This window comes from Microcaecilia unicolor, chromosome 2, assembly GCF_901765095.1.
Source record: "Microcaecilia unicolor chromosome 2, aMicUni1.1, whole genome shotgun sequence".
Lineage (NCBI taxonomy): Eukaryota > Metazoa > Chordata > Amphibia > Gymnophiona > Siphonopidae > Microcaecilia > Microcaecilia unicolor.
The window spans coordinates 380158065-380645651 of NC_044032.1; the positions used below are offsets into that span (position 1 = coordinate 380158065).

Genomic DNA, 487587 nt, shown 5'->3' on the forward strand with positions numbered 1-487587 from the left:
GGGGACATGTATTTTTACCTGTAAGTCGCAGGTCTGTACTGTAAAGTATGGCATACCTGTACCAATATTCGTATCAATGGGAAACGTATGAAAGACAAAACTCATGTTACCTGAATTTCCCCTGTAATTATGATTTCTAAGGGACAATTTTAAATCAACCATCATGTGTCCCTTCAAGTAAAGCGAAGATACATACCTGTAGCAGGTATTCTCCGAGGACAGCAGGCTGATTGTTCTCACTGATGGGATGATGTCCACGGCGGCCCAGGAATGGAATTTTTCACAGCAAAAATAGACAAAAGTTTTGCCAGAGCTTTCCAGCGCGCACACCGCGCATGCGGGTCCATCTTCCCGCCCGTCGCGCAAGAGTCCCGCTCAGTTATATCAAAAAGCAATAGCAAGAAGAACTCCTCCAAAGGGGAGGTGGACGGGTTTGTGAGAACAAACAGGCTGCTGTCCTCGGAGAATACCTGCTACAGGTATGTATCTTCACTTTCTCCAGGCTGCTTGTTCTCACTGATGGGGTATCCCTAGCACCCAGGCTCACTCAAAACAACAAAGATCAATTGGGCCTCGCAACGGCAAGGAAGTAACTGAGATTGACCTAAAACAGAAACATCTAACTGAGAGTGTGGCCTGGAACAGAATAAAAATGGGCCTGGGGGGTGGAGTTAGATTCTATACCCCGAACAGATTCTGCAGCACCGACTGCCCAAACCGACTGTCGCGCCGGGTATCCTGCTGAAGGCAGTAGTGAGATGCGAATGTGTGGATTGATGACCACATCGCAGCTTTGCAAATCTCTTCTATAGTGGCTTACTTCAAGTGAGCCACCGACGCCGCCATTGCTCTAACATTATGAGCCGTGACATGACCCTCAAGAGTCAGCCCAGCTTGGGCATAAGTGCAATCTGCTAGCCAATTGGAAATGGCGCGTTTCCCGACTGCAACTCCCCTTCTGTTTCGATCAAAAGAAACAAACATTTGGGCGGACTGTCTGAAGGGGCTTGTCTGCTCCACGTAAAAGGCCAATGCTCTCTTGAAGTCCAAGATGTGCAACTGACGCTCAGCAGGGCAGATATGAGGACAGGGAAAAAATGTTGGCAAGACAAATGACTGGTTCAGATGGAACTCCGACACCACCTTCGGCAAGAACTTATGGTGCGTGCGTAGGACTACTCTGTTGTGATGAAACTTGAGATAAGGAGCATGCGTCCGTGGTCAACACTTTTTGTGGCTGAGGAATTTGAAAGGGACATCCCAAGGTCAAATTGGATCGAATTGTCCACCACTGAAGGGAATTGTGAAAATCGGTGGACAGCTGGTTTGCATCCTCTAAATCCCCTGCAGCTTGATACCATTGGGAAGCTAGGGTCCATTGAGCTGATCTCATGTGAAGATGGAACATGGGTGTCACATGGACTGTGGAGGCCATATGGCCCAGAAGTCTCAACATCTGCCAAGCTGTGATCTGCTGAGACGCTCTGGCCATAGAAACTAGAGGCAGAAGATTGTCTGCTCTTGCCCCGGGGAGATAGGCACGAGCCGTCTGTGAGCCCAGCAGAGCTCCTATAAATTCGAGTTTCTGAACAGAGAAAAGATGGGACTTGGGATAATTGATTACAAACCTGAGTAGCTCCAGGAGTTGAATAGTCATCTGCATGGACTGTAGAGGTGTTCTTTACCAGCCAATCGTTGAGATAAGGAAACACATGCACTCCCAGTCTGTGTAGCGACGCTGCAACTACTGCCAGGCATTTTGTAAAGACCCTGGGCGCAGACGCCAGACCAAAGGGCAGTACACAGTACTGGAAGTGCTGTGTCCCCAGACGGAATCAAAGATACTTCCTGTGAGCTGGAAGTATTGAGATGTGTGTATAAGCATCCTTTAAATCCAGAGAGCATAGCCAATCATCTTCCTGAATCATGGGAAGAAGGGTGCCCAGGGAAACCATCCTGAACTTTTCTCGGACTAGGAATTTGTTCAGGACCCTTAGGTCTAGGATGGGACGCATCCCCCCTGTTTTCTTTTGCACAAGAAGTGCCTGGAATAGAATCACAGCCCTTCTTGACCTGGTGGGACGGGCTCAACCACATTGGCACTGAGAAGGGCGGAGAGTTCCTCTGCAGGTAACTGCCTGTGCTGGAAGCTGAAGGACTGAGCTCCCGGTGGGCAATTTGGAGGTCTGTAGATCAAATTGAGGGAGTATCCTAACCCACCAATCAGAGGTTATGAGAGGCCACCTCTGGTGAAAAAATTTTAACCTCCCTCCAACTGGTAAGTCATCCGGCACAGACACCTTTATAGCGGCTATGTTCAGCTGGAGCCAGTCAAAAGCCCGTCCCTTGCTTTTGCTGGGGAGCCAGAGGGGCCTGCCTTGGCGCACGCTGTTGACGAGAACGAGCGCGTTGGGGATGAGCCTGAGAAGGCTGTCGAGGAGGAGGATTGTACCTACGCTTGTTATAAGGATAGGGAGCATTCTTCCTTCCCCAGAAAAATCATCTACCTGATGAGGTAGTAGCAGAAGGTGCCTGGCGGGAGAGATTGTCCATAGCGGTTTCCCGCTGCATGATCTGATCAACCACTTGCTCGACTTTCTTACCAAAAATATTATCCTCCAGCAAGGGACATCCGCAATCCGCTGCTGGACTCGATTGTCCAGGTCAGAGGCACACAGCCATCAGAGTCTGTGCATCACTATACCTTGGGCAGCGATTCTGGATGCGAACGTCAAAAGTATCGTAAGCACCCCCCGAACAGGAATACAACACGCCTTCTGCTGCCTGACCACCTCCTAAAAAGGCCTGGCCTGCTCCGGAGGGAGCTTATCAACCAGGTCCACCAGTTGCTTCACCATGTTCCTCAAGTGGATGCTCGTGTAGAGCTGGTAAGATTGAATTTTGGCCGCGAGCATAGAGGCCTGATACGCCTTCCTCCCAAAAGAGTCCAGGGTTCTAGATTCGCTTCCCAGGGGTGCCGAGGCAAAGTCTCTAGAACTCCTGGCTCTCTTGAGAGCGGAATCCACAACCATAGAGTCCTGAGGTAACTGCGACTTCATCAGCTCAGGTTCTCCGTGAATCTGATATTGGGACTCAGCTTTCTCGGGAATGGTGGGATTACTTAGTGGTTTCATCCAGTTCCGCATAAGTGTCTCATTGAGCACATTATGCAAAGGAACCGTGGATGACTCCTTAGGTGGCTTTTTAAGACTAAGACACAACTTACATGCGTCTGGGCAATGGTCGGGCCCAAGGCACTGAAGACACCACGCGTGGGGATTGGTACCCGAGTTCGACCAGTTGCACTGAGTACAATTCTTGAAGCCGCTGGGAGTCCTCGATGACATGGATGGAAAAATAGCGGCGGCGAAGTCAAAACTCGCGATTGTGCCAAAATAAAAGGGCACAAAAATGAGAAGCCGCAACGGAAACGAAAAGAAACAAACAGGCTAGACTAAGAAATAAAGGTTTGATTTTTTTTTTACTTTTGAAGGAAACAGTAAAAGAAATACAAGAGGACAAAAAAGGGAGAGAATAACTCTCAAAACGAGGCTCTTTTTCACTGGGCCTGAGGAGAGATACGGACAACAGCAGCCACTCTCCACCGCAGAAAAAACTGGGCAGGAAGATGTGCGCTGGAAAGCTCTGGCAAAACGTTTGTCTATTTTTCCTGTGAAAAATTCCATTCCTGGGCCGCCGTGGACGTCAATCCATCAGTGAGAACAAGCAGCCTGCTTGTCCTTGGAGAAAGGTAAATTGCCTTCAACTGCCAATGTGAAATGAACATCTTCATGAACTGCTGCTGTTCTCACCAAAACATATGTTTTCATTCTCTCACCTGTTCACTACCACACATTAATTTACTTGTGTTAGGAGTTGAACTATGCAGTGGCGCAGAACCCAGATCAATATCACACAGAGTACCTATTAATAAAGAAAACAATTAATGGGCATATCCTTCCCTTCAATTAAAAAAAAATCCATAACATAAAATATTAAAATATATAATACAAAGTGTTTACTGAATTATCTATTTTTGTATCTTTTCCCCAGTACTGTTTAATACCTTGACCTAGGCCTAGGTTGTCTTAAGCAGAACTTAAGCATTACCATACTGGGACAGTCTGAAGGTCCATCAAGCTCAGTATCCTGTTTCCACCAGTGGCCAATCCAGGTCACAAGTACATGGCAAGATCCCACACCAGTAAAACAGATTTTATGCTGCTTATCCAAGAAATAAGCAGTGAATTTTCCTAAGTCCATCTTAACAGCTTATGGACTTTTCTTTTAGGAAATTATCCAAACCTTTTTTAAACCCTGGTAAGTTTAATTACATCTTGTGAAGAAATATTTTTTACAGTTTGTTTTAAATTTACTATTTAGTAGCCTTATTGCATGTCTTCCAGTTCTAATACAGTGTTTCCCAAGTCCAGTTCTGGAGTACCCCTTGCCAGTTAGGTTTTCAGGATATCCACAATGAATATGCATGAAAGAGATAACGGAGGCAGTTTATGCAGACCAAGTTCCTAGTGGATATCCTGAAAACCAGGACTGGACATCGGAAACACTGTACTAGTATATTCAGAAAAACAAGCAATTCATGTCTATCCATTCCCCTCCACACAGTATTTTATAGACCTCTATCATATATCTCCCCTAAATTGCACACAGTATTTGAGGTGAGGTCACACCATGGAGTGATACAAAAGCATTCTCATTTTTGTTTTCCATTCCTTTCCTAATAATTCCTAAAATTCTATTTCCTTTTAGTCGCCGCTGCTGAGCAGAGGGTTTCAACGTATCAGAAATCACACCTAGAGCCTTTTCCTGGGCAATGACTCCTAATGTGGAGCCTTGTATCACATAGCTATAGTTTGGGTTCCTCTTTCCCATATGCATCACTTTGCACTTGCTTACATTAATCATCTGCCATTTGGATGCCCAGTCTCCCAGTCTCATAAGGTCCTCTTGAGATTTAAGAACTTTGAATAACTTTGTGTCATAAGCAAATTCAATTACCTAGTTACTGAAAAACAATAGTCTTTATTGATGAATTAAAAGCTCCCAGAAGTTCAACATAAAATGCCCAACATGGCCATGTTTCATCAGAATGACATCAGCTCGTCACTTACTGCCCCTGACGTAGCTTGTCATTCTAGCGAAACATGGCTTTGTCAGGCATTTTATGTTGAACCTCTGGGAGCTTTTAATTCATCATTAAAGACTGGATTGTTTTACAAGGTCTGCTTTTTGTTTTATCTTCCACATTGGATTCGGCAGACCATTTGCCTTGTTGTTTTCCGACTCCTGAACTGCTAGGCATCATGTCCTTCTCTCCTTGGACAGAAGTTTTAAGCTATCAAGATGGAGACATTGTTGACTTGGTCCCAGAACAGCCCTTCTTCAAAGATGAGGTACTAGAGGACTACATTAGCCACTAGGAGGAAGCAGTGAAATTAAGTAAGAACTCCATTAGGATGTACCTCCACTCCTCCATGCTTTTGGATTGTCGTCACTACAAAAGGATACCTAGTGGACTGCAAGTACCAAAAAATTTTGATAATGATGAGATCTTTTTGAAAAAGTGAGAATCTATTTTGAATAAGTGTTCATTAGATCTGATTATGTTACTGATTAAACTGCCAGACAGAAATGCAATGATGTGAAGGAAGAATTAGATAGCATTCCTTAAGACAAGCAATACCTGTTTTGAATTGCTATATGAAGATTACAAAGAGTGTGAATGTGTTCACTAAAGAAATGAAAGCTATGGAATTTGATAAGTTTAAAACAGATAAGCAGGATTACAAGGTTGATACAGTATATCCATAGCAGAAGAAAGGAAGAAGTGTACGTAGACTAGAACCACGTAACAACACTAAAGAGATCGCCAGGCATGCTCGTCCTAGACCTGGGTTAATGAGAGAGAAAAAAATGAATGCACAGTGCATCAGATGAGATGTCTGATCCCTATGCTTCACTTTACACAACTCCCCTAAGGACTAATACTCAGAAGCAGGTTTTTCAGATGAGCCAACTTTGGAAACAGAACAAAATACAAGAATACAGTTAGGAGACGCAGAGGGACCAACACTACTTTCAGCAGAGAGGACAAGGGAGAGGAACATCAGCAAGGACCTACTACAACAGGCCAGACATTCACAAAAGATCAATAACAGACAGATATTAAACCCACTGTACAACATATCAGATAGAATATTAAATAATGTCAAGCCAGATGTACTAACACCTGCCTACAATGCATTTAATTTAAGATTGGACTTGTATAAAGTCACTAGAAGATTGAAAAGTGTGGACTTTTTTGCCGCAAACACTGAAAGTGGTATAGACAGATTGATTGTCAGGAATTCCAGCAAATTGAACTCACCAGGGACTACTAATCCACTAATATAAACCTATGAGAAGTTGGTTTTGAAGGATAAGAAAATTAAAAAAAAAAAAAATTACCACCACCAAATCACAGAATGGCTTGTATGAGACCATTCCAATGTTATTAAGCCAGCTGATAAAAGTGGAGCTGTGGTGGTCATAAATACAACAGACTACAAACAAGAGATTTTCAAACAACTTGAAGATAATGCTTTTTATTACAAACTCAGAGGTGACCCACTAAAGAGATCAAGACTGAGATCAGCTCTCATACCAAAATAGCTGAAGAAAGCGGATTTCTGACAACTCAAGAGCTTGAATTTCTACAAGTAAAAAATCCTGTCACACCATTATTTACATACTTCCAAAAATACATAAACCTTTAATGAATCCTCCAGGTAGACCAACTGTAGCAGCGATTGGATCAATTTTGAAACCCTTGTCCATGTTTGACAGATTTCTGAGCTGCCATGTGGTCCTCTCCACACACATTTGCAATAGCATTGACCAATCCACCTCTGAGGGCATGGCATTCGGTCAGTCTGTACTAAGGAACCTCTTTGCCTGATAATGGTCCAATGCACATTCCATCCACCCAAGACATCACCTTAAGTAACTGACTCACCAGAAAGTGTGCCTGCATCTCCCCTGCTTGTTTCTTGAGAAAGCAAAATTGCTTACCTGTAACAGAGGATCTTCACAGACAGAAAGGGAATGCAACCACACTATCCTGCCTGCCAACTCCCATTCTCTCTCATCTTGCCGGAAGTTTGAAAAAAACTGAGCAGGCAAGGGGAGCTACACTGTGTGAGGGAAGTCCCATGCATAACCAGTAAGCTAAAAGGCTTACTTTGCTAGAGGAGAGCACCAGCACACTGGATCCATCAAGAAACATCACCAGAAAATATGGCTGCATTCTCCTACTGTCAACAGAGAACACCCTATCACAGGTAAGCAACTTCACTTTCCAGTAAAGAATAGAGTAGAAGGAAATCACCACACCAAAAGAAAAAAATTAGGATGGGGAACAAGGAAGGAGAAAAGAGAAGGGAGGAAGCAAGAGGGAGCCAGCAGAGCGACCCATTAGCTGCTAAATCGAAAAAAGTTTAATGTTCACCATCCACAAACAAAAGAAACTCTATAATGTGCTGCTGGCATTCAAAGTTTTAAAAGCAACACATCGCCAGCCATATTACTGAATACAGGATACACAGGCCATTTCAAAGTGTCATAGATTACCTGAGTCTTTAAAATAGTCATCTATAAAATCCAGAGTTTTTTGACCTGGCTTTAGCTTTAGTTCCACCTGTGGTAATCTAACAAGGGTTAGAAAAGAGAGTGAAGTCATCTTGACATTCATGAGATTTAAACTTGAAGCAACATCTAGTACAATAGAAGTGGGTTAATATGCAGATTGGTCAGAATCGTTTTTAATTTAGGCTTTAAGAGTCGCATGCATATAAAACACTTTTCTAATTTTTTTTTTAATAATAAAAAGAGAAATTCCTAAGGTATCAACAACTATTGTTTTGGGAAAGAATAAACTCTCTTCATCAAGCACACTTTCTATTTTGTCTATTTTGTGTCTTATTATAGGGTTCTGGCACATCCCAACATACCCATTAAAAATATTCCCAACACATCTAACACATAGGAAGAAGCCAAAAAATGGTTTTCCAAATAGGAGTGGGGGAAGAGAATTTTTCACAATTATTTTTGTATTAACATTGCCAAACATGGACAGGGAAGAAATCATTGAGTGTCACAACCAAATTTTACTCATCACTCAAATCTGATCAAAACTAAAGGCACAATAAAGTGGCACATCTTATCCATTGGAAACTCTGTAAACACTACAACATTGTTGTACGAGTAGAACATTGGAATCACAACCCTACGAATTATGAAGAAGAAAAAGGTAATTAGTCAGGACATTCCAATTCCCACTAATAAAAAGCTTAGTGCAAGAAAACCAAACACTGTAAAGGACTGAGAGGCAGATGCAGAAAGACATGCGGTAGAGACACATGCAGCCTCTACCACAAATTAGCTCCAAAATATACTGCAACAGTGTGGTAGGCAATGAGTATACAAATTACTGTTGCATTAAAAACACATAGAGGCATATTTTCAAAGCACTTAGCCTTCCAAAGTTCCATAGAAACCTGCTCAACTTTGGAAGGTTAAGTGCTTTGAAAATATGCCTCATAGTAATCCACAGTTCATTGCCAAAGTGTCCCCCTTCCAGTAAAGTTACTTGGTCTGCATCGACCCCTGATCCAGCCTCCCTCCACCCCCCACCATGGTAGCTTTTTGTATTAACCCCTTCCCTGGTAGACTCTCCTGACTCAATACCCTGCCTCACCAGTTAAAAAAAAATTCCCTGGCGTCTAAGTAACACCCCTCCTTTGATTTAAAAAAATGTCCCTGGTGCCCCTTTTCTAGCAGGCTGACCCAATTCAGTGCATCCCGGGATGCACCCCATGAGGTCAGGCATAACCGTTTTCAGATGATAGCTTAGAGGCATGAGCAAGTGGACATTTACTCCTGCCTCTTGAAAGTACACACTTGGGGGTGGAGGAGTTTGATCTGCTACCAGAGATAATTTTTTTTAAGTTGGGGGTGGGCCTGTTAGACTACCAGGGATGCTGGGGGCCAATGCAGAAAGTGGAGGGCAGGGGCTCTTCTTACCTTTCTACATCACCTTAGAACTGAATTGTGCTCACCCATACACAGCACACAACTCAGAAACTTAACTGCACTGCTGCAAATTAACATACATTTTAATATGTTGTACACTGATGTCTACCACACCACATATCATGGCTTACGAATAAGATTCATTGCCGAATGCTAAGCACAAAACTAATCCACTAGAGACACTGCCCTCCAAGGAGCTACATTAAAAAAGTATGGAATTAAAAATAACTGCATTAAAACCTAACACTGATTTTGAAAGCAGTCTTATTACAACAGTACCAAGGAACAAGTACACCAGAACTTTCAGTTGTTGTAGGAAAATTATTTACCTTTCATCAAGAAAACAGTAGCGTGGGCGATAATCAGTTTTGAACTGACCCTGCAAAAGAGGATAGGGAAGAGGAGAAATCACAAGGAATATTAGTCACACTTTTTATTTTGATTAGTATCATAATCTGTGAGCGATAACTTTAGAAAGATGAGAACAAAGCAAGCCCCAACTAGGGCAGATGCAGAACGCTTCCTACATGGTTACCACAGGATAGAAGTGCAGAAACCCTTAAAGCAATTGCATTTCAAGGAATGCAAATATGCTGCATTTCATATCCTGCAGCATGCAAAATAAAAATTAAGAGAAAAAAAAAAAGAAAAATTACCTTGCCCATGCAACTACTGCAAGAAAATAATGCCAGGATCTGGGGCAGCATAGAAAGGTTGTTTGAGAGAAGTGGGTGTTTACTGGCATCCTCTCTCTCCCCCCAATCCAGCCACCCTGTCCCAGATACCTGGTTCTAGCCCTCCCCACCAACCAACCTCCCCAAAGTTCAAAAAAATTCCCCTGGTAGTCTACTGGACCAACCTCTCCCTCCCCTGACCAAATTCTTTACGTTAAATAAAAAAATAAAATTAAATCTCTAGTGTCTACTGACAACCTCCTCCCCAATCACACAGTAACTTAAGAGGAGAAGCAGGAGCGATGCCCACTTGCACCTGCCTCTAGCGCCACCATCTTGGAAAATGGCAGCGCCCTGCATGGTGCATCGCTCCTGCCTCTCCTCTAAGATGGTGTGGGGTGCAACTAGACACCAGGTATTTATTTTTAAGGAAAGGGATTTGGGTTCAGGTGTGTTGTCTATTAGACTACCAGGGAAATATTTTAATTATGGCCGGGGGAGAAGGCAACTAGATTACCAGGGAAATCTTTAAATTGTGGGTGGGGGGCAGCCACTAGACTAGCAGGGATTGCTCAGGGGATGCTGACAGGGACTGATGCAGACTGCCACAACAATTTTTTTATGTCAACTCTGTGTCAGTGCATCAGCCAATCACAATAACAGAATTCAAAAATAAATGGAATAAACACAAAGGATTCCTATAGTTTCCGAGTTTATTTTTACTTTATATACCACCTTAGGGAGGTCAGTCAAGGCAGTTTACAAACACAATCAATAATGGAGAGCAAAAAAGTACTACAATATGGATAGAAAGCCAAGAGGAGGAACAGGAAAGGCTACTGTCCAGAGAAGGAACAGGAAGACACTATCATTGCCCCTACCCCCAAAATGAATAAAGCAAAAAAAAAAAAAAAAAAACAGCAGTGATCAGATGGTAAATCCAGTAACTGGGAATTAAGGCCACTGTCAGGCAGACTTTAAAGGCTGTGCCCAGATTATGCCTAGACATCTGGATGGGCTGGAGTGGGGTTTGATGGTAACTCCAGTAGTTGGGGAATTATGTCCAACTAGGAAACCTCTACAGTGTGTGCTCTGATAACAGCAAGGCCAAATAAGATCAACAATATAGGTTATATTGCAACACATGCTATTAGTTTATCTTACTGGATAGACTAGATGGCCTGTACAGGTCTTTACCATTATCTAATACGTTAGTTAGGATGACATTTAGCAATGAGCACCGGACTATTGACACGGTTTTTGACACAGCAGTAACTTGCATGCTCATTGATAGGGCATCCCACAGCAATTTTATTGTTGTTGCTTTCTTCATTGCCTGCCCGCTCCCCCAGGCAGAGTAAGACACCAATGGAGGAGGAGGAGAGAGATGGGGTAAATAAATAGAACCCGCACCAGTGCCCGCCCACCAAACTGCGCCACCAAACAACATCCTGCATTCCTGCTAAAGACTCTCACCTTCCCAATCTTCAGTGGCATCTTGCGTCTATCACCACTCTGCTGCTGCAACCTAGATGCAAAGATACCAAGTCACACGGATTAGGCTGTACTCACGCCAAGCACCCCTCCTCACACTCATTCGGGGATCGGCCTCCCCTCAACACGATCTGTCATCTCTCCCTCTATCTTCCACTCTCTTCGAAGTCCGCGATACAGCACTTCTCCCTCAAACACCGTCCCTCCCCGGTTAAATTCACACCTCAGTTCGCCCACTAACAATCCCACAGCTTTCCTTCTGCGACGCCACGTCCCCTATAATAAACACTACTACAAACAAGGAGGTTGGATAAAAACCTCCTTGAACATACACAACATACAACTTCTCCCCATCTAAATCCTCCCGCCTTCCTCCCAAAACAGGAAGTTACGTCAAAAGAGAGCCCGGCATATTCGAAAGTGGAGTCGGTTGACGCAAGGTTAGATTAAAAAAACAGGAACCGAAATGGCGTCAGAACGTCGAAGTCAATTAGGTTTATCTCCGTTTCCCCATCACCGCACAGCCGTCATCGACTTACACTCAAAACAATGCACGCAAACCTATAATCTGCTGCATCCACGCTGTCGATCTTTATTGTTGGTAACATTTGTATTTAATCTCACTTATATTTTCAAACACACCGGCTTGTGCAGTATACGGATGTACATAGAGGAAGTATAATAACGGAATCATTTGTCATAGGTAGAGTAGTAATTTGTTATAAATCGTCGTAATCAGTGTGTCATTTGGAGGAGCTGGTTACCCTAGCATGTGTTATATTCGAGCAGAATGGGTTTTTTTTTCTCCTGGTAAGGGGCCACTAAAGCAGACACCATGTTATGAGAATCAGATGCTCAACATTCAGTTCCTATCTATTTATTTATTTATTTATTTATTTATTTATTTATTTATTTATTTATTTATTTATAACATATCCCACATGAAACATGAATTAGGTTGAAATATGGGAGCCTTTAAAATCTTTTTATTTTTCCTGTGCCTAGATCAAAAGAAAAAGATGGCATGTGGGAATTTGCTCCTTTTATTTTGTGGATTGCATAGGGTTACCATATGTGCCCTAAGAAAAAAAGAGGACATAAAATATCACCCCGCTCCACCCCCCCTCACACCCCTGCCCCGCCCCCTGTTACATCCCTGCCATGCCCCCTGTCACACCCCCACCCCACCCCTGTCACTTTGACCCCCCCACAAGAAAGACAGATTCCCCCTCCCCCCAAGTATATCCCCTCCCCAATTTTCCAGCCTCCCTCCATCCACATAATTTCATTCACTACCCCTCCCCTTCCCTCCTATACCTTATTGTAACCCCACTTCCAAGAGTGAAGGATTTACCTTAAGTACATAAGTAATGCCACACTGGGAAAAGACCAAGGGTCCATCGAGCCCAGCATCCTGTCCACGACAGCGGCCAATCCAGGCCAAGGACACCTGGCAAGCTTCCCAAACATACAAACATTCTATACATGTTATTCCCGGAATTGTGGATTTTTCCCAAGTCCATTTAGTAGCGGTTTATGGACCTGTCCTTTAGGAAACCATCTAACCCCTTTTTAAACTCTGCTAACCTAACCGCCTTCACCATGTTCTCCAGCAATGAATTCCAGAGTTTAATTACGCGTTGGTGAAGAAAACTTTTCTCCAATTTGTTTTAAATTTACTACACTGTAGTTTCATCGCATGCCCCCTAGTCCTAGTACTTTTGGAAAGCGTGAACAGACGTTTCACATCCACCTGTTCCACTCCACTCATTATTTTATATACCTCTATCATGTCTCCCCTCATCCGTCTCTTCTCCAAGCTGAACAGCCCTAGCCTCCTTAGTCTTTCTTCATAGGGAAGTTGTCCCATCCCCGCTATCATTTTATTCGCCCTTCGCTGCACCTTTTCCAATTCCACTATATCTTTCTTGAGATGCGGTGACCAGAATTGAACACAATACTCAAGGCACCATGGAGCGATATAATGGCATTATAACATCCTCACACCTGTTTTCCATACCTTTCCTAATAATACCCAACATTCTATTCGCTTTCCGAGCCGCAGCAGCACACTGAGCAGAAGGTTTCAGTGTATTATCGATGATGACACCCAGATCCCTTTCTTGGTCCGTAACTCCTAACGTGGAACCTTGCACGACGTAGCTATAATTCGGGTTCTTTTTTCCCACATGCATCACCTTGCACTTGCTCACATTAAACGTCAACTGCCATTTAGCCGCCCAGTCTCCCAGTCTCATAAGGTCCTTCTGTAATTTTTCACAATCCTGTCGCGAGTTAACGACTTTTAATAACTTTATGTCATCAGCAAATTTAATTACCTCGCTAGTTACTCCCATCTATACCCTGTTTAATACCTCAGGTAATTTTCACCAAAACAGAGGTAAAGGTACGAACATTAAAAGTAACCACTCCTACCTATTTCTATAAATAGGAGAGGACATTTCTAAATAAATATAACTCATAGGCAAGTATTGTATAATTAAATTAAATCATATTTAATTCTCTCTTTACGTATTTAGCTTTGTTTATTCCTTAATAGTATTGTTTATTTGTATTACAGGTTACAATAAATTCTTCACAAGAGATCTTAAATTTATTTACACAAAAATTCTATCAGATAAGTATATCAGATATAACATTCATTTTTTTAGTAACAAGAATTTACAATATTTATTAATTCAATGATGAGTTTATTCCTAGAATTTGATTTTTTGGGCCCTGTTTACTAAGCCGATCTAGAGGCGCGTTAGTGCTTTTAGCACGAGCTGTGTAGGTGCCCACAATATTCTTATGGGCGCCTACACAATTAGTGCAAGCTAATTTTGTGCATGCGCTAAAAATGCTAGTGCACCTTAGTAAACAGAGCTCTTTGTGTTAAATTTTAATTTTTCAGATTTATCAACTCTACAAAACTGGTAAGTATCAATTTTTTTTCTTCCCTATCTCTTCTTAATTACAGTCTTTTTGGAAACTTTTTAAAAAGTATTTAAAACTTAGCTGGGCTTCACCCTTTCTTATAAATCTTCTTTTCTTGGTCTTTCTTTAAGTTGGGTACCTTATTTTCTTATAGATGATGTGCAGAGACCAGGTTGAAGAATACCTACTACACTGACTATAAAAACTGAAAGGAGTAAAACCTATTCCCTGACTAATTATTTAATGATTCAGAATTAGGTGTATAAATGCTCCAAATTAATTTATTTAAAATTATTATCTAACAATTTTCCTACCTGGCTACCCTAAAAGAAATTATAATATAAGAACCCTGAGCTAACCCAACCCCCCACCAAATCTCAAAAGGGAATTAAAATCACATTCATCATTTTCACAGCTTTTGCTCTTGTATTATAAATTAATTACAATACAGCTGTTAAATTTTCAGGAAACTTTTAAAAACTTAAATGAATAAGAAACAGCACTCCCTTCAGAATCCTAGTTTCAAAACTAAAGAGTTCGTGTCAGAAGCTTAAGACAACAGAACAGACCCGAGATAACTTTCACAATTATCTTTCTCAAGCACCAATAATAGCTCACAAAAGCCTTTAAATAAAATTAAAAAGAAACAGTAAGACAAGTTTCCAACACCTTAGAGAAACAGTTACATTAAAGTACTTTTAAGACCTTAGTTTTATAGAATTTGGCAAGTATGGTACTTTAAATATTCCTTTTTGAACTGGTTTAAAGCCACTCAAAGCAAAAATTAATTTTCACTGACTCACTGACTGTTACAGCCTGAACTCAGACCAGTTTTACACTTTAAAGCTGATTTTTTTTTTTTTATTTAATATAAAAACACTTTAATTCCCTTGCCAAAATACTTTACATGCTAAGGTTGTTATAGTTTTTTAAACCTCACAGCATTTCTAATTATCACAATCACACAAACCTTCGAGCCATAAAATATCCACAGCCTCATAGCTTTAACTAAGACACTTTCAAAACCCATTCTCACACTTTACCACAGCTGACCAAGAAAAGAAACTATCAATTTTATCACATTTGGTTCAGACAGCTCTCAGCACCCATCTGAACAACACCTCAGTAGCCCACCCAACTGGCAACCGACCAGTATAGAATTTTTATCATCCTCCCATTCTCGAGCTCCAGAACCCCGAGACCCGTGCATGTCAGAATTGTGAGTTCTTGTACCAAGTAGAGTGCTGCTGAGCCCGGTACTCGGACCAGGTTCTGCTTGGAGGCCGGACAACCCCGGGTTTCACCTGCGCTTACAGCCGTACCCCAGAGGTTGAGCCCCTAGGTGCGGGTGGCCTGCAGGACTTACGAGACGGAGCTGGAAGCTGGGTGGTGAACATATTGGCCAGGCAGGCAGCAGGCAAGAGAGTGATCCAGGTACAGGCAAAGTCAATAGGCAGGCAGCAGGCAGGGGAGTAATCCAGGAACAGGCAATGTCAACAGGCAGGCAGCAGGCAGGGGAGTAATCCAGGTACAGGCAATGTCAATAGGCAAACAACAGGCAAGAGAGTAATCCAGGCATAGGTAAAGACAATAGGCAGGCAGCAGGTCAAGAGACAAATCCAGGTATGGGCAAAATCAGTAGGCAGGCAGCCGGCAAAAGAGTAATCCAGGTACAGGTAAAGTCAGTAGGCAGGCAGCAGGTCAAGAGAGTAATCCAGGTACAGGCAAAGTCAGCAACGAGGGACAAAGTAGAGAAGAAGCACACTACTGAGCAAGTAACACCTACCAAAGTAGAAGCTGAAGCAAGGAGTCCAGGAGGAGCTCAGCTGATAAAGTGCTGGCATCTGACATCAGCAGGGACCAGCAGGGAGAAGGAGCACAGCCATAGGACAAGAGAAGGGGAAGGAGGAACCGGAAGACTAATAGGAGAGAAGCAAGGGAAGCCAGGCAGAAAGAGAGCAGACTCAGGTGCGTGGAAGCAAAGCAATCAAGGAGCTTGCAGCCAGAGAAGAATTACACACACATGGCTCAGGTCTGTGCCAGTCAAGTGTGCATGTCGACGGGACCCCGCGCAGCCCGAGGACACCGCTTGCATTGAGGTAGGTGTCACAACTTTCCTGTTTTTAGTTTCAGCACGCACCTGTTACATGGCTCTGCCACAAGCCGGCATCTGGCTCGAGGTTAACAGTCCATCACCTACGGTGTACACATGCACACAAACATCTCCAAAATTGAGACACCATCCCCTCATGCTTGCACTTATGAGCCTTGTTCATGTCTGCCCCAGCTCTCAAGTGTAAACAGGCGATCCAAGAGCATCAAGCCCGATCTGCAGCGTCTCTGCACATGCACAGCTCACTGACATCTGCCCGTGACGTCAGTGACTGGCACTGTGCACCCAGAGCTTCCCCAAAGCTGTAACCTGCCGCCTCTGCCCCACTCTGGCCCAAACCTAAGCACACTTCAGTGCATACTTCGGTCAAATGACGCCAGCATGGCTGCAACACTTCTTTTCAGCATCATCTGAACATGGAAGCTTTCATTAACCCCCCCCCCCCCCCCAGTGTTCCTGAAAGAAAGAAAAACATGCTCCAATGCTCCACCGCACCGCCGCCGCTCAGCCCAGACACAACACCCAACACCGCCCAGGTAACTTTTTTTTTTCTTTTAAATTTTAACACCTCAGAGTTACATTATTATCATGTCCTTGTGGTCTAGTGGCTTCTTTAGGGCAGGAAAGAGCCCCCTCTTTCCTACCTGGCATGGCTGCTGACCTGTCTTGCTCCAGGCCTAGCTTCAAAATGGCTGCCCAGAGTTCAAGCAGTGACCTTGCAAGACTTCTGCAGAAGTCTCGTGAGGCTGTCACTTGAAATCTTGGCAGCCATTTTGAAGCGGCGCAGGGAGCAAGACATGTCAGCAGCCATGCCAGGCAGGAAAGAGAAGCAGAGGAGGAAGAAGGGAACACACTAGGAAGCTGAGACGTGTTGGGAGCAGTGCAGAGCTGAATAGAGAGCTACGTGGCAAGGTCCCTGAATCCCAGGGAAGTCTAGCCAGCGCATCCCTCCGTATGTGTGTTTGCCTGCCCAGAGAGAAGAGAGAGCCAGCCGTGCGACTCTCTTCTCTTTACGTGTCCCGTAAAGAAGAGACCTATCCGGAAAGGGAAGAATCCCCACAAAGAGAGAGAGAGACAGAGAGACACCCCCCCTGCACTGAGTGCCCAGGCTCCAAAGGAACTTTTTTAGAGTGTCTGCCAGCGTGAGTGTCTGCCTCAGGAGAATCCAGACAGAAGCCTGCTGGTTTGAGTGCCTGCACCGAAGAGAGCCTGCCCTGGGGGAAGAGCTGCCCAGCCTAAGCCTCGAGCCCTGTGAGTGCCTGCAATTAAGAACCTGCTGCCTTTAGGAGATTTAGCTTAGCAGTCCATCAGTGTGAGTAGAGGGTGGGTGTATAACAAAGTACAAGAAAAAGGGGTCATGCTTTGGGAGGGCTAGATAGGAATTTCCCTTGCTTATCTTTTTATTTGACTCTAGTTAGGCCACAAGGTTCTTTGCCAAAGAAAATACTGATTGAGGTTAGTACATACACCGAGCACAGGGAGTCTGGATTTTCATTTTTTGAGTTTTTTGAGTCAGAGCAGTAGGTATCCTGGAGTTCCTGAGCCGGTGAGCTGACCTCGCCAACCGAGGAGACGTGGATGTGGAGAAGACCAAGGTACCCAATGCAAGACAGCGGCGATGCTAGCAAAGATTTGGTATACCGGTAACATTGTTGTGTGCACACAAACTGAAAAAAATATATATGAGATCTGAGTGCACTAATTGGAGCTGAGTACATGTTTGGGATTTTTTGTGTTATTGCAGAAGTGGGGTACTGTCTTGGTAACTGTGATTGTAGTTTTGAACATGTTATTGTCTTTATTTCCTTTGTAACTTATCACAAAGTATTTAACACCTTGCACTAGTTTATTTAATACCATCAAAGTTTAAACAATTGGTACCAACATTAAGGAACATAACCAACAAGTGTTTCTATTTATTTTATCATTTAATAAACCATTTATATTTCAACGTTTTTATTGATGACACTTCAAACAGAAATCACATTCCACATTCTGAATATACATAGATACAGTCCAGGCCAAATAAACAAATGAATCAGTATGTTACTAACAGTCATCAAATTTTTTATCATTGTATCCCCCCCCCCCCCCCCCTTCCCTCCCTCTATATATTCTTCAACTGTTAAGTAAGTAAGTTTTATAGAACTGACACTAAAGTAATGCAACCATTAACTCACATCAATTGTTCAACCCCCCCCCCCTCCTTTTTTTACATTATCACTCTCACTTCCACTTTTTGCGAAGCATAGTCGAACAATCATCAATCATTACTGAATACAATCAACAACCAACACCAAAACAGTAATGTCGGTAGGACACCAACTCTTCTATGACTTAAACAAAGAAATCAAGTCTCCAGGTCATCCCTAGAGACTAGTATGTGTCCCAGCCTTTAGACATTATTTATATATCTATCCCTTAATGTCATTAATATTGGCAGAAATTACAGTCCCATACTAAATTCTTTGCCCCCATGATATCCATCTCCTCAATGGCTCCTTTAGTCTACGTTATATCTCTTCCCTATCCACCCCCCGACCCCTCCCCCCTGCTTCTCCGCTCATGTCTGATTCCAAGCTAATCAATTTACATCCCCTACAGTGTATTAAGGACCAAGCTTCTCCCCCTGTGAGTCAAAGAGCCTATATATTTACCCCAAAGTTTTAAAAAAACAATTTTCCGTTTAGGCCCACTTTTTGCTTCTTTTGCTTCCCACATCATCAACTGATGAACCAAATTTCTCCAATGCCAAAACTCCGGCCCAATATCAGATGTCCAATGCTGCAAGATACATTTCTTTGCCAGTAAGGTAAGTTTACAAAATAGGAGTGTCCCGTGAAGTGCTCCTGCCCCAACCGATCCCGGCAAATTCAACAACAACTGCTGGGGTGATCCCACTATCCTATATCCTAATAATGTGGACAAGTAATTAGATATTTTCCCCCAGAATGCTTTAATTTTCCTACAGCCCCAAAAGCCATGATAAAAGGTGTTTTCCGCATTCCCACAACGCCTGCACATCGATGTCTGTGTTCCTCCAATCTTTGCTAGTTGTACTTGAGACATATAGGCGCGATGTATAAACCGAAAGGCACATTCCCTATATTGTGCACCACCAACTACTTTTGGTATTCCTTTCAACTGCTTATTAATATCCCATGTCGCTAGATTAATTCCCAAATCTTTTTCCCAGCGCTCCTTCAATTGTGTCAGATTCCTGGGCCCTGCACACTCCCACAGCGCCCTATGTAACCCAGAAATGGAAGGGTCTGTTGCGGAAATTTTTTCAAAAAAATATTTCACCTTAGCTCCCAGGTTCTGCGCAAGTCTTTCCTTATTCAACGATTGAATAAAATGTTTCAATTGACAATATGCAAATATATCCCTCCACTGTGTATTATCAGTGCCTAACAATTGTTCCCGGGTTTTGATCTCTCCATTTTCATTCAAAACATCTCCTAAGGAGACCAATCCCCGGTCTTCCCAACATCGAAATACCTGGTTTGTTATACCTGCTTCAAACAACGGGTTCCCTCTAATATTTAAAAGCTCAGTTATGCCATTTCCTAGTCTCAATTTATTCTCCATAAACCTCCACGCCCTCCTCAAGGGATACAACAATAAGTTTTGCTTGTATCTATCAGGTATCTGAGATTTCTCCAATTGCAGCAAGGTTTGCGGCTGATAAGGTTCAAAGAGTGCTTCTTCTATTTCAAGTGGTGTTTGATAACTGGATCCAAAAATCCAGTCTCTAATATGCCGTAGCAAGCAAGCCATATTATACAATTGCAAATCCGGCAATCCTAGCCCTCCCTGTTCCCAGCTTCCTAGCATCCATTGATATTTCACCTTTGCCTTTTTATTTGCCCAGCAAAATTTCACCACCAACTTGTAAAAGGCATTAAGATCCTTGCGCAATAAGCATATTGGGATAGTTTGCAACACGTAGAGCCACCTGGGTAGTATAACCATGCGAATTAGACAGATGCGTCCTATTAGCGGCAGCTGCAGAATGCTCCAACTTTCTAGTTGTTGTCTAGTCTGGGCTATTAATAACTTAATATTAGCAGAATAAAGATCCGCAGTCTTGGGGGTTAACTGTATTCCTAAATATCGAAATGTACCCGTCGCCCATCTAAGAGGAAATCTACCCTGCCAGGCTTCTCTGATGTTAAGATTACTAGCCAATGCCTCTGACTTTTCTAAATTTAATTTAAACCCTGAATAAGTTCCAAATTCTTCAAATATTTCCAACAGGGCATTTAAAGACTCTACTGGGTTCGTAATCATGACTAGTAAGTCATCTGCAAACGCGGCTAACTTGAACTCTTGCTTATTGATTTTTACCCCTCGCACTGCGGGCATAGAGCAGATATCTCTAATCAGGGGATCCAAATAGAGAGCAAATAACAAAGGTGAAAGTGGGCAACCCTGCCTGGTACCTCGCTCTATGGCAAACTCCCCCGAGCAATTATCATTGACCATAATGCGTGCTATCGGCTGGGCATATAAAGTTGTGATCGCCTTTACAAACCACCCTGTGAACCCATATGCTTTCAGTGTCTCAAACAGGTAACCCCACTGCACTCGGTCAAAAGCCTTCTCTGCATCGAAGCTGACCATTATTGCAGGTTCTGCCTCCATCCCTATTTTCTCCATGGCTGCCAAGATCTTTCGTAAGTTTTTTGAAACTGATCTCTCTTTAACAAATCCTACTTGCACATCCTGCACAATATTCGGCAAAATTTTTCCCAATCGTTTAGCTAGTATCTTAGCAAATAATTTCATTTCACAATTCAACAAGGATATTGGTCGGTAGGACTCTGGCAAGGTAACATCTCTTTTAGGTTTAGGAATTAAAATAATTTGTGCCGTATTTAATTGCCCAGGTAAGTTACCCCCTTCCACCCATTCCGTAAAGACTTCCACCAGAATTGGTTCTATCTCTGCGCCCATCAACTTGTAAAACTCAACTCGCATTCCATCCGGTCCCGGTGCTTTCCCCATTTGGCTATTAGCTATTGCCCAATGAACCTCCTCCACTGTAATAGGGGCATTTAACTCATTTCGTTCTTTATCCGAGAGTATTGAGTGTTTCACACCATCCAGGTATAGACTACTCGGTAGTCCCGTATCTTCTTCCGCCCGATATAGTTTCTGATAAAATGTTTTAAATATGTCTCGAATCTCCTTATCTGTGTGACAAATTTTACCGTTTTCATCTTTTAGTGATGTGACTGTTCTCGAAGCTTGCTTACGAGCAATCAGTCAGGCCAGCATCTTCCCTCCCTTACTACCATGTCTGTACAACTGAAATCTGTAGTAATCCTGAGATTTCTTCTCCCTCTCATGAATGAGAGAGTTCAGGGTTACTTGAGCTGACACAAGCTCTGTTTTCAGTTGTACCGTAGGCCTCTCCCCATATATTTTCCTCAATTCCCTGATTTGCTTCTCTAGTCTTAATATTTCTTTATCTCTTGTCTTTTTAAACTGGCTTACAAAACTAATGATCTCTCCCCTTATCACTGCCTTTGCCGCTTCCCAGAACATCATGGAGTTCGATGCAGTATGCTCATTGAAACGCTTGTATTTCTCCCAACTTTTCATCAAGTGTTCTCGGAATCCACTATGATTGGTCAAATAGCTGGGAAATGTCCACTGCCTGTTCTTAGTTCCCACTCCCCCTGGGTTCCATGTCGCCCAGACCTCCGCATGGTCTGAAATGGCATATGGTCCTATCTGAGTATCTTGTATTTCTCCCATTAGGGAGTGAGACATCAGCAAATAGTCTATCCTAGACTGCGTGTTATGAGCCCTGGACATGTGTGTATAATCTCTCTCCTGTGGGTGAAGGACCCTCCAAACATCTAATAGATCCAAAAGAGAACAAAGGTTTGGAAGGCCCTTTGACATCCAACGAGACGGTGTGGGAGTAACAAGCGATTTATCTACCTGTGGGTTCCAAACCATATTGAAATCCCCCCCTAGGATCAGCGGGACAGAGCCTTCTTTTGACAGGTGGCCTAGCAATTGCTGGTAGAAGTTATTATCCAGTTGATTCGGAGCATAGATACTTCCTAATAAAATTTGTCTTCTAGTCAACTCTACCTTACAAAAAATGTATCTTCCCTCAGAATCTTTAACAATATTACTAATACTCCCAGCCACTCCTTTCCGGAACAGAATAACCACTCCACCCTTCCTCCCCTTTGCAGGTGACTCAATGCAATCCCCCACCCACCATTTTACAAGCTTAGCATGTTCTGTGGAGTTCAAATGTGTCTCCTGTAAAAAAGCCACATCTGCCCGGATCCTCTGCAAATATCTTAAAATCTTGGATCTCTTCACAGGTGAGCCTATTCCTCCCACGTTCCATGTTACTATTTTAATCACAGCTGTCGAAATTTTGATTCCCAATCCACTGTACTATTGTTTTATCCCCAGGGAAATGCCACCCCAGCCCATGGCCTCCCCCTCTTACTTTATGACATTGTGTGAATTTCCCAGCATCAGCATGAGCGAATAAATCCCTCCCCCCTTCCCTCCCCTCCCTCTGCATCCCTATCCCCCCCATTTTACCCGTTCCTATGAACCGAGTCACTTTAACGCTCCCTCCAACATTCCCCTATATTCAATACTTATGTATTCATTACCCCCCAAGGATATCTTATAGTCTACCCAGTCTGTCTCCCTTTGGGGCTACTTCACAACAGTTTACATTCCCACATTCAACTGTCAAATATAATAATCACATATCTATACATTCAACTTTATAACAGTCTTAATATGCAAAGCTCAAGACTCTCCTACAACATGCATTATAAACAGTTAACATGTTATATTTTATCTGTGAGTCAGGAATTTCTTATCCCTGCGGATTGAGGTACACATCACCAACAGAGCTCACCTGTGAACCATCATATCATTCTCAACACACCAATCTTTATTCACTTATGTTCCTTGTCCCAATTTACTACAATGGGGGTTCAGCTTATTTACTTTAACCGTTAACCCAATTGTCAAAACCCAGATCTCTCTATGTCTTCTTATGGTAAACTACAAGGAGAACTTTCTTTCTGTCAATTATGCCTGATCACGTGGAGCACTCTACCCATTTTAAAATGTCTCTGGTAACTCCTTTTATATTCTTTCTCCCAATATGTAAAGATCACAAAGTCAGACCTATTTCAATGCAAAGCTGTCCCATTGATTTAAGATTGATCAGGCATTCCCAAAGATTTAACTCTCCCCACCCAGTTCACTGAGAGATGAGTAAGTCGCTTTGCTCCAGTAGCCTTTCAATCTCCATCTATCAGCATGTCTCCCTTACCTATTAACATTGTCCTTATAGTCTTACACATTACGTTCTGCCACAAGGACAGATCCTCATTGTAGTTGGCTCTGATAAGCATCCGCCGCAGTATTGCAATGTGGTGTGGGGTTAAAGCACCTTTCCTTCAGGTGTTATCCTCTTATTGCATTGTCAAGGCTCCCCACTCCTAACTCATTGCCATACCTCTTGGGTCACAACGGTCCACTTGTAAATTCTTATAAGAACTGAACAACAATTGTAATCCAAAAACCAACTGAAAACTTACTCTCCGTATCTGCTATAAGTGGATCTAATAGTCAATCATTCATTCATCTCCACTGCTTAGTATTTGTTTAACAAATTGTTGGGCATCCTGAACCGAATTGCATATCTTAATATTGGATTGGTGAAAAATCTTCAGCCGTGCCGGATATAATAAAGCAAATTTTATTTTGTGCTGTATGAGTTGGGAGCACACCGGGGCAAAGTTCTTCCTCTGTGCGGCCACCGCCATCGAGTAATCCTGGAAACATAGGATTTTATGATTATTGTAGTTTAGCCCCGTTCCTCCTCGTATGGCTTGCATTATTGTGGTTTTCTGCACGAAGTTGAGCATCCGGCAAATGACGACTCGAGGCCTAGTGGAATTTTGACGCATTGGCCCCACTCGGTGTGCCCTCTCAATTATTAGCGGCCCCATCTCTGTTGGTAATTTGAGCTCCTTTACAAGCCAAGATTCCAAAAATGACCGAAGTTCTTTGTCTCCTAATTCCTCCGGGAGTCCAACGAAGCGCAAGTTGTTGCGCCGTGACCGATTTTCAAGGTCTTCAATTTTTTCTGCCTGCGTCTCCACCATTTTTATTAATTTGGAGTACTGCTGTTCCATGTTAGATACCTGGTCTTCCAGGGTTCCTGTGCGCTGTTGAAACAATATCATGTCCTGGCTTATCTGTGACATATCATTTTTAAGCCCTTCCAGCTTTACATCCAGGCCCTGCAATTTTTTATCCAGTATTGCTTCTAGGGCTGTAGTCACTTCGCCAACAATTTCAGCAGCCCACGCCGAGCTAACCGAAGTTCCGGGCGGGCTCGGCGGTGCCGCCATCTTGTCGTCTCCTGCCTTATTTTTCTCTTTGTCTCGACGCAAGGTTTTAGTCGCCATCGCCGTTCCTCAGCCCCCAGCTCCTTTTGTATCAGAGTCTAGCTAAGTTTATAAGCTAAATCGAATCCTGAGTCGTTGTCTTGAAGGGATTTACCAGCGGGAAATGTGGAGGAAGCACGGAGCAGCGCGATCAACAGCCGCTCGTGTGCATCGCGTCACGTGACTCCTTCACTGGAAACTATTATAAAGAATAAAATTATGGAACACATAGACAAACATGGTTTAATAAGACAGAGTCAGCATGAATTCAGCTGAAGCAAGTCTTGCCTCATCAATTTGCTTCATTTCTTTGAAGGTGTGAATAACCATGTGGATAAAGGTGAGCCGATTGATGTAGTCTTAATAAACCATTTAATATTTTTTTTCTTGTCAAATCCCTTGGCTGCGTGGAGTTTATTTGGGAACCCTATTTGAAACTGTGACATTCCTATATATTTATTTATTACTTTAATTATTGTAATTTACCTGCTCCACGACTAGGGGGTTTACAAGTGGCATCACGGACATAGGATTTCCTTACCTAGTCCACCATTTTTAGTAAGGATCCTACTTGTGTTAGAATTCTGTTTTAGTATTTGGTGAGAGTTGTGTTCTGTATAAGATCCTTGTCTGGCATATCCTGACAAGAATCTTACTGAAAGTGTTCTGTGCAAGCTTTGCTTTAGCAGGTCTAGTTAGTTCCCTGCTGTGTGGCGGTCTGTGAGGCCTCTGGTTCTATGCAGCACACACAAGAAGGAGCAGAGATGAGCGCCAACTGGAAAAAGGAGATTGAAGCCCTGAAGGAGCTGTACCTGGAACAAACGGCAGCCTTGAAACAAGAAAAAGAGGCTCAGCAGGAATCCTGTCGCTTGGCTAGGACGATTATAGAAACGTTTAGCCAGCTGCCACCAGTGCCTCCCCCAGCTCAAGTCCCCGCTCTCTACATACCAAGAGACAAACAGATACCTGATTTCAGTGGCCATCTGCAGAAGGCTGGCGACCTCTCAGTGGAAGAATGGACCGAGAAGACCAGATCTGCCCTGAAGGTCTTGAGAGTTCCCCCTGAAGATCAGTGGGATGTAGTTCTTGATCATCTAAAGGGATCCGCCTATGACGTGATGAAGCTGTACCGTCCCCAAGACAGAGGAGACATAGCAGCCCTATTCAAGAGACTTGGTGAAGAGTTTGGAGACAAAATCCCTCTCACTGTAAGGCTGTACTATGCACGAAGACAGTTGCCTGGAGATACTATACGCACGTTTGGGTGTTGTCTGCGGGAGCAAGCTGCCAAAATTCTGAACAGGAGAGCCACTGCCATAGAGGACGTAGAGAGGTCACTCAAAGAGCTTCTCATTGTAGGGTTGAATGATGCGGCCCTAAGGAGAGAAGTCAAGAGGCGGGAAGTCCAGTTTAAAGAGTTATCCTACGAAGACCTACTCTCATTGTTAATTAAGTGGTCAGAGGAAGAAGAGAGCATTCCAGTAGAAGGAGATCGTAACCCTAGGCTCCTGTCAAGGAGGAGTGAGGCCAGCGTGAAAGCTGCAGTCGGAGAACCAGATGTGTTGACTGAAGCCATACAGCAGCTGTGTGCTGTTGCTGAGAGATTGGGTAAAGGCCTGGAGAAGAGACAACAGGATCTTATGCAAGACATGGGCCAATGGACAGAAAGTCAAAACAGGCCCTATCAGGGTGGCAGAGCTCCGCCAAAAAGGAACCCACCCAGGTGGAACGAGAGGGGACAACTCATCTGTTATCGTTGTCAAGAACCTGGTCACATAAGTAGATATTGTCGAAGCGAAAGAGTCCCAGAAAGTAGCGGAAGGGGAGCTCGAGAATGCGAACAGGGAGCTCGCGATGAGAGACCCCCAGAGGCCCCCAGGACTAGTGGCAGAAGAGAAGCGCCACAGGAAGTACAAAGGAGAGATTCCTCCCTACCTTCTACGTCACGCGAGCAGGGGCAGGTTACCAACATTGGCAGTAAAATGTGCATCCCCATGGCCCAGAAGAGAGAAAGCGCCATTGGACCGAGACCCATTTTTGAAGTGCTTATGGGTGCAATGCCAGTAAACTGTTTAATAGACACCGGCTCTGAAGTGTCTACGATTACGGCTAGCCACTTCTATACCAAGCTAACGAAAAAACCAAAATTGCTAGATGCCAAATGGATCAAATTGAAAGCGGCAAATGGATTGGAGATCCCAGTAATCGGCTGTTTAGTGACTGACGTGACCTGCTTTGGCCAGACCGTCCCTGATAGGTGCATATTTGTCACCCGAGATGAGGCCTGGAATGACGAAGTTCCTGGCTTGATTGGCACAAACGTATTGAAAGACATTAGAGACCTTTTGCCTGGTGCTTCCCTTTTTTTAAACAGTACCACTGCCACTCCCAAACGTGTTTGCAAGATTGTCGCCCAGATTCGGCAAGGCTACCAGCAACTGGATCAAGAGGGACCGATTGGTTTTGTTAAGCTGCTGGGGAGCAAAAGAGTGATCATCCCTCCATTGACAGAAAGAATCGCCCAGGGTATCTGTCACCGGATCCGGTCCCTACCTGCATGTCCAGTCCTCATTGAACCCACGCCAACTATCACTTCTCCAGAGGGGTTGATGGTGGCCAAAATACTTGCTAACGCCGAAGAGGGAAAAGTGCCTATCCGAGTGTTGAATTTGAGCAACAAAACCATCCAGATTCGCCCACGAGCGCGCATAGCAGAGCTAGCTGCTCTGCAGAGCATAGAGACAGTACCACAGAAAAAGGTGAGGTTTGACGAAGCTGAATCTGAGATTGTGGTGACTCCCATAGAAGAGGAGTATTTGGAGAACAGCCTAGCCCCTACACCGCAGGTCAAGTGGGAAAATCTAACCATCCTGCAGGCTGAGGAGGTGGAAGAATTGTTACAGAGGCACCGAGATGTGTTTTCTAAAGACGAGGGTGACATTAGGTCTACCACCCTCATAAGACACTACATCAACACAGAGAATGTAGTTCCCATAAAACAGCCATACCAGAGAGTGTCACCTCACATATATGAGGAATCCAAACACTGGTGGACCAGAAGATCCTGCAAAGGAGTTGCAGTCCATGGGCATCCCCGGCAGTGATCGTACAGAAGAAGGATGGAGGGATACGGTTTTGTGTGGACTATAGGAGGCTAAACCAAGTAACAGTGAAAGATGCGTACCCCCTCCCACAAATTGAAGAGTCACTGGATGCTTTGGGGAAAAGCCAAATACTTTTCGTCACTTGACTTAACGTCTGGCTACTTCCAAGTGGCACTGGGTAAATCTCTCTTATCTGCACCCTTCTCCTCCACTTCTAACTCCAGACTCCGTTCCTTTTATCTTGCTGCACCATATGCCTGGAATAGACTTCCTGAGCTCCATCTCTGGCCGTCTTCAAATCTAAGCTAAAAGCCCACCTTTTTGATACTGCTTTTAACTCCTATCCCTTATTCACTTGTTCAGAACCCTTATTTTATCATCCTCACTTTAATATTCCCTTATCTCGTTTGTCCTGTTTGTCTGTCCTAATTAGATTGTAAGTTCTGTCAAGCAGGGATTGTCTCTTCATGATCAAGTGCACAGTGCTGCGTACGTCTAGTAGCGCTTTAGAAATGATAAGTAGTAGTAGTAGTGATAACCAGGCCCCTCCAATTCCCCCAACTTAGCTATGGTCGGTACAAATTACCATGGCTGGTGGGAATCCCAAAGCCCCACCAGCAGAAGAGATCAAGCAGCTGTGGTTTTCTCCAATGTTCAGCCAGCACAGCACACACATTAAAACCTCATAGGTGGCACATCTCGTTCATAAGATCATGAATGGGACATGCCGCCATAAGGTTTCAACGTGTATGCATACACGGAGCCAGCTGCACATCGGTAAAGGAAGGTAGAGCAGTGAGGAGTAGCATGACAGGGTCTCACATTGCTGCTATCAGAATGCCATTGGTGAATGACATGCTGATGGGAGGGAGGGGGACCTGTGTTCCTGTTGCCCCCTCCCCCTCATTGTGTTCTGGCTAAACTTCTGGTGGTAACTGTCTCCTCACGTTCAAGTGTACAGCGCTGCATACGTCTAGTAGCGCTTTAGAAATTATAAATAGTAGTAGTAACTGCAAGAGACATGGTGAACATGCCCCCAACAGTTACCACACAGCCTTTGAACTTACTGCCTGTTAATTGTGGCTATTAAAGTGTGGTAAGTGCAACAATTTACTGTACCTGAGTAAACAGGCCCCCCTAAGAGCCTTTTTCTATAAGCATAATTTGTGCTCATTAATTAGCAGCATAAATTTTAGGAGCATAAATTTGGGAGCACAACCTTTATGGAATAAGGCCAAAATGTGTGTCTTTGATTTATTATGTTTACTGGAACTGTATCTGTTATACTTCTTGAAGTGCAAAATCATAAACAGCTCAGCAGAGCCCAAAGCTGCTTTTTTTGATCATTTATTTATAATTTTTCATTTTACAAGGGTCACTTGCAAACAGTAATACAGAGATGACTGTACATTAATACAATATTAGAGGAAAACAATCTCAACTAGATAAATGGATTAAATACAATCTTTCTCTTTCTTAGACCACAAAATAAATAGGGAGAGTGAAACAAGAGCCCAAAGCTGCTTTTAAAATGCTGTTTCATCTGGGCTTACATTTCAGTTCTCACTTGGAAATGACAGGGACCAAGGAAGATAGAGGAAGGAGCGTTTAAAAAAATAAATTCTGCTGGGAACGTCCCTCTTTTAAGTGTTGGATTCCTTTCACGTCACAAACCAGGAGGAAGGACGGTCACCTTTCATTAAAGCAGTGCTGAAGGGACCAGTCTCGGCACTGAAGAAAGGGAAAGGCTGAAGGAGAAAAGGGACACTAAATAAATTCCAGTCCTGGTGGAGAAGAAAGTTAATGAAAAATAATCAAATTAAATGAAATTTAAGTTTGCACAATGTCTGTTGTGGAGTCCCACAAGCCATTGCTGAGGAGGATCTTTTATGAAAGACAGAGGAACACTTCTTTGCCTCTGTATTATGAGAACTTTCTATGGATCACAAATTCATTGCACCAGGTAAGAAGAGGTATTCCCTACCCAAAGGCTTTGCCATATTCCAGAAAGAAAATATCAACCAATGGAAAGGTATCTACCTAGAAAGATAGAGCCCTGATGTAAGGTAAATGTAGATACTGTCCTGCAGGGTAATATGCAGTGTAGAATGTTAATAAGAAAAAGCAAACTTGGCCTCTGGGTGTTTGTTAGAAATATTTTTACCTATGTTCACTGTGGCTTAAGGAAGACAAATGAATGACTGTGTTTTCAAAAGGTTTTCTCCAAGTCTGTGTTTGTTGTAAAACTTGTTTGGAAGTAGAGCCCAGGAGCTCTGCAAAGAACCTATTTACTGGTAAGCAGTTACCTTTATTCAGTAACCAAGTAAGCTGATTGTTTCCAGGTAGCTACACGTATGATGCTTTTTTTGTCCCAAGGTGAAGTATTTAATGACTCTTAGGCATTTATGTGTAAGAACATAGAGTTTTTTTGTGGTCTCTTGTTTCTGAACACGGGAACACACTGAAAAATAAATGTATTCTTGTGAAAAATCATATTTAAAGGCAGCTGTTTAATTCCGAGTAAGTTTATTCTTATTTGTTCATTTCCTTGTATATGCACTGTGTGATTAATTGTTGATATGCACCCAGAGTATGAAATGCTGTAGTGAAATACTGTTTTGAGGTGTGAGGTAGTGCGGTCAGTTTTGCTTAAAATGGTTATTTTTTTTTTCATTATATGTGGTTATGATCTTTATTTCTTATTTTAACTTAAACTTTATTAGTTTTACAATAAACAATACAGCCAATCAGTGGGTGCAGTTTTTTTTCTAGGCATCCACCCACATAACATAACCATAAACAACAACAAAATCAACCCCTTCCTTATTATTCTGCTGTAATGTGTTAAGTACCAAGAAGCCCTTCTACTAAGCTGCGTTAAATGCTAACACGTACCTAACTCAGTTTAAAATGGCATATCATGGAATGTGCTCAGGCATCCTGTGGTAAATGCCGAATGTATGCACACTAACCATGCATGTTTGAGGGGGCGTGTCTGGGGGGGGCAGAGAGAGAGGGCATACCTGTGCTAATCAATTAGTGCATCTACACTAGCACAAGCTAACTGGTTAGCGCAGGATTACATGAGCCCTTACCGCCTACAAAATAGGCGTTGATAAGTGCCTACGCAGTAATTGTTTTTAATGGCTATGCACTAATGGCAACATTAAGACATGGCTATTAATACAAAAAGTGGAAAATTGGTCATTTTACTGCTATGGTAAATATGGCTATAATGTGCAGAAAAACCCACACAAGGTTGCACTAAGGCAAATTTTTGCCGCAGCTTACCAGGTTACCACGGGAGCACTTACCGCCACCTCAATGGGTAGCAGTAAGTGCTCCCTGCCACATGGCCATGCAGTAAGGATTATCTTACCACGTGGTCATTTTTTTGGGGGGGGCTTTTTACCCGCTGCGGTAAAAGGGCCCTGGCGCACAGAAGAAATGCCCCCCTCTACTGCATGGCCCGTTTTCCCGCAGCTTAGTAAAAGGACCTCTAAGTGCTTTTTGTGTTAAGGGACATGGCGTGGGTGGAGAATGGGCGTGAAAGCATCAGCCAGGTAGCGCACTGCACTTACCATGTGCTAATATGCAGTTAAAGTGGGATCACTTACTGGCTCCTAAATAGGAGGCACTAAGTGATCCTTATACTAAGGTGCGCTAATGGATTTAGCATGCGCTAATCATTAGCGTGCGCTAAATCCAGTGGTGTGCTGGAGCCGGCTCGCACCAGCTCGCAAGAGCCAGTTGTTCTTCAGGGCGAGCCGGCTCTCCTCCCTCCCTCCCCCGAGCTACAGGGTCCCAGGCTCCGAGTCCAGTGTACATACCTGAAGAAGGCAACCACCCTGGTTGTCTAGTGGATTTTTTGGGGCAGGCAGAAAATATCCCCAGTCTTGCCTGCCCACTGCTGGCGCTGACCCTCCCCCACTGCCGGATCGCTCTTTAAAAATGGCCACCAAGACTTCCAGTGGCGGCCTCGCGAGACTTCTGCTGAAGTCTTGGAGGCTGCCCTTGTCTCGGCGGCCATTTTGAAGAGCGATGCAGTAGCGCCACAGGAGAGTCAGCGCCGGCAGCGGGCAGGAAAGACTAGGGATCTTTCCTGCCTGCCCCGAAGAATCCACTGGACAACCAGGTTGCCTTTTTCAGGTATGTACTGGACTCAGAAACTGGGACCCTGTAGCTCATGCGGGGCAGGGGAGGAGGAGAAGAGCAAAGCCGGCTTGCCTTGCACCAAAGGGGCGGGGAGGGGAGGGGAGAGGAGGAGGAGAAGAGCAAAGCCGGCTTGCCCTGCACCACAGAATCTCGGTCTTCCTGGAGAGAGTAATGCATTGCCCCTCTCCCAGGCTCTCTCCCCGGCTATAGCTAGCTCTGCAATTTGGGGGGGTGCAGAGGTGGACTGGGGAGAGAGCCCGTTGTGGGGGGGGGGGGGCGTGCGCGCAGAAGTTGACCGGGGAGAGAGCCCATTGTGGGGGGTGCGCAGAGGTGGACTGGGGAGAAAGCCTGTTGTGGGGGGGGGGGGGTGCGCAGAGGTGGACCGGGGAGAGAGCCTGTTGTTAAAAATTTACCAGCACACCACTGGCTAAATCTGTTAGTGCACCTTAGTAAAAGGACTCCCAAGTGCTCCCGCATTAACTGCAGCCAGCTAAAGTGTGCCAGCATATGAAAATACTGGTTCCCCCTACCCCACCCCCACCCCACTGGTTGCCACACAAAAGGATCCTTTTACACAGCAGTGGTAAGCACTAACACATACTTCCCATGCACCAAAATGCACTACTGTGGGGTGCATTCAGGCGCCCTGTGATAGTTCAGGCATCTGCACATGCTGGGGGTGAGTTTGGAGGCAGAGAGTAGGCATACCCAGTGCTAATCGATGCAGCTACATTGCCGCACATCAACCAATTAGTGCATGGTTAGCGCGTGAACCCTTTCCGCCTACTAAATAGGTGTTGGTAAGAGCTCATGCGCTAATGGGCATACACTAATTTGGAAACTAGCGCCTGGTCATTAATAGGGAAAATGTAAATGTAGCCATTTTACAGCTGCAGTAAAAATGGCCTCAGCGCATGGGAAAACCCAGGCGCTAATCATAGCGCAGGCCACCTTTTAGCACAGCTCAGTAAAAGGGCCACAACATTTGCAGCTGCTGAATGGTAAAGTCTCACGTTAAGCCATGGTAACTGCAAATTTTACTGAGTTTTAGTAAAAGGGCCCCTTTGTCAGTAATGAAGAACTCAGGTTACTTTGGAAAGCAATTTTTACAACACTTACATGAATGAGTGAAATTTGATAATGGCGCACCTATAAAACTTTCCAATAGAAGTCTATTTTTTATAAAGCCAAACTTAGTTACATATGTGTCTTTACAAACTAGGCTCAAAGAACTATCCCCAGTAGCAAGGAAATGCTCTCAACCAAATTTACACCTGTTCTGAGGCAGGCACAGGGGGTAATTTTATGATGTTCTTTCCCCTTGTAGAACCTCTTTTACACATTGGAAAGGGTTCTTCTAAAACTGTGTGGCCACATAACGCACATAAGAAGTAGATGCATGGAAGAGTGTGCCTACTTTTCCACGATCTGCACGTAGAGGATTCCAGGGACTTGCTTTGGGCAGAGCAGAGGCAGGGTTGTGATGAGCTCTCATAGTTTACAAAATAGAATGCATGCACAAATATAAACCTTATCTGAGCAGAAGTAAATTTGTTCATAAGAATATTTGTGCAATGGAGGCTGGTTCTGGGTATGTATTTTATAAAGGTTCAAAGGCATGCGTGGTGTCGTTATAACATAAGCACCTTTTTGGACTTCTCAAATAGGCATCCTGTTATAAAATTAACCCTATGTGTATACTTTGTAGGGCAAGCAATTTGCTAAAAACACATTTCCATAGTTAAAGCAGTGTTTTGCGTGTAGAAATGAGCTTGATATTTACCATCAAATGAAATCAAGATCTTACAAAGTGAAAATGAAAGGAACTTTATTCTCTCCTTGGTCACTGGACTGTGGCGTCCCTCAAGGCTCTCCATGATCACCCATTCTGTTTAATGTAATGATGTCACCATTAGCTAACAGACTAGAAACAGCAGGATTCACAACATTCATATATGCTGACGATGTTACCATATACATAACCTTCAAAAAGAACATTCAAGACATCTTACAAAAGGCAAAACTGGGCTTAAATTTGATGGAAACCTGGGCCTCAGAATCCAAACTAAAGCTAAATAAAGAAAAAAAAAACTAAATTCATGGTCAATGCCAGCCTATTTGACCAAAACAACTACAACAGTTTCACAATTGACAATAATCTGAAAATTCTAGGTGTAGTTATAGACAAACTAGTAAAAAAGGCCTGGGGTCTCCCCCTCCCTCCCTCCCACCCAATTGCAGGGTCGGTCTCCCTTAGGGTTACCATACGTCCGGATTTCCCCGGACATGTCCTCTTTTTGAGGGCATGTCCGGGGCGTCCGGCGGATTTTGCCCGCGCCCACGTTTGTCCGGATTTCTGGACAAACGTGGGCGCGGGTGCGGGCAGGCGCGTGCGTGCGGTGGGCGCGCGATCGGCGCCGTGGGTCGTGACCTGGTCTCCCATCCCCTCCCCTTCCTTACCATGTTCCCTGGTGGTCTAGTGACGTCTTTGGGGCAGGAAAGAGCCCCCTCTTTCCTGCCTGGAGCGCTGCCTCCCCTGTCTATCATCCTTCTCGGTCTGGCTGGGGATTCAAAATGGCCGCCGAGATTTGAACTCTCGCGAGGCCGCTTCAACTCTCGGTGGCCATTTTGAATCCCCAGCCATACCGAGGAGGATGCAGCAGGCAAGGGCAGGCAGGGGCTCTTTCCTGCCCTGAAGAGAAGACGCTACTAGACCACCAGGGCTAGATAGTAAGTGAGGGGGGGAGGGGACTATGTGATGGGGGGGCGTGGCATGAGGCGTGGCGGGGGCGGGGTAGGGGGCGTGACATGTGTCCTCTTTTTCAGAGGACACAAAATGGTAACCCTAGTCTCCCTCCCTCCCTCCCAGTTGTAGGGTCTGTCTGTCTCCCCCCTCCTTTTGTCCTCCACGTTTTAAGGTACTGTGTATCCAGTTGAAACAGCTTTAGACTTGTTTCAGATGGAACAACAATTTAAAAACGACACCGTGAAGAAGCAGCTCCTAGGTGTACTTGTTTTTGAGTGTATACCAATGATGGCTGCGTAGGGGAGTGGAAACAGAGATTAACCAATGGGCTTCCTTGCTTACCATAGACTTGCTTTGCACACTTCCACTCAGTGCATTTTTTCTAGCAAAAAAGGTGCTGGTACTCAAATGCTAGGCCATCCTTCAGGTGTGGGGTGATCACTGAGGGACTCACCCCACAATAGTCAAGCCCCCTGCAACCAGTCAAAGAATCAAAGACTGAATTGGTGTGTAGAGCATGCACTCTTTCACTAAAATTTGGGGTCCATGGGTCAATTTTAGCAGACAATGGAAAAGGTGCCGGTACTCAGTACCCCCAAGTACCCCCTCAAAAAAAGCCCTGCTTCCACTCCTGTCTATTAAACGTCCTGCAGCATCTCATTGGTTTGCTTGCTTTGTGACTTCACCCGAGGCGCAGCCAATCAGTGGGATTCTTGACGTCAGTTTGATCTACAGCACCTAGCAGACCACGGTTCCAGGCAGGGACAGAACGTTGGAGGTGAGAATTATTATATAGGACATTTAACATTTGATAAGTTTCCTCAGTAATCACAAAATCTTTCAGGTCTCTTTGGAAACTAAAAAGAATCAGACCCTATTTTTCATCAGAAACATTCAGACTATTGGTACAATCATTAACATTATCCCAATTTGATTATTGTAATGCCATATATGCTGGCTTTAAGGAGTACCTGTTGAAAAAACTCCAAACAGCTCAACACACTGCAGCCAGGTTCATGTACAAAATCTCTTGTTTTGAAAGTGCAAATTACACTGGCCTCCCATCAAAGCGAGAATCACTTTCAAATTATGTATTTTCATCTTTCAAAAACTAAATGGCACAGCTCCAGACTATATGGCACCACTTAATAAAGTTATCTCAAAGAAACACTAAATCTCAGACTACACCTCCTAAATTGCAAAAACGTGATCTACAAAATTGTCCAGTCTGCAGGCTTCACTTACCTAGGAACCAAATGGTGGAACTCCTTACCACCCGAAATAAGAAATAAATAGGAATATACTAGATTCTGCAAAATCCTCAAATCATTCCTATTCAAACAAACCCTCACAAAGAACAACTATATCTTAAACAATTAATTATTACCTGAATTGGTTATTACTCTGTTTACCATTAACTTTCTCTTTGTTTCATGTACAATTTCTCATTCATAATAGATTTTCTAAACGTTAAATATCCATAGCTACCCCAGTATGTTTATGATACTGTATAGTAAACTTGGATTCTTACAACAAATTACTTTTCTTATGCAATATTTTTTGTTATGTATCCTATACTGTTTATTGTAAGCCACATTGAACTCAAACTTGTTTGGGATAATGTGGGATATAAATGTTATGAATAAAATAAATAAATAAATTGTGTGTAGGGGTCAATATTTAGTCCTTTGCAGCAGATTCAGTACCAATGGCTCTGCAAAGTTATTTTCAAAGGGAAACTTCCTGGAGAATTTCCCTTTGGAAATTTTCTGGTGTGCACAACGCAGATAAAAAAGTATTAATGGATTTTATACTTACTTTGCAGCACGTACAAGGTACACACTTAGAAAGCATCTGCACTCATTTTAAAATGAAGTCACTGCATATGTATTAAGTACAGAAGATGAGGCTTTTGTGGATATTCCTACTGATAGGCTATGGTCTACTTTTGAACATGTTTCCCTAGCTTCTCTTCGCCCTTTAGTAAATAAATTGTCTAAATCTGACTGCCCGCTGGATCTTATTTCATCTAATCTATGGAGAGATCCTCTAGTTGAGCTACTGGCATGGCTTTTTTTTTTTAATTTGTTAATACTGTATTAAAATTGGGCTTGTTTTCTCATGATATAGGGAAGATTGATCTTACACCCATTGTTAAACAGCTCAATGGAGACTTAAACTTAGAGCAAATATTCCATTTTTTTTTTTTTTTTGCAAAGCTGATTGAGGGCCCTCTTTACTAAGCTCTGTGTTAACCATGTGTATGTGTTAATAGTGTACATGTCTACAATATCCTTATAGGCGCCTACACAATTAACGCATGCACTAATTGTAGGCACGTTAAAAATGCTAACGCGCCTTAGTAAACAGGGCCCTGAGTTTGATGTGAGTTCTCAATTAGCAAATTATATTGAAGAACACAGGGCCCTGTTTATTAAACTGTGTTAGAGATGCGTTTGCATTTTTAGCACGTGCTAGCTGTGTAGGTGCCCTCAATATTCCTATGGGCACCAAGGGAAAGGGAAATGGGACTTGATATACCGCCTTTCTGAGGGTTTTGCAACTACATTCAAAGCGTAGGAGCCAACTTTTCAAAATGATTGGGGGTGCCAAATGTTTGGGGTTTTTTACAGGTGGTGCATTCCCCCTCCATCTCCCCCTCTACCCCCTCCCCCTCGACCCCCTCCTCTGTCCCCCCTCCCTCTCGTCCACCTCCCCTGTCTCCCTCCCTCTCCCCCTCCCCTGTCCCCCCTCCATCTCCCTCCGAGTTCCAGGCCCCCCTCCCTCCCAGGCTATCAATTAAGACAAGGATTGAGTTATACTATATTAGTACTCAAATATTATTGATGAATTACTCAACATTAATACATATTGTTAAAATAGCTAGCCAACAGTTCAGTTAGGTAATGTGGAAGGGCATTTTCGATATGATGTCTAAGTCGGACTTTGGACGTTTTGAGCTAAACGTCCAAAATCCGAAAAGGAAATATACCTATTTTCGAAAAAAGAAAAACATCTATCTATATTTTCAAAAATACCATTTCAAACAAGGTTTGTGCATTTATCTTTTTAGGCCATTTAAAAAAAAACCATACAAGTTAAAAATACACAAAATCAAGCCATTGGGATGTAGGATGGGCCAGCATTTTTAGCAGACTGGTTCCCCAGACATCTCAGGAGAGCAATGGGGCACCCTAGGGGCACTGCTGTGGACTTCATATAAATGCTCCCAGGTACACATTTCACCGTTGCTCCCTTATCTTGTCTGCTGAGCCCTCCAAAACCCACCACCCCCAACTGCACACCACTACTTTAGTTTACTGTATTTCTTATTAGTCGCAAGCTTTCCCAGACTGAGTTCAGCGTGACTTACATTAAGAGATCAAGTACATTATTACATTTTAGACTCAACACATTTCAAGAAGAAAAACATAGCCCTTATAGGTGAAAGGGTCACCTATATATGGGTAAAGTGGGTTTCTGCTGAGTTTTGGAGGGCTCACAGTTTCCACCACAAGTGTAACAGGCTGGAGGAGGTATGGGCCTGGGTCCACCTGTCTACAGTGGACCACTCCAGGGACCTGCATGCTGCTCTATGGACCTGGCTATAACATCTGAGGCTGTCATAGAGGCTGGTAAGTACTATTTTTATTCACATTTTTTGGAGTGAGAAGGGATCAGTGACCAATGGGGGTGTAAAGTGAGGTCATCCCTGATTCCCTCCAGTGGTCATCTGGTCATTTAGGGCACCTTTTGTGCCTTATTCATTATAAAAACAGGTCTAGCTCAAAAAGCCAACAAAGCAGAGGTAGATTAACTTTCTATTGCTGACCTTTAAATTGTCAAGGAAGCTAACTTGGAAACCACCAGGAAAACACATGAGTGGAAGGAGGAGGGAAACCAAGCACATGAGAAGTTGTTTCTATGGTGAAATGAATATAATTCAAGATACAGTTGACCCGATATTCACAGTGATTTAACCCGGCAGCAGACTGTCTTGCCAATCCACTACTATTTAGTGGCACTTAACTGGACAGTGTCACTGAATATCCACTGTATTTATTTAACAAATTTATATCTTGCTCCATCCATAGAAAAAAACATATACAATACTTTACAAATATATCACATACAATATTGTCATACAAAAACAAAGACAGAATTCATAATAACAAGGTAATTATGGCAGCTGTAACAATAGATGAGTCTAATCACCACAAGCCTCTCAAACCAACATTTTTAGTTCCTTCTTCAACTGAACAAAAGAAGTGATACTGCAAAAAGGTACAGTGAGTTCGTTCCAGAGTTTAAGACCTATAACTCTGACTATAGACTTCCTGTTAGCTTAAAGTCTAATAGATTTAAAGAAGGAACCTCCAGTAAATCCTGGGAACCAGAACGAAGAGACCTGGCCAGTTGATAGAGTCATAAGCAAGAATAATCATCACAGCACTGTCTGGTTGGTGCCGGGGCAGTCTATGGGCAGAGCTAGATTTAACCAGTTAGCAGCAGAGGCGTAGCCAGACTTCGGTGGGAGGGGGGTCCAGAGCCCGAGGTGAAGGGGCACATTTTAGCCCCCCCGTGGTGCCACCAACCCTCTCGACCCCCTCTGGCACCGCCAACCTGCAGTCGCCTACCTTTGCTGGCGGGGGACCATAACCCCCGCCAGCCGAGGTCCTCTTCTTCTCGCAAAAGGCTTCCTTCTGTTTCTGACGTCCTGAAACGGAAGGAAGCCTTTTGCAAGAAGAAGAGGACCTCGGCTGGTGGGGGTTGGGGTCCCCCGCCAGCAAAGGCAGGCAACGGCGGGTTGGCAGCAGGGGGGGGTCGGGTGGATCGTTGGCAGGGAGGTCCAGGGCCAAATCTACGGGGGCCCAGGCCCCCCCAGGCCCCACGTAGCTACGCCACTGGTTAGCAGTGATGTTCACACCACTAACTGGTTAAGAAAGTGGCCAAAATTAGGACAGCAAAAAGGCCATCCTAACTTTAGTTGCTGAGCTAACCAGGCACTGGTCTGAATATTGGCTGGTGCCCAGTTAACTTCTGGGTAAAGGCATCTGGGTTTCTGGAGTCTCTCTCTTAAGCCAATGACAGAAAGCTCCAGAGCTGGGTCCTCCACCACCATAGGTCACCTTGTATATCCCTAGTGGTCTAGGGAGGTCCTAAAAATAAGAGGTCGTGTGGTGCGGATATGCAGCCTCACACCCTTTTTTTGAAGTTGCTGTGCAGCAGTTCTGGACTGCATCATAGTAGTCACCAGGACCTTCTTCACCTTCCTCCTATCTCAAGCCCTGCAGCTGCTTCATTACAGACCTGCAGTGGCAAAACACAAGTGAGTCACGGGACTGCAATTTCCCCCTCCGACATTACTTCTTGTTCCAGGGCACAGCCAGCAGCTACATGTACAGAGACTGTAGCCCTGAGACTGACTTGTGCTGTTTACCGCTGCTGCTGGTCTGGAGAAGCTGGATGAAAGGGTGAGGTAAAAGAAAGAGGGCAGATGCTGGGTGGAAGAAAGGGGAAGAGGGTAGAGTTAGTGAAAGACTGGATAATAAGTGGATGTAGAATAGGAGAGCTGGGATGAGGGAAATAGATGGAAAGCTGTAAGTAGATACAGTAATAGAGGGAAATTGAAGACTGGCTAGTAAGAATGAATTAAATCTAGACAAAGAGGCAAAAAAATAAATTGATGAAAGCTGAAAGAAAAAGGAGAAGAGAGAAAACATGACAAATGGACAGGAAATGCTGGCAAGAGACTTAGGAGAAAATGCAGGAAAGTAGAAACCAGAGATTGGGACCCACACAATTAGAAAAAGTAAATGGCCAGATAACAAAGGTAGGAAAAAGAACTGTGGCTGACGGTAATCTGCATTTTGCTGACTGCTACCAGTGTTAAACCCAGAAATTCAATGCCAGGCCATGTCTAGGCACAGGCATTAACTTTCCAGGTTTCCAGAGCCGGCTAACACATAGCCAGTTAAGTGCAATATGGGTTACCGCATAAAGATTGGACTGACTTTTATGTGGTCCTATTTAAGCATTTAACCTGGTCAGTTATGTTCCGAATATCAGCACTTAACTGGCAAAGTGCTGACTCTGCCTCTAGAATGCCCCCCAAATAGTTGTTTTTGAGCCTGGCGCTAACCAGTTTGCCACTGAAAATGACTGATTAGTCCCATGCAGGCAATTTAATGGGCTAGGAACCATTTCTGGCCAGTTAACTTGCATTACATATTGACCTCTTTATTTTTCATTTTGGATAAAGGAATGGTAATAAAGATTAATAAATAGAAACAGAAAATGGAAATAAGGTGGTATCTTTATTGCACTAATTTTAATTCATTTTTATTAACTTTTGGAGAACAAAACCTGGTACCATAACAGCCATATTGTCCTGACCCAAGGAAGGAGGGTTTTGACCTCTGAAAGCTAATTTAAAAATGTTTTAAGTTAGTCCAATAAAATGGCATCATCTTATTTTCCATGTTTTGTTTTATTTGTATTTGTTAATTTATAATATAATTATTGGAATATGTGGGTTTTTGAAATTTATGCCTTCTGTCTTTATATTTTGCACAGTACAGAGGAACATGCATCACTTTTTCTTTCTCTGGTGTTGCACTGTATGCAGGGTCTGGCTTCTTAGGGGTTCCGTTTAATTTTTGTCTAATATACCTATTTTTAGTGTGTGGTTACTTATTCTTTACTGGGTGAGAGTCTGTGTTCTGCATGTATGAAAGAGACATGGGACCTGATATCCAGCCAGTGGCTGGCAGAATTTTTTAATCTGCCACTGGTGCTAAAACCAGAAACGCAGTGCCTGAGCCTATGTGGACTTTGGCATTGAATTCCTGTTTTTTTTTCTTGTTTTTTTTTTTTCAAGCTAGCTAACACATGACCAGTTAAGTCAATATTCAGACTTAACCAGCCATGAGTTATCTGTTATAATTATATATTATAATGATAGAATTGCTATATACACGGTCCTATTTTTTTTTTTTTTTACATTTGTACCCCGCGCTTTCCCACTCATGGCAGGCTCAATGCGGCTTACATTTATCTGCTAAACCTGGCTGGTTAAGTTCTGAATATTAGAACTTAACCAGTCATGCCCCCAGAGCATCCCTAATGTAGCCGACTTAAAGATCACCACTTACTGGTCATTTTCAGTAGCAATAACTGATTCAGTACCGCTGAAAATGACCAGTTAGCCACCGACAAGGGAGCTAACTGGCCGGATGGTTTTCTGCTAATATTGTCTATGCAGGATCAATCTGTTCTAATTTGGCTTGTTTAGTTTTTTCAATAGGTTTATTGATGATCGAATGCCTACCACAATGTTTATGGTGTTGTCTTCTCCTAGGTAGGCCCTTGTATGACTTGTGGAAATTACAGCTATTATGGTATGGCAGAATTGCTCTGTAGGTCTCTCTCAGGGGCAGCTGTCCTGAGTGACATTTGTTGCATTTTGTATTACTTCATGGTATGCCCAGTACTGGATTTTGGATGTGGATTTACATTACACCTTTCTCAGTAGTAGCTCAAGGCAAGTTATGAAGTATTTTCCTGTATTTGGAGGGCTTATCTAAATGTTTTACCAAAGACAGAGGGGGGTTAAGTGACTTGTCCAAAATCTCAAGGAGCAGAAATGGGATTTGAACCCTAGCTTCCCTGATTCTCACCCTGTTGCTCTAACCATTAGGTACAGATATATATTATCTGTATTAGCTGTACCTAATGTTTGGTAACTGAAGGCTAGCAAAGCTGTGACCTAGTGACTATTTGGCAACCTACCAAAAGCACTGATAGGTAAATCATTTTATGGTTTCCAGTAACCTCAAGATTTCTGTTACAGTGCTGCTGAACATTACTGCTCGCATGGTCAACAGTAAGATGCAGGACTGGGGAGCTAGGGCTGGCTGGGATCCAAGTGTTAAATAATATTCTGTTTACTATGTTGTTTATTTTGGCATTAATTATTTTGATTGTTTATTACATAGTTCCCTGGAGTTATGGAGTGTATAAAGTATGCACAATATCCTCAGTAACAGAGGTGCTGGGGAAGGCAGATAGTAGACACTGAAGTGCTCCTACTGTCCCCCCCCCCTTTTTTTTTAATAGTACTGCTCGTACAAGGGGAGCAATGCACCCTCTAAGCTGCACCTAACATCCAATAGCTGAATAAAATTCAGAGTACCTACAAACATAGAGTGAAACTACAGAGGAACAAGTAGGCAAAGCATGGCTCATGCAATTATATCCAACCTCCGTTTATATATGTGTGTGTGGATGCGCATGCACTCATGCCCATATGTGGACATCTGTGTTTGTAAGAAGTGTTCACAGGGTAATCTGATGACAAATTTTTGCTCACATTAACTCAGAGGGAACATTGGTGTGCAGGCCATTTTGAGAAAGGAGCCGTGACGGGTAGGAGCAAGTGGGCATCGCTCCTGCTGGTAAGAGAGATGCAAGGTAGGCCTGGAGGGGCTTATGATGGTGGTGGGGGAGGGGCTGATCTGAAGCTTTCTGTCATTGGAGGTGGGAGGGACAGTGATCCAGATCGCGGAGGAGAGAGGGGGAATCGGGGTGAGGGCATCTGCTTCAATTTATGAGGGCCCTGGCTGATATTCAGCCGCATAAATGTCTTATGTGAGTCCTGGCTGATTATCAGTAGGATTCAAATAAGCTCCAGCACTCAGCACATGCTGGCATGGCCCCAGATAGTCAATACTGGTGTCCAGAAATGGCCCAGAATATCTGAGGCTAATTGTGCCCAAGGCAGCCAGTAATTAAAAAAATGCTGACTGCCTCTGGCTGAATATTAACCAGAGTATATTCATTTCATAGGTATTACAAATTTGTATATTACTGTTATCCTAGTTGCAGCACTGTTTGTATATCTGACAGCATGCTAGAATTGTTTCAGCTCTTCAAATCAGCTGTTTTTGTTGATGTTCAAAGACATGTCAGAAATCATATTGAAAAAGCAACAGGCACTCAGATGGCACCATTCAGATCTTTTGTATCCACATATTGGTTGGCTAAGCAGCCTGAATTTATCTCCTCTGTTTACTGATATAATATATTTGTCCTTTATAATAGTAATAACACAGGAGGATTATAATTTGTACAATATAATCATCCTGTTTTATTGCTATTATGTTTCTTAAACTGAAACAAAACAAAACACCTGGGTGATAGTGCAGTAGAAATTACTTTCTAGGACAGGTAGAAATTCAGTGAGTGTGTAATATTTCCTTCAGAGATTCAGATCTCACAGAGATAAGTACTAATAAAAGAAACAATCTTTTGAAAACAAAGGTATCACATTTATTAATGCAGGTCAAGATCTTAACTTCCGTAAAATTATATGACAAATTAAAAGTAAACATTGATGCAGTGCCCAACATTTCCCAGATATTTAAAGGGAAATGACCAACAAGATGGTACCTAACCGGCTATCCAGTAACATTCAGTACCGGATAGCTGGCTATCTGGCACTGAATATCGCTGGTTAGCAGCTTAAAGTTAGCCAGTTATATCACAAGATATAACCGTCTATCCCATGATTTTCATCACAGAGCCAGCTATGTTTGGCGGCCATATTTGGCTGCCACAATAAGTAGAATAAGTTTGGTCGGCTCCAACTTAAGCAGCCAGTGCTGAAAATCCGCTTGGCCAGTTAAGGTGAAACAGGCTAAAGTTAATCTGGATATTCAATGTCGGTCACCAGAAACGGCCTGGCATTGAATATTCGGGTTTAGCGTGAACCGTGGGAGACACTAAGAATAAATACACTTTTAAATCTTCCAACTTAGATAAACTATGTAGTTGCAATAACCCTTAAAAAAAATGGGTTTGGGTTTTGTGCACATTTGTATTAAACATTATCAGTTTCCTTGTACAGAAAGATAACAATGTACTTTTCCATTACGTAGCTTCCCACTATTCCAGAAGCTGTGGGATAGTTGTGTCCATCAACAAGCAGGTGGAGATAAAGAACAAAAAAACAAAAAAGGGGAGCAACTGATGTTCCCTGAGTTAGAACATCAGTGGTCGCTCCCCTTTTTTGGTTTTTTGCATAAAGGGTCCCTTCTGCTTTTCTTTTTGTTAGTTTGATTGTTTTGTTGTTGTTGTTGATAAAGAATTGAAAACTGAGGTAAGACATATCTGTCTTGGCATCCAGTCCAGCTCCTCAGTATTTTCTGTCTCCAGCAGGTAGAAGGACACACTTTTCAGCCTCTGGTTCTGAGTGGTTTGCTCCTGGTCCATTTAGTCAACTGGTCCCCAGTTGAGTTTGCGGTGCCTTGAGTCTGCAGAGTCATATCTGGAGGTCTTCAGATCTCTGTCTGTGGTGCCCTGTGAATTTACTTCTTCTCTCCCTTCACCTAGCCCCTGTTTCCTGTGAAGCTCTTCTTTTCAGCACAACAATCTAAAAAAAAAAAAAGGAAAGAAAAGAGGTTTTTGTTTATTTTCTTTTTAAACTTTACATTTTTATTAAAATCTCCACAATCCAATCCAGAAATACAAAGGAAGAAATCACAACCAATATCCCAATTAGATGCTCCCTCTCGAACCTCCCTCACAGTGCAATTCAGAATGGCACTAACAAAGGCAATATTCCATTATGACATGATATAGTCCAACCTCCCAACCCACCCCACTCAAGGAGACTTTTCTTCAATTTTTTTAACATATAAGCAACTAAAGAACAAAATCAAGAAGAAAGAAATTCAAACCCCAACAGCCTTCTCTTTCTATCAACCCGCCCTTACCCTCCCCCAATCCTTCCTGCCCCCTTTCTAGGAATCCCCTCCTTGCTCAACCCCGCAGAATTAAACCTAAAATGGACTACAATAGTCTCATCAACTGCAATCCATACCAAAGCTACTTGAACTTATTACCCATGAACTATGACCCACTAACCACCTAATACATACATACAGGAGGTAGTCGCGTAAGCTCCCTTCTCATGCAGTCCATGTCATTTTCACCTAATTAGCGTCATATATTACTTTTGTCCCTTTAAAATCAGCGGTTAATTTCTCATATACCTGAAGTTCCTCTACTGCTTTCTTCCAATGTGACTGCGATGGGCCTTCCTCCAACTTCCAATATCTAGCAATAGCCATCTTAGCAGCTAGAACTACCTTATGAGTGATGGATTAGTGGGTGGACCTATAATCCCATCTAGGAAGCAGACCTAATAATAAATAGCTTGGGTTTACCCTGTCCATTGGCGGATATATACCCACATTCCCGCCCAGATGTTCTTTATGATCGAGCTGTACCTACCACATATATTCCAGGGATCCCATCTCTCCACACCATCTCCAGTGCTATCCTCCCTTCTTATTTCTAGCACCAGCTCCACTTTGGGGTGTCCAGTAAGTCCAATGCACCAAATTAAATTGCATTTGGCTAGAATTTGTTATAAATGAACACCTGTGCATGTAAGAATAAATTTGATCTCAATCTTCTTGGTCTAATTGCAAATGAAGCCTCTAGTCCTATGCTTTCTGATACGGAGTGGGTTGAGGACCACTCAGATCAGTCGGGGCCTTATATAATGAGGACAGATACCCTCTTGACTCACGCTCCTTAAACAACATTGTCTCCAGTTCTGTGGAAGCCCTAAAGAGATTCTACTTAGCATCTGAGCTCAACAATAGATCTCTCAGTTGAAAAAATTGATAAAATGGTATCTTGGTATCTGCCAAGTCTTGCAACTGGATCAGTGACATCATCTGGCTGTCATAAAACAAGTCAGAGCATTGCTGGAATTGTAAATTATACAATTTAGTCCTCAGTGTCTGAATGTAAGAGCACGTACAGGGCAAATAATCTTTTGAATGACTGTAGGGAAAAAGAATCCCCATACGCCCCTGAAGGCAGGGCCGGCGCAACCCGATAAGCGCGATAAGCACTGCAGGGGGGCGCCGGCCTTCAAGGGCACCAAAAGAAAACAAACCATAACAGACTCAGAGCGCAGCTTCTTTGCTGCCGACTGCCATCAGCCAACTCTGCTGATGCTGCCGCCCACTGCCACCACCAAAGGTCCTTCTCCTTCTCTTGTCTCGCCCTCATCTCACCTCCAAAACTGGGTGCTTCTCTCTGCCTTGTGCCAACTACCTACCGCTGCTGCACATGACATCCTTCCAGCTTCTCCTTTCCTGCCTCTGCCCACCTCGTCCTGACATGTACTTCCTGTGGACCAAAGTCAGTTAGTTTCCACTGCAGCCAGGAGGGGGCATGCAAACTGGCAGGAAGGATCTGTGGCAGCATACAGCAATCCAAGAGAGTCTCAGACTCAGGCAAGTTAACACGTTAACGTGCCTGCCGCCTGGTATGTAAGTACTGCTACCTTATATTTTTAAGAATGGGCATAGTTTGTAGGGGGGGGGGGGGTTGAAGCGGGGAGCAAGCCAGGCTGTGGGTTTGAAGTGGGGGCGGACCACATATATATCTAAAATGTAAACTTATACAAAATGAAGTGAAGATGTGATTCCATGTGCCCCAATGAAAGGAGAGTTTAATTTTCCCAAGGCAGCAGATACAGTTAAAATGAACCCAGCAGAAAACAAGATATCCTCACTGAAATGTGGCCATCTGTATTGTATAGAACAGTGTAGAAAAATAAGCACAAAATACAGAGTTTATAACTGCTGTTTCTTCCAGCTACAATAATTTTTTAACTGTTTTAGTGATATTCAATTTTTATTTTTTGATATTTATATCTACATATGGGAAGCTTTCAAATAATTGAAAAATCTGTCAAATAAGTAAAAAAAAATCTTTTGTCCTCCACCCTTTAATGCACTGCCTATCCAACTGGAACAGCTTTGGACTCTGGGTAAAACCAGAAGTATTGTTTGAGTCCACTGTCCTAGACTCTGTCTCTCTGACCCTTCCCTTGCCTCAAGATTGTATTTTAGCATTTTTTTTTGTAACTTTTTCTCATGTGTTCCGATCCTAGTACCTTCTGAAAAGCATTTTCCCCAAGCATATATTAAATGAGCATATTTTACAGGATACATACATTTACATCATCTGTCTCTTTGGTGTTTTCTTGTGATGGTTGTTGAAATATCTTGGGTATTGCAGGTACAAGGGCTGCATGTTGTTCTCCAGTGTTGCAGATACAACGGTTGCCTGAGGTTGATTTACAACACTTGCATTGTGAATGGAATTTGGAAATGGGGGATTTGGGGAATAAGGTTTTGAGTGATGCTGTAGATTGGTGGCGTAAGTCGTTGGACATATCGTTGGATAAGTTGGCACCAGTACAATTGTGTGAGTTTGTGGAAGTTGGACCAGAATTGTGGTCAGAATTCGCTGTAGTGGATGTGCAACGGGTTTAGAAGTGAGTTTGGATTTGGGGGGGGGGGGGATTTTAGGGTTGTTTGTGAGTTTTAGTTGTATTTTGCATTATTGTTTTATTTGTATGTGTGATTATGATATGTTTGCTTTATTGTAACCATGGGCGTAGCTATGTGGGGCCACGGGGGCTTGGGTCCCCACAGATTAAGCCCTGGCCCCCTCTACATTTGACCCCCCCCCAGCCACCGACCCCACCCCCCCCCCCCCCCCGCCACCACCACTACCCCACCGCCACATCAGGTACCTTGTTTGCTGGCAGGGGTCCCCAACCCCAGCCATCCAAAGAGTCTTCTTCAGCGCCGGTCGACTCCAGTGCCTTCGTTGTATGATAATCTGTTTCTGATGCCTTATGTCCTGCACGGGGCTACATACAGGACGTGCATGGTGCAGGAAGTCAGGAGTTCGAAACAGACCATCACACAGCAAACAAGGTACCTGGCGGCGATGGGGGAGGGTTTTTGCTGGGGGGGGGTTGTGGTTGCGGTGGCGGCAGGGGGGGGTCGGCAGCTAAACAGTGCCCCCCCACCTCAGGCACTGGTCCCCCTCCCGCCGAGGTCTGGCTACGCCCCTGATTGTAACCCGCTCAGATATTTGGATGTGTGGGCTATAAATTTGGTTAAGTAGATAAAAATAAATAAATACTGCACAAATGTATTCAAATAAGAGTTCCCATATTTATCCCTTCCCTTGTCTGATTTTGGTTATCTGTCCATTGTGCTCCACCACTTTTTGCTTAGCTATCCCTAATTCTATGGGTCATACTCCTTTAGAAGGAAACTGAAGCCACTGCCTCTTTGCCTGAGCACAAGGGGGGTACAGAGAGAAACAGCTTGCTTCAGTTATTTTCCCATGCAGCAGCCATTAACGGCTGAGTTTGAGGACATCTCAGGAGTCAGGACTCTGATTTTGTGCAGTCATGAAAGTTGTAGGATAAAGCCAGGCTGTGGTCCACATTTCTTGGCAAAACTTATCCCAGAATATTAGTGTGTCCAATCAGTCCTAGAATGCTACCAGAAGTCCACATTTGAGCATATACGAGAGAGAAAGTTTCATTTTGGTTTTTTTTTGTTTGTTTTTTTAGTTTAAAAGTCCAGAGCTTTTCTCTGAGGGTTCACACAAACTGGTGGTTGTAATGGCAACCAAAGAGAAACTATCAGGTTGGCGAAACAGGAAAAAAAAAGCAGCAAAAGAAAAGGCCATCCAGAGGCCTCTAATCATTTATCAAACGATTAAAAGTGACTGGTAAGCACTCTTAGGAGGAGGAGGAAGAAGACCAACCAGGTACAAGTACCTCTGGAGCAAGCCCATTGAAGAAGCTCATTGCCAACTAACAATCAGCAGCTTCCCGTTCATTTGCTCTCACTGATGATTTCTCAAAAGGAACAGCAATGAGCGTGGAAGAGCAAAGTGGTCCATCATGCACTTTAGATACCTTTGAAGAGAACAGCTTAGGCCACAGTCATCATTAGCTTCATCAACTTCAGATTCATTGGCACTTGAGCTATTTGATCCAGCAAAATGGCCAAAACTCACTGACAAAATAAGAATTCTCACAGAATCAGGACCTGTTCAAAAGAAAAGCATTTTGTATCCCGCAGACTCCAGGGGATGCAAGTTCAACGATATATACTACAACTGAAAAATGGAAAATAGTGAACTATTGCCAAGACCATGGTTGCTGTACTCAGTTTACACAGACCTCATATTCTGCTTCTGCTGCAAACTGTTTTCACCAACAGATAAGTACATAAGTACAAAGGTACATAAGTATTGCCATACTGGGAAAGACCAAAGGTCCATTGAGCCCAGCATCCTGTTTCCAACAGTGGCCAATTGTTGCATTCTCGAGGACCTTGGCATTCTGTCAGGTCCTCAAGGCAGGACTGGAGTTCGTGAGCCCTTGGGCCACTGCTGAGGAGCGGCAGCGGCAGGCAAGACCACCTCGGGACTGGAAACACAGAAGAGCAGTACTGGAAGTCTGGACTGGAGTAGTACAAGGCAGGCAACTAGAACAGATGAGACAGGAACAGCTTCACCTGCACCTAGCCACCGTTCCTCCGGAGTTGAGCTCCGAAGTGCAGGCGGCCGGCAGGACTTGCAGGATAAGGCAGGAACTGAAGATCCAGAGGACCCACCCTGGGTCTGGGATACACGAGGGCGACAGGGCACAGAACTAGACTCAGACAGTGTGCTGCTGCACAGCCACTAGCAAGACCCAGAAGACAGACCAAGGAACACAAGGCATACAGAAGCTAGCAGGAGCAAGGACTAGGGCAGCAACAAACTAGGCAGAATGGGGATCCAGGAATACCCACAGGGTAAACCCTCTAGCTAGGTGGAGACAGGATACAGGAATAATCACCCAGGAAATACACACTAGCCAGACAGATACAGGAATCAGGATATACCCTCAGGATATACAAGCAGGGTAGGCACATAGGCTAGGCAAGGCAGGGTTCAGGGTAAAGAGAGCAAACCAGGAAGAATAGGCCAGGGGTCTTGGGCTGGCAGCAGAGCAAACAGAGTAACCAGGAATAACAGGCCAAGGGTCTTTGGGGCAGATAGGAGAACAGACAGAGTAAACCAGGACAAAGGCTTCACCCCAACCCAGGGTAAGCCAGGGACAGAGGCTTCACCCCAACACAGGGTAAGCCAGGAACAGAGGCTTCACTCCAAACACAGGGTAAGCCAGGAAGGACCCGCAGTCCACAGACAGACAGTGGCAGGGAAGACCCCCCACAGAAGGACAACAGAGACACAGACACAGAAAGAAACTGGGCTGGAACCCAGAGAGAGGCTAAGCAGTAGTGCAGCAGACACTTACTAACCTGACCTGGCCTAAGAGCATAACACTTCATGCAAAGGCCCAGAATGCCAGCACAGCACTTCCTTATGAAGGCTCTCACTGATGAGGTCACCAGCAGCAAGACAGAAGCAGGAAGTACCTTGACCCCAAAGAGAGGCTTGACACACATAGGAAGTGAGCCCACAGGAAAGACAAACAGGAGCCATCTTGGAAGCTGGCATAGAGCCGGATTCCAGATATGAGTCATTGCTTCAAATGGCTTGGCAAATTTGTCATGAAGTTGATGGGGAACCAAAGTTCAAAGCCACTGCTCAAATCTGTCAGAGGAAAAAGACTACACAGTTCCAGCATGAACAATAAGATGAATCACCTCAATCACCTGAGAATAAATTTCATGTAGATTTTTTCTTTACAGTTTTGGATGTTGCAATGACTTCCCTCAATGAAAGATTTGATCAGTTAGAACAACACTACAATCAATTCAAATTGCTGTACAACATAAATAAATTTGCTGAAACTGATCATGAACAGCTCCAACAGCATTACAATGACTTGCAACTTTATTTATCAGATGGTGATAATAAGGACATCAATGAAATTGAACTATATGATGAACTACATGCCTTTAAAGATCTGTTTAATACTGAATTGTGCCATTTTCATAATCCTTTTGAAACTCTCAAACAACCTCCCATTCCCACCTCCCATTCCCAAATTTGAGCATCATTCTAAGGGAGTTGTTTTCTAAAGCTTAGCTCGAGCTATCTGCAGCAGGGCCTATTTTATTCCTATGGACCCTGCCTCAGATAGCTTGAGCTAAGCTTTAGTAAACAACCCCCTAAGAATATTGCTGACAATTCCTGTTTGCGTGACAAATGGTGAGCAATCATTTTCATGGCTAAAAATAATAAAATGTTATTTGCGATCAAATATTTCTCAAGAAAGGCTTGTAAGCCTTGCCATGATTGCTATTGAGAATATCTGTGCCCAGTTATATATCAATGATTTAATTGCTAATTTAGTGAACATGAAAGCACGAAAAGATAAGTGGTTGCAACATTTTGTAAACCCTCTATTTGTTCATTGATGCTACCATTTAATTAAAAAACAAAGTTAATAAAGGTACTTTGAAAAGGGGGGTGTGACCTACAATTTATATTAATGAGGGCTCCAATTTATAGGTTCACAGGAGGGCATCAGAACCCCTTGCACGGGCCCTGCCTGAAGGTATTTAACCCTCTTCCAATGGCAAATGAGTAGACCCAGAAAAGACCCCCTACCCCTGCCCCACACCTATCTCCCATCTCCTTACCTCCCACCTCAAATAGTAAGTACGGAAAAAGTTCCACCTTTTCCATACGAACCCAGTAAGAAGTCAGATCTTCCCAATAATGAGCTGATACCATTCATAACACTGCTGTCTAGAAATACTGATAAAAATTCAGTAATCCCATACCCCCTCCTCCTTCCTCTACATTAGTCTAATCCATCTTATTTTCATCCTCCTTCCTCCCCACAGAAAAGAACAAAATAACTGGTCCCTCTGTCTAAACTGTTTTTTATGGATATGGAATAGAAGATTAGCAAATAAAAACAAAAATTTGGGTAGAATCATCATTTGAAGTGTGGCCACTCAACCCTACCAGAATAAGTCCATGGATTTCCATCTCTGCAAGTCCAACTTAATTTAGGTTGTAAGCATATCATAATTCAAGAAAAACAGCTCAGAAAGATCTGATGAGATATACATTACCAGGTATCTAAAAACCTTCAGTGCCAACTTAAAAAGAAAGTCTTTCAGGTCCTCCATTGCTAAGTTAAAGCTAATCACTTCCATTTTGTCAATACTGGCTCTGAAACCATCTCAAACTGCATAGTTACTGCAACAAAGCAAGTACACAATGTTGAGGATCAGATATGAAAAGCAAAGTATCATCAGCAAACAATAGTATCTTCCGATGCTTCCCCTCCACTTTAAGATTGTAAGCCACCCAGATAGTTTCACTGCTGTACGGGATAGAAACGTTTTAATAAACATGAAACTTAACTGGCTTTATCAATTTGGAATTTCAGATCTTGGCTGACAGAGGCTCCATGGGCAATGCAAAAAGTAGCGGGGACATGGGACACCCCTACCTTGTGCACCGGCCAAGCCTGGTCATCAGCAGTATGGCCATAAGTCCTGCTTTCAGCATGCCAATCTTCCTTTCTTGCGGACAGGAAGTCCTCCTCTGTCAGCTGAAGCGCCCAATGCTTCCAGAGCTTTGCAATGATGTAAGGTTGGTCCACTTCTCTTCCTCTGGTGGAAGACATATTCAGGAGTTTCAGGAGGAGTGGGCCAAAATCACATCAAACTAGTGGGTTCTGGATATTCGTACAGAAGATCCCAAGTTGGAGTTCTCCTGCCTGGTCTGTCTTCTCTTCTTGCAATCTCCTTGTCAAAAGGGAACCAAGGCAGTCAAGGTTCAGGACAACATAGATTCCATGCTGGTGCTCTGAGCCATTGTTCCATTTCCCCAGGCTGAACAGGGACAAGGTAGATACTCCATCTACTTCATAGTCCCAAAGATGGATGGTACCTTTCATCTGGTCTTAGATCTCAAATGTCTAAACCACTGCCTCTGAGTTTCCTGCTTTTTCATGGAGACACTAAGAGCAGTCATAGCCTCGGTTCAAGCAGAAGAATTTTTCACCACCCTCGATCTCAAGGAGTCATACTTGCTTATATCCATATGACTGCCGCATCAGAAGTTTCTACATTTTGCGGTGCTGGGCCATCACTTCCAGTTCAGGTCTTTTCCATTTTGTCTCACCATAGTACCAAGAACATTTACCAAGGTTACAGTGGTGGTGGTGGCATTCCTTTGGCACCAACGAATCAGAGGTCACCCATATCTCGATGACTGGCTCATTTGTGCATCATCCTGTATGGACAGCATGGTGGCAATGGACAAAGTTGTCTATCTTCTGCAGTCAATGGGTTGGGTGATCAATTTCAAGATGAGCAGACCAACTCCATCACAGGTGCTGGAGTATCTGGGCATTCTATTTGACACAGCATGGGAGAGGATCTTCCTCACGGAACACAGGAGGTCAAAGCTGGTTCAACAGATTCATCTTTTCCTCAGTGAAGGCAGGCCCAGGGTCTGGGACTGTGTCCAGGTTCTTTGGTCAGTGACAGCAGCGATGGAAGTGGTGCCATGGGAAAGAGCTCATATGTGGCCATTACAGGAATCTCTTCTCAGTCACTAGTCTCTAGTGTCACAGAAGTAGAACCTTCATCTTCCTTGGACACTGGTTGCCAGATGATGGTTGTTTGACCGTTGGAGCTCCCTTTCTGATAAAACAATGAGAGGTGGTGACAACAGACGCAAGTCAGGTTGGGGAGCTCATTATAGTTCCATCTAGCACAGGGCACCTGGACAGAACAGTGGTGAATAAATCACTTGGAGCTCAAGGCACTGCAGAATGCCTTATGCGACTTCACTCCTTTTGTGGTGGAGGCCCTGGTCTGAGTTTTCTCCTATAGTACGATGGTGATGGCATATATCAATAAGCAAGGCAGGACCTGCAGCTGTACAATGGTGATGGAGGCAGCCTCCCTCATGAATTGGGCAGAGAAAAATCTTCTCTGCTTGTCAGCAGCTCATATCGCTGGATCCTTGAATATGAAAGTAGACTTTCTCAGCAGGCACTCCTTGGATCTAGGAGAATGGGAACTATCCAGCCAGGGTTTTCACTGATAGTGGACCGATGGGCTATCTGCTTCTAGGGTTGATGGCGATGAAAAGGAATGCCAAAGTGCCCAAGTTCTTCAGCCGTTGGAAAGAACCAGGCTTGATGGGGATCGATGCCCTACTGTAGGCCTAGCCAGACACATATCTACTGTATGTCTTCCCTCCATGATCCATTGTAGGCAGCATATTGAAAAGGATTGCATTGCAGCCAATTCTCATAGTCATGGATTGGCTGCGGAGGCCATGGTAGGCGGACCTGATTCGACTACTAGATGGGGGCCTTCTCCATCTTTCACAGGTACATGGACTACTGAAGCAAGGTCCAGTGCCCCTTTGGTCTTATGGCTTGGCCATTGAAAGGGCTTGGTTGAGATGAAAAGGTTATTCTGATTAGGTCATTGCTTTCTTGCTTCAAGCTCGTAAATGATCTACATCCATGGCATATGCGAGGGTGTAGAGGACATTCGAGGGCTAATGTTCTGAGTGTGGACTTTCCCCCTTCTCTACTCAGATTACAAACACCCTAGCGTTTCTCTAGGCTGGTCTTCAGAAAAGATTGGTGTTCGGTTCTCAAAAAAGTTCAGGTTGTGGCTTTGATCTGTTTACGGCATCATTCAATTCTTGCAGGGAGTGGGCCACTTGTGATCTCTCTTTCGTATGCCATGTCCAGAATGGAACCTTAATTTAGTCCTTCGGGCTCTTCAGAAGCCTCTTTTTGAGCCTCTCCGAAAGGCCTCCTTGAAAGTTCTTACGCTAAAGACAGCGTTCTTTTTTTTTTTTTATTATATTTTTATTAAAAGTATGAAAGGCATATAACAAAATCCAGGCAAAATTTTCGTAAGTTGCAACATACATAACATGTCTGTAAAGTCTCTCTAGTAACACCAGAGCAACAGCAGCTCGTATATCTTGGATGATAAGCAGCTCAAACGTCATACAAATTCTCAACTTGTAAATACTTAACTTGTGAATAAATACATGAGAGCTGCAGTTCCCCTTACACATGAGCAAGTATCATTTCAGCCATTAGTTCGTACAACCTTCCACCTCATTTTTATTTTTCTTCCCCCCCTCCCGTCCCTCCCCCCCTTTCTTCCTCCCTCCCTCCCCTGCTCCTGGAGAAACCTGAGACTCAAGATACGACTTCTCAAAGAGCTGCCAGACATGTCCATATCCCCGTCTGCTCTGTCCCAAGGACCTATGGCGCTCCTGCTCCCAGCGGGCCATCTGCTTCATTCTGGCTAGCCATAGATTGACAACCGGGGGCTCTTCAAGTGTCCAGTGTGCCAGGATTGTTTTACGTGCCACCAAGAGGGCTACACCCACAAACCGAACTTGAGGATATTGCAGGCCCTGCTCACTTAATTGAGACTCATCCCCCAACAACAGGATCTTATAAGACCACTCTATAGGACTCCCTAGCGTGCACTCCAGCATTTCCAATACTTTCCTCCAAAACTGAGCTAACTTTGTGCATTCCAAGAAAGTGTGAATCAGTGTGCCCTCTCTATGTTTACACCTCATGCATGTACTATCCTCCCATAGCCCCATGCGCTTACCCTTTTCCCGTGTTATGAAAGCCCCATGCAGTAGCTTGAATTGCATCTCTTGCAAGTTCGCACTAGGGGTTGATTTAAAGGCCAATGTGAAGTAATTAGACAGCATATCCACTGTGACCTCTTCTCCCACCTGCTCCCCCCACCAACTTGCCAAGCCAGCAAAAAAAGTAGCTTCCTTCTGCTCCTTCCCCAGGGCGTACCACACCGCCAGCTTGTTTGCTGATTCCGGCATCTGACAGAACAGCATATCCAATCGGGTGAAGGCGGGCCCCCGGGACTTCGCAGGAGTCAGTGTGGCGCAATAGTGCCTCCACTGTAGAAATGGAAAAAAGTCTGCTTTCTCTAGGTTCCACTGGGCCTGCGTCTGTTCAAATGAGGGGAAGGACCCCTCTTCAGATGTAATAAAATGTCCCACATAACGACACCCATTTTTTGCCCATATCTTAAACCGTGATACCCCTTGTCCCGCTGGAAAGTCAGGGTTGTCCACTGCAGCCAGGAATGGAGATGCTCCTATAGCCTTCCCCAGACTTACTCTCCACCACTCCCAGGCCCTCTGTAACGGCTGTAACAAAAACTGCAATTCTCCCTTCCTACCCACCCTCCTCTGTATTAGGTTAAATGCAGAGTGAGGGAGAAGTTCGTCTTGCCAGATGTTTTTCGGTGCGTATCTATCGGTACTCCCATGTAGTTCGTAGATCCATCTAAGTAAGGCTGCCACGTTATACAGGCGGAGGTCTGGAAAGTTTAGCCCGCCCTTAGCTCTGGGTAAGGTTAGCTTAGCAAAGCTGATTCTAGCCCTGCGCCCGGCCCAGATAAAAGTGCCTATGAATCCTTTGTAATACAGCTAATCCTTGCGTGTAATCCACAGTGGCAGCATTTGCAATGAATACAGAATTTTTGGTAGCATTACCATTTTAACGAGGGCTACTCTGCCCAGTAGGGAGAGCGGCAACTCCTTCCAGCGCTGGCACAACGCCTTAAGGCTGTCCAACTTATCCAGTACATTCCGCCTGTAAATCTCTCGCATGTCACTATGTAAATACACTCCCAAATATTTTAGCGTACCCTCCGACCATGCCAAGGGAAAATTAGGCAGCTGCCTGCATGTGCACGGGGATGACACCGGCAAGGCCTCCGACTTATCGAAGTTAATCCGTAAGCCTGAAAACGATCCGAACTGCACGAGTAAATCTACCAGGTTATGGACACTTGCTGAGGCATTATCTAAATAGATGAGCATGTCATCAGCGAACAAATTGATTTTGACTTCCTGGGACCCCAGTCTAATACCTTCTACTGCACTGGTCTGGCGAATTTTAATAGCAAAGGGCTCTAAAGACAGTACAAATAGCATGGGCGAGAGTGGGCAACCCTGCCGCGTACCCCTTTCCAATGAGAAAGTCTGAGACAATGCCCCATTGATTAGTATCTGGGCTGTAGGATGGCTATATAGAGCTCGGATTCCACCCAAGAATTTTCCCATAATGCCAAATTGAGGTAAGACCCAGAACAAGTAATCCCATAAAATCTTATCAAAAGCTTTCTCAGCATCTAAACTTGTAATTATTGCGTCTCCGGAAACCTTTCCTTTTCTTTGTATAACTGTCAACGCTCTCAAGATGTTAGAGGAGGCATACCTCCCTGGTACAAATCCTGCTTGGTCCGTGTGTATTAACTCAGGCAAAACCCTTCCCAACCTATTTGCCATAATGTTCGCAAACAGTTTAATATCTTGATTTAAGAGCGAGATTGGTCTATAAGAGCCCAACTTCTCTTCATCCCTGCCAGGTTTAGGAAGCACTACTATATGGGCATGTGTGAGCCCTCCTCCCGCTCTTCCGGAAATACACAAGTGATGACATAATTCTTGAAAAGGGGAACAGATTTTGATTCCCAGAATCTTGTAGAATTCCGGCTCTAACCCATCAGGACCCGGCGCTTTGGCCAACTTTAAACGTTTAATCGCCAGATTAACCTCTTCTCCCACTATCGGTTCATTCAGTTGGTCTCTCTGCTCATTGGATATCTGTGGTAGAGAAATATCCTTGAAGAATGCCTCCCTTTGCTCCCTGTCTACCTCTCCTTTATTATATAACTCTTTATAAAACCTCACAAACTCCTCTTGTATGCCTTCATTCGTGGACACTACCTCCCCTACAGGCGACTTTATCTTTGTGATGATCTTCCTTGCCCCTCTACATTTCACCAGAGATGACATCAACTTCCCTGCTTTATTCCCCCATCGAAATAGATTATATTTATACATGTTTATATCTTGGGCTGCTCTCTCATTCAAAACGTCATTAATGCATTTCCGTATTGCCCAATACTCTTTTTTCGCCTCCTCATCTTTCTGACGGGCACATCTCCCTCTTAACTGTTGTAGTTGGTTTGACAGGGTAACTAAGCGCTCATTTCTCTCCCTGTTCTTTTTCGCTGTATACGCCAATATGTGTCCCCTAAGTACGGCCTTCCCCGCTTCCCAGTACACAATAGGGTTCACTGTCTCTGGATCGTTGTCCTTTATATAGTTGTCCCATGCTAACATTAGAAAAGTGCGAAATTCCAAATCTAAGTACAAGGTAGGGTTCATACGCCACATCCTCGTCTCACTGCCCTGCCTCCATTGTATATCCACCCATACCAAACAGTGATCTGACACTGCCCCGTCTACTATTTCTGCCGCATGCGCCTTCGATAGAAGAGAGGAATCTATCAATAAATAGTCCAGTCTCGCATATACCCCATGCACTTGTGAGAAAAACGTATAATCGTAGGACTCTGGATTCAGCATGCGCCAGATATCAATTAACCCCAATTCCTTCATCAGAAAGTTTACCCCTTTATCTTTCCACGCCGAGGGACGTGGTTTTGCTGGCTTGCAGTCTATCAGGGGGTCTGCAGTAATATTAAAATCTCCCCCAACTACCAACTTGTACCCGCTAATCGCCACCAACTGCGCTAGCACCCCCGAGAAGTAAGAGTGGGAGTATACATTGGGAGCATATATAGAACAAAGAGCTACTCTCTGACCCACTATTTCCCCCAACCAAATAACATACCGACCTTCCGGATCCTGCACTATTTTATGTGTAGTAACATGGTGCTTTTTATGGAACAGAATGACAACCCCTCGCTGCCTGTTGTTGAAGGACGAGGAAACTAGTTCTCCCACCCATCCTCGTTGTAGTTTTCTATGCTCTTGTTGCGTGAGATGTGTCTCCTGCATAAAAAGTACATCAACTTTCATCCTGGCACAATAAGACAAAACCTTAGAGCGTTTGATAGGGGAATGGATACCATCCACATTCAAGGATCCAAATCTCAAACTACCCATATGACTTCGTGCATCTGGTGGGCTTGCTGATTACCTGAAATCCAGAGGCAGTGTCCCAGCTCACCACCTCCCTCTCAAAGAATGGCTTTCTCCTTTTTCCACTCCTGTCTTCACGCCAGGCTGTCGTCTCCCCTACTCCAGGAGCCCCCTTCCCTCCTCCCCCTATCCCGCCCCCCAAGTCCCCGCCCTCTCTCCCACCTTCACATCCCGTCCACCATTCGCACCCCACATCCGCTCTCCACCCGCTCTCCCCACTCACACACACACCTACCTTCCCTTTTACTGCCTCCCCCTTCCCTGCCCTTCCCTCCAGAACACCCAGTGTTGCAACCCCTGCCCAAGAAAGCTGCTCCCCCCTCCTTCCTCTTCTCCCCGATCCCCCCCTCTACTGCTGCCATTATGCTATTCGTGGCCACAGCTTCTTACTACTCCCCCCCCTCTTAAGCAAGAATACCTTTAGTAACACCTTTAGTAATCTTAACCCAGGATATTTCCTCATAAAATACATCCTGTGTTACTGCCTCCTCTTTAGTTTACTACAGCATTACAGCATTACCTGCGAGGCTAAATGAATACAAATAGTAAATTATCCGCATAACTATACTCAAAAGAAAGAAAAAGGAAGAAACATAAAAGGATGCAGACATGCTCTGTGCGGGTGAGCTATGGGTATCCTCCGCATGCCTGCAGCGTTCTTCACTTGCATCCCCGCAGTCTCCAAAGCAGCAGGCTCAGAGACGCCGTCACATCTCCGCAGTTAATATATGATTTACTTTTGTCTACATTTCCACCAGGCCTCAGATGCCTCCTCCTTAATACTCACAGACTCATAACCCCTCTGTAACAATATCTCCCAGGGGAAGTTGTCCACCCTATGTGAGGAGTGGTCTGGTCACAAAATCATAAAGCAAAAAAAAAAAAAAAAAAAAAAAAATGCAATCCCCGCATTGTGGAGCCACGTGCTCATCTCCTGATTTACTGTCCTTAAAACATATCCGATGTTCTGATTCACAGTTTTATCCAATGCCGGCTTAAGTCCCCTGGCATGATCCCAGCTCACTTCAGTCGGTCTACAAACGATTGAAGCTCCTCTGGTTTCTCCATAAACAGAACTTGCCCCTCATGCAGCACTCTCACCTTTGCTGGGTATTGTAGTGAAAACTTGATCCCCTTGTGAAAAAGCTGGGAGCAAAATGGAGACAGGCGCTTCCGGAGCTCCGATACTTTCGGCGAGAAGTCTGGGAATAACAGCACTGCGGTTCCCTGGTACTCCAGCTTCCTTTTCTGACGATATTTTTCCATTAATCTCGCCTTGTCAGCGTAGTTGAAAATTCGGGCAATCACAGGGCGCGGCCTGCTGTTCTGATCTTTCAGGGCACCCACTCGATGCACCCGTTCCGCCTTCAGTCGCTGCCCCTCCACCTCTAGGCCCAGCTCTTTTGGTAGCCACGTTTCCACCAGTTCCCAGATCTCCTTCTCTTTCACAGTCTCTGGCATTCCTACCAACCGAATGTTGTTGCGCCTGCTCCTATTTTCCTGATCCTCTACCCTGTCTTCTAGCACTTTGCATCTTTTTTCCATGACCGCCAGCTTAGCTTCGATTCCACTCACCGCATCTTCTTGGTGGGAGATCCGCTCCTCTGCATGCTGTAGTCGGGTACTCTGTGCCGCCATATTTTCTTTTAAGTCGTCCATAAAGACATGTAGCGTGGACAACTTATCATCCAGCACTGCAGCCATGTGCTTCATTATTTCTTGGATTGCCGCCGCTTGCAGAGCGACCACCGGAGGATCTGAGCTCGCTGTTTCTTCCCCCTTCTCCTTTCCGGTCGCCATTTTGACCGTGTTTTGCGATCCGCGCCTTTTCTGTGTTCGCGGGGTCTTTGCCGGCATTACCTGCTTGCCGCACCACGCCGCTGAATCGTCGGCACTAGCTCTTCCTGGTGCTGTTCGCTGACTTTTTCTTATTAACTTGGGGGTTGAATCGGGGCAAAAAGTGCGATAAATGCCGTTTTATGTAGCGTGGCAGAGGAGAGCAGCCGCGGGACGTCCGTCTAGGTTCCTGCCATCACGTGACCCCCCAAAAGACAGCGTTCTTGGTGGCTGTTGCATCATCACGTACAGTTGTCAGGATCCCTTTCTTCACTGTTTGGAGGTTGGAGTCTCCCTGTGCACGGTTCTTTCCTTAATTCCAAAGTGGTATCAACATTTCATCTCAATCAATCTATGGAGCTTCTGTCCTTTTGCAGAGAAAACAAAGAGGTTCAGTATTCTTCCTTGAACCTTCTTGATGTGCATAGACTCTTCATTCGATATCTGGAAGTCATGAATGAGTTTCGCAAATCAGACAGACTGTTTGTGCTTTTTGGTTGAAGAAGACTATCATGTCAGCTTATTTGCTTATGGGGAAGCAGGCTACTCAGGCCTTGGGGGCTCATTTTATGAGGCATTCAGTGACATCCTGAGCGGAGACTACCTTACTGTCTCCAGTGCATATTTGCAAGGCGGTGAGATGGTTGACGCTACATACCTTTGCTAAGCACTAAAGGTTTAAAAAAGGTTTGGACAAATTCCTGGAGGAAAAGTCCATAGTCTTCTATTGAGGCAGACATGGGAAGCAACTGCTTGCCCTGGGATTTGTAGTATGGAGTGTTGCCACAATTTGGATTTCTGCCAGGTACGTGTGACCTGGCTTGGTCACTGTTTGGAAAACAGGATACTGGGCTAGATGGACCATTGGTCTGACCCAGTATGGCTACTCTTATGTTCTTATGGACATTGAAGCATGCTCTGATACCCATTTTGGGGTTTCAGTCCTCAGGACAGCGGCGCCAGGATCCTAGCCACTGTAGGGATAGCTTTTGAATATCCAACAGGTTATAGACTAGTGGGAAGCCATGTAATGGAAGGAGAAATTAGGTCTTACCTGATAATTTTCTTTCCATTAGTCTTTCCGACTATTCCATATGGGTGTCTCTAGCATTAGCACATGCTAAAAACTCTAGCAAGCCTGCAGCATGGCTAAGAGGCTTATTTTCAAAGCACTTAGCCTCCCAAAGTTCCATAGAAACCTATGGAACTTAGCCTCCCAAAGTGCTTTGAAAATATGCCTTTTAGTGTGTTCAATGATGCTATACATATAACAAGTGTATTCATTAATTAACATAAGTCCTTCATAAATCCTTCATATATATATATATGTATATTTTTTAACAAAAAAATCACACTATAATAACGCAATTCCCTGCACTGAACTTATCTTAAAGCTGTTGATTTATGTCCCAAAGATCAAGATGATAGTCATGTGATGACACTGGCATTAACCAAGCTGGTACATAAAAATATTATTCAGTGCAGATCCGCCACCCGAAATATTACAATTCTAAGAAAACATAATGTACGTTCCCTCTACTAATCTTTAAAATGCTATAATAGAAGAGTCAGGAGATCCCGGGAGGCTATTATGGCAAAAGGATAAGTCTGGTGGTCTCAGGTGGGTCTCAAATGATGAAGACTGGGAGTGTGGTGTGGTGCGGGTATATTGTTGAGACTGTCATAAAAAAAATTTACCTGCATCTGGTTATTGATCAAATGTGTATTTATTTCATTTATTTGTTGCATTTGTATCCCACATTTTCCCACCTATTTGCAGGCTCAATGTGGCTTACATAGTACCGTAATGGCGTTTGCCAATTCCGGTATAAACAGTTACACAGTGATGTTATGGTAGAATAAGGTTCATGTGGAGCAAACATATGAGGGAATAGTAAAGGGGAAGAGTTACGTTATATCCATTACGTTCTTTGGTTTTGTAGTGTTGCAGGGTTCAGGTATTTAAGTAGGGTTGGTGGGGTATGCCTTTTTGAACAAGTAGGTTTTTAGTGGTTTCCGGAAGTTTAGGTGGTTATAGGTTGTTTTCACGGCTTTTGGTAGTGCGTTCCATAGTTGTGTGCTTATGTAGGAATGATAAGTTTGTCTCCTACCGGGAGGTTGCTTGGCACAGACAACTGGATGGTGGCAATGATCTCTAGGAAGGAGTCAGAAACTGGGTTATTGCTTAGATTGAGAAGGGGTCAGTCCCTGCTGCTACCTCAGAAGCGAGTGCTAGGGCATAGTCCTTTGAGGTGGTGGTGGAGGAGGAGTATAAAGACACTAGATGTTTTCATGGATAGGATTTTACAGATTTGAAAAATTGTTTTTAATTTGTACTTGTGTAAAAATGTTTTAGATAACCATAGTGTGGGAAATGGTGCACTCGGGGCTAGAACTACCGCTGGCACCTGCATTGGGCCAGCAGTAGCTCCAGATTTGCATGCAGCAAGCCATGCATGTCGTTTTGAGCACTCTTCACCATTATTGAAACTTCATCACTGGCTCCCTGTGGAACAAAGGGTCTTATTTAAACTTCTTACACTTATGTTTAAGGCTTTCAGATTAGGTCAATCTTGTTATCTCTCAAGTTTTACAATTCCTTATTCTCCTGCCTGCACTCAGTGCTCGCTCAATGGTCACCGTCTTGTTCTCCTTGGGCTAAAAAAGGTTAGTTTAGAGTCCACTCGTCACTGTGCCTTCTTTACTGCACCCTTTCACCGGAACTCTCTCCCCCAAAAAATCAGAAGTGAACTATCATTTGATAAGTTAAAAGTTGCATTAAAAACTTGGCTTTTCACTCTAGCATTAGATTCTTCCTGACAACCTCTCCCCAATACAGGATTGCATTACCTTCTCTCCCTTTTTCCTCCCCTGCCGAACCTCCTCTTCCCCCTTGTTACTGCCCTCCTTCTTTCCTTTGCCCTTAGTTTGTATTCCTGTCTGTCTTTAATTTTAATGTGTGTAAACTGCTTTCACCCAACAAGTCGGCAAAGGCAATATATCAAGTGCAAATAAACTAAACTTAACTAAACCAGTAAAAGGGCTCCATAGGGACAGATTCTACATATGGCGCCTAAAAAAATCGGCACTGACTAAGCATATTCTATAATCACTGATTTTAGAATATGCTTAGTTGATATTTCAGCGCCTAAATCTATGCGCATCCATTTACACCAATGAAAACGTGGCGTAAATCCCGGTGCTTAGATTTTGTCGAACTGGGCCATAATATATAATTAGGCATGTAAATTTCGGAACGCCCATGAAACGTCCATTTCTCTGCCCATAACCACACCCCTTTTTGATGCTCATCGTTACAGAATACACTTAGCGAGTTGTGCGCCTAAATTCTAATCAGTGCCAATTAGTGCTCATTATTGCTTGTTAAGTGCTCTTATCAGCGCTCATTAGCTTATTAAGCCAATTCACTTGTGTGCATTGTTAGAGAAATTGGCGCAGATCTCTAGGCGCGCTATATAGAATTCAGAGGATAGTGTGTAACTTAAAGAGGGTGTGGTGATCAGCATGTTAGGAGCATTCTGAAAAGTTGTGCACATAGTTACAGAATACTGCCTCAGCGCACCTAACTTCGGTGCCAGCACTGATACCAGGTTTCAGCGGGCGTAAATCTAGTGCCTAAATTTAGGCGTGGGAATCGGCACTCTGCACCGTTCATAGATCAGCGCTTAGCACCTATTTTGGCACCCATTTTTGAGCACCATTTACTGAATCTGGCCCAGACTGTATTGGAGTGTGTGGGTGTGTTTTAAGAAGTGTCTATGTACATGGACCACCGCCAACTCCAGGCTCCGCCCTTTCTGCCTCGCCTCACCCCATGCGTGGAACAGGCTCCCTGAGCCCATACGCCAGGCCCCCTCCCTACCCATCTTCAAATCATTGCTCAAAGCCCACCTCTTCAATGTTGCCTTCGGCACCTAACCACCTCTATTCAGGAAAGCTAGACTACCCCAACTTGACATTTCATCCTTTAGATTGTAAGCTCCTTTGAGCAGGGACCATCCTTCCTTGTTAATTTGTACAGCGCTGCGTAACCCTAGTAGTGCTCTAGAAATGTTAAGTAGTAGTAGTATATTATTAGGATTTATTTACCACCTTTTTTAAGGAATTCACTCAAGGCAGTGTATAGCAAGAATAAGTGAAGCATAAGCCATAGACAATTACAGTGGTAAAAATATTCAAACAACAATACAATGTATGGCATACAGGCTCATTTTCAAAGCACTTAGAGGCTCATTTTCAAAGCACTTAGCCTCCCAAAGTTCCATAGAAACCTATGGAACTTAGCCTCCCAAAGTGCTTTGAAAATATGCCTCTAAGCCTCCCAAAGTTCCATAGAAACCTATGGAACTTAGCCTCCCAAAGTGCTTTGAAAATATGCCTCATAGTATGCTACTTTACACTCGGGCTCATTTTCAAAAGAGAAAAACATCCAAAAAGTGGCATAAGTCTGCATTTGGATGTTTTTTCTCACAAAAACGTCCAAATCAGTATTTAAAAAAAACTATTTTTAGATGTTTTTCTCTGAAGTTCGCCAGAAGTGCATCCAAATCTCAAGGGGGAGTGCCAGGGGCGTGTTCAGGGTGGAACTTGGGCATTCCTAAGACTTAGACAATTTTCAGCCATAATGGAACAAAACAAAAACATCCAGGTCTAAGACGTTTTGAGCTAAACCTGTTTTTATTACAAATAAGGCACAAAAGGGTGCCCTAAATAGCCAGATGACCACTGGAGGGAATCAGGAATGACCTCCCCTTATTCCCTCAGTGGTCACTAACCCCCTCCCACCCCCCAAAAATGTGATGAAAAACATTACTTACCAACCTCTATGCCAGTCTCAGATGTTATACTCAGGTCCATTAGAACAACATGCAGGTCCCTGGAGTAGTCTAGTGTTGGGTGAAGTGCACTGCAGATAGGTGGACCCAGGTTTCTACCGCCCCCTACCTGTTACACTTGTGGAGAAAACTGTGAGCCCTCCAAAACTCACCAGAAACCCACTGTACCCACATATATTTATTTATTTATATTTTGCTCACACCTTTTTCAGTAGTAGCTCAAGGTGAGTTACATTCAGGTACTCTGGATATTTCTCTGTCCCTGGAGGGCTCACAATCTAAGTTTGTACCTGAGGCAATGGAGGGTTAAGTGACTTGCCCAAGATCACCAGGAACAGCAGTGGGATTTGAACCTGCCACCTCTGGATTGCAAGACCAGTGCTCTAACCACTAGGCCACTCCCCTTCACTTGAAAGGGCTATGTTAGTGGTGTACATTTGGGGGTAGTGGGTTTTGGGGGGCTCAGCACACAAGGTAAGGGAGCAATGATGAGATGCGTTCCTGGGAGCAGTTTATGAAGTGCACTGCAGTGCCCCCTAGGGTGCCCTATTGCTTTCCTGGGATGTCAGGGGGACCAGTCTACTAAAAATGCTGGCTCCTCCTACATCCCAATGGCTTGATTTTGTGCCTTTTGCACTTGGACTTTTTTTTTTTTTTTTTTTTTTAATGGACCAAAAAAAAAAAAAAAAAAACCTGTGGAAATCACAAAACATCCAAAAAACAAAATGTCCACAGTATTTTTGAAAAAAAAAAAAAGATAGACATTTTTCTTTTTCAGAAATGACCTCCTTCACTATTTAGATTTTGGACGTTTTTTTTGCAAAACATCCAAAGTTGGACTTAGACGTCATATCAAAAATGCCCCTCAGTGTCACAGAAGAGCTATCCTTTGCACAAAATAAACAAAGAGACAAAACAGCAAAAGTGACAAAAAAAGTGTCTCAAAACAAACGGTGCGGGGCAGAAATTTATTGGTGGGTATCAAAGGCTGGATACGAGCCATGTTTCGGCCATAAGGCCTGCCTCAGAAGTCAATACTTGCAATTTCCCATTGATAAAATAATCCTGAAATTGAACCTGAAAAACTACCCCAATATCGCGCTCTGAACAGTATAGTGCCGGGATACAGCTCTATTCTCAAACACAATAAAACATCTTAATAGCCAGCATAAGGTGTAAGCATAGAAGGAACATATAGGGGCCCTTTTACTAAGCCACGCTAAAAAGTGGCCTGTGCTATATTTAGCGTGTGGATTTCCCACACTCTGAGACCACGTAGCACAGCAGTAAAATGACCGCAATTATGTTTTTTTCTATTAATGGCCATGCACTAATTTCCCAATTAGCACGGTTATTAGTGCGGGAGCTGTTAGCGCCACCTATTTACTAAACTTGCACTAATAGGTAGTGTGCAATGATTTGCCTATTAGTGCAGGGCACACCTACTCTCCACCCTCAAACACATCTCCCGTGCTAAAATATATTTTATATTTTTTAGCGCGGGTTTGGCACGCACCTATCCCAGAACTACTACGGGATGCCTGAGCATGTCCCACAGTAGTGCCTTTTAGCATGCAGTAGTCGAACGTTAGTGCGTACCGCCACTTAGTAAAAAGGCCCCATAGATAATATAGAAGTGGTTTCCTACTTTATTTAGACTGTGGTTCAAAGCCTCTGTGTCACAAAAGTTCTTAAAACTATTCTTCTGTCAATAAGCGTTTGATAGACATTATCCTGGTGTTTTTCTTTGAGTTCCCTGGTGTATCTATGTCGCCTCTTAGTCATTGTTATGATACAGGTAGTATTATTGTCTTTCTGCCTAGACTTTAATATCAAATAATATCTGTCTGCTTTCCCAGCTCTCTACTTGGCCCTGTTTACTGTAACATCCGTCTAGGACATCCTTGTTGACAGATGGTAAATACATATATGGAACATATTTTTTTAAAAGAGCAAGTAATACAACTAATGGAAATCAATTATATGTGTGCATACATTGCATTTACTAAACCGTGAGAAAAAGAGCCCTGTGGTAGCTTTTCCGGATATTGTCATCTGTCTTCCTCTTTTTGTGATCTCTTGTCGTTTATGAAGGTGTTCTCTAGGCAGATGGGGGGGGGGGGAGTGAAATTGGGCTAGTGACACCCCTTACACTTGCCGACAGACACTCAGCCTTGTGGGAGATAAACTTCTCCCCTTATGGAGAATAACTTAGTGGTGGATTACCAACTTACACCAGACAACATTGTCATTAGCTCAGTTCATTTATTGTTCTCATCAAAAACAGAAGTACAGAAAGTGTAACCTCTAATACAAAAATTACAGGTTAAGGGGAGAACTTTGCCTAGCTAACTTCTTACCCAGGGTAGGTAGACTTCCCCGTAGTTCCGTTCATTACTTTTATACAGGTGGATAATCAACTGCCCATGTGACACAGGTCATTACACAGAAAACTGTCAAAACACAAAAACATCTCCATACTTAGCATTGAATCCTTTAAAAAAAAACACCAGTTTACAGTTATTTCTGATACCATGGCTGGGTGTGTTCTCCTTTTCACTTCCCCTTTCCTCATACTGGTCAAAACTGGTTTTACTGTCTGGCCTCTTATTCAGCCATGTCAGCTGATGCATGTTGCTTCAAATTTCTCACCTTGTCCTTATATGATATGGCATAAGCCTTGTCTGTACTCTTATATCAGAGCCTGGTTCTTCTTCAATTTCAAGGCCTACTTATGTCAAGGCCTACCTTATTGTTTCCATGCTACCTCTGACAGTACAAAGGCAAACCTCCTTTTTCTTTCTTTTTCAGTTATTTGTTTTGAGAACCAAAGTGACTTTCTTTTCCTTTTTATTTACTTTCCTTACAAAAAGGTTTGTTACCCTTAAAATAGCTCCCTACAGTTTTGCCCACTGCTTTCCTCTTCTTCCAGATGTTCCCATCCAGACATTTCCTTGAGGTAATCCCCTATCTGAACAAAGTTGTTTTTTTTTGAAGGCTAGGACTTTAGCTTTTGAATGAACCTTCTCTATACCTATGTTTATATTAAACCCCACCATCCGGTGATCACTGGATGCCATAGGATCCTCCACTATAACATCAGTAACACTCTCCCCATTCATAAGCACTAAGTCCAGTATGGCCTTATCCCATGTAGGTTCCACTATCAACTGCTGGCATAGTTCCCCCTGTGGAGAATATAGGGTCTCCATACTTCTAGAAGACCATGTAATAGGGGATACCTCAGAGCCTGTGTTTCATCATCAACTTTGGAAAGTCAATACTTAAACAAGAAGTTTCATTCATAGGAGCTCTTCTGGACACTGTTCATGCAAAAGCTTTTCTCCTTCAGGAATGGTTGCAAAGACTCCTAGTATTCAAAGGCAATTAACTGCATCCACTATCCAAGTAAGTGCCCTAGGTGGCCCTATCTGAGAATTTTCAGTGGCACTATCATCCTAATTCTATAAACTAGCATGCCCAAATTTATGTTAGCATGCAAATTTGCATGCACAGCTTATAGAATAAGGTCAGTTGTGCATACAACATAATGTAATAATTGGCTGTTAATTGGACAGCCAATTATTGGTTTAAATTGGTGTTGGTGCTAATTGGCACTTATTAGCAATTGCATGCCCAACTGCCACTAGTTGCTATTCTAGAAATTGCATGCCTAACTGCTAACAGTTAGGCTCAAGCATTTAAACCAACCTTTGATTGCTCATGCCTAAAGACAGGTACGAAACTGCAAACTTATGCTAGTATTCTATAATGGCAGTTTTACATGGAACTGCCATTACAGAATTCATGCTTAGCATGCATCATCCTGGTGCCTAAAGTTTGGCACCCTTTCTTGAACCTACCCCTACATGAGCAGCGCCACTGAAAATCTTTATAGACTGAGCACTATCAGTGCAAGAGAGAGTGACAGTATTTTGCCCAACTATATGGAAAGCAGTCTGCTATTTGTGTAATTATTCTGATAAATTTAGGCCAGAAAAAAGGCTATCCTAAATTTAACCAGATAATGGATTGAATAGCACTGAAACGGTTCTTCTTACCTTAATAACCAAATTCAAACAAGAAATAGCAATTGGAAACCGTATCCTTCTCCTACAATTTGACTTATCCAGCGCTTTTGACATGGTTGATCATACTATCCTAACTAAACTTCTGGACAAACTTGGGATCGGTGGCAATATCATCAACTGGATAAAAACCTTTATTACCACAAGATCTTACCAAGTCAAAGGAACTACAAACATATCTTCCCATGGTCATCTGGATGCGGGGTACCGCAGGGATCTCCGCTTTCCCTGATACTCTTCAACTCATGATGATTCCCCTAGCCAAGTTACTAGCCAAACATGGCCTTAATCCCTTCATCTATACTGACAACGTCACTATATTTATCCCCTTTAAATCTAATCTACCTGAAATCTCCGCTAAAATAAATATAGGCATGACTACCCTAACCTCTTGGGCTAACGCTTTCAAGATGAAATTAAACAAAGAGAAAACACAGTGTCTAGTCGTTTCATCTCAATACTCTCCACTTCTCCCGACTACTCTTAGCACCCCAGACGTTAAACTCTCCATATCTGACAACCTAAAAATACTTGGAGTAACGATTGATAACCATTTATCATTCGAAAACCATGCTACATTCATCACAAAAAATGCTTAATATGATGTGGATTTTGAAACGAGTGAAATCATACCTTCCCCTGGACACCTTTCAGAACCTAGTACAATCCACAGTACTCATGCACGCAGATTACTGCAACAGTGTTTTCTTAGGATGTAAGACCCTAATCCTGAAGAAACTTCAGACTACCCAAAACACGGCAGCCAGACTTATCCTTGGCAAGTCAAGATTCGATAGCGCAACACCTCTTCGAGAGAAGCTTCATTGGCTCCCCATCAGAGAAAGAATAAATTTTAGTCCACACTCTGATTCATAAGATCATATATGGAGAATCCCCTAACTACATGAATAACCTCATCGACCTCCCAACCAGAAATAGATCATCGTCTTCTCGTACTTACTTCAATTTACACCTTCCCAACTGCAAAGGTATTAAATAGAAGACCTCCTATGCATCCAGTTTCTCCTTTTTGAGCAGCCAGCTTTGGAACGCTCTGCCAAGATCCATTCGAACAATCAACGACCATCTACCATTCAGAAAAATGTTGAAGACCCATCTCTTCAAGAAAGCTTACCCTAATGACCCAACTTAACTTTTTAAGCTCACCCACATGATTCCTGCCCCGATGATTATTATACCTTTGACCATGTCTCACAATCTCTTTATGCTCATTCCTCAATCTCTTCCTCTCCATCCTTCCTACTCCTTACCCCTCCTAATCTCTTCTCCTTTTGCTCATCCTATCTTTGTTTACCTCTCCATGCTCAATTTATATATCCTCAAAACCCCACTACTACTATGTTTACTACAACTTGTAACATTCTCCTTCAAGACTTTGTAATTCTATTTACTATGTAATCTGCATTGAACCTGCTATGTGTGGGAAAGCGCGGGGTACAAATGTAATTAATAATATTTTTTAAAAAGAGCAAGTAACACAAGTAATGGAAATCAATTATATGTGTGCATACATTGCATTTACTAAACCATGAGAAAAAGAGCCCTGTGGTACTGGTGGGGGCTATTTTTCCCGTACGCCAGGGCACTTTTTACCGCAGCTGGTAAAATGGCCAAAAAAACATGGCCATGTGGTAAGATAACTCTTACCGCATGGCCATGTGGCGGTAAGGGCTCCCATGGTAACCCTGCGGTAACCGGGCAGCGCACAGTGATGCCCAATTACTGCCTGGTTAGTGCCGTGCTAGGGAAAAAAATTCCCGGAGCACCAGAAATGGCACGCGCTCCAGCCGGAACTACTTCCGGTGGTCATGTTGGGCCAGTGGTAGTTCTGTTTTAGCATCCGATAAGACGCCATTTTGTAAAAGGGCCCCCTTACTGAGTTACAGTGGAAATTTATTACCCCCCCCCCCCCCCCAGGAAGAATGAACATGGTTGGCAGAGTGGTAAGATGCTGTGGACTCTATTATCTCCTGGAGTTTATTTTTTCTTTACAAGGGCCCAGGGGTAATAACTCATTGTAATCTTACCACAACCAGTCTGTTTATGTTTTACTTAGCTTTAGAACAGAACAAAGGAACATCTATATAAATAATTCTCACCTCCAACGTTCAGTGAAGCACTGAATCTACTGTTCCTAGGGTAGGCTGTCAGGACCACTCACCCTCACTCAGTAGACACGCCCTCAGCCACGCCCCTTCCGGACATAATTCACAACCCCAACGTTCTAATGAAGCAACATTTTCCAACTCCAACTTCTGTCATGGTGTAGATCGCAGTGGAACCATGACAGTCTGCCCCGCCCTCGCGTACAACATCATGATGTCGAGAGCAGAGCCACGGAGGACCAATCAAAGAGCACCCATAATGCTTCGCTACCGAACGACACACACCAATACCTTACACACGCACGAAGCACCGGGGCAGAGGGAGCTGCAGCGAACGAACGAAGTTTAGTGAACTCGGAGGAGCAGGCGCGCGCCGCAGCACCCCCCCAGCGCGTGCACCCAGGGGGGGTGTCATTTCGCCAGCGCTGCACCCGGGGGGGGGGGGCACATCGGCGCTCCGCCCAGGGTGCCATCCAGGCCAGGAACGCCAATGGTCCAACTAAACAAGTGCTTTCCAGATTTATCCTGGTAAATTCACACTCATTCAGCTCATGCAATGATTGTGCTTGAAATAAAATGTGCATACATTGGAGATTTGAAACGGGACACAATTGGGAAGCTGTGATCTAAGCTAATAATGTTCTGCACAAGGGTGTGTTCGAGTGCTTTGATATACATCAGCCCCCGGCCCAGCCTGGTGGCTCAGTGGCAGTGTTGCATTTTTCTATACATGAGATCTGGGTTTGTTTTCTGACACTTTTACTGTAGGGACAGTTCTATCATCGTTAAAACATGCGATCGTTAAACCTATTCTTAAAAAGTCTACACTGGATCCCTCTCAACCAACCAACTATCGTCCTGTATCTAATGTTTCTTTTCTATCAAAAATAGTGGACACAGTTGTTTTTGAACCACTGCATTACTTATTTTATTTTTTGTTACATTTGTACCCTGCACTTTCCCACTCATGGCAGGCTCAATGTGGCTTACATGGGGCAATGGAGGGTTAAGTGACTTGCCCAGAATCACAAGGAGCTGCCTGTGCCAGGAATTGAACTCAGTTCCTCAGGACCAAAGTCCACCACCCTAACCACTAGGCCACTCCTCCACTCCAATTCCTAGATCTATTGGTGGCTTTTGATCTTATTGATCATTCTCTTCTATCACATTTAACATCTTCGGGTATTTCAGGGATGGTACTACAGTGGTTCACTTTTTTTCTGGAGAGTCGGTCTTTCACCGTAGTTCAACAAACATCGTCCTCATTATTTTACTCAGGGGCCCTTTTACAAAGGCGCGTTAGGCGCTACGAGCGTGCACTGCGTGCCTAAATGAGACTACCGCACCCCCTGGTGGTAACTGTAAATTTGGCACCCACCAATAACGCCTAGATGATTTATTTATTTATTTCCTCCCACGCGCGTCATTTCCGGCAGTAATCAGCAGTTGGCATGCGCTGACCGGTCACCACATGTGTAACGCATGAGCCCTTACCGCTAGATCGATGGGTGGTGTTAAAGGCTCAGGCCGGTTTTGGACGTGGATGCACGCCAGTTTCAGTTTTACCACATGCCCTTTTCCCGTTCCATTAAAAAAAAGCCCTTTTTTGCAAATGTGTTAAAAACTGGCATGGCATGCGCCCGATACATGCACCTACACTACCGCAGGCCACTTTTATTGCAGTTAGTAAAAGGACCCCTCACTGTCTTGTGATATTCCTCGGGATTCAGTCCTTTCTCCTTCTCTAATCTTTTTTGTAAGTCCTCTTGCACTTCTTATCCAAATTTGTGGTATTAGTACATATTCTTTTGCTGATGATTTCCTTCTGGTATATTATCTGCCTTATTTTCGAAAAAGAAAGACACCCATATTTCGACCCAAATCAGGAGATGGGCGTCTTTCTCCCATGGGCGCCCAAATCGGTATAATTGAAAGCCGATTTTGGGCGTCTTCAACTGCAATCTGTTGCGGAAACGGCTGAAGTTGATGGGGGCGTGTCGGAGGCGTGGTGAAGGCAGGACTGGGGCGTGTTTATCGGCCAAGGAGAGATGGGCGCCCACGGCTGATAATCGAAAAAAGAAAGGTGTTTTTAGCGCGAATTTGGGTCACTTTTTTTGGACCCTTTTTTTCATGAACAAGTCCCAAAAAAGTACCCTAAATGACCAGATGACCACCGGAGGGATTTGGCGATGACCACCCCTGGCTCCCCCAGTGGTCACTAACCCCCTCCCACCAAAAAAAAACAACTTTAACAACTTTTTTTCCAGCCTGTATGCCAGCCTCAAATGTCATACCCAGCTCCATGACAACAGTATGCAGGTCCCTGGAGCAGTTGTTAATGGGTGCAGTGGACTTCAGCCAGGTGGACCCAGGCCCATCCCCCCCTTGTTACACGTGGTGGTAAATGGGAGCCCTCCAAACCACCCCCAAAACCCACTATACCCACATCTAGGTGCCCCCTTCAGCCATAAGTGCTATGGTAATGGTGTAGAGTTGTGGGGAGTGGGTTTTGGGGGGGGATTTGGGGGGCTCAGCACCCAAGTGGACTTCAGAGGTAGTTAACTTTAGTTTTTTAATTGTTACAAGTGCCCCCTAGGGTGCCCGGTTGGTGTCCTGGAATGTGAGGGGGACCAGTGCACTACGAATCCTGACCCCTCCCACGACCCAATGCCTTGGATTTGTTCGTTTTTGAGCTGGGCGCCTTCAGTTTCCATTATCGCTGAAAAACGATACCGCCCAGCTCAAATCCGCACAAATCCGATGCATTTGGCTGGCACAAACCGTAGTATCGGAAAAAAGATGGACGACCATTTTTTTCCAAAATACGGTTTGCCCCGCCCCTTCACATACCCGTTCTCGGAGATAGACGCCCATGGAGATGGGCGTTCGCATTCGATTATGCCCCTCCACACTTCCCAGTCATGCGCTTATATTGATCCTCTCCTGGATTGCTTAGGAAAAGTTGCTACTTCGCTTAAGGAACATCATCTTATTCTCAACCTGTTGGATCACAGGGTCTTCCTCTTTCACCCCATCTTTGGAACTGGTGTTATTTAACAGGTGAATCACCCCTATTTTGTCATTTAGATACCTGGGAATAATTCTGGATAAAGCCTTGACCTTTACTCCTCAAATATCATAAGTTGTAAAATCAGGCTTTTTCTTGTTATGTCATTTACGAGCAGTTCGTAACATCTTGGATCAGTTTTCTCTGTGTTCACTGTATTATGCTTACATCAACTCCCAGTATGACTATTGTAACTCTATCTATACAGGTTTTACTAAAACTAATCTCAAACATTTACAAACATTACAAAATACTGCAGCACGCATTGTATGCAATGCCAAATGATATAATCATGTTTCTCCTCTATTACGGCGCCTACACTGGTTTCCCATGAATCCCGGATTAAATTCAAAATCCTTCTGATGACCTTCAAAATTATGCACACAGCCATCCATCCTACCTTGCTAGCCATATCATTCTCTATATGCTGTTTCGTACATCACTCCTTGACAGATAACAGATTAGTTCTTCCATCCCCATTAAGAGCCCATTGGGAATCAACATGTTTTTCTTCTTGGCCCTGGCCCTCTGGAACTCGCTCTCTATGCATTTACGACTCACAGAGTCATATGAATTTTTTAGAGACTTGCTGAAAACTTATTTTTTAATTTGGCTTTTGGACTTTAATTTTTCTAACCATTTGGCTAGTTATACTTCTGCAATGGGAACAAAACTGTATTTAATTAGTTTTGATAAGCCTCACAAAAATGAAATCTAGATTTTAATTAGCTATCTGTCAATGGTTTGAATATGGGGTTTGCCTGCGTTATGATGATAGCTCTTGAGTGCATGAACTTTCCTATCAATTATGGATTGCCAATGTTTATAAAGTTTTATGTATTGTTTGTATTTTGTTTATTGATATATTGTGAACTGTTTTAGTTTGACTACAAGGAAAACGGTATATCAAGTGACATAATGATAAACGATCCTAGTTTCTGTACTTCAGGCTTGTTGGGGAGTAGGATGCTGTGGGGGGTGCTTAATAATCTGACCGCTGTGCAAATATACCATGTTCTGAAGGGGGTTGTAACTTGTGGCCCCAGTCAACGATTGCTCCTGTGATGCTTGGACTGTGTGAGAGGAGGGTGAAAATTAGTGAAAACCCATGTATTACTACTGTACTACTGCTGCTAATTCTTTTTTTTTTTTCTTTCGTAAATCTGTTAGAGGATTTACTCCAAATGAAAGCTCATAGTTCTGAAGTCCCACTAGTGCAATACTTCTCAATCCAGTTTTAAGGTTTTCAGGATATCCACAATGAACCTGCATGAGATAAATTTCCATTCAAGGAGGCAGTGCATGCAAATTTATCTCATGCATATTCATTGTGGGTATTCTGAAAACCTGACTGGTTGGGTGTGCCGCCAGGACTGGATTGAAAAACATTGCACTAGAGGATGGTTCCGAAACATCTAGAAGCCCACATAGAGCAAACAAAAGGTACCAGACAACAACAACCATCCCTCCTCTCTTTCTCTCCATGAAAATGAAACAGGAATTTCAATAGCAAATCGTACAACTGTGATCTATAAATGGTGAAATACAAAACTTACCTAGACATCACATTGAAATAACATAGTTACTGTATATATTCTAATATAAACAGATTTTTTGACAAAATCAAAAATTGCATCTTGGTTCATATTCAAGCCTTCTCTCCCTCCCCTGCGATGTCCTTACTCTGCTGCCAGTGCTGCCCCACTCCCCTGAACTGGATGAACTTCCATTTCCTTCTTCTTTTCCTTCCTCCTCCTCCTGAACAGATGAAGTCATCCTCCTGGAGCCACTCACAGGTGCTCCTCCGCAAGCCTACCGTAGTGCCCTGGTGGTCTAGTGGCAAGTTGGGGCAGGAGAGATCCCCTCTTGCTTCTGCACATGCAGTCTCTATAGTGAAAATGGCTGCTCCAACTCACCATTAGATGACAAGAGCGGTATAGTAGGCCCAGAGGGGTCTAGGTGTGGATCTGGTAGGGGGCAGGGAGAAAGTGGGAGCTTTTCCAGTTCTGGGAGGGTGCCGCAGCAGTGGAGGAGGAGCAGGGACACCATGGGGGAGAGAGAGGGAAGGAGGGAAATGTCAGACACCACGGGGGAGGGAGGGAAGGAAGGGAAAGGTGGAATATATAGCTTCAGTTTATATTTAAGTTAACATTTCCCTCCCCCCTTTTTTTAAGGGAAAAATATTATATTCGGAATGAATATATATAGTAATCAATTCACTCATGGTATAATGTTATTTGGTTTGTCATTTCCCTTATGCCCACTCTTATCAAAACTGGAAATATATTCTGTTTTGTTTTTCAAACAGGAATATGAAAGGTATTGGGTGGAACTCCGGGGTACAACACTGTTCCTGTATACTAATGACAGAGAGGAAATGGTAAGCAGTTGATATTTGTCATGTTACTATAGTGCGTTACTATTACTTGTCCTCATCCACTGAAATTATATATAGCTGTTTAAGGAACAATTCTACTTTTTTGTCCTCTTTCCTGGAAGCTTTCCAATAATACAGGTCAATCACTTTTAGAAACCATTATTTCATTGGACATTCATTCACATACAAAAAGTTTCACAGACACCTTCAAACAAAAAACCCCAACTGCCAGATTAGCATTACATTGAATTTGCTTACTGTCATAGTAACATATAGTAACATAGTAGATGACGGCAGAAAAAGACCTGCACGGTCCATCCAGTCTGCCCAACAAGATAACTCATATGTGCTAATTTTTGTGTATACCCTACTTTGATTTCTACCTGTGTTCTTCAGGGCACAGACCGTATAAGTCTGCCCAGCACTATCCCTGCCTCTCACCACCGGCTCTGGCACAGACTGTATATGTCTGCCCAGCACTATCCCCGCCTCCCAACCACCGGCTCTGGCACAGACCGTATAAGTCTGCCCAGCACTATCCCTGCCTCTCACCACCGGCTCTGGCACAGACTGTATAAGTCTGCCCAGCACTATCCCCGCCTCCCAACCACCAGTCCCGCCTCCCACCACCGGCTCTGGCACAAACCGTACAAGTCTGCCCAGCACTATCCCCGTCCCCCAACCACCAGCCCCGCCTCCCAATCTTGACTAAGCTCCTGAGGATCCATTCCTTCTGCACAGGATTCCTTTATGCTTATCCCACGCATGTTTGAATTCCGTTACCGTTTTCATTTCCACCACCTCCCGCGGGAGAGCATTCCAAGCATCCACTACCCATCATCCTGCAGTGTGCTAACCTGGACTTTCAATTCATCAGAGATTAGGGACTCTTGTTACAAATGAAGATTCATTGTCCTGCAAGTGATATAAGATATAGCAGAATTAGGAAAGGTACAGAGAAGGGCGACCAGAATGATAAAGGGGATGAGACAACTTCCTATGAGGAAAGGCTAAAGAGGTTAGGGCTCTTCAGCTTGGAGAAGAGACAACTGAGGTGAGATATGATAGAGGTCTTTAAAATACTAAAGGGGATGGAACAAGCAAATATAAATCACTTGTTTACTCTTTTTTCCAAAAATACAATGACTAGGGGGCATGCAATGAAGCTACTAAGTAGTAAATTTAAAACAAATCAGAGAAAATATTTCTTCATTCAATGTGTAATAAAGTTCTGGAATTCATTGCCAGAGAATGTGGTAAAAGCAGTTAGCTTAGCAGGTTTAAAAAAGGTTTGGACAAGTTCCTAAAAGAAAAGTTCATAAACCATTATTAAGATGGACTTAGGAAAGTCCAATGTCTATTTCTGGGATAAGCAGCATAACATCTGTTTTACTCTTTTGGGATCTTGCTAGTTACTTTTGACGTGGATTGGCTACTGTTGGAAACAGGATACTGGGCTTGATGGACCTTCAGTCTGTCCTGGTATGGCAATTCTTATGTACTTAAATACTTATTTACAAGTCTGCTGTGCTCTATCTTCAAAAGCAGCTTTTGCTTGTAAGAGTTCACCTGTTTTCCTGGAATTTTAAACGTAATTCTATCAGGGACCAATGATCAAATTGTCTGCACTGATCCGAACAACGCTGTAAAATTAGCGCCAGTACAGTACGGGACAATAAATTCCCAATGATCAGAGCTAATAGAATGCAAATTTAGGCACACTATTAGCTCTGATCATTGGGGTACTTCTGTAGGAGGATTGTGCCTGGGCATGCTGAAAAAAAAAAGCCTGGACCTCTCAAACAGGAGGTCCCCCCCCCCCCCCCGCACGCAAGAGGCTGGAGGTCTGGTGGACCTCTAGCCCCCCCTAAGCCCCACCACCAAAAGAAAAGTCCCTGGTGGCTCCTGGCTGGTTAAATGGCACTTAACTGGCTATCCAGCAATATTTAGTGGGAGATCGATGGTTATCTCCCACTGAATATTGCCAGATAGCACTTAGCAGATAACCAGTTATATTGTGTGATATAACATCTGCGAGTATTCAGCGCATCACTGGCAAAGTTTGGCAACCAAATGAGACCACTGAAATAGCAGGTATATCTTTGGCCAGTTTAAACTTAACCAGCCAGTGCTAAATATTGGCTTGGCCAGTTATGTTTAAACTGGCCAAAAATAAAATGGATATTCAACATGGTTACCAGAAACAGCCCAGCATTAAATATCCAGGCTCAGCACCGACCATGGGAGTCAGCCTGGCTAACTCCCGCGGACTGAATTTCGGCCACTAGGAGAATAAAACAAGTTTCCTCAGCGACCCTCCAGACCGGTCAAGACGCTTGGGTTATGCACTCCTACCAGCAGAGGGAGACTGAGAACACTGAACTTTGCACACTGTGTATGTCACCTGGGGCCCCGTTTTTACCCTGTGGGGTGTCACACCCAGGTGGCCGGATCCCGCCCCCTGCCCTGCTCTCCCTTGTGGGAAGCCTTGTGCCTCGACTTCTGTCTATGGACAGGAGCCTTGAGTGCCTTTCAGCCTGCAGCAGCTGGGTCCAAATAAAGTTTTAAAAAAAGAAAAGGAAGGACTGAACGGGTCTGCTGAAAAACTCTGGTTGAGGCAATTTCTGTGGCTGTGCTGTCCGGGAGAGCTGGGGCTGTTTAGATGGGAACTTTGGCGGTAAGTGGCTCTCAGCTGGCATGTCCTCGGGAAAATTGTTGCGCTGCCGTTTTTGTTTGCGGCGTGGTTTGGAATCGTCGGGGGCTCAATGTAGATTGTGTGGGGAGTCTAAACTGCCATCTTTCGCGCCTCCGCAGTTGCCTACGGAGGTTCCCGTGATTGGGGCCAATTCGGGGGAGATGACCGCATTGGCAGGAGTGTCAGCGGTGGTTCGGTTTTTGGCGGGAACCGTCGCCATTTTGGATCCTTCCTGCCCTGGGGGATTATCTCAGTTTGCCAGTCAGGCTGCCTCTGAAGCGCAGGAAATTTGTTTTTCAGACCCTTCGCTGCCAAATGAAGGCTCTGATCCCATTGGCTTTCCTCCAGATTTTATCTGGTCTCTGTATCAGGCCTGGAAATTGGGGCCTCAGCAGCTGGATGCCCCGGTTACTTTGTCCAGTCCAGTTCTTCCAAAGAGACCTCGCCTTTAATGGTCAGAGGATGCTGAAGTTTTTTCTCATCCGGTGTCTGAGGGGGACATTAGTGAGCTTGGATACGAGGATCCTGTATTGTCCGGTCCGGAGCAGGAGAGTGCCTTGCCGGGACAGGATCCCTCAGTGGTAAGAATTTTTCAGAGAGATGACTTGGCTGAATTAATTAATCAGGTATCCTCTACTTTAAAGTTTGATTCCCTTGAAGCTCCTGTTGGGGAGGTGAAGCAGGTAGATCCCTTGGGCATCCGGCGTTCTTCCTGGTCTTTCCCGATGAATAAAGATCTGAGGGAGATGGTGCTTCAGGAGTGGTTGGCCCCAGATTCCCCTTGTAAGGTTGCTCGGGCCATGGCTAAACTTTATCTGCTCCCTCAGGAGGACAGGGAATCCTTGAAGCCACCCACAGTAGATGCTGTAGTGACAGCGGTCACTAAGGCCACGGCCATTCCGGTAGATGGTGGAGCTGCCCTTCAGGATCCTCAGGATAGGAAGCTGGAATCTTTTCTTACGCGTAGTTTTGATCTCTCAGCTCTGGCTTTGCAGGCTTCAGTCTGTGGAGGCCTTGTGGCTCACGCTTGCTTCTATTGGGCTGAAAAGTTCTTGGATGATCCGGGGTTTGACAGAGCCTCCTGGGTTCAAGTCTTGGCTAAGTTAGAGATGGGCTCCTCCTTCTTGTCTGATGCTCTCTACAATTTGCTGCAGGCATCAGCCAACAATATGGCTCTGGTGGTTGGGGCCCACCAGACTCTTTGGTTAAGTGGTTGGGTCGCAGATGCGGCCTCTAAGTCCAAATTATGTTCTCTTCCTTTTAAGGGTTCCTTGCTTTTTGGGGATGAGCTGGAGAAGCTGGTACGCGCTCTTGGGGATGCTAAGGTTCTGCAACTCCCTGAACTCCTTCCTAGAGCTGGTGGATGTGGGATGCCGACACATGACCATTTTCGAGAAGCTAGACTGTACAGACCGGGTAGGTCAAGCAGAGCACCTAGAGGTCATTTTTTGTAGAGGACTCAGTCCTTTCGTGGTGGACGCCATGGAGGCCATGACTCAGTGTAGGGGGGGAGTCGGTCCTACCCGTGCCTGTCAATGAGGGGGCAGGGGGTCCAACCTCTGGCATGTGTGGGGGCTCGGCTGAGTCACTTTTATCAGAGGTGGGCCCAGATCACATCGAACCAGTGGGTCTTAGAGGTGGTGCACGACGGCTATGCGCTAGAGTTCGAACACCCCCTTCCCAATTCCTTTCTAGAGTCTCCTTGTCGTTCTCGACACAAGGCGAGCGCAGTTTGAGACACTTTGCTTCATTTGATTGCTCTAGGGGCTGTCTTACCCATCCCTCAGCGGGAAAGGGGGGCGGGATGTTATTTGATTTATTTTGTGGTGCCCAAAAAAGAAGGTACTTTTCGGCCCATTTTAGACCTAAAAAGGGTCAATGCATCTCTGAAGGTGCCCTCGTTTTGGATGGAAATGTTGCGCTTGGTTATTGTAGCAGTTCGGCGAGGAGAGTTTCTCACTTCCCTGGATTTGACAGATGCCTATTTGCACATTCCCATCCGGGAGGCTCATCTGTGTTTCCTTCGGTTTGCTGTCTTGAGGAGGCATTTTCAATTCTGTGCGCTGACTTTCGGACTCGCGATGGCACCCCGCACTTTTTCCAAAATCATGATGGTGGTTGTGGTGGCTCTGAGAAAGCAAGGAATCCTAGTTCATCCATATCTAGATGATTGGTTGATTCGAGCCAAACCAAGGTCGAAGAGCAAGGAGGCAACCAAGCGGGTGGTAAGTTTTCTGCAGTCTCTAGGTTGGGAAGTAATCCGGTCAAGTCATTTGCTTCCTCTCAGTCTCTGGAGTATCTGGGGGTATGTTTCAACACAGCAAGGTCGTGTGTTCCTGACTCCCTCTCAGGTTGCCAAGCTGCAGGATTATATCCGTCATTTGTGTGCAGAGAAGGCTCCGATGGCTCATTCTTACCTTCAGGTGCTGGGGCTGATGGCAGCAGCAACAGAGGTAGTACCTTGGGCCAGAGCGCATATGCAGTAGTTGCAGTTTGTTCTTCTGGACCGGTGGTCACCACAGTCTCAGGAGTTGGAGGTCAGGCTGCCCTTGAGAAAAGTTGCCCATCTCAGCCTGCGTTGGTGGCTCCACACGCCGAACCTAGTGAAGGGCATGCCGTTGGACCCTCCAGAGTGGATAGTGGTTACCACGGATGCGAGTCTGGAGGGCTGGGGGGCACACTGCCTCGGTCAGATAGCTCAGGGACGTTGGTTGCTGGAGGAAGCACTGTGGTCTATCAACCGGTTGGAGACGTAGACTATCCGTTTAGTGCTTCAGAGTTTCCTGCCTATTCTAGCCGGCAAGACCGTCAGAGTTCTGTCTGACAAAGCGACGGCAGTAGCCTATGTCAATCACCTGTCATGTTTTCAAAAGCTGGAAACTGGGTTTGTGAGCCCTTGGGCCTCTGCCGAGGAGCAGCAGTGGCAGGCAAAACCACCCCAAACCGGAGACTAGGCAGAACAGGACTGGAACCCCGGACAGGGGTTGCAGCAAAGGCAAACAAGCTGGAATAGGCAGAGCAGGAACTCTAGTCTTCACCTGCGCTTAGTTGAGCCCCTGGGTGTAGGCGGCCGACAGGGCAGGGGCATGATACCAACAGGCCACACACAAAAGAGAAGGACTAAAAGCTGCCAGCGCAGCCACTAAACAAGACACACAAAGAACCAAGAACTAGACACAGAAATACAAACAAGAATCAAGACTAGGACAGAACAAGCTAAACTACACAAAGGCTAAACTAGAATCAGGCAGGGAACTTGAACCAGAAACTAAACTAGGCAGACGTGCCACAAGCACCAACATACCAGGGCCTTAGGCAATGCAAAGGCAAAGGCAGAGAGTCTCCAAATTGCTAAAAAGCCCAGCAGCAACTGAGGCTCAGATGCAGCAATCACCAGGCACCTATGGGAGCTGTGCAGGTTCAAACAAGACAGAGAAATCCGGCAGCCTGGATGATCTGGACTGGACTGAACTGGGCTAAAGTCTGTAACGGGGGATAGTCCATAGCAGCCATCGATTCTGGCCACCAGAGGGCGAGGTGAGCACAGACGTAACATCACCAGGGCGGCACAAAGAGCCGGACGGTGGCCGAGGAGGCGGCAGAGTTAATGCGCTGGGTGGAATGACACCTTCAGGATCTTTCAGCGAGACACGCAGCTGGGGTAGACAATGTAAGTGTGGATTTTCTAAGCAGACACATGCTAGACCCCGAAGAGTGGTTGCTTCATCATTCGGTCTTCGACTGCATTGTTGTGGCATGGACTCTGCCGGCGATAGATCTCATGGCGACGGCCGCCAATGCTCAGGTCCCTCGTTTTTTCAGTCGATGGAGGGATCCGTCTTCCGAAGGGATTGACGCGTTTGGTTCTTACGTGGCCGTCTCAGGAACTGCTGTATGTGTTCCCGCCATGGACTCTAGTGGGTCGAGTACTTCAGCGGATCGAGCATCACTCGGGTCCGGTGATCCTGGTGGCTCCGAATTGGCCACGTCGTCCGTGGTACGGAGATCTGGTACGACTGGCGGTAGGAGAGTCACTTCCATTAGGGGACTCGGTCAGGTTAGTTCAGGGTCCAATCGAGATGCCCGACCCCTCTCCGTTCTCGCTTATGGTTTGGCTCTTGAGAGGAACAGGTTGAGAAAGAAGGGTTTTTCTTTCAGGGTGATTGATACGATGTTGCGATCGAGGAAGTGGTCTACTTTGTTGGCCTATGTGCGTGTATGGCAGATTTTTGAGAGCTGGTGCCAAGATCGGTCTTACCTCCCCTTTCGTGCTTCGGTTGGAGTTCTTGCAGGATGGTTTGGAGAGGGGACTTTCCTTATCCTCCTTGAAAGTTCAAGTAGCGGCATTGACCTGTTTTCACGGGAAGGTCCAGGGTTCTTCTTTGGAGTCTTCCCCGGACGTGGTCCGTTTTTTGCGGGGAGTTAAGCTAATACGTCCGCCTATTCGCCCATTGGTCCTGTCATGGGATTTGAATTTGGTGCTAGAAGTACTGGTGGGTGCTCCCTTTGAACCCTTGGAGTCGTGCACGTTGAAGGATCTTACTCTGAAGACGGTGTTTTTGGTAGCAATTACTTCAGCTCAGAGGATTTCAGAACTCCAGGCTTTGTCCTGTAGAGAGACTTTCTTGTCTTTTTACAAGGAAAAGGTTTCGCTGAAGACAGTGCCCTCCTTTGTGCCTAAAGTGGTTTCCGCTTTTCATGTGAATCAAGTGATTTCCTTGCCGGTCTTAGGGGATAGATAGGGGGATTCCTCCCAGCGTCGCTTGGCGAAATTGGATGTTCGTCGGGTTCTGCGTGTTTACCTGAGAAGGACACAGGAGTTTCGGTCTTCGGATAGACTGTATTGCATGGGGGGCCTATGAAAGGTGCGGCCGCTTCTAAGTCATCAATTGCTAGGTGGTTGAAAGAGGCTATTGCCTCAGCCTATTTATTGAAGGGCCATGTGGTGCCGCCTGTGCTTAAGGCGCATTCCACTCGGGGGGTAGCTTCTCCTTGGGCGGAGTGCAGTCTCATTCCTCCACAGGACATTTGTAGAGCAGCTGTCTGGTCTTCTTTGCATTCCTTTGTGAAGCATTACAGAATCGATGTTCAGGCAAGAGAGGAAGCCAGATTTGGTGCTGTTTTGTTGTCTTCTGCTTCTCGGGGATCCCGCCCTTAGTATTTTACTGCTTTGGTACTTCCCAAGTGTCTTGCCCAGTCTGGAGGATCGCTGAGGAAGGTGAAATTAGGCCTTACCTGCTATTTTTCTTTCCTCTAGACCCTCCAGACCGGTCAAGAATCCCTCCCCTGTGTTCATCAATGCTGTCTGTTTTCTACTTGTTCTGGTTTTGGACCTGTGTTCTGCTGTGGCTGTTTTGTAGTATTGGTTTTCTACTATTGTTAGTTTCGATGCCAGGGATGTTCTTTCTTCTGGTCTCAGAATGGGACAATTCGGGACTCTGGTTGCGCCCAATCTGTCAAGCACTCTTAGTTTTGAGTTGGCGGGGTTTTTTTCAGTTACAGGGTTTTGGACAGTTTTGTCTTTAGTCTGCTTTGTTAGCTTTATACTGGATGGCTAGAGTTCTGCACAGGTTACATATACAGTGTGCAAAGTTCAGTGTTCTCAGTCTCCCTCTACTGGTAGGAGTGCATAACCCAAGCATCTTGACCGGTCTGGAGGGTCTAGAGGAAAGAAAATTAGAAGGTCATGCCTAATTTCACCTTCTCAACCCAATTGTGGCAGCAGCTACTGAGATATAGATGAAAAAATGTCCTAAGGGTCAGCTATACTGCCTTTCTGTGGTTTTTACAATTCCATTCAAAGTGGTTTGCATAGTATATACATGTACTTATTTGTACCTAGGGCAATGGAGGGTTAAGTCACAAGGAGCTACAGTGGGAATCAAACCTAGTTCCCTTGGATCAAAGTCTGCTGCACTAACCACTAGGCTACTCCTCCAGTCCTAATCTTCCTGGTATTGCCTGAGGTGACAACATATCAACAGTATGGTCACAAGTGGAAGGAAAGATGGCCTCAGCCTGTAGTTCTTAGTTTCTTCTGAGAATCATCAGTGCTGTGGACAAATCCTTGAGCACTGGAAACAACTTCTCTAATTGGAACCTACCAGTGATTGCAGAGCCAATCAGACACTTTCTATCACAGGGTGGGCAAACACGGTCCTTGAGGGTTCAGTCAGATTGATTTGCATATACTGCTTCCATTGTATGCAAATAGATCTCATGAATATTCATTGTGGAAATGTTGAAACCCCGATTGGGTTGTGGCTATCAAGGACTGTGGTTGTCACTCCCTTGTTCTATCACATAGCAGATAGATGGAAGGCAGACAAGGAATGCAGCTCAAGGTCTTCTGAGCGAAACTTTTAAGCTGAAAAGTTCCTAGCATAATGTTTGCAGAGAGAACAATGAAAAAAAGTCTGCATTAATTCTTTACACTGTGGCAGCAGGTCTTAAGCTATGGCTAGATATCCAGAATGCTTTGCTACAGAGAATCCATGATGGTTTGGTACAGGCCTCAAATGCACACAAAAAGATTGAACAGGCCATAGCTCTCGAGGACTGGTTAACACTAACAAAGGGGAGGGCTCAAACCTTGTGGAACTACTGCCAGTTTGTTATTTAAGAAAACGTATCCTGATTCTCAAGAAAGCAATTATAGCATATGCCTGGAGGCTCTCCCATCAATGAAAATATTTCCTTCTTAATTTCCAAGCTCACAGTGAATTACATACAAATAAAGTAGGCATTTCCATGTACAAGAAAGCTTACAGTCTGAGGGCTAGATTTACTGACCTGCATTTATGAATTAATGAGTGTTAACTTGAAATCAACATGAATTATTAATAAATAGGCCCAATTAACAATAATGGGGGTTGCTTTAAATAATGCACATTAAACTGCATTAATATAGACCAGTAAAACCAGCCCTAAGTTTGTATTTGGTTCCTGCACCTCTTTAAGGGGGTCTTTTACTAAGGCGCGCTCATGTTTTTAGTGCGTGCTAAAAATAGACGGGCACTAAACGTTTTAGACCCCAATGTATTCCTATGGGCATCTCTAACAATTAGCGTGCACCTATTTATAGCACGCACTAAAAACGTGAGCGTGCATTAATAAAAGACTCCCTAACTGATCAATGAAACCCTCGCACCCCATTCCTAAATCACTTGTCAACTAGTTTTTTTTATTATTATTTTTACATTTTTTATTTATAACCATTTAAATTTTTACAAGCGATAAATCAACTTGCCGAAAATACAGAGAAAGTAATATATAAGAATTATTTCAGTCAGGTAATTCTATTGTCTTCCTTAGACCACTAAATAGGGAGAGTGAAACAAGACAAGGAGATCAATTAAACAGTAAACAGAAAAAAAAAGTGGTATTAACCTGATTATCCCCAGATATTACTCGTCTAATTCATCAATCCACATTGATCATCTGGTTGGCTTCTTCAAGGCCAATATGGTGTATAGTCAAATCATTTCATTGAAAACATACTTATTGTCCAATATTAGTTAGAAATAATACATCTGATTACATTATTTCTCTTTTAAAAACCAGAAGTTATTTAACAATACATATACTTAAATCTCTAATTTAAATCCCACTGATTAAAGTAATCCCAGTTTTCACAGGCTTCACTCCTTTTTAAGTAATAATTGAGGAAATATTTCTGAGGAAAACTTTAGGAGTCATACCCAGAACTCTGGGAAAAACAATAATCTCGATATTAATCATCTATAATATTATTCATTTTATTATTCAAAGTTTCTGGTCTATTATCATTTTCAAAATCACGTCAACTAGTGACTACTGACAGCTATAGTTTAGGAGTGATTCTAGAATCTCACCTATCCTTTTCTGCACAGATTAGACAAATTGTGAAGTTGTACTTATTTTCTTTGCATATGGTAGCAAAATTGAAACCAAAAATTCCTATTTATGATTTTCAGTTAGTAGTGCAATCCTCGGTCTTAAGTAAACTTGATCATTGTACTATGCTGTATCTGGGTATTGCGAAATCATGACTTAAAACACTTCAGATTATTCAGAACTTGGCAGCAGGGATTTTGACTGGTGGTAGTAGATATGATCATTTATTTGGATTCGTTATTTATTTAGATTTTGCTCACACCTTTTTCAGTTGTAACTCAAGGTGAGTTACATTCAGGTACACTGGGTATTTCCCTGTCCCTAGAAAGCTCACAATCTAAGGGGCCCTTTTACAAAGCAGCAGTCTATCGTATGTCTTAAAATCTGAGAGTATCTAGGAGGAGGAATTTGGGGCTGCTCAGAGAGTGAAAAGGCACTTACAAAGGAGCAGAGAGGGTTCAAAACCTGCCACCAGTGAAGCAGTATAGGAGGTACAAGAGAACAGAGGAGATCAAGGACTGTAAATACTTTGAGCATATTTGATACTTTTGACATCACTTTATTTTTATGGGGCATGGGGACAATTCTATAATTGAGTGCTTTTGGTCACCTGGAAGTAGCACAGGAAGTGTGTATTCTATTACAGCATGATTCTGTTCTAGAATTCTAGCATAAGTTTGCAGAAGGATGCCTGCTTTTTTTTTTTTTTGTTACATTTGTACCCCGCGCTTTCCCACTCATGGCAGGCTCAATGCGGCTTACATACACAGGTACTTATTTGTACCTGGGGCAATGGAGGGTTATGTGACTTGCCCAGAGTTACAAGGAGCTGCCTGTGCCTGAAGTGGGAATCGAACTCAGTTCCTCAGGAACAAAGTCCACCACCCTAACCACTAGGCCACTCACGCCAGGTCTAATACAGGCATAAATGGACGCACCTATGTGTGGCACTGATGCACATAGCTTACAGTATTTGGTAAATTGTGCACATAAGTGGGAGATATGCCCATGTCCCACCCATGTTATAGAATACCACTATGCACACAGCTCGCATTTCCATCTGTATACGTTCAGTATCAAGGTAATTCTATATAGTGCATCAAAAGTTAGGCTTCAATCATTCAGTGCTCAAACGGCGGCAATTAATGGAAATTTAATACCAAAACAGGGGTGAAACGGTAGTTAGGTGCCATGAATGCACTGAGGCACTATTTTAGAACTTGGCACCTAACTGTTCTAGCATGAAATTGCAAAGGGGGTGCTCACATGAGTGGGTCGTAAGCATTCTGATTTTTTTTAGCACGTGCTTTATTGAATACTATCAGGTGTCCAACTGCTATATTTGGGCACTCATATTTACACCACTGTAGAGCAGGCGTAAGTGGTGGCGTCGAAATTCTGACTTCTCTAGTATTCTCTAACGCATTAAGAACACAAATTTGCTGTGTTAGAATACTAGCTTAGCGTCTAGATTTTGGGTGCCTAGCCTTTACGCCCTTTTGACACCTAACTTTAGGTGCCTGTTATAAAATGAGGGGGGGGGCTCTATGCTTTGTTGTTTTCATAGCTCTGCTTCTTTATAATTTTCTGCACTTGGGGAGAATCCAATAAATGGGTTCCATTCCATTCCTAACATATTCCACTATATCTCCATAGGATTCATTGCGGATTGCAAATCAAAACACATCTCAACACATTAACAGATAGAATCTAACAGGCACTGCAGGATCTAGTTTAGTCAGCTCAGACAAGCCAGGGAATGCTACGTTTAAATATCTGTTCGGCTCTCTCTCTTGGCTCAGTGGTGGACTGAATGCTTAGCTTGCTGAAGCAGATAACACAAAACTATTCAAGGTTGTTAAAACGCATGTGGACTGTGAAAAATTGAGGGAAGACTTTAGGAAATTGGAAGACTGGGCATCCAAATGGCAGATGAAATTTAATGTGGACAAATGTAAAGTGGTGAACATTGGAAAGAATAATCTATATCATAGTTACCTGATGCTAGGGTCCACCTTGGGGGTCAGCACTCAAGAAAAAGATCTAGATGGCATTGTAGATAATAAGCTGAAATCTTCCGCTCAGTGTGCGGTGGTGGCCAAAAAAGCAAACAGGATGCTAGGAATTATTAGGAAAGGAATAGAAAATAAGACCAAGAATACTATAATGCCTCTGTATCACTCCATTGTGCGACCTTACCTTGAGTATTGCATTCAGTTCTGGTCACCATATCTCAAAAGAGATTGGGTGGCAGAGCCGGTGGCGGGAGGCGAGGATAGTGCTGGGCAGACTTATACGGTCTGTGCCAGAGCCGGTGGTGGGAGGCGGGGCTGGTGTTTGGGAGGCGGGGATAGTGCTGGGCAGACTTACACGGTCTGTGCCCTGAAAAGGACAGGTACAAATCAGGGTAAGGTATACACATAAAGTAGCACATATGAGTTTATCTTGTAGGGCAGACTGGATGGACCGTGCAGGTCTTTTTCTGCCGTCATGTACTATGTATGTTACTATGTATACTATATGGCAGAATTAGAAAATGTTCAAAGAAGAGTGACCAAAATAATAAAGGGGATGGAACTCCTCTCATATGAGGAAAGGCTAAAGAGGTTAGGCTTTTCAGCTTCAAAAAGAGATAACTGAGGGGGGATACGAATGAGGTCTACAAAATTCTGAATGGTGTAGAACAAGTAGAAGTGAATCAATGTTTTATTCTTTCAAAAAGCACAAAGACTAGGGGAACTCAATGACATTACATGGAAATACTTTTAAAACAAATGGAAGGAAATATTTTTTCACTCAATGAATAGTTAATCTTTGGAACATGTTACTGGAGGATATAGTAACTGTGGTTAGCATATCTGGGTTTTAAAAAAGGTTTGGATAAGTTCCTGGAGGAAACGTCCATAATCTGCTATTGAAACAGACATGGGGAAGCCATTGTTTGCCCTGGGATTGTTAACATGGAATGTTGCTACTATTTGGGTTTCTGCCAGGTACTTGTGACCTGGATTGGCAACTGTTGGAAACAGGATACTGGGCTAGATGGACCATTGGTCTGACCCAGTATGGCTATTCTTATGTTCTAGCAAATAATAATACACCTAACCTGGTACTGCTACAGAGTGCAGAGCAGACACAATGAAGACTCTGAGACATTAGTAGCAGTGACTAATGCTACTGTCACGAGCAGCAGGCTGCTACTCTGGCTGCATATGGAAGTCTCTGGAAAATTCACTTAGCTGCATATGGAGGTCCCCACATGCACACACCAGTGACTTCTGATGCTATTGACCCATGTGTGTGTCAGACAGTGTGAGCCTATATTAGCCCTGGCAGAGAGGGCTCAGTTCCAGAGAAGCTTTCCCTTCAGACTAATTGCAGACTTGCAGAGCTGTGTCAGCCCATCTATGCCAAGGAGCTGCACCAGGTCCTGCAGCCCTGGCAGCTGGAGATAAGTGAGCAGCACTAATGGAGGTGGGGGGGGGGAGGGGAACTAAGGTGTTCAAGTGATGTCAGACACTAGCTTGAATCTAATTGGGCTCAGATTTCTGGTCCCAGCTCAGCTGTTTCTGGGACCGGAAGTTTGGGCCTAATCAGCTGGCAGCCGGGTCTGACATCGCCTGTACAGGAGGAGAAGCAGAGGTTTGCTTTGTAGCGCTATAGAAATGATAAGTAGTAGTAGTAGGAACGGATAATACTTAAAAAAAAAACCCTTTCTAAATTGTACTTTGTTACTAAGTACAGAAGTACAGCTTAACTGTAACTTGTTACAAAGTACTTTGTTACTACCCATCTCTGCTGTTCTCTTTTTACCAGGCTTAGCTGGCCATGATAAGACGAAGCTCTCTGCTACTTCTAAGCAGTCTGGAGCTTGGGGAATCCCCCAGCTTTACTCCATACTTGGCCTCTGTTCTCATATAAAGCCAAAAATAGCTGCAGCTGCATTACTATATGACTCTTAATAGTTCCCCCTCCAAAATCATAACATGGGAATAGCCTTTAGCTATGACAGATACCCAGACCCATCCTCCTTTACATCACCCTAAACACACACAAATTTGGCCTCAAACAAATAAATAGATTGACAAATTGGTGCCCAGCTTATATTATTTTTTTGTTATAGTGAGGGTTCAATTTAATAAAGGCACCAATAGTTAACTGCATTTTTTTTTACCTGCTCTTTGTGTAATAGTCTGTATATGCAGGTTTGTTTCAGAGGTAGGTAGAAGGGAAAACAAACCACTGTTAGCAATGCAATGGGACTCTTTAAAACACTCACTCCCTAGTAACTAACAATTAAATGGCACATTTTAATAACATGAATCTCCTAGTAACAGTCTGCCTTTTGCCACTGCAACATTTTTTATTCAAGTAGGTCATCCTTTGTGTGCAGACAAATCCCAGCCCTTACCCTTTAGAAAATCATGTTCTCGCTAGCTGTTTCTGTCTGCAGCAACTCTTCTGGTCATTAAGCCACTCCCTTTTATTAAGCCTGGAATACAATAGTCATAGAGGGGAAACAGAACTCTAGTGAGATTCCTAGAAAATTACCTTTGGGAAGAACATGAGTGCAGTGGCGTAGCCACAGGTGGGCCTGGGTGGACCTCGGCCCACCCAGTTAGGGCTCAGGCCCACTCAACAGTAGCACACATTTAGCTTGGCCAGACTTTCCCTTGATGGTAACAAAAACATTTCTCTCCACAATAGTTTTCAGCACATGCTTGCTGCAGACTGCCAAGGTGCAGAGAAACATTTTTCCACCAGCTGAGATATTTTTTTGATGTTGGGGGGAGAACACTTGGTGCCCACCCTCTTCTTGCCTAGGCCCACCCAAAATCTGCTGTCTGGCTACGCCCCTGGTGTAGGAATTCTCTTCCCTGAAATATAGAAATGTCATTTTTGCATTAAAGGGGTGACAGAGTGTGACCAACCTGCATCATACTTTGGTACAACCACTGAGAAGATGTGTTTTGGCTGCAGTGCTTGGCAAGAGAAGAACATTCTCCAAGTATTGGGTGTTCTAGAGCTCTGGTTTTCAAACGTGTTCTGAGGCGTGCCAACCAGTCAGGTTTCACCATGAGAGAGATTTGCACGCTTCCTACCTTCATTATATGCAGATCTCTCTCATGCATATTGTATATCAAAGAGGCCATGAAAAGGTGCAAAGCATACATATTTCTAATTTTTATTTTAATATAAGCTATTTTGCTTTTCTTTAGCTGGGAGCAGACTTAAGAGTATCAAGATTTGCAGTTGGGAGCAGACTTAAGAGTATCCACAATTAATATGCATGACATTGATTTGCATATACTGCCTCCATTACATGCAAATCTTGATACTCTTAAGTCTGCTCCCAGCTGCAGATCTTGATACTCTTTAAGTTGCAAGAGTTGCAAGAGAATTATAAATGTGCTTTTTCTGAAAAATACCTTTCAAAGGCAGATTCATTGTGGATAGCCTGAAAACCTGAATGGCAAGAGGGTGCTCCAGGACCACCAAGGGAAACACTTCTCTTGGTCCCACTGTAATATTTATAGCACCGTCTTTTCATACGTAGGTTAAGGCTGTTATGGTGTGGTAAGTTTTCAGTGTAGGGTTTGGGTATCTTTTTGCAGGGGTTTGTGTTATTTCACAAAGTGTCTTGCCCTATTTGAATGTAGGCTGTGGGGCAAGGGCCACCTTTGGTGGCCTTTGTCACCCAAAATAAAAATGCTAAAGACTAGTGTTCTTCACATCCTGTAGAGTCACCTCACAAACAAAAACCCATTTGATTTAAACAAGGTGTCTAGCAGTGGAAGGAATATGTGTGCTATTCCTGAAGTGATGGTCATGATCTGAATATTTTTACTTTGTAGTTAAGAAGACAGGTTGCCTGCTCTGGCCAGTCCAGGGACCTGTTCTGCATCCTGCCTCCTGATGTAACTTACTGTTTCCTTGTAGGCAGGACGCAATGGAGACAGCCTGTATTAATCCGTGCCTGCTACAGCCCCTGAGCAGTAACACAGACACTGTTGTCTAGCTGATACCAACCGGCGCCTATTTTATAAAAGTCTGCTCCCCCTGAGATCAAAACCTGGCTGCGCCTGTGACTAGGAGGTCCTTGGGGGGGGGGGGGGGAGGAGGCCCAGCCCAAGGGGATTAGTTTTGAAATAAAATGCAGAAAGATCGTGCCCTGAGACAGAAGAGTGACAGGGGGAGGAAATTAGGAGATAAAGCTAGAGTTATGCCCTTTTGTAACACTAGGGGGCACTGTGCTTATGACAACACAAAAGCCACCAGACACAATATGCGGTATATCGCTTTTATTGGTGATACATATGTGAAAACATACACCAAGATACTTACAGCACCCGCAATTCAGTCAGCATCTGGGAAGACCACCAGGGAAGCACTAGCTCTTCCTCAGAGATTGCAGGGACATCACTGAACAAGGCGTCCCTACGTTCAGGCAAGCTTCTAAAGAAGGTCCCGTGCTCCCCCCTCTTTTATAGTGTGAAACAAAGGTGCCTTTCCCAGACTTGCACAAGCTGGCATCCCTTAAACAACCAGCCTGTTTCCCATAACAGAGAATATCAACACATAATTACAGCCAAAACATTCCACTCATTCCATCCCCAGCTGACCTTCAATCCCATGTATTACACCTTTAGGAGAGGTCTTTGGTTGCCTGTGGGTCTCCTACCACTGCTTTGGGGAATCCCAAATAGATGTGTCACCACTGGCTGTAAAGGTGAGTTGTAGCTCAGCAAGGCAGCAACTGTGGAGGAGGAGAGCTCTGGATAAGCAGAGGAGAGACCCAGTCCGGGAACGTGGGATCAGAGCCAGACAGTGCCCATTGCAAGACCAGGGTGAGTCAATGCAAAGGTCACCCTGGAGGGAGATCATGCCACAGGAGGGTCTAGACCTGTGAAACTGAGAGGAGCACAGCCTTTGGGACGCTACTCTCTGGGATAGGCATGGGCAGGAGCCTGTAAAAAGTGTACATAGTGCTGCTGAGAGGCATCACTAAATAGATTCAAAAAGAAGTGGTACAGGAGTTCCCCTGAGAACAGTGACTTAGCAAGGGCGGGGCAGTGGGGGCAGTCCCCCCCCCCCCCCGGGTGCACGCTGCTGGAGGGTGCAGAGAGCAGCCTCCAGGTTACTTCCTGTTCCGGGGCAGAGGGAGCAGGGAGTCAGTGGAGCCGACAAGCGCACGGCTGCTCTCTGCACCCTCCAGCAGCCAAGAGTGCACCCGGGGGGGGGGGGGTTGATGCGCCGGGAAGGGGGTGTCATTTTGCCAGGGGGGGGGCTTGATGCGCCGGGGAGGGGGGTGTCTTTGCGCCAGAGGGGTGTCATGCTGCACCCTGGGGGGACAGAAGCTGCTGCACTGGGGGGGGGGATGCGCAGTGGCGATCCGCCCCAGGTGGCAGCCGACCTAGGAACACCACTGCCTGAGAAACAACAGAAAGACTGTGGGTTTTTGAAAGAAGTACACTGAATGTTTGGAGTTCATACAGTCGATGTTCCTGATTTTGCAGAGTTTGAAGAATAAACAGTTTGAGTTTGCATGAGCCGCAGACTCCAGCGTGTTCCTTGACTCTGAAGTCCCAAACCTGCCTAATCTAACAGCCAGCCTTGTTTCCCACAAGTTTGTGTGTATTTCTTTTTGTTATTTGTTTGTTTGTTTCCTGGGGGGAGAAGAGAGGCTCCGAGCACCGAACAAGTAAGGGACCGACGGAGACTGCCCTCAGGAGGCTCCAACCAGGTCGGACCCAGGATCCAGGAGAGCCCTGTACAGGGGTGTCGCACACAAAACTCCTTCCTTCCTCCACCCTCTCATAAATAAATTGAATATAAAAAATAACAACCCCATCTCTGGAGAACAGTTTGCCTGAGCTGGCCTGGCCTGAGCAGCCTAAGGGAGAAATGAGGAGTTCAGACCTAGCGGAGTTCCATGGGCAAGGAGGTTCCTGCTGTGAACAGAGAAAGAGACTGCAGCAGAAGCCAGGGAAGTCTCAGCCACAGTCTTAAAAGGATTCAAGCTGCAAAAAAAAAAAAAAAAAATTGATACTTGAAAGGTTGATGGGACTCAGAGGGTGCAACTCAGGTCACATCATAAGCAATCCAGACTGCAGTGTGAGGGACCAGACCATGGTGGGTCCCAACTCAACCAATAAAAATGTATATAATCATCTAAGCAGACAGCTTATTCTACTGACAAGAAAAGATGTCTATGATAGTTTATGAAAGAGGAATTTTGTGAAGGGTGACAGCCCAGGTATTTATATAAGTTTAGAAAGATAAGGCAGGAGAAGTCTGGACAAGCCCTAAGCCTGTGAAGATGGGTAGATCTCAAATGAAACAGCAAAGATTAAATAAATACTTATGATAGTACATGAACATAAAAGACAATCCCAAAACATATGATATCTGAAAACTACTGAGCCTCATAAAACTGACTAAATGACGGATCATAAATAATACTGTTCTGGCACCAAAAAAACAAAACAAACATTACTGTACACTGGCAACCAAAATATAACAAACCGCATTGGCATCGCATTGCTTGTGCTGAACTTAGAGTACAATTGAGTTTTGTCGAGGGCATTTCTGACATATAGTTTTACCTTCAGTTTTATGTTTGTTTCTACTTTTATATTTTCTCTTTTTGTAAGTGTGGATTTTCATGGTGATGAGTCACTGCATTGTGAGCAACTATTCAAGCAGTTAGTATTGCCTGGTTGGTAAGCTACTAGTTTTGTTTTCATCTTTGTTTCCACGTTCACTGAAGGGTGTTTGTTTGTTTGTTTTTTTGCATTGATATCATGTTTTCACTTTCACCACAATATACTTTTAGAATTTATTTATTTTATTTATTTATTTGTTACATTTGTATCCCACCTTTTCCCACTTGTTAGTAGGCTCAAAGTGGCTTACATAGTTCCAGAGAGGTGATTACAGACTCCGGTGTGAACAAATACAGTATAGGGGTACTATTACAGTGACAAGTACAGTAAAGAAGTATCGGTAAATAGGTTGGGGTGATTCATATCTCGCATATCAATTTATTCACATTAATTTTTATTTATCACATCACTTTTGTTAGTATTTTGTACACATGAGTATTTGAACATTTTAGTGTAATGTAATGTATTCGAATGTTTTTCACACATGGAAATCACATTTCACTGGAGTTCAATATTAGTTGTTTTTGGTCACAATTTTTTTTACTCATTCGATTTTAATGTTTTTTTCTTTTATTCATTCAATTTCAATATTTAGTTTTCAATTTTGTAATGTAATGTTTTATTGTTGTTCACACTGTAGAACTGACCCCTGAGGCAGGCGTTGAGTTACACTGAAACACGGCCCATGTCGGGTCATTAATAAGGTGCACTTGTCCCTTTCTTGAGAGCCCTTTGTGCTTCTTTTTTTCTGGACTACATTGTATTGACATTGTAAATAGTATACTGTGCCATACTTTGTATTGAACAGGTTGAGAGAACTGCAGTCTGTGCTCTGCTAATCAGTACCTAGACTGTAGATTGTGGACTTTTTAAAAATACATTGTGGGCCGGCCAAGTGGCTGTGCACTGCTATGACTAAGATCCACTGACTCAGTCCCCAAATTGGGTCTTCTGGTGCCCATATTGGTTGGAGCTTGGGATAATGCAGAGGCAACATTCTGTTGAAGAATAAAGAGTTTTTAGAAGCTATGGACTTCTTTTTCTTAGATTGATATCCTGGAACACTTTTCCTCCACCCGTTTCTGTTTCATCTAAATTTAGGCACCAGCTTATAGAATTGCCTTTCACAGCTGTTTGTAAAAAATATTGCATATCCATCTTTACTATGACATGTGTCTTTACTGCAGTGCTTTTTAAAAATATTTTTTGATATAAGGAAAACAATTACATTTTAACAAAAGAAAAAAAGAAATGATGGTTCCTATCACAAAAACATTTTATCTTCTCAGGGGGGCCCTGGCGCAGCAGACATTCTCATAAGCTGCCTGCGGCTGCCGCAATCCACCCCCTGATGCTTCCTGTTTCCACCTCTGTGGATTGCGGAAAAGGGAAAGGTTTGCGACAGGTACAGGCAGCTTGTGAGAATGCCTGCCGCGCCGGGGCCCCCCTGAGAAGATAAAATGATTTTTAAAGAAGACTGGGAAGGTGAGGGGAAGAGAGGAAGATGGACCGTGATGAAGAGAAAGGTAAGAGATGCCTGGACCGCAGGGCCCGTTGGAGCTATGGGTCCCAGGGTAGCTGTGTACTCCCCCCCCCCCCCCAATGCCAGCCCTGACTACTACTAGGCTACTCCTCCATTCCCCTCCCCATTATCTCTTGCATATTTATTGTACATATCCTGAAAACCTGGCTGGTGGTTGGTTCTCCACAGCAGATTTGGAAAGCCCCACTGTTTTGGAAAAAGTCCTGAGGCATGCCCAAGACTCCCCTCTTCCTGTGACCAAGGGTTTGACACTGACGAGCACTGTATCCCCTTGCCAGTCAATAACTATGTTTTAACAGAATATTTGTAATTTGAAGTTACAGCACAGTAAGGGACTAGGAGGCTGGGGAAAGAGTGAATGGGGCATGGGAGAGCATTAGAAAGGGAGATGGAAAGTTGGTATGTAGCTAAAAAGTAAAAAGAAGGAGAAAGGTGAGAAAGAGGGTGAAATTTGAGTGGACCGAGGGAGGGAAGAGCTAAAAGGAAAGATCAGTATATTAGAGATAGGTGTAGTGAGGAAATGAAACAAGACAGGGGAGAGGAGAAAAAAACAAATAGACAGCAACCACTGGAGAAGGAATTATCAGAAGACACAGGAAAGCAGAAAAGACAAAATGGAATCAATATGATGGAAAAATAAAATGTCCAGACAACAAAGGTAGAAAAAAAGTGTTGTTGTTTTTTTTTACATTTATTAACTAGAAAATGTTAGCTTTGGGATATGTGCATCATAAATCTTTGTATTGTGTTCTGTCACTTTTAGTCAGACAGCTGATGGAGGGGGGTAGTGGCTCTGAGCCCAAAATGAGTGGCCCTGAGCCCAAAGTGGGTGGGCACTAAATTTTATCTCCTCTCTCCCCCATGCCCCCTGCCCAAATGCAAAATATAAATACCTAAGCTGGGGGGGATTCCTTTACCCTGCTAGCTAAAGACCTCTTCCTCCAGTCTGGTGGCCAGAACTCTCCAACTGGCGGCAGCAGGGACACTTCGGCTAGCCAAAGAGCTTGGAGATTTCTGGCTGCCAGACTACAGGAAGAGGTCTTCAGCTGGCAGGGCTTCAGAATCTCCACCAGCCACAGCAAGAGAGGTGGCTAATTTCAGGGGAGGGGGGCTGGTACTGGACCTCAGAATGTTCAATATAAACAGAAGCGCATGTCTGTTTTTATTTCACTAGTGTTGTGGTACTTGCTGAGTTTAATTTCTTGGGGTTCCCAGTTCAATTTCTCTTTGTATTTGTGATCTCTTGTTCTGTATTTGGTGAAGATCTCTGTGTTTTGTGTGCAAAGAAGTCATTTAAAGTTGCTTTATCTGTGGTAGTGATGGCAGGTGGGGGATCGGGGGGAGGGGGCAGGAAGGAAAACGGATCAGGGGCCCCCTCCCTTAATTTCTGCCCTGGGCCCCAGCATGTCTAAAACCGGCCCTGCTAGTAGTTAGTGTACTGTACTCGCTGCTCCTTGTGATCTTGGGCAAGTCACTTAATCCTCCATTGCCTCAGCTACAAAACTAGATTGTGAGCCCTTCAGGAACAGGGAAATACCCCCTGTACCTGAATATAACTCACCTTGAGCTACTACTGAAAAGGGTGTGAGCAAAAACCAAATAAATATATTAAATATAATGGACACCTAGTAAATGCAAATTTATCTCATGCATATTCATTGTGGGCATCTTGAAACTCTGATTAGCTATGGTATCGTTACAATGGGTTTGGGAACTCACGGACTTTGAGCTCCAGTAATTAAGCTACTCCACTCTGACACCTTTTTAATTGGCTATTCCTGGGTGGTAAAGAGCTTTGCTGGAGGTTAACATCAAGCCTGAGTGGGAAATCTGGAATTTTAATCAGGTTCTGATTTTCATTCCCATGCACTAATTCCCATGCCTGGATGTTTATATATTTTTGTTGTTTTTCCTCTTTCATTTAGTATATGAAGAAGATTGATCTGGTGAGCTTGGTAGCATTAGATGTCCAGCACACCACCGAAAGACCGTGCCAACAATTCATCCTCACCCTGCCAAATGAGACGCTGTATCTTATGGTGAGTATGAACCATCAAACTTGGGAGTTAATGTATAACTGCTGAGGGTCATAGGGTACTTTGTTTACGATAACTATGAGAAGGCTGTATTCCCCAGATATATTACTGTGTTATCAAAATAAATCTGAGCGTACATGACTATTACAGAACTAACAACAGTAGCTGCAGTAATAACAAAAAAATAAAAAAGGGCTATTGTACCACTGTGCATTAATAGCATGCCAGGGGGCTCGCTTGTATTTCATGTTCTTTTGATGTGGAAAGCAAACATTTAAGTTGTACCTACATAAAAATAAACTAAGGAAGCACTGATAAGAATAAACTGTAATGATTTAATATAAAAATATAGAACATATTATGAGGCAGGGTAAAAATATCCAAATCCACTAGAATTTCACCCGATTTTGCCATTTCTTGTACCCAGAAGACAATAATGATTCTGTTCACTTGCACTTGAAGCCTTCTAACAAGGGAGGAGGACAGTTGATTGGCTGAAACCTTGATCCCAATCTGTAATAATAAAAAAATTAGTTCATACAACAATTATGAAAAGATTACACAGAATAGCAAATCATATCTTCCATTCCATCTTAATACATATGGGCCCTTTTACTAAGCTGTGTTAAGCAGCTAATATACCCCCTTGTTTACTAAGCCACGCTAGTGGCTGGTGGTGCGCTAATGCCGACACGGCCCATTCAATTTGACTGGGCTTTGTTGGCATTGCCGTATGGCAGCCATTAGCGCAGCTTAGTAAATGGAAAAATAGGATTTACTGTTTGGTAGACAGTAGCACAGACCCATACTACTGTCTCCTGCATTAAAAAGATCTGGGTGTGACATGGGTGGGCAGAGGTGTGGCCAGCTGTGACAGCACATGGGTCAGTACCACGCACTAGCTGCCATGACAGCCAAAATATCACAGCCAAACTAAGTGAAGCTGTGCTACTGGCAGTCCAGTAGTGTAGTGTCATATATCAAGTGCACACTCCCGATCTCCCCCAACCCAGATGTTGGTTCCCACCAACTCCAAACCACAACTCCCCCGACAAAAACCCAACTGTCCCGATCAGCAATTCCAAACCTTCCAACAGAGACCCAACCCCCATGATCAACACCCCGACAATCCTTGAATCTCTTCACCGTGGCATCCCCAACATCTTCTTTTAGAGACTAGGTCCTGGCACAACCAGCCTGCCTCCTTTTTAAACCCCCTCTTCTGAGCTAAAACCTTGCCCTCCATCTCATCCACTGAGTCAGCTCCTAGTTCCATAAAAGTGCCAATCCCCCCCTAGCAGTAGTCATGTGGTATACCACTAGGGATCATTCTTCCATATAAGGGAAATTTTGCCTTATGTGGAAGGATGAACCCCCTAGCAGTAGTACCAAAAGACTACCACTAGGGGTACTATCTTATATGGAAGGATAAATCCTAGTGGTAATACCATGAGACTACCACTAGGGGTTATCAGGCCCATTTTGGATTTAGGTACTGACCCTTACTGCAGTAGAGGAGGATTGGTATTGCCTGGGTCCCCTGGGCCACAAATGTAGCCCCTGGGTAAGTCCAGGGGGGATTGGGGGAGGAGTTCTCAGCTCAGAATTATGGAGTTTAGGGAAGGGGGTGCAAAACTTATGAACTTTAATAAAATACCCCCAAACATTAAAAAAAATAAGACAAATGTTTTATGTTTTAGTTTATTTGATACTCTGCACTTTCATATGGTTACAGCAAGGTGATTTACAATTTTAAAATAGGAGAAAGGGAAAAAAACTCTATTATGTAATAGGATAGAGAGAGAGAGAATAAGACGGTTAGAACCACAAAAAGAGAGAGAGCCAGCCAGGTTAAATCAGGGAGCGTGCATCAGGAAAAGCTGCTTCCAGGGTCCCTGGAGCCTCATTGGCCAGCCTCAAAAGCGAGGGTAGGATAACTCAAGACATAAACAGGAAGGCAGTGTATTCCATTGTGATGGCGTGGTAAAATAAAAAACAGAGCATCTTGTGGAATCTAATCTGGCCATATAAACAGAGGATATCTGTAGTCAATGGTCATTCAAGGACCGTAATAGTCTTGGAAGGACATATGGAGTAATAAAGGATTGCACGTAAGAGAGGGTCCCTTTATGCAATACATTGTGTGTCAAATTAAGGGCATCGTTTACTAAGGCACACTCACGGAATGCATTGGCGTCTCTAACATTTAGTGCACCCACAATTTTAGCACGTGCCAAAAACGTGAGCGCAACTTAGTAAAAGACCCTCTAAGTATCTTATACTGGATTCAGTAGCTCACAGGGAGCCAGTGATACTTAAAATAAAGAGGAGTTACTGTATGTGGTCTGTCCTATGAGCGTGTGGTAGGATTCTCAGTGCTGTGTTTTGCACTGATTGGATTCGACGCACTAGGACTTGTGGTAAACCAGAATAAATGATGTTACAATAATCCAACCTTGAGAGGATGTCTAGAGCAGCGTCATCTGTGAAGAAGGATCAAGAAAAGAATGATTAGCACGAAATTATCTAAGAGCAATGAAACAAGATTTAATCAGTGCTGATACTTGAGGCTCAAAGCCTCAAGTATACGTGTACCACATTGCAAAATCAGAAATCCAGCTCTCCTAAAACAAACCCACGACATGCCTCTGTGAAAAGTTCTGCAGATCTCCATGTGTAAACAGAGGCTTTTTAAAATAGTTGTTTAAGCCTTCTATGATGACCTTTGAAGCTCAGATAGAGAAAATTTTTGGTTTGCCAGATTTACGCACTTACCATCCTCATTTGTAACTTGGTGCCTAATGTTAAGCACCTACCCCTGGATTCTATAAATGGCGCCCAAATTTGTCCACCCAAAGTTGCATACGATCCTGAGATCTGCGCACTAATAAATTAGTTAATAAGTCATTAACATTCAATAATTGGCTGCTAACAATCAATTATTGATGTTAATTGGATTTAATTTGGATTTGCACATAAATCTGGCTGCACACGATTCTGTAAAGATCCACACCCAAATCCCCTCGCAAGGGACCCCAAAGGAGGCTTGGCTATGGGAGGGTCAGAGACGTTCCAAAGAATTATGCGCAGTGTTATAGGATTTGAGGGCTGTGGACCAGGATTTACACCAAGTTTCAGTTGGTGTCAATCCTCGTGCCCAAAGTTGGACACCAGAATACGAACTAAGCGCTATCCTATAAAGAATGCTCAGCCCGGAGCACCCTTTATAGAACAGCGCTGAGTGCAAATTTATCCCTGCACCTAACTTTTGATGCCATTTATTGAATCTGGCCCAAGGTGCACATATATGTTGTAGAATAATAGCACTTAGGCATGTTGGAGGCACCGATAATAGGTAGTTAAGTGCTTATGTGCTAGGTGCTATAATGTTCACGCCAATGTCACTTAACCCATAACTGCAAGAGGGTGTACATGGGGGCAGAACATGAGTGGGCCAAGGGTATGTGACCAAATGGCATGCACAACTTATAGAATACTACAGGTTGCATTCATTGCATAGCTCACTTAGATGCACCAACTTACACCAGTCAGGGAATAAGAACATAAGAATGGTCAGACCAATGGTGCATCTAGTCCAGTATCCTGTTTCCAACAGTGGCCAATCCAGGTCACAAGTACCTGGCAGGAACCCAATTTTTATAAGTAGGTGCACTCAGTGGCATAGCGACGGGGGGCCTTGGGGGCCTGGGCCCCCCAAATTGGATTTGGGGCCCCCAAGGTTTGCTGGGTTGGCTGGTGGAGGTCCAAACCCCCCACCAGCAGAAGCGTTCCTCTATCAAGGTTCTCCACAATATTGCCTGCCCTACCCTACCCTACCTCCTCACACACAACCCCCCCCCCCCCCCCCCCCCGTGCTCATGCTTGGTTTTAGTGAAATCGTTGACTATTCTCAACTTTAACGATTTGCCATTAACCAGTTTAAGTGGAGGAAAAGTCGCAGGCAAGAGAGTGAAACTGTTTTTAATGTTTTAGGGGTCCTTTTACTAAGGTCCACTGAAAAATGGCCTGCGTGTAGGCGCGTGTTTTGGCCGAATGCAGAATCATTTTTCAGCGCACCTGTAAAAAATGCCTTTTTTTTGGGGGGGGGGGGGGGGGTGTCCCGAAAATGGACATGCAGCAAAATGAAAATTGGCGCCCGTCCATTTTGGGTCTGAGACCTTACCATCTGCCATTGACTTAGCGGTAAAGTCTCACGTGTTAACCAGACGGTAATGGTCAATGCACGTCCAAAATGAAATTACCGCCCGGGCCATGCGGTAGCCGGGTTGTAACTCAGAATTGGTGCACGTTGGGTGCTCGTAGGCGCATATGTGGCTTAGTAAAAGGACCCCTAAGTAAACTATTCAGTCTTAGAGTTTGATTCCCCATGAGCACTTGCTGTGTGCTTTATTTTATTCTAGTTTTTTACTTTTTTCTCAGACAAACAGCTCTGAAGAAGCGGAGGAGTGGAAAGGTTTTATCCTCACTGTCACTGAGGTAAAGTATTTCCTTAATGGGCTTGGATCCCAGCCTTCCTGTCTTGTGACACCACATCCCTTTTGACAAATTAAAATGATGCAGTACAGATCTTATTATAAAGATGGATTGGCCCAAGGCACAAGCCTAAAATACATGAATGTTAACGGCCGCTCATTTGTGCTACTTGCCATCTATTTATTCATTTTCTGGCATCTTTTCACTAAAACAAAGCCTGAATTCCTTGTCCTTGATCCAAACTATGGGACCAATAATCAGTAGTTTGGGCGCTGCATAAAGATAGCTAGATAAATCTATTTGAATATATTTATGTAGATTTTCAGCCAACACCTATAAGTTAAACCACTGAATATATTAACCGTTTTAAGTCAGGACAACTTTAGTATAAATGGACTACATAAGTAGTAATTGGATAGTGGCTCAGTATTGCAACTATCTACATAACTTTTGGCTTCTCCTCTGCAATGCCCCTGACCCCTCTTCAATTTATGGGGAAAACATTGGGCTGTATATCAACTTGCACAAACAAAATTTAACTGTTTGCTGGTGACAAATTATAGAAGCAAATGGGTCAGTACTGAAACCCAGTGGGCACCCTATTTTTTAAAACGCTGTTGCAGCGTTTTAAAAATAAATACCTATATATTTAGCACCACCACATATATTTTCAAAGCACTTAGACGAACAAAGTAGGTTACTACCACGCCGCTTCAAAATGGCTGCTGAGACTTCAAGCGGTGACTTTGCAAGGCTTCTGCGCAGGGCCGTGTCGATGCGGTAAGCGGGATAAGCACCGCAGGAGGGCGCCCACCTCTGGAGGGCGCCGCCGCGGTGCTTACCCTCGCCCCGCACTGCCGAGGCCTTTAAATCTTTTACTTGCAGTCGCAGCAGCGTCTGTGAAAGCGGAGCGCTGCCGACGTCTCCCTTCCCTTCGCGCTGTTGGTTCCCTCAGTGTCCCGCCTTCTTCTGACGTCAGAAGAAGGCGGGACACTGAGGGAACCAACAGCGCGAAGGGAAGGGAGACGTCGGCAGCGCTCCGCTTTCACAGACGCTGCTGCGACTGCAAGTAAAAGATTTAAAGGCCCCCAGGGCGCGCCGCGATCATCTTCGCGGGGGGGGGGCGCGCGCCAACTGTTCATCTGCGGGGGGGGGGGGCGCCAACTGTTCGTTGGCGGGGGGGGGGGGCGGCACAGACCCTTGGCACGGGCCTGCTTCTGCGGAAGTCTCACAAGGCTGCCGCTTGAAGTCTTGGTACCATTTCGAAGCGACACTGGCAGTGAGTGGTCAGCAGCAGTGCCAAGCAGGAAAAAGTGGGGTTCTTTCTTGCCCCAAAGAGACCACAAGGGCACGTTAAGGTACATAAAGGGAGGGCACCCTGAGGCCCACTCACCCACAAGCCAGCCTGCCTGGACAAAAGGGCAGGCTAGAAAAACCCACCCGGACGCCCCGCGATGTCCTCAAAAATAGGACATGCCTGGGTAAACCCAGACATATGGTAACCCTAGTTTGTACCGGAGGCAATGGAGGGTGAAAATGACTTGTGCAACTTCTTTGGTTCTTGGCTCACTGCTGCAGATTATCCAGGAGGGAGACGTTTTGGCCAACCTGGTGGTTGAACTTACATGCCAATTCAGTGTGTTATTTGTAGTCCCTGATACTACCAAGTTAAATCAGTGCTTCATGTCCCATAATATACCAGGGTAGGTTTGCCGAAATCCAGAACTAATTCAGAATTTCCTTCCTGGAACTGGGTAACTTGGCAGCTCTCCAGCTCTAACCATTAAGCCTCTCCATTTTGAGGCATGTGCTTGCAGGATCCTCCTGCTCACTCACAAAGTATTATTCCCTCCATGCCCAGGGCTGGTCTTAAGCAGGGGTGGCAGGGGCGGTAGCACAGGCCTTGCACTCCCAGGGGCCCCACGGTGGCCTTAGCATCTCCCTCCTGCTTCAGCCATCATGCCATCTCCTGTTCTCAATCTAACCACCTTGGTTAGCTAGCTCTCTCCTACTCTCTTTCGGCTCCCTACAGTGCTGCCTTCTTCAATCCGGGCCACCGGCAGCATCAGTGAGGTAAGCACACTGCCTTCGGTGGTTCGGGATGCTGCAACAGAGGGAGAGCTTCCGGGGCTGCCGAAGGCAGTGTGCCTACCTCACTGACGCTGCCGGCGGACCGGAAAATTGAAGAAGGCAGCGGTGCTGCTAGCCAGGAGTGATAGGAGAGAGCTGAAGGCGGTTAGATTGTGACGGCCACTGAAGCCCATAAGGTTGGTCTCCCTTTCCCTGTCCTCCATGCACCCCTCATCTCCTTACCCAAACAAAGTAAACAAATCTATGAGCTGTCATTCTTTATTGTTGGTAGCATTTTTATTGGACCGCACTTATATTTTCAAAGATGCCAGCTTGTGTAGCATACGGATGTACACAGAAGGTTTCCTCTAATTAGTTCTAAATCGTAATCATTGTGTCATTTGGAGGGGCTGGTTATAGGGACTCACTCTATTCTGATGTTTTCACTTAGTAAAGGTCCACCAAAACAGACATTATGAGTATCAGGTGCTTAACAATCAGACTTACTATTTATAAGTACAGTTTAAAAAAATAATTTATTAGGTTGAGACCTGGGAGCATTTAACATCTTTTTTCATGTGCCTACATGAAAAGAAAAAGATGGCATGTGGGAACTTGCTCCTTTTGCTTTGTGGAATGCAGTGATATATTATAAAAATGCACTTGCCTTTTTTTACTACTATTTCACAGAAAAGGTATTGAATAATGAGGGAAGGGTTTCCTTCATGCAGAACTGTCCAGAGTCAGTCTAAATGTGCCAACATTGTCCAGTTCAGCACACTATTACCCGCCAAATTCATACAACGTTATGTTCAGTGGAAAATAAATCTGTTGGCTCAGGCTGCTTGCTATGTGAATATTTAATCACTGTTTCATTATTGCTACCAAGTATTACATATTAAGGGCATTTGTTTTAATTCATTTAAACAGTCCTTACATGCACATGGTTTTGCTTTTTAAACCCAAAGGTTTCCTATGATAGCATTGTGCTTATTTGAATTAGTTTTTTTGTACAAGTTTTGCTTGATTTGTCGTTATTTGAAAATTAAAAATTTTAAACACATCTTGTCAACAAGGGGTGGGGCTAGGTGGGGGCAGGGGGCTCCACCAAATTGGTCTGCACAGGGTTCCGCAATTGCTAAGACCAGCCCTGACTATTCCCACAGATAGGTTCTGTGCTTTCCATGCTACTTCTGAAGAAGTGAAGTGTTGAGGAGGGAGAAGGCGAAGGTGAGAAAAAAAGTAAATCCAGGGGAAGGGGAAATCCTAGTAGGGGGCCCCACAAATATTTTATTTTATTTTCATATTTATATCCCACATTCACCCAAAGCGAGTAAAATCAAAACATTCACTAGTGTCGAATATAGTGTTAATCCAGGCCTGGGTTTACCGCAGGATGCACTAAAGTGCCTTACAGTACTTTTTCCTTTTGCACATGCTAACTGCACAGTATTTATATTTTTTACATTTATTTTTGGAGAGGGCATGTCAGGGGTGAAGAATGGGCATGGATGCATTATTCAGGCTGTGTGCTCAAATTAGTGTGCACTAACCCCCAAATTGTTTTATATGGTGCCTTAAGTTGTGGGTACTAATTTAGCCACACACAATTTAATTGATTAACAAGCCAATCAGCACCAATAATTGGTATGTAGCCAATTAGCAGCACTAATTGGCTTTAATTAGAATTAACATGCACAACTTTCTAGGCATATTCTATATTGCGGTGCGCGTAAATTGTAATGCATACAGTCGAAAAGGGGGCGTGGAATGGGCGGGTTGTGCACTGTTATAGAATACATCCGATCTGTACCTATCAGGCACAAGTATTTTGACCCGGTTTTAGGTGGCCTAAATGGGTATGCCTAAATTTTAGTCGCAAGGATGGTGCTTGAACGTGTTCTATAAACTACCTTCTTCACCAACCTGTTTCATAAAGTCTGGAACGTAATGGGTCCTGGAGATAAAGGATGACTTCATACCCAATATATTCACACAGCACCCATTCTAACTGCTGCTGCTGCACATTTGATAGTGCTGACTGCAATGTGCACTCCATGCCCAATCATACCCTGAAGTGCTACCTGTTCCACACGCAGGGCCCAAGAGACAGGCAGAGCACTGGAGTCTCAATGCATGGATGAGACGATGGTGCAGGGAGGAGATTTTAGATTTGTTAGGAACTGGGCAACCTTCTGGAGAAGGGGGAGACTATTCCGAAAGGATGGGCTCCACCTTAACCAGGGTGGGACCAGGCTACTGGCATCGGCATTTAAAAAGGAGATAGAGCAGCATTTAAACTAGAAACTGGGGGAAGGCCGACAGTCGCTCAAAAGCGCATGGTTCGGGATAAGGTATCTTTCAAAGATATCACCAAAACAGGGAAGATAGGGTATCCTGATAGTGAGGTTGCAAAAGAGACTGTAGTAGATCAGGTGTCCTTAAATAAAAATAAAAATCAGACAAAAGATTGCAAATTAATACTGTCAAGTACTGAGCATGATGTAAATAGGAACAACAAATATAGTTTGAAATGTCTATATGCGAATGCCAGGAGCCTAAGAAATAAGATGGGAGAGTTAGAATATATTGCACTAAATGAAAAATTGGATATAATAGGCAAATGGTGGAAATGAAAACGGTAGCAGAATTCAAACACGCGTGGGATAAACATAAAGGAATCCTGTTCAGAAGGAATGGATCCTAAGGAGCTTAGCCGAGATTGGGTGGCAGAGCCAGCCAGTGGCGGGAGGCGAGGATAGTGCTGGGCAGACTTATACGGTCTGTGCCCTGAAGAGGACAGGTACAAATCAAAGTAGGGTATACACAAAAAGTAGCACATATGAGTTTGTCTTGTTGGGCAGACTGGATGGACCGTGCAGGTCTTTTTCTGCCGTCATTTACTATGTTACTATATCTCTGAGACTTGGTAGAAGGTGATTATAACCAGTGGGACACTGTCATACCGGGGTACAAATTATATCGTAGTGATAGGGTGGATCGAATTGGTGGAGGGGTAGCATGGTATGTTAAGGAGAGCCTTGAATCAAATAGATCGAAAATTCTGCAGGAAACAAAACACATCTTGGAATCCCTATGGATTGAAATTCCATGTGTAAAGGGGAAAAGGATAGTGATAGGAGTGTACTACCGTCCACCTGACCAGGATGAACAGATGGATGTAGAAATGTTAAAGGAAATTAGGGAAGCAAACAAACTGGGCAACACAATAATAATGGGTGATTTCAATTACCCCGATATTGACTGGGTAAATGTAACATCGGGGCACGCTAGGGAAGTAAAATTCCTTGATGAAATCAAGGACTATTTTATGGAGCAGCTGGTACAGGAGCTGACAAGAGAAGGAAAAATTCTAGACCTAGTCCTTAGTGGAGCACATGATCTGGTGCGGGAGGTAATGGTGCTATTAGCTTTGAAGTAAGTATACACAAGAAATCCAATACATTAGCATTTAACTTTAAAAAAGGAGACTATGATAAAATGAGAAGAACGGTGAAAAAATAACTTAGAGGAGCGGCTTAGAGGGTCAAAATTTACATCAGGCGTGGATGCTGTTCAAAAACACCATCCTGAAAGTCCAGGCCAAATATATTCCATGTATTAAAAAAGGAGGACAGAAGGCCAAACGACAGCCGGCATGGTTAAAAAGTGAGGTGAAGGAAGCTATTACAGCTGAAAATAATAAGAAACAGCATAAGGAATGTCAAGTCAAATGCTAAGTGCTGATAAGGAACGCAAAGAGGGACTTTGAAAAAAAGATTGCATTGGAGGCAAAAACAAATAGTAATTTTTTTAAAGTATATAAAAGCAGGAAGCCGGCAAAAGAATCGGTTGGACCGCTAGATGACCGAGGGGTAAAAGGGGCATTCAGGGAAGACAAAGCCATAGTGGAGAGATTAAATGAATTCTTTGCTTCGGTCTTCACTGACGAGGATTTGGGAGAGAAACTGGTGCCAGAAATGGTATTCAAAGCTGACGAGTCAGAGAAACTGAATGAAATCTCTATAAACCTGGAGGATGTAATGGGGCAATTTGACAAATTGAAGAGTAGCAAATCTCCTGGACTGGATAATATTCATCCCAGAGTACTGATAGAACTGAAAAATGAACTTGTGGAACTATTGTTAGTAATATGCAATTTATCCTTAAAATCGAGCGTGGTACCAGAAGATTGGAGGGTGGCCAATGTAACGTCGATTTTTTAAAAAGGATCCAGAGGAGATCCGGGAAATTATAGACCGGTGAGTCTGACGTCGGTGCTGGGCAAAATGGTAGAGACTATTATAAAGAACAAAATTACACAGCATATTCAAAAGCATGGATTAATGAGACAAAGCCAATGTGGATTTAGTGAAGGGAAATCTTGCCTCACCAATCTATTACATTTCTTTGAAGGGGTGAACAAACATGTGGCTAAAGGTGAGCCGGTTGATATTGTGTATCTGGATTTTCAAATAACATTTGACAAAGTACCTCATGAAAGACTCCAGAGGAAATTGTAGAGTCATGGGATAGGAGGTAGTGTCCTATTGTGGATTAAAAACTGGTTAAAAGATAGAAAACAGAGAGTAGGGTTAAATGTTCAGTGTTCTCCATGGAGAAGGGTAGTTAGTGGGGTTCCCCAGGGGTGTGTGCTGGGACCACTGCTTTTTAACATATTTATAAATGACCTAGAGATGGGAGTAACTAGTGAGGTAATTAAATTTGCTGACGACACAAAGTTATTCAAAGTCATTAAATCGCGGGAGGATTGTGAAAAATTACAAAAGGACCTTACGAGACTGGGAGATTGGGCATCTAAATGGCAGTTGACATTTAATGTGAGCAAGTGCAAAGTGATGCATGTGGCAAAGAGGAACCCGAATTATAGCTACATCATGCAAGGTTCCACGTTAGGAGTCACCGACCAAGAAAGGGATCTAGGTGTCGTCGTTGATGATACATTGAAACCTTCTGCTCAGTGTGCTGCTGCGGCTAAGAAAGCAAATAGAATGTTAGGTATTATTAGGAAAGGAATGGAAAACAAAATGAGGACATTATAATGCCTTTGTATCGCTCCATGGTGCGACCACACCTCGAATATTATGTTCAATTCTGGTCGCCGCATCTCAAAAAAGATATAGTGGAATTAGAAAAGGAACAGAGCAGGGCGACGAAAATGATAAAGGGAATGGAATAACTTACCTATGAGGAAAACCTAAAGCAGCTGAGGCTCTTCACCTTGGAGAAAAGACGGCTGAGGGGAGATATGATAGATGTCAATAAAATAATGAGTAGAGAGGAACGGGTAGGCGTGAAGCGTCTGTTTACACTTTCCATAAATACTAGGACTAGGGGACATGTGACGAAGCTACAAAGTAGTAAATTTAAAACGAATCGGAGAACGTTTTTCTTCACTCAACGTGTATTTCAACTCTGGAATTTGTTGCCAGAAAATATGGTAAAGGCAGTTAGCTTAGCAGAGTTTTTAAAAAGTTTGGACGGCTTCCTAAAGAAAAAGTCCATAGCATTATTAAATTGGACTTGGGGAAAATATTTCTTGGATAAGCAGCATAAAATATTTTGTACTTTTTTGGGGGATCTTACCAGGTATTTGTGACCTGGATTGGCCACTGTTGGAAACAGGATGCTGGGCTTGATGGACCTTTGGTCTGTCCCAGTATGGCAATACTTATGTTCTTATGTACTACATGGTAACATAGTAGATGACGGCAGAAAAAGACCTGCACGGTCCATCCAGTCTGCCCAACAAGATAAACTCATATGTGCTACTTTTTGTTTATACCTTACCTTGATTGGTACCTGTCCTTTTCAGGGCACAGACCGTATAAGTCTGCCCAGCACTATCCCCGCCTCCCAACCACCAGCCCCGCCTCCCACCACCGGCTCTGGCACAGACCGTATAAGTCTGCCCAGCACCATCCCCATCTCCCAACCACCAGTCCCGCCTCCCACCACCGGCTCTGGCACAGACCGTATAAGTCTGCCCAGCACCATCCCCACCTCCCACCACCGGCTCTGCCACCCAATCTCGGCTAAGCTCCTTAGGATCCATTCCTTCTGAACAGGATTCCTTTATGTTTATCCCACTAAGTAGTTATCATAAGATATGTTTAAATCTTTTTATTGATAATCCAATACATATATTGCAGATACATATCTCAACATAGAAATAACACGTGTGCTTCAAGATGTCACATATTTAGGGATTATGACAAATTTCGCATTCCCCATTTCTCCCTCCCCCGTAGTTATCATAAGATATTTACCACAGTGGCTGTTTTAGCTTGCATGTTCAAGTGTACAGCGCTGCGTACATCTAGTAGCGCTTTAGAAATGATAAGTAGTAGTAATAGTAGCATTAACTATTAGTGCTAACTGCTTAACATATTTTAGTAAATATGTCCCTAAGTGAGGGAATAAAAAATTGCAGCTGTAATGGACAGCTGTTTAATTGGGTAAATGGAAGGGAGGTTGTTAGATATCAAAGCTCTAATTCCCAAGAACACAAACCAAGTTTGAACATAAGAACATAAGTGTTGCCATACTGGAACAGACTGAAGGTCCATCAAGCTCAGCATCTGATCTCCAACAGTGGCCAATCCAGGTTACAAGTACCTGGCAAGATCCCAAAACAGTACAATACATTTTATACTGTTTATCCTAAAAATAAGCAGTGGATTTTCCCCAAGTCTATCTTAATAATGGATAATGGAATTTTCTTTTAGGAAGTTATGCAAACCTTTTTTTAAACCCTGCTAAGCTAACTGCTTTTACCACATTCTCTGGCAATGAGTGTGGGATATAAATGCCAAAATAAATAAATAAATTACAGGTTGAATGAAGAAATATTTTCTCCAATTTGTTTTAAATTTACTACTTTGTAGCTTCATTGCGTGCCTCCTAGTCCTAATATTTTTGGAATGAGTAAACAAGCAAGTCACATCTCCCCATTCCACTCCACTCATTATTTTATAGACCTTTATCATATCTCCCCTTAGCCGTCTTTTCTCCAAGCTGAAGATCCATAGCCATTTCAGCCTTTCCTCATAGGGAAGTCGTCCCATCCCTTTTATCTTTTTCATCGCCCTTCTCTGTACCTTTTATAATTCCACTATATCTTTCCTGAGATGCAGTGACCAGAATTGCACACAGTATTCGAGGTGTGGTTGCACCATGGAGTGATATAAAGGCATTATAACATCCTCATTTTTGTTTTCTATTCCTTTCCTAATAATGCCTAACATTCTATTTGCTTGGGCAGCAGGGTGGATTCCGTCCATAGTTTAACACTGGTAACAGTACTTGCAAGCTAAACATTAACAAAATAAAATAAACATTGAGACTGAGTTCTTCCAGTCCCAGTGATGTGCTGTTTTAAATTGAGATCTTGACCCAGGCATGCATAGCGCTACACAACTTCAGCCTTGGGCATTTCTGACCTCAGGAGCACCTTATTAAATTATTTTATGCAAGCAAAATGTGTCATGCTAAATGGAGCAGAGATGGCAAGAAACACTAGATAAGAAATTGTGCAGCACAGCACTGGTTTCAGGCCAGTGTGCTCAAGTGAGACTCTTCAGTGATAGGAGGAGCAATATGAGCTAATAGACCAAGGCTGCGTTCTCCTTTTAAGCACCCCTAAGTGAAGAAATGGAGAGAAGTTCCCCTACCATGAATGCTGAAGGTGGAGGGGGGAGGAAGGAAAGGTTGTCTCCAAGAAAGCAGGAGTGGTAGGGAGACGGCATCTTACTTCTAACCTGCCAGAATGAAAGGGGCACCACCTACTTTGTCCTAGTGGCACATAACATAGGCAACCGAAACCCCTCGGGCCTAAAGGTTATCTGATATTTACAATAATAACACAATAAATATCACGACACATGGTATTTTCCTAACATGGCATAACTCGGCCGCAGCTTTATTTAGATACCAAACATCTTAACCCTAGGTATACCCAAGCCGATCCAGCCTCAGGCTCATTATCCAACCCAGTCCGCCGTCATAGCAAGACTGACCAATCGTAACCCGAGCTCTCCGCCGTACAGCAAGGGAGCTCAATCGTAAGCGCAGCTATCCCAGCTGCCTAGCTTATACCATCAGGCTTGGGTACCCCGCCACCAGCCCGGGGTGCATGCTGGTGCCCGGACGCCTGAAGAGGTCGTCCGGGCTCCGCCCAGGGGCTTTTAAACCCCTCTTAGCTCTTCCCTTTACCAGCGGGGTGCCCTTGGGCGGCGGGAACCTGCCCGCCACGCCTCGCTCGCACCCCGCTGTCGCCGGTGCGCATGCCCTTCGGGGCACGGCACCATGTTAATGGCGGCTCCGTGCACCCATAGGGGCACTGCGCCTTGCTTTTCTCAAAAGCACTGCTTAAGGGGAAAATTAACAGTACCTTTGGAGGTGCAGAGGTACTGTTATTCATCTTTTGTGTAATAAGGAGCTTCTTTGAATGCATATGCACGTGACGCAATCAGTTTTATTTAACACTAGCCGTTAAGCCCGTAAAAACGGGCGAGATTTCCAGCTACCCTCCTCGCCGCCGCTCCCTCCCCCCTCCATGCCAGGCCCCCTGCACTGACCTGACAGCGCCTCTCACCTCCGTGTGAAAGCGCTGCAGTCAGCAGCAGATCGCTCTGCTGCTGCCTGCAGAGCTTCCACACGGAGGTGAGAGGCACTGTCAGGTCAGTACAGGGGGCCTGATACGGAGGAGGGCGGGAGCGGTTGTGGGGATGGGGGGGGGAGAGGGTGGAGGTTGGTGCGCGCGATGTTCGTTTCCAGGTGGCAGCGTCCGACAGTGACTCCGACTGCGTTTCCCTCTCTGTTCCGCCCTCTGATGTCATCACGTCTTGACGCGAGGGCGGGACAGAGAGGGAAGTCTGTACTGCGCATTTGCAGGTGAGTCGGTCACTTGCCGTTTATATGTTTGATGTGTTGCGCTGTCAATTTTTTGCATTAGGTGCACACTATTGCTGAGAATACAACTTAGTAAATAAAGCCCTTAAATAGTGAAGGAGGCACTGGCAGTTCTACTTGACACTGCTCTGAATCCTGCCAGCCCATGAGCCTCTAACTTTGAAGAGATGCGTCTGATGAGGCATTTTCACTCATGCCGAGTGGTGCTTATGAAAAAGTGTTATCGGTCAATTTGCAAACTGCAGCGCAAGAGGTAAGTGAAACAATCGGGGTAAAACTCCAGTGATTATGAAGGGCTGCGGGTCCCAGCCGCTGCACAGTACTGAGGATTGTGCGGAGACGCCGCGAGGCCTGGCTACTCTTTCTGCCAGGCCTCTCGGCGTCTCCGCACAATCCTCAGTACTGTGCAGCGGCTGGGACCCGCAGCCCTTCATAATCACTGGAGTTTTACCCCGATTGTTTCACTTACCTCTTGCGCTGCAGTTTGCAAATTGACCGATAGGAGTTTATTGACCCCTGATGCAGGCGGCTGTACGCCGAAACACGGCCCGTGTCGGGTATCTGTGATATTAAAGGACTCCATTTTTTCTCAATCCTGAAGGCCCAGTGTTTGCTTCTTTTTTTGTTTGCCTTGTTGTACTTGTATACTGTTTTCCCTCTCTTTTGTGCCTATGAAAAAGTGTTGCCAGGGTGTTCTCTTCAGCCTGGTACCCCTAAGGAGCTACTTATTTTGCCTATCAAAAAGTCCAGGCTCAACCAGGCTTATATACCTATAGTTCTAAGAAATCAGGGAGTGATGCACTAACAGTTCTCACCCATTATGGGGGTAATTCTATAACCGAGCGCCTCCATTTAGGTGTTTCAAGGTTGCACAGTAGGAGCGTATTCTGTAACAGAACCAAGGTGCCTACTTTCCATTACAGAATACAAACATAACCTAGTATCAACCTGCCTAACATTTAGGTGCCCACACATCAGTAGTGCACCAAGGGCAGGGTAGTGAGGGCAATTCACCCTGGGTGCAGGCAGCAAGGGGTTCATGAAGCAGTTGCACGGCTGTCGGCTCCGCTGGTCTCCTGCCCCCTCTGGCGATACTTCTTGTTCCAGGGCAGGGGACCGGCAGATCTGACAGCTGTGTGACTGCTCCATGCACTCCCATGCTAGGAAGGGTGGTGGAGGTGATGCGCTTCAGAGGGGTGGGGGTGTGATGCATCTCAGGGGGGGCACAGCGGCAACCCACCCCATTTGGCAAGCAGGCTAGGTATGCCACTACCGCACTTATACCAGCCATAAAGCTGATGTAAGTGTGAGCCCCTAAGTGTGGCGGGGACATGTGTAACTTACAGTATTCTGTAGGTTATGTGTATAAATGAGAGTCCGGCCCATGCTGCACGCCTATGTAAGCCCCCCTTGCAAATACACGCAGCCTCCAGGAGCAAATGCATCCAAAAATAGTACCTTAAACTGCTGGTAAGTCTCCTCAGCCCACAACTCCAAAGGGAGTCAGTTCCGTAAAACAGGAGCCTGCCAGAAAAATGCAGATTCCCTTGTGACAGGCGATCCTGGGAATTATCAGGGAGGGAGGTCAAATAAGAGGAACTCTTCTGAGATTGGGTGGGGACGCCGGTAATTGGGAAGCAAAACCGGTTCTGGGCAGACTTTTACGGTCTATGCCCTGATCATGACTGTGTAGATATGGATGGGCTGGAGTGTAAATTTTAAGGGGCTTTGATGTTAGCTTCAAAACTTAGTACAAGAACAGTACTAGGCAGACTTCTACGGTCTGTGCCCTGAGAATGGCAAGGACAAATCAAACTCGGGTATAAAGTATCTGATAGAGGTATATAAAATAATGAGTGGAGTGGAACAGGTGGATGTGAAGCGTCTGTTCACGCTTTCCAAAAATACTAGGACTAGGGGGCATGCGATGAAACTACAGTGTAGTAAATTTAAAACAAATCAGAGAAAATGTTTCTTCACCCAACGCGTAATTAAACTCTGGAATTCGTTGCCGGAGAACGTGGTGAAGGCGGTTAGCTTGGTAGAGTTTAAAAGAGGGTTAGACGGTTTCCTAAAGGACAAATCCATAAACCGCTACTAAATGGACTTGGGAAAAATCCACAATTCCGGGAATAACATGTATAGAATGTTTGTACATTTGGGAAGCTTGCCAGATGCCCTTGGCCTGGATTGGCCGCTGTCGTGGACAGGATGCTGGGCTCGATGGACCCTTGGTCTTTTCCCAGTGTGGCATTACTTATCACATACCATGTAAAATGGGTTTATCTTGTTGGGCAGACTGGATGGACCGTACAGGTCTTTATCTGCCGTCATTTACTATGTTTACTATGATACAATGCCTTATGCACTATAGGCAAAATCTTATAAGATGCCCTATGATAGAGTTAATACAGCGGGGTAACATGCTCTCTCCATCCAACATCCCCCAACAATCTTATTCCCGCATTGTATGAAGTCCTCAACGTCTTCCACAAATAACGTGTCATCCCAATACAGACCACATTTTCATAGTCTAGTTTAGAAATGACTAAAGAATGAAAAAAGACATCTAATATAGCTTTATTAAAATACGTTTTTACTGCACGCATCATCCTCAATACCCCAAACCCTGGATCTAACCACCTGGGAAACCTGCTGCTCAAAATGTAACTTAGCATCCAATACCACCTCCAAATAGCAAAATGATTCGCATAAAACAACTTGACCTTCCAAAAACTGAGGCATTACTGTTGGACTAGGCAAATGACCTTTAAGCCAACAGACCCTAATTTTCTCTATATTAAGAATCAATTTGTTCTTTCTAAGCCATCCATGAATCATAAGCAAACACTGATTCATAGAAGTAAGATCTGGAGAATGGTAGGAAGAATATCCTACCACCAAGAAGTCATCAGTGTACACATATACATTAACTGAATAGAGTTGTATCTTCTGAATTAAAGGTGTCATGAACAAATTAAATAACATAGGGTGCAGAGATGATCCCTATGGAACTCCACAAGAGACTTCATACAAAGAGGAACCTTCACTTCCATCTTGAACAAAATAAGTACACTCAGCCAAAAATGAGGCAAAAAAAATGCAAAACTTGGCCCCCTATAAGCAGCTAATCTTCCCAACAATAAATGATGATCCAGCACATCAAATGCTGATGCCATGTTCAAAGATATTGCGTGCAATCTGACCCTTATTCAGATGCACCCTTACATCCGACAACAAAAGAGCTAACAAAGTTTCTGTCCTATTACCTAACATAAATCCAGATTGATATGATCTGGGCTCAACACCTCAAATTCAGTCAGATACTCAATTAATTGGGTAAGTACTAATTTTTCAACCACTTCGGCAAATGTGCATAAATTCGAGATGGGCCTATAATTTTCCACTTCCCTCAAATCTCTCTTATTATCCTTGAGTAGAGGGTGAACTACAGCCTTTTTTCCAGTCAATGGGAGCTATTGACATTGACATCTGTCCTCCTCAAAGCTCCAGGACACTGGCATCTCCAGTACCCAAGAAATGTCAGCACCAAGATGGTTGCTCCCCCTCTGTGGAAGTGGTGCCAATGCACCAGTCTCCTCGAAGCAGAGACCCTGCCTCCTATTTGGCTCTATCATCTTCGCAGGCTGTACCCTTACTGGTACCAACCTTGTCTTTACCGATGCCTGCGCCCAAGAAGCAGTTCCAAGTCATTATACAAGAGTAGCTGGAGCATATCCTGGCTTGACACAATGCTAAGGCATTGAGGGCATTGGTGTCAGCCATGGTGCTACCCCAGCACATCTTGGAGACCTACACACTGCCTGTCAGGATATTGCCAATACCGAAGCCCCTTCAGGGGTGAGAAATTGCACCGACTGATCCGGTGCTCCTCTTCAGCCCATCAGGGGAGGGAAGTGACCCTGGAGAGCAGGAGAGGACCCATACCTCAGTGTTCTTGCCCAGGTTCTGGCTGTGTGCTCAGTGGTCCGAGGCAGGCCTGCCCTCTGACCCCTCTCTTCCCTAGGAAAGGAGAAAATCTGCCTCAGAAGAGCTCTCCTTTGTGAGCTCTTTGAGAGAGATGACAGAGGCCATCCCATTTAATTTGGAAATTGAGGATGAGCCCAGGGTCAAGATGTTGGACATCCTTTATTATGACTCCCCTCTTAAGGAAGCTAAGACAGTGGCAATGCCTGTGCACAGCTTCATTAAGACTGCAAAGATGAGGAATTGTGAGACCTCGCTCACTGTACAGCCTGTACCAAAGAAGGTGGACTCTATGTATAGAGTCCAGAAGGCTCCTAGATTCAAGAAGCAGCAGCCTCCGCACTATTCCATGGTCATCGAATCTGCCCTCAAGAGCCAGAAATTTGAGGACCCATGCCTTGGCACCCCTAGGCAGGGATGCTCGCACTCTAGAGTATTTTGGGAGGAAAGTATTTCATGACTCAATACTTACCTTGCACATCCAGTCGTATCAGCTCTTCATGAGACTCTACTTAAAGAATTTGGTGCCCAGGCCAGAGAAGGCCCCTGAACTCCGTCAGCCAAGCAGAAAGAGTGTTGAAAGCACTTAGCCCAAGCAACCTATGATGCTATTGATGTGGCCTTCAGAGTTTCTGCATTAGGTACTGACATGCCTAGACTCTCATGGCTGTGTGAATCAGACCTAGAAACCAGCAGTTCAGAAAAAGTTGGTGGACGTCTCTTACCAAGGAGACAACCTTTGTGGGGATAAGGTGAAACAGGTTGCTGACCTCATTAAGAAGAGAACTGATACCATCAAGTCCACGCCTTGGTCCCCAACTTCTCAGAGTTTTTCGGGCACTAGTCAGAAGGGTTATTACTCTCAAAGTTGTAGGTTGTAGGCTCACTTCCTTGACTCACCCTCCCCATGCTCCTGAGTGGAGGAGTAGCCTAGTGGTTAGTGGAGTGGACTTTGATCCTGGGGAACTAAGTTCAATTCCCACTGTAGCTCCTTGTGACTCTGGGCAAGTCACTTAACCCTCCATTGCCCCTGGACTTGCATAAAAGTTAGGTGCACATCACACTCTTAAATTTATGAGCATACATATTAAAAGATTTCAATTAGCGCCAAAAATTGCTTGTTATTGGTGCTAATTGGCTTATTATTCAATAAAATTATGCACGCAATTTGTGTACACACCCAAATTTGCACGCACAATTTTTAGCGCTTTTTATAGAATTAGGGAAAAAGCATTTTAATGGCATTAGCTCATGTCTGCCTGGTAGTAGATGTGAGTAATTCTAACAGGAAGGTTTGTTTTATCTGCTAATATATGTTTATATTTTCAGGAGAGGGACTTGCCAGTCTGAGTGTTCAGTGGTGTGGCAATGTTAGGACAAAGGAGGTGGGGAGCTGTGGTTTTCAGAATGGATGAGCTGTCATTTGCAACGATGTGAGAAATGCCAGTATCATATCCCATGTCGTTACATGTCATTAACAAATGAAAATAAACAAAAAATAACACATTTGTATTTTTTGTCTATAATTGTGCACCCTCTTTCCAAAAGAGGGTGCACGTTAGACATTGCTCTTGTAATGATGAAACTGGCAACGAAACCCCAAATAAAACCAAAAATTCCTGGAAATGACATGGGCTGTCCACCCCTAGTGGTCAGCATAGAGGCGCATTTTTGCACAGTATTTTCACAGCAGTGTTCCTGCTGCCTCCAAATTGTTTTAGTCAATGTTTCATATTTATTTTCAGCTGTCAGTTCCATGCAGGCTGTTACTACTTCCTGGGCAAACTATTAAGATGAAAGAAACGCTGGAAAACGAGAGAGTACGAAGGGCTTCTTGTCCAGACGTACAACCACTGGGTAAAGCTGAGGAGACAGAAGATCCAACAAATGAGGACTACATTGATGTAATCAGTGCTGTGCCATCGTAAGTTCAGCATGAATCAGTATGTTTTAGACCAAGGGTTCTCAGCCCATGATGGCCGTACTACCAAGGGGTGTGGGAAGAGGTCAAAAGGGGTGAGGAGAAATATGAGGCAATTTATTGAAACATTCTAGACAGAGAGAAGGCAGTTATTAGGAAAGTTATTGGTGGAATGTGTACCACTGTAATTTTAGAGGCCCTTTTACCAGTGGTGCGGCAAGGGCGGGGCGGTGGGGGCGGTCCGCCCCGGGTGCACGCCGCTGGAGGGGTGCAGAGAGCAGCAGCGCGCCTGTCGGCTCCGCTGGTTCCCTGCTCCCTCTGCCCCGGAACAGGTTACTTCCTGTACTGGGGCAGAGGGAGCAGGGAGCCAGTGGAGCCGACAGGTGCGCAGCTGCTATCTGCACCCTCCAGCAGCCAAGAATGCACCCGGGAGGGGGGGGGGGCTTGATGCGCCGGGCGGGGGGGGGGGGGGGTCATTGCGCCGGGGGTGTATGTGTCGTGTTGCACCCTGGGGGAATGGACGCCACTGCACCGGGGGGGGGGGGGGGTGCGCAGCGGCGATCTGCCCAGGGTGGCAGCTGACCTAGGATCGCCACTGCCTTTTACTAAGCTGCGGTAAAAAGGGCCTCAGCGCGGGGCAAAAACAGCCCCCGCCACTAGCGCAGGGCCCCTTTTACAAAACAGGTGTCGCTAAGTGCTCACACACTAATGGGAAAATTAGCTTGTGGTCATTATTGCTGCAAAGGAAAAATCTGACATTTACCGGTAGCACTAAAAGTGACCATAGCGTGGGGAAAAGACCCACGCTAAGGATAGCCAGGCCACTTTTTAGCACTGCTTCATAAAAGGACCCCTTAGTGACGTGTTAGTACTGTTAATGGCTAACAGCGACATATGTAACTGTCAGTAGTCACTAGTACACACAGTTTAGGAAGGGGGGTGTGAGAGTTTCACTGATCAGTTAAAGGGGTGTGGTAACCATAAAGGGGAAGGGAAGGGAAATGGGACTTGATATACCACCTTTCTGAGGTTTTTGCAACTACATTCAAAGCGGTTTACATATATTCAGGTACTTATTTTGTACCAGGGGCAATGGAGGGTTAAGTGACTTGCCCAGAGTGACAAGGAGCTGCAGTGGGAATCGAACTCAGTTCCCCAGGATCAAAGTCCACTGCACTAACCAGAAGGTTAAGAACCTCTGTTTTACACCAAAAGTAGAAAACACATTTTTCTTGTCCTTTAATTCGGGGGGGGGGGGGGGGGGGGGTGGGGAGCAGCAATTCTCAGAGCCACTACTATGGGTAAAACAGGCTGCACAAAAATTGTATATTTTTGCCCATCCTATACGGGGGTAAAAGCGCATCCATAGTGCCATTTCACAGTACTTTTACCTGCTGTAGAAGAGGCAAGCCTGAAGTGCAGTTTGAAACTACGCAGGTACTTTAGAATTTTTTTAAAGTGCATACCTATATTTTGGTCGGAAAATGGATCTGCACAGATTAGCTGGTTTCTTTGAATAATGTTCAAAGTGGAGGTAAACACAGAGTTTTACTTTGAAAATCATGCTGTATTTTCACTAGTGTGAGCAATTATAGAATCCCTACATGCACTACTCATGCCTACATGTATTGTGTGTGTGTGTGTGTGTGTGTGTGTGTGTGTTATTTCCCATGTGAAAAGTGTGTTTTATATACACAGAAAAGGACATTTCTAAAATAGAAAGGTGGAATACATAAGTTTATGTTTCTGTACCAACAAGATGGATTATATTTATACATGGTCTCAATACATCCATGAGATGATGCTACAGGAAAGAGAGATTTGTTAAGAACTGGGCAACATTATGGGGAAAAGGGAGCCTGTTCCAAAATGATGAGCCCCACCTTAACCAGGATCGAATCAGGCTACTGGAGCTAACATTTATAAAGGAGATAGAGAAGCTTTTAAACTAGAATCTGGGGGAAAGCCGACAGTCGCTCAGGAGCACATGGTTCGGAGTAAGGTATCTTTGAAAGATGCAATCAAAATAAGTACCTGGCAAGATCCCAAAACAGTACATTTTATGCTGTTTATCCTAGAAATAAGCAGTGGATTTTCCCCAAGTCCATCTTAATAATGGCTTATGGCCTTTTCTTTTAGGAAGCTATCCCAACCTTTTTTAAACCCCGCTAAGCTAACTGCTTTTACTACATTGTCTGGCAACGAATTCCAGAGTTTAATTACACGATTGAAAAAATATTTTCTCTGACTTGTTTTAAATTTACAACTTTGTAGATTCATTGTATTTTTGAAAAGAGTAAACAAGTAATTCACGTCTATCCATTCCATTCCACTCCACTCATTATTTTATAGACTTCTATCATAGAAGTGGCCACTTCAGCAGTCTTTTCTCCAAGCTGAAGAGCCCTGGCCACTTTAGCCTTTCCTCATAGGGAAGATGTCCCATCCCTTTTATCATTTTTGTCACCCTTCTCTGTACCTTTTCTAATTCCGAAGTGACCAGCAAATTTGAGGTACGGTCGCACCATAGAGCTATACAAAGGCATTATAACATCCTCATTTTAGTTTTCCATTCCTTTCCTAATAATACCCCACTTTCTATTTGCTTTATTAGCTGCCACCACACACTGAGCAAAGGGTTTCATGACACCTAAATCACTTCCCCGATCAGTGACTCCTAATGTGGAACATTGTATCACGTAGCTATAGGGATAGTGATTTGATATACCACCTTTCTGTGGTTACAATCAAAGTGGTCTACATATTACATACAGGTACTTATTTTGTAACTTGGGCAATGGAGGGTTAAGTGACTTGTCCAGAGTCACAATGAGCTGCAGCGGGAATCAAGCCCAGTTTATGAGGTTCTCAGGCCGCTGAACTATCCACTAGGCTAATCCTCCACTCTATAGTTTGGGTTCCTCTTTCCCTTTGCACTTGGTCACATTAAACGTCATCTGCCATTTAGATGCCCAGTCTCCCAGCCCCTTAAGGTCCTCTTGTAATTTTTCACAATCCTCTTGCGATTTAACAACTTTGAATAACTTTGTGTCATCAGCAAATGTAATTACCTTACTAGTTACTCCCATCTCTAGATCATTTATAAATATGTTAAAAACCAGCAGTCTCAGCACAGACCCCTGGGGAACCTCACTATCTACCCTTTTCCATTGAGAATACTGACCATTTAACCCTACTCTCTCGATACCAAAAACCATAAGAAGCATTACAAATGTCCTCTAATTCAGAAAAGAAATGAAAATCTACCTCTTCAAAAAATTCTACAGCTAATCACAAAGATATCATTGCCTTCCTTTCAAATCTACCTCTTCAAACACTATATGAATAAACATCACCAAAACTCTACAACTGAACACAAAAGCTACCACTACCTTTTCCTCTTCAAATCTATCTCTTCAAAAACTCTATGAATAACCACATGAACGATAGATGCCCTCTCCACATTGCACAACACTATTGTAACTTCACCAAAATGTAAATTGTAAGTCAATTTGAACCAGGGGTGTAGCCAGACTTCGGTGGGAGGGGGGTCCAGAGCCCAAGGTGAGGGGGCACATTTTAGCCCCCCCCCCTGTCATTGCTGACCCCCCCCCCACGAACCCTCCCCCGCTGTCGCCCGTTGTATGTGCAGGACGTCAACATGCAACAGAACAAAGACTTTTTTGACTTCAGGACGAAGAGGACGTTGGCTGGCGGGAATTGGGGTCCCCCGCCAGCAAAACCGAAGGTAGGCGACGTCGGGGGGGGGTCAAGAGGGCCGTCGGGAGGGGGGTCCAGGAGGAAATGTACGGGGGCCCAGGCTCCCTCAGGCCCCACGTAGCTACGCCACTGCTTTGAACCGATATTTGTTTTTGGATAATAGTGGGATACAAGAATGCATAAATAAAATAAATAAAATGTAGTACAATAATGCTTTTAAATTTTGAGGGAACATCCTCCTGAGATATGGGTCAGAAACTGAGAGAATATGGAATCTCACAGGGGGAAAAAAAACTCATGAGTCATGAGCAACCTGATACAAAATTGAGTACAACCTGTCTCTCCATGGCAGCAATGTACATGAACAGCACATTTACTAAAGGATATCCAGTGTTGGTCAAAGTACTAGGTCAAAGTACTTAAGTTAAAGTAGAAATAAATACATATTTTAATACTAAAGTAAAAGTGCAGTGAAGACTACATTAAAAATGTACTTAAGAGAAAGTAACAAATGTATTGTCTAATATAATATTACTTCGGCAAAAAGTAAAAGTACCGCAACTACAATGAATGCAACTATCGCTAATATTTTTATCCAACTTTATTGCTCTACAATTCAATCCACTTTGCTTGTAGTAAAACAAAACTTTGAAAATAGCTGTCACTCATGTGAGTGTGAGTCATTAATCGAGCACAGCTAAACAGGTGTTCAACAACTTCATGGCAAGAAGTGGATTGATCAATCTGATATAAAGTTCCTTCAAATCAGGCTAGGCTGCAGTGTTGCTGATGTCTTCTTATTTGGTCTGCAGGTATCGATCAGGGGAATTTCTGTCTGAAACACTTTATTTCCTTATAGCAAAGAATGCTTTTTTTTATTATCATTGTGGTTATTATCTGAATTATAAGTAGTGCTGTCAAAAAGTTCAGTTGCACTTTCATCTTCATTATCATTGTCACGCTGTCCAGTTTTAGCGAAGGCTTTCACAAAGGTAGAACCATTGTCTGTTGTCGTTCGAACAAATTTTCATCTGATGGTAAACTCTGTTTTAATATCTTCGAGAACTGATGCAAGAACAGCTTTGGGTCCAAAAGGGCTGAAGGAGAGCCAACAAATATATTCTTATTTGGGGTCATGACCCCAACAGCGCTTCTTGACATCCATTCCAATCAGAACACCTGGCTTTGGTGACACATGCAGAACACGGATAGCTCTCTTCAAATATAGGACCACAAACTAAACGTAGTAATGTAGACAAACATGCCTCTGCATGTAGTGCAGCACTATTTCTTCCTGAACATGAAAAATATACAGATAGCAGATGTAAATGATCAAAACTAACATATTTCAATCACTAAATTGAAAATAAAATCATTTTTCCTGCCTTTGTTGTCTGGTGATTTTATTTTTCTTATCTTCTTGTTACCAGTCTCTGGTTGAACTTCTCTTTGTCTGTGTTCTTAACTCTGTTTCCAGGCCTCTTTGTCCATTTGCTGTTTCTTTTCTCTCCTTCTTCATTTTCAGCCTACATCCATCTTTGGATTTAATTTTTCACATTCAGCTTTCTTCTATTCTTCTGTTTCCTTCTCAAATCTATCTACTCTTCCCTCCCCTTCTATCCATGTGCACCATCTCCTCCCTCACTCCCCCCTTTCTCTCCCCTCCATCCATATGCATCAACCCCTCCCTCTCACTTCCAATCCCCTCCCCTCCATTCACGTGCACAATCTCCTTCCTCTCTCTTCTCTCCCCTTCCTATTTATCCATGAACAGCATTTTTTCCACTCTGTTCTGTCCCCTTCCCCTCTATCTGTGTGCACCATCTCCTTCTCTCTTCCCTTCCCCTCCCCTGCATTCATGTGCACCATCTCCTCCCTCTCTTCCCTTCCTCACTCTTCCACCCATCTGCACATCTTCTCCCTCTCTCTTCTCTCCCCTTCCCCTACACATCCATGTACAGTATACCATCTCCTCATTCTCCCTTTCTCTCTAGTGTAGCCATGTGCACCAACTCCTCCCTCTCTTTGCTTCCCTTGCATCTAATATCACTCCTCAGTATCTCTATCTGTCCCCTGTGTCCAGCAATGCCCCTCTGTATCCCTATCTGTATGTTTTCTCACATCATAAGTATTTCCATACTGGGACAGACCAAAGGTCCATCAAGCCCAGCATCCTGTTTCCAACAGTGGCCAATCCAGGTCACAAATACCTTGCAAGATCCCAAAAAAAGTACAAAACATTTTATGCTGCTTATCCCAGAAATAAGCAGTGGGTTTTCCCCAAGTCCATTTTAATAATGGTCTATGGACTTTTCCTTTAGGAAGCCATCCAAACCCTTTCCCTCCTCATGTCCAGGTTCTCCCCTCTCTCTTTTCTTCCACATCCCATGTTAAGCAGCTCATTCACTCTGGCCCATCCGCTGTCCCCTTCTCCCCACTTCTGCTTGGTCTGGTCTGATCTGATCTTTCTCATTCCCTGTCTTCCATTTCCTTCCAGCATCCCTCCCTGCTTGCTTGTCTGCCTACCACTCACCTGATAATTTTACAAACTTGATCTTCTTCCCGGCAGTGATTCAGCCAGGCTCTTTCTGGCCAACCCCAGGGACCTTCCCTTTGCATGTTGCTGCAGAGGGAAGGCCCTGGGGCTGGCCAGAGTGTGCCTGACTAAATCACTGCTGGAAAGAGGATCATGTTTGCAAGACTGTCGGTGGGTGGAAGGTAAGGAGGCTGGCAGGCAGGGGGGAAAGATGCTGGACCTGGGGGAGGAAAGGCCAGAATGAGCAATGCCAGATCACTGAAGGAGTGAGAGAGAGAGAGATGTCTAACATTTGGTGGCAAAATAAAAATTAGAATGAATGTGCGGGCTGCCAAGAGGGCTCTAAGGTTCTCCAGTAGCTCACATACATTAAAGAATACTGAGGCAGTGAATTCACATTAGTGCATGCTAACTGGATAACCGAGGTAACATGGGAGCACTTAGTGCCTCCTACGTAGGAGGCAGTAAGTACTCCCACATTAACTTTTTCCAGGTAAGGTGCACTAATGTGAACATTAATACACAACCTAAAAAAAATTAAAAATTTACTTAAATGCTGCTGCATTAGAAATGGACTTACTGCGCAAAGTCCTGTGCTAAAACATGCGAAGCCTATGTCCTATCATGGTTTTAAAAGGGCCCCATGCTATTTAATTTCATTTAGTCAAATTTGATTTCCCGCCTTTCACTGTGGGCATCAAAGCATTTACATTAACAAATAGATCTACACATAAGACCCATGCACACACACACACACACACACAAGGAGTGACACTGGCTGCACATACTGCAGCAGGACATGGTTATCCACACCTATCCTAGCTAACATTTAATCATCTCTCTGACCTCATGTTCAACTTTCTTTAAATTAGTCCCCATATTTTCTAACTCTCTTACCAATCAATATGTTCCATCTTTGCTTATACTCTAGGCTGTCTATTAAAATGTTTTATTACGTATTGTGTTGACATTGTAAGTAGTATACTATTAGCCATACTTTCTGATGTTGTTTGAATATTTTTGCTGCTGTAATTGTCTGTTGCTGATGTTTGATTTGCTCTTGCTTACACCAGCTTGGGTGAATTCCTTCAAAAAGGCAGTAAGTAAATCCTAATTAATAAATAAAGATTAAAAATTGCAAACAATGTGGAATTAAACCAAAAGCATTATAAAAGCATGAACTCTGGATGAATATCCTACAGATTATCAAAGCTCTCCATACTTTTCATGTCCCCAGCCATCTGTTAATGGAGGGAGAATTTGAAAATGCCCTCTCCCACTTCACTGTGGGTAAAAGTAGTACCAGCAGCAAAGGAATGGGGTTAGAACCAGAGGCGTAGCTAGGTGGATCACCAGGGGAGCGGCCACTCCCCCAAACAGACTTCCAACAGCGCCAGCACCTGTTTTTGACATGATCTGTCACGTTTAAAATACACATTGGCACTGTTGTCAGTCCACTCTCCGCTCCCCCCGCACCCTCAACCTGGCTACGCTTCCGGTTAGGTCAGGGGAGGAAAAGACCCATGCATACATTCCAGTGGGTTCTTTTCAACCTGCTTCAAGGCAGGTGCAAAAATACATGGTGACATCTAGAGTGTCCTAAATTCTGAAAAAGAAACTCCATTGCACAGATTTCATTTAAACAATCTGGGGGTACAGGCTAATTTTCAATTGATGTCCTCTTAATTATAAATATTTTTATAACAATATTTCTGAGTTTGCCAATCTGCATTCCATAGGTTGTCCCCCCAACTGGATAAAAATATTTAGATGACATCTTAAAAGATAGAGCCACCCTTTGAAGTAGGTGAGATGCATGGTCCATCCAGTCTGCCCAACAACAGATAACATATGCATACTTAATCTTGAGCTGTCCTTGCCATTTTCAGGGCACAGGCCATAGACTTTTTCCTGGAATTGGTTTAATTTTCAACTGAGTTGTTGTCAAAGCCTGCTTCAGCCCATCCAGATCTATCTAGCCATAATTAGGACACAGATCATGGAAGTCTGGCCAGCACTAGCCTTACTTCCCATCTACTGGATGTAATGTTTTCCTTTTGATTCCTTTCTCTTCCCATAAATGAATTCTTTATGCTTATCCCATGCCTACCATTTTTGTCTCCACCACCTCCTGTGGGAGGGCATTCCAGGCATCCACCACCCACTCTGTGAAAAAGTACTTCCTGACATTACTCCTAAGTTTACCCCTCTATAATTTCAATTCATGCCCTCAAGTTGTACCACTTACCCTTTTCTATAAAAGGTTTGTTTGCATATTAATAGTTTTCAAATAAGGAGCTGCCTGGCAATTGAGCCAAGTTCCCCTGGTTCACAGGCCGCTACACTCCACAGAAGATATTCGGGAGGAGAGGGGAGACACACCACACACATACAATATAGTGGTGGAGAGACAGAGAAGGTGCTGAATGGCAGGGGGAAGAGAGAAGAGTTAGCGAAAGACTTGGGAAGAAGAGGATGAAGAATGGGAGGGCTAGGGTGAGGGAAGGAGTTGGAAAGCTGTAGGTAGACACTGTAAAGAGGGAGACTGAAGAATGCTAATAAGAAAGAATGATATTTGAATGGATAGGCAGAAAAAAAATGGAAGAAAAGTGAAAAGTGTTGGAGCCGGATGTAGTAGAGGAAGTGAAGAAGACAAGAGAGAAAAAAATGACAGAGAGGAGACCCTTGGAAAGAAAGTTGGAAGGCAAGCAGTACCCAGAGACTGGGACCAACACAGAAAAAATAAATGGCCACAGAGCAAAGGAAGTAAGAAGAATTTTATTTTTACTTTAGGATGAAATAATATGGTTGCTGTGTTAGTCCATTTTAAAGGTCAATAAATAAAAAGAAAATTAAAAGAAAATGTGGTGATACCTTTTTACTGGAGTAAATACATTTTTTGACTAGTTATTTTTTAGCTTGTAGAGGGCAAAACCACCTTCATGTTGGGACAGTATACTGTTGTTATAGTACACTGTCCTGACCTAAGGAAAAAGATTTTGGCCTTCAAGAGCTAGTCAAAATATGCATTAAGTTAGTCCAATAAAAAGAACCACCTTATTTTCCATTTTTGGTTTACTTAATTTCTAATGTGGTTGGAATATGTCAGTTTTTGAAATTTATATCTGCATCATTATATTTTGCACAGTACAGGGGGGGAAGGGGAATGCATTATTGTTTCTGTTTCACTGGTCTTATAATGTGCGCATCATCTGGCTTTTTATGGGGTTGTTTAATTTTTACCTACATATTTCTATTTATAGTTTTTGGTTACTTATTCAATACTTAATGAGGGCCTGTCTGTATTCTGTGTTTGTGAAAGAGACCAGGTGTTCCATTGGCAGCGAATGTCACTGTAGTATCAGTTTGTACCAGTGTGTTTTTTCTAGCGAAAAAGGTGCCGGTATTCAAATGACAGGCCACCCTTCAGGGGTGGGGTTGATCACCGAGGGACCCACCCACCCCACAATAGCCAGGCCCCCTGCAACTAGTCACAGAATCTATGACAAGGCAGAATTGGTGTGTAGAGCCTAAGCTCGTTCATTAAAACTTGGGGACCATGGGTCAATTTTAGTAGACAATGGGAAAGATGCCAGTACTCAGTACCCCCAAGTAGCCCCTCAAAAAAAGCCCTGGACTCTCTTCTAATCTGGCTTGTTTGGTTTTCCAGTAGGTGTATTGATGATCTAATGGTCATGGCAGTGTTTATGGTGTCTCCTTTTCCTTCACAGGACCTTGTTGTGCAACTCCTGGAAGTTGATGATGTTATGTTAGAATTTCATTATATGTTCTGAGTGACTTTTGTAGGGCTTTGTATTACTTCACAATATTCCTGGTGTTTGATTCTGGATTTGGATTTAGCTCACGCCTTTTTCAATTGCAGCTCAATGCGAGTTACATTCAGGTACAGTCTCCGGAGGGCTCACAGGTTGTTTGTACCTGGGGTAATGGAGGGTTAAATGACTTGTTCAAGATATCAAGGAATGGCAGTGGGATTTGAACCCTGTCTTCCCTGGTTCTCAGCTGCACTGTGCTTTAGGTACAGCTAATATAGAAAAATGAAATAAAGGACAGTAGATCTGAAGCCTTATAATTATTTGTCAGCTTGTCATAAAGGCTGATAAGCAAGTCATTTAATGGTTGCCATTAACAACAAAATTCCTGTTTGTGTTGCTGAACACCGCTATTCACATGGCTAACAGGAAGATGCTGGACCGAGGTGTTAGGGCTATCTAGGAGCCAAGTGTTAAAAAAAGCTCTGACGGTTGGGGCTGCGGAGGACGACCGTTTGGTCCGCCATCTCGATTCCTGCGCCACAGACTCCATCGCTGAGGATGCCTACCTCCGGCTTCGTCCTGCCTCTGCATGCTGCTGCTGTTTCTTCAGAGCTTCATTCGCCTTGCTGGTCCTGTTCGTGTCAGACTGGATTTCCATCCTCCCCCTTGGCCTTCTTGGACTTCTGCTGCCCATCTTTGTCTCCCTTAACTTTCCCTTTCCCTTCTTATCCTGTTCTCCCGCTCTAATTATTTGAATGTAACTGTATTTATTTTCTTAGTTCATTGTAAGCCGCTTTGGGGCTGCAAAACTGCGGCAAAAGGCGGGGGGTATAAATGACCTGAAATAAATAAATAAATAAATACTAGCATATGTTTTTTTCAAAATTCTGCAAATAGTGTTCTGTTTAATATTTTGAATTATTTTGGTGTATTATTTTCATTTTTCTCTTTTTTGGCATATAATTCCTGAAGTATATTCAGTAACAGAAGTTGGTTTTGTTTTTTTTTTTTTTTTGGGGCCCCCCCCGGGCAATACTGCTGATACAGCTACATAAAAGCCACACAGTGAAGGGCTCCTTCTTTACTGTGTTCAAATGTGCCCCGTTTTCTCTATACTGCTGATATAGGTGTTGCCTCCTACCCCCCAAATTTTAACTTGTTCCATTATGACCTGTTCCACACCCTGATCTGATCACTGTCCCACTTTAGCCTCCCCAAACAACTGAGTCACCAACTACCAGTGCTAGGCACCAACTACTTCAACAGTATAGATACTTTACTAAAAAAAAAAAAAAAAGTAGCTTAACTACCTGGTCAACTATTTTTCTTGTAGTAGTTTAACTACATGAGACAACTACCACAAAAGTAGTTAACCAGTAGTTAACTACTTCAATGACATTTTAATTTGCCTTAAAATCAACTACACAACAATAGCACTTAGGAAGAAATGTGTTTAATGTTTAAAATCGGAATTGATAAATTCTCAGAAAATCACTAATTAACTAATGCTAAATATTTTTTGATTACTCTGCTTAATGTTTAAAGGCTCAGAATTCTCAATATGTCACTTCGGCTTATACCGCAGAAAAAAACAATTTCTCAAAGTTATCATCAATAAGATAGCCGTTGTGGCACTAAAATTTGTTCTGAGCAATTAAATCGCTCAACCTCTTCCTTTGTTCCAGATTCAGCTGCTGGAAGGTTGTTCTTTGCAGTGAACAGAAAATCAAAGAAGTCTTCACCTCCAGTAGCAGTCTTTTTCTTGGAGGCAGACTGTAACTCCTGTGCTTCTCACTCTGACTTCAATCTCTGTTGCAGCCACAGCATGAATGAGCAGCTGTGTCTTCTCATACCGTTTTTTGTTCTGCTAGATACCTCAACTTGAACTTCGGAAAAAGCATTGTTGCAATATGGTAGTCATCATCTTCACATACTGGATCAAACCTTGACAAATTGACATAATCGGCTAATCCCTATAATTTTGACTGAATTCCCATTATTGTTGGCATTATGTGTCCAATATAGCAGTTAATTTCAGCTTGCAGAATATCACTTGTGCCAAGCGGTCCAGTTTCAGCAGGTGGTGTTATGGAAGAGATTTTTAGATGATGTATTTTTTTGTATGGGCTGCATCAGAACAGGATCTTCAGGCATTTAAAGTGTGGATTAACACTTTGGATCCCAGCTTACAATTTACCTTGAAGTACGATCAACAGAAAATTAAATTTCTTGATATGTGGGTGATGAAAGAAAGAGGGTGTTTTATCACAACTTTGTATCACAAGCCTGTGGAACGAAATACATTTTTACAATTTGGAAGCCATCACCCTTACCTCAAGTACAATTTATCTGTTAGTCAATATCTCCATTTGCGGAGGATTTGCACAGATTTGGATAATATTAAAGAACAAGCTAAACTGCTAACAGTGAGGTTTCAAGCATGAGGATATCTGAGAGAGCTCTGAGAAGAGCCTATCTCCAAGCACGTTTTGCCCAGCAACAGTTGCTCCTCCAAGATAAACGTTCAGAGCAGGAAGAGACATTGACTTCTGTTCTACCTTATTTTCAATTGTCTGCAAAATTTGTTCAAGTTATGCGCTCACATTGGCACACTGCACAATTGTACCCAATATTTGATTCATTTCCCGTGATGGTGTACAAACAGGGTAAGACTATTGGAGAATTGTTAGCCAAACAACGCTATGGCAATGAGGCAGTGACGTAGCCAAGGGTGGGCCTGGGTGGGCCCAGGCCCACCCACTTTGGGCTCAGGCACACCCAAGTAGCAACACACCGATGATGTGGCTGGCAGGGATTCCCAAGCCCCACCAGCTGAAAACTCCCAACAACTGTCCCTCCTGCATACCTTGTAAATAGCAGATCTTCGCCTGCAGCAAGCAGTGACTGATACATACTACTCACACCGGCCCCACAGCCTTTCCTCTGACATATTCCTGCCTATGCGGAAACAGGAATTTGCATCAGTGGGAAGGCTGTGGGGCCAATATTAACGGTGTATATTAGTTGCTGCTTGCTACTGGTGAAAATCTGCTATTTAAAAGGTATGCGGGAGAGGGAGGATGTTTGAGAGATCATATGGCATGCAGATGAGAGAAGAAGAGACCAAATCACACGTGGAATGGAGTGGGGTTCTGCCCACCCATCTTGGACCCAGGCCCACCCAAAATTGGGTGTCTGGCTACGCCCCTGCAATGAGGCACAAATAGAGAGATCAGGTACACATGGATCATGTGACAAGTGTCAATGGTGCCCGCTTACTGTATCGGGTCCTGTTTGGCTGATGCACAAATGCAACATAGATTGACAGCCAGAACAATCATGACCTACCTCTGTTAGCCCAACGTCGTATATATATATGATCAAGTGCCCTTGTAAATTAGTATATGTAGGCTGTATCACTTGAGCAGTGAAATTGAGGTTGACTGAGCATAAATCTAGGATAGTAACCACAACGAATAGGCCCCTTTGGTACATTAATGGCTGGAAAAGGACATTCTGTCAATGATCTACGATGGAGAATTATTGATCAGATTACTGAAGGGTGGGAGGGTGGTAATTATGAGAAGTTACTTAATTTCAAAAAACAAGAATAGATATTTTTTACTTACCGAGACCTGCTGGTTTCAATGCAGAAACTGAGTGGATGACAGTTTAATTCTGGGGTCCTCTGATATATAAATTAGCATGTAGAAATCGCGGCCGCCATCTTGACTGCATTAGCTTTTGAGTTGGCAAGATGAGTAGGGTCTGTTAAAAGGTAAATTGTTACAAGTTTGTTTTTGTTATCAGACTAGATATATAGCAATAGAAATTTTATTAATATGGATTTTCTGTTTCAGGAGACTTCCTTGAAAAAGCTTTTTAGTGAAACATGTGCCATGTTGGATGACAAGTTCCCCTGTGCTGACATTTAACTGGAGGAACAGTACTCCAGATGAGTATCAGTTTTTATGTTGAGAGAAAATCAAGTATAGCAACAATATATATAATCAGAATAATTAAATAATGAGTGAGATTGGAGGTATGGACCAATGCTATCATCAGCATATACATCACTATAGTTGAAATAATGCAAGCTACGTCGTGGTGCCACTGAGGTCCTTAAATCAATAAGAGCGTTAAAGTGCACACAATCGTTTGGAAGTTTACTTTAGATTTTCAGATCTCCAGGTATTGATTGCGTTGGTAAGACCATCCACCTCTTCAACAACATCTGCATGTTTGGTACTCTGAATGACTGCATTGCTAAGAACCACCTGTGCTTTCCTCATGGCCCTGTCAAACATTCACTTGTAGCACAAATCTTTTCATGCTTCACAGCTGTCAATATCTGCTACAAGATTAAGTGTGTGATTGGCACGTCTCTTGTGCTAGTGAAATCAGTTGGAGTCAATGTCATCAGCACATGATTCATCTTTGACTGCAAACAGAGATCCAACATCAGCTGCTTCGACCTCCTCTGACCCGAAAAGTGACTGGCTATTGGACTCTGTTGAGCATGAACTGCTGTTCTCTTTATTGCCACCAGTGCAAGTATCATTCAGAAGGTGCAAGGCTTTTGTAATAATTGCTGAATTGTCAGTAGCAAAGCAGATAATCTTAGTTGTTACATGGAATTCTGCAAACAGTTCATTTGAGAAATCTTCTCCCCAGTGTGGGAATGCTTAATGGTGTAGTAGTGCCTCCTTGTTTATGTAATGAATGGTCATTCCAAGAAAACTACGCTTGTGGGTGCTCCAAAGATCTGCTGTTACAGAAATATATTTCACTTGTTGTAATTCTGTAATAAGGAAGTTCTTGTGAACGTCATACAGTTCGTTTAAGCTTCATGTGCATGGAAACAGTTCTGGTTGCGCTACTATCAGGCTTATTTTCGAAAGAGAAGGGCACCCATCTTTTGACACAAATCGGAAGATGGGCGTCCTTCTCACAGGGTCGCCCAAATCGGCATAATCGAAAGCCGATTTTGTGTGTCCTCAACTGCTTTCCGTCGTGGGGACGACCAAAGTTCCTGGGGGCGTGTCGGAAGCATAGCGAAGGCGGGACTGGGGCATGCTTAACACATGGGCGTCCTCGGCTGATAATGGAAAAAAGAAGGGTGTCCCTGACGAGCACTTAGCCGACTTTACTTGGTCCATTTTTTCTTGCGACCAAGCCTCAAAAAGGTGCCCGAACTGACCAGATGACCACCGGAGGGAATTGGGGATGACCTTCCCTTACTCCCCCAGTGGTCACTAACCCCCTCCCACCCTAAAAAATATTTTTTGCCAGCCTCAAATGTCATACCCAACTCCCTGACAGCAGTATGCAGGTCCCTGGAGCAGTTTTAGTGGGTACTGCAGTGCACTTCAGGCAGGCGGCCCCAGGCCCACCCCCTCCTACCTGTTACACTTGTGGTGGTAAATGTGAGCCCTCCAAAACCCACCACAAACCCACTGTACTCACATGTAGGTGTCCCCCTTCACCCCTTAGGGCTATGGTAGTGTTGTAGAGTTGTGGGTAGTGGGTTTTGGGAGGGAGGTTGGGGGGCTCAGCACCCAAGGCAAGGGAGCTATGCACCTGGGAGCAATTTGTGAAGTCCACTACAGTGCCCCCTAGGGTGCCCAGTTGGTGTCCTGGCATGTCAGGGGGGCTCCTCCCACGACCAAAGGGCTTGCATTTGGTCGTTTCTGAGATGGATGTCTTCGGTTCCCATTATCGCCGAAAACCGGGGACGACCATCTATAAGGACGACCATCTCTAAGGTCGACCTAAATGTTGAGATTTGGGCGTCCCCGACAGTATTATCGAAATGAAAGATGGATGCCCATCTTGTTTCGATAATACGGGTTTCCCCTCCCCTTCGCGGGGACGTCCTGCGAGGATGCCCTCAGGAAATCTTGGGCACCCCATTCGATTATGCCCCTCCACGTGAACTTCACTCTCTCTTTGACTGACACAAAATCATTCTAGCTGTCTCCCATGATCTCTCGGCTGCTTTTGACTTGGTCAATCACTTTTTACTTCTTGCTTGTCTGTCAACCTTTGGAATATCTAATGATGTTCTTTCTTGGTTTTCCTCCTTCCTATCCAATCATTATTTTCAGATTATTACCTCCACCTCTGTTTCTCAGAAGAGGGCATTTCACCGTGGTATCCCTCAAGGGTCGATCCTCTCCTCACTTCTATTTAATTTGTTTTTGAGTCCCCTGACAGCTTTATTTCAATCTTTTGGCATTTCAATTTATTTCTATGCAGATGACATTCTCCTTGTGATGAAATGTCTAGCCACCTGCCTGGGGTTACCCCGCGATCACTTAGAGGGTCTATCCCCAGCACAGCTCAGAGTCTTTCGAAAGGCCTGTGATGAAATGCCTAGCCACCCACCTGAGGTTACCTCGCAGCCACTTAGAGGGTCTATCCCCAGCACAGTTCAGGTCTGCCTGTACCTGCCGCTTGTGCTTTACACTAGCACCCTCCTCCCACCTACTGGAACACAACCGCCTCTGGGCGAGTCTCCCGCTTTCCAGTTATCCCCAGTGATTTCTAGGTAACTGAAGCCACACTCCCAGTGATCCCAGAGTTTCCAGAAACCACTCACGGACCCAACACACAAACCACCAGGATTCTTTATCAGTTCAAACAGGCAATATGAACAATGTGTTTATTCTCAGAACTTGGAACAGTGGACAAAAAATGTGCAAATAGCAAACAGTAACAAGTAACTGAAATATGGATCAATTATAACACTAACTAAACATCTATTTACTGTCTAAACAGTACCTGGGAAGATCAGGACATATAATTCACTGAGACTCAGCAAAGAGATCTGTCTCTCTTTCTTTCTGCTAAGGCTGAAGCAACAGCCAGCATCTGCTGGGTAATTTTCAAAACTCCAGGCCAATCAGAGCCCAGAATAGTCAAGTTTCAAATAAAAACTGGTTACATCAATACAGGCACTTCCTATTATCTGTGTGCCAAATAAAGAATGTCAGTCCTCTGTAACAGCTTTAAGCATAAACATGCACCATCTGCTGGTCAAACAGGAGAAATACACTTCAGAACATAATGCAGGAAAATATCCAATACATTTTACATGCTTGAAAAACAACACTGTTTCTTCACACTCCTTCTCTAGCCTACTAATCCATTCTCTCCTTTTATTACTCCTTTAGTGTCCTTTATTTAATGGTGTGCCTGCAAGTCCGATTTCATTATGTTAACCACCACCATTAGGTAAAGGACACTAAGAAAGCGAAGCTGGAGGTTTGTTTCCTGAAGAAGCACATAGTGAAACAGAGGCACTCTGTTGAGCAAACTGAGAATAAAAGAGAAGAATTTCCTCTGAAGCAGATAAGTGTCCTTCAAGTCTTAAGGGCCCAATCAGGGAATAATGATTAAAATAAAAAGCAAAGCAAAGAAAACAAGTAAACGAAAAGAAAAGGATTAACCAATATATATAAAGAATTTCTGAAAAAAGTGAGGTCGTTTTTTGACCAGTGAGGACGTTCACATGGCAGTTTTGTCGATGTGATTGTGACAGCAAGCCGAGCATTTGAGGTCTTTTCCTCCCTCTAAAAAATTGAAGTAAAATCAGCAAAATTGGTTACACTTGCTATTATATGTATGTAGAGATGTTTATCTATGCAATTCATCTGCAGTGCATCCAGATCACAAGGGGGCATGTCGGGGGTGGGATTAGGACAAGCTTAGGGCGTTCCTAACACTTAGGAACGCCCAACACTTAGACATTTTATAGCTATAATGGAAGAAAACAAAAACGTCTAGGGCTAAAACTTCAACATTTTGACTTAGACTTGTTTTTAGAATGAATAAAGCACAAAAAGGTTCCCTAAATGACCACTGGAGGGAATCAGGGATGACCCCCCCCCCCCCTTTACTCCCCCAGTGGTCACTGAGCCCCTATTACAGCCTCTATGACAGCACTTGGACAGGTTTTTTTTTTCAAAAATGGATCAAAAACATAAATGCACAGAACACAAAACCACCTAGCATGTGGCCATTTTCGAAAAGAAAAGATAGACGTTTAGCTATTTCAAAAATGGCTATATTTCCTATTCGGATTTGGAACGTTTAGCACAAAACATCTAAAGTCCAACTTAAATGTCATATCGAAAATGCTCCTCCACATCTCCTGAGCACTCATTAGGGATTTCTTGAAAGTCTGACTGATTTATAGCCCTCCAGGACTACTGTGACACCCTTAATCTAAGTTGTACCTGAAGTAATGGAGATGATCACATACCCCTGGATTCTATACATGGAGCCCAAAATTGTTTGCTGAAATTTGGCATGCATCGGGTGTATTCCATAATTGCGCATGCAACTTAATTGACAAATGAGCAGTTAATTGGCTATAATTGGGTGCTAATAATTATTGGTGCTAATTGGCAACAATTAAAATATACACATGCATCTTCCTAGTCGGAATTTTATAAAGATGCACGTGTACATTTTCTGCATGGATCTAAAAAAAGGGGGCGTGGGCATGGGCAGATGAAGGCTGTTCCTAGAAACTGCACGTAGTTATAGAATATGGCAGATCTGCACCTAATTCAGGTGCGAAGATTTACACCAGGTTTCAGTTGGTATAAATCCTCACTCCTAAATTAGGTGCAGATCATTTTTTTGGCACCCAAATTTCGGCGCCATTTACAGAATCCAGTTCAAAGTTTGTCAGTGGGAGAAATAGGATTTGAACTTTGTCTTCCCTGGTTCTCAGCCCACTATGTTACATCTTCACTCCAAAATAAATATTGCTCCATCTAGCTTTCTTTTTCTCAAAGCACAAAAAAACTTTTTTCAAAGTTTTAAAATGAGCCCTTTGAGAGCAATGGAAGCTGCATATCAACAGCTGTGCTCTGTCCTGGGATTATGCCAGTCAGCTTCCAATAGGTACAAAAATATTGTTTGTGTGTATGGATGAACAAGCACTTAAAGGCAGGTCTATGAGTAGTGTAGAGAGAGTTAAATGTTTCCCAAAAGGAAATACTTTGGGACAAAAAGTAGTGGCTTCCTTTATGAAGAAAAATTTGTCCTGTTAATGCAATCTAATTTCATGAGTACATTAAGTCTTGACTTCTGAGCGTAGAACAACACCTTCATTTATTATTGCATTTTATTTATATACTAGTAAAAAAGGCCCATTTCCGAAACCAATGAAATGGGCGCTAGCATGTGGCTTTTTTGTGTGTGTGTGTGTATGTGTCACAGAGTTATTTTGTGTGTGTGTGTGTGTTTGAGGGTGCGGTGTGTGTGCAGGTTGTTGATGTGTGTCTTTTTTTGTTTTGGTTTTTGCTTGGGGGTTGGGGGATGTGCTGTGCTGTCCTTGGTTGCTGTTTGCTGCTGGCTGGGTCGCGGGTAATCCTTCCAGCTGGGCCGCAGCTTGTCCTGTTCGCCCACGTCCCAGATGGTGACCGGCACGTTGTTTTCCGGCTCCTCTGACTCCATGTCAAGCGATCCCAAATGTAGTCTGTGCTATAGGCCCCTCTGGCACTCTTCAGTACTGGCATTAGGCATTTAAAAATTTCTCCCCCCCCCCCCCCCCCCGGTCTATTTTTGCACATACCCACAGCAGGAATATTCTTCTCTCGTTCCAGCGGTGGTTCTGTGCTCTCCGTGCTGCACAGATAATGAGCCATTCTGCTGGGGAATGCTCCTCCCTTATTGTCCCGTAGTTTCCTCTGATTGGTCCGTCTTACGTTGCCTAGTGTTGCCTGGGAACGGTGTTGTGATGGTCCTTTGTGTTTCAGAATGTTGAGGGTGTTTTTTCTGATTGGTCCGTCATGCGAGGGCGGGGCAGAGAGACATGGTCAGTTTGTGGCTTCACCACCATGAATCCATTAAACCTTCAGGGAGTGACTGAGTGACTTCAGAACGTTGTCTTCAGAACGTTGAGGGTGAGTTTTATTATAGTAGATGTTACTATCAATGTACTATTGTATTTTATTAATGTACTAGCCGTTAAGCCCGTAACAACGGGCTAGTTTTTTGTTTTCCTATGGCCTCCCCCCGTCCACCAACCCTGCTCTCTCCCCTGCCCTCCCCCCATGTCCAGCAACCCTCCTCTCCCCCCTCCCATCCGCTCCATCCACCCGTGTCCATCAACTGTTCTCTCCCCTACCCTCCATCATCCTCGGGCTCCTATCCACCGCGATTGTGACCTCCTGTGCCCTGCCGTCCCCGCCGCCGCCACCACCTTTGACACCCCCCCGGCATTGCCCCCCCTCTTTTCGCCGTCATCGTGTCGTCAGTTCTCCATCGCTGCGTCTGTTTCCCCTCAGTTCCGCCCCTCCTTCCCTCCCTGCTCACTCCTCCTCCGATTTCCACACCCATGTCCAAGCCCTCCTCCCTATTGGGCTGTACTGCTGGTGGAGGCGGGGCTTGGACTTCTACACTCTCAGCGTTCCGACTCTACTGCGCATTTGCAGGTGAGTCAGTCACTTGCCTTTTATATGTTTGATTATTATCGCTATGATGATGTACTTGACCACTATATTATATTCTTTCTTGTAAGTCACTTTGGGTTGAACGTTTGCTTGAGGAAAGTGGTGTATAAGTGTAACATAACATAATCTTGCATTCAGACATGGGTAGTTTTCTACCAGTGCTGTGCTTCTTTAGTAATTACATCACAACATGCCATTTATTCCTCTTGTTTTCTTCTTTCTCCTCCAACAGGTGCTTTTATCATGTAACACGGAAAGAGGCTGCAGACATGCTGGAAAACAGCCCTTCTAATGGCAATCTAATCCTGAGGCCTTGTGGTGACAGTAAGAACTATTCTGTCACTATCCAGGAACCCCTGGAGTATGTTACGTTTCTAATATTTACCTAATTCAGAACTAACCTATATTTATGACAAAATTTCATGCAAAGTTTGCCAGAAATGATATATAAAATCTGTACTACTCTAGCAAAATTACTAAAGTATCTTCCTATCTGGAATTTTATTGCCCAGACAATTCTGTGGAAGAGGGATTGAATAGGAGACCTACAGTCAGTGGTGTAGCTACAGGTGGGCCTGGATGGGCAAAGGCCCACCTTTTCTTACCTCAGGCCCACCCAGACCAGTGCCCCCAAAGCACCTCATTGGCAGTGCCTCTCTCTCTCTCTCTCTCTCTCTCTCAGCAGCTGTCCATCTCTCTCTGTACTCTACCCCCCCCCCCCCCCGCCCCACCCCGTCTACCTTTGAGCCAGTGCTTGCAGCAATTCCTGTAAGCAACCTGCGCCAGCCCTGCATGCATCCTTTTACCGCATCCCAGTAGAGGGAAGCCTGCAGGGCTGGCGCAGGTTGCTTACTGGAATCGTTGCTGGTGAGAGCTTGGAGGTAGATCTGGGAAGGAGAGAGGAGCAGATGCCAGGTGGGAGAGGGGAGAGAGAGGAGCAGATGCTGGGTGGGTTAGGGAGGGAGGGAGGGAGAGGAGCAGATGCTGGGCGGAGGGGGAGAAAGATGACTGTAGCAGGGACAGAGAGAAAGTTTTTTTTTTAACTGTATGTATGTATGGGGGTGAGAAGGGCCTATCCTGGTTAACTCGGGGCCACCTGAAATGGCAGGTCTGGCTAAGCTCCTACCTACAGTATATAGTGCTGTCTGGTTCCTGATAAAACATTGTCTGAAACTAGCAGTTACTGAGCATTGTTCTGGAAATGAAACATCTATTGGTTTACATATTAGAAAATCATCAATAAAGTCATCTTGGTAAAATATAGATGAGGTATTTATTGATATATGCAGGCCTTTTCGAAATATATCCACATGTAAACAGTAGCACTTACATAAGTATATTGCGTACATATGTAAGTACTGATTTCAGAAAGCTGCTATTATTTACACAGAGATTTCAAGGGGGACATGGCTGGGATGGAACTAATATCTGTGCATGCATTCCCCATTTTACAAAGGGAATACCTATGTATGAGAACAAATCTTCATGACTGGTTGTATGCCAGCCCAAAGGCATACGTATGTTTTTTTAAACGATTTTTTTTTTTCAGCCAGGGCTTTGCATGAGGGATTAAGGGAGTCATTCTCCTTGATTCTAAAATGAAACCAAGTTAAAATAGTAGCCTCACTATTTAATTGGCAGTTCTTACACATATAGGTGTGTAAAATGGGATGGCTACACTGGAAATGCCACAGCACTACTTTCACACGTAATTGCCAACAACTCCAGGTGAAAGCTGTTTGATTCATGCTGTTCTTTTTTTTTTTTTTAAACGTGTGTTTTGTAAAATGGCAGCTTCCACTGCATGTGCTGGCAAATACACATACAGTCCTGCAGAGCCTTTTCTAAAATACCACCAGAAAACTGAACAGATGTTCAGGGCCACTGCAATGGGGCAGTTTAAAGAACCGCAAACTCAAGGGCATAAAAGTAAAATACTTACTGACTGCGGTGATTTCTTTCGATACTGCACACAGAGTTAAGCTTTCTTTAAACCCCAGTTGTTGTGCTGGTTTGATCTCTACACTAGTATATGGTTGGTTCCAGGAGCAGTTTTTACTAAAAGATGAATTAGTGATTACAGGTCAGTTATAATGGCAAAAAGATATTCACTCTGTTTACCTTTCCTTTACACCACAGTAAATGAAGCCAAAGTGAATTAAAGAATTTAACATTTTTATTTCAGTAGCCCATCCATAAAGCACTACAAGGTGTTGCGTAAAGGAGGAGATTATTACACGATAGAACTAGAAAAACCAGTAAGTATAGCCTTGTTTACAGGCATTACATAGTCTAAAGTATTAGCAAGGACAGTTGTGTCTTTGAATATCTGAAAACCTGGAAGTGATTTACATTATTGAAGGGGTGGGGCAGCAAAGTTCTTCGCACCTCTGATAAAATTAATTAGCTTTCTTTAAGGAAGACTCTTTTGTGAACTGTAGTACCATTTAGCGACAAGGTAGCTGCGTTTCTAGTAATATGTCACTTGAGCAAGAGTCCTAACTGTACCCATGCATGGCAGCAAGTCTGGTTTGTTCTGGAATGCAGCAGTTGAACACAGCCAAAGACCAGGTTTATTAAGCTACATTTTTAATCACATGATTTTGGAAGCATACCTATTAGGTGAAGTAAATGTCAAAAGGCATACATCAAGACCCAGAGCCACCACCTCTCCCAAGTTTCAAATATGTGAGAGAGAGAGAGAGAGGAATCAAGAAAAAAGGAGAAGGACGGTCAATGATACCTGTTTTATTATGTCTTTTACGTGGACTGCAGGAGTATACAACAAAGTGTAAGACATATGAAACTGATTAAGGGGTCCCTTTACTAAGGCACGCTATAATTAGCGTGTGCTAAATAACATACAACCAATAGGAATATAATGGGCTGCATGACATTTAATGTGCGCTAAATCTGTTAGTGTGCCTTAGTAAAAAGTCCCCTAAATGAGGCTTTCATATAATTCCACATGTTTCCAAGATCATCAATGATATGATGCAGTCATTACTTAGTGCATGTTTGCCAGCTGTTCTCTCTATATAAATCAGATGTGTGAAAACAGAACTTTTATGTGTATAACACAGCCCTTTTAAGGTGTGAAATATTTCAATTTCTGCTCAGTTCTGTAGAAAACACAAAAAAGAAATTTAGCCTTGTGACATAGTTTCTTGTTCCCTAGGTCACACTCAAGGGCTTGGATAAGGTTGTGGAATACTTTATAAGTGAAACCCGAGGACGGCTGAAACCCTTCATCTCACATGAGTATCAAACACACCTGGGTATGGAGACTATTTTGCTTAAAAGCTTAAGTACCGCTGCTGTTATTCTATAAGCTTACTTAATTCAACACCAACACGACTAAAGTCTACTTACTAGTAAGTAGACAATCAGTTCACTTATGATTCAGTATAAGGGGGAGAAAAAGTCTCCTATTGTCACCAGGACTTGTCTGTCTTAATCAGCACTCCAAATGCGAGTGAAACCCCTATGTGACTCATAAAATCATCGACGTAAAAACCTCCCTCCTACCGAATATTTGACTTCTGTGATTTTTCCAATGCGTTTTTTCTAGCAAAAAAGGTGCCAGTACTCAAATGCCAGGACACCCTTCAGGGGCGAGGTGATCCCTGAGGGACCCACCCCACAATAGCCAGGTCCCCTACAACCAGTCACAAAATCTATGAGAAGGCAGAATTGGTGTGTAGAGTCTGAACTCTTTCATTCAAACTTGGGGTCCATGGGTCAAATTTAGCAGACAATGGAAAAGGTGCCGGTACTCAGTACCCCCAAGTACCCCCTCAAAAGAAACCCTGGATTTATCAGCTGTATACTTTACGTTTTTAATTTTATTTTTCAAACTTACTGAAGATCTATTGTGTCTAACTATAGAAATGAGGGGCAATAAATCATTTGCAGTGGAAACAATAAAGCCACTTATTTGTCTGTTCTGTACGCTCACCGGACCCCGACAGGCTCCCGTTTTGCTGAATGCTTTGTCAAGGGATCTGAGCGAATGCAGACCTGCCGGACAAAAGAAAACAGTCATTAATATATAGACAGCAAGTGAACTCAATTCGATAAAACCTGGCTGTTACTTACAGAATGTGAACCCACTACATAGTGCTGCCACCATACAAAAAAATAATGTCGGCGGCATCTTTTAAACACTAGTGCACCGGACAGACAAACTAATTGAGCACATGTTGACTATATTGGCAATTAGAATTCTCTTACACAAACCCCAGTGGGTCATACAGACTATTGACAGTTTACAAGACACCTCTGTGTGTATAACTTTCTTTAAATTAAGCCCCTTGTTTTCTTACTGATTTTACTCTATCTTATCTATCTATATGTTTCATCTTTGCTTATACTCTAGGCTGTCTATGAAAATGTTTTATTATGTATTGTGTTGACATTGTAATGTAGTATTCTATGCCATACTTTTTATTGCTGTTTGAATGTTTTTACTGCTGTAATTGTCTATTACTTATGTTTGGCTTATTCTTGCTGTACATCGCCTTGAGTGAATTCCTTCAAAAAGGCAGGAAAATAAATCCTAATAAATAAATAAATAATAATTATGATTTTTCTTGGGCGGAGGCTTGAAAGGTAAAAATGTCTCTTTTTTAGATCCTAATGTAATCCAAGGCTTCTCTGAGGCAGAGGGGTGTCTACTCTTAGATCTAGATCTTTTAAATCTTTTGGCATGATCCTCTGCAAGAAATGCTCTCATTACTTCTGGACTGTTGGAGGCTATTTTATGAAGTCTCAGATTAGCCTCTGCCAGCATTGCTTGTGTTCTCTTTAGCAAGTCAATGGCCTCTCCTGCAGTAGGCAACTATTTCAAATCATCAACATAAAAGTCTCTTACAATGAAGCGTTTGGCATCTGTGCCATAATCTCTTTCACCCTCTTGGGCTGTCCTTCTAATCCCATAGGTTGCTAATGGACTGTTTCCAAAGACATGAACTCTCATTCTGTATTCTACAATTTCCTGGTTGAAGTCATTGTCAAGGTACCACAGGAATCTCAAGTTGTCTGGGTGTACGACAAAGCAATAGAACGTCTGCTGGATATCTGCTGTTATGGCGATAGGGTTCTTTCTGAAGCAAATCAAGACTCCTATTAGGCTGTTAATCATGCTGTGTTAAGCAGCACATTGTTCAGTGAGATTCCTTGAACTTGAGCACTGGAATTGAACACAATCCTGATCTGCCCTGGTTTTTCCTTGTCTTTCAATGGTGAAGCTGACATGGCCATTATCCAGCATGTTCTGCATGAATGTTCTAAAGTACTGTTTTCATTCTGGTTTCCTTCTTAGAGTCTTTTGCAATGAAGTATTCTTTTCATCTGTGCTTGTTGAATAGCTTCTGGGCTGCCATAGCACTGATCAAGTCTCTCCCACATTTCTTTCAATCCTCTGGAAGGGTCGTGCAGATATGCATCTGGTATTCCTTGCACACGGTTGTCTCTGTTCCCAGCCATTTCATTATCATGTTAATTTCTTGGTTCGGGGCAGACTTCATAATTGCCATGAGCTCTTTAAAGTTAGATTTCCATCTTCTATACTTTTCATGGCAGTCATTGAACTGAGTGAGCCCCATGTTTACCATCTTTTTGCGAGCCATGTATGTTGCTAGATCCTCTCTCTCTGAAGTATCTAGTGCACTGGCAGTAGGTGCCTGTGGCTGACTGTGTGCTGGGGTTGTTCTGAGGTCAGGCATGAAGCGCGGCTGTTCAAGTGGTTCTTGTTTAACCACAGGGAGTTTTACTGGGCTTACCTGCTCAACTTTTATCTGAGCCCAGTTCCTGGGGTAACGCTAGAGTCTGTGGTTGAAATGAAGAATTTCCTTTGGGGTGCAGAAACCCAAAAGAGAGATACTGAATAGGAGGGGAGAGATTAGTAAGCTCGACTAAAGAGAGAGACCTTGTGGTGTTGGTGTCAGAGGATATGAAGGTGAAGAAACAATGTGACAGCTGTGGCCAGAAGGATGCTAGGCTGCATAGAGGTATAACCAGAAGAAGAAAGTAGGTGTTGATGCCCCTCTATGAGTCATTGATGAGGCCCCACTTGGAATACTGTGTTTAGTTTTGGAGGCCGTATCTTGCTAAAGATGTAAAAATACTGGAAGCGGTGTAAAGAAAAACTACAAAAATGGTATGGGATTTGCGTTGCCCACCGTACGAGGAGAGCCTTGCTGACCTGAATATGTATACCTTGGAGGAAAGGAGAAACAGAGGTTCAAATATTTGAAAGGTATTAATCCGCAAACAAACCTTTTCCAGAGACAGGAAGGTGGTAGAACTAGAGGACATGAATTGAGGTTGAAGGGCGGCAGACTCAGGAGTAATCTCAAGAAGTATTTTTTCACAGAAAGGGTAGTAGATACGTGAAATGCCCTCCCGCGGGAGGTGGTGGAGATAAAAACAGTAATGAAATTCAAAAATGTGTGTGATAAACACAAAGGAATCCTGTTTAGAAGGAGAGGATCTATAGAATCTTAGCAGATACTGGGTGACAACCCCGGTAATTGGGAAGCAAAACCAGTGCTGGGCAGACTTATACAGTCTATGCCCTGATCGTAACTGAATAGATATGGATGGGCCGGAGTCTAAATTTTAAGGGGGTTCGATGTTAGGTTCAGAACGTTTAGTACAAGAACAGTGCTGGGCAGACTTCTACGGTCTGTGCCTTGAGAATGGCAAGGACAAATCAAACTCATATAAAGTATCACATACCATGTAAAATGAGTTTATCTTATTGGGCAGACTGGATGGACCGTTCAGGTCTTTATCTGCCGTCATTTACTATGTATACTTTCCTGAAGCGACAGCCAATGCTAGTGCATCTGTTTGCATGCAAGCATGTGGATCACGCTGGTGGCGGTTCGTCTCTGTGGCGTGCTTTACCTTAGGCTTGCTTCTTTCAAGTCAGCAGTGGTGGCAGCAGCAGCATTGGCTTTGGTTGTGGCAGAAGCAGCAGCTACTGCTTTCTGCTGTTCTTCTAATTTGTTTTTTCAAGTTCGATAGTGGCTTCCTGCTTGCTATAAAGAACCTTTGATTTGGCAGCAACTGAATCCATAGGCAATTTCAGAGCAAGAGAGCTTGTAGTGGACTGGCTAGAATGGCATGTCCTGTGTGATTTTAAGGACCTGGAACTTAAGGTGCTTCTAGTGCTGTCAGAGTGTTTAGGCAAATACTGCTCTGCAGGGGCTGTGTGTGTTTCTGTACCTTTAATTACTTCAGACACCAATGGCATATGAGGTCTGTGGCCTGCTGTCTCTCCTTCTGGGCCAAACTGTCTGACATTTTTTGCCTGCTCAGAAATTCACAATATTCCTATGATTTCTGTTGATATGGCTGAGCGGTAGCTTGCAGCAGGTGTCAGTATTTAGGTCCTCAGCCTGACATCCCCTTGTAATTTCATGCATTCCTTGCTGTACTTCAGCTCTATACACTTCTCTGGCTGGCTCTGTTGGTTTATATAGTCTTGTGGACTTTGAACCCCTATCATTGTTATTGCTGGGTTGTGCTATGTCCTCTATATCAGCCTACTCAGTAACTGTTTTGTGTGACTGAATGACTTCAGAGTCTGCCATGGCTTCAGCAGCAAAAAAAAATGTTTTTTTTTAATTTTTTTACTGTGATGCAAACCTTGGCTCTGTGCCAAAAAATGTTATCTTTTGCTGAGGCTAGGAAGTCCATATTTGGCAATCTTTTTTTCTTTTGCAAACAATGAGTGTGCTTTGGAGAGGGGGGGGGGGGGTCCCAAATGGATACTTTTTGCTTGAGACTGAAGAACTAGAATTTCTTGGCAGCCTATGCCCAAATCACAACTTTGTTTTCTATCACTATAGCAACAGTGAGGGTTTCTGCTAGCTGGCTCAGATTCAGACAATTAATTATGCAGGTTTGCACTAACTGTATGCTGTCTGCTTCTGTCTGCATAGATGACCAGCACCAATCCCACTAATTTCTGCTTTCTAATATGCTTATAATGATGTCTGTAATATTCTACACCTTGCACTTTTCCCAAGTCTATTGTGCCTTTGTAGTTTCCACAAATTTTCACTGTACAGTCCTTGCAGAAGTGCTGTCTCATACACTTAGCAGACTGTCAGCTAAACCATAGTATAGAACATCACTGCAAAGACTCAGAACTCTTGAAACAAATCTTCATTAATGCAATCAAACAAAGGAAATATGACTTACAGTTTGATGTGCTGAACAAAAGTCTCTGCCTTGCAGACTGGGAGTCTGTTCCCACCAGCTCACCCTGTAACCTGGGAAGCCAGGAAATCTCAGCACTGCCTGATGAGTACATGCTGCCAATACTTTAAAAGGTGAAAATATGATGATGTTACAAGGCTTTTGAAAGGCTTAAAGCAGCTAGGCATAGTGTTAGATATAGAAACCCATGCTGCAGACAGATTCCTATTATCAATGGAGAGAGAATGTGCAGGCTACATCCCATCATACACAGGGACAAGAAACCAGCCTATAGGAAAATTCCCACAAGGCATAGGGAACTGAGACATGTGTTCAAGAAAAGCCTATTACAGAGCACTACAGGAAGACTAATATTTGTAGTCCAAAGGCACTTCCTGCCTTTCTTAAAGGAAAATGCAACCTGATATAACAATGTCCAACATATACATATGAAGTGAATCTCTTCATAAAGGTGGTTAATACATCCCAATAAATAAATACATAAATAAACATATAAAAATAAACAACCTGCTTCCATGAATATGGGGTTAAACACTCCCCACCTGGTATCAGTAGATACCACTATTTAAATTCTCTACTAATAAATACCACAAAGTCCATGTAACATCCATAAATAAAGCTGGATCTTGAAGCTTGGCAACTTCTTGCTTGTCTCTGGTTCACTGTTGCTCTGGCAATGCAATCTGATATAACAATGTCCAACACATACATATAAAAAATAAACAACCTGCCTCCATGAATATGGGGGCAGAATAGTTTGTGGTAATTTCCCCATTTCTGCACGCTAACTGCATGTTATTTCCATATCATCAAGCTGATCAATCCATAGACTGGTGGGTTGTGTCCATCTACCAGCAGGTGGAGATAGAGAGCAAACTTTTGCCTCCCTATATGTGGTCATGTGCTGCCGGAAACTCCCCAGTATGTTCTCTATCTCAGCAGGTGGTGGTCACACACAGCAGCAGCTCTGGCTAGGCCTCCAAGCCTAATCCTTAGGTTTTGTTGAGGCCTGGGGTTGAGGGCTCTTTTGAGCAAGTGCAAACCTGGTGGTGCCAGGTCCCTCCTTTTCTCCCCCCTCCCGCTGGCTCCGTTTAAAAAAAAAAAAAAAAATTTTAAACGTCTTTAAAGGCGTTTAATTCGACGTTTCTTTAAACATTCATTGCAGCTACTCACTGGGACACCAGTTCGTTACAGCTCGGAGCGGCAAGCAGGTAATTTTACCTTTTTATAGCGGGCAGGGGGTTCCCCGATTCTTCTCCTCGTGGCATATGGCGTCGGAGGGCGAGGGCGCAAAGGGTCGCTCCCCGGATCGCTGGAGCGCTTCTAGAGGGGATGCGGGGGTTTTACAACCTGATTCGCCCTTGATGGGTGACAGTTTAGTGACCGATGAATGTCCCGGTCGTTCCTCCGGCGTGGCGGTTTTTTCCCGCCATAAACGCCCATCCCCCGCTCCTCGCCTCCGCCATCTTGGCCGGCCACGCGGTTCGGATGGCTTCTTCGTGGGCCGCCCTTGAGGTTGGAGACATTAATGCCATGAACGCCCTTAATTTGGGCGACGGCACAAGCGGCTAAAGTTAAGCGCCGTTCTTCCCGCGCGGCTCCTTCGCGGAGTTTCGCGCCGGACGCCATTTTGGATGCGCAGCATGTCTCTCCCCCGCTATTGCGAGCGCCGGTTGAGAGTGCGTCTAGGGCTGTTGCCCAGGCTGCGGAAGTGCACAGTCTGGGGGGTTTCTCCCCCGAGTTTGTTTTGCTGCTGCATCAGGCTTTCCTCATGCAAAACGCTGCCCCTGCTCCCTCTTCTGATAAAGAGGTTGAGGTTCCCAGAGGTAAACGCCCTCGGGTTGATTTCCAGGCCTTGGAGGACTTTGTCTCCTCCGATGTAGATGAGGGCAGCGTGTCTGAGGTCTCCCAACGGTCCTTTGCGGATTCCTTGGAGGAGATAGATCCCCGCTCGGATGGAGCGGATGACCCCTCTGCAGCGCGGCTTTTTAGCCCAGAGGATTTGCCCAACCTGTTTTTACAGGCCATGGACACTTTGAAGATTTCCTCTCCGGAGGACGTCTCTCCCTCAGCCCCTGTTGGCTCTGCCATTATGCTGGGGACGAAGCGCCCGCCTAGATCCTTCCACGTGCATGATGCCATGCACACCTTAATTGCGGCTCAATGGGATGTCCCGGAAACGAGCCTTAAAGTGGCTAGGGCTATGTCCCGCCTCTATCCTTTGGCTGTGAGTGAACGTGAGGCCTATCTGTGGCCTACCGTGGATTCTTTAATCACTGCGGTGACTAAGAAAACGGCGTTGCCGGTGGAAGGTGGCACGGCCCTAAAGGACGCCCAAGACAGAAGATTGGAGGCGGCCTTAAGGTCGTCCTTTGAGGCAGCTGCTTTAAGTTTGCAGGCCTCAGTTTGCGGCTCCTATGTGGCCAGGGCGTGCCTGACTATGGTGCAGCGGGCTTCCCCCTCGGATCTTTCCTTGAGGGCTGATTGGCCGGCCCTGGAATCGGGCTTAGCCTATTTGGCAGACTTGCTGTATGATGTCTTGAGAGCTTCAGCTAAAGGCATGGCTCAGACAGTCTCTGCGCGGCGGTGGCTTTGGCTGAAACATTGGTCTGCTGACCACGCCTCTAAATCCCGCCTGGCTAGTTTGCCTTTTAAAGGCAAGCTGCTCTTTGGGGTCGAGCTGGACAAAATCGTGTCCGATCTCGGCACGTCTAAGGGCAAGAAATTACCAGAGGTCAGGGCTCGGGCTAGTACTCGTCCCGGTACCTCCAGAGGACGGTTGCTGGAAGCCCGTCGGTACCGCCCGGGCAAGTCGGGTTCCTCTGCCCCCTCTTCCTTCAAGAGGAATTTCTCCCCCAAGCAGCATTCCTTTCGCAGAGACCGCCGTCCCGGAGGTGCTCCCTCCGGTCCTCCCCCAGGGTCTCGTACCCAATGACGGGGCCTTGGTCCACGCCCCAGTGCAGATTGGAGGACGGCTGTCCTCGTTTCTGGGCGAGTGGACCACTATAACTTCAGACGCGTGGGTGCTGGAAGTCATCAGAGACGGCTACAAGCTAGAGTTCTGCCAACCCTTAAGAGACGGGTTTGTACTCTCTCCCTGCAAGTCTCCGGTCAAGCTGTGGCAGTGCAGCAGACCTTGGACAACCTGATCCGCCTGGGTGCGGTCGTTCCGGTGCCAAAAAATCAGATTGGCAAGGGACGTTACTCCATTTACTTTGTGGTTCCAAAGAAAGGAGGTTCTGTCCGGCCTATCCTCGACCTCAAAGGGGTCAATCGGGCCTGGAAAGTGAGGCACTTTCGCATGGAGACTCTCCGCTCTGTTATAGCGGCAGTGAAGGCAGGAGAGTTCTTGGCTTCCTTGGACATCAAGGAAGCGTACCTGCATATTCCCATCTGGCCTCCTCTCCAACGCTTTCTGCGTTTTTCAGTCCTGAGACGACACTTCCAGTTCAGAGCCCTCCCTTTCGGGTTGGCTACTGCTCCGCGGACCTTTTCCAAAGTAATGGGGGTCATAGCGGCCTTCCTGCTAAAGGAAGGAGTACAAGTCCATCCTTATCTGGACGACTGGTTGATCCGAGCCCCCTCTTATGCAGAGTGCGGCAAAGCTATGGACCGGGTAGTTGCTCTTGTGAGCTCCCTGGGATGGATCATCAACTGGAAGAAGAGCCAGCTGCGCCCGACTCAGTCCCTGGAGTATCTGGGAGTTCGATTCGACATCCAAGTGGGCAGAGTGTTCCTGCCAGACAATCGGATTGTCAAGCTTCAGGCTCAGGTGGACTAGTTCCTAGTAGCCTCTCCTATTCGGGCTTGGGACTACGTGCAGCTGTTGGGCTCTATGACGGCCACGATGGAAGTAGTGCCCTGGGCCAGGGCTCATATGAGACCACTACAGCTATCTCTGCTGCTGCGCTGGACTCCAATGTCGGAGGATTATGCTGTGCGCCTTCCCGTGGACCCAGCAGTGCGCAAGGCGCTGAGCTGGTGGACGCAGACAGACAAGTTGTCTGCAGGATTGCCTCTGGTGACCCCGGAGTGGATTGTCGTCACGACAGACGCCTCTTTGATGGGCTGGGGAGCCCACTGCTTGGGAAGGACAGTGCAGGGGCTCTAGTCTCCTGCAGAGGCAAGTGGTCTATCAACCTCCTGGAACTCAGAGCCATTCGGTTGGTGTTATTGGAGTTCATCCCGGTACTGGTGTTGTAGCCTGTACGGGTCCTGTCGGACAATGCCACGGCTGTGGCCTATATCAACCGCCAGGGAGGTACCAAGAGCGCCCCTCTAGCCAAGGAGGCTATGAGTCTTTGCCAGTGGGCGGAAGCGAACCTGGAGCAGCTTTCAGCGGCCCACATTGCCGGAGTCATGAATGTCAAGGCGGACTTTCTCAGTCGCCATACCTTGGAGCCCGGAGAGTGGCAACTATCTGCTCAGGCGTTCTTGGACATCACGAAGCGCTGGGGCCAGCCGAGCCTAGATCTGATGGCGTCATCGGCCAATTGCCAAGTGCCGCGCTTTTTCAGCAGAGGACGGGACCCTCGATCCCTGGGAGTAGATGCTCTTCTCCAACAGTGGCCGACACAGGAGCTTCTCTATGTGTTCCCGCCCTGGCCCATGTTGGGCAGGGTGCTAGACCGGGTGGCAAAGCATCCCGGCAGGGTAATCCTGGTGGGTCCGGATTGGCCCAGACGTCCCTGGTATGCGGACTTGATCAGGCTCTCAGTCGACGATCCTCTGCGGCTGTCAGTGGAGCAGGGCCGGTTACATCAGGGTCCCGTGGTGATGGAGGATCCCTCTCCCTTTGGTCTTACGGCCTGGCTATTGAGCGGCAGCGTCTGAGGAAGAAGGGCTTCTCAGACAAGGTCATCGCCACTATGCTGAGAGCGAGGAAACGCTCTACTTCTACTGCTTACGCCAGGGTTTGGCGTATCTTTGCAGCATGGTGTGAAGCAGGCTCACTTTCTCCCTTCACTGCTCCAATTTCTTCAGTGTTGGCGTTCCTGCAAGAAGGTCTGGAGAAAGGCCTGTCGCTCAGTTCCCTTAAAGTCCAGGTAGCGGCTCTGGCTTGCTTCAGGGGCCGCCTGAAGGGTGCTTCCCTGGCTTCGCAGCCAGATGTGGTGCGCTTTCTCAAGGGAGTTAATCACCTGCGCCCTCCTCTGCACTCAGTGGTGCCTGCGTGGAATCTCAACCTGGTGCTAAGAGCATTGCAGAAGCCGCCTTTTGAACCCTTGTTGAGGGCATCTCTGAAAGACCTGACGTTGAAAGCAGTCTTTTTGGTGGCTATCACTTCAGCCAGAAGAGTTTCCAAGCTCCAGGCGCTCTATGTCGAGAGCCTTTTCTGCAGTTCACTGAGGCAGGAGTGACTATTCGCACAGTGCCTTCCTTCCTGCCCAAGATTGTTTCTCGCTTCCATGTGAATCAGCAGCTCTGTCTCCCTTCCTTTCGTAGGGAGGACTACCCAGAGGAGTACTCTGCTCTTAAATATCTGGATGTGAGACGAGTCATCTTCAGATACTTGGAAGTGACCAATGATTTCCGGAAATCGGATCATCTGTTTGTCCTGTTTGCAGGTCCTCGTAAGGGTCTGCAGGCTGCTAAGCCTACAGTGGCAAGATGGGTCAAGGAAGCCATTGCAGCGGCTTATGTGGCCGCGGGGAAGGTGCCGCCTATCCAGCTGAAGGCTCACTCCACGAGAGCTCAGGCGGCCTCGATGGCAGAGGCCGGATCCGTCTCCTTGGAAGAGATATGCAAGGCGGCAACTTGGGCTTCGGCTCATACATTCTCCAAGTATTACCGTTTGACTGTGGCTGCACGGGCGGAGGCCCGGTTTGGAGCTTCAGTGTTGAGGTCAGGGATTTCAATGTCCCGCCCTGGGTGAGTACTGCTTCGGTACATCCCACCAGTCTATGGATTGATCAGCTTGATGATATGGAAGGTAAAATTATGTATAATCATACCTGATAATTTTCTTTCCATTAATCATAGCTGATCAATCCATAGCCCCTCCCAGACATCTGTACTGTTTTTATTCTGGTTGCATTTCAGGTTCAAGTTTAGTCTTCAGTTACTTCAGAAAGACTTCGTGTTCAAGTTTTTTCACTTGGATTCTTCAAGAGTTGAGACGAGTTTGTGTTACAGTGAGCTGCTGCATTCCTCTCCCCTCCGTTTTACGGGGCTGGATTGAGATTTAAATTCTGCCGGCACTCCCTCCCGCTTCGTGCGGCTGTAGGGCAGCTTTGTACCCCTCCCGCTTCGGCGGTGTTAGGGTCAGTCAGCTCCTCCCGCGGTTGCGGTTGCAGGATAAGCCAGATCCCCCCGCATCGGCGGGTGTGGTGTCCCTCCCCCGCTCCGCGGGGATGAGCTGGATGGATTCCCCTCCCCCACTTGTGTGGGGATGAGCTGGGTTAATTCCCCTCCCCCGTTTCGGCGGTGGTGAGCTGGGCAGAGTGTCCCTTTGTGGGTGTAATTCTCTAAGTGCTGAGTCCTGCGGATGGAGCTTTGATATCGACATACTGAGGAGTTTCCGGCAGCACATGACCACATATAGGGAGGCAAAAGTTTGCTCTCTATCTCCACCTGCTGGTAGATGGACACAACCCACCAGTCTATGGATTGATCAGCTATGATTAATGGAAAGAAAATTATCAGGTATGATTATACATAATTTTACCTTTTTATTACATATTTTTTGGCTGGGGAGTAGGCATAGAAATGTTGTTCAGACAGTACATTCTGATTAGCGCGCACTAACTGGATAACCCAGACTTAACGTAGGAGCACTTTGTAAGGCAGTAAGTTCTCCTACCTTAACATTTTTCAGGTATGGTGCACTGAATCTTGGCATAGCCTGTGGGGAAAATCCCATTTTAAGACACACTAAGCCCAGATCTAATGCCCATTAAGTAAAAGGGACCCTACATTTGGCAAAAGTGTTCAGAGGTTATTCTTAAAGTTATCCTAGCATTCCCTTACGGCATATATTCTCCAGGCTTGTCCATTTCTATTGCTTTAAGATAAAATGCCATATAGATCATAAAGACTGGTTTTCATTTTATGCTTACCGATCATCTTTCTCTCTTGCTTCCACTTGTACTCTTCTGCACCCCCATAGCTAGTTCATTCCCTTAGGGGTACTTATTGCTGGATAAAAGTGTAGTACTAATCTGTTAATGTTGTTCTCCAAAGCATGTCAATTACATCACACAGCTCACTCATCTCCCTATTAGTTGTTCATTTTCTTAAACATTTTTTTGCCCTTGTATCTCCAAAAGACCCAATGATATCGCAATGACTCTGTCATCTAGTTGCATCTGAACTTTTGAGAAAAGTTTAAAGCTTGAGAAGTGTTCCTCCAGCTTGCAATTTGACAGGTCACACGAAACATCAACATAACTCAAATGGCATGCTATTTTCAAAGGACAATACTTTTTCACACAATGTTTTTTTTCAAAAAAGAAATCATAATGTTTAATTTCTTTTAGATACATCCTTGCTAGAACAGGAAAAAAGAAAGGCACACATTAAAACCTTACCTCAGATGAAAGTGGCTCCCGTGGTAAGATCTGTTCTGGAAGGAACAGCAAGACCCTTCAGAAAGAATCCTGCGAACATCTATGTGAATAGTAAGAAAAAATTCTATTTTCTGTCGTCAGATCCTTCCTTTTACATTCTCTGCTTGGAATGACTTACAGTGCTGGCTGTTTAAGGTCTGGGAAGGAATCCATTAGATTACAAATAGGCCAATTCATAAAAATTTAGTTCAGAAATACAAACACAAATGTTGCATAAGTTCATGTGCAGTTTACAACAAGTTTTCCATAGAAAGGACCATAAAAACTATCTGCCTGATATTCTGCACTATTTAACTGGTCAGGAACAGGTCGTGGCCGGTTAAATAGCGCTTAACCAGCTATCTGCAAATATTCAGAGGGAGATAGCAGGTTATCTCCTGCTGAATATTCACGGTCAGTGTTTAGCGGATAACCAGCTATATCGTGCAATAAAGTCTGCTATCCGCTAATATTCAGTGCATCACCAGCTAAGTTTGGCGGCCAAATTGAGCCGCCAAAATAGCAGGCCTATCTTTGACCGGTTTCAACTTAACCAGCCAGCACTGAATATTGACTTGACCAGTTAAGTTGAAACCGGCCAAAACTAAACCAGATATTTAATGCTGGTCACCAGAAATGGCCTGTCATTAACTATCCGGTCTTAGCGCTGACCGTGGGAGTCAGCCCGGCTACCTCCCGCAGTCTGAATATCGGCCCTTATGCACTTCCCATAGACTCTTCTATCATTCCTGAAAGACTGTGAAAGTTCTGCATGAGCAACCTCCAGTTGGTGTTTCAGTGTGGATTTACCAGCCGATATTCAAAACAATTTAACTGGCTGGAAATGGCCACCGACCAGTTAAATCACTCATTCATGACTATCCAGTCATTTTCAGCATCACTTAACCAGTTATCGCCACCGAAAATGATCGGTTAGTGCAGAATCCAAAAGCAGCTAGCTCATGGGTGTTCCAGGGGCGGAGTCAAGTTAAATGCCAATATTCAGCCCCTTGCCACATAAGTAAACCACTTAAATTGGGCCACATAAATAGCAGTCCTATCTAAGTGGTTTGGCTTATGCGGTGAGGGGCTGAATATTGATGTAACTGGCTATGTGTTAGCAAGCTCAAAAAAACCTGGATATTCAATGCCAAAGCCTGGACAGGACACAGTGTTAAATAACCAGGAATAAAGGTGGCAGTCAGCAAAACACTCACTGTTGCCAGTTGAATATCGGCCAGTTAATATTTATTTAACTCCTTCCTAGGAGATCTGAAAATATGAAAATCTGCAAGTTTTAAACTACAAATTGAACATATTCTCAAATTTTAGAAGGACATTTTAAATTTTTCCCCTGACTTTTAAAAATAAATTTTACAAGCAACATAAGATAGGGTAATTGTACAGTACAATCAAAAGTCAAATACGAGAAGAAGATTAAAAATAGAAAGACAATCATAATAGCTTTGAGACTGCTTTAGTGGTATTAAGCGGGGTATAAATGTTCTGAATAAATAATAGGGAGAATAAAATTAAAAAACACCAATAAACTATGATGCAAGACAATCTAATCAAATAAACCCTTTTATCCTGAATTTGATATGGATTCATTGCCATGAATATTTTACACAGCTTATTATCTAAGGGGTCCTTTCACAAAGGCGCTCTAGCATTTTTAGCGCATGCTAAAAATAAGTACACGCTAAACGCTAGACACCCATAGGAATATATGGGCATCTCTAACATTTAGCGCATGCTAAAAACACTAGCGCACCTTTGTAAAAGACCCCTAAGAAATTTAGGGGCCCTTTTACTAAGCCGTGCTAAGCATTAATGCATGCTTACCGCAGGTTAAAAACCACAACCATGGGGTGCACTCAGGTGACCCACGGTAGTTTTGGGATCACTCAAGATTGGTGCTAAAAAATAGATTTTATTTTTTAGCACTAGGGGCATGTCTGGGGGGAGAATAGGTGTGTACTGCGCTAATCGGTTAGTACAGCTACATCGCCGCATTCTTTTTTTTTTTTAGAATATCTTTATTGAGTCAAAGGCATAGCAATTGCAGTAACAACATTGTTCAAACAACTGAATACAACACTATTCGTACATCAATATAATTTAGTTACACGTTTCTTCAAGTGCAACAAAAACCGCTAACCAACAGCAACAGTGCAACACTTAGTAGAACCACCCCTGACCCTCCCTTTTTTTTTTCTTCTCCCCCCCCCCCCCCCAAAAAAAAAACATTAACATAGAAAGTAAGCCTCCTCTTGCTATATTCTCCCCACCCCCGTCCACTGAGTCTGGAGCCTAGATACCTGCTCCTTGGATAAGTTAACCAAGAATGCCCATTCCCCATTTAGTACCATCAGGAGCTAGGGAAGTCATTACTACTTGCTGCACAGCCCTCCCCATGTTACAAATCCAATAAGGGTACATTTCCAACCTGCTCCCACAAGGCTCTATATTGTCCATGTCCCAGTGAAGTAGAAAACTTGAGGGAGGCTATCACCCAGCTCGCCATTTCTTTCATAACTCCCATCCACACCCCCAGTTGCGGAGGGGCTTTGTCCACCCAAGCCATCAAGATACATTTTTTCACTAACATCGTAGCTACTAAAATGAATTTACATTGTGCCTCATTCAAACCCTGTTCTCTTAATCCTGCAGAGCTGCCCAAATACACTACTGAATAGGACCACTCGAATGTTCCTCGTACAATGCGCTCTATCTCTTTCAGCGCACCTGTCCAAAGCGCTGCTAGCTTGGGGCACTCCAGAAAGGAGTGGAGCAATGTTCCTACTTTAGATTGACATTTAAGACACATAGAGGGGCATAATGGAACAGAAACGCCTATCTCCATGGGCGTTAATCTCCGAGAACGGGTCCGTGAAGGGGCGGACCGAACCGTATTATCGATAAAAAATAGACGCCCATGTTTTATTCGCCAATGTGTGAGCTGGGCGTTTTTGCTTTTCAGCGATAATGGAAAAGGAAAGTGCCCAGCTCAAAAACGAATAAATCCAAGGCATTTGTTCGTGGGAGGGGCCAGGATTCGTAGTGCACTGGTCCCCCTCACATGCCAGGACACCAACCGGGCACCCTAGGGGGCACTTTTACAAAAACAAAAAAACAGGTAAAAGAGCTCCCAGGTGCATAGCACCCTTCCATTGTGTGTTGAGCCCCCCAAATCCCCCTCAAAACCCACTGCCCACAAGTCTACACCATTACTATAGCCCTAAGGGGTGAAGAGGGGCACCTACATGTGGGTACAGTGGGTTTGGGGGGGTTGGACGACTAATAAGCATTAAGCAGCACAATTGTAACAGGTAGGGGGGATGGGCCTGGGTCCACCTGCCTGACGTCCACTGCACCCCCTAACAACTGCTCCAGGGACCTGCATACTGCTGCCTGGGAGGAGGGTATGACATTTGAGGGTGAAAATAAAAAGTTGTGAAACATCATTTTTTTGTGGTGGGAGGGGGTTAGTGACCACTGGGGGAGTCAGGGGAGGTCATCCCCGATTCCCTCTGGGGGTAATCTGGTCATTTAGGGCACTTTTTGGGGCCTTATTCGTGAAAAAACAGGGTCCAGGAAAAGTGCCCTAAATTCTAGCTACAAACGCATCCATTATCGGCGAAGGGCGCCCATCTCTGTTCGGGTGATAACCACGCCCCAGTTCCGCCTTCGACACGCCTTCGACACGCCCCCGTCCACTTTGTCCGCATCCGCGACGGAGTGCAGTTGAAAGCGTCCCAAATTCGGCTTTTGATTATACCGCGTTATTCGTTTTTGTGAGATAAACGCCCATCTCCCGATTTAGGTCGGAACTTGGGCGTTTTTCTCGTTCGATTATAAGCTGGATAGCATCTGGCCAAAGCCCCATCTTGTGACCTTTGTCTCTGGAGATGTGTACCCTGTGGAGGATGCGGAACTGAATATCTTGCAGCGCTGCATTGGGTGTTAACTTAGGAATATCCCCAAATACTTCTCCCAAGGATTCTATGGTCACACTATCCCCAATGTCCTGGCTCCAAGCTTCCGCTAGTTTCTGAAAATAAGCGGGTTTCTTGTGTTTCCTAATTACCTGTTGCCACTGTGAGAGTTTATTCAGCAGAGCAGGTATCTGCTGGAATAAGGTATCTAACTTCTGGAACACCACCGTCCCCCCCTGCTTCCTTTCTATTGTTAAAACATAATCCCTCACCTGCAGATATGCAAAGAATTGAGAATTCGGAACAGTCCATGCGCGCCTGACCTGCTCAAAAGAAAGATATTGAGCTTCACCCAGTTGCCTGAAATCTCCTATATAGCGACATCCGCTCGCCTTCCACGTTTTAAATACGGACGCCTCCATGCCCGCCACAAAGCCCGGATTACCTATCAATGGCAGAAAAAGACCCACCCCTCTCTGAGCTCCTCCCAATTATTTCCACCATCTCCAAGCTCTCCGTATTGCCATGAAGTATGGGTTCATCACAACCTCTTTCATACCTCGAATCGACCCAGACTCTAAGACCGCAAATGGCTCATAGGGTGTACTCCAGCTTGTCCAGAAATCTGCTTGTGCAAAAAAATCCGTCCCCGAATGCAATTCGTGAATCCACCTCATAAGTGCAGCCACATTGTAGGCCCTGATATCTGGCAGCCTAAGTCCGCCATTCCCCCTATCCAAAGACAATTTGGCAAAAGAAATGCAGGGTCTCTGCGCTCGCCATATAAAAGTCGTTACTATACTTCTATACTGTGCTTCCTCTTTATTCCTCAACCACAATGGCACCATCTGCAGGACATACAAAATCTTGGGTAATAGGACCATCTTCACGAGCACCACTCTACCTGAAAAACCCACAGGGAGATCTTTCCATTTCCCACATAACTTTTTAATTTCTTCCAACCTATCCACCACGTTTTTCTTGTATACCCACGCTGCATCTGCACTCAGGTATACCCCTAAATATTTTATTCCCAACTTCGCCCAGATTAAAGGGAAGTTGGGCACGTTCATACTGGAGCATGGGTTACTGATCGGTAATGCCTCGGACTTGCCAAAATTAATTGTAAGCCCCGAGAAAGCTCCAAACTCTTTTATAAGTTCCATTACTGAAAATATTCCTGTCGACGCATTATCCAAAAGCAGCAACATATCGTCTGCGAATAAGTTAATGCGATGTTCCGCTTCACCTACACACACTCCCTTCAAAGTTGGTTCCTGTCTGATTCTCGCTGCCAAAGGTTCTAAACTCAGAACGAATAACAGAGGCGATAATGGACACCCCTGTCTTGTGCCGCCCCACAGAGGCAACACAGGGGATAGCGAGTCATTGATCACAATTTGAGCCGTGGGATTGGTATATAACACCTTTATCCAGTCCAGGAATGCACCCTCTACCCCGTACTGCTTCAGCACCCAAAATAAATAGTCCCATTGCACTTTGTCAAAGGCCTTCTCCGCATCTAAGCTGGCCATGATCTTGTCACCCCCTTTCTTACAGCCTTCAAACAATATATGACTCACTTTCAAGATGTTAGCTGAAGCATATCTCCCCTTTATGAATCCCACTTGGTCCTTATGTACCAGACAGGGCACCAACTCACTTAGCCGCGCTGCCAACACAGCAGCCAAGATTTTTACATCCTGGTTTAAGAGTGATATGGGTCTATAGGATCCCACCAATTCAGGATCCTTTCCAGGTTTCGGCAATACTGTAATAAACACATGATTCAAATAAGAGCCCATATCCCGTGTTGCTCGCACCTCCTCGCACATACCAACAAAAGGCTGTACTATTTGGTCTTGCAAGATCTTGTAAAACTCGGTCCCTAATCCATCTGGGCCAGGTGCCTTAGCCAACTGCAGTGTATGGTTAGTGATGAGCCCTTACTGCCTAGAAAATAGGTGTCGGTAATGGCTCACATGCTAATGGGAAAAGGAATTATGGGAAATCAGCCATTTTACTGCCACGCTTAAAGTGGCCTTGGTGAGTGGGAAAGACCCATGCTGGGGACAGCGCTGGCCACTTTGTAGCACAGCTTAGTAAAAGCACTCCTTAAGTACTTAGGATCATGGAAAATACACCTCACATTATCTGTCAAAATATTTGGTTACATTTGTTAACAAGAAAAACTCCACCTCCTCATTTTTAACAAATTCATGTCACAGTTGCAAAAATGGCTTATGCCTATTTTGCACCTACATAGACTAATCAGGAAAGCACTCTATTTGCTGACCCAGAAAGACATTATTCTTATGGTGAGAAAAACAAGTTTCATATGAGAAAATCCGCCGCAAGGCGGAGAACTCAAGACTCCCCACAGAAAACAACAATATAAAATAAAAGTGGGAGGGCGACCAAGGATACCAAAGACTGAGAAGATGTATAATAAAAGAGAAGTTTATTGAAGTATGAAGACTCGACACAACGTTGTGTTTCGGCCGTTAGGCCTGCATCAGGAGTCTATACCCAAATTTAAATATATAAATTATAAAAAGCAATGCACAGATGAATAACGTATAACATTAAAATAGATAAAAAAAATTGTGTATGTCAGGTATAACGAAATAAAAATCAATTATATTTTAATTCACACAAAAACAAATATAGAAAATGACAAATCAATATTAATACATGAAAAATTAAAAAGTAGTATTTAAGTTCAAACAGAATGTATTAAAACAACATCGCATGCATTTTGAAAAAGAATACAACAGGAAATATATGTTTAAAGCAACATTGCAAATTGTTGGTGTGCATGTACAAAGATAGTTTTGAACTAAAAAAAGGAAAAAAGGCGCCAAGCAAGGAAAAAACGCTGCAAGAAAAAAAGTGCGAAAAAACTGCACACATTCACATTAATGGATTTTTCTGCCTCATGCGTAATCATACCACTAAGTTTGCCATTTATTATTCTCTTTCAATAAGTTTTTAGTCATTTTATTCTTTTAATTTATAGTTAAACCGCTATTTTAAAGACTACTTTTAAAAGCGCACATATATGTTTTGTATTTTTAAATGTATTTGTTTTTGTATAAAACCAAGATACTAAAAAAGATTTTATTTAGTTCAAAACTATCTTTGGTATCCTTGGTCGCCCTCCTACTTTTATTTTATAAAAAAAAAGTTTCATAACAGAATTAATGTCCTATTCAAACACAAATGAAGGAGGGTAGAATGGTTAGTCTGTTCAATATCCAGAGCCTCAACATCTAAACTATGGGGCCCTTTTAATAAGCTTCATCAGTTGTTACCACATGGTTTAAAGCACTGTAACAGCTAACGCATGACACGCTAACCTGCCTTTGCATTAAAAACTCCATTAGCATGCAGTAAGTTGCATATCAATGGAGCTTTTGATTAGGAAGCATTACTAGTTGAAGCATGGATGGAAAATGCCTTAGAGTATTTGTGCATTAACTGACTAACCTGCTGTTAATGCAGAGGTAGTTACTGCCTCCTAAATAGGTATTAACAGCGAGTCAGTTCCCAACATTAATGCTAATATCACCACATGGTCTGAATAGGAAAGTATAGCGAATGCACCTTCTAGGTGCTGTATTAGATCTGGGCTTTATGTGCTGTAAAATCCCATGTTACAGCACATTAAGACCAAACCTTAGAACATTTTAGGATCCCTACCTGCAGAAGCCTGAGAAAGATCTGCAGAACGTCTAGCCTCTCCCTCCTTCTCTACTTGCCTTTTATTGAGAGGGTGTACAGACAATTTTTTTAATTAAATTACTATCCACAGATTATTCATGAGTATTTTTATTTGGGATGATTGCAATCTGCAGTGGGCAATCCCTCAGCAACTCTATTGATTTGAATAGTAGTCACTGGTTTCTCTGGGTTGGCGAAACAAAAGAGAGGCAAAGTCTAACTTTGGCACAGAATGGTAGAAAAAAAAAGGCAGCAGAGAAGCCAGTTGGCTCAACCAAAGTTTATTAGTGTCATGGGTATAAAAAGGTGGTTTGCAACTGTGCATGCATCTAGACTTCTTTAAAAAAAATCTATTGACTGTGGAACTGAATATTGACCCAACTGTAAAATGGGTGTGTGACTTTCAGGCACTGCCATTTGGCGCAAGTGACTTTTGGCTGCCACCATTTGGAAGCATGCTTTACCTGCACTCCCATAATATGGCAAGAATACCCAAATCCTGAAATTTGGTTGTCCTTAGAGATGGTCGTCCCTGGACTTGGTCGTTTCTGATTTTCGGCGATAATGGAAACCAAGGACGTCCATCTCAGAAACGACCACATCCAAGCTCTTTGGTCATGGGAGAAGCCAGCATTCGTAGTGCACTGGTCCCCCTGACATGCCAGGACACTAACCGGGCACCCAAGGGGGCACTGCAGTGGACTTCAGAAATTGCTCCTAGGTACATAGCTCCCTTACCTTGTGTGCTGAGCCCCCCCACCCCCCCTAAAACCCACTACCCACAACTGTGCACCACTACAATAGCTCTTACAGGTGAAGGGGAGCACCTAGATGTGGGTACAGTGGGTTTGTGGTGGGTTTTGGAGGGCTCGCTGTTTCCTCCACAAACGTAACAGATAGGGGGGAATGGGCCTGGGTCCGCCTGCCTGAAGTGCACTGCACCCACTAAAACTGCTCCAGGGACCTGCATACTGCTGTCATGGACCTGAGTATGACATCTGAGGCTGGCATAGAGGTTGGCAGGACATATTTTTAAAGATGTTCTTTGAGGGTGGGAGGGGGTTAGTGGCCACTCGGGGAGTAAGGGGAGGTCATCCCCGATTCCCTCCGGTGGTCATTTGGTCATTTCGGGTACCTTTTTGTGACTTAGTTGTAAGAAAAACACGACCAGATAAAGTCGTTCAAGTGTTCGTCAGGAACGTACTTGTTTTTTTCGATTATGGGTCAAGGACATCCAAGTTTTAGGCACACCCAAGTCCCGCCTTCGCTACGCCTCCAACACACCCACGGGAACTTTGGCCGTCCCTGCAACGGAAAGCAGTTGGGTACGTCCAAAATCGGCTTTCGATTATTCCGATTTGGATGACCCTGTGAGAAGGTCAACCATCTTCTGATTTATGTCGAAAGATGGGCGTCCTTCTCTTTTGAAAATGAGCCCATAAATGTTTTTTAAAAATTGGCACATAACCACTCTAAATACCATTCTATAAGGGTATGCGTATGGACAGGGCGTGATTTTTGTGCCCCCATCTCTCTTACACTCTGTGCAGCTGCACCATCCACACAGCCCTCAGGATGCCCCTGGAAAGGATCATGTAGAATCTTTTTGACAAGCAGCCAAATAAGACTATTCCTGTTGTACTTTTTCCAAAGCCATTAGCTGAGATCAGCACTTCAGAAGGAAACTGAAAAGACCAGCAATCTGTTGCCATTTTCTCTCCTGTATTCAGAGAGGTGGTGGCTTCAGAAAGGGTGCCCAGGGAAACCATCTTGAACTTTTCTTTGACCAGGAATTTGTTCAGGGCCCTTAGGTCTAGGATGGGAGGACAGGACGCATCCCCCTCTGTCTTCTTTTGCACAAGGAAGTATCTGGATTAGAATCCTTGCCCTTCTTCCCTTGTGCAATGGGCTTGACTGCATGGGCCTTTAGAAGAGCAGAGGTCCTCTGCAGGTACCTGCTCATGCTGAAAGCTGTAATAATGAGCTCTCAGTGGGCAATTTGCAGGTTTCTGGAGCCAATTTAGGGTGTATCCAAAACAATTTGGAGAACCCATCGGTTGGAGGTTATAAGGGGCCACCTTTCCTGGAAAAACTTCAGAATCCCACAGGACAGACACTTTGACAGCAGCTATACTCTGCTGGAGCCAGTCAAAAGCTCATCCTTTGCTTTGACTAGGAAGAAGCAGGGGCCTTAGGCGCACGTTGTTGACGAGAACGAGCGCGCTGGGATTGAGCCTGAGAGGGCTGGTGAGAGGAGATGGCATACCTATATCTCTGGGAGTAGTATGCACCCCTCCTCAACTTGTTAAAAGACCTCCTAGATGAGGAGGCTGAAGCGAAAGGCATCCGGCGGGAGACAGAAGAGATGGCATCAGTGTGTTTCTTGATTTGGTCAGCGACCTCCTCAACCTTCTCTCCAAAAAGGTTATCCTCCCAGCATGGGGGATCTGCCAACCTCTGCTGAACCAATGGTTCCAAGTCAGAAACACCTAGTCATGAGAGTTTGCACATGGCTATACTCTGGGCAGAGATCCTGGATGCCTCATCAAAAGCGTCGTAGGCTACCCTGGCCAAGAACTTATGACACACCTTCTGCTGCTTGGCCAACTGGTGCACCAACTCAGCCTGCTCTGGTGGGAGACAGTCAGCTAAATCTAGCAACTTGCACATCAAGTCCCGCAAGTACACGCTTGTAAAGAGCTGGTAAGATTGTATACGGGACACGAGCATTGAGGCCTGAAACATCATCCTCCCAAGAGAGTCCAAGGTCCTAGCGTCTCTGCATGGGGGCACCAAGGCATAGTGTCTAGATCTTCTGGCTCTTTTGAGGGCAGATTCCACCACCATGGAATGATGAGGCAACTGGGGCTTATCAAATCCAGATGTGTTGTGGATCCTGTACATCATGTTGATCTTCTTGGGTAGGATAGGGACCAAAAGAGGAGACTCCCACGTCTGAACAAGGACTTCCTGGAGTACCTCATGGAGCTCTATTTCTTCAGCTGAAGACAGAGGACACAGTTAGCAGGGCTATGGTCAGACCCTAAACACTGAAGCCCCTGGGAACATGAGTGAACATGGACGGAAAAACCTCCGCCGCCAAATCAAACGAAGCGATGGTGCCTGAATAAAAAGCGCAAGGCACCAGAAAAAAACAAGGGAAAAACCCAGACAAAGTCAAGGCTTCAGACACAGAAAATGAAGGAAACAAAGCTTGAAACAAATTTGAAACTAAGAAAATACAGGGAGGAAAAAAAAGAAGACCTGAGCACGGGCACACCGAAAAAAGGCAAAAAACAAGCCAAGGGGTACCAAAAACGCTCTTTTTCAGACTGGATGTGAAGACACACCACAAAAGCAGCTTCTCCTCACTGTGGTAGAAAAATAAGTACGGTAACTGTGCTCTCACAGCAGGCGGGGCGGCTCTCATGCTCCACAAAGATATGGGGTTTTTAGCTTGTTACAACGCGGGGTTGCATTACTCAATTGTGAGAATTATGGCCTGCTTCTCCTCTGAGAAAATACTTCTCCACTACTGATTCTCTCCTTTATGCTTTAATACCTCCACACTCTCTTATTTTGATTTCCTTAATAATTGCAGCATCTTCAAAGACTTCCCAAGAGATTTGGTATATTTAGTTTGTATTATAATGAATTAATTTAAAAAAGGTGAGATATGAGGCTTGCCTTCATTTGTGGATTTCTGTTGGTTTCCTGACAGGTATCAACAATACTCTTTTGGATTGCTTTTTATATTTCAACGATTTTTATTGATGACTTGACTAAGCAAAGAAACATACAGCCATCTGGTGATACAAAATATATAACTTAGTAACAACCCGTCGAGTGTTCCTGTATAATACAAAACGCCATCAAGTTTCCCCCCCCCCCCCCCTTATTTGAACTTCCCCCTTCCATACCCCTTCCCCTCCCCCCCCATTAATATTCAACAGTTTTTTAGTGACAACAAATTACAAAACCACTAACACCAAAATAACATATTCACAGTATATTCTGCTGGTATATCACCCTGACAACATAAATCATTTTCATTGTATTTGGACCCATATATTCTCCTCCCTTCCTCTACACCCTCCCTATATTCCCATATAATGTTTTCCCCACCGTGCACCAGCATTAAGTATAATATCAATCATAATCTATTAAGAATTAGACTTCTTCCCCGTTGTGTTATCTTGGCCAAGTAGGGGTTCCAAATCCCAAGAAATCGGAGCTTACGTTTATAAGAACCTCTAGCTTCTTGTGCTTCCCAAGTAATTACCTGATGTACTTGATTTCGCCAGTGCCAGTATTCTGGCTTGTCTTGTGAAGCCCATTTTTGCAAGATGCACTTTCTTGCTATCAAGCAAAGCTTGCGACACAGCAAGGCTTCACCCGCTCTAAGCCCTCTAAATGTGTCCGGACAATCAAGCACCACCTGGGCAGGCGTTCCCTGTACACATTTCGGCACCATAAGAGAAAGAAATGCCACCACCCTCTTCCAAAAACATCTTATAAGCGGGCATCCCCAAAACCCATGATATAAAGAATTATCAGCTAAGTTGCACTTCAAGCAAGTGGGTGTCTTTATTCCACCTGCTCGGAATAGCTGAACTTGTGAGAAGTATGCTCTGTGTATAACTCTGTATGCACACTCTCTATATCCTGCACCATTAATTAATTGTGTAATGTTCTTAAGATGCGCTGTAATATCCCAAGATGCTAGATCTTGACCTACATCTACCTCCCAACGTCTCTTAAGCTGAACCAGCTCCTTTTCAGGCACTAATGCCCAAAGTTTCTTCTGTAGATTAGAAATGGAGGGGGCCTCACTAGAGACTTCGGCAAATAGGGTTATGGATTGCTTTTTATGTTTAGATGTTAAGGGCCTGCTGTAACCAAAGATTACCTTCCCTCCCTTCCCCCCAAGTCCTCAGTTACAATGGGATAGTATTTAGATTTGGATTTTAGTTATATTAGTTGCTTTTTCTAAATCTGAGCTCGTACCCTATACATTCAATACATGCGTTAGATTATGAGCCCATTTGGACAGGGAAATAAGCTGTGCCTGAAGCAATGGAGGGTGAAGTGATTTGTCCAAGCTCACAGAGTATCGGTAGGTAATGTGGGATTTAAGCCCTGGCTTCCCTTGTTCACAAGCTACTCCTCCTTTGATTAAGCATTTAAGTTTTATATCAGTTGATGGTCTATTATAAACCAACATGCAAAAAAGATATAATAAAAACTATTCTGCATTTCTACTCTCTTTCAGCTAATCTTGATCAAGAGCTGAAGAACCAACTACTCAAAACACAGGAGAAAATGAACTAACAAGTATAACCTGGGTGTTTTCTAAACTTACCAGCAATAACCCTGGAGAATAGTATGGCCACAGTCTAATTGTGGGGTTTACCAAACTTGAAACAAAGACTGACACTATTATACTATGCTATGCTCTGTACTATGGTGGAGTCTGTTAGGAGGGACACTGACATTTTGCCTGGACTGCTCTTTCATGGTCTCTGTGCTAGGGATTTATAGCATAATTACATTGTACCTCTGAGAGTAACTTCATGAATGAAAGTAAAGTCTTTGCTTATACCCTACACTGGCTATTAAAATGTTTTATTACATATTGTGTTGACATTGTAAGTAGAATACTATGCCATACTTTATATTGCTATTTGAATATTTTTACTGCTGTAATTGTCTATTGCTTATGTTTGATGTATTCTTACTGCACACCACCTTGAGTGAGTTTCTTAAAAAATGGGGTTAAATAAATCCTAATAAATAAAGTGTACTGCAACTAAGAAGAAAAAAATAATTTAGTTAAGCTAAAAGGGGATCAGCTAAGTCTTGAATTAGTATGTTTTCTGATTAGAGGCCAACTGAATTTTAGTTTTGGTTTCTGCCGAAAGGCTACGGCCATGGTTTTGGTTGAAACTGACTGTGTTTTTGGGGGAAGCTGAAAATTTCTGACTTGTCCTGTCTCCCTCTCCTCTGAACAAGTCTAGGGGTGTAGTGAGGGCAGGAGTTAAACCCAGTAGCACCTGCCCATGTTGGATTTGCTCTCAAAATGGCTGCCATGACCTCTAGTAGCAATCTCATGAGACTGTCGCTAAAGGTCATGGCAGCCATTTTGAGAGTAGAGGTGACGTGGGCAAGAGCGACCGCGAATCACTCCTACCCTGACTTCACCCTAGACCATCAGGGATTGTAAGGTAGCCAGGGGAGGGGGGGGGGGGGCTACTCTTTACATTCTTTTTTTGAGTGCGTAATGTGATTGCTAGTAATGCAGTTATGATCTTGCATAGTAGTTTATATGGTAAATAATGCTTCTGCAGAAATCTGAAGAGATTATATCATAAGAATTCTTCTACAGAGAATAAGATAAGTTAAAAGTTACATAATAAAGAATATAGCGAAGCAGGCTGATTGTTCTCACATGTGGGTCGACGTCCCCGTTGGCCCAGAAATCGGATGGCATTTTGCAAGCAAAATATAAAAAAAGTTTTGCCAGTCTTCTGGTGCGTGTGCAGCTTGCAATGCGCATACGTGGACTGATTTCACGCCCATTGTGCGAGCGTGCCTCTCAGTTAAATCAAAAAGCATAACATACTAGTAACAACTCCAAAGGGGAGGTGGGCGGGTTTGTGAGAACAATCAGCCTGCTGTCCTCGGAGAATACTTGCTACAGGTATGTATCTTCGCTTTCTCCGAGGACAAGCAGGCTGCTTGTTCTCACATGTGGGAAAAAATAGTAATCATGGACAGAGGAAAAGGAGGAGATGGAATATTTAGATTAATAAAAAAAAATGTAAACAACTATAGGGCTCATTTTCAAAGCACTTAGACTTACAAAGTTCCTTAGGTTGCTATGGGGCTCACTTTCAAAGCACATAGACTTAGACACTTCCATAGGTTACTATCAGGGGCATTTTCGAAAGAGAAGGGCGCCCATCTTCTGACACAAATCGGGAGATGGGCGTCCTTCTCTCAGGGTCGCCCAAATCGGCATAATCGAAAGCCGATTTTGGGCATCAACTACAGTCCATCATGGGGACGACCAAAGTTCATGGGGGCGTAGCGAAGGCGGGACTGGGGCGTGCTTAAGAGATGGGCATCCTCGGCCAATAATGGAAAAAAGAGGGGTGTCCCTGACGAGCATTTGATCGACTTTACTTGGTTCAATTTTTTTTCACGACCAAGCCTCAAAAAGGTGGCTGAACTGACCAGATGACGACCAGAGGGAATTGGGGATGACCTCCCCTTACTCCCCCAGTGATCACCAACCCCCTCCCACCCAAAAAAAAAAAAATATATATTTTTTTGCCAGCCTCAAATGTCATACCCAACTCCATGACAGCAGTATGCAGGTCCCTAGAGCAGTTTTAGTGGGTGCAGTGCACTTCAGGCAGGCGGACCCAGGCCCCCCCCACTACTACTACTATTTAGCATTTCTATAGCGCTACAAGGCGCACGCAGCACTGCACAAACAGAAGACAGTCCCTGCTCAAAGAGCTTACAATCTAATTACACTGTTACGCTTGTGCTGGTAAATGTGAGCCCTTCAAAACCCACCCAAACCCCACATGTAGGTGCCCCCCTTCAGGGCTATGGTAGTGGTGCACAGTTGTGGGGGGGAGGGGTTGGGGGGCTCAGCACACAAGGTAAGGGAGCTATGCACCTGGGAGCAATTTGTGAAGTCCACTAGGGTGCCCGGTTGGTGTTCTGGCATGTGAGGGGGACCAGTGCACTACGAATGCTGGCTCCTCCCACGACCAAATGCCTTGGATTTGATCGTTTTTGAGATGGGCGTCCTCAATTTCCATTATCGCCGAAAACCGTGGACAACCATCTCTAAGGTCGACCTAAATGTTGAGATTTGGGCATCCCCAACCGTATTATCGAAACGAAAGATGGACGCCCATCTTGTTTCGATAATAGTGGTTTCCCCACCCCTTCGCCGGGACGTCCTTAGAGATGGTCATCCCTGTTCGATTATTCCCCTCCACGTAACTTTGTAAGTCTAAGTGCTTTGAAAAGATGCCTCTGTCACTTTGTAAGTGCTTTGAAGATACACTTCCACGTGTACATGCTAAATATATTTCAACTCTTATATTTGGATCATGCACTTAAACATGCAATGAAAATTTTTTAATCGATGGACAGCTCTAGTTTTTATCTGTTTAAGCCTTGAGGCTTTTCCTTCCACATTTCATAAATAACTTAGTTTGAGTTTATTTATTGAAAAGGTACAGCACAGTGATATGTGTTCATATAGAGTGGAATGTTGTTTGGTTTTGCTTAATTGAGCCCTGTTCCCCAGGCTCTCAACCCAATGCTCTATCTCCAATCCTTGAACCTAAAAGAGATGCAGTAAGCAGGATCTGAAATAAGCAGTTCATGCCCGAAAACCTATGAATGGTTTGAATTAAAGCAGTTCTGCAAAGAAGAGTGGGCTGTGACTAGAGAGCTGCACGGCTTCCGTCCCGCGGGATTCCCGCAGGGACGGAGGCAGTTCCTGCGGGGTTCCCGCGGGGATGGAAGCAGTTCTGCGGGGTTCCCTCGGGGACAGAGGCAGTTCCTGCGGGGTTCCCTCGGGGATGGAACCAGTTCTGTGGGCTTCCTGTGGAAGTGTAAGCTGCACCTGCACCAGCCTCTCATCTACCGAATACCAATTTATTTGAGTGCTGTCTCCTCCTCCTCTTCTTCCTTGCTTTAACACCATAAATGTGGAAAGTCTTCCATTAAGGAGGTGGTAGAGTCACAAATGATGACGGAATTCAAAAAGGCGTGCTAACCTTAAATGGCTGCATGTGTGTGGATATGTCAAGTGACACTTAGTTGGCGACTCTGGCTGTGATGAACTAGAGCTGATACCTGGCAGACTTCTATGATCTGTGTCTCATACATGGCAATCTGGTGTAGGATGGGCTGGAAAGGGCTTAGGCAGCAACTTCAGTGGCTGGAACATGAGGACAGTACTGGACAGACTTTTATGGTCTGTGTCCCACAAATGAGAACATGAATAGGCTGGAGTGGGCTTCGATGGCAACTCCAGCAGTTGGAACATAAGGATGGGGCCAGATAGACTTCTGTGGTCTTTGTTCCAGAAACACGAAAGACCATAATCAAGTATATAATATCACACTCATTGATTTAATGATGAATTGATCATGAGTGTGACTATTGGGCAGAGTGGATGGACCGTTCAAGTCTATTTGCTGTCACTTACTATGTTACTATTAATCCTCTTTGCTCCCAGGCTGGTGCACAGACCTCAGCTCTGACACAGGCACGAGAATCAGATGTCACCTGACCTACTGGCACATGCATGTGGCGACCTCTCAGCACACACTGCCAGTGAATCAGAGACAAATCTTACATGAGCACACCAGAGTGTTCCAAGTTCCAACTTCCGTTCCTTCCTTGCCTACAGTGCTGTGGCTCAAATCCAGAGAGAGACTGAGGGAGCTGACTGGAACTTTCTTTTATGTACTATTAAATTCTTACGGGGATGGGTTGGGATGGTTTACATTTTTGCGGGGATGGGTGGGGACGGGTAAGATTCCAGCAGGGACAGGCGGGGATGGGTAAGATTTCTGTCCCCGTGCAACTCTCTAGCTGTGACTCAACAGCAATGTAAAACACATATCAAAATTATAAGAAGCGTTTGGTTGCAATTATTGATGCTGAAGGTGGTACAACCAGTTATTAAGTTTAGGGGGCAGTAAAGCTAAGGTACTTACCTGTAGCAGGTGTTCTCCAAGGACAGCAGGCTTTATATGCTCACAAGTGGGTGACACTGACCCACGTCACCCGATCTGGGATTTACAAAAGTAAAGTCAAAGCTTTGTGGAGTGCAAGACACGTGCCACCACTCATGCGCAAGTGTCTTCCCACCCACTGTACGAAGGCGGTCTCCTCAGTCTTATACTACAGCAAAAAGTAAGTAAAAATAACAAGGGAAAAAACGCCAATGGGGGAGGTGGGAGGGATTGTGAGAATATAAATCCTGCTACAATTTAAGTACCTTAGCTTCTCCAAGCTGGCATCCAGGCTCACAAAAAACAACAAACACCACTGAAGAGGGCATACAAGCTCTGGGAACACTTGGATAACATCTTCCAGGCTCCCCTTTGCTTGATACCACTGCAAAGCCTGGGTCCATTAAGCTGATCATGTGAAGATGTGTCATGGGTGTAACATACACTGTGGAAGCCATGTGGCCCAACAATCTTTAACATCTGCAGAACTATGACCTGTTGAGAGGCTGGAATCTTGGAAGTGAGTGTGAGAAGTGTCCACTATCGTCCGGAATGTAGGCTCGAACCATCTATGTATCGAACAGTGCTCCTATGAATTCCAAATTTCTGGACATGGCTAAGATGGGACTTGGGAGCTGATATGAGGCCAAAAGACAAAAAAACATGATACTGAAAGCGATATGCTCCAGTCAAAATGGAAGATACTTCCGTTGGGCTGAAGTATCGGGCTGCAAGTATATGCATCCTTTAAGTCCAGAGAGCTTAGCCAATCGTCCTTCTGAATCATTGGGAGAAGCCCAGGGAAACCATCCTGAACTTTCTAGGACTAGGAATTTGTTCAGGGCCCTTAGGTCTAACATGGGACACATCTCCCCTGTTTTCTTCTGCACAAGTACCTGGAACAGAATCTCCGCCCTTCTTCCCTTGGTGGAACGGGTTCGACTGCATGGGCATTCAGAAGAGCAGAGAGCTCCTTTGCAAGTACCTGCCTATGCTGAGAGCTGAATGAGTGAGCTCTCAGACTCAGAGGGCAATTCGGAGGTCTTTGATACCAACTGAGTGCATACACGAGATGGACTATTTGAAGAACCCACCGGTCTGAGGTTATAAGGGGCCACCTTTTGTTGAAAAACTTCAGCCTCCCCCTGAACGGCAAGTCGTCCGGAACTGACACTTTTACTGTGACTATCCTCTGCTGGAGACCGTCAAAAGCTCGTCCCTTGCTTTAACTGGGGAGAAGCAGAGGCCTTAGGCACATGCTATTGATGTGAATGAGCACGCTGGGGCAGAGACTGAACAGGCTGGCAAGCTGAGGGGTTGTACCGACGCCTCTGATAGTAATAGGTACTCCTCCTTGGTTTGCCAAAAGTCCTCCTAGTTGAGAAGGGAGATGCAGAAGGCACCCGGTGGGAGAAAGAAGAGATGGTATCAATACGTTTTTTGATCTGGTCAGTGACCTCTTCAACCTTCTCTCCAAAAAGGTTATCCCCCTGGCATGGGGCAGGTGCCAACCTCTGCTAAACAGAATGTTCCAAGTCAGAAACACACAGCCATGAGAGTCCGTGCATGGCTATATGACAGAGATCCTGGATGCTACATTGTGTTGTAAGTGCCCCTGGCCAAGAACGTTCGACACGCCTTCTGCTGCTTGACCAACTAGCTAAGTGACTCGGCCTGCTCAGGGAGGGGGGTGGGGGGGGGGAAGGAGGTAAGTCTCAGCCAGGACAGACAACTTGGGCACTGAGTTTCACAAGTGGATGCTCATGAAGAGCTGGTACGATTGTATACAGGACATGAGCATTGAACTGGTACATCTTCCTCCTAAAAGAATCCAGCATTCTAGCTTCTCTACCTGGGGGTGCTGAGGCATAGTCCCAGGAACTCCTGGCCGTTTTGAGAGCGGATTCCACCACCATGGAATTGTGAGGCAACTGAAGCTTATCAAACCCAGGTGTGCTGCAGATCCAATACTGGGTGTCGATCTTGGGCATGACCAGGACCGACAGAGGGGAGTCACAATTCCTAACATGGACTTCCTGGAGTACCTCGTGGAGAGGGACAGTCACAGCCTCCCTAGGAGGTGACGTATAGTCTAGGACTTCGAACATTGTGGCCCCGGGCTCATCCTCCACTTCCAAAGGAAAGGGAATAGCATCAGCCATTTCCTTAACAAAAGAAGGGAATGAAAGGAGCTCTGAAGACTTTCTCTTTTCAGGTGGAGGGGAGGGTTCAAACGGAATTCCATAGGACTCATCAGAGGAAAAAGTACCTTAGATCCTCCTCTGAATCCCATGAGTGCTCCTCTTCAGTGTCAGACAATATCGCCTGATGGGAGTGTCAAGAGCGAACCTGCCTTGACGTGTAGTAGGCCTGTCCTCAAAAATGGCGTTGAGCAGTCTGTTCCCGCCTCGACTCCGGCGAAGTCGAGGGAGTGCCAGCTTGGGTGGCAGTAGACACCAGAGCTGCATGCGGTATTGATGTCGGAGGCTGTACTGCAGGCTGAGGGCCAAGTGGGGCCGCAATGGGAGGCAAGCACCCCCGATGTCAATGCAACCCATTGCATGAGGCCATCCAGCAGCTCAGGGAGCAAGGCCCAGATGCGCTCAGAGGGCCAGCACCAGGAAAGGCTGGGGTGCCGGCTCAGGTGCAGATTGCAGAAATGCTGGTGTTGATGCAGGAGCTGGGTCTTGGCTGCTGGTAGACCGGCGCATTGGCATCTCCTGTATGAAGGGGGAGCGGTCCTCCCAGCGCTGACACTTCTCGGGTGCTGAATTCTTTGACACCCCGGAGCTTCCAGCACCATGCGTCGAGGGCGACCGCTGACGATGCTTCTTGGTCTTTGCCCAAAGCCGACGAGGACGATGTCTAATCCACACATCGCCTCGAGGTCGGGTCTAATGATGGACGGTCCTGGGAGCCCCACACAGCAAGAGGTCTCGAGGCAGGTGGAGACCCAATCAATGCTTCACTGCTCCCAGGACCCAAGGGTCTTGCAGCAGCTATGCTTACCAACGCTCCTGATGCACCACAAAATCGATGCTGGCGTTGAGGAACCGGACTTGGCTCCAAAAATCTTTTCATATTGAGCATCTCTGGAAATCTGGGTCCTCTTCTTCTTGTGAAGACAGAGAACACAGTTAGTAGGGCTATGATCGGGCCCAAGACACTGTAGACACCAAGAATGGGTGTCTTTCCCAGAGACTGTCCGACTGCACTAGGTACAGCGCTTAAAGCCACTGAGAACATCCATGGACATGGAAGAAAAAACTTCCTCAGCTACATTAATCAATGGTGCCTGAAAAAGGGGCAAGGCACGACAAAAAGAAAGGGAACGTTCCCAGATGAAATCGAGGCATAAAAGCGGCCTATGAAAAATAAAGGAAACTTAATCCTTGGGAAAAAGAACTAAAACTTAAGGGAAAACAAAGAAAGAAGGTTCCACCGCAGGAACACAATAATGGTAAAATTATGTATCATACCTGATAATTTTCTTTCCATTAATCATAGCTGATCAATCCATAGACTGGTGGGTTGTGTCCATCTACCAGCAGGTGGAGATAGAGAGCAATCCTTTTGCCTCCCTATATGTGGTCATGTGCTGCCGGAAACTCCTCAGTATGTCGATATCAAAGCTCCTTCCGCAGGACTCAGCACTTAGAGAATTACACCCACAAAGGGGCACTCTGCCCAGCTCACCACCGCCGAAACGGGGGAGGGGAATTAACCCAGCTCATCCCCACACAAGTGGGGGAGGGGAATCCGTCCAGCTCATCCCCGCGGAGCGGGGGAGGGACACCACACCCGCCGATGCGGGGGGATCTGGCTTATCCTGCAACCGCAACCGCGGGAGGAGCTGACTGACCCTAACACCGCCGAAGCGGGAGGGGTACAAAGCTGCCCTACAGCCGCACGAATCGGGAGGGAGTGCCGGCAGAATTTATGTCTCAATCCAGCCCCGTAAAACAGAGGGGAGAGGAATGCAGCAGCTCACTGTTACACAAACTCGTCTCAACTCTTGTAGGATCCAAGTGAAAAAACTTGAACACGAAGTCCTCCTGAAGTAACTGAAGACTAAACTTGAACCTAAAATTCAACCAGAATATAAACAGTACAGATATCTGGGAGGGGCTATGGATTGATCAGCTATGATTAATGGAAAGAAAATTATCAGGTATGATACATAATTTTACCTTCCATATCATCAAGCTGATCAATCCATAGACTGGTGGGATGTACCGAAGCAGTACTCACCCAGGGCGGGACATTGAAATCCCTGACCGCAACACTGCGGCTCCAAACCGGGCCTCCGCCCGAGCAGCCACAGTCAAGCGGTAATGCTTGGAGAATGTATGGGCCGATGCCCAAGTTGCCGCCTTGCATATCTCTGCCAAGGAGACGGACCCGGCCTCTGCCATCGAGGCCGCCTGAGCTCTTGTGGAGTGAGCCTTCAGCTGGATAGGCGGCATCTTCCCCGCGGCCACATAAGCCGCTGCAATGGCTTCCTTGACCCATCTTGCCACTGTAGGCTTAGCAGCCTGCAGACCCTTACGAGGACCTGCAAACAGGACAAACAGATGATCCGATTTCCGGAAATCATTGGTCACTTCCAAGTATCTGATGATGACTCGTCTCACATCCAGATATTTGAGAGCAGAGTATTCCTCTGGGTAGTCCTCCCTACGAAAGGAAGGGAGACAGAGCTGCTGATTCACATGGAAGCGAGAAACAATCTTGGGCAGGAAGGAAGGCACTGTGCGAATAGTCACTCCTGCCTCAGTGAACTGCAGAAAGGGCTCTCGACATGAGAGTGCCTGGAGCTCGGAAACTCTTCTGGCTGAAGTGATAGCCACCAAAAAGACTGCTTTCAACGTCAGGTCTTTCAGAGATGCCCTCGACAAGGGTTCAAAAGGCGGCTTCTGCAATGCTCTTAGCACCAGGTTGAGATTCCACGCAGGCACCACTGAGTGCAGAGGAGGGCGCAGGTGATTAACTCCTTTGAGAAAGCGCACCACATCTGGCTGAGAAGCCAGGGAAACACCCTTCAGGCGGCCCCTGAAGCAAGTCAGAGCCGCTACCTGGACTTTAAGGGAACTGAGCGACAGGCCTTTCTCCAGACCTTCTTGCAGGAACGCCAACACTGAAGAAATTGGAGCAGTGAAGGGAGAAAGTGAGCCTGCTTCACACCACGCTGCAAAGGTACGCCAAACCCTGGCGTAAGCAGTAGAAGTAGAGCGCTTCCTCGCTCTCAGCATAGTGGCGATGACCTTGTCTGAGAAGCCCTTCTTTCTCAAACGCTGCCGCTCAATAGCCAGGCCGTAAGACCAAAGGGGGAAGGATCCTCCATCACCACGGGACCCTGATGTAACCGGCCCTGCTCCACTGACAGCCGCAGAGGATCGTCGACTGAAAGCCTGATCAAGTCCGCATACCAGGGACGTCTGGGCCAATCCGGACCCACCAGGATTATCCGGCCCGGATGCTTTGCCACCCGGTCTAGCACCCTGCCCAGCATGGGCCAGGGCGGGAACACATAGAGAAGCTCTTGTGTCGGCCACTGTTGGAGAAGAGCATCTACTCCCAGGGATCGAGGGTCCCGTCCTCTGCTGAAAAAGCGCGGCACTTGGCAATTGGCCGATGACGCCATCAGATCTAGGCTCGGCTGGCCCCAGCGCTTCGTGATGTCCAAGAACGCCTGAGCCGATAGTTGCCACTCTCCGGGCTCCAAGGTATGGCGACTGAGAAAGTCCGCCTTGACATTCATGACTCCGGCAATGTGGGCCGCTGACAGCTGTTCCAGGTTCGCTTCCGCCCACTGGCATAGATTCATGGCCTCCTTGGCTAGAGGGGCGCTCTTGGTACCTCCCTGGCAGTTGACATAGGCCACAGCCGTGGCATTGTCCGACAGGACCCGTACTGGCTTCAAGGCCAGTACCGGGATGAACTCCAAAAGCGCCAACCGAATGGCTCTGAGTTCCAGGAGGTTGATAGACCACTTTGCCTCTGCAGGAGACCAGAGCCTCTGCACTGTCCTTCCCAAACAGTGGGCTCCCCAGCCCGACAAAGAGGCGTCCGTCGTGACGACAATCCACTCTGGGGTCACCAGAGGCATTCCCGCAGACAACTTGTCTGTCTGCATCCACCAGCTCAGCACCTTGCGCACTGCTGGGTCCAAGGGAAGGCACACAGCACAATCCTCCGACATCGGAGTCCAGCGCTGCAGCAGAGAGTGTTGTAGTGGTCTCATATGAGCCCTGGCCCAGGGCACTACTTCCATCGTGGCCGTCATAGAGCCCAACAGCTGCACATAGTCCCAAGCCCGAAGAGGAGAGGCTACTAGGAACTGGTCCACCTGAGCCTGAAGTTTGACAATCCGATTGTCTGGCAGGAACACTCTGCCCACCTGTGTGTCGAATCGAACTCCCAGATACTCCAGGGACTGAGTCGGGCGCAGCTGGCTCTTCTTCCAGTTGATGATCCATCCCAGGGAGCTCAAAAGAGCAACTACCCGGTCCACAGCTTTGCCGCACTCTGCATAAGAGGGGGCTCGGATCAACCAGTCGTCCAGACAAGGATGGACTTGTACTCCTTCCTTTCGCAGGAAGGCCGCTATGACCACCATTACTTTGGAAAAGGTCCGCGGAGCAGTAGCCAACCCGAAAGGGAGGGCTCTGAACTGGAAGTGTCGTCCCAGGACTGCAAAACGCAGAAAGCGTTGGTGAGGAGGCCAGATGGGAATATGCAGGTACGCTTCCTTGATGTCCAAGGAAGCCAAGAACTCTCCTGCCTTCACTGCCGCTATAACAGAGCGGAGAGTCTCCATGCGAAAGTGCCGCACTTCCAAGGCCCGATTGACCCCATTGAGGTCGAGGATAGGCCGGACAGAACCTCCTTTCTTTGGTACCACAAAGTAAATGGAGTAACGTCCCTTGCCAATCTGATTTTCTGGCACCGGAACGACCGCCCCCAGGCGGATCAGGTTGTCCAAGGTCTGCTGCACTGCCACAGCTTTGACCGGAGACTTGCAGGGAGAGAGTACAAACCCGTCTCTTAAGGGTCGGCAGAACTCTAGCTTGTAGCCGTCTCTGATGACTTCCAGCACCCAAGCGTCTGAAGTTATTGTGGTCCACTCGCCCAGAAACGAAGACAGCCGTCCTCCAATCTACACTGGGGCGTGGACCAAGGCCCCGTCATTGGGTACGAGACCCTGGGGGAGGACCGGAGGGAGCACCTCCGGGACGGCGGTCTCTGCGAAAGGAATGCTGCTTGGGGGAGAAATTCCTCTTGAAGGAAGAGGGGGCAGAGGAGCCCGACCTGCCCGGGCGGTACCGACGGGCTTCCTGAAAACCGTCCTCTGGAGGTACCGGGGCGAGTACTAGCCCGAGCCCTGACCTCTGGTAACTTCTTGCCCTTAGACGTGCCGAGATCGGTCACGATTTTGTCCAGCTCGACCCCAAAGAGCAGCTTGCCTTTAAAAGGCAATCTAGCCAGGCGGGATTTAGAGGCGTGGTCAGCAGACCAATGTTTCAGCCAAAGCCACCGCCGCGCAGAGACTGTCTGAGCCATGCCTTTAGCTGAGGCTCTCAAGACATCATACAGCAAGTCTGCCAAATAGGCTAAGCCCGATTCCAGGGCCGGCCAATCAGCCCTCAAGGAATGATCCGAGGGGGAAGCCCGCTGCACCATAGTCAGGCACGCCCTGGCCACATAGGAACCGCAAACCGAGGCCTGCAAACTTAAAGCAGTCGCCTCAAAGGACGACCTTAAGGCCGCCTCCAATCTTCTGTCTTGGGCGTCCTTTAGGGCCGTGCCACCTTCCACTGGCAAAGCCGTTTTCTTAGTCACCGCAGTGATTAACGAATCCACTGTAGGCCACAGATAGGCCTCACGTTCACTTTCAGGCAAAGGATAGAGGCGGGACATAGCCCTAGCCACTTTGAGGCTCGCTTCCGGGACATCCCATTGAGCCGAAATTAAGGTGTGCATAGCATCATGCACGTGGAAGGTTCTAGGCGGGCGTTTCGTCCCCAGCATAATGGCAGAGCCAACAGGGGCTGAGGGAGAGACGTCCTCCGGAGAGGAAATCTTCAAAATGCCCATGGCCTGCACTAACAGGTTGGGCAAATCCTCTGAGCTAAAAAGCCGCGCTGCAGAGGGGTCATCCGCTCCAACCGAGCGGGGATCCGTCTCCTCCAAGGAATCCGCAAAGGACCGTTGGGAGAACTCAGATACGCTGCCCTCATCTACATCGGAGGAGACAAGGTCCTCCAAGGCCTGGGAATCAACCCGAGGGCGTTTACCTCCGGGGACCTCAACCTCTTTACCAAACGAGGGAGCAGGGGCAGCGTTTTGCATAAGGAAGGCCTGATGCAGCAGCAAGACAAACTCGGGGGAGAAACCCCCCAGACTGTGCACTTCCGCAGCCTGGGCTACAGCCCTAGACGCACCCTCAACCGGCGCTCACAAGAGTGGGGGAGAGCCATGCTGCGCATCCAAAATGGCGTCCGGCGCGACACTCCGCGAAGGAGCCGCGCGGGAAAAACGGCGCTTAACTTTAGCCGCTTTGGTGCCGTCGCCCAAATTAAGGGCGACCATGGCATTAATGTCTCCCTCAAGGGCGGCCCACGAAGAAGCCGTCCGAGCCGCGTGGCCGGCCAAGATGGCGGAGGCGAGCAGCGGGGGATGGGCGTTTATGGCGGGGAAAAACCGCCACGCCGGAGGAAGGACCGGGACACTCATCGGTCACGAAACTGTCACCCAACAGGGGCGAATCAGATTTTAATACCCCCGCATCCCCTCTAGAAGCGCCGAAGCGATCCGGGGAGCGACCCTTTGCGCCCTCGCCCTCCGACGCCATATGCCACGTGGAGATCAATCGGGGAACCCCCTGCCCGCTATAAAAAGGTAAAAATTACCTGCTTTCCGCTCCGAGCTGTAACGACCTGGTGTCCCAGTGAGTATGCTGCAATAAACGTTTAAATAAACGTCGAAATAAACGCCTTTAAGGACGTTCAAAATTTTTTTTTTTTTTTTAACGGAGCCAGCGGGAGGGGGGAGAAAAGGAGGGACCTGGCGCCACCAGGTTTGCACTTGCTCAAGAAGAGCCCTCAACCCCAGGCACTCAACAAAACCTAAAAATTAGGCTTGGAGGCCTAGCCAGAGCTGCTGCTGTGTGTGACCACCACCTGCTGAGATAGAGAACATACTGGGGAGTTTCCGGCAGCACATGACCACATATAGGGAGGCAAAAGGATTGCTCTCTATCTCCACCTGCTGGTAGATGGACACAACCCACCAGTCTGTGGATTGATCAGCTTGATGATATGGAAAGGAGAAATATATATATGAAAAAAATAGCCGATGTGTTGTCCAGGCTGGCCCTAGTGATCTCTGCAAATTTAGGAGCAGCATTAGCTGTAAGAATCCATAAACAAAAAGGTTTTGAGGTCTCTATTGTTGCAACGAAGATTGTAACTGAAGATGTTGTGGTCCTGTGCAGAATTATGCACAAACTCTGAGTTTCACAGAATTCCACCAGGAGTAATTAATGGACACAGGTCCAGCATTTTAACAGTACTTGAATCAGACACTGATACTCCTCTACTCTCTTTGGAGATGCTCTTATTACCAGCAACTAAATCTCTAAAGGGTGCTTGTGAGACATACTCAAAGCTGGCATACCTGCTAGATGCTTTTCATCACCATACCATTTAATCTCCTGCCTAGTGGAGCTCTCTTTCTTGAGATACGTGCATTAAACAAATGAAAGATGACTTTTTATGGTAGCCATTTCCAAAACTGATGTGGATGCCTTCATGTGAAACAATAAAAAACTGTTACAACCAAACCATCCAGTACAACAATATGACTTGAAAAGATTACATTATAGCTTTTAGTTCTGTTCATTTTTCTTCTGTGAGAGGAATCCATTTATCTTTAACAGAACGCACCCATAGAAATCACTAAAATTATTGTCCAATAACACTAGAAAACAATTTGCTACTAAGCTGATAATCACTTACTCAACCTTTCTCCACCCTGATATAGCCTTAAGAAAGACATTAGCATTCATACATGTTCATATCTTTCGCTAATACAGTTCTAGTAGCTGTAATGGTTTTTACCTAAAGAATATGTGTCTCTGCAGACTGTGATATCTTTTGTTATACCACTGTAAATATCCAAACATGATGCTGTAAATACACACACATTCCTCCTTCACATGAGCAACAGCTTACACATGTCTTTGGATAACTGACATCCCTTCCTAAATCTTTACAGAGAATAATGCAGAAATGTTCTTCTGGCACTGAGACAGATTAACTCAGACTCCATGGAAGAGTTTCTTTTTGAAAAATAAAGTCTTTGTACTCATAGTCTGAAACAAGATCATCTAGTCCTGCTTTGGAAAGTTAATGAGCTAGTCACCAGTCTGTGCCTTCAGTATTCAAGTCCCAGAATGCAAGCTTTACCCCTGCTGGACTCCAAGGTCTCCATATCATAATGCAAAACAAAGGTGGTCACACAACCAAACTTCTCCATGCAGCACATAAGGCTTTTCCCTTCCAAAGACTGACAGTATCTCTAGGACACAGCAGTGCGCTTAGCAACCCTGCCCTCTTTGTCAATGGAGAAGTTGTAGTTCTTAGGATTGTCCAGTGCAGCCTCAATTCGTTGGTCCAGATTTTCTTTGGTAATGAAATGTTTTGCTTCTTCCTGCGTAATATGAGAAAGGACAGCAATATTATCAGCAATGAAGCTAATGCTAGGAAATTCATTCTCTTAACACCTACAGAATAGTACGAGCATGGTCTGGTGTTAGTACAAAAGTTCAGCGTTGATATGTTGCAATTCACTGGAGTTCACATAGTAGGGATCATTTTATAAGGCATTTTCTGTGTATAAAGCAGGTTTTACACACAGAACATGGCTATTTTATTTATTTATTTGGATTTAATTTACCACTTTTTGAATAAATTCACCAAAGGCAGAGTAGAGCAAGAATAAGAAAAACACAGGCAATAGACAATTACAGCAATAAAAACATAATCAAAACAGCAGTACATAGTATGGTATGCAACTTACAATGTCAATACAAAAGCCATTAAAACATCTTAATAGAAAAAATAGGGTTAAGTGAAGGTGGAGCACAGACACATAACAGAGTAACAGAAGTTACAAAATAAGGGGAGTAACTTAAAGAAATCAGGAAAATACATGAATATCATCTCAGCTCTTAACACTGCACAGGTATATAAGCATGCACAAGTACATGGACTGCCAATGGTGCTTGTTACTGGAGACTGTTTGGTTGTAGCAGAGGTGAAGTTGTGAGATATAGGCATACTTTATAAAATATGGGTGCACTTTCACATAGTGGGGGTAATTCTATAAAGGGCCGTCTAGATTCAGGCAGCAAGAAGGCATGCATTCATCCAAGTGTGGGCATTCACATCACAGCTGATGAAAATGGTTGTGCTAGAAGTCTATCAAGAAAAGGGTCAGCTTTTCTGTACTGAATAAGCTTAACATAGGTGCCATAATCAGTCCTTATGACGGGAACCCTGTTATAGAACTACCCTCAGTATGTGCAGAAAGTTGTGCCTGCCTCAGAGCAGGTGTCATTTTGTGCTAGAGAATCAGTGTATTACTGCTGGAGCCTCTCTTACAAAAAAAGCACATACACATGTATAGCCTTAATAAAATATGAATAAAAGAGTCATGTTTTTAAATTTTATAGATACACCCTTTTATAAAATTTCCCTTAGTAAGTCCTTTACATTCAATGGAAGGAATAAATTTTCAAGTCAAATTATAGACTCTGCTTTATATAGACGTCCTTTGACGTTTGTAGGCTTCCAATACAGCTTGTCTCAGCTCTCTCACTGGGTTTATAAGAAGAGTGTCAACTTCGGAGGGTGGGCAAACTTTCTGATGATAGTTTCAAAGATAACGGGTCAGATTCTGCTGGTTTTTCTTCTTGTGAAATTCCATGTTAATCTAATAATCCTGAACTATGAAAAGTTCATGACAGTATGCTGCACTATTTGTTCTCTAGCAAAAACATGAGTGGGTTCCAGCAGAAATCACTACTTTAGCTCCTGTGAAAGTGCAGTACTTATGCAATGGCAACTAAACCTTCCCACAGGGCATAAGTGCTAAGGGGTAAAGTTAATTTTATCTATTTTTTTTTAATCTTTAGATTTTCCTTGGTTCTGACTAGCTGCAAACTTCTAGAACATCCTTGCTTGTTTATGTATGCTACTGCTGTCACATCTAACAGCAACTGCACTGTCTTTCCCCACAATTGCTGTTGAAAATGTCTCAAGGCCAGCCTGATAGCTCTGGTCTCCAGCCAGTTTATAGACCCTACAGCTTCTGCTTGGGATCAGCACCTCACACCAACTGGCTCAGACAATACATTCCTCCACTTACTCAACTTTTAAGGACAGATTGGTGGCTAGCCCCACTTAGGACAGAGGTTCCAAATCCATTCATTGTGCTAGGTTTCTCTTTTTGCACTACAACAGCAGATTCTTCCCAGAGTGGGAGCCTGACACTGCAGTTCTCCTCTACCAGTGGACAGCAGTGCTTTTGGCATTGAATGCATGTGTTCCCTTGTCCAGGGTACTATTTCCAGCTTTGTTGCTATTGAACCTAGCACTTGCACATAGGGGAAGCTTTTTGTGGAGAAATTGTGGCCTCTTTTCTGTATGACTAACAAATCCCACATCTAGCAAGATAACTCGATTTGTTTGCAGTGCGTGAATACCTATTGTGTTGGTTTTAGTCAGTGGTTCCCAAACTTTCTCGATTCACAGCACCCTTAGGCGCCAAGTAATATTTTCACTGCGCCCCTAGGCCTCACATTTCCTTCTCCCCCTCAACCCATCCCGTGGCGGTGTCGGTGCTGAGTCCTACCTTTGCAGGTGGGGTTGCCCAAGACCCACCAGCTGAAGCGGTCTGCTACCCAAGCCCAGAGCTCCTCCACAGTGGAGGAGTGGCCTAGTGGTTAGGGTGGTGGACTTTGGTCCTGGGGAACTGAGTTTGATTCCCGGCACAGGCAGCTCCTTGTAACTCTGGGCAAGTCACTTAACCCTCCATTGCCTGCCGCATTGAGCCTGCCATGAGTGGGAAAGTGCGGGGTACAAATGTAACAAAAATAAAAATAAATAAATGCTGCCTGAGCAGCAAGTCAGCGACACGCTTCAGCCGCCAAACTGGCACTCAGTTAATGTGCCCTCTTTTCCCTCTTCCATCCATTTTATCCCTTCTATCCAGCATCTGCGCCCCCTCTCCTCGCACTATTCAGTGTCTGCCCCCTTTCCTCCCTGATGCTTTTGCTACTTCCCCAAACCAGCAGCAGCAAAACAGAATCTAAAAATGTCTTACCTGATAATTTTCTTTCCTTTAGTCGCAGCAGATAGGTTGTGACCATCTATCAGCAGTTGGAGAGAGAGAGAGCACTGAACTGAACCATCATATAGGATGGAATGCTCCTTGATCAGTATTTCTCATAACAAAGCAGAAGGAAACAGAATTACAGCATTTCTCCTTCCCCACAGGACAAAGTAATGAACCAAGAATTGCAAATATGTAAACCGATAACAGTCTATCTAAAATGTAAAAATGCAGCAACACGATCCAACAAAGAGAACAGATAACCCCCAGAAAAACCAGGGTGGGCCTTTGGATTTATCTGCTGCGACTAAGAAAATGATCAGGTAAGGCAATTTTTTTGTTCCTTAGCGGCAGCAGCAGATGAATCCAGAGACTTGTGGGATGTAGCAAAGCAGTCCTCAAGTATGGTGAGAAACTGAAGCTCCCATGGATAGCACCAATACTCCAAAAGATGCATCCGACCCGACCACAGACATCCAAACGGTAGTGTCTGGAGAAGGTATGCAAGAAAGATCATGTCGCCACCCTACATTATTTCCTTCAGTAAGAACAGACAGGCCACCCAGGAAAGGAGAAAGGGAATGGGACTTGATTTACCGCCTTTCTGTGGTCTTTGCAACTACATTCAAAGCGGTTTACATAGTATATACAGGTAGCAATGGAGGATTAAGTGACTTGCCCAGAGTCGCAAGGAGCTGCAGTAGGAATCAAACCCAATTCCCCAGGATCAAAGTCCATTGAACTAACCACTAGGCAACTCCTCCACTTCCAAGTCGCGACAGCTTGGGTAGAATGCATCCAGAATCTGGCCGGAAGTGGTTTACCCACTAGTAAATACGCGGATGCGATAGCCTCCTTGACCCAGCAAACAAGCATGGCTTTGGAAGCCACATTACCTTTTTGAGGTCCCAAGCAAAGCACGAACAATTGATCTGACCAACAGAACTCGTTGGTCACATTCAAATAGTGCAGGAGTACACGGCGAACGTCAAACAAGCAGGAAGAAACAAAGGCTGATTTGAGATGAAAAGCAGAAACCACCTTAGGAAGATGGGACTGTGCGCACCATCCCCCCTTCAGGAGGAATCTGGAGGATCTCGACAGGACAAAGCCTGAAACCCTGCTTGGGCTGATACCTGGATCTCTGATTAAAACTAGGCTGCCCCAGACGATAGCACCTGATATCCTTAAAACGAGGACAAGACTGACCCAACTGGATAGAACGTTTAGATTTGTCCTCAGGAAGACGCCGAGTTGTTAAGTCACCCAGATGTTTCACCAACTTCACTAAGTCCTCACCAAACAATAGCAATTTAAGGCTGGATCTGCCACCCAGTGGCGCAACCACAGCAAATGATGGGCTGTGACCGACAAAGACATCTGCTAGGCTGATGCCTGAATCAAGTCATACAAGGAATCTGCCAAATATGCCAGCCCTGTCTCCACATCTGGTAATTCAGTAGGAGGATGACAGTCTGACTCCTGGAAGGAATCCAAAATCTGTTGCACCCAGCTAAGGCACACCCAAGCAGCATACAAGCTGCAGATAGCTGCCTACAGAGAGAGTGCACTTCTGAACTGTCAGAGGAAGGCTGTGCTGAATCCACTAGTTGAGGGTAAATTTGGCTTCAGGGTCCAAGAGAGATGGAGATGAACAACTGAGAAGGGATCACTGAAGTGGCCCGATATGAAATCTGGCCCATGGAAGAATGTCCAAGATAGATGCCCTTGTGCCCAGAACTTGAACATATTCCCAGACCTGGGACATGGAAGGAAAAGCAGATCCTGACTTGGATGTGAATCTTTTGCTGATAAGCAACAGGAAGAAATATCGAATATCACTCCCAGATACTCCAAGACTTGTGTTGGAAACAATTGACTCTTGGTGAAATTGAATGCCAATCCCAAGGACTGAAGAAGAGTAGGTATCTTGGATGAAACTTGCAGACTCTCTTGATAGGAAAAGTCACAAATCAGCCAACCGTCGAGGTATGGATGAACCTGCAATCCATCCTTGCAAAGGAAGGCTGCTACTACTTCCATGACCTTGAAAAAAATGTCCTTGGTGATGTGGAAAGGCTGAATGGTATGGTCATAAATTGATAATGTTCTCCAAGGATTGCAAAGCACACAAATCTTCTGTGAAGAGGTCAAATGAGAATATGAACATATGCATCCTTGAGATACAGGGAGGTTAGAAACTATCTGCTGGACTGAAACGTTTACAGACTGAAATGTTCCCACTGTGAAATGCTGAACCTTTAACACTCTTCTCTTCTAAAGTCCAGACCCAGGTGGAAGGAATCCCCATTCTTTGGAACTACAAAGTAAATGGAATGTTTCCCAATCTCAACTGGGGACAGTTTCTACTGTTCCTAAATGAAGAAGTGTTTGCAAGGTGGCTTGAACTGCTTGACATTTGGGCTGGAGCTTGCATGGAGATTCCAAAAAAAAAAAAAAAAAAAAAAAAAATCTGCAATGGAAGAACTCCAGTTTGTAACCCTACTTTAGTATTTCCAAGACACTATGGTCAGAGATAATTTTAATCCACTCCTCATGGAACCTGGGTAGATGTCCTCCTATTATGAATCCAAAGGAGTGAACTGAGACTCTTGTACTTTATCCCACCTTCCATGAAAAAAGGATGACTGGCTAGTCCTGTGCAACAGCAACAGGCTGGAAGACATGCATGGTACAATATAAAGTTGTAAACAAGCTGGAGAGCTCCACGTGGGCTCTGTCAGATGTCACCCACATGTAAGGCTGTTAAATCCCACTTGTCCTCAGAGAAATCCTAGATGTACAGAGACCCTCGATACCAGCGTCCTGTCGGATGGCAACAGCCAAAGGTTCAAGAAGAATATTAAATAATAAAAGGAGATAAGGGACAACACTGCCTTATAACCTCTCTGCAAGAAAACATACCCAACAAATACGATTAACCTCTATACAAGTTTATAGGCCAGAATACAGTATCATATTAATGGATGCAGGCCCAAAACCAAACCATTCCAGTATTTGAAATAAATAGGCCCATTCCACCCTGTGAATGCTTTTCCTAATGACAAGGCAAATATGGGGTTTTTAAATGTACTGACTAGAACAGGATATTACAGAGTAAACATGTGTTGTCTGTAGTGGACTTGCCAAACAAAAAAAAAAAAAGTTTTGATTTCTCTGTTTAAGTAAAGAAAGGATTTTACTCAACCTAGTCACTAAAATCTTCGTATATATCTTGCCATCCACATTGATTAAAGATATGGATCTATAATACTGACTAAATTGATGTAAAATGTCTGCACTCTACTTCTGTTAATTTTAAATAAATGCCTGGCTTTGTTACTGTCTTCATAGTACTAGGCTTGCTGATGAAAAGCCAAGTGTTATAGCCAAAGTGTTACTTAAGGCTTTGCAACTTTAGGAGAATCTCATAGTCATATTTACATACTGGGGATTGTACAAGAGTTTTCATCTCCAATTCTAGCTCAATCATGATAGCTTTGCAGTCCCTATGAAGCTTATCAGAATAGGCTATGATTTCACTTTTAATGAACTGAGACTTAATCTTCAATACTGAGAGCAAAGGAAAACAGAAAAAGAAATTCTGACTGCTACAGTCTTCCAGGGTGAGAACCAAGTAGTCTGCTAGACCAGAGGCTCTCAACCCAGTCCCAGACACACCCAGCCAGTCAGATTTTCAGAACAGATGTGCATACAATGGAGAAAATGTATGCACTCTGCCATGCAAATACATTGAGTATCCTGAAAACCTGACTAGTTGTGTCACGAGGACCAAGTTGAGAACCACTGTATTAGACCTGTTCAGACTGACAGGATGTACCCAAGCTTCATCCCTTTGGCCAGGAGGAAGTCAATGCTCTCTCCAACCTAGTCTTACCATAGGCTATATCCTCTCTGGTTCAAAACATCAATCCTTTAGCTCAAAAATGCAACGAAGGACCAAGTTGCCACCCTACAGATGTCCTCCAGAAATATAGCCTGTGTCTCTGCCAGGAAACTGCTAGAGCCCTTGTAGAGTGTGCCTGCAGGTCTCCAGAACCACTTTCTAATTCAAAAAACATATGCCAAATCAACCACCTCCTTAAAGGAATGAGGAAATCAGCTCTTTGCCTTGTTCAGCGGGCTGTGATACAGGTGGATTACCGCCAGATAAGCCTCATCAAGCTGAAGCTCACAGAACAGGTCTTGGGGCCCAAGGAGGAAAAAAAACAAACAAACAAAAAAAACCTCTTCCTGCTCACCGATCCCCGACACTAGCCAACGGTGGCCAAAAGGGGAAGATCCTGCTGCATCAGTCCAACCTGCACCATATGCTGGAGGTAGAGAAATACAGGCAAGGTTCAGATTGCATCATTCCTAATCCGGTGATGTCACTGGAAAGCTCAAGTCTCTGCCTCCTTCTGCTGGATGACATAACCAGTCAGTCTGGACTGGTTAGCAGGATGAAAAGGGAATGTGGCCTTCTGCAAATTGGAGGACTCTACTGAAAATGTTTTATACTGAGAGTGCTACGTGAAACCAAACTGCCTCTCCAGTAAGGTGAACAGGACTCACCCTCTCTCACAAATAATTCTGACAGGCAGGCATCAGAACAAGAATTTGCTCACTAACTTTCCGTGTAGAAAAGGTGACATCACCTCACCTGAAGTTGTAGGACCTCTTGTGTCTTCTCCTGCAGGAACTGTTCATCCAACGTCTCACGGTGGATGGCTGCTTGCAGTTTGCGCTGCTGCTCTTTCTTCTGTTCCTGTTGGGTTCGCTCCTCACTAGGCAAAAGAAATACAGTTAATATAAGAGTCTAGATTGTAAGCTCCTTTGAGCAGGGACTGTCCTTCTTTGTTAAACTGTACAGCGCTGCGTAACCCTAGTAGCGCTTTAGAAGTGTTAAGTAGTAGTAGTAGTAGTCTAGGAGCTTCTTTTCTATCACATGACCTATTCCTACCTACAACAGAAATAGGGTGGAGAGGGCCCAATGTCAAGAGATCAGTCACCACACACAAGGTCCTGATTAAAGTTTTTTGGAGCTTCTTACCCTTGTGTGTGGTGACTGATCTCTTGACATTGGGCCCTCTCCACCCTATTTCTGTTGTGTTCGATTGCTGTGGAGAGTGTGAACCCCGCTTTGTCTTTCTATTCCTACCTACATCAGCAGAACAGTAAGACTAAAACCTGACCTTATGATTTTTTTTTGTAAAAAAGTGAATTGACTCCATTGCTTGCTTTAGAAAGGTAAAATTCTGTGCTGTAATACCTCAGCTGCCACCCCTTTAGAAAAGCTTTACCTACTGGATCTTCAGATAGATAGGGTTCCTTCCACAATAATCTAAAACTTACCATATGAAAGAGGAACCATACCACTGTAGATATTTGCAATAGGAAATGAAAGGAATGTAGCTGATTACAGGCTACAAGGAGCAAACCACTGCAGCTTCTGCCCAGTCACATGGTCTGTGAACCCATGTATTTCCATAAAAAGAATCTGCTGGTATGACTTCCAACACAGCTAGTGAATAGAGGAGCAAGTAAAAGGGTACAGTAGTTAAGTAATGAAGGCTACATGAATGGGTATCGGAAGAGAATGTACTTTGTGACCGTATCTAATTTTCAATATTTTATGTATTTAAAAATTTATATTCTGCCTACAACTAGGCAGATCACAAATCAACATACATAATAAAAATCAAAAAGACAACTCACTCTACGCTGGCTGCAAAGAGCAAACACTCAAAAAACTTCAGACAGCCCAGAACACAGCAGCCAGACTCATATTTGGAAAACCAAAATACTAAAGTGCAAAGCCCCTATGAGAGAAACTACACTGGTTACCACTCAAAGAACGCATCACGTTCAAAGTATGTACCCTAGTACATAAGATCATCCACGGCGAGGCCCCAGCTTACATGTCTGCCTAAAGATCATCTTGCACATTCCTTAATCTTCATTTCCCCAACTGCAAAGGCCTAAAATATAAACTAATGCACACATCAACCTTTTCCTATATGAGCACGCAATTCTGGAACGCATTGCCACGTAACCTAAAAGCGACCTATGAACTGACCAAGTTCCGCAAACTGCAGAAGACTCATCTTTTCGACATAACATACCACAAAGATCAAAACATGTGAAATCCCCACATATATCTAGCAAGCAATATTAAGAACACCATACATTATATAATTATCATGTTTTCTATTACCATGCAACCCAAAACACTTCTGTAACACTAAATGTCAACTCTCCTTTCATTTCCACTATCCACGATATATTGTAAGCCACATTGAGCCTGCAAAGAGGTGAGATAATGTGGGATACAAATGTAATAAATAAATAAAATAAATGCTTCTAACCTCTCTCTTTTGAGCCTCAAGTTTCTGCACTCTGTAAATCACAGTTCTTTCTACTATGACAGCCAAGATTTGTTCGATCTTTCTTTGATCATGATTACTTTCATTCTTTAATTCTCTCTTTTCATGACTCATTTGGATTACTGTAGCATTATTTATTTGGGTATTTCTGATTCACTACTTAAACGATTGCAAACATTACAGAATACGGCCATATGCCTTCTTTGTCACCTACAGAAATTCGATCATGTTTCACCTGCTTTACAAGACCATCACTGGCTACCGTGTTCATTACAAAACATTGCTAATGGCTTTTAAAGCATTCCGCCAGGGTACCCCTATATATCTTTCCTCACTAACTATCTTATACTATCCTGCACTCAATGACCACTGTATGGTCCTTCCAGAGCCCCGAGTGGTTCAAATGGAAAGCATACTTCAACAGCGCCGCCGCCTTTACAGCTCCACATTTGTGGAATTCTATGTCCTTGTCATTACGTAGCAAACTCAATATTAAGAAATTCAAGGTGCTTTTGAAGGCATCGTTATTCAGGCAGGCATACTCTAGTGAATGAGACAATTAGATTTAGACACTGGCGCCTCAAGAAAAAGTATGCAGGCTTAGCCGTCAGTTATATTTACTGTGCTCTTGGGAACCAGAAAGTTTATGGAGTAACATCCTAGACGTTGCTCTGACAAAGGAACTGGACAAATAGCCTGAAGGTCGAGAAGTCTGCGTACAATGTCTCTGACAGCCCTGGTTTTGAGCAGAGAATGGCAGGGAGACTCCACGACAGCCCGACACAGGCCGTGTTTTGCCCTACTGGGCTGCTTCAGGGGCTACAAAACAAAATAATATATAATAAATAATCAAATATAAAGTTAAAATTGAAATTAGAATTACAAAATTCAATCTAAATCCCACAGAATTTACATGTATATAAAGAACAGATAAATCAAAACATACATATATATATAGTAAAATATCACATAAATCAAAATATACATATATATACAGTAAAATCACATTAAAAAATCAATATCACATTAAAAAATCAATGTTCTAAATAGTATTATCATGATTATGTTATGCTTGTAAATACAAACAAAAACTGAATGAAATGCATAAGACACCCATGAAGAGGTGGGTGTCTTATGCATTTCATTCAGTTTTTGTTTGTATTTACAAGCATAACATAATCATGATAATACTATTTAGAACATTGATTTTTTAATGTGATATTGATTTTTTAATGTGATATTTTACTGTATATATATGTATATTTTGATTTATGTGACATATATATATATATATATGTATGTTTTGATCTATGTTTTTTTTATATATATGATATTTACGATATATATATGTATATTTTGATTTATGTGATATTTTACTATATATATATATGTATGTTTTGATTTATCTGTTCTTTTATATACATGTAAATTCTGTGGGATTTAGATTGAATTTTGTAATTCTAATTTCAATTTTAACTTTATATTTGATTATTTATTATATATTATTTTGTTTTGTAGCCCCTGAAGCAGCCCAGTAGGGTGAAACACGGCCTGTGTCGGGCTATCGTATGCATATTCTAATTTATTATTAAAATCATTTTTATCCATCAACGATCTGCTTTGTATATTTTCCATCTTGGAGCTTGCAGATCGTCTGCCCCTTTGTTTCCTTGGACTCCACGACAGCGTCTGACAAAGGATGAGCAAACTCTAAGGCGAACCCCATCACAAATAACCTCTAGAACCCACTGGTCTGAAGTAATTTGGGCCCATAAAACTGTGCCAACCGAGCTCCTACCTGAACCAGAGGCTGAGTCCGCAAACCTTCATTGCTGAGGACAGGAGGAAGACGAGAAAGAATGTCCTGTTTCTCGACCGCTTCTACAACCACCCAAAAGGAGAGTGTCCTCTGAAAAAAAATTGGATCAATGAAACGGAACCACTCTGCCTGGTCTATACCAAATAGCACGGTTCCTACCACGGCCAGAAAAAACCACCATGTACAGGCCCCCTGGGACGATCCTCAGGAAGCCTCAGAATTTTAGCCTCACCTAGGCTACACAGCAGCTTATCCAACTCATCGCCAAAGAGAAAAGAACCATTAAAAGGAAATTTACTAAGCTTGGACTTAAGAGCCCGCATCCGCAGACCAGCCACGAAGCCAAAGAGAGCGACGGGCCGCCATGCAAAGAGCCAATGACTTAGAAGAGGCCCAAAGCAAGTCGTAAAGAGCATCTGCCAAAAAGGCCAAACCCATTTCCAACTTCACCACTTCGGCACCTATCACTGAAAAAATCATCAGAAGAACGGTCCAAGACCTTTTCAGACCAACGAAAACAGGCTCTCGCTACTAAAGAACCATAGATAGCAGCCTGCACTGCCAAAGCAGAAACATCAAAACTATTCTTTAACAAGGATTCTATACGGCGATCCTGGACAATCCCTCAAAGCCGTCCCGCCATCCATGGGAACCGTATTTCGTTTAGTGACTGCAGACACTACGGCATCCACCACTGGAGGGCGTAAAAGATCCTTGTCTAAAACCAGAACAGGATAAAGCCTGAGCATGGAACTGGCAAGATGAAAGGCAGAATCTGGCACCTCCTACTGTGCCTGAATGATGTCCCTAATATCCTGATGCATTGGAAAAGTCTTACCTGGCCTACGAATACCTTTCTGGACTCCGCCACTGGAGTCTCCTGCTCCTCAAATTGCAAAGTTGTGGAAACCTGAGAAATAAGCTCCTCTTTATAAAAAATTCTCACCACAGAGGGATCCTCCCCGCAGGGAGAGGCTCCGCACCATGTTCCAGCTGACCGAGGTCCTCAGGAAAATGACCTTCCGGAAACACCTATGTCTCCTTCAAGGATGGCATTTCCTGGTCCAAATCAGAAGAAAAATCCTCTTCTAAATCCCAAAACTGCCTGGGCCGCTTAGCAGCTGCTGCTTGGCCCTCCTCAGACCTCTTCACTGAAGCCTCTCGTGCAGCAGCTTTGTGCAATAAAAAAGCTTAGTACATTTGTACCACAGGCGGGAAGCCACCGTCACCTGCTGAAGAAACAGGAGTCTGAGGCAGAGCTGGTAGAGAGGCCGGTAAAGCAGGCAGGGATGCAGCATTTAGAGGGGAAGACAAAATGGTGGCGTTTCCTGCAGAAATTGGCACTGCCAGCGAGGCTGACCAGCCACACTTAAAACTGCCGAATTGGACCCCCCCCCCCCCCCCCCCCCCCCCACTAACGGCGCCGACATTTTTACAGCACCTGCTCCCTGCTCAGACGAAGCACCTACCGCGGTGCAAAATTTACAAGCACCGCTCAAGCCGACTCCCTGCCGCTGACAGACTGAACAGCGGCAGAGCTTCTCTGTCATCGCTTCTGCCTAAGCCAACTGCGAACCAAAACAGGAGCCAGAAAAAACAACAGCAAACAGTCACAGAGAGAAAACAGAAGCTGTCTTGCTCGTTTAAAGAGAAAGTAAAGGGCAGAGAACCAAAATCAAAGCTGGTCTTTTTTTTTTTGTGTGGCTGCCTCTCCCTGCCTCAAAAGCTCTTCCCCTGAAGAGCGTGAGGAAACTGCTTTTTTGTGCTGAGATTTCCTCTTATTTATTTTTTACTCAAGCACTGCTTAAAAGAATACCAGGGAGGACATGGGGGGAGGGACCTGGCCACCAGAGTTTGACACCCCCGAGGCGCTAAGAGACCTCCACGGGCCTCTAATATATATACAGTGGGGGAAATAAGTATTTGATCCCTTGCTGATTTTGTAAGTTTGCCCACTGACAAAGACATGAGCAGCCCATAATTGAAGGGTAGGTTATTGGTAACAGTGAGAGATAGCACATCACAAATTAAATCCGGAAAATCAATTTGTGGAAAGTATATGAATTTATTTGCATTCTGCAGAGGGAAATAAGTATTTGATCCCCCACCAACCAGTAAGAGATCTGGCCCCTACAGACCAGGTAGATGCTCCAAATCAACTCGTTACCTGCATGACAGACAGCTGTCGGCAATGGTCACCTGTATGAAAGACACCTGTCCACAGACTCAGTGAATCAGTCAGACTCTAACCTCTACAAAATGGCCAAGAGCAAGGAGCTGTCTAAGGATGTCAGGGACAAGATCATACACCTGCACAAGGCTGGAATGGGCTACAAAACCATCAGTAAGACGCTGGGCGAGAAGGAGACAACTGTTGGTGCCATAGTAAGAAAATGGAAGAAGTACAAAATGACTGTCAATCGACAAAGATCTGGGGCTCCACGCAAAATCTCACCTCGTGGGGTATCCTTGATCATGAGGAAGGTTAGAAATCAGCCTACAACTACAAGGGGGGAACTTGGCAATGATCTCAAGGCAGCTGGGACCACTGTCACCACGAAAACCATTGGTAACACATTACGACATAACGGATTGCAATCCTGCAGTGCCCGCAAGGTCCCCCTGCTCCGGAAGGCACATGTGACGGCCCGTCTGAAGTTTGCCAGTGAACACCTGGATGATGCCGAGAGTGATTGGGAGAAGGTGCTGTGGTCAGATGAGACAAAAATTGAGCTCTTTGGCATGAACTCAACTCGCCGTGTTTGGAGGAAGAGAAATGCTGCCTATGACCCAAAGAACACCGTCCCCACTGTCAAGCATGGAGGTGGAAATGTTATGTTTTGGGGGTGTTTCTCTGCTAAGGGCACAGGACTACTTCACCGCATCAATGGGAGAATGGATGGGGCCATGTACCGTACAATTCTGAGTGACAACCTCCTTCCCTCCGCCAGGGCCTTAAAAATGGGTCGTGGCTGGGTCTTCCAGCACGACAATGACCCAAAACATACAGCCAAGGCAACAAAGGAGTGGCTCAGGAAGAAGCACATTAGGGTCATGGAGTGGCCTAGCCAGTCACCAGACCTTAATCCCATTGAAAACTTATGGAGGGAGCTGAAGCTGCGAGTTGCCAAGCGACAGCCCAGAACTCTTAATGATTTAGAGATGATCTGCAAAGAGGAGTGGACCAAAATTCCTCCTGACATGTGTGCAAACCTCATCATCAACTACAGAAGACGTCTGACCGCTGTGCTTGCCAACAAGGGTTTTGCCACCAAGTATTAGGTCTTGTTTGCCAGAGGGATTAAATACTTATTTCCCTCTGCAGAATGCAAATAAATTCATATACTTTCCACAATGTGATTTTCCGGATTTAATTTGTGATGTGCTATCTCTCACTGTTACCAATAACCTACCCTTCAATTATGGGCTGCTCATGTCTTTGTCAGTGGGCAAACTTACAAAATCAGCAAGGGATCAAATACTTATTTCCCCCACTGTATATATATCCGGATGCACAGAAGAAATAAATTAAAACTAAAAGAATTACAGCAAGAAATAGAAAAAAACATAAAGAATATAATAGAACATAAATACAATATAAAGACTGAGACTGAAGGGCTCACCACCTTCCACCTGCTGGAGACTGAGATTACTGGATCTTTCTCTTGTTGCCAAGGGCTCTTATTGGCTCTCTCTAGAGTCACAGTTTTCTTCTCAGTCTCCACCTGCTGAAAGGCGTGCACAACCCCAGTAATCACATTCTGGTTGGTCCAGAGGGACGCTAAGGAACAAAGATGTTAGAAACGATATCCTAGAGCAGTGCTTCTCAACCCAGTCTTTGGGGCATACCCAACCAGTTAGGTTTGCATACCGAGGAGATGGTGCATATAAATTTCTCTCATGCACATTCATTGTGGGTATCCTGAAAACCTGACTGGCTGGGTATGCCTTGAGGCCTGGGGATTGAGAAGCATTGTCCTAGACTGCTCTCCTCACCGCTTTAGGTGCATCCTTGCATTCTCCGCATCATTCCATGCCATTAGCATTCTGTGTTCTTCTATTTCTTGCTGTGCTCTCTCTGCAGCCAGGGTACCTAACTTTTCCTCATACCGCTTCCGCATTACAACTTCCTGAAACTCAGCTCTGCAAATGGAGAGAAAGGAAATTGCAAGTCAGACACACTCACAGAGCAATCCAGGATTCAAGGAGCAAGCAACCTTTTCATGTTTTTTTTATTAGATTTAGCTCACAGAGTTACATTCATGTACAGTAGGTATTCCTCGGTCCTTGGAAAACTTACAATCCAACTTTGTACCCAAGGCAATGGAGAGCTAAGCAACTTGCCCAAAGTCAGAAGGTGCATAAGTGGGATCCAAACCCTGGTTCTCAACCTGCTGCACCACAACTGGCTGTTCTCACACACTTGTTTTGATACTTGTATCTTGCTATGCTACGTAGTTCTTGTATTCTGCTACATTCCAATTAGATTGTAAGTGGATCACGTCAACATAAGTCCTACATAATAGGAGAATTACATTACTTTGTTATCTTGTATAATGAAAAAAAGGTAAAATTATGTATAATCATACCTGATAATTTTCTTTCCATTAATCATAGCTGATCAATCCATAGACTGGTGGGTTGTGTCCATCTACCAGCAGGTGGAGATAGAGAGCAAACTTTTGCCTCCCTATATGTGGTCATGTGCTGCCGGAAACTCCTCAGTATGTCGATATCAAAGCTCCATCCGCAGGACTCAGCACTTAGAGAATTACACCCACGAAGGGACACTCTGCCCAGCTCACCACCGCCGAAACGGGGGAGGGGAATTAACCCAGCTCATCCCCACACAAGTGGGGGAGGGGAATCCGTCCAGCTCATCCCCGCGGAGCGGGGGAGGGACACCACACCCGCCGATGCGGGGGGATCTGGCTTATCCTGCAACCGCAACCGCGGGAGGAGCTGACTGACCCGAACACCGCCGAAGCGGGAGGGGTACAAAACTGCCCTACAGCCGCACGAAGCGGGAGGGAGTGCCGGCAGAATTATAAGTCTCAATCCAGCCCCGTAAAACGGAGGGGAGAGGAATGCAGCAGCTCACTGTAACACAAACTCGTCTTAACTCTTGAAGAATCCAAGTGAAAAAACTTGAACACGAAGTCTTTCTGAAGTAACTGAAGAGTAAACTTGAACCTGAAATGCAACCAGAATAAAACAATACAGATATCTGGGAGGGGCTATGGATTGATCAGCTATGATTAATGGAAAGAAAATTATCAGGTATGATTATACATAATTTTACCTTCCATATCATCAAGCTGATCAATCCATAGACTGGTGGGATGTACCGAAGCAGTACTCACCCAGGGCGGGACATAGAAATCCCTGACCGCAACACTGAAGCTCCAAACCGGGCCTCCGCCCGAGCAGCCACAGTCAAGCGGTAATGCTTGGAGAATGTATGGGCCGAAGCCCAAGTTGCCGCCTTGCATATCTCTTCCAAGGAGACGGAACCGGCCTCTGCCATCGAGGCCGCCTGAGCTCTTGTGGAGTGAGCCTTCAGCTGGATAGGCGGCACCTTCCCTGCGGCCACATAAGCCGCTGCAATGGCTTCCTTGACCCATCTTGCCACTGTAGGCTTAGCAGCCTGCAGACCCCTACGAGGACCTGCAAACAGGACAAACAGATGATCCGATTTCCGGAAATCATTGGTCACTTCCAAGTATCTGATGATGACTCGTCTCACATCCAGATATTTAAGAGCAGAGTACTCCTCTGGGTAGTCCTCCCTACGAAAGGAAGGGAGACAGAGCTGCTGATTCACATGGAAGCGAGAAACAATCTTGGGCAGAAAGGAAGGCACTGTGCGAATAGTCACTCCTGCCTCAGTGAACTGCAGAAAAGGCTCTCGACATGAGAGCGCCTGGAGCTCGGAAACTCTTCTGGCTGAAGTGATAGCCACCAAAAAGACTGCTTTCAACGTCAGGTCTTTCAGAGATGCCCTCGACAAGGGTTCAAACGGCGGCTTCTGCAATGCTCTTAGCACCAGGTTGAGATTCCACGCAGGCACCACTGAGTGCAGAGGAGGGCGCAGGTGATTAACTCCCTTGAGAAAGCGCACCACATCTGGCTGGGAGGCCAGGGAAGCACCCTTCAGGCGGCCCCTGAAGCAAGCCAGAGCCGCCACCTGGACCTTAAGGGAACTGAGCGACAGGCCTTTGTCCAGACCTTCTTGCAGGAACGCCAACACTGAAGAAATTGGAGCAGTGAAGGGAGAAAGTGAGCCTGCTTCACACCACGCTGCAAAGATACGCCAAACCCTGGCGTAAGCAGTAGAAGTAGAGCGTTTCCTCGCTCTCAGCATAGTGGCGATGACCTTGTCTGAGAAGCCCTTCTTCCTCAGACGCTGCCGCTCAATAGCCAGGCCGTAAGACCAAAGGGGGAGGGATCCTCCATCACCACGGGACCCTGATGTAACAGGCCCTGCTCCACTGGCAGCCGCAGAGGATCGTCGATTGAGAGCCTGATCAAGTCCGCATACCAGGGACGTCTGGGCCAATCCGGACCCACCAGGATTATCCTGCCGGGATGTCTTGCCACCCGGTCTAGGACCCTGCCCAACATGGGCCAGGGTGGGAACACATAGAGAAGCTCTTGTGTCGGCCATTGTTGGAGAAGAGCATCTACTCCCAGGGATCGAGGGTCCCGTCCTCTGCTGAAGAAGCGCGGCACTTGGCAATTGGCCGATGACGCCATCAGATCTAGGCTCGGCTGGCCCCAGCGCTTCGTGATGTCCAAGAACGCCTGAGCAGATAGCTGCCACTCTCCGGGCTCCAAGGTATGGCGACTGAGAAAGTCCGCCTTGACATTCATGACTCCGGCAATGTGGGCCGCTGACAGCTGTTCCAGGTTCGCTTCCGCCCACTGGCATAGACTCATAGCCTCCTTGGCTAGAGGGGCGCTCTTGGTACCTCCCTGGCGGTTGACATAGGCCACAGCCGTGGCATTGTCCGACAGTACCCGTACAGGCTTCAGCACCAGTACCGGGATGAACTCCAAAAGCGCCAACCGAATGGCTCTGAGTTCCAGGAGGTTGATAGACCACTTCGCCTCTGCAGGAGACCAGAGCCCCTGCGCTGTCCTTCCCAAGCAGTGGGCTCCCCAGCCCGACAATGAGGCGTCCGTCGTGACGACAATCCACTCTGGGGTCACCAGAGGCATTCCTGCAGACAACTTGTCTGCCTGCATCCACCAGCTCAGCGCCTTGCGCACTGCTGGATCCAAGGGAAGACGCACCGCATAATCCTCCGACATCGGAGTCCAGCGCTGCAGCAGAGAGTGTTGTAGTGGTCTCATATGAGCCCTGGCCCAGGGCACTACTTCCATCGTGGCCGTCATAGAGCCCAACAGCTGCACATAGTCCCAAGCCCGAAGAGGAGAGGCTACCAGGAACTGGTCCACCTGAGCCTGAAGTTTGACAATCCGATTGTCTGGCAGGAACACTCTGCCCACTTGGGTGTCGAATCGAACTCCCAGATACTCCAGGGACTGAGTCGGGCGCAGCTGGCTCTTCTCCCAGTTGATGATCCATCCCAGGGAGCTCAAAAGAGCAACTACCCGGTCCACAGCTTTGCCGCACTCTGCATAAGAGGGGGCTCGGATCAACCAGTCGTCCAGATAAGGATGGACTTGTACTCCTTCCTTTCGCAGGAAGGCCGCTATGACCACCATTACTTTGGAAAAGGTCCGCGGAGCAGTAGCCAACCCGAACGGGAGGGCTCTGAACTGGAAGTGTCGGCCCAGGACTGCAAAACGCAGAAAGCGTTGATGAGGAGGCCAGATGGGAATATGCAGGTACGCTTCCTTGATGTCCAAGGAAGCCAGGTACTCCCCTGCCTTCACTGCCGCTATAACAGAGCGGAGAGTCTCCATGCGAAAGTGCCGCACTTTCAAGGCCCGATTGACCCCTTTGAGGTCGAGGATAGGCCGGACAGAACCTCCTTTCTTTGGTACCACAAAGTAAATGGAGTAACGCCCCTTGCCAAGCTGACTTTCTGGCACCGGAACGACCGCACCCAGGCGGATCAGATTGTCCAAAGTCTGCTGCACTGCCACAGCTTTGACCGGAGACTTGCAGGGAGAGAGTACAAACCCGTCTCTTAAGGGTCGGCAGAACTCTAGCTTGTAGCCGTCTCTGATGACTTCCAGCACCCAAGCGTCTGAAGTTATTGTGGTCCACTCGCCCAGAAACGAGGACAGCCGTCCTCCAATCTGCACTGGGGCGTGGACCAAGACCCCGTCATTGGGTACGAGACCCTGGGGGAGGACCGGAGGGAGCACCTCCGGGACGGCGGTCTCTGCGAAAGGAACGCTGCTTGGGGGAGAAATGCCTCTTAAAGGAAGAGGGGGCAGAAGAACCCGACCTGCCCGGGCGGTACCGACGGGCTTCCTGAAACCGTCCTCTGGAGGTACCGGGACGAGCACTAGCCCGAGCCCTGACCTCTGGTAACTTCTTGCCCTTAGATGTGCCGAGATCGGTCACGATTTTGTCCAGCTCGACCCCAAAGAGCAGCTTGCCTTTAAAAGGCAACCTAGCCAGGCGGGATTTAGAGGCGTGGTCAGCAGACCAATGTTTCAGCCAAAGCCACCGCCGCGCAGAGACTGTCTGAGCCATGCCTTTAGCTGAGGCTCTCAAGACATCATACAGCAAGTCTGCCACATAGGCTAAGCCCGATTCCAGGGCTGGCCAACCATCCCTCAAGGAATGATCCGAGGGGGAAGCCCGCTGCACCATAGTCAGGCACGCCCTGGCCACATAGGAGCCGCAAACTGAGGCCTGCAAACTTAAAGCAGCCGCCTCAAAGGACGACCTTAAGGCCGCCTCCAATCTCCTGTCTTGGGCGTCCTTTAGGGCCGTGCCACCTTCCACCGGCAATGCCGTTTTCTTAGTCACCGCAGTGATTAAAGAATCCACGGTAGGCCACAGATAGGCCTCACGTTCACTCACAGCCAAAGGATAGAGGCGGGACATAGCCCTAGCCACTTTAAGGCTCGCTTCTGGGACATCCCATTGAGCCGAAATTAAGGTGTGCATGGCATCATGCACGTGGAAGGTTCTAGGCGGGCGCTTCGTCCCCAGCATAATGGCAGAGCCAACAGGGGCTGAGGGAGAGACGTCCTCCGGAGAGGAAATCTTCAAAGTGTCCATGGCCTGTAACAACAGGTTGGGCAAATCCTCTGGGCGAAAAAGCCGCGCTGCAGAGGGGTCATCCGCTCCATCCGAGCGGGGATCCGTCTCCTCCAAGGAATCCGCAAAGGACCGTTGGGAGACCTCAGACACGCTGCCCTCATCTACATCGGAGGAGACAAATTCCTCCAAGGCCTGGGAATCAACCCGAGGGCGTTTACCTCTGGGAACCTCAACCTCTTTACCAGACGAGGGAGCGGGGGCAGCGTTGTGCATGAGGAAGGCCTGATGCAGCAGCAAAACAAACTCGGGGGAGAAACCCCCCAGACTGTGCACTTCCGCAGCCTGGGCAACAGCCCTAGGCGCACTCTCAACCGGCGCTCGCAACAGCGGGGGAGAGGCCTGCTGCGCATCCAAAATGGCGTCCGGCGCGAAACTCCGCGAAGGAGCCGCGCGGGAAGAACGGCTCTTAACTTTAGCCGCTTCTGTGCCGTCGCCCAAATTAAGGGCGTTCATGGCATTAATGTCTCCAACCTCAAGGGCGGCCCAAGAAGAAGCCGTCCGAGCCGCGTGGCCGGCCAAAATGGCGGAGGCGAGGAGCGGGGGATGGGCGTTTATGGCGGGAAAAACCGCCACGCCGGAGGAAGGACCGGGACATTCATCGGTCCCGAAACTGCCACCCAACAAGGGCGAATCAGGCTTTAAGACCCCCGCATCCCCTCTAGAAGCGCTCAAGCGACCCGGGGAGCGACCCTTTGCGCCCTCGCCCTCCGACGCCATGTGCCACGAGGAGAAGAATCGGGGAACCCCCGCCCGCTATAAAAAGGTAAAATTACCTGCTGTCCGCTCCGAGTTGTAACGACCTGGTGTCCCAGTGAGTAGCTGCAATAGACGCTTAAATAAACGTCGAAATAAACGCCTTTAAAGACGTTTAAAATTTTTTTTTTTTTTTTTTTTAACGGAGCCAGCGGGAGGGGGGAGAAAAGGAGGGACCTGGCACCACCAGGTTTGCACTTGCTCAAAAGAGCCCTCAACCCCAGGCACTCAACAAAACCTAAAAATTAGGCTTGGAGGCCTAGCCAGAGCTGCTGCTGCTGTGTGTGACCACCACCTGCTGAGATAGAGAACATACTGGGGAGTTTCCGGCAGCACATGACCACATATAGGGAGGCAAAAGTTTGCTCTCTATCTCCACCTGCTGGTAGATGGACACAACCCACCAGTCTATGGATTGATCAGCTTGATGATATGGAAGCTATATTATCTATTTAGTAAGGACAATCTTACTCAAACTTCTCCTTATACAGGTAAGTCTTTAGAGTTTTTTGTCAAATCTGAATCTGACAAATACTCAAAGGCAGTAAGTTCCAAATTTTCACTCCTAGATACAAATATGAAGACTGAAGAACCTTCTTTACAAACGGTTAACCTAATTTTATGTTTCAATCTTTTTTTATTAAAGCATACAAAGAAAACTTGCCAAACCATACATTTTCAACAGGCAATGCTCAATACCAACATCAAGAAAGTTTACCCCATAGATCCCTCTCTATCCCATCCCCTTATCCCCACCCATACACCATGGTAACTCCCAAAAGCCAAAGGGGCACAGATGGGCAACTGAATAGTGTATAACATTTGAGAAGACGGACGGCAGTGTGGACCAAAAAGGCTCCCAAGTAGCTTGAAACACTCCAGAAAGCTCAGATAAGTCATGAACTTGGAGCTTCTCCAGTCAAATCTGAGTTATTAACATACTACTCCATTGATGCACTGCAGGTCCAGTCGCAGACATCCAGTTCAGTAAGATAGTCTTCAAGGCGAACAAAACCACTCAATGACGAAACCTGCGACACCAATTTAATTTTAAATAAGCTAACGGTGATCAGTCAGGCTTTGCAAGTGGTAGGCAGACAGGAGGCAACATTAGAAGGGTACTTAATAGGATGAATAGAGCCCAGAGATTGAGGCAAGGTTGTTTCTACTTGCTATAGATGCAGAGAAAGCTTTTGACAGTGTCTCCTGGCCCTTCCTGTTCAGTGTGTTGTGGGGGTTGAGCCTGAGGCCCTGTTTCAGAGCTAGATTCAGGCTATTTATATTCATTCTTTGGCCTGTTTGAAGGTTAACGGGGGCTACTCCGAGTTCTTCAAGCTCCAAAGGGGTAAGAGGCAGGGTTGCTCTTCTCCCCAATTCTTTTTGTGCTAGCCATTGAGCCTTTGGAGCAGAGGATTCGTGAGAATACAACTATATAGGGCATCTAGGCAAATTGTTACCAGCATGTGATAAATTTGTCAATGATATGCTACTTACATTGACCAACCACAGCAACTCCCTATCGGGGGGGGGGGGGGGGGGGGGGGGGGGGTAATGGAAGAGCTTAAGACATATGGCAAGGTCTCTGGTTTTAAGGTAAACATGCGGAAGTCAGAAATTCTTAATGTAGGTCTTCCCCTGGACCAGGTAAATGTATTGCGGTCCCAGATTCCTTTTCGATGGACACATCAACTCTGCGATATTTGAATATGGTTCTGGGTGGACAGGGCACTAACCTCTATGATTTAAATTACAGACCCCAGCTGAATCAGATAGTTAAGGATTTGGCCATTTGGTCCAAATTGACTCTCTTGGGTGGACCGTATTGAAACAGTTAAAATGATGATTTTGCCCTGCCTATGTATTTGTTTTCAGCTTTGCAGCTAGTGATACTTACTCAGGTGCTTAGTTTTCTCAAATAACTTTTCACCCACTTTATTTGGGCAGGTAAGTCTCCACAGGTGGTGAGGCAGGTTTTGTGGTTAGGGAAAAAGAAATGGTGGTCTAGCAGTGCCCAATATTAAGAAATATTACTATGCAACCCAGTTTCGGGCCCTTTTGGCCTGACAAGCTCAGGAAATTAAGCAGTGGGTACAGCTGGAACAAGAGGGCGATGAGGATATTCCTTTGCTGCATTTGCCTTGGCAGCCCAGAGGGGCAGAGAGCCTTTTCAAGCTCTTACTAAACTTTGGCGGGAAGTACAGGATGCTTTGTTGCAGGGTCGCTATTATTCCTCTGCAGTATAATGTTGAATTTTCCCATGGGAGGAATTAGGCTTTGTTTTGTAGATGGGAAATGAGAGGTTTAGTGTGCATAGGACAGTTTTTTTTTTTTGGGGGGGGGGGGGGGGGTTGGAGCAGGAAGGGGGTGGATAAGGGCATTTGGGAAGTTACCACAAAGATATGATTTCCTACCTAGAGATTTATTTCCATACTTACACGTTAAGCATTACCTTGTTTGGGCAAGACTGCTGGGGGATTTACATCTATCAGTGTTTGAACTGTAGGGGCCTGAGAAGCTTCAGTACATGCTTAAATGGGAGAAGGATCTGGAAACAGTGCTGAGCGAAATGTAGTGGGAGAACATCTGGAAGCGTACTCAAACCTTGGGATAATCTACTCTTATTGTAGAAAACGCTTATAACGTACTCTTCAGATGGCATTTTACCCCAATTGACTCTCTAAAATGTATACTGGTTCAACTGATGTGTGTTGGAGGGGCTGTGGGACACAGGGGACTTGTCATATGTGGTGGGCCTGTCCTACCTTGTTTTACAACCATTTTAGCATAAGATAATTGTTATGTTCTCTCAAATGCTACAGAGAGACCTGCAGCCTAATATGGAGATTGCTTTGCTGAATAGACAATTCCTTCAACTGGATATATGGGGGGAAGACTATTACGATTGGGTACGACAGCAGCTACAGTAGTGGTTGCCACAGTTTGGAAGCAATCCCGTATGCCTGATCTTGAGCAGTTTGTGCATAAACTGGACCAGTAGTATGATATGTATTGCCTAACAGCTCTCTGTTGCTTCAAAGTCCGATATTTTAAATGGTGTTGGCATGCTTTCGAGCACTGGAAGGCGACTTGTTGGTCCTCAGGGGTTGTGTTTATTGATAGTTGATCTTTTGTTTCTTTGACCTGGTGATTCTTGCTGGGTTAGGTAGGCTGGGGGGGGGGGGGGGGGGGAAGTCACCTATTAGTGATTTGCTGTTGTATTTAGAGGGGGGATACACTGCAGAAATCACTCTGTATCCACCATGTTTTTCTTTTGTTTCTTGCTGTTATACTTGCTATGTTGAATCCATTTTCATTCAGGTTTTAAGGAGAGGATATCTTCTGTATTCGCATATTAAATTGCCAGTTTTTGACTTATTTTAAAAGAAGAAGCCTGTGCAGCCTGCTGTGCTAATAATGAGAAAAAATATGTCTGTGACTTCAAGCAAAGCCAGGGGTGAGGGCGGGCACTGGCGCTCGTTTTCCTGCACTTTGGTTTGAGCCTCTTAGGAGATTTAAACTGCAAAAAAACAAAAAAAAATGGGGGGGGGGGGGGGGGGCCCTAATATTTTATATTGCGGAGAAAGTGTGCCGACACGCTTTTGTAGATAGGTTTTGCCTGGCACATGCACAGACGAGTTTCACAGTAAGTGCAGCTCTTGTTTGCATGAGTCAGTCATGTTCCTCCCCCTTGCTTTCACTTTACTAGCGTGTATAAAATTTGCATCCCATTTGCTTTGGGTATTTGGGGGCTAGTTTTGTGAACCGTTCTTATACTATGAGATGTGCACTCTTGCCTCTAGTGCTGAAGCCGGTTAGCAGCAAGTTTTTAGCACATAAAGGTTATTTATCGGGGTGCCCCAGCAGCAGAACACAGTTGGGTTTTGGGCTGTCATCTCCAAGTACTGTATGGTGGTGGTGGAAACCTGCTCAGAAACAAACAATGTGTTGATGGTAGAAGGGTTTTTTTTTGTGAGGCCCCGCTAGAAGGGGGGAGCTGTGAACAGTGTTAGGCTTGGGTTAGGTAGCCATGTGCTATCAAAATTGTAAGCTGAAGGTCAAGCTGTACATGCTATACACCATCTTGGGTGAAAACATATAATAGCAGTTAATATGAATAAATTAATGCAAATAAGTGTCACACACTGCTTTAATGCAAGCTTATTGAATGGGCCTTTAATACTGCTAAAAAGGTACAGTTAGAAGTAGAAAAGAAAAAAATATGAAATGATAAATAACTGAACTGCCCGAATGTCACCCTGGCGCCATCTGATCAGTTAAACATTCTACTTCTGCTAGCACTGCACTAAAGAACTTAAAAGAAAGGCCCCTACTGCACTCTCCTCCCCCCCCCCCCTTCATCATCATCATCAGTAGAAACCCATCAATTAAAAGACCGCCACATTTTTTTAATATTAAAAAGCGTGTTAACATTTTCCCGCCTTGTCACATTAAAACAAAAGGCATTCAAATGCACTCTAGAACAGATGCACAAAAAACTTTTTCACAACTGACATAAAATGGGCAACCAAAAATATAAATCTCAATATTACTTCAGACCAATCCGTCATTTCACTCCACTCCGCCTACCTGAGCGCGCTCAGCACCTCCCTATATTGGCGATAGCGCTCACGCACCACCAACAGCTCCTCGGGATCCACGGGCGGAGGTCTGTTCACCCTCCCGGCCTTAGATTTGGCCGGCGGATCATGACGGGATTTGCGCCCTCGAGCCGGAGGTGGAGGCAGCAACGGACGGAGGCGAGACAACAAAAACGGGGCAGATGTCCCAGACGCGACCCGCAACATAACAACACTTGTGGCAGCCGTGGGCTCACGTTATCTGCAGTGCAGTACCCCAAGTCGCACCGAAATAGTCAGGGCCCAGGGGAAGTGTATACTTTCCGGACCGGCCGGCACTATGAATTTCAAGCCTCTTTCTGGGGCTCCAATAGCTTCTGTCGTTGCACACGCTAAGCCTGGGGCTCCAATAGCTTCTGTCGTTGTAAAGCCAAGCAAGTTCTGGTGTTCCGTCATCGTCAGGAACAAGCAAGGAGGTTAGATTGAGAACTGGCGATGGAACGACTTGTTGAAAAACCAGTTAGGTTAATCTCTGTTTCCACTCCCCGGCCCGCAGCAGCCATCATCCACTACACTTAAAGCAAGCAAACCTATATGAGCTTGCTGCGTTCTCATTGGTGTTCTTTTATTGTTGTTGGTAGCATTTCCTTCTAACCGGCTGCCTTTAATCACCCAGTCAGACTGTAGCGAAAGAGGTTGGATGAAAACAGGACACGGTTGACGTCAAAAATTTGAAGCCAATTAGGTTAGCCTCTCTTTCCCGTTGCCGTCATACCACCAGTACACTCAAAGCAAATAAACCCACCATTCACGACTAATCATCCATGGTGTCGCTCTTTATTGCTGGTAGCATTTTTATTTAATCTGTTTTACAAAATATGCCGACTTGTGTAACATACGGATGTACACAGAAGAAGTATAATAACGCAATGACTTTTCATAGGTAGATTATAAATCGTAATCAATGTTTCAAGTTTACTAGAGATTGTCTACCCCGCCCATCAAAACATGTGCCTGAGCGGCTTACAATCTAACTTCAGAAAATAAAGGGAAAGTTTAAAAAAACAAAACTATACACCATGGACATTATGTGGATACAGAAGGGGCAAGGAATGAAGTACAATAACTGAAAGGAAATAGCCTTCTTTAAAAAAAAACAAACAAACAGGGAGGGGAAGAAGTGCAGGTGAGTCAACGATTTATTTGGCTAGCGCCCAAATACCTCCAGAAAGAGATGAGTCTTTAAACCACGGAGAGTGCCCGAAAAACACACAGATCAGGGAACAGACAATTTTTACACGGTCAGATATACAACTGTGACCCCCCCCCCCCCTTCAAGAGTGAAGAATTTACCTGTTGCAGGAATTACCACTATTGTTAGCAGAAGCTGTGGTACTTCAGGAGTCAAACTCCACACACCAGAATGAGAGAGAAATCTTCTTTATTTGCCAGCAAACAAAGTAGGACATCAGCACTAGGTCTCTTCTTCTCTTTCTCAGCTCTCTGGATCTTATGGCTTCTGTCTCAGCTCCTTCTCTTCTTTCTGTTGTCTCTCTTCTAACGTAAGCTGCTTCTGCTCTCAGTTATATAGGGTCCTACTCCTACACCTCTCTAGCCCCCCTTTCTCACCAGATGGTAAAGAATAGATTGATTACCCTGCCTTGAACTAATTATTACTTACACATTACTTAAAATATCAGTTACATAGGTTTGAGATATTTCCTAAACTGACCTATGACCTCTCACACTAGACAATGGGGCACCTATCTCTTGCATTTTATTATGATTAAATTCTTAGGTTCCCAGCTAACTTCATACTAACTGGGTTCTGGCATTCATTAAGGGGTCAAGGGCCAATCTTGCTCAATGGCACACATACATTTATTATTACCTTCAGAAAACCAGTCCTTCATTTAGCTATAATTAATCAAGACTTTCCCTGACCTCTTTCACCTATTAGCTTCCTACACAGAACTTGCTAGGACTGTGGATAATTCAAACCAGATGATGACCTCTTAAAACTGCAGACAAAGCTTACTTGAAAACTCAGTCAAAGATGTAAACACTGAATTAAAAAGGATATTCTACATAGAAATAGAACTTATTAATTACACAGAATAAAACATATTCTAAAATAAGCAGAAATCAGAATTCCTTATAAGACAAAATCTAAATACTTATAATGGTATCTATATCTACTCTATCTCCTTCTAGACAGCATTAGCCTAATCCTTTAAACTGCCTGCAATATGCCTCGCTCATAATGGTATCCAGATGTGGTAAATAATTACTTCTCTCTGACCTTTCTAACCTCTTAGTCTAGCAAAAGCTAGACTTCTGAGCAAATTAAAACCAGATGGCATTCTTCCACTTTACAGGACTGAAAAGTTAAACACCAAATATGACTTCTTTGCCCAAGCTGCCTCATACCTATTTACTGTTTAATACCTCAGGCAAACTTTCACCAGAACGGGGTATAAATATTAAAACTAACCTCTCCTTCCTATTTCTATAAATAGGAGGGGTAAATATCTAAAGAAAGTAATTCAAATAAGCTAGAGTTTTAACTTTAGGCTAAAATAAATGTATTACTTTCTTTTTAACATCAAACTTTAGTTATCTTTAACAATATTGTTAACTTGTCTTATAGATTACAATTACAATGTTCCCGTGCGTTCTCACAGTGATTTGTCAGATAAGTATTCTTTCTATAACATTTTTTTAACAGAATCAACATTCACATATCAATCTAAATTATCTTAATTTCTAGAATTTGATGCTTTGTGTTATTTTGTTTTACAGGTTCTTCACTATATAAAGCAGGTATTTTATTTTCTTTAAACTTTAGTCTCCTTAATGTCTCAGTTCTGTTCACTTATGTTGAATAAAGAACTTAGCTGTTTTTCAAGCCCTCTTGAGGTTCTTCTTTTCTTGGTCTTTTTTTGGGTACCTTATTTTTGTTGGATGAACAGGAATCTGGTTGGGTGGTACCTACTACTGTAGCTATAAAACAGAGAAATGGCAGCTATTCCCTATTTTACTTAAAGAATTTATTTAATCTTTTATGAATTCCTATACCAGCTACCCCAGAAAAAAAATTATAATTCATTGACCCTAAACTAGCCCACCCTCATTTAATTTCCCAAGAAAGAACTTCCAAGCTCAAAATATTAAACTATAGCCAGTTATAATTTCAAGTACCAAACTTCTGGTCTTATAGTTATAAATCAGAGGTTCAATATCCTCTGAAAATTAACAGTACAAAGCTGCTATGTACTCAAATTTAATTACTTTTCAAAGTAATTTTATTTTTCTCTGTGGAGATTTATTATTTATTCTTCACAGCAAACTCCTGTATAAACAGTGTCTGCTGTTAATATAAAATCTCCGTGGTGGCTCATCAAATTACACAGCCACACCAATTTATTTTTCTAAAAACAACTATTTATATTATTTGAAAAGTTAAGTTTTTATTTTGTCTTATTAGAATTAGAGCTTCTAACATCAGCTCCCATTCATACAACTTGAAGCCAAAAATACAACACGAGGCTCCTTAACTACCTCAGCCCAAACACTCACATCTTTTCTTAATTTAAATAATACACTCCATTTTAAAACTTTGCTAGTCAGACACCTTCAACATAGGTCCATCCAGCATTAACTCACCTCCCAGCTAATTAAAAAGTTTAGAATTCTAACACTACTGTCTCGAGCTCAAAGCCATGAGCCCCTGCACCAATCTTTCTTCAAACACCCAGAAACGTAGCACTACACTTCATAAATAATTTTTCAAACATACATTTTTAAAAACAGCATTAAATAAATGTAAAACTCTTCATACCTTCTTTTCCCTCTGCATTTATTTTCTTTTTTTCTTCAGCACACGCCCACTGCACGGCTCTGCCACGAGCCAGCATCTGGCGCATGCACATTGCTCCAACTCTGTTGCCCAGTGCACACGCGTGCAACAATGCCGGTCCGGAACACCATCCCCCACCCGCACCAACCAAGCTCTACTCTCCACCAACTCCACTGCCCTAAAACGGGCTCTGCTCATTTCATTGAGCCAGCTCCCCTGGGCCCAGGATCCCTGTTCCCATGCACATGTGCGGCTGTCCGACGTTATCAGCTAACTTCAGACACCGCTGCACAGGGCTCTCCCGGCTTCCCTTCCACTGCCACCTCTCCAATGCTGCTCTGCAAAAGCCCCTGGAGAACAGACACCAATGCCACTGGACACCGATGCAGCCAGTGCGGGGCCCCCCCCCAAGGCTTCCCCCACCATTTCAGTTCACTTTGCTGCTGCTCCACTGCAATGCCGCGGTCTCAGCCTGACCTCTCCCTCACTGAAGCACCGACTAACCCGGATTCCCCAACAACCCGCCGACACAAACTCCAAAACATCAGCTCTTTTCAACAAAACAACTCCAGCACTCTCCCTCCGCTCATCTGCACCCTCTCTCACACCACTGCTCTGCTGCCGCCCAGCTGTGCCAGCACGGACCCGACGCCCAACACTGCCTAGGTAATTTTAATTTAAATTTGAACCCCTTAGGGTTACATTCGTGCGGGCCAAATAAAAAAATGTTTAACATTTTGTTCTCCAATAAAACTACTTAAACCAGGCAGTGCCACTGAATATCGTCTCTGATTGCCCATGTTGAAAGTGAATAGGTCAGTAGCAGCACTGGGGAGGAGCCGGCGGTTATGCGGGTGCTGGCAATATTTAGTGCTAAGACCATGCATAGCTAAGTGGCCAAAATTAGGACAGTTTAAAAGCTGTCCTAACTTTGCGGGTCCTGGCACTAAATATTATGTGGGACCTACATAACACTTCCTATCTCTGGTGGTCCAATGGTTATTAAGGGAGCAGGAATGAAGCCCACTCACTTCTGCTCCCTGCGACTGCCTCCAGAAAATGGCTGCTGCGACCTTTTGCGGTACATTTTCTGGAGTGGAGGAGTGGCCTAGTGGTTAGGGTGGTGAACTTTGGTCCTGAGGAACTGAGTTCGATTCCCACTTCAGGCACAGGCAGCTCCTTGTGACTCTGGGCAAGTCACTTAACCCTCCATTGTACCATGTAAGCCGCATTGAGCCTGCCATGAGTGGGAAAGCGCGGGGTACAAATGTAACAAAAATAAAACAAAAAATAAAATAAAAAAGTTATGCAGGCTCCAGATGAGTATTGGCCAGGATCCGCGAAAGCTCAGCGGCCAGGGCCCCTTGAATTAGCTGATCGTTGCAGGCTCAACATCAGCAAGTTTATAAGTGATGCAGTGAAGGCTTAAATGACTGACTGAAAGTCACAAGGTACCTCATTGAGCTTAAAACCCTCAGTTCCCTGGTTCTCAGTCTATTGCTCTAACCACCATTATTAAAAAAATGAGGATTGCGATACCACCCCTGAAAGTATGCTTGGCTCATTGAAAAATTTAGCCAAATAGAGGCAGGTACGCTGATCTGATAGATCCTACTATGATTTCCTTGATACTTTTTGATCTTTAAGGAATATAGACATACAAAGAACCTGAGCGTATACTGATTTATATACCTCAAGAGGCATAGCTTATGTCATTGTGTATTACCTGAAAATTTAACAAAAATTCTTCAAACAGCACATGTGGAATTACACTGAATGAGGAAAATATCTTAATACTCACAAAAAGTGGAGGAAAAAAAGACCTCTGTAAAGTCACTTAGAGGTGTATTTTCAAAGCACTTAGACTTACAAAGTTCCATAATAGCCTATGGAACTTTGCAAGTCTAAGTGCTTTGAAAATGAGCCCCATAGCCAACCAAGTTATAACTCGGTTGGCTAAGTGGCTTTACTGAGGTCTTTTTTTTCTCCACTTTTTTTGTGAGCATTAAGGTATTTTCCTCATTCAGTGTTATTCCACATGTGCTGTTTGAAGGATTTTTGTTAGATTTTTGGATTTGATATTTTGTCTTGTGTGAACTTTTTGTATATTGCCCACCATATAGCTAAAGCATGGTAGCTACTTTTCCACTGCCTTAACTGCACAGTAGCCTCCAAAAAACACTAACACCCCTAGCAATTAATGTAGATTTCTGCAGTTACCACATGTTAATTTTGGCATTATCACATCTCAGTAAACTGGAGATGCACGTGAAATACTTTTCCTATAGCCCATCACAAATAATAAAAGGTTTGCTTCAAAGACCTCCCCAATTCACCAGAGATAAGGTTTCAGATTAAATCCTTCTTAGTCAAAGACTATCATCACCAGTACTTACTACTTTGTCCAGGAAATTCATGTTATCTACATAATCTACACATAAACAAAATCAGTTAGTTCTGAAGGATGTCCGTCTGTCTTCAAGTTAGCATAGCTTAGTGACCAGCCTAATATCACTATTAGCATGTTTAAGTGAATTATGGGCAAGTTTTTATGAAAAGGTCTCTCTTGCACTGTGTGTAGAAGAGCAGACAATAATGTCAATGCTGCTTACAATGGAAAGAAGTTGACAACATTACTGATATTAGCACTAACTGGGACCCAGCTAACACCTGGGTCTAAAATGTAGTGTTCTATCATAAGGATTAGCTGGCTTGAATACTGAGGATATAAAACTCTGTCTTTATAATGCATCTACTTATATTTTATGCAAGTTGGAAATGGAAACCAGTTCACAAACACAGCAATCCTTAGAATATTGTCAATTTGTCTAAACAGTATGTAGAAGAATGACAGCTGAAAATGCAAGACAGTTGATAACATAAGATAGACCAACTAGGTCTACAAGAAATGAAGAAATCCAGTGTCTCAACTGAACCACAGGTCAAACTAGTACTACAATATCCAAGACATCTGTAAGAGAGATGAAAATATGACCTTAATAATGCCCCTTAGATTCTCTACTCTGATGTGGTTAAAAACTAAAAAAATATATGATATTAAGGTGACTTCATGTTAACGTGAATTAAACATACACAAGTAGTAGTAATTTAGGAGAATATGGTAAGGGGTCTTCCAATTAAGTTCTTCCCTGTTCTGCTTCCAAAAATAAAAACAAATCATTCCATCTAAAACCCGCTGCTCTTTATTTCAGTAGCATCAATTAATCAACTGTAAAGAACAGTCGTATACCATATTTTCATGGCACTTCTGGAATTGCTGTTTTCAGAACCTTTTACATGAATCTAAGAAGTCAGATAGGTCAAAATGGTTTATCTTATAGTGACTGCCAGGTAACAAAAACGTCTTAAACTTCCTGAGTCTTGTTCCACTCCATGGAACTATCAATTTTCTGCGGCTTGTTTCTGATGTAATCAAGTGCAAACAAATATATGCCCTCTCACATTATATTTCTAATGTGACATGCAGTTTATATACTGTCAAAGCCAGATCCAGAACAGTCAGGTCTCTATTACAGTTGCTGTAAAGTCCTTTCCATCTCAAGAGTCATTCATTGACTGTTTCTGAATTCTTAGAACAGTAATACAGGCAATTCCTGTAGAATCGGGGACCATGGAATGTTTCATAACCTGCATCAGTTCAGTGTAGTGCCATGTGGATTACAGACAGCATCCCCATTTTTATTCCACTGTCTAAGGAGAAACAGGCACACTGTAAAAACAGGAAAGTTTGGGGAGAATACTAGATGCTCAGTTTCTGTGGTTCAGTTTTTCAGTGCAATTCCTTGCCACCTCCCTCTTGTTTTAAGGCTTTACTGAAGTACCAAATATTTTTGTTTTGTTCTTCTGCAACAGAGATTAGCAAGTTGATAGATGTATGTGGTTTTGGAGTGACAATAGCAGATATGCTATCAATTATCTTCTTTACAAAAGTAATATCTCACTGGTGGCCCAGGCAAGTCTTCATCTCCATCGATTTCTGGAGCAAATGACACTGTTAGATCAACATATTTTTTATCTGCCGACGGTTTCACAAGCTTGTGCATCCTGGAAAATTGAGTAAAAGGGGAAAATGATAAAATGCAATTAATCAACAAGGAGGACATCAAACCATATACATTTCTCATGAGATCATTCTGTTGCTTGCGAACTAAAGAAAGAGAATTCTGTGGAAAATTCTAGCTTAGGGACAGGGCAAACTCAATTCTCTTTCAGAACATTAGGAATATATGTTCAATGTGGGACAGCATATGCTGGTGGCACAAGATATAAAGCATCATTTTCCTGTTGATACTAAGACTACTTAAGAACATAAGCGTTACCATAAAGGGACAGACCAAAGGTCCATCAAGCCAGTATCCTGTCTCAAACAGTGGTTATTACAGGTTACAAGTACCTAGAAAGATCCCAAAACTGTACAATACATTTTATCATGCTAATCCTAGAAATAAGCAGTGGATTTTCCCAAGTCCATCTTAATAATGGCTTACGGACTTCTCTTTTAGGAAGATATCTAAACCTTTTTAAAACCCTGTTAAGCTAACTACTTTTACCACATTCGCTGGTAATGAATTCCATAGTTTAATTGAACATTAAGTGTATATTTTACTTTTCTATAGCCTTCCTTTAGTAATGTACTCGACTAGTGTGTGTATTTCTTAATCATTGTGATGCAGTAACAATAATTACTTATACACTCGCCAATTAAAGAGTTTCATTTACCCAATACGAATCTAAAAGAATCTGTAGTATTTTATTCTGTGAGCAGTCTGTGGTGATCAAGTGAGCAGGCTGCAATACCGAAGCAAAACACCCTCTCCCTCCCGAATACAGTGTCTATCCCTCTCCCCACCCCCACCCCGAATGCAGCATTTATCCCTCTTGCTCCCTCCCTGCAGTCCCTCTAATTTGATCAGATCGCCGCTGGTAGCACGGATTAACTAAGACAGTTCGCTTCGGGGCTTCATACTGACTTCCTGCTTCCGCGAGGGCAGGACGCATCATAAGGAAGGCTGGTCAGAGGAGGCGGGACACGTCACAAGGAATGCAGTCAGGCCGAAGCCCCAAAGCAAGCTGTAGTACGATGTTGGCGTGCCGCTACTGGCAGCGATAGGCGATCTAAATCAAATTAGAGGGACCACAGGGAGTGAGTGAGAGGGATAGACGCTGCATCGGGGGTGGGGGGATGAGAGAGTGAGACACTTGGGGCTTGCGGCTGGGACGGCTTAGCCGCCCCAAGCCTCTTATACCGGGCACCTATGTCTAAGCACCTCCTCTCATTGGCTACACTGTCAGCCAAAAGGGATCTGAATCTTCTATTTCTACCTGACCTTGATGAAGATGGTCTCAAACTCTGGACAATGGAAAAAGGGGGGTGGTCGCTGTAGCGGAATAGGGGGCTCCCACACTTTGTGATCTGTACTGCTGCCTTATGACACTTTTTCCCTTCAGGCTGTTTCCCTCGGTTGGCCAGAAGGTGGTATTTGACCTCTGCATTATAGCTATAACAGAGGTCTGTTTTCTTTTTAGCTATATTCCCCAAAAGGGAAAAAAGTAACTGGCAGTGTCATTGGTCAAACATCCTTAGTGCTAATGCTCTGTGCCCTGATTGGCCTTGAAGCCAAACATCTAGCCCTCAACTCCAGTGAGTAGTTTCTTTTTCTTGACCTCCCCAGGTACTACTTAGGTAGTAAAAAGTTTTCAGCTAGATTTAACATCAAATCCTTATTTTACCTGTTCCTGTTTAAACTTTTGCTGTTCACCGTTCTACTTTTTTGATAATAGACTTATTAGTTTGTTAGCTCTGTTGTCCTAGACTGACTAAGAATCCTGGCAGTTTGTGTTCTCAGTCTGTGGGTGTTTTCTGGGAACTGTGGGACACTGTCCATGAGCCCAGTTGCCAGTGTCCATGAGCCCAGTTACCTGTGTGAATCAGATCCAGGTAACTGGGCTCACGGACACTGGCTCTAGCATGACCTTATTACGACCAGAGCTGCTGCTCAAGGACGCTATTTTTCCAGGGCACACTGCATATGTAGTGTTAGCCAACAGATCCAGAGAGACTGTACCCACTGCGGTACAAACTGTCATGGAAAGGCACCTTTCCATGACAATTTGTACCGCATTAAGTCTGTGATTCTTCGTTCTCAGAGCGGATTGTCAGTATTTTGATCATTACACCTTGAACAAGAGCTCATGTGATTAATGTTGATCTGTCGAACTGACTCTTGATGTCAAACTGACTCCTGAGGCAGGCGTTGTTCTATGCCGACACACGGCCCGTGTCGGTCACAAATAAAGTACACGTACCATTTCTTGAGAGCCCTTTGTGCTTCTTTTTTGGACGACCCCATAAAAGGACCAAGTACAAAAAAACTCCAATGGCAAAACTGTGTCAAAGTTAGAGCCAACTGATACATTTATAGTCTATATATGTTAACTATGTGGCTGTATCAGCCTATGACAATGAGTAATGCACAACATGGTCTGAGCAGGAAATCATTTTGTGCACTGCCAGACCCCCTTGTATCCATAAAAGGGAAAACTTGTTAAATTTAAAAGGAAGGTGCTATAATTACAACACTGTGTATATTTTTTGCATGTAAAAGAGTACCGACACAGCCCCTAGGACTGAGTAAGATTTGTATTCTGATGTGTCCTAAGTAGAAGCTGACTAGCAGTTACATTAAACCACTATATCCTAGTTCTGGTTCTCAAAAATTCATCTGTAATCACTTCTGGTTTGTACTTACATTAGTTTCAATCTTTTTGCATGTCCAGGCATTACAGGCACATATAGCATTTTGACTCCCTGTACAACCATTGTTGGTTCTATCCCGTATTTCTCCTGAGAAAAGGGACAGAAGATACTGCATAAACAAAATTTCTGCATTTAAAATCTGCAATAAACATTTTATAATGCAAACCAATGTCCCCTCTTTCCCACAATAGACAGGAAACCTCAAGTGTGCCTGCATGCTCCTCAGTTACTTTTGGGTGGCTAAAGTGAATGCTCATATCAATATCAAGGTCCTTGATATTGATATGAATATTCTGAATAAACTGGTTTTTGATATTATCTCCCTATTGGTTTGCGCATTTGTCAGCCTCTACTTTTGCTGTTTTGCTTTGACTTTCCGTGGAGGCTCCTCCTGTCTTCTTGGATTGGCTAAAGTGAATTCCACATATTCCACAAGCAAAGGATTGGAAGAGAATCTCCTCCTAACTATGGGGCATGTTTACTAAGGTTTTTGCACAAGGTGGGTTAACAGCCATAATTAATGTGTTAAGTTTGATGGCTCTGCGGTAGCTGTTGAAAGCATGTCTTGCATTCCCCGTTGCAGTTTCCACAAGAACACATTCCCTAATGTGCCTGATGTTCAGTGCTATGAACGCATATAGACCTAACTCCACATACTGAGATAGTGCTAAGCGGTGTTAACTGCACATTTGCCAGTTAGCGTATGCTACATACTGCGGGCTGACTGTAATATGCAGACCACACCCAATCTCTGCCCATTCTTTGCCCTGTCCCCACCTCATCCCATGCTAAACAGTTAACTCCAGACTTTTAGACAACTGGCTATTTTAACATAAAACTCGTACTAACTGCTTAGGGTACTTTAGCAAATATTCCTCTATATGAGAAACAAAGTGCTTGCAAGCTCATTCCCGCTCCTGAAGAAATCTGCTTTTGTGCTATCTAATGAGGAACAGAAAATAGAGAATCTAAGAAAACAGGGAACAGCAAGCCCCCAACCCTGTCGGCAGCAAGATTTCTTCCACACCAGCCCGCAAGTTTGGCGTTTCAATCCCCCACCCCTCCTCCCTGTGTACCTTCTAAAGAATCTTCTTTACAGCTGCGGTAGCAGCGATCCTCCTAGGCTGCCTGTCCCCTCTGACTCAACTTCCTGTTTGGTGGGATGAATCAGAGCGTGCTCTTGGGCAGAAAGCAGGCAGCCTAGTAGGACTGCTATACTGCCATGGCTCTAAAGAAGATACTTTAGAAGGTACACAGGGAGGGGGTGAGGGGTTGAAATTGCCATACTCACAGGGACGGAGCAATTTTGGACCCTGGAGGTGGAAGGGGAGCCTCGACTTATACTAGGGTCACTGCATTTTTGTTTATTTTTAGCTGCAAAACTGCCCTCACCTTATCCATGGGCTCAACTGGTAGTCAAATGTATACAGTACTACACTTAAATTTGCCATCAAAATCTTACCTTTACAGCACTAATAAAATTGGAAAGGGTGAAGTCTTCTTTTCCATACACAGTCCAACTATCCCAGATTGTAAAGGTTATACCATTTCTGGTCAAGAAAAATGAAACCAAAAATAAGTTTCCAGCATACTAAGTTTTACCACCCATCTTAAAATTAAAATAGTTTCAATTCCTAATAAAGAATTAAAGACTAATGGATATTGTTAACCAGTAGTCTACCATATTAACACATTTTACATAGTACGCCCAGCAAACTACAGCTGAAAGTGGCCTTCAATGAAACAACATATATATTAAACACTTGAAAACCTCAGTGTAATTTTTCTAAACTCATTTGAAGACTGAAGACATTGATAATGCTAACAACACTGTGTATAATTTGTTCACTTTTGATGGCATTCAAAAATTTTTTTTTCAAATATTACAGCATAATTTGCCTACAACTATATCCCAAAGAAACAAGAAAGAATAAGGAAAATATAAAACTTAATTTAGTCTACAGGAGCCAAGAAAAGAAAAATTATATTTTTCCAAAGGAAATGGCAATCACCGTTTTATGGCTGCCTTTTTAAAAAAAATGGAAATAAGGGAATGATATGAAACAGCAAACAGATGAAATATTTTCAGTGTTCCTTTAGAAAATAAAGTTCTGTGGTGGGTTTCCTATTCACTGAAGATGTTATTTTCTGAATAGTGTAGTACATATCCATTTTAATTTCAAAATTAACTTTCTATGTATGATGGAGGTAATTTTCTAACAAGCAGAGTGCCTACTACCTACTTCACAATTTAGGCGCCATCCCCCAGATTCTATATAATGCAACTTAAGTTGCTTGCACAAATCCAGTTGTATTCTGTATTTATGCACACAACATTGTTACTTAACAAGCCAATCAGTACCAGTAATTGAAACTTAATAAGCAATTGACACTAATTGGCATTAATTAGAATTTGCACACACAACTAAGCGTATTTTATAACATGCTACGTGTAAATTCTAAGTCACACACTCGAAAAGGAGGTGTGGCATGAATGGGTCGTGGGCATTTCTAAAATCTATGCACATTGTTATAGAATACACCCGGCTCTGTGCCTAATTTAGGTGTCTGCATTTACACCAAAGTTTTACTTGACATAACTGCCCGTGACTAAATTTAGCCACACAGATGGGTGCTCGCTGTATTCTATAAACCATGCAGAATATTAGGCATATTCTACAAAATTTAGGCTTACTTTATAGAATACACTTAGGTGTATTTTTTTCTGTGCAGAATTTTCAGGCATCATATACAGAATCTAGCCCTATGTCCCTTTATAAAATAGATTCCTAGAAAACCCCTCAACAGCACACAAAGGCTCCCATACAAAGCCTATTGTCAGGCAGGTGTAACTACATGCATGTACTCTATAAGTACATATGTATTTTCAAAAGTATGTGTGTACCCTGTACCTCTACCCAAACACCAAGATCATCTACACATAGATCACAAAGTACGTATGCCCTTGTATGCATGTACTCACGTGCAATTTTATTTAAAAAAATTCTGCACGTAGAACTTGGAAATTATGAAATTATTTTCCATCTGTATAAAACATATCATTGTGACCAAGGATTGCAGAATATATGAAATCTCTTGCTGTAAAAAAAAAAAAAAAAAAGAGGACTGAGGACTGTGTATTTTTAGTCCTCGTCCTCTGAGCTTAAGAGCTGGCAGAGGCAGGCAAAGATTTCTATTGATCAGAGAGATATTTATGACTAATGCCTTGCTGTCTCACACCTCAAGCTGAGAGCTAGAACAACAAAGGAATAATGGACTTGCAAATACTAGACAAGGACACTGAATTGTGAAGGTATTCTTCCAACTGGAGCTGGTGAAAACAGTTGGAGAATGACAATTCTACCATAAAACAGTTCTGTGATGTAACATGTTAGCTGATTAACTGATTAAAGCCCATATTTTATAGTTTATTTCTCCTATATGAACTTGAATTTATAAGATGGCACCCTATGCCAAGAAATTAATAAATAATTATGTCTATTTATAATGAACATCAGATCAATGTTGCAATGTCACAGAATTTCAAAGCATCTAATCTGTTAGTCTGTTCTTCTGTGTGGGAACAAAATAAGGAGACAGCTTAATGGCTAGAGAAGCCAGAGTTATGATGTCAGTTAATATAACGATGAAGGATGGGCTTTCAGCTTTTGAAAATCTTTTTACTGGACTGATGAACATTGTAATGATATTGACAAAAAGAGTAAATTCTCACTTAGCACTAAAAGGAACACTAAATTGTAAATTTATATATAGTATTTCCAGCTACTTAGGGATTCTTTGTTCTGTCTTGTAGTCCTTTTTATGGTTTGTAAAACACAGAAGATGGAAAGAATGGACAGGATCAATGCCTGTCCATCGTAGGTAAAATAGCTCTTCAAAAAAGAGAAGGAAATTCAAGTTCAGGTTTATTTCATTTGATTAACTGCTTAAGGGAATCCATCAATGCAGAGTACAATAAACAATATAAAACACAGGACACTCATTGTTCGAAAGGAATTTCAATATTGTAACAGAAAACATACTGCTTGCCTGCTTATATTTCCAGACCCTGGCACATAACCCCATCCATGCTGAACATGCAGGCCACATAAGCTACAGTGGGATCCAGTTAAAAATCTACATCAAACGCTTCCCGAAAAGATGCATTTTTAATAGCTTCTTAAAGAGGGCAGGGAAGATTCCAAATGCAAAAAAGCTGGAAGCTAGGTCCAGAGCACAGGACAACTAAATACTGAATTTCAAAAGGTAACCAAAGAGACTTGGCAAAAGGATGGAACCAACAAATGACACTGCTGAGCAGACTGGAGAGACCGAGGAGTGCAGGGAATCAAAAACTGAGATAGAAACAAAGGAGAACTAACATGTGGAATTTTATGCACCAAAACTAGTATCTTAAATGTTTTGTCAAATTTTAACCGGTAGCCAATGCTCAGCCTGTAAAAGGGGTGATGGTGTTTATGTTTATTAAGACTTGCTATACCTCTCTAACTGCCAAGGCAGAGAAGAGCGGTTTACATTTACTACTAATATTTATAATAAAAACAGAGGAAAAAGGAATGACAAAATAATGATAGAAAAGTTACTCATTCATACTTAAGAAGAGGAGGGCAGGGACTGGATGGTATAACAGAACAGAAATCTCATGGTGGTAGTGGTGACATGATCATATTTCCTCGTCCCACAGAGCAGTTTCATGGTGGTATTCTGCACCAGTTGAAGCTGCTTAAGATCTCTTTGGTAAAGATACTTAAACAGAGAATTACAGTAATCCGAGTGTGAGCACCTAATGCGTACAGAATAATCCAGAGGGCCCTTCTTCTAAAAGACGTTGAACTGAACGGATCTGTCGTAGCTTGAAAAAAAACATTTACACACTACTGTCTGATATATCAGGGTGGAAAGACAGACTAGAATTTCACACTAACTGGAATCTGAGCACCACAAATAGACAAAAATGATAAACTCACAAACTGTCAGCTCCTGAAGAAAAATACAGCTTTCATTTTTTGCATATTTAATTGCATCTTATTAACTTACCAAATTTGTTAAAGCAGTAAAAACAAAGCAAATATCTTGGACAAAACCAGAAACCTCAGGCCAGTATCTTAGGAGAGCCAAGGCTCTAAAATTGCTTTCCATAGAAAGCTTAAAAGGGATAGCTATGTTAGTCTGGTCTAACAAAACTGGCAGAAGCGATATAATGGTGCCACTTGCCTCTGTCAATTTTCTACAGCAAGAACTATTAGCCCAACTGCCATTTTCTAGCAGTACAGTGGGTAGATGTTGCAACAGAAAATACAATTTGGTAGCACATTTGCATATAATATTTTGTCCATATGAAATGATGTCAATTTTACTTTGCAAAATCAAAGTTTCCATCCATGTTTTGTGTCCAAATATTTATTTATTTATTGGGGGGGGGGGGGGGGGTGCAATATAAACACATGAAGACAGACCAACATTGGACCGAAGTGGAAAAGCTGGACTACTAACATTTATCATTCTACAGCAGTGGTTCCCAAACCTGCATGCAAATCTATGTCATGAATATTCATTGTGGATATATCCTGAAAACCTGACTGGCTGGGGTGCCTCCAGGACCAGGTTTGGGAATTACTGTTCTACAGTATAATTCAAAGACAGTAATGTACAGATGCATAAAATGTAGACAGTTCCCTCTCCCCAGAGCTTACAATCTAGTGTTGACATATTACAGTATTTTAATTACATCAGAACATGAGCAGTTGCAAGAGACCAGAAGCCTTGGCTAGGAGGTCTAATTTCTGTCTCATTACCGAAAAGGTAACATTATAAAGGTTTCTTTTGAAGCTCCTCTTTATTTGCCACTTCCATCTGCATCATTCTAACAGAAATAAGGGCACTGCTCTGTTGCATCTTGTTAGAACCTCATGCATATCACACTAACATATGTGAAGTATGATTAAATGGTTTGGGCACCACTGGTTAAGATGTATGTTTCAATGAACCCAAAAATGAATAAAAGTCGACATTGTTTATGTGGTGCAAACTTAACACAACATTCTTCTGCAAATTTTAATACATATAATTATATCTGCAGTTTTACAGATTCAAAGTAAGAGAACAGTGAATATAGAAGAGGCAGAAATCTGGATACATTTTCAAAGAGTACTTTATAAACTTGTGGCAGAAGTAAGAATAAAGCCCTAGACTGAGCTGGGTCTGCCAAACATGGTGCTGCATCTTGGGAATGTATAGCCAAACCCAGTGGTCAGCAAACCGCGGCTCTTTGAGTGTGGCTCTTCCCGCGAGTCCGCTCCCTGCCACTGTCCGGTGCTCACAGTCAGTCCATAGGCGCCCACTCCCGCTGAGCCTGCCCTCAGCTCCCCGACAGCCCTCCATCCTTTTTCAGTTCCTGCCGGTGGCCGCCCAGCGTTTCAACTTCTTTAAGTTGCAGCGACGGGCCGACGGCTCACCTCCTCCAGCCTTTCACTTCCCGCTCAATGCCCCGCCTTCCTGATGAGGTATTCCCTGTTTCCGTGAGGGCGGGCAGGAGTCACTGAGTGGGAAAGGAAAAGCTGGAGCCTGGAAGTGAGCCGTCGGTCGCTGCGACATAAAATAAAAAGGTAAGGTTTAAACCCTGGGTGGCCACAGCTGGCAGGAATGGAGAGAGGAGGGCTGTTGGGGAGCTGAGGTGGTGGGCAGGTGGGGGCGGGGCTGGGTAGAACTGCACCTCAAACTCATGCTGCGTGGGGTGGGGGTGGAGTTAAACAGTTTCCTTGAATGGTTGGTTTTAATGCTGTAATTCTATTAAAAGTAGTGAATGGACAGACAGAAATGTTAGTACGATTACAAACTGTGTGCGTTTAATATGTCTGTATTGAAGTCTGTTCATCAATAAAAACCGTTTATACATAAAAGTAGTGAATGGTAGATACAGTTTGCACAAGTTCCTTCCACTTTGAAATAGCCAAGACAATTGAGTGAGTTCAGTCCTACTGCACAATGCTGGCCAGGACTGAGTAGATAGCTAAAGCTACCCATATTCTGAATGGCACAGAACTACAGGGATTCAGTAACATTAGTTCTAGAAGTCCCACCTACTCCTCAACTAAAAAAAAAATGATAATGACAGATTTCTTAACAAATGAATAAGGTACTCTGAAGTGCTCCTTATAAGTAGAATCCTCTGAATAAGCATCAGGTGTCACTTCAGAATACTCCTCCTTAGAATCTGTGCTTGACTCAATCATTCTGCCTGGAATATGCACTAATGAGATTCCAGGGATAAGAGAACACTTTGAATGCATAATTATATGCTGGAGATGAAAGAGAAATCGTCTTCTTGCTTCAATATCATCCCAAAGGGATCAGAGCAAGATATGTCAGTATCAGGCCACAATGTACTGGCATCAGTATGTTTATGTTTATTAATATACTGCTTAACTTATACAGATCAAAGTGGTTTACAAAACTCCAGCTTAGGAGTACCCTAATTAAGTTAATAACAATGTACCTACCTATATAGTTTAAGTTTAAAAAATTTGGCTCTCAACAGAAATTTCAATCGTTGTACTGTTGATATTTGGCTCTGTTGACTAATGAGTTTGTCGACCATTGGCCAAACCTGTTAGGGAAAATCAGAGGGGAGGGGGTGGTTAACTGGTGGAGTTGTGTCCAACAGCTGTTTGGATATATTGGTGGGCTTTTGTTTCAGTTTGGGTCATGAGACAGACACAGGGAAGCGACTGCTTGCCCTGGGATTGGTAGAATGGAGTATTGCCACGATTTGGGTTTCTGCCAGGTACTTGGGACCTGGCTTGGCCACTGTTGGAAACAGGATACTGGGCTAGATGGACCATTGGTCTGACCCAGTATGACCTTACTCTTATGTATGTTCTTGGGTTTGGTGAGGAAGGAGGTTTTTTGCTGTTTTGGCAGTTTGGAGTATAATAAATAAATATTGGTTTAACTGTGGGTTGGGGCAGGAGCTCTTTTGGAGGTAGACTGGGAGAGCAGGGAGTTCCTGTTTTCAATTCAACACAGGTCAGTGTATGTGGCCTTTGACACTATCAGCCACGATCTACTTTGCTGCTTATGGGAAACTAATAAAAAAAAGGCCCGTTTCTGAAAGAAATGGAACGGGTGCTAGAAAGGTTGTCCTCTAATGGCAATTATGTTTTTAAGGGAACTGTTAGGAGAGAGTATGTGTGAGAGAGTGAATGAGTATGTGTCAAAGTGAGTATGTGTGAGAGAGAAAGAGTGTGTGTCAGAGAGAGAGAGTGTGTGATTGAGAGAGAGACAGAATGTGTGTCTGTGTGAGTGAGAGGGTGTAGTGTGTGTCCCGTGTGCACCAATTACAGTGGTGGAAATAAGTATGCCCACTGACAAAGACATGAGCAGCCCATAATTGAAGGGTAGGTTATTGGTAACAGTGAGAGATAGCACATCACAAATTAAATCCGGAAAATCACATTGTGGAAAGTATATGAATTTATTTGCATTCTGCAGAGGGAAATAAGTATTTGATCCCCCACCAACCAGTAAGAGATCTGGCCCCTACAGACCAGGTAGATGCTCCAAATCAACTCGTTACCTGCATGACAGACAGCTGTCGGCAATGGTCACCTGTATGAAAGACACCTGTCCACAGACTCAGTGAATCAGTCAGACTCTAACCTCTACAAAATGGCCAAGAGCAAGGAGCTGTCTAAGGATGTCAGGGACAAGATCATACACCTGCACAAGGCTGGAATGGGCTACAAAACCATCAGTAAGACGCTGGGCGAGAAGGAGACAACTGTTGGTGCCATAGTAAGAAAATGGAAGAAGTACAAAATGACTGTCAATCGACAAAGATCTGGGGCTCCACGCAAAATCTCACCTCGTGGGGTATCCTTGATCATGAGGAAGGTTAGAAATCAGCCTACAACTACAAGGGGGGAACTTGTCAATGATCTCAAGGCAGCTGGGACCACTGTCACCACGAAAACCATTGGTAACACATTACGACATAACGGATTGCAATCCTGCAGTGCCCGCAAGGTCCCCCTGCTCCGGAAGGCACATGTGACGGCCCGTCTGAAGTTTGCCAGTGAACACCTGGATGATGCCGAGAGTGATTGGGAGAAGGTGCTGTGGTCAGATGAGACAAAAATTGAGCTCTTTGGCATGAACTCAACTCGCCGTGTTTGGAGGAAGAGAAATGCTGCCTATGACCCAAAGAACACCGTCCCCACTGTCAAGCATGGAGGTGGAAATGTTATGTTTTGGGGGTGTTTCTCTGCTAAGGGCACAGGACTACTTCACCGCATCAATGGGAGAATGGATGGGGCCATGTACCGTACAATTCTGAGTGACAACCTCCTTCCCTCTGCCAGGGCCTTAAAAATGGGTCGTGGCTGGGTCTTCCAGCACGACAATGACCCAAAACATACAGCCAAGGCAACAAAGGAGTGGCTCAGGAAGAAGCACATTAGGGTCATGGAGTGGCCTAGCCAGTCACCAGACCTTAATCCCATTGAAAACTTATGGAGGGAGCTGAAGCTGCGAGTTGCCAAGCGACAGCCCAGAACTCTTAATGATTTAGAGATGATCTGCAAAGAGGAGTGGACCAAAATTCCTCCTGACATGTGTGCAAACCTCATCATCAACTACAGAAGACGTCTGACCGCTGTGCTTGCCAACAAGGGTTTTGCCACCAAGTATTAGGTCTTGTTTGCCAGAGGGATTAAATACTTATTTCCCTCTGCAGAATGCAAATAAATTCATATACTTTCCACAATGTGATTTTCCGGATTTAATTTGTGATGTGCTATCTCTCACTGTTACCAATAACCTACCCTTCAATTATGGGCTGCTCATGTCTTTGTCAGTGGGCAAACTTACAAAATCAGCAAGGGATCAAATACTTATTTCCCCCACTGTATGCTCTCTCCCCTGCATTCATTCATATGCAGCAAACGTCCTCTGTGCCCTGATGATCAACGCTAATAATGTGCCTAAATGTGCATGTTATTAGTGTTGATCAATGGGGAGTTAATTCACCACTCTGTTCTGGCACTATTTTTCGGCATTATTTCCTATTTGGGTAGCTTTCATGCTGCAGGTATGAAATTGAGCAACAAAAGGGTGGTGGTTAGGTCTAATAAGATGGAAGTGGTGTTTGTAATTTATATAAAGATGATACATTGTAATGTAATATTGGGGGTGTTAAGGATGCTTATTTTACATTGTCTTAAACTTGATATCATGCTTACTGCATGTCATATTTCCTGGTTATTTAAATGACACTGGAAATGCTTTATCTGATTCACAGTGGTTCTGTTTCTAGTTATTTGTTCTGGAGGCAAACGAAAGTCAAACCAGGATGCCAGAATAATTTTAGACTACCATCCAGTTTTAGTGAAGAGTTTACTATTTGCAGTATTGTCTATGAATACATGGAAGTATTATAATGGGGGTTACATAAGATTTTGGCAGATTTTGAAGAAAGAAAGTCCAGTGGTTGGGGCTTCTATTTGGTTTGCTTTGGTATTGGAGTTTATCATGATAACAATAAAGGTAACTTGGGCTCAATCGGGGTTAGTAGCTGCTTTAGCCAGTGTTGCCTTTTAAGTGAAGACGTTTAATGACCTAATTCTTTTGTGGTAAAGTGATATGGTAGCCGTGACAGTCCACTTTTAAAGGTAATAACTAGAAATAAAACAAAACAGAGAAAATAAAATGATACCGTTTTATTGGACTAACAATACATTTTTTGATTAGCTTTCGAAGGTAACCCTTCTTCTTCAGATTGGAAATAAGCAAATGTTGACAAATATCAGAATATATAAGTGAAACACAAACGCATTCCAATGACAGTCTCTCAGGAAGAGTGTGGGGTGGGTTAGATGAGAAACAGGGAGAGCTGGGTGGATGAGAGACAGGGAGAGATAGATGGTTGATAAGTGAGTGACAAACCAGTAGAATTTTATGATTGGCTAGAAAACCCAGATCTTTCAGTTAAGTCCTGTCTGGTGGGTGTCAAAATATTTTATCGTTTTGACTTCAAAGGTCTTATGTTCCTGGATTGTCTTAAAGTTTGTTTTTAGTATTCTCACAAACACAAACTAGTGAAGTTCTATCAGAGATCCTCTTTGGTCTTTCAGATCTTGCCTTGACTTCATTGGTTCCATGTAACTTCCATTTCTTAATGTTAAAAAAGGTGCTATCAGGAAGCTTTTAAAGATTGTTTAAAAAAAAGAAACAGCTTTCCCCTAATGAGTACATTATTTTTATTTTCAATCGTTCAGACAGCTGCTTAGAGGAGTTAATGGTTAAAGGAGTTAGAACAGCCACCACAAGCTGAGATGTTAAAAGTCAGCATCTGTTGTACAGTGGAATTGTCTTCACCTAACTAAAGGCTAAGAAGTCACTAAGGGGTCCTTTTACTAAGGAATAATAAGACGCCCACAGGAATGTAATGGGCATCTTATCATTTAGCAGGCGTTAAATCTGTTAGCGTGCCTTTGCAAAAAGGACCCCTAAACTTTTTTTTTATGGTAGTACTGAATCAACTGAAAGGGAGTGCAAACATTTCACTTACCATATTTACTTTCATATTTTCAATCTGTTAAAATCCACAAATGCATTAAAACTTGCAGAAATATGTTTTTGACTTTGTACTATGCAGAGGTATCAGCTTCTAGTTACTCAGGGATTCATTGAAATATACAGTTTGACTATGGGTGCCTAAATGCATGCATGTAAGCAAAAGTATGTCCTCTCAAGTTCCTAAAAAAAGAAAATATGTGGAAGAACTAGTCTCAGCATTGATCATTCAGGTACCCCACTATTCATGCTACCTTCATCATAAAGGATTCTATCACACTGAATTCTGTTCAACCAGTTCTTCACTCAGTTTGGTTTCCATTTACCTATTGCAAAAACTTGTAAAAAACATCTCATGCCCAGACAGGCAACATCCACTGTATCTCCCTGATCCACTATTTTTGTCACCTCACTAATGAGCTCAATCAAATTTATTTGGCGCGATCTGTACTTTGTGAAACCATATTGTCAGGGTAATCCTTTTCGTTAGTATGGGTATCCACAGTTTCCTCCTTTACTGAAGTCAGATCCATGGTCTGCTATCACTTAATTCCTTTTGGTTTCCAACTTTTACAAAAAAAAGATTACACACATCTCCTATTTCCAAAGAAACTGAATAGAACTGTGCAGTAAGTACTTTGAACTTTTTCATGCTAGAAAATGTCTAATACAGAAAAACATACATACAAAAAGTTCATTAACAGAGTGTCACTTACCTTATTTCTGTTTTTCTTACTTCAGATGTCTCTGTAAAAACTATAATTGGAATGGCTAAATTAAGAAAGCAGTTCTTGTAAGCTTCATAGGGATGACCGCCTATTATTTTTATTAACTCCAGTGCAACCTGAGTAAGGGCAAACACATAGGATTATTTAAAATAGGCAAAAAAAGGTAGTCTCCCTGTAACACAAATGTCCATGGAAATCTTAATATGAGAAATCTCAGATGTATACAAGTAAAACAAAGCATTGCTTTAATGAAGTCACACTCCTAAATAATGGATTCAAATATCATTGCAGTTACAAGAAGCCAGTAGCACAGGACATTATAAATTATACCTCATTCCATCCCAAAAATATGTTCTAATACCCAGCTTTTAATCTTATGCAAATTTTGCCCTACTCCAAGTCATGCTGTTTTCTTTACTAGCATTATTTGTGCCATTTTTGAAATATCTGAGCAACCCTACAATATTAACATTATCAAAGTTTATGATTACAATCAAGTTTATTAGGTTGGTTTTGCATGATTTGCTTGACCTATACCCATGTTGATCCTCTATAACAATGCTTTACCCTACTTGAGACTTAGAAAAATTGCCAATAAAATTGCATTCATGAGTTTGAGCGAGTAAAGTTAATCACATTGAAGGCATTTTTGCAAGCAACAGTGTATAATGCACAGAAAGATATTTATGAAGATGACAGGCCCATAAATTTACTCTAACTGCATGGAGGTGTTCCCAGGGGCACAGCTGGGGAGGTGCCAGTATTTACATGCATACTTTGGATATATGCTTATCCAATTAAAATAGCTCAGAAAAAAGTGTGTCCCCCAAACAGCAGGTGGGACTATATGAACAAATTCCATGGGGTAATTTCTGAAGTAGAAATGCATACTTCTGTTTTGAAAATCCATCAGTACTCAAAAAAGAAAACATATAGGTGCACAGTTCATCCATCTTTTTTATATGCTAAATAGTGCTGTTGACAGAAGCAACACTTGGAATAATGCTGAAAAAGTGCATGAAGCATTTTCATGTTCAGATGTCAGGAGTGATGTATGGGCTACCCAAATTTCAGTGACTTCTCAACTGCTTTAAACAACCCTCCAACACATGGAGGGTTGTTTAAAGAAGTTGAGAAGTCACTGAAATCTGGGTAGCCCATACACTTATATGATCCAGTTCTCTAGAAAATAATGGGGTAAACATGTTAACAGCACAAACAAAGTATTACTGACCCCAAAAATATAGATGTACAACAAAAATTTTTAATTGCACGATTAATCTTGCTTAATCACAGCATGCATTTTGGGAAAGAAAAAATAACCCTGTTTACTAAGCCGCACTAGTGGCTACCATGTGCTAATGCCGACACAGCCCATTCACTTTGAATGGGCTTTGTTGGTATTAGCTCGCGGCTTAGTTTACCTCTACAGTGGGGCTTGGGATTTTCCCTCCTTCCTTGGCGCTGGAGCAAACTCCTTGTCTCCCCCTGCAAAGCAAGGCTCTGCAGATATTTAAGCCGCACAGTTCAGGAAGTTGGGTAAGTCTCGCGGTTTCAAGCTGGGTATTGTAGAAAATCTTTAGCATCATATCTATGTTAGTTGAATGTTCTAATGCATGCTTTTTAGATGTATCCAGGGCTTTGTTTGAGGGGATACTTGGGGGTACTGAGTACCGGCACCTTTTCCATTGCCTGCTAAAATTGACCCATGGACCCCAAGTTTTAATGCTAGAGCTCAGGTTTAACACACCAATTCTGTCTTGTAATAGATTCTGTGACTGGTTGCAGGGGGCCTGGCTATTATGGGGTGGGTCCCTCAGTGATCATCCCACTCCTGAGGGGTGGCCTAGCATTTGAGTACCGGCACCTTTTTTGCTAGAAAAAAACACACTCGGTGTATCATTAGTATCCTTGCGGACCACTTTGCCGCGCCACACCTTTTAAGTATGCTGTTATGGTAATCCTATAAAGACAACACATTTGCATGCTGATTTGGAAGATACCCCTGATGAAGACTGTGTTTGTCAAAACACGGCCTGTGCTGGGTTGTTTTATCAACATTTCTTTTAGAAATAAACTTTGGTCATCCTGGACATTTTGGTTGGCTTTTTCCACTCCTTTGGTTTTGGTTTGTGAGACTGTGTGGAACTCTTTGGTGCCTTCTGGTGTCATTATTAGTATTATATCTCTGATATTTGAATTCTTATGCTGTTAGATGTGTATATTTTTTATACTGTTCACTTTAATTCTAATATTTAGGTTTCAGTTTACTGTTTTCAAGTTTACCTTATTTATTGTATTTATGTTTATTCTTGGTTATTTTACTGTTGTTATGCTGTTAACAAAATTGTACGTTTTATGTTAAACTGTACCTGCTGTGCACTGCCTTGGATAAATAGTAACGTAGTAAATGATGGCAGGTAAAGACCTGAATGGTCCATCCAGTCTGCCCAACAAGATAAACTCATTTTACATGGTATGTAATACTTTATATGTATACCCGAGTTTGATTTGTCCTTGCCATTCTCAGGGCACAGACTGTAGAAGTCTGCCCAGCACTGTTCTTGTACTAGAAATTCTGAAGCTAACGTCGAAGCCCCTTAAAATTTACACTCCAGCCCATCCCTATCTATTCAGTTACAATCAAGGCATAGATCGTAAACGTCTGCCCAGCACCGGTTTTGCTTCCCAATTACCGGCGTTGCTACCCAATCTCCGGTAAGATTCCATAGATCCATTCCTTCTAAACAGGATTCCTTTATGTTTATCCCACACATGTTTGAATTCCATTACCGTTTTCATCTTCACCACCTCCCATGGGAGGGCATTCCACATATCCACCACCCTTTCTGTGAAAAAATACTTCCTGACATTACTCCTGAGTCTGTCCCCCTTCAACCTCAAATCAAGTCCTCTAGTTCTACCACCTTCCCGTCTCTACAAATTATATCATATCCCGTCTCTTCAAATCTCTTTATAAAGGCCATTAATAAATCCCAATAAATAAATAAAATTAATTAATCTGACAACAGCACTTACCAAACCAGAAACAGCAGCTGTAGAGGTTGCTATGGCAGGGATAATCTTTCCAGCAATTCGCTTTGTTTTTAGCCTGTCTGCTGGTTCAATATTGTACATCCTGGCTCTTAGATTGGAGGCAGCAGTGATAAAATCGATGTGTCCATTGGTGTCGTCATCTTTTTCAAACAATAGTGGTGCCATCTGAAGGTCATCTATCCAAGAAAACCATCCAACACACCAGTAAATAATTGCACATTCTTGGGACCAAAGCATAAAAAAAAAAAATTCTATCCAAAGTGCGGTTTGACCTTTGGTCACTTGTTTAGCTACTTGTTAGGGCACAAAGAGCCAAGTTCAATCACTAACAAACGGTACTAATTATAAGCAATCTATACTCTTAAAGATGTTATATTTCCAGTAACAAATATGCTGACAAGGTCTAATCTGCAGTATTTACTACAGCTAAAAACAAGTTGTCTAGCAATGTAACTACCACTGAGATGTTCAAATCTAGGGATGTTCATCGATTAAGTTTTAATCACATGATTAAACATGATCAATTGCGCAATCAAACATTTTAATCACAGTTAAACACCCCCACTCACATTTCCTCCTGTTCAGTACAAAATATTGATAGCAAGAAGTAAATTCTCAGATCTGACATGTTTCAATTACTAAACTGAAAATAAAATTTTTCTTACCCCTGTGGTCTGGTGATTTTATTTTTCTAATCATCTTGTTCCCCATCTATGGTTCTGCTTCCCTGTCTCTGTGCTCTGAACTCTGTTTCCAAGACCTCCTGTCCATTCACTATATCTTTTCTCTCCTCCTTTCTTCTTCACTCCCTGCCCTGTATCCATCTTTCACATCCAACTTTCTTCCATTTTTCTGCATCCTTCTTATGTCTATCTAGTTTCCAACTCTTCCCTTTCCCTCCATCCATGGGCTGAAAATCCTTCCTTCTCTCTTCTCTTCCTTGCCATCTATGTGCATTTGCCCCTCTTCCCCTCTTCTACCTTCTGTTCATGTCCACCATCTCCTTTCTTTTTTCTTTCTTTCATCCCCCATTTCCACATCTATCCCTCTCTTCCCCTGCCATCTAGCATCACCCGTTTCTCTTCCTCTTTCTCCAACAATCCAGAATTACTCCTCTCTCTCCATCATCCACCATTGACCCATCTCTCTCTCTTTCCTCTCACCATCCAGCATCACCTCTCTGTCGTTCTCCCCCCACTATTCAGTATCACCCATCTCTTCCCTCTCATACACCATCACCATCCAACACTACTCTGTCTCTCGATCCTGCCCCCCAACCATCTAAAATCACTCCGTCTCTCCTCTTTTCCACACCACCACTACTAAAAAACAAAACCATCATCCCTCACTGCCCCACCTCTCTCTCCCCACCCCCAACCATCTATTATCATCTTGTCTCCCCTATATCCTGCATTGCCCGATCTTTTCTCCTCCCCATAATGTGCACTGCCCTGTCTCACATCATCTGCATATCCTGCGTTGCCCTGTCTTTCTTCATCCTTCATATCCTGAGTTGCCCTGTCTCTTCCCCCGGCTCCCGTATCCAGATTTGCCCCATCTTATCTCCCTGTCCTCTCTCCCTCCCACTGGTTTACTCATTTTAGATGGTCTGGAACTTGTGCGCTGATCCCTTGCTTCTCTCTTCACCGTGGCTGTAGCGGCAGTGAGCAAAAGACATGCGCAGGGATGTTCCCCTCTGCGTGCTGCCAGAAACAGGAAGTTACATGCTTCTTGTTTCTGGGTTCAGCAGAGCCAGTAGCAGCACGCAGAAGGGAATGTCCCTGTGCCTGTCTTTTGCTTGCTGCCGCTACTGCCACAGTAAAGAGAGAAGCAGGGGATTGGCGCACGAGCTCCAGACCATCTATAACTAACTTCCTGTTTCTGGGTCCGGCATAGCCAGCGGCAGCAAGCAGAGATGAACGTCCCTGTGCCTGTCTTTTGCTTGCTGCTGTTACAGCCACGGTGAAGAGAAAAGCAGGGGATCAGTGTATGACCTTCAGACTATCTAAAATGAGTAAGCCAGTGGGAGGTAGAGAGGACAGGAAGACAAGAAGGGGGCAAAGCTGGATTTGAGAGATGGGGAGACAGAGGAATGCATTAACTATGTTAACATTTTTAACACTAGTTAAGCATTTAGCACATTAACCGCGTTAAATGTACAGCCCTATTCAAATCATAATTGTACTCGTTTTTTCCTGACATTTAAGACTTGAAAATTGACCAGTATGGCCTGCTTTGAAGGGTAAAAATAACAGCATCAATCTGTAGCCATCAGAAATGACCACCAGTGAAACAAATGCAGGTCCACTGGAATCAATTTCTTTCCTCATTAAACTGCAATACCTTGTGTGACATCTAAACACTGAAAACAATTCTTGCGCTTGGGGAAAAAGAAGAAAATTAAGTCACAGCACTGGTAAAACAAAAAGTAAAGAGCAATGTAGTAGCATTGATCTTTAAACTCAAGTGTTTGGTTAATATCCAGGAGCCAAGCGAGACACACAGACATTTAACTCATCAGATATGCAACCATATCCGTCTGCTTCAACAAGGCAACAAGGCAGCCAAGACTTCTGTAATCCAAAGTAAGACATTCAATTTTATGGATATGTGGCCTGGGAGAAAATGCTGGAAGTGACTGATTGGCCAATGTGGCAACCGAACACCACTTTGACCAAGAAACAGGATGCATGCACTGAATCACCATACTATTGTAAAATCTTGTATAGTGAGGCAAGTTACTAAAGCATGGAGTTCAATTTACATATTGAAGTGACAGATATCAAAAGCATGACCTTCAACATCTAGTACTTTAGCTCACAGCAGTTGTGGCTCAAAGCAAGCGTACATCAGCTGATTCAGAACCACACTGAGGTCCCAGGGATAAAAGGAGGCAGCTTCAAAGGAAGGTTTAATAGAGGCAAGCCTGCACAAACCTAACAACTAAACGCTGTAAGGAGATAGGTTTAACTTTCACATGGTAGTGATGAAACACTAGTTGCACTGATGTGAATTCTAAGCTAGTTTTTAAATCTCACTCCGATATATGTTAGAACGATATTAGAGCAGTTCCTGTGTCAAATAGGAAAACGGTCAAGGGTCTATCCCTCCAACCAAATGGTAAAACTTTCATTTAAAGTCACAAGATCTACTGAAATCTTTACTAGAAGCCAGAACGACTAGAGACACATCGATATCATATGGATTTGGTGAACTGATTGCTACCTCTTTAAAATCCAGGCTGTGAAGGCTAAAGACCTGATGTTGGGATGCAACAGAGTTCCCTGATCCTGTGTATTTAGAGTTGGGGTATGCCCTGACCTGACTGGTTCCCAATAGCTAACTCTTAAAGAACAAGAAACCATGTCTGTCTCAGTCAATAAGCTGAAATGAGCAAATATCATAGTGTCAAAGTTTTCTTTTACAAGAAAAAGTAAGGCAGAATTGGAGAATACACATATAGGAGGAAGGCAGCCAGTATGCCCAAATCCCTGTTCAGAAAAAGAAATGAGTAAGCTTCCTGTGAGGGGCAGACAAGAAGACATTTACGAGTTCTCCTCACTAGTGGACTATCCAATCCATAGACCACACTAGTCCCGACAGGAGGATCTAGGCGGTTAACATCGTAAGAACTCAGGAATAATAAATGGAATAACAATCAATCAATTTAACACATAACTGAATACGACGACTGAATATTAAAACTTATCACATAAGAACTTCCTATGTAGTTGCATATAATCTGACTCCAAACAAATCTGAACAGGAAGTTTGCTCCAGATATCAACTGCTTGGAAGGAAAGCAAAGCATTAAGCGACGTTTAAAATGTATTCTTATTGGAAATTTTAATAAAAAACTATTATGAACTCAAGCAGAAATATAAAAAGAATAAGTATTGACTCAAACGTTTTGAGGAATTTCCCTATAATAACTGAAAGACTAAACAAGTAGCCTTAAAAATAATCCGCGCTCGCACACAAAGCCAAAGGAACTTTTTAATATATTCAGACACAATTTCAAATTTTCTTAAATGAAAAATCAAACTGCTTTATTCTATATTAATTGTAATTTGTGTAATAATTTGCCACCAACATACAAAGAATTGCAATAATCCAGATGGGACTGTACTAACAGCTCAACCAAAAGGGTAAAGCGAGAATCATGAAAATAGGATCTAATCAATCTCAACTGCCGCATATGGTACAAAGTTCTTTTCCATATTTGATTAACTTGTGATTCAAAGATTAAAGAAGAGTCCAGAACAACACCCAAAACTCTATAGAATCTTTTTCTACATTAAAGGTATTCCCATCCATCAACATAATTGTTAAAGGAACATCCTCCTGCAAATTACTACTACTACTTATCATTTCTATAGCGCTACTAGACATACGCAGCACTGTACACTTGAACATGAAGAGACAGTTCCTGCTCGACAGAGCTTACAATTTAATTTGGACAAACAGGACAAATAAGCGAAAAGGGAATATTAAAGTGAGGATGATAAAATAAGGGTTCTGAACAAGGGAATAAGGGTTAGGAGTTAAAAGCAGCATCAAAAAGGTGGGCTTTTAGCTTAGATTTGAAGAAGTCCAGAGATGGAGCTTGACGTACCGGCTCAGGAAGTCTATTCCAGGCATATGGTGCAGCAAGATAAAAGAAACGGAGTCTGGAGTTAGCGGTGGAGGAGAAGGGTGCAGATAAGAGAGACTTACCCAGTAAATGGAGTTCCTGGGGAGGAATGTAGGGAGAGATGAGAGTGGAGAGGTAGTGAGGAGCTGCAGAGTGAATGCACTTATAGGTCAATAAGAGGAGTTTGAACATTATGCGGAAACGGATAGGGAGCCAGTGAAGTGACTTGAGGAGAGGGCTAATATGAGCATAGCGACATTGGCGGAATATTAGTCGTGCAGCAGAATTTTGAACAGATTGAAGAGGAGAGAGATGGCTAAGTGGGAGACCTGTGAGAAGCAAGTTGCAATAGTCTAAGCGAGAGGTGATAACAGTGTGGATGAGGGTTCTGGTAGTATGCTCAGAAAGGAAAGTGCGAATTTTGGTGATAGAAAGAAACGACAAGTTTTAGCAGTCTGCTAAATATGTGCAGAGAAGGAGAGGGAGGAGTCAAAGATGACCCCAAGGTTACGAGCTGATGAGACAGGAAGGATGAGAGTGTTAAAAATTAGTAAACCACAGGACCTTAGTTTTATTTTGATTCAATTTTAGCATGTTATCAGAGGCCCACTGCTGAATCTTACCTATACAACAGGCTATTCTATCAAAAGTATCTTTCAGGGTGGCACATACAGGAACGGACATTAAGATGTCACCTGCATTAGAAAATACATGTTCCCCATCCATCAAAGCAATATTAGACAAAGAACTCAAGGAGATTGAACAACATGTGCAAGACTGTTTGACATTTTACCTCCTTTCCAAACAGTGTATGATTAAGTAAAAATTCCCTGAACCAGTCAAGCCTAGCTCGCTTAGTCTCAACAGTAACAATCCATGAGCCACAGAGTCGAATGCAGATGAAATATCTCACTCCATTATAATGCCTTTGTATCGCTCCAGGTGCAACCACACCTTGAATGTTGTGTTCAATTCTGGTTGCTGCATCTCAAAAAAGATATAGTGGAATTAGAAAAAGTGTACAGAAGGGCGACGAAAATGATAGAGGGGATGGGACAACTTCCCTATGAGGAAAGGCTAAAGCGGTTAGGGCTCTTCAGCTTGGAGAAAAGACGGCTGAGGGGAGATATGATAGAGGTCTATAAAATAATGAGTGGAGGGGAATGGGTAGATATGAATCGTTTGTTTACTGTTTCCAAAAATACTAGGACTAGGGGGCATGCGATGAAGCTACAAAGTAGTAAATTTAAAACGAATTGGAGAAAATGTTTCTTCACTCAACGTGTAATTAAACTCTGGAATTTGTTGCCAGAGAATGTGGTAAAGGCGGTTAGCTTAGCAGAGTTTAAAAAAGGTTTGGATGGCTTCCTAAAGGAAAAGTCCTTAGAACATTATTAAACTGGACTTGGGGAAGTACGCTATCAGAAAACAGTGTTCTTGAGAAAGGACAAGATGGTGGCATGAAGCGAAAGTGGTCAAGCAGCCCCATTCCTAACCTTCACTCTTTGATTCGTAAGGAACTTTTCCTCCTTACCTATGCCTAAAAGGAGGGGTAAGCAGCACGTTTGGCCCGCTACGCCTGCGATTCCCGTGGTTGGACCTATGGACCGCTTTACTGCGCCTGGACGTTTTTTGGGGCTGGACTCCTCATTGCTGGAGGGAGTGGTGGGAGGTGACCCGCTCCCCCAGCTTGAGACTTCTCTCAGCCCTGAAGATCAGATGCCTCCACTCATGCCGGTGGCGGAACAGCGACGTGGTCAGGAAACCCGCTATAGAAAAACAGTCTTTGGAGGATATACAGACTTCTTTGAGTAAGTCTTTTTTGCCTATTAAACTGTCCACCATTACCTTGGACACTATATGGGAAGCTCTTTTAACTTTGAAAACTTCATTTTCCCAAAAAATTACTCTCTGTAATGCATTATACTCAAGTTCCATCAGAGAAAATATCCCTGCTGGAAACAAAAACTTTAACTATGGAAAAACAGATTGATTCTAATGTTATTAATATTCAGTCGCTCCAACAAACTCAAGTAAATTTGATTAAAGAAAATCTGATATTGAAATATAAGATGGAGAATATGGAGAATCAACAGAGATCTAAAACATTTTCCTAAAGTACCAGCTGTGGCTCCTCTTATAACTTTCAAAAAGTATCTATCAGAGATATTGAAAATTCCAGAACAGGCTTATCCTCCGGTCTCTTAAAATATATTATTTGTCATTATATAAAAGGAAGAATACTAATTAACTAATTTCTGAAGAAGCCGAAGTTATATTTGACACTTTAAATTTAACACAAATTCTTGAAGACGATAATGTTATTAAACCAGCTACCTTGATTGTGACTTTTGTATTACAACTGGATAGAGACTGGATAGTGAGACAATTTTACCGTCATAGAGAAAAGCTCTTTCTGAATTGTAAAATTAGAATTTTTCCAGATATTGCTAGAGCAAACCAAAAAGGTGTCAACTTTTCCTCAAACTCCACCCTCGGGTGGTGCAATTAGGTGGTTTATTTTGGTTGATGTATACCCTGGAGGAAAGGAGAAACGGGTGATATGATACAGACGTTCAAATATTTGAAAGGTATTAATCCGCAAATGAACCTTTTCCGGAGACGGGAAGGCGGTAGAACTAGAGGACATGAATTGAGGTTGAAGGGGGGCAGACTCAGGACTAATGTCAGGAAGTATTTTTTCACGGAGAGGGTGGTGGATATGTTGCATGCCCTCCCGTGGAAGGTGGTGGAGATGAAAATGGTAATGGAATTCAAACATGCGTGGGATAAACACAAAGTAATGCTGTTTAGAAGGAATGGTTCCGTGGAATCTTAGCGGAGATTGGGTGGCGCCGCTGGTAACTGGAAACAAAACGGGAGCTGGGCAGACTTCTATGGTCTACACCCTGATCGTGACTGAATAGATAGGGATGGGCTGGAGTATAAATTTTAAGGGGCTTCGATGTTAGCTTCAGAACTTAGTACAAGAACAGTACTGGGCAGACTTCTACGGTCTGTGCCCTGAGAAAGGCAAGGACAAATCAAACTCGTGTATACATATAAAGTATCACATACCATGCAAAATGAGTTTATCTTGTTGGGCAGACTGGATGGACTGTACAGGTCTTTATCTGCCGTCATTTACTATGTTACTATGTATGAATTTTCCTAGTGTGTATTAAAACTTAACTCAGTGAAATATGTTTTCTATGATCCTACGCATTTAATATCTTTTTTTTGACTCGAAGACTGTTGTAACTCCAGTTTTGCAGCTTATAGCAATATCTTCTCCTACTCCGTAATATAATAATTTGGTCTGTGTTTCGCTTCTAATTTTCATTTAAAATGTTATAACATTATTTAATGGAATTGTACCTTGTCCTCTCTTCTTAATAGTGGACTAGAGAATAGATAATAGTATAAATAGTTGCTTATAAAAAAAAGTAATTATTAAGTAACTAGTAAAAAAGGCCCGTTTCTGACACAAATGAAACGGGCGCTAGCAAGGTTTTCCTTGGAGTGTGTATGTTTGGGAGAGTATGTGAGAGTGACTGTTTGAGAGTCAGAGTGAAAGTGTGAGTGTGTGAGAGAGAGAGTGAGTCTGGGTGTGAGTGTGTGTGAGAATGAGAGTGTGTGTATGAGAGAGAGTGTGTGTGTCTGGGCAACAGAGAGAGTGTGTGTGTGAGACACAGATTCTCTGTGAGAGTGAGTGTATGACACCAAGCGAGTGTGTGAGTGACTGTGTGGCACATAGAGAGTGAATGTGATACTGTGTGAGACAGTGTGTGAGAGTGAGAGTCAGAAAGACATTGTATATGAGAGAGAGAGTGTGAGCCGTGCCCTTCCAATCCATGGCCATCTGTCCCCTGCCCCCTCCATTCATCCTTTTCCAGCAATTCCCCTCTGTCCCTGAGCCCTGCCCTCCCAATCCATGGCCATCCATGTTTGTCTGTCACCTGCCCCCTCCATTCATCCCTATCCAGCATTTCCCCTCTCTGCCTGAGGCCTGCCCTGCAATCCATATCCATCCATGGCCATCTGTCCCCTCCATTCATCCCTATGCAGCAATTCCCCTCTCCCTGAGTCCTGCCCTTCCAATCCATGGCCATCCATGCTCCTCTGTCACCTGGCCCCTCCATTTTTCCCTATCCAGCATTTCCCCTCTCTGCCTGAGGCCTGCTCTGCAATCCATATCCATCCATGCCCATCTGTCCCCTCCATTCATCCCTATCCAGCAATTCCCCTCTCCCTGAGTCCTGCCCTTCCAATCCATGCCCATCCATGCTCATCTGTCACCTGGCCCCTCCATTTTTCCCTATCCAGCATTTCCCCTCTCTGCCTGAGGCCTGCTCTGCAATCCATATCCATCCATGCCCATCTGTCCCCTCCATTCATCCCTATCCAGCAATTCCCCTCTCCCTGAGTCCTGCCCTTCCAATCCATGCCCATCCATGCTCCTCTGTCACCTGGCCCCTCCATTTTTCCCTATCCAGCATTTGCCTTCTCTGCCTGAGGCCTGCTCTGCAATCCATATCCATCCATGCCCATCTGTCCCCTCCATTCATCCCTATCCAGCAATTCCCCTCTCCCTGAGTCCTGCCCTTCCAATCCATGCCCATCCATGCTCCTCTGTCACCTGGCCCCTCCATTTTTCCCTATCCAGCATTTGCCCTCTCTGCCTGAGGCCTGCTCTGCAATCCATATCCATCCATGCCCATCTGTCCCCTCCATTCATCCCTATCCAGCAATTCCCCTCTCCCTGAGTCCTGCCCTTCCAATCCATGCCCATCCATGCTCATCTGTCACCTGGCCCCTCCATTTTTCCCTATCCAGCAATTTCCCTCTCTCCCTGAGTCCTGCCCTCCCAATCCATGCCCATCCATACTCCTCTGTCCCCTGCCCCCTCCATTCATCCATTTCCAGTAATTCCCCTCTCTCCCTGTGCCCTGCCCTCCTAATCCATACCCATCCATACTCCTCTGTCCCCTGCAGCCTCCATTCATCCTTTTCCAGCAAGTCCCCTCTCGCCCTTCCATGACCCCCCCCCCCCTCGCATCCATGCTACTCTCTCTGCCATGTCCCAGCCTGGGCCGCCCTCTTCTCCCCTCCCCCCCCCCCTTCGCATCCATGCATCCCTTTTTTTTATTCTTTTTAACTTTACCTCCGTGGCGGTTCGTGCAGCGAAGCGTCAGGGAAGGAGGCGGCGCTCCCGACGTCTAGCTTTCCCTTCGCTGTGTCACAGCGAAGGAGGGTAGACGTCGGGAGCGCCGCCTCCTTCCCTGACGCTTCGCTTCCGGATTTGTTTGTTTAGACGCGAGGGCGGGGCAGAGACGGCTTGCTGGCTTCACAACACGAACGCCACGAACCCACGAACCCCACGAACCCTTTCAGAACGTTGTCCTCATTAGAACGTTCACGGTGCGTTTTATTATATTAGATATGATGTTCAATATTACCTATCTTTTCAGAATCAAGTTTATTCTTGTTTAAAATTGAGAAATTGATAAAAATAAAATAAAATAAATTGGACTTGGGGAAAATCCACTATTTCTGGGATAAGCAGCATAAAACGTTTTGTACTTTTTTGGGATCTTGCCAGGCATTTGTGACCTGGATTGGCCACTGTTGGAAACAGGATGCTGGGCTTGATGGACCTTTGGTCTGTCCCAGTATAGCAATACTTATATACTTATATATCATACTAGAGTAAAAGAATCTGCCCAACTGTACACAAGTATTCTCTGACAACAGTGGTTAAGGTTATTAGTAGAGATTCAGTACTATGTTGAGGTCTAAAGCCAATTTGTGAAGAGTGAAAACAAGAAAATTTATCAGGATAACTAGATTTGTTTACTAAAGAACATCTCTAATAGTATGGTAAATAAAGGTATCCCTACAATTGCTCTAAAGCTAGATGTATGGGATAAATTCAAGCCTGAGATTTAGGTACAGGAGTAAGCGCTATCTGGCCCATCTCTAAAGGAAGCTTCCCTAAAGTCAGCAGACTATTAAAAATGAAACAAGCCATAAAATAATATTAATCCAAGGGTTGGACAGTAAGTAAGGTGGACAAGTATCCAATACACATCAACAAGATGTAAGTTTTAGAAGCAAAGACTGAATATCATATATAGAAATAGGGTCAAAACATCCCATAATTGGTTGACATTATTACTTATATCTAAGTAAGAATCATTTCCTGCCAATTGAGGGGCTGTACCCATAAAGGAGAAATTAGATCTTACCTGCTAATTTGCTTTCCTTTAGTCCCTCCGGACCGGACCAGGATTGGACTGTTGGGTTGTGCCTGCCTACCAGCAGGTGGAGACTGAGAAAACTCTGACTCTAGAGAGCCAATAGGAGCCCTGGCCATGTGACCTTAGCCTCAGTATTTGAATAACAAAGCAGGAAAGAAAGAAAGAACTTCTGTGCCGTATGGAATCCTAGCAGCCACAAATTCCTCGGCAAAACCGAGTACTAGAGCTCACCAGCAACTCTCACCAGAGAAGTGGTATGGCCCATTTGTATTAGAGCTCGCCAGCAACTCTCACCAGAGAAGTGGCATGGCCCATTCATATTAGAGCTCACCAGCATCTCTCACCAGAGAAGTAGTATGACTCACTTAAGGTTTCATATATATTCCATCAACTGAGCTCACCAGCAACTCTCGACAGAGAAGTGGTATAACATATTTAAGGCTTTATATCTATTCCAGCAACTGAGCTCACCAGCAACTCTCACCAAAGAAGTGGTATGACCCATTAAGGTTTTATATATATATATATATTCCAGCAACTGAGCTCACCAGCAACTCTCACCAGAGAAGTGGTATGACATATTTAAGGCTTTATATATATTCCAGCAACTGAAGTCACCAGCAACTCTCACCAGAGAAGTGGTATGACATATTTAAGGTTTTATATATATTCCAGCAACCGAGCTCACCAGCAACCACCAGAGAAGTGGTATGGACCACGCAAAGTCTTTTTTTTTTTTTTTTTTTAATATATATATACAGTATCATCTGTTTGTTTGTTTTTTTGAAACATTCCACTTCCAAACTTAATAAAAGAATCTAAAGAGTTGATAGAACATGGGAGGGGCCTGGTCCGGTCCGGAGGGACTAAAGGAAAGCAAATTAGCAGGTAAGATCTAATTTCTCCTTCCTTAGCGTCCCTCCGGACCGGACCAGGATTGGACTGTTGGGAAGTACCAAAGCAGTAATCTTACGGGAGGGACAGACATTGAGAATGCGGTAGAGTCCCTGAAAACACCCAAACTAGGATGAATACGAAGCCAAAAGCTTGACGATCCAAGAACCGCCAATAAACTAAATAGAATAACTACAAAGCAAAAAAGCTGAAAAGTCCAAGCGACGCTGAACATTGTCCCCTACCAAGTGGCCACTATATAATGTCCCCCTACTGCACTATCTGTGCAGCGCAAAGGACAGAGAGACTCGAGAAAAACAAAAAAACGACTGAAAGAAAGATGGCAAAGGTAGAAGCAGAGCCGCCTGTAAACAAAAAACTGCAATGAATCTACCTCAGCTGAGAAAGTGGAAACTGAAATCCTGAAGTACAATACTCCCGATATCGTAGACTATTGCTGACCTAGCAACAGATTGGAAGTATGTAAAGCCTGTCAGTGAGAAAGTACCTGATCACTAGAAGCTAAATAGGTAAAAACAAGAATGCAGTTAAATACTATGCAGAAGAAGAAGGTACCTAAATCCCTGCTGCAAACTAGACTGAAGGTGCAAATAAACTGACAGCCGCTGCAGTTACCCAACATGAAGAAAACATATCTCAGAGCGCAATTCAAATGAGAGAGAAAGAATCATCTGTAGCTGTTGCCTCTGCAAGCAGATCACCCGAGACTCTTGTCGTAAACCCCAATTAGTGAAAACGGGAATAAATCAACAGTAGACACTTGTTAGTACCTTTCATCTGTTAGATACATATAGAAGTCCATAAAACACTACACAGTTCCAGGAATAACATGTATAGAATGTTTGCACGTTTAGGAATCTAGCCAGGTGCTCATGGTCTGGATTGGCCGTGGACCGAAAGGTGGGCTCGATAGGACCTTTGAGCTTTTCCCAGTGTGGAATTACATATGTACTTATGTAGTAGAACTATAAATATACATATATATTTTCACAGATGCAGCCATCAAAAAACTGCTCACTGTGTATATGCTCCCGGCATACTTGCAGGAAGAATGCTCAATCTCAACCACCAGACCCAAGTGCTGCACTAGTGAGAATACAGAGGCCAACTGAGCGGAGGGAATCCCATCCGAGATAAATATCTGGATACGAGAGGGCATCTATCTCTGCCGCTGACAAGTCTTTTTAGCAAGAGAGTAAGCGAGGCACATGGAAGGTCAGAGCGAAAAGAAATAGTTCTAGAACTGGGACCTCCCCTTAAGGTACTATCCACTGAGAACTCCCAGAAGTTTTTTATTTTTTTTTTTCCCAATGGTCACGAAATTGACGGAGTGAAAAGCTGCCAAAAAAAAAGACTACCGAGACTCCAAAGAGAATGAAGAAAAAATTCCTTCTTGGGAGCTAGAAAGTAAAATTTTACTCTGCAAAATAGAGCAAGGTAATGGCCGAAGGCCCAAGAACATCCAGAGAAAACAGAAAGTGGGACGCTTGTAGAGAAGACAAAAACAGTCTGCGCCAACGTGACTAAACAAAGAGAGAAAAAATAGAGACATGCTACGAAATCTAATGAGATCACACGAGAGCTCAAAAGAGAGATCAAATGAGAGACTTGGCTACACGCCCCCCGTAACCTAGAGTGTGCCCGAAATGCACCACCCGTTGCTTGACCCGACAACTCTGCCAATAAGACTGTCTGTAATGAACCAGACATCTAGGAAAGGATGAAACGAGGAGACGTTGTTTCATGAGCGCTGCTGCTACTACGACCATAACTTAAGAAAAAAGTGCGCGGAGCCGACGCAAGACCGAAGAGCAGGGCAAGAAAACTGGTAATGAGGACCTTCTCATCATCCTTGTATCGTGGACATTACTCCTCCTATACTGAGATGTACTAAAATCTACCAACCCACACCCATAAGAAATGAATGTGGTACTTGCAACCTGGATTGACCACAACTGAGGACAGGATGCTGGGCTTAATGGACTCTTAGACTTTCCCCGTATGAAAATACTCATATACTAAGCAAAAATGCAAAGGAAGTGAAAGAATCCCCTTCCAATTGAAAGGAAAGTCTGGAGTGAGGACGTATAGATTGAAAATGAAAGGATCACCATATGTTGCGCGTGGACTGAGACACACTGGCCTTTAATTTTACCGGATCTCCCCAAACCTTGTATCATGTCATGCCTCCTTCCTCACTGAGAGTACAGAGATGAACAGACGCACACTCACGAGATATGAATGTGGTATTTGCAATCTGGATTGACCCCATCTGAAAACAGGATGGGGACTCTTGGCCTTTCCCATTATGGCAACACTTATGCCCTTATGGCAAAAAATGCACAGAAAATGAGTGAATCTCCTTCCAAGAGAAAAAAACTCTGGAGAGAGGAAGAATAAAATGAAAATGAAATGGAATAGACTTGGAAAATACCTATTACGGAAAAGGTGGTGAATTTGTGCCACAGGAGACAAGACTGTACCTGACGTCAAGAAAGCTTGAAACAAGACCCTAAAATCTGTAAGGAAGAGAAAGGGATAGCAGATGTTATGGATGGTCATACTGGACAAAACCAGAATGTTTACCATGTGCCCAGGCTGAACAGATAGAGGAAACAAAAATACAAGTAGATGGCGTGAGGACCTCCCACTATCCTTAAGTGGGAGAAAATGCAAATTGACCGGATAACTTTACTCCCTAAGTTAACATATATCTTGTAAGTCCTAGAAGAAAACTAAGATAACACATGAGAAACTCCAAGACAGTTGGAAAGTAGAGAAGACGTGAATAAAACATGCCTTCTAAAGCAGTTGAGAAAACTGGGTGCTCGGTAGACAGGACTGAGTCTCCTAGAATATGAGAACCATCTGAACCATGTAGCCTATGCAGCTGTCATCTGCTATGCCAAAGAGAACGCATAGCCATGAAAGAAAATTGCTGAAAGGAAGTAAGACCTTAATGTCCAGAATTGCAAAGTACGCAACAATTGAGTATCAGACAATGTATTTCATTGCACATGGCATCTGAACCATATAGCCTACGCTCTAGAGAACGTTTGTTAAGATCTTAAAACACAGTATAAGAACATAGCCACGGAGGAAAATTTCCTGAAAGGAATTAAGATCTTATGTCCAGCATTGTAAAGTACCAAACAATAGACTATCCGGCAATGTAGTTCTATCCACATGGCACCTGGCCCAGATAGCCTATGCCATAGAAAATGTTTGTTAAGTTCTTAAAAACACTGTATAACATCATAGCCAAGAAGGGAAATGCTTGAAAGGAACTAAGATATTATGGCCAGATTTGTAAAGTACTAATCAATTGACTATTAGACAATGTAGTCCTATTCACCAGGAAATGAGAAAGACACAGAGTGACGTACACTGGACCCCCATAAAAACTGTGCTAGACAATAGCAAAGACCTTTCCTCCAAACATCACGCACAAGGGAAAGGAATAGGAAAATGGTTATTTTGGAGCTGAGATACAATTTAATTTGCCCCATTGTCTAAAACAGAGAATTCCCGACTGAGCTGCACTTTGAATCGGAGTCTTGCCAAGAACAAAGAAATCGCCAACTGAGCTGCACTTTAATTCACAACATTGCTAGCAACCAAAAAGTCCACGACGGAGAAAAAACAGAGGGAAAAACAAAATGAGCGCCATTCGCATCGTAGCACTTCTTTTTTTTTTTTTTTTTTTAATAGCTAGAAAAATACATGTAAAAATTAATTTCAGGGAAAATATACTACCAATTGCCCCAACTACCAGAGAAACAATATCTCCTTTCCATTGCACAAACAGCCAAACACAGTAAAAGCAGAAAAACGCTGCCACGTCAAGGGAAATTGCAGCTGCATGCAAAACAATGGCGGCCAAGCGCGCCAAAATGAGAAGAATAAAGTTCGGGGGAGAAAACCACTAACTGGACCGACGAAGAAGCAGGAAATCCGTGCCGCCGAAAAACAGATAGCCTCCGAGGCCGCACAAAACATGGTTTAGCCTCTGGCCCGAACAGGAACCGTCAATACAGCTCCCAAGCTATACAGACCCGTCCAAGAGCGAGCACGCGCTTAACAGTTCGCGCCTCTTTTTTTATTTTACAACTACCACCGCTAACAACGCCAGATAGCAGAGGAAAAATAATGAAGATAACAAAAAAACGCCGATTAAAGTCACAGATGCTGACTTTTCACTTTTTTTTTTTTTTTTAAATAGCTCCGCAAGAAAAGAAAATAAACTCTTCAAACAGAATAAGACAGAAGAGCTACCTGCTCGTTATAAGCCTGGGGAAAGCAAAAACTACTTCCTTTAAATTCCTTTCATTTGAATTAATTCTTTTAATTTTCTTTTACTTGATTTAATTCTTTAAAAACAGCTGCCTATTAAAAGTGGCTGCCTCTCCCTAAGACGGTACACCTTTCCAGAGAAAGGGACGGCCCTTCCCTGCTAAGCCAGGGAGATGGGGAGGAAGGGGGGTGGACTCGAGACACCCGAGTTTAACACCCCAGAGGCTGTCAAAGAAAGAAAAGAAACCCTGTCAAGCCTCTAATTATGATTCCAGGCACAGAAGAAGTATTATAAATATATCTGTAATATCTTATAGAGAAAAAGAGAGAGAGAGAGACTAATGGGCTCACTTCCTACCTGCTGAGAGACTGAGAAAATACTGAGGCTAAGGTCACATGGCCAGGGCTCCTATTGGCTCTCTAGAGTCAGAGTTTTTCTCAGTCTCCACCTGCTGGTAGGCGGGCACAACCCAACAGTCCAATCCTGGTCCGGTCCGGAGGGACGCTAAGGAATTATTTTTTGTTACAAGATCACAAATCTGTTTAATTTTATCACAAAAGAAGTCTGCCAACTTCTGAGCTGTAGGTTGTATACTAATTGTAAGTGCATCAACTTCAGGAGATAAAGAAGATTCCCCACTAGTTGGAACAGTTTCTTGGGATCCCCTGGATCAGTACCTAGCATAATATTGCTTTCGTATCTTGCATTTATAGTTTCTTTTCAGTTCTCATTCTTGTTTTTAGATTGTGAATCCACTGTGATCTGCTAGTTAGCTAATAGCGGTATAACAAAACCTAATAAACTGTAATAAGCTTTGTTGGCTTCTGCTACATAAAATTTATAAGACCTTAAAGCCTCCTTCCATTTAGATTTAACAGAAAGATCCTGATTTTTTCTCCAACTCCTCTCCAAACGTCTACAATTCTGTTTTAAGTTCTTTAATAAATCGGTAAACCAAAGAGTTGACCTAGCAGATCTAACTTTCTGAATTCTCATGGGAGCAATAGCAATCAAAGAGTCTTCAATAGTTTGATCCCAAATCAGATTTCATTACAAAAAGATCTGATTGGTTTAAATTAATATGGTCAGAATCTATATTCCAAAATCTATCTACATCTATCTTCCCTCTAGTTTTAATAGTATGTCTGGTTTGTTTGTTCTAATTAGAAGCCACAGAAACATGCAAATTAAATTGAGACAAAAAGCAATCACATCAAGGGACAGCTGACCAAGTATCATAAGATAATTTGAGAGACGGATAAGGAATAATAAAATCAAGAGAATGTCCTTTTCATAAGTAGCTACCTGTGAATCACAAGATGCCAAGAAAGTTTAAAACTCTTAACCCTGGAATCATAGTCTGATTATAATGGGAGATTTAAATCCCCAATGATAACTAAACTAGAAAATTGAGATAGAAAATGAGACATATTTTCAGATAACATCCTGAGCATTAGTTCAAGGCCCAGGAGGTCAACAGAGCAAAATCTTTTTTTTTTTTAAACTACTTTCAGGTCTGGGGGTCACAGGTCTCGGCTCAACTTGTCCACTAGGATACTGCTCTTTCCTACCAAGTACGATTGACAGTCATCCAATATGAGAGCGACCAGTTTCACATCCTGATAATCTCCCATCACAGGAGGCATGATATGTTTTACATATAGAAGCAGGGAGGAATGATAAGTACCCCACTCCCTGACTGGATTAGGAAGACTGTTGGGCAACTTATTTCCAAAAGCCTTTGGTGTATTACAGACCACGTTTACCTCTAGGAATTTTATTTCATAAAGTTTTCCTAACAGACCACAGACTCTGTGTATGAAGCCCTTTTGTATGAGCTCCCCATATTGCCTCTAGGAATTATACATTCTTCGAGGACAAACAGGCCAGTTGTATTCTCACAGCTAGGTGAAATCCATCTAAAGCCCAGTGCTGATGCTGACTAGCGAGATTAATGTAGAATTTTCTAGCAGAGTTCCACCACGCATGCACTGGCACCTTCTTGTCCGATGTGTGAATCTTTCAGTTTTTGTTTTTCTGCGGAGCAAGGAGGACATGTTATAGGATTTTCCTTTCAGCATGTTTTTTTTCTTTCTGATTCTCAGTGCCTTCCAGTGCAGGTATTTTTGTCCCTTTCATAATTATTATTCGTTCCTCATTTTATTTTATTCTATTACCCTTTAAAGAATCTTGCTGGAAATTTCTACATTAATTTTGCTAGTCAGCGTCTACCCCACGCTCCATCACATGATGTCATCCAGCTGTGAGAATACTTGGCCTGCTGTCCTCAGAGAACACCTGCTAAAGGTAAGTAACTTTGCTTTATTGCTATGTCAAGCCTTAGTCAAGACATTCCCTACCGGTGTATATCCCTGGTGATCACTGTGCGATCATTCTTCTGCGAGGTGCCCCAAGCTGATCATTCTCAGCAGAGAACATTGAATGTATCAGACCTGTCAGAAAGAAATCTCAGACAGAGAGCTGTCAGTTTGTATTGTGAAATGTACCGTGCTATGAAGTTTGGCAGTTCAGCTTAGCCCTGCTCCTTTAGTGACATCAGTAAGCAGTCACTTATTGCCCCATTTAAGCGGACTAATTCTGAGGCACACCACTGAAGGGGCATGCTGAAGGAGCATGTCTTGCCCTTAGAATGCCCCTCTGTAGGCACATTACATATAATTGTAGTCATGATTTGTAGAAAGGCTGGGAATCAATACTGGGTTTTGCATATTGTTTATTTCGATTATGTGTGATGAGGCAACAACCTTCTTATTAAGATATATATATATTTTGTAAATAGTTTTTCATGTTAGTATATTCAAATCACATCCCTATTCAAGCAGGGAGATGTCTTAAAATGTATCATATCACTTTAGAGTTTGTTATGATAATTTGATAAACTACGCTACTGTTGGTCCAATACCTGTCCTGACCAGGTAAGGTACTTATAAGAGGATAACTAGAATATTTAGATATAGAAATAGTGCTAATATTGGAAGGAATAGAGTTCTTGTTCCTACTGTGACTTCTCAGAAACCAACATCCACTCCTATTCCATGCATTCTCAAATGCTAGGTTAGTTTGTATTAAGTTAAATATAACTAAGGAGTTGATTGCTGATTCAGATTATGGTATATTTTTGTTACTGAGACAGAGCAATTTAACAGTTGGGAACCTTTTTTTTTTGAAGCCTGAAGTCTTCTTGCAAGGAGGATGTAAATAAACTTAGATGGAGAGAAGCCAGACAATCAGGATTAGAGCTTAAATTCCCACACAGGCCTTGGGTTAATATATCATATGGTATTATCAAAAAATGTGTTCAGGTGCGTAGCATGATTGCATAAGTATTGCCATAATGAGACAGACCAAAGGTCCATCAAGCCCAGCATCCTGTTTCCAACAGTAGCCAATCCAGGTCACAAATACCTGGCAAGATCCCCCAAAACTTCAATACATTCTATGCTGTAATTAATCTCTGGAATTCGTTGCCAGAGAATGTGGTAAAGGCGGTTAGCTTAGCGGAGTTTAAAAAAGGTTTGGACGGCTTCCTAAAGGAAAAGTCCATAGACCGTTATTAAATGGACTTGGGGAAAATCCACTATTTCTGGGATAAGCAGTATAAAGTGTTTTGTACATTTTTGGGATCTTGTCGGGTATCTGTGACCTGGATTGGCCACTGTTGGAAACAGGATGCTGGGCTCGATGGACCTTTGGTCTTTCCCAGTATGGCAATACTAATGTATTTATGTCAGCAAATTTAATTACCTCACTAGTTACTCCCATCTCTAGGTCATTTATAAATAGGTTAAAAAGCAGCAGTCCCAGCAGATTCCTGGGGAACCCCTCTATCTACCCTTCTCCATATTTTAGCTGTTCATTAATTGGATACATTCCTAGTAGAAATTTATGTTTGGGTAAGACCTGCACATTTTCCATAACTAAATTCTGGATTTCAACCCGTTAGTATAGATTCTATGCACCAGTGGTTTTCCTGTGTTTTTATGTCCTATCAAACATTATCACATAAAATACATCCACAATTCAAAAACTTGCAGAGACTCTGACTACAGCCATAAAAGAACTAAGGAAACTTACTTTTTGTTGCTTCTCCAGAACATATAATTTTCTCTAGCTGCATCATGGCATATCTCTCATCCTCACTGCTTACAGGGATTTGGTCTGGTTTCCGTGCAGTTTCATCTGTTTGTACAATCTGCAAAATTGCATAGTTGTCAAACACTTGAAGTACGTTACTAGTATTGGAAATATATAAGGAGTCATGAGATGTGCCTGTGGACAAGTGCTTTACAACATCATTCTGTTTCATGAAAGTGAAAAGTACAATATAATACCTTGTACTGGACAAGCATACAAGTCTTAAAAACCTGTCCAAGTGTTTCACCAACTAAGGTAAAAAAGCAAGCAAGGTCTTGTGTGTGTGTTTATTTTTTTTATAACAATATCATAGCTATTAACATAAATTTTCAAAGGCTGCAGCTGTACAGGACAGTTTTGCTTAGAAGCTAGAACACAATTAACGTCCTATTTAACACAGAGAACTCTAGTCACTGCAATCTCAAAAACATTTCCTGTCAGTTCTATAGTCCTAACTAATGACAGTACAAATGAGAGGATGCAGGGTGTGCTTAAGTCTATTCAGCAAGCAATCTTCAAATGAAGAGTAGGTCTAACAGCACTATAGAAATTAGTAGCAGCAAATCTTGTACCCTTCTAGGGTGACACAAACACTGTATGATCATCATAAAGAAGGGTGTACACTGAACAAGGTTTTTACATCAAGCTGACACTGTGCAAATTCAGAGGAACACACATATTGGAAATGCAGTACTACATAAGTATTGTGAAGGTTAGCTAAAGGCCATACAACTGAAAACAAAGTGTATAAGAGGAGAGCTGGAAGAATTCTGCACAAAAGGAAAATTTGCTGAGTATGGACACAAAGGCTTTTAAGTTAATCTAGTACTGGAGGGAAAGAGAGGAAAATCAGAAAGTCTAGGCAGCTTTAAAAAGTTACTTTAAGCATGTTAGGGGAATCTGATCACAGAGAAAACAGACACACTAAAATTTCCAATCTTTGTATTGAAGATGGAAGTGATGACTAGAACAGTGAATTCTACTCAACATTTCCCCCATGATAAGATTCCAAGGGGACCTGATCCACTATCCTTGCTGGAGTTTGGACCAGGAGCCTCAAAGCAAGTGGAAGCAGTAGAGACAACAACTGTATCAGACATTCTCAAAGACTAAATCTCTAGATGTCAGGTACTGGCTTAGATAAGTTAAAAGGCGCTGCTGGGAAGTGGGAAGCTCTTTGCAGGAATTCAGAAGCTAACCAGCCCACTCATCTTTCAAGCTTCCTAAACACAGAATTCTTATAGCCAAGTTTTTCTGTTCCAGGTTGCTATTAGTTCCAAGCCCATGTGTCTACTTTGACTAGTGCAACACTTGGGTGATTCAGAATTTATGACTGACCCCACTCTAAGATCCTAAGTACTTTAAGGGTGGTAATATGATGTATTATGCAGAATTTCTGATCCTAGCGTAATAGACAGACCGTGAGCTGTCTAGGAACAAGAGGCTCCTACTGTACCTTAATCTACGAAGGAAATTTATTAAATTAAGTCTCAATTACACAAACTTTCTTTCTAAACACTACTACAAAAAAGCAAAGGGAAATGACAAAAAAAAACTTCCCAGAGAAAGCTATTGTTTGTATAAGAACTAAAAATGTACAGTAGATACACATACTTTGTTAGATGGTATAAATTCTTTAACAGTTACTTCTGATAGTATTTTCTGAATAGCTTCTTCCGATAAGTCCTGTTTAAAAACAAAAAGACAACAAATTGTCTTTAATAATGTAACAAAAACATCAGCTTAAACTTTTCTGTTGAAATCTGACTTCCCATCATATTCAGATACATTAAAGCTTAATTGGAAAAAATATACCAAAAGAATAAAACGTATATTCTGCAATTAAGTTCTATATAGATTTCAATGTAACTGATGAACAGGCTGTAACACTCACAAACATCCACATAATTAAAAACAAATTCTAACATTCACAATTTATACTTATCACAAGACTCAAACATCCACTGCTAAGAATGAAATTCATGATAGATATATCAATCTCTTGACCTGTAGGTAAATTCAGACAGGAATTCTTAATGTAGTGGAAGAGTTTTTGGTTTCTTTTGAAACTGTAAAATGTCTTTCCCTGCTAAAGATCCTTAGACCCGATTATGGAACAAGCCTTATATTGGTATCTCACTCAGTTCTAGGGAAGATATAACCAGCTAGCATTGTGACTGACACCGCTAGAATTTTCTAATAGCTGTACAAGTTGGGCAGCATCTGCAGCTCCATAGGATGATGTCACCCAGATGCAAGAAAAAGCAAAGATACTTATCTGTAGCAGGTATTCTCCGAGGGCAGCAAGCTTTATATTCTCACAAGTGGGCGCCGCTGAACTGTGTCGTCCGGTTCGGAATTTACCAAAGTTAAATGTGATGTTCTGTTTAAATGAGAAAAAATTGGTGAGATAACCAATCTCTGAAAGCCTTTAGAGAGTTCCAGATCACCAGAAGCTCCAGGCAATTGATCTGAAGATTTGTTTACTGGGAGGACCAAGCTCCTGAGTGTGAAGCCCATCTACGCAAGCTCCCCATCCCAGGAGAGATGCATAAATTGTAAGCACTTTTTGTGGCTGAGGAATTTGAAATGGAAGTCCCAGCATCAAAATGGATTGAATGGTCCACCACTGAAGAGAGCATACAAGCTCTGGCGACACTTGGATGACATCTTCTAGACTCCCCATGGCTTGATACCAATGAGAAGCTAGAGTCCATTGAGCTGATCTCATGTGAAGACGCGTCATGGGTGTAACGTACACTGTGGAAGCCATGTGGCCCAACAATCTCAACATCTGCTGAGCTGTGACCTGCTGCGATGTCCGAACCGTGGACGCGACGGACAGAAGAATGTTAGTACGTGTGTCCAGAAGATAAGCCCGAACAGTCCGTGTATCGCACACAGCTCCTATGAACTCCAATTGTTAAACAGGACGGAGATGGGACTTGGGTAGTTTATTACGAACCCTAGTAGCTCTAGCACCTGAATAATCCTCCGCATGGACTCTCGAGCACCTTTCTCTGAGGTGCTCCTCACCAGCCAATCATTGAGATAAGTGAACACATGCACTCCCAGTCTGCGTAGCAACGTTGCAACTACCGATAGACATTTGGTAAACATCCTGGGAGCTGACACGAGGTACTAAAAATGATGTGTTTTCAGCCAAATCAAAGATACTTCCTGTGAGCTGGAAGTATCGGGATGTGTGTATATGCATCCTTTAAGTCCAGAGAGCATAGCCAATTGTTTTCCTAAATCACGGGAAGAAGGGTGACCCTGGAAACCATCCTGAACTTTTCTCGGACTAGGAATTTGTTCAGGGCCCTTAGGTCTAGGATGAGACACATCTCCCCTGTCTTTTTCTGCACAAGAATGTACCTGGAATAGAATCCCTGCCCTTCTTCCCCTGGTGGAACGAGTTCAACCGCATGGGCCTTTAGAAGGGCGGAGAGTTCCTCTGCAAGTACATGCTTGTGCTGAGAGCTGAATGAATGAGCTCTCGGTGGGTTTGAAGGGTTTGGATATCAAATTGAGAGTGTATCCTAACCGGAAAATTTGAAGAAGCCACTGGTCGGAGGTTAAGAGAGACCACCTTTGGTGAAAAAATATTAACCTTCCCCCAACCGGCAAGTCGTCCGGCACAGACACTTTTATGGTGGCTATGCTCTGCTGGAGCCAGTCAAAAGCATGTCCCTTGCTTTTGCTGGGGAGCAGCAGGGGCCTTAGGCGCACGCTATTGATGGAAACGAGCACACTGGGGTTGAGCCTGAGAAGGCTGGCAAGCCGCAGAAGCGTATCTACGCCTAGAATAGGAATAGGACTTCGTGACTTACCAAAAAACCTCCTGGATGAGGAGGTGCACGCAGAAGACGCCCGGCGGGAGAGAGAAGACGTAGCATCAGTGTGCTTTTTGATCTGGTCAACCAGTTAATGAATCTTCTCTCCGAAAAGATTATCTCCCCGGCAAGGGGCATTCGCCATTCTCTGCTGGACCAAATGGTCAGAAACACGCAGCCATAAGAGTCTGTGTATTGCTATACCTTGAGCAGAGATTCTGGATGACACGTCGAAAGTGTCGTAAGTGCCCCTATTTAAACAACTGGTGAAAGGGATTAGCCTGCTCCGGAAGGAGCGTGTCGACCAAACTAGACAGCTGCCTCACCGAGTTCTGCAAGTAGATGCTCGTGAAGAGCCAGTAAGAATGAATACAGGCGATGAGCATAGTGGCCTGATACATTTTCCTCCCCAAAGAGCTAAGGCATAGTCCCTAGTACTCTTGGCTCTCTTGAGAGCAGCTTCCACCACCATGGAGTTGTGGGGTAACTGAGATCTCACCAACTCAGGTTCCCCGTGGATCCAGTACTGAGTATCAATTTGGGGAGGGGACCACAGGGACAGAGGGGACGCCCAGTTCCACACAAGGACTGCCTTGAGTACCTTGTGTAGAGGAGCCATCACTGCCTCCTTAGGTGGAGAGGTAATCCAGGACCTTGAGCATCTTAGCCCTGGGCTCATCCTCCACGCCTACGGGGAATGGAATGGCCTCAGCCATTTCCAGTACAAAAGATGTAAAGGAGAGGCTCTCCGGGGGGGGGGGGGGGGGGGGAACAGTCTCAGAAGGGATCCCATAGGCTCATCGGAGAAATACCTGGGATCCTCCTCTGATTCCCATGAGCGTTCCTCCTCGGTATCAGACAACACCTTCCTCAGGGATTGTTGAGACTGGGCCCGCCTCGACGTTAAGGACCCGTGGTCTAGATAAAGGTGTCGAGGAGTTGGTTCCCACCTTGACTCCAGTGAAGCTTCTTCCACTGATGTCGGAGAACCGACCTGGGTGGCAGTCGACACTGGGGCCGGAGGCCACACCGCGGGCCAGATGGGTCTGTAGCTGAAGGCATGGTAGGCACAGGCACCCCCGATGCCGATGTAGCTCAATGCAGCAAGCCTTCCAAAAGCTCTGGAAGTAAGGCCTGGATGCGCTCGTCGAGAGCCGCCATTGGTAAAGGCTGTGGGGTTGGTTGGAGATCAGGTTGCAGAAGCACCTGGGGCAAGGGAGCAGGATCTCGGCTGCTGGGAGACACACACGTTGGCATCTCTTGAATGGAGGGGGCATCTCTTAAATGGAGGGGGAGCGATCCTCTCGGCTCCAAAGGACACAATTTGCTGGGCTGTGATTGGGCCCAAGGCACTGAATACACCAAGAATGTGTATCAGTACCCGAGATGGTCTGTTTACACCAAGTACAATGTTTGAAGCCAGTGGAAGTCTTCGATGACATGGAAGGGAAAATGGCTTTGGCTAATTAAAGACTAGATTGTGCCTAAGAAAAAGAAAGGCACAAAAAAAAGAGGGAAAGCCCGACCAAGCAGGCCTAAGTGTGGCCTGTTACGAAAAATAAAGAAAATTTAAACTCGGGCCAAAGACTAAAACAATAAGGGGTTTTTGTTTTGTTTTTTTAAATAATAAAAGAAATGAAGAAAAACTCTCACACGAAAACAGTGAATAAGGCGATAAAAGGAGCAACGGAGAAACCCTGCTGGTCCTGACGTGGAGAAAAGGTAAAATTATGTATCATACCTGATAATTTTCTTTCCATTAATCATAGCTGATCAATCCATAGACTGGTGGGTTGTGTCCATCTACCAGCAGGTGGAGATAGAGAGCAATCCTTTTGCCTCCCTATATGTGGTCATGTGCTGCCGGAAACTCCTCAGTATGTCGATATCAAAGCTCCATCCGCAGGACTCAGCACTTAGAGAATTACACCCACAAAGGGACACTCTGCCCAGCTCACCACCGCCGAAACGGGGGAGGGGAATTAACCTAGCTCATCCCCACACAAGTGGGGGAGGGGAATCCGTCCAGCTCATCCCCGCGGAGCGGGGTAGGGACACCACACCCGCCGATGCGGGGGGATCTGGCTTATCCTGCAACCGCAACCGCGGGAGGAGCTGACTGACCCTAACACCGCCTAAGCGGGAGGGGTACAAAGCTGCCCTACAGCCGCACGAAGCGGGAGGGAGTGCCGGCAGAATTTAAATCTCAATCCAGCCCCGTAAAACGGAGGGGAGAGGAATGCAGCAGCTCACTGTAACACAAACTCGTCTCAACTCTTGAAGAATCCAAGTGAAAAAAATAACTTGAACACGAAGTCTTCCTGAACAGGAACTGAAGACTAAACTTGAATCTGAAATGCAACCAGAATATAAACAGTACAGATATCTGGGAGGGACTATGGATTGATCAGCTATGATTAATGGAAAGAAAATTATCAGGTATGATACATAATTTTACCTTCCATATCATCAAGCTGATCAATCCATAGACTGGTGGGATGTACCGAAGCAGTACTCACCCAGGGCGGGACATAGAAATCCCTGACCGCAACACTGAAGCTCCAAACAGGGCCTCCGCCCGAGCAGCCACAGTCAAGCGGTAATGCTTGGAGAATGTATGGGCCGAAGCCCAAGTTGCCGCCTTGCATATCTCTTCCAAGGAGACGGAACCGGCCTCTGCCATCGAGGCCGCCTGAGCTCTTGTGGAGTGAGCCTTCAGCTGGATAGGCGGCACCTTCCCCGCGGCCACATAAGCCGCTGCAATGGCTTCCTTGACCCATCTTGCCACTGTAGGCTTAGCAGCCTGTAGGCCCCTACGAGGACCTGCAAACAGGACAAACAGATGATCCGATTTCCGGAAATCATTGGTCACTTCCAAGTATCTGATGATGACTCGTCTCACATCCAGACATTTGAGAGCAGAGTATTCCTCTGGGTAGTCCTCCCTACGAAAGGAAGGGAGACAGAGCTGCTGATTCACATGGAAGCGAGAAACAATCTTGGGTAGGAAGGAAGGCACTGTGCGAATAGTCACTCCTGCCTCAGTGAACTGCAGAAAAGGCTCTCGACATGAGAGCGCCTGGAGCTCGGAAACTCTTCTGGCTGAAGTGATAGCCACCAAAAAGACTGCTTTCAACGTCAGGTCTTTCAGAGATGCCCTCGACAAGGGTTCAAAAGGCGGCTTCTGCAATGCTCTTAGCACCAGATTGAGATTCCATGCAGGCACCACAGAGTGCAGAGGAGGGCGCAGGTGATTAACTCCCTTGAGAAAGCGCACCACATCTGGCTGTGAAGCCAGGGAAACACCCTTCAGGCGGCCCCTGAAGCAAGTCAGAGCCGCTACCTGGACTTTAAGGGAACTGAGCGACAGGCCTTTCTCCAGACCTTCTTGCAGGAACGCCAACACTGAAGAAATTGGAGCAGTGAAGGGAGAAAGGGAGCCTGCTTCACACCACGCTGCAAAGGTACGCCAAACCCTGGCGTAAGCAGTAGAAGTAGAGCGCTTCCTCGCTCTCAGCATAGTGACGATGACCTTGTCTGAGAAGCCCTTCTTTCTCAGACGCTGCCGCTCAATAGCCAGGCCGTAAGACCAAAGGGGGAGGGATCCTCCATCACCACGGGACCCTGATGTAACAGGCCCTGCTCCACAGGCAGTCGCAGAGGATCGTCGACTGAGAGCCTGATCAAGTCCGCATACCAGGGACGTCTGGGCCAGTCCGGACCCACCAGGATTATCCGGCCCGGATGCTTTGCCACCCGGTCTAGCACCCTGCCCAACATGGGCCAGGGCGGGAACACATAGAGAAGCTCTTGTGTCGGCCACTGTTGGAGAAGAGCATCTACTCCCAGGGATCGAGGGTCCCGTCCTCTGCTGAAAAAGCGCGGCACTTGGCAATTGGCCGATGACGCCATCAGATCTAGGCTCGGCTGGCCCCAGCGCTTCGTGATGTCCAAGAACGCCTGAGCAGATAGCTGCCACTCTCCGGGCTCCAAGGTATGGCGACTGAGAAAGTCCGCCTTGACATTCATGACTCCGGCAATGTGGGCCGCTGACAGCTGTTCCAGGTTCGCTTCCGCCCACTGGCATAGATTCTTGGCTAGAGGGGCGCTCTTGGTACCTCCCTGGCGGTTGACATAAGCCACAGCAGTGGCATTGTCCGACAGGACCCGTACTGGCTTCAACGCCAGTACCGGGATGAACTCCAAAAGCGCCAACCGAATGGCTCTGAGTTCCAGGAGGTTGATAGACCACTTTGCCTCTGCAGGAGACCAGAGCCCCTGCGCTGTCCTTCCCAAGCAGCGGGCTCCCCAGCCCGACAAAGAGGCGTCCGTCGTGACGACAATCCACTCTGGGGTCACCAGAGGCATTCCTGCAGACAACTTGTCTGTCTGCAGCCACCAGCTCAGCGCCTTGCTAACTGCTGGGTCCAAGGGAAGGCGCACAGCATAATCCTCCGACATCGGAGTCCAGCGCTGCAACAGAGAGTGTTGTAGTGGTCTCATATGAGCCCTGGCCCAGGGCACTACTTCCATCGTGGCCGTCATAGAGCCCAACAGCTGCACATAGTCCCAAGCCCGAAGAGGAGAGGCTACTCGGAACTGGTCCACCTGAGCCTGAAGTTTGACAATCCGATTGTCTGGCAGGAACACTCTGCCCACTTGGGTGTCGAATCGAACTCCCAGATACTCCAGGGACTGAGTCGGGTGCAGCTGGCTCTTCTCCCAGTTGATGATCCACCCCAGGGAGCTCAAAAGAGCAACCACCCGGTTCACAGCTTTGCCGCACTCTGCAGAAGAGGGGGCTCGGATCAACCAGTCGTCCAGATAAGGATGGACTTGTACTCCTTCCTTTCGCAGGAAGGCCGCGATGACCACCATTACTTTGGAAAAGGTCCGCGGAGCAGTAGCCAACCCGAAAGGGAGGGCTCTGAACTGGAAGTGTCGTCCCAGGACTGCAAAACGCAGGAAGCGTTGATGAGGAGGCCAGATGGGAATATGCAGGTACGCTTCCTTGATGTCCAAGGAAGCCAAGAACTCTCCTGCCTTCACTGCCGCTATAACAGAGCGGAGAGTCTCCATGCGAAAGTGCCGCACTTTCAAGGCCCGATTTACCCCTTTGAGGTCGAGGATAGGCCGGACAGAACCTCCTTTCTTTGGTACCACAAAGTAAATGGAGTAACGTCCCTTGCCAATCTGATTTTCTGGCACCGGAACGACCGCACCCAGGTGGATCAGGTTGTCCAAGGTCTGCTGCACTGCCACAGCTTGACCGGAGACTTGCAGGGAGAGAGTACAAACCCGTCTCTTAAGGGTCGGCAGAACTCTAGCTTGTAGCCGTCTCTGATGACTTCCAGCACCCAAGCGTCTGAAGTTATTGTGGTCCACTCGCCCAGAAACGAGGACAGCCGTCCTCCAATCTGCACTGGGGCGTGGACCAAGGCCCCGTCATTGGGTACAAGACCCTGGGGGAGGACCGGAGGGAGCACCTCCGGGACGGCGGTCTCTGCGAAAGGAATGCTGCTTGGGGGAGAAGTTCCTCTTGAAGGAAGAGGGGGCAGAGGAGCCCGACCTGCCCGGGCGGTACCGACGGGCTTCCTGAAACCGTCCTCTGGAGGTACCGGAACGAGTACTAGCCCGAGCCCTGACCTCTGGTAACTTCTTGCCCTTAGACGTGCCGAGATCGGTCACGATTTTGTCCAGCTCGACCCCAAAGAGCAGCTTGCCTTTAAAAGGCAATCTAGCCAGGCGGGATTTAGAGGCGTGGTCAGCAGACCAATGTTTCAGCCAAAGCCACCGCCGCGCAGAGACTGTCTGAGCCATGCCTTTAGCTGAGGCTCTCAAGACATCATACAGCAAGTCTGCCAAATAGGCTAAGCCCGATTCCAGGGCCGGCCAATCAGCCCTCAAGGAATGATCCGAGGGGGAAGCCCGCTGCACCATAGTCAGGCACGCCCTGGCCACATAGGAACCGCAAACCGAGGCCTGCAAACTTAAAGCAGTCGCCTCAAAGGACGACCTTAAGGCCGCCTCCAATCTTCTGTCTTGGGCGTCCTTTAGGGCCGTGCCACCTTCCACCGGCAAAGCCGTTTTCTTACCACAGTGATTAAAGAATCCATGGTAGGCCACAGATAGGCCTCACGTTCACTTTCAGGCAAAGGATAGAGGCGGGACATAGCCCTAGCCACTTTGAGGCTCGCTTCCGGGACATCCCATTGAGCCGAAATTAAGGTGTGCATGGCATCATGCACGTGGAAGGTTCTAGGCGGGCGTTTCGTCCCCAGCATAATGGCAGAGCCAACAGGGGCTGAGGGAGAGACGTCCTCCGGAGAGGAAATCTTCAAAATGCCCATGGCCTGCACTAACAGGTTGGGCAAATCCTCTGAGCTAAAAAGCCGCGCTGCAGAGGGGTCATCCGCTCCAACCGAGCGGGGATCCGTCTCCTCCAAGGAATCCGCAAAGGACCGTTGGGAGAACTCAGATATGCTGCCCTCATCTACATCGGAGGAGACAAGGTCCTCCAAGGCCTGGGAATCAACCCGAGGGCGTTTGCCTCCGGGGACCTCAACCTCTTTACCAAACGAGGGAGCAGGGGCAGCGTTTTGCATAAGGAAGGCCTGATGCAGCAGCAAAACAAACTCGGGGGAGAAACCCCCCAGACCGTGCACTTCCGCAGCCTGGGCTACAGCCCTAGACGCACCCTCAACCGGCGCTCGCAAGAGCGGGGGAGAGACATGCTGCGCATCCAAAATGGCGTCCGGCGTGACACTCCGCGAAGGAGCCGCGCGGGAAAAACGGCGCTTAACTTTAGCCGCTTTGGTGCCGTCGCCCAAATTAAGGGCGTCCATGGCATTAATGTCTCCCTCAAGGGCGGCCCACGAAGAAGCCGTCCGAGCCGCGTGGCCGGCCAAGATGGCGGAGGCGAGCAGCGGGGGATGGGCGTTTATGGCGGGAAAAACCGCCACGCCGGAGGAAGGACCGAGACACTCATCGGTCACGAAACTGTCACCCAACAAGGGCGAATCAGACTTTAAGACCCCCGCATCCCCTCTAGAAGCGCCTAAGCGATCCGGGGAGCGACTCTTTGCGCCCTCGCCCTCCGACGCCATATGCCACGTGGAGATCAATCGGGGAACCCCCTGCCCGCTATAAAAAGGTAAAAATTACCTGCTTTCCGCTCCGAGCTGTAACGACCTGGTGTCCCAGTGAGCAGCTGCAATAAACGTTTAAATAAACGTCGAAATAAACGCCTTTAAGGACGTTCAAAGTTTTTTGTTTTTTTTTTTTAACGGAGCCAGCGGGAGGGGGGAGAAAAGGAGGGACCTGGCGCCACCAGGTTTGCACTTGCTCAAGAAGAGCCCTCAACCCCAGGCACTCAACAAAACCTAAAAATTAGGCTTGGAGGCCTAGCCAGAGCTGCTGCTGTGTGTGACCACCACCTGCTGAGATAGAGAACATACTGGGGAGTTTCCGGCAGCACATGACCACATATAGGGAGGCAAAAGGATTGCTCTCTATCTCCACCTGCTGGTAGATGGACACAACCCACCAGTCTATGGATTGATCAGCTTGATGATATGGAAACAGAGGTTGTGCGACAGGCAGGAAGGCACTCTGCAAAACGTGCTTCAGAAGGTTCTAGCAACTTTTTTCCTATTTATTATGCCGGTTCCTGTGCCGACGCAGATCGTCGACCCACTTGTGAGTATAATACAGCCTGCTTGTCCTCTGAGAATAAAAGTTATCCACTAAGTAAAGATAGAGAGGAAGTTGGAATTGAAAGATGACCCCCCCCCCCCCAGTCAACATTTTTATCATGATTTAAAACAAGACAGTGATCAGTAAGCCATTGCGCTATAGAGTCTGAATAGCGTTGAGGGAGTGTAAGGTCAGGGTTGTCAGGCTCTGTGTGGTAAAAAAAATGTCATTCAAATAGAAATGGAAAGAAGTTGAAAATCCTTGTATTATGCTAGCTAAAGGGCTTTAAAAGATATTAATCAGTATAGGAAAAAGAACTGACCCTCATCGCGATTTTTTTAGCTGAAAGAGCAGAAGATGTGACAACTCAAAATGTCCTATCAGTTAAAGAGTGAAACCAATCTAATACAGTGCCTGTTAGTTCCAGGGACCAAAGATGGCTCAGCAGGATGGAGTGATAATAAGGCTTGAATTGCTCTGGCTAGAATAAAGAGGACGTTGTTTTAAAAACAAATCTTGGTTAATTTTAAATATGTTTTCTACAATACTGTACATACACTTCCTAAAGTCTGATTTGTCTTGTATGTATATCTTCACTAAATTGTAAGCACAAGCACCAGTATTGTTTAAGTATAGGGAAAAAAAAAATAAAGGTAATCAATCCCCTTGGGCTCATTTTCAAAGCACTTAGCCTTACAAAGCTCCATAGGGTACTATGCAACTTTGTAAGTCTAAGTGATTTGAAAATATGCCTCCCTATATCAAGTCACAAAAGACTTAGGAGGCTGCCATTTGTGTAACAGTTTCCTGACTATTAGCAGTGGTTTGCCATTGCTTTCCTCAGTCATATTTACCCTTTCCCCCAGCAAAGCCTGGGAACTCCTTTTAGAGGCTGACTGAATTTCGGTGTCGAAACTGGCCCAACATTCTTTTGCTGCCCAGTTTTGGATGAAACTGTGTATTTTTGGTGGAAGCCAAAATTTTGTGCTATGTCCTGTTTGTCCCCTCCCTATCCCTCCCCTCTGAACAGGAATTGCCTCTTAACCCCTTGGACCTATCTTACAATCCCTGGCATTTTAGTAGCACTATACAAGTAAGTAGAAGCAGTAGTGCTGGTCTAAGGGTGTAGTCAGGGCAGAAGTGATCCCCAGTTGCTCCTGCCCATGATGGCTCTGTTCTCAAAATGGCAGCCATGTCCTCTAGTAGCAATCTTGCGAGACTGCGGAAAAATGTCATGGCAGCCATTTTGAGAGTAGAGCTGACATGGGCAAGAGTGCTAGACCACCAGGGACTGTAAGGTAGTGGGGGAGGGGGGCGGCTACTCTGCATTCTTTTTATTTTTTGTGTAATGTCATTACAAGTAATGCAGTTATGATCTTGCACAGTAGTTTATATGATAGAGTGCTCCAAATAAATGCTTTTGATACAAAAGTTTAGCAGAAATTTAAGTCTGTAAATTTGGGATAATAACCTCCTTAGGAATTAGCCTCTGTAATGGAGATATGACATCAGCTGCCACTCCGAGTCAGCCATTGTAAAAGTACTGTTGTGACTTCTATTTTCAGTTTTCATTAGCTGAGGTCCATGTGTGTGGAGGCTATTTTGTTTGGAGGTTTAGGTATTTCATTATAAAAAAAAAAATAATAATAAAAAAATATCTATCTATTCTGGCTTGGATACTATTTGGGTGATTCTAAGAATTTCCAGGCTCTGTTGGGTATGATGAAGATGCAACATTTTAAACAAACTGTAAAAAAGGAACATGCAGTGATTGTTTTAAAGCACAAGTACTGATCAGCTTATAGTGTTAATAGGGAAATAATATTACAATGAAATTAAGTTTATATATTAGAAAATAATTTGAGAAATGTAGTGCTCTTGATTGTAATTTTTTAGAGCATACAGTCCTCGCATTCAGTAACATTTATTCTGGCTTGTGCATCAGGCAGGTATAATGTCCACTGTGTAGACCAGAGTCTGGACTCCTTTACCCTTTTTTAGTAAGAATCTGCATCATGCTTGTCCTTAATCAGTTTTATAACTGAATACAAAACGTGAAACATCAGAATTCTATTTTCTCTTTTTAATTGTGCATAGTTTGGATAGGTATAAAAAGCTGGCAATCATAATTTTTTTTTTTAAATACGTTCATACAAAGTACCTATATCAGAGGATATTTAACTACATCAGCATTAACTTGAGAACCTAAACATGCCAGACTTGAGACATCCTTGTTAAAACGGCTCTCCTAGTTGTCAGCCTGTGCTTGCCGTTCCTGGGATTGGAGGGTAATTCTCCTGTGGGATTAGAAGAGGACTGCAGACTGCAAGTTCTGACCATCACTAGTGGGCTTCATTGGTTCACGTTCACACAACCAAACTTTAGTTTTCTGTTTCGGTCGAAGTCAGGTGCTAAGTTTTGGCTGAAAGTGTTTGACAGTTTTGGTAGCATTTTTGGTTGGCTTCTAATTCATTTACTAACCAAAAGTGGAGGAATGGCTGAGTTGGCTAGAGGCTGGCTACCTGAAGAAATCCAAGTGCAGGTTCTCAACTCAGGTTATGGATACAGCAGACAAGCAACCTATCAATTGCAGCATAAGGCCTCAATTTATATCTAGTACTACTATGGAAATAATAGTAGTAACAAGAATAAGCAGATTAATAATGGTTAAGGAGCATTCAAACACCTCAAACACAAACACTGCATCAGGAATTAGACAAGCACCTTAACAGGAGAATCTTAATAACTTTGATGTCAAACCATCAAAAATGTTTAGCTAGTGCTGTTGCTTTATTATTTACTGGAGAGAGCTGTTCACATGATCTGTGTACATTTTACCTAGATCTGTGCTGAGCTTCCAACCTACTCAACTCATTCTCCTTTGGCTGGTAAAGTCATCTTTCATGCTGAAAAAGTGACCACAACCATCTGTGGTGAAAATGTACATATCATAGTTACCTAAGCCTCTAGCTTAATCTTGAAATAAAATGCCTGCTTCTGCAACAATCACAGAGTTGATATGGGAATTTACATGGATTAAGTGGAATACAATTTTGTAATTAATAAATATGAAGAAAAAGGGTAAAACTCCCAAAGAGAAACACTTCTCTCTCTTTCTGGCCTTTATGTACTACTACTACTCTATTGTACAGTCTCCAGCTGAAACAATTTCAAGAGAAAATTAAACCAAATAAAGTCATGATGCTGAAATTTGAGCTGCTAAGGTACCATCTGATTAGCCACTGGTATCTTGACAAAGGCACTTTTGAGGAGTGATAAGAGAAAGCGAAGTTAATCACCTGTAGCAGATGTTATCCAAAGACAGCAATACAAATATTCTCACATTTGGGTGATGTCATCTGACGATGCCCTGACACGGATGCTACCTAGTGTTCAAGAAAATTCTCAAAGCCTTTGGCAGCGCTGGACCATGCATGCATAGGTTCCTTCCTGCCCAATGTCAGCGTGCAGGGCCAGCAGTATAATAAATTAAAAAGCCAAAGGAAACCAGGCAATCTTGGGGAGGTGGGATGGAATGTGAGAATATATGTCCTCAGAGAACACCTGCTACAGGTAACTAACTTTGCCTTCTCTGAGGACAAGCAGGACACGATCTTCTCACATTTAGGAATCCCTAACTACAAGGATCACTAAAAACCACCACCAAAGGACAATAGGTAAGACCAACAATAAATCAATTCATCTAGAAATTATATAAAATGCTGTTGTCAGGGTGCAGCTTGGAACAGAATAAAAATGGGCCTAGGAGGGTGGAATTGGATTTTAGACACCAAATAAATTCTGCAGAACTGTCTGACTGAACAGACTGTCACGTCGGGAGTCCTTCTCAATATAGTATTGAGATGTGAATGTGTGAATTGAAGACCATGTTATAGCCTTCCAAATCTCCTCAATGGAGGTTTATCTCAAGTGGGCTACCAACACAGCCATGGCTCTGACATTGTGAGCCATGAAATGACCCTTCAGGGACAGCCCAGCCTGGGCGTAAGTGAAGGAGATGCAATCTGTTAGCCAACTGGATAAAGTGCATTTACTGATGGCTGCCCCCATCTTGTTTGGGTCAAAAGTAACAAAAAGCTGTGTGGATTCTCTATGGGCTTTAATCCACTCCAGATAGAAGGTTAAAGTTCTCTTGCATTCCAGGGTGTGCAAGGCGCTTTCGCCAAGATGGGCATGAGGTCTTGGGAAAAATGCTGGCAGAACAACTGACTGATTAAAGTGGAACTCTGACACCATCTTTGAAAGGAACTTGGGATGCGTGCAGAGAACCACTCTATTATGATGGAATCTTGTTTAAGATGGATTAGCTACAAGGGCCTGAAGCTCACTGACTTAGCATGCTGAAGTGACTGTCACTAGAAATAGAACCTTCCAGGTCAAAAACTTCAGATGACAAGTGTTGAGCGGCTCAAAAGTAACTTTTATTAGCTAGGTGAGGACTATGTTGAAATCCCATGACACCATGGGAGGTCTGATAGGGAGCTTAATCAAAAGCAAACATCTCATGAATTGAATTAACAGATGTACAGAATAGGCTTACCCTCAACGTGGCAATGGTAAGCACCAATTGCACTGAGGTGAACCCTTATAGAGTTGGTTTTGAGACCAGACATAGATAAGTGTATAAGGTATTCAAGCAGTTTTTGTGTAGGGAAGGAAAAAAGATCTAGGACCCTGCCCTCACACCAAACCTCTTCTAGTCAAAATTATATGATCTCTTAGTGAAATCTTTTCTGGAAGCAAGTAGGATCTTAAAGACAATCTCATGCAGAAGAAGGGATGCTAGCTCTACACTCTTAGAATCCTGGCTATGAGGACTAGGGACTGGAGATTCTAAGTGATGAGGGTTGGAAAGCAGTCTAGTCTCCATGGATCTTCAGAGGCTAACTCCAGAAGAAGAGAGAACCACATCTGCCTCAGCCAGTAGGGCATGAAGAGAATCATGGTTTCCCAATCCTGCTCAAGTTTCAGCAAAGTCTTCCCCAGAAGAGGTATCAGAGAATACGCGTACAGGAGACCCCCCACCCCCCAATGAAGCAGGAAAGCATCCAGTACTAATCTGCTGTGTGAACTCAGCCTGGAGCAGAACTGAGGGACTTTGTTGTTGAGATAAGAAGCAAGAAATCCACTTAGGGGATGCCCCACTCTCAGAAGATCTGTTGAGCTATGCCCATGTTCAGGGACCAATTGTGTGGATGCATTACCCTGCCCAGGCTGTCCGCTTGTCAGGCTGTTGTGCTTCCCCGCCAAGTATGTGGCCCTGTTATCATGCCACATCCTGACAGCTTTCTGACACAAGAGATATGGAGCCTGTGCCTCTGCTTGTTGACATAATACATCGTAACCTGATTGTTTGGATAAGAACAATTTGGTTTAATAGCCAACCTCTGAAAGTCTTTAGAGCATTCCAAATAGATCGCAGCTCAAGATTTAAGTGAAGAGAAGTCTCCTGTGTCTTATTTATTTTTACTTATTTTGACATTTGTATCCCACATTTTCCCAACATGACTGGATTCAAAGTGGCTTACAGTAAAAATCAGAGGACACAATACTGACAAAGTAGCATGCTTGGGCATGAAGGAACTGAATGATGATAGAGGCAATGGCTCAGATGACTAGAGCAAGGGTACAGAGTAGGGATGTTTGAATGGAAGAATTGACAGAAATGGTATATTGGTTCAGGACTGGATACAGTGAGTGAAGTAGGTGTTATGTTTTATCAGCGTGATAGAATGTCCTGAAAAAGAAGGCTTTCAGGTGTTTGCAAACACTCATAGATTTTAATTCTTTAGGTTGGGAGTTCCAGTTTTTTGTGCTTAAATAGGAGAAGCTGGACAAATATACTGATTTCTACGTCAGACCTAGACACATGGGGAAGTGGAGGATGAGATAGTTATGTGCTCCACTGGCGGCGTTGCACAGTGGTAGGTCGAATAAGTTGGTCATGTAATCTGGAGCCAGACCAAAGATGATCTTGTGGACCAGTGTGCATACCTTGAACAGAACTGTGGCTCTAATCTGGAGCCAGTGGAGATTTTGAAGTAGTGGTTTGACGCTTTCGTTTTGTGATTTCTTGTAAATCAGTCTGGTGGCCATGTTTTCGGCAGTTTGTAATCTGGTCAGTAGTTGTTCCCTACAACCTGTATAAACTCCACTGCAGTAGTCGACGTGCTAAGACCATTGCTTGGACCAACATGTGGAAGATCTCTTCGGAGGAAGTAGTCCCTTAATCTTCTGAGCTTCCACATTGTTTGGAACATTTTTGATATGATGATTGAAATCTGTTGTTCAAATGGTAATTTGCGGTCACAAAGTGACCAGAGACCTTGAGTGTGAAGCCCATCTACTTGAGCTCCCCAACCCAGGTTGGATGCATGTGCTGTCAACATCTTGTGCAAAGAAGGAATTTAGAATGGAAGTCCCATGGTCAAACTGGATTGAAACGTCTACCACAAAGACGACTGCCACAGAGCGGGAGTGACAGATATTACATCTGCTAAGTTCCCAGAGGCTCGACACCACTTGGAAGCTAGAGTCCACTGAGCCTTTCTGGCTCTGTTGGACTTGGAAGGGCAATGGCCTGTAACACCTCGGCCCTGGGTTCTGGAAGGAAGGCCTAGGCCTAAACTGTGTCTAGCAGGGCTTCTATAAACTCCAATTGATGAGTGGGAAGGAGATGAGACTTCAGGTAGTTTATGACAAAACCTGGGAGCTCCAATATCAAAATGGTTTACTGCATGGAATCCTGAGCTCCTTCTTTGGAAGTGTTCTTGACCAGCCAATTGTCTAGGCAGGGAAAGAAATGCACCCCCAGTCTGCATAGATACACTGTGACTATGGAAAGGCTTTTGGTAATGACTCAGGAAGCAAACGTGAGGTCAAAAGGCAAGCTGCAATACTGGTAGTAGTGTTTCCCTACTCAGAACCCAAGATACCACCTGTGACTGGGACATATCTTTATGTGGGTGTAAGCATTCTTTAAGTCCTGAGAGTATAGCCAGTCATTTGCCTGAATCATGGGAATCAAGGTGCCCAAGGAAAGCATATTGAACCTTTCTTTGAACCATATATTTATTCAGTGTCCTTAGGTCTAGGAAGGGGCAAAATATTCCCGTCTTCTGAGGCACCAGAAAATAGTTGGAATAGAATCTCTTCCCTTATTCCCCAGTGGTACAGGCTTGATCTCATGGGCCTAGAGAAGGGAAGAGAGTTCCTCTGCAAGCATGGTCCGGTGCCAAGAGCTGAAATTTGATGCTCTTGGTAGGCAATTTGGAGGAACCTGATGCCAGTTTAGGATGTAAATCCCCCCTCCCCCCCCCCCCCCAGGAATGGTTTGAGTCAGGCTAAGTGTGACTGGCATGGTCAACTAGACCGATATCTAGACTCAAGACGAGACTGCCGAGGGACAGATCCTGTTCTGGGCATCGGGGGAGCTTCCTCTTCGTGGGCTGGAGAGGAGCATTGCCCTCTTCCAAAACTGATGCCTGCCCCCATCAAGGAACTGGTGTTGGTGTACGGACGACAAAAGGGTGGGCTTTGACGATCGGTTGGGATGGAGCCATGGTTGGCATCAACACCTTTGAGGCCTTGTCATTATGCCAAGCCAAGATCTGCTCCAACTCCTCCTGGAGCACAGCTCAGAGCAGTTCCTCAGAGGCAGGCAACAATAAAGGTGAGCCGGTGTCAGACTGGTGACAACCTGCAAAGATGTCGAGTCGAACTGAAACGTACCAGCCTGAACTTATGCACCAATATGGCATGTCATTTTTCAAAGTGCAGTGATAAAACTCTCATATAAATCAGAATGATTTCTCACACATTATGTAGGGCACTGACATTCAAAGCTCATGCATATTTTCACAGAAGTTCAAAGGTTTACTATCTATGTGATAAAACTGCCAATATCTGCATTAAAAAAATATGCTGTGTTACTCTTCCTCTTGGTTTCTCCAAAAGATTACCTTTTCTGTGACAGGAATGCAGTGCACTGCAGCAAACAGTTTTGCTGAGCTTAATATAAAACTTGTATGTCTGTGGATATAGAAAGAAAATAATTAAGATGCACTAATACACATCAATTTCGACATCACAGAGACGATTTTAAAATTATTTTAGTTACAGAAATAGTGCCATGGATTGCAACAACAGTACAAGCATAAATTGACTGCATACATTACCTAATACTGACTGAGAGTTTAGTCTACTGAGAATCAAGAGGGAAAGGCACGACATGTGGAATTATGTAAGTATCCTCATGGTTTTGCTGGAAGCTATGTATGCACCCACACAGTTAACATTCACATAACAAGAGGGGCTCTAGACTGCAATCCTGAATCATGTCATCTTTTCCTCTCACTACTTGGCAGTAGTTTTGTCAAATTAACAAGTGGGTTAAGTTGGACAGGGGTGTGGGAAGGTTCCTGGTCAAATCTTGCTTACTTTCAGAATTAACTTTCTCTGATAGTTAAGCATAAAGGGAAGGCCGAGGTTCCCCACCCCACCCATTGCCTTTCACTGGACCATTTTGTGGAACATCTTTGGACCCAGATCTGCTCTGATGTGGTACCAAATGATTATCCATTGATGACAGTGGGCCAGTAGTTGGTCTTAGGCTGGAGACCGTGTCAAATTCAGAGTCTTGGGTTTCTCTAGCCTAGCTACAGATGCATTCTTCATCGGTCATGCTACATGTAAAGGCACATATCAAAGACATTTGTATCCTAGCAGCCAAGATGAATAACTTTTGCTGAGCTGACGCTGAAAAGACTACAGGGGGATGTCCTTGAGACAGCTCGCTTCTGGGCAAAACGTGCATGTCGGGCAGTAGAACCCCTGGGTCCGACAAAACTAAAGAAAATAAGATAAGTTCAAATATAATTTAAATTATGGGTTTGAATGAACAAGTGAAGACTATTTATAAATGAACCAGTGAAGATGTTGATGTTTGTATATATGGTTTTATGGCATCCACTTCAAGCTTTCTTGTATATTCCAGAATATCAAATTAAAGTTAACTAGGTATCACTGTTGTGCAATGACCAATACCCACTCACCTCCCTCCCCTCAACTCCCCTAGCAGTCTCAAGCCTGACCAAGTTGGAAATAAAAACTGAAGCCAGGTCCTCTAGCACAACTGAGGCACCAGGCCCACCCATAGCATTTACCTTTCAAAATACAAAGTTATTTCATGTGTTTTTCTGTGTTACTACATCACTGCACCCCCATATATGAAAGAAAATGCATGATAACAATGACATCGGAACAGTTCAGTGAAATAAAGTGTACTCCAATAGTGATTTCAGAAGTCATACCATCATAGCACACTGCTAAATTATAAAAACAGCTGATTTTAGAAACAGATACCATTTCCAGAAATCACAGATTTTGATGACCATTATAAGTTTTCATTTACTGTAAAGCAAATATGTTCACCTGTGGCAGTTGTTCATCAAGGCCAGCAGGCCAAATATTCCCATGTGGACGACATTTAACAGAGCCCAGTGCGGACACTGTCTAGTGCATACTGCTTTAAGAAAGTTCTAGCAGCGTCCCACAACACATGCATGGTGCCTTCCTGCCCGATGCACGAGTGCAGGTCCCGCAGTAAAATGACAACAGCTCCAAAGGGAGGTGGCAGGATATGTGAAAATACTTAGTCTGTTGTCCTCTGAGAACATCTGCCACAAGTGAGCATCTTCGCTTTCTCAGCGGACAAGCATATTAGAGGTATTCTCCTATTTTTAATTGAAGTTCCTTTCTTTTATGATTTTATGTAAATTTTATGTATTATTAACTGCTTTGATCTTTTCTAAGCTAAGGCTGTATATCCAGTCAAAAATAACAAACATGTGAGAATCCCTAGCTACCAGGCTAACCGAGAACAACAACGCTAGGACAATAGGGACGCAAAATGTCGAGGCCTAGAAGCCAATTAACCTGAAACTATACACAAACTGGCTGTGAAGGTACAGCCTGGAACAGAACAAAACTGGACCTAGGAGGGGGGAGTTGGATTCTAGACACCAAACAAACTCTGATCAAACTGGCTATCACGTCAAGTATCCTGCTCAAGGCAGTAGTGAGATGAGAACGTCACAGCTTTGCAAATCTCCTCAATGGAGGCTGTGGGACACCAATATAGCTATAGATCCAACATTATGAGCCATGACGTGACCCTCAAGATTCATCCCAGCCTGGGCATAAGCAAAATATATGCAATCCCCACTGCTTCTTGACACAAGGGATAGGGTTAAATGATCAGTATTCTCAATGGAGAAGGGTAGATAGTGGGGTTCCCCAGGGGTCTGTGCTGGGACCGCTGCTTTTTAACATTTATAAATGATCTAGAGATGGGAATAACTAGTGAGGTAATTAAATTTGCTAATGACACAAATGTTATTCAAAGTTGTTAAATCCAAGAGGATTGTGAAAAATTGCAAGAGGACCTTATGAGACTGGGCATCCAAATGGCAGATATTTAATATGAGCAAATGCAAAGTGGTGCATGTGGGAAAGAGGAACCCAAACTATAGCTATATGAAGCAAGGTTTCACAATAGGAGTCACTGTCCAGGAAAAGCATCTAGGTGACACAGATGATATATTGAAATCCTCAGTTCAGTGTGCAGCATCGGCTAAAAAAACAAATAAAATGTTAGGAATCATTAGGAAAGGAATGGAAAACAAAAATGAGAATGTTATAATGTCTTTGTATCGCTCCATGGTGCGACTGCACCTTGAATACTGTGTGCAATTCTGGTCAGCGCATCTCAGGAAAGATACAGAGAAGGGCAACAAAAATGATGAAGGGGATGGGACAACCTTCCTATGAGGAAAGGCTAAAGTGGCTAGGGCTGTTCAGCTTGGAGAAGAGTTGGCTGAGGGGCAATATGATAAACGTCTATAAAATACCGAGTGGAGTGGAACGGGTAGATGTGAATCGTTTGTTTACTCTTTCCAAAAATACTAGGATTAGGGGGCACGAATTGAAGCTGCTAAGCAATAAATTTAAAACAACTGGGGAAACTATTTCTCCACTCGTGTAATTAAACTCTGGAATTCGTTACCAGAGAATGTGGTAAAAGCAGTTAGCTTAGCAGGGTTTTAAAAGGGTTTGGATAATTTCCTAAAAGTCCATAAGCCATTATTAAGATGGATGAGAAACTCCACTGAATATTTCTAGGATAAGCAGCATATCTGTTTTACTGTTATGGGATCTTGCTAGGCACTTGTGACCTGGACTGGCCACTGTTGGAAACAGAATACTGGGCTTGATGGATCTTCAGTCTGTCCCAGTATGGCAATACTTATGTTCTTATCCTGTATCCACTGCTTGTTCTCATTCATACCAACAACCAGGTTACGATGTACTATGTGAACAATTTGGTTCAGCAGCCAATCTCTGAAAGCTTTCTAGTTCTTCATTAGTGCATCCTTCAGGATAGGGTGTAATGGAACCATGACGCCTTCTTTGGAAGGAGATTGATAGCCCAAGACCGATAAGCATCTCAGCCCTGGGCTCCTCCTCTGTTTCCAACTTAAATGGGATGGCAGAAGCCATCTCCTTACCAAATCTGGTAAAGAGACCCTCAGATGGGGATTTATGTCTCTCTTGTGGCAGGGAGAAGTCAGAAAGGATACCATAGGACTCCTCCTCTGAGGAAATGTGGATCCTCCTCCGACTCCTATAAATGCTCCAGAGTACTCCTTGAAGTACTCTGGATGGACTCAGTGAGTCTGTACCTGCTCAAGCTCAATGCGAACTTGCCCACACCCTGAAGGGCACAAAGGTACAGCCTTACTCTCAGACTCCAGGGAAGCTTCCTCTCTTAACATCAAGAGTAGACCCACATGGATCGATGTTGACACTCCGTGGGGTGTCAAAGACAGCTCCACATAAACTGACTGGGTTTCAGGAAAGAGTTGAAGTTGAGCTGCAGATGGTACAAGTGCCCTCAATGCTTGAGCAGTGTGGACCTGAAACATCTGTGCCAGCTTCTCCTTGAGCACGGCCCGGTACCATTCATTGAAGTTAGCCATCGGTAAAGGCTTGGGGGGCCGGTTCAGGAACAGCCTGGGGAACAGTTGGTGTTGAACCAGAAGCAGAGACCTAGCTGCCTGGAGACCACTGCATCAGTACCTCCACCAAGGATGGAGAGCGGTCCTCTTAGCACTGACGCCTCTTGGGTGCCTGCAATGCTGATGCCCCAGAGTTCCCTGCACCCTGCTTTGAAGACGGCTGATACCCATGCGGATGATGTCGAATCCATGCACATTCTCGGTGTCGGGTTTGATGCTGACCAGTACTGGGGCTTACTAACAGCGCTCAAAGTCGAGGGAGGTGACGACCTTCTCGAAGTCGGTACACTCCTAGTGGTAGAAGCAGTCTAGGCAGCCATCAAGGTCGATGCTTCCAGTGCCTATGCTGTTGTACCAGCCTTCGAGCACCAAAACGTTTCTCCTACTGGACCTGATATGCTCTCTGTGTTCTTAGCTGCATTTGCAAACAAAGAACAAGAATCAGCCTTATGGTCAGGTCCTAAGCACCCAATGCACCAACTGTGCAGGCCCACGATAGAAATCACCCTATTACATTGCATGCACTTTTTGAAGCCAATGGGGATGTTCAACATTAAAAAAAAGAAAAAGAACTGCAGCTAAATTAAACTCTTCAATTTTGAGATAAAAAAGGGTCTAGACTGAAATTGAGGCTGGTGCTCAGACCTCAGCAGGCCTAAAGAGTCACGACAAAAATAAAGAAAATTTTAAGGGCCAAAAACATTCAGAAAATCACAAGAAAGGGAACTAAAATATGAGGTAAATAAGGAAAAAAAATTATATACCTGCACGGGAAGGCACTCCAAAAACAGCATTGAAAGGAGACAGAAAAAAATGCAACAACCTTGCTCCATGGAAAATAAGAGACTGAAGAAACAAAGCTCACGCACTGGATGGGAAGGCGCCCGCGCAAGCGTGGTGGGACACTGCTAGAATTCTTTAAACGCAATACATGCTAGGCAGCATCCGCACCAGGCTCCATCAGATGACATCACTCACATATACAGTACCTCTGGCCTGCTTGTCCTTGAAGAATATTTTTTATTAAAAAACACACACACACAACATCCCCACTTTAAATGACCTTATTGCAAGTTACCTCACACTGATGACAATCTTAAGCATGTTAGCATACATGCAGTTCTTGATCATGAAAACCAAGTTCACTTTCTGATAATTACTCATTTCCTCCTGCCAGCTAATTTGCAGTATACTCTGTTTAAATTTCATGCAACATATCAAAATACTTACAATGGATCATTAAGCTCAAACTGTACTGAAGAAGGCGGCCTCTTTGGTGATTGCCAAAATAAACCTAGTAGTTGGAGAAACATTTACAAAGTTAATACCTAATAAAAATGCTAAGTGACTTTTCCTACATTTTTAGGTTATAAAAATGTTTAACATTCCTAAGACAAAAACTGCAACGACAAAAAAGGAAAGAAATGAAAGCAAAGTTGCTTATCTGAAACATAACGTTCATTGAGAACTGGAAGATATCAGTTCTCAGAAGTGGATGATGTCACTGCATGAAGCCTGGACTGGAGAAACCTGAAGCAGAAAACTAAGCAGTATGGTTTTACCAGAGGTAGATCCTGTCAGACAAGTCTAATTTCTTTGACTGGATGACCAGAGAGCTGGATAGAGGGTGCATGCTAGATGTGGTGTATTTAGATTTCAGCAAAGCCTTTGAAACGGCCCCACAGAAGTGACTCATAGATAATCCAAGCAGCCTTTGCACAAGCCCTAAAACGACTGGGTTAAAACTGGTTGAGTGGGAGGTGACAAAGGGTAATGTTAAAATGGAGTTCACTCTAAGCATTACCAGTGGTGTAACACAGGATTGGCTCTTGGTCTAGTTCTTTAAAGTTTATATAAGTAGTATCATGGAGGGGATTTTTGGTAAGGTTTGCCTCTTTGCAGATGATAAAATCTCCAATAGGGTAAAGAGGTGATCATCATAAGGGGGGATCTAATGAAATGAAGAATGATCTATGAATTAGCAGCTAAAATTTAATGCTAAAAAATGAAGGGTCATGCATTTCAGCTGCAAAAACCCAAGACAGCAGCACAGCATAGGGCGTGAAGTACATCTGTGAATGAAACAACACAATTGTGGGTTTTATCTGATGATCTAAAGAGATCAAACAGGTAGAGAAGTGATGGCAAGTGTCAGATGAATGCTTGGCTACAAGTAGAAAAGAAATGGCCAGCAGGAAAAAGGAGGTATCATGCCTCTGTATAAGTCTATGGTGAGACCTAAGTACTGTGTATAATTTTGTTGACTGCACTATCAAAAAGATATAAACAGAATGGTGTTGGTCCCCCCTCCGAAGGGACACCACCTTGTAGTGGTGGAGGGGCTTCTGTGTTTCAATGACTCAGAGGGCTATGCTGAAGGGCTACCCATTTCAGACAGGCCTCTGAGGAGAAACCAGACAAGAGTGTCCCAAACTGGGAGAGTGGTGAGATGGTGACCTGGAGTTCGTATGTCCAACGGCCCAGCTGCCCTCTGAGGTTTTGTCTTCTTTATGTAAATTTCCTCTCTGCAATTGCATTTTCCTTAACTGAGAGAAAGGGAACAACCGGTGGTCCACCGAAAGGCCAGCGTTTTGTCCCCTGAGCAGCAAGTGCGGGACCACTGCACATCGAACTGCCCACAGATGAAAGGGTTGGCGAGTCCTTTGATTAGCGCCGGCGAAGGAGCGTCGATGCTTTTGGACCTGGAAAAACAACTCCATTGCTCCCGAATTATTCAACCACCATGTCCAAAGGAGTGGAGGAGTTAGAGGCATATGCTGAAACGGAGGACGTTTACAGCAGAACCCGAATCGGCGGAACCACTCCTAAACACCTCAAGAGAAATCATCTTGGAGTTTTTGGCTTCCGTGGAGGTTACATTGAGTACCATCTGGAAGGCGCTTCGGGACCTAACGGTGGTAGTAAATAACTGTTTCAGATATGATCTTATTGGAGAGTTGCATGGATAATTTGACTGAACCCGCTGAGAGTGAAAAAATTGATATGACAGATGAAGTTCTATACAAGCAAGAAATGGTTATGATCTTGAAAATGATAATGGACCAGAAACTTTGAATAATAAGATGGATGTTTTTGTGGATGATTAATGTCGACATTATTGTTTTTCCCAGAGTTCCAGGTATGACTTCTAAAGTTTTCCTCAGAAATATTTCCTTAATTGTTACTTTGAAAGGAGTGAAGCCTGTGAAAACTGGGATTGCTTTAATCAGTGGGATTTGAATTAGAGACTTGAGTATATGTATCATTTAAATAATTTCTGGTTTTTAAAAGAGAGAGAATGTAATCAGATGTATTATTTCTAACTAAAACCTGGATAATACGTATGTTCTCAATGAAATGAATTGACTATACGCCGTATTTGGTCTTGAGGAAGCCAACCAGATGATCAATGTGGAATAATGAATTAGATGAGTAATATCTGGGGATAATCAGGTTAATACCATGTTTTCCTTTTTCTGTTTAATTGATCTCCTTGTCTTATTTCACTCTCCCTATTTTTCTTCACTTTGTGGTCTAAGAAAGAGAAAGATTGTATATAATCCATATATCTAGTTGGGATTGTTTTCTTCTTATATTGTATTAATGTGCAATCATCTCTGTATTACTGTTTGCAAGTGACCCTTGTAAAATGAAAAATTATAAATAAATAAAAGAATGGAGTTGGTCCAGAGGGCAACTATTAAAATAGTCAGTAGTCATCATAAAGCAACAAGATCACAGACTTAAACATTTCAATAAGGATGCTTTGGATGGAGAAGGGAAATATAAAAGACAATAACTTTGTGGTATAAATGAACATGATATACACCTCTTTCAATTGAAAGGAAGCTCCGAAACAAGGGGGAACAGGATGAAGGTGAAAGGTAACAGAATGAAGAGTAAATCTAAGGAAATATTTCTAAACTGAAGTGTTGCGGATGTTGCGGAGGTGGTGGTAGAATTGAGGCAATTATCTGAATTCAAAAAAGCATGAGACAAGCACAGAGAATCTCTCTAAGGGAAAGGAAGGAACTGTAGCAATTTAGTAGCTAGTATGGATGGTCAAAATTGATAGGCCAGAATGTCTCATCAGCCATCATTTTCTGGGCTTCTTTCTTGAAGCAGTAATGAGATATGAAAGTGTGAACAGAATACTATAATGCCTCTGTATCGCTCCTTGGTGCGACTACACCTCAAGTATTGTGTGCAATTCAGGTCACCGTATCTTAAAGATATAGCAGAATTAGAAGAGCTTCAAAGAAGGGTGCCTAAAATGATTAAGGGAATGGAACTCCTCTCATATGAAGAAAGGCTTAAAAGGTTAGGACTTTTCAGCTTGGAAGAGAGACAGTTGAGGGGGGATACAATAGAGGTCTACAAAATACGTGGAGGGGCATAATCGAACGGGGTGCCCAAGTTTTCCTGAGGGCGTCCTCGCAGGACGTCCCTGCGAAGGGGTGGGGAAACCCGTATTATCGAAACAAGATGGCCGGTCATCTTTCCTTTTGATAATATTGTTGGGGATGCCCAAATCTCAACATTTAGGTCGACCTTAGAGATGGTCGTCTTCGGTTTTCGGCGATAATGGAAACCGAGGACGCCCATCTCAGAAACGACCAAATCCAAGCCCTTTGGTCATGGGAGGAGCCAGCATTCGTAGTGTACTGGTCCCCCTGACATGCCAGGACACCAACTGGGCACCCTAGGGGCCACTGCAGTGGACTTCAGAAATTGCTCCCAGGTGCATAGCTCCTTTACCTTGGGTGCTGAGCCCCCCAAAACCCATTCTCCACAACTGTAACACTACCATAGCCCTAAAGGGTGAAGGGGGGCACTTACATGTGGGTACAGTGGGTTTCTGGTGGGTTTTGAAGGGCTCACATTTACCACCACAAGTATAACAGGTAGGGGGAGGATGGGCCTGGGTCAGCCTGCCTGAAGTGCACTGCAGTACCCACTAAAACTGCTCCAGGGACCTGAATACTGCTGTCAGGGAGCTGGGTATGACATTTGAGGCTGGCAAAAAATATTTTTAAAGTTTTTTTTAGGGTGGGAGGGGGTTAGTGACCACTGGGGGAGTAAGGGGAGGTCATCCGGTCAGTTTGGGCACCTTTTTGAGGTTTGGTCGCAAGAAAAAATGGACCAAGTAAAGTTGGCCAAGTGCTCGTCAGGGACGCCCTTCTTTTTTCCATTATCAGCCGAGGACGCCCATGTGTTAAGCATGCCCCAGTCCCGCCTTCGCTATGCTTCCGACACGCCCCTGGGAACTTTGGTTGTCCCCGCGACGGAAAGCAGTTAAGGACGCCCAAAATCGGCTTTGTCGATTATGTCGATACTCGAGGAAGTTACAAGGTACTACTTTTAAAACTAACAGGAGGAAATATTTTTTCACTCAACAAACAGTTAAGTTCTAGAGCTCATTGCCATAGGATGTGGTATCAGTTAGTGTATCTATCTGGATTTAAAAAAAAAAAAGTTTGGACAAGTTCCTGGAGGAAAAGTCCATAGTCTGATACTGAGATAGACATGGGGAAGTCACTGCTTATCCCTGGGGTTAGTAGCATGAATCTTGATACTATTTGGGATTCTGTCAAATACTTGTGACCTAAATTGGCCACTGCTGGAAGCAGGATACTGGGCTAGATGGATCATTGGTCTGACCCACTATGGCTATTCTTATGTTCTAATGTCATCCCTGTCCGGTCCCTCATGTTCGGTAGGCCCTGAGGTAGGGCCCCTCACCCTCTATAGGGCATCTGCAAAATCCTTTGCGAGGGGGAGGGTTCCTCCAGTAACTGTTTATGCTCTTTCTTCCCTGCAGGCGGCTCCTGGCTGATGCCTACACTATTCCCCTGCCCTCTGGTCTGCTGAACACAGAGTAAACTCTAGTCTTTGCTATAAAGACAAGGGCACCTGCTGCTTACTACCTGACTGATTGCTATTGTGAGAGAACAGGCATGTGTATAACAGTTCCTTTCCTTCCTCATATATATATCCCCCATAGTTGTATTTAGTTTGTTTTCCCTTCCCTCCCCTCCAATATCCACCGTTGCTGTAAACATGTAGATTTGAAGCAGCAGTTTGTTAGTTGTGGGCAGGGAAGCATGCAGAACAGAGTGAACTATAGTATGGTACCAGCTGCATGACTAGTGCGAGACAACACACCATAACTTTGAGGAGCTCTAGCCAATCTGCTAAAAGAGTGTGGGGGGGGGGGGGGCTGCAGGGTGAAGGGGGGTTATGGGTCTGGTCTCCTCTTGCAAGCTGTCACAACAGACAGGGAAATGCTTAGAGTAGGGAAATTGTGGCCGACATCAGTAGATGTAGCCCTCCACCTGGGGCCAGCAGTGCAAATATCTACCCTAGGATTTTTGGCAAGGGACATCTGTGATGGGAACTTGGTTCCAGCCTCCAGCAAGGAGCTGGACTGGGAGACCAGCATGCTAGGTTTGCCCCAAAGTTAATGTCAGAGACCATGCAGTCCCATCAACCCAGCTTTCTCTCAGACCAGATATCTGTTGGCATCATTGGTATAGGATAGTAACATAACATAGTAGATGACGGCAGAAAAAAAGATCTGGATGGTCCATCCAGTCTGCCCAACAAGATAAACTCATATCTGCTACTTTTTGGGTATACCTTACCTTGATTTGTATCTGCCATTTTCAGGGCACAGACCATAGAAGTCTGCCCAGCACTAAACCCGCCTCCCACCACCGGCTCCGCCACCCAATCTTGGCTAAGCTTCTGAGGATCCATTCCTTCTGAACAGGATTCCTTTATGTTTATCCCATGCATGTTTGAATTCCGTTACCGTTTTCATCTCCACCACCTCCCGCGGGAGGGCATTCCAAGTATCCACTCTCCGTGAAAAAATACTTCCTGACATTTTTCTTGAGTCTGCCCCCCTTCAATCTCATTTCATGTCCTCTAGTTCTACCGCCTTCCCATCTACGGAAAAGGTTCATTTGCGGATTTATACTTTTCAAATATTTGAACGTCTGTATCATATCACTCTTTTCTCCTTTCCTCCAGGGTATAGATGTTCAGGTCAGCAAGTCTCTCCTGATATGTCTTGTAACGCAAATCCCATACCATTCTTGTAGCTTTTCTTTGCACCGCTTCAATTCTTTTTACATACTTAGCAAGATTGTGAACCCCCAGGGGACAGATGGCTACAGAGTGCAATGGTGATGCAGGGGGGCAGTCTGCTCCATACTGTGACCCACAATGCTGTTTCTATGATCTGCTTTGTATTCTCATGTTTAGGTAACTGTATCTATATTAGGAGATAATCTCCTTTGTTCATTTCAGCTTCAAAACCTTCCCTTAATCCCCAAAGAGACACTGGCTGAGCTCATGACTCTCCAGAGCTGAGTCCAGAGGCCAGATATTGCCCTGCCAGGTCCTGGGAGCAGGCTGGCCCCTCAGCTGGAAAGGAGCTGGGCCAGGAATCTGTCAGAGAGACATGTTCATGCACCGGCCACATTCCCTGCACATGTCTCTCAGACAGTTGTCTTGGCCATCTCCTCGCCAACTGAGAGGTCAGCCTGGCCACAAGACCTGGCAAGGCAACATGTTATGTTATGCATTGCTTCTAGCCCGCATATACCTGAACAGTTCAATGCGGGTTACAATACACCAACATACTGACAAAGATAGGTCAGGAATTACACATTGCACAATAATTTAAATTGCTTAATTGGGTCAAAAAAATATCTGGTCTCATAAGTCAGCTCAGGTACAGCTGTACTCCCAGATGCCATAATCTGGGAGAAGGAAGTGGAAAGGGAGACTGGAGTCCAGTATGTTCCCCCCCCCCCCCCCCGGAACTAGGTAGCAGCTTGCATAGACCTTACATGTGTGTCAAGTGCTGTGGTGGGCAACTTTAGTTCCACCTTTATCGCTAGTTGTGGCAGGCCCTAAGACATTTGCTGTCAACTAATTTTTGCCTACTAGAGGCACAGTATGATGGTCTGGTGTGTGGCTTGTTGCTTAAATGACAGACAAATCTAAAATCACTCCTAAACTAAATTTAAAATAGGAAGGTTAACATCTCTAAAACAAAAATTGGAAGCTGATTTTGTTTCATCAAAAGAAAATAACCAGAGAATTTGAGTTTTTGCCACAATCAGAGATAAATCATTAGCAGTCATCCAGGCTCGAACTGTTTTTATATGAAGTTCCATGAATTGAAAACATTCCTCAATCCTATCAGGTACAGAAAAAAAAGAACTAAGTCATTTAAATGCAAACGATAACGAATACCAAGATTAAAAGTCTACATACTGGAAACATAAAAAGGAACAACAAAGCAGATAAAAAGGAACCTTGTGGTACCCCCAAAACCAAGGCCATCCAGTCTGATTTAGAATAGAAACAAAAAAAATCCTTGCAATTCACGCTCATCTAAAAAAGATTGTAAACCAAGGTAACACCTTGCCCGATATAAATGAATTTAAAGAATTCAGTAATATAGCATGATTCAAAGTATCAAAAGGAACTGCTTCATCTAGCGAAACTAGAAAAAAAAAAAAAAACCAAACCCTTTTCATGGAGAATTGATCACCTGTGTGAATCCTAGTGTTGCCACCATGACCATGAAGACAGCTATGGTGGTGGTACCTGGGATTTCAATATGTAGATCGAAGTCTCCTATGATCACCAAGCTAGGGTAATTCATGGTCATCTGTGTTCTCAGATCAAGGAGTTCTTGCACATATCATGTATTATGAGGTGATCAGTATACCATGAGCAGACAGATTGGTTTCTCTTTTAGCTGGATTCCAATTCATTTAGCTAGGGAATGGCAATTCTGTGCAGCTTGATTGTATCCCGAATCAGGGCTGGTGCCCCTCCACTCTGTCTTCCTGGTCTTGATTGATGTTGGATGAAGAAATCTGTTGGGCATCGTTCATCCAGTGGAAACCTCCCCCCCCCCCCCCCAAAGATGTCATGGATCACTGAGGATTTCTTAGCAGCTGATCTATAGTTCCAAAGGGTAATCTGAGGGTGCTGGAGGTAGCTTTGGTATAGTGGTGAGGTGATCATTTAAGTACTGTTAGGTAGATATTTGACCTCTTGCACTTTTATCTTCTCTTTGGTTGGTTGGGATTATAGTTCCTCTTCCACACACCACTGGGATCCCCCAAGGTGTCTCGGTTTGCTGGGCCAAGGCCCATTCTTTACGTCAAATTTGTCAAATTGTAGCACTACTACAGTCCTAAAAGATTCTGTGGATCAGCAACCTTAGGATGCAGTAAAGCAAGTTTTACCAGTTGGCACTGTAGGATTAAAGGTTAAGTCAAGTCTGAAAGAATACACTTTTTAAATACTTCAAACGAGCTGAGACTAGCAGCCAAGGCTGTTCATACAAGAAAGGAGTAACATGTGCATTTGCTTTAACTCCATAAAGCAGAAGAACTGTAGTATTCTGTATAATTTGTAAACTCTGATAATTTGGACAGCTTACTAACAAGGCATTACAATAGTTCAATCTATTAATCGCCAAGCTATGAAGTAATATCTTTAATGCAGTAGTTTCCAAAAGATGCCTTATTGAGCAAACTTTTTCTGCTCACTCAGCTCAGTTATTGCAGCAAATGCCTCAACTGGAGGCTATGCACCAAGGCTGCAGCTGGAACCCTGCAATTATAGGCACTCCTCATTCAGGGGCTGTGAACACTGATTCCCCAGGGTGGCTACTGATGTTGTAAAAGCAAAGATCTGACTCCATAATCAAAACCAGGTTCTCCGTAAGGCAGTGAAGAGCAGGAAAAAGTTTATGAAACATGGTACTTACTTCCATCTTTTAATCGTGTATCAAGTGGGAAAGAATGTAGAAGCTGAAGAGCCTGGGAAAGGAAAAGCTGAGTGAAATATTTTTACATATACATTAACATTTTAACAGTTCATGACCCTTTCACACCTCAAAACATTAAAACTAGGCTTGGTTTTCTTTAGTAGGATGTGAAAACTAAGCCTGTTTGTCGCTATTCTACATGCTGTTTTAGATTCTTTAACTTGTAATTTTTCAATTTGTACTTTGTATTTCTTATCTTTTCATTACTTTTTAGTCTTTCATTTTTTTTTAGGCTGCGTTTCAATCAAAATTTGTAATCGCGATTAAAGATACATTATTTTTTGCCCCCACTGCAGCTCCTTGTGACTCTGGGTAATGGAGGGTTAAGTGACTTGCCCACAGTCAGAAGGAGCTGCAGTAAGAACAAAGGTAAACATACCTTTAATCTCATGATTAATCACAATTAAAAATTTTATCAAAATGTAGCCCTAAACCCACTGCTACCTAAATAACGCTTCTTTAGCTTAATATAGATAGTACTAAAAATCAAATACAAATTGAGCAAAGCACAGCAGTGTTTTGTCAACATAATATAAAATGTGAGCAATGTTTTTAGGTTTTCAGGAAACATGTTTGAGGTGGTAGTTTCAAAATAATTCAGTTATCCTTCTTTGGTTTGTGTCGGTTGTATTACCTTGGGACAGATTTATCAAGACATGATTTATGTAATGTTACATATGCCCTGGTGAATTCTAAGTTGGATTTACTGCAGCATGTTATATCCCTACAGAGTTGTCTAAAAGCTTATCCAGAACATGGTGGTAAGACTGTTGATAGGGTGGAGTGCATGATTTGGTGCAGGAGATAATGGTGATGGGGCCGCTTGATAACAGTGATCATAATATGATCAGATTTGATATTAGCTTTGGAGTAAGTATACATAGGATATCCAATACGTTAGCATTTAACTTTCAAAATGGAGACTATGATAAAATGAGAAGAACAGTGAAAACAAACTTAGAGGAGCGGATGCGAGGGTCAAAAATTTACATCAGGCGTGGATGCTGTTCAAAAACACCATCTTGGAAGCCCAGGCCAAATACATTCCGTGTATTAAAAAAGGAGGGAGGAAGACCAAACGACAGCCGGCATGGTTAAAAAGTGAGGTGAAGAAAGCTATTAGAGCTAAAAGAAAATCCTTCAGAAAATGGAAGGAACTGACTGAAAATAATAAGAAACAGCATAAGGAATGTCAAGTCAAATGCAAAGTGCTGATAAGGAAGGAAAAGAGCGACACTAAAAAAAAGATTACGTTGGATGGAAAAACACATAGTAAAATTTTTTTTAGGTATGTTCAAAGCAAGAAGCCAGCAAAAGAATCGGTTGGACCGCTAGATGACCGAGGGGTAAAAGGGGCGATCAGGGAAGACAAAGCGGTAGTGGAGAGATTAAATGAATTCTTTGCTTCGGTCTTCACCGAAGCTATGAGCCACAGGGAGACACACAAATGCTTGATTTGGTTGATAGAGAAGCAGAAGAGATCCTTTTGAATGGCAGTGTAATGAAATTGAAGGGAGAAACTCTTTTGTAAATGGTTGTGGGAGTGCCAGCCTCCCAGCACAGTGTCTACAAGGGCAAGTGGCAGTAGGACCCTCTTCCTCATTTACAACTGCAGTGTTTGTTTATGACATGCCAAAGGGCATGCAGAGTGCTGATATCCTCTTGGGGGGAGGGGGGGTGAACCAGTGCACACATACTGTGGGATGTTTAGTCCTGATGAACACATGCAGGAAGTTTGTCACATTAAGCAGATGCCATGCAAAACAGTATCTCTTGCCCTTCAAAGAGACATGCCTCTCACAAAAATGCAGGCCTCAAGCAGCAGTGCAAAAACATGATCCCTGCACACAAGTAAATGAATACTAGTAGATTACATTGAACCTTTGCCACAAGACAACAAAAAACGATATGGGGTCACTGCAATGGTTCCAGTGGTCATTTGTGACCAGAAGAGCACCACCATAAGCCCTGACAATCATGATGAATGGGGTACCACGAGAAATTTGCCGCGACAATGGAAGTCACTTCATCAGGCAGACCGTGTAACAGTGGGCTGCTGAACTTGAAGTAATCTGGATCTTCCATATTGCCTAGCATCCCAGAGCTTCAGGACTGACAGTGCATAAACAGACTGAAAAAAGAGGGTACGTGCAAGAATATACCCTCTTGTATTCTGAAAGACTGGGTCAGAGCAAACCCACAAGTGGCACCCAATCTGAAAAATCACCCACTTGGGGGAGGCACACCTTGTTTTAAATACATGGGTTTACTGTCCTCAGAGCCTGAAGTCGAGGCTCTGGAGATAGAGGTAATGCCTGGTTGAGGCAGACCACCTACCTCTCTTGGAAAATACTGACTGTTTGCACTATGTTGCCAAAGAAACTAAACTAGATAGGGGCAGGAAGGGACCATGCCTGTAGGGATAGTTTCATGCAGCAACAATGCATACACCTTCCGAGCAGGGAAAGATGGACACTTAGATGCACACCACATGAGAGGGTTGGTACAGAACACTTTAGGGCAAGCATGTCAAGTGACAGGGGGAACACAAGTGATCTGTTGTACACTGAAAATCATGTGCACGGTTGCAGTGAGAGTTTCTATGCCAGAGAAATATGTTGAGGGAGGAAAGGTAACAGTGTATACTTTAAAGAAACAAAAGTAATGGGGAGAAATCAGTGCTGTGGGAGAAGGCGATACTTCCTTGGTGATTTGTCAGATACTGCTGTTTATGTTTCTGCCTACAGGTCATCACTCTCCTGTGGAAGATGAAGGCCTTCCTCCAAGTCTGCAGTTTGAGCCTCCTGACAAGCAGCGCCATGATAGCGTGAACTGGCAAAACCCTCCACAAGTTGTATGGTGCCACTGCAGAAGTGATCAACCAAACTTAAAGCAGGGAGTGGGGGTCAGGGACTAGGTTAAAGACTAGTACTGTGACTCTACACTTGAGAGCTCTCCCCTCACTAATAAGTTTTTAATAAACAAGGAAAATAAAAAGATTTAGGGCCCCTTTTACAAAGGTGCGCTAGAATTTTTAGCACACATTAAAAATTAGCATGTGCTAAATGTGTAGATGCCTAAAGGATTATTATGGGCATCTACATGGTTAGCACATGCTAAAAACGCTAGCACACTTTTGTAAAAGATCCCCTTAGAAAATGCAGACAGGCAAGAGAAAACTGATTTCGCACAAATACTAACTAGTACTAAATTCAGTCAGATATGAAGATCGTGGCAATTTTCCAGATTTCTATCTGGGCTGTCTGCCTAACTGAACTGGGTGGCACCCACAGATAACTGTTAAGATCTTCCTGTCAGATTTATTCCTGAAAGCACTCAGCTGCTCCATTCCAGCTGCAATGCTGTTGCTCTCCATTCATTCTCTGTTTAATAACATCCACAGCTACTAACTTTTAACTGCTGCCTGTTCAGCTCCAAGGTGACTTCAGTTCTGACAGCCAGTGAAGGCAATATTAAACTTTACTTCAATATTAAACTTTACTGGGGGGGGGGGGGGGGGAAGAGACTCCAAACAAGAAAAACATTACATCAAGTGTGGTCTACACCACAAAAAGGCACAAACTGAGCAATCTTTTGCTGTCGATTTCAGAGTTTCTCTTTGTTTCCAGGAAAAAAAAATCTGAAAAGTTGGTAATTCTTCTCATAAGATCTATTAAATGTAAGTGAAAAATTTCCATGAGCATGTTTCACTTACATTTAATAGATCTCGTGAGAAGAATTACTTATATATTAAACATGTATTAAGATATAATTAATGACTGTCTTCTAATATCCGCATGAATTGATTTCTCACTGTTCTATGACAAAACAAAAATCCCCTTCTTCCCTAATGTATTTAGATTATACCAATATTGCTTCACACACTTACCTTATGGTTAAAGTATTTTTCAAACTTTATTCTTGCCAATTCCACACACTGTGACCAAGTCCTGGGTCTTCTGCTTAGTGACTTTATAACTTGATAACAGCCTTCTAAACTTTCCCCGGACTCTATTCTCTAGTGGGAGACAAACAAAAACTGAACCAAAGGCAGCTGGATATGTATATCATAAAGGCCATGAAAAGGTGCAAAGCATACATATTTCTAGTTTTAATATAAGCTATTTTGCTTCTCTTGAGCTGAGAGCAGACTTAAAGAGTTGCAAAAGAATTATAAATGTGCTTTTTCTGAAAAGTGCCTTTCTAAGGCTGTAGAAATTTGTGGTTTGACATTTTGACCTGTGCTAACATGTGATAAGTTGCTGGTCAGCAACTGAGCCAGAGACTCCTATGACTAAGGACACCTGCTGTATCCAGATAAACAATCAGAAGGAGAAGTGAGTGGGCGTGGGCAAAACTATAGCCCTAGCACGAGAGTGGGGGTTGTAACTTGGTAACATACCCATTATCAAATGAAAACTTATGCTTATATGCATGACAGGCCCTAACTGCCAATATAATCTCTCTATATAAAAGCAACACCAACGTTCTATGAAGCCTCCAGCCGGAAGTGTGAAGGGGGAGAGATATCCGGTTTCCCCATGAGTGTCTGCCCCGCCCTCTCTGTAACACAAACAGTCAGTGAAGGAAAACAGCAGAGCAGGAAATCAAATCGCTGGCTCTGTAACAGTGAAGGACTCAGAGTGGGGAGGGGAGAGAGGCCAGAGGGCAGGGACACACACACTCCCACATGCACACAGAAGAAAACATTGCTAGCCCCCGTTTCATTTGCATCCGAAACGGGGCTTTTTTACTAGTAAGAGAATAAATGATAGAATTTGATTCATAACAGGAAACAGAATATTCTGGAAAGATGCATATTCATTAGGTAGGAAGGGTAATTATAATTAAGATAATGAAGAAAGGAAAAAGAAAGTATTTAAGAGGAAACAGAACTGAGGATGGTGAGCCTCAATGTGCCTACACTAGCAGGTGGACATACTGACAGCTCCCAGGGAAAACTGTTTTTATTTGCTACATATTATACTGTATTGGGAGTTTATTTGTTACTATTTCAATAATTACTGATTGGCTTCTTTGACAATTTGAATAAACATTTATTATGTCTAATAGTTATTTAGTAGCCAGAGTTTTTCTTGCCTGGAGAGTAAAGATTTACTCTTTCAGAAGGTTACGTCTATTGCAGAGGAAAGACAGAAGTGAACAGAGAGCAGTGCATTACTGCCACTATTATTTCAACAATATCTACCCAAGTCTTGGATCACGTTCTCATAAGCCAACATCTATCTGCTGGAGACAGAAATACTGACTAGCTGGGAGCAGCAGTAATACCTATGTTCCTTCATGGAAGCCCTACACAGCTTTCTAAGCTTAACTGCTACTATAAAAAAATAACACCATCTGCATTTACTTTTCTCTATAGAGGAATCATTCACAAACAAAATGAAACCTTGCCTCCCACTGTAAATAATTCTGGTCTATTTTATTTTGTAGACAAGAATGTGAGACCTTATCAAAGGGTGCTTTATAAGCACAGGACTAGGAGTACATTTAGGTCATTTACTAACAGTGCACACTATTCACAGGGCCCGTAGGAATAAAACAGGCCCTGAAGCCATTAGAACAAGCTAACCATTAGCAAGTGAACCCCTTAGTTATTTTTCCAAGTTGCTGAAAATACGATCACCGTATAGCGGTAGCTATTTTCTTAGCAAGAGAACTGTGCATTTTCAGTTCTAAAAGAAATCTAGATTTTAAAAGCTATAGTGAATGACAAGCATTTAGCAAGGGACCTACTTCATTGCATCTGTTCTAGAAATTTCACCAAAAAGGGCATTTTTTTGTGTGTGTGCTACTTGTTGTGGGTTACGAATACAAGAAAATCCATTCCTGCCCCCAATGTGCTTCTGCAGTCTCTACCATCTACTGGGGCTCAATCTGCTGTTGCTTCTTCCTCCCTCTGTCCTGTGCTGATTTTCTGCTGTAGCCTTCTCCAACCTCCCCTCTCCGTCCTTGCACCCTCATATGGAAAAATTATGTCTTACCTGATAAAAAATAATTTAGTCCTACCAGACCAGTCCAGACTAATGGGTTATGACCATCTACCAGTGGATGGAGACAGAAAAAAAATAGTTCTTGTGATTCACTCCTTAAAGGGTATCATGTTGCTTGGAATGTTCAGAAGTTTAATTAGCCAAGCAGCTCTGATCATAGTAGTGGCCAGTATATAGACAACTCAAGTCCAGTTGTCTCAAGAAGCTGATGAAGAAAAGGAGGTATATACACCAGAAGCATACAGGTAATTCACTGATGCTGGAGAAGTGCAAGAGTGAGCACAGAGGAAAACAATGCCAGGAGGATGACAGCCCTTGAACAAATGACAAATAGCTCAGGCTGGATCAGTCAAGAGACTATGGTTGAGGCAGCCAGTGCCATCAGCAAGATACAAGGCACAACCGGTCCAGAACAGTGCAGAAGCGTTGTTAAAAATCAGCATGAACCAAGGACAGAATCAACAAACAGAGCCAGAATCCTGAGGCAGAGATGCTCTGCTTGCATGTGGCTGAGGGGCAGCAGAGCAAGACAGGAGGCATACAAGTAAATACCACTTGCAAAAAATACTAGCTTTCTGCAAGAAAGAAGAAACTGGGCTCTGGAAATAAAAATGGATGCAAATCTGACATCCCATGGCAGAAGACCATGCACTGGAGGCTAGGTCTTATCATGTGAAAGGAGCCATACTTTGCAGATAGTTGCTGTGGTTAAGACACTGTGTTTTCTGACTTGTGCCCCATGATAAGATATGGAGCCTTGGCCCACAGCGAAGAATGCAGCCATGTTCCAATGTATCCTATTCAAAGAAAAAGTGTGCTCTCCACCCAGCCGAGATCCACAGTAAGAGCTATGACTGAGATGCACTCATGGAGATGGGCCAGTCTGCAAAGCCCTAGAAAGGGCCACACATGTACAGAGAAGGAAATGCAAATCCCACTCAGAGATGGAGCAATGGTCCAGAGCCAGAGATGAAATCATGTGGCACCCACAGAAGGTAGCTATGCTTCAGACTCAGGGATAGGTCCGAGCTTTGCAATCAAGATGGAGCTGAGTTCTATGCAACAGAAGAATACCAGAAAAGGTGCTATGTTCTACAGACAGAGAAAGGTCCATGTCCCAGTAGGCAGGTGCCCTCAATCAGAGATGGATTTGCATTCCATATCCAGAGGCGGAACCATACCCCACATCCTGAGATGGGGCTGTGCTCGTAACTACATGTAGCAAAGGAAAGCCCTGTACAGGTACAGAAGAGGTGTGTGTAATACACAGATATGGAACTTGTTCTAAAACGAGAGAAAGGACTGTGCTCTCCATTTAGGGATGGAGCCCACCACTGAACAAATGCTAAATAGCTTAGGCATAGAGATAGAGATGGGGAGTTCTATCTTTGGTGTCAGGGCTACCGGCTACATTCGGAGACGGAGCTAAAAACCACATGATGAGATGGAACTGCGGTTCACATGCAGAGACCAAGTTAAGCACCCCCAGCAGATGAAAGAGCACTATGCAAGCAAGAAGGTTGTGCTATGGAAACAGAGAGATACATTAAGCACAGCAAAAAGGCAGAAATACCTCCCAGGTGGAAAGTACGTAAACAGGACTACCAGTGGAGCCACAAGGAACAGAGAGACGCAGAAGCTGTACAGGCAAAGTGCCTCAAAACAAGGAGCCTGCAATAGCAGAAAACAAAGCATAGCAGTACAGCAGGATAACAAGTGAAGTTTAGAAAAGCAAAACCACCACAACCACACAAGGCCCGTAGGCCACCGAGTACCAAAATAAGACATCTCTACGGCCAAGATAGTGAAGTAGTGAGCAAATTAACATCAATTTAACTTGTTGAAAAAGAACCTCAGGCAGAGAATACAGTTAGAGACCTCCACAGACAGAAGAACCAGAAAGCTCAAGAGCTGCCATAACTGCCACATGAGAGGAGCGCGAGAAGAGGAGATGGAACCCAACATCCCAGGAGCAGAACAGTATAGCAGCTTAAAAGCAGTAAGAGCCTCAGAAAAAAACTAAGGACACAAACTGCGCCATGCTCTTCCTGCAGCTGTCAAAAATGGAACTGAAGAGAAACAGTCTAGTGAAGAGACTTGCTCTTTCTGAGAAAATTCTTCGGCTCACATACTCACTTGTAGTCTGTCTGTAACCTCCTAAAAATTCCTCAGAAACCGCTAAATAGCGGGGAAATGAAGGGGGGGGGGGGGGACCTGGCACCACCGGGTGTCACCTAGCTCCATCCAGAGCTGTAGACAGCAAAGGAGCTAATATCCTCCAAGAGGAAACCCTCTGCTCAACTGATACCCAGTGGGAAGTGGGGCAGGAGCTGGCTAAAAAGCAAGACAGAATTGCTACATGCACCATCAAACATCCACTTAGAGACAGAGAAAAAGACTGAACATTCCAGGATGAACTATAACTTTAAGAAGCAAATCACAAGAACTACTTTTCTCTGTCTCCATCCGGTAAGATGGTCATAACCCCTTAGTCTGGTCATCTCCTTCCTTTCTCTCAAGACCCAATCTGCAATGGCAACCAATAAACTTATATGGTTGGCAGATGCTGACAATTTTGCTTTTTATTTTTTAATTTATAGTGCTTGTGATAAAAAAAATTAAACTTTAAAAAAGAAACCCCCAAAATAGCCCTTAGTAATTATTCTGTACAACCATAGTGTTCATGCAGCTGTACTGACCTACATTCGGGGAACTACACTGTAGCAGAGTCCTGAATCAACATTGTGTCCAAAAGTGACAATTCAAGTTCACCTGCATTCTCAATCTCAAAAAAATTAACTTCTAAACCTGAGCCTAAATTCGCAACAGAAGGGCAAATTTCAAAGGACATGTACCTGGGTAAAAAAAGTATTTGAAGACCTACCCACCTGATAAGCAGGTAAAAATAAAGGTGTTGGTTTTGCCTGCATTTTTGTGGAGGTATTCACAGGGTAGGTAAAATATGCACATTGTTTTGTCGAGGAAAAAAGAAGAAAACAAAACAAACCTATCCCCTTGGGCTATTTTCAGAAGAAAACACCACTCACATTTTTACTTTGAGGACAGCTGCAATCCATAGGTAAAAGTATCTATGGGCTGTGCAACCACCTGCAAACTCCTGAAAATTTCCTCCTAAAAGTTCTAACCACTACCATCTATTTAATTCTTACCTGTAGCACTTCCTCTGCAGATGAGTATGTTTGCCAAAATTTATTAAATAGTGACGGCTTGTGGGAAAACATACTTTCAAACTATTCAGAGAAGAAAAAAAAACACACAAGTCAAAATCATGTATAGATTTTGAAGAATTTTTCAACTTTTCACCTTTTTTTTTTAACATAACCCAGAGAAAAAAAAGTAGCATCAATAATGAACTTTTGGTGAAGTCTTGAATACATTTTCTATGCCCACCTGCTTCTGGTGGATTTCCATTCAGTATAAAATTATGGACTACCTTCACAATAACTCTGAACCTGATCAAACCACCTTTGGATAGAATGAACTACTGCTTAAGTTTGTTTGTTTGTTTTTTTTAGAAAGTGTTGAACAGCACTAAGAATTCTTGATGTTAATTCAATACAAAGGTACTCACTTTATCTCTAGCCCACTGTATGGTATGTTCAATAAAAGCTGGAAATGATTTTAAAGTGCAAAATGGTATTTCTTCTTCAGGAGGATCTCGCTGTTAAAAAATAAATAAATTGAAAGGTTGTTAATATACCAGATAAGAAGAGCTGAACTTCTTGACCTGAAATTTAACAAAAACATATTTCTATTTTAATTTTCACTGGAAATGAAGATTGAAGATGCTCTTAAGAGTAATCAGGAATCCAACTAAGCAAAGTGTTATTTTTAAAATGGCATTTAAGGATAGCTAGGTACACACAAAACTGCTCAATCATATTTGCCAAATCCCTGTCTTCTAGACTAGACTGACTTCATTGTATAATGATCAGATGTAATTTCTATTATTATTGTCTGTAATTTTCTAATTTACACACCCGTTTACTAAGCCGCGCAGTAACACCAATACAGCCCGTTCAAAGTGAATGGGCTGTGTCGGCATTAGACCGACTTAGTAAACCGGGGGGGGGGGGGGGGGGGGGGGGGTTAATCTGTAAAATTATTGTTTAGATCTTACTTTGCTGTAAACCGCTCTGGACCCTTATGGGAATTCAGCGGTATAAAAAATTAGATTAGATTCTATGGGGAGTGTTTTACAAACGTGCGGTAGCGTTTTTAGCATGCGCTAAATGCTAGCAAGGCCCATAGAAATATATGGGCATCTCTAGCATTTAGCAAATGCTTATTTTTAGAGTACGTTAAGAATGCTAGCGCACCTTTTTTGGAAAAATAATGAAAATGTTAACCAGAAAAAATACGCCTCAATCAAGCTTCAACCTGTGAGGAATGAGAAATGAACTTTTTCAAAGCATTAAGAATTTTCTTGGGCAATAGTGCAAAAAACAGCACGCAGCCATATATTAATATTTCAGTTGAAAACATCACAGTTTATCCTAGTGACAAACTTCCAGATGTTATGACATGCTCCTTGTTAATATGTATTAGTCGTCAATTAATTAAAATTATTTGCATAACTACAAAAATCTAAAAAGGTTTCTAAATGGATATGAAATTATTCACCAAGGGGATGTCTTCATTGTCTTGTCTCAGGATATTAACACAAGGATTACAAAAGTGAACAACAAGATTTTAAGTAGAACAAAGGCACTAAGATGGTCTGTAGGATCAAAGGCTGCCCTCCTTTAAGTACTAATACACTGAAAACTGTGACTACCTCAGATACCAGTATTCAGCCGGATTTGATTTGTATGGAACCGTTTTTGCTTTTTTTTGTCTGAAAGATGTCAAGAATTTCTTTGGTGTTAACATACTTTCAGGTATATATCCTGTTGTAGATGAAGCATCACAGGGATCAGCCTTATCTGCATTTAATCTGTAATTGGTTCCCATCTATTTGCTGCCCACAAATCTCGATGTTCATTGCTGTTTTTATGTGGACAACATCCAATTCTTCTGTCAAGTCACCTCTTTCCGAGGCGTCTGTGTTTGCAGCAAAATGTCTTTCACTAACTAAGAATGGATGCTCAATGACAGATTGGCCATTCAGCAATGGTTCGTGACTGTCTAGACATGTTCAGGATAGGAACCCCCATATTTTACCCCAAGAGTCTGTTAGATTCATACCCCCAAAAAACAATCTCAAATTACAGTTACATTGTAATCAACATATAACTGGATGGGAGAAAAATACCTCAGAAACCTTTGCAGAGGTTAACATTGAAATCTCTCAGCAGATTTGACTAAATGTTTCTTTCACTGGCCAAATTACCAAAGCCATTTTTATATAATCTTTCAAGTGCTCTAATTCCTACGCACACTTTTTGTGTTTACTTTGTGTTACTAATACACGTACTTTAAATCTTAATTCCAGTTCCAAACTTTTCTAATCATAAAAACATATGAGCAGTGCTGGCTTTAAAAACTATTTCCAGTTCAAAGATTTTCTAATTATATGATCAATACTAGATGCAAAAATTATTAACATGGAGCTAGGAAATAACTTAACTTTAGACCCTACAAGGCGACCATTTCCCTTAACAGCATTCAGGCTTCTTCAGGGGTTTAAGCCCAATTCCTTCATTTTCTTGTAATTATTCATTAAACCAGCATATTTTTGTTTCCAGAAATCAGCTTCACTTGTTTCTTCTTAGCCTAATCCGTAGCGATATTTCAATGTTAATTTCTGCAAAAGCTTCAGAGGTCTTTTTCTCCCATCCAGTTATATGTTGATTACAATGCAACAGTAATTTCAGATTGAAAAATAATGAAACCCAAAAAACAATCTACCTGCCTTCTGGGTTTCAATATATGTTGGACCCATCTCTGTCTATGAAACCATACATTGTTGGGTTTTACATACCTTCTTTTTAAGCTGCACTTGTTACATCAGCTTAAACCATACATACCTTTGGATGATTTTAGAGTTGTCCTACAATCAGTGTTGCCATGCCTGGACTATTTTAGGGCATCTTTTACTAAGGCACACTCACATTTTTAGCGTGCGCTAAAATTGTGGGCATGCTAAACCTTAGAGATGCCCATAGGAATGCACTGTCGTCTCTAATGTTTAGTGCGTCCACAATTTTAGAGCTCACTAAAAACGCGGGCGCGCCTTAGTAAAAGACCCTATTAATTTGTTGTTTCTAGAGTTACTTGATAGTACTTTAAAGGCCCTTCAGATGGCGCTGAACACAGCTGTTTGGCTTTTAACTGGTATGCCACACTTTGTACATATTAAGCTTTGCTTATTGGCACTACACTGGCTCCCAATGAAATGGAGTGTGAATTTTAAATTGTAACACAAGATTCACTGAACTTTTACCAGGATATGCTTCACAGTACCTTGCCTTTAGTCTGAGGGTACACAATCCTACATATTCCATCTATTTGGCTATGCCATTTTGCCAAAACTCATTTTCCTTTAACAAGTCCTCTGGAATGGAATAAGCTGCCAACTGAATTAAAATCGATTAACATGTCGACTGTTTTCAGGAAGATATTTATTCAATGAGGCCTTTTCTGTCTAATTGCTCTTTTTAAGGATGACTTCAATATGTAGGCTGAAAAGTGAAGGATACTCAAGCTTTGGGCATTACAACTGCTGAGTAAGCCAATTAGTTCAGTCAAGCTGATGGTATACAACATTTTGTGTGTTAATGGGCTTTACGTTGTGATGTAATCCACTCTGAGCACCTCATGGGGTGGACTAAACATATTAAAACAGATAACAAAAAAAACACATCTCTCCTCAAAAACAGCCGAGTTTACACTAGCATTTCATAGCCCAGTACAAGGGATTCCCACATTCACTGCGCTACACCTGCTTGAAGCTTTTAATTAAGGTAACAGTCAGCTGTTGTGCTTAAGCTTCCCATCTGTCTGAGATTCCAAGAGGTTCCCTGAAACCAAAGTACAATTTTACCTGGCTCACTGTGCACTCAGATTTATGGTAGGCTACCAAACAAATGAGGTATCTCCTGACACTTCAGCACGTTTACTCAATTTACTATGTTATAAGTAGGTTTATATGCATAAACCTACTGGTCACGAGTGGACTAACAAGGCTACCACATCTCTCTACTGTATTATAAGCATAGCACAATGCTCAGACAATGCCTAGGGTTAGCCAGAAATATTTACTAAAAATTAAGCTGCCGCCCTACATCATAATGTTTAATCAAAAAAGCAAATTGTCAATTCTTCACAGCTGATGGTATTGAAATTGCAAATACAGCCTTTAACCTCTTAGCATAGTTTTGTTTCCAGAAAAGCAAAGTCAGACAGGTATAAATCACGGATACCCATTATCCAGAGATACTTACATGACTGTTATAGGATTCTGTAAGATGAGGTACAATGACTTCTGTGTGTCCTTTTGTTCCCATTGTTCCAGAATCTAAAAGTGGTCGCAGGTTTGCAACACAACGGCTATACAGAAAAAAAAAAGACAAAGAAAAGGAAAAAGACATGCATTTGAAACACCAGTCCATGTGTCACATACAACATGTGTCTAATACAGTCCATGAAAAGAGAGCAACATAATTAGAAAAAAAAGAAAAGGGTATTTTATTTCAACAGAATAATTATATTGTCTATAAGAAACCCCATCCCAATTCAAATACAGTGATACAGAAATGTCTGTGAACCTCATAGAATGGTCTGTATTTTAGCAAAACATTTGATCTACAGCTACAAAAGGGACAGATGAAAATTCAGCTAAACACACATGCAACGGCCAAAACAGCTTTAAAATATTTTACAGCTTCTGCCATAAGCTACTAGAGTTAAGAACTGAGACTGCTAGCATAAGGAAATTAGATGTCGCTTCAGGATACTGCATATCGAGAACATTAAACAACTGTAAACCTAAATGTTAAGCAAAACTTTTTTTAAAGGATTGTCAGGAGCATCTAATGTAAAAAAAAAACATTTCCCAGGTACTGCTACTCATGTATCTTAACATTATTTTTAAAGAATTATATAGCAACAGACAATGAGAACAAATAAGGACTATAATACACATTAAAGCCATACAAATTAAATGCAATATACTCTCCCAATATACTCTCTTCTCTGCTTATTCCATCCTTTTTTGAATTTGACTACTCTTTTCAAACATTTCAAAATTTATTTTCAACACTATCTACAAATTCTAGGCAGATTACAATATTACATGCAAACTAGCGGGCTGATGAATGTGTAAAGTGGATGCAAAAACAGGAGAAAGCTTACCACATAAAGTCTTAAAAACCAACATCACAATCTTACAATGAATAAGCGATTCTATTGGTAACCAATGAAGGGCAATTAAAGATGGCGTAAATGAGCAACAGCATTGAATGTGGACTGAAGAAATCTTAAAAATCTTTTGGGAACTCCCATCAATAAACTATTACAGTAGACAAAATGAGAAATTAAAGTATTTTGAACTATTTGGAAATTATCTGGGATTAAAAAATCTTGCAAAGATTTATACCATACAGAGTTACTAAAACCATGACAGAAACCACAGGTCTAACCAGCTATTCATACAGCAGATATGCCAGAGGCAATACAGCACAGGAACATCAATTCAAAAAAATCCATCTGGTAGAGAAAATCCAAGGTGAGGCACATAAACTCCAGATGTATCCTTTCAGTTCAAGACTAATTTGTTTTGTTGTGCATTAAACATAGTTGAAAAGGAAGAGAAAGTGAGGGGTTTTTCCCAGATTTCCCTTTGCTGCAACATACCACTACTACTCAGATTGTGGAGGGATAATAAAGAGCATGAATACCTGGAAAGTTACCTTGCTGCAAAGTTCAGAGAGCAGAAAACGGTCTAGTCTAGGTATGAGACTTGACATCTATCAGCTACTGCCTACTCTCAGTTCTGGTGAGGGGGCATGGGAGCTAGAGCTACTGCTGCACCTATCAGAAGTGCTATGCCAGAGATGGCTCAATCAGTGGGTGGAAGGGTAGAGTTTTATCTTAGGAGGAGCTGTAGTGTTGGCCTTGATGGCTACAACTGGAGATGAGTCTGGCTTCGTAGATGGAAGCAGCACTGCTGAACCAAATAGAATGTTGGGACCCCTTGCAATGAAAACATTATCTGCCCTAGTGAAGCCCAGTGCAGTCAACTTCCATCTGGCCAGCAATTCTTTCACTTGAGACAACTGTGAGTAAGAAGCTTAACAGGGAGGCGTCTTTCAGGGTAATACAAGAATGTAAAAGCAGAATTGAGAATTCAGCACTTGATCAAGCAGAAAAAATTGAAGCCCTGAAGTCTCAGCGCATGACCCTGTGGATCAACTTCTGTAATTAAGCTCATTTCTACCCAGCGTAAAGCTAGAAAATCAAGTGAGGGATTGAGTATCAGGGCTATTACTTTCCCCAAATGTCTGCTATAAGCCCAAAGGAGAGGTTTAAAAGAAAATATCTAATATATGTTTTCAAAATGCCAGTGGAAGGTACCCCAACTCTCAATGTTCTATCTTCGGTTCAAGAAATGGGTTGAGAAACAGAGACAAAAAGCTATTGAATCCACAGAACTGTCTTAAGTATTAGTGAACAATTTAGTTTTAAATTGCAATTTTCAAATGTTCATAAAAATATTTTTTATCCGGGAATTTGGCTCTTCCCTGATGCTTGGAGCAGACCCTGAAGAAAGAGACAAGACTATTCTCAAAGATGCAACAAGAAGTTAATCATGGAGATACACTTTTCTTGCAGAACTCCTCAAAATGTTTAGTTACATTTTTCTTTTTCTATTTTTTTTTTGTAGTACATTATCAATTCTTTATTACCACCTGCTATGCAGCAGATTTTTTAAGTCAGCAGCTGTAATAAAAATGGCTTAACAATTTTCAGGTTCAGAAGGACTTAAGATACTTAAATCATCAAAGTAGTTGAAATTTTGAGATGTTCATACAAAGAGGGGGTGGGGATAGTTTAAGTTATCAACAGACCATAAACTTGAAATCGTTAAGCTTCAAAAGGTCCTGTAAATTAACAGATCTTTAACAGTGTGGAATTACATGTCTGTGGTCAAAACTGCTTAGTTTCACACCGAATGCTGTTATGTCATGAAAAGCTACTAGACTACCTAAAAAGGTCATAAGGCAGTTTCAGAAGTTAACATACTGCTTAGTAACCAATACTGTATAATGACACTTCAGAACAAAAAACAAAACCACAAGGCATTTATAGCATATAGATATCAGAACAAGAATACAAGTTCAGGTACAGTACTGAAAACAAAAAATGAAGGTAAGGAAGATTCTAAATATACACACATTCAATACAGTAACTGCACAAAAATGAGAACATATTAGAAGTGAAACAGGGGTTAAGTTGCTATTGCAAGTGTCATTGTTAAAATTCAGGTTATTCTGGAACACAGAATGCTTCTCTAGCTGATGAATAAGCAAGCCACAACCCCCAAAAAGCAAACTGTTTTAAAAATGTTAACCTCATCAAGCTATTGACAAGTTCATGGATTAATTGCTCTAATTTCAAGAACTGATTAGCTTACAATTACCAGATAATTAAAAATTAGCTACATGTATGACCTACAAAAAGTTGAAACTGGTATTTTCAACCAAAGCAAATACACAACACACAGGTGGCTTTTGATTATCACTGCAGATCATAATTTAGAAGTGTGCAGGTAACTTCGTTAAGAATGTGCAACACTGGCACTTTCAGCGCTTTTCACTGTTCACAGATCTTTGTTTACATCAAAAGAACCAACTTTGATAAAGAAATCCAGAAAAAAAAAGAAAGAAAAGCGACAGTTATCAAATAGAAACAAAATACATGCTAAAGTCCACTAAAAGGGGGAGGGGGAGAAACCAAGAACAGAAAATCCATAGAAAGCTGGATATGAAACAAAAAATAATGTACAAAGCAAATATCAGAGTAAACCCTGCTACTTACACAAATAAGGATCTAGGATTATAAGGCATTATTGAGGGTCCTCGAGACACATTTACCTTCAAGAAAATTCTGTAACTGTGTAGGTTCATACAACATAACTAACATTCTGATAAGAAATTAATCATTTACAAGGAAAATGCAGTTGGAAAGAAGCCCCCAAGTCTAGCACTGATTGGCACAGTGCCTGAATTGCTTTCCTCCTAAGCTGTGTCCACATGGAAATATCTGGAAAAACAAACTTTATCACCAAGAAAAACAACATTCCCATTTCTATAATATTGCCTCTATGCTGAAGAAAGACAAAGTATATCTGCCTAAGACTTTCACTTGTGATGACTCCATAAGGGCCAACATTTAAATTTCCAAATTCTTCACCCACAGGGACTTCAGCACTAAGTGGATTTATATAGTACAAGCAACAAAGCTCGTTTCATGAAAAATGAAATGGGCCCTAGGAAGGCTCTCCTCTAAGCGATTTCTCCTCTCTCCCCTGCCCTCCCCTCCATGTCCAGTGATTCTTCCCTCCCCTCCATTTACAGCGATTCTCCTCTGCCCTGCCCTCCCCTCTGTGTCCCGCGATTCTGGCCTCCCCTCCATTTACAGCGATTCTCCTCTGCCCTGCCCTCCCCTCCGTGTCCCGCGATTCTGGCCTCCCCTCCATATCCAGCGATTCTCCTCTGCCCTCCCCTCCGTGTCCTACGATTCTGGCATCCCCTCCGTGTCCAGCGATTCTCCTCTGCCCTGCCCTCCATATCCCGCGATTCTGGCCTCCCCTCCATGTCCAGCGATTCTCCTCTGCCCTCCCCTCCCATCCATGGCCGGTGACTCTGTCCTTCCTGCTGCCCTGCTTTTAAGCCATTCATCTTACCTCGTCGCAGCGGCGGCAGGCTAGGCTTGCGTCGCCTACAGCCTTCCCTCTCAGTGTACCGCTCTCCTCTGACATCATTTTGGCTTTCCGCGAGGGCAGGACACTGAGAGGGAAGGGAACGCTGGAGGCGAGCTGACGTCAGCATGCTGTTACGAACTCAGACATCCAGGGAAGCAGAGTTACCAATTATTATATAGATATCTTTTGTACTGATGGCATATTAATCTCTGGATATTTCAAAACTAATGTTAAAAAAGTGTGAAAATTCTTAAGTGATAATCTTGAAACCGGAAAATTAAGAAGTCTTTCAATTTAAACTCCTATTTGCACTCTCCAAATTTTCTACCTTCCTCTAAATCAAGTTTTTATCTCTAACCTGTTGAGGCAATAATGTTTTAATCTCTGAGGGAGACTTTTCTAAGGCATCCAGTCTATTTGAACGTTGAACTGTAGCCTTTACATTTTTCAGCCTAATAGAAGGATTCATTGAAGTGGAAACAAAACAGAGAATACCTGATATAGGTTTTTGAGGGCACCTCAAACTGCTTCCATATCCACTACAGCTGACTTAACTAACGGCTTAAGGGAGAATTATGGCAACAGAGCTAACCATGGCTGCATTTCTGGACAAAGCCGGTGTTTTCTCCAACTCCCTTACCACCATCATGAGTTGCTGATGATACCAATCCTCTGTGCAGGTGTCTTGTCTCTTGATGCTACCACTGCTGGCCAAATCTCTTCCGAGGTCATTTGGGATGTCATCACAGCTAACCCGGAGGCACTTCCGAGTTCCTCCAGCCACTGACCTAACAATTCCCATGAGGCACAAAGAGGTGGAGGAGTGGAAGGCTCAGACAGGCTCAACGAAATGTCAGTGTCCAAATCAGGCTCCTTCCTAAGCCCAAAATCAGAGCCACCTGATGTAACAGGTACTGTGAAAGCTGTTATTACTGACTGCCACAGGGAGCAGAGGGAGCAGGAGGGTAAACCCTCTGTTCCCCACTACGTTTAAGCATAAGTTCAGCGGTAAAAAGAAAAAAGGAAATTTTCAAAAACTGAAGAGGGAGCCTCTTTCACCACGTCTTACACTGATGCCATCTTGGTTCCGTCTGGTTCTAGTTAAATTTTTCTAAGACATATTTTCTTTGATCCCATGGAAATTATCTAAGTTTTCAGTTACAATGACTTGAGCTACTGGGATGCACTTGTTTACAGGTAAATAACAGAGCCTACTCTTATTTTCTTTATATCTAATTCTACTTGGAAATATTTTTTAGGATTATCATGAGTCTTCATTTTTACTATGTCCTTGGAAAAAGATTAACAAATGATTATGAAAGATCTTGACCAGGTCAGTGTGGATAATTTCTTTACATTTTTGGTGTTGTATGCTTACCCTATACACAGTTCATTATTTGTTTTACATTTTATAGATAAATTTAAAAAATATATATATCTATATTGATCTGGAAGAACCATAAGTGTTTCCCAAACCTGTTCTGGGGGACCACCAGCTAGTCAGGATATCTGCAAATGAATACTTCAGGAAATAGATTTACATGCAAAATTCTCTCCCCCCCCCCCCCTGCCAATACAGGTTTGGGAATCATTGTTATAGACTTTGTACACTAATACAAGCAAACATATTTCAATTCACATTGTATGAATTTCTGGTTGTTCAGCAAGCATTCAACTGTTAAGCAGTTCAGTCTGACTCCAATCTAACCAGAAAGGTTTTGGAATAGCATAGGGAAGAAGTCATCCATATGACTACATAGTTTTCAAACTATATAATCATAAACCTACCTGTCAATATATCGTCTGGCTTCCACATTGTCTAGAGCCATAACAATAACATCTTGTTGGTTGTAGAACTTATCCCCATAAATGTTCTCTGTGGCCGGGCATACTTTGTTAAGATGTGGCTCTATCTTTAATTGAGGATTGATGCTAAGTGCTGCTGCAGCTGCTGTCACACTCTTAGGTTTCTGAGTTTTTTGGGAAGGGGGTGGGGGAGAAAAAAAGCTATGTTCATTACAAAATTCATAGAATACAGAAATCAAATATGGTGATGTAACTTACACTATGGAAGTAACCAACAAATGCCTTTGAACACAACCATTTTCACTTACACAGTTTTCAATAAACAATGCTAAAAACATTCTATATTAACATAGCTAAAATTTCCCCTGGTCTAATACTGGTAATTTGACTACCTAAAGGACAGCATGAGGCCAGTCTGTGTTTCAGACACTTTAGTCAGATACATTTAAGATAGGCCAAAGCTGGTAATCTGAGTAGAGGTATGCACCAAACAGGAAGCTTTAGATTGGGCTCCTGAATTTTGAAAAGGAAAAAAAGAAAAGGCCCAAACAAGTAAATACCTGAATGTGGTGGGGACGGAAGAGAAACTGCCTGTTCAAATTGGATTTTTCAATTAAATCAGGATCTGTAATTGTTACCTAAAGCATAAACAAAAATAGAAATGTAAACCATCTATTTGTATATTTATAATATCTACATGATTATTTAATTTTACATCCTGACCTATTTCCATCCATACACATTTTCAAATTATATCCAGAAGTTTCCAGTGTTTGCCAATGTACATACTTAAGTTCCATATTGTGAGAAAAATAGGTTCTTGGATGTGATAATGGATGTCTTGAGCCAATAATAGTCCTACATGTGCACCTATTTTTCGGATGCTATAAAATTTACAAGAATAACCTCCCTGACAATAAAATCTATCCATGCTGGAAAATGACAAAGGGAAACCAACAGTGATATAAAGCATTCTCCAGCATCTTCAATAAAGAACATATCAAAAGCGTTTTGATTTACTTCGTTCTCCAAGATAAAGGAGAAATCAGATCTTACATGCTAATTTTCAATCTTTTAGAACTTCCAGACCAGTCTAGACAATGATATTAGAGCTATGCACACCTAGCAGCACATGGTATACTTGAGTTTTCAAATTGTAAAAAATCCCTGTGCAGTTCCCAGGCAGCCAGTATTGCCATCACAAAGCAGATAAAAAGATTTGAAAATACCCAGAACTCTCAGCTGTTTATCGAACACACCATGCTCCACAGTCCAGTCTCAAGATGTGTTGTGGCTTAATAGCCAGTCTATGATAGAGACCTTTCATTCTTCTTCTTTTTTTTTTTAATGCATTTTCAAACAACCACAGTAACCAAAAAAAAGTCAAAAAGACAGAATGTCAATAACTATATACAGAAAATCTAGCTTATGTAAACCAGTCCTCCTCGACTGATCATGCCGACGGCTAAAACTCTAACTTCCGTGCACCAAAAAGTTCAACATGCGAAAAAAAAAAAGCAAAAACTGGGTGGGTCCTCAACTGGTTTGGAAGTCCTAAAGGAAAGAAAGTTAGCAGGTAAAATCTAATTTCTCCTTCCTTGTCTGCCTATCCAGACACTGATGTTAGGGAAGTACCAGAGCAATAACCTCTCAATGGCAGGACCCCAAGAGCCTAGAAGTCAACACCCCCACACCAAAGGCCGCATTCTATGTTGCCTGAACATCTATGTGGTAATGTCATGTGAAGGTATGCAAAGTAAACTAAGCCGCCGCTTAGTATATATCCTGCTATGGAACAAAATTCCTCTCAGTCCAAGAAGCCGCCATGCCTTTTCTGGAATGTGTTTCAGCACAGGGGGCACCTGCTTCCCTTTCATAAAATACGCCAACACTATTGCTTCCTTAAGCCAGCATGCCAAAGTTGTTTTAGAGGCCCGTAGCTCCATTATTATGGCCTCCAATCAAGGCAAACAAATGATCCGAGTGACAAAATTTCTCTGTCCTCTACAGGTAAGCCAATAGCATGCACTTGACATCAAGGCATGCTAACAAATGCTGCTCCTTGCTTCCTGTAGAAACCCCAAGAGCTGAGAGGGACTGATTGATTCAGATGAAAAGGAGACACCATCATACTCCAACCTCATCTCATCTCATCGCATATAAAGCACCGGCACGTTCTTACAAGGCCTCTCTTCTCTCTGAAAAAGGGATTACTATTCTGTTCAAATTTCTACAGCTCCTACATCATCTAAGTTTATAAAGTTCTCCGCTAACTTACCACATTCTGTACATCTCAGAAAGCCGCTACCACAGTTCCGATGCCTGGTCCTTAGCCTGGTTTTTTAAAACTAAAATACAGAAGCTCCATTCCCCATTCACCTCAGCTTTGTCCCTGACGCCAACTTCATTATCATTCCCTCTTATCATGACTCAAGCGGGTGATACTCATGCTTTTTCTGATTCTGTTGAAGTGATGGCAACTTTTAGTCTTCTATTCTGCTTAAGGGGATTGCAAACTACACAAATACTAAGTAAACCCACAAAAAATATAGCTTGAAAACAATTTTTACAGTGCTCTCACCTGTTCACAAGGTAACACCTTTAAACAAACATGACCTCAAATCTCCCGATAGGGACAAATACCAAAGGTAATGAAATATTCCACTATCTTGAGTGGGAGTCAGGTATTATCATTGGTTAATAAAATAAAGTGGAAGAAGAAAAAAAATCAGCACAAAAAAACCCCCCACACAATCCAAGGAGAAAAATTACTGATTCAAAAAAACTCCTTCCACACCATAAACAAGAACGAAGTGAAAGCACATGCAAAAATATATAAATATATCTAATACTCCAAAAATGTGTAAAGAAACAGCAAAAAATGCTAAATCTTGCACAAAATGGAACCCCACCTATGCAAGTAAGCTTACTGCCTAAAATAGTAGAGCGATCAAAAAGATTAAAAAAAAATACATGAAGGAAAGTTTCAAAATATCAAGGGTCAGAACAAATAACCCCACCAACCCACAAACAGTCACTTTGCTGGAAAAAAACACCACTCCTTTGTAAATCGAAAGTCCTCAATGTGGCTCCAACAAGAATCTTCCTCCAATGTAATTCACAGATCTGCTCCTACGATACTATGCAGCGCACTGCCAGTTCACATAAGACACAAGCATTGTGAGGAAGAAGAATTGTTTTTGAAGAAATGTTTTTTTTAAGTAAACCAAAAAGCCCCTAAGAAAAAAAACTGTTCCCCTTAGGGCCTACCAGACTCAGACTGCACAAGCTGCACGTCCACCATCTGTTGGAGACTGAGAACGATACTCGCTGCCTGGCAAATTGCACAGGGATTTTATACAGTTTCAAAACTTAGGTGCTTCATCTGCTGGTAGACATGCATAACCCTAACGTCAGTGTCTGGACAGCCAGCAAGGAAGGTAGTGTTTTAGTGTGTGGTTCTCACTCCATACACAGATCTGTATAGCATACCTATGGTTTGAAACAGTGTAGTATCAAAACGGTAGCTTTCCTTTTAATTAGTTTCCTCACCTTATCAGAATAGCTGATTTATAAGTTTTATCAACTATAATGTCAGCTGGGGAAAAAGAATCCTGGAAATCTGAACCACTATCATGTGGGTCTTTGGCACTTTATCTCCCACATTTGCTTTATTACTTTGATTTATAATGAAAGTCATACATGAACCTTGAGTAGCATTACGATTTGCCCTCTGGGTTTTGTAATCTACATACAATCTTGTGAACAAAGAATGAGTGGAGATGTAGCCATCTTCCTGCAAGATGAAACTGTCAGGACTAAGATATCCATTAAGCAATCTTTTGAGTGGAAGGCTTATTAATGGAGTTGGGAACATCAAAGAATAGGAATCTTATTGCTCTATTGAATCTTAAATGACAATGTTCAAGACTTTCAAAAGACTTATCCCAGCTTATCGTTTCAGTTTATTTGATACACTGCTCAAGGGCAAACCATCTAAGTGGTGTACAATAAAAATCAATAGAATCCAAAAAGAGAGAAGAAATACAAAATCATAGGAAAGAAGTAAGAGGGAAAACAATCCGCCGCTGGGCCCACTGGACACCCCATTCCCACATTGACATACCAGGAGGCATCAAGATCATGAGAGGGCTGAACCAAGGCCACAGGGTGCATGAAATATATGAGTCTTCAATAGGGTCTTAAATCTCTAGTACGAGGCCTCCAGGCTTATGATAGCTACCCAGATAAAATGTCCTTATTAGGGAGTGCTTGAGGCATTTGGAAATCTTAATATCCAAACTGATGTACTCTCTACTAGGGAACCCTACTTTATGAATCCATGCTACTTCACAGATCTCTGAACTAGATTAATAATCCAATCCACATTAAGGCCATTATTTTAGACCTTCTATTGCACTGTTTAGATCCAAGTGAGCTATTAAGGATAGGATAAAGGGCTATGTTCCCTGCCTACTAAGAGGAGCAAATTAGTTGAATTTATGTCTACATGAAGGAGATTATAATCCCAGGTTCTCAGAATTCATTTGGGTAACATAAGCATGATTGGATCTTCTAATTATCTTAATTAAAAACTAATTCTGGAATATGGCAGAACTGAGTATCTTAAAACAGACAGGTAGAAAGGTCACAGAAGAATTAAAGTGATTTCTATGAAAGATCTTCCACATTAAGGATTAAAGACAACAAAAGAACATTTTTTGACTTTCAGACTAAGGGGGTTGGTTTACTAAAACTTAGCTCGAGTTATATGCAGCAGAGCCCATTTTATTCCTATAGGCCCTGCTGCAGATAACTCAAGTTAAGCTTTAGTAAACAACCCCCTTAGGGAGGAGCAGAACCGAACCAGGAGCCTCCTAAATTAAGTAAAGAGCTTGCACTCAGGGCCTTGTGCCACTTGTTTGGCTTCTTCCAGTGCCCTGTGTGCATCTCACCTTGCTGTTTACTTTGTTTCTAAGACTGAAGGAATACAAGATGAACTGAACAAATTATTTTCAACATTCAGCCTATGAAGGAGCCAGGTGATTTTTCTTTTAATGGAGGCCCTGGTTCTCAATTTTATAGTTCTGTAATTCTGTCACAAGATAATTAAAAAAAAAACAAATAAAACAATACAAAAAAACAGCAGCTTTGCAACATCTAAACTCAGTGAGAATCCAAGTAAACCATGTTCTGCTTTGCTTTAAAAGTGTGCAAAGATTGGGAGGGAGATTTTCCTAAGTTAAGGGACGTGACTATTCACCCGACCTAGATTTTATGTAGTCAGTTAACTATTGACCTACTTCAAATCACCCAGTCCTACCTAAGCTTGTAGAAGAGCAGTCTTGCAACATACGGATACAGTCAGTTGCATGACTATCAGTTGGATTTCTGTTTGGGCTACAGTTCTGAAAGTTCATCAGTTATTTTAACTGACTTATTCTCTTGGATCTCTCAGCAACCTTTGAAACGGTGACCATAGCATTATTTATTTGGATTTTGCTCACACCTTTTTCAGTAGTAGTTCAAGGTGAGTTACATTCAGGTACACTGGATATTTCTCTGTCCCTGGAGGGCTCACAATGGAGAGTTAAGTGACTTGCCCAAGATCACAAGGAGCAGCAGTGGGATTTGAACCGGCCACCTCTGGATGTCAAGACTGTTTTATTTCCCTTTTGAACCAGAGGACCCAGTATATAAGAGTGGGAAGAGATTTATCAGCAGAGATCAGATAAAGCTTACTTGTGGTGCGATACCCAAAAAAATTGGACAGAAAATTATTCTACATAAATAAACAAACATTATGTTTAGAAAACATGAACTTGGTCTCTCTCTCTTGAAAAAAAAATGTATTGACCAGTGCTGCTTCAGAAGAATTGTGATCAATTGAGACATTTTCATTTCCATCAATAAAAAGCTAGGACACTGAGGTAAAGAAGAACCAATGTACCCTAGTTTACAAGCGAGGTTCATTCCTATCATGTTATGCACAAAACTGATACATCTGGAGACAATACCCTAAGAAAAAATAAAGCTGCGGAGTAACCTGGGACTATCCAAATTTATTAGGTTGAGTTGTGAATAAGCAGACAGTAGCTGCTGTTGAAACCTACTCAAAGCATTTTACCTTGCCTTTCTCTGGGCCTATGCCAACACCAAGGAGCGCAAAATTTTTCAACATTTCACAGCCTATGGCTCCACATCCAACCTAAAAGAAAATAAGAAAAATGTAAGAATGTAAGCCTACTTACAATTGTAAAAAGAGCTGTACTGAATAGTATATTTTACTATTCAGCTGAATATAAATACCGAATATGAATAATGGGCATTGAGCTTTAACATAAATAATAAAAGAAGCAATGTTAAATCAGAGATCAAGTGTTTATTTCAGTAGGATTTAGCCCCGTAGAGCCCTGGATTATTTGTATTCAAATTTAAATCGCTAGTTGGCTGAAAACAAATAATGTATTCCAGGCCAAATCAAATACAAATATTTGATACAGCCCTAGTTGCAAATAAACCACTCAGGTCCACTTGTCCCCACTCAATGTATGCATATCAGAGTCTGCCAAGGGGAACTAAGAGCTTCCCTGACAATATTAATAAGCAGGTGTAAAACAATTTCTTGTTCACAATTTTACAGCCTTCTGACATTTTTATTTCCTTGAATGTATATGAATGAGATATTTAAGGATAACTTCTCAAATACAAATTTGTTGACTATTCTCTTGTGCTTTAAGGAAAAAGTGGATTACCGGTTAGGTCTGTGGTTTCCCCATATCATTTTATCAGAAAATATGAATTCAGCCTGCTAGAAAGCTTGTTGATTGCCTAAAAAGTTAATTTTTAAACTGCAGAGTCTGCAGGGTTTTGGAGTTTTTTTTAACCCTTCGATCTTCCCCCTCCCACCACACACACTTTAAAACTACTTGAGAAAATATATTCATATAAACATGTACTTACCTGGTAAAATTATGCAGATACTTACAAATGCAGAAGTTTGCATTTCAGTGCAATCCCTGTCCCCAAACAATACTTAATCTCTATGCAGATAACATGTATATTATTATCTTTATATGTTTACCCACCGACGGGGCAGTCAGTTTTCAAAAACATTTCAGAACAGAAATGTTTAAAAACTGACCTTAGAAAAACTACCCCATTTAATCACTAACAAGCTTTGACGCCATAATCTTATCTTTCAAGACATGAAAACGCAGAATGAATATAAAACATTTTAGCCTGCTCAGCAACAATCCTCTCTGGAAAGGGGATTTACTGTTACCTTACCTAGGTTACAAACCCATGACACTGCTTTTAGGTATATGAACCTCTACTTAAAACTAACCCTAAAATGAGCTGTTTCAACACACAATTCACTGATAACACCAAGATAAACATTTGAGAAGCGTTCACATGGAAAAATGTAGCAAGACTCCTTTTGGTGGAAAGCTATGAAAACTCAAACTATTTTAATATGACAAAGATTAAATGTAAATGTTACAGGTCCTACATTACAGAACCAGCTTCCTCTTTCTCTTTGGCTTGAATAGTCACAAAAGAAATTTTTAAAAAATCCCTTAAAACATATCTATTTCAACAAATGTTTGAATAAGGCCCCCTTAAGATCGAGATACACTGTTGACTCCAGTTGAAGTATAGCCCGGAGATCCAGCTACTTTTGTATGTTCTTATGAAGCAGGTTTTCCTTTTCTATTCTTCCTCTATTGAGATTGTAATTTAATTTCTGTTACGTTTGTATTTTATTCTATGAATTGTAAACTGCCACGATGGCATGACCCTAAGGCAGTATATCAAATAAAGATGGAACTTGTACTTAAATGTACATGTTCATATATCAATCAAATTATGACCTGTTGGGCAACATGTGATATTGTAACTGCCCCGATACCTAAAGTTAGAATTATGCCTACTATCAGCGGATACTGCATTTGAAACACTAAACCTTCAATCAACATCTCTCTTGATATAATTATGTTTATATGGATATTCTCTCGTGGCTTGATGCATGAAAATGGTAATCAATCATGCATATGTAGAGTGCACATTAATGAAAGAAAAAAAATATCAACTGAAGTTTAAAAGTACATATCACGAAATGCCTAGTAAACGCCTGGGGTTAACCCTGCAGCCAACTGGAGGGTCTGTCCCCAGCACTGCTCAGGCCCACCTGCACTTGCTCTATACTTGACTCTGAGGTAGTCTCCCATGCTCAGGTTATTCCCCAGTGATTTCTAGGACATGGGGCCACACTCCAGGGGCCCCACAATTCCTAGAAAGCACCCACAGACTCAAAAACACAAACCGGGATTCTTAGTCAGTCCAGGACAGCAGAGTCAGTAAAACAATAAGGTTTATTGTCACAGAACGTGAACAGTGAACATAAAAAGGTGAACTCAGCAAACAATAACAGGTAACTGAATATGAATCAATTATAAAACTAAACATTTGTTTACTACCTGAGTGACACCTGGGGAGTTCAGAAAATGTAGCTGATCACAGGTTTTGAAATATAACTGCTCACAGGGCCTTAGTAAAGAGATCTTTCTCTCTCTGCTCCCTGGCTGAGACTGGGGAAAATCCAGTACCTCCTAGCTAGATTTAAACTCCAGGGCCAATCAAAGCCTAGAGCACCAACTTTGAAAGTATCTGGCCAATGGTACTGCAAATTGCCTTTCCACAAGCGTAAACTGTAAAAGAGAAAGTCTTTTTCTGCAACAGCTTTAAAACACAAAGCAATCTCCATCTGCTGGCCAATTAGGAGAAATACACCAGGTAATAATTCAGTTCATAGGCTTAGAAATCCACTGTTTCATCACAGTACACAAGTACAAAATGACACTCCATTCTATTAGGTCACACTTGGTCCGGGAAACTTATCTTGGAGTTATTTTTGAAGTGGAGCATTATATATATTTTTGGACCAATTTAAATAATACTTTCAACCCCACATATTTTTGCTGGTAAGCACCAGTACTGGTTTTATATACCAGTGGGACTGATTCTTACTTTTGTCCGATACTACTAAATGAAAGAGGGAGATATGGCAGTATTGGACTGCTCCCTCAGGTCTTTGCATCACCTGCAACTTACCATCGTGGTCAAGTGGAAGGGTAAGTATGGTCTTTCTTACAAAGTCCACTCTGGAACACCCAGCTTGATAGGTGGATCATTTTGTGACTAAGGAAAATAGTTCCATTGGTGCTTCATTGGCGACTGTGGGAGTATGCTACCCAGAACTGGAGACAAGACAGTCTGTACCCATGGCACCCCCAATCCTTGCAGGCACTTTGGACAGAAGCAGTTCCACTATAGGAATCAAGAATCAGCACAGACACAGGAAGAGGGCCATCTGTTACAGCTCTTAGGAAATCTTGTAATCCCTCCCTTAGCCTGGGAGGATTTTTTCACCTTGGATGAGATCAATCAGGAGCAAAGATGGAGAAATGAGGTCTTACCTGATAATTTTACTTCCTTTAGTCCTTCCCACTATTCCAGAACCTGTGGGATAGTTACGTCCATCAACCAGCAGGTGGAGATAGATAACTGAAAACCGAGTTGAAACATCTCTCTTGGCATCCAGCCCAGCTCCTCAGTATTTACGTAAATAGCAGTAAGGAGAAACTCAGATTAACAGAGCAATCTTAACTCCTCACTAACCTAACACTAACCAGATGAGCAAAAATGTGTGGACTTCTCATCTCTGGACAACTTGTAGAGAACAAGAGAGATACAGGGAGCATCATGCCAGCTGGAAGTCATTATTTGACCCATTAACCGGTGGATCTGGGAACTTCTTATCTGAGCCTATCAAACCCCTTACCCCTCCCCCTATTCCAACAACCCCTGGCCAATATTAAACAATAACAACCATTGGAAATAACTTTATATACACCAGTTGGGAGTAAAAATAGGCTGCAGCTTTATTAACGATTTATAAAAGTCAAAGAATTAAAACAAACAATTATACACTGAGCTACTCTGATATGGCAACAAAACCAAAACTCTCCTCCTTCAGCTACTAGTAATGACAGCTAAGCAGCTATTGCATCCACCACTCCATTCCAGAGTATCTTCACTCCTCCCATGGTCCCGCCTTGACAGCTAGGGCCTTGGAGCTGGCAGGGGCCTCCATACCCTCATGTACCATTGTCATGGACCCACCATGACAATTTATGATCTCTGCAACATGTTGTGGCTCATCCTCCATGAGCCACCACCACAGTAGCTCGGGTGCCCACCAGAAGCGACACCCATACCTCACGCATCGTAGCCTGTTCCCCCCTTCCAAGGCCCCTGAGAGACCCCAGTTGCCTGAGAGGGTGGGTAGGTAAGTTGATTCCAAGGAGCAGGGAAAAGCACTGAACCTTGGAAAGGCCTAATTAAATCAGTTCCTGTGCCACGCCTCCCTCTACCAGGGGATCCAATGGAACCACAGAGAGCAGGCAGGAAAGTCAGGTTCATTATGAAGCAACCAATCCCATCTCCAAGCCAGCCCCTGAAATGTCTGCCCAATCCCAGGTCCACCCACCTTTTGGACACTTCCCTTCCCACAGCTCCCAGACTCCAGGTAAGTAGCCCAGCCCTTGGTCAATAGTGCCCATTGAGATGAGCTGTCAGGCTGGTTCTACTTTGCACAGACTAAACATCTCAGAAACTTTGAGCGGACCTCTGGAATAGTGGGAAGAACTTATGGAAAGAAAATCATCAGGTTAGACCTAATTTATCCTTCCATTATGTACCTTCCCATTATTCTACAATCTGTGGGATGTTCAAAAGCAATCTCTAGAATGAGTGGGATCCTGGCACCACTACCGAGAACAGAAGCCCCCCAATTGGCAATAAAAGGGCTCAGTTGGGACGAAAGGGTTATTCTGATTTGGTCATTGCTACCTTGCTTCAGGCTGTAAAGCCAAAGGAGCATGGATCCTCCATGACCACTGGGCCTTGCTTCAGTAGGTCATCTACCTGTGGAAGATGGAGTGGACCCCCTTCCAGCAGTCCAATCAAATTTGTGTACCATGGCCTCTGTGGCCAATCCAGGTGCACAAGAATTATTCCATCTCAGTGCAATGCAATCCTTTAACACACTGCCTACCACGGGCCAAGGAGGGAAGTCATACAGTAGATGTGTCTCCGGCCAGGGCAGCAGTAGGACATCAATCTCCAGCAAGACCAGCTCATTCCGACTGCTGAAGAACTTGGACACTCAGGCATTCCTTTTCGTCGCCATCAAGTCCAGAAGCAGAGACCCCATTGGTCCACTATCAGCTGAAACCACTGCTGGATAGTTCTGATTCCGCTGGGTCCATGGAGTGCCTGCTGAGAAAGTCTGCCTCCACATTCAAGGACCCCATGATGTGATGTGAAGACAAGCAGAGAAGTTATTTCTCTGTCCATCTCATGAGGGAGACCACCACCATCATCGGATGGCTGCTGGTCCCACCTTCCTTGTTGATATAAGCCACCAATGTCCCATTTTTGGAGAAAACTCAGACTGGGGCCTCCACCATAAAGGGAGCAAAGTCACACAATCACTCTGCACTGAAATGAGCTCCAAGCAATTTATTGACCACTGAGACTCCTGTTTCATCCAGGTGCCCTGTGCCAGATGAAACTTGTAATAAGCTCCTCAACCCTACTTGCTGGCGTCCATTGTCACCACTTCCTATTGTGTTATTGGAAAGGGAACTCAAATTCCTGGGCAACAACCACCACAGCATTCTGCGTCTGGCGACCAATGTCCAAGGAAGATGAAGCTCATACTTCTGTGACTCCAGAGACAAGCGGATAATAAGCAATTCTTGTAACGGCTACATACAAGCCCTTGCTCATGGCACCAGTTCCACTGCCACCATCATTGACCCCAGAACCTAGATATAGTCCCAGACCTTGGGCCTGCTTTGACTGAGGGGAAGACTAATCTGTTGAACCAGCTTTGACCTCCTGCACTCTGTGAAGAAGATCCTCTCACGTGCTTTATCGAATACAATGCCCAGGTACTCCAGAATCTGCAACAGTCTGCTCTTCTCAAAATTGATCACCCAACCCTATGACCGCAGAAGGTGGAGAACTTTGTCATCGATGCCATTCTGTCTGAATAGGATGATGCATGATTGAGCCAGTCATTGAGATACGGGTGAACTCTGATTCCCTGGTTTTGAAGGGTGGATGTCGCCACCACCATAACCTTCATAAACGTTCTTGGAGTCGTGGTGAGACCGAAGGGCAAAGCCCTGAACTGGAGGTAATGGCCCAGGATCGCAAAATGTAGAAACCTCTGATGCGGCGGCCATATGGGTATATGCAAGTACCCCTCCTCAAGATTGAGGGCAGTGAGAAATTCTCCTGCTTGAACCAAGGCTATAACTGTTCTTAGTGTTTCCATGCGAAAGCGGGACACTTGGAGGCAGTGGTTTAGACCTTTGATATCTAAGACTGGACAAAAGGTGCCTTCCTTCTTTGGGAAAGTGGAACAGATGGCGTATCTGCTTGTCCCTGTTCCGCCTGGGGAACTGGAACAATGGCCCGGAGCACCAGCAAGGAATCTACAGTGGCCTGAACCTCGACTGCCTTGGTTCCCTTTTGACAAGGAGACTGCAAGAAGAAAGGAGCAACCGTGCGGAAGAACTTCAACTCAAATCACTGTGAAGCTCTGGAGGCACTTGACACGCTACCTGAGAAGACTGCCTGTCTGCATAAAAGGAAGATTGACATGCCTGAAAGCGAGACTTCTGACCATATTGCTGACAATCAGGCCACTACCATCTGTTGTCTCGAAATCAAGATCAAATTTACTGAGATCTTCTCCAAATAGCCACTTGCCCCGAAAGAGCAGTTTAATTGGACGTGACTTCAACGCTGCATCTGCTGCGCAATGCAGTAACCAGAGTTGTCAATGTGCCGTGACAGCGAAAAACATATTGCAGGCTGAAATCCATATCATATCATAAATAGCATCCGCTAAGTAGACCAACCCCACTTCTGGCGGGCATTATGGCGCCCATCTCATGCTACCAACTGCTAATGCCACTTCAGGCATGCTCTTGCTACAAACGAGCTGCAAACTGTTGCTTGAAGGCCCAAACGGGTCACTTCAAAGGCTTGTTTCAGTGAACTTTCTAGCTTCCTATCCTGTAAGTCTTTTAGAGCAATGACCCCTTCCACTGGCAAGGTGGTTGTCTTAGTCACCTCTGTAACCAAGGAGTCCACTCTGGGAAGCTGCAATTTATCTTTCTCCTCCAGAACTAATGGGTAGAGACGAGTCATGGCTCTTCCTACTTTCAGCCCTGTGTCCAGTGAAACCCACTCTGCTGTAATCAGATCCTGAATGTCTGGATGCATCAGGAAGGCCTTTAAGTCCCCTCACAATTGATGAAGATGCTCCATTCAGGTCTACAGTTGCAAGAATAAGGAACAGATGGGATATGATACAATCTCATCCCAATTTTGAAGGAAAGAATTTGTGACTTGCTTTCTTCAGAGGAGAAAAGTCCAGCTGAATTACTAGATCAAGTTGCTGGACGTCAGGATGCATCAAGGGGGCATTATAAATGTGGTTCTTGTCAAAATGTGTGCAATTGATCCTAAAGATGGAAAAACATTTTTTTACAGCATTTTAACTAATTGCAGATCTGACCACACTGTTTACGTTATACAATGCCCCTGTAACAAATTATATGATGTGATACTACTAAAGCTTTTATGACCCATATATGCTTGAGCATAAGTCCAATCTGAAAAAGAAAAATACAAAGGAACCTCTGGTTTCACATTGTGAGCAACACAAACAGTTTTGATGAGTTGCAGTGTTTATCATTGATGTTGAGATGCCGCGTAAGCGTGGGTGAGATCGCAAGATCAGACTGCCATCAATGGGAGTCTCGCTGGATATTTAAACTTCACACTCTGAAGCTGCATGGCCTGAACTCTGCGACTGACTGGAATATTTTTTGCTGATTGACTAGAAAATCTTTTTTGAAAAACAGTGGGTTTTGTTCAATTGGTGGATAAGGATATGATGTCTTCAGAATGTATGAACAGTAGAGCATCTGACTTTTCAGACCTATTTTGAAACATGCAGAGAGTAAAGTAAAGTAGGTGTTCTGCGGTTTTGTGTTTTTTGAAGAACTGATCAGTTTGGAAGTAACAAATATATAATTATACTGTTTTAGAGAATTTTCTATGGTTGAGAATGCATAGCACAGAACCCCTGAGGAAGTTTGCATAACGGAGTGAAATGGTAGCCCCACTGGGCAAGATAGATAAGTGCTTGTTTTTTTTTCTCTGGCAATGTTTTTATTACCATACTAGTAAAAAAGGCCCATTTCTGACAAAAATGAAACGGGCGCTAGCAAGGTTTTCCTCGGAGTGTGTATGTTTGAGAGAGTGTGTGTGAGAGTGACTGTGTGAGAGAGAGAGAGTGAATGTGCGAGTGTATGTGGGTGTGAGTGTGTCTGTGAGAGAATGAGAGTGTGTGCGAGTGCATATGTGAGAAACAGTGAGTGTGAGAGACAGAGAGTGTGTTTCACATAGATACACTGTGTGTGAGAGAGTGTGAGAGAGTATGTATGCGATACACAGATTCTCTGTGAGACTGAGAGAGTGTGAGAGTGACTGTGTGACACAGAGAGTGAATGTGATAGTGTGAGACAGAGTGTGTGTGAGACAGTGTGCGAGAAAGAAAAGACACTGACTGTGAGAGAGTGTGTGTGTGTGTGACAGAGATACCTCCCCCCCCCTCTCTGGTATGAGGACCCCCTCCTCCCCACCCTCTCAGGTCTCAGGCCCCCCTCCCCCACCCAACCACCCAATAACCTTCTGTTACTTTATAGGGGAGTCTGTCGTTATGGCGGCACAGGTGCGTGCAGGACCTTGTTTTTCTCTCGCTGGTATGTGTGGAGAGGGTGGTTGCGATGTTTGAGGGTTGTTGCGGCAGCATGGAAGGGCGTCGTGGAAGTTGTTTTTGCGGCGTGCTTCTCGATCGTTTCATCGTTATTTATTCTCTGTTGCTTTTCGCTCTCGTGTCTCATCACTCATTAACCGGGAGGGCGGCTAATTCGCGAGGCAGGCAGGCTTAAGCCACAGCGGTAAGTCGGGAGGGCGGCTGTTGACCGCATGGTTTTTTTTTTTGCGTGGGTTCTGATGTTGACTTCATAATGGCTATGGTGACGTCAGCCTGTGCTACAAAGCCTAGCAAACCAACTCCGAAGAAGTCACGAACACAGGCAGCCAGACCCATAAAACGTTGGAGGTGAGAATTATTATATAGGATGAAAATTGGCATGATTTTTTCATCAAGATGCACATGATATGTGTTATAGAAATGCACAAAAAAATTGGGAGTTTTTAGACAGATGAAAGATAATTGACCCTTTATAAGAAGTATAAACGATAACTATCTTCTGAAAAGGTCCCTGAGGACTTTTCTCCCATAAAAGTTTTAATTTATGGTGTGTTGCTGCATCAGCAATTTTCATTATTTGAGTCAACTTTCTAGTGCTGGGTGCCATTTTCTTTTACTTGTACTGTTTTTCCCTTCAAACAAAGATTCTTCTTATGCTGTAAAGCAGTCTCTACATTTTCTTTTAAAACCCAATTCAGACCTTTCCGAGATTAACATTCAAAACTTACAACTTCACCAAAAATATAGGTAACAGAACAGAAAAGTAATTTTATAAAACATTTTTTTTACATATAAAGCATGCTAAAATGGCTATTTAAAAATTGTATGAGGTATAAAAGCTAGGTGCATGGATGACAGTGCCTACTATTTACAATCTGAACACATATCACTAAGGATAGAGTTTGGGAGGTGAAGTGATATTAGAGCCTAGTTTGTAAATACACATGCACCCCACCTCAGAACAGGTATACAATATGTGGAAAAGCACTGATATGAAACTGGGGCTAGTTTTGGAAGCCTTTATTAAATAAAAAACAAACAAACAAAACAAAACCACACAGGCATCTATGCTGCCTCTATTAAATAGGTGCATGTCTGGAATTTTATGAAAAACTTTGTTTATTATCACAAAACAGCAACACAAACATTTTGAAGGCAGTTAAAATAAAAAGTTGCTGCAATATAGTAAAAGTCTAATATTATAACGCCTAAAAGGTTAAGATGATCTTAACAACAAACAACTTTTCTCCTTAGTTAAAACACTAGCTTCTACTAATAAAGATGTATATTCACAGAAAACATGTCCCACCGACCAAGACCTCGCTGATAATTTTGCCAATAAGATCCTCCAATTAGGTCCGAACTATCTAAGGCTACTCCAACAAAGGAAGACAGTCAACCCGTAGTTTAGCCTTAATCGCCAGAGATCCTACAACCCAAGGACTCAAAACTGATAAAAACGGGGAATCTTTTCAACCACTAACAGCTGAGGATGTAAGATCAATACTGTTGAAATGCTCCTGAACCAGCTACTCCCTGGATCAATGCTCAAAACACCTACACAAATCCATCCCTATGGAAGCAATACACTGGTTACTCGATGATCTCAATAAGCTGTTAAAAACTGGCTCTCTTCCTCCTGATATGGGCAAAATTGCTCTCACCCCACTACTGAAGGGATCTGGGCCAGACGTAATATCGCCTGCAAACTACCGTCCAGTGGCAAGCATACCCCCTTTTACAAAAGCATTAGAAACCTACTTTAGTAAACAACTCTTTTTATCTGGAAAAATTTTCTATTTTACACTGGTCACAATTTGGCTTCAGATCGTCACATAGTATGGAAACAATACTGTTAGTTCTAACTAGCGGAGGTGTAGTCTAGTGGTTAGTGAAGTGGACTTTATCCTGGAGAACTAGGTTCAATACCCACTGTAGCTCCTTGTGATTCTGGGCAAGTCACTTAACCCTCCATTGCCCAGGTACAAATAAGTATCTGTATATACTATGTAAACTGTTTTGAATGTAGTTGTAAAAACCATAGAAAGGCAGTACATCAAGTCCCATTTCCCTTTACCAAACACCACCTATGCAAAGGCAACCAAGTAATTCTCCAATTCGATATACCAGCAGAGATTGATGCAGTTAAATCACACATTGCTATATCGGCGGAATTCGATGCGGTTGACCACACACTGCTGCTCGAACGCCTGGATCAGATAGGAATAACAGGGATTGTACTCAAATATTTCCGTGAATTCCTTTCAAATCGAAGCTATTCTGTCAAGCAAAACAACCAACTTTCCAACTACTTGTCTACTAACTAACTCAACTCTCACCGATCCTGTTCAACTTCTTTATGTCATCCCTTGCCTCAATACACCAGGGACTTAATGAACTACTTTTACCCTACATGGATGACATCCTGCTTCACTTACCAGTAACAGCATCAAACAAAGATCCAACTCAGTCTGTAGTGAATGGGATGACTGCTGTTAGCACCTGGGCCCTGACCAATAAACTGAAACAGAATGTGCAAAAAAAAAAAAAAGGTCCTGTGATTCCGAAATCAGAGAGTTGAGGTCCCATCATCAATATCTTTGTCCACTGTTCAAAGCTTTCCAGTCGAATCTGAAACCAGAGTATTAGGGGTCTTGCTTGATTTTTCACTCACCTTCTCTTCCCATATTAATCAGTTATGGAAGAAAATACTATTCAAAATGAGACAGTCAGACCATTCTTTCACCAAAAAGCCTTCGCACTAATAGTCCAAATGTTAGTCCTACCTCACTTGGATTATTCTAACGTTCTATTTCTTGGTATTAAGTGTCAATATCAGAAAAAACTGCAAATCATACAGAATACAGCTGCAAGACTAATATAAAGACTGAATAGATATACTAGCGTTTCAACTCATCTAAACAAACTGCACTGGCTTCCCATAGCAGAAAGACTCAGGTTCAAAGCTGCTTGTTTAATTTTCAAATCTTACAGAGCTTCACCTCTGAACTGCTAAGACCGCTTCACTATATTTGGTCCAGTCTAACAGACTGAAACAACTAATGCTAGCATCACCATTTCAAAAGACAATTCGAAATCAGAAGATTTTCAGCTCTGTATTCCCCGTACTTGGAGTCAAAATATGGAACTCTCTACCTATTCCCAAAAGAACAGAAAACAGTTACCTCAACTTCAGGAAGAGGCTAAAACCCTTTTTCTCTTCCCAAAGACTGCCTCATAATAATCCATCATGAATTCTACTTCCTAGTATCACCCATTATCTTTTCCTTTAATGTTTTTAGTCTCATGCATTATACCAATGGTCTCTAATGTTTCTCATACCTCACACTATCTGCTTTTGTTTCACCTAGAATGTAAACCGCACTGAACCCTGGAAAGGAGATAAAAGCGGTATACAAGAACTGAATTGAATAAAGGAACTGCACCAACCAAAGAACTTAAGAAAAACAGCCTTACTCCTCCAGCCATTCTGCCCTTGAACCATACCCTTCTGTTAATATGGATCATATAGGACATGCTGGACATGACCATAGGACCATATCATAGGCTGAACAATAGTCTGTCAGATTGTGTGCTGAACTAGGCCTCAAAAGGTTAAAAAGGGCAAACTGAAAAATGCTTGCAATGGTATATTTACTGATATTTACTGGAAATGGCCCTGTAGCAGCTATTCTTGTAGAGGCTTTGCAATATGGCCTAACCAGGAAATAAAAATGATTTGCAAACAGTTTTTGCTAAGGAATCGAAATATGATTTAATTAGAAAATAGTTTATAGACCCAGCTAATTTAGGGGAATTTTGATAGTCCAACAGGTGGTAGGCAGTAAACAGAAACTTGTGGTAAGAGTAAGCAGAACCTGTGGTTACAGAGACAATTATGTTGCAAATATGAATGACCCTGATGACCTGCTGATAGGTGAAATTACAGTAAATGTTAGATTAAGTAATTTCCATTAACTAAGTGCTGATTATATGAAAATGTAGTAATGCTGACACAAAGATAATTTGATACTAAGCAAATTAGTACATTTTAATTACACATGGAGAATGAGAACAGAAATAAATATGACGTAAGTGCATGTGATTTTTAGGGTATATAGCTGACAGCTGTAATCTGCATAAGGTAGAGAAGTAATATTGTGAATTCGCGCTTTGCGACCAGTTTACCGCTCTCTATGAGAAAAAGCTTATGGACTATGCTGATTGATTTATTCTGATTTGCTGTACTGACAAGAAACTGAAATAATTATATACCAAGTGTACCCCTGATTGGTAAGTCTAAATAAACTGCTTATTCTCATATTCTTTACAGCCTTCTGTGTCTCTCTCCTTCTTTTCGTCCTTTATAAGACAGCTTACATGTTGCAGTGGTTGACACTGTTAGCTACTGTATAGACTTGTGTTTAGTTACCTAGAAGGAGGGCAGACAGGTTGGAGTATATACACTTCGTTCACAGTCTTCTCTCAGCCCTTACCCACCCTAACCTGCCTGTCCAAGTTTCAGCCCATAATTCTCCACATTCCAGAGAAGATTCTAAGTTGTCCTAATCGGTTTTGTTACAAAGTCAAAAAAGCATTCATAAATGTAGCTTACTCAAACTCAAGCTTCTATTTCTTGGAGACAGCAACTGGATGAGATGAAATTATTTTATTTTTTTTATTGTATTTATTGCATTTGTATCCCACATTATCCCACCTCTTTGCAGGCTCAATGTGGCTTACAATTCATCACGGATACTGGAAATAGATGAGAATATACATTTGGTTTTACAGAGGATTTTGGGTTACATGGTGGTGAAATACATGATAGTGTTAAAGTAAAAGACATTATAAAACATTTCTGGATATATTAAAGATTATAAAGTTACGTGTGCTGATCTTTGTGATATATCTTGTCGAAGAGATAGGTTTTCAATAGTTTACGGAAATTGGTCAATTCATAGACCGTTTTCAGGTTGCGTGGTAACGCAAAAAGACGCCTTTGTTTGAAAGTGAGACACACTTCCTTGGCTTCCATAACATAAGCATGTAAAACTGGTTTCTCCATTGCCAATATGATGGGGCTTCGGGGTGCACCCACATTTGGAGCACACACCTTTTCCCTACTAAAATAGCTTTCCTTAGCTCATTGTCATTTGTATCATGTTATGAAGTTATCACCTTTATGACTAACTTTTCATGTATGCAATAATAAAGAGGATAAAAGAGTGTTTTCCAAGTGACATGGAAAATAGTTGTTCTTGAGAAATGCTGAAGTTTGGTCATGCCTTGAAACAGCTTTATAGCAAAACTTTGGCCACAGTCGGTGTGATTTATGAAAGTGGATAAGCACTCCATTTTTTTGAAAGCTAAGTCGTCAGACTCCTCCTTGTTTTTTGTCACGTTTAAATACTGATCCAGAAATTGTATGCAAGTAGAGTTTTAACAACTATTTTGAAAGGGGTTTTTATGCCTGTGATAAGAGGCTACCCTGGTAAAGTCCTTTTCACCCTATAAGATTGAGCAAAGGGTGGAAGTGAGGGTACTGAGGCTGTTTCCCTTTCAAGATTGTGTGTACTCCCGGAGTAGTATTTGAAGTTTGGAAAGTACTTTAGGATTATTATATGGGAGAGTATTTTGAGGATTAGTGTTACCTTTTCATGTAAGTCATGTGGTTTGTCAGAAGAGTTTCAGTACTTTAGTAATAAATCAGTAGTTTAGGCCAAATAACAGACTAAACCTAATTTATGAAATTTTCAGAGTAATATCACCTCAAAGAAGAAGCTACGGTTTCCTTAGCAGTGATTCAAAATCATGAACTTGATAATGCAGTGGACAATACCACCCTGGATTGCTATGAGTTCTCTCAATCTGCCTCATGGTTTCAAACACAAGGGAAATAAAAAAAAAATGTGAATCGGAATGTGAAAACCTGATGGAAATATTTTAAATAAAGCAGATGGAATTCACATTTTAAGGTATCTAAAACTTACAATCACGAAATTATTACTGGCCAACAAGTTAAAATTGAACCCTAGCTAAATGATGGTACTTTGGTTTAAGAACCTAGGGGTGACTGTTATCTTCTTCACCAATTTTATCCAATGACAGAATTTTATCCATTGAATCTGAATCCAAGGTTTTGGGAGTTATTTTACATTGATCATTGACGTATGAGCCTCAAGTAAACCAATTATACCCTAAAACGCTTTTAAAACAATTAAGGCTATTAAGACCACTTTTTGATCAACAAATGTTTACTCTTAAACTCCAGATGCTAAATTTTTCCGCATCTACATTATTGCAATGTTCTTTATTTGAGACTGCTCTACAAATATCTAAGGAAGTTACAACTTATTCAAAACACTGCTGCCAGGATAATTTTTACATTGAGAAAATTTAGTAGTGTATCAGGTTATATTGCTAAACTTCACTGGCTTCCAGTTAATGAACTAATTATTTTTGAAGTGTTCTGTTTGTTTTATCAGATTCTTTATAGTACTGTTTCTGAATTACTGATAAACATAGTCTCTATTCCTCTAAACAGATTTTCATCTCGGTTACATGATAAATTGATTCTTCGTCCTCCTTTATTTATAAATGTACGTTTTTATAGTGTGGTTAAGACCTTATTTTCGATCAGTGTAGTGTCTCTTTGGAACTCTTTTCCTCTTCACTTAAGATTAGAACAAAGCTATTGGAAATTTTAAATAAAGGATAAACCTTTTTGTTTAAAAGAGTACAATTCTCAATTCATTTATGTTTTTTTTTTTTATTATGTATGCTGACGAAAATCCTTGAATTTTGATTGTATGTTTAGATTGAATATCGTATTTGTACTTTGATTTCCTTATTTGTAGACCACGTTGAACACAGACGTAAATAGCGGTTAATAAAAATTATATTGATGTGGATATTTACTAACCTTACCCAACAGCACTAAAGAATTTTAGCTCACATCAAAAGGTTTGTTACATAAGGTTAATTAATGCTGTCCAAGTGGCATCAAATGAAAAAATGCCAAATTAGAAACCAGAAAGCATTTCACCATCGTTAATAGGGCTGTACCGAATATTTGTATTTGATTCGGCCTTGGATACATTCATATTTGGCCGAATATTTAAATTCAAGAACAAATAATCCGGGGCTCTACTGTGCTAAATCCTACTGAAATAAACACTGGATCTCTGATTTCACTTTGCTTATTTTATTATTTGTTACGTTAAAGCTCAATGCCCATTATTTGTACTTGGTATTTGTATTCAGATGAACAATATTTTACATTAGCATATTTTACTATCCAGCTGAATACGAATAATTGGTGCAGCTCTAATTTCATTAAACAATCCAGTCAATTAGGATTATTGTATGTCACACTGTGTGAGAAATGATTCATTTATAGGATGGACCATACTTACTAAAAAAACATTTAAATGGTGCAGCTTTTGACATAGAGTGTCTCCAATGCATGCTCTGAGGGCATCGTATCTGTCTCCTCTGATAAAAAAAGATAAAAGAATTAAATGATTCCTCAACCCACTCCCAAAAAAATTTAAAATACTGTCTTAGCTATAAAATATATTCAGAATCACCAGTTTATGATTAGTACTAGAAAAACAGTCACAGAAGTACAAAAAAACTCAACTGCTAGCAAAATGGGTGTGGTGTGGAGTGGACTGCTCTCCTAAATAGGTTTGGGGTTTAATTTCTTTCCATATTGGTTTAGTTTTGACGTGATGTGATAGGTGGGTAGATATTCATTGTAGAAAAAAAAGTTGGAGGAGTTTTGGTTCTACCCTCCCTTGGGAGGTGAAAATTGTTAAGATAAGGTGAAAAAAATCTACAATAAACAGTAACAAATTCTTTCAAAACATATTTGCAAAAACTACAGCATCAAAAGAGGAGATTCTTCTGATTTAAAAAAAAAAACTTATTTCAAACCTCTGTATGATAAATAAATCTGAACAATCTGGATGCGCTATGCTTATGAAAAGCAAAGATACTTATCTGTAACAGGTGCTCTCCGTGGACAATAAGGCAATTATTCTCACATCTGGGTGAAGTCATCTGAAGGAGCCCAGTGGGGATGCTGACTAACGAGTAATGTAGAAGCTTCTAGCAGCATCCTACCACACGTGTTGGTGCTTTCCCTCCTGACACGCAAGAACGGGTCAGGTGAAAAAGCATAAAGCAGATAGCATACAACTGAATTCATGTCCTAGGTTAGGTGGGAAACTATGTGAAAATAATCAGCCTGCTGTCCTTGGAGAACATCTGTATCTTTGCTTTCTCCAAGGACAAGCAGGCCTCCTCCTCATATCTGCAAAGCCCTAGCTACCAGGCTCACTGAAAACAAGAAAGCTAGAATAATTGAGTCTCGAAATGTTGAGACCAAAACTTCAAATCAACCTGGAACTATATACATACTAGCTGTGTAGATGCAGCCCGGAACAGAATAAAACAGGACCTAGGAACGTAGAGCTGGATACCAGATATCAAACAAATTTTGTAGAACTGCCTGTCTTAACCAACTGTCACATCAGGTATCTTGATCAAGACAGTAGTGGGACGTGACTGTGTGGACTGAAGACCACGTTGCAGCCTTGTAAATCTCCTCTGTGGAAGCTGATCTCAAGTAGCTCTGACATTGTGAATCGTGACATGTTCCTCAAGAGTCAGCCCAGCCTGAACATAAGTAAAGGAGATGCAATCTGCTTTCAATTTGAAAGTGTGCGTTTGCTGATGGCCACCCCTATTCTATTGGGGTCAAAAGTAACAAAAAGCTGGGTGGACTGTCTATGGGCTTGAGTCCGTTCCAGGTAGAAGGCCAAGGCCTGCAATCTCAAGTATGCAGTATACTTTTGCCAGCATGGGCAAGACGTTTTGAAGAAAATGTTCGTAGAACAATTGACTGGTTAAGATGGAACTCCGACACTACCTTAGGAAAGAACTTACGGTGCGTACAGAAAACTACTCTGTTGTCATGAAATTTAGTATATGGTTGATGAGCTACTAGGGCTTGGAGCTCACCGACTCTGAAGTTTTTGACCTGGAAAGTAGTGTTTCTGGTGGCGGTCACTTCAGCTTGCAGATGACAGGAACTCAGAGGCTCAAAAGGAGCTTTCATCAGCTGGGTGAAGACTATGTTGAGATCCCATGACATAGTAGGAGGTCTGGAAGGGGGCTCTGTTACCAACAAACCTCTCATGAAGCGAACAACTAAAGGCTGTAAAGAGATGGACTCGCCTCCTAAACGATGACGATAAGCACCAGTTGCAGAGATGAACCCTTACAGAGTTGGTTTTTAAACCAGATTCAGAGAGGTGTATGAGGTACTCAAGCAGTTTCTCTGTAGGGCAAGAGAAGGGATCTAAGGCCTTGCCCTCACACCAGATGGCAAACCTCCTCCATTTAAAAGAGTAACATCTCTTGGTGGAATCTTTCCTGGAAGCCAGTCCCCTGTTGTTATTTTAATGTCAGATCGGTTTGCAATAAAACCCATCTTATTAAAGATCTGATAGGGTTTGATTTTCTAACTGAAACATGGATAGCTAATAATGATCCTTGTATTTTAACTGATCTGTGTCCTCCTGGATAAAATGTTCTTAGTCATTCAAGATTAGAAAAGAAAGGAGGAGGTATTGCAATTATTTTCAAGTCGTTTTTTTAAATTGTCTTTAGTTGCTACTATTTGTTCCCCAGAATTAGAAGTTTTATGTTGTAAACTGACCGATTCTGATATTGGTTTGATAGCAATCCATCGTCCCCCAGGGAGTTGGAGCTCTGCTCATGAACTACAAGATTTTCCTTTTACCCAGTCGTTGAATTTTACTTCTTTATTATTAATAGGAGATACTAATCTTCATTTAGAGCTTAAAACAGACCCAGAAATTTTATTTCTATTTTGGATTTAGTTGGTTTATCTTTGAGCTCATGTCAAGCTATGAACAAAAAATGCTACAGTTTAAATTTCATTGCTGATACTCTGGATAGCCTAGTAAATTTAATTATTAATGATGTTAGATGGGACTCTATTCTCTGGTCAGGTCATCTCTTAGCTAATTTCAAATTGTCCTTTAAATATCATAGAGAAAACTCCTCTCTCTATCATAAAGTTACTAGGAAACATATTAAGGCCAATACTTTTTGGAGCTTAATTGTTCCTCAGTTAGATTTTTATGTTACCAATCCTTTACTTTAATATGATAATTGGCATACATTGCTTTCTGATACTAAGGGTGTATTGGCTCCTTTAATTAAAAAACTGTTCCAGTTTCCCATAAAGTAAAATGGTTCAATCAAGACCTTGCAAAATTAAAAACTAATTGCTGTTGATTTGAACATTGATGGTAAGGACAGAATGGAAAAAAGTGATGAAAAGTTAAAAACTGCAAATTTATAAAGCTAAAAAAATCTTATTATGCCTCATTGACAGATGTTTCTTCTTCAACTTATAAATACCTAATTACTGTGTAACCCTTTAGTGTTCAATGTTCCCGTAATAAGCCATATGGGAACAGATTGATGGGAACATTGGACACTAAAGGGTTTTAATTAATGTAGATGTTGAGTTGTATCCAGTTACTTTGGCTTTAGCATCATATGTTTCAGATAAGATTGTTAAAATTAGGAAATCATTTCCTCCAAGGTTATGTGAAGTTACTAATTTGTTGTTGCTCAGCTTATATTTTAAAATCTCCACCTTGTTTGATGGTTGATTGGTTTACCTCCATTATGAATTCACTTTTAGAGTCTGGATCTTATCCTTTAAATTTGGGTGGTGTCATCCTTACTCCTTATCATAAAAAAGGTTAATGCTGATCCTAGTACACCTTCTAGTATTTGTCCAGTAGCCAGCATTCTGATTCTTGCTAAATTATCAGAGTCTACTGTCACTTTTCAATTGTCTTCTTACTTAGACAGTTTTGCTTGTTTGAGTCCTCTTCAATTTGGATTCAGAAAATTTCACTGTACTGAATCTGCTCTCTGAACTTTACAGTCTGATGCAAAAGGATTAATGGCCAAAGGCAAGTCCATGATTTTGCTACAGTTTGATTTGACAGCAGCATTTGATATGATTGACCACAATATCCTTATGTTTAAATTAAATTCAATAGGCATTTCTAACAGAGTTTTTAATTGGTTTAAAGAATTACTAAGTAATAGGCAGTATTTGGTTAAAATGAAGGATGTGCTTTCTGCTACTTGGGAACCACCTTGTGGAGTCCCACAAGGATACCTTTTATCATCGACCTTATTTAACGTTTACATAACCAATATGCATTATGGCTTTTCTACATTAAGAGTTTATTTTTATTCGTATGCAGATGATATGCTGCTTTTAGTGCCAGAGGATGAAAATTGGTCTTCAAATACAGCAAAGGTAGTTAGATGTATTGATACGATTCAACATTATAGCTCAATTCATGGTTTTAAGCTGAACGCTGCTAAAACAAAACTATAATGGTTAGCCCAAAAGGGTAGCTCAATTCCTGATTCTTCACGTGTCAAAAGATCTGTGTTTGAAATTAGAAGGGTCTTCAAAGATCCTTGGAATTATTTGAGACTCCTCTCTTTCTTTAGAACCTGAAATTACATACTTGACTCAGTTTTTTTTAAACTACATAAAATGCATCATATTAGACTACATTTTGATACATCTCATTTGCCATATTGGTAGGATCAAGTGTTCTAAGTCATCTAGATTATTGTAATGCTTTGTATGTGCATATTTCTGCTAAGTTGCAATCCAGCTACAATTATTGCAATATACAGCGGCTAAACTCATTTTAGGTCTTAAGAAGTATGATAGTGCTACTAATGCTCTTTGATTTTTACACTGGCTACCTATTCACTTTAGAGCACAAGGTGGTATGTATGGTTTATAAGATATTTGATGGTTCATCTCCAGAGTATTTCTTAAACTAGATTACTTTCCCCCATGTACGAGGTTCCTTGCAATTCAGAGATTCATTACGCTTATTACAATCTTTTGTTGGTATGAAATATAAGAAAACATTGGAAACTTCTTTTTGTTATGCTCTTCAGTTTTAGCTTTCTCTTCCTATTTCTCTTTGAAAGTTTTCTGGTTATCTTCAATTTTGCAAAAATCTTAAGACTTATTTAAGCGTTTTTTTGTCTTAAATTGTTTGGGTTTTTTTAGTTTATTTTTGCTATGTATATCATAATTTGCATTTTCTACTTGATGTAAACTGCTTTGAACCACTGATTCAATGGGAGTTGGTGGGACACAAAAGCTGCATCACATCACATCCTCAGGCAATCCCAGGGATTCGAGTTCTAAGCTCTCAACATCCAAGCAGTGAGGGCCAGAGATTGGAGGTTGGGGTGCAAAAGGGAAACCTCATTCTGTGTGATGAGATTCAGAAAACTGTCCAATCTCTGTGGATCTTTGGAGGACAACTCCAGAAGAAGGAGGAGCCAGATCTGCCATAGCCAAGAAGCGATCAAATTTATGGATCCCCACTCTTGCCTGTGTTTCAGCAAAGTCTTCCCTATGGGAGGATACGTATACAGAGTCCTCGTCCTTAATGAAGGAGAAAGGCATCTGACACTAGTCTGCTGTGTGACCCGAGCCTGGAGCTGAACTGAGGGACTTTGTTGTTCAGATGAATGGCAAAAAGATCCACTGAGGGGGTGCCCCATTCTCGGAAGATCTTCTGGGCTACAACCATGTTGAGAGACCATTTGTGCTGTTGCAATATCCTGCTCAATTTGTCCACCAGACAGTTGTTCTTACAGGGAAGGTAAGTGGCACGGAGGTCCATACTGTGAACAGAGCCCACTGCCACATACCGAACGATTTCTGACACAAGGGGTAGGAACCCATATCTCCCTACTTGTTGACATAGAATATCGCAACCTGGTTGTCTGTTTGAATGAGAACAATTTGGTTCTGGAGTCGATCTCTGAAAGCCTTTAGAGCGGACCAAATGGCCTGGAGCTCAAGGAGATAGAATGGAATTGAACTTCCTGAGTGGACCACTGGCCCCCCAATGTGAAACAAATATATAGGAGTTCCCCAACCCAGGTTGGATATATCCGTTGTCAACCCCTTCTGAGGTGGTGGAATTTCAAATGGAAGTCTCAGGGTCAAATTGGACCTGATCGTCTACCAGAGAAGGGCATGAGCTAACTCCAGGGGAATGCAAATGACATCCGTTGGGTTTCCCGTCGCCTGAGACCACTAGAAAGCTAAGGTCCACTGGGTCACTCTCAAGTGGAGACAAGCCATAGAACTGAAGTGCACTGTTGAGGCCATGTAGCCCATCAATCTCAACATTTACCGAGCTGAAACCTGCTGGCTGCTGCAGACCTGAAAGGTAAGTGATACTAAGGTATCCACTCTTGAATGGGGAAGGAAGGCCAGAGCCTTCAACGTATTGAGCAGGGCTCCTATGTATTCCAATCGTCGAAATGGATAAGGTGGGGCTTGGGGTAGCTGAGGACAAACCCAGTAGCTCCAGCAACTGAATAGTTAGGCGCAGTGACTCCGTGGCTCCTTCCTGAGGTGTGCTCTTCACCAGTCATTCTTCTACATAGGGAAGCAAATAAACCCCCAGTCTATGTAGATACGCTGCGACTACCGCCAGACACTTGGTATAAACTCTGGGGGCTGACACCAGGACAAATAGGACAACGCAATAATAGAAGTGGCATTTCTCCAAGCAATATCTGAGATACTTTCTGTAAAGTGGAAATATTGAAATGTGGGTATAGGCGTCCTTTAAGTATAAAGAGCATGGCCAATCGCTTTCCTGAATTAGAGGAAGAAGGGTGCAAAGGGAAATCATCCTGAACTTTTCCTTGACCAGAAATTTGCTCAGGGCCCTTAGGTCTAGGATGAGCAGGAACTCCCCCCCCCCCCCCCAATTATTTGAGAACGTATCTAGAACAGAATCCCTCCCCTTCTTCTACTGGTAACACGGGTTCCACCGCTTGGCCCTGTAGAAAGGCAGAGATCTCCTCTAAAAGTACCTGCTTGTGCTGAGAGTTGATGAAAGACAACTCTCGGTGGGCAATTTCGTGGTCTCTGATGCCAATTCAGTTCATACCCTAGACAGACTAGTTGAAGAACCTACCAGTCGGCGGTTACAAGGGACCATCTGTGTTGGTAAAAAGTGAGCCTCCCTCCAACTAGTAAGCAGTCCAGGACGGATACTTGTTGAACTATGCTCTGCTGGAGCCAGTCAAAATCCTGTGCCCTGTTTTGACTGTGGAGTAGGCTGGGACTTCTGAGGATAGGGTTTGGCAAGGCCTGGGTTGCTGGGCCTGAGTCAGCTGAGCAAAGCAAGTGGGAGGCAGGAACCTAAGCCTTTGAGAGTAATAGGGTCGCCGCCTAGGCCCGCTGGAAAATCATCTTGTTGGAAGAAGATGCTGATGGACGATGCTGAGACAGAATGTGGATGGTGTCTGTACGTTTCTTAATGAAGTCAGTGATCTCTTCCACCTTCTCTCCAAACAAACTGTCCCCTTGGCACGTCCACCAATCTCTCCCGAACTGCTGATTCGAAATCATAGGCACACAGCCAGGAGAGTCTGGATGCAACATCAAAAGTATTATAGGCAGTCCTGGCCAGATAATGCCTACACTCCATCTGCTTGTTAGTCAGCCAGCCAAACTCTGCGGTCTGCTGCATAGTGAGAGAGTCCATCAGACAGTGTCCTGTTCACTAAAGACTCCAAGTAAAGGCTCATGTACAGCTGGTAGGATTGGATGCGGACAACAAGCATCGAGGCCTGAAAAGTCTTCCTCCCAAACAAATCCAAGTTCCAGGCCTCTTGTCCCGGGGGTGCTGAGGTATGAGTCTGAGAACTCTTGGACTGATTGAGAGCAGATTCGACCACCATGGAGTGGTGTGAGAACTGTGCCCTCTTGAATCCAGGAGCCTTCTGGATACAATATTATGTATCCACCTTCTTGAGTGCGACCTGCAATGTGAGGAGAGATTTCCAGTTCTTCAACAGTGCGTCCCTTAAGTATAGGGTGCAATGTCACAGTGACCCCTTCCATTAGGAGACTTACACTCCAGGACGGATTTTTGCCCTAGGCCCCTCCTCCGTCTCCAACTTAAATGGGATGGCCGCAGACATCTCCCTCACAAAACCAGTGAAAGAGAGCGCCTTTGGTGGAGATTTCAGTCTCTCTTGAGGGGAAGAGGGATCAAATGGTATGCCACATGACTCCTCCTCCGAGAAGTAATGCGGATTCTTATCTGATTCCCAAGAGTGGTCCCAATCAGATTCTTCCGCATACTCAGAGGCAGCTGAATGAGTCTGCACTGACCTCAGCCTGGTGGAGCAAGGTCCACGCCCCGAGATACAGCCCTACTCTCAGACTCCGGGGAAGCTTCCTCCCCCAATGTCAAGAGCAGTACTGAATGTCTAGAAGTCAACACCCTGAGAGGCACCTGCATCGAAGATCTGGGCACTGGCACTGATGGAGCCTCAGAGAGGGCCAGGGGCTGTTCCACTGGTAGCACAAGCGCCCGCGATGCCTGAGCAGGAGGCCTCTGCAGTAACTGTGCCAGCTTCTCTCAGAGCATGTTCTGGAACTGCTCATCAAAAGTGGGCATTGGCATAGGCCTGGGAGCCAGGGAAGAGGCAGCCTGAGAAAGAGTGGTGTCGAACCAGCAGCAGGGATCGGGCCACTCGATTTGTGCACCAGAACCTCTTCTAAGGAGGTGGAGCATTCCTTCCAGCACCACGCTTCTCGGGCATCGGAATATCTGATGACCTGGTGCTCCCACCATCATGAGTCGAGGAACACTGGTTATTATGCTTCTTGGACTTTCCCCGATTCATAGAGCTCTGATCCCTTGGTGCCAATAAGGAAGACACAGAACCCGTGCGCATCCTTGCTGTCAGGTAGGATGATCACTGATCCCGGGGCCTGCTATCAGTGCCTGGTGTCGAGACAGATGGAGACCTCCTCGACGTCAGTCACTCCCAGTGGATGTTGAAAGTCTGAGCAGCCATGGAGGTCGATGCAGCCAGTGCCTAAGTTGATGTTTCAGCCTTTAAGAAGCTAAAATGTTGCTCTCTTTGAGCCTGTCATGCCCGCTGAGTTCTCATGTGCATTTTTAAACAGAGATCACAATCAAAGGGGTCACGATCTGGCCCAAGGCACCCAATGCAATAAGAGTGCGGGTCCAAGAGAGAAACCACCCAATTATATTGGGCATACCTCTTGAAGCCACTGGGGGTCTTCTTTGTCATCGCTCCTCAATCAAAAAGGGGCAGCGTTCAAACTGAAGTTGAGGCTGCGACCTAAACCAGGCAACCACTCCTGAAAACGAAGAAAAACTTTAAAAGAATGAAAAAAAAAACACACAAAAAAATGTAAGGGGTTTGACTATAAAGAAAAATAAACTAGCATGGGAAGGCACTTTGTAGCATGGGAAGGCACTTTGCAAACAACAGTGCAGCATAAAGAGAGAACACATGAATGACTCTCTCAGCTCTGAGGAAAAAAACAAGACTGGAGGACATGGGTCATGCATCGGGCAGGAAAGCACCAGCGCATGCATGGTGGGATGCTGCTGGAAGCCTCTAGATTATTCGACGGTCGGCGTCCACATCGGGCTCCCTTGGATGGTGTCACCTAGATGTGAGAATAAGGAGGCCTGCTTGTCCTCAGAAAAATATAGGTTATAATTAGAAATAAAAGTGTTTTTACCTTGGAAGAAACTCTTCACAATCTGTGTGCTCCAAATATTCAACAATATCTACGGCATCAATATAGAGCTGAAAAAATACCAAAATTTATAGTTACATCTTAATGTTAAATGCACCATCAAATTACCACACATTTTGACTTGACAGCTCTATTGCTTAATGCCTATCCCAATGACACCTTACCAGGGCCACTGCTCTGTCATGATTGTGTGGCTATATCTACTTATTATCATGACTTGGTAGCAACTGCACTGTGTTTTCCCCACTCTCAAAATGTTTGTTCTCCTCTCTACTGTAGTCACTGCTTTCTGTCAGGTTTGCTCTCACCCTCCTCTCCAGCTGCTCTTATGTGCTCTCCAGGAGTGGAGGCCCAAGGAGGACTGGGTGGGTGGAGGGTGGGCAATGATTTCTCCCCCTGCCCCCTCATTACAAATATTACCTTTGCTGGCAGGGAAGCTGAAACCACGCCAGCCAAAGAAATTCACTGCTGAGCCACTCCCCTCCTCCTCATGCTGCTGCAGTATAGAGCAAGCTGGTGGTGTGCTGTCCACACCGGAACTCCGTAAGGTGAGGTTGTGCAAGAACAGTATGTGTGAGGAATCCTGGCACTGGCAGCTGAAGGCACGCCATGGCTTGATTTTTTACTGTAGTGGCACGATTATGAGGGTAGCAGCTCGACAGTAAATTTCTTTGGCTGGCAGGTCTTAGGCATTGAATGGGTACTGCCCAGCCCCCACTCCCTGTGGCCACACCACTGGTGCCTTCCCATCCACTTCAGAACCATACCCCTGCAGTATCAACTCTTACATGCTTGCCCATCGAAAAATATCTTCCCTTCTCCCAAACCGAGTCATCTCTCACATGCTGGCTCTCCCAAATAATCTATTGGCACTGATCTCTATGCACATACATAATTGCTGCAACTGCAGGTAGTTCTCCATCAACACTGACTGCATGCTTCAACTTGCTAATTTGCAACTCCATTAGAAGTTCATCTTCTTAGAAACACTCCATATGCTGTGTGAGTCAACAGCTGACAGTCAGCGCTGATGAAGACTAGAACTGAAAAGCAGCAGCTGTGATTAAATCTGACAGCTCTTCAGATTTTTTTTTTGGGGGGGGGGAAGGTGGGTTCAGTAGATTGAAGGGTTTGGCAGAAGGAATATGGAGGAGGAAACGAGAAGAAAAGAAGGGCGTGAGTGGGTAGAAGGAAGGAAGGAAGGGAAGAAGAGTGTTTTACAGTCTAACAAATAAAGACATTTTCATCTGTAAGTGCATCCTTACAAAAAGGTGGTATGAACATGCAACACTGCCTGAAGCAATATTTTTTTTTTGGTGGGGGGGGGGGGGGGGATGTTTGGTAGGAGTAGGGCAAGAGTAGCCACAGATTTTGTAGAAAGAGACAGAGGATCAATAATAAGGCCTTGCTTTGTGGGCCAAGGAGAAGGGTTTTGAGACAGTGTGACTGCTGCTGAGGCAGGGAGAAGGCACTGGTGGTTGACAGAATGAGGCTTCTCCAGTAATTTTCACTGGGTATCAGCTAGTCAAATGACTCACTTGTAGACCTGGAAAAGCTCCAAGCTTGGTTAAGCCTAGAAAGGAGAAAAATTATATTGAGCTCAGCTGTTTCAGTGTCTAGGTACACATGAAAGATATGGGGTAATATTCAGAGGCTCCTACCTGGTTAAACAGAAGCGAGTGAGCCATTGGATTTTTAGCAGAACCTAACTACACAGTGGCACTGAAAATCCTATGTGACCGCTGTGGCACTATTTAGTGCTGAGACAGTCCTAGGGCAAAGTCAGGGCAGTACCAGGATTTACTGGTTAGCAAAGTTATTCAGTCTAAATCCCAGTTAAAGTTAGGGCAGCAAAAAGGCTGAAAAACCATGGGTTACAATAAAGTTGCAGGGTCTTATTCTTTGTTTTAAGTCTCTTCATTGTTAATTGTAAAAGTGAGTTAGTCCAATGTTTAATTGTGTTTCTGAGAGATCAGGTTTCACAAATACATTCCTTATTGTCCATGCCTGTCACGATTGTGGTCGTGACCCCTCTCAGACTCACCTTATTTCCTGTGGTCAGCTTCTGAGCTGGCTTCTGTCTGTTCTTCCTGAGTTAGCTCTGTCTCTGTGTGCTGGCTGCTTCCAGCATGGCTCTGATTACTCCACTATACTGCACCTGTGTTAAGCCTCTCTGTGCTTAGGTATGCTTTCTGCCTGTGTCTTGGTTTGTGTTCCTCTTGCCCTCTGGTGGCCAGACCCAGTGGCTGCCATAGACTTTCCAGACTTTCTTTCTGGTCAGGTCCAGATATTCCAGCCCTCCAGACTTGGTTTGAATTTTGGCAGCTAGCCTCACCCTTAGCTGCCTCATGATTCCTGCATCTGAGTTTCAGCTGCGGATGGGTTTATTACCACCTGGAACCTTCTGAGTTTGCCTTTGCATCGTCTAAGGTCCCTGGTTTGTTAGTGCTTTTTTGCACTTCTGCCTAGTCTGGTTTCTTGTTTAGTTCCTTGTCTGTTTCTAGTTATCTGTGTGTAGTTTAGCTTAGGTTTATTTGCTTACTTCCCTAGTCTTGTTTCTGGTCTATATTCCTTGTCTAGTTTCTGTTTGTCTGTGTCTCTTGCTTAGTGGCTGCTCTGCAGCTTTCAGTCCTATCTCTTGTCTGTCAGTATTTGTACCTAGTTTCAGTGGCTGCGTGGCAGCTTTCAGTTCCTGTCCTTTAGCTTGTCCATTTCCTGTTTTGTGTAGTATTGCCTGTCTGTGAGTCCTAGCCCAGTTTCCTGCCTTGCTGCCCATGTATATTCCTTTCCCCTCTGACCCTCAGTCCCGGTTCCGCCTAGTATCCAGTGCCTGCCCTGTCATGTAAGTCCTGCCGGCCGCCTGCACCCAGGGGCTCAACTCCTGGGGAACAGTGGTAAAGCGCAGGTGAAGCCTAGCTGTTTCCTGCTCTGCCTGTTCCAGCTTGTTTGCCTCTGCAGCAACTCCAGTCCGGGGTTCCAGTCCTGTTCTGCCTTGTCTCTGGTGTGGGGTGGTTTGCCTGCCACTGCTGCTCCACAGCAGTGGCCCAAGGGCTCACAAACCTAGTTTCTGCCTTGAAAGCCTTACAATGCCAGATCTCCAGCCTAGTGAATTACTGAATGCCTCTCTACCAGTAGATAGAGCCTAGTTCACTCACCTTATAGAGAGCAGGTGATACCTTCAGCTCCTCAGTATTTCTCTGAATCCAGCAGATAGTGCAGACATGTGGTCTGGTGCAGCAACTAAGAGTAGTCCACACCTGAGAAGGCTCCAGCCACTATAAGGTGAGTGAATTAAGCTCCATCTGCTGTCTGGGGGACATAACCCACTAGTTTGGCCTGGTTTGGCATTGACAATAAGGATGTGATTAATTGAGAAACCTCATCCAGAAGAAAATGCACACTAAACATCGGACTAACTCACTTTTACAATTAACAGTGAAGAGACTTAAAAAATAAGACCCTGCAACTTCCTTTTATCTCATGGCCTTTCATTTTCTTTTGATGCACTGTATCAGAAGAAAAAAATGGTAATTCAATAAAGCCCAAGGAAACTAACCCACTGTTGCAAAGGAGAAAACTTTCCAGTCACAGCTTTCAAGACTTCCTGGCTTGCAATTCCTCCCACAGCTGCTGCCAATGGTGTTAAAAAGCCACGTGCAGTCCAGGACAGCCATTTCACAATGTCTTCATCCACTTTGGGCTGCAGCAAAAATCCACACAATAAGAACATGGATATCAATGGCACAGCTTCAAAATTTGTCTTAAAAAAAAACAACGGAGTTTATTTTAACATTTACTACACTTAACATCACTTGCAGTAAAATTCCTTTGAGATTCAATAAAAAGCATTAATTTCTAAATATTTCTTACTAGTTAGTAGTGTTTTTGACCCAGTGGAGACTTCTATTTATACATTCTTGAATAGATCCCAATTCAGCATCTTTTGTGTCTTCATCAAGTTTTAACAGTTTTTCAATCCAGTACATTTGCACTCTCAAGCCCTCTGTAACATATCACCACAAAGTGACTAGGACTTCCCCCCACCCCCAGCTGAACCAGTGAACAAAGGACCTAATCCAGGAATTTAATCTAGGTTCGCCACGTGGCAGGAGGATACATCAAAATTGGATTACTGCAATGCTCTATACAATGGTCTGACTACAAAGGGCCTGCACCAGTTCCAGTTGATTCAGAATGCAGCAGCAAGACTCATAGAAGGTTGCAAGCGACGTGACCACATCACACCATTTTTGCAAAAACTTCATTGGCTACCAGTACAATACAGGGCTAAATTTAAAACTCTATGTCTGATCTTCAAGGCCCTGAAAGGAAATGGCCCCTAGTATCTAAAGAATAGGATGATCCTCCACACACCACCAAGGACGCTAAGGTCCTCCCAAGGATTTTCACTAACTACATCCTCTCCAAAAGACATTACACGATGTGATACCCGCAAGCGAGCATTCTCCGGAGTAGACCCCATACTCTGGAATGCATTGCCTGAAAGGCTCCACTTAACACAGACTACCTCTACTTCAGGAAGCAGGTGAAAGCTTGGCTCTTCAACCAAGCCTTTAACGGAAGCAACTAACTTGTTAGTCTCACTCACACACACAAGGATTGACTCCGACTGCACATATTGCAGTGGGACATGTTTATCCACTCCTACCCTAGCTGAGATAATATTTAACCATGTCTCTGACCTCACGTGCAACTTCCTTCAAATCAATCACCTTACTTTCTAATTCTTTCTACTTTCTTACTCGTCTATGTTACAACTTTGCCTTACCCTTCACTACCAATTATAGTGTTCTAGTACATATTGAGGGGCATAATCGACCAGAAACGCCTATCTCCATGGGCGTTAATCTCCGAGAACGGGTCCGTGAAGGGGCGGAGTGAACCGTATTTATTAAAAAAAATAGACGCCCATGCTTTATTCGCCAAGGTGTGAGCTGGGCGTTTTTGCTTTTCACCGATAATGGAAAATGAAATCGCCCAGCTCAAAAACGAATAAATGCAAGGCATTTGTTCGTGGGAGGGGCCAGGATTCATAGTGCACTGGTCCCCCTCACATGCCAGGACACCAACCGGGCACCCTAGGGGGCACTTTTACAAAAACAAAAAAAAAGGTAAAAGAGCTCCCAGGTGCATAGCACCCTTCCCTTGGGTGTTGAGCCCCCCAAATCCCCCTCAAAACCCACTGCCCACAAGTCTACACCAGTACTATAGCCCTAAGCGGTGAAGGGGGGCACCTACATGTGGGTACAGGGGGTTTGGGGGGGGGTTGGACGACTAGTAGCATTAAGCAGCACAATTGTAACAGGTAGGGGGGGGATGGGCCTGGGTCCACCTGCCTGACGTCCACTGCACCCCCTAACAACTGTTCCAGGGACCTGCATACTGCTGCTTGGGAGGAGGGTATGACATTTGAGGGTGAAAGTAAAAAGTTGTGAAACATCATTTGTTGTGGTGGGAGGGGGTTAGTGACCACTGGGGGAGTCAGGGGAGGTCATCCCCGACTCCCTCTGGGGGTCATCTGGTCATTTAGGGCACTTTTTGGGGCCTTATTCGTCAAAAAACAGGGTCCAGGAAAAGTGCCCTAAATTCTAGCTACAAACGCATCCATTATCGGCGAAGGGCGCCCATCTCTGTTCGGGTGATAACCACGCCCCAGTTCCGCCTTCACCACGCCTCCGACACTCCCCCGTCAACTTTGTCCGCATCCGCGACGGAGTGCAGTTGAAAGCGTCCAAAGTTCGGCTTTCGATTATGCCGCTTTATTTGTTTTTGTGAGAAGAACGCCCATCTCCCGATTTAGGTCGGAACTTGGGCGTTATTCTCGTTCGATTATAAGCAGGATAGTGTTGTCATTGCAAGTAGTATACCATGCCATACTTTGCATTGTTGTTTGAATATTTTTACTGCTCTAATTGCCTCCTGCTCATGTTTGATCTATTCTTACTATACACCGCCTTGAGTGAATTCCTTCAAAAAGGCGGTAAATAAATCCTAATAATAAATAAATAATAATAGTGCTGAGCAAGCTCAGTACTCTAGTATTAAATATATTATTCTATTAACTACTGATACTATTGCTGTGACCCTAATTGAACATAGGTACAAAGCTGCTGTACCAGTGGTACCCAACACCAGTGAGATTAAGCAGAAAGTCTAGGACTGGATAATATAGTTGCTGGAGGAATTGTGGGCAAATTAGAACTTGTTTGCATGTATGGTGGGAATACCTAAAGGAGAAAATCTTCTGGGGAAAATGTACGGAGGAGATCATAAAGTAAGGGTCCTCAAATCCAGTCCTCGAGGTCCACAACTCAGCCAGGTTTTCAGGATATTCACAATGAATATGTATGTGATCTATTTGCATTCACGGCTTCCATTGCATGCAAATAGATCTCACACATATTCACTGTAAAAATCCTGAAAACCAGGCTGGGTTGTGGACCTAGAGGACGTCTGTCATAGAAAGGGAAGGCCAGGTCAACAGTTGGCCTGGAGAGAGTTCTAAGGGTGTCACTATGCTGCTTAATGACAGTAGCAGCCTCCTACACCTTAACTCTGAAGAGATTCTCTCCACAGCATGGCATATCAAGCTTTCCCTGCACATCTTGTCTTGTCTTAGGTCTGAGGATGTGTATGTGGGCATCAATCCCCATGGCAGCAGCTCTTGATGCCTTTTTGTAGGTTTCTCGGATATTTTTCCCACACTCTTTCCCTTTGGCTATTAGCGAGGGGAGCAATTCAGCCTTATATTTAAGAAGGGTGTCCACAAACTGCAACAAAAACTCCCAAAGAACAGAGGAACTTGCTAGGAAGATGCCAATGTCTGAGCCTCCCTCCAAGGGAGCACCAATGAACAAGTCTCTGAACTCTTGGCTCTTGAAAGTGCATTTGACAACTATTTTTAGACCTTCCATATCAAGACCAATACTTCTCCTATATTGCTTCCATATTCTTCAGGTTTTTTTCCTCAGGGCAGTAAGTTTATTTAAGCAATATAGAGACTAGACCACTACAAAAGCTCCTATGGCCAGGCAAACTGTCACTCTTTCATCTGGCTGCTATTTCACAATATGCAGCTATTGTGCAGCCCCTTATATCCTCCTCCATGCACTGAATACATAACAGGAAAACTTTGGGATTCTCCAAGGACAAACATTTCAGTCTTGGTTTAGGAATACATAACTAGCAAGTCAGTGCCAAAGCCCTGACCTAGCTATACATACATTAGTGAGGGCAGCCTATCCTGAATATTCTCAAACACTGGCTAAATACAGTGAATTAGATAGTGATAAAACATATAAAGTGAAGTTACTTACCTGTAGAAGGTATTATCCAAGGACAGGGCAGGTAACCTTAAATCTGGGTGATGGCATCTGACAGAGCCTGGTGTAGGACACTACCCAGGCTTTTGGCAGCAGCTCCACAATACATGTACGAGTGCCTTCCCACCAGAAGTGAGAGCACGGGACCCTCAGTCAGCATGGTTAAAAGGTGAAGAGGAAGAGGCTATTAGAGCCAAAAGAACATCCTTCAATGATTGGAAAAAAGATCCGAATGAAAAAAATAAGAAGCGACATAAGTACTGTCAAGCTAGATGCAAAGCACTGATAAAGAAGGCTAAGACAGAATATAAAGAAAAACTTGAGGCAGAGAAAAAAACGCATTGTAATACCTTTTTCAGGTATATCAGAAGCAGAAAGCCTGTGAGGGAATCCATGCGACCGTTAGATCACGAAGGAGCAAAAAATGCACTCAGGGAGGATAAGGCTATAGCGGAGAGACTGAATGAATTCTTTGCTTTGATCTTATGGAAGAAGATGTAAGAGATCTACTTGTATCAGAAATGGTTTTCAAGGTTGATGATGCGGAGGAAATGAAAGAAATCTCGGCGAAATGTAATTTGCCAAATCGACAAGTTAGAGTGAAAAATCACCTGGACCGGCTGGTATACAACCCAGGGTACTGAAAGAATTGAAACATGAAATTGCTGATCTGATGTTAGCGATTTGCAACCTGTCATTAAAATCATCTGTAGTACCTGAAAACTGGAGGATGGCCAATGTAACACCGAGGGTTCCTGGGATGATCTGTGAAATTACAGACCAGTAAGCCTGACTTCAGTGCCAGGCAAAATTGTGGAAACTACTATAAAGAATAAAATTACGGAACACAGACAAACATAGTTTAATGGGACAGAGTCACCATGGGTTCAGTCAAGGTGGTTTGATAACAGGAGATGGCATGATGTCACAAGGCTGAAGCCGGTCTCCACCAACTCCACCAGAGATTTTAATTCTCCCCAGTGCAGCCACCGCCATCTTGTACACCCAAAATAATGAAAGAGTGACAAGCTCCATCTACTGGCTTTAGTACACATAATGGGGCCAGATAGGCCCATGCTGTATACTGTTAGCAAACCTCCTTGGGTCCAGCTAAGGGAAGTCTTGCCTCACCAATTTGCTTAATTTCTTTGAAGACGTGAATAAACATGTGGATAAAGGTGAGCTGATTGATGTAGTGTATTTAGATTTTCAGAAAGATTTTTAAAAAGTTCCTCATGAGAACTCCTGAGAAAATTAAAAAGTCATGGGATAAGAGGCAATGTCCTTCTGTGGATTAGGAATTGATTATTGGACAGAAAACAGAGGGTAGGGTTAAATGGCAAATTTTATCAATGAAGGGGGTAAATACTGGTGTGCCCCAGGGATCTGTGCTGTGAATGGTGCTATTTAACATATTTATAAATGTTCTGGAAATCGGAATGACAACTGAAGTGATTAAATTTGAAGACACAAAACTATTCAAAGTTGTCAAAACATAAGTGGACTGTGAAAAATTGCAGGAAGACCTTAGGAAACCGGAAGACTGGTCATCCAAATGGCAGATGAAATTTAAATGTGAACTCTTAATATTCATCTGAAATCCCTAGTACCTTAAAAAGTTTTAAACAAACAACTCTATATTACTAAGTTATAGACAGCAATCCAGAGCAATAGGGGTGCAATTCAGTCTTTTGCACTGTGTCAAATGCATGATTATCTCCCAGTTGGTACTACCGTTCACCTGACCAGGATGAACAGGCAGATGTAGAAATGCTATCAGAAATTAATGAGGCTAACAAACTGGGGAACACAATAATATTGGGTGATATCAATTACCCCAATATTGACTGGGTAAATGTAACATCAGGGCATGCTAGGGAGGTAAAATTCCTTGACTAAATCAAGGACTGCTTTATGGAGCAGCTGGTACAGGAGCCAACAAGAGGAGGAAAAATTTACTGGAGCACACAATCTGGTGCAAGAGCTAATGGTGTTGAGGCTGCTTGATAACAGTAATCATAATATGATCAGATTTGATATCGACTCTGGAGTAAGTACATACAGAAATCCAATACGTTAGCACTTAACTTTCAAAAGGGAGACTATGATAAAATGAGCAGAAAAGTGAAAAAAAAAAAAAAAGGAGCAGCTGTGAAGGTAAAAAAATTTACATCAGGTGTAAATGCTGTTCAAAAATACCATCCTGGAAGCCCAGGCCAGTTATATTCCATGTATTAAAAAAGGAAGAAAGAAGGCCAAGCAACAGCCAGAACGGTTAAAAAGTGAGGTGATGGAAACTATTAGAACTAAAAGAAAATTCTTCAGAAAATAGACGGAAGATTTGACTGAAAATATTAACAGCATAAGGAATGTCAAGTCAAATGCAAAGTGCTAATAAGAAAGGCAAAGAGGGACTTTGAAAAAAAGATTGTGTTTGAGGAAAAAACATAGTAAAAACTTTTTTAGGTATATTAAAAGCAAGAAGCCAGCAAAAGAATCAGTTGGACCGCTAGATGACCGACGGATAAAAGGGGTATTCAGGGAAGACAAAGCCACAGTGGAGAGACTAAATGAATTCTTTGCATCAGTCTTCACCAAGAAAGATTTGGGAGAGATACCTGTGCCAAAAATAGTATTCAAAGCTGACGAGTCACAGAAACTGAATGAAATCTCTATAAACTTGAAAGATGTAATAGTGCAATTTGACAAATTGAAGAGTAGCAAATTGCCTGGACCGGATGGTATTCATCCCAGAATACTGATAGAACTGAAAAATGAACTTACGGAACTATTGTTAGTAATGTGTAATTTATCTTTAAAATCAAGCATGGTACCGGAAGATTGAAGGGTAGTCAATGTAACGCCTATTTTTAAAACAGGTCCAGAGGTGATCCGGGAAACTAAGGACCACTGAGCCTGACATCGGTGCTGGGCAACATGGTGAAGACTATTATAAAGAACAAAATTACAGAGCATATTCAAAAGCATGGATTAATGAGACAAAGCCAACATGGATTTAGTGAAGGGAAATCTTGCCTCAACAATCTACTACATTTCTTTGAAAGGGTGAATAAACATGTGAATAAAAGTGAGCTGCTCAATACAGTGTATCCGGATTTTCAAAAGGCATTTGACAAAGTACCTCATGAAAGACTCCAGAGGAAATTGGAGAATCAAGGGATAGGAAGTAGTGTTCTACATTGGATTAAAAACTGGTTAAAAGATAGGAAACAGAGAGTAGGGTTAAGTGGTCAGTATTCTCAATGGAGAAGGGTAGATAGTGGGGTTCCCCAGGGGTCTGCGCTGGGACCGCTGCTTTTTAACATATTTATAAATGATATAGAGATGGGAGTCAAGAAGATTGTGAGAAATTACATGAGGACCATACGAGACTGGGAGACTCGGCATCCAAATGGAAGATGACATTTAATGTGAGCAAGTGCAAAGTGATGCATGTGGGAAAGAGAAGCCCAAACTATAGTTACATGATGCAAGGTTCCACATTAGGAGTCACTGACCACAATAGGGATCTAGGTTACGTTGAAACCCTCTGCTCGGTGTGCGGCGGCGGCAGCTAAGAAAGCAAACAGAATGTTAGGTATTATTAGGAAAGGAATGAAAACAAAAATGAGGACGTTATAATGCTTTTGTATCTCGCCATGGTGCGACCGCACCTCGAATACTGTGCGAAATTCTGGTCACCGCATCTCAAAAAACGATAAGAGTGGAATTAGAAAAGGTACAGAGAAGGGCAAATAAAATGATAAAGGGGATGGGACTTCCCTATGAGGAAAGGCTAAAGTGACTACTGCTCTTCAGCTTGGAGAAAAGACAACTGAGGTGAGATATGATGAGGAAGGCACACAATGAAGTTACGAAATAGTAAATTTAAAATAAATCGGAGAAAATATTCTTCACTCAATGTGTAATTAAACTCTGGAATTCGTTGCCAGAGAATGTGGTAAAAGCAATCGATGGACCGGACTTGGCACCGCAGCTAACTCAAAGGGCTCAATGATGAGGCCAAAAAGGGGCTTACCTCAAATAGAGCTCGGTGCTCCGGCCTAAGAGGGCCTCTGAAGCCGCAAAAGTATAAAGAAAACTTTAAAATGCTGTAAACACTAATAAAATAAAATGTAGGGAAGAAATTAAACGTTTATGAAGAAAAATAAACAAACTAGCCTAAAGAAAACTGCACGAGAAGGAAAAGAAAATGAAAGAAGCGCTGAGTAGAAAAGCTCCATGGAAAAACAGACAACCGAGGGTCTTGTGCTCAAATGTCAGATTGGAAGGCATGAATGAATGCTCAGTGGGACCTCTGCCAAAAGCCTCTTAAAGTTACAGAGCACTTGGTAGAATCCCACACTGGGCTCCATTGAATGACTTCACCCAGATTTAAGAATACCACTGTCCTGCTTGTCCTCAGAGAATCCTTATTTTACCTGTTAGCTGTAGGCAAAATTAAATCATGTTTTCACTATTTCCAACTATTCAATTCACTTTTTGGTTCGTCAGGTCCATGTCTGACTGGTCCGTGAACCCAGCATTTTGTTTTCATGTTTAGTTTATAGGTGAATTTCTAGATGATCCCTGGGTTTTATGAAGGTTTCAGTGTCCATAGAAACCAGCAAGAACAGCATTCAAGGTGGGGTACTTGCTCAAAGGCATGCAGGATCCAACTTGATAGATAGGTGGCTACCAGTGTAGGCGGCACCTACAAAGGTGCTGGCAGATCTGGACACTGTTTTGGCAAGACCCTCCAAATGTCCACAGGGTTAAATATGAGTGGGTATTAAGGGTAGAAGTGAGCCATTATGTGACAAATTGCATCTATTAATAAACATGCTATTCTTGTAGCTAGTGCTATTACACTATCAATCTGTGCGACTTACTTTGCTTTCCAGTGTTTCACTTACAGCTTCTGTGAGTTTAAGCAGCTCTTGGGCATCCTGAAGACATCTAAGATGAAGAGCACAATGACATGGGAAAAATATCAAGAAATCATCAGTTCCTATTCATAAACAAAGTAAATACAGAACAGCATTTCTACATTGTCCAGTTTTAATAAAATACAGTCTTGTTTTTAACCCGTGGCTCAGCAGCTCCCTCATAACACAAGTGCCATGCAGTGTTAGACCAACGATCCATCAAGTTCAGCATCCTATCCCTGACGCTGGTCAGTTCTGTTCACTAGGAAATACCTGGTGGTTCTTAACTGGCAAGTAAGTACTAGCTTCATTGCATGCCCCCTAGTCCTAGTATTTTTGGAAAGAGTAAACAAGCGATTCACATCCACCCATTCCATTCCACTCATTTTATAGACCTTATCATATCCTCAGCCATCTCTTCTCCAAGACAAAGAGCCCTAGCTGCTTTAGCCTTTCCTCATAGGGAAGGCACCCTATCCTTTTATCATTTTTGTCACCCTTCTTTCTACCTTTTCTAATTCCACTATATTTTTTTTGAGATACAGTGATCAGAATTGCACACTATTTGAGGTGCGGTCGCACCATGGAGCGATACAAAGGTATTATAACATTCTCATTTTTGCTTTCCATTCCACCCATGTATTAGCTGTGGCAAGTACATATTATATAGCATGCAGCATCGGCAGATATGGCTTCAGAGGCAGCGGCCACTTGTGTCGCCCGTTACCACAGCTACCTCTATCACTATGCTGCCATACCAGCTACTGTAGATGCCTGTATGGATACTGCTGCACAACCACTTGCTCTAGCAATGCCTGGATGTCTCCAGTTTTCGCAGCCAAGTCTATAGCTGTAGCTACCGCAGCTACACATACATTTCTTGATGCATTTACTTATGGTGAATAACTGTTTCATAGACTGTCTTCACTGGTTTTGGTGGCTGACCAGGTGCCTCATCTACTCTGCACAACTATTTAGTACAATTTTGCTGGTCGCTCATATGGCTCAGGCTATACAAGCCATCGACTTTGTGCGATTCTACAGTCTAGTTGTTTTGCACAACTAACTCAATAGCACTGGTATTAGACACTACTGTTATACAACTGAAGAAAATCTCTAATATTGTGTTTTATTCTCAGACTAATAGGCTTCCATCATGGGTTGTCCTGTCTGAGTGTTTCATGTCTCAGAGCCCTTTTGCTCTTACAATGACATTTGGGTTTTCATATCTGAATAGAGCACTCTGACACTAGGCCAGTCAACAGTTATTCTTATTGGTCTCCCTTCTTTACTCTCAGCGGTGTGCTTCTTAATTTTCCTTGGTTGTCATAGATGTAGATAGGAAAGTACAGTGGTTTTTCAACCCTTGATATTTCTTCCTATATTTCCTTCTAACCATATTGTGTGAAGATCTCTATTGCCCAGGTGGGCCCCCAACTTTCCCCATTTGTGAGTACTAAATCCAATGTTGCCTTTTGCCTCATGGATTCAGTTACCATTTAAGAAGAACATTTTCAAAAGGCATCCACAATTTCTCTACTTCTCTCTGATTCTGCAGCTGGCATATTCCAGTCTATATCCATTCTAATTCCACTTTTATCTTTATTAAGCTGCAGTGACTAGAACTGCATAAAATACTCAAAATGTGGTTGAGCCATGTATCTATAAAAAGGCATTACAATATTCTGTTTTATTCTCCATTCCTTTCCTAATAATTCTTAACATTCTATTTGCTTTCTTGGCCACGATAGGACACTGAATAGAGAAGCTCAACGTATCAATATAACACATCAACACAACACCTAGATCCCTTTCCTGGGTGGTGACTCCTAACATGGAACCTTGCATCACGAAGAGATAGTTTGGATTGCTCTCCCCCTACATGCATCACTTTGAACTTGCTCATATTAAATGTTGACACGTTCGATTGGATATAAATTGTTCATCTGTTTTTTATACAGAGGGCTGTTTTATGGAATGCATTGCCAGAAACACTGTGCAAAATCTGCTCTACTATGCAATTTAGAAAGAAACTGAAAGCATATACGATTACTTGAGCATTTGCTGATATTTAGATCTATATTACTTTTAAAGAAACTGCTGTAATGGATAATTTCATGTTTGACTGCTGTTTGTACATACTTTTGTATCTGTGGTTAATATATTAATTTTATGTTAAGAATGATTTTATTGTGAGTGTTATTTTGGAAACCTAACATTTTAAAAATAAATAGATGACTGGCCTCCCAGTCTCCTAAGGTTCTCTTGCAATTTAACAACTTTGAATAACTGTCACCAGCAAATTTGATCACCTCACTCATTATTCCTCTTTCCATATCATTTATAATGAAACTAGTAAAAAAGGCCCGTTTCTGACACAAATGAAACGGGCGCTAGCAAGGTTTTCCTTGGAGTGTGTATGTTTTGGAGAGTGTATGTGAGAGTGACTGTTTGAGAGTCAGAGTGAAAGTGTGAGTGTGTGAGAGAGTGAGTCTGGGTGTGAGTGTGTTTGTGAGAGAGTGTGTGTGTGAGAATGAGAGTGTGTGCAAGTGTGTATGTGAGACAGTGTGAGAGAGAGTGTGTGTATGAGACCAAGCGAGTGTGTGAGTGACTGTGTGGCACATAGAGAGTGAATGTGATACAGTGTGAGACAGAGTGTGTGAGTCGGAAAGACATTGTATATGAGAGAGAGAGTGTGAGCCGTGCCCTCCCAATCCATGGCCATCTGTCCCCTGCCCCCTCCATTGATCCTTTTGCAGCAATTCCCCTCTCTCCCTGAGCCCTGCCCTCCCAATCCATGGCCATCCATGTTTCTCTGTCACCTGGCCCCTCCATTCATCCCTATCCAGCATTTCCCCTCTCTGCCTGAGGCCTGCCCTGCAATCCATATCCATCCATGCCCATCTGACCCCTCCATTCATCCCTATCCAGCAATTCCCCTCTCCCTGAGTCCTGCTCTTCCAATCCATGCCCATCCATGCTCCTCTGTCACCTGGCCCCTCCATTTTTCCCTATCCAGCATTTCCCCTCTCTGCCTGAGGCCTGCCCTGCAATCCATATCCATCCATGCCCATCTGTCCCCTCCATTCATCCCTATCCAGCAATTCCCCTCTCCCTGAGTCCTGCCCTTCCAATCCATGCCCATCCATGCTCCTCTGTCACCTGGCCCCTCCATTCATCCCTATCCAGCATTTCCCCTCTCTGCCTGAGGCCTGCCCTGCAATCCATATCCATCCATGCCCATCTGTCCCCTCCATTCATCCCTATCCAGCAATTCCCCTCTCCCTGAGTCCTGCTCTTCCAATCCATGCCCATCCATGCTCCTCTGTCACCTGGCCCCTCCATTTTTCCCTATCCAGCATTTCCCCTCTCTGCCTGAGGCCTGCCCTGCAATCCATATCCATCCATGCCCATCTGTCCCCTCCATTCATCCCTATCCAGCAATTCCCCTCTCCCTGAGTCCTGCCCTTCCAATCCATGCCCATCCATGCTCCTCTGTCCCCTGGCCCCTTCATTCATCCATTTCCAGTAATTCCCCTCTCTCCCTGAGCCCTGCCCTCCCATTCCATGCCCATCCATGCTCCTCTGTCCCCTGCCGCCTCCATTCATCCTTTTCCAGCAAGTCCCCTCTCTCCCTTCCATGACCCCCCCCCTCGCATCCATGCTCCTCTCTCTCCCATGTCCCAGCCTGGCCCGCCCTCTTCTCCCCCCCCCCCCTTCGCATCCATGTCCCCCCCTTCGCATCCATGCATCCCCCCCCCCTTCGCATCCATGCATCCCTTTTTTTTTTCTTCTTCGTTTTAACTTTACCTCCGTGGCGGTTCGTGCAGCGAAACGTCAGGGAAGGAGGCGGCGCTCCCGACGTCTTGCTTTCCCTTCGCTGTCTCCCGCCTTCTTTTGAAGGCGGAACACAGCGAAGGGAAGGCTAGACGTCGGGAGCGCCGCCTCCTTCCCTGACGCTTCGCTTCCGGATTTGTTTGGTTTGAGGCGAGGGCGGGGCAAAGACGGCTGGCTGGCTTGAAGGCTTCACACCACGAATCCGGCGCGAACCCTTCAGCCTGGGAGTGACATCAGATGGCTTCATGGCTTCAAGGCTTCAAGGCTTCAGGCTTCAAGGCTTCACAGAACGTTGTCCTCAGAACGTTGAGTGTGCGTTTTATTATATTAGATTTAAAAAGCAGCAGTCCCAACACAGATCCCTGGGGCACACCACTGTTCGCCCTTCTCCATTCAGAATATTGACCATGTAACCTTACACTCTGCTTTTTATCTTTTAATTAACCGGTACTTGATTCATAATAGAACTTTGCCTCCTATCCCATGACTTATTAATTTTCTCAGGAGTTTCATGAGGTACTTCATCAAAAGCTTTCTGAAAGTCCAAATACACAATATGAACCAATTTACCTTTATCTACACTTCTATATACCTTCAAAAACATGCAGCAGATTGGTGAGGCAAGATTTTCCTTGGTTAAATCCAAATTGGCTTTGCTCCATTAATCCTTGCCTATATATGTGTTAAGTAATTATGTTTTTTATAATCGACTATCATTTTGTCAGGCACCAATGTCAGGTTCAGTCTAATTCCCAGGTCACATTTGCAACCCTTTTTTTTTTTTTATTTGCATGAAGTCTTTATTAACAGGTTAAGCATACAATAAGAAAAATAATTAAAGCACCAAACCACTGTGCAACATGTGACATTCTCCTCAACTACTTGGTACATAACAATAACAGTCCGCTTTAACCTTACACCACAAGACTCAAGTCACTCCACAATTTATAATACAGTTTTATAGTTAACCCCCCCCCCCATAACTTCCCCCCCCCCCAACTCCCCGGCTAGGTCCCCCACCGCCCCCAGTGACCCTTGGTCTCCCCTGTGCCTCAGAAATTTATTTCAGAATTGGTAAAAGGTCCCCATATTGAGTGCCACCTTTGCTGTTGATTACGCCTTTCCGCTAGGAGCCTTTCCATTTCACAAACATGCCTCAGTTTACCGAGCCATCTCCCTATAGGAGGAGTCAAAGACTTCTTCCAATAAGCTGCTACCACCACTCTAGCTGCACTTATGTCTCATAAGTGTCTGCTGAGCCTGCGGAAGGCCCACAACCTTTGCAGAAAAAAGTTGGGCTCCACGGGACCACACAACCCATCCACTTCTGCAACCTACTCTGTACCGATTTCCAATAGGCTCGTATTTTCCTACAGGTCCACCAGACGTGTCCCATCGTGCCCTTAACCCCACAGCCCCTCCAGCACACTCCCAACGATGCAGGGTAAATGCGCTGAAGACGCTCAGGCGTCAAGTACCAACGGAACATCACCTTCACCGCATTCTCCCTAAAAGGTACATGTGGAGACACCTTCGCCGAAGCTCGCTCCAACCTCTCCCACTCCGCCTCTGCCATGTTTATACCCAGCTCCCTCTGCCAACTCCTCCTATGAAGAGTCTAACTAGGTTCCCGTAGGTTAATGATACTGTATAAGCGTGATATTAAACCACTAGTTGTGGCGGACCCCTCGCAAATTGCCTCCAAAATGTTTTTTTCCCTGGTTACCACCTCTTGAACAGCTCGTGTGTTAAGAAAATGTGACAACTGGCGATAAGCAAAGTCATCACCCTTCAACTTTGGGAAAGACCCCACCACAGCATTGAAAGGTAATAGAGCATCTCCTTCAAACATCTGACCCCACATTCTTAAACCCTCCTCATGCCACCTCGTAAACACCCCCTTCTCTGTCCCAGGGTAGAATAGTGGGTTAAAAGCTATAGGAGATAGACGCGACAGGGTGCACTTCCTATTTGGAAACAAACTATCCCAGTAGTGCAGGGTCACATGGATAGAAGGGCAAACCTCCTCCCCAAGTGACCGGAACTGACTAGGATGCCACATCACCGCTCCCAGGGGTCTCCGGCCTATGGAGTATTGTTCCAAGTGCACCCACTGTCTGTCAGGGTATTCCTGAAACCATTCAATGGCTGCACTTGCTTGGGCTGCTCTATAGTACCACCTCAAATTGGGAACCCTCAGACCTCCCCGCCTCCTGGACTGGTAGAGGTACGAATGCGCCAGATGCGGCCTCTTCCCCGCCCAGATAAATCGCACAATTCGATCCTGCAAGGCTGAAAGGTATTTTTTGGGCATTCGAAGCGGGAGAACCTGGAATAAGTAGAGCAACCGAGGCAAAACATTCATTTTAACAGCAGCTATTCTGCCAAACCATGAAAGCCCCAGGTCACCCCACCCCTCCAGGTCCGCCGACATAGCCTGCACTAGCCCCTTATAGTTTGCTTTAAAAAGGGCTCCCAAATTAGCTGTCAAGTTTACCCCCAAGTACCTGAGCTGCTGAGGTGCCCATCTGAAAGCAAAGGAAGATTTCAACGACTGTACCAGCTCGTCAGGAAGAGATATATTCAAGGCTTCTGATTTTGTCATGTTCACCTTAAAGCCAGACACAGCCGAGTACTTGCTAATTGCATCTAGCAGGTTCGGGAACGTAACCGTGGGACGGGTGACAGACAAGAGCATATCATCTGCAAAAAGTGCCATTTTATGTTCTCTCCCCACTATAGTAACTCCAGAGATGTTTGGGTCCGCCCGCACTATGGAGGCAAATGGCTCCACCGCCATAGCGAATAACAACGGAGACAATGGGCAACACTGGCGAGTTCCTCTGTGCAAGGTAAACATAGCTGAGTTTGCCCCATTAACTCTCACGCATGCCTTAGGTGACTCATAGAAAGATTGGATCCAGGCACAGAACTGAGGACCTATCCCAAATGCCTCCAACACTTTGTACATATATGACCACTGGACCCTATCGAAGGCCTTTTCAGCGTCTAGGCTAAGAAAGCACATAGGCCTCTTTACCCTCGGCGCCAGATGCATTAGGTCAACTACCCTCCGAGTATTGTCCATAGCCTTTCTGTAAGGCACGAATCCTACTTGGTCAGGATGAATAATTGCCGGAAGGAACGGTGCCAGTCGATTAGACAGCACTTTAGCTAATATTTTTACATCAGCGTTTAAGACTGATATTGGGCGGTAAGACCCGCACTCCGCGTGATCCTTATCTGGCTTGGGTATAATAGCGATCCATGCTTCCAGCATGGTGGGAGGCAAAGTCTCTCCCTTCCCAATCTGATTAAACAGATCTGCCAGCAGGGGGGCCAACTCCGATGCAAAGTTCTTATTGGGAAAGCCATCCAACCCCGGAGATTTACTTGAAGGGAGGAGCTGAATGGCCTTTTGTATCTCCTCTGGAGTGACCGGCTTATCCAAATCTACCCGTTGCTGATAAGTCAGGGAGGTGAGATCACTCTCAGCGAAGTACTCAGCAAACAGACTCAGGGGAAGGATTTTCCTCCTGTGTATACAGGGCTTGGTAGTATTCGCCGAACCTCCTACATATATTCTCTGATGTGGTGAGCATACCACCCATATTGTCCCTCACCCGGGTAATTGTCCGATCTATTTTTTGCCTACGCAATTTCATAGCAAGCTTACGCCCAGCTTTGTTGGTGAATTCATAAGTGCTACTTTTAATTCTCGATTGTAGTAAGCTTAAGTGTTCTGAATAAATGGAGTCCAGCTTCAATCTCTCGCCCCTTAACTCTTCAAGTACAGCTGGTGAACTCCCCACCTTAAGTTGCGCCTCCAAGCGCTGAATGGTCTCTAAACATCTTGCCACTTGGGCTCTGCAGATTTTCGCTCTCTTACTTGCAATTTGTAAAAAGTAGCCTCTCGTAACTGCCTTCATGGCATCCCATACCACACTAAGGGGAGGCCCGGACTCCCTGTTTAGCTCCAAATATTCCTTCAATACTTTTCTACAGCCCTCCACCACCTCTTTCTCCTGGAGCACAGCCGTATTGAGCGTCCACTTTTTCTCCTTAATCTCTGCCCTAATAGATGGCAGGTCTGCCCACACCGGAGCATGATCAGATAAGGTCATACTACCTATCTCTGCTGTCGGCCCCCTTTCAACCAGCCCAATATCCAGAAAAATGCAGTCAATATGGGAGTAGGAGTCATGGACAGAAGAGTAACATGTATAATCTTGCTCACCCTCCACACATCCAGCACCCCCAAAGAGTATGCCAGTGCTGTTGACTCCCTATTTTCCCCTAGCTCGAGACCTATCCAATACTGGGTCCATTACAGCGTTAAAGTCGCCACCCAAAATCAGGGAACCCTGTACAAAGGTGGCAAGAGAGTTTTTCACTTTAGTAAAAAAGGCCCCTTGTTGCTCATTCGGGGCGTACACAGAAGCCACAGTAAGGTGGACTTGATCAAGCACTATATGCACATACAAGAACCTTCCCCCGTGCAACCCTTTTTTAAAAACTGATGTTATGTTGGTCACGCTTGATTTGAAAGGTAAGCTACAAATGATCTGCAATTTAAGTTTTTAGCTTCTATCAGTACTCTGGGGTGTAACCCATCTGGTTCAGGTACTTGCCAAAGATTTTATAAAATTTATTATTAAAGCCATCCAAGCCAGGGGCTTTATTATGAGGCAGTTCTTTAATGGCCACATACATTTTCTCTAGGTCTATCGGTTCATTCAGCTGATTAGCCTCCCCTGGGGTTCAGACTAGGCAGACAAATCCCCTCCAAATAGGCCAAAATATCAGCCTGCTCTGGAAGACTTTATGGTTTATAAAGGTCATCATAAAAGTGAGAGAACTCCTGGAGGATCTGAGCCACAGAAGTGTGCCCTGAGAAAGGCAAGGACAAATCAAACTCAGGTATACATATAAAGTATCACATACCATGTAAAATGAGTTAATTTTGTTGGGCAGACTGGATGGACCGTACAGGTCTTTATCTGCCGTCATTTACTATATGTTACTATGTTATTATGTATTCCTCCCCTGTCTCTGTCCTAATAGAAAGAAAAAAAGAGGGCTCAGCGTAATTTTAAAGTTTAAAAGCAAGCAGGCAATTGGCTTTATTGCCAACTTATTGGCAATTTTACTCATCTGAACCTCATTCAGTGCCAAGCAAAGGGCATGCAAACTTTCTAAACACTGCTTATCAATTGGATTTTGTTTATGCTGTTGTTCCAGCTGAGCTATTTGATTATAGAGTGTTCTTGAGCCTTACGCTGTTTATGCAAATGAGCTTGAAAGGCTATAATGTGCCCCTGCATCACAGTTTTGAGGCCCTCCCAGAGTATAAAAGGATCAATATCCTCAGTATTATTAAGTTCTACATATTCATGCAGGGCCTGCTATAAAGAAGCCACATTTTTGGGGTCAACAGCAAAGTATCTTGACATGCGCCAGTAATGCTAGCCCACATGTTCACTCATTAAGCTCAGGGTCAAGCAGACCGATGCATGGTCAGACCGAGTTTGGGACTGAATAGAACTCCCCTGGTAACTTGTAACACATCTCCATCGCCAAGCCAGAGGTCTAAATGAGAATGATGCACCAGGGAGTATAGTTCCCTCTCCGTTGGGTGCATCACCCTCCAAAGATCAGAAAGGCCCCAGTGAGCCAACAAGCTCTTAAACCGAGCTCTGTCCTGCAGACCATAGCCAGCCCAAGATGCAAAATTATCTAAGCAGGGATTCTCTGTAATATCAAAATCCCCCCAGCGAGGAAACGTCTCTTCCCATACTGCTGCAATACAAGGCCTAAAGCATCAAAAAAGGCCCCCTGATCCTCACTGGGAGCAAAGTATATAAAGTATAAGCCACTGCCACTTTCAGCAGTATATAACAGCCAGAACGATCAGGAATCACAAGCCGAACCTGCCAAGGAAACGCCCCAGATAAAGCTATCATAACCTCCCGGGTTTTAGTCTGGGAAACAAACAAACAAAAAAAGATATGCATACTGCTTATAAGAAACCAAATACTCATGCCTCAGGTGCGTTTCTTAAACAAAAACTAAGTCCACACAAACTAAATTCACACATAGGTGGCATAATTCTTTAAACATGAATTGACGTGGAAAAACAGGGGATTGTCCTGCTTCTAATTTGTATAGCTATTTTTAGGATATGTGTTTCCTTGTTTGTCAAGCAGGTGATGTCTGTCCTCTGCTTTTAAGCTGTTGCAGAGGTGACCATTTCTTTCCAGCTTAACCACTGAGGGGAAAGTAACCTGCACTGCTATTGGCCAGATACCCCCCTATGTTAATGCTCTGAGCTCCAATTGGCCCTGTAGTTTAAAAATCAAGCCAGAATATGCTGGAAATCTTTAGTCTCAGCAAGGGAGTGTGGAGGGTAAAGATCTCTATACTGAGACCCTGTTCAAAACCTGTGAGCAGTTATACTCCTGAACTCCACAGGTGCTACTCAGGTAGTGATAAAATGTTTAGTTAATTTTACTGTTGATACCAGTTATTTTACCTGTTATTGTTTGCTAATTTATTTTTTCCACCGTTCACTGTTCTACTTTTCTGATAATAAACCAATTAGTTTATTAGCTCTGTTGTCCTGGACTGACTAAGAATACTGGTGGTTTGTGCTTTGGGTTTGTGGGTGTTTCCCAAAGAGCTGTGGGACCTCTGGGATTGTGGCCCCAGTGTCCTTAGAAACCACCAGGGAGATAACTCGTGAGTGGGAGATCACCAAGAGAAACCCAGTGCGGTGGGGTGGAGGGTATGCCAGTGTAGAGCGTGTGCACACGGTGTAGGAGGGCCTGAGCAGTGTTGGGACTGACCCTTTAGGTGGCAGCAGGATTAACCCAAGGTGGGTGCTAGGTGTTTCGTGACTTGAGTATTAAGTCCACGCACATTCAAACTCACATGGGCACATTCAAACACTGGAGCACCTACTCCAAACAAACCATCCACAAATCCCACCCAACCGGAAATATACCCAGGCACCACATACATAGACATACCCAATACTCAGAGCTCACATACGTCAAGAATAAAAACAGATAGTAACGGTAAAACCCTCCAGAACCCTCACCCCAACTATCCCCATCAACAGAATCGGTATGTCAAACATCAGTCAGCTATACAGTTCTGATCCCCATCCAATACAAAATGTGACACACAGTATTAATAATATTCATATACTTCAAAGAACGATCCATAAAGTCATTTTTAAACTTATATAAGGACGTACTAATACGTCTCCAAGGGACAAACTGGTCTTCAAATATGTCTAGGCATATAATCATAGCACAACTGTTCTATAAGTTTGTTACCACATTTTTCAAGAAGAATACAGACAGGAACAAACCTCTGCATTGCTCGAGTTATCACCCCAGACACTTGCGCAACAATCTGCCTATAGGACAGCTTTTGAGGTTGCGAAGCATATGTATGGACACTCAAGATTTCAATTTAAGGGTGGAGGAAATTGCGACACGTTGTGTAGATCGAGGATATCCCCGTGCAGTCATCAAGAAAGCATACAAACGGGCATTATAAGCCAATCAAGATTTATTTTTGACATCATCCCTCTAAAGAGTTTGTGTTCTCCCTTATTCTGATGCAGTGTTCCGTATTAAACATATTATTAAACAACATTGGAATATACTGCAGAATCACCAAGTGTTTGATGAAGTGCCACGGTTCGCTTTTTCCAGATCTAAAAATTTGGGAGAACATATATCTAAGTCTCAATTTATTGAAGGACCCGTACGTCAGACTTCTTTAGGTAGACATACTAGCTGTGGTAAGTGCCGGGTTTGCCCGCATACTCTACAAGTCCGAGAAGTTAAACATTCAATGACTTTGAAATATCATACACTTAAGTTCAATACTTACTGTACCACAGAAAGGGTAGCGTATGCAGTATTGTGTCCCTGTCCTAAAGTGTATATTGGTCATAGAATGAGAGCAGTAAAATCTGGTATCATTGAACATCTTACATCATACAGAATCTGATCTCAAGTTTGTAGTACTGGATATGTGTAAGGGTGGCAGGCAGGATGGAAATACTGTTAAGCAGTTATGGAGACAAGAACAATTTTGGATTTATTCTTGGAACAACCAGGTCTTAATAGGGAAGTAGAGTGGTGGGCATATTTATAACATTTTCTGAATGTTTTTAATCTATTCTTTGCATTTTTGCAGTATAGGTCTTTCCTGCCTCTTCCGGGTGACTTCTCCATGTTTAAATGGAGCCACCACTCTTCCAGTTTCTTTAGGCATCTGATTTTCAGTTAGTAGTTCTGCACATGAGGTATGTTTTATCCTTTTAGGTTATAATTAAGAGCAAAATATAACAATAGAGAACTTCTTTTGATGGGCACTGCCAAAGAAAAAACTGACGATAAGATCTTCACTATGGTAATGCAGTACAATGAAACCAGCCCACACTTAGCTCGATTGGTTAGAAACAGATGGGAGATTATGCAGTCTATTCAAGGATACTGATCTATGTATTGCATTTTCAAGGTGCAACAATATGAAAGAAATGATCAGTCTGGCAGATTTAACTATCAAAAAACACAATGTCATACAAATATGTGGCCACTTTAAATGTGGTTGTTGTCAGATCTGCTCTATCACGAAACAAACTAAACAATTTCTCAACCCAAGCACCAATAAGCCTCATGTATTACGTCACTTTACAAATTGCTTATCGGATCATGTTGTTTATTTAATCAGCTGTCCCTGCATGAAGTCTTACATAGGGATGACTACAAGAGCACTAAAAATCAGGATCTTAGAGCATAGATCCAATATCCGCAGGCAAGCCGTTAAAGAACCACTTGTTGAACACTGCATTGCGAAAAATCATAAATTCGAAGAACTACAATGCTTCGCAATTGATAGAATCGATCCATCTAACAGAGGCGGTAACCGCAAGTTAAAATTACAGAGAAAAGAAGCTAAGTGGATCTTTGATCTAAACACATTGGAACCCAATGGACTTAATAGCTCCACTGATTGGCACATTTTCTATTAATTACCACAATTGTTTACCAGCAGACTTGCATTATCAGCATTCAGACTGACGACTGCATTTAAATCAGCTGTTCAATCGATGACGCCGAAGCGCCATTTTAAATTTTCAGCGCTTCAATCTAAGTATGCAGATCCATGAGTGACTATCTTTTGTGCATATTTTCCTTTTGCTCAACATATAATATTTTTCTCAACTTCTGTGGTCTTATAGATTCTCAGAATCACGCAGCGCTCCGTTCCTGAAGAAGCCTTGCTTTCCGGGTGAAACGGTGGCCCCCGTCGAACGCTAAGACAGGAGTGCTTCATGAAACGCTGCCAAGATAAGTGTTTATCCTTTTGATGCTACTGATACACAAAGAAGTTATTTCAGTGCTATAATTGAACACTAAGACAGGAGTGCTTCATTAAATGCTGCCAAGCCAAGTGTTTATCCTTTTGATGCTACTGATACACAAAGAAGTTGTCATTTCAGTGCTATAATTGTTTAAGAGCAAGAATAACTTAGAGCAAAGAATTGAGAGTAAAAATAACGCTCAGTTGTTTTGTGGAGTTTTTTATGCCCGATGATAGAATCCTAGTGAGTGTTACCAATACAAAATAGTAACCTCGCTCAAAACCTGCAGCTGTTAGCCTATGGTTTCTGAGGGCTTTTTCTCCACAAATTTGCACTTTTTTCAAAAAGACTTTTTCGCTAGAGTCCTGCATACTTTGGTATTACACTACGAGCCTTAACTCTAGTTTATACTGCATTCACGTTGTCATTTTCTACGCTATGATTATATGCCTGGACATATTTGAAGACCAGTGTGTCTGTATTTGTCCCTTGGAAACGTATGAGAACATCCTTATATATTAAAAAATGACTTTATGGATAGTTCTTTGAAGTATATGAAAGTTTATTACTAGTACTGTGTCACATTTTGTATAGCATAGGAATAAGAACTGTATAGTTTTGCTTCTTTCCTCATCTACTGAAAGAAGTTTACCCCAGTTTGTTTTTGGTGGTTTTTCCGAACATCTATCAGTGGCACACTGAGCTGAGAAGGAAGAGACTACCACCGCTGGGAATTCCAACAAGGTGCAACAAACTGTCCTCAGAGTCTGTCCCGGACAGCAATTATCAGATCGTAAAAAGGAGCCAATGTCCCAAGTCATGATGTCCCAAAAGTGAACAGCTCACTAATAAAGTAGAGTGAAGGCCTGGAGCCTACAAGTAAGATGAGGTTTTAAGTTTCTGGGACAACATCCTTTTATCAGATATGTGGCACTGCAGGTGGGCGCTGCCATGGGACACCTGGTGCCATCGAGGACAATCTGACCCTTTCCGGCCGACCCGGCCAGCAGAATCATCCACTGCTGGGTTCTCTCCTGCTTAAAGCAACTCCTAGGCTTCATCTAAAGAGCCATCTTTGTAAGAATACCAATGCGAAAGGATGCTGCCATTTGTAGTGGATACCAGATTCATGCAGGTGTTGGGTTAGAGGGTGAAGTTCTCCTCTATGCTTCAAAGCAGACGTAAATAAATCCTGATAGATATTGATTTTGTAGGTATCCCACTCATAGGGTGCATTGGTCCTTGCTTTTGTCATCAGCTTCCTTTACCTTATAATCTTTGAAGCATGCTATTATGTCTTTAGGGACATTAGAGCTCCGGGAACCCAGTGTTCTATGGGTTCTCTCCAGAGTGATTGTCATCGGATCAACTGGATCAGCATTAACAGACAACATGGCGGCTGCCACAGCTGCACCACCGTTTCACAGTCCATATACTTGAGGGATCAGGCAGCCCATGCTGGAGCGGCAGCTTCAATTCTCCAAGACCTCAATTTTTTCTAACAGGTATTTTGTGGTCTGTTTTGAGTCCGTCATCTGTTTGTCCAACCCCACAATCAATTTAGCCTGCTCCTCGAGGTCCCACTCTGTATCAGCGACTCGCTTGCCCAGTCAGCAATTTCCCATCGCCAAGTCAGCCCCAACGGCAGCATGTACGGAGCACACCACGTGGAGGTTGGAACGGATCTCCAGCAGCCAAAGATAGACCTGCTGCGTGGTATCCACTGGCTCCTTATCAGCTTCAGTAGGGTGTAATGCTGAGGCTGTGGGTGGGCTTGATGACGCGGTCTCATCTTGTGCACTGCTCTCCTCTCCTCTCCACAGTCTAGGCCCAGAGCTGCTGCATGTTGCTGGTAAGCGAAATCTTGCAGATTAACCACCTTTAGATGTGACATTTTTGGCACAACTGCACCCCAGTAGTATCAGGAAGGCTGTCAAAGATAGTTAGCCCTGCCAAGACCTGGGACGACAATGGAAACTGCTAATTTTTAATAGCATGGTAAGGAGCTCCCCACTCAAGCAGCCATCTCGGTGACGTCACTTTCTCTTTCACAACTGGCAAGTTCTGACAGACCTGGAAGATGAACCAGGCCAATAATAAAGTATTAATAAAGTAAATTTCTCTAAGCACTGAACTAAGGCACATTTCACTGAATGGGTGGTCTGTGTGGTTAGGTGCCTGGGTGGCTGTGACAGCAGGGTTTGTAGGGGACTGCAGCTAACCTGAAAGTGGCTATGGGTACAAATCAGACCTTCTTTAAGCACCCTTCCATTCCACCCCCCCCCCCCCCCCAATTTCCTTTTGCTATCTTAGTCTGAGCTACATATTTATAGCCTGGCCTGGAAACCTCCTCCACCATCTTTTAGCCACAACACTACCACTGCCACCTTGATGCTTGATGTTCCAGCAGTCTCGAGAGTAGTGAGGACTGGCCTCCTTCATATCCAACAGTAACTCCTCTTATCCCTACTGCTCATTCCTCCATCACCTCACTATCTTTAGAGAGCAGCACCTATCACGAAGGATTCCTTTTATCATTCTGCTAACTGCTACCACTCTGCTCTGTAAACTGATATTTGTGTATGGACATCACCTGTTGCAACACGCACTTAAAAGATCAACTTTTTTGTTGGCTCTGTTTCTTCTAATTCCCAGGTCTTTTCCTTTCGTCCTCTACAATTATATTTCTTGCCCTGTCAAGCTTTTTAAATTTATATGCCCTTTTATTCTGGGCTCACCCTATTATTAAAAATGACCTCTCCCCTCTCTCTCTCTTTCTTCATCTGCTCATACTGTGTTCATTAAAATATGAATACCAACAGCTATCGCATAATACTTGTGTAGGGCTCTGAACATCCCATTTATATACTATTTAGCAGGATGGGAGTACAAAACCTGAGATTATCAAAACCTTTAAATATTTCTATTCTGAAATAAACCCCTATTCCTGTCTGAATCAAAAATAAAAGGGTAAATAGACAATACCCCCCTTCCATTTCATCAAAAATTCCTCTCAAAACACCCCCTCCCTTTAATCCTCCAATAGCGGATTACTGAAAAGCCTACCTATTTAAAAACACACTCAAGTGCCTAAAATGTTCTTGTGTATTTATAGATTACTATTGTGTCTTCAGAGGTTTGTCCAGTGTGCTCAAGACAACATACATCAAGACTCCAAATGGGTAGTGAAAACTAGCATATGAAAGGTCATGTCAAGGTACAGCACCTTAAGTGCTATTTAAGGGTACAGAGAAGCATTTCACCAATGTCAGGTGCTACAAGAAGAGAGGGTGCAGAAAAAAAAATTAAACATGCAAACAGCTATAAATAAATGATCAATATATATCATCTCCTTCTCTAATGTTCTGTATTAACCCTTTACATGAAATATTCCTCTGACTTTACTGTGTTTATTTTTTGCAGTTTATAATATAAACATACTTAGCAGGTATAAAACTACCACAGGCAAATCCACAAGTCGTGGAGACCCACAAGCAATGTTCTCTAAACCAGATCACAATCAATTACAAGTGCCAGCTTTCCTGAGCATTTGCTTCACCCCTGATGAGGAGTATATCATCTGCTTTATCAGGACGTAGAGATGAACCTCTGGAGCACTTGGGCTCAGTGTTAAAATTGTGTGTGGTTGGTATTTAAAAATTTGAAGTGCTCTGTATTTGTACCCAGAATAGCTGCTTATTCATGCTGCCTGCTCAAAATATATTTAAGTTCCTTCCATCTGATTTCACTCAAAGCCTGAGAAGAATTACCCAATGTTTGGAAGGCGACGGCGGCTTGTTTGGAAGAAATCCAAGGCTAACATGGCAGCATGCACTTGCACAGGAACCTAAAAAGAGAAGTAAAAAAATAACTGATCATCTGCATTTGAATGATATGCCTAACACAGCAAACTACCCTCTAATTAAGCTCCAGCTCTGGCCGTCTTCAAATCTAGGCTAAAAGCCCACCTTTTTGAGGTTGCTTTTACCTCCTATTCACTTGTTCCGTACCAAAGTCTGTTTTATAATTCCCACCTTAAGTAATTCCCTAATCCCTTAGTTGTCCTGTTTGTGTGTCTTGAATACATTGTAAGCTAAGCTCTGTCGAGCAGGGACTGTCTCTTATATGTTCGTAAAGTAGTAGTAGCAAGAACATAAGAAAAGTCATGCTGAGTCCAAGGTTCACTGACCCAGCACCCTTTCTCCAACAGTGGCTACACTCCAGGTCATAAGTACAAAACAGATCCCAAAAAGTACATCTAATTCCTATAACTTATCTTATCAGTATATTGTCACGAGGATCAATCTTTTGGATCCTGGTGTCCCTTGTTCCTATGGTGGGCATGCCATTTCACTCTAAGACTTTATCAGAGAAGAAATGTACAACGGCTAAACATATGCAGCATATTCATCTCAATTAGTGGCTCATAATTCCACTAAATTAAAGCATTCAGTATTTTCAACTGCCAGATCTTTCTGATTCACTTTCTATTTGGTTCAAACCCTGTTGGGGGGTGTAGCCACACTTGTAGTGACAGCTGATATCATAACAACACAGAGAGGCTAATTGAAGGGCTTATTTCCAAAACCCTCTACTTCCAATGCGACTAATATGGACACAGACGGTTTTGGAAATAAACCCTTCAATTCCTAAAGAGCTTGTCACCCCAAATTTAGACTTAAATTCCTGCTAAAATTTAATATCAATAGCATTTATTTGGAGCACTGTTATTTACCATATAAAATTACTTTGTATTATTTGCAATCGAAGTACAAAACAAAAAATTAACAAAAGAATAACCACCCTCCCCCCGGGCTACCTTACAGTCCCTGATGGTCTAGTGGTATAGTCAGGGCAGGAGCAATGCCCCAGGCATACTAGCCATTTTGAGAGCAGAACTGGAATGGGCAAGAGTAACTGGGGATCGCTCCTGCCCCAACTATACCCCTAGCCCACCATGGATTCTAAGATAGGCCTAAAGGGGCCTAAGAATCAGAGTGGGAGGAGGGCACTCAGGGGGGAAGGAGTATCTGGGAGGAAAGGCAACAAAACAAATTTGTGGTTTTGACTGAAAACACATGGTCATTTTTGGCCAAAACCAAAAACATGGCTGAAAATGAAACCAGGAAGAAAGGATTTTCAGCTGATTTCGGCACCATAATCAAAACCAAAATTTAGTTGGCCTCTAGAATGTCTATCATTTTAATCTCACCATGACCCTGACCATTATGGTGAAAATGAGTCTTACCTGTTAAATTTCCTTTCCTTGACTTCACTAGACCAGTCCAGACAAGTAGGTTGTGCCATTCTGCCAGCAGATGGTGGCGACAGAAAACACAGCTTTACAGTGACATCACTTCCTAAAAAAGGGCTGTGTCACTAGATAGCCTGCCAGTAACTCTTTAAAAAAAAAAAAAAAAAATCAACCCCCCCCCCCCCCCATGGCGTTGAGTTCTTTAAGAAGCCAGAGCCAGAGGTCGTGTGCCGATGAAGGAGCGTGACAAAGGAGCGCTTCTTTGTGTGCTCCTTCATGCGGACTTTGGGTTGTCACTGACCGGATCTCGGGTGGAAGTGGGGTGTTTGATGAGTTTCTGGTCTAGGTGAGTGTGCTTTTTAAGTCTGTAAATGGGGTATTTTACTATTCCTGTGTTGACTGGCAGAGGTTATGGTGATCTATCCAACACTAGCAAAAATATGGTGTGAAATAACATGCTTATGTGAAATTCCTTTGACCTCCACTCAGAAAAGCTCTACTTCCTATTGTTTGAATGTAGTTCTTATTAACTCTAGATCGGTAAAGATCAAAATTGTGGTTCTATATGATATGAAAAGGGATGAAAATATAGATATTTGTTGTATAACAGAATCCTGGTTATTGGAAGAAAATCTGGTATTCTGTTCGCCACATTATTTGGCTTTATTTCAGACATGTGAGGGGAAAAGGAAAGGAGGAAGTGTGGTTGTTGTGTTTAAAGATTCTCTAAACTTTTGTAGAAGAAAGGGTAAACAACTTGAAAGTATGAAAATTTTAGTTTTAACCTCCTGTTTTAAGTTTTATATTGTTATATTGTGTGCTTGGTTTCCTTCAGAGGGATTTCTCAGCTTTGGTTGAATTTTTAATTGACCTTAATTTTCCGCCTCACAAATCTATGATTTTGGGCAATTTTAATTTGCAGGCATGATGACTATATGTCTAGTTTTTTTCAAATGTTAGATGCTCTGGGTTGGAAACAAATTACAGTGGAACCTACTCACATTGCTGGCCATACCTTAGATTTAGTTTTTATGGATAAATGGGCATCGGCCCAGAGGGTTGGGGTCATTGAGGTAAGATGGGTTCCTTGGTCTGATCATTATTTAGTTAGATTGTTTATGAAACTACAAGCGAATGGTGACAGTACCCTCATGTCGAGCTGTTCTGAGAGTTATCGATTGCAAGACTCATATGAGTTGACGGATTTGAAGGTGGCGGTCAATGCAAACCTGAAAGTCTGACAGCACGAACCATGGCTAAGTCTGGAATACTGGGCATTCAAATGGCAGATGAAAATTATTGTGGCAAAATGCAAAGTGACGCACACTGGAAAGAATAATCCGAATCATAGTTACCTGATGCTAGGGTCCACTTTGGGGGTCAGCACCCAAGAAAAAGATCTAGGTATCATGTAGATAATATGCTGAAATCGTCTGCTTAATGTGCGGCGGAAGCCAAAAAAGCAAACAAGATGCTAGGAATTATTAGGAAAGGGATGGTAAATAAAACCAAAAATATTATAATGCCTCTGTATCGCTCCATGGTGTGACCTCACCTTGAGTACTACATTCAGTTCTGGTCACCGCATCTCAAAAAAAAAAAAATATATAGCAGAATTAGAAAAGGTTCAAAGGGCAGTAACCAAAATGATAACAAGAACGGATCTCCTCTCATATGAGGAAAGGCTAAAGAGGTTAAGGCTCTTGTGAGGGGTTACTGAGAGGACGGTCGCAGGGAAAGCAAGAGTGGCCCAAGAAAGAGCGAAAGAGGCAAGTGCATGTCCCGTATGAGCAAGAAGCTTGCCCCCTGATGGATAAAGGATTAGGGGAAGGGAGGAATAATGCTAGGAACTACCGTCCCCATAATGCATCTGACCCGAGGCAGCACTGGCAAGCAGTGAGGGAGGAGGAACAGGATTGGGAGATCTATCAGGGTGATGATGAGCAGCTGGGGGAGCCTGAGGTGGAGGAGGAGGTGATGGAATGGGATAAATTGGAAGAGTCAGGGGAGAGAGAGGAGGAAGGAATGGAGGTGTCTGCATGGGCTCAGACTAGAGGAGCCAAGGTGAGGGGTTTATTGGCTGCTGTCTTTCCTAAACTAAGGGGAATTGGAAGAGGTGAATTGAGGCAGCTGGGGAAGAAGCTGTGGCAGAAAGCAATCCAGAGCCTGAGGTGGAGGAAAGAGTGAAACTACCTGCTGGGTGAACGTTGTCATCAGGTTGGCATGAATACTGCTGGGGAGAAGGGAAGATAGCCTTGAATTGCTGTGAGTTATATGCAATAAGCTGGAGGGTAAACCCAGCCGGATCACTGTGAACATTAACAAAAGTCAATGATTGAAATGTGAACTCTATGTTGTAAGCTAGAGGAGGAACCCTTATGGAACCCTGTGAATGTTAACAAGGGTTAATGATAAAGGGTGGAATAGTGTCAAGTATTGCAAGAAAGATGAACTCTGATATGTGAGAAATAAAGAGGAATTCTTTTAACGATATGACTGGAGTCTTTGGTCATCCTTTGGGGAAATACTATCTATAAACCCCACGGGGGGATCCCCTAGCTGAAGGAGGCTACGGAGGTGGAGGTCGGAACGAAGAGTTACACGGTGGCAGACGGAGCAGAAGCCAGTGTTGGAATAGCCTGGCTAAGCAGGGTCGGTCATGGCCAAGGAGTGGAAGGGAGACCTGCTGACACACAGTGGCAGACGGAGCGGGAGCCGGTGTTGGAATAGCCTGGCTAAGCAGGGTCGGCCGTGGCCAAGGAGTGGAAGGGAGACCTGCTGTCACTCTTCCGCTTGGAAAAGATATGGATGAGGAGAGATATGATTGAGGTCTACAAAACCCCGAGTGGTGTAGAACAAGTAGAAGTGAATCAATTTTTTACTCGTTCCAAAAATATAAAGACTAGGGGACACTCAAGGAAGTTACATGGAAATACTTAAAAAACAAATAGGAGGAAATATTTTTTTCACTCAACAAATAGTTAAGTTCTGGAACTCTTTGCCGGAGGATGTAGTAACAGCGGTTACCATATCTGGGTTTAAAAAAAAGGTTTGGACAAGTTCTTGAAGGAAAAGTCCATAGTCTGTTATTGAGACAGATATGAGGAAGCGACTGCTTATCCTGGGACTTGTAGCATGGAATGTTGCCACTATCTGGCTTGGCCTCTGTTGGAAACAGGCTACGGGGCTATTGTTCTGACCCAGTATGGCTATTCTTATGTTCTTATCACAGATTTTTTTCTTGGAATCCCTTTATAGAGCCTTCTTCATATGAGAAATCATTCGTTTCACTCTTCGGTCTCAGTTAGGAATGGTCATTCCTGTTCACAAACAGGATCAGGGCTTCTATTCATCTACTTTGTGGTTCCAAAGAAGGAAGGCTCCTTTCATCCTGTGCTCAACCTCAAGCGGGTCAAAAAATTTCTGCGAGTCAAGTATTTTCACATGAAAACACTCCAAATCGATGACGGCAGTTGCCTTCAGCCAGGAGAATTTCTGACCTCCCTGGATCTCATAGAGGCGTACTTTCATATTCCCATTTAGCCTCCACACCAGCACTTCCCTCCATTTTGTGACTCTAGGGAAACATTTTCAGTTTCAAGCAAATGCCATTCGGTCTTGTTATTGCTCTCCGAACCTTCTCCAAGGTTGTGGTGGCGGTTGTGGCATTTCTGAGGAAGGAAGGAATCAGAGTCCATCCCTATCTGGATGGCTAGTTGATAAGGGCCTCTGCCATTCAGAAGAGTCATCAGGTCATCTCCATTGGGGTGGGTAATCAATTTTACCAAGAGCCATTTGATTCCCATGCAGACTCTGGATTACCTGGGAGTTCGCTCTGACACTTCACAACGGAAAACATTTCTGACAGATCTCAAAGTCAGACCCGACAGCTGCTGAAGACTCCAAATCTGAGAACATGGGATTATGTTCAAGTTCTGGGCTCCATGGTGGCAACAATTGATGTGGTACTGTGTGCCACAGATGACATGCGTCCTCTTCAGCAGTTCTTGCTGACCCGCTGGTCTTTCCTATCTCAGGATTACTGACTCCACCTTTACTGGACTCTGCAGGCGAGGTACAGCATGTGTCATGGTGGTTGCATCTGTCCCATATTACTACTACTATTTAGCATTTCTATAGCGCTACAAGGCATACGCAGCGCTGCACAAACATAGAAGAAAGACAGTCCCCATATCTGTCAAGGAACCTGTCTCCACCCCACCCACATCAGATAGTGGTAGTGACTGATGACAGCCTGTTGGGCTGGGGAGCTCACTGCCTCCATCACAATGCTCAGGGCCTCAGAAGCAAAACATTCAACTTGACCAATCAACCGTCTGGAACTCAGGGCAGTCCACAAGGCACTTCTAGCGTTCCAGTTGCATTTGAGGGGCAGCCGTCGTGGATTCTAATCAGACAATCTCACAACGGTGGCCTAGATCAACAGGCAGGGAAGCACTCACAATGCTCAGCTGGCGGAGTCTCACTTCCTGCTTTCCTGGGTAGAAACGCACTTGCTCCAGCTTTCTGCAACACATATTGTGGGATCTCTCTATGTTCACGTGAACTTTCTGAGCAGGAACTTCCTTGATCTGGTGGAACTGGAACTCTCCATGGAAGTCTGAATTGATAACAAGGAAATGGGGCGTCCCAGTTCTAGATCTCATGGCATCTTGATGAAATGCCAAGGATCCCAGATTCTTCATCACAAGAAAAAAGTATGGTTCCAAGGAAACAGATGTTCTTCTGCAGCCATGGTCAATGATAGATCTTCTCTAAGCATTTCCTCTTTGGCCAATGATTGGGAGAGTCCTTCATCCAAGTTTGGTGATTCTCATGGCCCGGGAGCCTTGGTATGCAATCTAGTTCATCTCTTGGTAGACAAGCCTTCCTGACTTTTGTTTCTTCCAGATCTGCATGTTCAAGGACCAATCTGGTTGGAGGATCCATTCCTTTTTGGTCTTACAGCTTATCTCTTGAGAGGTCGAAGTTCAGGAAGAAAGGTTAATCTGATGCTGTCATTGTCACTCTGCTTCAGACGAGGAACCCTCCTCAGCTTGTGTCGGGGATTAGAGACTTTTTGAGGCTTGGTGTTCAAGGAGAGCGGTGCCTCTCTTTCAGGGTACCTTGCCTAAGATTTTAGCCTTCTTACAGGATGGTTTGGAGAAGGGGCTGGTCTTTAATTCCCTTAGGAGTGAAAGTGGAAGCTCTGGCTTGTTATTGCATAGGCTTCAGAATCCCTTTCTGGCTGCACATCCTGATACTGTACATTTTCTAAAGGGGGTTAATTGTCTCAAACATCCCCTGCTTCATCCTTGTTCTGAATGGCATCTTAATTTGATCCTTCAACTCTTCAGAAGGCGACATTTGAACCTCTTCAGAGGGCTATGCTCAAAGACCTCACCTTGAAATCTGATTTTCTGGTGGCCATTACTTCTGCTCGGCAGATTTCAGAGCTTCAAATGCTGTCCTGTTGGGATCCATTTCTTCACTTTACTGAAGTGGGTGTCACCATTCGCACGGTTCCTTCTTTCCTTCTTAAGGTGGTTTCTTCCTTCCACATGAACCAACCTTTGTTTCTTCCATCCTTCACGAAAGAGAATTATGGGAAGGAGTTTGACTCTTGCATTTGCTGGATGTCTGCCAGGTGCTTATTCAGTACCTGCAAGTCACCCATGAATTTCGACCCTCTAACCATCTTTTTGTACTCTTGGCAGGATAAAATCAAAGGACTGCGGCCTCTAAGTCAACCACTGCTCATTGGATTAAAGATTCTTTTTCTTCCGCTTATGTTCTTTTGGGCAAACAGTCTCTGGCTTCTCTCAGGGCTCTTCCTGGGATGAATCTCCAGCGTACTCTCTTTAGGAAATGTGCAGGTCAGTGACATGGTCCTCTTTGCATACCTTTTTCTAAGCATTATCATTTGAACATTTCAGCATGATCGGAAGCATCCTTTGGAGAATTGGTACTCTTTGCGGGTGTTTCTGGATCCTGCCCTGTTTGAGGACTGCTTTTCTACATCCCACAAATCTCTAGATTCATTTGCTGATGATGACAAGGAAGGAAAATTTATGTCTTACCTCATAATTTTCTTTTCTTTAGTCACAGTGAATGAATCCAGAGACCCACTCTCACCTGTTTTGAGCAGTTTATGGTTTTTTTTGTTTTAAGTTTCCAGTTGGTAACTGTTCTCTCTTTCAATTCTGTGAAGAAGGAGAAGTTCTAATGTACTAATTATTCCTTCTGCTTTGCTATAACACATATTGACTAGCCAAGGAGCATACTGTCCTATATATGGCACAGTTCAGTGTTCTCTACCTCCACCTACTGCTGGAAAGACACAACCCACAAGTCTCTAGAATCATCCAAAGTGACTAAAGGAAAGAAAATGATCAGGTAAGACAATTTTTTCATCGTAGGATATTTCAGAAACATTTTACCCCTTCCAACAACACTTCTAGTCGGAGCTCCAGAAATGATTTCTGTAGCCTCTTTGTCTCCACACAAAGATCAGGAAAACACCATATAAAAAAAACAAACACAAGCAAATTCTCTAATACCAGGGAAACCAACAAGGTGGCTCTTTCCATCGGTTTCTCTAAGAAAGTCTCCAGTACAGATGACCCATCCAAGGCTTCCCTCGTTTCCTGCTCTAGCCCAGAATCACATTTTTCCTCCAAATTATTGTATCTCTTCTTAAATGGAAGGTAGTATAATTTGCAGTAAGGAGGGAAAGCTTCTTCTCAGATCTTCAAAACCTCCCTTAAATATTTCTTAAATAGACTTCTAGGTCCAATAAACAGTGAGTGAGGGAAAATGACAAACCTTAAATTCAAATGTCTTAATAGAAACATAAAAAAATGAAGGCAGATAAAGACAATATGGCCTATCCAGTCTGTCCATCCCATGCCATCTACCATCCCTTCTTCTCCCTTAGTGATCCTATGCTCTACTGAATTCAGATACAGTTTCGTCTCCACCACCTCCACTGGGAGACTGTTCAATGTATTCACCACCCTTTCTGAGAAGCAGTAGTTCTTCAGGTTACTTCTGAATCTATCCCCTTTCACCTTCATCCTATGCCCCCTAATTCCAGAGCTTCCTTTCAATGGAAAGAGACTTGCCTCCTGTGTATTAATGCCATATATTTAAACATCTATATCATCTCTCTCCTCTCTCATCTTTCTTCCTAAGCATACATATTGAGATCTTCAAGTCTGTCTTCCCCATATGCTCTAGTCTTTTCTGAACATTACCATGCTCACAAACTTTAAAAAATGAATTTTCTATATGAACAAACCTTTTTGCCAATACATTAAACTGTAATTCATAATTTACTACCTTCTCCTCTAGAGTATTACAGTGTTTTCATGCATATAAGCCGCACACAGCTATAAGCCACACCCTAGTATAAGCCATGGATTCTCTGTCTTTGTGTAGATGTGCCTCTGCATATACCACATCTATGTATTAGCTGTCCTTGGGTATGCGCACATGTTATTGTGCGCTGACCGCTCAAGCATTCACTGTGTTCTCCACAATACATTTGAGGCTTATGATAGCCTGCCCAAAAGACTCCAAAGTAATTACTGCCAACTTCACCAATTCTGTGCTCCCTGAGACCCAGGATAACTCTCCGATAGGGAACCAGGTCCTTAGTTTGTTGCTTCCATGTCCTGCCTCACAGAGAACAAAGCACTCTCCATTATTTTCAGAAGCAACTCCATAGAACCACCATACCACTGATGATTCCTTTCTGAGCTTTCATTCAATGTCATCAGCATCTCCCAGCTGTGCAACTCACTCCAGCAGATGCATCCACCATGTTTACATCTGGGGCCTTCACAACTTCTCCCCCACTGAGAAACTCACAGGTGCCATAGGAAGAATACAGTCACTTGAGCTTCGTGACACTTTAAGACTCGGCAGGCTTCCATTCTCTACTCTGCTAGCAAGGACACCCTCATGTAATTGGGATAAATCCAAAGGGATCACATACCAAAGAATAAAAAAGACTGTGCTGGTGAAGAGATAAATCAGGCTAACCACCCAAACCTTCTTATGCTTTGCTGAAAAAAGATTTGACTATTACGATCCGGCTGAGAGCAGTCCAATCATAGGTCTGACTAGCATGCCATCATCGTATCTCCTGTCTGGATTCAAGTACTCATACATTGCAAAATCAGAAATATATACATATTTTTCAGTTCCACCCAAAACACATCCACAATATGCCACCTTTTGAAACTGTGCTCTACAGATGCATATGTAAATAATGGCTTTCTAAAATCACTATTTCAACACACAGGGTATTTACACATTGCCGCCTGAAAGCAAAAAGTGCTGTATGTGTAATTTTTGAATGAAATAAAACACACATTTCAGTACACAGGAATACTTTATGGCCATCACCCAACAGTTGTGTTTTAATACTTTATTATTATTTATTACATTTGTACCCCACATTATCCCACCTATTTGCAGGCTCAATGTGGCTTACAGAGTATAGTTATGACATAGTCATGACAGGATCTTGTATACAATTAGTATAAGCAGAAGATATATGAGGAATTAGAGAAGTAGGTGCTAGATAGGGTGGTGTAGGAATTGCATTTTAAAAAATATTAAATACTATAATAAAAACAATAAGCTTCATGTCTCATTTTCTCTGTTTCATTTAAAATGCACATACAACACTGGTTGTCACAGGACAACATGTAAATAGCATAAAAACCTTTTAAAATGACTTCCTGTTTAAAAAGTACCAAGTAACACTAGACAATTCCTCCAAAGAGAAGAAAAATATCTGAAATATTACACTTGGGACAAAAGTTGTGAAAAAATGAAAATAAGACTCTTCCCTTGCCTTCTTTAGCCAAGGGGCTGTAAGTGAAGAGCAGACATACACTCTTCTGAATAGCAGCTCAATGTGGCATGCATTACCCTGCATGATGCATATGTCAAGTCCAAAGGATACAGTGTTATGTACACACAACTATGGACAAAATGCATATGAAACATTTTATGTTGAAAGGGACAACATCTGCAAAGTTTACCCTGTGACACTGTGTTAGTGAAGAGAGAAAGAAAACAAAAGTCCTCTCATTACCTCAGGTTTGCCGAAATCTGCAGTAAGGTACTGTGGGTTTCTTAATTGCTTCTCTAAACTTTCCTAAAAGAAGAAAAAAGATTTTGACATTTAGTGAAGAAGAAAAGCCACATCATTCAATAAACTAGTCTATATTCTTATTAATATATAACAGCTGAGCTCCACCATCTGAAAACAACCCACACAATATTTTGCCATTCCTGCTAACAGTTGACATTTTGGCTTTTGCTTTGAGTTAATATGGGATACCACTGTCGGTTTGATTTAAACCACAGACCTAGCCAAGGAGTGTTTACCTCATTAAGAGTTAAAGTTCCAAATAAAAACTGGAGCTACTCAAACAGCTATCTAGTGGAAGTCCTAAAATACTCCCCACTAGTACCTACTAGCTTCACTTGGCTGTTTTTGCCTTTCTGAATACATTTCAAATAGCAGCAACTGACTGGAGGGTATATCCTACCCGAAACAGTAGCTAGAAGCAGTATTGCAAAAGTATGCTGATGTGTTTTCTATTAAACTAGGAATTACTCTTTATGCTTTGTCCTTCCTCTACATCAGCACACAATCCTGGAATGTCATGCCACGACAGCTTATGGAGCTCGTCGACCATCAGCAGTTCAAGAAGTCCTTAAAGACCTTCTTATTCGCCAAGGCTTATTCCCCTGGCTACTCCACTGTTTAACCTCTACCACTTGTTGGCTCTTCACCCCAATCCTTTGCCCGTGTTATCCCGTGTACCTTCCCCTTCTGTCACATTCTGTTTCTGTGCCATCTCTATATTGAATTGTATACTCTTGACTTAATGTAAGCCACATTGCACCTGCTTATGTGGGAAAATGATGTGGGGAAAATGTGAGGTAAAAATGCACCAAATAATAATCTAGGGCTTCCTTTTGAGCTTTTTTAAAAATAAACTGAGAATTTAGGTTTTTACTTTTGACTAATAACGTGCTTCTTAAAGGCATAGAAGGAAACATTAGTTAATTACCTGATAATTTTCTTTCCTTTAGACCCAATCAGTCCAGACAAATGGGTTGTGACCATTTGCCAGCAGGTAGATAGAGAACTCTAATGACTTGTGCCTCATAAGCTCATGTGCTTAGCAACCAAGCCAGTATTCAATAAAGCAGTGAAACAGTGACTTCCAGAGAAAAAACTCCAGCCTCTAGATAGAAAAAGAACTATGAAATAATGGACCAGAACAATACAAACACCCAAAACTACATAGAATCCAGAAAAAAATGAAACCATCGTAGAACGGCGGGCTCTGGACTGATCCTTTGGGACTAAAGGAAAGAAAATTATCAGGTAATTAATTAATTTTTCCTTCCATTACATCCTAACGATCAGTCCAGACAAATGAGATGTACAAAAGCAATCCTTAAGAGTGGAGGGACTGTGATATCCCTGCAGCAAGAACCATGGCCCTAAAGGAAGCATCTGCTCGAGCAGACACATCCAAACGGTAATACTTAACAAAGTAATGAAAAGATGATCATGTCGCTGACCAACAGATCTCTGCCAATGAAACTGCCCTAGACTATGCCAAGGAAGTAGCCAAAGACCTGGTAGAGTGAGTCTTGATGTGCATGGGAGCAGATCTACCACTTAGAATGTAAGCCGAAGAAATAGCCTCCTTATGTCATCGAGTCACTGTCACTTTGAAGTCCAGCAAAGACGACAAAAAGATGATCAGACCGCCTGAAATCATTGGTAGTACTAAGATAATACTTAAGGACACGCGTCACATCCAACAGTCGCAGGGAAACATATTCTGCAAAATAGACCTCCCTGGAAAAAGAAGGAAGAACGCAGTCTGACATGAAAAGGAGATATAATCTTCAGCAAAAAGGATGGAACGATCCGTATATGGAAACTCCTGAGTCAGAAAAGCGGAAAAAGAGATCCCTGCAAGAGAGAGTTTGAAACTCTGAAACACTCTGTGCCGACAATATGGCAACTAGAAATGCTGCCTTTAAAGTAAGATCTTCGATAGTTGCCAACTGAAGGGGATAAAAGGGGATGACTGAAGAGCCTTAAGAACCGCTTGAAGACTCCACTGAGGAAAAATATTGCGGAGAGAGGGATACAGATGAGTGACTCCCTTGAGGAATCGCACTGTATCAAGGTGACCAATGAGGCATTCTGTATCTTGTCTCTATGACACATCAACACTACCACCTGAACACTGAGCGAATTGAGAGCCAAGCCTTTTCTGAATCCCTTCTGAAGAAAGAATAAAATGTGAGACAAGGAAGCACAGAATGGAGAAACAGCATTTTGTGCAGACCAGCTCTCAAACGTTCTCCACACTCTAGCACAAGAAGAAGAAGTGGACTACTTTCAGGCTTGCAGCAAGATAGTAATATCATCCGCGTAACTCTTCTTCCTCAATCGCGTGCTCTCAAGAGCCAGGCCATAAGACCAAAGCAGGAGGGATCCTCCATAAGTACTGGACCTTGGTGCAAGAAACAATTTGAAGACGGATGAGGTCCATACACCAAGGGTGTCTGGGCCAGTAGGGAGCTACAGGAACGACCTTCCTGGGATGACACACAATCCTGTGCAACGTCCTTCCCACGAGAGGCCACAGAGAAACATGTAAAGAAGGCTGTACCAGTGCATCCATTCCTACGAAATCTCTCCCTGAAGCAGCTGTAGAATCTGTGGACTTGCGTTTTGAGTCTGGATGCCATGAGGTCCAGAACCGGAAGGCCCCACTGTGTGGAAATGAGGCAAAATGCAGTCTTTGACAGTTGCCATTCCCCCGGGTCTAGAGACACTCTGCTGAGAAAATCCGCTTGCGAGTTCAGTGAACCCGCTATGTGAGTCACTAAAAATCACTGGAATGTTCAATTCCATCCACTGAAAAAGACGACGCACCGCCTGAGCTAAAAATACACTTTGTTCCTCTTTGTCTGTTGATGGACGACACGGCTGTCCAACAGCACATGCACCAGCCTCCCGTGCAGAAGAGGCGCAAATGCTAGTAGAGCTTTCAGGACAGCTCGAAGTTCCAATCTGTTAATGGACCAGCAAGCCTCCACTCTTGACCAGCGGCCCTGTGCAGAGTGGTGGAAATAACAGGCTCCCCATATGAAGAGGTTGACATCAGAGGTGAGAACACACCAAATGGGAGTCTGTAAGGGCAACTCTACCTGAGTGTGCACAGGGAAAAGCCACCAAGTAAGGCTCCGTCTGGCTTGAGGGGTCCACGGCACCAGCTGGTCATAAGTCCCCGAGATCGGAGACCACAGACTCAACAGGGACGACTGTAGGGGTCACAAGTGGAACTTTGCCCAAGGCAGAACACCACCATAGAAGCTGAGCTTAATCCCATCCCCACGGACAGGGAAGAGAAGCCTGCTATCCCGTCTGCTGGAGACAGAGAACACTAGCTTGGTTGATAAGTGCAGGAGCTTATGAGGCACAACTCAGAGTTCTCTATCGCCACCTGCTGGCGGATGGTCACAACCCATTTGTCTGGACAGATCCTTAGGATGTAATGGAAACTGGTGTTTACTGGTGTTTTGACAGCATAGTTACTATTACTGGGTACCTAATCTGGAAGAATCAAATCCATATCTTTGTGTAGCTGTGTCTTCAACATAGAAAAAAGTTAGAAAACAAAATGGAACATCTAAAGTAAGCAAGGGGAAAAGTTGGAAAGTACTAGGATAATGCTTTTTTGTGCTTATTTAACACTAACTGTTTAGCATCAGTTTGTTTGTTTTTTAAATCAGTTAAAACCTAAAATCAGAAGCACTAGGTACACCCAACCACAAAATGGTCAAACAAGGAGATGTTGTTACATGATTTTATAATTTGGCTTTGATTTATTTTCTTGGTCAATTGTAAGATTTTAATTTATTTATGTTTGTGTCATAGTTTTACCCCTAATGCAGCCTTTGGGCAAAATGTGGCCATGTCTGGTGTTTGTCTTTTAATAAACCGCACTGTTCTTCAGATTTATAGTCTGCTCTTTGTTTTGCTACCCTGCTGATTTGCAGATTGCCACCTCTTTCGGTTTGCCATCCTGCTTATATACCACATCATACTCTCTTTCCCACACTGCTCTTCACACTTGTGTGTTGCATCATTTATTGTGGTCTAATTTGAAGCATGGGTCTTCTATCACTTTAATGGGCTCCTCCATCTGTTAGTGTACAGTATAGGCCTTCAGTGTGTTGTCTGTGCTGTTTTGACCAACTGTAAACAGCTATAGTGGAAATATTTTGATCATCAATTTCTCCATGAATATATGCACAATCTGAAGGACAAAGGACATTAATTCAAGCTACAATTGTCCAAAAGTCATAGAAAAATGATTTTAGGCTTGTCTGACAGAATGACCTGCTATTCATACAAAGGGTTTCATTCTTAGCAAGATGCTGGTATTTAGAAGGGGAAACATTAGACACCTCTCTGTAGAATAGTGATTTAAATGGGCTTGCATTTCATTCTACCTAACAACTATGTTTTAAACAAGAAACCACCTCTACTAATAAAGGCACCATCTTCATGAAACAATATCCTTTTTGTTTATGGACATGGGAGGAAGAAAAGGGAAAAGAAAAATGAGTGGAATACAAAGTGCATTTCTCAAATAGTAGAAATATGGGAGGAAGGAAAGGGAAAAGAAAAATGAGTGGAATACAAAGTGCATTTCTCAAATAGTAGAAATATGAGAATAGGAAAACCCTATTTCAGGGATATGCTCAACAGCATCCTCAGAACTAAGCCAAACAAAACATCATATAAGCCTCCACAAGTTACTCCTTCCAGAATTCTGCACGACTATGGAGTGCAAAATTTGTGCAGAATACCCTAGCTGCGCAGAATTTAACATTTCTGCACAGAATCCGCAGACGGACCTCCCACCCGCTTGTCCAACTCTGCACCTACTGCCGCTCAGCCTACCTGTGCATTCCCTGGTGGTCTAGTGGTCTCTGCTGCCACCCCTCTCTTGCTGGTGCCGTGCTTTTTCAAAATGGCCACCGCAACTTCAAGCAGTAATCTTGAAGTCTCGGTGGCCATTTGAAAAAGCATGGCACCAGCAAGACAGCAGCAGCAGAGGGGCAGGAAAGAGTGGGGTTTTTCCGTGCCCCAGAAGAATACTCCCACTGCAGCTCCTACTCCTCCTACCTCAGGCGAGTGCGGGGTTAATCTCGAAGGAGGGAGCGGCTGTAATAAAAAAAGGGGGCATGCTATGGGTGGCTGTTAAAATAAAAAGGATGCTGTGGATGGGAAGGGGCTGCAAAAAAAGGGAGATGCAAAAAAATTTGAAAATTTTGTGTGAGAATTTTGCAAACTTTGTGCATAGAAGTTTGAAATGTTTTGCACAGAATTTTAATTTTTTTGGTGCAGAATTCCAGCAGGAGTAACAATGATCCCACTTACACCAATCCTATATAATAATTCTCACCTCCAACAGGATGTGCTTGGGACCGTGCCTGCCGGAAGTGGTCTGCTAGGCAGGCACGCACTGACCTCAGTGACATCAGTGACAGACAATTTGGCAAAGCAAAACAATCTGAGTGCTGGCCATTAGGACACAGGGTTGATAGGAGAGTTTTAAAAGACTGAAGGAACTGAAAGTGTTAAATGGGGGAGGGGGGAGTTCTGAACGACTGAAAGACATGAACATTTGGGAAAGGAAAACAATCTGAATGCTGCCCATTAGGAAACAGGGTAGATAGGAGAGTTTTAAAAGACTGAAGAAAACGAAAGTGTTAAACTGGAGAAGGGGGGGGGGGTTGTGAATGACTGAAAGACATGCAAATTTGGGACAGGAAAACAATCTCAATGCTGGCCATTAGCACACAGGGTACATAGGAGAGTTTTAAAAGACTGAAGGAACCAAAGTGTTCGGGGGGGGGGGGGGGGGGGGGGGGGCAAGTTCTGAATGAATGAAAGAAATGAAAATTTACGAGAGGAACACAATCTGAATGCCGGGCATTTGTACACAGGGTAGATAGGACACTTTTTTTTAAAAATGAAGGACGTGAAAGTATTACATCTTGGGGGAGGGGTGAGGAGGAAAGCGGTGGGGTATCCGGATACTGGGCGTTAGGGCCACGGGGGTACATACTTCTTACTTACTTCTACTTCTTAACATTTCTAGAGCGCTACTAGGGTTACGCAGCGCTGTACAAAATAAACAAAGGAGGACGGTCCCTGCTCAAAGGAGCTTACAACCTAAAGAACGAAATGTCAAGTTGTGCAGACTAGATTTCCTGGGTAGAGGTGTAGAGGTTAGGTGCCGAAGGCGACGTTGAAGAGGTGGGTTTTAAGCAGAGATTTGAAGATGGGCAGGGAGGGGCCTGGCGTATGGGCTCGGGGAGTTTGTTCCACGCGTGGGGGGAGGCGAGGCAGAAAGGGCGGAGCCTGGAGTTAGCGTGGTGGAGAAGGGTACTGACAGGATGGATTTGTCTTGAGAGCAGAGGTTACGGGTAGGAACGTAAGGGGAGATGAGGGTTGAGAGGTAAGGAGGGGCTGCAGATCGAGTACATTTGTAGGTTAGTAGCAGAAGCTTGAATTGAATAGACTTTTGAAAGCCTTAAGGAACCCAAAGTGTGGGAAGGAGGAGGAAAAGGAGGGGAGGGAACGGGGTGAGGGGCATTAGGAACAGGGGAGGGGGGCCCTGTCACACACTCTCATTCTCACACACATACTGTCACACAGACAGTCTCACTCTGTCACACACCCGCACATTCACTCTGGCTCTCTCTCAAAAACAAACACACTCCCAGGAAAACCTTGCTAGCGCCCGTTTCATTCGTTCCAGAAATGGGCCTTTTTTACTAGTCTGCAATAATTCCACTTTATGCTCTTCATGTTCAAGGGACATTTAAAAAAGGGTTGGACAAGTTCCTGGAGGAAAAGTCCACAGTCTGCTATCGAGACAGACATGGGAAAGAAACTGCTTGCCCTAGGATTTGTAGAATGGAATGTTGGCACAATTTGGGTTTCTGCCAGTTACTTGTGAGCTGACTTGGTCACTGTTTGGAAATAGGATATTGGGCTAGACAGACCATTGGTCAGACCCAGTATGGCTACTCTTACGTTCTTATTGTAAAACAATGCAAAAACAGAAGAAACAAGTCTTCGCAAAAAGTATATAAAAATTCAATATTTATTGATCGATGAACAAGACACAGCTGTGTTTCGGCCTACAGGGCCTGCATCAGGAGTCTTTCATGATCAGATATATCAATTCTTGTATTCGTTATTCAATTGTTGATCTTGTAATGGAGCTGCAGCGTCTCTTGCATCAGAATAAAATAGTGCTCTTGAAGGCTTTCTAATCTCGAGTATAAAACCGAAACTGACATAAACCCGGAATTGACATATCTGATCGTGAAAGACTCCTGATGCAGGCCCTGTAGACCGAAACACAGCTGTGTCAAGTCTTGTTCATCAATCAATAAATATTGAATTTTTATCTGGAGCGTCGTCCTTCCATATACTTGTTGTAAAACAACCATAAGAATCTGGTGGGGTGAGGTGGGGTGGGGAATAAAAACACATACGAAATGGAATGTTTTTGGAGTCTTCCTTTGGACAGCAATTCCTCCGTGTAGGTATGGCTTCAGAGCTGATGTATTTCCAATACTGAAAGAATAGGGTGAAACCACTGAAAAAAGAAAGAAAGACATATTAACTTAAATGACAAGGTCTTAATCCTAAAGTTTTGACTAAATGCTTTCTTTCACTGATACCTCTCTATTTACAGGGTTGGGTGTGTAGAGGGGGAGAGGGAAAGTTAAAGTACAACACTTTCAGGAGAGAAGCGTATTATGAAATGCTTACTGCTCACTAGGGGTACACATTTATTAATGTACATTCTGTTCATTAGACTACCTTTAAAATTTTTGTGCTTGCTAAATTGATTTTATGTGCTTTAATTCATTGGTTGATGTGCACTAAATCAATTCAACAAACTAAATATCCCCTAACAAATGTGTGAAAGCTAACTGAAAAAAATGCCTGAAAATATAGGCACAGTCTCATACTGCCAAAATCTTTCCAAGGTCATATGTCTAAACATGGAATTACAAGGGGAAGGAAGAGAGTTAACATGCAGGGGGCAATATTCAAAAGACCAGTTGCTGCATAAAGCTAAGTGGCTAATTTACCTGCTTATATTTATGTTCAGTATTTGGTAGGCCTACAATTTATGAAGGACTGCTGAATATGTGGTCCTGAACTTAGAGATCTTATGGGTTTCAAACTAAGCCTGCTATTTGCAGATAAATTTATCAATTTATGGGGACTGCACAGAGTGGCTGAATACTGCTGCTATAGAGATAAATTTAGAGCTTGTCTATGAAAGCCCGGTCTCACTTCCTATTGACTTGCCCCTCCAAAAAGTATGTGTTTGGTGGTCCAGCATTATAAAGTATGTATGTTATCAGCACTCATGATGGAACAAGGTCAACCACAAAAGCAATTCTGACCTGAGCATGATGCAGACACTCTCTAGAGATAGATAGATAAATACTGTAGCAGCAATAGAAAGAATTTCCCACTTGAAGGAAACCCTTATTTTTAAGTTTAACTGTAGAACAGTAAACATTTGTGTTTATTGCTGCTTTTACGTTGCAAAATGTTACAAAAACATACATATTAGTGCTTAATTATTCTCAAATTGCATTTTGTATAAATATGGGCCAACAAAATCACCACAACTGCAAGTCTAATCCATATATACTTTTTTTGTCCAGGTATAGGCCATCAGAACCCATTCACAAAGATCCTTAAAAATCAGGGAAAATATCTGTAATGATAAACTCTGGCCATGGAATAAAAAAACAGCTAATGCCAAACAGATCTAGACCCCTATTAAAATTGTACAATTACACTAATTAGACCAGTTCAATACGTCCAAACCTCCATTTAAGATGTCATGTCTCAGAATCCAGATAACTCTAGGGATCAAAATGCTGACAGTATAGTGAAACTATGAGTTTATCTACCTGAATGCATCAGCAAGTATTAGTAATAGGAGGAAATGTATAACTGTAAGGTCACTTGGATGGTTTGTATATTGTTCTCTCTATAAAATTCAATAAAACAGGGCTTCTTTTACAAAGCCGCGCTAGCGATTCCCACACAGCAAATGAAAGGAAGCCCATAGCAATTGAATGGGCTTCCTCTAATTTGCCAGACTGAGAATCGGAAGGGCAGCTTTGTAAAAGAGGCCCTTAATGAAACAAAAAAAAAAAAAAACCCAAGAGAGAGAAAAATAAATTCCCAAAATCAGAGTCAACTGCAGGTCGGTCACAAAGAACAAAATACTCTGATCTCTGCATTCCTAGTGACTCTTAAGCCCACCTCCCCCCTGAAAAACAAAAACAGTATCAAATTACTCTAAACTGTACTAGTACGAATATGTATAAAATTGTCTTAATGACTGATCATAAGGTTAGTACCACATTATATAATGCCAACTAAAATAAGACATGAGGCCCTAGTGCACTGCTTACCTGTTATATGATGTGTAGTACCGTTCAAGGAGGACATGCCATTAACTTCTCGAAAGGTTACAGACTGCCCTGTCTCAAGCTTGTGTGGGCGATTTTCAAGACAGGTGACAATGCCAGGGTCTGACTGCAAAACAATTGACCCACAGCTTAGAATTACCACAGAGGAAGCAGATATTCTTCACTTATAAAAGGTCAAAATTACTATATAGTATTGACAAAGATGATAATACGCTTGGATTCAAATGGAGTTTGATACCAGCAATAGCCACAGTTTAATATATTTTGAAAGGGAACATATACAATTTTAACAAATTTAATGATAAAAAATCTAAAACAATTAAGTTTGCAGGGGAGGGATGGGAATAGAGAGGAAGCAGAGGAAAGGGAAAGATAAAAAACCATAAGTAGATGCAAATGCATTTGTGGTGCCATTTCCAAGCCCTGGTTTCCGCTAAGCAAGTACAGAGGATCATAAAGAAACTGACAACCCCCTCCCCTCTCAAAAAGGTAAAAATAAAACGAACCAGTGGACAGGTTCAATTCAATATGCTTAGAAAGCCTGGTGATGATGAGCAAACTTTCACAAGTATTGTTTTTGGTTTTGCAGTAATAAAATGTATCTTTTGGACTAAGCAATAAGATGTAGCATTTTAATCTAAGTAATCAGTGTTTCTGAAGTAGTTCCTAGAATACCTTTAGCCAGGATATCCACAATCAATAAGCATGAGACAGATTTGCATACAACTGAAGCAGTATATGCAAATCTCTCATATACATATTCAATGTGGATATCCTTAAAACTAGATTGGCTAGGAGGTACTTCAGGACCAGCTTGAGAAGTACTGATTTAAGTTGTCTATGACAGATGAATAGGTAAACTATTACAAACTATTGCTGGTATAAGTCATTTCAGGGCATAAGATCCTTGAACTTAGAGGCCGACAATTTCAGTTTCGGCACTGAAACTGGCCCAAATTCATGTTTTAGCCAAAAACACAAGTGCATTTTCAGCTGAAACAGGCTAGGCTGGCCACCCATCCCGTCAAAAGACAGTGGGTGACGCTGAGCCAGCCCCCCCTCCCCCGAGCCTACCTTTAACTGCCCTGGTGGCCTAGTGGCGTCTTTGAGGCAGGAGCTATCTCAGTTGCTCCTGTGCCTGCAAGTTCCTCCATAAAATAGCTGCCAAGAGTTCCCACAGCAGACTGGAGACTCTTGGCAGCCATTTTTATGGAACAACTGGCTGAGGCAGGAGCGACTGGGATAGCTCCTGCTCTGAAGAGGCCACTAGACACCAGGACAAATTAAACATAGGACTGAGAAGAATGGCTCGGCAGCACCTGCTTTCTTCCGGAAGGGCGGATGGCCAGCTTGGCCTGTGAGGACCTGGTCTCTGCAAGGGAAGGCAGGTAGTGCTGGTGGAAGCCCAGCGGGACCTGGTCTCTGCTGGGAGGGGGGAGGTGTGCCATTTTCAGTTTTGACTGAAACTGATTAGCAAATTTCAGATGCTGATTTGGTTTCGATTGAAATGGAGAATCCCGGTTTTGGTGAGCCTCTACTTCAAATAATTTTCTCTTGTGGTGTATTAAATTCTATTCCACTATGATGACCAAAAACTTGATCACTACTCAAATGTGTGTGAATTAAAACATAAAAGTCAGGTGCGCAGTTTTCTTAACCCCATAGAGCTACTCAAGAATGCTGTAAACCTCCAATAACATTGTGATAAATTTTGGAAACGTCCCCTAAATTAGTTGGAAATTTGTTTTAAATAAACTTTAAATACCTAAGGAAAAGAACCATGGGCTCCTGAATTAGCCATTAGAGTAAGAAATGTGTAGTCTTACTTGTGTTATATTGGAAATGAAGACTTCTTTTGGGTCTTCTCCTGTGGCATCCAAGACCTCAAATTCATCTCCTAAGTCACAGAATAGCCGTGACCATATTCCATATATGTCTGCACTGATGAACTGGAAAAAAACAAAACAAAAGGTGATGAGGGTTCAACATTTCACATGAGCAAATGAAGATGCCAACTGTTAACCTAACAGAAATATGCATTCAGCAAACTATGAAAGGGCATATAGCAAAGGATGTTAATACATGAGGCAATAAGAATGACTAAGGGGTCCTTTTACTAAGCTGCGGTAAAAAGTGGCCTGCGGTAGTGTGGGTGCGTGTTTTTGGCACAAATTGGGCCATTTTTTACCACATCTGGGAAAAAGGCATTTTTAATGGGCCGGGAAATGGGTGTGCGCTAAAACTGAAACTAGCACGTACCTATTTACAGTGGTGGAAATAAGTATTTGATCCCTTGCTGATTTTGTAAGTTTGCCCACTGACAAAGACATGAGCAGCCCATAATTGAAGGGTAGGTTATTGGTAACAGTGAGAGATAGCACATCACAAATTAAATCCGGAAAATCACATTGTGGAAAGTATATGAATTTATTTGCATTCTGCAGAGGGAAATAAGTATTTAATCCCTCTGGCAAACAAGGACCTAATACTTGGTGGCAAAACCCTTGTTGGCAAGCACAGCGGTCAGACGTCTTCTGTAGTTGATGATGAGGTTTGCACACATGTCAGGAGGAATTTTGGTCCACTCCTCTTTGCAGATCATCTCTAAATCATTAAGAGTTCTGGGCTGTCGCTTGGCAACTCGCAGCTTCAGCTCCCTCCATAAGTTTTCAATGGGATTAAGGTCTGGTGACTGGCTAGGCCACTCCATGACCCTAATGTGCTTCTTCCTGAGCCACTCCTTTGTTGCCTTGGCTGTATGTTTTGGGTCATTGTCGTGCTGGAAGACCCAGCCACGACCCATTTTTAAGGCCCTGGCGGAGGGAAGGAGGTTGTCACTCAGAATTGTACGGTACATGGCCCCATCCATTCTCCCATTGATGCGGTGAAGTAGTCCTGTGCCCTTAGCAGAGAAACACCCCCAAAACATAACATTTCCACCTCCATGCTTGACAGTGGGGACGGTGTTCTTTGGGTCATAGGCAGCATTTCTCTTCCTCCAAACACGGCGAGTTGAGTTCATGCCAAAGAGCTCAATTTTTGTCTCATCTGACCACAGCACCTTCTCCCAATCACTCTCGGCATCATCCAGGTGTTCACTGGCAAACTTCAGACGGGCCGTCACATGTGCCTTCCGGAGCAGGGGGACCTTGCGGGCACTGCAGGATTGCAATCCGTTATGTCGTAATGTGTTACCAATGGTTTTCGTGGTGACAGTGGTCCCAGCTGCCTTGAGATCATTGACAAGTTCCCCCCTTGTAGTTGTAGGCTGATTTCTAACCTTCCTCATGATCAAGGATACCCCACGAGGTGAGATTTTGCGTGGAGCCCCAGATCTTTGTCGATTGACAGTCATTTTGTACTTCTTCCATTTTCTTACTATGGCACCAACAGTTGTCTCCTTCTCGCCCAGCGTCTTACTGATGGTTTTGTAGCCCATTCCAGCCTTGTGCAGGTGTATGATCTTGTCCCTGACATCCTTAGACAGCTCCTTGCTCTTGGCCATTTTGTAGAGGTTAGAGTCTGACTGATTCACTGAGTCTGTGGACAGGTGTCTTTCATACAGGTGACCATTGCCGACAGCTGTCTGTCATACAGGTAACGAGTTGATTTGGAGCATCTACCTGGTCTGTAGGGGCCAGATCTCTTACTGGTTGGTGGGGGATCAAATACTTATTTCCCTCTGCAGAATGCAAATAAATTCATATACTTTCCACAATGTGATTTTCCGGATTTAATTTGTGATGTGCTATCTCTCACTGTTACCAATAACCTACCCTTCAATTATGGGCTGCTCATGTCTTTGTCAGTGGGCAAACTTACAAAATCAGCAAGGGATCAAATACTTATTTCCACCACTGTATGGCCTGAGCCCTTACCGCCACCTAGCAGTAAGGGCTCAGGCACTACACATGCGGTAACCATTCGGCGCGCACCAACTGCCAATTACCATCGGAAATGTTGCGCGCAGTAGAAAAAAAAATTCTACTGCTGGAATCAGATCGCATAAAATCCAAAATTATTGCCAGGGGGGTGCGCTAGCCTGGCGGTAGTCTCGTTTTGGCGCCCACTGCACATGTGTAGACCCTATTGCAGCTTAGTAAAAATGTAAGTCCTTTAGCAGACGTCCTAATGTATGTCACCAAGATCAAACACTAGTTATTTTATGACTGGCCATACACTTTACCTTAATAGGTGGGTGTTGAGATCGGCAAAAGTTATTTATCACCTTCTGCAGTGAAAGTCTGGCTTCAGTAAGTATCACACACTGTTAAAAAGGATAAATATATATACATATATTAAAGAGTACTAGTCATTCTTAAAAAAAAAACATGAAGCAGAGAGATAGCAGCAGAACACACTCACTGGTTTACCATCATAAGGAGTGGTTCATTTTAGTCAACAATGTAGGTACATACAGAAAAAAGTGGAGGAGGACATATTTCAACAAGTAAATGTTTTAGTTCAGTATTGTTTTAACTGCACAGGCCAATGATTTGATGTGAATCTATTCTATGTTTAACAAAATATAATTGATAAGGCAACTGGAGACTATATAAACCCTACACATATAAATCTGTTCATCTTTTTTGTATAAGTCTGATAATATTTCAAACAAAAACTAACATGATGGGGGAAATTCTAATTACTCCTGCCGGAATTCTGCGCTAATAAAAAAAAATAATTTCTGTGCAAAACAAATCAGAATTCTGCCACAAAATTTGCAAAAGTCTGTAAAATTCCGTGCATAAAATTTGCAAATTCTGGAAGTTTGTCATAATTTAACCAATATGACAGCCCCTCCACCCCCGTACACAGATATCATCCACGATTTTTCCAGCCCCCCTTGCAGCACCTATAGCATTCAACTTTTGTCCAACCCCCTCCCTGCACCCACACACCATCCATAATTTTTCTAGCACCCTCCCTGAACACACAAATAGCATCCACTTTTTTTTTTACAGCCCCCTCCCGTCCACAGCATCCACTCTTTTTTTTTAAACAGCCCCTTCCCTCCACAGCATTCAACTTTTCTTTACAGCCCCTCCATCCTTCCACCCACCTTTTTTTTCAGCCCCTGCCACCCTTTTTTTTTTTAATAGCTCCCTGACTTTTCCCTGCACCCACACGCCATCCGTATTTATTTTTCAGCTGTCCCTGCACTCACCCATGAGGTAGGAGGACTGGAGGAGGAGAAGCTGCATTGGCAGTACCTCATCAGGGCAAAAAAGAACTACTACTACTCATCATTTCTATAGCGCTACTAGACGTACGCAGAGCTGTACACCTGAACATTAAGAGACAGTCCCTGCTCGACAGAGCTTACAATCTAATTAGGACAAACAGGACAAACAAGAGATAAGGGAATATTAAAGTGAGGATGATAACCCCACTGTTTCTTGCCGGCTGTCACTGCTTTTTACAAATGGCCGCTGAGACTTCCTGTGGTAGTCTCATGAGATTACCACTTGAAGTCTCGGTGGCCATTTTGAAGAAGTGGAGACAGCAGGCAGGAAAGAATAGGGTTCATTCCTGCCCCTGAAGAGGCCACTAGACCACCAGGGCATGCTCGGGTACGCCCGGTAAGGCTCACTGAGGCTCAGGGGCACCAGCCAGCATCATGGGCTCAGAGGGGCAGTGGGGGGAACCAGCCAGTTAGCCAGCTCCCCTCAGAGGCAGAGTGTATATTCTGTGCAAAATTATTAAATTCTGCATGACTGGGGAATTCTGCACAAATTCTGCACTCCGCAGTCATGCAGAATTCCAGGAGTATTATAATTAAGACAGGAAAACACTAACTTTTTTTTACAAGTTCTCCTTAAAAAATGTGTTTGTGATGTGCTCTTTTATATAAGAGTTAACAATATACATGCTGCTGATAAATGTTCAAATGTCCCCCCCCCCAAAAAAAAAAATAAAGCACCAATGTTGGCCAAAAGTACATTGAAATGGATGCTAATGAGGCCATTAAGTATTCTATTCTCATGCCCCCCCCCCCCCCAAAAAAAAAAAAGAGAGGGAGCTTGCAACACACAGGTACTGCAAGAATTTTTTTGCCAGGTCCAGCAGTGTAGCCTGACCTGAGACCCCTGTTTCGATACTTCTCAGGCACTGACAGGAAAGCTAATTGGCTCAAGCACTGACAGGCGACATTAAAAAAAATAAAAAATTATTGAAGCAGTCTGTATCGGCCCCAAGTATCCCATTAACTGACCCCAAACTTCTACATTACAAATCCTTGGTTTTTAGTGCACCCTATCACCCATCCAGTGGCGATCTGGAGCAGGCTCAAACCAGCTCGTGAGAATCATTTGTTAAGTTTTTAAGAATTTTGGGAGCCAGTTATTAAAGTTGGTCCCCCGTGGCTACTTTAAAACCAGCTCCCAAACTTTGTGCTTGGACTCCCTTCTGAATTACCTTTTACTTTGCTAGTGGGGATGCTGAACCCCGCTAGCCAAATAAATAGACTGCCGCCGCTCCCCGCTACTTGTTTCTGGATCTGAGCAGAATGCTGGAACTTCTCGAGTCCACCCCCCTAGTAGTTCTACAACTACCTTTCCACAGAACAGGTTTGCTCCTAATATCTTTCAGATATTTAAATGTCAGAACCACCAAATCTTTTTCAATTAAAAGTAAGTTCTAGAACTAGGGGGGGTACAACAAGAAACTTCAAGGGGGAAGATATGTATAAGACATGTTATACAGCCCAGGCCTTAAGCCAAAGGTACCTGATACTGTCTGAGGAAGGAGAGGTCAGTTGATTCCTCCAGCGGGGCAGCTGATGATGTGACATGCACATATGGATTGAGCTCTGCAATACGGTGGACCACAGCCTCAGCTCTGAAACAAATTACGGATGCATTGTTTTCATTAAGCAGCCTGCACGTAAATGCTCAGAAAATAAAACATAGCAAAAGTAAAATGAAAATAACTGCAGCCTGTGCTATTTGCCACCTTACAATCAAGGGTTTAAAGTAGTTTACAACAGTGCTTCTCAACCCAATCCTCAGGGCACACCCAGCCTGACCAGTTTTGATATCTACAATGACTATGAATGAGATAGATTTGCATACCAAGGAGGCAGTGCATGTAAATCTCTCTTAAGCATATTCATTGTGAATACCCTGAAAACCTATCTGTCCCGAGGATTGGTTTGAGAAGCACTAGCTTATAGTAAAAATCATACAGTGGGTATACATCTTGCAGGCTTCCTCTACAGTGGTTACTTCCATAGTAAGAAAATCTTTTTTTATATTAAGACAATTGAGAGTAATTTGTTTTTATTTTTATCAGCATCATTTCAGATATCAAGTTAATCACTGGCCATAATAAATTTGATCATGTCACTCCACTATTAAAAGCAGCATACTGGCTCCTATTGACCCACAGTATAACCTACAAATTACTACTTTTAGTTTATAAAATCCGCACTTCCAGCGAACCAGCCTACATATCCCATCTTCTCACGCCTTACTACCCCTCTTGTTTACTTAGGTCCTTCCAACAGAAGCAGCTTATAGACCCTTCCTTTCATGAAATCAGATATGACACTATGCAAAAGTCCATCTTCTCTGTTCAAGGCCTCGAGCTCTGGAACAAACTAGCTGCTCATCTACATCTATCATTTTCCCTGCAAAAATCCAAGACTGACTTAAAAACCTTCCTATTTGCCGAAACCTATGGCTAATGCAATTTATGTTGCCTCCTTATTCTGTGGGTACGGTAGTGTCCTGAACATCTCAATCCCTCCCCTTTTGTACTTTCCTCCTAGCTTTCTAATGAATATTGTACTTCATTCTCTTCCTCCCTCACAGTCTATTGTCAGTGCACTCCCCTTTTAACTCTCTCTGCTGTAAGCAGCTCAGATCTTATTTGATGGGTGGGATATAAGGCCCTAATAAACTTGGGTTTAGTACTGAGTGCCTTTGCATCACAAATCCCATCTGCGCCTTCCCCCTATCAGCTCAGAGAGGCAGATCAAAAGTCAGTCGACCAATATTTTTATACCAACACTGATCAGCGATATATGCCAATAAGAGCCTGGCAAGTAAATAGGTTTATTCGGTTTAGGAATTAAGGTTATTAATGCCTCATTAGATTCTGATGGCTGCCTCTCTCTATTATCTCATTATAATACATTACTAGTAGGACACACACCTGAGGAATCAAATGCTTATAAAATTCAGATGTGTATCCATCAGGTCCAGGGCAGTTAGATTCTTTAAACCCTTAGTAGAACGTTGCAGTTATTTCCCTTGCAAAGGGGCATTTGATTGGTTAAGTAGCTATAGGGTTAGAGATGGGAGCCCACAACGTGCAAATAATTTGATAAATGACCCAAATTGACTGGTGTGTGCCCCTGTTACAAACTAGATAAATAACCCAACAATATGTCTCTAATCTCTTGTGCCTGGTTATACACTGTGCCCCGAGTATTCTGCAATCCTGGAATATATTGAGTTCCATACCACTATTTAACAAAACATGCTAACAGTGGGCCAGTCTTATTATCAATTTTGTTCTTTATAAAATTAGGAAAGGAATGGAAAACAAAAATGAGGATGTTATAATGCCTTTGTATCGCACCATGGTGCGACTGCACCTCGAATATTGTGTTCAAATCTGGACGCCGCATCTCAAAAAAGATGTAGTGGAATTTGAAAAGGTGCAGAGAAGGGCGACGAAAATGGTAAAGGGGATGGGACAACTTCCCTATGAGGAAAGGCTAAAGCGGCTAGGGCTCTTCAGTTTGGAGAAAAGGTGGCTGAGGGGAAATATGATAGAGGTCTATAAAATAATGAGTGGAGTTGAACAGGTAGATGTGAAGCGTCTGTTTACGCTTTCCAAAAATACTAGGACTAGGGGGCATGCGATGAAGCTACAATGTAGTAAATTTAAAACGAATCGGAGAAAAGTTTTCTTCACACAACTTGTAATTAAATTCTGAAATTCGATGCCAGAGAATGTGGTAATGGCGGTTAGCTTAGTGGAGTTTAAAAAAGGTTTGGACGGCTTCCTAAAGGAAAAGTCCATAGACCATTATTAAATGGACTTGGGGAAAATCCACTATTTCTGGGATAAGCAGTATAAAATGTTTTGTAGTTTTTTGGGATACTGCAGATCATCTGCCTATTTGTTTTCTTAGATTTCCCAGTTGTCAGCCTGTGCTTGAAGTTCCTGGGACTGGAGGATAATCTCCTGTGGGTTTAGCAGAGGGCTACTGACTGCAAGTTCAGAGAATCCCAAGTGGGCCTCATTGGTTCACATTCACACAACCAATCTTTAGTTTTTGGTTTCGGCCAAAACCAGGCGATAAGTTTCGGAAGCAGTTTCGGCTGAAACCGAAAAAATAGTTTTAGTCGGCCTCTGTTTATTTACTGCTTCTTACCACACAGTGTTAAGGTAGTTTATACTGAAGGATGTTCTTTTAACTCTAATAGCCTCCTTCATCTCACTTTTTAAATATGCTGGCAGTTTGGCTTTCCTTGCACCTTAATGCACGGAATATATCTAGTGTCGGCTTCTGCGATGGTACTTTTGAACAATGTCCATGCTTGATGCAAATTCTTGACTTTTACAGTTGATCCTAAAGTTTTGTTTTGGGGGGGGGGGGGGATTTTTTTCTTTTTCTCACCATTTTCCTCATTTTATCACAGTCTCCTTTTTGAAAGTTAAACAGCATATTACATTTTATGTGTGTACTTACTCCAGTTATTAAATCAAATTTGATCATGTTATGATCACTGGTGTCAAGGGAGCCCAGCCTCTTGCACCAGATCTAGAATAGATCCCCCTCTTGTTGGTTCCTGAACCAGCTGCTCCACAAAGCAGTCCTTTACTTCATCTAGGAATTTCACTTCCTGACATTATATTTATCCAGTCAATATCAGGGTAACTGAAATACCCAAGTTCAAGTACTTTATTTTTTGATATACCGCTTATCAAGGTAATATCTAGGCAGTTTACAAAATACTATATATAAATACTATACTATATATAAAAAAACATACAGAAATAACCAATAAGAGAAGTAAAAAGATAGACTGTGTTGTTAGCTTCAATAATTTCTGTTAACATTTCAACTAGAGGCTGACCAAACCCAGGTTTTCCAGTTTTGGCTGAAACTGAAGCACCCACTCCCTCCCTCCCCCTGCATCCACCAATGAGCTCCCCCCCCCTCCCCCCCCCCCCCCCCCCCGGTTGGTCTAGTGGCATAACCGGGGCAGGAGCAATCCCCAATCACTTCTGCTCCTGCTATCTCGTCGTTGGCCCCTATTTTCAACATCTGTCTGTCCATTCTGGCCAGACAGAGGGTAGTACACTATCACAATCCTTTTCTACTTTAGACAAGGAATTGCTATCCATAAGGATTCCAAGGTATATTTTGTGACCTGCAGAACTTTTATTCTATTTGATTCAAGACCCTTTAACATATAGCACTACCCTTCCATCAATCTGATCCACACTATCACTGCAACAGGGGTGTAGCTACGGGTGGGCCTGGGCCAATCTCAGCTCAGGCCCACCCAGGCAGCTGGCAGCTCTCCAGCTGCCTCCTCCAGTCCTGCCGCGATTGTCCCTACATTTGTTTTTTTGTTTTGTTTTTTTTAGTGCGGGCGGGTCGGACGGGTCCTGAATTGACCCGGAAGTTGTAGGCCATATGGCTGCAGCTGCACTCCCCCCCCCCCCCCCCCACTGTGCACCCAATGGCGCCGCAGTGCTGCATGACAAAATCAGCCGTCTGCCGTCAGTGTCCCGCGGTTCCTGCTGCAGCTGGAAAGATCAGCATTCCCCCCCAGGCCTCAGCACTCCTCCACGGCCCCACAACAGCACACACAGAGGGGAGAACCATATGCTGAGCTCTCTGAGGCTGCACCTTTACTGAAGCCCAGCTGCCCAGGTAAAAAAAATAAAAAATAAATAAATTTTAACTTAAAATGTAAAGTTAGTGTAATGCTGCTAGCTGGTGCTGCCAGTGGGCTTCTGGGTAGGGTGGGCTATACCTTTTTTCGCTAGACAGTGAAGAGCCCACCTCCCCACCCAAAAACCTACCAAGGAACCACCTTGACAAATATATAATATTTTTAAAATTTTAACCTGCACACTAATAAAATTTAATTAATGTTGGTGGGTTTCTATGTGGGGATAGTCTGCAGCGCCCAGGTTAAAATTTTGTCTTTTTAAGTTTTAAATTTAATGTAGGTGAGTTTCTCGGTGGAGGTGGGCTCTGCAGTGCCCAGGATATTAAAAAAAAAAAAAAAAAAAAGTATATTTAGTGCCGGTGTTCTTCATGGTAGGCGGGGGGGGGGGGGGGGGGGGGGGGGAGATGCCAGACCATGGGGGGATGGATAGGGGGTAGGACAGGGCTGACGCCTAGCTATTGGATGGATGGTGGGGTAGGGAAGGGCTACAGGGATGGATGGGGGTAAGATAGAGAAGGGAAGGGCTGATGCTGGACTACGGGGATGTATGGAGGGGTAGGGAACGGTAAAACTAATACCAGGCTACGGGGATGGATGGGGGGGGGAGGGGGGTAGGGAAGGGAAGTGCTGATGCCAGGTTACCGGACAATTTCTAATTTTTGATCCTTTATTCTGCAATTGATGAGGTTTGTGCCTTTGTTGTTGGAATTGGTGTTAAGGCTTGCAACATAGGCTCCGAGAAGTCTCTTTGCAGGATTTAGTGTTACTTCACAAAGCACCTGGCAGTGAAGGGATTTTTTGTTGCTATTAATGAGGTGCTACCAGAATTTGAATACATTGTTCCTCTGAAAGCTGTAAGAGGAAACATTCTACATATGTTCTGTATGCTACAGATTTCATAGTAGATAGAAACAAATCTTGTCGTTGACAGTGATTTTTCTTATTTCATTAGTTAGAAATCTGGGGCTTTGTTTCATGCAGTTTTTGATGTGTTGAAGAGTAGACAAAGGTTAACAATTCTGAAAAATTTATGTTTATTAACTAGTGTAAATTAATTGTTGTTGAAATAAAAGTACATTCTGTTAAGAGTACTTTATATTTCCCTCATGTCTTCTTTTTTTTTTTTAAACGAATTAAATTATATTTGGGCCCTTTTTTTTGTTGTGCCACAGACTGCAGCGTTCAGTGTTTCAGAATAACTGATCTACATTGTGAGGGTGGGGGTGCTAAGCTTTAGTAAAAGGGCCACTTTATTATCCTTCTGCTACTTACCTATATACACAGTGCCCACCCATATTAGCTCTGGGCCCACCCAAAATGTCAGGTCTGGCTACACCACTGCACTGCAATATAATTTACACCCTGATATGACCCATGTCTTATTGTTATCCTCCTGGGGCCATGCCGACACACACTCCAGCCCAGCAAAATGACCACCACTCAAATGTATGGGGGCTGATCCACCTTCCGCCCGTGCACCAGCTGACAAAAGTCCTGCAAGTCTTACTGCCTCAGTTGCTATCCATGAAATGGCCCCAACAGCCATGGGATCTGCACAAACAACCATCCTCTATCTGAGGATACTGAGAGGCCTCTCCGCCCCTTAAAAGCACAGCCTAGAATCCATAAATTACATCCTTGAGATTAAAGCCCAAATAAGAAACTTCTTCCTGCTGAATCAGTTCATCTGCTGGAGACAAACACTGCTAAGCTTCAGGGCTGCACCAATTCTTATACTGGTGATGTCACTGAATTGTACATTTTCTCTGCCTCCATCTACACTGGTCTAGCTGAATAAGGAAGTAACATTACCGACCATAAATTCCTTCTGAGAAGAAAAATGGCTTAGGCAATATGCTAAGACTAAAGTAATAAGGAGCAAACAGATCTAGTTTAGCATCTAAAATCCTCACCCATTCAGCTTCATAATACCTAAATTTAGGTTCTCAGTAAAAAAAAATGTGTGACCTTGATAAATTGTCTCTGAAAACTTTCAAACTGATTGGTAATGCCAATTGGACTTTGCAATCCCATAAGAAGCAAAGAACAGATGTTAAAAATAATAAAATACACACATTTCAAAGAAAAGCACAGGCTGCTTTGTGAAACAGATTTTGGGAAACATCTATTCGGATAAGTATCTAGGGGCCCTTTTACTAAGCCACCCAACATGCATCAATTTTGCGTTATCACCCGGCTTCCGCGTGGCCCTTGCGGTAATTTCATTTTTGACATGCATCTGCTACACGTGCTGGAAAATATTTTTATTTTCTGGCACACGGGTGGTAATCAGGCACTAATCAGCATTTTATGCTTGTAGACCATTACCGCCCGGTTACCGCATGAGACCTTACCGCTAGGTCAATGGATGGCAGTAAGGTCCCAGACCCAAAATGGACATGTGGCAATTTTCATTTTGCCACATGTCCATTTTTGGCAAAAATTTTAAAAAGGCATTTTTTATAGGTGCGCTGAAAAATGATTCTGCACGCACCCAAAACACGCATCTACACTACCACAGGCCATTTTTCAGAGCGCCTTTGTAAAAGAGCCCCTTATTTGCCTTCCAAATCCGAGCTAAAAGAAAAATACAAAAACAGGTATAGTTACTAAGCCTCTGCCTTACATTATCATGAGTTATGTGCATATTAGTAAATATTGTCAATGAAACCTAGCAGGAGTTGCATTAAATCATTAACAAGTTTGAAAAATTAGCCCCAAGTTTGAACCAAAGGCAATGGAAGGTGAAGAGTCAGTGGGAGAAGCTGGATTTGAACCTTAGCTTTCCAGGTTCTCAGTTCACTGCTCTAACCACTAAGCTAATCCTCTGCTCCTAAATGGCGGTGGATGATACAAACCTGTTTCTTTGATTTTTAATATCATCCTCCCAGATGAAAAAGTTGGTTCCCAAATCCCAGGTCTGGCACTGCTTTGTGTCATGAACTGTAACTGCCTGTAAAGCAACGCCAGAAATCAGTAAGAAAAGTAAATGCATAAATAAAAAAATCAGACCTATTGTTGCAAAGATAGATAACTTTGAGGTAAAAAGACAGAACCCCACAATCCTCCATCTCCCAACAGGTCTGCCAGCACACATTAGTAGCCTACCAATAGCAGAATGGGCTCATTTCAAAGAATGAGGGAAGACAATTTAATGAAAAATACAAATAAAAAGCTGTCGTAGATCTGTCTGCCACTCCTTTCAAAAGCCACAAGTCCTGCTTGATAGCATCCATAAATTCTTTGGGGCAGACCTTTCAAAAATCATCCTCTTGTATGTGCTTTTAAAAAGCTCTTGGGTTTTCACTTTGTAAATGACTTACAAAAAGCAGAGAGAGGTAAATGTGTACAACTAAAAAATAAAGAATTGTGTAAAATTTCATTTGTAATTGTGCCGGTCTGCAATGCTATCATAGGCCTTACTCGATTTGTGGTCTTCCTTCCTCTCATGATTTGTGTGTCTTACTAGTTTGAATTGTGTCACTGTTTAGCTCCTGTAAGCTCCCCTGGACATCTGTTCCTGATTTTCACCGAGAGGCTGGTCAACAAGTACTCTCCCATATTTCTTTTGAGCTTCTCTACCTTCAACTTAAAAGGCTCTTTGTCTGTGCGTTTATCAATTCTTCCAGTACCTTTCTGAAGCTTGCTAGGTACTTGTAGGTAGGTAACTTATCATTCCCTTTTCCTTCTTTTTGAAGTATATATTTAGTTCCTTCAGTCTATGTGTACGACAGGCCAAGAAACATCTGGTGGCCTTCCTTAAAATTGCTTTTATCATGTCAATATCCTTTCCATAGATATGGTTTCCAAAACTGGATAAAGAATTCACTGGAATACTGTCAGGGATCTGCAGAGAGGTAGTATATATTCCATCTCCGTTCCCATTGTTATTTCTCTTCACACATCTAAATATACTATTCCTTTTGCCAATTATTTTTTCCACACTGACTGCCTACACTGAAGTCATTTAAAAGAACAATCCAGAGAAGAGTGGAGCATACCCAGGCTGTTTGCGTTGAGGGTTACCCTTTGTCATCAGGTTTACTGCCCCAGAGGAACTGCCAGGCAGCACAGTGGGCAGTAACACGTGACACTGCTCAGGGGGCCTTCTTGCCTATAACTGCCATCAGTGCTGTGGCGAATGGCTGTAGATTGTGGCTGAAGGGGGTGTGCCCAAAGGGGAATGTCCCGCCCCTTGGAGCAGCATGGGAGCATCACCAGAGAATTTTTATATGCAAGCTGCCATTTCAAATTTATGAGGAATGGAAGATCAAATCCAAAGCTACTGTTACAACTAACCCAATGGCAAACCCTATGGATAAGCATTTAATTTCAGGAGGAGGCCCCTCTGCTGACTCTCCTGCTCAGACTTTACAAAATAAGGCTACTATTAGCTCACCCAATTGAACTTTTATGGCACTTCCTCCTGTCACTTACATATCTGAAAAACTTCTTGTCCCCCAATGTTACCATATTAGCTATCTTTTCTTCCATTTGCCTCTTTGCTTTCCTGACAGCTTTTCCAGCTTCTCTTAGCTTATCCAGGTATTCTCGCCTGTCTTCTTCTTTCTGAGTCTTATAACATGAAAAAGGCTAACCTCCTTCCCCTTACCTTTTTGGCTACTATGTTCGAGAACCTCTTTCCTTTATGTAATTTAATAACATAAAGGTCAGTTGCCTTTAAAATAGCTCCTTTCAGTCTTGCCCACTGCTGTTCCCATCCCACTAACTCTTTCTTGAGAAATTCTCCATCTCGGCAAAGTTAGTTCTTTTGAAATCCAGGACCTTCAATCTTGAATAAGCCTTCTGCTCTGCCTTAATATTGAACCACACCATTTGGTGACCACTAGATACCAAATGGTCTCCCACCATAACATCAGAAACATTTCTCTCCGTTTGTAAGCACCAGATCCAGAAGAGCTCCATCCTGTATTGGTTTCGTTACCCACTGCTGAAACGATTCTTCCTGTAGGGAATCCAAGATCCCTTTGCTTCTGGACGACCCCACAAAAGGGACGCCCCAATTGACATCCAGCATATTAAAATCACCTATCAGTAGTACTTATCCTTTCCTAGGTATCTTGTGGATGTTATACATTTCAATTACTGTTTGTATTAGATTACTTTATTTTGTATGTAATTTTGTTCCCATTTAGATTGTTTCAGATATAGAAATAAAAAATTGTATTATTATTATTTTTATTATTACATGGGCCCACTCCAGGTTGGATGCATTTGTGGTTACAACCTTCTGAGGTGGAAAAATTTGGAATAGTAGTCCCAGGGTTAAATTGAAGCAAACAGTCCACCAGAGAAGTAATCAAGTCAATTCAGCACTGATGTGAATGACATCCGCCAGATTTCCCCTGGCCTGAGACCACTGGAAAACTAGGGTCCACTGGGCTTCCCTCACATGTAGGTGAACCATAGGTGTCACGTGAACTGTGGAGGTCATACAGCCTAACAGCCTCAACATCTGCTGAGCTGTGACCTGCTGGCTGCTGCGGACCTGAGTGGCAATGGCAGCTAGAGTATCCGTCCGTACATGTACTGTGTCTAGCAGGGCTCCAATGAATTCCAATTGTTGTACAGGTTGTAGGTGGCACTCGATAGTTGATCACAAACCCTAGTAGCTCCAACATCTGAACAGTCCTCCATATGGACTTGTGAGCACCCTCCTTCGATGTGCTCTTGACCAGTCAATTGTCCAAGTAGGGAAACACATGCAATCCCAGTCTGTGTAGCAAAGCTGCAACTACCACTAAACATTTGGCAAAGACCCCCCAAATGGCAGAACACGGTACTGGAAGTGGTGCTTCCTCGCGTGAAATTAGATTCTGCCTGTGACTAGGAAGTACCTGAATGTGAGTATAGGCATCCTTTAAGTCCAGAAAGCATAGCCAATCATTTGCCTGAATCAAGGAGAGAAAGGTACCTAGAGAAACCATCCTGAACTTTTCCTTGACCAAATTCATGTTCAGGCCGCTGACGTCTAGGATGAGACAAGATACCCTCGTTTTCTTGGATACAAGAAAGTACCTGACATAGAACTGCTTCCCTTCTTGCCCTTAAGGCAATTAATATTAAGGTCTTACTTTAATCAATCTGCTTATACAGTGTTAGTTCAAATGCTAATTCTTCCACACTTAAGGTCAAGTAAAGCACGTTACAATATTCTATCTGTTAAGTTACTAAGAAAACTGCAACTGATTCAAGACACAGCTATTAGGTTGATTTTTAATCTCAAGAAGTTCGATAGCGTCTCATCCTATTGAATTCGGTTACATTGCTCTCGGTACAATGGAGAATTTTTTTTTTAATCACTTTGTTTACTTTTTCAAGCTATTAATGGTCTCTCCTCTTCTCTGCTTACTGATTTGATTTGTGGTCCCCTATGCAGATTTTCTAACAGGTTACATAACCTACTGATATTACGTCCTGTTACTTACTTTGAAGAAAGTCCAATTTTTTAAGATAGTTATGTCCATTAACTATCTATAGGAAGCACATCCCAATAAGGTATTAGAACCAATGTTAATGATCTTATGAAAAATCAAGACTTGTTTTGCTGATTCCTCTCAGTATGTTTATATGTAACTGATGCATTTTAGAGTTATGTTTGTGTTTGTGTAATTTGTTTCTATTATGTACTCAGGTTATTTAAACTGCACCGGATCCGACCAGGGAGGGTGGCAGTATATAAGCGTGTGTTGATATTGATCACACTGGCCTTTAGAAGGGTAGAATTCCTCTGCATGTACTTCTGTGTACAGAGAGATGAAGATGCGCTCTGTGGACAATTTAGAGGACATTTTTGCCAATGAAGTGCATAATTGTGGCGGACAATTTGGAGAACCCACTGGTTGGAAATTACAAGGGGCTAACTTTCTTGGAAAAAACTCAGCCTCCCCCTACCAGCAGGTCATCCATAATGGCTACTTGGATGGCAGCTATGCTCTCCTGGAGCCAATCAAAACTTGCCCCCTGCTTTGACTGGGGAGCCGGTTCGGCCTTCTGGGTACGCTGTTGACAAGGGCAACAGTGAGAGCGTTGGGGCTCGGCCTGTTGGGAAGGAAGGGAACAGCGAGCGAACCTATACCTTTAAGAGTAAAAGGTGCTCTTTCTTGGCTCGGCCAAAAACCTCCTTCTGCGTCTGCCGAGAGAGGGACTAACTGGCAGGGCCACTGAGAGACTGAGCTGCCCAGGGCAGGGCCGCCGCTTGCCCCCAGGATCATCGCTGCTGCTGCCCCCCTCCAGGATCACCGCTGCCACTGCCACCCCCGCTGCAACTGCAACTACCTTGGCTGGCAGGTATCCTAATGTCCCGCCAACAGAAGAGGTCTTCCTCTAGCTCTGATCTCCTTCACTCTGCCGCATAGGCGGACTGAGGGGAAAAGCTGCTGCTTGGCAGGCAAGGCAGCAGAGTAAAGAGTAGAGCTGGAGGAAGAACTCTTCTGCTGGCAGGACTTGGGGGGAAGACTCCTGTCAGGCAAACCAGTGGCCATGGCCTGAGGTCCAGCCTCCAAGAGGGGCCTGGGACTGGAGTTTTCTCTCTCCTGCTCCAATCAGGACACAATCACCCAGGTCCCGTCAGGAGCAGGAGAAAGAGAGAAACCACAGAGCCCACCTTGGAGGCCCGGGCCTGGGGAATTTTGTCCCCCCTGCTCCCCCTCTTGGCAGCCCTCCTCAATGGTATCAGAATGTTTCTTAATGAGGTCTGTGAACCTCCTCCCCCATGTCCCCAAAAAGGTTATTCCCTCAGCATGGAATATCCGCCACTCTCCTGAACCGCTTGTTGAAGGTCAGAGACAAGCAGCCATGAGTCTTCGCATTCCCACACCCAACACAGAGAGCCAGGACACAATGTCAAAAGTGCCTCCTGTTTTGAAGCCAGCTGGCAAAGCTCTGGGACCTGACCCAGTGGGAGAGCGTCTGCAAAGTCCAGTACACTCCTCACCATGGACTTCAAGTACAGGCTTATGCAGAGTTGGTAGGTCTGGATGCGGGAAATGAGCAGAGGCCTGAAACGCTTTCCTCCCAAAGGAATCCAGAGTCTGTGCCTCTCTGCCTAGGAGGCCAATGCAAAAAGCAACCGTGGGCTTAGCTGCAGGGTTACCAAGGGTTGAATGCAGGTTGTATACGCCAAGGAATGCAGAGAGAACTTGTGTGTTGGGTGTTAACTTGTGTAAAGATACAGCCACGAATTGTATGAAAATGTATGCTGATGAGGTAATTTAGGTATTCCATGCTATGCAGAGTATACATTGCCCATTTTTAACACGCAAACAACATGAGAATTTTTCTGCAAGGGTCCAGGGTAGCGTAGGTTTTGCAGAGAGAATTTATTGACTTTCACACGTGTTGGTTTTGTCTTATTAAACAAAAGGAAGCCCATGCAAGTTTTAAACACAGATAAGTAATAAAAAAGTGCACTTGTCCAAACAAAACAAAGTGAAAACACAGATTGGCGCCTGTTCTTTTGCGCCTAAATATAAGCCTCTTGAAAATTTCAAGTGGAAAACAATTTGCACAAGGCTTATATTTAGGCACAGAAAAGCAAAGCGCTGATTGTGCTGATACTTTTGCTTTTGGTTTGGACATGCTCATAAGAAGCCACATTTACCGCAAAATCTTGTGCACATGCTTCCAACATACTCTCCCACACATTTGCCACAGGCTTGCCACTTATAAATTTGCATGAAATTTGCTTCCTGCATGGAATGGCCAAGATGGAGTCATGTGCTGGATGGAGAGACACGAGAAGTAGCTGAGGGGGTGCCTGGTTTCTTCGTTGCTGTTTTCTACTTTTTTACTTTTATGCCACATACCAAGAGGAAGGGTATGGTCAGGGCTGTTCTTGCACTGGCCTGGACCTCCTCCCCACATCAGCTGATGACCCATCATTTCACAGTTGGAGCCGCAACGAGAACCAAAGAGGCTCTTTAGGCACAACTTTTCAAACACAAATTTTAACATTAGTTTATTTAGATGTATTTTTAAATGAATGGACAATCAAGTATATTTATGTATGTTATTACATTATAAAAATGAATCAAAATGATAATTTTATGTTTTTTTGTTAGACCCCTGACGAAGGCGAAACACGGCCCATGTTGGGTCTTTGAATTAAAGTTTTCTTGATTGTTCCACTCCTGAAGGCCGCTTTGTGCTTTTTTGTGTTGTCTTTCCTTATGCACATCCTGACCCTCTCTTTTGCTTCCTAATTCCTTAGGTGAAACCTTGCCTCATGTATCTATATTTTGGACTATTCTTGCCCTGAGGGCATCACTTTGCACTTCTACACATTAAAATTAATCTTCCACACAGAAGCACAGGTCTTCCATTTTCACAAGGTCTTTCTGCAATTTCTCACAACCCACGTGTGATTTAACAACTTTCACTACTCATGCTGAATTAGGACTTTTGTTTTCCTAGGGGATATTCAACAGGATAAAAGGCAATGCCACTTAAAAGGTTTCAGATTCTGAGTTTCAAACAATATGAAATTAGCAGAATTCTTATACATAAGGAAGAAAAATCTACTCACCTTAACTCCAGCAAGAACAACATTCTTAGCTTTAAAGAAAGAAACAGAAAAATTACTACTGCTGATAGGGTAAGGGTAATAAACTTAAAGCACCTTAACAAACACTAGTTCAATGTATGCTGTATTTTATCATCCTGTCCTTATGGATACTTGCATGCAACCTCTAAGGTCCTTGCTCTGCAAAGCCCATTATGTAACAGGAAATTCAACTACTCTGAGCTGACAGACCATACTGGAAGATAGCATTCAAGACCTCAGTATGTTCTGGTGGCTCTAAATATTTTGCTCACAACACAAAAATAATATATAAGACATTGGAACTTCAAGAGTGTCACAGGTGACTGCTACAGTGTTTTGAAAGAGCCAGGAAAGAATCTTGCACACCATAATAAGCCTGCACGGCTTCTCTGTGGTTTTCAAAAATTCTAATTCTTGATGGGATGGATGATGAGCACAAATGAAAAAGCTTTAGAATACTGTAGTATGGCTGGCCCAACTGACTCAGTGACAGTGCTGCACACTGTCATAAAAAGAAGACCCGAGTTAAGTCTGAGCTCAGGTCTTCCATTTCCCAGACTGGATATGCAGTGAAGAGAGCAATCACAGGCCCCTGGATATTAGGTGCGGGGGGACGAGGGCAAGATCCAATCATCCTATATAATAATTCTCACCTCCAACGTTCTATGCGTCTTGCTGCCTGTGTCCATGGCTTCTTCGGAGTTGATCTGCTAGGCTCCGTAGCTCAGGCTGACGTCACCGTAGCTATTGTGGCCACACCCCTGGGGGGGCTGTCCTGGGAATGGGCAGGGCGCGTGACGTGTCCCGTGTCCAGCCGGCTCGGTGCTCTGTGCAGCCTGGGGAAGAGCAGGGCAGGCGGCAGCAGCCAGGCCGCGGCGATCAGGAGCAGGAGCCCCCCCCCCCTCGGCGCATTCTTGCCTAATGTGTGCACGCCGCTGGGGGGGTGTCGGTTCCGCTGGTTCCCTGCTCCCTCTGCCCCAGAACAGGAAGTAACCTGTTCCGGGGCAGAGGGAGCAGGGAGCCAGCGGAGCCGACACCCCCCAGCGGCAGGAGATGCAGGTGTGTTCGAATTAGAAGGGCGGCGGGGAGGGAAGGAAGAAAGAAGGTGAGATGCTGGGCCTGCGAGGTGGCAGTGAGAGAGAGAGACACTAGGCCCCTCAGTGAGGGAGAGATGCCGGGCCCGAAGGCGAGCCGGGGAAGAGAGATACTGCGCTCGCCCCTAAATCTGAGAGGGAGCACGCCCTTTTTCTGCTAGCTATGATCCTACGACCCTGACACTCAAAGGGAGGGAGGGAGGGGATGACCCTGACACTCGAAGGGAGGGAACAACCTTGACAGTCGGAGGGAGGGAGGGGATGACCCTGACACTCGGAGGGAGGGAGGGAATGACCCTGACACTCGGAGGGAGGGAGGGGATGACACTGGAAATCAGAGGGAGGGAGGGAGGGGACGACACTGGAACTGGGAGGGTGGGAGGGAGGGAGGGGGAGATCCTGGAACTGGGAGGGGGGCGCCAATGGCACACACTCATTCTCACTCTCACGCACACACTCTCTCACAGACACACACGCACCCAGTCTCACTCTCTGTCACACACACACTCGCACATTCACTCTCTCACACAGTCACTCTCACAAGCATACACACTCCGAATAAACCTTGCTAGCGCCCGTTTCATTTGTGTCAGAAACGGGCCTTTTTTACTAGTTATGTAATAATGACACCTAGCGACCGATTTAAGATTAAAAAAAGTAGAATTCAAGGAGCAGCTCTAGTGCACAGCTGCAAAACCAAGGCAGTTATTCGAATGAATGGTGAATTAGAAGGGAATATAAAATGTAGGACACAAGTCCCTATGCAGTTGCAAACAAAAGCTCGACGATCTGGAAAGCTGTTCCAGGAGGGACAATCTTAGATTGGGCTTTCAGTGTCGCAAAGATAATGAACTGGTGGGCTTCCTGGGACTGTGGCTGATAAAGTCCCTGCAGTTGGGAAATCACCGTGGCCTGCTGCGGGTGGAGGGGGCTCACAGGTAAGCCCAACAAAACAAGATGGTGCTAGACCTCGTCAAATGGTCTTAAAAATCTTAAACTATGGACACAAATATGCTGCAGGCTTTACCATTAGAACAGATCAAACCTATGAAGATTTGCGTATACTCTGTTTTCAAGACTATTCGTCTTAAAGTGGTAATAGCCAGGAAGGCTTTTGAACCCATTTGTACAACATTGTTTAAGAAACTAAAGTTTTTCACTACTTTATCTGGCAAAGTTGTCAGTGCAACATGAGTGCTGCGACAAATTTTTCTGACCATGTGAGATTGGCAAAAATAAACTCACTGAATATCAGACCAGCGGATCCTGAGTCATGAGGAATAAGTATTATAGTACCTCAGCTGGGAGTTATGTTTTGGTGCTTGGCGACCTGCAGCGATTCCATTTGCATGGGAGATTTTGGTCATTATCTTTTGGACTTTTAACAGAGTGCAGATACCGACTGGTGATTTACTGGGATTAATTGCCAAGATGGTATTATGCAAAAACATCATAGGAGTTTTCTCCAGATATGGCTCCACTATGATTTATACAGAGCTACTCTCACATAGCTCTTTCTAGCTTTATTTCCATTTTCAAATTACCACCTGGAGAGGGTCTGCTTTTCTTCCAGATGTAGAGAGGGAGAGATCCCTTTTCGGTATTTGGAACTTGAGCTGGAATTCTAACAAACATCAGCATTAATATAACAGATTCTTCTAACACGCACCTCTCTAAGGGGGTATTTTATTAAAGATTAGCTTGAGTTATCTGCAGCAGGGCCCACAGGAATAAAATGGGCCCTGCTGCAGATAACTCATGCTAATCTTTAGTAAAAGACACCCTAAGCACATAATAAACAACTTCTTGCCCTTTAGAAAAATGCTGAAAGCTCATCTCTTTAAGCAAGCCTACCCTAATGCCCCAACCTAATCTCGCCAACTTCCACCCCCAATTCTGTTCTGACTTAAATACCAACCTCCCATCCTTCTCTTTCCATCTCTCCTTAATTTTAGCCCTCCTTACCCTTTCTCCCAAATTACACTATCCTATCCTGTCTACCCTCTTTTATCCTAGTCATATATTATCTAGCTCAACTTATCATACACTACTAAGCCCAACTTTACATTGTTTTACTACTGTTTTATTAAAATTCTATTAACTTTGTATTTCAAATTACTATGTAAGCCGCATTGAGCCTGCATTATGTGGGAAAGCGCGGGGTACAAATGTAATAATAATAATAATCCGGTTTATATATCCATGACTGGTGGCAACCTAAGATTCATGTGTTTTGTGTAATGTTTGAAGACTGTAGATATGCTCATGGAGTTATTTCCATAACTTTTTCTGGCTCTGTTCAGACTATCTTTTCACTGTGGATTCTTTACTTTTGCACCGATATTGTTTTCTTATTACACCACGCCAGGTTATCTTACTATCTTTTTATGTTTTTGCTTTTCCACTTAATGAGGGTTGTACTTGCCTGTTTCATGACTGACTGATAACTAAGAGAAGGGTAAATGGGGTTGGTTCACATAGCAAGCCTTTATGGGGCGACATGTTTGGGAGTTGGGAGCAGAACAGGCTCCCTGGGGTAAGGTGTGACAGTGGGTTGGAGGGTTGATTTAGTTGGGTGTAATCACAGAAAACTTTCTCGTTTTATGAAAATAAGGGGGCTGGATAGACTACACAGACTAGAATTCACAAGATATGAAAGGTTAATGTTTGGATTATTTAGTATTGGTCTTCAGGGGGAGAGTGCAGGCTGGGACATCTATTCCTCTTGTTTAATTATCAGATCTTATTCAATTTTTTTTTTACAGGCTTACGTAGAAATAGTTAAAATCATGCCCTGGAAAAATAGAAGGGTTTTTCTCATCCACTAAATGCAGTAAAATATTGCAAGTCTTAAATCAATATATAGTTCAAGTGGAACTTCCACAGGAAATACATTTAGATTCACGGTAACACCAAAAATTATGTCAATGGTGAGACTATGTGGAGGGACCAGAACAGGAAAACCATAGTTATTCTTTTTAAGAAAGGGTTGATATCAAGAGTATTGTGGACTCACAGGGTAAATACATCATAATACATATTGCTCTGAATAGCCAAACCTTGTTATTAGTAACTATCTATACCTCAAATCAATACGATAAATATTTTTTAAAACAATTTTGGGTCTTTCACAGACATTTCAGGGAATACCCATAATCATGGGCAGAGATTTCAATAGCATTTTTGATCCACTTCTAGATAGATCTTGACCATCAGTGGTTTCACTAGTTGATTATTCTAAAGGAGTTCCATTATTATGTGACACCTTAGAATTTAGACACCTGACGATTTCTTCACCCAAACAGTAGAAAGTTTATTTATCTTTCCAGAGCACATGGGTCTCAGTCTAGACTAGATTATATATTTATCTCTTCCCCCTCTGGCCCCCTACTTGGCAAAAAGCTGAGACTGGCCCAATATCCCCAGGACTCTATATATATCACACTTAATTTCCATGTAGAAATCGGTGTATTCCATAAAATGCATGTAACTTAATTGTTTAACTAGCTAAACAGAGCCATTAATTGGATGTTAATAAACAATTATCAGCACTAACTGGCATTAAGAGTTACGCACACAACTCACTAAGCATATTCTATAATGTGATACGCATACATTCTAAGTCACTTAGTTGAAAAGGGTGTATAGCCATGGGCGAGCTGTGGGCGTTTCTAAAATCTACGTGCGTTGTTATAGAATGCACCCGCTCTGCGCCTAATTTAGGTATCTGGATTTATGCCAAGTAAAACATAGTGTAAATGGCCACAACTAAATTTGGTCATGTAGAGAGGCACTCGGTGTAATTCTATATACTGCGTGGAAATTTAAGCCTATTCTATAAAATTTAGGCATATAAATACGCCTAGGCATATTTTTTTCCATGTGGAATTTCCAGGTGCCATATATAGAATCTAATCCCATGTGTATCAAACCATGCTCTGCTTTGGGTGGAGGTAGAGGGAGACAAGATACTGGGAGGAAAGGATGGCCTTTTCCCAGGGACTTATATTCTGATTCTAAATTCCATGAATACTTCCTAAGAAAGTGGAGGGATTATGCGCATTACAATAAAAATTATAGTAGTAAGCCAATAATTTTTTGGGAAGCAGATAAGGCTGTATTAAGGGGCAGCATCTTTTCTTATGCTTCCCATAAGAAAAAATCTCATGAGGTGGAACTTAAAAGATAGGAGAAGCAAGTCAGAACAGACAGACAAATTTATGGATTAATCCCTAACTATATTAACAAGAACAGGTTCCTGGCTTCCCAGGCTACCATTAATTAGTTGATACATACTCTGGTTTAAAAAACCTAACGTGTACTATTGCTATCAGTTATTTAAACATGTTAATAAATCTGGAACTTTAGTAGCTCATTTAATTTCAAAGGACCAGAGCCCCTGTAAAGTACTTCAACTAAAAGATGCTAGGGATTCTCTGAGGATAACAGCTTGGAAAATATCATGTATCTCGCTGGTCTACAATTACCTAAAATTGCTGATTCACAGGGAAATATATCTTAACACCCCTATATAGGAGGAAGAATGCAGTATGTTATCAAAGTCCTTTACATAAAAAAAACCTGGAGTTGATGGTCTTTCCTCCAAACTCTAGAAAATTCTATATCCTGAAATTACTAATTATTTGGCAAGTCTTTAATTCTTTTATAGCTACTGGGACTATGCCTTCCTCTTTACGCAAGGCTTTGACAGTGGTCTTGATAAAACCAGTTAAGATCTGCAATTGGCAGATTCAGATTCATACATACATACCAATTTCACTTATCAACTATGAGGCTAAAATTTTTGCCAAAATACTGGCTAATATGTTGGCCCAAATCCAACCTCAAATTGTGGTAGAGCCTCAAGTAGGCTTCGTACAGTCTCATTAGGTGGCAAAAAAAAAACATGACAAATAGCGTCTCTTGAGAAGGCAAGCCTTGGTGTGACACCTTCTCTGCTCATCAGTTTTGATGCAGAGAAGGCATTCAACAGAGTTAATTGGCAGTTCACGTATGCAGTGTTATGGTCTTACGGGAATCTTTATCAGCGGTCCAGGAAATATTATTTCCCGATAGCTGAGACATGAAGTCAATGGGATATCCTCCGAATCATTTGAAATAGCAAGAGGTACTAGACAAGGGTGCCCTTCTCGCCCCTTTTTTTGTTCTTATTCTGGACCCCTTAATTAGAGACATTTTAGCAAACCCGGAGGTCTGGGGCGTACAGATGGAGGAAGAGATCTTCAAGATATCTGTTTTGCAGATGACTTTCTAGTTCACACAGTGGTCCCAGAATGATCTTTACTGACATTACTGGAAAACATCACAGAGTTCGACGACTCCTCTGGTTTTAAACTAAATCTCTCTAAGAATTCCTGGAAACACAGCCCCGGGAGGGGGGGGGGGGGGGGGGGGGTTAAACAAATCTGGGATACCCATTGAAACAAGCCCAGGATTCTTTTACTTATTTGGGTATACAATTATGTCTTGATGCTTCTAGACTTTACCAAATAATATTAAGAAATTAAAACAAAAATACTGTTTGGTATGGATTTGAAATAACTGGTATGTCTCAGTTTAACAATAACTTCCACATTTAATACATCTTCTTTTCTTAACATTCAGCTCCAGATACTGAAATCTTAGATTAACTGTATCAGAGAAATACCAGAATACGCCTTTACCAATCAAAATACTTCTATCTATAAAACAGCTATATGTAGGAGTTAAAAAAAAAAAATACCAGAACAAAAGGCCTTTCAACTACATTTCTCATCAGGAATAAAAAGATATAAAAATGAAGAACTCTAGTTTGTTTGACTCATTACTGTTTAATGGTACTTGAACTTTGGGAACTGCACAGGCAACATGTGAAAAAGTTATAAGTTTTGCTTAATAGATAAAAATTATTTATTTTATTATTTATTTATTTATATCCCACATTTTCCCACCTATTTGCAGGCTCAATGTGGCTCACATAGTACCGTAAAGGCATTTGCCAATTCCGATATGAACAAATACAGTAATGTTGTGATAGTATAAGGTTCGTGTGTACAGACACATTAGAGAATCGTAGAGAGGAAGAGTTATTATATATCCATTACGAGCTTTGGTTTCGTTGTGTTGCAGGGTACAGGCATTTAAGTTGGGTCGGTAGGGTATGCCTTTTTGAACAGGTTAGTTTTTAATGATTTCTGGAAGTTTAGGTGATCAAAAGTTGTTTTCACGGCTTTTGGTAATGCGTTCCATAGTTGTGTGCATAGTTAAATATAGTAACATAGTAAATGACGGCACATAACGACCTGTACGGTCCATCCAGTCTGCCCAACAAGATAAACTCATTTTACATGGTATGTGATACTTATATGTATACCCGAGTTTGATTTGTCCTTGCCTTTCTCAGGGCACAGACCGTAGAAGTCTGCCCAGTACTGTTCTTGTACTAAGTTCTGAAGCTAACATCGAAGCCCCTTAAAATTTACACTCTAGCCCATCCCTAACTATTCAGTCATAATCAGGGCGTAGACAGTAGAAGTCTGCCCAGCTCTCGTTTTGTTTCCAATTACCGGCATCGCCACCCAATCTCCGCTAAGATTCCACGGAACCATTCCTTCTAAACAGGATTCCTTTGTGTTTCTCACACGCATGTTTGAATTCCGTTACCATTTTCATTTCCACCGCCTCCCACGGGAGGGCATTCCACATATCCACCACCCTCTCCGTGAAAAAATACTTCCTGACATTAGTCCTGAGTCTGCCCCCCTTCAACATCAATTCATGTCCTCTAGTTCTACCGCCTTCCCGTCTCTGGAAAAGGTTTGTTTGCGGATTAATACCTTTCAAATATTTGAACATCTGTATCATATCACCCCTGTATCTCCTTTCCTCCAAGGTATACATGTTCAGGTCAGCAAGTCTCTCCTCATACAGTTTGCAACACAAATCCCACACCATTTTCATAGCTTTTCTTTGCACTGCTTCCAGTCTTTTTACAACTTTAGCAAGATATGGCCTCCAAAACTGAACACAATACTCCAAGTGGGGCCTCACCAATGACTTGTAGAGGGGCATCAACACCTCCTTTCTTCTGCTGGTTATTACCCTCTCTACGCAGCATAGCATCCTTATGGCCATGGCCGTCACCTTGTTTCTTCACCTTCAGATCCTCCGACACCAACACCCCAAGGTCTCTCTCCTGAATCGAGCTTACTAATCTCTCCCCTCCTATCCGGTATCTCTCTTTTGGGTTTCCACACCCCAAGTGCATCACTCTACACTTCATGGCATTAAATTTTAACTACAAAATGTTACAGAAAACAAAAAAAAAAACTAAATTTAAGTAAACTGTTTAAAAATCAACTTCAATACAAAATTTATTATATTATGAAAAATTTCAAATTGTGCTCGTTTTTTTGGTGTTTTAATGCGACTTGAAGGCTCGAGATATGTAAAATCACCTATAACACCATCACAGCACACCCTACCTCCACACCACTATCTAATCAGAGAACACCTAGAACAGTCTCTGAATTGCTTCTTAAACCCAGGATTATCTTTTGTCTTATTACATTTTAACTGCCAGACCCTCGACCATTCTTCTAACGTTCGGAGAGCCCTTCTCATCGTTTCTATTCCCTCCAGGGTATCCACTCTATTGGCTATTTTTGTGTCACCCGCAAAAAGGCACACCTTTCCTTCTAACCCATCAGCAATATCTCCCACAAATATATTAAACAGAATATGCCCCAGCACCGACCCCTGAGGAACTCCACTGCTCACCTTCCTTTCCTTCGAGCGGATTCCATTTATCACCACCCTCTGCCACCTGTCAATCAACCAGTTTCTTATCAAGTTCACCACTTTCGGTCCTAAGTTCAACCCTTTCAGCTTATTCACGAGTCTTCTGTGGGGGACTGTATCAAAGGCTTTGCTGAAGTCCAAGTAGATTACATCTAGCGCATGTCCCTCATCCAGTTCTTTGGTCACTCAGTCAAAAAAGTCAATAAGATTCGTTTGGCAGGATTTTCCTTTGGTAAAGCCATGTTGCCTTGGGTTCTGTAACCCGTCAGCTTTTAGAAAGTTACAATATCAGCATTAGAAGCCTCGCTCTCTTCTCAGATCACTTTCAGTATTTGGTCTGTTCATCTTGTAGCTGAAGATCCTGGAAGACATTTCACTACGTTGGAACCCCTGAACTGTGCTCCTAAGTTAATGCCCCTGATAATGGAGTCTCCGAGCAGTAATAATTTTCTGCTTTTCACAATTCTGTCATTAGTTGGAGGATGTTTCTGGGGTTGTGCTATTTTCAATGCCTCTGGTTCTACCACAGTACTTCTTTTTTCGTTATCATAATGATGCAACGCTGCAAAAGAATTTGACAGGGGCAAAGCTTGGAAGGGCGAGTGTTTCTGTGTCACAGATCTTAGTCTACCAGAGCCTACTATGACCCATCTGTTCCTCTGATGTTTTATTCTCTGAGGCAGTGGTTGTGGTAAATTAGCTGGGAAATGAGTAATCCTGGACGCTTCTTTAATTGTAGTTAATTCCTTCTTGAGTTTGTTGATCTCTTCTTTCAAGGCTGATATTTGGAGACAGATAGAAGAAGCTCTAAGGTTCCAGATAGTTTGCCTTAGGATTAAGGCAGAACATATATTGCACTGAATGAAGGTCATAATGATGTGATTCACAAGTGTGAAAAGGTGAACTATGAGAGGGAATAACTATTAGGATTGACCAATTAAGTGTAATGAAGATACTTGTCACTTGATTGCCCTATATAAAGGAAGTTTACCTAGGGGTGGGCGGGTTGGGGGGAGGGAGTTTACCTAGGGGTGGGCGGGAGGGACTAGGACACAGGTAACCTCAGTTACCAATCAAACCAAATCTGAAAATGCCCAGAGCAGCTCCCAGCTCACAAGGTAAACTTAGGTTCTACTCCCCAGCTCAAAACAAAATTGTCCCTCCTCCAGAGCTATGAGTCACCAGATGCTATGTAACCAAAATTGATTGAATTAAGTCTCTGGAAGTAGATTCAACACACAATTCTAATGAAAACAGACAGCAGATTTACTGTCACCAGATTAAGTCACAGGTTTAAAACACTTGGCACAAGTTAAAACACAGTTCCAATGAAAACACCTTTAAGACAATTCCAGCATAAAATGATGAAATCACTAGCACAGATATTCAAAACACAATTCTCTAAAATCCCTTTAAGACAATACCAGCATAAAAATACAAAATCACAGTACAATATAGGCAATAGGATAGAGACAGATAAGGAACTTATAGAGGTCAGACCCTCTGCAAGTGAAAGGATAGGGTTTTTTTTTTGTGTTAATAGGATAGAATAAAAAGGGGGTGAACTAGAATAAAGGAGTCAATAGTTTATCACTAAAGACAGAATGAGAAAAAATGGCAGTGTCATGTATAATATAAAGCAATGGAAATGTTTTTTTTTTGCTTTTCAATTGCAGCTATATAAATGCATCTAGTGCACTTACCAATTTCTATACCAAGTCCACCCATTCCACTAAGGAAAACATGGGCCCGGGCCATCTTCTGCATGGCTGTGTCTCCAAGAACATATCTCTGTCGACTATATTAAGCAAAAAAAAAAGGATTACAGTTTCACAATCACAGAAAGATATAGATATATAAAGAACCCCCTCCTTTCCCCCAGCTTCTTCAACATCACACCAATTAATGTTGGAAGGCTCCAAGCCTCCAGTGTGCTTTCCTCACACCAGCAGCTTACTGCCTGTGTGATGCGTACAGGCTACTGTAGTACACAGTGCCAATGCTAGATATGTGCATAGCAAAACATTTATGGGTATACTCATAACAATTGACTTTCAGCCAATTTTTCACTAGTATTTTCAGTTTATTTAAAAATTTATGAACATGAATGTGAATCTTCATTAGAATTTTCTAATGTGTGGAAATCAATTATGTGTGCATGAATGTGCACTAACCTATTAATTAAGCTGATTTTGCATGCACTAACATGGTCAGAAATAACATGATGTTTCACGTGTCTCCAAAATTCCATCCAATTGGTCTTCTAGATCAAAGGCTGGGGGGGGGGGGGAGACTCCAGGAAAACTAAACCCTTTAGTGTTTTCATAAGCCAGCAAAGGACTGCACCCCACTAACAGGTTGTCATTAGTCATCTAGGTCAGAGATGGCATTTTCTAATGCCTTTTAATTTCTTGCCTATACCAAGGCATGCATGCATGCAATTCTGGTCGCCGTATCTCAAAAAAAGATATAGCGGAATTAGAAAAAGACCAAAATGATTAAGGGGATTGAACATCACTCACATGAGGAAAGGCTAAAGAGGTTAGGGATCTTCAGCCTGGAAAAGAGATGGCTGAGGGGGATATGATTTATTTATTTTTAAAAAATGTATAGACTGCACTCGCTTACAGTTCTAGGCGGTTCACATTTGACAGAGATCTACAAAACCCCGAGTGATGTAGAACAGGTAAAAGTGAATCAATGTTTTACTCATTCAAGAAGTACAAAGACTAGGGGACACACAAGGAAGTTACATGGTAATACTTTTAAAACAAATAGGAGGAAATATTTTTTCACTCAACGAATAGTTAAGCTCTGGAACTTGTTGCCAGAGGACATGGTTACATCAGTTACGACATCTGGGTTTCAAAAAAGGTTTAGACAAGTAAAGGAAAAAGATACTGTTTGTCCCTTGGAGTCTTGCTATCTGGGATTCTGTCAGGTACTTGTGAGCTGGATTGGCCACTGATGGAAACAGGATACTGGGCTGGATGGACCATCGGTTTAATCCAATATGGCTATTCTCATCAAACATATAAATGGCAAGTGACTGACTCACTTGCAAATGCGCAGTAGAGACTTCCCTCTCTGTCCCGCCCCCGCGTCAAGACGTGATGACGGAACAGAGAGGGAAACTGCGCTGAGGAGGGAACCGCCGAGGTCGCTACCGCTCCCCCCCCCCCCACCCCCCGGGGTTGCCGCTGGACCCCCTCCATCCGGGCCGGGCCCTCTCTTCTCCACTGAACTTACAGCACCAAAACCGAAACAGGCAGATCAGCTCCCGTCGGCTTTCCTTCCCTGCCTGTGTCCCGCCCTCACCGACGTTACGTCACACGAGGGCGGGACACAGGCAGGAAAGGAAGGCCGATGGGAGGCGATCTGTCTGCTGCGGTTTCAGCGCTGTAAGTTCAATGGAGAAGAGAGGGCCTGGCCCGGGTGGAGGGGGGGGGGGGGTGGCGACCCGGGGGGGGAGGGGAGGGGGGCCTTGGAGCTGGGAGGGAAGCAGGGAGGATGCTGGACATGGGAGGTCAGAAGGAGGGGGTCCTTGGAGCTGGGAGGGATGGACAGAGGGGGGCCTTGGAGCTGGCTGGGAGGGACGGAGGGGGGCCTTGGAGCTGGCTGGGAGGGAGGGACGGAGGGGGGCCTTGGAGCTGGCTGGGAGGGAGGGACAGAGGGGGGCCGGAACTGGGAGGGAGGGCAGGGGGGCCTTGAGGCTGGGAGGGAGGGCAGGGGGGCCTTGGCGCTGGGAGGGGAGGGGGGAGGGACTGGGGCCTTGGAGCTGGGAGGGAGGGAGGGAGGGACGGAGGGGGGCCTTGGAGCTGGGAGGAGGGGGGGCCTTGGAGCTGGCAGGAAAGGAGGGAGGGCGGGGGGCCTTGCAGCTAGGAGGGGAGGGGAGGGAATGGGGCCTTGGAGCTGGGAGGGAGGGAGGGAGGGAGGGAGCTACACATCAAAATAAAACATACCAATACTCGCCTGTTTTAACGGGCTTAACGATTAGTGTACTCATAAAAATGGATAAAACACAAAGTCAACACCACATTCACCACTTTCTCCTCTTAGGTTCTTTTCTCTAGGCCAAGGGAATGACAGAGGCAGTAGCATAAGGACACCAGGAGGGTTATTTTATAAAGACTTGCCCAGTTAACATGCCTTTCCACACCAGGGCAAGTATAAATTTAGTTTGTATGTTCCGCACACAGACTTATAAATTAAGGAATTTTATAACCTATGCACCTTAAGTGTGGACTTCTCCCAAACTCAGCTTCTACGCATACCCACAATGTGCCATTCAACTTACACGTACACTTTATACTAGTTGGTTTTTTACAAGCAGTCACTTAAGCAAGTAAATGACTAAATATCCACCATTTATGCATGTTCTTAGCGCCTAAAACTAAGTGGTCCCTTTTAAAATCACTCCCTATACGCACACTTGTACAACCTTCAAGAAAAATCACTTCGTGCTTGAATTTTAATTGCAGATGTACTGGCCCCACCACATTCCTCCAATTGTACAGTAGTGGAGGTGAATGAGAAACTGATGGTCGCTCTAAATTTTGTATTCAAAATGATACTGTTGGTGAGGAAAAGGAAGGGGAAAGGGATGGCCCCACAATTCAGAGTCTTAGACTTCAACTTAACTCCCAATCTTTACAGCTGCTCCTCTTCCCTACGAGCCTGCACTTTTTTTTTTTTTTGTAGCAAAGAATAAAAAGGGGCTTTAGGTCACAAGAACTAAGTCCCCAATGATCAGAAGAAAACGCAGGTGCCCGCGTTTGCCGACACATGATAATTAAAAGGCCCTTACCACAGCAAAAAACGAGCTCACCAGAGATTACTGCTAATCAGATGCTAATGTGGGCAAATGAGGTCATAATATATTCCCCCACAATGATAAGAAAAAAGCCCTGTGAAGAAGTATGCCCTTACTGCACCAAAACATATGCCAGTTCGGAGCTGGTATTAGGTCTGTAACTTGCCCGGTCATCCTGTAAATTGTCTATAGAGCTTGGAGAGACAGATGGGTGGGTGAGACCTACTGCTGCCCACAAGGGAATCCCTCTTCCCCCATGGCAATTGTGCTGCTGGAATGTCAGGGGGCCACTTCTCTACCCCAATGTAGCACTTGTACTGTGCTTGGGATAACATGAAGGCATTGGTACTTATTTGTTAATTGCCACACTGCTCTCTCTCTCCCCGTTGGGCTGGGCATGCGCACAAGAGCTTTGCCTACGTGCAGCTCTTGTGCGCATGCCCCTGACATGATTCTGCAACTTTACTTCCTCATTCTCGAAGCTAATAACGCGGATATCATTTAGCTTTGAGAATGGGGGAGTTATTTTTGGGCAGTAAACTCCGGCGTTGTTTCAGTGCTGCGCCGGAGTTCTGATCATTGGGACCTAGGAGCACAGCTCACTGTCTACACTGCTTACTTTTAGATGCTTAGCTTGTCATCAAGAAAAGTAAAATAAAGAAGTGAAGTTGAGAAACATGGACGGGGGAAGGAAAGAAAATTTCCTTGCCTCCTAATTCCTGCTGGCACTTAGGAATTCTGAATATTTTCCAAGCACCAACAATACCGCTCTATGGATTCTATATTTTTACCTGCAATCTTGTACAGTGAACTCTAGACCAATAAGTTACAAAGAAAAGCAGGCCATTTTCCTCCTGCACTTCCCCAATACATGTTACCTACACATTCCACCTCAAAGCAAGAACAATAAATCACTGAAACAATGGCTGGGTATGTTTACCTGTACAGAGCATCATCTATTTCCATAGAATCAGTAGCCATGATCCGATAAGACAGTTTACCTGCATTGAAAAAAAAAAAAACACCCACAAAATTCAGTAAAGAAACCAAAATCTGTTTATAAGCTTTTTTTTTTTTTATATGGTGATCAAATCAATTTCTTCCAGTAATGCAAGCAATGTAATAAAATTGTCACTAAGAGTAGCAAAGAAGGTAATTTTATCCAGCATTTTCTGCATGTAAAGCATGAAATCAGAAGAGAAGTCAGATGAACCAGCAAATAGTATGCTTGTTATATAAGCTGATTACATATAAAATGCAATACAGATACAATTTTTAAAAAATCTTTATAGATACATAGAAACTTGACAGCAGATAAGGGCCAAATGGCCTATCCAGTCTGCCCATCCTCAGCAAACACTACCTTCTTCTTTCCCTAAGAGATCTCACATGCCTGTCCCACGCACTCTTTAATTCTCACATAGTTTGTCTCCACCACCTACACCAGAAGACTATTCTACGTGTCCACCACCCACGCCATAAAAAAGTATTTCCTTAGAGTAATCCTGAGCCTCTAACCTCTTAACTTCATCCTATGCCCTCTCATTCCAGAGTTTTCATTCATTTGAAAACAGCTCACCTCCTGTACACATATCTCCTAATGCCACGGAGATATTTAAACATCTCAATCATATCCCCCTTCCCATCTTTCTTCCAGAGTACAATACACATATTGATGTCTATAAGCCCCCATACACTTTATGATAGAGACCACTGACCAATTTTGTAGCCGCCCTCTGGATCGACTTCATCCTGTTTTATATCTTTTTGTAGGTGCAGTCTCCAGAATTGCACACAGTACTCTAAATGGGAACTCACCAGATGCTTATACAAGGGCACTATCACCTCTTTTTTCCTGTTGGTCATCCCTCTCCCTGTGCACCTGAGCATCCTTCTGGCTTTGCTTGTTGCCTTTTCTACCGGTTTGGCCACCTTAAGATCATCAGATACGATCACCCCCAAGTCCCGCTCTTCTTTCGTACACAGAAGTACTTCACCCTCTATACTGTACCGTTCCCTTGAATTTTTACAGCCCAAGTGCATGATCTGCATTTTTTAGCATGAAAGCTTAGTTAACAATTTCTGAATCATTCTTCAAGCTTCACTAGATCCCTCCTCATGCTATCTACACCCTCTGGGGTGTCTACCCTAATAGAGAGTTTGGTATTCGCAAAGAGACAAACCTTACTAGACAGTCCTTACACAGTATCACTCACAAAGATGTTAAAAAGAGTCAGCCCAAGAACCGATCCCTGCGGTGCACCACTGATAACATCCTTTTCCTCATAGCAAGCTCCATTTACCACTACTGTTTGTCTCCTCCCACTTATCCAGTTTTTAACTCAGTCGCTTTAGGGTCCACTCTGAGGTCACTCAGTTTATTTATCAGTCGCATATGCAGAACAGTGTCAAAGGCTTTGCTAAAATCTAAGTACAGCACATCTAGTGCCTCTCTCATAGCCAACTGTTTGGTCACTGTTCGATATTTCTGCTGCCTTTGGCACTGTTAACCATAATACCTTATTAAATCTACTATCTGCTTGTGAAATGGTGGAGATTATATTTTTCTTTGGTTCAAATCTTTTCTGTCAAATAGAGAGTATTTCATCTTAAAGAATCGTAGTTATTCAACTCCATGGATTCCTCCATGTGAGATGCTTCAAGGCTCCCCATTTCTCCATTTGTATACAACCTTAGATGGGTACAAATATTTCCTAATTATTTTCTCTGAATAGGGAAACAATTTCAACAGGTGTGGCCATAATATAAACAAAACCTAACAGACTTTCTAAACAATATAGTCAAATTTACTTACAAATGTATGTCTGTAGGTACTTACGGAATTAATCACAAGTTCCGCAAGTCCGATATTCAGGGAATCTGCAGCTGAACCCAAATATCGTATCGCTAAGAATCCTGCACTGATTTCTTTGGCGATGCAAAGCAAAAAAGATCAATCCTTCGAAATAAAAGATCTTTCACATCTTAACAAAACAAATTTAGAGAATTCCAAACAGTGGATAAATATCAGCCTCAGAAATCTGACAGCTGAATCTGAAAACGTATTTGAACACTGAACAGTTCCTGCAATCCTGTCACTCAAACAGAAACTAGAAAAAAAAAAAGGAATTCAAAACAAATAGTATAATTCACTGCTAGCAGAAATAATATATATATATTTTTCTCTCTTTCTCTGACTGAGCTCAGATTTACTTAAATTTAAAAATATAACCTTATCTCAGATCTTATTTAAATTTAGCAGACACACTTCAACATTTAATCCCAGAGGAATTAACAAAGCATAATAAATTATGGCTCCACTTTATATCAATCGAACCCGTGTTCATACCAAATCCTCTGCTACCAAATGTTTATAGTGGAGTCTGTTCTTACATGGCCCCCTCTGACAACCTAGTCTCAGAGAGAGCTGTAATTATGTGGGAATTATTTCTCTGATATATCTACTTACTATAAGAAATATACAATTTGGAAATGTGGGGCAAATAGGGTTTCTACCTCCTTACACACACCCCAAGATACCGTGATAGAAAAGACAAAAAGGACAGAAGCTATGTTCTTTTTATAGGGATAGTCTTTATTCCAATAATCAGGCAATAAAGCAATAAGACAAAGTAATCAGTCAAGGTAATCAGACAAAGTAATCAGGCAAGGTAATCAAAGTAATTAGGCAAAGTAACAAACAGCAATTTGTTAACAGAGGGAGTTAGAGAGACCACTGTGATAAAGAGTCATTCAGTTGGCCATCTCACCCCTCTGACTACATAGAATACAACAGCTACTTATATACTCTTTTGCACAAAGCATTGGTCAGCAATCCCCTCCCAAATCATACAAACTTGCAACTTCAGCTAATTTCAGCTAATTTCTTTGTTACATCAGTCAATTCCTGTCTGTCTTTATTGTTTACATAAAATGGAAAAACACTATCTGAATGTTTATGGAACACAGCATCTTATAATAAGTCCAAGGTTTTTTCACAGGAGTTTATAGTGCTATTTCGTTACAGGAATTTCCCTAGGACCCAGGTCTTATCATAGAGTTATCTAAGTCCTCAACACTTCTTTGTCCTCAAACCTTGTGAAGTAGTCTCAGTGGCACCGACTCTGTCAGGGAGGGTGGAATACTACTCTTAAGAGTCAGCCTGACCCAGAATTCACAGTTTCAGCAGAAAGTATAAGAATAGCTACACAGAATGCTGAAGTCAGAGCTTTTAGCCAGAAAGATGCAGCTGTCAGGCTTCTTAAGTTTGAGCCTTTAGACATGCAGTTCATGGGTCATAATCTGACTTGTCAGTGTCAGAAAAGAGCAAATCAATTCAGTATGTTAGGCCAGATTGTATTGGAACCAGGAGAGTTATTACTATCATATGCTCATCTTTCTTCTAATCCCGGTTAGGCAGAATGCTGAATCAAGTTTGTCTATTACTCACAAAAGTATTAGCAGAATTGTAGACTGGACCATTTTCATGCAACTCAAACTGAATGTAGATAAAACTAAAATTTTATGGTTCAGTTTACAGTAATCTAATATTCCTCAGTCTGCTGAGGATGGGAAAAACTTAAAAAGTGAAAAGGGTGCCTAGAGCTCTGGGTATCCTCCTTGATTCTTCCTTGTCAATGGAAACACAAGTTAACAATGTGATTTGTAAGGCTTACTTATAATCAAGCAAATTCAGCTGCTGCATTATTTTTTGCGGGACCATTTCAGAGTTCTTGTACAATTTTCTATTTTAGCCCTACTGGACTATGGTAATTCTTTGTACCTAGGGATGGCAGCAAAGTATATTTCTAAGCTCCAGTCAAGTTTAGATCATATTTTTCCTCTGCTGAGAGAGTTGCATTAGCTGCCAGTTTAGACCACAATTTCTTTTAAAGTGCTTTGTTTGGTATTTAAAATATTAAACAGAGTTTGTTCTGAGAAATTATCTCAAGCAATAAAGGGCTTCTTTTACAAAGTCGCACAAGTGATTCCTGCACAGCAAATGAGAGGAAGCCCATTCAATTCTATGTGCTTCCTCTCATTTGCCGCATGGGGATCACTAGCATGGCTTTGGAAAAGAAGCCCTAAGGTTTTAAATGTGAACCCTAGCTCTAGGACTTGCAACTATCTTGTTTTGGCTTTTCCTTCTGTAAAGTGTGTTAGATTTAAGGCTGGTTTTTTTTTTTTTGCATTCCTTCTGTTTTTTAGCTGTACGCCTTTGGAACAGTCTTCCTATTGAGATCCACCTTTTGAGAAATTATTTTATTTTTTGTAAGACTTTAAAGACCCATTTGTTTTTCTGATGTGCTGTTCTCCTATTGTTTATTAAGCTTGTTTTTTTCTTTAGTGAACTTTTTTTTTTGTTATTCCTGATGAGTGTCTCAGCTTTATTTGTTTTGTTTCTTGCCTTGAATCTGGTAAGAGGGAGTTGGCAGGTTATAAATTCTCTATAACATAACAAAACACACTTAGTCAAAGAAATCAATCAGATTTGTCTGATAAGACCTGCCTCTAGTGAAACCATGCTGCCTCAGGTCCTACAGTTCATTCGATTCTAGAAACCTCACAATCCTCTGCTTTAGAAGCGTTTCCATTAGTTTACTCAACTCTGAGGTCAGAATAACAGGCCTGTAATTCCCAGTCTCCTCCTTACTACCGCTCTTGTGCAGAGGAACCACATCCACCAGGACTCCTCCAGACTCTAAGGAAGAACTGAAAAGGTCATATACCAGAAACGCCAGAATTTCTCAGAGTTCCTTGAGTACCCTCAGATGTATCCCATCAGGCCCCATCGCTTTGTCTATTTTTAGTTTAGCTAGAGGATCAGCGGCAGCAGGTAGGAAAGCGTGGGGACCCTTCCTGCCCCTAAGCAAGCCACTAAACCACCAGGATGATGTAAGGTATGGAGAGGGAAAGCAAAGGTCAGATTTAGTTCCGCGGGAACCCCGCAGGACCCAGAACCATCCCTGTGGACCTTGGTCCATCCCCATGGGATCCCCGCAATCCTGGAGGGGATCCCCGCTATCCCCGTTCCCATGCAGCTCTCTAGTCCAGAGACACTCTGCAGTGAACCCACTATGTGAGCTACTGAAACCATCTGAATGTTCAATTCTGCCCACTGATAAAGAAGATGGGCCTCCTGGGCTAGAGATACACTCTTTGTTCCTCCTTTGTCTGTTGATGGAAGACACAGCTGTGACATTGTCCGAGAGCACACACACCAGCCTCCCATCAAGAAGAGGCACAAAGGCTAGTAGAGCTTTCCAGACAGCTCAAAGTTCCACTCTTTTGATGGACCAGGAAGCCTTCACTCTCGACCAACGGTCCCATGCAGAGTAGTGGAGATAGGGTATGATACATACCTGTAGCGGTTGTTCTCCGAGGACAGCAGGCTGATTGTTCTCACGACTGGGGTTGACGTCCGCGGCAGCCCCCACCAACCGGAAGAAGCTTCGCGGGACGGTCGGCACGCAGGCCACGCCCACCGCGCATGCGCGGCCGCCTTCCCGCCCGTGCGCGACCGCTCCCGCCAGTTGAATGACAAGCAATAAAATATGAAACACACAACTCCAAAGGGGAGGAGGGAGGGTAGGTGAGAACAATCAGCCTGCTGTCCTCGGAGAACAACCGCTACAGGTATGTATCATACCCTTTCTCCGAGGACAAGCAGGCTGCTTGTTCTCACGACTGGGGTATCCCTAGCTCTCAGGCTCACTCAAAACAAGAACCCAGGTCAATTGAACCTCGCAACGGCGAGGGTACAACAGAAATTGACCTACGAAGAACAACTAACTGAGAGTGCAGCCTGACCAGAATAAATTCGGGTCCTGGAGGGTGGAGTTGGATTTACACCCCAAACAGATTCTGCAGCACCGACTGCCCGAACCGACTGTCGCGTCGGGTATCCTGCTGGAGGCAGTAATGAGATGTGAATGTGTGGACAGATGACCACGTCGCAGCCTTGCAGATCTCTTCAATAGTGGCTGACTTCAAGTGGGCCACCGACGCTGCCATGGCTCTGACACTATGAGCCGTGACATGACCCTCAAGAGCCAGCCCAGCCTGGGCGTAAGTGAAGGAAATGCAATCTGCTAGCCAATTGGAGATGGTGCGTTTCCCGACAGCGACCCCTAGCCTGTTAGGGTCGAAAGAAATAAACAATTGGGCGGACTGTCTGTTGGGCTGTGTCCGCTCCAAGTAGAAGGCCAATGCTCTCTTGCAGTCCAATGTGTGCAACTGACGTTCAGCAGGGCGGGTATGCGGCCTGGGGAAGAATGTTGGCAAGACAATTGACTGGTTAAGATGGAACTCCGACACCACCTTCGGCAGGAACTTTGGGTGAGTGCGGAGCACTACTCTGTTGTGATGAAATTTTGTATATGGAGCATGAGCTACTAGGGCTTGAAGCTCACTGACCCTACGAGCTGAAGTAACTGCCACCAAGAAAATGACCTTCCAGGTCAAGTACTTCAGATGGCAGGTATTCAGTGGCTCAAAAGGAGGTTTCATCAGCTGGGTGAGGACGACGTTGAGATCCCATGACACAGTAGGAGGCTTGATAGGGGGCTTTGACAAAAGCAAGCCTCTCATGAATCGAACGACTAAAGGCTCTCCAGAGATGGCTTTACCTTCCACACGATAATGGTAAGCACTAATCGCACTAAGGTGATTCCTTACTGAGTTGGTCTTGAGGCCAGACTCTGATAAGTGCAGAAGGTATTCAAGCAGGTTCTGTGCAGGGCAAGAACGAGGTTCTAGGGCCTTGCTCTCACACCAAACGACAAACCTCCTCCACTTGAAAAAGTAACTCTTTTTAGTGGAATCCTTCCTAGAGGCAAGCAAGACCCGGGAGACACCCTCAGACAGACCCAACGCAGCGAAGTCTACGCCCTCAACATCCAGGCCGTGAGAGCCAGGGATTGAAGGTTGGGGTGCAGCAACGCTCCGTCGTTCTGCGAAATGAGAGTCGGAAAACACTCCAATCTCCACGGTTCTTCGGAGGACAACTCCAGAAGAAGAGGGAACCAGATCTGACGGGGCCAAAAGGGCGCTATCAGAATCATGGTGCCGCGGTCTTGCTTGAGCTTCAGTAAGGTCTTCCCCACCAAAGGTATGGGAGGATAAGCATACAGGAGGCCGGTCCCCCAATGAAGGAGAAAGGCATCTGACGCTAGCCTGCCGTGTGTCTGAAGTCTGGAACAGAACAGAGGCAGCTTGTGGTTGGTCCGAGAGGCGAAAAGATCCACCGAGGGGGTGCCCCACTCTCGGAAGATCTTGCGTACCACTCTGGAATGGAGCGACCACTCGTGCGGTTGCATGACTCTGCTCAGTCTGTCGGCCAGACTGTTGTTTACGCCTGCCAGGTACGTGGCTTGGAGAAGCATGCCGAACCGACACGCCCAACGCCACATACCGACGGCTTCCTGACACAGGGGGCGAGATCCGGTGCCCCCCTGCTTGTTGACGTAATACATTGCAACCTGATTGTCTGTCCGAATTTGGATAATTTGGCAGGACAGCCGATCTCTGAAAGCCTTCAGTGCGTTCCAGATCGCTCGGAGCTCCAGGAGGTTGATCTGCAGATCCTTTTCCTGGAGGGACCACAGACCCTGGGTGTGAAGCCCATCGACATGGGCTCCCCACCCCAGGCGAGATGCATCCGTCGTCAGCACTTTCGTGGGCTGCGGAATTTGGAATGGACGTCCCAGGGTCAAATTGGTCCGTATGGTCCACCAGAGCAGTGAAGTGCGGCAACTGGTGGAGAGGCGGATGACATCCTCTAGATTCCCGGTGGCTTGGAACCACTGGGAAGCTAGGGTCCATTGAGCAGATCTCATGTGAAGACGAGCCATGGGAGACACATGAACTGTGGAGGCCATATGACCCAGAAGTCTCAACATCTGCCGAGCTGTGATCTGCTGAGACGCTCTGGTCTGCGAAGCCAGGGCCAAGAGATTGGTGGCCCTCGCTTCGGGAAGGTAGGCCTGAGCCGTCTGGGAATTCAGCAGCGCTCCTATGAATTCCAGAGACTGAGTTGGCTGGAGATGGGACTTTGGGTAATTTATCACAAACCCCAGCAGCTCCAGAAGCTGAATAGTGCACTGCATGGACCGGAGGGCTCCTGCCTCCGAGGTGTTCTTGACCAGCCAATCGTCGAGATATGGGAACACGTGCACTCCCAGCTTGCGTAGGTAGGCCGCTACCACCACGAGGCACTTTGTAAACACTCGTGGGGCAGAGGCGAGCCCAAAGGGCAGCACACAATACTGAAAGTGCCGTGCGCCCAGGCGGAATCTGAGATACTGTCTGTGAGCTGACAGTATCGGGATGTGAGTGTATGCGTCCTTTAAATCCAGGGAACATAGCCAATCGTTTTTCTGAATCATTGGCAGAAGGGTGCCCAAGGAAAGCATCCTGAACTTTTCTTTGACCAGGAATTTGTTCAGGCCTCTCAGGTCTAGGATGGGACGCATCCCCCCTGTTTTCTTTTCCACAAGGAAGTACCTGGAATAGAATCCCTGCCCTTCCTGCCCGGGTGGTACGGGCTCGACCGCATTGGCGCTGAGAAGGGCGGAGAGTTCCTCTGCAAGTACCTGCTTGTGATGGGAGCTGAAAGACTGAGCTCCCGGAGGACAATTTGGAGGCAGGGAGGCCAAATTCAGGGCGTATCCGCACCGCACTATTTGGAGAACCCACTGGTCGGAGGTTATGAGAGGCCACCTTTGGTGAAAAAATTTTAACCTCCCTCCGACCGGCAGATCGTCCGGTACGGACACTTGTAGGGCGGCTATGTTCCCGTGGATCCAGTCAAAAGCCCGTCCCCGGCTTTTGCTGTGGAGGCGCAGGGGGCTGCTTAGGCGCACGCTGTTGACGAGAACGAGCGCGCTGGGGCTGTCCCTGTGCCTGACGAGGCCTTCGGGCCGGCTGGTTGTGCCTACGCTTCGCAAAAGAATAGGGTGCAGCCTGCCGAGCCCGGGAAAAACGCCCGCCCGCGGGGGCGGGTGCTGAAGGCGCCCGGTGGGAGAGCTTGTCGAGAGCGGTTTCCCGCTGATGCAGTTGGTCAACCATCTGCTCGACCTTCTCGCCAAAAATATTATCCCCCCGGCAAGGGACGTCAGCCAGTCTCTGCTGGGTGCGGTTGTCCAGGTCAGAGGCACGCAGCCATGAGAGCCTGCGCATCACTATACCTTGGGCCGCAGCACGAGATGCCACGTCACAGGTGTCAAAAATCCCCCTGGACAGGAACTTTCTGCACGCCTTCAGCTGCCTGACCACCTCCTGATAAGGCCTGGACTGCTCCGGCGGGAGCTTATCGACCAGGTCCGCCAGCTGTTGCACATTGGTCCGCATGTGGATGCTCATATAGAGCAGGTAAGATTGGATGCGGGTCACGAGCATGGAGGATTGGTAGGCCTTCCTCCCAAATGAGTCCAGAGTGCGAGACTCCCGCCCCGGGGGCGCCGAGGCGGTATCCCTCGAACTCCGTGCCCTCTTGAGAGCAGAATCCACGACCGCTGAGTCATGGGGCAACTGGGGCCGCATGAGCTCCGGGTCAGAGTGGATCCTGTACTGGGACTCTGCTTTCTTGGGAATGGTGGGGTTAGTTAGTGGTCGCACCCAGTTCCGAAGCAGCGTCTCCTTCAGGACATTGTGCAGCGGTACCGTGGAGGACTCTCTAGGTGGTGATGGATAGTCGAGGACCTCGAGCATCTCGGCCCTCGGCTCTTCCACAGAGACCACGGGAAAGGGAATGCTTATAGACATATCCCGCACAAAGGAGGCAAAGGAGAGACTCTCAGGAGGTGAGAGCTTCCTCTCCGGTGACAGCGTGGGGTCCGAGGGAAGGCCCGTAGACTCCTCTGAGGAGAAATATCTCGGGTCCTCCTCTTCCCCCCACGAGTCCTCATCCTCGGTATCGGACATTAGCTCATGTAGCTGAGTCCGGTACCGGGCCCGGCTCGACGTCGAGGCACCAAGGTCTCGGTGTCGTCGAGCGGTGGACTCCCGCGCCGGCGGGGACGGAGCTCCCTCCATCGACGTCGACGGGGACTCCACCTGCGTGGCGGTCGAGACCGGCACCGCAAGCGGCGGCGGTGTCGACAGCCCCGGCGCCGGGCTAGAGCTCGCCGGCGCCACAGTCATCGGCGCCGGGGGCGCAAGCACCCCCGACGCCGGCACAGCCTGGCGCATCAGCCCTTCCAGGATCCCCGGAAGGATGGCTCTGAGGCACTCGTCCAGGCCCGCTGCCGGGAAAGGCGGTGGGGCCGGTAAGGGTGTCGGTGCCAGAAGCTGCTGGGGGCCAGGAGACGGCACCGAGGTGCCGGAACCCCGACGCGTCGGTACCTCCACCACCGACGGAGATCTCTCCTCTCTGCGATGACGCTTCGGCGTCGACTCCTCTTCAGGGTGCACCGAGGGCTCCCGGTGACGGCGCTTCTTATCTTTTTTCCGGTGCACGTCACCGGTGCCGGAGGGCATGGAGGAGGAGGAGGTCGATCCCCCTCGGTCTCGAGGTACCGGGTCCGACAGGGTTCGGTCCCGTGGCTCACGAGTTGAGGGAGTGACCGGGGCCGACTGCCCACGCGGCCTCTCAACCCCACTCTCACCGGCGGACCGGCGGGCCAACGGGACCTGTTCTCCTGGGGTCGCTGCCATCGGTGCCGATGTCTCGGGCATCGATACCGGTACCGAAGAACCGGCCTTCGATACCGATGCTGTCGAGGTCGACGTCGAGGGGCCGGCGCAAGTTCCAAAAAGACGGTCCCGCAGAACTTGCCTCGCAACCTGAGTCCGTTTCCGGAGACCGAGACACAAAGCGCACGACTTGAGATTGTGCTCCGGCCCGAGGCACTGGAGGCACCAAGCGTGGGTGTCGGTCTGCGAGATCGGCCGGCCGCAGCGACCACACTTTTTAAATCCACTCGGGACCTTCGAGGACATCGACGGAAAAATCGCGTCGGCGAAGTCAAAGTCGGCAATGGTGGCTAAAATCACACCACGAAAAAATCAACCGACCGAGCGGCCACTAGGCCGCAACGTGGCGTCCCCGCTAGAAAGCGAGGGAAAAGGGGGAGCGCGTGCTCCACACGCGCAAAAAGAAATTTCTTTTTTTTTTTTTTTTTTTTTAAAACAATACAAACAAAAAACAGAGGGAACCGAACGGTCCAAGCGACGATCCGCGTAAACGCGGTCGAAAATCCGGCGGCTGAACAGAGAGAGAGGCAAACGCACCACTCTCTCAGTCGCGGGAAAAAAGTAACTGGCGGGAGCGGTCGCGCACGGGCGGGAAGGCGGCCGCGCATGCGCGGTGGGCGTGGCCTGCGTGCCGACCGTCCCGCGAAGCTTCTTCCGGTTGGTGGGGGCTGCCGCGGACGTCAACCCCAGTCGTGAGAACAAGCAGCCTGCTTGTCCTCGGAGAAAATAAGCTCCCCATCCGAAGAGTCTGGCATCGGAGGACAGAACACAACAACTGGGAGTCTGTAAGGGCAACCCCGCCTGAGTATGCGCAGGGAGAAGCCATCAAGTGATATGCCGTCTGGCTCGAGGCATCCACAGCACCAGCTGGTCTTAAGTCCACGAGACCGGAGACCACCGGCTCAACAGGGACAACTGTAGAAGCCACATATGGAACTTCGCCCAAGATAGAACATCCAAAGTTCCCGCAATAGAAAAAACCTGAGCAAAATTCCCTGCCCGCGGGCAGGGAAGCCTGAGAATTTGCTGATTCAGCTTAAGCTGACGATGCTGAGGCAGGAAAACCTTCCCTGCCTGGGTACTGAAGCATACTCCCAGAAACTCCAGGGTCTGGGTGGAGGTGAGATTACTCTTGCTGTAATTCACCACTCAACTCAGCGCAGAAAGAAGAGACAGTACTGCCTGTGTACTGTGAATGCTCTCTTGATAAGAAGGCGCCCAAATCAGCCAATTGTCCAGGTAAAGATGTACCTGGATCCCTTGCCGGTGAAGAAAGGCTGCCACCACCACCATAGCTTTTGAAAATGTTCGAGGTGCAGTGAAGAGGCCAAAAGGAATAGCCTTGAATTGAAAATGATCTCCCAGGATTGCAAACCAGCGAAATTTCCTGTGAGGTCAAATTTGAATATGAAAATAAGCCCCCTTGAAGTCCAATGAGGTGAGAAACTCACCTGGCTGGACTGAGGCTATGGTAGAACAAAAAGTCTCCAGGCAGAAATGCAGCACTCTTAGAGACTTGTTCACGCCTCTGAGATCCAGAACCGGGCGAAAAGTGTCTTCTTTCTTTGGTACAACAAACTAGGTGGAATATTAACCCATGCCCCTCTCTGCCAGAGGAACAGGCTGAATGACCCCCAGTCACCTTAAAGAGGCTAAGGTGGTTAGCACTGCCCAACTCATTGCAGAGCTGTCACAAGGGGACAGCATGAAAAGATCTGAGAGTGGCTTTGAAAATTCAAGCTTGTAGCCATGGAGAATGATATCAAGGACCCATTGGTGTGCAGTAATGGTGGTCCACTCCTTCTGAAAGCAGGAAAGATTATTATTATTAACATTTGTATAGCGCTACCAAACGCACGCAGCGCTAAACACCTGACACAGAGAGACAATCCCTGCTCGATAGAGCTGAAAGATGCCCACTTATGTCTCCGTACAAGGAGTGAACCTCGACTCTGTCATTATGAGAGCTGGAAAGAGGGAGAGGTTCTTGAGGAAGTGGAAAAGGGCTTCTTACCTCCTAAAAAGGAAGACTGACTCTGAGGAAAGCAAGGTTTTTGAGCGGAAGCACTAGTCTTTTCCGGTCTGTAAATCCGTACTTCTCGAAAACAAGACTTGGCCGCCCAGAGACAAGGCTTAGCCTTGTCCTCAGGTAGCCGCTGGATTTGGATGCCACATCAGCGGCCCAATGCTTCAACCATAGACAACGTCACGCCAAAACAGCCAAGGCCATATGCTTAGCTGACACTTGGAGAATATCATAAAGAGCATCTGACAAAGACAACCCAGTCTCTAGGGTAGAGAGAAAGTGTGGAGGTGAGTCCAAAATGGACAATTGTTGAATCCACGATAAAGAAGCCCTGGCAACAAACTAAGAAGAAATTGCTGCCTGACAATTTAACAGAGCTCACTGAAAGGCAAGCTTTAAGGAAGCCTCAAGCTTGCGGTCATGCATATCCTTTAATGCAGTGCCGCCTTCAGGGATAGTGGTACGTTTAGTAACCGCCGTAATAAGGGCATCCACCTTAGGCACAGCAAACTGCTCTAAATCAGATGGCAGAAGGGGATATAATCTGGATATAGCGTGAGCCACCCAGAGGTTAGAATCAGGAGTCTCCCACTGAGCTGCAATAAGCTCCTGCATAGCCTCATGAATACAGAAAGATACAGGAGGTCTCTTAATGTCTGAGATAATAGATGGAGCAGGACCAGAGGACTGAGAAGCAGGGGAAGAAATGTTTAAAGACGCCATAGATTTTGTGATCAACATAGGCAACTCCGCTCTCAAAAACAGCCTAGCTACAATAGGATTATCACCACCGTCTGCCTCTGAAATGTCCAAGTCAGGGTCATCAGCAGAACTAGGACACTCAGAGTACACAGATAAAATCTCCTCTGAGTCCCAACGAGGAACATTCTCCAAATCCTGCAAAACAGAAATTTTTCATTCCTTAGGAAGCTGCTCCTCAAAAGCAACGTGAGGGCAAGAAGGAAGGCAGTTTGAGCTAACTTTAATAAAAGGGCCTGATGTAATAAAAGAACAAATTCAGGCGAAAACGGCAGGGCAGAGACTTCTACCCCTGCAAAACCAACATCCCGAGACACTGTAGCGGAACCTGCTGAAAAAATGACTGCTTAGGCTTTGCAGAGCGCAGGAGCCGTTGGAGTTGATCCCAGCAAAACCGCCATCGGAGCAAGGCCAAAGTAGGGAAAAGTAGCATGTCCACAGAAGTAAAGCAAAGCATGTAGGAATTGGCAGCCGAGCTTACCCCCGAAGAGCAAACAAGACTTAATAGGCTCAGAAATAGAGAATAATAAATATACTCACAGAAAACAGCCAGTATTGTGACCTCTAGGCACTGAAGCCCCACAATCTACCCACAGCACAAGCGCTCTCTTTTAAAGGCAGGGAAAAAAGAGAAGGGAAGACTGAGATTCTACTCAACAGGGGAGCCGGGAAGGAGCTAGACCACTAAGTTTACACCTGAGGCACAGGATATTCTCAATCCTAAACTCAACTGGACCTGCAAGCAGGACAGGAGGCCACACAGAAGTCACCACAGAGCACAGGAGCTGTTATCCTACCTGCTGGAGATACAGAATACTTGGTTGGTTGTTAAGCGCAGGACTTTGAGACACAACTCAGAGTTCTCTATCTCCACCTGCTGGCGAACGGTCACAACTCATTTGTCTGGACTGATCCTTTGACATAACGGAATATATAATTACATAGAATTATAAACATACATACCCATGTGTAACGACAAGAGCATGTGTACTTTCACATGATCGATCCCCTTCGTAGGCTTTGTTGGGTGCAGCATTTAGAAGGGGTAAGCGGAGTCGCAAGGTATGAGCATATCTGCATAGAGTACACACACATCCTTGACCCACTTCAGGGCAAGTATAACACTGGGTGCCACTGAGAATAATTATGGCAGGATTTCAAGTGGGAGTGCCCACAGGTAAGGAGGGAGATCCCAAGTTGCCCTTTCCCGATCCCCTGCATCCCAAATAGACAGCCATACACTCCCTCACCTTGTGGCTGAATCTTAACAGCAGAAAACCAAATTTCCACTGCAGAGCTCAGCAGGTGACCTGTGCACCCACCTCCTTTGCTCAAATAGACTTCCTGTTGCCATTTAAAAATCATTTGCAGAGCGACAGGAGCGTCTTTTCATTGCCGCCACTCTGCCTATGCTCTATTGGATCTGGCTGCTTACACAGCATCAAACTTCAAGTCAAAGATTACTTCCTGCTTTGCGAAATTTAAACTTCCAGTAAACACAGCACTTTGATACGTAACTTACAGTATTCTTTAAGTTATGCATTCAATGGCGCCCCATCCATGTTTACACCCCTTGCACTAACTGTACACACTAAGGGGCCCTTTTACAGAGCGGTGGTAAGCCCAACATGGGCTTACCACTTGCGCTTCCCGGACTACTGCCGGTCCAAAGCAGCCGCCAGTAGTCCCACCCCAAGCGCGTGCCATTTCTGGGGGAAAAAGCCCAGGAAATGGCTTATGCGGCGATAATCAGATGGTAATCGGGCATTGGCGCATGCTGCCCGGTTTTCGTGGAAGCCCTTATCACCACCTCAATGTGTGGCAGTAAGGGCTCCCCACCACATGGCCATGCAGTAAGTTCTCTTACCGCATGGCTATGTGTGTCTGGGGGCTGTTTTACCCGCTGCGATAAAAAGGGCCCTGACGCACAGCTAAAAAGGGCCCTGGTGTGGTAAGAACGGCCCCTGTCGTTAGCGCAGGGCCCTTTATCCCACAGCTTAGTAAAAAGACCCCTAAGTGACTTGTGAAAGTCAACTATAGAATAGTGCTTTAGCACTTATGTTTATGTAACTATGCATTATACACACAAATGCCAGTATACTATTAACATCTACGCACAAATAGCACCTAACTTTAGGCATATGTTACTGAATTAGGGGCTATATGATTTACATAAAACTAACTAATGGCAATGATTAATACAAGCCTTACCACTGGCAAAGTCCCTTCTCTTTGGAAGTGTGCCACTATTAAATCCATTCTAAAAAAAAAAAAATCTAGCTGCTGATTCTTCCTTGCCAGGAAATTACAGACCTACTTCCAATTTGCAGTTTCTGGCAAAAGTCCTGGAGCAAAATGTGTTCACTCAACTGGCGCAACATGCTGACTCTTCCCCCTTGCTTCACCCATTCCAATCAGGATTTAGAGTTGGCCACTGAGACAATTTTTACTTCACTTTTAAATGATATTCATTCAGCTTTTGATAGGGGTCACGTAGTTCTTATTTCTCTAGTTTTGACTGTAGTCTTTGATTTTGGTGAATCACTCTCTCTTATCTCAAAGCTTGTCTCTTCTGGAATCTCTGGTTTAGTTCTTAAATGGTTCTCCAAGAGGTTGCAAAGTCAGGTTAATTTACATACCTCTACTTCAGATTTATATTTGCTTCATTGCAGGGTTCCACAGGGTTCTGTTTTACCGTTTGTTATTCAATCTGTATATCAGTCTTTTAGCCACGCTCATTCAGAATATTAAAGCCTATATTTACACAAACGATATTCTTGTGGTTTCAGAACAGGACCCTCTTAATCGTTTGCACAATCTGCAGTCATGTTTAGATTTGGTAGCCACCTAGTTAGCAGATTATCCCCTCATTTATTTTATTTTTGTTACATTTGTACCCCGCGCTTTCCCACTCATGGCAGGCTCAATGCGGCTTACATGGGGCAACGGAGGGTTAAGAATCTTAAATGTGGTAAAAGTAGTAGCAATTTGAATCACAGGCCATTCAATTTCACCCACTATTGTGTGTTATTTTGGGGTCTCCTATAACATTAATGAATTCCTTTAGATATCTTGGAGTAATTCTTGATACACTATTAACATTTGAGCCTCATATTAGCAGAGTCACTACATCATGTTTTAGGTCTCTTTGCATCCATATCTTGATGAAAAATCATATGCAACTCTACTGTATTTGTTAATAGCATCCAAATTGGACTACTGTAATGTGGTTTATGTGTGTCTTTCTTTACATTCTTTACGAAAGCTTCAGAAGGTTCAAAATACAGCAATACAGTTACTTACTCGTGCACATAAATATCATGTTACTCTCTTCTTAATCAACACTATTGGTTACCAATTCTCTATCGTATTAAGCATAAGATCTTGACTCTTGCACATAAAGTTCTGCATACAGGCATTCCTTCCTATCTTGCTTCTTTTATCATACCCTATGTCCCTGCCCGTACATTACGGTCCTTAGTTGCCCATCATTTGGCAACCCCAGCTGTTCAATGTACCATGCTGCAATCAACCCGTCACTCTGCTTTCTTTTCCATTGGAATTCCATGCGAAATCTGGTCAGAACAATCTTATAGTAAATTTAGGGCAACAGTGAAAGCCTATTTTTTTTTACACAGGTGTTTTCCGAGGGGGCCGGGACCTGGCGAGATTAGCAGACTGCTTATTGTTATTTAGTGTCTGGCTTTTTTTTTTTGTCCTTTCTTTCCTATCAATTGTAGTTCCTTTCCTGTTCTTACTTTTGCTTTTAAGAATTTATTTTTTTTTTAATTTTTGTTACATTTGTACCCCGCGCTTTCCCACTCATGGCAGGCTCAATGCGGCTTACATATTGTATACAGGTATTTATTTGTACCTGGGGCAATGGAGGGTTAAGTGACTTGCCCAGAGTCACAAGGAGCTGCCTGTGCCTGAAGTGGGAATCGAACTCAGTTCCCCAGGACCAAAGTCCATCACCCTAACCACTAGGCCACTCCTCCACTTCGATTTTACTTTAAAAGGCAGTATATCAAGTTTTTAATAAATATGAACAAACTTTGGTGGGGGAGTTATGTTTATAGAAGAGCTTTATTAAATCAAAAAGGCAAGTTAACAGTGGCAATATTATAAGATACAGAGAACTTCAGGTCAAAGAAGAACAAGCCCAGTATTCTATCTTTTCTTCCTAATGGAAGAAAATTTTACCCCTGATTTTATCAACTCAGTAGAGATCCCTGGGGCACTTCACGCGGAGGATAATAAAGTTACCATTGAGAAAATGGCGAGTAGGGCTATCTTTTAGCCAGTTCTCAATCCAGTATTAGGACACTGCCACCTATACTTTGACTTTTTAATTTCCTCAGGAGTCTATCACGAGCAAATTTGTCATATGCTTTCTAAAAATCCAGATATACTATATCAACAAATTCACTTACCCATGTTTATTCACACCTTCAAAAAAATTTAGCACATTGAGGAGGTGAGATTTCCCTTGCTTAAATGCGTGTTGGCTTTGTCCCATTAAAACATGTCTATAATTTCTCAGATCACTTTTTAAAAGCTGGCATTATAGTGGCTACCCTCTAGCCTTCAGGTACCATAGAACAAAGGCAAAAGGATATAATACCACCCTGGAAAGTACGAACTACCACTTCTTCGCAAAGCCTCTGCTCGTCTTGCTTCATCCAAATGCAGAAAGAGCTATCTCAATTCAAAAATTGTACCGCTCTACACTGCATTCTATGTAGACAGAATTCAGTTAGATACACCTCATTTTTATGCCATCTTCAACTGGATTTGCTGCAACACAACCAGGAGAGTAGATTATTTGGATACTTTGTGCAAGTCCCTCTTCAGCAGACAGAGCACAAATAATTTGTTTTTATGAATATGACATTTTGCTTCACTATTAAGACCTGGCATTTTATGGAAGGGCACTCTATTATACTCTTTTTGCTTATTGCTTCACATCTCTCTATATAAAACGCACCTCCAACGTTCTATGAAGCCTCTTTTAGCCAAAAGTGAAGGGGGTGAGATCGCATTGTGTCTGCCCCGCCCACGCGTCAAACGTGATGACGTCGAGGGCGGAGCAATGACACTCAACCAATCGCATCGCTCGGCAGCGAAGCGTCAGGGAAGGAGGCGGCGCTCTCGACGTCTAGCCTTCCCTTCGCTGTGTTCCGCCTTCTTCTGACGTCAAGGAAAGGGGAATTGCTGGATAGGGATGAATGGAGGGGACAGATGGGCATGGATGGATATGGATTGCAGGGCAGGCCTCAGGCAAAGAGGGGAAATGCTGGAAAGGGATGAATGGAGGGGGCAGGGGACAGAGGAGCATGGATGGCCACACACACACACTCTCTATCACACTGTGTCTCACATGCACACACTCTCATTCTCACACTCACACCCACACTCACTCTCTCTCACACACTCACACTTTCACTCTGACTCTCAAACAGTCACTCTCACATACACTCTCCCAAACATACACACTCCGAGGAAAACCTTGCTAGCGCCCGTTTCATTTGTCTCAGAAACGGGCCTTTTTTACTAGTAATTACTAAAAAAAAAAAAAAAAAAAAAAAAAAGAGAGAGAGAGATACTCTAGTGTAGAGGCAAAGCAACAATTTATGAACAGCAGTGGTCCCACCCTCAACAAATGAAGGGTTAAAGGTAATACAAATTATGAATATATAAAGGATATGTGAAAGTATACTATTTCTTTAAAATAATTAATAAGACAGATCATAACATACAAATCTTAACACTCATATTTCAGTACACCCCTGCAAAGAAGTACTACAAAAATATCAAAACATACACTAAACCAAGCCTCAACACATTTTTATTAAAAACTAGGAGACTGTAGCTGAGATCTCTCTCGATTCTCCTTCTCCACCCTCCCAACACTGTCCATGGTGAATGGGATTTTTTTTTTGGGGGGGGGGGGGGGGGGGAATCCCCTCCCAGATCAGAAGTAGCTCTTTTAGAAGCTGATTTACTAGGGCAAACTTAGAGGCAGATGCATCAAGCAAACATTAAAAAATCTAAATCGTTAAAGTCCCTAACAATTTTTAAAAAACGAAGAATGCACCAAAAAAACAAGTCACACATGCTCGGATCGGTATTGAAAAGTACAATGTATCAAAGAATCGTAATCCACGTCGGTAACCGGCCCCTAAAGCATGCGCAGAGCAGCCAAGCGTTATGTTAGCTGCTCTGCGCATGCCACAAACAGTCAAACACAAGCATGTGGCTCCCAAATCAAAACAAAAATAAAAAAAGGGTCGGGAGGGGGCAAAGGCGCTCGTGAGGAGCGTCCTGTATGGCCGTCCTTGCCCCCCCCCCCCCGCCCGAGGTCGCCGTTCCCCCCCCCCCCCGCTTCCCCCTGCATTATAAATTAAAAAGCAAAACATATCTTTAGCAACCCCGGCCCCCCTCCCTCCCTTCCTCACTACTTTGTCTCCCCTCAGCTTCGCCTCCCGACATCCTCCGCCCTGACGTCAGATGGGGGCGGGCCCAGGAGGAGAGAGACGCGCGACCGAAGCTGGGCGAAGACAGGCATCAGCTTTTCTTCTTGCCCGTGCAGCGCCTTCGGACAGAGGAGAGAGGCGCTGCACGAGCCCGGTAAGAGGGAGGGGGGCCCGGTGGAGGGGGGGAATGGCGGCGACCCCAAGAGGGGGCAGGGCACAGGGCGGAGGATGTCGGGAGGCGGAGCTGAGGGGAGACAGAGTAGTGAGGAAGGGAGGGGGGCCGGGGCTGCTAAAGGTATGTTTTGCTTCTTAATTTATAATGCAGGGGGAAGCGGGGGGGGGAGGAAACAGCGACCTCGGGCGGGGGGTTGCCCCCTCCCGATTCTTTTTTTGATTTTTGTTGGGTAAGGCTCGAACATGCTCTGGATACGCAAACACTACATTGATGTGGTTTCTGACACGTTTTCTTTAAGCTTAAACAAAGCTCTTTTGGACATATGTAATGCTACGTCCTTTTGACCAATCACAGCGCTTTTAGCTCTGCTAATGCGCTGGGATTGGCTCACAGTTTGTTTGTTCACTTTACGATTTTTCCTGGCACAGAGCTGTCCTAACAAGAGGTACAGACCTCTCGTTAGATTTCCTGCCTTTTTCCTGCATAAAGGCAATCGGAAAAGCTTAGTGCATCTCGTTTCAATGGGGTTTGTACACAAATTGCTCATCTGCATTCCATTTTCGTTAGCTGCTAGCTTCCTCGGTAAAGGCCCTTTGATGCATGCAACGGATCAAAATTTCCTCGTTGGAGGGTCGTTAAAGGCTCATTAAGGTTTAGTGCATCTGCCTCTTAATCAATTCCTTAAGATGCCTCTGCAAATCACTGGCAGAACCCAGTGGTCTCTCTTCCCAAAGCAGGGTGTTAACTATGTGACAGCATTGTCTTTTTGTTTCATATATCATCTTGGCCTGGGACCTCATCAATCTCTCTCATACTCCTCTCCCCAGCTGTCATCCAGTCTCTCTCACAAGTCATTCTTAGGCAAATAAGCATAGGACTCTACTACCTATTCCTTTATCTCATACTCACAGAGCTGCATCTCCCAGCTCTGCAAAGTAATCCCACGCTCTATATTGAGCCATGCAGTGCAGGAAGTAAGTCTCACGGTTTGAAGTTTATAGAGAGCCGAATCAAGATGCAGAGTTGGGAGATGCAGTCTGAGGCAGTTCTGAAAAGAAAGGGGGAGAAGAGAAAAAAAATTATTTGGAGGGTATGAATCCCAGGCACCAGAGTGCAATTTCTAGGTGCCTTGAAGACGTGGCGCCCGCGATTTGCTGAGCCCTGCACTAAACAAATAATTTATCACAGCATAGCATAATGCCAACATTTGTTATGGGAGTAATGGGAGTAACTAGGGAGGTAAGGTAAAATTATGTATAATCATACCTGATAATTTTCTTTCCATTAATCATAGCTGATCAATCCATAGACTGGTGGGTTGTGTCCATCTACCAGCAGGTGGAGATAGAGAGCAAACTTTTGCCTCCCTATATGTGGTCATGTGCTGCCGGAAACTCCTCAGTATGTCGATATCAAAGCTCCATCCGCAGGACTCAGCACTTAGAGAATTACACCCACGAAGGGACACTCTGCCCAGCTCACCACCGCCGAAACGGGGGAGGGGAATTAACCCAGCTCATCCCCACACAAGTGGGGGAGGGGAATCCGTCCAGCTCATCCCCGCGGAGCAGGGGAGGGACACCACTCCGCCAATGCGGGGGGATCTGGCTTATCCTGCAACTGCGGGAGGAGCTGACTGACTCTAACACCGCCGAAGCGGGAGGGGTACAAAGCTGCCCTACAGCCGCACGAAGTGGGAGGGAGCGCCGGCAGAATTTATGTCCCAATCCAGCCCCGAAAAACGGAGGGGAGAGGAATGCAGCAGCTCACTGTAACACAAAATCGTCTCAACTCCTGAAGAATCCAATTGAAAAAACTTGAACACTAAGTCCTCCTGAACAGGAACTGAAGACTAAACTTGAACCTAAAATGCAACCAGAATAAAAACAGTACCGATATCTGGGAGGGGCTATGGATTGATCAGCTATGATTAATGGAAAGAAAATTATCAGGTATGATTATACATAATTTTACCTTCCATATCATCAAGCTGATCAATCCATAGACTGGTGGGATGTACCGAAGCAGTACTCACCCAGGGCGGGACATTGAAATCCCTGACCTCAACACTGAAGCTCCAAACCGGGCCTCCGCCCGTGCAGCCACAGTCAAACGGTAATGCTTGGAGAATGTATGAGCCGAAGCCCAAGTTGCCGCCTTGCATATCTCTTCCAAGGAGACGGATCCGGCCTCTGCCATCTAGGCCGCCTGAGCTCTCGTGGAGTGAGCCTTCAGCTGGATAGGCGGCACCTTCCCCGCGGCCACATAAGCCGCTGCAATGGCTTCCTTGACCCATCTTGCCACTGTAGGCTTAGCAGCCTGCAGACCCTTACGAGGACCTGCAAACAGGACAAACAGATGATCCGATTTCCGGAAATCATTGGTCACTTCCAAGTATCTGATGATGACTCGTCTCACATCCAGATATTTAAGAGCAGAGTACTCCTCTGGGTAGTCCTCCCTACGAAAGGAAGGGAGACAGAGCTGCTGATTCACATGGAAGCGAGAAACAATCTTGGGCAGGAAGGAAGGCACTGTGCGAATAGTCACTCCTGCCTCAGTGAACTGCAGAAAAGGCTCTCGACATGAGAGCGCCTGGAGCTCGGAAACTCTTCTGGCTGAAGTGATAGCCACCAAAAAGACTGCTTTCAACGTCAGGTCTTTCAGAGATGCCCTCGACAAGGGTTCAAAAGGCGGCTTCTGCAATGCTCTTAGTACCAGGTTGAGATTCCACGCAGGCACCACTGAGTGCAGAGGAGGGCGCAGGTGATTAACTCCCTTGAGAAAGCGCACCACATCTGGCTGCGAAGCCAGGGAAGCACCCTTCAGGCGGCCCCTGAAGCAAGCCAGAGCCGCTACCTGGACTTTAAGGGAACTGAGCGACAGGCCTTTCTCCAGACCTTCTTGCAGGAACGCCAACACTGAAGAAATTGGAGCAGTGAAGGGAGAAAGTGAGCCTGCTTCACACCACGCTGCAAAGATACGCCAAACCCTGGCGTAAGCAGTCGAAGTAGAGCGCTTCCTCGCTCTCAGCATAGTGGCGATGACCTTGTCTGAGAAGCCCTTCTTCCTCAGACGCTGCCGCTCAATAGCCAGGCCGTAAGACCAAAGGGGGAGGGATCCTCCATCACCACGGGACCCTGATGTAACAGGCCCTGCTCCACTGGCAGCCGCAGAGGATCGTCGACTGAGAGCCTGATCAAGTCCGCATACCAGGGACGCCTGGGCCAATCCGGACCCACCAGGATTACCCTGCCGGGATGCTTCGCCACCCGGTCTAGCACCCTGCCCAACATGGGCCAGGGCGGGAACACATAGAGAAGCTCTTGTGTCGGCCACTGTTGGAGAAGAGCATCTACTCCCAGGGATCGAGGGTCCCGTCCTCTGCTGAAAAAGCGCGGCACTTGGCAATTGGCCGATGACGCCATCAGATCTAGGCTCGGCTGGCCCCAGCGCTTCGTGATGTCCAAGAACGCCTGAGCAGATAGCTGCCACTCTCCGGGCTCCAAGGTATGGCGACTGAGAAAGTCCGCCTTGACATTCATGACTCCGGCAATGTGGGCCGCTGAAAGCTGCTCCAGGTTCGCTTCCGCCCACTGGCAAAGATTCATAGCCTCCTTGGCTAGAGGGGCGCTCTTGGTACCTCCCTGGCGGTTGACATAGGCCACAGCCGTGGCATTGTCCGACAGGACCCGTACAGGCTTCAACACCAGTACCGGGATGAACTCCAAAAGCGCCAACCGAATGGCTCTGAGTTCCAGGAGGTTGATAGACCACTTTGCCTCTGCAGGAGACCAGAGCCCCTGCGCTGTCCTTCCCAAGCAGTGGGCTCCCCAGCCCGACAACGAGGAGACCGTCGTGACGACAATCCACTCCGGGGTCACCAGAGGCATTCCCGCAGACAACTTGTCTGTCTGCATCCACCAGCTCAGCGCCTTGCGCACTGCTGGGTCCAAGGGAAGGCGCACAGCATAATCCTCCGACATCGGAGTCCAGCGCTGCAGCAAAGAGAGTTGAAGTGGTCTCATATGAGCCCTGGCCCAGGGCACAACTTCCATCGTGGCCGTCATAGAGCCCAACAGCTGCACATAGTCCCAAGCCCGAAGGGGAGAGGCTACTAGGAACTGGTCCACCTGAGCCTGAAGTTTGACAATCCGATTGTCTGGCAGGAACACTCTGCCCACTTGGGTGTCGAATCGAACTCCCAGGTACTCCAGGGACTGAGTCGGGCGCAGCTGGCTTTTCTCCCAGTTGATGATCCATCCCAGGGAGCTCAAAAGAGCAACTACCCGGTCCACAGCTTTGCCGCACTCTGCATAAGAGGGGGCTCGGATCAACCAGTCGTCCAGATAAGGATGGACTTGTACCCCTTCCTTTCGTAGGAAGGCCGCGATGACCACCATTACTTTGGAAAAGGTCCGCGGAGCAGTAGCCAACCCGAAAGGGAGGGCTCTGAACTGGAAGTGTCGTCCCAGGACTGCAAAACGCAGAAAGCGTTGATGAGGAGGCCAGATGGGAATATGCAGGTACGCTTCCTTGATGTCCAAGGATGCCAGGAACTCTCCTGCCTTCACTGCCGCTATAACAGAGCGGAGAGTCTCCATGCGAAAGTGCCGCACTTTCAAGGCCCGATTGACCCCTTTGAGGTCGAGGATAGGCCGGACAGAACCTCCTTTCTTTGGTACCACAAAGTAAATGGAGTAACGTCCCTTGCCAAGCTGACTTTCTGGCACCGGAACGACCGCGCCCAGGCGGATCAGATTGTCCAAGGTCTGCTGCACTGCCACAGCTTTGACCGGAGACTTGCAGGGAGAGAGTACAAACCCATCTTTTAAGGGTCGGCAGAACTCTAGTTTGTAGCCGTCTCTGATGACTTCCAGCACCCACGCGTCTGAAGTTATTGTGGTCCACTCGCCCAGAAACGAGGACAGCCGTCCTCCAATCTGCACTGGGGCGTGGACCAAGACCCCGTCATTGGGTACGAGACCCTGGGGGAGGACCGGAGGGAGCACCTCCGGGACGGCGGTCTCTGCGAAAGGAATGCTGCTTGGGGGAGAAATTCCTCTTGAAGGAAGAGGGGGCAGAGGAACCCGACTTGCCCGGGCGGTACCGACGGGCTTCCTGCAACCGTCCTCTGGAGGTACCGGGACGAGTACTAGCCCGAGCCCTGACCTCTGGTAATTTCTTGCCCTTAGACGTGCCGAGATCGGTCACGATTTTGTCCAGCTCGACCCCAAAGAGCAGCTTGCCTTTAAAAGGCAATCTAGCCAGGCGGGATTTAGAGGCGTGGTCAGCAGACCAATGTTTCAGCCAAAGCCACCGCCGCGCAGAGATTGTCTGAGCCATGCCTTTCGCTGAGGCCCTCAAGACATCATACAGCAAGTCTGCCAAATAGGCTAAGCCCGATTCCAGGGCCGGCCAATCAGCCCTCAAGGAATGATCCGAGGGGGAAGCCCGCTGCACCATAGTCAGGCACGCCCTGGCCACATAGGAGCCGCAAACTGAGGCCTGCAAACTTAAAGCAGCCGCCTCAAAGGACGACCTTAAGGCCGCCTCCAATCTTCTGTCTTGGGCGTCCTTTAGGGCCGTGCCACCTTCCACCGGCAACGCCGTTTTCTTAGTCACCGCAGTGATTAAAGAATCCACGGTAGGCCACAGATAGGCCTCACGTTCACTCACAGCCAAAGGATAGAGTCGGGACATAGCCCTAGCCACTTTAAGGCTCGCTTCTGGGACAACCCATTGAGCCGAAATTAAGGTGTGCATGGCATCATGCACGTGGAAGGTTCTAGGCGGGCGCTTCGTCCCCAGCATAATGGCAGAGCCAACAGGGGCTGAGGGAGAGACGTCCTCCGGAGAGGAAATCTTCACAGTGTCCATGGCCTGTAACAACAGGTTGGAAAAAATCCTCTGGGCTAAAAAGCCGCGCTGCAGAGGGGTCATCCGCTCCATCCGAGCGGGGATCCGTCTCCTCCAAGGAATCCGCAAAGGACCGTTGGGAGACCTCAGACACGCTGCCCTCATCTACATCGGAGGAGACAAATTCCTCCAAGGCCTGGGAATCAACCCGAGGACGTTTACCTCTGGGAACCTCAACCTCTTTACCAGACGAGGGAGCAGGGGCAGCGTTGTGCATGAGGAAGGCCTGATGCAGCAGCAAAACAAACTCGGGGGAGAAACCCCCCAAACTGTGCACTTCCGCAGCCTGGGCAACAGCCCTAGACGCACCCTCAACCGGCTCTCGCAATAGCGGGGGAGAGACATGCTGCGCATCCAAAATGGCGTCCGGCGCGAAACTCCGCGAAGGAGCCACGCGGGAAGAACGGCTCTTAACTTTAGCCGCTTCTGTGCCGTCGCCCAAATTAAGGGCGTTCATGGCATTGTCTCCAACCTCAAGGGCGGCCCAAGAAGAAGCCGTCCGAGCCGCGTGGCCGGCCAAGATGGCGGAGGCGAGGAGCGGGGGATGGGCGTTTATGGCGGGAAAAACCGCCACGCCGGAGGAAGGACCGGGACATTCATCGGTCACGAAACTGTCACCCAACAAGGGCGAATCAGGCTTTAAGACCCCCGCATCCCCTCTAGAAGCGCTCAAGCGACCCGGGGAGCGACCCTTTGCGCCCTCGCCCTCTGACGCCATATGCCACGAGGAGAAGAATCGGGGAACCCCCTGCCCGCTATAAAAAGGTAAAAATTACCTGCTGTCCGCTCCGAGTTGTAACGACCTGGTGTCCCAGTGAGTAGCTGCAATAGACGCTTAAATAAACGTCGAAATAAACGCCTTTAAGGACGTTCAAAATTTTTTTTTTTTTTTTTTTTAACGGAGCCAGCGGGAGGGGGGAGAAAAGGAGGGACCTGGCACCACCAGGTTTGCACTTGCTCAAAAGAGCCCTCAACCCCAGGCACTCAACAAAACCTAAAAATTAGGCTTGGAGGCCTAGCCAGAGCTGCTGCTGTGTGTGACCACCACCTGCTGAGGTAGAGAACATACTGAGGAGTTTCCGGCAGCACATGACCACATATAGGGAGGCAAAAGTTTGCTCTCTATCTCCACCTGCTGGTAGATGGACACAACCCACCAGTCTATGGATTGATCAGCTTGATGATATGGAATTAAATTTGCTGATGACACAAAGTTATTCAAAGTCGTTAACTCGTGACAGGATTGTGAACAATTACAGAAGGCCCTTACAAGACTGGGCGGCTAAATGGCAGATGACGTTTAATGTGAACAAGTGCAAGGTGATGCATGTGGGAAAAAAGAACCCAAATTATAGCTACGTCATGCAAGGTTCCTCGTTAGGAGTTAAGGACCAAGAAAGGGATCTGGGTGTCGTCGTTGATAATACACTGAAACCTTCTGCTCAGTGTGCTGCTGAGGCTAGGAAAGCGAATAGAATGTTGGGTATTATTAGGAAAGGTATGGAAAACAGATGTGAGGATGTTATAATGCCGTTGTATCGCTCCATGGTGCGACCGCACCTTGAGTATTGCGTTCAATTCTGGTCGCCGCATCTCAAGAAAGATATAGTAGAATTGGAAAAGGAGCAGCGAAGGGCGACTTCCCTATGAAGAAAGACTAAAAAGGCTAGGGCTTTTCAGCTTGGAGAAGAGACAGCTGAGGGGAGACATGATAGAGGTATATAAAATAATGAGTGGAGTGGATGTGAAGTGTCTGTTCAAGCTTTCCAAAAATACTAGGACTAGGGGGCATGCGATGAAACTACAGTGTAATAAATTTAAAACAAATCGGAGAAAAGTTTTCTTCACCCAGCGCATAATTAAACTCTGGAATTCGTTGCCGGAGAACGTGGTGAAGGCGGTTAGCTTAGCAGAGTTTAAAAAGGGGTTAGACGGTTTCCTAAAGATCAAGTCCATAAACCACTACTAAATGGACTTGGGAAAAATCCACTATTACGGGAATAACATGTATAGAATGTTTGTATGTTTGGGAAGCTTGCCAGGTGCCCTTGGCCTGGATTGGCCGCTGTCGTGGACAGGATGCTGGGCTCGATGGACCCCTGGTCTTTTCCCAGTGTGGCATTACTTATGTACTTATGTATAACAATGTAAAAGAGAAAAAATTGCTTCCTTAGAATCAGGTGTAGTTCTAGAAGACTGCAGACAGGCAAATGTGATTCTTCAACACATTAAAAAAAAAAGAAAAGGAGGTGACCTTTAACTATATGCCGGTTAGTCTCACCTCAGTGGTGAGTAAATTGCCCAAGTCATTGCCAAAAGAGTACAGTGCAGTTTCTGGAATTTAATGGATTACAGATACAAGACAGCATGGTTTTACAAGAGGCAAATCTTATCAGAGAAGCCTCATTGATTTTTTTGATTGGGTAATCGGAAAGTTGGATCAAGAGAAAATACAATATATGATGTGCTTACATTTTAGCAAATACTGACACTGTGCTGCATTGGCAAACAGTGGTATGGGCTCAAAAGTGACAAGACTGGGTGAAAAATTGGTTGACTGCTAAGTGGCAAAGGGTAATGGTAAATGGAATTCACACTAAGGATATGGGTGCCATCAGTGATGTGTCACAAAGAGTGGTCCTTGATCCAATTCTTTTCAATAACTTAAGTGACGCTGAAGAACTGTCCAGAAAAGTTTTCCTTTTTCCAGGTAACATCAAAACAAGCAACAGGGTAGACACTATGGAAAGTGTGGGAAACATGAAGGATCTAACGAAGCTTGAGAGCATTTTTCAAGCTGGTCCCAGAGCACCCTTAAACAGTCTGATCCCTTTACTAGATACCTATAATGAATCTGATAAGATAGATCTGCAAGCAATAGAGATGGTACAGCAGTGACAGTTTTAAGATTTAAAGGGCAATTCTGTAACTAGGTGCCTGAGGTTAGGTGCTCCTTTGCGCACATATATGCACAAAACACTTAAAGAACCATAGACACTATTCCATAAGGGTATACCCAAGTACTAAAGGCATATAGGCCCAGATGCCATTATAGAATAGGTAGTCCCCATGCAGTATCATCAGGGCACACATACAAGGAGGCACCCACTTATATAACTGCCACTTTAATGCTCAGAAACGTAGGGTCATGCATAGGAGCTGTAAAGCCCCAAGAGAGTAGTACAGTATAGGGATGAATTTCTTCTGTGCACAAGAGAGGAACAGGACATCAGGGTGACTGGACCTGGTGATCTTAACAAGGTTCACACAAGTTAGCAAGAAGGATGTTTGGGTGTATTAGGAGACAAATGATTAGCAGGGAAAAAAAAAAGGGAGGTGATTGTGCCTCCAAATAAGCCTCTGGTGAAACCTTATATAGTCTTCAGAATTACACAGAATAATCTAAATCTTCAAACATATAAACCAAATGAAGCTGGCCCAGAGTATAGCTACTAAAACTGATTAGTCAAAGCATAATGCATACAATGGGACAGACAAAGATCTAAACGTGCATACTCTAGAGAAGAGGTGGGGGGGAAAAAGACACAATAGACATTTAAATGCCTTCATGGTATAAATTGCTTTTGGCTTGCAGCCAAGGAGAAACAGGATGATATACATGTCCATGAAAAGCAGCAGATGAAAAATTGAAATTTAAAACTGTATAAGTGTGCTGAACCCCTGAAGCAGTGACAGCAAAACGGGGACTCCCTGTTGGGTTATGATTGGTGCTACTGTATGAGAGCGCAACACCACAGACATTGGAGTCAAGATAAGTAGTCGGCAGTATAAATATATTATAAGACTGCATAACAGTGTACTGGTTAGAGATTCTGTGATCTTTGGAATTAGGAATTAACCTATTATTTGATCACCTGTATAGCTTAATTTAAACACTGTGGAGTTTTTTTGAGCTAGATGATGTTGCGCTGGGCCCACGCCTTATAGTCTGATGATTTCAGTCTGGCTGGGTGGCGTTACTGAAGCTTTTTTCTCCACATATATTAACACTGATTAAAGTCAGTAGGGCGATGGTTTTATCCTACATCCACTGGTATACACAGCAGGTGTGAAGCTGCGTTTTCGATTTTCTAATTATCTATTTGAGAGCTTGAGTGTAGTTCAGAGTCATAAATTCATAGAAGTCAGGCCTTTATTTCAATGGCTTATAATTAACTTTATTTGATACACCACTCTTACTTTGAACAACAGAGCGGTGTACAATAAAACAAATTAAAACAGAGACACAGAAAAGAATACCAGCATCAATTAAAAAGACAGGCATAGAAAATACAAAGACAGCTAGATGGGGGAAAAAGGCCAAAAACCTAAAGACCTATATTAATATCAATGGAAAGCTGGTCCTGGAATGAGCGGTCATAGGTTAAAGGTGAAAAGGGGTAGAAGCAAATGTAATCTAAGGAAATCTCCCTTTAAAGACAAGGTAGTGGATTCGTAGGACAGCCTCCCCGGGGCAGGTGGTAGAAATGAGGACATTATTGGAATTCAAAGGAAGCATGGGACAAGCACCAAGGATCACTAAAGGTGAAGGGGGGATTTTATAGATTAGGTTGATGGTTTGGATGGGCAGACTGGATAGGCCGTGTGTCTACTGCTATCATCTTCCGTTTCAATAAATTTTCCCCAGCTCCTAAACATTTTGACCAACACCCATACACTAAAAAATAAAGTTAATTTGCTTGCACCAATAGCGATCTTTAAAATGTACCAGATATCCAGTAGCACTCTTATGAAGAATCAATGGTTTTTAAATTACATTATTTACCCTTGGGATTGAGAAAGGTTAATGATAGAGAAGGAGCTTGTGATTTAATTGCATCTCCAGATAGTTCGGATTTGACTTTTAGAATCTTCGACCTCTAAAAGAGCAACTCTGTTGGTGTCCTTCTGTAAAGAACATAAATTGCTTATTTTTAAGAGTTATTTTTCTAAAAAAACATGTGTTGTACTTTTTTCCCCGATGTAGCCAGACCTACTCAACTTCGACGGAAGGCTTTCCCTTAGATTAGACTAAATGTCTTGGCAGTGGGGGCTACTTTTTTCCTCAAATTTCCTGTTGTTTGGTCAAATCGGGAAGTAATTCTTATGTCTTCTTAGATCCAACTCAGTTGCAGAATTTTTTTGTTAGTGAAAGTGAAAACAAAATAATTGGTAGATTTTTAGTTTAGATAATTTGGGGGGGGGGGGGGGGGTTCTGCAGGTTTCAGGGTTTTTGATTTTGTCTGCCATTTGTAACTGATTGTTAGGTTGCTAATTTGTTTTGCTTTTGCCTCTAGTTATATAGTAGATGACGGCAGAAAAAGACCTGCATGGTCCATCCAGTCTGCCCATTAAGTGGACTTGTACACATTTAGTTGTTAGTTTGGTATAATTATTCCTTTGAGATTTTATTTCTTTCCCTATTTCTGTTTATTTTGTATATATAATTAAAAAATTTTCAATTAAAAAAATATTTACCACCCTTGGGGCCAGTGACGCTGCCCTGCCCAAAAAGTGACAAAGCAAATGATGCTGAGGAAAATGAGCTCCAGAGACAGCAACAGCAAGAAACCCATTAGCAGAACACAAGTCATCATTTAATATCACCAATGGCAGTCATTGAGGAAGGGAGGGAGGGAGAGTAAACCTTTTTGCAACTTAATATCTGGTGTCTATAGTAACATAGTATTCTACCTTCTTCCTGATTTACCAGTGGCATCTATTCAGGAATGAGCTTCTCTGCTATCATAAAGGCTGTGATTACTAATGCACATTATTAATTAGCATGCATTAACACTGTTAACATGTATTATTTTACCACAACCTAGTTACTAGTAACGTTCATTAGCCATGTTAAGAATGAACACTACTGGGTTTGCATTTATCTACAGCCTTAGGCTAGTAACAGAGGAGACTGTAGAAAACAGAAGATGAATGAAGGAAAAAAAATACTGGATCTTGTTGAAGAGGGCAAGAGAGGAAAAGTATACAAAGGTTACAGATGGAAGATAAGATTTTAGAGGTGTTGGACAGAGAAGGAAAAGAAAATCACACACACTTTAAAAAAGGAGGGGAGACATACTAGAATGGAATAAAGTACAATAAACACAAAAACCAGAAAAGGCCAGGACTTTCAAAAGAAAAAAAATGAATACAAATGGAATGAGCACAAAATGGGAAGGAGAAAAAAAAAATCTAAACAAATGTAAGACAAAATGTGCATGTAATCTATCTTAAATTTAACCCACTGCTATATAAAATTACCACCACAAAATATCCCTTGACCAAATTTATACAAGCAAAAGATGACAAAATGAACTTTAAAAAAATTCACCACATTAAACAAAGCAGAGATACATTCATACCTGGATACAGAACGCGAGTATAAGATTTTTGGATTTGCACTGGATCCAAATGGTAAAGAACTGGATTATGCTGCTCATATGCAACAATATAATCTTGGATTCAGAAGTGTTTCACAGTTGTGTGTCTAGTGTAACTGTCCTTTCACGGTCCGAGAAATCCTTCATCCAAGATAAGAATGTTCTGTAAGTAATAATATGCACAATTAAAATGTCTTCCTTTAACAACGCTGACCCTTGAAAAATGAAAAGATTCACATTATTATCCATATTCAAAGCTCTCTGTTTTGGTTTTGCTTTTGCTTTCACTTGCAGACTGAGTAAACAAGAATTTTCATTTTAGCCACAGTCATGGGAATTCTGGACTTGGTTTTTATTGTTTAGCTTACCCTATTTATAAAGCAATCAAGCAAAAATACTTACCTGTAGCAGGTATTTTCCGAGGACAGCAGGCTATTAATTCTCACATGTGGGTGACATCATCTACAGCACCCAGTGTGGAACACTGCCCAGAATAATTACAGCTTTAAGAGCTCACGGCAGTGCTCCCACCAAACATGCACGAGTGCCTTCCTGCCCGCTTTGTGAGTGCAGGGCCATCAGTACAGTAATACAGCTACATAAGACAATTCCAAGAGGTAGTGGAAGGGTGCATGAAAATTAATGGCCTGCTGTCCATGAAGAATATCTGTACAGGTAAGTATCTTTGCTTTCTCCGAGGACAAGCAGGCCATGTCATACTCACATGTTGGAATCCTTAGCTACCAGGCTCACCGAAAACAACATTAGGACAATAGGAACTCGCAACGGCAAGTTAAAAAATTCCATTAACCTGAAACTATATACATACTGGTTGTGAATGTGCAGCCTGGAACAGAATAATAACGGGCTTAGGAGGGTGGAGTTAGATTCTAGACCCCAAACAAATTCTACAGAACTGTGTGTTCAAACCAACTGTTGCGTCGGGTATCTTGCTCAATGTAAAAGTGGAATGTGAATGTGTGGACTGAAGACCATGTTGCAGTCTTGCAAATCTCGTCAATAGAGGTTGATCTCAAGTAGGCTACCGATGCAGCCATGGTTCCGACATTATGAGCTATGACATCACCCTCATGAGTCAGCCCAGCATAGACATATGTAAAAGAAATGCAATCTGCCAGCCAACTGGACAACATGCATTTCCCAATGGTGACCTCCATTCTGTTTGGATCAAAAGAAACAAAAAGCTGGATGGACTGTCTATAAGACCTAGTCTGTTCCAGGTAAAAGGCCAATGCACACTTGCAGTCCAAAGTATGCAGTGTGCTTTCGCCAGGATGGACATGAGGCTTAGGAAAGAATGTTAGAAGGCGTACCTCAGGGTTCTGTTCTTGGTCCCCTCCTCTTTTCTATCTACACTTCTTCCCTTGGTTCATTAATCTCATCCCTTGGCTTTTCCTACCTTCTCTATGCTGATGACTCCCAAATCTACCTTTCTACCCCTGATATCTCACCTTGCATCCAAACCAAAGTTTCAGCGTGCTTGTCTGACATTGCTGTCTGGATGTCTCAACGCCACCTGAAATTAAATATGACCAAAACCGAGCTTCTCATTTTCCCCCCCAAACCCACCTCCCCGCTCCCCCCGTTTTCTATTTCTGTTGATGGCTCTCTCCTTCTCCCCGTCTCCTCAGCTCGAAACCTTGGGGTCATCTTTGACTCTTCTCTCTCTTTCTCTGCTCATATCCAGCAGATTGCCAAGACCTGTCATTTCTTTCTTTACAACATCCGTAAAATCCGCCCCTTTCTTACCGAGCACTCTACCAAAACCCTCATCCACACCCTTGTCACCTCTCGTTTAGACTACTGCAATCTGCTTCTTGCTGGCCTCCCACTTAGTCACCTCTCCCCTCTCCAGTCGGTTCAAAACTCTGCTGCCCGTCTCGTCTTCCGCCAGGGTCGCTTTACTCATACTACCCCTCTCCTCAAGACCCTTCACTGGCTCCCTATCCGTTTTCGCATCCTGTTCAAACTTCTTCTACTAATCTATAAATGTACTCACTCTGCTGCTCCCCAGTATCTCTCCACACTCGTCCTTCCCTACACCCCTTCCCGTGCACTCCGCTCCATGGATAAATCCTTCTTATCTGTTCCCTTCTCCACTACTGCCAACTCCAGACTTCGCGCCTTCTGTCTCGCTGCACCCTACGCCTGGAATAAACTTCCTGAGCCCCTACGTCTTGCCCCATCCTTGGCCACCTTTAAATCTAGACTGAAAGCCCACCTCTTTAACATTGCTTTTGACTCGTAACCACTCGCCTCCACCTACCCTCCTTCCCGTTCACATTAATTGATTTGATTTGCTTACTTTATTTATTTTTTGTCTATTAGATTGTAAGCTCTTTGAGCAGGGACTGTCTTTCTTCTATGTTTGTGCAGCGCTGCGTATGCCTTGTAATGCTATAGAAATGCTAAATAGTAGTAGTAGTAGTACTACTACCACCATAACCTTCGAAAAGGTGCGGGGAGCTGTGGCGAGGCCAAAAGGCAAGGCCCGGAACTGGAAATGCTTTCCCATCACCGCAAACCTCAGAAACTTCTGGTGCGGGGGCCAAATTGGAATGTGCAAGTAAGCTTCTTTCAGGTCCAGAGACGTGAGAAACTCTCCTTGCCGTACCGCCGCAATGACGGAGCACAGGGTTTCCATGTGAAAATGCCGCACTCTAAAGGACTTGTTTAATTCTCTTAAGTCCAGAATAGGGCGAAAAGACCCTCCTTTTCGCGGCACCACAAAGTAGATGGAGTAGCGGCCGCAGCCGTGTTCGGCGGGAGGTACCGGGGACATGGCCCCTATCTGAATCAGACCTTGTAAAGTCTCCTCTACCGCCGCCCGTTTGGCGGCAGAACCGCATCGGGACTCCACAAACACGTCTCTTACAGGGGCGTTGAATTCTATTCTGTAACCGTCTCTGATCAGGTCCAAGACCCACTGATCTGAGGAAATGTTGGCCCACTCCTCGGCAAAGAGGGAAAGACGTCCTCCGATGACAGGACTCGAGGAGAAGGCCAGCGCACCATCATTGAGAGGGTCGCCCCTGAACTCCAGGCCTTGAGCCAGTGGCTGTGGAACGTTTGTCCGAGCGAAAGGAGTTCCTCTGCTGAAAACGGGCACGAGAAGTGAACCCAGCAGAACACCCCGGGTGGTACCTTCGAGCTTCACGGAAGCGAGGTCTGTAAGAGAAGTGGACCGCCGCACCCTTAGAGGAAGGCCGAGGCCTATCTTCGGGCAAGCGCTGGGGTTTAGCCTCACCCAGACCCTTCACAATTTTCTCCAAAACCTCACCAAACAGGAGAAGGCCTTGAAAGGGCAACTTCACCAACCTTTGCTTAGAGGCCATGTCCGCCGCCCAATGCCGTAGCCAAAGAAGACGGCGAGCCGCCACTGCTACTGCCATGTGTTTAGCCGAAGCTCTGACAATATCATAAAGGGCGTCAGCAAGAAAGGACAAGGCCGACTCCATTCGCGGAGCCACATCTGAAAAGGGCTCCGCTCCATCACCGGGCTGTTCCACTGCCTGTTGCAACCAAGCCAGGCAGGCTCTAGAAGCATAACAACTGCATGCAGACGCCCAAATAGTGAGACCTGCAATTTCAAATGACCGTTTAAGTGCTGATTCCAGTCTACGGTCTTGAATATCCTTCAGGGCAACACCTCCTTCAACAGGGAGGGTAGTTCTCTTTGTCACAGTTGTGACTAGGGCATCCACTTTAGGCATAGCAAAGCGAGCCATATGCTCCTCACTCAGAGGGTATAATTGCCCCATAGCCCTGGAAACTTTCAAGTAAGATACAATTCTTTTTGTTTTTTTGAATCGCAAAGCGACTGCTCGGACTTCCATCAACAATAAGGCATGAAATCTATTACGCCATTGCCAGTATGTCGGAGGCTCCTGTGTAACCCAATTGACCAGTATGCATTTTTTCCCCACTAAGCAGGCCTTATATACCAACAAATTATGGTGGACAGCACCAGCCCCCAACATGGCGTCCATCCCCAATAGGGCATGTTCCGGTTTCAGTGAAATGCTCTTATGTTCCAAGTATCCTAAAAACCCAAATATTTTAGTCCAGAACTGTTGGATCTCCCGGCACTCCCACATAGCATGGTAATATGTACAGGGCGCACTTCCACATCTCCCACAAATTGGTTCTCCCACCCCTCCCATTTTGAAAAGCCGTGATTTAGATGTATAGGCCCTAAAAATTACCCTTCCTTGACATTCTCTTAATTCTGCGCTATCTATTCGTCTAGGGATCTGTCATATACAATTCAGCAACATGTGTGATGTCACCTCCCTCCCAAGGTCTGCTGACCATTTCAGTAGGAGATGGCTCATATTTTGATGTATCTTATTTTGCAAGAGCCTTTTGTGAAGGAGTGATATTGATACTGCTTCCTCAGTAGGCATTTCATACAATTGATCTATTTTATTGGGCACATCCGCAACAAGGAATTGTTTGGGAATCCCTACTACATAGTGAGAGATCTGTTGATATGCGAAGGCATCCATCCACGATATTTCTCCTATCCCCAATGACTCCACCCCTTTCAGCCTACCAGTAGAGTCTACCAGGTCTTGTATAATTTTAAGCCCTTTTTGCTTCCAAATTTTAAATCTAAAATTATCCATTCCTGGAAGGAAGTCTCCATTCCCCACTATAGGTAGTAATCCACTCTGATGTGCATCAAACGCCCATTGGCGGCTCAATTCTCTCCACACCAATCTAAGTGGTCTAACCAACAGACTGCTCTTTATATGTTTTGGCAATGAGGACTGTTTGGCCTGCAGCACATAATGTAAATGCAGCGGGTTAACCCACCTCTCCTCCACTGTTCGCGGTGTGTAATAAGACGTCTCCTTGAGCCAGTCCCCTACATGCCTCAATAAGCAAGCTCTATTGTAGCGCAATATATTCAATACCCCCACTCCTCCTCTTTCCCAAGAATCCAGCATATTTTGCCAATTTATCTGCGGCCGTTTATGATTCCAAAAAAAACTTTGAGAGCATACTCATCAGTTTCCTCCAGTCTTTTTTTAAAAGAAATAGTGGTAAGACCTGAAAGCAATACAGCCACTTCGGGAAGAGTATCATATTGAATAAAGAAATGCGGCCTAGCAAGGAAAGCGGTAAGTTAGTCCATCTGTCTAAGAGGCGCTTTGTAAACTCAAACAATTTAGCTATATTCATCTGGTATAGTTTGGAAGGATCCCCGGGCAGTTGTATCCCTAAGTATGTAAATGAATTGTTTGCGCCTTTTAGTGGACATGCTGAGTCCACTCTGTTTCTGTCAAATTTATCAATTGAATCTCAGATTTGTCCAGATTAAGGCCAAAACCTGAAAAGTCACCAAATTCTTTCAAAGTCTCTAGGACCACTGGCAAGGATATATTAGGTTGTGTGAGGATAACTAACAAATCATCCGCAAAGGCAGATATCTTAAAATGCTCGAGTCCTATGTGTACCCCCTGTATCTCTGGTGATTCCAAAATATCCCTAATTAGAGGGTCTATCACCAGCACGAACAGAAGTGGAGACAAAGGGCACCCCTGTCTAGTACCTCTAGCTACCTCAAATCGTCCGGACGTCAGTCCATTTGTCATCACCTCCGCCATAGGGCCATTATACAATGATTTAATGGCCTTCCCAAAAAAACCATTGATCCCATATGCCTCCAATACTCCAAACATAAAGTCCCATCGCACTCGATCGAATGCTTTATGTGCATCGAAGCTGATCAATATGGACGGGTCTTTACTCAATGTTATGTGTTCCAATGCTAACAAAATTTTTCTCAGATTTTTTGTTACTGAGCGGCCTCGCACAAACCCCACCTGTGGATCCAACACCAAGTGGGGCAAAAATCTAGCTAGTCTATTTGACAGAATCTTAGCAAACAGTTTAGCTTCATAAGCTATTAAAGAGATAGGTCGATAAGACTCTGTTTGAGTTGGGTCTCTTCCCGGCTTCAATAACACAATTATTTGCGCCGTTTTCAGCGAGTTTGGGAGTTCACCTCTTTCTACATATTTGTTAAAGACCTTTGTTACACATGTCCCAACATCCTCAATTAAAATTTTGTATATCTCTGAGGTGAAACCATCCACTCCTGGCGATTTATAGAGTGGACTATCCCGTATACACCATTGGACTTCCTCCTCCGTTATGGCTGCATTTAAAATGTCTTGTTGATGGCTTTTGAGCTGTGGGAGTACCTGTCCCCCTAAATATGAAGTCGCCTCCAGTCCCTCATCCTCTGGTTGAGAATACAAGCGGGTGTAAAAGTCTTCAAATATTCTATTAATATCCTCATTAGTATGAAATCTAACACCTTTCTCATCCTGAATTTGTGTTACCCATCTCCTCCCCCCCACCTGGCAAACCAATCTCGCTAAAAGTTTCCCTTGCTTGTTAGCATGTTGGTACAGCTGGTATTTATAATACATCAAAGACTTTTGTGTGTGAGAGTGAATCAATTGATTGAGTTCTACCTGTGTCAGCAGCAATAGTTTCTTATGGGCATTGGATTGCGTTCTACCGTATAGTTGTCGAAGCATTCGCACCCTTTTCTCTAATCGTGCCAACTCGGCTTCTCTCATTCTCTTTTTGTGGGTGGAATATGATATTATATGCCCTCAGTACGGCTTTAGCTGCCTCCCAAAAAAGTATTGGATCTAATTCATAGCTTTCTCTATTAAATTCCCCATACTCCCTCCATCTATCTTTCAGAAATACGTGAAATTGGGAATCATAATATAAAGCTCTTGGGAACCTCCAATAATATGGTCCCTTTGGTTCAGCTTCCCATTTCAAGGTCACCGATATCATTGCATGATCAGACACTAGGGTGGGACCAATCTCTGCTTTCTCCAGTAGTGTCGCCGTGCGTTGTGATATTAACAGATAATCTATACGTGACTGAGTGCCATGGGCTCTTGATAAATGGGTATAATCACGGTCCCCTGGATGTAGCAAGCGCCAGGAGTCCAACAGCTCCAGCTCCGAACACACCCACGGCACTCCCCTGGAATAATTCACCGGTCTTATCCGAGAGGGGCCCGTGCTATCCACCAGGGGATCAAATACGTGGTTAAAATCTCCTCCGATTATTATCGGCATCTGGTCAAAGCTTTGTACATGTTTTAGGAGTGTCTGAAAATTTTTTTTCTCATACTGGTTTGGAGCGTATATATTAACCAGTAACAGTGGCCTATTGTTTAATGTAATATGTTGAATAATATATCTACCTTGGGAGTCCTGAATCTTTCTGTGCATCATACACTGTACCCCTTTCCTAAATAGGATGACTACCCCCGCTTTTTTGTTTGAAGTTGGGCTATCAACTAGGTCCCCCACCCACCAGCGGCACAGTTTTTTATGTTCATCTGCATTCAAATGCGTTTCTTGTAACATGACTATCTGTGCCTTGTGTCTATTCAGCGCTTGTAAGATCTTTGATCGTTTGATGGGTGATGATATTCCCCCCACATTCCATGATAGTATCTTAACCATAATTGGTTCTATGAAAGCTCAGTATATTAACTCTCATTAAACACAATTTTTCTGGAAGGCGGGAGCATCCCAGCTTACCCCCGCCCCCAGCTATTAGGTGGCTCCCTCCAATCCCCGTATTCATATCCATAGCTTCACAATGTGATCCTCTGTGTTGACCTTTCAACTTTCCCCTCCCTCCCTGCCCCTGATCCCAAACCCTCCTCCTTCCCTCCCCCCCCCCCCCCGAATACCCCATCTTCCCCTTTCCTAGTCCCATTCCCCCCTGTAGTTCTTATAGAACCGGTCACGTATAGGTACCCCACCCCCTCCCTTATTAGTTTGATTATAGGCCCCGATTATGACTATATTCTCAGTTATATTACCACTCTTATTGCAATGTACCTTGTACAGCAGTCGGATAATACAAGACAAGAATGTTGAGCAGTTAGTGAGACAGAGCCTTCTATTAGGCAGTCTTTAATCTAGAGTCTCAAGTCGCCGTCTCTTAAGTCTCATGTCACGAATACTCCATCCGTCCAATTTCTTCATCTTCACCAGGCTGTTACTATTCAACTATTATTCTCACATTTTCTGAAACTCTCCTGCATTTCCATCAGCGTTCTCAACGTATGTCGAATCTTCCATCTAGCTTTATAGCTCGCTCCACTTTTCATTTCTTATAAGGTCCCTTTGTTGATATTCAGTCTTGTTAACCACATCCTCCAGTCATGGCGTCAACTCCCATGTGCTGTTTCATTTCGTTGCTTTAATTGGCAGCGTTTTCAGAAAATCTTTGGCTTTCTCCACTGTCTCATAAGTATGTTCCCAGCCATCATAAAAAATCCGTAGTTTGGCCGGATATATCAAAAAGAACTTAATTTTGCGTTCATATAACTCCGCACATATTGGAGCAAAAGCCCGCCTCGCCGTTGCCACACTGATTGAATAGTCCTGGAAACATAAAATTTTTCAGCCTTCATATTGCAATGGCTGACCTGCTCAAATAGCTCTCAGAATCGCCTGCTTGTGGCCATATTGTAAAAGTTTCATAATTATCACTCTGGGTTTGTCACTTGATTGCCGGCGAGGCCCCAACCTGTGCGCCCACTCAATTCGCAGTGGATCCTGCAAGTTGTTTAGTCGTAGCGTCTCCGTGAGCCAGCGTTCCAGAAAACCCACCAGTTCTGCATCCTTTAAATTTTCCGGTAACCCAACAAGTCTTAGATTGTTCCTCCTTGCTCGATTTTCTAAATCGTCTAACTTGTGCTCTAGGTCTTGCACCTTCTTTTGAAGCTCCGCTCTATGCTCCTCTGGCTCCTGCATGCGATCTTCAATGTCGCTGATTCGCTGCTGCATGTGGTCGAGGTCTAAATTAAATCCATCTAATCGCTCATGGGCAGCTTCAGCCCGGTCATATAAAGCCTGCAGTTTTTTATCTAGAGCTGCTTCCACTGCCGCCGTAACCTCCGCGGTGATCTCGGCGGTCCACGCGGAGCACACCGAGGAGTCCGCCATGTTGGAATCTAGGGCCTTACCCTTTTTCTTCTCTTTCTTTTGAATTCTTGAGGCCATTCCACAATGAGCTGTCGAATAAGAGGTCTTGTCTCGTGCTCTCTACCCTCCGATGTATTAAAAGAGGTATTCTCTGTGTTTAACTCGTTTCGGGTGCCGATTTTGCTGATAAATATGCAAGGAAGTGTGGGAGCTCCGCTTTTCAGCGACTGCTCTCCACCATGGTACCACGTGACCTCTCTAGCCCTGGAAACTTTCAAAGGTCCCTCGGGGTCAGCCCATTGAGCCGAAATAAGCTCTTGGATGGAGTCATGCAAAGGAAAGGCTCGAGCAGGCTTTTTGGTACTAGCCATCCTAGGATTCACAGAGGAGGCTGTGCCACTGGCAGGGTCCTCAATAGAGAGAGCCTGCAGGGCATCAGAAATAAGCGCTGGCAGCTCATCACGGTGGAAAATCCTCACCGCGGAGGGATCGTCCAGATCCTGAGTCACTTCTGCACCAGACTCTGGCTCCTCAGACCATTAAGGCCTGCCAGAGTCCTCCGAATCCTCGCAGCCTGACCACGGGGGAGGGGGGGGGAATGGAGGTGCAGCACTCTCTGAAGGGGAAAGAGCCCTTCTGCGCTTCATATTCTGCCAATTATCAGGGAATAACGCCTCAGAGGGCATACCCAGGCTAGAATCCACCGGGGGGGCATTAGAAGAGGCCCGTGCCGGGCTTTGTGGGAGAGCTCTTTTAAGCATGTATGCTTTATGCATTAACAAGACAAAATCAGGGGAGAAAAACTCACCCTGGGCACCCGCATCTCTGCCGGGGCTAGTAGCTCCCATATCAGCCTCACTCCGAGGCCTCTCCCCGGGCTCAGGACTGTCCGTCTCAGCGGAGGTCGCGCCATGTAGTAAATTCAAAATGGTGCCCGCTGCCAGCTCAGAGCGCGAAGAATCGTCACTCGCCATGCTCGGGCCAGCTCTAATGTCTGTACAGCACGATTTACAGAGCCCCGCTGCTGATCTGAGCTTGCCACACTTGGAACAGCGCTTTACTGTCTCCGCAGCCATCGCCGAAAACGGCGGTAAAATTCAAAATGGCGGTTCGCGCCAAAATCACCCCGATCGCGGGCCCACCCCAGAGGAGTCAGAAAACACTCTTACCTCACTGGACCGAGTATCACAGCTCCGGTCCCACAGAAAAAGGCGAGGGAAAACCTCTGTTCCAGCGTATAAGCGCCTTTTTTTTTTTTTTTTTTTTTTTTTAAAGCTGTGAGGAAAGCAGAGGTAAATAGAACTCCGGAGGCTCAGGTGAGTGGGAAAGGCAGGGAAAGGGCGAACCTGTGTGCCTGCATCCACTGTTGGTGGGGAAGGACAGGGAAAGCTAAGCAATGTGTCCACATCCACGGAGGTATGGGTAAGGCAGGGAAAGGACGAACCTATGTGCCTTTAAAGTGAAGCTGCTATAGCCTCCAACACCCCTGCTAACAACTGGCAAAAGCACAGGAGCAACCTCCAGGCAGATTTTAGATGGAGCTCGAAGAAGCTGCAGCCACTCTGCTAGGGGAGATAGAGAATACTGAAGAGAGGCAGTGGAGCAAGCTGGTATGAGGCACTGAAAAAAGTGTGCTCTCCATCTGTAATGGCTGCATCTGCTTGATGACAAGGAAGGTGTGCTATTCTGAATGCAAGTTCATAAGTACGAACACTTGTATGTGGCTTTAGCTCACCTTTTTAAATAGTAACACAAGGTGAGTTACATTGAGGTCTTCTGAAGTCACTTCACTGGCTCCCTATCCGTTTCCGTATACAGTTCAAGCTCCTCTTATTGACCTATAAGTGCATTCACTCTGCTGCCCCTCACTACCTCTCCACCCTCATCTCTCCCTACACTCCTTCCCAGGAACGCCGTTCACTAGGCAAATCTCTCCTAATTGCACCCATCTCCTCCATTGCTAACTCCAGACTCCGTTCCTTTTATCTCGCAGCACCTTTTGCCTGGAATAGACTTCCTGAGCCATTACGTCAAGCTCCATCCCTGGCCGCCTTCAAATCCAGGCTAAAGGCCTACCTGTTTGATGCTGCTTTTAATTCCTAACTTGTCATCTGCTCGTAACCTTTATCTTGTCTTCCTCTCTTCAATAGTCCCCTTTCCCTACAGTGGTGGAAATAAGTATTTGATCCCTTGCTGATTTTGTAAGTTTGCCCACTGACAAAGACATGAGCAGCCCATAATTGAAGGGTAGGTTATTGGTAACAGTGAGAGATAGCACATCACAAATTAAATCCGGAAAATCACATTGTGGAAAGTATATGAATTTATTTGCATTCTGCAGAGGGAAATAAGTATTTGATCCCCCACCAACCAGTAAGAGATCTGGCCCCTACAGACCAGGTAGATGCTCCAAATCAACTCGTTACCTGCATGACAGACAGCTGTCGGCAATGGTCACCTGTATGAAAGACACCTGTCCACAGACTCAGTGAATCAGTCAGACTCTAACCTCTACAAAATGGCCAAGAGCAAGGAGCTGTCTAAGGATGTCAGGGACAAGATCATACACCTGCACAAGGCTGGATGGGCTACAAAACCATCAGTAAGACGCTGGGCGAGAAGGAGACAACTGTTGGTGCCATAGTAAGAAAATGGAAGAAGTACAAAATGACTGTCAATCGACAAAGATCTGGGGCTCCACGCAAAATCTCACCTCGTGGGGTATCCTTGATCATGAGGAAGGTTAGAAATCAGCCTACAACTACAAGGGGGGAACTTGTCAATGATCTCAAGGCAGCTGGGACCACTGTCACCAAGAAAACCATTGGTAACACATTACGACATAACGGATTGCAATCCTGCAGTGCCCGCAAGGTCCCCCTGCTCCGGAAGGCACATGTGACGGCCCGTCTGAAGTTTGCCAGTGAACACCTGGATGATGCCGAGAGTGATTGGGAGAAGGTGCTGTGGTCAGATGAGACAAAAATTGAGCTCTTTGGCATGAACTCAACTCGCCGTGTTTGGAGGAAGAGAAATGCTGCCTATGACCCAAAGAACACCGTCCCCACTGTCAAGCATGGAGGTGGAAATGTTATGTTTTGGGGGTGTTTCTCTGCTAAGGGCACAGGACTACTTCACCGCATCAATGGGAGAATGGATGGGGCCATGTACCGTACAATTCTGAGTGACAACCTCCTTCCCTCCGCCAGGGCCTTAAAAATGGGTCGTGGCTGGGTCTTCCAGCACGACAATGACCCAAAACATACAGCCAAGGCAACAAAGGAGTGGCTCAGGAAGAAGCACATTAGGGTCATGGAGTGGCCTAGCCAGTCACCAGACCTTAATCCCATTGAAAACTTATGGAGGGAGCTGAAGCTGCGAGTTGCCAAGCAACAGCCCAGAACTCTTAATGATTTAGAGATGATCTGCAAAGAGGAGTGGACCAAAATTCCTCCTGACATGTGTGCAAACCTCATCATCAACTACAGAAGACGTCTGACCGCTGTGCTTGCCAACAAGGGTTTTGCCACCAAGTATTAGGTCTTGTTTGCCAGAGGGATTAAATACTTATTTCCCTCTGCAGAATGCAAATAAATTCATATACTTTCCACAATGTGATTTTCCGGATTTAATTTGTGATGTGCTATCTCTCACTGTTACCAATAACCTACCCTTCAATTATGGGCTGCTCATGTCTTTGTCAGTGGGCAAACTTACAAAATCAGCAAGGGATCAAATACTTATTTCCACCACTGTATGTGTCCTATCTGTCTGTCCTACCCTTATCCCTTATTTGTCCTGTCTGTCTGTCCTGATTTAGATTGTAAGCTCTTTTGAGCAGGGACTGTCTTTTCTTCATGTTAAATTGTGAAGCGCTGTGTAAGACTGGTAGCGCTGTAGAAATGATTTGTAGTAGTAGTAGCAGCAAATTGATGGTTGCTGCTGCCTGGAAACAACATACTTTGCCAGGACTTCATCAGATTTTGCAGAAAATGGATTATATTCACTTAATGTCGAAACTTATGGCTTTACGGACTGGGCATCTAATATCATATCAGCGTATCTGGGACCCTTATGTGAAGTGGTCTTCTGACCCTGACCTGGATAGGTTGTTAAAGTGACCAAGACACTGGACTGAATATCTTGATGAGTAGGGGGAGGGGGGGGAAGGGGGGGGGTGATCATCTAGTTGTTGTATTTCTGTGTAATTTGTGATGGGATAGAGAAGTTGTCCAGCTAGCAATTTGTTGTATTTTTACTTATGCTGTAAAATTTCAAAAATAAAATATATAAAACAAGCCAGGCCAGTTTACCATCAGGGTGAAAATGTGACATGGACTTCATTATTAACAGGGACTGCACCTTCCTATCACAGAAGCAGCTTTTAAAGAGATGACATTGTTTTCTCCACAGAAGATCATAAAACTTGCATTTTTTTAAATCCATGTAGTTAGTCTTTAATGCACACTAGACTTTACAATACATACACCATCTATATTCATTCATACACAGAACCACTGCACTTACAACTTATTAATGTAATGTCACCGACCAGATGTCATCAATCTCTATGTGAAATTATAGGGCTTTCTATGTGGCTAGCTACCTGCCTGAGGTCCTGGCTGGAGGGTCTGCGATGCTGAAGTCCAATCGACCAATCAGTACAGGTGGGTGAGAAACCAGCAGGGCAGAGAGGTAAAAACAAGCAGAAACTACACCTTTAAAGAAAAAATAATATAGTAAAAGACAACAAATTTTTCTCAAGATTAAATCCAAGGTTCCCCATTTTCCCAATAGATCCTTAAAAAATTATTTTACACAGCTACCATGTTGGCTCAGATAGAAAAACTGTAAGTCTCTTTACACTAATGCAATTCCTATTCTCCTGTGCTCTTGGATGCTGGCTCCCATAGCACCAAAGAAAGTGATAGTGGGGTGGGAGTGAACGATTCCAGGCAAGGCATTTCTGCTGATCCTAAACATGTTTTCATTGTAGAACTGGTAGATATTACCACTGCCACAAAAACAATGAGCAGACAAATGGAATTCAAAATTATCCAATGTAAAGGCTACTTTTTTAGGGGGAGAAGGGGGCAGAGAAGGGGGCAGGGAAGGAGCTGTTTTGTCCTGCTTTGCAATACATCAGGAGTCTGTTAGGATATTATTTTGGCAGTTTGCTAGTATTGTAAAGAATATTATACTAGCAAATGTATTTACATAGCACAATATAATTCACATATGTGGTTTTACAACTTCATAGAAAGGACACATGAGCCTAATTAAAGGCATCCTGATCAGGATGTCTACCAGCAGGCAAGTATTTTAGAAAAGAACCTGCGAAAGGAGATCCTATTTCTAAAATAAAATAAATGTGCCATTGCAGGGCCCTCCATGCAGACATAAAGCAGGAACACCCATTTCACAAATTTAAACAGGAAAAATAAAGACATCTGGATGTGTCATGTTCAGAACTGCCACACCTATGTGGTGATCATACACTGAACATCTGCAATAGTGCCCAACCATCATCCCGCCAGACCTCCCCACCCCGCTCAAAGCCCTCACAATAGTCCTGCCGGGCGCACATCTGCCATATATGCATGCCTGACCCCTAGCGGTAATATCAATCCCATTTCACTAGCCACAAAGAGCCCCTGTTAAGTCTGGGGACTGTGTAAAGGGAGGGGGGGTGAACGTCTTGTGCCCAGTACAGCTACTGTGAGGGCACAAAAGCTCTCGGGGAGGCTGTCACGTGTTGGGCTCCTGCTCGTAATGGGGGGAGGGAGGAGAAACTTGGATCACAGGATCCCAGACCTCTGAATTTACCACTGACCCTAATGCAGGTACTTAGTTGTGCCTAGCAGCAGTTCTACAGATATGGATTCCCTATATCCCACATTACTCCCTCTCCCCACATCCCCTTGTTTAAAGAGTGTATCCATATAACTTCTAGGTCTACAATAAGACACATACTAATGCTATAAGTCCCTACTGTTTAAAAATATATACCTAAAAATAAAAAAAAGAGTTATTAATGTAATACTGGGAAAAAAAAACCTGACATCCTACCTTGCAAGGTTCAGTTGTTTTTGGATTAAACTCAATGTGGGTTACATTCACATACAGTAGCTATTTTCCTGTCCCAGAGGGTTTACAATCTGGGGAGGTCTTTTACTAAACCACGGTAGCGTTTTTAGCTTGTGGAAGAAATCGCCGAGTCACCCATAGGAATATATCTTGTCATTTACCGCCAGTTGATTTGTACCATGAGCTAAAAACACTACTGCGGCCTAATAAAAGACCCCCTAGATTTGTACCTGAGGCAATGGAGGGTTTGAACCCTAGTTTCCCTAGTTCTCAGCTCACTGCTCAAACCATTAGGCTACTCCTCCATTCCCCCGTTTCTTTACCTGAACTTTGATCTGGCATCTATTCTCAATAACATGCAAGCTCACTTGTTTCACTATAAATCATGCTTTAGGGCATTAGCTGAGAACAGCACTGGTTTCTAATAGCTTTCCTAATGTACAGCCTGTTCTTCAACAGCTCTTTTTAACTACACTGAGACACAGCAGAATCTGCAAATTTTGCCATAAATTAGTCAAAGTTTCTGAATTCTAGTCATATGGCAGAGTATTGCAGTGGATACTTCTTAGAAGTCAGTCCACAGAACAAACCTCCATGATGTCATTCTTCATTCAGTTTTAGAAAGTACCATAATCCCCAGTGACTAAGTTTTAATCTTTTGTAAATAGTAAATTATTGCACAATAGCTGCATTTTCACATCTTTTTTTCCAGCCAGCATAATAAGAGCACTCCATTTTTCCACTAAATACAATAAAAAAGGTACACAAAAACAAACCAATTAAAATTTCTTTAAAAAGAAAAGTATTTTCAGCAATTTTCTATACCATGGAATCCTCCTGCACTCACAACTGAACCCCCCTCCCGAAAGAATACAAGCACTAGAATGGACCCATCCTGGTGCTTGCAGCAAAATGCTATGAACCAAAGAGGCCAGGGTACAAATCCTATTCCACCCACTGATGTTCCCTTTGACATATGGTAATTCATACAACACGTCACCGCTGCAACTATAAACCTAGGGGCTGGTGTATTAAAACAAAGACATTATGCTTATGTGTAAAGTTATTAGCCTACTGTAGTATATGATTTGTGTATGACTAATACTTGATTCAAAGCATGCCTGATACAAAGAAAATGCATGCACTAGTTTTAGGCCAGGGCAATAAAAATGACAGTAAAGTTGAAAAGTAGACTAAGTTTAATATTCTTTCTGCAGGCTTTCTGATCCAGAAACTAGATGCAGTTAGACCTTCCCTCCCCCAACTGCAGCCTCCTTCCCACTCAGCATATCCACTCCATTACACCCCCCCACCCCAAAAAAAAAAAAAAAACCTCATTCACAAATTCACTGAAGTGCCAAACCTATCCACATACTCCAGTAACCCCCAACATATCCACCCATTAGTGCAGCCCTCTGTGCACAAAAATTCTAATCATCCCTCACATCTCACTCATTCTAAGACATTTCTTCACACAACACGTAATTAAACTTTGAAATTCGTCATCAGAGAATGTGGTAAAAGCAGTTAGCTTAGCAGGGTTTTAAAAAGGTTTGGACAATTTCCTAAAAGTCCATTATTAAGATGGACATGGGAAAATCCCATGCTTATTTCTAGGATAAGCAGTATACATTGTTTTACTCTTTTAGGGTCTTGCCAGGTACTTGTAACCTGGATTGGCCACTGTTGGAAACAGGATACTAGGCTGAACCTTCAGTCTGTCCCAGTATGGCAATGCTCATGTACTTATGAGTAAGGTTAAGTAATGCTGCTGAATTAGTCTAACCATAAACTAACATTTCAAGTGGTTTACCATTGGCTGAACCATGAAGTATTTCTCCCCTAAATAATTTGTGGTTAAATTAACTCTACAGTTGTGCGTATCATGCACCTGTCAATTCAGCTAATGTCAAAGTTCTTGTTTTTTCCTTAAGGCTCTTCAGGTACATAATGGTACATTCTGATGGCTTAAAATGAATAGTGGGGGACCATGGGAGATTGTTAATGAGTTCTGAGGGTCAGTAGGATGCATTTGTAGGTTTTACAATCAATGCACTATTACTGGGGAGGGATAATAAACTAATCCCCCAACTATATTGCCATACCCTCAGTGGAGGAGTGGCCTAGTGGTTAGAGCACCAGTGTTGCAATCCAGAGGTGGCCAGTTCAAATCCCACTGCTGCTCCTTGTGATCTTGGGCAAGTCACTTAACCCTCCATTGCCTCAGGTACAAACTTAGATTGTGAGCCCTCCTGGGACAGAGAAATATCCAGAGTACCTGAATGTAACTCACCTTGAGCTACTACTGAAAAAGGTGTGAGCAAAATCTAAATAAATAATAAATAACCCACTTCACTGTTTTCACCCTATTAGGGAAGTACTTCCCAAACTTTTACCACATTTGACTGTATTTTAAAAATTAAAGATCCCTATGACCCCACATGATGATGGAAACAAAATAGCTGCCATTCAGTTGCTTCCCTTAATTCACTTTATCCTAGTCCCACATATCTAAAACATGACAGCAGTAATAGCAATAGTAGCAGCAGTCAGCACAGGCCCCTGTTAACATAAGCTTGCAGACCGCATATTCTACATGGGTTTCCAGTCTAATGGAAGGTCAGCATGAGCACAGGGAGGGAGGGGGGTAGAGCCTATCATATTTACTGACACACATGCCCTATGGAGAGTGCCACTTCTAGGCAAAGGTCACAACACAAGAGAGTGTGGGAGAAGCACTGTTTCTGTGACCCCACTTGGGATCCCAACCCACAACCTGGGGCCTGCTGAATTAGTGTGATAGCTAGTTTGGAAGCTCACTGAGTATGAGCTAGCAATGTAGCAGAGGAAAAGACTAAATGGGTCCCAGGTTACAACCTTTCTAGCACAAGGGTCTACCAGAAACTAGGGTCCTCGAACTGGGGGATCTTTGGTTTGTGGACAGCTTTGTAAAAATATCCTTTTATTTCGACTGATGTGAACAGAAGGTAAGAATTACTTTGTCTCTGGAATTATAATTAGATGTAAAGATTAATTATTTTTAAGCACTTCCATTTTAGCCTACTGCCCTTCCTCAGAAGTAGTTCCCACCTACCCACCAAAATCAACTGCATATGTAGATCAAAATATTCCTGCATCAGTAACAGAGAAATGGAGGGGTAGCCTTGCAGTTAGAGCACAGGGCTAACAACCAGCAAAGCAAGTCACTTAACTCTCCATTGCCTCAGATACAAAAACTATAAGCCGTTTGGGGACAGGAAAATTATCTAGGGTACCTCTACTACAAATAATTTCTACAGCGCTACCAGTCGTACGCAGCGCTTCACAATTTAACATGAAGAAAAGACAGTCCCTGCTCAAAAGAGCTTACAACCTAAATCAGGACAGACAGGACAAATAAGGGATAAGGGTAGGACAGACAGATAGGACACATAGTGAAAGGGGACTACTGAAGAGATGAAGACAAGATAAAGGTTACGAGCAGATGACAAGTTAGGAATTAAAAGCAGCATCAAACAGGTAGGCCTTTAGCCCAGATATGAAGGCGGCCAGGGATGGAGCTTGACGTAATGGCTCAGGAAGTCTATCCCAGGCATAAGGTGCTGTGAGATAAAAGGCACGGAGTCTGGAGTTAGCGATGGAGGAGATGGGTGCAATTAGGAGAGATCTGCCTAGTGAACGGAGTTCCTGGGAAGGAGTGAAGGGAGAGATGAGGGTGGAGAGGTAGTGAGGGGCAGCAGAGTGAATGCACTTATCCTATATAATAAAACTCACCCTCAACGTTCTGAGGACACTGACGTCACTGTCAGGTCCTCCGGGCACTTCCTTCCGGTTCGAAGCCTTCGTGGTGGTGAACCACCGAAAACACTGTATTGGGGCCCCGCCCTCGCGTCAAACGTGATGACGTCGAGGGCGGAAAAATGTCAACAAATTGACGGTGGCGACGTGCCGAGGTCCGCAACAATGGCGGACGAAAGCCGACGGGGTGAGTAGGGATGGGGGGAGGTCCGGGCGCAGCAATGTCAGCAGATTGACGGTGGCATGCCCAGGTCCGCAACAATGGCGGACGAAAGCCGACGGGGTGAGTACGGAAGGGGGGGAGGTCCGGACGGAAACCGTGCTAGCGCCCGTTTCACTGCCGCAAGAAACGGGCATGTTTTACTAGTAGGTCAATAAGAGGAGCTTGAACTGTATACGGAAACGGATAGGGAGCCAGTGAAGTGACTTCAGGAGACCTCAATGTAACTCACCTTGTGTTACTATTTAAAAAGGTGAGCTAAAGCCTCATACAAGTGTTCGTACTTATGAACTTGCATTCAGAATACCACACCATACAATGGTATAAATTCCACCCAAGCCAAGCACCCCCATTAGCTGGATCCCCTCTACTCGGTGGGCCCTTTGCAACACTTTCCTTGGAGATCCTTAATTTGAACTTCTACCGCTAATATATCCTACCATCTCGAGCCCTTAGATTATAAGCATTCCTGGCCAGGGCCAATTTACCCAGCCAAATTCTTTTTGTATCACTCACAAAGATACCAAGTCTCAAGCATTCGGGAACGTCTCTCCTCCCTGTGGTCTACCATCTCTCCCTCTCTCTTCCGCTCTCCTCGGTTTACCTTGTCTCTCCCTCTCGTCCGTGATCCAACATCTCTACTTCAAACACCCACCCAAACAACCATGAAACTCATACCAGAAATATCCCATCAACAATCCCACAGCTTTCTTTCTCCGGTGCCCTGTCTCCAATGACACAACTTCCCTCTCCGTGTGAGGCGTCCACTCCTGGGCCGGCCGTCCCGCCTTGCCGGAAACAGGAAGTTGCGTCAGAGAGGAGGCAGGACACGGCGCGCGCTGCCTGGGCTTGAGTAGGAAATTAGCTGAGTAGTCTGTCGCTGCGATGATCTCAAAGCGAAACACAAGTTGGAAGCAAAAAGCTGCATGGAGTGTACGTGCCCCTCAGAGAACAGGCAGGCACCTACCAACCCAGGGTTCTCCAAGAGGCCCAAGTACCTTCTCCTCCCCCTCCTTGACACATATATACACAAACCAAGGAGGTTTAATAGACAGGAGTGGAAGTGAGCCTATCTAGTCCACTGTAAGCAAGGAAGCCAACTAGGACAGTCAGTGTACGTTTTCCCTTCCCAGCGCAGCCGTCATCCCGGTTCACTCAAACAAAGCAAGCAAACCTATGAGCAGCTGCACCCACATTGTCGTTTTTGTATATTGTTGGTCCATCTCTAACAAGTCTAAAGCTGTTTCAGTTGGATAGGCAGTGCCTTAAAAGGTGGAGGACAAAAGTTTTTTGTTTTTTTTAACTTATTGGGCAGCTTTTTAATTTATTTGAAAGCTTCCCATATGTATGTAGGTAGGTATTTATTTATTTATTGCATTTGCATCCCACATTTTCCCATCGTATGGCAGGTTCAGTGTGGCTTACATATTGCTAAAAAGGCGGTTACAAAATTTAGATTTGTAGAAGTCTAGTGCATAATACAGAAGTACAATAAACACTTAGGTTGATATCAAACATATAAACGGCAAGTGACCGACTCACCTGCAAATGCGCAGTACAGACTTCTCTCTCTGTCCCGCCGTCGCGTCAAGACGTCATGATGTCAGAGCGCAGAACAGAGAGGGAAACGGAGTCGGACTGTCGGACACTGCCGCCTGGAAACGAACATCACGCGAACCAACCTCCACCCTCCCCCCATCCCCGCCGCTGCTCCCGCCCCCCTCCGTATCAGGCCCCCTGCACTGACCTGACAGTGCCTCTCACCTCCATGTGGAAGCACTGCAGGCGATCTGCTGCTGCCTGTAGCGCTTTCACACAGAAGTGAGAGGCGCTGTCAGGTCAGTGCAGGGTGCCCGGCACGGAGGAGGGAGGGAGCGGCGGCGAGGAGGGTAGCTGGACATGGGGGGAGGGCAGGGGGGAGAGGGCATGGTTGCTGGACATGGGGTGAGAGCAGGGCAGAGAGGAGGGTTGCTGAACAGGGGGGAGGGGGGAGGCCAAGGGGAAGAGGAGGGTTGCTGGATATGGGGGGGAGGATCGGTGGACGGGGTGAGGCCAGGGGAGAGAGGAGGGCTGCAATACTTGCCCATTTTTATGGGCTTAATGGCTAGTATTAGCATATTGTGAGAGAGGTTAATAAATTGTTTTTCATTTCTGAACTTTTCGTGATGTATGGTGGTGTGGAATTAGGCAGATCCAGGGGGGAAAGACTGCTTGAAAAGATGTGTTTTCAGATTATTTCTGAATTGTAGGTAGTTTTCTGTGAGTTTCAGGTCTTTGGGTAGCGAGTTCCAAAGTTGTGTGCCTATAAAGGAGAGGCTGGTGGCATGTGAAGATCTGTATTTTATACCTTTGCAATTGGGGAAGTGAAGGGTTAGGTGGGTTCTTGCTGTTCTCGTCACGTTTCTTAATGGTAGATCGATAAGTTCTGTCATGTAATCTGGTGCGAGTCAGTACATGATTCTGTGGACGATTGTGCATGTTTTGAATGTTATGCAAGCATTAATAGGAAGCCAATGTAAGCTTCTTAGGAGGGGTTTCGCGCTTTTGAAGCGTGTTTTTCCAAAGATGAGTCTGGCAGCTGTGTTTTGTGCTGTCTGTAGTTTTCTTATGATTTGATCTTTGCTGCCTACGTAAATACTATTTCAGTAGTCTAATGGGTTAGTACCATGGTTTGGATCATGTTGCGGAATGAATCCCTGGGAAAGTAAGGTTTTATATGTTTGAGCTTCCACATAGTGTGGAACATTTTCTTGGTTGTGTTCTTAGCTTGGCTTTCTAGGTTGTGGTCAATTGTTATTCCTAAGATTTTCAAGTGGTCTGAGATTGGGACGGATGAACCCTGCACGTTAATTGCTGAGTGGGGAACATTATTGTATTGGGATGAGAGAATGAGACATTGGGTTTTATCTCTGTTGAGTTTTAACTTGAATGTCGATGCCCAGGATTCCATGATGTTCATGCTGTTTATTAATTCCTTGGTGATTTCTGTAGGGTTCTGTTTGAAGGGAATAGAGATGGTGATGTCATCTGCGTAGAGAAATGGATTGAGGCCTTGTTTGGATAGAGATTTAGCCAGTAGTAACATAGTAGATGACGGCAGAAAAAGACCCGCACGGTCCATCCAGTCTGCCCAACAAGATAAACTCATGTGTATACCTTACCTTGATTTGTACCTGTCTTTTTCAGGGCACAGACCGTATAAGTCTGGCCAGCACTATCCCCTCCTCCCAACCACCAGCCCCGCCTCCCACCACCGGCTCTGGCACAGACCGTATAAGTCTGCCCAGCACTATTCCCCACCTCCCAACCACCAGTCCCGCCTCCCACCACCAGATCTGGCACAGACCGTATAAGTCTGCCCACCACTATCTTCGCCTCTCCACCACCAACCCCTCTTCCCCCCACCGGCTCCACCACCCAATTTCGGCTAAGCTTCTGAGGATCCATTCCTTCTGCACAGGATTCCTTTATGTATATCCCACGCATGTTTGAATTCCGTTACCATTTTCTTCGCCACCAGCTCCCGCGGGAGGGCATTCCAAGCATCCACCACTCTCTCTGTGAAAAAATACTTCCTGACATTTTTCTTGAGTCTGCCCCCCTTCAATCTCATTTCATGTCCTCTCGTTCTTCCGCCTTCCCATCTCTGGAAAAGATTTGTTTGCGGATTAATACCTTTCAAATATTTGAACGGCTGTATCATATCACCCCTGTTCCTCCTTTCCTCCAGGGTATACATGTTCAGGTCAGCAAGTCTCTCCTCATACGTCTTGGAACGTAAATCCCATACCATTCTCGTAGCTTTTCTTTGCACCGCTTCCATTTTTTTTTACATCCTTAGCAAGATACGGGCTCCAAAACTGAACACAATACTCCAGGTGGGGCCTCACCAACGACTTGTACAGGGGCATCAACACTTCCTTTCTTCTGCTGGTCACACCTCTCTCTATACAGCCTAGCAACCTTCTCGCTACGGCCACCGCCTTGTCACACTGTTTCGTCGCCTTCAGATCCTCGGATACTATCACCCCAAGATCCCTCTCCCCCTCAGTACCTATCAGGCTGTCACCGCCTAACACATACGTCTCTCGTGGGTTTCTACTCCCTAGGTGCATCACTTTGCATTTCTTCGCATTGAATTTTAATTGCCAAAGCTTAGACCATTCTTTCTTAGGTTGAATAATATAGGTGAGAGCGGTGATCCTTGTGGTACTCCACATTCCGCTTTCCAAGATGGAGATATATCTGAGTTTGATTTGACTTGGTATGTTCTGGATGTCAGAAATCCCTTGATCCAGGAGAGTACTTTTCCTTTATTCCTATCTTGTCGAGGATTCTCAGTAGTATGTGGTGGTCGCCATATCGAATGCGCTTGATAGGTCAAATTGGAGTAGGAGGATGTTTTTACCCCTTGCTATTTCCTGCTTGAATCTGGTCAGGAGTGTGGTTAGTGTTGTTTCTGTACTGTGCTGAGGTCTGAAGCCAGATTGAGATTCGTGCAGTATGTTGAAATCAGTGAGGTATTCTGTTAGTTGTTTGGCGACTATGCCTTCTGTCCAGTGGCGTCCGTAGGCTGCCCGACACCCGGGGCAGATCGCCGATGCGCCCCCCCCCTGGATGCAGCATGGCCCTCCCCCCCCCCCCGGCGAAATTACACCCTCCCCCCCGGGTGCATGCCGCTGGGGGGGTGCCGCACACCTGTTGGCCAAGTCCGCTCGTTCCCTCCCTGCTGCTCCCTCTGCCCCAGAACAGGAAGTAACCTGTTCCACACAGAAGAAGCAGCAGGGGGGGGAACGAGCAGACTCAGCCAACAGGACCGCCCGCTCCCCGCCCCCCGCCCCAGCCTTGGTACGCCACTGCTTCTGTCAATTTGGTTGTTAGGGGTATGGATGCTATCGGTCTTTAATTCGAGGTGCCTTCTACTTTTTTTTTTTTGTGTCTTTTGGGATGGGAGTTAGGATATTTCCTCTGTCCTGTGGGAATATGCCTCTTTTGAATAGATAATTAAGGTGGTCTGTGAGTTCTGTGACGTATTGATTAAGGGGGGGGGTTCATTATATAGTTGGGGCAGGTGTCTAGTTGGCAGTAGGCAGATGAGAATTTTCTGAGTGTGTGAGCTATTATTTCGGTGCTTAGATGAGTGAAGTTATTCCAAATACGGTCTGCCGGGTATTCCCTTGGGCTCGGATCTAGTTTGTTTATGAAGGTTTCTGGATTAATATTTCTCTGATGCAGATTCTTGCGTAGATTGGTAATTTTTTCTTCAAAGTATTTGGCAAGATTGTCTGCATGTGGGAGGTTTGCATTCGGTGTGGTTACCGTTTTGGTGTTAAGTAATTTGTTTATTAGTTTGTATAATTTCTTTGTGTCTTTGTAATCTGTGCCTATTTGTTCTCTGTAGAAGTTTCTTTTGGATTGTCTTATTTTATATTTGTATTTTGTTTGACTTTCTTTCCAGGCCTTTAGTGATTTTTCGTGTTGGGGGGTTTTCCAGTTTCGTTCTAATTTTCTAGTTTGTCTTTTTAGAATTTTTAGTTCTTCATTAAACCAGAGTATTTTATTTTTGTACGTATGGGCGCTGTTTTGTTGAGGATTTTGTTGCACCGTTCATCCCAAACAGTGAAGAAGTCACTGGAATCGGTTTTTGGTGCCCAGTTGTTATCGTATATTTCTTGCCAAAATGTTTTGGGGTCTGTTTTACCTCATGTTTTATATAAGGCCCATTTATGCATTTGGGGAAGACCTTTCTTCTTCCAGCATAAGATCATAGTTAATTTAAAGTGGTCAGATCAAGGTACGCTTTTCCATTGCTGTTCCATTACCAAAAAGGTTTGGTCACTGGATAGATAGATAGATAGATAGATATAAATATCATTAAATAACAATTGAATATCACTAAAACAGCTTAAAAATTATTATAGCTGGTAGAAACAGCAATTTTAATTCTATTTTGTGCTCATTTTTCTACACTAACAACTAAATAAATATCCTGTTTCCTGATGGGTTCATCTTAAATGTTGTAATCTGCCTTGAGAAGCCTGGTGTTATAAAAATGATGGAATATATTGAAATTAAATGGAAGTAGAATTAAACTCTGCTTTCATTGGGACACATGGAATCACATCTTCATCTGTTTTGAAGAAGTTTACCTTTTAGATAGATAAATAGATTATTCTGTTCTTTGAGCATGTTTCAGGGACAAGTGGTTTATAAGTCAAAATAATAAAAATATTTTCTGTCAAACAGATCTCTCATTTGTTGAAACATAACTAATTGGGCTATAAGCCCCTAATGCAGCCCATTGTTTTTCTTATATTTTGTTCTTGTGATGGCTCATACTGTGCCAAAACTGGAAATACAGTGAGACAGAATAATAGAATTCAAAACTTATTTTTTATGTTTTAATCATCTTTATTAAAAGCAAAACATGTTGGTTGATAAGCTTCATACAGAACAATAAGTTAACCATCCAACATGGCACAATAAAATCTTCTACTGAGAACATACCCCAAGAATCCTTCCCCTCCTGTACTCCCCTCCCTCCCTATAAGCCTATCTGACTGTTTCCACCCGCCAAAATAACACAACAGATGTACAGATCAGTAGGACCCAAAGCATTTCATAACAAGTAAAGTCGTAAACAACACAGTTTATACCAAATTGTTTAACCACACTTTGGTTTTGTTTTAATAAGCAATACCATGTGCATGTAAGGTCTAGATAAACAAATGTAAACAATCTATGTTTAAGGCATATGCCCTAAATATGTAATACTTGGTAGCAATAATTAAACAGTGATGTAATATTCACATAGCAGGCAGGCAACAGATTTATTTTCCACTGAAAATAATCAACTTTGTATAAATTTGGCGACTAATACTGTGCTGCTTTCTATTTTGTATTTTGGCGGTGTATTGTTTCCCCGCATAATAAAATCGCACTTGCAAATGTTTTTCTGCCACGGCTTTAATTAACAAAAGCACATGATTTTCTACTAGATCGTATTCATACATGTGACCTGACAAAACAGAGAAGATAGTTCTGTTTGAGAAGCTTGTTAACACAGACTGAACTATTTCAAAACAAGAAACTGGAGAAAGGGAAATTGCTGGCCTAGCTGGATTGAAGACATAGAGGCATATTTTCAAAGCACTTAGCCTTCCAAAGTTCCATAGGTTTCTATGGAACTTTGGAAGGCTAAGTGCTTTGAAAATATGCCTCAAAGCGTCTAAAAATTTTTTCACACTTCATACAAATTTCAATAACATCTTTAAGGGAAAAATAAGGTGACCTTTACTTTTCTGTGTTATCAATGAATACAGTGTGCTGCCACTTTCATCACTCAAAGCGTTTATGCAGGGCTCACAATGTAGAGATATCTGCAACTTAAAAACAACAAATCCAGAAATATAATTTTTTCTGAACACATGGACAGATGGTCAGGTCTTGGGATATAGTTGTAATCATGGTCTACTATTACACTTTCAACAAGATCAATGAGCCTGTGTCTACTCATAGAATTGTTAAGGACTGATGCTGAGGGTGTTACTTTGACTATGCAATTGCTTGATACAGTTAAAATGGGAACAGTTTCCAGTGGCAGGCGGTTACCTCGGAGAATGTCTTGTAGATCATTATGCACATGCATTTTTCTATAAGCAGCATTGAACTGCCTAGCTGATGGATTGTTGTTATAGCCCCCAGGACACCAAATTTTGCCAAACAATAACTCCACATGATCTTGGCTTACTTTAAAGGCACACAGGAATCTCATTTGATATGCAGGTTTACCAATCAGGAAGTCACAGAGCATCAGCAAACTGTCAATGCAAACTATAAACTCCTGGAATCCAGTTTTCCGAACTGAATCTAGCATAGACTTGCTGTGTCTGGACTCCTTCAAAGGCGTTATATAAGACCTTGCAGTGTGTAAAATGGACTTACTTTCAGCTATGTTTGCTGATTGCAATGAAGCCTTTGAACCTCAACAGTTCATATTTCGAGATGTTAGCACATCAAAAAGGCAATTAAACGTACAAATAAATTTAACAGTCGCTTCTCAGCCAACAAAATCCAATAGCTTCTCATTATTGCAAAACTTAAGAGAAGAAGCAACAGATTCACTGAGAAGTTGTGCTGCTAATCTGACATTCATTTTATTTTTTGACCACAACACATGCCGAACTCTCAATTTATTACCTAAGTGTAACCCCTCATGTTCTTGCAGTTTGTGAAGCTTTTCAATGTATTCCCACTGTACTAATCCCCTTTCCCCATCAACCAA

The 487587-nt window shown here is 43.8% G+C and overlaps 3 protein-coding genes and 1 long non-coding RNA gene across 6 annotated transcripts; 1 reads left to right on the forward strand and 3 right to left on the reverse strand.

Annotated features, from left to right (window-relative positions):
- Positions 1 to 6644: 6644 nt before the first annotated feature.
- On the reverse strand, positions 6645 to 17889 carry LOC115461015. The gene is made up of 3 exons (XR_003940653.1): positions 17776 to 17889; positions 11337 to 11347; positions 6645 to 6655 (listed from the first exon to the last, which is right to left on the reverse strand). It is a non-coding gene; the product is annotated as an uncharacterized LOC115461015 (long non-coding RNA).
- An 11632-nt stretch (positions 17890 to 29521) lies between these two features.
- On the forward strand, positions 29522 to 171799 carry LOC115461016 (signal-transducing adaptor protein 1-like). Of its 2 annotated transcripts, none has more exons than XM_030190522.1 (10): positions 29522 to 29831; positions 77909 to 77980; positions 100682 to 100795; positions 105233 to 105289; positions 122023 to 122201; positions 142932 to 143060; positions 144885 to 144957; positions 145878 to 145977; positions 158407 to 158547; positions 171409 to 171799. In XM_030190522.1, the coding sequence occupies exons 1-10, from the start codon at positions 29712 to 29714 to the stop codon at positions 171465 to 171467; spliced, it is 1044 nt and encodes a 347-aa protein (XP_030046382.1). In that variant the 5' UTR covers positions 29522 to 29711; the 3' UTR covers positions 171468 to 171799. The 2 variants fall into 2 exon arrangements, with proteins under 2 accessions (XP_030046382.1, XP_030046383.1); XM_030190523.1 differs by lacking the exon at positions 29522 to 29831 and adding an exon at positions 68177 to 68236.
- A 13442-nt stretch (positions 171800 to 185241) lies between these two features.
- On the reverse strand, positions 185242 to 212586 carry MRPS26 (mitochondrial ribosomal protein S26). The gene is made up of 4 exons (XM_030190524.1): positions 212103 to 212586; positions 201509 to 201655; positions 193971 to 194094; positions 185242 to 186622 (listed from the first exon to the last, which is right to left on the reverse strand). Exons 1-4 carry the CDS (start codon positions 212318 to 212320, stop codon positions 186491 to 186493), a joined length of 621 nt encoding a protein of 206 aa, XP_030046384.1. The 5' UTR covers positions 212321 to 212586; the 3' UTR covers positions 185242 to 186490.
- Positions 212587 to 217950: 5364 nt separating this feature from the next.
- UBA6 (ubiquitin like modifier activating enzyme 6) lies at positions 217951 to 480085 on the reverse strand. Of its 2 annotated transcripts, XM_030190526.1 has the most exons (35): positions 479982 to 480085; positions 473805 to 473916; positions 460175 to 460355; positions 427701 to 427761; positions 423651 to 423745; positions 413036 to 413064; positions 406347 to 406441; positions 399295 to 399406; positions 396753 to 396833; positions 394393 to 394515; positions 392549 to 392672; positions 390593 to 390696; positions 383061 to 383123; positions 372468 to 372544; positions 355440 to 355506; positions 346761 to 346904; positions 343187 to 343254; positions 333906 to 333984; positions 317689 to 317769; positions 312122 to 312199; positions 311544 to 311725; positions 305275 to 305380; positions 301461 to 301550; positions 301039 to 301119; positions 295744 to 295872; positions 291795 to 291846; positions 283223 to 283286; positions 277877 to 277946; positions 259978 to 260049; positions 258304 to 258421; positions 238089 to 238282; positions 235038 to 235165; positions 224192 to 224279; positions 222722 to 222816; positions 217951 to 220016 (listed from the first exon to the last, which is right to left on the reverse strand). In XM_030190526.1, the coding sequence occupies exons 4-35, from the start codon at positions 427739 to 427741 to the stop codon at positions 219881 to 219883; spliced, it is 3066 nt and encodes a 1021-aa protein (XP_030046386.1). In that variant the 5' UTR covers positions 427742 to 427761; positions 460175 to 460355; positions 473805 to 473916; positions 479982 to 480085; the 3' UTR covers positions 217951 to 219880. The 2 variants fall into 2 exon arrangements, with proteins under 2 accessions (XP_030046386.1, XP_030046385.1); XM_030190525.1 differs by lacking the exon at positions 473805 to 473916 and having other exon boundaries at positions 219881 to 220016.
- Between the last annotated feature and the right edge of the window lie 7502 nt (positions 480086 to 487587).

Excerpts from the sequence above, each read along its gene's own strand:
- UBA6 (XM_030190526.1), bottom strand. The coding sequence starts at position 427,741 with ATGGCTACTGATTCTATGGAAATAGATGATGCTCTGTACAG. Across the intron at positions 406,442-413,035 it reads TTGTTCTTGCTGGAGTTAAG|GCAGTTACAGTTCATGACAC; the intron begins GTGAGTAGATTT and ends GTTGCTTTACAG. Across the intron at positions 312,200-317,688 it reads TAGGCCCAGAGAAAGGCAAG|GTAACAATTACAGATCCTGA; the intron begins GTAAAATGCTTT and ends TTTATGCTTTAG.
- MRPS26 (XM_030190524.1), bottom strand. The coding sequence starts at position 212,320 with ATGTTGCGGGTCGCGTCTGGGACATCTGCCCCGTTTTTGTTGTCTCGC. Across the intron at positions 201,656-212,102 it reads GAGGTGCTGAGCGCGCTCAG|AGCTGAGTTTCAGGAAGTTG; the intron begins GTAGGCGGAGTG and ends CTCCATTTGCAG. Across the intron at positions 186,623-193,970 it reads AAGAGGTCCTACAACTTCAG|GAAGAAGCAAAACATTTCAT; the intron begins GTGAGGTGATGT and ends CATATTACGCAG.
- LOC115461016 (XM_030190522.1), top strand. The coding sequence starts at position 29,712 with ATGTCTGTTGTGGAGTCCCACAAGCCATTGCTGAGGAGGATCTTTTAT. Across the intron at positions 145,978-158,406 it reads TGAGTATCAAACACACCTGG|ATACATCCTTGCTAGAACAG; the intron begins GTATGGAGACTA and ends AATTTCTTTTAG. Across the intron at positions 158,548-171,408 it reads TGCGAACATCTATGTGAATA|CTAATCTTGATCAAGAGCTG; the intron begins GTAAGAAAAAAT and ends ACTCTCTTTCAG.